The following is a 576,716-nucleotide window of genomic DNA, read 5'->3' on the forward strand; positions in this document are numbered from 1 at the left end:
AAAATAAAATAAACTATTCCAAACAAGATACAATTCCATCCAAACAAGCATACAATTTAAACAAAGCAAGTAAACAGATATACATTTCCATCAATTAATAAAATCCCAAATCAATTAAAATCCAATCCAAATCAATTACACAATGAACTTTTCAAATTGTAAAACCAAACCATTCAGAAAAAAGTTACCATCAGCCAAAATATAACTACCAAAAATAATCCACTATTAAAAAGCAAGCCCCCTTGAAATAAAGTACTGCAAAGACCACCAAAAATTACATCTATCGAAATAAAAATTACATACACACACATTTGTAAACATAGCAGCACAATACATGTTAAAAACATCAAAACAAGCATTTCCAAAACAATCATTTATTACCCTGTATGTATATGGGTCGGTGGGGGGTATATCAGTTTGGGCATTTCATTCCATCACTGCACAACCCTGAGGAAGATCCGAAACATTGATGATTTGTGTCTGTTCTACAAAATATATTCTACAAATCTTAACCTGAGTGCTGTCTGCTGATTCCCGTGCGAACGGTATCATATGTTTATATATAGATAGATAGATAGATAGATAGATAGATAGATAGATAGATAGATAGATAGATAGATATGATATACTGTAGTAATGTTTATTGAGGGCCTAGGAGGTAGTGGGGTTGTAGTGTGTAGTTTTTTTATTGTGGGTAGCGGGGGTGGGTGAAGGGGGTATTAGCCCCAAAGGTTGGTGTTTAGGCCTTGCGGGTGGGTAGCGAGAGGGGTTAACCCCTTCATTACCGTAGCAGTATTAACCGCTACAGTAATGAAGGTGTTAAGTCTTCCTGCAACCCCCTCGCAAGCCCTAAACACCCACCAAGGGCAAAATACTCTCTTCACCCACCCCGCTACCCACAATACACCTGGCATGGGTGGTTAACCCCTTCATTGCCTTAGCGGTTAGCCGCTAAAGTAACGAAGTGGGCTGTAAATGCATTTTTCCTGCCTCGGATGCATGCCGGGAGGCTCTGGTGCTGGTATTAATTGGTATCAGATCAGGAGACCTCCTGCATCAATCCGAGGCAGGAAAAAGACCAAAATATTTTCTAAGTGCCGTCCCGCTGCCCGTGCCGATACTTCTCCCCAGCAACTTGCCAACTTTAGTTGGAGGGACGGATTTGCGCAAAAATCTCAATTCTAGATTGGTGATCAGCTGTGAAAAGCTGCTCAGGACTACTACAGAGCGTGTTTCAAAAAGTGTCGATGAGTGCCGAAAAGTGGCTTTTCGCCACGCAGCTACCGAAAACTTTTTTCGGAAAAAAAAATGGCGAAATTTTTTTTGTGTGTTTTCGGCAGCTTATCTGCGCTTATTGAATCGCCGTGGCATTTTGGCATAAAAATGGCAAAAAATTGCTTTTTTTGCGCTTACTGCATTAGGCCCTTAGTGCAGGCTTACCCTGTATCCAGATATGGATATGTAAGGGGGAAAGGTAGTCACACACCGATTCAAGGATAACTAAAAACACAAATAAAACAGGTGAATGATAAGTATGTCTAAAGCATATAGACCAAGATACTTACAATTAAGAAGAAAAGTCTCTGTGCTGCCGGCTGACAGGACTCCAGCTTCTGTGACATTACTGGTCAAAGCTCCTGTTGGCTACGGGTCCTCCACAAAGTCAAAACTCGTCAAGTCCTTCCTCCTGCGTTTTTCACAACTATACAATGTTTCTTCTTCAAGGGAGCTTTGACCAGTGACGTAACAACAGCTGCAGTCTTGTCAGCCATCAGCAAGGCGCCTTCCAACTAACTGCATCTTATTCAGATTAGATTATTAAATTTTGCACACTGTGAGTACCTTTTTATCAGCTTTTTTTATCCTTAATTTAATTAGTTAACAGTCTGAAGATTGTGGGTTTCTTTGCGCTTCTGTATCCAGATATACCTTGTAATGGATGATATTGGAATCCCGATGATTAAACAGGTGAATTTTCAACTTTTTTTTTTTTTTTTTTTAAAGAAATTCACAAGCATTTAACAGAGATTTCTGCAGAGACACTGGATTGGGATACTCTATTGCCTCCAGAAAAGCAATGAAAGTGGGAAATGTGAAAGGACTCATTGAAGATCCTTGAACAACTTCAGATCATGCACACTTACTCATCCATCTCTCACCACTGCACTAGAGAAAGATGTTTGAATTTTTTCAGATGCTTCTATGAAAGCCATAGCAGTGACTTACTTAAAGGTTACAGATGCAAGTGGAGAACACCATGTAAGATTCATCCATGGCATGGCTATGTTGGCACTGCAATCTGACCATACTACATTATAGAAGGGGAGAGGGAAAAGAACGGAGCACTATCTCCAGTGCTGTAAAAAACAGCCAATAAACCACAGGGTATGCGTTCCCAAAATAAAGCTATTTAATGGATCAAAATATCAGTAACAAAGCACACCAACGCGTTTCAGACCATTCTCGGCGCCCTAGATGCCAACGAGTTGGAATTCTTATTCCGTCCGTATCCTATCATCCCCATCTTTCACCATCTCCCAAAGATCCACAAGACATTGGTCTCCCCTCCTGGGAGGCCAATTGTCTCCAGCATTGGATCTTTGGGAGATGGTGTTTCTAAATATGTTGATCATTTTTTGCAGGTAATCGTGCAACAGTTACCGTCATACATTAAAGACAGTGGGGACCTCATGGTTCAACTCAACTCCATCAGATGGGAAACAAATTTCATCTGGGTAAGTTTGGACATTACGTCCCTTTACACAGTTATAGCACACGATCATGGGTTGGCAGCTGTCAGGTTTTATTTACAGCAATCAGATCTTTCACCAGCACAGAGCACATTCATTCTTAATGCTATTCAATTTTTACTCACTCATAATTATTTTATGTTTGATGGGGATTTTTATCTCCAAACACGTGGTACCGCTATGGGTACAAGTTTTGCCCCCTCCTACGCGAACCTATTCTTAGGTTGGTGGGAGGCGATCCATGTGTTTGGAGATAGAAATCCCTTTAGACACTTTATCACTTTCTACAGGCGTTATATTGACGACCTGATTTTTATTTGGAATGGGGATGAGCACTCTCTCACTTTATTCATTGATTATCTTAACAATAATGAACTTAATTTAAATTTCACCTCTAATCACAATCTTTATCACATTCACTTTTTAGATTTATTACTTTCTGTTGATATGCACAAAAATATTATCACTACGGTTTATCGCAAATTAAATTCACGTAACACATTTTTGCGTGCTGACAGCTGCCACCCAAAAACGTTGATTAAAAGCATACCAAAGAGTCAACTCATTAGACTGAGAAGAATTTGTACCAATCACGATGACTTCATCAAACAATCCCAGGATCTGATGCAGAGGTTTGAAGCCAGGGGTTACCAGATAAAGGATTTAAACAAAGCTTTTACAGAGGTTGTTAACATGGAAAGGTCCAATCTATTGGACAGGGTCCACAAGAATTCAAAAATATACCCAAACTCCCCGTTTCTTGTTCTACAACACAATAACCAAGCCAATAATATCAAAGCTATAGTTAAGAAACATTGGGGGGGTCTTAACAGCAGATCCGATGTTACAATCCATCTACGAGGAGGGACCACGAATAGTCTTCAGGAAGGCCAAAACTATTGCCAACCATGTCTCTAGCAGCCTATTTGTATCTACCAAGATTCCAACGGTTAAATTACCTAAGGGCAGTTACGTTTGCTCCAAATGTAAGATATGTAAACATATGAATAGCAAGGCAGATTTTTGTTCTAAACAAACAGGTAAAAAATATCACATAAATTAATTTATCAATTGTGATACCACTTATGTGGTGTATTTGTTAAGCTGCGGGTGCGGTAAACAATATATAGGAAGGACTATAAGAAATCTCAAAGTTCGTATCCTTGAACACTTAAGGTTGATTATAAAAAAAGATATTAACCATCCTGTATCCCAACATTTTAGTAATTGTAGCATGGGCGATTCTACCAACATGTCCTTCATGGGCATTGAGCATGTGCCGAACCCAATTAGAGGGGGCAACAGATTGAGTATTTTGAATAGAAGAGAGCTTTACTGGATATTCACTCTTCAAACCCGTATCCCGTATGGTCTAAATTCAGACTGGGATATAGGTTCTCTTCTATTCGATACTTAAGTTCTGTTTGCCCACTGGAGTCGTACCCCTCTTTCAAATATATTTTGTGTTTTAATATTTGTTAGCAGCACGTGCACAGATTGTGTAGCTCAGTTGGTTGCAAACCCTGGATAGCGTAATTACATATACAATATAGGATATATAGCCTTAAAAGATTTCATCTCTATATGTGTATCTAAATAATCATTCGCTATGTAACTTGTTTGCAATCCCAAATTCAGTCTCATTCCCTCATAGGTTCAGAACTTACCTGTACTATGGTAATATTAAGTTGTTTATGCTAAGACATACTATTATCCATAAAAGTTTCTGATACCAACACTACAAACATTACACAATTCATTAAGATCGAATTGAAATTATATTCTCCAAGGTTGTCACTCAATCATGGATTGATCATTTATTGATCAATTGCTTTCATGATATGTTGTTTTTAAAAGTTACCATTATGTTTTAATCATTTTTTTATTATCTTTTCTGGTTTTTATTTTCACTGTTATTTGGAGAGTGTCATTGTTTATGTCAATAAAGTTTTTTCTATTGATTTGTGCCTCCCCAGAGCCGAGTTTACCTAGTTGCCTAGCAATGGGAGGCATTGTGACGTGCTCACGTCACGCGCGCGACGTGGTGACGTCACACGCACTGTAACATCCAGGCCGAGGGAGGAGGAGCATTGGCAGTTCTTGTGGACAGTTACACAGACGCGATGCTCCCCCCACACGAGCCTATGCGTAGTGACGTCACGCGCCTGGTGCAGCTATGCACCCCCACTGCAGCAGCCGACGGAATGACGTCGCAGGTCGCGGGGTCAGTACCCGTGACACGTGACGCACCCGGAAGTCTTCGCAACTGGTCCGCGCGGCTTTGGGGTAAGTATAAATCACACTCTTTTTAGAAATTGTGTATTCACCTTGATAAAGGACCATTAAGGTCTGCAACGCGTTGGTGTGCTTTGTTACTGATATTTTGACCCATTAAATAGCTTTATTTTGGGAACGCATACCCTGTGGTTTATTGGCTGTTTTTTTACAGCACTGGAGATAGTGCTCCGTTCTTTTCCCTCTCCCCTTCTGTGAAGATTTCTACAACGGAGGCACATTCAACCTGGAGGTGCTGGATATCTACAAGGACTTTCTCTTCATCGTGGAATCTGCTTTCCCAAGTGAGTCCATTCCAGCTTTGCCTCAATCAATATCCAGGGATCATCAATTGGTAACTATCCTTACCTCATTGCCTTGTGGGATAGCTTATTACCTGATCTAATAGGACATATATATATATGAACAGGTTGTCTTCCAATTTATTGCACATTTTTTTCAAACTACACATTTGTCTTGAGAGCATCACACATTTTTTCTTCTGTCATACTACATTATACCAAGGCTTGAGCTGTTTGTAGCAATGTTAGCAGTAGAGCTAGCAGAGAGAGTAAATTAAATGGACAATAAAGCAGATATCATCAAGTCTTATACAGATTGCAAAGTTCTGCTAGGCTACATATTGTATTGTATTGTATGTCTTTATTTATATAGCGCCATAAATGTACATAGCGCTTCACGGTAGTAATACATGTTGTAATCATATAAATAACAAATAATATATATAACAGGTATTGGGAATAAGTGCTTCAGACATAAAAGTAACATTAAGGAAGAGGAGCCTGCTTCGAGGAGCTTACAATCTAATTGGTAGGTAGGGGAACATATAGAGACAATAGGAGGGAATTCTAGTAAGTGCGTCTGCAGGGAGCCAAGCTTTATGTATCATGTGTCCAGGATAATCCAGTGCTATTCATATGCTTCTTTAAGCAAATGTGTCTTAAGGTGGGTCTTAAAGGTGGATAGAGAGGGTGCTAGTCGGGTATTGAGGGGAAGGGCATTCTCGAGGTGCAGGGAAGAAAGTGAGAAAGGTTTAAGGCGGGAGAGAGCTTTAGATACAAAGGGGGTAGAATGAAGACATCCTTGAGAAAAACGCAAGAGTCGGGATGGTGCATAGCGAGAAATTAGGGCTGAGATGTAAGGAGGGGCAGAAGAGTGTAAAGCTTTAAAAGTGAGGAGGAGAATTGAGTGTGAGATGTAAGATTTGATCAGAAGCCAGGAGCGGGATATCAGGAGGGGAGACGCGGAGACAGATTTAGGAAAGGGTAGAGTGATTCTGGCAGCAGCGTTTAGGATAGATTGTAGGGGAGATAGGTGAGAGGTAGGAAGGCCGGACAGCAGGAGGTTGCAGAAATCGAGACGGGAGATAATGAGGGCCTGAGTCAGAGTTTTAGCAGTCGAGTAACCGAGGAAAGGGCGTATCTTTGTGATATTGCAGAGGAAAAAGCGACAAGTTTTAGAAACGTTTTGAATGTGAGAGAAGAATGAGAGAGGAATCGAGTGTGACTCCTAGGCAGCATGCTTGGGCTACTGTGTGAATGATCATATTTTCAACAGTAATGTGGAAGGAGGTAGTAGGGCCAGGTTTGGGAGGAAGTATAAGGAGCTCTGTTTTTGACATATTAAGTTTCAGTCATCGGATGGCCATCCAGGATGATATTCCAGAGAGGCATTCAGAAACTTTGGTCTGTATAGCAGGTGTAAGGTCAGGGGTTGAAAGGTAAATTTGTGTGTCGTCAGCATAGAGGTGATATTTAAACCCAAAAGATGTGATTAGTCACCTAAAGATAGTGTGTAAAGAGAAAAGAGAAGGGGTCCCAGGACAGAGCCCTGGGGAACCCCCACAGAGAGATCAATAGAGGAGGAGGAGGTGTTAGCAAAAGAGACACTGAAAGTACGATGCGAGAGGTAAGAGGAGATCCAGGATAGAGCTTTGTTCCGAATACCAAGAGTATGGAGAATGTGAAGGAGAAGAAGGTGTTCCACGGTGGCAAATGCTGCAGAGAGGTCGAGTAATATGAGCAAAGTGTAATGACCTCTGGCTTTGGCAGCATGGAGGTCGTCGGTTATTTTAGTGAGGGCTGTTTCAGTAGAGTGAGCAGTGCGGAAGCCAGATTGTAGAGGGTCTAGAAGAGAATAGGTGTTGAGAAAGTGTAGCAATCAAGAGAATACAAGACATTCAAGGAGTTTGGAGGCAAAAGGCAGGAGGGTGACAGGTCGATAGTTAGAAGGACAGGTAGTGTCAAGCTTGCTGTTTTTGAGTAATGGTATAACGGTTGCATGCTTGAAGGAGGATGGAAAGGTACCATAGTAGAGAGAAGAGTTAAAAATCTGTGTGAGCATAGGGATTATAGAAGGAGCAGGAGGTTTTAGGAGATGAGAGGGAATGGGATCAAGAGGGCAAGTGGTAGAGGGAGAAGAGGAGATCACCAGTGACACATCCTCCTCTGAGATAGCGGAAAAAGAGTCAAGAAAGGCAGGAGGAGAGTTGGGAAGCGGTGTGGGATGGAAAGAGGCAACAGATGGGATGTTCTGACGTATAGATTCCACCTTTTCCTTAAAAAAGTCAGCAAAGTCCTGAAGTGCGATGGAGGAAGAAGAGGAGGCAGCCGAGGGTGGTCTGAGTAGAGAGTCAAAGACAGAAAAGAGTCGGCGTGGGTTATACTTGTGTGTGTTGATTAGTGATGAAAAGTAGGTTTGATTAGCCCGAGGAGAGGGCAGAGTTGAAACAGGACAGCATAAATTTGTAGTGAATGAAGTCTGCGAGCGTATGAGATTTCCACCAGAGGCGTTCAGAGGAATGAGTGGAGGAACGCAGCATGCGTGTGTGGGAGTTTAGCCAGGGTCTGGGGTTAGAAGGGTGAGGACGGCAGAGAGAAAGCGGGGCATGAAGATCAAGAGAGGAAGATAAGGCAGAGTTGTAGTTCCTGACCAGGTTGTTAGGGTCTGAAGCAGAACTGAGAGAGGAGAGGGAGGAGCGTAAAGTGAAATCAAAAGCTGGTAGGTTAATAGAGCGCAGGTTTCTGCAAAAATGAGGACTAGATGGAGATGGAGAGAAGTGAGAGAGAGAAAATGAGATGAGGTGATGCTCAGAGAGAGGAAATGGGGAAATGGAGAAATTGGAGAGAGAGAAGTTTTTAGTGAAAGCCAGGTCTAGGTAGTGGCCATCCTTGTGGGTGCTGGCTTCAGTACACTGTTGAAGGCCGAAAGAAGAGGTTAGAGAGAGAAAGCGGGAAGCCCAAGGGAGAGAGGCGTCATCAATGTGGCAATTGAAGTCCCCAAGGAGAAGAACAGGGGAGTCTGAGGAGAGAAAGAAAGAGAGCCAGGATTCAAAATGAGAGAGAAAGGCAGAAGGGGGATGAGTAGCATCTCTCCGGAGCACTCTCACTGGCGTCCTCACGTGACAGAGGTGGAAGGTGGGCCATCCCTTGATGCGACATCCCTTGAAGAAGTGCGCGCATGCGTACGAAACGCGTCGGGAAGTTTTGAGTGTTCTTAGAGCCTGTCCTGGTCTGTGGAGAAGTTTGCAGTTTGCAGTTCAACAGTTCAACAGCGGAGCCGTGGTGTAATCGTGGTGTACCTGCAGAGGAATAGTGAAGGAGGAACGTCTGCGGTGGGACTCCAGTGGGCGTGACGTCACATCCGCCCGGAAGTTCCGTCATTCGTGTGACCCACCTTCCACCTCTGTCACGTGAGGACGCCAGTGAGAGTGCTCCGGTCGCCATCTTGGAAGCCCAGCAGCATGTTTCCAGTCTGTTGCCTGTTTAAATCTAGCATCTTGTGAGTAGGGTTCTTAATTTTACCCCTCCGGATGCGTGTGATTTTTATCCTCCACACCCAGTAATAAATTAGCTTTGTCTTATTATTAAGCCGTGCTAGTGTATTTTCGTTTGTCTGTCTTGTTTGCCTTGTGTTGTCAGTCTGTTTTTTAACCCCAGTGTTTGATTTACTGCACCATAATTTGTTCTTTTTCTTTTTCCACATATCACTTCGTTGATGTGAGAATCCTTGATCACCAGCCTTACTAGGACTCCATTTGGACATTACACCATTTTGGTTTGGTTTTCAGTTTTATTTTTTGTGGTGCCGGTTCACTCTTTTTTTTTTCTATGCTATTTGACTGACTGTACTGTCAGTTTTTTACCTGGCTGCCAGTGTTGTTCACTAGTAAGTGTTTTTATCTATATATGTAGCGCTGTTTCACACCATCTTTTTTCTGTGACTGTATGACATACATTACCTGTTTTACTTTCTCTATAGTAAAAATGAATAATGGTTTAGTCCAGTCTCTTTGAAATTGCCTGAAAACATGCATTTTATGGTTGTTAAATGCGTTTTTCCACAGTTGTATAAAGTAATTTGCATATGTTATTATTCTTTCCATACATTTTCATCCATGCTTTTATACTTAAAAATTGCCTATAGCTTTTTAGCAAATGTTGGTTTTACAATTGCTCCTAACTTTGTTAAGATAATATCAATAACTTCACTTTAGCTATCATATTTGAGTTGAAAATATACAAATATAAAACAATGTACCTGTTTGATATTAAACTTAAATTGATTTATCTTTTATTAGGCTAACTAATACACTTAAAATAAATTAAAAACCCTTTTTATGGCTCTTGTTCAATATAAAGCTAAATCAAGTGAAGATTCAGGTTATATTTTCAGAATTTCTTAGAATTCTGAATGTGAGCCAAAAAGAAAGATTTAGTTTGCTTACTAAGGTTGACATTTCAACATAATGAACAAATCCTTCAAAAGAAGAAAATTAGCTGGTGGTTCAATAAAGCGTATTATTTTCACCTCCTTGGAGAGATCTTGCCTTTTTGTATGATGTTACCTTTAAAATAAAATTGTGTTTGATCTTCTTTGAACATATTATTTGTATTGATGTGTTTGATTCCATATTAAGAAAAACAATAGTTGGTGAATAAATATCAAGTGCATGTCCAATAAATCTCAGCTGAGTTTTTTTTAACTTTTAAGCTTGGGTTTTTATTACAAAATATGACAGTCAGCACAAAACAAGTTTTTACAGTAGCACTTACTAATAAATACAACTCCTCACTTCTTTCTATTGTACCTCTGTCATATGTTAGCTAATATTGATTTGCATCTTGTTTCATATCTGGGGAACCAACTTACAGATGTATGCAAAAAAACAAAAAGAAGACAAACACAGACCTCTTAAGATATGTTCAAAGGTATATTAGGTCACAAGCCCCTATCCTTACTTAGAAGTAAATAAATTGTAGTGCAGCCTCAGAGGAATACAAGGGTAAGTATTGGATGTAATCATCACGACGGAAGAAACTGTCCCATCCCTGTAAGTGTTCGTAGAACACAACACGTGAGTACCGTAATCTTATGAATCACGTTGTGATGTCCTTCCAGGTGATAGCTCGTTAGCGGCAGCCGGTTGGGGTCTGCGTCTCAGGAACGCTGCAGTCGCCTGCAATAGCAGGGCTCCCCACGCTGTGATCCTCTCGTTCTCTTCTGGATTCTCACGCCCAACACTGACGTCTACTGTCTGACGTCGATCACGTCACCACTGGCCGTATGCCTGGAAAAAAATTAAAGTCCTTGCTACAGTCCTCATAAAAAGAATTTACATTGCCACTCAGCGAACCCTACGCATTTCACTTGTTCCTTCAGATTTGTCAAATCGTCGTTCTTAAATGTATTTACATAGTGATGAATTTATGAATGCGCAGACAAACATTTTAGCAAACAGATATATTATACACAATTACAGTGATACACCTGACTAAAGTAGGACAATTCCGTTTACATTTTCCTAAGGTTGTCAGGACATTTGATGGAATATGCTAAACAGGTGCAGGAAGAGCACCTTCATCAGGGATCAAAGTGTTCCTACCCATGGACTAAATTAAATTATTTTTTGGTTCAGGACCCTCCCTTTTTTGTTTCATATTACTTTTGGATATACATAATTTTTCTTTGATTCACTTTTTGTTTTGAATTCCCTTGTTTTTACTATGCTTCATATTTTTTTGCATAAATCACTGGGTTTTTTTAATCCCCATTTTTTCCTTAAATGTTGTCAGTTTTCTTCATCCCTTTAGGAAAGGACAAGTTTGGTTATTTGTTATTATCTATTTTTTTCTTTTAGCACAGAACATGGCCTTGCCTCTTTTTGGGGCTGGGTCACTGGAGAGAATTTGCTATGGTGACACCTCTCCTTGAGATGTGTATCCTGTGATCAGTGCTTTGACATTGTGACATCATTATTTTGCAGATCCGTGACATGGCGCACCACATGAGGTCACAAACTAGAGACTCTTTTTGCACTCAGCGGCAGGACCAGGGGGGAGTTGGGTGCTTTGTAACTTATTATGGACACTATTTATATATGTCATTTGTTATCACAGTGTAGTCTTAAGAAGGTGTTTGTATGGACTGAAACATTGGATGCTACTATTACTTCTTTAAGTCATTAAAATTACCTTTTTTGCTACTCACTGAATTCATTCACTTTCTGGTGGGCTTGACACCATTTTTCTTTTCATAGACTACATTAAAGCAGGTTCCCTCCCCCCCACCCAAACAAAAATTAGGTTGTAACATAATTTGATAGTTAATGTTAAGCTGATCTATTTTTTTTAATTTTTTTTTCCAAAGCTTTAGTTTTTACATGTTTATTATTTCACGGGAATCAGCTGTTATCATGACAACCTCTGTTGTTTTTAATTTGTGTGGAAAGCAGTGGCCATTTTAATTTCCCTAGGAGGGAAAATTTCAGAATACGATATCTCCAGAACACAACTACAGATTTGAAAAAGAATGGCATTACTTAATTCTCTATCAAAAGCACTGCATAATGTTAAAAGAAATTAAATATTTATTGACAGCCATTTGAGGGAATTACCCATTAAGTTAGAGAAGGATAGCTTTCACCATTAAATTGTCTCACAATACAGTATGAAGATGTTCAGTACTGTTACATAGTTACATAGTTACATAGTTACATAGTTACATAGTTACATAGTTACATAGTAGATGAGGTTGAAAAAAGACGTAAGTCCATCAAGTTCAACCTATGCTAAATTTAGACAACAGATACTTTATCCTATATCTATACTTACTTATTGATCCAGAGGAAGGCAAATAAAAAAACCCATTAAGGGGAAAAATTAATTCCTTCCTGACTCCAAAATTGGCAATCGGAATAAACCTTGGATCAACATCCTTCCCATGTATACTTATTTGGAATATCCCTGTATATCTTTCTCATCTAAAAAGATGTCCAACCTTTTTTTGAACAAATCTATTGTATCTGCCATCACAGTCTCCATAGGTAATGAATTCCACATTTTAACTGCCCTTACTGTAAAGAACCCGTTCCTTTGTTGCTGGTGAAATTTCCTTTCCTCCAACCTTAAGGGATGGCCCCGAGTCCTTTGTACTGCCCGTGGGATGAATAGTTCTTTTGAAAGCTCCTTGTATTGTCCCTGAATATATTTGTATATAGTTATCATATCCCCTCTTGGACGCCTCTTTTCTAATGTAAATACATCTAATTTAGCTAGCCTTTCCTCATAAGTTAGAATGTCCATCCCCTGTATTAATTTGGTGGCTCTTCTCTGCACTCTCTCTAGTTCCATAATGTCTTTTCTTTGGATTGGTGCCCAAAATTGTACTCCATATTCAAAGTCTGGTCTTACTAATGCTTTGTAAAGGGGCATAATTATGTTTACTTCCCTTCCATCCATTGCCCGTTTGATGCAAGATAAGATCTTGTTTGCCTTTGCAGCTACTGCAGGACATTGGGCACTATTGCTACTGTAAGCCTGCTGTCTACAAGCACTCCTAAATCCTTCTCCATCAAGGATTCCCCCAAAATATCTCCATTTAATTTGTAAGTCGCCTTTTTATTCTTGCATCCCAAATGCATAACCTTACATTTATCTGAATTCAACCTCACCTGCCATTTACCTGCCCACGTTTCCAGTCTCTCCAAGTCCTTCTGAAGAGAAATTACATCCTGTTCTAATTCTATTACCTTACACAATTTAGTATCATCAGCAAAGATGGAGACTTTGCTCTCGATCCCAACCTCAAGGTCATTAATAAACAAGTTAAAAAGCAGGGGTCCCAATACCGATCCCTGAGGTACTCCACTCACGACTTTAGCCAACCTGAAAAAGTTCCATTTATGACAACCCTCTGTTGTCTGTCCTTTAACCAGTTTTCAATCCAGGTGCATATATTATTACTGAGTCCAATTTTCTTTATTTTGTACACCAACCTCTTGTGCGAAACCGTATTAAAAGCCTTTGCAAAATCTAAGTAGACCACATCAACTGCATTACCCTGGTCTAAATTCCTACTTACCTCCTCAAAGAAACAAATAAGTAGTTTCCCTACTATTGAAGTCAGGCTTACAGGTCTAATTTCTAATTTCCACAGGTCTAATTTCCCGGTTGTGATCTAGCTCCCTTTCTAAATATAGGCACCACATCTGATTTACGCCAATCTTGTGGTATTGAGCCTGTGGAAATGGAGTCTTTGAATATTAAATATAATGGTTTGGCTATTACTGAGCTTAACTCCTTGAGAACTCTTGGATGTATGCCATCGGGGCCAGGTGACTTATTTACTTTAATTTTTCAAGTCGCTTATGAACTTCTTCCTCAGTTAACCAATTGTTCATTAATATGGAGGTTGTGGCTTCCTCCTGTGGCACTACTATTGAACTTGATTCTTCCCTGGTAAACACAGAGGCAAATAGTTTGTTTAATACAGCAGCTTTTTCCTTATCTCCAATAATCTGCCTACCCATCTCACACTGAAAGGGTCCTATATTTTCTTTTCTCATTTTTTTGTTATTAAGGTACTTAAAGAACTTTTTAGGGTTGACCTTACTTTCTATTGCAATCCTTTTTTCATTATCCATTTTTGCTAATTTGATTGCCCTTTTGCAATTTTTGTTACATTCCTTATAATTCTGATACAATGTCTCTGTCCCTTCTGACTTAAAGAATCTAAACGCCTTCCTCTTCTTGTCCATTTCCTCCCTTACCTGTTTATTTAGCCACATTGGTTTTGACTTATTTCTTTTATACTTATTACCCAAGGGCATACACTGATAAGTGTGCTTTTCTAACAATGTTTTAAAGACTGCCCATTTATCTTCTACATTTTTCCCTGCAAAAACATCATTCCATTGTATTACTACTAGATTAGACCTCAGTTTATTAAAATCTGCCTTTCTAAAGTTTAAGGTCTTTGTTGAACCCAAGTAATCTGTTTTTTGATAATTTATTTCAAATGAGACCATGTTATGATCACTGTTACCCAAATGTTCCAGGACTTGAATATTTGTTATTACTTCTACATTGTTTGATATGACCAAATCCAGAACTGCCCCTCTCCTGGTTGGTTCCTCAATAATTTGGGTCATATAATTGTCTTTAAGCACCCCCAAAAACCTGTTTCCTTTTGTTGTAACGCTAATCTCATTGCCCCAGTCTATGTCTGGATAATTAAAATCTCCCATTATGCAAACATGACCCAGTTTTGATGCCTTCTCCATTTGCAAAAGTATTTTAGCTTCCTCAATCTCACAGATATTTGGTGGTTTATAGCATATTCCCACAAACATTTTCTTTATACTTTTATCTCCACTGTTAATTTCTATCCACAAAGTCTCTACATTTTCATCATTCCCTTCATAGATACCATCCCTTATAATAGGTTTTAGATCCGGTTTAACATATAAACATACTCCACCTCCCCTTCTATTTGTTCGATCCTTCCAAAAAAGAGAATAGCCCTCTAAATTAACTGTCCAGTCATGAGTTTCATCCCACCATGTTTCAGTAATGCCTATGATATCATACTGCTCCTTTGCAGCTATTAATTCAAGCTCCCCCATTTTATCTGTCAGGCTTCTTGCATTAGCAATCATGCATTTAAGTTTTTTTTTCAGCCTGTACTATTATCTTATCTGCTCCTTCCTTTCTGCTCCCACTTGGTTTAGTCTTTAGAAGTTTTCTAGTATTATCTGTATTTACTATGGGTGTCTCACTGCTTGTCAAACTTGCACTTGCCCCATTCTACCTCCATACCACCTAGTATCAATGTAAGAACAATATGATATGTACAGTACTTTGGCACCTTATAAATAACAATAATAAATGAATGAATCTGGGTGCTTTGTACATAATTATTGTTTCTTTCACAATTCATTATTTGCTATTTTTCACATATTCAATTTTTTTGTCATTTAGAATTATTTTTGTACATCTTAAATCAACACTCCACTTTAAATATTTTTGTAGAATTCCATTATCTGAAGATGAAGCAAAAACATCAAGATTTGTTGTTAGGAAAGCAATGCTACCAATTTGACTAACATAATCATGCTACATTAGTATTAAAGATGTTTCATTAAGGCTGAGAAATTAAAAAGTATGATACAGATTGAAATGACATTATGTTTAGTAAAATATTCACCTTATCTGTTTTTTTAATAAGTGATTGCACATTCTTAGTATAAATTAATCAACCTGTGAAACATCCACAGACTTTGCTAATTAGCAAAGCAAATCTCGTGGAGTCAAGCAGATCTATTTATTTATTAATGCATCTGTCTAATAAGAATATGGTAATGGTTTACAAAGAAGAAATAGAAAATTTGCTGTAATGCACACCTTGGAATTAACCCTTTAGTGTGTGGTTTCTATTGATGTTATAGATTTTGTTGTACCCTACATGCCAAGTAGTTATTTTGAGAAAAATCAACACTTTATCACTAATCCCATCACAAGTAGCGAATGGTATTGTGTTAGCCTGTATAGTAGCATAAGAATAAGAAAAAGGTAGGAGTGATACCCTTTATGGATAACCAATGCATAAAAAAGTGCAAGCTTTCAGGACAACTCATGCCCTTTCATAAGGCATGTAACAATAAGAGCTGATACAATTTTTAAGTAATAATCCCCGAAAAACAGGGTATTATTGGCCAATAATGCCCTGTTCTGAGGGAATAATTACTATTATAGGCTAAATGTAGACTTATTTCATAAATAATAGACACTTGTGTAGTTATATAGCTATTTTTATTAAAATAAAATGGTAAATACATTAAACCACCTCTATATACACTTACACTGCAGCTATCTATATTCACACACTGCCGTCCCCTCTGTGTACACACACACACACTGCAGCTCTAGACACACACACACACACACACACACACACACACACACACACACACACACACACACACACACACACACACACACACAGTGCAGCTCTACACACACACACACACACACACACACACACACACACACACACACACACACACACACACACACACACACACACACACACACACACACACACACACACACACACACACACACACACACACACACACATACCAGCTCTACACACACACACCAGCTCAACACACACACACCAGCTCAACACACACAAACTGCTGACACACACACACACACACACAAACAAACACTGCTACTGCTATACTCATAAACGCTGCTGCTGCTGCTGCTGCTGCTGCTGCTGCTGCTGCTGCTGCTGCTGCTGCTGCTGCTGCTGCTGCTGCTGCTGCTGACACACACACACACACACAAACTGCAGACAGCCACTTACTTTGCAGCCACACACTCTCTCTCCTTACCCGATTCAACTAAGTCTGTCAGCTGTGTTCACGGAGGGAGGGGAGGAGTCACTGCTTTTTGCTTCTTCCTGACCAATCCCCTGCCCTGTCTCAAAGCTGTTCTGAAAGCCGATTGGCTGGAAATAAACACATTGGAAATAAACACATTGCAAGCTGCAAAAATTCCGGGCATTACTGATTGGATAATGCCTGGAGTTTTAACCAATCAGAGAGCAGGGATTTCAATAATGCTTGGAATTTTACATCTTTAGCCTACAATATACATTTATACACAGCACCAGACATCAAAACACAGAAAATGCACATGAAAAAACAATTTCATGCTAAAGGTTAGTGTTGCACACTAATCCAGGAGGGAAATGCAGGTTAGTTATTTAATTAAAGTGGAGGTATTTAATGTCTGAGCATTTGGTAAAGTGGTTCTCTCAGAAGAGCTCAGTGTGTGTGTGCATTTTTACTGCAGAAAAAGTCTCTCATAAAATGTAGATAAAGGTAGGATTAATAAAATTGAAAAAATGAGTGGTAAAATAGTGGTAGAGGAAAATGTGACATCAATCCATTATCCTGGGTTTAAGCCTGTATGTAGAGTGCCATATTTGCACATGAATTTTTATTCCTGTTTTTTTCTGTCTCTGTGTTTTAAAGTTTCCTTTCAATATTGTAAGCCTTTAATGTTGGTACCATTGTTCTAGAAATGTTCTCCCACTATTTTTGTAATCTTATTTATAGTGTGGCAATGCATATTATTTATGCGTTAATTTAAACTCTACCATCACTAGCCACTTAGCTCTGGCCTCATAGTATTTGGAATTCTCCATGATTCAACTCTGCCCTCTCCCAGGCTAAACAAACCTTCTTTTCTTCATTAATAAACACTCACAAGTCTAACCTACGCAAACTCTTCTCTGTCTTTGATGCTCTTCTCAGACCACAAGCTCTTATCTGTTTTTCTTCCTCCATTTCACCGCAGGAATTCTGCTGACTTTTTCAAGACAATTATGTATTCCCATAGTCAAGACATCCCCTTTGTATCCTCCTAAAATTCTACACCTCTTTCTAACTCTCCTCTTGCCGTCGTTGACTCTTTTTCCTCTGTCACAGTCCAGGCCAGCTCATCTCCTGTTATCATTCAACTACTTGCCCTCTTGACCCCATTACCTCAAACCTCTTGCTCCTATTCTATTCCGTATGCTTACACATATTTTCAATTCCTCCCTCTACTCTTCATGCATGCAATAGTTGTACCCTTACTCAAAAAAACAAGCTTGGCCCTTTAATTATCGCTCTGTTTACCCATGTCTTTTGCTTCTAAACTCCTTGAACACCTTGTATTCTCTCACTTGCTCAATTTTCTCATCTCCGATTCTCTCCTAAAACCTCTACACTCTGCCTTATACACTGCTCATTCCACTGAAACAGCCCTCACCAAAATAACCAATGACCTTCATGCTGCCAAACACCAAGGGTATTACACTCTGCTCCTATTACTAGAACTCTATGCAGCCTTTGATACTGTGGACCATCCTCTATTCCTTCACATCCTTCATACTCTTGGTATCCGTAACAAAGCTCTATCCTGGATTTCCTCTTACATCTCATGTCTCGTTTGCTTAAAGATACTCCTCTGTTGATCTAAAACAATTTATAGTAGCATATAAAGAAAATTACAAAACTTACAATAAAATAAGGATCATATGGATCCAAGTATGCCAGGCAGGAAAAAACTCAAACAGACGATCCATAGTCCAGACAGAGCTCCCTCTCCGGATCGCAGTTGGTATGTGCTGAGGGGAAGTTCCAGACCGGCATCCACTTGCAGTAACTCCTGCACTCGTGTAAGCAATGTTAACTTCCCCTCAGCACATACAAACTGCAATCCGAAGAGGGGGATTCTGTCTGGACTACGGGTCATCTGTTTGAGTTTTTTCCTGCCTGGTGTACTTTGATCCATATGATCCTTATTTTATTGTAAGTTTTGTACTTTTCTTTATGCTACTATAAATTGTTTTATATTTTGAACGCTTAGTGATTCTTTCCCTTTTTTCTGCGCCCTCATTCTTTTGTCTTTATGTGTGTGAGTCTTCTCTAGCCCCGCTGATCACGGGAGATGGGGAGCACCATTGAAGAGGGATTCTAAAGAAAATTTCTGATGGCCAGCGCGCATTTTATACTGTCCTCTGTTGATATATCTGTGGGTGTACCTCAGGGGTCTGTCCTGGGACCTCTTCTCTTTACTCTTTACTCACTCTCGCTAGGTGACCGTATCAAATCTCTTGGGTTGAAATATCACCTCTGTTGATGACACACATTTACTTTTCAATCCCTGACCTTACATCTTCTGTACAGACCAAAGTCGCTGAATGTCTCTACAATACCATCCGTTGACTCAAACTTAACATGTAAAATACGGAGCCCCTCATACTTTCTCCCAAACCTGGCCCTACTAGCCCTTCTACATTACTGTTGGAAGTACAGTATTAGTGAAAAAATAGGTGCAAAACCAGCGCTTATGCAAACAAATAATATAAAAGCAACCTTAGATACAGTGTCCAATTGGAAGTCCTGGAGCTGCCTAAAGAGATTGTTCTAGTATCATTCACCCAGAATGGGAATTGTGGAAAAAAGCAACCTCCTCTGGCGCTGAGGAAAGGATATGGAGTGGATAGAGGACGCAGTTCTTCTTTTCACCAATAACCTCAGGAAAAAAGAGAAAGACAAAACATGCAGAATGCCTGCAATGGTGCATTACCCAGGGATATGATTGAAAAAAGAGCAATTTATTACAATATAAAATTAACCATTAAAAATGCAATGTATTACATAAAATATATGAGTGACTCAGCACTAGACCAAAAGATCTTCCAACTTGCTCCGCCTTGATAAAAATTGGAATCCTACTCACCAGAAGTGAAAAGGACATGTGCACTGGTTTAAAGGTCTTTCTGCCGGATCAGCCATTTGCCGTGGGGTGCAGTACGTCCGCTTCTTAGGGAGGATCAGCTTCTGTGCTCCGTGAAGAATTGCTGCCGGAGAACACTCGATCAATGCTCGATCAGCTCCTCCGATGACGTCACCCGAGAATGGCCACTGCTACGGTGTCCCTGCGGTACCAGAAAACCTTCCGACGCGTTTCGAAACCTCAAATGATGTGTCTTCGTCTTACACCCAGTCTCACAAGCACGCTGCCTCAGTGTCACTTTTGACTCCTCCATCACATTCTCCTTTCATTAAAAATGTAGGTAAAACCTGTTGTTTTTTCCTCTGTATCATGGCAAAAAAAAGTCCTTTCCTCTGTTGCTCTACTGCTAAAACTCTAATGCAGGGCCTCATTCTCTCCAGTCTCAACTATTGTAACCTTCTACTGTATATATATATATATATATATAATGGAAATTATGGTTTCCATGTGTCCTTGCCATATGATCTGAATAGTTTCTTATAGAACAGAGCATGGAGAATGTACTGTATAAAATACAAATGTGTTGAATATGAGCCTGTTTGGAAAGACAGTAATGTTAAAAAGACATACAAACATTTTAAATTGGACCAATAGAATGTTCTCACTCTACTACACCAATGATAATATGAGTATGGGGAATACATTTTGGGAGCCAATGTGAACTATGCAATTTCATCTGAAGAAACACACACAAGTATGAAACATAAGTTCATGTTGGGGTCATATTGAGGTCACAAAGGAAATGTGTCCTGGCCAGAACAAAATGATGTGTGCTGGGTACTTGTATGGAGAGGAATTTCTTATGAGTTTCAATCTTTTATTGCAACTGCTCATTTGAATGTTTTTTTGAAGAAATCAGAAAGATTTTTCAAACAGAAGGTGTTTTTTATTCTTGTGCTTCCTTTTCATGAATATTTATTTTTATATATTTGTATTTCTCGTTAATGCAGCATTACAGATTTAAGCTGGAGAAAGCATCACATATTTGAGTGTCCTTAAAATATTCAATGTGTATCAACATTCTTCATCAAATTTGGTTGTGGCACTAAGTTCAGATGCAGTGGCCGTTATTCGAACAAATCACAGAGCCGTTTTCGTGTGCTCTGCTGTATTCCACGTGGCATTAACGTGGCCAATCGCCCCAAGCACACGTGTTTATTGCGGTTGCTTTGTTTGAATTTCATGGATTCTGTTTCTTTGTGTGCAAAAATGCAATGACATTAATGAATTGTAATGTGTACAGTACTGTGCTACTGTGCTACTGTGTCAATTTCAGGTGTTAAAAACCAGAACACTAAAATGCCATTTTCTGCACTCGCCAGCACTCGCGTCTAAAGGTGGTACGATTGGAAGAAATCATGCGCCATGACATGGGAAATCCGAGGTGAAGTGAATTTTTCGAATAACGGCCGCTGCATCTGTAGATGTGAATGTAGTTGTGTGGGGATTACATATTTCATCATAATGGGGCCTATTCTAGCAGCTACAAATTGTGACAAACTGGTTCTAAATTGCTCTTTAGAAGTAAATGTGTATGTTTTGCTATTCTGTAAGCCCTTCTCACATGTCCAAACTGTGTGAAAAGGGCTTTTTTAGAAGTGATTCTTTCTGGCTGTGCAAATCCAGGCGGAATTACCAGGCTCAATTTTTTTGCAAACTATCTGTATTCTAGTAGCTTCAAAAACTGCAAAAGTCTAAGGTTAAGGCACCGCTGCCTCAGTCAGTGCGACCGCACTGCAGACAGGCGGCGCGCTGAGAGGCAATTGACCGCTATCTGCGGTCTGTAGGGAGCGGTAGCTGGAGCGGGAGGGGGCGTAGTTTGAGCGGAGGGTCCGTCCGTTCGTCCGTTCCTGAAAACAAGTGATAGCAACATTTCAACAAATGGTGAGTAGCCGGCGCCGAGATGATTGGCCCTCTGAAAAGGGCTCACCTGGCAAGTTGTTTCTGCTGCAGAGAGAGAGCCGTCTCTCTCTGCGCAAATCTCGCCGGAAATTAAAGTTATTACATTTTAATTTGATTAATAGTGTAGATGAGAAGGGGGTCTCTGGAGCAGAACTGCATTGATTTCAGGTCTGGGGAACCCCGATATGGGCTGCCGGTATCTCCTATGCATTGAAATGTACCGGTCACATGACGCGGGACATTTACATGAATAGGAGATACCAGCACCACATAATGAGCCTGTATCTCGGGAGCAAGGGGTGCCCGGACCTGAAATCAAAGTGGTTCAGCTCAGGAGACCCCCTGCTCCCGCACAATATTAATAAAAATGTCATTAAAGCCGCTTCATTAACTTTGCGGATAGCCATTAAGGCAATAAAGGGGTTAAACACCAGTGCCATGTTTATTCTGGGTAGCGGGGTGGGTGAAGGTGCTATTTGGCCCTTGGTGGGTGTTTAGGCCTTGCTGGGGTCTAGCGGGTGGATTTAACCTCTTCATTACCTTAGTGTTAATACCGCTAAAGTAATGAAGGGGTTAACCCCTCTTGCTACCACCCGGTAGGCCTAAACACCCATCCTTGGGGCTAAAACCTCCTTCACCAACCCCCGCTACCTACAATAAACACAAACAGACAGAACAGCCCCACTACCCACCTCATAGGCCCTCAATAACATTACAATATCTAATAAACAATAATACACAACCCACCCAACCCCTGATCTCCCACATAAAACCATGATTTATTTTTTTACACACAGGATTAATACCACAGGCTGGCGGGTGTCCCCGGGTGGTCCCCACGGGTGTCTGCTGGGGGCCATCAGGTGGTCCCCGCTAGGCTCCGTCGGCCCCCGGGGTGACCCCGCGGGTGTCTGTGGGCCCCTTTCACCACTAGCCCCAAATTAAATGAAATAGCTAAAACCACTAACCAACACAACAATTAATGAATACAACAACTAGACAACACCAATTTAAACCATTAGCAACAAAATACATCATTAAATAAAAACTCAAAACAATCTGAAATAAATAAAATTCAAGCCATCACAAATCAAAAGAATTTAATCTAAACAATACAAATAAATAGAAAATATAACAGTCAAAAGAATAAATGCATTTGCCAAAAAAGGCATTGGCTATTACTGTATTCATCTGTACACTAAATAGGTACAGATTAATACATTAGCAGTCAATGGGCAATGAAATACATTGAACAAATAAAACTCCAATGAATAAACCTGTAAAAATCAAAGTACATACATTCAATATTTATCTTACCTTTAGAAGTGTTGGACCTCCGAATCACGGTGAATCAGGAAGCTCTCATCCGGTGACGTCACGAAACTCAATCCAACGCCATACACCATGAAGATCAGGACCAGGTAACCAAAATCTTCTCTCTTTCATTTTGTATCAGCATCTTCTTTCTTCATCTGTGACTATTTCCTTCTTTTCTTTATCTTCTTTCTTCATCTGTCAATCCAATAACCCCATGTTAAATCCACAATGTTGACACGACAGCTTCTTGAGTTCAAATGAAGCGTCACGGCCTTAAATATGGCCTGTGATGTCATATTTGATTGTAAAATGGTTCTCACGCCTCTGATTGGCTGTGGGAATCGTGGTTTTTTTTGGGAAGTGACGTCATGTAAAGGAAGTGAAGCCAGCCAATCAGAATGGCTGTGCTTCCTTTCCCTTCAACATGATGTCACTAAATCCAAAATGGCTGCCCTCACGTGGTACTTCAGCCAATCATATTGTGAGAACTATATTGCCAATATGATTGACTGAAGTACCATGTGACACCGGCCATTTTGAATTTAGTGATATCATGTTAAAGGGAAAGGAAGCACAGCCATTCTTATAGGCTGGCTTCAGTCCCTTTCATGACATCACATTAAAAAAAAGAGCACATGGTTTTCACAGCCAATCAAATAGCGTGTGAACCATTTGACCACCAAATGTGACATCACAGGCCATATTTAAGTCTTTGAAACCTCATTTGAGCCCAAGAAGCCGACGAGACAACATCGTGTTGTGGATCTACCATTGGGTTTTTAGATTGACAGATGAAGACAGAAGATTAAGAAAAAAAAGAAATAATTACAGAAGAAGCTGAAAGAAGAATTTGGCTATCTGATCAGGATCTTCATGATGGATGGCATCTGATGGAGTTTGAAGCCTTCGCGTTACGTGAGCTTCCTGATTCCCCGGGAGTCGGAGGGCCAACATTTCTAAAGGTAAGTAAAATATTGAATGTATGTAAATGTATTTATTTTCAGGTTTTTTGATTGGATATGTATTTTTTGATGTTTTTCATTGGCCATTGACTGATAATGTATTAATCTGTACCCCAGGCTGGCTGGCTAAACCATAACTAAACCGTAAGAGTCTTTTAAGCAGTCATGAAAACAAATGAAACAAATCTTACTTTGGTTGCAGTAAGTAGTGTGCTGTATCCGTCTGGCTAGCAGCACATATATCCATCTGCTCTGGTCTGAGAGAGCCAGCTACTGCTAGTAACAAGATCCTTTTCTACCTTGCTGGCTCTCAGGTGTCAGATTACATCCTGACTACCTAACTTCCACCTGAGTTAACCCTTATGAGTGCTGGATGAAGCACTCAGACATATGTCTTCCAGGCGTAACTGATAGGAGTTAACTTCACTCTGTCACAGTCCTCTATTCAATATGCTGTGAATCCACTTCTCCGTGTCAGCCTCTGAGCTCCATTCAAATGTACATGAGAAATGTTTATGAGAAAGACACAGTTTGACAGCACTTGTTTTGCAATATTTTTATATTAGTTCTCTTACAACAATAACTGTGAAAATAAATATTTTGCTTTGACAGTTTTTTTTAAAAATAACAGGCTGTTCTCCAAAAAGTTTAGATTTTAGGATGATTTGGTAACTTCAAAGAGATATTTTAACAGCAACTTGCCACAGGCTAATTTTCTACTGTAAGAGATTGTGACTGAGAATGACTCCTTTTCAATTTGAGTGCAATGAAATGAACCACATGCAGTAGTTTATTTAATGGTTTTGTGCCTTAGTAATATACATCTTTTGTGAGACACATTACATTCAAAACATTAAAGAGAAATGGAATGTATTTAAGTTCCACATTCAGATAAATATTTTCACTGTATTCATTATTGTTATAGGAAGCATTCTTGGACTTTATCTGTGTAACCTTGTGGGTGGTATTGTAAAAAGTGTTTGAAGTGTAAAAAGTATTGAAAGGTTTGTGTGTGAAAGAAACATGCAGGTAAGTAATGTGTTGATAAAGGAGGGTAGAGGCAGAAATATAGATGAATGGCAATAACACTTAGTGGAGGAAAGAATAAGAAAGTGTGGGCAATAACTATTGTTTATCCAAACTTGTTTATCCACTATGTTGATCCCCAGGGCTTAAGAAATGTATAGAGTTCAGTGTGTAAAAAGCTAAATAATCATCATGACCTTTACCATATGTATAAGAAGCCTTTTTCATAAACCTTTAATAACACAGTTAGATTAGATTACAGCTTGGTTTTGTTTTGGAGGATTATATAAGAAAAAAGACCTTATTTGTTTCTCTTTGTACTCAAACTATTTCTTTGCATTACTGTACATGCATATTCTTAAGTAGAGATGAGCGGAACAGTCCAAATCAGTTTCCTTGGAATTTCCTGGATAGTTTTGGGCAAATCCATCCTCATACTAAAAAACTGCCCACGGATCTGGCATTAAAAAATCTGAGCAGATTGTTAATAATCTGGACTGATTATAAAATCCTTTAAAAAAATTAAAAATATGTTTGAAGCAGGTGTCTCCAGATCTGACTCCCTTTAATTTCAGCTCTGGGGACGCCCTGCTATACGAGATATGCACCTCGATAGGGGATGCCGGTATATCTCTTAGTATCAAAGTCCCGGTCACGTGGGCCAGAAGAAAGCTTTGACAAACTTTACTAACAAATAAGTTAACCAAGTGGCATGTGTGACTATGGAACGCACAGGCTATGCATGTCATTCTATAGGAATTTTGAATCTTAGACGTTGACGGGAAGGGGGTTGGGGGGTAGCTGAGTTTCTCTACACATGAGGCAAAGGGGCAGAGAATTAGGGAGAAGAGTCATTGGCCACTAGAATTTCACCTTGGGGAAGTTTTCCATTTGATAAAAGCAAAGTGGGGTGGGGGGACGGCTTTGTCTATTATAAGCAAGCATCCAGTCAATAGTGGATCAACAAGAAGAGATATAAAAAAAAATCTAAACTACAGAGTGTAAGGGTGCTGCATGAAAAAGAACTATTCCCAGTCCAAATTATAATAATTCCAAAAGAAATCAATTTTCAAAAAGAAAAAAGAAGGAAAAAGAAATATAGTGTATTAAGCTCAAAAAACTCAATCTCAGAATTTAAGCGCACACTTTCTGGTAAGATATGCACTTACATGTATGTGCCCTGACCACAGGCACTTAAATGTATCTTTAGATGTTTCTTTTCTATGTTGGCCGGTTGGCCGTCTCGTCATGCGAAGTTTTTTGTGAAAAAAAGCAGATCAGCCTCATGGTGCAAATATGAAAATACATTTATATAGTTTAAAACAGGGATAAACCGTACAAACTCACAAATTGCCAGTTATTTTGAGCTAAGATACAGTACTTGGGTGCCAGAAAAAGAATATTCCCTTCTCTCCTATTGCTGTGATCGTCCTCGCCATCCCTACCGGCGTCTGACATCACTTCTGGGATTTGGTGTGCAACACTGGTTCTGGTCCTCATGACATGTTTACATTTATAACCTAAGTCTGTGTAAAAAAGGAGTCATTTGGTTGCATCTTTTATTCAAAACATGATTCAAGCCAACCTTATTAAGGGCATTTTCTCATATTTCACAAACTTTAGTCCACGGGACAATAAGAAATTACACATACTCAGTGTAGGTACCTTGTAAACGAAGTCTATCTTGATGAGGTTGGCAGACTTCTATCATGTTTTGATTAAACAATGCAACCAAATGATTCCTTTGTCACACATACTTAGGTTCTAAATGTAAACATGTCACTAGTATATTTTTGCCCAAATTGGTAGGAGCGCAGGATCTTTTCTTTTGTAAAACAAAGGGGGCAATGTTTTGGGGAAAATCCCATCTTCAGGCCCATTCCCAATGGTTCTAAACCGCCATTGGGTCACCTGTGTGAATACCCAGCTACTTGTTACCAGACGCCAGCACAGTGAAGAGATCAAGCTAAAAAACGCTTCAAATGGGAGCAAAGTTGAGACATCCATAACAGGATAAGATCAGTCTGAAATGCAGCCTGTGGTGGGATTGATACTCAGAACTGCAGTTTAAAGGCTAATGACCAGTCAGTTGCGTCCTGCTTCACCCGGAACCGAAGCCGATTGGTTATAGAAGTTCACCATGGCAATGGAGGGACGCTGCCAGAGAACGAATGAGGATATGCTGAGATTAATCATAGAAAGAAGAAAACAGCCAGTGAGAACACAGACACATGAATGCAAAGTACATGACTACCCAGTAATAAGTTAAAACACAACAACACACTATTACATGCACCTAGTGTTAATAACAGTGAAGAAATAATCCTCGAAAATACAAAAAAAGGTAACCACGTCAAAATTAAAATTAAACTTCTCAGCCTCCATCCTCCTCCACCCTCTGCCGCCCCCTCCTCCCCCTCAGCCTCTACCCTGCTCCCCGGCACCTATTCCCCGGGTCCTGTTAGCTCCATAAACGAGCAGCAGCTGACTGGCTCACCTCCTGGCACAGCAGGCCCCCAACCATGTTCTCCAGTGGCATGCTGTCATGCCCGCTGCTCTGGACACCCTCACCAGGAGTGTTTTTAGGTTTGTGTGTTTGTGTGTAAAAGTATAAGTGTGTGTGTGTGTGTGTCTGTAAGTGGGAGCGTGTGTGTGTGTGTGTCAGTGGTAGAGTGTGTGTGTGTGTGTTTGTGTGTGTGTGTAGGAGTGTGTGTAGGAGTGTGTGTGTAGGAGTGTGTGTAGGAGTGTGTGTGTAGGAGTGTGTGTAGGAGTGTGTGTGTGTGTGTGTAGGAGTGTGTGTGTGTCAGTGGGAGAGTGTGTGTGTCAGTGGGAGAGTGTGTGTGTCAGTGGGAGAGTGTGTGTGTGTGTGTGTGTCAGTGGGAAAGTGTGTGTGTGTGTGTGTGTGTGTCAGTGGGAAAGTGTGTGTGTGTGTGTGTGTGTGTGTGTGTGTGTGTGTGTGTGTGTGTGTGTGTGTGTGTGTGTGTGTGTGTGTGTGTGTGTGTGTGTGTGTGTGTGTGTGTGTGTGTGTGTGTGTGTGTGTGTGTGTGTGTGTGTGAAGAATGTTGTTCATGATCCATATATTTTCCTGTCTGTGTAGCTATATGAATATGAATGTCTTAATTTTTGATAGCTTTTGAAGAATTTTCTCCTTTCTCCCTGAATCCAGTTCTCACCGTGCAGCACTGGTCTTTGAACTTTTTATTCTACTTCTATCTAAGCTCTGTGCAGCAGAGACCCTCTGTGCCATTTTTATGTGCTGTGCTGTGTAGAAGAAAGCTATATATTATCCAACAGATATCATCAAAAAAAAAAGGATGGACATCTTTTTAGAAAGGAAAGGTCTACAGGGATATACTAAATAAGTAAACATGGGAAGGATGTATCCAGGAGGTAACCTGACTGTCAATTCTTGGAGTCAGGAAGGAATGAATTTTTCCCCTCATGAGATATGATTGGATGATATTTCACTGGGGGTTTTTATTTGTCTTCCTCTGGGTTAATATACAGTAAGTGCAGATATAGGATAAAGTATCTGTTGTCTAAATTTGGCCTAAGCTAAACTTGATGGACATACTTTATGTATTTTTCCAACCTCATCTACTATGTAACTATGTAACAAGGACTCATTGTAGTAAAGTATAAATGTAATACAATAAATAAACTTTTATGTCAAAAACTAAGGTTGTTATTAGTTCTTATTAGGAATTAATTCAATTTTTTTTAAATTGGGGTGGGGCTAGGGGCGGTGCTAGGTAGCGAGTAGCTTTCTTGGTTTGGTGAGTAGCTTTTGGGGTAATTTGTCAAGCCCTGCATATAATCATATTTATCAACTTTGACAATACAACAAACCAAGAGGTAGCAGTTAGATGGTAACAAAGACAATGAGACAGATGAATGCTTGGTAGAGTTGGGAGAAGCACATGGGTCATGGAGAGGAACACATGCATGTATATAGAAGGAGAGGAGGATGTGTGGGGGTCAGGGCCGAACAATCAAATGCCGACAATAGCTGAGAGACAAGTGAGGCAAGAGGCATCTGTGGAAAAAAAGGAGAATGAATGGATCACTGTACCATCACGACTATTTAATATCTACAACAGAGTACATACAGCTACCATCAATTGATAAGAAGATGTGAATACTGTTGTGTGAGAGATGGCAACGAGTACTACCGAAAAGGAGGACCAACCCACAAATAGTTTATAAAGGACCCCCTAAAAAAGCAGCTCAGGCCCAGATCCTTTTTATGCCATGCAGGGCAAGGTGTTGACTCTCCTAATCCATGTTGCCTCCTTTTGTAGATTTACAACACTGTCAATGGAAGCAACTGGCAAACATTATGTCCAGCTTGTGGGGAGTGATGAGCCACTGGTGCCTCCAAGTCTCTCTTCCAGATCACAGCTTTGTGCTGTGAAATCCTATCCTTGACCTGTTGTGTTGTTTCACCCACATAGCCAAGCCAACAGGGGCCCTTAATTAAGTACACTACATTTCTAAACAGACATGTACAGTATAAAACTGTTTGATGTTATATGCACGGCCTTTCAGGGGATGAGTAAATCAATCACCCTCCTGTATACTGCCGCATTGTGTGCACGGACAGCAATGGAAAGTACCAAACTAGGGTGGACTTCAGAGCGTTTATGGGGGGATGTGCCACCAAATCTGCCCTAACTAGAGAATGTTTCAAATTTCTACCCCTCTTATTAGAAAAGAGGTGCCTCCAGAGCCTGCTTCAAGGTCAAATTTTGTGCCAGAATATCCCAGTGCTTGTAGATAATTTACCTTATCTGACCACTCAGTCTGCTGAAGGTGGACACAAAGGAAAGTGAGAAGTTGATTCCAGGTCTAGCTATTGGATTCAAATTTCTACACAATAGTGTCTGCCTGTCTAATAAGTTGGCTTTCTCAAGCTGTGTTTCAAGCATGTGAATTGGATATCCCCTATTATAAAAATGCATAAAGACACAATCAAGGCCCTGCTGCAGTCAATCCTCTGTACAAATATTATGCTTGACTCTAATAAATAGCATTATGGAAGCCCTTTGGTCATTAGCGGTGGGTGGTGGCTTTGAAAATGAAGGAGATTGTTACAGTTAGTGGGTTTAATGTAAATATCAGTGACAAGTGTACTGTCTCTGATAAATACAACTGTATCGATAAAGTTAATGGATACATGGTCATAATGCATTGTGAAGCTAATGGTGTCGAGACACCCACAAAGTTGTTTAATGAAAAAAAGACCAAATCATGACGATGCAGCAGGCCATACATACACCCATGTTCAAAAAACCTATTATGGGTATAAACAAACTTAGTTTTGAAATCATTCATGAAGATTTTTACGTATGTGGGTGCCACATTGGAGACAATGCCCATCCCTTTTCGTTGGAGGTACAATTGCTCTTCAAAAAATAAATTATTTTACCTAAGAACAATCTCAAATAGATTTAAAATATGCATATGATCTCTGGGTGTAAAAAATTCCCGAGAATTCAGTGACTCTCTTACAGCCAGTGTGCCACCATCATGAGAGATGGAAGTATACAGACATCTAGAGCCACAAGAATAATACCATCCATAGCTCTGGAGAAGGCATCAATCAGTCTGAGAAAATCTGTTGTGTCATGAATATATGTTATGTTGATATCACTTATTTTGTATCTTCTGAGTTTACATCGCTGCACGTGGTGTGGTTGTACACTCTGTGGACAGTGTCATTTTTTTGCTACAGACTACTAGTAAATGACTTATTCTGATTCACTTGTTCTATTATCTTATTTGGGTGTGTATTCCCTCCTTTCTATTGTATATACATTTATGTGAGGTATATAGGGCTCCCTTGGGTATCCCGGCACCTACTGTAGACAATATTTTTCTCTATCATTGACATTACAAGTGCTGATTCTCACATATTTGTCTATATGGTACATTAACTAATCAGGTAGCTTGAAGTACCATTAGACTGCTTAATTTTTGCCTCAGAGTTAACTTTAAGGCACAAATGATGGGATCACGTCACTTTATTTATATTTTTATAAAATGTTTTACTGGGAAGTAATAAATTGAGAGTTACCTCTCGCAAGTATATCATGGGCACAGAGTTATTATGACAAATACATCATTACAAATCCATAGTTACATTAAGTGAACAGGGTTATTCATTATATACAAGACATTGCATGCACAGTTAAAGATAATATATGTTATAGGCGTATGTAACAGTTGCAGACCAGATAAAAATGTGGGACAGCTTAACTTTTGAAAGAATTTAGACTGGGGGAGGCTTTGAGAGTCTCTGGGAGATTGTTCCAGTTGTGTCTTGTATGATAAGAGAAGGAGGAGCGGCCGGATACTTGTTGAACCTTGGGACCATGCACAGTCTTTAGGAGTTAGATCTCAGATGATCAGTGCTACATGTGGTAGGGGTGAGGAGCTTGCCCAGATAGTATTTGAAGGCAATACAGGAAAGAGGAACCTTGCGCCTAGACTCAAGAGATCAATCTAGTTCTTTGAGCATTTTGCAGTGATGTGTGTGGTAGTTGCATTGGAGGACAAAGCGGCATATGAATTGTAGAGGGAATCAGGTTTGCTAAGGTAAATTTGCCGTGCAATATACTATGTCCCCATAGTCTATAATTGGCACAATTACACATTATACAGATACAGCGGTTAGGCTTAAGAGCTGACACGCTTGTACCCAAATAAATGAATCAGAAGTAACAAAACAGAATTAACCTTTATTTGAGAGCCTGGTTACCCCATCCCCATCACATCCAACACAAATCCTATGCCAAACTCGCTGTACTTTATAGGAACAAATCCTCCTTAAGTCTGCTGGTCACGACCTTGGACACGAACTTCAATCTGACTTTTTGAGACTTGAAAATTGTATTTCCAAAAAAGTTCCAACTCTAATACCATCCTAGTCCCTGTTATATATATACAGTGTTAGACAATCCTATACATTTACATGCCCGGGGCTAGTGGATTTAACCTCCGGGCGAGTAAATATTAGCCCAAGCAGCACACGTGTTTGTTTTTTTAAATTTTCCCTGCTCGCGCTGAAATTTTCCATGCTCGTGCTGACTGAAAAAAAAAACTCCCCCTACCTGACAACTGATTGGCGCGTGCTCCCAGGCTTTGTGGGCGCACGGCCAGGCTCTATATGAGCCCGCCCCCAATGAGCGGCCATTCTTTCTGGCCGGAGAAATGTTGGAGTAAGTACTCTAATACTCCATCCTGCGGCCCCTCTGCTCCTTCCCTGCAAGCCAAGGTGTTTCCCCGCTTCCCCCCCCAATACCCGCGCCGCGGGGCGGGTGATGGTAGTGGGGGTGTTCCGTCCCTTCTCTCCCCGGTCCCCATGCCACTTCCCGCTTCCCCGATACCCGCACGGGGCGGAGGTGTTCCCCCTTAATCCCCGCTTCCCCCGATACCTGTGTGGGGCGGAGGTGTTCCCCCTTAATCCCCGCTTCCCCCGATACCCGTGCAGGGCGGAGGTGTTCCCCCTTAATCCCCACTTCCCCCCGATCCCCGCGAGGAGCTGAAGATGGTAGCGGGGGTGTTCCCCCCTTACCTTCTTTATCTCTGCTTCCCCACGGTCCCGTGGCTGCCCGCGCAGGGCGGGAGATGTCACCGGGGGGCGAGCGGGGCAGTGGTGGTGGTGCTCGGTCGCGCGGCCTTTCCTCTTCTTCCCCCTGTCGTATGGGAGTGTGTGTGTGTGCATGGGAGTGTGTGTGTGTGTGTGCATGGGAGTGTGTGTGTGTGTGTGTGTGTGTGTGTGTGTGTGTGTGTGTGTGTGTGTGTGTGTGTGTGTGCGTGTGTGCATGGGAGGGTGTGTGTATGCATGGGCGAGTGTGTGTCTGTGTGTGTGCGTGCGTGCGTGCGTGCGTGTGTGTGTGTGCATGGGAGAGAGTGTGTGTGTGCATTGGAGTGTGTGTGTGTGTGTGTGTGTGCATGGGAGAGTGTGTGTGTGTTACCAGAAGTGTCACATCACCCCACGCCCCCAATCAACCCACCACCCAATCACCCCGTCACCCCACCCAATCACCCCGTCACCCCTCCCAATCACCCAGTCACCCCACCCAATCACGCCCTCTGTCTCTCACCCTCTGTCTCCCTATCTCTGTCTCCCTCTCTCTCTCTCACCCTCTCTCTCTCTCACCCTCTCTCACCCTCTCTCTCTCTCTCACCCTCTTTCTCTCTCTCACCCTCTCTCTCTCTCTCACTCTCTCTCTCTCTCTCTCTCTCTCTCTCTCTTTCTCACCCCCTCTCTCTCACCCTCTCACTCACCATCTCTCTCTCTCACACCCTCTCTCTCTCTCACCCTCTCTCTCTCTCTCTCTCTCTCTCACCTCCTCTGTCTCTCTCTCACCACCCCTCTCTCTCTCACCCCTCTCTCTCTCACCCCTCTCTCTCTCACCCCTCTCTCTCACCCCTCTCTCTCTCACCCCTCTCTCTCACCCCCTCTCACTCTCTCTCACCCCCTCTCTCTCTCTCTCCTTCTCTCTCTCGAGTAGATTTTTTGGTTGAGCGAATAGATTTTTGGGTGATTTGTCGAACACTGTATATATATATATATATATATATATATATATATATATATATATATATATATATAATCAAAAAATAAATAGATGATACCGTTCTGTGGCTAACGAAATGCTTTTATTTGTGCGAGCTTTCGAGATACACTGATCTCTTCTTCCGGCGATGTTACAATGAATGAAGCAAGCAAAAGGTATACTATAAACAGTGTCTCTTGCAATGTTATCTGTGCTGGTCCTTCCCCCTGTGTGGATGTTTTTTATGGCTAGAGGTGTCAAAAGGTTCCTGAAAGCAAGTGATGAAAGAGTGTGTATGTGTATCAGTGTGAATAAAAATGAATGGAGAGCCCACAGTATATACAGTGCTTTACAAAAGGTGTGTGGAGTGGGAGTGGATATAAATGGTGTGGGTGGGTGTGGAAATGTGAGAGTTTGTAGCACAACTAAAAGTGTGTGTGGATACTTTGTGGTCCCTATTGGTGTATAGGAATGGAAAAACAAGGAGTATTAGTATGTGTGAGAGACAGCTGTGTGTATATATATATAGCACAGTATGTACAGACATGGCCTTTAGCGCTCATGGGAAGAGAGTTCACTTGTGTCAGTAATGACTCATAAAATTTCGATCTCTATTTAGGCCACTGCTAAGTGTCCCGAACAGTTGCATAAATTTGTATTCATGCAACCGTCTCTCTTCTGGTGTTTTAAGATTACCTTTGAGTATGGCAACCCTCAGATCGTTCATCTTATGGCCAGAGTCAGAGAAATGTTCGCCAACAGGACTGTCTCTTTTTCCGCGTTTGATGCTGTGGCGATGCAGGTTCATTCTCTTGTTTAGCCCCTGCCCTGTCTCACCTATGTAGTAGCAGCCCCCCTGGGCATTTCATGCACATGATGAGGTACACAACATTGCTGGAGGAACAGGTGAACCTTCTTCTGATTTTGTATTCCCGATTCCTGTGTGGTATTTGTATTGTGTCCGCTTTGTAGAGCATTGCGCAGGTTTTGCATCTTGGGTCCTGACATGGTTTTGTCCCGCATTCAGTTGTACTGCTGAATACTTTACTCCTCACCATAATATTCTTGAGATTATGGGATTGCCTGTATGATAATAAGGGTGCTTCAGGGTACCTTTTGCTTGCTTCATTCATTGTAACATCTCCGGAAGAAGAGATCAGTGTATCTCGAAAGCTCGCACAAATAAAAGCATTTAGTTAGCCACAGAACGGTATCATCTATTTATTTTTTGATTATTGAAGCTCGGCTAACACGGTACTGATACCTCTACATGTATATATTATATATATGGAGTTAAAGTGTGCTGGGAATGTGTGTCACACAAGAAATACACACAGACGCATAGAGTGGACTCCAAAAATTCCATGAAAAATTCCTGAGGGGTCTAATTAGCAACAAGGAAAATGAATTCCACAGACTGAGGCTAAGAATGAGATACTCTGCAGCAGATTGCACATCCACAAATAATACAAACATTGACAGTCACCAACAGCAGGACTGCACTCTTAACATCTCAGACTATACACCAAATCAAGCAGATTGGGCAAGATTGAGCTGTGCAGTGCCCTGGAAGAGTTCTTCAGAAGGCTGTGTCTTAAGAATTCTTCCATGACAGACACGACCAAGAATCTGCCAACACTGCAGAAGGAGTGCCGCTGCACATGAGCAGGGAGAAGCAAAAATTCAACAAGATCCCACAAACTGGGCGCAACACCAAACTGGACTGGTGCATCGAAAGGTTTAGACACAGAGCCAAATCCACCATCCTGGACAAAGTAAAGAAACAAACGTATAATCTGACACTGATCGAGAGCAGAGCCATAGCATCGGTAAAGGCCAACCACAATATAACAATAAACCTGCAGACAGGGTAGGAGCAATGGTCATAATAAACACAACAGATTACCTGCGGGAAGCGCACAGACAACTCTCTGATGCAAAGTTTTACACCAAACTGCAGGACGATCCAACAAAACAATACATGAGAGAACTCAACAGGATCATTAAAACACTCCCGATCCACACAAGAGAACAAATTCTGGACCTAATACCAGCTTACCCCAAACCTGGCACATTCTACATGCTCCCTAAAATTCACAAAGTGGGTAACTCTGGGTGCCCTATTAACTCTGGATCTGGCACACTGACTGAGAATATTTCTGGCTGGGTGAAAGGCATTCTAAAACCACCTGTCAGGAACACACCCAGCTATTTCCAGGACACCACCGATCTACTAAACAAACTTAATGCCATTGGCCCCCTCCCAACAGGAACACTTCTAGCAACCATGGATGTAGAATCATTTTACATAAACACCCTCCCCCCACCCCCAAAATGGGATTTCAGCCTGCAGATATTTTCTGGGACCACAGGAGCCACTCACATAGACAGTGACTATATGCATCAAATTTATTCTGACCCGTAACTACTTCACATTTGGAAATGACACATACCTCCAGACAACTGGGACCACTATGTTCACTCGGATGGCACCACAGTATGCCAATCAGTTATGCGCAAAACTGGAAAGTGCCTTTCCTTCCAGCTGTCACTTTAAACCCCTTACATACCTTTGGTACATCAATGACATCCTACTGATTTGGACCTCTGGTGAACCGGAATTCCTACAGTTCCATGAGAACTTCAATACGTTCCACCCGACCATCAAACTCAAACTCACCCATTCCCGAGACGAAGTATATTTCCTAGACCCCACCATTACTATAAAGAACAACCAACTACAGACTTCTGTATACCGCAAACCTACAGACAGAGACAGCTATTTGAGGGACAACATCTTCCATCCGGCACACACTGTCATGGGAGATCAATGCTTTTAACACAAAAGTACCAGGATCCTTTGATTGAGCAAAACGTGAAACAAAATAAATTGTGATTTATTTACACGAGAAACACACACAGTTTGAATTACGGTAATGCGCCAACTTCCCACCTGAGCCGCTTAGCATACATAACCAAGCCCACTTCCCTGTCGACATGTTGGCTGCCAGTCCCCGGACATCTGGCAGGCAAACCTGTTTACATTTGCTTCCCTTCACTTAACTCTTTAAAGTGTTGGTACCTTTTTTTTTTTTTCAACCCAAATTTTTTTTTTATTGAGTGCATGGTACAATAATCACATTCTCTTCCAACCCATTATCGTGTACAAAGGTATCCATAACAACTCTTTTTATCAGTAAATTCACAAAAGACAGACTGGGGTTACAAACAGACCAACAAGACCTACAGACATACTACACCGGGGAGGAGGTAGGGAGGGGGGGGGGAAGAGGCTGCCACAGTACGATTTCGACTCCTCTGGACGCATCATAGAGGCTATGGTTCTCGTTGAGGTCTGGATTTCTTGGGTTTGGTAGGCTTTTGGTCCCACAGGGCTCGCAGTAACAGTAGCCATGTCGTAGGCCTCTGATCTCTTCTGTTGTGTTTTGATCTTTGCTTATCTTTCTCTTTGCCTAGTTTAGTGAACCCCTAATCTTGTCAAGAATCTAAGGCCTTCTGTCCACTACACTTCATCCAAGGAGAACGCGTCCGCATCTATTAAAGCAGTATGTTGGAGTCACTGACCCCTGGGATATCGTTCAGGTCTAGCCATGGTGACCATACTTTGATAAAATTTGTGCCGGTGTCGTTAACTAGACTCGTCAACTGTTCCATCTGGCAAACGTGCCAAATTCGATTTCTGATTTTTGGGATGTTTGGTAGATCCGGTTGCTTCCACAATGCTGCGAGTTCGCACCTCAAGGCAGTTGCAAAATGTGCAATTAATTTGTGCTCCGACCTGTTTAGCCCCGGAGTGTCTCTGGCCAGCAGAAACAGCCAGGGGTCCAAAGGGATCGTGCAGTCGAGAATCCTCTGAAGCCAATTTCTGAGTTCCTCCAAGATTGGGAGTACCTTGGTGCAGCCCCACAGCATGTGTAGCAAGTTTGCCTGCTCCCCACATTGTTTCGGGCACAATGGGGGGTAACCTTTAACAAACTTTGACAATCGTGTTGGGGTCAGATACCACCTCATCAGGACTTTATACGCATTCTCCTTTAATGTTGTGCAAATCGAGCTCTTAGCTGCCGCCAGGCTGATTTGATCCCAGTCTGTGTCCTCTAATATTTCTCCTAGGTCTCTCTCCCATCTGTTCCTTTATTTTAACGTCACGTCAGCGTCAGGAGTCGGACAGACTACTGCTTTATACATTGTAGAGATAAGTCCCTGGGTTCCTGTTCCAGTAGAACAGAGCTGTTCAAAATTGGTGCGTTTAGCGCGGTTTGGGAATTTATCGTAGAAAGCTCTTAGCTGGAGGTATCTAAAGAATTCTGAATTTGGCATCGATTTTTCCGACTTAATTTGTTCAAACGGTTTGATAGATATCCTACCCTCCAGGTGTCGAAGGCGAGTGTAGCCCTTCTGTGTCCATATAATAAAATCTTTCCTCTGCAGGCCCAGAGCGAAATCAGGGTTACCCAGAATTGGGGTCATCAAGGAGTGTTGTCTCATCAAAACATGCTTATATTTGCTTTTGTCCCATACTGCCAAAGAGCTGACAACTGCGGGGAGCGGATTTATAAAGTCTCTGCGGACTGTCTTTGGGAGCCAGATCAGGTCCCGCAGTACCACCGGGGCACAGCAGGCCGCCTCCAGTTCCACCCATCACCTCCGTATGGGATGGGTGTGCCACTGGATGATTTGAGTTAATTGGGCCGCTCTATAGTACGACAACAGGCAAGGTACCGCTAGCCCTCCTTTTGTAGTGGGCCTAATTAGTATGCTAGTTTTGATGCGAGGGGTTTTATTACCCCAGATAAATTTCACCATTGCGGACTGTAACCGAAGGATCTCTTCCCTGATTATAGGGACCGGAAGAGTCTGAAATAGGTACAGAATTCTGGGAAGGAGATTCATTTTTAGAGATTGAATCCTACCAATCCAGGATATGTTGTACCCTGCCCATTTCCGGAGATCGTCCTTCAGTGTCCGAATCAGTCTGGGGTAATTTGCTTTATATAGGGTGTCTGATTGTTTTGTGATATTTATTCCTAGATACTTTATGCAGGAGGTTTGCCATTTGAATTCAAAATTTACCGTGATCAATTTCTCAGTGGCTTTAGGTAAATTGATATTTAGGGCTTCTGATTTTGCTTGATTAATTTTAAACCCCGATATCGTGTTAAATTCCCCTAAAATTTGGAAAACGTTCGGCAGAGAGGTGAGGGGCTGTGATAGTGTGAGTATCACGTCATCAGCATACAGGGCCACTTTATGTAGCTGGTCACTGATTTGGATGCCTGTTATATTTGGGCTGAGACGAATGTGCGCCGCTAGGGGTTCAATACAGAGCGCAAACAGGAGGGGTGACAGAGGACAGCCCTGTCTGGTGCTGCTCTTTATCTGGAATTCTTCCGAGGGGAAGCCCTGGTGTCTGACCTTCGCCGTCGGTCCCTGATATAGAGCGAGAATTGCCTCTATCATTCTCCCTCCCAGCCCAAACGCCCCAAGCGTCTCCCTCAAGTAGGGCCAGTCAATTCTGTCGAACGCTTTTTCAGCATCTAAACTAAGCACCATAGACGGGATACGTTTTTTCTGTGCCAGATCAATTAAGTCAATAATCCGTCTGGTGTTATCAGCTGCCTGTCGACCACATATGAACCCCACTTGATCGGGATGGACCAACTTGGACAACACCTGGTTAAGGCGATTAGCTAACAGTTTCGAAAAGATTTTTGTGTCAGAGTTTATTAACGAGATGGGCCTGTAGCTTTTACAGTCCGCTGGGTCTTTTCCCTGTTTGGGGATTACTGAGATAGACGCCTGGAGCATTGAGCCCGGGATGGGGGCACCATCCAAGAAGGAATTACAAAGTTTTAGTAAATGAGGAGCTAATATTTTACGGAATTTTTTATAATAGAGATTGGAAAAGCCGTCTGGGGCTTTGGCTGCTTTCAATGACTTCATTACCTCCATGAGTTCCTCGATAGTAAAATCTGCCTGTAGTGCGTCCCTCTCCTCTCTGGTTACTGTAGGCAGTTGTGCCTCGGCCAAGAACGTCTTTAGCCGTGCTTTTGTGGATGGCGTGTGTGCCACCTTCGCCCCATCGTATAGGGTCTCATAATACTTTTTTAAATTCATTGACTATTTTTTTTGGGTCAGAGGTCAGATCCCCTTGTTTTGTTCGAATTGTCTGAATTTGGGAGATTTGGTTTTTGTCTCGTAGTTTGTTGGCAAGTAGGGTATCTGGCCTGTTTGCTTTCTCAAAATATCTCCGCTTAGTCCATGTCAGCTCCTTCTCAGCACGGGAGGTTAACAAAATATTCAGTTTGGTTTTAGTGTCTAGCAACTCCTTAAGGGTCATTGCGTCTTTATTCTTTTTATGTCGAGTCGAGAGGACTGCCAATTCTGCTTGCAACTGATTGATTTTTTTGTCCTTCTCCCTCTTTCGCCTGCTTGCAATCCTCATGAGCTCTCCTCTCAGAGTCGCCTTATGGGCCTCCCACAAGGTAGCCTGCGATGTCACACTTCCTAAGTTCTCCTGAAAATAAATAATTGTGCAATTGCGGGGATTTTTAGTAATACTTCATTGAGCTTCCAGTTCGCTCCTGGTCTGTCCAGAATAAAATCAGTGCACCGCAGCTCAATCGGTGCATGATCTGACCACGAAATATCGTGGATGCCCGAGTGGGAGATCTGTGGAACCATTCTACTGGATACAAACAGGTAGTCTATCCGACTGTAACGGTCATGGGGGTGGGAGTAGAATGTAAAACCTTTCTCTTGTCTATGTTGTTCTCGCCAAATGTCAAGTAGATTATTGGCGCGCAGCCCTCTATTCCACGTTTGTCTTATCTTGGAGCTATTTTTTCCGCTTGGGGTGCATCTATCCAGTATAGGATCTAGTGTTTGGTTAAAGTCGCCCCCCAGTATTACACAGCCCTGTGCTAACCTCTGCAGTATGGCGAAGAATCTCTCTAGAAAAGCTTCCGTGCCTTCGCTCGGAGCATAGATGTTTGCCAGCGTGATTGGTTGACCTCTTATTTCACCGCTTATAATGAGAAATCGGCCGTTGTAGTCTCTTTTAATGGTCTTAATCGTCAAAGGCAAACGGTCATGCACCAGGATGGCTACCCCTCTCTTTTTTTGTGTCGCTGAGGCTGAGAACCAATTCTTAAACCTATAATCTATAAATTTTGGTGAACTAGATTTAGAAAAGTGAGTTTCCTGCAGGAGGATGATGTCAGGGTCTGATTTTTTATAGTCCGTCATAGCTAGTCTGCGTTTCCCTGGGTTGTTGAAGCCTTTGACATTATGTGATATGATAGTAATCCCTTTATTCATGATTGCGGTTCCAAACCTTCACTCCTATGTTAGCAACCATCTGAGCCTCTGGTGTCCGTGATGAGGATGCCGGGTGATCCTGCGGTTGGGTCCGCCTGTCAGCGTGCTGGAGCCTTGAGATGGGAATACAGAGGGGAGCACACTGGGGAAACATAAACAAACATATTTCAACATTTATTTCAACACATAATAACTGTCCGGGGAATGGGCGGGAACTAGCCCCCCCATTCTCCTTCGTTGCCCTCTTCAGGCGTACAGCCTGGACGGAGTTCGGGATGGCCCTCCTTCCCCCTCTCCCGTCCTTCGTGGCTGGCCTAAATGGGACTTTCATGGGCCCCTCCTGGGTCTTCTCACCCATGCCCATGTGGAGACTCATTCACAAAGCCTTTGCGGGGGACAGCATCCCTCCCCCCCTCCCTTGCTTGTGTATCGGAATATTGTAACGGCAATGCTGTGTAACTTGAGTTGATAACTATAAGATCAACTCCGAACTCTTTATTATTATTTTTTTTTTGTTTTGTTTTTTATAAGAGTAGTGTATACAGTGTAAGGAATAACTTGTAGGAAATAACTTCCTGCCCCTGCTCGCTAGACTCTCTTGTGTGTTACCTGTCTGACTCAGTGTCTATGCATCGTTTCAGCTAACTGTTGCCCTGGGAAGCTATGTGTGTGGTTAGAGGGTTTTTGTTATGCTGAGACTCCCTGGCACTTTATTTGTGGGCCCTGAGCGAACCCTCTTGCCGTGTCTGGAGTCGCCCTGCTGAGTGTCTGCCTCTATCTAGTTCGTAGAGATAGGTCCCAGCCTCCCCGCCCTCTCCTGTGGCCCGCTGGATGTCCGGGTGTGTCTCCCCGCTCGTGTCTTAATTTTCGCCCGGCCAGCTTAGTTGCTATCCGCTCTGATTGTGGTTTAGTGCGCCTTCCGCCATGTTCTTTTCCGTGGGGCTGTGTGCGGCGGTCGCCTTCCGCCGGTTGTTCCCTTACGGCGCTGAGTGGTGACGCTCTTTGTCCCTCTGTTCTGCTTGCCTCCTCCAAGATGGCGTCTGGACCATTTCCGGCAACGTGCTTCCGGCGGCCGCCATTTTCCCTCGGTCAGCCCGCGAAGAAGGACGTCTCCTCACCTGCTCCCGCGTCAGGAACCCCTCCACTTCCGCAACGAAGCCATGCGGTGAGACGCTTGCTGCGGCGCCATTCTTGGCGGCTTGCGTTCCACCTCGGAACGCCATTTTCAGCTACAGGTAGGAGTTTGATTTTACTTTTTCAGGCGGCCAGGATTGTCCTTTTACTGGTATTTACAGCAGGGTGATGACTTGGACAGGTCTTGTGGCTAGCTCTTTGGCAGATAAACTGGTGGGCAAACCGTAACCCCCATTATTAAACTGGAACTATGTTCAACTTTAAGTAGGTATTTTCCTCAGGGTATTGCGGAATTCATCGGGCCTCAGGGGATTTTGGAGGCCTTACAGTGTTCCATTCTGAATCCTCCCGCGCCTCTCGTCTAGGACTTTGCATCGGGCCCTCCTTCAGCCCCAGTTTGTTTAGGAATTCCTCGCTTTCCCCTGGGTCCTTATTGTTATGGCCTTTCCGTTCCGTAGGACCATCAGGCCGAACGGAAAGGTCCACCGGTATCACACTGCCCGGTCCCTCAGCACTTTAGTAACCGGGTGTAGTGTTCTTCTCCGTGCGAGGGTGATCGGTGATAAGTCCTGGAATAATTGTATTGTGGTTCCCTCGAACCGGCATGCCCCTTCCGATCTTGTGCACTTGAAGATAGCTTCTCGGGTTTTGAAATAGTGCAGCCTAGCTATAATATCCCGCGGTTGTTCCATCGCGGCTGGGCGGCTTCTTAGGGCTCTATGGCAGCGGTCCATGGCCCTTTCTTTGGCAGGGATGTCAGGCAGCTGCGTTTCTAGCCACCTGGTTATATATTCTTCAGCATCCGTGACCGACTCTGGGACCCCACGTACCCTGATGTTATTTCTACGGTCCCTGTTGTCGGCATCCTCTTGCCTGTCTAATATCTCCGCAATCTGGGCTTGCATGTGTGTGGTTTTTTTGTCTGTCTTTTTAATTTGTTTGGATGCGGCCGCCATCGTTTCTTCTAGGGCCCCTGTTCTCTCTCCCAGTCCCTGGACCTCCTTCTTCATATCTTCGAGCCCCACATAAATCATGGTCTTCATGTCTTGGTATAACCTATCAAAGTCACATATTCGGACCGGCATTTGGGTGGGCTCATGCGGGGGGTCCTCGTCCCTCTCCGAATCGGATCCCGCTGCAGATTCTGGCGGCCTCGTTGCGGCAGCGCCTCGTGGGGTAGAGCGACCCAGGTATTTTCGTAAATCACCCTCTTTCTTCTTTTTGGCTGTTAGGGGTGCCATCACGGGAGTATCCACTGCTCTATTATTCTTTTTTTCCTCGATTTTCTTCGGTGCTTATTGCCGTTTTTTTAGTGTTTAGGGAGGTGGGGGATGGAGCTCTGACTTTATGCTACCATCCGCTCCAGCCTCGCGCATGCGCCTCCGTGTTGGTACCTTTTTAAGTCCGGACTTTCCTAGACATTCTGGAGTCATCTCAGCGTGATGTCTTAGAAGTCCTGACTTAAGTTTATGCATGACTCACTGGCCGGAATGGCTGGCCATACCGCTTGGGATTACTGTATTTGTGAACCAAGTGTTTCCGATGCTCAGCCCACTTGAATGTAAATGCCCTTGCTCTTATAATTTTAATACACCAAAAGAGGGGGACTTTCATTCACTACTTTTTATAAAAGTTAATAACAAGGAAAACATAACTGCTTTACTGTTGAGACCCCAGCAGCACTCACACCAAATTTCACAGCACTGGCGTACTCCTAATCTATGTTAGCTCTCTGCGTTTGTTCTGGGTGAAAAAGCGGCTGACGTTTAAAACCCTTTTTCCACTTTGCAGTTTGGCGGTGAAACATTGTTGCAATACTCGGACTAATACATAACCGCGACCACATTCATACAATGTAACTTAGTATAACGATGTGGTAATTGTGGTTGGAACACTGGGAACTAATACATAACCGTGATCGAACTTATTAAATGTAGCTTAGTATAATCCGTGTGGTCCCCGTATTCCTAGCAGGACACACAAAGACAATTCTAACGCATTTACAGGCTTGCAGCCATCAGTGGGCTGCAGAGCTGACACTTGTACAATATGACTCAGGGGGACCCTGTTACCTGGCTTATACAGCTGATACATAGCATTACTCTCGCCCCCTTATCCCTGGGGGGAGAGACACAGGCATGTTGAATACATTTGCAGTATTACCACCCTTGCTGGGTTGCAGAGCTGACACTCTACAATGCCCAATCTGGCTCAGGGACACCCAGCCGGGCCAAATACCTTAATTAATGGCCTGGGTACCCCTTCACCGCTATACACACTAAGCATGCAACCATCTACAGTCAAGCCATACTATACAACCGGATATGCTCCAACACAGCAGACAGAGGCCAGCGGATTACAGCTTTGAGATCGGATTTCATAAACCGTGGCTATAACCACAGAATTGTAGACCAGCAAAGCCACAAGAATACCAAGTAGTGATCTCCTTGATTAAAGACAGAAAGAAACAAGTGACAGTGTACCTTTGGTGGTCACATTAAACCCACAACTAGAAGCCCTACGCAAGATCGCCAGGGACCTAAAACCCATTCTCCAGGAAGATACAAGACTGCAACAGGTCTTCCCTGAAACACTCTTATTATCATACAGACAACCTCATAATCTCAAGAAAATGATGGTGGGGAGTAAAGTATTCAACAGTACAACTGAATGCGAGACAAGACCGTGCAAGGACACAAGATACAAAACCTGCGCAAAGCTCCACACAGCGGGCACAATACAAATACCACAAAGGTATCTGAGCACAAAATCAGAGGAAGGTGTGAGGATCGGCGTGATGACACACGTGACACGCCGCAAACCAGGGAAGCCACCCATAAGCATCACACCGTCAGACAGGGGCATACCCCCAGGCTCGGGCTTAGGCCCCGCCCCTGCATTACATCCCGTGACGACATGGGTGACGTATCACACCGCAGGAAACCTCGCACCGACGCCGTACCACAGAACACATGAGGGGTTAATCCGTAAATCCACTCTGACCTAGGATCACCTGCATCTACAGCTAACTCTGCCTCCGCTCTACCATTGGGCACCTACTACCAAGTGGGCAATTCACTCTATCTCTGACAGCTGCTTGCGAGCTGCCCATTGGTCACCAGCCCTTTATATGCACAGCCAGCCCATGCACGGCAAATTAGATGAGCATAAACTTTCATTCCTGAACGTGCTTACCTCAAGCTTCTTTTGCCTTGTCTTTTGATCCTGTTTTTCCCTCAGTGGTTTGACTTTGGCTTGTACCTGGACCCCCGATTTCTCTCTACCTTGACCTCAGCTTGCATCTGGAACTCCACCTTCTCCGCTCCTGGACACCGCCTAACCTCTACAACCATCTAACTTCTCCAACCCCTGACCACGGCGAGTATTACGACTATCCTCACTTCTCCAAACCTGACCCGGCTATTCAACTATCACTCTACACTCCGGATGCGCTCACGCGGCTGGAGGTCGGTTTATACTAACATCCCCACCTCAGGCTCACGGTCCCATTTTGTTTGTGGTGAGCACCTGTTACATTATGCTCAGCACCACAAACATGGACCACGCTGAGGTGGGTTGAGTCTTCAGCACTCACGTCAACATATTTGACAGACTGAAAAAATATCTGGAGCAAAATAACCAATGCATGGAGTTGCTCCAACAGACAGTTCAGTCCATCACTGATCAGATGAAAAGTTCTCCTTTCCACTCTGCAGCGCCAGTCCCTGCACCCATTCCTGGGTCCACAGCCCCTGTACCAAGACTACCCACCCCCAATCGCTATGGCGGTGACCCACATGGTTGTCGCGGTTTTCATAACCAATGCTTCATCCAATTAGAGCTGATGCCTTCTCCTTTCATTTCTCAGCAATCTAAAGTGGAATATATAATTTCTTTACTGATTGACGATGCCCTGGCATGGGCCTCACCCATCTGGGAACTGAGGTCGGACCTCACCAGCGACATTGCACACTTCACCAAGGAGTTCTGCAGAGTCTTCGACACACAAGGTAACTGCTGCCTCATCCCTCTTACATACCCTCTCTGAGGGTGTCCACCCCATGGCCCAGTATACTCTCGAGTTCCACACCATAGCCGCGGAGACCGTTGGAAAGATGAGGAGTTGACAGCCTGGTAAGGCCTCTCCGAGAATCTGAAGGACGAACTCGCCGCACAGGAGTGTCCCACAGAATTGGAGGAGCTTGTCGCTCTATGCATACGGGTAGACTAGCGGCTACAGGAATGAAGAGCCGAGAGAACGTGGCGCAAGCAAGGTATACAATTCCCTCACACTTCTTACACAGGGCCTATTAACCCATTCCCGTCAGACCTGGAAGAACCCATGCAACTCAGTGGCAATAATCTACCTCCTGGTGTGAAACAACGCAGACTCAATGCCGGACTGTGCCTATACTGCGGTAACACCGGACATCAGGTACTTGCTTGTCCTCACAAGTCGGCAAATGCCAAGTCCCAGTGAGAGCAAGGAGAATCACACTGGGAACACTATCTCATTCTCCTCCCAAAAAGATGTCAACTAGGATCCTAGTCCCCGTTAATTTAACCAGTGAGACTTTCCATGCCACCACATGGGCCTTTCTGGATTCCGGGTCAGGGGGTATTTTTATTGACCAGGGATTCGCGGAAAGAAACAAAATTCCCTTAGTACACAATAAACACCCAATAGGACTGGAGACCATTGAAGGTTACAACCTTACAACCTGCATTTATTTCTCTGCAAACCATTCATTTTAGTTGCGGACAGGAGAGGTTCACACAGATCCAATTGGACGTCAACGTCATCCTAGGACTCCCAAGGCTCCTCGGATAGACTGGATCAAATCAGAGCCTTTCCAATGGAGTCCTCATTGCTGGAAGAACTGCTCCATCTCTTCCAAGGAATTATGCATTGCCACAGCATCACACGCCGAAGAACAGACAGTCCTGTCTGTGAATATTTCTCTGACTCTGGCCAACAGATGAATTAATTAAAGGTGGCCATACTCAAAGGTAATCTTAGAACACCGAAAGAGAGACAGCTACATGAATACAAATGTATGCAACTGTTTGTGACACTTAGCGGCGGCCTAAACCGAGACCGCAGTTTCATGAGTCACTACTGACACAAGGGAACTCTCTTCCCATGAGTGCTAAAGGCCATATCTATACATTCTGTGCTATATGATTGCACACACAGCTGTCTCTTACATATACAAATACTCCATGTAATTCCATCCCTATATACCAATAGGCAGTGCTTGACAAATCACCCAAAAATCTACTTGCCGAACCAAAAAATCTACTCGCCACCTAGTCCCGCCCCAAGCCGCCTCTAGTCCCGCCCCCAACCCCGCCTCTAATCCCACCCCCAGCCCCGCATTTTAAAAAACCCATAAATGAAATTATTTGAATAAATTCCTAGTAAGAACATTCGTTTTTGACATAAGTTTATTTATTGTATTACATTATACTACAATTAGTCCTTGTTTTGTGTGTGTGTGTGTGTGTGTGTGTGTGTGTGTGTGTGTGTGTGTGTGTGTGTGTGTGTGTGTGTGTGTGTGTGTGTGTGTGTGTGTGTGTGTGTGTGTGTGTGTGTGTGTGTGTGTGTGTATAAATGTCGAATCTAGAAAAAAAAGCCAGATGTGAATGACTAGTTTCCTGCACCCCTTAACTAGTGCCTGGATGCCCCCACTTCACAATATTTAAAGCAGCAATCCCACCTGGGATCTTACCTGATCCGCAGACCCTCAATGTCCAGGTACCTCATTCCCGCAATGTTATACATTGGAGGGGATGTGTTCCCTACCTGTCTTCTGGGTTACGGGGGATTCCAATGTCTTCTGTGAGAAGCTTGAGTCGGATCTGGAAGAAAGCAGTATAAGTTTTTTCGGTGTAGTATAGGGCAGTTAAGATATACAGAGTAAATAAAATATCCAGATCCAGATTGTGAGACAGAGAGAGGGTGAGACAGAGAGAGGGTGAGACAGAGAGAGGGTGAGACAGAGAGAGGGTGAGAGAGATGGAGAGAGGGTAAGAGAGACAGAGAGAGGGTGAGAGAGAGATGGAGAGAGGGCGAGAGAGAGACGGACAGAGGGCGAGAGAGAGATGGAGAGAGGGTGAGAGAGAGACAGAAAGAGATACGGAGAGAGGGTGAGAGAGAGACGGAGAGAGGGTGAGAGAGAGATGGAGAGAGGGTGAGAGAGAGACGGAGAGAGGGTGAGAGAGAGACGGAGAGAGGGTGAGAGAGACGGAAAGAGAGATGGAGAGAGGGTGAGAGAGAGACGGAGAGAGGGTGAGAGAGACGGAGAGAGGGTGAGAGAGAGATGGAGAGAGGGTGAGAGAGACGGAGAGAGGGTGAGAGAGAGACGGAGAGAGTGTGAGAGAGAGACGGAGAGAGGGTGAGAGAGAGAGAGAGAGAGAGGGAGAGAGAGAGGGGGAGAGAGATGGAGAGACAGAGGGAGAGAGAGAGGGAGAGAGAGGGTGAGAGATGGAGAGAGGGTGAGAGACGGAGAGAGGGTGAGAGACGGAGAGAGGGTGAGAGACGGAGAGAGGGTGACTGTGGGGTGATGGGGTGACTGGGTGGGGTGACTGGGCGACTTGGCAGGGGGCAGGGTGGTGGGATGACTGACTTTTGACTTACTGGATGGGGAGGTGACTGACTGGGTGGGGGGTTATGACTGACTGACTGGGTGGGAGTGGTTATGACTGACTGACTGGGTGGAGGGGGTATGACTGGGTGGGGGGGGGGTGTATGACTGACTGGGTGGGGGGGTATGACTGACTGGGTGGGGGGGGAGTATGACTGACTGGGTGGGGGGGGTATGACTGACTGGGTGGGGGGGTCTTACTGACTGTGTGGGGGGTTATGACTGACTGGGTGGGGGGGTATGACTCACTGGGTGTGGGGGGGTGACTGACTGGGTGGGGGGGGGTATGACTGACTGACAGGGTGTGGGGGTATGACTGACTGATTGGGTGGAGGAGGTATGGCTAGGTGGGGGGGTATGACTGACTGGGTGGGGGGGTATGACTGACTGGGTGGGGGGGTATGACTGACTGGGTGGGGCGGGTATGACTGACCTGGTGGAGGGGGGTATGACTGACTGGGTGGGGGGGGTATGACTGACTGGGTGGGGGGGGGGGTATGACTGACTGGGTGGGGGGGGTATGACTGACTGGGTGGGGGGGATGACTGACTGGGTGGGGGGGGGTATGACTGACTGACTCGGTGGGGGGTATGACTGACTGGGTGGGGGGGTATGACTGACTGGGTGGGGTGGGGGGATGACTGACTGGGTGGGGTGGGGGGATGACTGACTGGGTGGGGTGGGGGGATGACTGACTGGATGGGGGGATGACTGACTGGGTGGGGTGGGGGGATGACTGACTGGGTGGGGTGAGGGGATGACTGACTGGGTGGGGTGGGGGGATGACTGGGTGGGGTGGGAGGATGACTGACTGGTTGGGGTGGAGGGATGACTGACTGGGTGGGGTGGAGGGATGACTGACTGGGTGGGGTGGAGGGATGACTGACTGGGTGGGGTGGGGGATGACTGACTGGGTGGGGTTGGGGGATGACTGACTGGGTGGGGTGGGGGGATGACTGACTGGGTGGGGTGGGGGGGTATGACTGACTGGGTGGGGTGGGGGGGTACCTCTGGTGTCCTACACGTTCTCTCTCTCTCTCCCATACACACATACACACACACACACACACACACACACACACACACACACACACACACACACACACACACACACACACACACACACACACACACACACACACTCTCTCTCTCTCTCTCTCTCTCTCTCTCATACACACACACTTTCTGTGGGGGGGGAGCAGAAAGAGGGGGGAAGCGGAGACAGCCACGGGGACCGAGGGGAATACCCCTGCCCCGCGCGTGCAGCCACAGGAGCGGAACCGGAGGGACAGCAGTGGAGACCAGAGGGGAAGCGGGTTCAGGGGGGAACATTTCCCGCTGTCATATCCTGCCCCGTGCGTGCAGCCATGGGGACAGGAGCGGAACCGGAGGGCAAGCGGGACAGGGGAGGGGGTGGGGAGAAATCCCCTGCTGTCATCTCCTACCCCGCGCGAGCAGCCACGAGGACAGGAGCGGAGACTGAGGGGATGAGAGGGGAAGCACGAGTAGGAGACAGGGACCACGCGCGCGAGGAGCAGCCATTACTTACCCCTGCAGAGAAGGGCTCAATTCCACGTCATGACCGCGTCACGGCCAATCAGCCAGGAGGATATTTTTTTTTGTTATTTATTTATTATTTTTTTTAATTTGTGGGTGTGGGGGAAGCGGAGACAGCCACAGGGACAGAGGGGGACACCCCTGCTGGCATCGGGAGCAGCCACTGGCACTGGGGGAAAGCGTGGACCGTAGGGCAACCGGGACGGGAGAGGGGAACATCGCCCGCTGTCATCTCCTGCCCCGCGCGAGCAGCCACAGGGACAGGAGCGGAACCGGAGGGCAAGCGGGACAGGGGGGGTGGGGGGAGAAATCCCCTGCTGTCATCTCGGGGGGTGGGGGGAGAAATCCCCTGCTGTCATCTCCTGCCTGACAGGAGCAGAGACTGGAGGGGATGAGACAGGGACCGCAGGCACGAGGAGCAGCCTTTACTTACCCCTGCAGAGAAGGGCTCCATTCCACGTCACGTCCAATTGGCCAATCAGCCAGGAGGATATTTTTTTTGTTATTTATTTTTTTTAATTTTTTTTAAATTTGCCAGAGCAGGGGGAAAAAGTAGCTGGCCACGGGCCAATTTCCGTTCGCGCCTGGCGAGTGGCGACCGGGTTTGTCGAGCACTGCCAATAGCGACCACATAGTATCTACACACACTTTTAGCGATGCAACACCCTCTTACATTTCCACACCTACCCACACCATTGGTATACACACCCACTCCACACACACCTTTTGTAAAGCGCTGTACACACTGTGGGACACTTTATAAATTTACATTTACATACATACATACTCACACACATGCTTACATTACTAAAATTCAGGGACTATTTAACACCTCACGTCATAAATCACATACAGTACAAGGGGGGAGGGATAGGTTTCAGTCACAGCTACAGTAACATTCCAAGATGCACTGTTTTTAAGTTAAACCTTGTTTGGTTTATTCATTGTAACAACGCCGGAAGAAGGGATCAGTGTATCTCGAAAGCTCGCACAAATAAAAGCATTTCATTAGCCACAGAACAGTATTGTCTATTAATTTTTTATTTTATATATATATATATATATATATATATATATATATATATATATATATATGTAGCCCCCTTTCCCTATGCCTAAGTGAACTATGCCGCAATTACGTGTGCTGCTGTACCTTGCTCACATGAGGCCTAAGCCTCTGCCTCTGGGAGCCTGGGGTGAGCTTTCTCCTTGCGTGCAGCACCTCCATCTATGAGGGATCCCAGTGTTGGCGAGATAACCCCTCACAGGAACCAATACACAGTAAAGTATATAACTAAACTTTAATGTACACACATACTAACACATATAACATATACCAACTGTACCCAAAGTATAACCCCAGTAACCCAACACTTGGTGGTTCCCCCAAAGTACTGAGGGTGCTGTGGAATCAATACCACTGGTGCCCTGTCCCAGCAAGTCCCACTCAAATGAGAGGTAGAGCTATCCTCTGTGGATGTAGGTGCACGTTGTGTACCTGCCTGGTACTCCAGTACCCAGGTGTTGCTTGGCGCGATTGGTTGGAGTAGGTCCCATGTAGCGGTGTCTCCAACACAAATCCCCTGTCTCCTATGGGTCCAGATCCTCCTCTTCATTCAGAGGATATCCTGTCTCTCCCTCCTGCATGCATCCCATTGGCTGTGGCAACCCCACATGGGCAGTCCCTACCTCTAGGGATGCTGGACATGTAGTCCCACGGTGGCCTGTGCGGAGCTAACATAAGATGGCCACCACACTCCTTACTCTGTGCATGCGCCCTCGCCGCTATGCGCATGCGCGACTAACAAAATGGCCACCCCTACCTCCCGATCATGTGGAGCTCCGTAGAACCATTAAACAGCTCTCCTGTACCAGAGTCAAGGTAGGGGACTATATCTATCTATCTATCTATCTATCTATCTATCTATCTATCTATCTATCTATCTATCTATCTATCTATCTATATATATATATATATATATATATATATATATATATATATATATATATATATATATATATATATATTTATATATAGATCTATATATTTATATATATATATATATATATATATATATATATATATATATATATATATATATATATATATATATTTGGGAAATGGCTGCACAATAAGTGTTAAGCATTCTACAGAGTGTGTATTTGCTAGATAGAAAAAAAAATACAATTAAAGAAAAGACCAGAATGGTCTAATTATCAGCACCAGACAAAATAGATGCAAAAATAAAGCGAGTTTATTGACCCATAACACAGGAGCCCGATGTTTCAGTCCCCAAGGGGACCTTCTTCAGGGGGTATATGTATGTATATATTGATTAACATTAAATAGAAAATGTATCACCTACAGTACTATTGATAATTCCCTCATTTTACAACGAACCATATTCAAAATGTTCCTCCTTTTTGCTTTATACTAATCATCTAAGTGGCTTTTTATCCCATGATCTATTTTGTTCCACTTTTTTTCATCTAACTGTAGAGAACATAAAGTTCAAGATGAGATTAATGTGCATGTAAGAAATCCTTGTCAGGAAAAAAATTGCCTCAGAATTGTCTTCTACATATCAGTATGTACAGAAGTATTTTCTACAGGCCCTTGTGAAAAATTGAATTGAGACTGTTGATGAATCATATAATGCCTGAGAGGTTTTAAAGCTTTTGCATTTGTCTCCTGGATTAATATTTTGCATTTATCTATGTATTGACACTGAAGGTTGTGCTCAGAAATAGAGCCTAGAAAAACACCTTTGTAATCAAAGAAAGAGTTTTGCTTTTCAAACTTTTGTTGAAGTGTACATATACTTAGTGGTTGAAGTGTGATGTTACTAGGAGACATGGAGTAAAACTGCTTTTTGTGTTTACAACCCCGTAGTATTACTGCTATTTTATTTACATGCTTACAGTTCATCTTTTTATTTAAAGAGAAATTGTTTTATTTTAAGTTAATATCGTGGCCAGTAAAAAAAAAATCACCTCATTTTAAGATGGTATTCTTTAAGATTGCTGTAATAATTTACTGGGTGCGATATTTTGGACAAACTTGTGATGTGGGAATGAATGTGGCCGTTAATAATGCGTTAATTACTGCATCGCTTTATCATAGGCTTCTGTAATATTTATTATTATAGAAGCCTATGATCAAAATAACATAGTTACCAAGGTATACATAGGCACCAAAGGGGTTAATACATTTTAAAAATGCGCTATGTAACCCTGTCAACTACCTTAGTGGCTAGTAAAGCATTGCCACCATGTAATACTTTACTAACCATTAATGCCAGCCTGGAGTAGCTGATAAAATATTTGCATTATTTCTGGCGTTAGTCTCGTTCCTATAAATATAAATATTGGAGTGGAATGAATAACCTTTAAAAGCAAAAAATGCGGTATTTGGCTTCTTTTTTATCGGATTGCATTCTAAAAATAAAGCACTCTTTTTTGATGATACTACCAAGTGTTTAGGTTATCCCAGTTTAATGTATCTGGGCCATATTGTTTAAATCTTCCTAAAGTAGGACCCTGAAAAATTATTTTTTTCAAAACTTAACACATGTAGAATATTTTTATGCCAGACACAGCACCACTACTTTTTCAAGGCTACTTTGACTACAGTGTACACAACAATAAATAATAACAATATCGGTGCTTTATGCACACCGATTGTTAGTCCACTGGTGGATGAAGTCAATTTGAGGCAGACTGTTTGTATATATCACTCTGTGTAGCACTTTATCGTAGGTCCTGACAAAGGTGTATAATAACACTGAAACATTGATTAAATTAAATAAAGAATAGTATTTAGATGAAGATTTAAGTCTGGTGTGCACATACATACATGAGGTTTGATTATTATTTTGATAATGAAAAATTGTTGTTAGTAACATGAACATGTGTTATAATTCACAGTAAACATAACAGGTCTGGAATTTAGGATGAACAGTACATAAAAGAAAGCCAACCCTAAGAAAATAGTAGAAGAATTTGGTTCGTTCTATGAAACACTATATAATGGAGAGAAAGTGGCACATAACGCTAAAACGAGCGAGAAGCTGAGAGATTTCTTAGCCAGCTCAAAACTAGGGAGATTGACAGAGGCAGAGAGAGAGGCCATGGGCGCTGATTTCACTATAGAGGAGGTGTCACAAGCCATTAAGGAACTCAAACCCTCAAAAGCCCCAGGGCCAGATGGCTTCTCGGGGCTATACTATAAGAAATTTGCCAAAGTACTAGCCCCTAGGTTGCTCCACGTGTTCAATGCAATATTAGCAGGAGCCCCCATCCCCAGAGAGATGTTACAGGCGTCTATATCATTAATCCATAAACCAGGTAAAGATCCGCTGGACTGCAAAAGTTATAGGCCCATATCCCTAATCAATACTAATATTAAAATATATACGCTAAACTATTGGCCAATAGATTATGTCTAATCCTACCCAGACTTATACACCCAGATCAGGTCGGATTCATTAAAGGCAGACAGGCAGCGGACAATACCCGGTGATTTATTGATCTGGTAGAATTGGCCACTAAAAATAACACACAAAGTATGCTGTTAAGTCTGGATGCAGAAAAAGCTTTTGATAGGATAGACTGGCCTTACCTGAAGGAGACGCTTGCGGCATTTGGCTTTGGGGATCAGGTGAGTAGAGCGATTCTCTCGCTGTACTCAGGACCTACCACCAGGGTAATACACCAGGGCTTTCCATCTCTCCCCTTTCAAATTAAGAGTGGCACGAGACAGGGATGCCCATTATCCCCTCTCCTGTTCGCTCTATGTATAGAACCACTGGCGGCGCAAATTAGAGGCAACCCGGACATCTCAGGGTTAAACGTATATTCTCAAACACATAAAGCGGCCCTGTACGCAGATGATATCCTACTAATTATCTCAAAACCCCTCACCTCCTTGCCAAACCTATTGGATTTATTGGACAGATTCTCGAGCATTTCGGGATTTAAAATAAATCAAGCTAAATCTGAAGCCCTCAACATCAATCTCCCTAGACACGTAGAGAAGTTATTGCAACTGAATTTTAACTTCCACTGGCAACAGAAATACATAAAATATCTAGGAGTCCACATAGCCAAGAACACCAAAGACATCTACAATGCAAATTACCCCAACCTAATTCGGACGTTGATAGCTGACCTCCATAAATGGTCCTCTATACGAATATCCTGGATAGGTAGGATACATAGCGTCAAAATGAACCTACTCCCCCGTATCCTATACCTTTTCCAGACGTTACCAGTGCCACTCAGACTGAAGGATTTGCTCTCACTTCAGTCTGCAATCTCTAAATTTATCTGGGGAGGGAAAAAACCGAGAGTCAACAAATTAAATATGAAAAGATCTGTCCTAGCAGGGGGCCTAGCGGTACCCTGCCTGCTCTCATATTACAAAGCGGCTCAATTAAGCCAAATTGTTCAATGGCAATCCAGTCCACATTTAAAACGGTGGGTGGAATTAGAGAGTGCTGCCTGCGCTCCTTTAAAAATACGCAACTTGATTTGGCTACCTAAAACAGCACGACGATCTGCTGACATGCCGCTTTCCTCAATGACCAACTCGTTGTCTATCTGGGAGGCTAATAAGACTAAATACTCTCTCACAACGAGTAATTCTTCGATGTCCCCAATTTGGAACAATCCCAAATTCGCTCCTGGCCTTCTGGAGGGAGATGCATCAATTTGGAAACAAAAAGGTTATATACGAATTAAAGATCTGGAGGGTTACAATAGCAAGATTAAAACGTTTGATCACGTCAGAGAAGAAAAAGATATACCCCAGTATACACTTATGGTTTACCCCCGCTGCAGCTTAGATATGTAACATAGGAAATGGTGCTGCAAAGGGCATATAACTTAGTACATGGTAGACAGACAGAGCCCCTATATATAGCACTCTGATCCAGTGTGAAATGGTGAGATTCTTAAAATAACTTTATTAAATGACAATGTCGTTAAAATATTGGGGTTTAAAACAATGATTAAATAATACCAAGTGATTCTTACTCTATGGATAAGTGTATCCAGTTGAGTGTGCAGTGGTATATATAAATGTCCAGTGTTAGGAAAAATCACTGGCCCTAGCAGTCCTCTATAGAGTGGGTTAGCTAGGGTTCTTGATGGAAGTAACGGCAGTTTGAGCCACAGATGTAGTGCCCCTGTAATTTAATACTAGTAGGTGCACTCGTGAGTGGGACCTGTACTATGCTGTATGTATACTGCAGCTAATAGTATATTATAGATTCGTTATAACAGATCTAGGTCTAAGTGCACCTAATGTGTTGTTACTTGCACTCACTTATGTTATAGAATATGTAATTATTGCTGTGTGGTGCTTAACACATATATATTCCAGGTATATGATGGTCTAGCTGGAGTAAATGCTAGTATTACTAGATATACTACAGGTGAATATGGTGGCACTGCTGTAACTACTGTATAAGCTTATACTGAGTTATCAGCTGAGTACTGCTCCTGGTAGGGTTTATATTCCGGTCAACTTGAAAAACCTTCCCCTAATAGGGTATGTACTTTACATGTGTGGTGGTGATCTGGCACTTGAGGTGTTAATACCTGTGTTGGGTGCCGTTTTGCTCTATGTATGACCCCCTTGAGCTGATTGCTGTAGTGGGGGGTTAGCATTCAGGCTTCCTATATTGAAATGGTATTGTATTGCCAGTATTACTATATGCCGTTGCTGTGTGGTGACTTATAAGATCATTGGATCTTATTTTGGTCCATTACTGTGCACGGGCTGAGATACACTGACTTTCTAAGTCTGACTGAGTCAGTGTACATGAACTCCGCCTCCGCGCGTGCACGTGGTCACGTGTTCGCCGACGCGCGCGTTTCGCGAGTGCTTTGTCAAGGCTAGGTAATCAGATTACCTCTGATTACCTAGCCTTGACAAAGCACTCGCGAAACGCGCGCGTCGGCGAACACGTGACCACGTGCACGCGCGGAGGCGGAGTTCATGTACACTGACTCAGTCAGACTTAGAAAGTCAGTGTATCTCAGCCCGTGCACAGTAATGGACCAAAATAAGATCCAATGATCTTATAAGTCACCACACAGCAACGGCATATAGTAATACTGGCAATACAATACCATTTCAATATAGGAAGCCTGAATGCTAACCCCCCACTACAGCAATCAGCTCAAGGGGGTCATACATAGAGCAAAACGGCACCCAACACAGGTATTAACACCTCAAGTGCCAGATCACCACCACACATGTAAAGTACATACCCTATTAGGGGAAGGTTTTTCAAGTTGACCGGAATATAAACCCTACCAGGAGCAGTACTCAGCTGATAACTCAGTATAAGCTTATACAGTAGTTACAGCAGTGCCACCATATTCACCTGTAATATATCTAGTAATACTAGCATTTACTCCAGCTAGACCATCATATACCTGGAATATATATGTGTTAAGCACCACACAGCAATAATTACATATTCTATAACATAAGTGAGTGCAAGTAACAACACATTAGGTGCACTTAGACCTAGATCTGTTATAACGAATCTATAATATACTATTAGCTGCAGTATACATACAGCATAGTACAGGTCCCACTCACGAGTGCACCTACTAGTATTAAATTACAGGGGCACTACATCTGTGGCTCAAACTGCCGTTACTTCCATCAAGAACCCTAGCTAACCCACTCTATAGAGGACTGCTAGGGCCAGTGATTTTTCCTAACACTGGACATTTATATATACCACTGCACACTCAACTGGATACACTTATCCATAGAGTAAGAATCACTTGGTATTATTTAATCATTGTTTTAAACCCCAATATTTTAACGACATTGTCATTTAATAAAGTTATTTTAAGAATCTCACCATTTCACACTGGATCAGAGTGCTATATATAGGGGCTCTGTCTGTCTACCATGTACAAAGATATACCCCACTCAGAATTTTTTAGGTACCTCCAGCTTCGAGCATTTTATAACAAATTTGCCCCATACCCCCCCCCTGACGTCATTCGAAAAGCTCTGTCTGGCAGAGACCGACAGAAAGGGACTCACATCACAATTGTACAAGGAAGTAGTTGATTCTGCGAGCTTTAGACAGCAGCCATCGTCATTTAGAACCCAATGGGAAAGAGACCTGGGAGAGCCATTAGACGATGACGAGTGGAACGCTATATATCTGGCCACGGCAAAAAGCTCCATATGTACCGCACTAAAGGAGAACGCATATAAGGTCCTAATGCGGTGGTAACTCACCCCAATGAAATTAGCCAAGTTCGTGCCTGGATCCTCCTCACTATGCCCCCGGCAGTGCGGAGGATCGGCCGATCTGTTACATATGCTGTGGTCTTGCCCGCGGATCTCCCCACTATGGGAAGAAATTAGACATTGGATACAGAGAGTCTTCGACCTCACTAATCCCCCAGACCCATGGCTATTCCTCTTGAATAGACCACTAACGGGCCTGTCCAAAGCAAACAATAAACTAATAGCACATTTTGCAATAGCCACACGGAGCGAGATAGCAGCACTATGGAAACGCCCCGAAATTCCAAGTATCCCAAAGATTCGAAATCGATTGTGGTTTATCTGCCAGATGGAAAAGTTGACGAGTCTAGTTAACGACACTGGCACCAATTATCTCAAAGTATGGACGCCTTGGCTGGCGCAGACGGATATCCCCGGGGTTGAGAGGAACACAATCTGGCTGTGATAGATGCAGGTGCGTTCTCCTTTAGGAGCGGAAACTCAGCTCACGACGACTACACAGACAAATAGACAGAACGCCTACAGAGGTGTTAAACTGGAGAGGACGCAACCCACAAAGAACCTTACTAGGAGCGGTGAAGAGACCTAGCATGAGTCGATGCTCCTCTTCCGGCCGCGCTACCCCTTTACTCCCTTCCTACCCACCTCCTTTTTGTTTTTTCTTTTTTTTTTCTTTATTGATTTTGTGTTTATCAATTTGAATCAATCGTACTATGTGAATTATGTTATTATCTTTATTGCTAGTCTACCCAAAACAATCCGGTCGAGTAGGGCCCGAAAAACCGGGATATGTCTCACGAGCTGACATACGGTACTGTCTATAGCGGAGATTAACATTAAAAATGAATGTAAAGTATACTGTATTCTGTATCACTTGTTTGGAAAAATGCAATAAAATCTAAGTTACAAAAAAAAAAAAAAAGAAAGCCCCTGAGAAATATAAGGGGGCACATGACCTTCGCTAGGTGGATCCCCATAAAGGGAGTTAAGGGTTCAAATTAAGGCAGGGGAAGGAAAGCTGTTATAGAAGGTGTAATTAAGAGGGGATGGGAGTGGAGGTTTAAAAAGCCTTCCTGAATTTCCCCTCTTGCTTTCGGTTCCGGCTCCATCCATTTTTTAAGGCTATTCATATGTTATACAGTAATGTAATACACTGTAAATTGTTGGTAATTATATATGTATGTTAAAATTAAAAATATGGTGTTGTGATAGGTTCTATTTCATCGCAGCAGCGGTATATGTGACTTTAATAAATGGGGTGAATTGCTAACTATTCCTGGAAAAGTATGGTAAATCCATAATAATCTTAATCTTAATCATAATCTTGTTGGATGGCCTACTACTGTATATGGTGGGTTGAGGGGGAGCTCTAGAGTTGGCTAGGTCGGCAGGCTTGTAGGACAGTTTCCTCTTTTGGAGTTCCATTGGGTACCTATTGTGGGTCTATCAGATTTGGTTCCACAGACAGTAGCTGTGTTTGGCCACAGGATCCCTTTGGATATTGGGTGGGCTTTGAAGGGGAATTTATGTGGAATGTTTGATAAATTTATTGTTATCATTAAAGCAGTCAGTGGTCTTTCCTTCCAAAACTGGTGTCTGTATTTTTTATGGGAAAGAAAGGGGGAAGGGGGGGGGGGAGGGTGGCAGAAATATTGATATGTCAAGTTTAGGTGTAGGATTAGAGACTGTCCAAAATACTACATTTCCTACATTTTAAGTGTTTTCCCACCAACATTCGATTCCCTGCAAAACGTTTTACCAAGCCTCAAAGGCCTAATTTTGTTGTCAATTCAGCAAGCTTTCAAGGAAATATCGCCAGATAGCTACTGTTGCGGCCCCTTTAGATTTTTTTTCGAATGCTACACACTTCACCGGGTTCATGCCGCATTCATGCCGCATTCATGTTGCATTCTCAGCCGCGGTTGATGCGCGGTTGATGCGCGATTGATGCGTTTATTGAGAATGGTTCGGATTAAATAGGTTGCAATTCTTCGCGTGTCCGCCAGATGGCAGATATTCATGAATTGTAATGCGCATGCGCTTCAGTAATGTGTCGACTTGCAGGTGTCTCGTTTAAAAAAGATACCACAGTGGGCTATTGTAAATTGGCCTTGGGACTGAAGGGAGAGGTTACAATAATGTATCAATTTAGGCTTTTCATATTAAAGAAAGACAAACACTAGTTTCTGTTATTCTCCAGAGTCTGTCCCACCGCCATGAGTGTACAAATGCAGCCCGTGTTCCAAAAACCCGACAGAACCTACGCTTATTTAATATGGGCCGCGATTAATGCAACAGGTGATAAGATGGCAACTGTTGTTCAAATTTATCAGTATTTTATCGAAAACTATGACTTTTACAAATTTTCGCCAGCTCCTCATGTGTGGAAGCGTGCAATAAGGAAAAGGTTATGTAGCGATCCATGTTTTTTTCGCATTGATCCCCAATTTATTGTAGGGTATTGGTGTGTATCACCGGATTTTTCCCGTATCTATGATGCAGACGGCAAAAGGTCGTGTTAAAACCAAGTAAGAAATGTCAGTTGCTGGCAAGCAATGCGCCAGCACCAGCACGGGCTTCCAATAACGGTCCGACCGTCAGTGACAACCCTTGCTGTCTGTCCACACACGGATACCTGCAGCCTGAGCCGGATTTCGCATACAGTTTCGAGCAAGCTTGCATGTACCTAAGCGATTTCCAGCCTCATCAGCTGACTACAGATGTAATAGTCGCGCTGTCATCTGTCAACGTGTATGATCAAGAATACTGGACTGGCAGTGGCCCGGCGCCAGCGCCAGCTGAATGGGGAATTCTATGGTGAGTAATAAGGAGACAAAAAAACAGCGCACAACGCAAATAGTGAAGTATGAAAGTAAAAAGTGTATATTAAAATAGGGGATAAATATTCTGCGTACATCAAGGTATTAGGACATAAACATTTACAGTAGTGTGTTAAACACACAAGTACCACTCGGCGGCTGCTCATACAGGAGTCAGGAGTATGTTTCCCTTGGCAGGCATCTGGGACAGCAGCTGCAATGCTTTTCCTTCCTAGGAACACCTCTGCATTCGGTCACCGTCTGTGGGAAACTCCCCTCTGGTACTCTGGGCTCCAGACGGATCGAGCAATCTGCAGCCTGCAGACGCACTGGGAGGGTCCCCGGAATGTTTAACACACTCAATGTTTATGTCCTAATACCTTGATGTACGCAGAATATTTATCCCATATTTTAATATACACTTGTTACTTTCATACTTCACTATTTGCGTTGTGCGCTGTTTTTTTGTCTCCTTATCTTCAGTGTTTGGGGGGTGCCGAGCCACCCCCTGTTTAATAGCAGCAGATGCTTTCTACATCACATTACACGGTTATGTAAAAAATATTTTATTTTTTTTCTCACTGTGGTTTTTTTTTTTTTGTAGTTTTACCAGTAGAGTAAAAATTAGAAGGGTATATGTTAATACACATTGTATCACTGATAAGATTAGAGGTTTATTAGTTGCGCACAATATATTTTGTTTATTATGGTGAGTAATGTTGCCGTATTTTATTCTGTTTTTTTTATTTTGAAAATATCAATATCAGTGCGATTCAAAAGTCAAGCGATTCTCCTGTAAGGAATATCATTGGCTGAGCGGCTTCTACAGTACTGCAGATACTGAACAATTGGTGGAACGCTAGGCGCATGCGCATTGGAACCTTCTTGAAATGCATATGCGTGCCATTACATCGACGGTAGACGCATGTGCATGTGAACAGGAGACGTCCCCTGAGAAAATTATTGGTGGGAATGACTGGGATCTTCTTTAGGGGACTGACCATTACAGTAAAACTTTTATTTATTTTTTCCTCAGAAAAGAAAACTTTGCGGAAAACGGCAAATGGAGGGATTTCGATGGATAATATCGCTTTGTGTAACAATGCCTGCACATTGCTGAATTGGATTGAATAAAACACGTACCAGAGTCTACAGTTTAGTGGCCGTTGTTATTGATTAGGATAGAATACCTGAAACAGTATGCTGATGTTTTCAGACCGTATAAAATACTTTTTTTTATATATATACTGTATAATAAACCCGAAAAAATAAAAAGTATGCATTTATTCCACATGTATTACAGTACATACAGAATGTGTCTACTATACCAGTACATACAGTATGCGTCTAGTATTTTTTTTAATACTCTTGTGATGTACAGTACTGAGCATGCCTACAGTATACAGTACAGTATGCCTGGACAGTACATTCTAGAAACACTGTATTTTGTTACAGTATCAAAGGAGACAATGGAACAATTTAAAACAAATCAATATTTTCTTTTATTGGTGGAGTAAGTACAAAAACATTTATTTACAAATACTGTACAATGTAAAAACATTTTAAGTGCACAGCAATTCAAAACATCAACAGGTGTATGGTTTACTGCTAGTGAAAACATTTATGTACAGAAAGTAAAAACATTTACAGTAGTGTGTTGTGCAGAGTGGTCAGTCAGGCTTGCACAACTCCAGTCCTCGAGGGCCGCAAACTGGCCCGGTTTTCAGGATAACCTTTGAAAACCGGGCCTGTTTGCAGCCCTCGGGGACTGGAATTGTGCGGGTCTTGTGTACAGTAAATAAAAACATTCATTTATTAATACAAGTTAAAACATACAACATCTCCTTTATTTAAGTACAGCAGGTCAAAACATGTACAGTACAGCACAACAGTATGGTATTACCTGTAATTAAAAAAAATATTTATTCATAAAATATACAAAACGCAACATCTTCTTTATTAAAGTACAGTACAGCAAGTAAAAACATTTACAGTAGTGTGTTGTGCAGAGCGGTCAGTCAGGCCTGCACAACTCCAGTCCCCGAGGGCCGCAAACTGGCCCGGTTTTCAGGATAACCTTTGAAAACCGGGCCTGTTTGTTGCCCTCGGGGACTTGAATTGTGCGGGTCTTGTGTACAGTAAATAAAAACATTCATTTATTAATAAAAGTTAAAACACACAACATCTCCTTTATTTAAGTACAGCAGGTCAAAACATGTACAGTACAGCACAACAGTATGGTCTTACCTGTAATTAAAAAAATTCTTTATTCATAAAATATACAAAACGCAACATCTCCTTTATTAAAGTACAGTACAGCAAGTCAAAACATTTGTTTGTTGTGCAGAGCGGTCAGTCAGGCCTGCACAACTCCAGTCCTCGAGGGACGCAAACTGGCACGGTTTTCAGGATAACCTTTGAAAACCGGGCCTGTTTGCAGCCCTCGGGGCATGGAACAGAACATTTACAAAAAATTTACAACAGTTGAACACTCAAGCAAATGCATACCCCACCAGATTGTCCTTCCATGGCCGATGCCTTGCATGACGCAAAATGCCATTAATGCAGTCTCGAACGCTTTTCATTAAAGGATCTGTAATTGAAAAAATGGAATGGTCTTTCTTAAATTGTCAGGAAGCGCCTTTTTTTCGCGATTTCCTTCATAGTTCACTTTGAAGGCCCACTCGCAGTACATCAAGTAGGACACGTGGTGCTTAAAAAGTAACAAAGCATACTTGTGGGGTACACCAGCACTCATCACCCTATACTTCTCCCTGAGTGCCGGTGGCAGATTGCATAGGTTGATGTCGGGCACCGTATCGATGCAAGCGAATGTAGGTTGGGTTCTGGAAGCGGGTGTTCTTCTGTGAGCGGGTGTGCTTGTGGCGGCGGGCGAGGGTAGGTTGTCTGGGAGGAAGCTTTCCTCCTGTCTTGGTCGCCATGTTGTCTCCTGGCGTGGTCTTGACGGGGTTGTCATGTTATCCTCGTCAATGGCATACATGTACACAAATTCTTCTGGTGGAGGGGGTGCGCTTGGTGATGGAAGGTGGTCGAAGGTCCCATTCATCACATTCATGCCACCCTCCTGCTCTAGCGTCGGGGATACAGGGACATGAACACCGAGCAAATTATGTATCCCCGCTATGTCAGTCTCTATCTTCTCCATCCGTCGATCCATCTTCTCCATCCATTGATCCATCTTCTGCATCCATTGCATGGTCTCCAGAAGCAGATCTATATTTGCCAGCAAAATAGAGTTCCCGGGGATATCCACACATCCCATTCAGCATCCGGTCTAACGAGCTGCTTCTTTTGCATGGCGTGCTGTGGACATCTGGGTGGATGGGTGCTATGGAGGATGAGATGGGGGTTCCATGGAGAGAAGCGGCAGCGTCGCCGAAGAAGGGTGGAGGAGATGACCTGTGGATAGCCGGGAGAGGAGAAGCGGCAGCGTCGTCGAAGAGGGATGGAGAAAGTGACCTCTGGATTTCCGGGCGAGAAGCGGCAGAGTCGTCTAAGCACAAAGGAGAAAGTGACCCGTGGATTTCAGGGGCACCAGCGGCAGTGTCGTCGAAGAGCAGTGGCGAAGATGGCCTGAAGATATCTGGCAGAGAGGCGCCAGAATCGTCGAAGCGTATTGGAGGAAGTGGTCTGCGGGTTCGATGGGTTGGCTGCCATTTGTTTTGCGTTGAGAGTACATCACCGTATTTCTTCTTGCATAATAAGGCTTACGTCTATTAAGACCCTTAGCCTTTGGGGTCAGCAGAAGGTTTTCTTTATTGGCCTTAGCCTGTCGCTTTGGCCTTGGCTTGGAAATGGCTGCTGCCTTTCGCTGTGTAAACTTTTATGAATGGCGACGAGGTACAGGTGTTGAAAGTGGGCGTACTCAAATGTGAGTCATTAACGTATAAATACACCATCCATTTTGTGTATTCACTGCACATTGAATACACATCGACTAAACATCGCATATACATTCTTGTGTTTGAATTTCTTTCTACTCGCAGCAATGCCTGTTAAAAAGATTTAAAAGGATCTCAGCATGAGAATTAAGGAGATGCACACGAGCGGACACCGAATTGCAGATATCCACCGCTGGTTAGCTGCTTCTGGCCTCGTTGTGCCATCAACCACCGTGAGCTATCATGCACAAGGAAAAACCAGACAACGCACGAGGACACCAACGGTAACTAATGTGTAAGTATATTTATATAACTATATTTATTTATTTATTTATAAAATATTTTACCAGGAAGTAATACATTGAGAGTTACCTCTAGTTTTCAAGTATACAGTATATCTATCATCGTTGCATATTAATAGAACAATATATTATGTAGATCTACTGTATCTAATTTTATAGTTATTTCGGTATATTTATAGAACAACAGTATGTATATTTTTTATATTGCTGCATATTAATAGAACAATACTGTATATTGTGTAGATCTACTGTATCTAATTTTATAGTTATTTCGGTATATTTATAGAACAACAGTATGTTTATTTTTTATATTGCTGCATATTAATAGAACAATATCTCATTGTATACTATTTTTACACCAAATGATGTGCTGTGCTTGTGGCCTACTGCACTGTAACTTACCGGATTGTTGTTTTTCTGTACATTGTAGGGAGACAACTCATCTGGTCGACAAAATAAGTGAGGAGAATGATGAGAAGAGTGCCTTAAGGGTCAAATACACTCTGCAGGAAAATCACAATCTCACTGTATCCGAGACCAGCATAAAGAAGATGAAACGCAGAATTGGATGGAAATATGGACGTGTGAGGTTAGTACTGGACAGTACAGGAGGTAAAAGTGTTGTTTTAGAAATTGTACTGTACCTCTAAAATTATTTATTCCTTGTCATTACAGAGCGTACCCCATGATAAGGGACGTTAACAAAATCAAAAGAGTGGTCCAGGCCCAGGCATGGATCAACAGTTGAGAAACTTTCCAGGATTGCATCTTCACTGACGAGTCTACTGTTTCGCTGGAGATTTGCCACCTTTGCATTCCACAAAAAAGGTCGCATATCTATGAAGCTGCGTCCAAAACACCCAGTGAAGATGCATGTGTGGAGTGCCATCTCTAGACGTGGACCAGGATGCATTGTCATCTTTGAAGGTAAAATATAAAAAATATAATTTTGCCTTATGCACTGAACTGTACTAGTGTGCAGTTTTTTGAGCACTTTTCTTTTCTTGTTATATGAATCATGAATAAAGCTTTCTCCCAAGACAAAATTGTGCATGAGATTGTGGAATACATCACACGCGAGTTCCCGGATGGTCACCGTTTCTGCCAGGACACCGATCCGAAGCACACCGCGTCAACAGCGCATATCCTTGAGCGCGGTATCAACTGGGTGAAGACGCCAGCGGAGTAAGTGCGGTAACCGTGTCTCATTTTTTTCCCACTGTTTATTGTTTTTTTTAAACTTAATTTTTATTAAAAAAAATTTAGGGAGAGGGGAGGAATTATTCATGATTTTCCCACTGTTTTTACTGCGTACTGTATCTCTTAAACTAATTGTCCTTTTATTCCAATGACAGATCGCCAGACTTCAATCCGATCGAAATGGTCTGGCATCAGCTGAAGGACCATATCAGAAAAGTCGTGAAACCCTCCAAAAAGGATGAGTTGACGAAAGGCATACTGAGTTTTTGGAACGATGCAATAAATATATTGACCTTATTGCAACTGTGTTGCCCATTGTGATCGCGTGTAATGGGCAAGCATCAGGAAGGTAGTGTGGTATACTGAAGTACTGTACTGTAGTATTGTAAGTACAGTATGATACAATTAAGTATGGCATAGAGTTTTCTTTCCTAGTAGTCAGAGTATACAGTAGATCCAGTATAGACTAATTTGACAGTACTACGGTAACTGTATACTGTAGTCCAATATGGAGTAGCTATACAGTACACTTTGCCATAATACAGTATGCACCTACAGTACAGTACAGTAACTGCTCAATTTATTTATTTCCAGAGAGAGCAGCACCAGCCATCTGGTTACAAAGTATTTAACAGTAGTCAGACTATACAGTAGTTCCAGTATGGACTTGTTTGATGGTGCTAACAGCGTACTGTAGTACAATATGGAGTAACAACAGTACACAGTACACAATGCCATCATACAGAACAGTATGCTGCTCTATTTATTTATTTCCAGAGAGAGCAGCACCAGCCATCTGGTTCCAAACTATTTAACAGTAGTCACAGTATACAGTACTGTAGTTCCAGTATAGACTAGTTTAGCAGTACTACACAGCACACAATGCCATAATACAGTATGCACATAACTGCACTAATTTTTTGTTTTCTTGTCTTTTCAGGAAAAAAGGATGGACTGGGAGAGAGGGGGGGTGTTGTGTACAGTCTGTGAACTGTTTGTACAGTTAAGTGTACAGTATGTAAACTGTAGTAATGATGTACACAAAACATTTCCTCTCTCAATGAGCTACTGTACTGTACACAGAATGAGGAAGAAGATAAAGACGGAAAAAATTATATTACTATATATATATTATATATTATTAATTAATATTATTATCAATGTGCATTATTGATGTTTATCCACCGGCCCTCAATTTCCATCTGACAGAAGAACTTAATAAAGACTGCATTATGTATTATTCATGATTATTTTTATATTTGTTATTTTCAGTTCCTGATAAAATAAAATAAATATTTATTTACATTCTTGATAATCATAATCATTGACAACAACCCCTCCCCCCCACACACCTACAGTACACCAAAGAAAAAGAATGAATGACAAAACAACATGATTTAGTTAATGGTTTTTTTAACTCTCAATTCTCACAATGCTGTGCAAATCAGATTTACATATCAAATTCGAGAAGGGATTTTTCCAAAGTGTTTTTTTTTTTTGGTCACCTACTCAAGCAAGCAATGGTGAATTTACAGGCGCATGCGCAGTAATCAGCTAGCTCCCATCTCAAAGAGGATTACACGCAGGCGCAGTGAGGTGACGCTCGGCTAGGGATGGATTAAGAACACAATGGCAAGAGTCAGAAAATGAATGACTCTGTGGAGGTGTCTGTCGATAAGAGTTTCAAATCCTTGAGCGAGCCTTGTACGTGTGCATGGGGGAGGAGGGTACAGGGTACAGCTGCATGAAGGATTAGCTGTGCAGCAGTTCAAAGAAATGACATAATTTCAAAAGGCAGGTCATCTTAATAATTTGATCCCTACACCCCAAATACAGTACATAAAAGCACACAAACCAACCATGTGCAGTCAAACGCACAGTGCCGTAGCCCAAAGCTACAGTACAGATTGAATATCTTAATAAATATCAAAATGGTTTTTGCAGGCTTGTGGAGAAAATAGAATGTAGAGAAGCAAGGAGCACAGCTGGGTTGAAAATCTGCAGGAAGGTTCCTGTAGAAAAAATGAATGAAGGGCACAACTCCGTTCTAAAACTGAGGGTGGTTTATTTAATAAGTGCACAGGGACAGAAACACAGCCCACACACCGACATGTTTCGTCCCACGGGACTTTATCAAGGTGTATCACATAACACAACCTCCTTACCTTTAATAGCCCCAGTTCGCGCCAAAATCGCCCGATTGGGTACACTGCGCATGCGCGCCAGTGACGCGTCGCATCTCCGTGACACCGCCCCCCCTCTGGCACAAGTCCTGGAGAGTAGAGACCACGTCACTGAGATGCGTCCGTTTCCACCGTGGAACGCATGCCAGCTGGGCTCCCATCGGATAGAGGCGGAAGGGGGTTAACAAATACATTTTTTTTACATTTTTTTACACAACAACTTTATTAGTTAAAAAAAGGAAGACAAACACATTTAGCCCAGAGCTGAACATTGCAAAACCCGCAATGATAGTTCAGCATAGGGGTACAATAAAAAAGAGAGAAGTGCTCACATTTGATAACCTATGATAAATAAAGAAAAAAAGAAGAGGATGTTTTAGCAATCCAAGAACTATAATTGGACTTTAATCATGTTGAATGGGACTATATTATAATCTTAGTATATAAGTAGTATAAGTATACCTACAAAGAGTACCATAATATGATAACTATAATACTATCAAGCCATATCTAATCAATAAACTTGAATTGTACTTTTGAAGTCCAAATATAGACTGATTTTATGTGATTGACTGTGTAAGGTAATTTTATATGGAAGAAAAAACTTTTTTATTTTATTATCAATTAAAAGAATATATTTTTTATGCATATTTATTTTCTCTTATTCATAACCCATATAAAGATGGTACAGAAGGACATGGAACATGGATTCCCCCATCAAGACATATGTTAATATTTAAACAAATGATCGATGTATATTAGCATCATAAAGAACCTTCCTCCACTATAAAAAGTGGGAGAGGTCCCAATCAATATTCATGCCGTGAGGCATCCTGGTTCTTAATGTGAAGATCCAGAATGCCAGAGGGGGGGCGGTGTCACGGAGATGCGACGCGTCACTGGCGCGCATGCGCAGTGTACCCAATCGGGCGATTTTGGCGCGAACTGGGGCTATTAAAGGTAAGGAGGTTGTGTTATGTGATACACCTTGATAAAGTCCCGTGGGACGAAACATGTCGGTGTGTGGGCTGTGTTTCTGTCCCTGTGCACTTATTAAATAAACCACCCTCAGTTTTAGAACGGAGTTGTGCCCTTCATTCATTTTTTCTACAGGAACCTTCCTGCAGATTTTCAACCCAGCTGTGCTCCTTGCTTCTCTACATTCTGGTTCCTTCTATCAGGACTGCACGCAGTGGAACTTCACCTGGATGGATGACGTATTCCTATACACTTAATGGAAAGGTAATGGGCATTAGCCCTTATTTATTGTTACCTTGGTCCCTATTTAGGGAAGTGTATATATTAAGGGGGGTAAGCAGGGTAAACCATATCTGCGGTAGTCGTGCTGACTGACCGCTAGGTCCCATGTATATGTCCCCCCTTAACTCTGCATTATACAATGATGGAATGATTTATTGAAGTTCCCATCTATCTATATGTTGATATACAGCTTGTGAGTCCATACACGTGTATGAGCGTCAATCTTCACGTATATACACATTGTGGAGAAAATAAAAATAAAAAATGAGCAGAAAAAAAAAAAATATTTTTTTTTTGGTCACTCACCCAAGCAAGCAATGGTGAATTTACAGGCGCATGCGCAATAATCAACTAGCTCCCATCCCAAAGAGGATTACACGCCGGTGCAGTGAGGTGACGCTAGGCTATGGTACGGATTAAGAACACAATGGCAAGCTTCAGAAAATGAATGACTCTGTAGAGGTGTCTGTCGATAAGAGTTTCAAATCCTTGAGCGAGCCTTGTGTGTGTACGTGGGGGAGGGGGATACAGGGTACAGCTGCATGAAGTTCAATGAAAATGACATACAGTAATTTCAAAAGGCAGTTCATCATAATAATATGATCCCTACACTCCCAAATACAGTACTGTACATAAAAAGCACACAAATCAACCATGTGCAGTAAAACGCACATTTTCGCAGTCAAAAGCTACAGCACAGATTGAATATCGTAATATCAAGATGGTTTTTGCAGGCTTGTGGAGAAAATAAAAAATGAGGAGAATTTTTTTTTTTTTTTTGGTCACTCACTCAAGCAAGCAGTGGTGAGTGAAGTTACAGGTGCATGCACAATAATCATCTGCTGTCAAGCAGGAATGTGATTGAAACCAAAAAGACACACGTTCAAAGGAATGGTGTGGGAGAGATGTACTGCACTGTAGATAAGATAAGAAGTTGAAATACCCTGCAGTGCAGTAAATTATCCTGTGTGCGCGGGGGCGAGCAAGGGGAGAGCGCTGTATACAGTATGCCGAAATTTGACACTGTTACAGTACTGTACACGCCAATGCGTTTCAGCAATTTTCAAATGAGACATACAGCACTGCAAATGCATGTATACAGTACTGTAAATATGCAAATTTACAATTACTGCGCGCGCACACGCAGACTGTGAACTGACGTAGGTTGAACTGCTAAGGTATTAGACTTCCAAGACAACAGCTCGCGAACGCCACCCTGAGTTTTTAGATGGTATTGCAGTATTGCAGACAGCGATAATAAAATGCTAATATCACGAGCGCTAAAATAACGCAATTCACTCCGGACCAAAAAAAACCCGCATCTACCTGAGATTATCAGAGCGCCGCGGATCCAGCCGCATTAGGATAAAGGCAGCCGCCACTGTAGCAAATGTAAGCATTTTAGGGAATTTAGGAAATTAGCATATTAAACGAAATTGCAATGCACATTGACTTAATGTTTGGCGAATTGCTTGCGAACTCTGATTCCAAAAGGGTAAATGTTGCATGGTTTACCACCTCATGCAAATCTTTTGTATACCTCTACATAAAATTAGAGAAAGAAACTAGTTCCCAGTTTTGCATTTAGAGGATTGTTGATAAGAATCATACTCTATGGGGTTTAGGAAAGTGGTTTATGTGAGACCATTCTAAAGGGATTTTTCAATCAAGTGTGATACTGTAGTGCTGGTGTGGCGCTTCTGCACAAACCCTCCCAATAACTTAAATGGGAGTTTCCGTATGGTAGTGTCCACCCAGTCAACATTATCTCACTTTAGGGACACATGCATCTACAGTAGTGCCGGTATGGGTTATTGCATCCATTCTGGCACCCACTCCAATTGACTAGAAAGGGAGTTAATGCTGTAGCAGGTGCCATAACCCAAACAGGAATTGATGCATTTGCTTCAAATGGTCTTATTCTATCAGTCAAAGTGCCCGATCAGGCTGTATATATCTGAAATTCCCCATTGTTGTCAATGGGGAATATTGGCCAAAAACATCCCGAATTACCTCTTCAGTTGAAATAGAATATACCACAAAGAGTGGTAATCCCTACTAGTGATGGGATACCATAATTATTAGAGTTTATATTTACAGAAGCAAATCAAATATAAAAATAGAGTAACTGGGAAATATATTAGATTAAGACAAATAAGCAGATAAAACACTTCTTGAAAATCATTTGGGAGAAGTTGCTGCAGTGATAAAAAATAAGAATATTGTATATTGAACTCTAAATACTCAAAAATAAAAAAGGAAAATGTTGTATTTATGTATGTCTTTATTTATATAGTGCCATTTATGTACATAGCGCTTCAAAGTAGAAATACACGTGACAATCATATAAATAACAAATAATACAAATAACAGATCATGGGAATAAGTGCTTCAGACATAAAAGTAACATTTCGAAATGAGTCGCTACTCTGAAGAGCTTACAATCTAACTGGTAGGTAGGAAGAACGTGGGGAGACAGTAGGAGGGCCTTCTGGTAAATGTGTCTGCATGGGGTCAATCTTTATGTATCATGTGCATATTAATAGTCACTGTGCTATTCATATGCTTCTTTAAGCAAGGGTGTCTTAAGGTGGGTCTTAAAGGTGGATAGAGAGGGTGCTAGTCGGGTATTGAGGGAAAGGTCATTCCAGAGGTGTGGGGCAGTCAGTGAGAAAGGTTTAAGGCGAGAGAGGGCTTTAGATACAAAGGGGATAGAGAGGAGGCATCTTTGAGCAGAACGCAAGAGTCGGGATGGTGTATAGTGAGAAATTAGGGCTGAGATGTAGGGGGACAGGGACGCAGAAGAGTGTAAAGCTTTAATAGTGAGGAGGAGAATTGCGTGCGAGATGCAGGATTTGAAAGAAAGCTAGGAGAGTGATTTCAGCAGGGGAGATGCTGAGACAGGTTTAGGAAAAAGTACAGTGATTTTGGCAGCAGTGTTTAGGATAGATTGTAGGGGAGACAGGTGAGAGGCAGGAAGGCCGGACAGCAGGAGGTTGTAGTAATCGAGACGGGAGAGAATGAGGGCCTGAGTCAGAGTTTTAGCAGTCGAGCAATAGAGGAAAGGGTGTATCTTTGTAATATTGCGGAGAAAAAAATTACAGGTTTTAGATACAGAGAAGAATGTTTTGGGTCACCAATGAGGACTCTTCATCAAACAGATGCGGCCATCTCAAGTTGCTATAAAATATGGCGACCATTGTTTAACACTGTAGCAGGACGGCCTGTAGGTGAGGTCAGACAATAGTCCACATGTGCAGTTTCAGGATAAACCAAATGTTGAGTGGTTTTATTTCTCCACAACACAGTTGTCACTGTCCATTTAAGGCAAAACAAAACTCATAAAAAGAATGCCTAAACCCCATAGGGAGATCTTGCTAAACATTCCAGGTCCTATCTATCGGGCTGGTTGGCTTTATCCAGTTCTCAACCCCTAAACATATACCATAATAGTTGTGGAACAATATTAAAGTCTTTACTGTATCTTTGTTTGGGTATCTCTGTACAGGTACATAGAGAGAGAGTTTAAGAAATCATTCTGGATAGGAGTTTGCACAGGACAGCTCTGTAGTCAGAGTAAGCCAACAACTACAAGCACTAGCCTCCTTATCAAGCTGGTTGACAGCTGTCTCATCTTACTTCCTGATTGCCAAAGTATTATTACTGGGTTAACCTTCTGAGTGCTGGATGAATGACTCAGATGTATGTTTCCCAGGCATAATTATCAGTACCTTACTTCACCCTGTCACTAACACTACTTCTTCTCTATTACTGTCAGCATGAAATGCAGCAATAAAGGTGCTATCTGATTTTCCTAAGGATGTGTACAGTACTGTATACAGGGAATTGGTTTTTGGTAATACAAATTACAGCATAACTACAGCCATATACTAATTGTGTTTAGAGCAAGAGGGACATTTTTAGCACAGAATATGTGCTGGTATCAAGTTGTTGTTTTTTCCAGACCAATGGTTTATTGCAAAAAAAACAAATGCACTACCATGGTCTTAAAAAAAACTTTGTTCCTTTGATGCAGCCTGTGCTTCTGGCTATTCTCCAGAGGCCAAATATGCACAGCACAATGTAACCTACTGCAGAGATAAATGGCATGTTGTGTGCACAATAACAATGTAGAATTGTGTCTTAAAAGTACAAAGTTCAGAGTGAAACAGAAATATTAAAGTAGAAGTTATTGAATCACAATTTATACAAATTATTAAGCATGCACTGTGTATGTAGTAACCTGTAGCAGTTTTCTCCTTTCTTGTGTTTAATAATTTATTATTTTGATTTTAGAACATCATTACTAGTTATGATTGAAATAAAAACAATATTGGGTAGTGTCCATACTGTACAGTACTTACATAATTTGCCCTTCACATTGGAGTGCTGATGATTAGGACTTTCTTCTTTGAGTATCAATTTGGTACACTATATTCCCTTTAGCACCACCACTGAAGTTTTATTTGAAATTGTTCATGGTTTGTAAATAGGAATACCACTGTGGTACATTTACATGTCTCAGACAAATATGCAACCCTCTCTTTCCCCATTATCGCTTAGAGTGAGTTTGAACACACTGGGCTCATTTGGACTTCATTACCCAGAATCCCTGCCTGCAGTGCAAGCACTATTTGCTAAGCAATAATGGGGAAATACAGGGTTGCATACCTGTCTGAGACATGCAAATGCACCACAAGTGGTACAAATGAAGCGGCCATTATCCGAACATTTACCTGGGTACATTTTGCGTTGTGCTGCGTGTAGGTTGTGATATATTCACAAGTTTTGCCGGTGCAGACATAATGGCCCATCGGATTAACACAGCAGGGGTCCCTGCTGTGTGAGTCCTACCGGGGTCTGCCTTTCTGTAATAGACGCGCAGTAAGAGATAGGCTGAATCAGTCAATCTAACTGCGCACCTCTTACATGCGTTCGCGGGGTTTTTTATTTAATTTTCAACATTACAGTAATGTAACAGGGTATCTCCGGAGCTGAACTGCATTGATTTCAAGGCCGGGACCCCATGCTTCCTGAGATACAGGCCCCATTATGGGGTGCCGGTATCTCCTATGCATGCAAATGTCCCGATCACGTGACGCAAGACATTTACATGCATAGGAGATACCGGCACCCCATACCGATGGGCCAGTGTAGTCTGCCACTGAAAAATTTGTGCGGATCACGAGGAAATCTCGAAATCCATTTTGAGATTTGTTCGAATAATGCCCACTGCACCTGTATTTTAGTTACTGTACATTGTATGGTGGAGGGTTTTTGTCACTTGTTTTTACCCACCATAACTTTTTTAATGAAGAAATCCTCACAGGAGTGGTAGGTGGAGCAAAGCAATTAGGGAAATGAACAGGGAGGCGGCACACCAAAAAATAAAATAGATCCAATTTATTCATAGTGACAGAGAGAGACATCCAAACAGGGGCCAACAGGGGGGTTTACCCCTATATAAACACACACATTGGCATGTGGGGATATACTCTTTGACAAAGGGCTTTGCCCGAAACGCGTCAGAGTTCTTTTTTTGGCCCCTGTTTGGATGTCTCTCTCTGTCACTATGGAATAAATTGGATCTATTTTATTTTTTGGTGTTGCCGCCTAATTGCTGTGCTGTGCTCCACCTACCTCTCCTATGAGGATTTCTTCATGGATATATACTACTAAAGATGGACGCACGCCTGTGGAGTTTCTACTTCAACACATTGTGAGTTATCATTTGGACACTGTCTGTGCTTATCACCTGGTTATGGCCTTTAACTCTAGGTAGTTTCTTAGTGTGGTGGTGAAGAGGTTTGACTCACCCTCAGGGGTTATTGCCTTGCCATAGTATACCATAAATCCCACTAATTGATTTATGCCTTACTTTTGGCAACTACCATCATATGAGTGAGTGGCTAATGTCATTGCAAGGTGTGTTAAACGTTTTTAATCAGTCTGCACAAATTCACATTATTATACTTCAATGAATGTCTGAAAAAGGCTCACACTTAAAGGGACATTAGGAAGAAAAAAACCATAAAAGATTACATCGTATACCTGTTAATTTCCTGCTGCACTTATATTGGACATTAGTCTGTTTGATAATTTTTTTAATGTCTGGTTATACCCATGTATGAGCTTCCCATTGCCTAGCCAGCCACCAACATTGCAGTGATGAAACCCAAAAAGTTGAATCAGCTGTCTGTGAGTAGGTTTCCTGCTATGTACTTCTTAAACCCAGGCTGTGCTGAAAAGCTGTGTAATACGACAGGCATAAGCTCATTGGTGACCATGTTATAAGGGATAAGAAGTAAAGAGTGACACACTGTGCTTATATGCATGTCATTACTCAGAATCCCTTGATGCAGTGTTTGATAAGCGATAATGGGGAATAACAGGGTTGCAAACCTGTCTGAGACGTGCAAATGCACCACATATGGTATTTTTAGTTACTGTACACTGTAAGGTGGAGGGTTTTTGTCACTGTATTACCCACCATACTGTAACTTGTTTAACATGTACATACTGTCGCGGCCGAGTTTATTCTAACATTTGCCTGGTCTGGGCCGCGACAGATACCGGGCGCGCACCGAGGTTTCCCGTGCGCGCGCCAGAGCCTCGGAAGATCGGTCCTCCGATCGAGGCACCCCCCTCCCCTCTCCGGGTCCACCGGGTCCCCCGGAGCCCCCCACCACCATCCTCCACATTAAAGGAACCCAGGGCTCCCTCGGGGAGCCCTGGGCACGCGCGCCATGCGCGCATGCTCCCGATGAAGCGTGACCGCGCATCGATGACGCGTGGCACGCCGAGGGAAAAAAACGAGCAAGCCGGGACATCTCCCGGCTTGCGGCACTAGCCAAATTAGAATAAAGTGTGCCGCCTCTGTATGTATATGATTTACAGTGACAGTGATTCTACATTACTGTTCCCCTGTTGTGATGTAGTACTGCAGCGTTTCCCAAATGGTGGGTCGCGACCCGGCACCGGGCCACGGCACCAAAATTGCCGGGTCGCAGCGAGGCTGGCCGCGTGGTGTCTCCCCCCGCTCAAGTTAAAAAAAAAATGGCAGCGATTCCCCTGCGCAGGGCAAGCAGGGCCCGCTCCCTTCCTCTCCCCCCACTCCCAACGTGGAACGGAGGAGGAAGTACCAGCTCCTCTGCGGCCCGCTTCCCCCTCACCGGGGGTGGCACCCCCTCCCGAGCCCACCTCCCGTGCCACCCCCTCCCGAGCTCACTTCCCGTGGCACCCCCTCCCGAGCTCACCTCCCGTGCCACCCCCTCCCGAGCTCACCTCCCGTGGCACCTCCTCCCGAGCTCACCTCCTGTGGCTCCCCCTCCCGAGCCCACCTCCTGTGCCACCCCCTCCCGAACTCACCTCCCGTGGCACCCCCTCCCGAGCTCACCTCCCATGCCACCCCCTCCCGAGCTCACCTCCCGTGCCACCCCCTCCCGAGCTCACCTCCCGTGGCACCCCCTCCCGAGCTCACCTCCCGTGGCACCCCCTCCCGAGCCCACCTCCTGTCCCGGGCAGCAGGGGATATTGGGGGCAGCAGGGGATATCGGGGGCAGCTGGGGAAAGCGTCCGGCGGCAAGGTAAGTCACCCCACCCAGTCACTGTCACCCACCCACCCAGTCACTCACCCACCGTCTCCCACACACCCACCCACTCACTGCCTCCCACCCAAGTGTCCCAGTCCCCCCTCCCACCCAGTCCCCCCACCCTCCCACCCACCCAGTCCGAAGTCCCCCCACCCTCCCACCCACCCAGTCCCCCCACCCTCCCATCCACCCAGTCCCCCCACCCTCCCAGACCCCCTACCCTCCCACCCACCCTATCCCCCCACCCTCCCAGACCCCCTACCCTCCCACCCACCCTATCCCCCCACCCGACCCACCCACCCCCCCGACACCCTCCCACCCACCCTGTCCCCCCACCCTCCCACCCACCCCCTCCAAGTCACCCCAAGTCCCCCCAAATCCCACCCACCCAGTCCAAACCCAGTCCCCCCACCCACCCACCCACCCAGTCCCCCCACCCACCCACAAACCCAGTCCCCCCAACCCAGTCCCCCCACCCTCCCACCCACCCAGTCCCCCCACCCTCCCCACCCTCCCACCCACCCAGTCCCCCCACCCTCCCCACCCTCCCACCCACCCAGTCCACCCACCCTCCCACCCACCCAGTCCACCCACCCACCCACCCAGTCCCCCAAAGTCCCCCCAACCCACCCAGTCCACCCACCCCAGCGTGTGTGTCAGTGGCTCTGTGTGTGTGTATAAGTGGCTGTGTGTGTGTGTGTGTGTGTGTGTGTCAGTGGCTGTGTGTGTGTGTGTGTGTGTGTGTGTGTGTGTGTGTGTGTGTGTGTGTGTGTGTGTGTGTGTGTGTGTGTGTGTGTGTGTGTGTGTGTGTGTGTGTGTGTGTATGTGTGTGTGTGTGTGTGTGTGTGTGTGTGTGTGTATCAATGGCTGTGTGTGTGTGTGTGTATCAGTGGATGTGTGTGTGTGTGTGTCTGTGCAGGCCCTATAGGCCAGTATAGGCGATAAAATTTTTAGTGGGTCACGAAGGAGAAGTTCAAAAATAACCGGGTCACGGAAAAAAAAGTTTGGAAAACCCTGTAGTACTGTATATTATGAATATAAGCAAAGGTTTCAAAGTGCGCAACATCAAGAACGAGGAGGGATGTTACAAACCTTAGGTAATACAGAGTAGTGGAAGTTGGGGTATGCACAGATGTAGCAGGACTGTCTTCGGTGCCACAGTCTTCCACTTTCAGGTGACCGCGGTAGTCGCAGCATGGGAAGATCAATGCGTTGGGTGGCCAAATAAAGAAGCATAAATGCCCAGCAGCGCGATCGCGGATGACACCAGTACCACATACTTTTGCTTCTTCGACCAAGGCATTGGAGACAGTGGGTCTTGCTGCAGTAGATCTGTATGTTTATGCATGGTAAAAAGTAAATGGGAGACAGTCATGAATCATATCCAGAACCATCTTGTACCATCCCCCAAAAGATACATTTTATAATATTATGTATGTATTTATTATAGATGTTTATCATATTATAACTATTATAAACATATGTCTCTGGAGTGATATGTCATATTAAAAAGGTTAATCATCTCAGCACCAAATTTAGAAAACTTTTACTTAAAGGTGACAGTAACAAACCATTTAAAAAAAAGGAATATAACATTTTTGTTAAGTATTTTAATCGGTTATAAAAATAAATAAATAAACGGGGTCTTAACAAGATGAGATATATTAAGCAGTGGTCTTGCATCATGCCAGTAAGTTTGAAATAACAGCAGCTGCAACTCATGACTCAAATTAATATTTTGCTTTGACATCCCGTTGTGAGTAAAAATTCCATTCAAATTTCTATCTTTTTCTTTCAAACACAAGAAAAGGGTCAACAAAGATCAAACAAATATTGATGGTTCCTATACGACAAAACAGGTTTGAGAAGGATGTTTAGGAAGTCAACAAACAGAAAGCCAACCAAAACAGCACATGAATCAACAATGCATAAAAAAAAACTTTTTCTGGGAAGTGAAGGACGCTGGAAACATTGGTATATTTATGTAAGGCACCTTCCCCATGGCTAACAGAAGAGGTGCACTCCAAAGTGATCCAATATCTCTTCAGATGTTGCTTATACATGGATGCTCTGTGTCTCTTATTTACATGGTTTCTCAGAGTGCTGGAATTCATGCAGGGCTGGTATTGTAAGCATTTAGAAGAAATTATAGAGAGTACCAGGAACATTTCTGTTAACTTTATTCACAAGAACAACAAATACAATTCTTACTTGAGGTGCTCATGCAGCATTCCCCAAAAAAGCACATTATTCCCCTTATTTGTCACTATACTGTATGTGGAAATCCAATTCCTGGCTGTGGCTTTTTCTTTCCTCCACTAGGATCCCTAGGCAGGGAGCCCTCTTGCATGAAGATTCCCACCCTATCATACTATCAGAGATAGAGATAGGTACAGCCGGTGCTTCAAGGGTTAATTGCATCCCTATAACATATAACATTCTCTGCTAGGACCACTCCAATGAGTAATACATTTTTATATCAGCATCCCTTAGCAGGGATTGGGGAACTAGTACCTAGTGCTAACAAGCACATATCTTTAAGTACACATTATGTCCCATACACAGTATACAGTATAGCTGACATGAAGCATAAAAAATAGGAATCACTCACTGTCTCAATTCCATAGTTCTCCAGTGCAGTCCAGAATGCGGGTTCCAAATGGCGTGCTGAATCCGCCCAATGAAGTAGGCAAACAAAAATTAAAAAAAGGCAAAGCACTGCCAAAAATCAGGAGGAGGCCCACATATAAAAATACAATTATTTATTAAATTAACGGATCATGACAGACCCCCCAGGTAGCTGCAACGCAACTACGCATTTCGGGCAACAAACCCTTTATCACCTTGATAAAGGGTGTGTTGCCCGAAACGAGCAGGTGCGTTGCGTTGCTGCTACCTGAGGGGTCTGTCATGATCCGTTCATTCAATAAATCATTTTTATTTTTATATGTGGGTTTCCTCCTGATTTTTGGCAGATCTTTGCCTTTTTTCTATTTTAATTTAAGAAATTAAATCAAGTGCATGTGAGTGAAAATAGAATGCAGCTCTAACAGGCTGCTGAATCGCAAGTTTAATACATGCAACTGTAATTGTCATCGCATGTAAGTCTCAGTCAGATGGATAACATATCGGGTATGGTATAAGACTGGTGCCATTATTTATAAAGTCATATTAAAAGATCCACAGAACTCATCCCTCAGTGCTCAACCACACTAAAAGCATACACTGGCTGGTACGGTATGACGTCAATTTGTCATTATGCCCTACATGTTTCGCTCATTACAAAGCTTTGTCAGGTTAAAACAAATGGTACAAATTGTTACCTGCGGTGTTTCTCCTCTTTTGGCTTTGCATACTTTTGAATTTGTATGCAATTTTCCCTTTTGTAACTTATATAAGTTCCATTAGATTACTTGCAGTACACCAAAATGCTGCTTTCTATAATGTCAGCAGTTAGATGATCATAAGTCTAGAGGGACCATTTATTGTGATGGTTCATGTTGTCTTGGTTAAGCATTTGGACTAGAGCAATATTTTATTACAACTGTTATGGATTTGCAGTTGAGCAACAGCTGCCGAACACTTCTTCATTGCCACACTCACTACATGGGACAATTTAGACTTCTATTTGCTTTATTACTCTTATTCTTATTATTTTATACCTGCCACATTTTGACACCAAGCTGTAATATGTTATTGATTTTTCTTTTGATATGTCATGTAAGAGAACTGTTTGAGAAACCTGCCTGCAATGAAATAAACCATTACTAAAACAGATTATTATAACTGTACTTGTTTAACGTTTCTCATACTTTTTTTATCAGCATGCAACTAAAGTTTATGCATAATTAAAAAAAAATTATATTGTAATACTGTTGTAACAATTGCTTTAAGCAGAGTGGTTATAAAACTCTCTAAATTTAAAGATTGAAAATAACATTTTGGGTTGGTTTGCAGGCATGCTGGGATTGGAAATAATTTACCACCAAAAGACCAAGTGATATGAAAAAAAGGGAATCACTCATTTAGAGTTCTCTTCTTTGTTGCAAATTCATAGTATACTGTATATTAAAAAATCCCCAGAGCCTGCTGTAGGGCAATTATATGAATCAGTTGGACACCACAATTGTCTCCTTGAAATGGCCCTATTCATTATTCTGTGAAGCGGTCTTCTACTTGTGTAGGACAATTTTAGCTCCATTCACAGCATGTTTACTACAGGCCAATGATCAAGCTTGACATTACTGGTAATATGCATAGCTTATCAAAAATGGGAACTTCAATCTATGGATTTCACTAATATGAATACATTCGGGAGTTAGAGACTCCCATCACTATCATTTTTATAATGTAACAATAAACCGAGGCAAATGCGATTTTTGCGTTTCTGGAGACAAAGGACCCTATTTACTTAGCGGTGCAATGCCTTAACTCACATTCCAGACATCTGATGCCAGAAGACAACACATTCATTGGAATGAGCCATGAGGTGTCTTCCAGTGCGATAAAGCACTCCCTTGAGCACTCCCTTGAGAAAGGTCCTGTTTGGAGGACAGAAACATCGTTCTTCTGTAATATACCTTTTACACAGGATTATTGTGAGTGCTGTCTCTTCCTTGCTGTGGTACCTTGGGATACAAGGTCTGCCTGGTAAGGAGCTCTCTATTTACTTTTTTCCCCATACTTAATCTTTATTAAAGATTTTCAATAGGGGGGGGTACAGAAGAAAAGAGGGAAGGGGTGGGAAGCATGCATGTACTGTCGGTGCCCCTTTAATTCTACATCACTGCATTTTTCCTGGATTTTTTTCCGAATGCTACGCACTTCACCAGGTGCATGCCGCATTCATGTTGCATTCTCAGCTGCGGTTGATGCGCGGTTGATGCACGGTTGATACGCGGTTGATGCGTTTATTGAGAATGGTTCGGATTTAATAGGTTGCAATTCTTCGCGTGTCCGCCAGATGGCAGATATTCATGAATTGTAATGCGCATGCACTTCAGTAATGTGTCGACTAGCAGGTGTTTCGTTTAAAAAAGATACCACAGTGAGCTATTGTAAATTGGCCTTGGTACTGAAGGAAGAGGTTACAATAATGTATCAATTTAGGCTTTTCATATTAAAGAAAGACAAACACCAGTTTCTGTTATTCTCCAGAGTCAGTTCCCGCCGCCATGAGTGTACAAATGCAGCCCGTGTTCCAAAAACCCGACAGAACGTACTCGTATTTAATATGGGCCGCAATTAATGCAACAGATGATAAGATGGCAACAGTTGTTCAAATTTATCAGTATTTTATTGAAAACTATGACTTTTACAAATTTTTGCCAGCTCCTCATGTGTGGAAGCGTGCAATAAGGAAAACGTTATATAGCGATCCATGTTTTTTTCGTATTGATCTCGAATTTATTCGAGGGTATTGGTGTGTTTCACCGGGTTTTTCCTGTATCTATGATCATGCAGACGGCAAAAGGCGAAAGGTCGTGTTAAAACCAAGTAAGAAACGTCAGTTGCTGGCAAGCAATGCGCCAGGACCAGCACCAGCTTCCAATAACGGTCCTACCGTCGGTGACAACCCTTGCTATCTGTCCACGCACGGATACCTGCAGCCTGAACCGGATTTCGCGTGTAGTTTCGAGCAAGCTTGCATGTACCAAAGCGATTTCCAGCCTCATCAGCTGACTACAGGTGTAGTAGTCCCGCTGCCAACTGTCAACATGTATGATCAAGAATACTGGACTGGCAGTGGCCCGGCACCGGCGCCAGCTGAATGGGAAATTCTATGGTGAGTAATGTTGCCGTATTTTTTTCTGTATTTTTTTTATTTTGAAAATATCAATATCAGTGCGATTCAAAAATCAAGCGATTCTCCTGTAAGCAATATCATTGGCTGAGCGGCTTCTACAGTACTGCAGATACTGAACAATTGGTGGAACGCTAGGCGCATGCGCATTGGAACCTTCTTGAAACGCATATGCGTGTCATCACATCGACGGCAGGCGCATGCGCATGTGAACAGGAGACGCCCCCCCGATAAAATTATTGGTGGGACTGACTGGGAACTTCTTTAGGGGACTGACCATTACAGTAAAACTTTTCTTTTTATTTTTCCTCAGAAAAGAAAACGGCAAATGGAGGGATTTCAATGGATAATATCGCTTTGTGTAACAATGCCTGCACATTGCTGAATCGGATTTAAAAAACCACGCACCTGAGTCTACAGTTTAGTGGCCGTTGTTATTGATTAGGATAGAATACCTGAAACAGTATGCTGATGTTTTCCGACCGTACAGTATACAATACTTTTTTATATATACTGTATAATAAACCCGGAAAAATAAAAAGTATGCATTTATTTCACATGTATTACAGTACATACAGTATGTGTCTTCTATACAAGTACATACAGTATGTGTTTTTTTTTTTTTTTAATACTCTTGTGATGTACAGTACTGAGCATGCCTACAGTTTACAGTACAGTATGCCTGGACAGTAGTGTACATTCTAGAAACACTGTATTTTGTTACAGAATCAAAGGAGACAATGGAACAATTTAAAACAAATCAACATTTTCTTTTATTGGTGGAGTAAGTACAAAAACATTTATTTACAAATACTGTACAATGTAAAAACATTTTAAGTGCACAGCAATTCAAAACATCAACAGGTGTATGGTTTACTGCTAGTGAAAACATTTATGTACAGAAAGTCAAAACATTTACAGTCAGTCAGTACAGTATGGTTTACAGTCACATGTTGTTATTAAAAAAAATTATTTATTCATAAAATATACAACATCTCCTTTATTAAAGTACAGCAAGTCAAAACATTTACAGTAGGATGGTGTGCAGAGCAGTCAGTCAGGCCTGCACAACTCCAGTCCTCGAGGGCCGCAAACAGGCCCGGTTTTCAGGATAACCTTTGAAAACAGGGCCTGTTTGCGGCCCTCGGGACTGGAATTGTGCAGATCCTGTGTGTACAGTAAGTTAAAACATTTCTGTATAAATACAAGTTAAAACACACAACAGCATCTCCTTTATTTAAGTACAGCAAGTCAAAACATTTACAGTACAATACAGCACAACAGTATGGTCTTACCTGTTATTTAAAAAATTCTTTATTCATAAAATATAAAAAAAAACGCAACATCTCCTTTATTAAAGAACAGCAAGTCAAAACATTTACAGTGGGATGGTGTGCAGAACAGTCAGTCAGGCCTGCACAACTCCAGTCCTCGAGGGCCGCAAACAGGCCAGGTTTTCAGGACAACCTTGAAAACCGGGCCTGTTTGCGGCCCTCGGGGACTGGAACAAAACATTTACAAAAAATTTACAACAGTTGAACACTCACGCAAATGCGTACCCCGCCAGATTGTCCTTCCATGACCGATGCCTTGCATGGCGCAAAATGCCATTAATGCAGTCTCGAACGCCTTTCATTAAAGGATCTGTAATTGATAAAAAGCGCCGCAATTCATGCAGAATGGTCTTTCTTAAATTGTCAGGAAGCGCCTTTTTTTCGCGATTTCCTTCGTAGTTCACTTTGTAGGCCCACTCCCAGTACATCAAGTAGGACATGTGGTGCTTAAAAATTAACAAGGCATACTTGTGGGGTACACCAGCACTCATCACCCTATACTTCTCCCTGAGTGCCGGTGGCATGTCGCGCAGGATGATGTCGGGCACCGTATCGATGCAAGTGAATGTAAGTTGGGTTCTGGAAGCGGGTGTTCTTCTGTGAGCGGGTGTGCTTGGGGTGGTGGGCGAGGGTAGGTTGTCTGGGAGGAAGCTTTCCTCCTGTCTTGGTCGCCATGTTGTCTCCTGGCGTGGTCTTGATGGGGTTGTAATGTTATCCTCGTCAATGGCATACATGTACACAAATTCTTCTGGTGGAGGGGGTGCGCTTGGTGATGGAAGGTGGTCGAAGGTCCCATTCATCACATCCATGCCACCCTCCTGCTCCAGCGTTGGGGATACAGGGACATGAACACCGAGCAAATTATGTATCACCGCTTTATCAGTCTCTATCTTCTCCATCCGTCAATCCATATTCTCCATCCGTTGATCCATCTTCTGCATCCATTGATCCATATTTAGCATCCGTTGATCCATATTTAGCATGGTCTCCAGAAGCAGATCTATCTGTGCCAGCACAATAGAGTTCCCGGGGATATCCACACTTATCCCATTCAGCATCTGGTCTAACGAGCTGCTTCTTGTGCATGGCGTGCTGTGGACATCTGGGTGGATGGGTGCTATGGAGGATGAGATGGGGGTTCCATGGAGAGAAGCGGCAGCGTCGTCGAAGAAGGGTGGAGGAGGTGACCTGTGTATATCCGGGAGAGGAGGAGCGGCAGCGTCGTCGAAGAGGGATGGAGAAAGTGACCTCTGGATTTCCAGGCGAGAAGCGGCAGAGTCATCTAAGCGCAAAGGAGAAAGTGACCCGTGGATTTCAGGGGCACCAGCGGCAGCGTCGTCGAAGAGCAGTGGCGAAGATGGCCTGTGGGTTTCCGGGAGGGCGGCGGCAGCGTCGAGGACGAGTAGTTGAGAAGACGGGCTGAAGATATCCGGGAGAGCGGTGGCAGAATTATCGAAGTGTATTGGAGGAAGTTGTCTGCGGGTTCGATGGGTTGGCTGCCATTTGTTTTGCGTTGAGTGTACATCACCGTATTTCTTCTTGACATAATAAGGCTGACGTCTATTAAAACCATTAGCCTTTGGAGTCAGCAGAAGGTTTTCTTTATTGGCCTTAGCCTGTCGCTTTGGCCTTGGCGTGGAAACGGCTGCCGCCTTTCGCTTTTTCAGTGTGATAGGCACGGCAGAGGCGAGTGGCTTCCTGCGTCCGTAGAATCGGGATTGATCCATGGAAGCAGATGGCACAATGCAGTATCTGGACAAGGGCAAGTTCAGATAAAGATCATCGAGTGGTGGGCTATGCAAAGTGTGTAAACTTTTATGCATGGCGACGAGGTACAGGTGTTGAAAGTGGGCGTACTCTAATGTGAGTCATTAACGTATAAATACACCATCCATTTTGTGTATTCACTGCACATTGAATACACATCGACTAAACATCGAAAATACATTCTTCTGTTTGTATTTCTTTCTACTCGCAGAAATGCCTGTTAAAAAGATTTCAAAGGATCTCAGCATGCGAATTAAGGAGATGTACACGAGCGGACACTGAATTGCAGATATCCAACGCTGGTTAGCTACTTCTGGCCTCGTTGTGCCATCAACCACCGTGAGCTATCATGCACACGGAAAAACCAGACAACGCACGAGGACACCAACGGTAACTAACGCGTAAGTATATTTATATAACTAAATTTATTTATTTTTTTATAAAATATTGTACTGTAGATCTACTAGTGTACTGTAATAGTGTACTGTAAATCTACTGTATCTACTTTTATAGTTATTTCGGTATATTTATATAACAACTGTATATGTATATTTTTTATATTGCTGCATATTAATAGAACAATATATTGTGTACTGTAGATCTACTGTATCTAATTTTATAGTTATTTCGGTATATTTATATAACAACGGTATATGTATATTTTTTATATTGCTACATATTAATAGAATAATATATTGTGTACTGTAGATCTACTGTATCTAATTTTATAGTTATTTCGGTATATTTATATAACAACGGTATATGTATATTTTTTGTATTGCTACATATTAATAGAACAATATATTGTGTACTGTAGATCTACTGTATCTAATTTTATAGTTATTTCGGTATATTTATATAACAACGGTACAGTATATGTATATTTTGTATATTGCTGCATATTAAGAGAACAATATCTCATTGTATACGATTTTTACTGCAAATGATGTGCTGTGCTTGTGGCCTACTGCACTGTAACTTACCGGATTGTTGTTTTTCTGTACATTGTAGGGAGACAACTCTTCTGGTCGACAAAATAAGTGAGGAGAATGATGAGAAGAGTGCATTAAGGGTCAAATACACTCTGCAGCAAAATCACAATCTCACTGTATCCGAGACCAGCATAAAGAAGATGAGACGCAGAATTGGATGGAAATATGGACGTGTGAGGTTAGTACTGGACAATACAGGAGGTAAAAGTGTTGTTTAAGAAACTGTACCTCTAAAATTAATTATTCATTGTCATTACAGACCGTACCCCATGATAAGGGACGTTAACAAAATCAAAAGAGTGGTCCAGGCCCAGGCATGGATCGACAGTGGGGAAATGTTCCAGGATTGCATCTTCACTGACGAGTCTACTGTATCGCTGGAGAGATTTGCCACCTTTGCATTCCACAAAAAAGGTTGCATATCTATGAAGCTGCGTCCAAAACACCCAGTGAAGATGCATGTGTGGGGTGCCATCTCTAGGCGTGAACCAGGATGAATCGTCATCTTTGAAGGTACAGTAAAATGTATGTCACACGCTTTTGCCTTACGCACTGTACTGTACTAGTGTGCAGTTTTTTGAGCACTTTTCTTTTCTTGTTATAGGAATCATGAATAAAGCTTTCTTCCAAGACAAAATTGTGCCTGAGATTGTGGAATACATCACACGCGAGTTCCCGGATGGTCACCGTTTCTACCAGGACAACGATCCGAAGCACAGCGGAGTAAGTGCGATAACTGTGTCTCATTTTTTTCCCACTGTTTTTACTGTGTACTGTATCTCTTAAACTAATTGTCCTTTTTTTCCATTGACAGATCGCCAGACTTCAATCCGATTGAAATGGTCTGGCATCAGCTGAAGGACCATATCCGAAAAGTCGTGAAACCCTCCAAAAAGGATGAGTTTGCGAAAGGCATACTGAGTTTTTGGAACGATGTACTCACCGTGGAACGATGCAATAAATATATTGACCATATTGCAACTGTGTTGCCCATTGTGATCGCACGTAATGGGCAAGCATCAGGAAGGTAGTATGGTATACTGAAGTACTGTACTGTAGTATTGTAATTACAGTATGATACAGGTAAGTATGGCACAGATTTATTCTTTCCTAGTAGTCAGAGTATACAGTAGTTCCAGTATAGACTAGTTTGACAGTACTACGGTAACTGCATACTGTAGTCCAATATGGAGTAGCTATGCAGTACACAATACCATAATACAGTATGCACCTACTGTACAGTACATTAACTGCTCAATTTCTTTCTTTCCAGAGAGAGCAGCACCAGCCACCTGGTTACAAGGTATTTAACAGTAGTCAGAGTACACAGTAGTTCCAGTATGGACTTGTTTGACAGTGCTAACAGTGTACTGTAGTCCAATATGGAGTAGCTACAGTATACAGTACACAATGCCATAATACAGTACAGTATGCACCTAACTGCTCAATTTATTTATTTCCAGAGAGAGCAGCACCAGCCACCTGGTTCCAAACTCTTTAACAGTAGTCACAGTATACAATAGTTCCAGTATAGACTAGTTGAACAGTACTACGCAGCACACAATGCCATAATACAGTGCGCACATAACTGCACTAATTTTTTGTTTTCTTTTCAGGAAAAAAGGATGGACTGGGAGAGAGGGGGGGTGTCGTATACAGTCTGTGAACTGTTTGTACAGTCAAGTGTACAATATCTAAACTGCAGTAATGATGTACACAAAACCTCTCCTCTCTCAATGAACTACTGTACTGTACACAGAATGAGGAAGAAGATAAAGACAGAAAAAATTATATTACTATATATATATATATATTATAAATTATATATTATTAATTAATATTATTATCAATGTGCATTATTCATGTTTATCCACCGGCCCTCAATTTCCATCTGACAGAAGAACTTAATAAAGACTGCATTATGTATTATTCATGATTATTTTTATATTTATAACAGATTGAATGAACCCGTGATAGAGTCACAAGATCATTCAGAAGGGTACATTTTTGGTGCACATCACAATAACAATTTTTAATTTTTCGTGAAATACATATAGTGAAAACCAAGGTGAAAAAATAATCCAAAGTGATAATAAAATATTGTTAAAACTGACACGTAGTGCTTTCTGCTGTTACCAACCAACTTGTATGCACACGATAGTGGTTGTGACTTTGCAACACTGTGAGGTATAAATGTTACAATATGTCAATAACAATTGTATCCTCCTGCTAGATATAATCAAGTTAACTTGTACATCTCACAGATGTTAAGGTTGAAGTCACTCATACAATTACATTACTAGCACAGTACCTTAGCATATAATGATAGATATTCATTGTGTCACAATAGAATAATATATAAGCAAACCGTGTTGTTCAAGGTTTCAAGAGAAATAGCAAAAGTACAATATTAATCAGAGAAATGAGGATGCACATTTGAATGATGGGAGTCCCTGAGCAACTAAACTGCCATATGAACGCTGTTTGCTATCAAACAGCACAGCTCCAACATCGCTATCAACTTGTACTGGGAGTCCCTGTATCTAGTGAAATACTGTATACATAAATTGATTCACAAATGGCAAACCTAATCCTCCATGAAATAACACAGTTCTCTGCAAAATACTTAGCTTGGTAACCGCTACGGCTCTACTCCCTTGGCGGTACACAGCCCTGCTCAGACCTCATGCACTCGACAGGCTGTGGCGGAATCAGCTGCACTACGTGTCATGACGTCACCACGTCACTATGCCCACGCCCTACGCGTTTCTCTCCAGGCGGAGCTTCGTCAGGGGCAGGTGGATTGTTTTTTTTTGTTCCTGATAAAATAAATATTTATTTACATTCATGCTAATCATTGACAACAACCCCACCCCTCCCACCACCACAACTACAGTACACCAAAGAAAAAGATTGAATGACAAAACAACATGAATCAGTATTTCTTTTTGGTCACTCACTCAAGCAAGCAGTGGTGGGTGAAGTTACAGGTGCATGCGCAGTAATCAACTAGCTCCCATCCCAAAGAGGATTACACGCAGGTGCATAGAGAGGTGATGCTCTGCTAGGGACTGATTTAAAACACAATGGCAAGTGTTTTATATATTTTTTTTTGTTCCTGATAAAATAAATATTTATTTACATTCATGCTAATCATAATCATTGACAACAACCCCCCCCCCAACCTACAGTACACCAAAGAAAAAGAATGAATGACAAAACAACATGAATCAGTTAATTATTTTTTTAACTCTCAATTCTCGCAATGCTGTGCAAATCAGATTTACATATCAAATTCGAGAAGGGATTTTTCCAAAGCTTTACCGTAAACAAAGCCTCAAAGGGTTGGAGGGGAGGGAGGGTTGGGTGAGTCATGCGCAGTAATCAGCTAGCTCCCATCTCAAAGAGGATTACACATAGGCAGAGTGAGGTGACGCTCGGCTAGGGACGGACAATGACAAGCTTCAGAAAATGAATGACTCTGTGGAGGTGTCTGTCGATAAGAGTTTCAAATCCTTGAGCGAGCCTTGTGTGTGTGCGTGGGGCTACAGGGTACAGCTGCAAAGATAATGACATACTTTAATTTCAAAAGGCAGTTCATCATAATAATTTGATCCCTTCACTCCCAAATACAGTACGTAAAAAGCACAGAAATCAACCATGTGCAGTCAAATGCACAGGGTCGCAGTCAAAAGCTACAGCACAGATTGAATATCGTAATAACAAGATGGTTTTTGCAGGCTTGTGGAGAAAAGTTTTTGGTCACTCACTCAAGCAAGCAGTGGTGGGTGAAGTTATCAGTTAGCAGTGGACATGCGCAGTAATCATCTGCTGTCAAGCAGGAATGTGATTGAAACCAGAAAGACACACGTTCAAAGGAATGGTGTGGGAGAGATGTACTGCACTGTAGATAAGATAAGAAGTTGAAATACCCTGCAGTGCAGTAAATTATCCTGTGTGTGTGCAGGGGCAAGCGAGGGGAGAGCGCTGTATGCCGAAATGTGACACTGTTACAGTACTGTTCACGCCTATGCGTTTCAACAATTTTCAAATGAGACATACAGTACAGCACTGCAAATGCATGTATACTGTAAATATGCAAATTTACAATTACTGCGCACGCACACGCAGACTGTGAACTGACGTAGGTTGAACTGCTAAGGTATTATACTTCCAAGACAACAGCTTGCGAACGCCCCAATGAGTTTTTAGACGGCATTGCAGTATTGCAGACAGCGAGAATAAAATGCTAATATCACGAGCGCTAAAATAACGCAATTCACTCCGGACCAAAAAAAACAAAAAACGCATCTGACCGAGATTATCAGAGTGCCGCGGATACAGCCGATTTAAGATAAAGGCGGCCGCCACTGTACACAAAAATAATCACAGAGTTTTCTAGCTCTCTACACCATACTAGAGCGTTTAGTCCTTAATGTCCAAAGCAATGCAACCTTTATTTTCATATTCTATGATAAATAGTGATTGCCAGTGTTAATATATATTTTTTCTTTTTAGTCTGTTACTCATTTTCTCCACTTTAAAAGTATGGTATGTAATTTTAATGTTACTTGGGTGGAGCATACAACAAATCTGACAGTGCATGATTACTACTCATACTTATTGCATTTTATTAGGCACTAAAGACATGAAAGGGTGTAGAACAGACAAGAGAAACCATACTAACAGAATAATGGATACACATACCTTTAAAACTTTGAACACTATATAACCACTCAAAATGAGGCAATAAGACATTGTAAAGAAAGAAATAAAGTAAGAATGACTGTGGGGTTCACTTTTGAAAATAAGGAGAGACATTTTTATGATGCTAACTGATGTACTTGTTTTCACTTGCAGGAAACAGTAGAACTCTGAAAATTGTAATAACTAACAAAAACAAGTTTGAAATAGCATTTTTTTTGTATGCCTATGTTATTCTCAGGTTTTGTCATCTCAGCAAGAATTTTGTAACAAGGAACACCTTCAGTCACTACAAATAATAGGTTTGCTGCTGACTTGATAATCACTAAGCTTAATCACACCCTGTGCTTTCTGTAAGGCAAATTACTGTAATAAAAAACATGTTTTAATTATCATGCCTAGCTCGCTGTTATTTATTAAACCATCTTTTTTTTACTAAAAAAAGTCAGTGTGAAGCATACTTTTAAACTATGATCAATTAGTAACAGAAATTAACATAGGAACTGCAAGTTGAATAGACCAAAATAATACATATATAATATATATACAAATATTACTTGTGAGCACATTCCCATGTCTTAGACAGGTCTGCAACCCTGTTTTTCGCAATTATCACCTAGCAAACAGTGCATCCACTGCAGCAAGGGATTCTGGGAAATAACATGCAAATGAGCACACAGTGTCACCTTTTGTCACAAATCCATCATTAAATGGCAAACCCTTAAGCTAATGCATGCGTAGTGGAAGGAGTCCCTCACAGGAACCAATCGTAATAGTAAACACACACAGTATATAATAACAACCTTTACTCACAGCACATATAACATAACACCACCACACAGTATAGAGAACACCCAGCCCAGTATCACCAGTGAGTGTCCCAAAGTACATTGGGTGCTAGGCACCAATACCCTGATGTCCCTTTCCCAATATCCAGGTCCACCCAAAAGTGTAGGGAGTAGCACTACCCCGTGAGCTGCACCACATGATCTATGCCCCAGAGCACTATGGGGCTTGTAGTTCACCTGCAGAGCATGTATGTAATGGCCGCCGCCAATGTGAGCCTCTGCGCATGTGTGATACTTCTAATGGCCACCGGGTGCTCTGCTGTGCATGCACAAGCCTCCCTGACATTGCAGCGCCCTGTACCACTGCTTGCCACAGGTCTCCTGCGACCCGCTTGCCCGCATCAACCTCCCCACACGCGGTATCTCTTTGGACTTTATCATAGAATTACACCCCTATGAGTGTGCTATGGTGATTCTAACATTCACCGATTCCTTTTCTAAACTTGATCACTTTGTGTCACTTACTTGTTTGCCCCCAGCTCAAGAGCTGGCCAAAGTTTTCTTCAATGAAGTATATGGCCTCCCTAGTAAAATAAATATGGACAGTGAATCCTAATTCATTTCCCATTTTTGGTATGAGATGTGTCAATTACTGCACGTTAAAAAAGCACTGACATTTGACCTACTATTGAAAAGATCAACTGAACATCTGAACCAAACCTTAGAACAGCATTTTCAATGTTTTACACACACCAGTCCGACTGGACTACTTTTCTTGCAACCATGGAATTGTCTTGAAACGATTCCAGATATATGTCTATCAACCGTAGTCAATTCTTTACCACCTTTGCAATTCACCCACAAATGCTTCCATTTGAACAGGAATAGTGTCCAATCCCGACGCTCACCTCCCTAATATCTACGCCACAAAAAAATCACCAGAGTTTAGCAATTCAATTGCGTAAAGGAAAAACCAGATACAAAAAGTTGGGGAGTATATTTATCGGACGCCCAGTCCTGTTTATCAACTGGGTGATTGGGTGTGGCTGTCAAACAAGGACATACCTTTAAAAAACAGCCCAAATAAGTTTGCTTCTAAGTTTATAAGGTCATTCTCTGTCATTCAGAAACATACTGTAACATGTGACCTATCGACTCCAGTTACCGGCTAGCTGGAGGATACATCCAGTATTTCAGGTATCCTTGTTGAAACCCACCATGGCAAACACCTTCCTAATAGAGTCTGAAGACCACTGACCTCCCTTCAAATCCGAGGACAACCTCAGTTCAAGGTCCAGGCAATTTGTGATGCTAAAAGGGTTGGAAGATGTCTGATCTACTTGGTAGATTGGAGGGGTTTCAGTCTGGAAGATCGGTCCAGAGTACATGCCTCATGGTCAGTTCCAAGCTGTTCCATGCCCGATAGCCACAGAAACTAACCTGTGACACTCCCGGTAAAGGGGGTAATGTTACGACCTGCATGCAGGGACTGTGTCATTTTATACGGGCCCTCGGTAGACAGCAATACTGACTACACCACCAGACTTCCCACAGCCTATAAAAAGTCACCTGTCCTTTCACCCAGTGCTTCCCAACAAGCTTGCTACCCTTGAGGCAGGTTCTCAGTTTCATTGCTACTTGGAACTCCCAGACTTGCTGCTGGCTCTTTATTAAACCTGGAATTGATTATGGCTTGTTCTATTACTCGGCTACTTGTAACATGCTCTGACCTTTGGCTTGATCGACTACTCTTCTGTTTAGTACCTGCCTTGACCTTGGATTGTGTGTCAAGCCCATCTACCTGCTCCTTCCTGAACTCTTTGCCTACATTGCACCGCTGATCCAGACTCGGAATTGAATCTACAAATGAGTATCACTAGTAATTTGGTATTACAGACTCTCCTCGTGGATTCTCTTTCAAACCCTGACTGGTATGGGACATCTTCCACAGCAAGGGGAGCGCAGGATGTTCACAGAATGGATAGAGAGCTGTCCTGCGCTCAAGCTGTTTATCCAACACTGATAATATCAGTGTGAGTCACTTGAAAAGGAGACAGGGTAATATAAACTGACCAGAATGGAGGTCAGAGCTAGATAAGAGTGTACTTACCAATAAAAACTCACTTCAGACCTCGGTCCTATCTTCCCCTGTCATCTGATCCCGGCGTGCAGCCTTCAGTGTGTATAGCAGGAAAGGAGAAAGGTCCGGCGCCACAGCCAGTGACTGAATCGGAGGCACTTCCGGTTTGAATAAGGATTCTTTATTGAACACACAAAGGGACACAATTGGACACAGGCTACACCTCAATGCGTTTCATGCTCAGAATAAGTCTTCGTCTTGGAGTGAAGATTCATGGGCGGAAGATTCCTGACGAAGTCTATTGACGAAACACGTTGAATCTGAATCTGAGCCCATTTCCTGTGGAGAGATCCTGGCAACCGGAGATCGAGCGTGACTTCACATCCGCCCTTACCTGAGTGCACACCGGAAGTGTCGGACGTGAACGAGCATATACGCGCCGGGGACTGTCTACCCAGAGGATCAGGATTTCGTACAACGTCTTGTAATGTATTTCAAAGTGTGAGTGCATTTGTATTGTGGCTATTTCGCTGTGAAGATATATTTTGGACATACTATACTATGTCAGTCTCTCTCCTTTTTACATGATACGGAGGGAATTACCTCACGGATACACTAACGTGTTGGAAGTCATAACCGAGGGTTGCTCGTTTCAGAGAGAGAAAGAGTCTCTGTACTGCTTGAGTTCGGGGGAGAAAGTGTGAGTGCTATTATCTTACAGCCCTACATATACCACATTTATATACAGTCTACACTATATTATGTCTTTCCATCTTTTCATGACCATGCTGTGAACATCCTGCGCTCCCCTTGCTGTGGAAGATTGCAATCAAGATATAGGGGGCTATGCACTAAGCTCTGAGCTTTCGCGCTGGGCTGAAAAAAATTAGCATGTCCGATAAAAAATGAAGCCGGCGGCGCTATTCACTAAGGCCCTCAGCCCATTTCCTATCGGACGTGCCCAAAACTGGCTTATCATGCGTGCAAGCTTTTTTCCCTCTGCTATCGCACTTAAAGTTCACGTATGCTACCTGATAGGAAAAAAATCCGCATGTTACATTTGCATGGAGATTTGCTATCTCAATGCAAGGCTATTACTGGCGATCGTACACTAAATAAATACATTTTATTTATAGTGTACATGAGCAGGGGGTCTCCGGAGTTGAACCGCATTGGTTTCAGGTCCGAGGTCCCCCTACTTCAGGAGATACAGGCCCCGTTATGGGGTGCCGGTATCCCCTGCAGTTTAAAGCTCCTGCGTCAAGTGACCGGGTTATTTACATTCTGCAGGGGATACCGGCACCCCATAAAGGGGCCTGTATCTCCTGTACTAGGGGGTCCTCGGACCTGAAACCAATGCGGTTCAGCTCAGGAGACCCCCTGCACATCTACACTAGTATTAAAACATACATAACAATAAACAATAATTCATTACCTTAGCGGCTATCTGCTATGGTAATGAAGCTGCTTTAATGTATTTTAAATAATAGTGCTGGAGCAGGGGGTCCCCTGAGATGTACCGCATTGATTTCTGTCTCAGAGACCCCCTGCTTCCCGAGTTACAGGCCATGGTATGGGCATCGGATGCCAGTGCCGCCGCCATCTTTATAGCGTCCAAGACGCGACGTGGGCTCTATAAAGATGGCGTCCGCACTGGCACCGATGCCCCAAACCGGGGCCTGTAACTCGGGAAGCAGGGGGCTCTGAGGCAAAAATCAATGCGGTTCAGCTCAGGGGACCTCCTGCTCCCGCACACTATTAATAAAAATACATTAATGCAGCTTCATTATCTTAGCGGATAGACGCTAAGGCAATGAAGGGGTTAAGGCACATTAGCATGTTTATTGGGGACAATTGCCCCCAATAAACAACACACATCCCCCCCACCCCCTAACACATACAGTACTGTAATGGGCAAAATTACTATTATCCAGATATGGATAATAATGCATTTGCCCATTTTTTTAATACATATAAATTACAATAAATACAGTCAAAATATTTACTGCTGCGGCCGACTTTATTCGAGCATTTGCCCGTTCTCGGCCGCAGCAGTTACCTGGCGCACGCCGGAGGGTGCCGGGCGCGCGCCGAAGCAGCGGAGGAGAGGCCCGCCGATCGCGGCTTCCCCCTCTCCTCTACGGGTCCGCCGGGTCCCCCGGAACCCCCTGCCGCCGTCCCCCACATCGCGGGACACCAGGGCTCCCTCGGGGAGCCCTGGACGCGCGTGCAGGGGGCGCAGGCACCCGATGACGCGTGACCGCGCATCGGTGACGCGCGGCACGCCGAGGGGCTGCCACTTGCAAGCCGGGAAATCTCCCGGCTTGCGGAACTGGCCACACTTCAATAAAGTGTGTCGCCAGTGTAACACTTACGTTTTACAGGCACCCACGATGAAGGCTGTCTTCATCCTCATCTTCATTCTGCCCATGCCCCTACGGTGCTGCAAAACATGCACAACAATTACAATAGCCAATGTAATGTCCCCTAACCCCTTAATCACCATAGCGGTTATTAACCGCTACTGTCATTAAGGGGTTAACCCATCCTCACCCACCACTCGGGAGGCCTACAGAGGCGACCAGATTTATTTGAGTGCGGCTAGCTCCGCAAGCCAGGGGATGCCCCGTCATGCTAGCCGCACTCCCTCGGCGTGCCGCGCGTCATCGACGCATGGTCACACGTCATCGGGTGCCTGCGCCCCCTGCACGCGCGTCCAGGGCTCCCCGAGGGAGCCCTGGTGTCCCGCGATGTGGGGGACGGCGGCAGGGGGTTCCGGGGGACCCGGTGGACCCAGCAGCGGGAGGGAGAAAGCCCCGATCGGAGGGCGCTCCTCCGCGGCTTCGGCGCACGCCCGGCACATCCCGGCGCGCGCCTGGTTACTGCTGTGGCGGAGACCGGGCAAATGCTCGCATAAACTCGGCCGCAGCAGTACATACCCTCCCACACTACCCCCCACCCCATGAGGCCTAACCACCCTCACCCACTAACAACAAGGGAGGCCTACCCACATACCCTTGGGGCCAATACACCCCCCCCCCCAACACCTACAGTACAATAATGTGCAAAATAACTATTATCCAGATATGGATAATATATTATTTGCCCATTATGAAACACATAAAACATCCACAAATCAAAACATGAATTTTTAATCTTAAAACCACCACATTGCATGTTAAAATAAATACAGCAGCCATTGCAAATGTAAAAAAAAAAACTGCAGCTAAGCAAATGTCTATGAAATGTCACACAATTGCATAGAGTGTGTACATGATGCAAATAATCTGTGCATCATATAACACTATGCAAAATAGATGTAACAATAAAATACACTATGAACAATGTCCCCTAACCACCAATGCCATCCTGAAAATCAATTAGAAAGTAACCAACATCAATACAATTAGCATCAATCAATTAATCCATTTCCTCAAACAATTACAATACAATACAAATCAATTATACAATTCCCTATTCAATTGCTAAAGCAAAACTATTGCCAAAACAATTCTAATTTAAAGTAACCACCATCATTCTAATCTTACTACCATAAAGAAGCCTTTAGCTACATACATGTAGCCGTGACCCCTGTTTCACCCCAAAGAGCGGGAGGTTGCGCTTGCAAATAGTAGTTGCGAAAGCCCGCGAAGGAGGAGAGTGCATTTGGCGGGAGAAAGCAGTCCCTTGACCCAGCAGCTCTGCGGGGAGGGTCAGGTGAGAGAGTCTAGCCAATGGGCGGAGGAGGTGCCAGAGATATAGGCAGTGGTTGCGCGCACATGTAGGGAGAGCTGATTGGAGAGGAGAGGAGACGGAGAGTCGGTGAGGGGAAGTTGAACCGCCCCGGCGCAGGCCAGGTGCCCCAGGCCCAGTTAGCCCTGATTCACCTAAGAGACAAGCTGAGCTAGGGATCGCCTTAGTGAGGTTCCTGCTCCCCTAGTAACTGTAAGTCTAGACCGGGACTATACTGTCGAGAGGGAGGTCTGGGCTCAGACCACCACTGGTGTTGCTGGAGTCCGGGTGGGAGCGCCCCGGACCCTAGAGAGAGAGAGATAGATCGGTGTCGACTCACAGAGACCCTTGTTGAAGACCGTGGCAGTCCCGAGCACCGGAGTGCTCGGCAGGTATTTCATCAAGTGCACCAACGGTACCATTCATTCACCCGAGACATAGTGGCTGCGCAGTCACCCATACGCTAAGTACCTACTGCACCGACACACTTTATCCGAGCAAATACCCAGTATGTACCTGGCAGATACCTGGAATGCGCCGCTCCTCACCTCTGACAAGCCCCGTTGCATTTGCCTTCCCAGCCTGGGTTCATGCCTGGCTGACGGGCGGCTGATCTGTTAAATGATAATGATTAGGATTTAATAGGCTGCAATGCTTCGCGTGTCTACCAGATGGCATAAATTCATGAATTGTAATGCAGTATATATATATATACTGTGCAGTATTGCAGCCAGCAGGAATAAAATGCTTCAATCCCTGTCTGGAAAATAACCCAATGTACTCGGGCAGAAAACCGTCACAAACCTCAATACACCCGGGTATACCCGAATTCGTGGGACTAGCCAAGCTCGAATAAAGTGTGTCGCCAGTGTAACTCGAGTTCATGAATAGGGAACAGAGTAACCTATCACAGCTGACGCTCCTTCATAAAAGGTGGGGGTAGTACCCATGCCCCGCCCAGCCTTGAGAAAGCTTTTGCCTAAGTGAAACGTATGTCGGCAGTGACGTCATAACGTCAAGGGGGCGGGACCAACGCTCGTGATCGGAGCGCGTCCTGACCCACAGTAACTCCCTCACAGAGAGTTTCATATAAGCATTTAGCTTGCTATCAGTTCGTGAGGGCAGAAACCGTGCTGATTTTTGATACACCAAGCATTAGCAGGTGTGTATGGCGACACAGTCTGGTCACGGTTCCTGTATTTTTATGCTACCAGTACCTCATGTTGTTTTTATTCGCCTCTAAGTGTTAGTAGACACTACTTGTGATCTACATTTTTTCTACCCACCGGTTTTTCAGCCATCTGTCTGTCTGCTTAGAATAGATATACCCTCTGGGAGACCTGCGCTGGGGGATTTGTTAGTGAGTGTGTGTGAGTGTTCTTAACACAGACAAGGTGCCCTGATTTAGCAGCACCACCCAGGGACCGCAGCAGTGCCCTGCTTATATGGATTGCCCTAACATTTGGTGACTGATGAATGTCCCTGTTCAAGTTTACCCTGGTGTGTACTTACCTGGTATACTTACCTGTATATACAACGATCTGGTATATACGACACCACCCACCACTACCTACAAGCTAGACACTTGACTGACACAGGCGACCTTACCTGTGATTTACTCCTTATATACACAGACACCTGTGGTTGTCCAATACATCTGGCTTTACTCTGCACATTTCATCAAGCGTTACAGCCCACACTTTACACTTGAGATCTGGCATTTTTTACTTTCGCTGCGCTTTTTTGGCCTATATTAGTATCAATCACCCTGGTACTTAGCGTCCATATATATTTTAATTGAGTCAAGACTCCAATAAATGGTTTTTTAGAATATTCACGATACTTACTACTTCATACACCACCTCCTCTACTGTATATTGTGCACTGTTGAGTGCTCTCCGTTGGGGTTCTTTTTCTCCACTAGTACAAGTTCATATCTACCCCTGATTGTAGCACCACAGATTTTATTTATCTAGCAGTTGCGAGGGTACATTCCTTCCCTTCCCCCTCCCCTGCCCTTCCCAAGAGTTCACAGCTCCTGAGACCCCCTGCTTCCACACACTAGTATTCAAATTGAAATAAAAACAGCTTAATTACCTTTGTAGCTAGCCACTAAGGCGATGAAGGGGTTAAACATGTGTACCCTGTTTATTGGGATCACAGGGGGTGGATGAAGGGGGTAGTTGCCCCAGGGAAGGTGATTAGACCTGCTGGGAAGGTTGTGGGAGGAGTTAACACTTCACTACCATAGCGGTAGTAACCGCTATGGTAATGAAGGGGTTAACTACTCTTGCTACCCACCCGAGTGGCCTAACCACCCACCCTTGAAGCAACTACCCCCTTCACCCAATCCCTCTACCCCCAAGAAGCATTAAAAAACACAACAACCTTACTACCCACCTCCTCTACCCCCAAAAATGCATTTACAACACACATTATTTAATTGTTGTGTTGTTTAGGTGCTTGATTTATTTCATTATTTTGTTGTTTAGGTGCTTGGTTTTTAATATTGTTGTGTCTTTTTGGTGCTTTTTTTTTTTTTTAGGTATAATGCTTTTTTTAAAGGCTAATCATGCCTATATTATATGGGCATGGTGTACCACTTTGCCAATCAATGGGTAGAATGTGGGGGTAGTTGTCCTGGGGAGGGTGGTTAGACCATCCGGGTAGGTAGCGGGGAAGAGGGGTTAACACCTTAATTACTTTAGCGGTTACTAACCGCTAAGATTTTTAAGGGGTTAGTGGCCATTAACTTCTATTTTTATTGTACTGTTGCTGCCTACGGAGGACATGGACATGGAGGATGGTGATGATGCTGGCCTTCATCCTGGCAGGGGAAAGTAGAACTTTTATTTACTTTATGCTGGATGGATAATGTTTTATTTTGAATGGGCAAATGAGCTTTTATCCAGATCTGAAAAATAGTAATTTTGCCCATTACTACTGTAATGTTATGGTTGTTGGGGTTAGAGGTGGTGCCCATTCATTCCCACTGGGGTTATCTTTGCTCCCATTGAGGGCATAAGTAACCAGACTGTCAATGAATGGCTGTATTGGCTAGTATTGTGTTTTAATTTTTAGTGTAGGTGGCGGGGAGTGAGTGAAGGTGGTATTTGTCCCATGGTGGGTGTTTATGCCTACCAGGTAGGTAACGGGAGGGGTTAAACCCTTTATTACTTTAGCAGTAGTAACCACTAAGGTAATGAAGGGCTTAAGTCCTCCCGCATGCAAGGCCTAAACACCCACATGGGCCAAATACCACTTTCACCCACCCCAGTTACCCACAATAAACCAATGCCTTTATTGCCATAGTGGTTCATCGCATAGGTAATGAAGCTGCCTTCAAATGTACTTTTATTGCATACGATTGACGCCAGGTTTTTCCCAGTGCTGTTATTAATGTGTACCAGTTCTGAAAACTCAGAGCTTTAATCTGATGCAGAATATTTTTTTTTCTAAGTCCCACTCTCAAATTCCTTCTCGCCACTCTTGGGGTGGCAAGATGAGATTTGTGATAAACTTGAGGCTACTAGAATGCAGGGAAAATACATTCCCCGTATGAGTTTGGCAGGTTATCCAAGCTTACTGAATAGCAAATCTTCCAAATCATATGGGAAGTGCCAAAAAATCTCGATGAGTTGGTTATCAAACATACTAGAATAGGCTCCACAACTCTTTGTTTTTGTAATTATGAAACCTTAATGACAGAAATCCTACATGAGGCACATGAATGGTTTTACAGCTACTGGATTATTTAATTCCAAGCATAGCCCACTTATGTCATGAAGGGTGGAATGAAGGGTAGAATTTGTTAATGCAAAAATATTTCAAGTTTCAGTAAAAGCTGCATTTTCTTCTAGATCCAAAACTACCCAGTACATTTGTTCAAAGGGTAAATCTTAGAGATTGATGCGTATAAAATTTGTTTAAAAAAGTTATTTATAGGGCAAGCTGACAATTGGAAATGGTCTGGCTTCCTTTAGTGCATCCATTTTGTGTAATACTACTTGGTAATGAGCAGGATCTTCAGCAGACATAGTGGGCCTTTTATACGAAGTAATGTAGTGCTACTCTGTAAGACACCAGCATGGCTTAGTAAATATGGGCAGTTATTGCCCATTCAAGTTAATGGGCTCTAACGTGTCTTCCTCTGCCAGATGGTACAGTATGGAATAACACTGCTTAGTAAATATGACCTTGTAATGGCCATTCACGTGAATAGGCATCTAAGTGTCTTCCAGAAGATCTTGGTAAATATGTCCCTTTATACAGTATCTTCATTTCAGTGTCTTGCTTGAGCTTTAGAGGGTGAGGTACAGAATGGGGTGAATTACGTTGGAGGAAAATCTTTCTTTAAAACAAACTACTGCATTGCTGAGTTGCAAAGGGAATGTGTTTACCTTTTTTTGTGTAAGCACATACTGTAGGAACATTACCAGGCTGACATTCACTTCAGAGTGGAAGATTATGAAAGTCGTATTGCCTGATAATACAGAAACACAAGTTTTTATAAAAAGGTAAAAACATGTCATATTACAGCCAATTCACCTTAAAGTTAGACTTGTGGTCAAAACAATGGCAATTCCTGCACTAAATATGGATCAATAAATATATTGAAATAGTGTCCTTAAGATGTACATTAATGTACACTGGAAATCCGTTTGTTTTTGCATTGCAACCTTTTTTTTAAATGTGTATTTTTGCACAAAGTACAAACAGTCATGCAAGAAAAGGTATAAATACTGTACTCTTCAGCTTAACAATATTTTGAAAATCCATATTTTAAATAAATAAATTGGCCTTAATAATACCAACTGTGAAAAGAATCGTTTTTAAACAAAAAGAACCATAATGGTGTGCTAAACTGTGACATTGCTCATATTAATGAGAGGCTAAGAATGCTGAGGATACTGTAACAGTTGGGATTTAAAATAATTAAAGTGTCAGGTAGGAAATAAAATATGTAATAATTTGCTAGTCATATTATATCATTATGTTTTGAATTGTCCCTGTGGGTTTAGATATGCAGTATATGAGGGACCACCAGGCCAGTTAAGGAAATAATAGGGGAATATAAGACTGAAATTTAATGGTATCTAGAGAAATATTACTCTAGGGACTCCCCAGTAGTGGGGTATTTTAGACTTTGTGCACACAATGTACAGTAGGATTGACCATGTTGGATTTTTGAATTTGGCACTATGGGTACGATGCACTAAGCACCATTGGGCTATTTAATCAAAATGAAAGGTAGGTTAATCATAATGCCTAAACACTACATAACTTAATGTTAACCTAGTGTTACTCCTTGAAAAACATATAGTTACATTTTTCTCCAATGTTAGTGTTAATGATATGCAAAGGAGGCACTACTCCAATAATTGCACATGAGAGAGCTTTTTATGCACAGGTATCTCTCCACGTATTGTACAAAAGAGTATTTGGGAGGTATATTGTAAAAGTCTCTTGGAACTTTACAAAAATAGGACACCTCTCTCTCTATGTGAGCCATGTTATTTGAAGCTAATGCATGGTAATGTTAATTGAACCTGCCGATAAGCCTATGCTAATGAGTTAAACATTGACCATTGTTTTTGCATAAAATTCCCTATGTTTTAAACTCAGGAAAAATAATTTATGTTACTAATTTCAGTAACCTAACATTACTTGCACTAATTTAACAGAGTGTAGCACATATTGGTCTATGCACTTGTACGAGATGTGTGCAGTGGTACATATAATTGTGACTGATTTGGGTGAAATTATATCTTGGCTTTATTGAGCTTGTTCCTTTATCCAGGCACAACATACAAAAACAACAAAATAACAAACCCCTATCCCTTTGTAAGGGCTAACTTACTTCTCCAGACCCTATCTGCAGGACTGGAGGGATATTTCCATTACCAGCCTATAAGCCCAAAGTCTCAGGAAGTACCTTAAGCAGATGGCCCTTCATGGCAGTCTCTGGCAGGTTCCTGGGTGCTCTATGTCCAGGAAATTTAGATCTCTGGGTGTCTGGGTGTCTTGGTGTCTTGATCTCAGCACAGCCTTTGTGCTCAAGACAGTGTTGGTGTGCAGGCTTCTCTGCTTTCCTTCTGTCAGCCCAAATTTGAGCTAAGGAATCTCTCTCCTGTTTCTCACATCAGGCTTTTCTCAGGGACCTAATCAGCTAGGTGGAGTCTGGTTGATTGACTGTGTGCAATTAACCAGCTTGCTGCTGGATTTAGAGGCAGTTTCTCTTGAACAGTGATAAGTCCCTGTTACATACCTCCCCTGTTTGTAGGAAGCTCAGGCTTACCACAGCAAAATTCCATCCCTCCACTCTCACTCGAGATATCCCTGCGGCTCGAATGAGAGTGGATGGAGAACGAGAACCTTCAGTCCCACTGGGATTGGAGCCCTTTCTCCAGGTTATTAGTGTCTCCTTCAGAAGGTGCTTGACATCAGCACCCCTCAGTCGCTCGAGGAGGACTTTTTTCAAGAACAGTCTTTCTTCTGACTGCTTGATCATGAGTTTTCCCCTGCATTGGGCTATCCTTTTTTGTAGGTAGACTGTATGGCGATAGTCGCAGGGAATTTCTGCAAATAACTATCTCTTGCAATCTTTTTCATGGACTCCAATTTAGCACTAAATATCCATTCCTTGTAACCCATGCTCAGGTCTTGCAAAGCCTCAGTCAGCTTACTTTTGAATTCTGTCTGATGTCCGGAATCTATTTCTACTATCCTAGATTCGTGCCATTTTATGGTATCACTTAAAGGACATTCAAGAATAGCTAATTGAGTTTTCAGCTCTCGCAGCTGTCCTGCACTTCTTTTTCCACTCAATGCAGTTTCCAGTTCAGCTTCTTTGAAGTTGAGTCATGATTCCACATCTCCCAGTAGACTCAGAGCAAGGCTTAAATCTGTTTCCTTTTCTCTATTTCTGACCTACAGCTACTGGTGTTACTGGACGTTTGCCAGCTCAAGTCAGGCCACGTCATCCAGCAATTTGCGGGCATCGGCCATCTTGCCCTCATAGCGCAGTGTCAGGCTTGCCACTTGACGAACAGACCCCTATTCACTCTTTTCCTTTTTGGCGAGCTGTATCTTGAGCTCAGCAATCTGCTTCTGCAGAGCTGTAAGTTGCTGGGATGTGTGTTTAGCTGCCAGATTTAGCTCTTCCACTTCTAGGCTTTGCTGCAAGTTCAACTCATCAGCAAGAGATCTCTGTTTGTTGAGTGCATCCTGCAATTCTCCTCTCAGGGTCTTCATCTCTTCACTGTGATTTCTCTGAGCTTGCTTCCACATATTCTTCCTTATTCTTCCTTATATTTCTGCAGATTTCTTCGCTCAGGCCTCAGCTGCTTGCCTCAGTTTCTGGACTTGCTTGTGCTCCCTCTTATACCGAGTCACCTGACCTCTAAGCTTGGCCTCTAATGATGCTCTGGTTATGCTCAGGGTAGCATTCAGTTTCTTATGCTGCTTTGCGGGGACACACTTGTTATCAGACATTCCTGCAGCACTTGTAATTATGTAGCAGCCTACAGATTTTCTTCCTGCAGTGATCGCTGCTTCTGTTTGGCAATCTGTAGGTACTTACGCAGACCTTGCAGTTGGTTCTCCAGTAGGTGCTCTGTTTGTGTGCGTTGCTCCAATGCTTCTAACTTTTCATCTTTCAGCCTTGTATTTTCTCTTCTTACAGTCTCTATAATATTCAAGGCTGTAGTCCTCCTTCCATTTACGCACTTCTGAGTTGAAACTCCCGTCTCCTGGCATGAGACTTCTATCATTAGGTTGAGGGTGTGAAGCTCCTTCTGAGAGACTTTAAAATCCATACTTAGACTGTAGATAGCTTTTTGAGAGATGACCAGTGAGACTGTCAAGTTCCTTTTTAGAGACTTCCAGTTCTGTGCGGCAACTGCTGATCTGTTGGTGTGAGGCATCCAGTTCTATGTGGAGAGTATGAACCTCAATATGCGATATGTCCACTCTGTCTGGATACTGTTGACCTCCTGGTGTGAGGCATTCAGTTCTATGCGGAAAGTATGAACCTCATTCTGAGAGACTTCCAACTCTCTATGGCGATCGCGAACCTCTTGCTGAAAGACTGTTATCTCTTTCAGTGCCTCCAAATACTTCTGTTTCAGATTAGCAATCATTCGGTCAGACTTGCTCTACTTTTCATCCATGGTGGTAATAGTAGTGTTCGCAGTATCTAGATCCATCCTTAGATCCTCCAATTCGGTCTTGGCCGACGAGTAAATTGCGAGCACAGATTTTTATAGCTCAGCATTATTTTCTCTCTCCATTTTCAATTCTTCACGGAGCAGATCACAGTTATGCCTGGCATATTGCAGTACATTTTCAGGGCTGGTCAAGGGATCGTCTTTCACTGGTTCCGGCTCCGCTTCCGTGGTATGGTTGGTTGAGGGTTCCTCACTGTTATCACCAGACAGACACTTCGTTCAGTTACATGACTTCTACCTTGGGCCCTCTGGATATTTTGTCATCCGTGTGACAAATCCACAATTTTCTCTAGGCTGCAGGGCATCTCGGACCTCTTTTTTCTCCGTGAGATCTGTGGACATGTCTGTTCCTTCCACGGTAAGTGAAGCACCACTTTCCTTTTACTTTTTCCGCCTTTTTGTTTTGGATGACTCCATCCCATCAGGGATACTGGGGTCTCCATCTTTATTTCAAACTTCAGCAGCTTCATTGTGTCCGCCAGGGTTTTCTTGCTGTTGCGTTTGTTGGCAGGAATATTCGGGGTCATAGAGACCTGTTTGTTTGGTGCGTATCGAGTTTAGGCACCTCCACCATTCTTGGGGTGTTTTGTGGGTGTGGCCCTGTTCGGGTTCCCGATAAGAGATATTTTCATCCTTATTCGTATCCTCATAGGACTGGAAGGGTCACTCTTCTGTGGGGTAGGGTTTATTACAGGTACGCCACATCTTGTCCTCCATATTGGGGCTATCAGGTGTATTTTCCTTCCTGACCTCGGGATGCGCTATTGCAGCTATTTTCACTGTATTCGCTAGAACCTCAGCTGGTAGCCGTATAGTTGGGCAGACTTTTCTTGCAGATTTTGTAGCTCTCACAGGCATCTCTGCAGACATTTTATTTTTCTTCTTTACTTTGGTAGGTTCTGAAACATTAGCAGTTCTGTGCACACATTCATTCTCATCAGTGATATTGGATGTGCCCTTGCCAAGTAGAACTTCTGTATCTTCCTTGTGACCATGGTGCATTGCTTGCTGCTGCAGTTCCTTGGCACGTTGAAAAAAATATTCCTCTGGCTGCAGCCCTTTTTCTGGGGCCACATAGGGATCATCCTCATCATCCGAATAAGGCCTGAAGGGACACTGCTCCATGTGGCTATGCTCTTTACACCAGGAACACATTTTCTTCCCCATTCTTGCAGAGTCTGTATTTGACTTTATCTGTGTGGCCATTTTAACATCCGACAGGTTTTTTTTCTTCACACAAGTGGTGGGGTAGACTCTGGTCACAGCATCAGTACCTTGTGTGGGTCACCGTCTGTCGCAGTCCTCCCAGTCAATCTGTGGCATTGTAGATTTCTCCAGAGCAGTATAGTTTTCCTGCCTGGATGTGTAGTCCTCTAATTCTGGTCACTTCTGCATGTGATTCTTTGTTTTGTTTCTCAGGCAGTTTGCAGGAACTGTATGCAGACAAAAGCACAAAAAAAATCACAGGTAGTCTCCAGGGCCCATTTGAAATTCAAGGGCCACCTCTCATCCCACTTCTGACACAATATGTAAGAGATGTGTGCAGAGGTACATATAATGGAGACCGATATGGGGGAAATGATATCTTGGCTTTATTGAGCCTATTCCTTTATCAAGGCAATATGCCAAAAGGATTACCTGCTGCACATCATATTATCAGAATACTTTCATAATTACCGGTGCTCTTATGCTGAGGGGTAGCCTGCTGGAGACCCAAATAGTATCAGGAAAAAAGAATGACACAACATACTTCGGATTTTCTAATGCTGAATTTAATGAGCCAAAAAGACGGCATTTTGACCTAAAATTGTCTTTTTCAAGTGATAAATGGCCATCACTTGAAACATCATCTTTTTGGCTCACTAAATTCAGCATTAGAAAATCCGAAGTGCCTTGTGTCATTCTTGTTTCCATTATCGAGGGAAAATGTACAAAACCAACAAAATAACAAACCCCTATCCCTTTGTTATGGCAAATGTACTTCTCCAGACCCTATCTGCAGGACTGGAGGGATATTCCCATTACCAGCCTATCACCCCAAAGTCTCAGGAAGTACCTGAAGCAGGTGGCCCTCCATATCAGTCTCTGGCAGGTTCCTGGGTCCTCTGTGTTCAGGAAATATAGGTCTGTGGGTGTCTTGATCTCTGCACAGCCTTTGTGCTTAAGACTGTGTCTGTGTGCAAGCTTCTTTGCTTTCCTTATGTCAGCCCAAATGTGAGCTAAGGAACTCTTTCCTGTTTCTCACATCAGGCCTCAGAGTTCTTATCAGCTAGGTGGAGTCTGGTTGATTGCCTGTGTGCAATTTACCAGCTCGCTGCTGAATTTAGAAGCAGTTTTAAGTCCCTGTTACAATACCCAAATAGTGAGAAGAATGCACAAACTTTTGGGTTAAAGAAGTGTTGCTTTTTAAAAGATTTTTTTAATAGGTGTAAAACAGTGTGACGGTAAGGGGTAACCATGCTCTCAAAAAAGGTCAAGCCCATGAATGGTTACCCCTGATCTGTGTGTAGGGGTTCAAGGAGTGTCAGCTCTTGAGCCCAGTAACTGTATATGCATTATCTGTACTTTGAGTGAATAAATGATTTGTTGTGTTTTTACCTTTCCAGGGATACCAGCAAGCAGGGATTGCTAGGGCATGAGTTTCAAGGGGGGTTTTGCGGAGAAATTGTTGTCAGAATGTGCCTAGGTAGTTGGTGTCCGGAGTTGTCATTTCCCCTAAAAATGTACCCGGGAATCATGCCCGATTCTCGGATACATGTAGGCAAATTGTCCCGGCAATATCTCCCCTTAAAAATTTTGTGCGACTCACCACTAGAGTTCCCTGCTTCAGCATAGCCCAGAAAGGTAAATGGGGCAAAGGGATGCAAAGTGTAACTATAAGGGGTCCCTAGGTTAAGGGGGATACCCAGTTACTGCTCATGTAGCCCAGAACCTGTATTGGGGTTCATGAGCTCTCCAACCATAAGTATAAGGTTGTGAGGGGACACTTATAGTCCAGTCAAAGTCTTTTAGATCGTGTCTGGGGAATCAAGGCTAGTAGAAAGTAAAGTGCAGCTGTCTATTCTATTGCCCATACCCAGAGACTTAGGTTATATTAAAGTATATTTTATTAACATTGCGTTTAATAGTGTATATATGGTTGTGCACTGTATATGAGTTGGGACTTTCAGAACCAATGTTCTGACAGGCTACCAAGTTGGTGCCAGTGAGTCTGCTGAACATCGGAGATGAAAGCCACCAGACTATGCCATGAGTGTGAAAGCCATGGGTAGCAGGGTAGCTAAAGTATTCACGTCCTGGGATGAATGGAAGTCGTCCGGACTACCATTTACCCCACCAGACTTGGAGGAACCTGACCCAGTGGGTGGCATCTGAATAGCAAAGGACTAAGGTGGCAAACTCACGCATGTCCCTTGGCAGATTCAGATTCCCCGTTTACCTGGCCTTACAGAGCAGTGTCGCTCTGATTGGCTGTTGAGAAAGTTCCCACGCTCGGATTGGCTGTAGTATTTTGTGAATGAACTCAAAAATACTATAAGAAATCCCTAAGCCAATGAACGTTAAGATTTCTGGTGCAAGAAGATGGGCATTTCAAAAGTGCTCTTGCACATGTAGCAAGGCACTGGCTTCAGAAAAGTCTGCCACTTTTGGCGGCCAAGTTCTGAGAATTGAACGTAGTGGTTGCGGCTGGGATTTCAAGCCGATTTTAATTCCAGGACGTTTGGAACTAACTCCCGGTCAAGCAAAATCAAGTCCTCCGGAGAAAAGGGAGCGTGGCGACTGGAAATTCATGCCGATTTGAGGTCCTGGAAAATTTCGCGCTTAGTCCTGGTCAGGGGAAACTTCTTATTTAGAGGTCCCTGCACCTAGGAAAGTCTAATTTTGACTCCCAAACCCCAGTAAGTTTATATTTTCTTATGTAGTTTGTGTATCATTGTGTGTATGCCTTTTCCTTCAAATAAATTTACAATTTATTTCACTTTACCTGTTTTGCTCAATGAATTATCCTGGTAATAAGGTGTAAATGCCTGGTCTCCCGTGAAAAGCAGAGGGTCTCTGGAGTTGAACCGTGAAAAGCAGAGGGTCTCTGGTATTTCTCCGGGGACCCTCTGTTTCTCGAGATACATACATGTAAAAGTGCTGCCAGTAGCAGCTTCAGCTCAGCAGTCACTAGGGCAGTTTAAAAGTTCTGTGTCCCACACGGCATTCGGAAACCAAGACATCATCCCTGGTGGCTTCCTATTGATCCATGTGATCTGAAGAGGTATACCATCAGCACTTTTAATGTAAGTATTTTGGGGAGCAGAGGGCCCCCACCGAACCAAAATCAACACGGTTCAGCTTCCTATACAGGGTAAACAGTGCGCTCAAGTTGGGTGTCCAAATATATTAATTGTTAAACGAGTCCGTCTGAAGATTTGGGGGAGTGGGGATGTGCCTTGGAAATATATCGGAGAGTAACTGAGTACCCTGGAGCGACAACCAGCACGGCGACTGGGCTCCTACTTGACACTGAAGCAGCTCTCACAGTACCAGATATGCAAGGACACCCTCAAGGGGATAGGTAAAGGATCATAGAGGAAAGAAACATCCTTCTTACCACTTGTTTGAATGATATGCAGACCGCACATCCGCGGTGTATCAAATGAGCCTCAGCCACCCCCACGCCCCCCTGTACTGTAGGTGCTTCCGAAGTGAAGGAAGTAACAGCAAATGAATAGAGTATAATCAGTGCACTCAAATATTGAATGGACAATCCTTGGCCAAAATAGGTAAAGAAAAATAATGATGAGGTACCCTCGTATGGAAAAATGCAAAAAGCCTTTATTGGGGCATAGATAAATTACAAAAATAGATAAAGAAAGTCCTCCCACGTGTTTCACGCTGGTATTAGCGCTCTCAAGGAGAATTTATGATTTCTAATAATATCAACTAATCCAGATTCAGATGAATCAAGAATTAATATAGCTTATAAATTTATATAGATTAATGTCAAAAGAATATATATAATAAAGTAAAAAAACTTTATATAAGAAATTAAATACAAACACACTTAATTTTTAAATGTATTTATTATAATAATGAATCATCTATATATTTTTGTGAGAAAATCATGATATGAATAAAACAATCTAAACATTGGTTGATTGCTTTGTCTGAAAATAAATACAGTTACTGTATTCAATATGATTGAGAATCCTAATGGAGGGAAAAATAAGATAAACCGCACATTTTAAAAAGAGAATAATTTATTGCAAGTTGGGTTTTGAGTCAATTTGTTACAAACTGAATATATACAACAAAGGAGAATTGTTCTGCAATGTATCATATACTGTATGTAATTGAATATATTCCTGTCTCTGTTTAAAGGATAAGACCAAAAAATAGTACAATTATCCATCAATTTATAATCCATATACTGTAGAACTTAAAGTTCATCAAATTTACATTTATCTATTAATTTAGTGATCCAACTTTTAGGTATGTTGCTTTCTAAATGATTTTAACCATCTGATTGTTTATCTGTTACAAATGTGGGTTAATGAGTATATACTCCTACACCAATCAAAAAAGGGAGGTGTCTATATAAAGATAGGGACAGATACCACAACATTAATCCCGGAGGAAGCTGCATAGGAGAAATGCATAAGGTGTATGCATAACAGAGAGGCACAATCAGCTGTCCTGTGAGCGCTCCGGGAGAAAAGCCGGTGATTCCCCTCCTAGTCAACCACGTGACGCGGAATGGAAGGGACTGGATGCTGGAGATGGACCAAAACCGGTGTAGAGAAGCGCTGATCGAGACAGGGTTGAGAGACCTGCTTTCTGAGGAAAATCTCTCAATCTGAGCAGAACAAACACAATTTGTGAGTGTGATACTTGCTTATTTTTTTTAAAGTTTTTTAATAAATGATTTTGACACTATATCAGTTTTTCTCTATCTATAGCTTCACATACCAACTCTCTGATGGGATATTTTGTGCCTTGAACAGCAAGGACGATCTCATTTCCAAAGACTTCAAGTCAGGAATATCTGCAGGCGATTAAAGTATCCAACTACCAGCAATTTCAAAGACCACCTCTTCGTTCTAGTTCCAACTTATGTTTGGAGAAATGCATGATTGAACAACCAAAATGTGAGTGTAATACTTTCCCTGAACAACTGAATCAAATAATCATGACATACTGTACTACCCTATGTTTGATTTCCTTTTTATTGTTTCCAAATCTGCACCTAGGTCATTCTGTTCCTGTACCTATTTACTCAGAAACTGTGTGGTTGAGGACCTTGTAGCTGCATTTTAGGGACAGATGTAGCACTTTATTGGGTGAGCACCTTCCTTTCACCATTAATAATGAACTAATGAAATGTGTTTTTTGATGCGTTGTTTGTTCTACATTATTTTAATATATTTATATATGTCTGTGTCTTAAATTCCTTTGTGTGAACAGATGGCAAGATGGCATGTGAAACTCAAACACTGATTGTAATTTACGATTCAATAGACATGCAAGAAACTATACTGTACTTCAAAGACATTGTAAACAATAGTTGTATCTACAATAGGGCAATGAAATCCTTAAGAAGCAAATTGGCCACACAGACAAGTTTTACCTCATTTATCTAGTTGTCTGTTTAGTTGGGAAAGAGATTGATTAGGATCTTCCTAACTAGAGACGGGCAAACTAGTCCAAAACCGTTCCCCAGATTTTTCCGAATTTACCATTCAAAATCTGTTCTGCCGTGTAAAATCCGCCAACGGATTGTTACTGTTTCAATCCGCACAGATCCATCCAAAACCGTCGTTGGATAAAATTCGCTGGTGGATTTTAACAATTGTTGAGTCCACAGATTGGATTCTTAAAATCCATCAGCATATTGCGGAATCCGCAAACAGATTGTCAGTGTAAAAAAACCATGAATCGCCATTTTTGAGACTGAACCACTGAAATCCACAGACCAAAGAAACTGATCCATCTGCACAGATTCAAATCTGCCCCCAAAATTCACCCATCTATACTCCTAACCTGTAGGAATTAAAAACATGGTTAATTGGAGTTTGACCCCTAAAACTGGTATTAAAGTAGTGTGAGCAGCAGCTTTCCAACAAAGAAAGAAGAAATTAAAGGAAGCAGCTCACAGGGAAGACCTACAGTAAATGACGAGGTGAAAGAACTCCTCAAGAACACAAGATATGCGCAGGAAGAGAGTAAAATGTATCTGTATGGAACATGTACTGTAATATTAAACATCATTTTATAACTAAAGTATAATGCAACATGTAATTTGGCATCTTATTCTTACACACATGTATTGTAACAGCAGTTTGATTTGTTATATCAATACATTATTTTTCATATCCTTGTATTGTATCCGTGTATTTTTTATTTTATTTTATTGTCTATTTGATAGTGTGAAAGACGTAAATGTATTTACCAGAAAACTGTTGCTACACAAATGCAATTGCAACATGAGATATGTAGGCAAGACATTCAGACAATTATGTAGAAGAGTGAGAGAACATGTTAATTCAATAAAAAAAATTATTAGACACATTAGTAGCACACAATGTACATTTTCACCTCAATGGTGATACCAGATACTTTAAGTTAATTGGAAATGAACATATCACACATACCATCAGGCAAGATGATCTAAACAAAACGTTATTACAGAAAGAAGCAGAGTGGATTTACGAACTTAAAGCATTATGCCCATCAGGCTTAAACGAGGACTTCACCTTAGCTCTCTTATCTAAAATGTCTTGCTAATATACCAGCCATGAGGATGTAACAATATAATATCAGATAATAAACCTGTAAGTTAGTGATATTAATAATAATTGTTTATTTGGCATACAAATGTATTTTTAAACACTTGCGATAGCACATGACAATACTATAAATACCTCTTTTTAATGATTGAAGATGTCTATATCTATTTTATACACCTACCCATATAGGTATACAGGCATGTAGGTAAGCAACTAACACACCATCATTACGGGTAAAGGGTAGGAAAGCATTGAGTAACTGCCTGGTTGCCATAACAACCAGCAAGGTTTATAAAGCCTGGGTAGGGGAGGCACACTGTTGATTGCCCTTGAGAAATGGAGAAGTGAAATGGGCAACGGGCAGGCATGAATGAATGTATGTATAATAATGATAATAATAATAATAATAGCATGTTCTTGTATAGCGCTGCTAGTTTTACAGTACGTAGCGCTTTACAGAGAAATTTTGCCGGCACACGTCCCTGCCCCGTGAAACTTAAAATCTATGTTTTTGGTGCCTGAGGCACAGGGAGATAAAGTGACTTGCCCAAGGTCACAAGGAGCTGACACCGGGAATTGAACCAGGCTCCCCTGCTTCAAACTCTCAGTGCCAGTCAGTGTCTTTACTTTCCATTAATGTACATAGCGCTTCACAGCAGTAATACACGTGACAATCATATAAATAACAACTAATATAAATAACACATAATGGGAAGAAGTGCTTCAGACATAAAAGTGACACTTAGGAACAGGAGTTCCTGCCCGAAGAGCTTACAATCTAACTGGGAAATAGGAAGAACGTATAGAGACAGAAGGAAGGTGTTCTGGTAAGTGCGTCTGCAAAGGGTGAGCTGTAGTAGCATGGTTAATTAAATGATGTATCACATAACACAGCAGTCACAGCCAGAGCCACCAACAGTTTTCCTTGGTCCCAAAACTAAAGTTTTGACAGAGAATCCCCGCCCCCCACATATCTGCGGCCTTTTAGAGCCCCACCCCCTTTCACACACTCACCTCCTCTATTGCCCCCTATCCCCATGTATTTCCCTCACTCCCCCATCCCCCACCTCCTTCTTCTACCCCCTCTCTATGCTATAAATTAATTACTCACCTCTCATTTGATTTCACTCCTTCAATCCCGCCCTCTTCATACTCATTCCCCCCTCCCGCCACTGGCCACACACACACTTCCCCCCCGATACCCATACAATTCCCCTCCCACAATACCCACACAATAATGACCCCCTCTCCCACACACAAACGAAATACATACATACACACAATGCAACACACACACACAGCAACACACACAAAATGCAACACACATAAAATGCAACACACATAAAATGCAACACATATACACACAAAAAATACAACACAAACACAAAATGCAATACACACAAAATGCAACACACATCTTGCTGGTCGTCTGAGGCCACCGGGCCCACGCTATCCCCAGCTGCTGTGGGCCTCCCTCCCACTGCGGGCCTGCCTCTCTCTCCCATGCAGGGCCTCTCTCCAGCCGGTGTGAGGCGGAGAGAAGTCGGGGCCTGCTTCCAGCATGCACCGGTGAAAGAGAGGGAAGAGAGAGAGATCTGGCGTGGGAGAGGCAGGCCCACAGGAGCTGGCGAGAGCTGGTACTCAGTGGCAACCAAGGGCCAGGCAGCCTGACACAAAAGTTGCGCCTGACTCCTGGCAGGGACCAACTTCCAGCGCTGGCCGACCGGGCCACCCGCAAACACCGGCCCCGGTATAGCTGTCCTGGTTCTCTCCCCTGTCAGCAGCACTGGTCAGAGCTCTGCTTCAGCATGGAGCACAGCTTAGCATTCTCTCTCACTGTGCGAGTGTATTTCTCCAAATTCTATATCCTAATTAAGAGGATTCTCCTGTAAGGCGCAGTGTACCTTAATTGAAGGAATCAAGTATATACTTAGAAGGAGCATTAGCTAAATTGTTTAGTGTAACATTTACAGACACTATGGGGCTCATTCACTACATTTCGATAACAGTGTAGTATTGCGCTCTAACGGCTTTTTATCGAGCTTTAACACTGACAAAAAAAAGCCACACGATAAGCCAAAAAAAGACCCAAATCACTTTTTTTTTTGCCAGAAACTGCTATTCATTAAGCTGTGATAAATATATCGTACTTTAAAATTTTGCAATATTTTGGCACCAGCTAAAGGCTGGTGCTAAAGATATTGCAAGCTGATTATAAACATTTTATTTTTACTGCACAGGATTGATACCGGAGACCTGCGGGGATCCCCGGAGACCCACAGGGCCCCCTGGAGATCCAGGGTTGTCTGGGGGGCCTATGGGTCCCAGAGGGTACAAGGGGGTCCCCATGGGTTTCCGGGGTGTCCCCGCCAGTCTCCAATATCAATCCTGCACAATAAAAATAAAATTATAGCCAGTTTCATTACCTTAGTGGCTAACCGGCAAGGTAATGAAAGGTAATGAATGGATTAAATAGCAGGCACTGCATAGTTGTTGGTACAGGGGGTTGATAAAGCTTGTAGTTGCCCCAGGATGGGTGTTTAGGCCTTGCGGGAGGGTGGCAGTAATTAATTAATTATCCTAGTGGTTTCAACCACCAAGGTAATGAAGGGGTTAGCCCCTCATAAGACCTATGCACCCTCCCGGGGCAACTACCACTTTCACCCATCCCCTGTACCAAGAAAAGGAATTGGTAAAAGTGCCAATAACCAAATATAGCTAATAGCACTTTTCCCCAATTATAAACAAAATAACAATTAAAGTGCAATACATAAATATAAACCCCCCACACATACAGTTCAGTAACAGGCAAAATTACTATTATCCAGATATGGATAATAATGCATTTGCCCATAATAAATAAAACTAGCCAGCATGAAGTAAATAAAAGTTCTACTTACTCCTGCCAGGATGAAGGCCATCTTCATCTTCCTCCCCATCCTCTCCATCCTCTCCGTTCTCCATGGGCAGGAACATTACAATAAATAAAAATAAAAAAATTAATGGCCACTAACCCCTTAATCACCTTAGCGGTTAGTAACTACTATAGTAATTATATATATATAGAAACGAAGTGGTAGGCGGTCACTGCTAAATGGAACTCAGCCAAACTTGGAAAAATAAAATCAGCTTTATTAGAACAAAATGCTGCACATCACAAACAGGAACGCTGACGCGTTTCATCCCGACATGGGACTTTATCAAAGAGTACAAACTCTGAACACACAAACGATCTAAATAGGTAGTGGCTCATCCCAATTGGACAGAATGAAACAGAACCCAGCAGATATCAATCCATGAAATTAATGTAAGCAAGGGGCTGAGTCAAACTAGTCTAGGTAGAATTGTTTGTGTGTGACAAAAAGAAAATTAAAACCACACTAATATGACAAATATGGACAACAAAAGACAATGTTAAAAACAAGAGAAAATGTGATGTGAAGCATACGTTTTAAATAAAATAATGGAAAAAGACACATGCATGATTTAGACCAAGTGGAGATACACAATGTACCAAAGCAAACTGAGCATATTAGCAACAAAATATAATAATAAAGTTAATGAAATGATATACAAATAAAATAGTAAAAAAAGACACATGTATGATATAGACTAAGTGGAGATACGCAATGTACCAGAGCAGCTGAGCATGCTGGCAAAAAATTTTAATAATAGAATAATTATAATTTAATAATAGAATAATTTAATAATAGAATTAATGAAATAATATACAATGAAATGAATCATATAATACATTGTAACACACTCCCAACACTCTCCACAAAATCCCTCTTAGCCCTGAAGGAAGTGTTTCAACTCCCAATAAATAAAAATTTATTCTAAAATTCTAAATAAAATACTGCACCGACACACTTTATTCGAGCAAATACCCGGTATGTACCTGGCAGATACCTGGAATGCGCCGCTCCTCACCTCTGACAAGCCCCGTTGCATTTGCCTTCCCAGCCTGGGTTCATGCCTGGCTGATGGGCGGCTGATCTGTTAAATGATAATGATTAGGATTTAATAGGCTGCAATGCTTCGCGTGTCTACCAGATGGCATAAATTCATGAATTGTAATGCAGTATATATATATGTACTGTGCAGTATTGCAGCCAGCGGGAATAAAATGCTTCAATCCCTGCTGGAAAATAACTCAATGCACTCGGGCAGAAAACAGTCACAAACCTCAATACACCCGGGTATACCCGAATTCGTGGGACTAGCCGAGCTCGAATAAAGTGTGTCGCCAGTGTAATAAATGTGAATGGATTAACAATATTAGTTAACCTACAATGAATGTGCACAGATACAACCGTGTGATAATGACTGGATGCTGAAATAGTCTCAAAGAGTTCCAATGATGCAGATAACTGGAACCAGCCATTGCTCAGCACATGAAAATGAATAAATAAAGCAATCCAATACATCTCTTGTTTGTTAAGAGTATTTTCTCTATTGCCCCCCCTAGGGTGACAGGGTATGTGTTCTGTGGCAGAAAATGAGAAATTACTAATGCCACCATTAGAACACTGAGAGAAATGTCTGGCCACAGGGTGGATCAAATCCCTCTTTCTAATTAACCGAACATGCTCAGCTATTCTGATCTTTAAGGGTCTCGTAGTACGACCCACATATCTATGTCCACACCCACAATAAATAACAAAACTAGTATTGCAATTAAGAAAATTCCTAATATAATACTTTCTGAGATTGTCATCGTATGTGATAAATTTTGTAGAAAATGCATACTGGCACATAGAACATTTACTGCACTTGAAAAAAACTTTGGGTATGCCTCTGACATTAGGAAAGCTGGAGCTAGAATCAAAAATACTTGGTGACAAATGGAAAGCCAATGTTTTGGCCTTACGGTAAGTAAATCTAGGTCCATTTTAAACCATAGTACGAATATCCCTATCCAACAGAAGAGTATGCCAATGTTTAGACACAATATTACAGATTTGTTGAGATTGTTGGTTGTATGTTGTAATAAAGAATGGACTCTGTGTATGATTAGAATATGAAGATTTGTCTCTCTCTCTCTGTTGGATGAAGAACATTTCCTACGAATGAGAACACATCACTATCCATAGTATCTGCTTTAACAAAAGCAGCTGACACATCCTTGGCAGAATAACCCCTGGCTAAAAATCTGTCAGACAAATCTTTTGATCGAGACAAGAAAACGTCATTATCTGAACAAAATCTCTTTAATCTCAAGAATTGGGCCCCAGGAATACTCCTAATCAGTGAACGTGGATGACATCTTTGTGCGCTGAGGAGCGTATTCCTGGAGTTCTCCTTTCTATAAATGTCCGTCTGGATAGTCATATCGTTGTCAATGTACATGAGTAAATCTAAATAATGAATGTGATTAATGTTGTGCTCAAAAGTGAATTTTATATTTAAATCATTAGTGTTTAAATAATCAATAAAAGAGACAAGTGTGTGTTCATCACCCTTCCAAACTAGGATCAGATCGTCGATAAATCTTTTAAAAAAGACGATATTATGACGAAAAGAGTTGTTGCTGTGATAAATAAAAGGTGGCTCCCAAAAGCCCATGAATAAATTTGCATATGATGGTGTGAAACTTGTGCCCATAGCAGTACCCAATTGTTGCAAATAAAAACGTGAATCAAACAAAAAATAATTGTGAGTAAGTTAAAAATGATATAGATTCTAATAAAAAAATGCAATGTGAAACAGAAAAATTAGATAAGTCAAGACAGTGACGTGTAGCTGTGAGACCATTCTGGCGTTCTATAATGGAATAGAGAGAAGTCACATCTAGTGTGACCCACCTGTATTCCTTGTGCCAAGTGAGCTCCTGTAGATTGACAATGAGATCTGCCGTATCTTTAATGAATGAAGGCAATTGGAATACCAGGGGTTGTAGAAATCTGTCCACATACCGCGATAACCCATCTCCCAAATATCCAATACCCGCAACTATGGGTCACCCAGGAGGGTCGACCAGCGACTTATGGATCTTTGGGAGATGGTGGAATACTGGAATCACGGGATGTGGACAGCTGAGAAATTCAAACTCTTTATGACTAATAACATTAAGAATTCTGCCAAGGTGCAATAATTCTATTAGTTTTAAACGATACTTGGATGTGGGATTTCCCCTGAGATGCTGATAAGAGGCGGTATCCTGCAACTGTCTTAATGCTTCTCGCTTATATTGATCGGTAGACATAATTACAAGAGCTCCCTCCTTATCAGCATTTTTCAGAATAATGTCATGATCTTTTTTGATACAATCAATCTGCTGGATCTCAGTGTCAGTGAAATTACCAGATTTTACACTAGAACATGAAAATCCCTGAGCTAATAAAGGTAAGTCCCATTCCACTAGACGCTCAAACATGGTAATAGAAGGATCCCTATTAAAGTTAGGACAAAATAACGATTTTTTGCGATAACCAGAGTCCTCATGAACAAAAAATGGTTGCGTATGTGTAATTAGAGTTTTGCCTTGTGATTCCAGCAATGAGTCCATATCTGAAAGGACACAACATTCCTGAAAGTTCAGTGGGCCCGTATCGTTGGTAGGGGAAAGGTGAACTGGCCCTAATAAGTCCCATCAGCGCCTGTATCATCTAAACAATTCTTGGAAGCGAATAACTTCTTCAAAGATAATTTCCGTGTAAATTTCTGGAGCTCTATCACAGTCTGGAAAAGTTGAAAATTTTGAGTCAGAGCAAACCCTAGTCCCTTGTTAAGAAGCGTCAACTGATCCAAAGAGAGGTCGGCACCCGATAAGTTAATAACATTATCGGGATCCATTACTCGTATTTCTTCCTCTTGGACCTGCCTCGCCCCCCCTCGTTTCCTCTTAGATCTCCGCGTTCTCCCCGACCTTTGGCGCCTGCCTGTAAAAAAGCTGAAGAGGGCTGACCAGAGGACTTAGAGACTTTGGAATGGGAAAATGAAGTAGAAGCTTTGTTGTCATATTTAGAAGCCCCCCGATTGTCTCTGGAATAGTCAATGGACCTATCAAAAGAAATAGAATGAGATCTTGATTCTGGATCAGAGACATCCGAGTTGAAACTGGAAGTCTCCACTCTTGTATTTTTAAGGATAGATTTATTGGGGGGGTTTTCTGACCACCTCTTGGGGTGATGTTGTGAACCCTTGGGTGTACTAGAGCCAGTGAATTCTCTTACAACTGGAGGTTTCTGCCAGCAATAAATTTGGCTTTTGATGTAATCGATGTGATCTCTCTCAAATTTAAGATGTTTTTAATAACAAATTGTATCTTCAATTAGTTCAATATTTGATGATATGGTCTTATCATTCTTAATAAATTGCTCCATTTTGGAAAATGGCTGCAACTTAGTTTGAAGGATGGTAATTTCTGCCATAAGTATTTTTTCTCAGATGTCTTTTGCTGGATAATAAGCTCCATGAGTTGCATTGAACAGGTATCTTAGGCTTTCACCCAATCCTGTTCAAACTGTTTGTTCATGAATCCAAATGATGGTACTTTCTGCGTAATCCCTTAGGGATTCTATCACACCTGATGTAATTCTCCAGTGAGGTGATATCCCACCAGAGTCTTATATTTTGAACTAGAAGTTTTTCTAGTTTAACAAAATGGTGCGTTAAATCAGACGGTTCATGACATATAATCTCTGAAATCCCATCAAAAAGGTGTGCTGCCCTTCTGGACCGTCTCGTATTGTCTCCACAAGTGTGTACATATGTGCTGATATTTATATCAGGTATAACATTCTCTTCTCCACTTGATTCCTCCATAGTGTACAAAATAACAAAAATTTCAAACAAAAATTATAAAAAAGAGTTTGGCTGAGTCCCCATATACTTTGATCGAGGTATGTATATATATATATATATTTATATATATATATATATATATATATATATATATATATATATATATATATAACAAATTGGAGTAGCGCCTTAGGAAGCTTGATAAGGATATATCAGCTGTGTAAATCAGATAGTTAACAAGGCTATTGACCAAAGAATCCCCAAAAGGGCGAATTTGTGATAAAAACAACTGAAATCTATAGCAAAAATAAAAAATATGAAACATAAAAAATAAAATAAAAACCAGATGTCAGTTGAAATTTAAAAAAATGTACTTAGTCCACTGGAGTTTTGCTGCCCGTATATAAGGATCACCAAATCCCAAGGATATCTGCAGAAAACAAGAAGAAAAAACAGACGCACTCCTAGTATGATCAAGTATAAAACAGTATTTATGGGATTGTAAAATATAAAAAGCGCACTCACAAACAGAGTAAAAATAATAGCATTTATGAGATATACTCAATCGCCTTGAAGCTGTGAAGGGAATGTATCAGCCTGTCCCGTTGGTGCCACCTCTGGTGTATCCGTTGGTTCAGCAAGGTGCACTGGAGCCACCGCAGCCAGATGATGTAATAATCAGCAACACGGTCAGAGACTCCTTCCAGATACACCTCCCACAGCTCTCACTGCTCACCAGCAGGCAACTGCAAAACCGTAAGCGACAGCAGTCCCAAGCAAAATAGCAACAGCTCCGAGGTACTCTCTCCGTTCGTGCAGTAATGTCAGCCACAAACTCGCCTCTTTGGGAAACGCCCTACGCGTTTCGTCACTAAGGACTTAGTCAGGGGTAAATTTAATGGTCAAAAGGGGTGTCCTTTATATCACCTTTACTGTTGTTATTGACCAGTACGGATGGTGGGCGGATACTTTCAATTTCATAAATGTAACCCTGTTTCATTGCTCGACAACATTATACATGACAATCATAAAGCACTAGAGCCTATTTTTAAGTCATCATATGCACTTTCATCACACCAGGTGTCTGTAAAATTTTGGGGAACACCTCTCCTAAAGAGGGTTTCTCCCTTGCCGCAAAACACCCGCCGCTCCCCGTCCCCACAGACTCACTGCCGCGAGCGGGACCCTCCTCCTGCCTCTCTGGTTCCCGTGGCTGCCTCAGGACGCGCACATGCGTGCGCACACACAGGGACTCTTCTGCCCTCTCGCGGGATGAACTCCCGCCCCCTGCTCAGGCCGCGCGCACCTCCTTCCACTTCACTCCCCACGGTGGTTGCTGAACACGCGCATGCGCGCGCACGAAGAAGAACTGTTACGTCCTCCCACAGGAGGAGTTCTCGCCCCCAGCTTAGGCCGCGTGTTCCTCTTCCGTGCGGTGCACATGCCTGATGCGTGTGCACCGCCCACAAGTATCGCATCCAGTGCAGCTGTGGCAATCTTGTCCCCACCAATCCCTATCTTCCTTGGGGCCGCTCCCTCGTCACTCCTCCTCTCCCTATTGGTCCTTCCTCCTATTTATACCTTGCTCAGCCATTCCTTCTTTGGCTGAGCATAGCTTTGTGTGACCTGTGTTACCCACGGTCGTGCCTGCCTCAGTTCTTGTCTCTTTGTCTTCCCTAGTGATCCCTTGTGTACCGAATCGGCTTGGCTGTGGACCCGCTCTGGACGTCGACCCTTGGCTTATACACTGACCTCCTGAACTCTCCGGCCCTTCACCACGGCTTGCGGATTCTGACCTACCCCCCGGCTCTGGACCCCAGGCTTTCGGTACCAACTATCTTCTGGAACCTCCCTTTTCGTCTGGCGAGTATCTTACTTATCTTATACTCCCAGATGGTTCCAGACGCCTATTTTCCACTTTCAAGGCGTGTCCCCGTAGCTCTGGGTGCAGTTGTTACCTCTCTCACCTCAGTTTCGGGGTCCCTCCTTGTCCGTGGTGAGCGCAGCGTAACATTATGCTCAGCCCCACGGATATGGACCCCAAAGAGGTCGAGCAACCAAGCCCCATGCAGCGACTTCTCCAGCTAGAGATGCAGCTTGCCTCCATGACGCAGGAGCTCTCAAGACTCTCCTCGTTACAATATTCCCCAGGTTCCTCTGACATGGCAGCCGCGGCATTTCCCTCTCCAGGTCCACCCGTGGCTTTGGATCCGCGTATCCCGGCTCCCAACCGCTATGCAGGGGATCCCCACGAGTGTAGAGGGTTTCTTAATCAGTGCGAGATTCAATTTGAATAATCTCCATCGCGCTTTCCTACCGCACGCTCAAGGGTGGCTTATATTATATCCCTCTTGAACGGAAAGGCCCTAGCCTGGGCATCCCCCATCTGGGAGCGGGAACCTGCCATGACGCGTGACTACCCTCGCTTTCTTCGGGAATTCAGGCAAGTATTTGATACACCTGGTCGCCAGATTACGGCGGATTCCTCTCTTTTTCATATTTCCCAGGGTACTAGTCCTGTCGCCGAGTACGCTTTGGACTTCCGGACCATCGCGGTGGAGACCTCCTGGAATGATAACTCACTCTCCGCAGCTTTTTGGCACGGTCTGTCTGTCACCATTGAGGACCAGCTGGCCACCATGGAGAAACCCACCAGATTGGAGCATCTCATTGCAGTCTGCATCCGTGTGGATCAGTGGCTACGAGAAAGAAGACTTGAACGCGCTCTTCCTCGTACCACTTCCCCTCGGTCTACCAGCTGCAACCTCGTCCCTTACGTTCACCAACCCATGGATGAGCCCGAACCTATGCAGCTCGGAGGTCATCGGCTATCTGCATCTGAGAGACAGCGCCAACGAGATGGTGGACTTTGCCATTATTGCGGTCATTCCGGTTATCTTTTGGCAAACTGTCCTCTGCGTCCGGGAAACGCCAAAATCCAATAAGGTATGAGAGGGTCTCGTTGGGTGTAATCTCTTCCTCTCTTTCTTCTCCTAAAAAACTTCCCACCAGAATAATGCTGCCTATCTCTCTGGACTGGAATAATTCCCTGATCCCCGCCTCCGCATTCATAGATTCCGGGTCTCAGGGAAACTTTATTGATCAGAGTTTTGCATATTGGAATCAGATTCCCTTTCGATCTAAAGCTGTTCCAGTTGGTCTGGAGGCCATAGACGGGCGTCCACTCCAACCAGCTTTTATTTCCCTGGAGACTTGTTCTCTATCCCTCTCCACGGAGGATGGTCACCAAGAGAAGATTATCTTGGACGTGATCCATACTCCATCGGTAGATGTAATTCTGGGACTCCCCTGGTTGCAACTACACAACCCACAACTGGATTGGGTTAATAAAGAACCCATATGTTGGAGCCCCCAATGCTTCAAGACCTGTCTTCCCCCCCAAACAGATGTTAGCCGGAGTGGATTTATCCGCGGAGTTCAAAACTTCTCTCCCAACGGTCTACTGGGACCTGGCGGACGTTTTGATAAGGTGCGTTCCGAAGTGTTCCCCCCCCCCATAGAGTCTTTGACTGTCCTATTGACCTTCTTCCCGGTGCTACCCTACCCAAGAGCCGTTCTTACCTCCTATCTATACCCGAGACCAAGGCCATGGCCGAGTATATCCAGGATAACTTGAGGAAGGGGTTCATTCGCAATTCTTCATCGCCAGCTGGAGCTGGATATTTTTTTATTAAGAAAAAGGATGGCTCCTTGCGCCCCTGTATTGACTACAGAGGTCTTAACAAGATTACGATCAAGAACCGTTATCCCCTGCCACTCATTTCCGAACTCTTCGATCGCCTACAGGGGGCAACAATTTTTTCCAAATTTGATCTCCGTGGAGCCTATAACCTTGTCCGCATCTGTCAGGGAGACGAGTGGAAGACCGCCTTTAACACCCGGGATGGGCATTATGAATACCTAGTCATGCCTTTCGGCCTATGCAATGCCCCGGCGGTGTTCCAGGAGTTTGTCAACGAGATCTTACGCGATCTCCTCGACAGCTTCGTTATCGTATACCTTGACGATATCCTTATCTTTTCTAAGTCTCTCTCTGACCACATTCAGCACACCAAATTAGTCCTATCCCGCCTTCGGGAGAACCATCTCTACGCTAAGCTAGAGAAATGTTCTTTTCATCTTTCTTCCATTCCCTTTCTTGGATATATCATTTCTAGCACTGGCTTCTCTATGGACTCAGTCAAACTCAAAGCTGTCTTAGAATGGCCACATCCCACTTCCCTGAAAGCCATACAGCGATTCTTGGGATTTGCGAATTACTATCGTAAATTCATCAAGAATTTTTCTTCTACCGTGGCCCCCATTACTGCCCTTACCAAAAAGGGAGCTAACACAGCAGTTTGGTGTCCTGCAGCTCTCCAAGCTTTCGACTCCCTCAAAAAATCTTTCGCTTCTGCTCCTATTTTGCGTCATCCTGACCCCGGGCTTCCCTTTACTTTAGAGGTAGACGCATCCGACGTCGGTGCTGGTGCCATTCTCTCTCAGAGACAGTCCCCACAGGCCAAACTTCATCCCTGTGGGTTCTTTTAAAAAAAAAAATTATTCGGCAGAACGGAATTATGACGTCGGAAACAGAGAGCTCCTGGCGATTAAACTCGCCCTTCAGGAATGGAGACATCTTCTGGAGGGAACAGAGACCCCCATTTCAATCTTTACTGATCATAAAAATGTACTTTACATTGAGAATGCACGTCGCCTTGGGGCACGTCAGGCTCGATGGTCTCTTTTCTTTTCGAGATTTAATTATCTCATATCTTACATTCCTGGCTCAAAGAATCAAAAGGCAGATGCACTTTCACGTCAATTCCTGTCTAAGAACAATTCCGAAGTTATCTCCGAAACAATTTTACCCTCCAAATATATAATTTCGGCCAACTCTTTCGATATCCTGGATAAGGTCATGGCAGCACAATCTAACCTCCCGAGGGGCCTTAAGGTGCCGGTCGGCCGTCTGTATGCAGCTCCATGCTTAATTAAGAAGATTCTTGAGTGGGGTCATTCTTCTAGGTCAGCCGGTCATCCAGGCATTGACAGGACTTCTGACCTCATTGGTCGTACCTTTTGGTGGCCAACCATGTTGCAGGACATTTCGGAGTACGTGAAAACCTGTCCTATTTGCGCCTAGGTTAAGACCGCTCGTAAAAAGCCGTACGGCCTTCTACAACCCCTCCCTATACCAGAACGCCCATGGAATCATCTGTCCATGGACTTTGTGGTGGAACTTCCAACCTCTAAAGGGATGAACACCATTTTGGTTGTCGTGGATCATTTTTCCAAACAGGTCCATTTCGTTCCTCTCAAAGGCCTACCCAATTCCGTCACTTTGGCAGACATTTTTGTTAGGGAAATATTCCGCATTCACGGAGTTCCTCTTTCCATCGTGTCCGATCGAGGTACACAATTTATCTCAAAATTTTGGCGGGCCTTCGCTCGCAGGATGGATATCACCCTCCATTTTTCTTCCAGGTATCATCCCCAAACTAATGGGCAAACCGAGAGAACGAACCAGACGCTGGAGCAATACCTCCGATGCTTCATCGCGGACAGCCAGGATAATTGGGTAGATTTACTTCCGTGGGCAGAGTTCTCCCAGAAATTCTTTAAAGAACAGCTCCACCTCAGTTTCGGGGTCCCTCCTTGTCCGTGATGAGCACAGTGTGACAGTGTCGCTATTGGCGAAAGGTTTATCCTTTGCACCAAGTAGCCTTCCAAACAGATTTGATCTGTTTGTTGATTTAAATCGCTATATTCGCAATCTGACTTTGATGAGACACTATAGTATGAAAAATAGGGAAAATTTCATTGAAACAGAATTTAATTCTCAGGAGCGTAAATATATTGATGCACTCACTTCTCTTCTCACTGAAACAGGTGGGCTAAATAAATTATTGACCAGCACTCAAATAACCAATCAAATTGATAATTCTATTTTATTACCCAGTGAGATAAATATTATTGATCCAAACTACATGGTGGATGATCCTCTGTTGAATCTCACGCTTCATTTGAATGAGGTTGTGGGAGATGATTATGCTGATGTAGGTCTGCCGTTGGAGTTCAAACATTCACCATTTACACCTAAATCTGTATACTTTCCATATCAGTCAAAAGGCAATTTCATTAATACTTTCTACACTTTAGTTTTGAAGGACCTTGAGCAGTTGTGTCAAAATACTACAAAACATATTCACAAGAACCTCACAAATGAGGAAGAACAAGCACTAAATAGTATTAAGACTAATTCTGAACTTATTGTGAGACAGGCGGACAAAGGGGGTGCAATTGTCCTGCGGGATCGTGGTGTTTACCTATTGGAGGCTGACCGCCTCCTGAGGGACAATTCATCGTATCAAGTCCTGGCTGATGATCCAGTTAAAATATATCAGTTGGAATACTTCTCTCTTCTTCAGAAAGCACAGGGTGAGGGTATTATTACTAAGGCAGAACAGAATTTTCTATTTATTAAACACCCTAGAACACCTTCTTGTTTTCTGCATATATATATATATAATAGGCGGCCTGGGCGGCCTATTCATCTTGTATTGATGCTTAAAACAGACTTGTTTTGTTCACATTGATCTGAGTGCAGTCTTCCTTTACCGGACGTGAGAATGGTAATGTTGTTCTATTATTATTATTATTATAGACTGGTACCTGTTGATGTTTTTGAGTACATTGAGTGCAAGCTGAGAATTGTTTCTTTATATATATATATATATATATACATACATACATACATACATACATACATACATACATACATACATACATACATACATATATATATATATATATATATATATATATATATATATATATATATATAATTTTTTATTTTTTATATAAATGTAGCCAGGTCTCCCTCTTACACTGGCGACACACTTTATTCGAGCTTGGCTAGTCCCACGAATTCGGTTATACCCGGGTGTATTGAGGTTTGTGACTGTTTTCTGCCCGAGTGCATTGAGTTATTTTCCAAGCAGGGATTGAAGCATTTTATTCCCGCTGGCTGCAATACTGCACAGTATATATATATATACTGCATTACAATTCATGAATTTATGCCATCTGGTAGACACGCGAAGCATTGCAGCCTATTAAATCCTAATCATTATCATTTAACAGATCAGCCGCCCATCAGCCAGGCATGAACCCAGGCTGGGAAGGCAAATGCAACGGGGCTTGTCAGAGGTGAGGAGTGGCGCATTCCAGGTATCTGCCAGGTACATACCGGGTATTTGCTCGAATAAAGTGTGTCGGTGCAGTACCTTCAGGCTGCGTGAGGGGATGGCTAGATGGCTATGTGGTTGTTGCAGGGAGATTGTGAGCTGGCGAGCGGGTCGCCAGTGTTCTGCTGAGGGCGCCGCCATTTTGTTTGTGCGCACACATGTGCAGAGAAGGCTCGCGCATGCGCAGATAGTATCTAGAGTTGCAGCGGCCATCTTTGCACACCTGTCGCATGCGCAGTATAATACCAGCAGCGGCAATTATACCCATATATCCACTGTGAACTACAAGTCCCAGCAGCCACAGGGTTTGCAGACCACATGTTGCCAGGCAGCAAATAGGGCTGCTGCATTTAAAACAGTTAGAACAGTGATAACCGTTAGGGCAGTTGGTCAGTTTGGAGCAAGGTACAGAAGAGGGAGGTAGGGTCCCAGATGCCAGTTAGAGACCATTTTTACTGTGTTGTGCAGTATCAGGGACACAGTGTCTACACCACACGGTGATGCGTAAATTGTGGTCTGGGATCAGACTACCTACGTTCAGAGACTATCTATGGTTGGATGCTCCTGCTGGAGACCACCCCACGCTGAGGCAGAAGGCATCATTGGAGCAGACAGCCCATTGACTGTTCTTCAGCTACACCCGGGGGCTGGAGCACCCGGGAAGGTATCCGTATAAGTGCACCTGCACCCAAGTACTGTGGGATATTCCGCGGGTTTGTAAACATATACAGTAGGTCTATTGCTGTTCCTATTGATGTCATTGTTTATTACCTCCCAGTAAATATTGTTTCCCATAATCTGTGGCAAAAGGTTAATGATTGCCCCTGAGGAAGGAAGGTTCACTTCCGAAATGCGTAGGGTGGGATTTGCTGGCCCTGCTGCTCACTCCAGTGACAACTTCCGACAGAACTACATTGCATACGTCGTTTGGACGTCCAGAACGCGGCGAATCTGCTGCTGCTGTCTACACCTTTGGCGAGATCCCCGTCTGGCGAATCAGTGGAGGCGGTTCCTCCTGCTCCCGAGCTGACTGCGCACCGAGGTCTGAGATCACGCGACTGGGAGGAGACACCACGAGTTGGTTGATACACACGAGAGGGAATACTCTCTGACTTATCCACTGCCCAACACTATCTTACGTCTGGTAAGCGGCCACTTCAGCTTCAGCAGCAGCATTTCTAGCAGACCTAATTTCTGTTTTAACTATGGTTGTGTCCTAATATGTTGTTTTAATATTAAATGTGTTTTATTTACCTGTTGTTTCCCCCCAGCTCTTTGTTTAATCTTGTTTTAGCTATGTTTTATGTTTTTGTATATTTGGTTTACTGCATTGATTCAGTGCCATTTGTTTAACAATATTACGCTATACTGTATGTGTTTTCATTTTGTTTCTATTTATATGCCAATCCTCTTCGTTTGGAGCACATCCCTACACCTGATCCAGCACCTGATCCGGGTTGTATATATCTCTTTATTTATTCTCTGGGGTTATGTGCGGGGCGCCATAGATATAATATTTCACGTCACATGTTGTTTCTCTGACCTGTGGGTCAGTGTTATATCACAGGCAGCCGCCATTCTACATTTTATTTAATATAATTATCAGCACCTTTGAATTTTTATGCTACCTTCCCTGTTTTTCGTAATATCTTCCAAATGCGAATGCCACACCTGGAATCAACTCCAGACCTTTTACCTGCTTAATTGATGATGAAATAATGAAGGAATAGCCCACAGCTGTCCATGAAACAGCTTTTGAGTCAATAGTCCAATTACTTTTGGCCCCTTGAAAAAGAGGGGGCTACATATTAAAGAGGTGTAATTCCTAAACCCTTCCTCCAATTTGGATGTGAATACCCTCAAATTAAAGCTGATAGACTGCACTTTAAGTCCATATTCGTTATTTAACTGTAACTTGAATTTATTTTGGTACATAGCCAAAATAACAAAACTTGTATCAGTGTCCAATTATTTACGGACCTAACTGTATTAACAGCCAATTATTCATCATTGATATATAACTAAATAGATCATATCTGGTGTTTTACCCTCCCTTCCCCATGTCCCCCGCTACACTATAAGGGATTGAGACAGACTTTATGTCAGATAAGGATTTAAAAGGCACCTCCACTCCTGCGGTATTTCCCTGTTATTTTTATCCAGGACACGTTGTCTTTTTGTATATATGTTAAATAAAGGATTTTATTTATATTAGTGAGTGGCTATATAGGGTTTATTCTCTAGGATTGAATATTTCCTAGCCCTTTAATGTTTATAGTGAGTGCACATAGGTTTATTTTGGTTGCTCTGTTAACCCCTTCTGTTTTGCATTATTGTTACTCCCGTATGCACCCTATACAAGTACATTGTTTATACACCTTAGGAGAGCGGCAGCATTCCACATGTTTTTGGATCATCTGGCCACCAGACCCTTGGGCTACCATGTTTTTACATGCCCAGAAGTCCCTTGAATTTGATGTAAAAATGTACGCTTTATTCCTGTGTGTAATGTAACTGCAAGTATAAAAATAAGTTTGGTGCAACTGTAAAGCAGAGTCAAAGTCTCTGGACATGTAGTGCTGAGAAACCCTTTATGCTACCAGTATGCTGAGTCTGGAGAGGGAGGAGGGGTGCAGTAGACAAAGAGGAAAGTGTGCAGGAGCAAAGTTTCGGCTGGGGGGCATTTGCCCAAAAAGCAAAGCAAATGGCAGCCAGAGCAGTGCCAGCCCAGCAGGATATATCCTGTCGGCTGGGGGAAGCTGTTGCCTAGTCCCTCTAGGAGAAACTGCTCCCATTGGCCCAATTAAATTTCCCACCAATAAGCTCTTTAACTCCTTAAGTCGACCGCCAGCCCTGAGTATCCTATCCAATGCAGGCAAGCCCTGTGCTCCCGATTGGTCCATGAACAGCATCTGCACTTAGATTGGTCGCCAGCCCCTTAGCCTGCTTTCCTATGGCAGCAGGGAATCTATATTAGCCCTCCACAGCTAATTCACATCCTGTCATGCTGGTTATTTAAGTGGTGTGCTCCAAGGTTGTGCCCGAGACACCCGAAGCAGGAATGGAGAGCCATTGGAAGCAGAAAAATTGAAACTGCTTTGTGCCACAAGACTGTAGCTGAGCCAGAGAAGTGGAGAGCAGGAGTTTCAGCAGGAGATTTAAATGTGCTCTAGTCAGCTAGGATTCCCCCCATATGCTCTGTTTTTTTGTGAGTTTAGTTCTGATTACGCTTTTTATGCTGTGCTTGTTGGCTTTGGCTGCAATTAAACTTATTTATTGAAATGCTTGTCCTATCTGGTGCCTTGATCCCTTGGGTAAGTTCTGGTCTCTCCTGACAGTTTCTACTTTTAAAATGGAGGTGTTTAGATTATTGCTGACTTCCAAAAGAAGGAGTAGAAACAGCAATGTTCAGTGGTACTATTTAAGTAGGTTTCTATTTTTTTACACATGTAGCCCTGGCTGGTTTGGGGCTATGAGTCTGCCCTCCTCTTGGCAGTAATCCCTTGTAAGGGTATGTTTGCCAGGAGTAATCATGGGTTTTCCCACACCTTGCAGCTCAGTGAGTCAGAGAAGGTAGTGCAATCAGGCCTGTTGTTCAATAAGGGGCAAGGGGCTTGTTCTTACTGGAACTGATTTAAGGAGCTGCACTTCCTCAATTTACTCAGTTGTCTCTACCACTGACAGAGGCTAGTCTGTCATACCCAGTAGTGCAGGGCTCCATGCGGGGAGTGGTGGAATACTATTACCTTTACCCTACCAGAGGGTAAGGGAAGAGCCAGGACTGCTCCTGGTGGCCAGTTGCTGGGAGTGAATGTCCAGGGACATTTTGAGGGTGAAGACCTGTTGCTGAGAATTGATTTCGGTGTAAACTGTACACTGTTTTTAATTGGTGTGAGAGTGATAAAATAGAGACCAACTGATTTCACATACTTCTTGCCTGAGACTGAAATCTATCAGGAAGAAGAAGTAGTTCTCCTGCAGAGATTTCTCCCCACATCTCTGGGGGCTGCAAGAGATGGAGGCGCTGTCAGCATGAGTACGATTCGGGCAAGGCCCCAGAAGTCTGTCCTGACCTCCCCTATAACACCATGCGGGAGACTCATGGCCACTGTTTATAAGCAGGTATGCACTACACTACCATGAGTAACCAGCGCAGTTTTCCCCATGATAGACCCTATATGAGATTAAGGGGGGGGAAACAGGGTTACACACACGAGGCTGATCAGTTATTCTTTATAGTCATTGATGACTGTACCTTGTGGAAGAAAGAAGAACACTTTTTAAAAGCTTGTTTCAAATTATGGATTTTTAAATGTAGCACAAAAATATAGTTATATATATATATATATATATATATATATATTGAACACACAAAAAACTAAGACAATCCCCAAAAGCAGCACTCTAAATATACCACAAAATAACTAATAACATAATACCAAAAGACCAGGAAACTAAAGTCAAAATAGAAAATGAATAGATTTTAATAGCGAGCAAAAAGAACACTAACATTTAAAAACATATACACACTAAGGGCAGCAAAAAATACAAAAAGACTGTGACTGACTAAAATTTACAAAAATCAATAATGCTGAAAAATAAATCAAAAGCAAAAAATGTGTCTGCACAATGAGCCTGATAACTATATAAAGCGACACAAAGAAAGCTGAATATTTAAAAAAAAACCATGGTAAAGACCTAAGCGAAAAAGGTAGATAACTAAGCTAAGGGCATAAAGAAAGATATGGCATAAATAAACCTATAAACAAAAATGATGTACATAAGAAAAATAATCACTTAAACCAAGGGGGAGGCACAGGGGAGACAAAATGAAACATTGCATGTTGATTCATCTATCAGAACACCAGAGATGTGATATCATTTATATTTCTGATGAATAGTAGATTATTAGAGGTTTAATACATTCCCATGAGTTGCATATCCTTTTAAGGGGACAATTACACCCACATATGTTTTTTATGTATTACTGTCTTGTATAATTTTGTCTTTTTTGTTCCCTGTTTTATTTAGGTAATCATAGATGAGTGTTCATTAGTTTTGTAGTTTTAATATATTGTCAGTTACTGTATGTGTCATGCATTGTTAGTCTTATGTTGTTATCAGTTTGTTGCTGAGACTTGGGATTCACCATTAGAACCATTGCGCATGTCCACCATTTTATTGGTTGTGTACACCTTTAATTCGGGACTATATATATGTGGACATTGCAAGGCCAATGAACTACTTTTTTACCCCTGAGGAAGGAAGCGCAGTCTTCCGAAACGCGTAGGGTGGTCTTCGTCTGCACAGCTGCTACCACATCACCTACTACACTGCCTGGACCCACTCCACAGATACCCCGCGGTTGCGGTCTCTGGTTGCGGCGGCTGCCCCACAGATCCGGCTACACATCTCACTGCTGGGCTGCTGCTATCGGCACGTATCCTGCCACCATGCGAAGCACGTGACGGCGGCTCTCCCAGCACACACCAGCCGGTGCATTCGAGGTGTAGAGGTCCGCGGTGGCTTAAGCAGAAAGGGATTTCCCCCTGAGCTCCGGTCAGACGCCAGGACACGTGGTGTGGCCCGCAAGAGAGGGGATACTCTCCAATATATCCACTGCCTACATTAATTGAGTGTCTGGTAAGCGGGCATTTCTTCTGTGGCTGCGGTGCAGACGTGACCCTTCCATTTTTAATGTTGTTTTATTAAATGTGATTTTTTAATTATCAGTCTTTTGTCTCAGCAGATGTTTGTCTAGCAGTGTTAAGTGTTTTGTTAGTTATTGTATTACACTATGTTTGTTTTTGTTTCCCTTGCATGATTCACTGTCTTCATTGGAAGAGTTCCAGCAGAGTGCATCCTTCTACTGGTTGTATAATACATTTATTATCTCTTTATATATGTTTCTGATCCAGCGCCATAGATATAACGTTTTTTCTGGACACACATACACACAACCACTGGCACACTCTCCTCTTCCTCACCCCGAGGCCTGGCCCGCTGGATCCCCCCCCATCACCCAAACCTCACCTCCCCGCCGGCTCCCCCCCCCCTTCCATCACTCACCCACAACTCACCTCCCCTCGCGGCGCCCTTAACGCTGCTTGGCCACGTGGGGGGGGGGGGGTTAGCGCCGCCGCCACTGCCGCCACTCCCATCACCTCACAACCCTCAGGGGTGATGCAGCAGCCCCACCACCCTCTCCCGCCTCCTTCCCTCCCTCATCACAGCCTGCTTGGCCGCGCACTGCGGGACTTGCCGGCGGGAGGAGCAGGGCAGTGGCGGCCGCGGCGGGGCTGACTGTCCCCTGGGGCGCCCGCGGGGGGACACCTCACCACATGGCTCCCACCCACCCTGCCGCCTCCCCAAAGCTTCCACTACGCCCGCCCGCTATCTTCATGCCGCCGCAGCCGCCGCGTGAGGTATGGGGGGGGGGGGAATGGCATCTCACCCGCTATCTTCATGCCGCCGCGGGGGGGAGGGGGTAAGATGCAGGGGGGAAATGCAGGCCTGCCCGCCCGCTATCTTAAGGCCTCCGCCTGAGGTATGGGGGCTGCGGTTGGCAGGCGGTGGGGGGATAGAGTTAAAACATTATCCTCCAAGGAGACTTATTGGATACATAAGTTGGATACCATGTCCCCCAAGGGGCTTAAGGAGGATGTGGATATTTGGGCACTGTATTAAACTTTAATCATTAGCCCATATCCATAATAGACCCGTGGGACATGCTATCACTCTCTTTTTACTCTATTTCCCTTCTCCCTGCTGCACTTTATCCTGTAGTATTTTTAGCTAATCTTTTTTATATATATATATATGTAAAGGATTATAAAATGTCTATTTTAATTTCTTTATATACTAATACTGTGTTTCTTTTTATTCCAGCAAGGTTTTATATATTTATGGTAGGCTAGATTATAGGTTAGTTATTTGTCGATTGGTGTTTTTAGGTTTTGTCAATAAAGTTTTTGTTTTAAAAGTAATAGTATATCTTCCCTATCACTTTGACCATGGCTCAGATGATTGGTCTAACTTTAATAGTCTGACCAATGAGACATCTCTGAGAGGTATTTAAGACCTCTGGGTACTGGCCAAAAATTATTCCCTGAAGAAGTACTTAGATGTACGAAACGCGTTGGATGTATTTAGTTTATGCCAATTTATTGTTTTTTATTATCCCCTGTATCTGCATCATATTCAATACCATTTGGGGTTTTTTTGCTGATTGAAGCGGTTATTGCGCCGCTGTAGAGACTCTGAAGGACTTTCTTCTGCTCCTTCCTTATTGCCACGGGAACTGTGACGTCACCCCGCTACATCACGTGACGGAGCGACATCGTGGCCTCTCCATCGGCTCTGAACTGCCCTGTCACTGCTGCAAACGGAGGATTGTAAGAAAAGAAGAAAAACCCCTGGAAGAGGCATACTGCCGCCTGAGACTTTGTTTCAGTGAGTGCTTGAACCTGCAGTTGAGCCAGACTGCTGCTAAGGAACTCCCTTGAAAGCAGCTTCCAGCTGGACAAAGAGTGTATGAGGGATCCTGTGCCCCACAACCACCACAGAGGCTCCTGCAAAGAAAGCTGATTCCCCTGTCTACAATCCTGGAGTGGTAACAAGTGTTATATACACTACCGACACACTTTATTGAAGTGTGGTCGGTACCGCAAGCCGGGAAATCTCCCGGCTTGCTAGCGGCCGCCCCTCGGCGTGCCGCGCGTCATAGACGCGCAGTCACGCGTCATCGGGAGCGTGCGCCCCCTGCTCGCGTGTCCAGGGGCTCCCCGAGGGAGCCCTGGTGTCCCGCGATCGCGGGACAGCGGCAGGGGGTTCCGGGGGACCCGGCGGACCCGGCAGCGGTAGGGAGAGCGCCCCGATCGGAGGGCGCTCTTCCGCTGCTTCGGCGTGCGCCCGTCACACTCGGGCGCGCGCCAGGCTACTGCTGCGGCACAGAACGGGCAAATGCTCGAATTAACTGTGCCGCAGCAGTACACTAAATGCTTATGTATTCTTTATTTGATGTACGCAGATTTTATACCCCAATATTATTGTAATACATTTTTATTACTTGCTTCACTATTTGGCGTTGTGCGCTGTTTTCTTTTTGTTTCCATTTCCTCGGTGGGGGGATATGTCACCGACCAAGTCACTAAATAAAAGTCACTAAATAACCAACCCACCCAGTCATTAAATAACCAAACCACCCAGTCACTAAATAAAAGTCACTAAATAAAGTCACTAAATAACACACCCACCCACCCAGTCACTAAATAACCCACCCAGTCACTAAATAAACCAAACCCAGTCACTAAATAAAGACACTAAATAAAAGTCACAAAATAATCCCACCCACCAAGTCACTAAATAAAGTCACTAAATAAAGTCACTAAATAAAAGTCACTAAATAACCCACCCACCCAGTCACTAAATAACCCACCCACCCAGTCACTAAATAACCCACCCACCCAGTCACTAAATAACCCACCCAGTCACTAAATAACCCACCCACCCAGTCACTAAATAAAGTAACTAAATAAAAGTCACTAAATAACCCACCCACCGTCACTAAATAAAGTCACTAAATAAAGTCACTAAATAAAGTCACTAAATAACCCATCCACCCAGTCACTAAATAACCAACCCACCCAGTCACTAAATAACCCACCCACCCAGTCACTAAATAACCCACCCACCCAGTCACTAAATAACCCACCCACCCAGTCACTAAATAACCCACCCACCCAGTTACTAAATAACCCACCCACCCAGTCACTAAATAACCCACCCACCCAGTCACTAAATAAAGTCACTAAATAAAGTCACTAAATAAAAGTCACTAAATAACCCACCCTCCCACCCATTCACTAAATAACCCACCCTCCCACCCATTCACTAAATAACCCACCCACCCACCCATTCACTAAATAACCCACCCACCCAGTCTCTAAATAAAGGTCACTAAATAACCCACCCACCCAGTCACTAAATAAAGTCACTAAATAACCCACCCACCCAGTCACTAAATAATAGGTCACTAAATAAAGTCACTAAATAACCTACCCACCCAGTCACTAAATAAAAGTCACTAAATAACCCACCCAGTCACTAACTAATGAACTCAACCACCCACCACGTCACTAACTAACTCAACCACCCACCCAATCACTAAGTCACCCACACACACAGTGACGCACACACGCACACTGATGCACAAACACACAGTGACACACCCCCTGTCTTCCCCCCGCCCCTGCCTTCCCCCCGCCCCTGCCTTCCCCCCTGCCCCTGCCTTCCCCCCCGCCCCTGCCTTCCCCCCCTGCCCCTGCCTTCCCCCATGCCCCTGCCTTCCTCCCCTCGCCTCTGCCTTCTCCCCGCCCCTGCCTTCCCCCCTGCCCCTGCCTTCCCCCCCTTGCCCCTGCCTTCCCCCCTTGCCCCTGCCTTCCCCCCCCACCCCTGCCTTCCACCCCCCCGCCGCCCTCCCACCCTTGCCTTTCACCCACCCGCCGCCCTCCCGCCAGTGTCTTTCACCCACCCGCCGCCCTCCTGCCCCTGCCTTTCACCCACCCACTGCCCTCCCGCCCCTGCCTTTCACCCACCTGCCACCCTCCTGCCCCTACCTTTCACCCACCCGCTGCCCTCCCGCCTCAGCAGCCACACACCGCCTCACACCCCTTCCCACCGTAGTGGGACCGCCACACAGCACTCACCAGCCACTCGCCACCTCACACCCACTCACACCCTAGCGGGACTTACACCCACCACTCACTACCCACCCGCCACCCGTACTGAGCACCTGCCCACCGACTCATACTCTAGCGGGACACACACCTCACATTGTACTGTGGTGTGTTTACAATAAACCATTTTTAAACAACAACATCGGATTACATTTTCTTCCATATTTCTTTTCAACATTATTATACAAACTTTACACCCAATACTCAACCTATTCTTACCCTATTTAGAAATACTACCTATTATGGATTTACATCCCGGGCAACGCCGGGTATATCAGCTAGTATATATATATATATATATATATATATGTATATATATATATATATATAAATATATATATATATATATATATCAAATCTCAAAATGCAATTAGTCTTGTTCCAGTTCCTTTTTATACTGTGGGTTTTGAATTATACTAAAAACATAGTTTCCAGTTTTGAAAATGCATATGGCTATTGACCCCTCATGAAGGAGGGCAGACAAGTTGTTGATGAGGCTCATAAATCTTATAGCTTTCGGCTGAAACGACTTTTTCTGCTTTTCTAGCTTTTTGTTGAGGGGTATATTTTAACTCAGGGTAGCAATTTTGAAACTCCTTTGTGGCTATTGTACTTCACTACAAGGGTTGTAATACTTCACACACATGGGCCTATGAGTTTCAACTGTGATGGAGTAGGGGAAACTGTTCCCCCTTTCCCTACATACATTATGAGAGGTCATGTAGCTGGATTTTGCTTCTTTCTGCTGTAGAAACTGTTCTAACCTGTAGAAATTTGAATATCATCTGGTCATAACCTCTTGCTTTAGCTGATAGCAGGGCAAATGTTTGCTAATTTTTTTTGGTCATATAGTTTCCATTATAGAGTGGCAAAAAAACATACGTGGCTACAGATCCTGTGTGGCACTGCAACATTTCCTGTACTGTTAAGAAACCTGTAAAAACACTTGAAAAAAACTGTTCAAGACATTGGATTTTGAATCAAAATAAATCAATGAGGAATACTTGATTCACCTACAAGTAGCAGCTGACATTGTTATTTTGGCCACATGTCTAAAATACATCCTCCTGCAACAAATCAGAGAAGTCAGTGAAGCAAGTAAAAAGGTGGGCCACTATGAATCTCAGCAAGACTAAAGTGATGTTTAAAACATGTTTCTGTGTCTGCCTGTGCTGACATATGGATGTGTATCTTGGATCCTCAATAAAAGATAATTTTGAAGCTTCAGATAACTCAAACAAGTATGGAGAGATGTATGTTGGTTATTACCCCAACATATAGGGAAAAAATTAATGAGTTTAAAACCAAACAAAAGTTTGTGATATCATTACTACGGTGAAGAAATTAAAATGACAGTGAGCTGGACATACTGGAAGAAATTACTAGTGTTGGAATAAGATTGTACTCAACTGGATTCGTAGGGAAATTAAAAGACCAAGAAGATGACAAAAAGTAAGATTTGTTGGAGCAACATGGAAAAGAAAGGTTTGCAACAACAGTACCTGGAAAAGCATTGGGGAGGCCTTCATCCAGCAGTGGATCAACAAGATGCTGATTATATACACATCTGTATACAAATACATTTTATAATCAATAGATAACATGTCTCTGTTAGCCTTTGTTCATTCGTGTTTGTGTTCTCTCTCTCTCATATACTGTAAATATATATACCCAATAATAACATGTCTGTCTTCGTTCTCTCTTTTTTCTCCAAAATCTGAACGTAAATGGGGATTGAAAACAATGTTTTGTTATGTTTCAATTAATCTGGTAAATAATTTAGCTGCAAAAAAGAACTGCTAAGTTACAAAGAAGGATGAGATAGAGAAAGAACCCAATTGTAGCACTCGAGTTCACCCTCTGGTGATGAGTGGGTTAATTAAAACTTAAACTTTATTAATAGGCAACACATAAATAAAATAATGGGTGTTAAAACAAACGGCGAACTGAAGGTGATTAGATCTCAGTACTGACAGCCATATAGGCTCAGGATCAAGATAATAGTGTGTACTTGGTAGATCCAAGTAAAACACAAAACAACAGTCCTTATAAGGATCTGTGTGGAGAACGGATAGTTCTGGGTGTGCTCAGAGGTAAGTACTTAGAACCACAGATCATTGAGGGCAGAATCTGCATGTACCAAAATGTTGACATATATGGTAGGATATGTAGTGGCTGGTACATAGAGGTAGCTCGGAGCATGTACAATGTTATACCAGGATGATACCAGCATTCAATATAGAAATCAGCTTACTCCTCTTCTGTGATAAATAAAATGTGCACTGCACTGTGTCAGGTTGACCTATAGTGACCTGGTGAGGTCTGCAGTAATGAGGTTTGAATGTCCTCAGGTAACCTTAGTGATAGGTATCAGAGATAGTGTACTCTGTATCACTAATATCAGGTTATCAAGGATACTTGTAATAGCCCTTCTCAGGGGGAGTCTGACACATAGGTAAATCACAGAAAGGTAGCTGTGTATTGCAGAGAAGTAACCCATAGACTGCTGTCAGGAAGTTCCTTAGTAGCAGCAGTATATACCAGCGCAATCTAATGATAAGTTGCTGTAAAAAGGGAAACTAAACTGGGTACTTAAACCTTATAGAGAGCACTTTCCCTGTAGCTAATCCTGTATATGAGGCTCTAAATGTCCGTCGGGGCACATTAAAAGCCTGTTTAAGCAGCACGGGCAGAGTACCGCTTCAACTCGCGGTGTGAGACCATGACTACGGAGATTATCTGAGCCCTGCGCGTGCACGTATGGAGTCAGAGCCGCCGACGCGCGCGTTTCGCGAGAGGCTTTCTCAAGGCGAAATGGTAAGTAATAATGAGAGTACCCGGCAGGTCAGCAGGTATATATAGGTCCTCCAGAATTATGACATCACGATTAACCCTTGATGTGCCGAGGCATGCGGGGAGCTGTGGTGATGTACACGGTAAATATACCTTAATGTATGACTGCAATTCTTGCACAATAAAGGTGATACAGGTCTGACTGAAGTTTATTGGTGTGTTTATTCTTGTTGGTCAGACTCAGACAAAGTGGAGTGAGTATACACTCTCTTTGAGCCTCAAGGGCAGTGAAAATTAAATGGTACAGTATTAATAATCATACATGTTGATGCTGATAGAATTAGGGTCCAGAGATGCCCTAAATTAAGGTAGTAATCACCACTGAGTGGTGGTAGATAAAATGTCAGGATGTGGTAACTTCCTGAAGTAATCATGGCAGAAAGTGATGGATAATAGGGGTGAAGTGAGGATATGCATATTGAGGGTAAACCTGAATATAGCCCTCCAATGCTAGGTGAAAAAGCTCAGTAGGTATGAACTGTTTCAAAAATGGGGTAAACAGATACCCCTCATTGAGGCCTCTGGGTGAAAGTGTTCCGATCGTGTAAATCCATTTGGACTCTTTTTGAAGGAGGACTTTGTCCCAGTCCCCCTTCCTCTGTCCTCGGATAAGATGGTCAATACCATAATTTATGTTTTAATTAACCCACTCATCACCAGAGGGCTACAATTGGGTTCTTTCTCTATCTCATCCTTACCTGTGCCCATACCCAAAGCACCGTTCACCATTCACCACATCTGTGGCAGTAGCAGGGGCCCCCCTATTGCTCTATAAGTTACAAAGAACACAGCAACGTCAAATGTTTTTTGTTTGTCAACTACACTGTTTTTTTTGGGGGGGGGGGCGGGGAGTGAACAAATCTTCTGGCTTTCATTGGGGAAGAGGAAACACTAACATCAATTTCTCAGAGTTCCTAATGTAAATTAATATTTCACACTTTGAAGTAATTTAAAATGCTGGAATTACAATTGTCTAATTCTTAAAATGTAGCATCAAACCTCAATATTTTAACCATACAATCTGTCCCTGACTAACTAGCTTTTTTGGATCTTTAAATGAAGTCCAGAATATTTACTTAGAACTGTATTCAATGTCTTTTACCTGAAACTGCAGCAACGATCTACAGTATATTCAACTATGTACACATTGTTGTTAAGCCACTGCATTGGTATCATAGGGAGAAAAGTGCTAAATAAAAAATGAGAAGCAAACACATCATGTTTACTTACAGTATATACTCATAGCAGATAGTCTCACTTGATTCTTCCAAGGTCTACCTAAGTATGTTCAGTGATTCCAACTGATACTAAAAAGAAAATAAAAGAATGAATAAAAGTATGGTAAGGGCACTTGGCAATTATTAGACATCAAATATTTATATTTCTAAAATTGGGCTTTATTTTTGCTATTTTCACGTTACAAATATAAAGTGAATAATATATGTCATGTTGGCCGTCACATGATCAAGATGCTACAATAGAAGTTACTATGTTAACGTATTCAAAAATAGCTTAAAAATGCATCACATGGATTTAATAATAACTTAGATTCAATATAAATGTTTTAAAATATTGCAGATCCATTTTTAAACTGTTATGGTGATGTAGATGCCAAGCCAAATGTTGGCACAACTGTATAGACACATTCAAGGGTATTCATTTGCAATGCAAGTTTTATAGTAATGTGTACAATAGAAATATATCTTTTTTAAAGATCTAGAAAAGGTAGAAGTCTGGGCTTGGGCTTAGCCTCCATAAGAAGTGTTGTGATTGCACTTCCCCACTTCCTGGGACCTGGGGACCCCAACCGCAACCTACCCCTAACACTATCAGTGTGGGGTGGAGCCCAAAAGGGCAACAGGGAGAGAGGTAAAAAGGGGATGGGTTATGGTGTTAAAAAGCAGAGAACTGGAGGCTTTCCTCAGCTTTTTCCTCTTAGCATGCCTTCAGGCACCGGACCTCTTCCTCTTGTGGCTGGACCTATTCATACCACCATCTAGTTGCTGCCAGTCTTTATCCTCCTGCCAAAAGATCTTATCCACCCTCTGCCTCTACAGTCACCTCCACTTCTTCGTCCATGCTAAGATGTCCTCCTTCAAGGTCATCTCTGATCACTCAATAGAGCCATGGCTGCTGACATGGGGGAACAGATGGAACTGTGGTCCCACATCTGGTGAGTTAAAAGGCCTGAGCCCCCTGCCAGTCAACCAAGCAGGAAAAACACACACACATTAGTCTAGTTGTTGGGTAGGAGAGCAAATGAGACAGCAATTCATCATCATCATCATCATCATCATCATCATCATCATCATCATCATCATCATCATCATCATCATCATCATCATCATCATCATCATCATCATCATCATCATCATCATCATCTATTTTGAGTTAAAAACACACCTCCACTTAAGGGGGCATCACACAACTTTGCAGTTAAAGAAATTGAAATGATATACAATTGTTTTTGAAGGCTGACCACCCAGCATAGGGTACATTACCCTTTCTACCCATTTTATTGATTTCACCAAGAGCCTGGATTGCAGGCCCTTCCTCATAGACAGAGAATAGATAATAATATAAGCAACTGCAAAGCATGGGGAAAAACAGGTTCAAACACTGACTCCTTGCAGGCAGTTCAGTTGTTTATATTGATGGTTTACCCAGGATTCAGACTAAAAGTACATGTTCACGGTATACTTCATTTGTGAGTGTGTGGTATTGTACTGTGTGTGTGTCTAGTGTCTGTCCCTGTTCTATTCAGGGCCACCAACATAGGGCAACATCCGATATTACTATCCCTAGCTCAGTGAGTCAGGGAGCCCGGGTATCCTGTTGGCAGCCCTAACATGTGCCAGATTCGCAGAGGTACCTGCCAGAGGAGGCTTGCTAGAGGCCAGTGGGAGGGAAGCCCCTCAGAGGCACCTCCGTAGACCCCCTCTGGCAGGCCCCCTCTGACAGGCACCAATGCGGGCCCCTTTGGCCTCTAGCAGGCTCCCTTCATACTCCATGTCTGCAGGTAGGCACACGCACTGTCCCAGGTTCACACCTTTACCCACAGGTCCATACCTCACTCTCTTCCCTCACCCTCAGGCTTATAACTACCCCTCTAGGCATATAACTAACTACCTCTGCACCTAACTACTCCATCCCGGGCACATCACTACAGCCCCCCCCCCCAGGCATGTAACTATCCACCTCCTCCAGCCATACATTCTCTCCCCCTAGAAACCCACCTGTGTGCCTTGGGAAAGGGGTGTTAACAAAGTGAGGGGTCCCTGCTCCCTGTTTTCTATTGTTCTCAGATACAGTAGTCCAACCTCATAGCACAATAGTCCAATAATAAGGGTACAAGTGATATTATGTTTAAATAAAGCGTTGACATATGCTTTGCTAAAGACACCATATTTGTGTTCATTAGAGGGTTCTGGCATGGGGGGAGTTTGCACCTTTTAGCTCTTTTCTTTACATGGAGAAGGGCCTGAGCATCTGCTATTGATTGGGTAGGAACACATTCATGTGTTATAAACAAACCCAGGAAAATGATTGTACAAAAGTACTAAATGTAAATTAAATCTCAATCTAGAGAGCTTTTTTCTAAAATAAAGTAGTTACATCTGTGTTTACAATTACAACGAGGAACCCATTTAATATAAAGATATGAATCAAAAAATGTATTGTGTGTGAAAACTGTTGTCCTGTGGAAGCAAACTTTATCTAACGTGCTCTTTATGTGCCTAAAATAACAGAATAAAAAGTGTTTTAGGAGGCTGAATACACTCCACAGACTTCTACCTCGCTCTCACTGTACTAATAACACAGTCAGAAAAGGATTGTTAGTTTTCTAGTCGCCTGTCAAAGAAATGTAACGTCAATAATGTTCCGTTGAAAATTGGAAAAGAAACAATAAAACATACTAACAATGCCTCTCATAACAGAAGTCAAGCCATGTATGTTGAACTACTTTTTTCCCCTTTTATATCACATCCCTTTCAGACTGATGAATTTAAAGAGGCAGGCCAAGAGGCACTTTAAATATATATATATATATATATACACTTTGTTTTAATATATGCAGCCTTTGATTATGTTTATTAAAAATGAATTCATTATTCTGTGCTTGATCAGCAAAGGTCCTGCTTCCAAGGGTTCACTAAATGGCTGCCTTTCAGTTTCAATCAATCCTTCAGTCAGTGTAACTCAGCAATTACAATCTATTCTTACACAGTATTACTAAGGTAACATTATCTATTGTTACAGTTTGCAGCTCAAACTGCTGGGAATATTGGCCACAAATGATCACAAACAGGAAAGTGTTACAAATGTCTTGCACTGCTGGGGAGGTGTGCTAAAGCCTGCTATAGAAATCAAAGTATGTTCAGTGTATTAAAACTAATTAAAAATGGCATTGAGGAGGCGCATGCTCGACGACGGACTGAATGGACGCTTAAGTTCATAGCTCCGTTCTCAGCCGACAATAAATAAAGAATTAATGCACCAAAACCTAACGGATTAGCCCCAAAGTTATACGCATAACACCCGGATACCCTCAGGATGTCGAAAGGGACTCGTTCAAAGTGCCCCTCCACGGTTCTCACCGACTATTTTGGGAAGGGAGATCAGGCGCGCGTCAAAAGCCACGAGGGCCCCCCGCCAAGCGGATCAGAGTCGGAAGAAGACGGGGATAATGATCGGGGGAACCAGATCATGAGACGCGAGACATGCAGGAGTTTTGTGCCGATATTAAAAAATGTCTGCAATCAGAGGTTGCTACCCTGAGAGCAGATATTGGCAGCATTGGTGCCCGCACTGGAAAAAGAAACTGGATTCCACCATCAAGTCCCTACATAAAACGGACAGGCAACTGGCTCAGGTCAAAGACACCATACGAGACCTTCTGGACAAACAGGAGGATTCAGAGAATCGTGAGCGACGTAATAATGTTAGGATACGGGGGGTCTCAGAGGAAGAACCCGATCCGGAGGACTTTGTGGGACGGTTTCTGACTCAGCTTATGCCCGACAAGTCAGCACAGGAGCTCCAACTAGATCGCTGCCACAGAGCCCTAAGATCTAGGCCACAGCAGGGAGATCCCCCGAGAGACATCATTGCTCGCTTTCATTATTTCAAAATAAAGGAATCCTTTTGTCAAATGACACGCAACAACCCCACATTTGAATCACATACTGCTGCGGCCGAGTTTATTCGAGCATTTGCCCGTTCTCGGCCGCAGCAGTAACCTGGCGCGCGCCAGAGGGTGCCGGGCGCACGCCGAAGACACGGAGGAGCGCCCTCCGATCGGGGCTTTCTCCCTCCCGCTGCCGGGTCCGCCGGGTCCCCCGGAACCCCCTGCCGCCGTCCCCCCACATCGCGGGACACCAGGGCTCCCTCGGGGAGCCCTGGACGCGCGTGCAGGGGGCGCAGGCACCCGATGACGCGTGACCGCGCGTCGATGACGCACGGCACGCCGAGGGAGTGCGGCTAGCATGCCGGGGCATCCCCAGGCTTGCGGAGCTAGCCGCACTCAAATAAAATGTGCCGCCTCTGTACAATTCAAGTCTTCCAAGATATCTCCCCCTCCACCATGCTGAAAAGGAAGCAACTTACCCCTATTACAAAAATCCTCAGGGACGAAGAGATTAAGTACCGCTGGATTTACCCTTTCGGCCTCCTGGTTTCCAGAAACGGGACATCCACAACAATACGGTGGGCGGAGGAAGGGGGTGACTTCCTCACAAAGTTGGGCCTACAGGATAAAATCCCTGAAGAAATGGCGGGCGGCAGACCAGCACCGGATCCATCATGGCGCGAGGCAGGTAGATCTGATAAAAACAGACAGACCTGCAGCCCCCGTTGAAATGACTATCAGAGACATATTGTTCACTCACAGTTTAAGTTGACCCCCCCCCCCCGCCCAAACAGACCACCCGTTGTGGTCTCCCATGCGACATCCCCAACAGCTATATCCCTAGCAGTGACCTGAGGCGCCCAGCCATAAATCAAAACCCGCCACACCTACCTTGAAGCCCGACGGCAGCACCCAGAGACTAGCGGCCATCTTGGAGCAGCCCCGGAGTCCAACTGAAAAAGAGGCGGAGACGGATGACGTCGGAGGGGAGGAGACACCACATCTCGCAAGAGGAGCAGGAGACCGGAGCAGAGCCACATCCAAGATGGCGACAGCCACGGACGAACCGGAAGGGGCGGAACCTAGCAGAAAGAAGCAGATCTGACGCAGAAGAGCGCGCTGGATGCGACGAGCAGCAGCAGGGGAGGGGGGAGGGATAGAGCCAGGAAGGGAGAAGGGATAAAGGAGCCGGCCCTAAAGAGGGGGATTTAACAGAGTAGAGGCAGGAGAGGTGATGGTCAGGCTGCAGGGGAGGGAGGGAACAAGAAGACGGGATGTGGGGAACAGGCGAAAGACGGAATAGGGAAGGGGGGAAACTGAAGGTAAGGAGATATGAGCGTGAGTTAGACGTAAGACTAGGAGGGGGAGGACGAGGAGTAAGGGAGTTGGTAACAGTGAGAGAAGGGGAGGATGAGGAAGGGGCTTTGGGGCAGAGAGAGGAGGGAAAGGGGAAGGGAGAGTAGAAAGACTTATAGGAAGTGAGAGTCAGGAGGAAACATAGATAAACTATGGCGGTGGGCAGCTCTAGTTGCAAGTTTCAGAGGGGACAGGGACACACTGCAAGGGTACGGGGGGAGCCAAGGGAGCAACACAGGGCAAGAGAATGTTCAGCTTTCCCAAGTGGCACAGTAGCTAAGGTTTGAAGGGGAGGCAAGGTTGCGTTGACGCATTTATAGTTTAAAAGTTAGGTTTGTGCATTAGAGGTTTTTCAATGACTTGTTTATGATTGAATATGTTTACCAATACAGTTTGGACTAATAAAGATAATGGACTGTTGGCTGGGATGGTGGTCCCACAGTCGCCGTGCGCTGCTACTCTCGGGCTGGGGCAGTCGCCCTAGATCCTGAGGAAGACCTGGGGAAGAGTTGGATCAAGGCGGCCCTGAGGAGGAGACAGAAGACAGAGGGCGCGACCCAAGGGTGAACCAATCCACAGGCACGGGAGAGAAAGTGGTTCTATGCCACCGACTACTCTCCCACCCTGCTCTATGTGTTTTATGTGTTCTCTTTCCCCATTGTATCACATGTTCCCCGTGTCTCTACCCCACCCCACACCATCTCCTACACAAGTGGTCCCCCGCTGAAGCCACACAAAGAGCTGAGTACTGCAGAGGAACAGACACGGCCTGTAGAGGTCCGACATACCAGAATGCTGCATTCGGGACGCAAGGTCAGTACCCAGCATCACCATGCCTTTAACCTTTATATCGCACAACACTAAGGGTCTGAACTCCCCCTGTAAACGTAAGTTAGCACTCACTGACTACAAACGAAAGGGGGCAGACTTCATACTACTCCAGGAAACACACTTCAGCACCACTAGTTCTCTCAAATACTTTGACAAGCAGTATAAACAGGTATTTCTATCCTCTGCTACAGAAAAAAAGCGGGGAGTAGCAATCTTGGTCCATAATAGAGTAGGGCTAGTAGTGGATAAGGTGAAAAAAGATCAGGACGGCAGATTCTTGATGCTCATAGGATCCATAAATGCGCAGCCAATAACAGTAGCAACGATCTACGCCCCAAGTGTACATGAGTCGGACTTCTGTACAAAGACGTTTGACACTCTTAAAAAAATTAGCAAAGGAGCTATAATCCTAGGAGGAAATTTCAATACAGCTTTGAATGCAGCCCTGGACAGATCAGGCCCCCACAGACACAAGACCACAACACGACCCTCAGCCCTAGCACAAGGATTAAAAGATTTACAACTAATAGACGCTTGGAGGGAGACGCACCCGCTAGACAGGCTATACACTTTCTACTCGCATCCCCATGAATCATTTAGCAGAATTGATTACTTCTTTGTCTCTAGTAGACTGGTCCCTGCGATCACCCATTCTGGGATCCATGACATTTCATGGTCAGATCATGCACCGATCGAGCTAAGGTGCACTCAGATAGGGCTGGAAAGACCAAGAGCAAATTGGAAATTAAACGATTCCCTCCTAAAGATCCCCTATTTAGAAGGAAAGATCAAAGAGGCGATCAAGTACTTCTTTAGTGAAAATAAAGGTAGCGTTAGCTCCCATATAACCCTCTGGGAGGCACATAAAGCAACACTGAGGGGGGTTTTGATTAGCCTGGCGGCCCAAAAGAAAAAGGAAAGCAACGCAAAAATTTTTAAAGAACAAGCAGAGTTAAAGCAGCTTTGGGAACAACATAGACGAGCACCAAATGCGGCGACTCTCCAGCAAATTAAGGACACTCAGATTAAACTGAACCTACTCCTCACCTCCCAGGCCGAGAAATCGTTAAGTTGGTCAAAGAGAAGATTCTTTGAGAAAGCAAACAAACCAGATACCTTGTTGGCTAACATGATTAACTCCAAAAAATATAATTATAATATACAAGCGTTGCGGCGGGAATCTGGGGGGTTCACGGCCAATCCCAAACAAATAGTAGGGGAATTTAAAGCCTTCTACGCAATTGTACGATGGGGAAAAAGTTTCCCGATCTACCGGGACAACGGAGGCCCTACGGAGTTTTCTGAAAAACGCAAACATACCCGGTTTGAGTAGGTCAGATAGAGAGGTAATAGGTAGAGATTTCACAATGGAGGAATTATCAGAGGTTATTAAAAACCTGAAACCCTCTAAAGCCCCGGGTCCCGACGGATATTCAAATCTTTATTACAAGAAATTCAGGAAACAATTAGCCCCATATCTCCTCCGTATGTTTAATCAAGTGCTGAACGGTTCCCCCTTCCCCAGCCAGATGCTCCAAGCGTCCATTTCAGTAATACATAAGACAGGGAAAGACCCCCAGGACTGTAAAAGCTACAGACCAATATCCCTGATTAATTCGGAATCAAAATGTATGCTAAATTACTGGCCAATAGATTGAGTCTTATCCTACCCAGACTAGTGCACCCAGATCAAGTCGGGTTTATCCATGGTCGACAAGCATCAGATAATACCCGTCGAATCATTGATCTGATAGAGATAGCCAATTCCAAATCTATACCAATTATGGCGCTTAGTCTGGATGCGGAAAAAGCGTTTGATAGGATAAACAAGATATCCTCACGGAAAGAACGGAGCACAGCAATTGCAGTAAGAAGGGGGCTAGATACCGCTATTAAAAATCCTTTATTCCATGGTAGACATCATGGCATGGGATATGTTAAAAGTCTCGAACGCGTTTCGGGCCGTCGCCCTTTGTCAACGAGAATATTGAACAGACTGCGGCTGCCACAGCTGATATAGGAGTTCCCCTGCCTCCAGCTGATTGATGACGTCACCTGCCATTGGCGCGGGATCGTCAAAGTATGATCTGGTTGGTCCACACCCTGGACCAATGAGCTACTTAGGTTGCAAATGCATCGCTGGTGCCGGGGAGGAAAAGGGGAGTGACACCTATATCAGGCGCGTAGCTACTGCATGTTGGAAACTCAACATGCACTAATAACAAAGTACATGGTTAAAAACAATAGTATAAACATGTATAAAAGCAATCTTCTACTCTGAAATGGAGAAAATAGAGGGCATGGTTATATCCAATGTATGGTTGTGTACATTATTATCCATTATATCTAATATATGGCCATATACAATATTATCCACAGTCCTTAATGTATGTATATACATAGGGCAAAATACATCTCTGCAGGTATAATTATATAATGAAAAAGGTATACTATTTACCAAGCATCTGTTTAGACAATCAGGGATATATATAATTAATTGTTAGGAGTTGAGCCTCTCTTGTGACATGAATAGACAATTACACAGTGGTATACAGATTTCTGTGTCAGAGACATCCAAAATATATATAAGATAGTAAATATATAGTTGGAGATAAGTAGGGAAGGGGAAAGAGAACGGGGGGGGAAGAGAGGGGAAGGATAAGTGGGAGTGGAGAGGAGAGAGGGAAGGGCAAAGCAAGGAAAAAGGAGGGGGGGAGGGGAGAGGAGGGGGAAAGGGGGGGAGGGGAGAAGGGAAAGGGGGGGAGAAGTGGAAGGAAGAAGCAGGGAAAGGGGGGGAAGGGAAGGGGGGGGGGAAATGGGTAGGGGAAGGGTAGGAAAAAAGGGGGGGGGGGAAAGGAGTGGGAAGGGAAACGGGAGGGGGGGGAGGGGGGAGGTAGAGGGCGAAAAGAACAAGGATATGTACAGACATCAGGTGACATTATTTAAGGAAATGTTTGAGTTCCCAGTCGGTATTCATACCCTTGGGCATCAGAGTCCCAAGGGTATAAATCCAATGCATCTCCCGACAGTTGAGAAGAGATTCTCTATCTCCACCTCTTGGATGTATTGCAATATGTTCAATGGCGCTAAATGTGAGTTGATCTACTGAGCCCATTGAGCATTGATTGAAATGTCTAGCGACTGGGAATTTCTCATCTTTTTTCCTGATGGTTCTGATGTGTTCACTGATTCTTATTTTTAAAGGTCTGATCGTTCTACCTATATAGCTGCAGCCACATGCACATCTCAAAATGTATATCACATACTTTGTATTGCATGTTAAGAAAGAATTGATTCTATGTTTTTGACCTGTGTATATATTCTTGATGGATTTAATAGGTAGGGCGTATTTGCAAAAGTTACAGGATCCACATTTGTAGAACCCATTGGGGATGGTGCTTTTAGTGGGTTTTTTTGTTCTATACATACTCGGTGAAAGATGAGTCCCCAGCGTCTTAGCTTTCCTGTACACTATTCTGGGGTTGGATTTAGTGTATTTGTTTGATAGGATAGACTGGCCATACCTGGAGGCCACGCTTGGAGCGTTCGGCATGGGAGATAAATTGATAAAAGCTATATTCGCTCTCCATTCAGCCCCGTCGGCAAGGGTTACCCACCAGGGATTCGCTTCAGATCCCTTCCAAATTAAGAGCGGAACGAGACAGGGATGCCCGCTCTCCCCCCTCCTCTTTGCACTGTGTATGGAACTGCTTGCAGCCCAGATACGGGATAGCAAAGACATCACGGGTATTGACATCGGAAACCAGTCGCATAAGGTGGCACTATATGCGGATGATGTATTCCTGACAATATCCAGACCCCTTACCTCTCTACCAAACCTGTTTGATGGGCATTTCAATAGGGTCTCCGGGTTCAAAATTAATCAGGGTAAATCAGAGGCCATTAACATAAATCTCCCCAGACACGTGGAAAAGCTAATAGCCATAAATTTCAACTTCCGCTGGCAACAACACCAAATTAAATATCTAGGGGTTAATATCACCAAGACATATAGCACAATCTATCAGGCAAATTATCCAAGACTGATGCGGACCCTGAGAGAGGACATCAAGAGGTGGGCTAAACACAAAATCTCATGGATTGGTAAAATCCACTGCGTTAAAATGAATTTGCTCCCTCGCCTGCTGTATCTATACCAAACCCTCCCGGTGCCTATAGGCTTGAAGGATACTCTCTCACTCCAATCCGAGATAGATACATTTATCTGGGGAGGAAAGAAGGCGAGGGTGAGAAAACAAATAATGCGCAAACTAACGGGAGCGGGTGGGCTCGCGGTACCTTGTTTGTTGTCATATTACAAGGCGGCCCAATTATGTCAAATTGTGCAGTGGCACTCTAACCCAGACTCTAAAAGATGGGTCGCGTTAGAACGAGAGGCATGCTCCCCAATAGAACTGGAGCATCTGATTTGGTACCCCAAAAAGGTGCGCAGAGGCACCAAACTGCCGCTATCCTCAATGACCAACTCGCTCTCGATATGGGAGGGTACTAGGCTCAAATGCACACTGACCAGCAGGGCGTCGGGTATGACGCCACTATGGAACAACCCACTCTTTGCTCCGGGCCAGTCCAGTACGGAATTCACTATCTGGAAACAAAAAAACATTAAGAGATTGGTAGATCTGGAGGGGAGACAAGGCATACAAATATTCGAAATACTTAAATCTGATCATAATATCCCTAATGCCGAGATCTTTAGATACCTCCAGATCAGGGCGTTCTATCAAAAAGTTCAGCCACAGACCCCCATGACAAATTTCGAAAAGCTCTGTCGATCAGGGACATCCACGGCGGGACTCACATCGCAGATGTACAAAGAAGTGACTGGTTCTAGCACAACGGTGACGGACAAGACGAGATACATGATTAGTTGGGAGACAGACATAGGAGAGGAATTAGAGGTAGAGGAATGGACAAAAATAGTGACGGCAACCTCCAAAAGCTCTATATGCACAACCTTAAGGGAGAACGCATATAAGGTAATGATGCGCTGGTAACACACTCCCACAAAACTAGCTAAATTCCTGCCCAGTTACTCCCCATTGTGCCCGAGACAATGTGGACAGCAGGCAGATCTGTTATATGTGCTGTGGTCATGCCCCAAAATCGTCCCAGTCTGGGATTCAATTAAAGACTGGTTGAATAAGATTACAGGTAAACCCGTCCCATTAGACCCATGGCTGTTCCTCCTGAACAGACCAGCAGATGGGTTCACCAAAGGAGAAAACAAACTAATAGCTCACTTTGCTATGGCGGTTAGGGGGGAGATCGCAGCACGATGGAAACAGAATATAATTCCGCCAATTACGAATATTAGGAACCGGATTTGGTCAGTTTGCCAGATGGAGAAGTTGACAAGTTTGGTCAATGACACTGGTGAAAATTTTCAAAAAGTCTGGCTACCGTGGTTAACCCAAACAGACATCCCGGGAGTGGAACAGGCCACAATATGGCTTTAATAGGGGAAAATGCGTTCTCCCATGAGGGAGCGGCCAAGAGCGACACCCAGGACATAAATTGCTAGCCCCCCTTGGATCCCCAGGTAGGACCTATGGGAGGGCAAACGGGGCCTAGAGGCTGATATGTGGCCGTCCTACAGAGTACGCAATGATTCCCCAGATGCAGAGAACCAGCGAGGGTGAGACAGAGGCGGAACCACAGGAGGAGGAACTCATTCCCCACCCCTATCCCCCCCCCCCTATTTTTCCCTTCCCCCCCCTGTCCCGAGGTTTCCCCGTTCGTCTGTTCGTCTACCCAGTTTGTCTGTACACGTCTAACCATTCACAAACGGGAGCAGCACATACAACAGCCCGATCTTGTATTATGCCGTTACCATACGCACTGTATGTACAATATCATTTGAATAAAATAAAAAAAATTTAAGTTGAAAAAAAAAAAATGGCATTGAGTTTAATTTAAAAACTAAAATAAATAAATGTATTTACAAGTATTTGTGACGGGCAAGGGTAACAAGGTGTCATAATAAAGGTTAAGCCCTCTGGTTGCCCTTGGGTCCTGTGTGTCCCTGGCAGCTATCTAGCACTATAAGCCAGGGGCCAGTTGTCTTTACATGAAAAGTTAAAGTGACTCTTGCTTTCCACTTTCCATGTTCCCTTTACCGCAGGCTCATGAAATTTGCTTTGTGTAAGTTTTAGGTGGGATATTTGGGTAAGAATGCAATTATTTTATTTGCAGAGTTCGGGCACCGGAGCTACCGGTAGTACTTTGATTCTACCCGGCGAGCAGGCATGATTTGCCGGTAAGAGTGTAGAATTAAACTGGGGCAGCCCTGTGTCCCCCAGACTCCTACTTTTCGAGCCCTGATATCCCAGTCCTATATCCATGACCATCATGAGTCTCCCCAAGGTCACCCATGTATTAAAAAGATGTTTAATATGTTTGAAACATTATTATAAGGCTCTATGCCTGGGCAACCCGTTAAAATGCCAGCAAGTCTGCATAGAGTCTGTAGTTCAAAGGGGAGAGGATGTCCAGAGGTGTGAAAACATTTGGTGGGCGAGGGAAGGCCGAATGGCTAGGTCCGGACTACAAAGGGCACCCCATGGGGACACCTTTTGCAGTTTCCAGCCTTGGTGGTGCCCCACAGGTGGCAATGAGTTAGCCAGGGAGGATGCCGCCATAGAGTCTGCTCTACCTTTTGCTAAAATCATATTTCCCGCTTACCCGGTTGTTTGAGCCTGGTGGGCACACCTACTCCTCTGATGTCAGCTGGGGACGAGCTCCTCTTTCTATTGACTGACATGGAGGAATTCTCATGCTCCAATTGGCTGCTAATCCCCCACCATTCTGGGGATAGCCCAGCGGAGTGTATGTAAAGTGCTGACCAAGAGAGGGAGCTAGTCCATCCAAGTCAACCAATGATCTGGGTTGATGAAGCTAAGGCGGGCTTTTTAAAGTTGCTCTGTTCGAAATAGCAGAGCAACAGTCTACGTTTTGAAGCCGGAAAATTTTGCCTCGCAGAGACTAAATCCCATCTTTTGCGCAGAATCGACCGGAGAGGTCACGTCATAGGAATTGAAGCTGAAAAGAGGAACAAGAGAACCGAGTGTATATCTCGGTCAGGATAAGCTCATCCAAGCGAGCACCCTGCACATAGGAAAGCCTAGATTTCCCCCCCGGAACCCCAGTAAGTGTATTTTAGCTGGTCCTTGTGTATTTTCTTCTTGTTGAACGTGGGTTTACCAAAATAAACGCAATTTGTTTTTACTAACTCGTTTTGCCTAATGAATGATCCCGGTAATATATAAATGGTGTAAAAAGTACCTGGTCTCCAGTGACAGTATTATCTAATACTACAGAATTGATTTATTTAAAAAAAACACATGTAGGATATATATGAACTGCTCCTTTAATTATAAAGCATGTGTTGAGTAAGAGTAGGTTAGGTTGATGCAGTTATCAGTACTGTACGAACAACTGTAAGAATACTGCGCTCTGCTGAACTAAGATTGTTTCTTAAATTAACACAACAACTTCACACAATAATGTATGTCAGGTCTCCATGTACCGGTAATCAGAGTTCTGGCACAATAAAATATTGGATCCCAATGAAAATGAATGTAAGAATATATATACAAATCTAAAATTAGGAATCATCTAGGAGTGTAAATAAATACAAAATACAGACTTACCTACCATGGAGATGGCCTCTGGCCTCTGTCCCAGCAGCTGCTGGCCTTTTGTCAGGCCTCCCTCTCTCTCACACTGTGTGAGCCTGCCTCCATCTCTCCCTGTCTCATGCTAGGCCTCTCTTCCTCACGTCAGTGTGTGCGCCAGATTTCAGGCCCAACATCCAATGCCGGCTAGCCGGGCCCCCCAGAGTGTCGGGCCTGGGACACTTGTCCTGGCTCTTTCCCCTCCCCCCAGTCGGCGGCCCTGTAGGCATATAAAACATGGTAGTATGGCTGTATGCTAGATGTCAGTATTAAGCTCACTCTTCCCCTCTCTTTCTCTCTCAATGCCCCCTCCTTCCCTCTTACTTTACAGGCTTCTCTCTCTAACGCTCACACTCTTATCCCCCTCACACTCTTTATATCCAAACTCCACACTCTCCTAATATCCCCCATCATCCACTCTTAATTTCCCCACCCTTCTTATCCTCCCTCTCAGACCCTTAATATTCCCCCCTCTCAAGCAATATGTTCTGCCTCACACTAAATATTCCCCCCATAGACTCTTAATACCCACACACACTTAATATCCCCCCCCATTCACATTCGGAGTGAAGCAACATGAGTAGAGAGCGGGTGTGGGGGAGGGGCCTGTGTTGATATGGGGGAGGGGCCTGTGCTGTCTCTTCCATGCTTTTACTGAACCTGACTGCAGCAGGATCAGACGCAAAGGCTAATTGGGCACTCCTATTGACCTGGCTAGCCTCGCGAGAGTTGCTGCTGCTGCAGTCTAGTGTGGGAGTAGCATGGAAGAGACACCAGATTTCCCCTCACATCCCGGTACCTGGTTTGCGCAGGTCTGTTGGCCAGACAAGGGTCAAGCGGGCCGCATATTTGATAACCCTGATCTAGATAATACAATTGCAAGCTTTTTGGGCCAGGGTTGCCCTTTGCTTTCTGTTGTAATTTACTTGCTTTGTAAAAGTAAAGTTTGGACTGTACTTTATTTTCCTGCACACTGTGTACTGTTGGAGCTATATAATTTTTTTCTTCAAAAAATACAAATATATACTGTATATTATTCAAAGTGCTTTACAATTATAATATAGTGCACAGTAAGCAGAATTTGACATAAACTTTTTAAAGACAGTCCCGGCACGGATAAGCTTACAATCTATGTTTTTGGTGCCTGAGGCACAGGGAGATAAAGTGACTTGCCTAAAGTCACAAGGAGCTGACACCAGGATTTCAACCAGGTTCGCTGTAATGGACTCTGAAAGATCTCAGTGTCTGGAACAGCAGGTAGAAGCGAAGACACAACGGGGTCAAAAGAAGGGTAGGTGGGTGAGTAGCATTGTTGGGTGACTGGGAGGAGGTCAGAAGCAGGAAGCGAAGAGGCTGGAACAGTACTGGGAACAAGCCAAATACAAGCAAGGACCTTTAATCATAAACTATGACTCAAACGTGGTACAGGCCACAGCGCCGGAAGTCACCAGGGCTAAGCTTCCAGCGCGCCGGCGTGAAAGGGAGGCCCGGCACGCATGAGCCAGCCAGGTGCCTGCAGCGGGGCATGGCCAGCGGCAACTGCTGTGACCTGCCGCCGGGCCCCCCGCAGTCCCGCCAGCTGTCGGGCCCCCCGCAGGCCGCAGTACCAGCAGCTACCGCCCTCCCCGCAGCACCCCCACACCCTGCAGCACTGTCACCCCCTGCGGCCGCACCCCCACCGCAATACCACAAGCCACCGGTCCCCCGCAGTACCACCAGCCACCACCCCCTCCCTGCAGCGCCGACACCGCCCCCCCCACCCCCACAGCAATGACCCTCCCGCAGTCACCCCTACCCCGCAGCACTGCTAATGCCCTCCCCCCTACGGCCACAGCAGCGGCCCTTCTTCAGCCACCAGCCCCCCGCAACAACCAGCCCTCTTCAGCCGCTGGCACATCACCGCCCCCTGATGACCTGAGACCTTCCCCAAGGTTAGTCTGATTTATTGGGGGGTTGGGGTATTTTTATATATATTTGGGGGGTTGGGGTATTTTTTACATGTATTGAGGGGGTTGGGGTATTTTTTATATGTATTAGGGGGTTGAGGCATTTTTTATACGTTTTGGTGGTTGGGATATTTTTTATATGTATTGGGGGCTGAGGAATTTTTATATGCATGGGGGGGATTGGGGTATATTTTCTTATATGTATTGGTGGGTGTCGGGTACTTTTTATATGTATTGAAGAGGTGGGGATATTTTTATATGTATTGGGGGTGTTATTTTTATATGTTTTGGGAGGACGTGGGGGTATTTTTTATATGTATTGAGGGTCTCGCATATTTTAGCATTGTGTCCAGTATTTTTGGACACGCCACCTGGCAACCCTAGCCTCTGATCCCCCTCAGCCATCCTGCAGCCACCAGGAAGAAGATGAATGATCAATGCAGCAGCCGCTCCAAATTACTGGGACTCACCAGGTAAAAGTTAAAAGCAGTGCTTTATTGGAGTTACATTAAAAAGTTGAGCACTCAGAACAAACAAAAAAAGGAGAACCTCCTCCCACGCGTTCCGGGCATGAATTGCCCTTTCTCAATTTCACAATTCATGCCCGGAATGCGTGGGAGGAGGTTCTCCTATTTTTGTTTATTCTGAGTGTTCCACTTTTTAATGTAACTCCAATAAAACACTGCTTTTAACTTTTACCTGGTGAGTCCCAGTAATTTGGAGCAGCTGCTGCATCGATCATTCATCTTCTTCCTGATACCTCGGATCGTGCCCGCGCCGGGGAGTGACGTCACTCATCTTCGACCCAGTGACACGAGGAGAGAGAGTAAGAGCAACGGAGGACGGCTTCAGCGTGAGTACTTGCAACTCCAGGCTGATTCACTTCACACTGTACCACATACAATGGACATTGCCTTTGTCTAAGTTTGGTTAGCAGTCATCTCTCCAAAACCCTCTCCTCACTTACGCTTCTTCATTCTCCATTATGCTTACTACTGGCATATGCCATCAGGTACATTGCCTTTGAGCTCTATAAACGTTTTTTTCTATCTATCCTGCAGCCACCAGCCTTACGCCCTCCATTCCCTGCAGCAACGGCACCACCTTCGCAGCCACCGCCCCACCCCCCCAGTAGCAGCCAACGGAAACCCTCCCAGTAGCAGCCACTGCCCCCCACCCCAGTAGCAGCCACCACCCCCCCAGTAGCAGCCGCTACATTAGCAGCCACCGGCCCACCACCCATCCCGCAGCCACTGCCCCCGCAGCCACCGGCCCTCCCACAGCAACCGGCCCACTCCACAGCAACGGCCACCCCGCTGCCACTAGGCCTGAACTGAGACCATTCACAAGATAAGTCTGATTTTTATTTGAATTGGGGGTGTATTTTTATATGTATTTGGGGGGTGGTGGTATATTTTTATATATATTGGGGGGTGGGGGTGTATTTTTATATGTATTGGGGGGTTTAGAAAAGTAAAAGCGCTAAAAAAAAAATTCCATGGTCGGTGCGCTATGGGTTTGGGGGGTGGTTTGGCCTGCTGCTTTCTTTTATCCTGGGCCCCATGATTTCTGTTGGCAGCCCTGAGTAGCAGCACACCCGGTGGACATGTATGGGAACTATGAACAGAGTGAGGGTTAAGTAAATATGTCAGGGATGTCCCTGACTCTCCCCTGCTTCAAACTCAGTGTCGTTATCAGAATCAGTGCCTTTACTCACTGAGGCACTCCTTCATCCTAATCAAATCTATCTTCTAATATCATCTAATAATTGAAGATCAGTGACTTTTTTGCAAAATAAATTAATCCAACACAAGTTTGCACATATCTTTCATCTGTAGATTTTCGTGGGTCTGTCTCTAAAGGGCAGATTTATTTTATAATAAATCCACAGACAGGTTTGGATTTTTAATCATCTGAATGAGTTTGTGGATTCTGAACACAGAAATATGGGAGAGAGAGCTATTTTTGTAGCATTTTTGTAGCATTCCAAGCACAATATATATCCTCTCAAACCTCCTTCCAAATAACATATGGAGAGACACCTGTGCTTAAAAAGGAGCAATTATTGCACAGAAATCTAATTTTAAATTGCACGTGTGTGTGCGCATATGAACTAACCTGAAAATTCTCAATCTGAGCCATAAACGGTAAAGGAAAATTGGACTGTACTAGTGTTGGACCTGAAACACCTGGCCTTTACCCTAAGAGGATTCTGGGTAAGTAAAGAGGCTATGTTTTGTTCAAGACTTGGCAAGCAAAGGATGGCTTAATGTTCCAAGGATCAGGATAGGAGAGCAATTATCCAGTTACAGCTGCATACAGTACATTATCTTCGCAAACGACCTTGCTTGAAAACTCCTAACACAGGAAAGGACAGAGATACTCATCCCACACACTTGGTCCATAGACAAGATTATGTATGAGAAATGAAAGAAGAAACAGTTACAGAAGGTAAGAAGGGAGGCATTGGAACATGCGTAGAGAATGCTGGAGAGTGAGAATGATGTACTGTAGTGTAGTGGCTTTCAGAAAAAGGTAAAAGTATTGCACCCTGAATAAGATTCCCTTGTCTTGATCAAGGGAAGAATATTCTTGAAAAAAAAAAAAGAGTAAGGTGGCTATTTCCCTCTGATTGAATGCTGTGCTTATAATAAATTATTTCTATTCTGTGAACACACCTCCGAGTCAGCCTCCCCTTTTTACATCTCATTTAATTTCTAAGCAAAATACCTTATGGATAATTAGACTAAACTAATTGTTAATTACATATTTATTAATCAGTAAAACATATTTAAATCCTGGTCTTTTGGTGGCTCTGGAGAATTTACTATAGACTCTCCTTACCCTAACTCGTCTTCCCATTCCTATTTCCCTGATTATACACACAAGGAAAAATAAAGTAGTTGCTAAGCACATTGATACTTTGACAATAAGGGACTTATTCAATAAAGTGTGATAGTGCCAATTTGACACTACCACATGGAAAGTTCCATTGATTTGAATGGGAGTTTCCATGTTGTAGCACAGAATTGGCACTATCTTGAATAAGCCCCTTAGTATCAAAGTTTCAATGTACTTAGCAATTACTTTAATTTCCTTGCTTGTTTGAGTGAATGATTAGGGGAATAGGAATAGGAAGAAAAGTAAGGGAGGAGCATAGAGTAAAAATGGAAGTGCTGTAAAACAGAGCTTCTTTTCATGCTGGGGAAGGTTATAGTCCTATTAATTTGTATAAAGCTAAACTCTCTCCTAGCACAGGAAAAAAGGTTCAACAAAATATTGAAAAAAGGGTCAAGGTTCTGCATCAGTAAAATTTGTCATCTACAATTCTGTCTAACAGGTCGAATCCTATGTAAGCAAATTTATTATAAAAAGTTTCTTCTATTTGCCATATACAGTACACTAGAAAAAAAAAACTTGATAAGCTATTGAAGAAGCCTTGAAGAAACATGTTTGCCCGAAACAGCTGTTGGCTCCCAGGCATGTAATTAACACTGGCTCTGTCTTTCCTTTCCCTTACCATCTAAAGCTGGACTAAGGTTGTTTCAGAGATATGGGACTTAAACGGTGGTCAAGGTAACTAAATCCAATTACTGGCATTTTTCATTGATAAACTTTTAATATGTATCAATAAAAGAAGATTTTTAAAACTTTTTGGATTGGTTGTCTGGAAGAGGAGAGCCCGCAGTAAACGTCCCCATTCAATACATGGATTTGTTTTGTTCTGAGTGTTCATGCCTCTGCCTCCTTGATTGAAATAGGGGAGGTCTCATCTTTCAGTTTTGGGTTATGTTTGCCTCCCAAAAATAACCTCTCTGAGTTATACAGTTTTTAATACATGCCTGTCACGATAACTTATGAGAGGCTGTATTATACACCAAAATACCTGGGTTGAACTGAACGCGGCTTAGATATGATAAAATATAATTTATTCCTTGAAAAAGGTGAACACACAAGATATACAATAACAGGCAAAATATACACTTACTTAGGGTTGGAATGATGAAGTAATCAGGAATCTTGATTAGCAATTCATGCAGCAATCTCGAAATGACAAAAAGACAACTCAGGATAGGCTGGACACTGGTTTATATGCAATCTCCAGTGTATACCTTATTATTGAGTGCAGACTATTGGAGAACAATTACCTGCACCCAATCTCTCCTTGCCACCTCACCTGAGGGGCACCATAATACCTGCCCACTGGGTGGGTAATATTCTAAACAGGGGGCTTATTTTCTCAGTCCCCCTCCCTCTAGCCTGGCGCCATCAAGTCTATCTTGGCCCAGGATGCCCTTTGTCCAAGGTGTGAATTACCACACTTAATCTCAAATCCCCATGTCCTGCCCTTTGTTGTGCTTGCATATACAAGCAGGGTGGGGGAGTCTTTGATCATGAGTTATATGTTCGGCCATTTGTTAGCCATCCGGAACATTAACATAGCAGATGGGCTCTGAGTTTTCATACCAGACCCAAAATACAATTCCTAGTTTAATATCTTCATATATCAAAATAATCGGTTCTGTTGGGCCCAGTGGGCTGATACTTGCCAGTTCTTCCTGCCGGAAGTGACTCTCCATTGTGGCCAAGTTTCAGCCCTCTGCAACCCCCAGAACAAGAGATACACAAATGCAGTTTAAAACACTTATTAAATACAGGATTCTTCCCTTTAAAAATGAATCTGTGCTTTTCACTCTTTCCCCATTGAAATAAACGGGCTCCGTCGCCATAGGCGTTCAATGGAGCAACTCCGCCATTGAAGTCAATGGGGCCCGCCGCCATAGGCTTTTCAATGGGGAAATTCCACCATTGCCGTCTATGGGACTTCTCCGCCATAGCCTTTCAATGGGGAAACGCCGCCATTGACGGCTATGGGAAAATCACCAATCTTTACACTTGTCCATACTCCGTCTGGTTGTTCGGGGAGGGCTGGAAATGGTCATGCATTCATGCCGGAACCGTGGCTACATGCGACCCAAATCCCAGCCCTCTGGTCCTTCCAGAACCGGAGATATGGACTTACACTTTTCACAGTTTCGGACTTAGCCGTTTTCACGCCACGCGTTTTTTCCCCCATTGGAATCAAGGGCCGGCGCCGCCATAGGCAATGCATGGGCGCGCGCCGCCATTGGATTCAATGGGACCTCCGCTCCGCCATTAAAGTCAATGGCGCGACCCTTGTTCATGAGTACGACCCTATAGTGCTTTGCTCCCATAAACATTTAATATGTCTGCAGCTAGAGACGCAGCATATGTAATTCTTACAAAGTTGTATAATTTAAGAGGTAAATAAACACCACTGTGATAAGAGCCTAGTTAATCCTAATTTAAAAAAATATAGGCGTTAATAAGATATTGTATTGTACAGCTGCACAAGCCTTTATTCTAAAGCAGCCGAAGCCGAGCCGCTCTGATAACCGCGGCAAGACGCGCTCTGTTTTCCAACCATTTACAAAATTACATTTTTTTCGGATCTGTTTTCGATTTGTTTGCAATCGTTTTTTTAGCATTGTCTGCAATACCGTCTAGAAACTCAAGTGGGCGATCTCGAGCTGTTGTCTTCAATGTCTAATAGCAATTCAACCTACAGCCGTACATTTCTGTATACTGTTCATACTGTATACAGTAGTATGTATACAGTAGTATGAGGCTCCTTAGCCATACACATAAAAAATACAGTATGAGGACACATACAAGTACTGTACTGCATACAGGATACTAAAGGGATAAGAAGTACAGTATTACAAAAATATAATGTTGCGTCTTCTTCCCACTATTCCGAAGTATTGTAACTTCTTCAGTACCAAGGTCAATTCACAATGGACCACTGTGTTTTTTTAAACTCCTGCAAGTAGATAAATTACTGTAGCACATTAGAATTCATTACAATTCATGAATATCTGCCACCTGGCTGACACGCGAAGAATTGCCCCCAATTAAATCCGAACCATTATAATTAAACAGATCAACCGCGGATCAGCCGGGTGCTGGGCGGCGCGACTGCGGCATGAATGCAGCATGAATGCGGTGAAGCGCGTGGAGTTTAGAAAATGCAACCGCTACGCCCCCGAGAAGTTTTCAAATAAAAATGACGCAGCAGTATGTCTTTATTTATATAGCGCCAAAATTTGAATCAGTGCTTAACAACAAATACAGTACAGGGAATTTTACAAATACAATAAGTGCAGCAAAAAAATCAGACAATGGGAAAGGAAATCCCTGCCCCGAAGAGCTTAAAATCTAATAGATATCATAATTTGTAAAAATATTATGCCATTCTAAATGCAGAGTAATATTTTTATTTTTACCATTATTCCTGTTCTCAGAGCTTCTTTACTGCCGAAGCAGTACTTTACAAATAATAATAGTCGTTACTCTGGTAGCTGCAAGATTGGGAAACATAATGTTATATACTTTACTTTACTATACTATGTGCAAGTGTGACATCAAATCTAGGAGTTATTTAAGTTCAAATTCACTTGACTTTATTAAAAGAAATTTATAAATGCATATTTTTAGCACTTGAACTGAAATGCCTGAAATAGTGGGGACACACCCCACCCCCTCCCCATTAAACAATGATACAATTATAAGCTTGTAGTTTGCAAAAAAAAACTAGCTATGATTTGACTAGGTTTATATTGTAGCTTTAACATTGTTGGCACCTAAAACTGCACACTGTTTTCAGCAGTCAGGAGTATGCACAGCCTCACCACATAAAGGGTTAATATTTGGAAATATGTCTGTGTTAAAGGCGTTTAATAATATCTCGAATAATAGTTCAGTGTCTCTGCTTAAACCTTGCTCACACAGAAACATTTATAAACTTTACTGGCTAGTCACAATATCTGAACGCAGAATAGAACCCTATTTAATCCTAAAGGATTAAACTGAGAAGTAGAGCATGATGTTACATGAAACCATAGTTTCATAGTAACTGTTTATAATAACTAGTCAGTGCAGTTAAGAGACCTGTGGCAGTGTTTACAAAGTAAGAAAGTTACAGCATGGCTATTACCGTATATACTGCAGGGTTTTATTTGGCATTTTAGGAATAAATTGAGTACGTGCCACAAGTTATTTTGCTCATATCTGCCACGATGGTTACGAGTTAGCTTGAAATTTAAGAAGAGTCAATAACATGATCTAGGAAGAGAACTGAAGCAACACATATGATAATTGTAATGATCACATTTTTCATCTCATTTGAAGTGGCATAATTGCCTCTAGCTAATGTTCTGCATCAAACGTAAGAAACTTAGGTAACCTAACAACCACAGGCTGAAAATAAAAAAGTGCCTTATTTCAAAGCCTGCTTTTCTTTGATATATCGACCCAAAAGTAAAACAATTACCGCAGGGCAGTACAATAATGACTGATAGGGCTCAGGCAGTCTTTTTAAGTCTAGCGCGATGCCGTCACCGATTCATCTATGTTTTGCATTTCTAAATAAAAACCTGAATTGACCAAACCTGTTATGTGACCTACAGTAGGTGGCAACCCTACCAGTGTTTCTAACAGAATCTAAGTCTACAATCCAGTCATGTTTTTAAAGCTGTATCCTCCTAATAAAATAATAATTATATCATTTTCATAAGGAAATTGAGAATAAATAATAAAGCAATGGATATATATAATGATGTATTCTTTTGCAAGTCTCCTGAAGCAATACATGTTACGAATGTTTATGTGTGTTATGCGTGTTGTGGCAGAGTCCCAGTTGGAAGGACTCCAGCTGGGGTAAAAAAAAACAATAACCCAGACTAGGATTTGTGAGTCTGTGAGTCTGGGATAGAGTTCCAAGTATCTAAGCCAGGTGTAACCCCTGTGCAGACACCGCAGCAGTAAACTGGGAGAGACTATGGGGGACGTGTCCAGAAACTGGTTTAGCAAGGCTTGGCAGCTGCGATATTCCTGTATCCTGATTCCTCATAACACCAGCGTTGGCAGTGCGACCCACATACTGAGGATAGAGGTGACAGAGAGGACCTGAGAGTCTGCCTTGTCACCTGGGATAGATTCAACTCAGGTTTTAAAAATGTCTGTCTCTGTGAAATTGAGTATATTTAATAATAACTTTATATTGCGAGAAATCAATTACTGCAAATATTTTGCTTTGAATAAAGGAATTTGCATATACGGACTGAATGTATCTGTTTCTTAATATCTTAAATAATTAAGTACGATATTGAAAACATTTGACTGCCAATTTTATAGATGAAAAATACTTAGATGAAATAGATGAAAAATACTTTTATAAATAGATGAAAAATACTTTTATAAATAGATGAAAAATACTTTTTGATAGAATTCTATATTTTTTTACTCAGTTTTATAATACAGACTGTTCTGCGAGATTTGACCAGATTTGAAAATTTGACAAAAAAAACCATGGGGTGGATGTGGCCTCTAAGACAGCATGTGTGTACATGTAGAATATATGAACCACATAAAGGAGATTTAGTTTGAGTTTGTAAAAATATTTCTCTTTCTATGAACAAAACAATGTGCTGACTTTAACAGACACATATTCCTAGGGGAGTTAATGGCTTATAGTAGGTTTACAGTAAGTGGTAAGGACTAGGAAATAGTCAGGCAGAGGGATGGCTTAGAAGGAAGGTGTATGTAAGCAATAATGGAAGCTTGGGAATGCCTTTTGACTTTTTCAGCAGGCACTGTGCATCAAACACTTCTGTCCCTGTTTTTGTGGTATTGTGTTATTGTTGTATAGTTCTGTATACTATCAAAAAGAGAATAATAAAAAAATACAAGAATATTTCTCATCCTTTGAGAAAGTCAGCTGACGCTGCTGAAACACGTCGGGTGACATCATCTCACTGCAGCGAAGAGCTTTTTGTGTACTGGAGGTTTCCCTTCCCTTGTGCTGCTGATTTCTCATCAGCTGTTTTGGACTGTGAGTGGGCTGTGGACTGCATTTGTTATCCATGGTGCCTGTTGGAGCTTGTGGCTGTGGGAGTGGATGCCGGAGGACTTTCTCTTCCTGCAGCTGTATATACCCGGACAGGAGACCCCTCAAGGCGGTCAAACCTCTACCCCCCTCGGCAGTCTGGCAGCTATTTCAATAGTATTGTACCATTGGGAAAAGATACCCTTATGTGAATTTCAAAATTAATCCTTCTGTAAGTGGGTATTATCTACCTTAACCTTTTATTAAATTGTTTTCATTTGTAATGCACGTCCCTGAGGAAGGTCACACTTTGATGACCGAAATGTTGGATGCAGTGCCATGTATTTCTATTGAATACAATATTTCTGGATTTCCCTGGCTGTGTGCTGTCTCGTTTTTCCCAGACCTCCATCTGGTAAAATTTATCTGTATATATATATATATATATATATATATATATATATATATATATATATATATATATATATATATATATATATATATATATATATATATATATAAAAGAAAGTACACCCTATTTGAATTCCATGGTTTTACTTATCAGGACATAATAACAATCATCTGTTCCTTAGCAGATCTTAAAATTAGGTAAATACAACCTCAGATGAACAACAACACATGACATATTACACTGTGTCATGATTTAAAATAAAGCCAAAATGTAGAAGCCATGTGTGAAAAACTAAGTACACCTTATATTCAATAGCTTATAGAACAACCTTAAGCAGCAATAACTTGAAATCATTGTTTATAAGTCTCTCACATCGTTGTGGAGGAATTTTGGCCATTCTTCTTTACAACGTTGCTTCAGTTGATTGAGGTTTGTGGGTATTTGTTTATGCACAGCTGTCTTAAGGTCCAGCCACAGCATTTCAATCGGGTTGAGGTCTGGACCATTGCAACACCTTGATTCTTTTCGTTTTCAGCCATTCTGTTGTAGATTTGCTGGTGTGCTTGGGATCATTGTCCTGTTGCATGACCCAATATCGGCCAAGCTTTAGCTGTCGACAGATGGCCTCACATTTGACTCTAGAATACTTTGGTATACAGAGGAGTTCATGGTCGACTCAATGACTGCAAGGTTCCCAGGCCCTGTGGCTGCCAAAACAAGGCCAAATCATCAACCCTCCACCACCGTGCTTGACAGTTGGTATGAGGTGTCTGTGCTGATATGCCGTGTTTGGTTTTCGCCAAACATGGCGCTGTGCATTATGGCCAAACATCTCCACTTTGGTCTCGTCTGTCCAAAGGACATTGTTCCAGAAGTCTTGTGGTTTGTTCAGATGCAACTTTGCAAACCTAAGCCGTGCTGCCATGTTCTTTTTAGAGAGAAGAGGCTTTCTCCTGGCAACCCTTCCAAACAAACCCTACTTGTTCAGTCTTTTTCGAATTGTACTGTCATGAACTTTAACATTTAACATGCTAACTGAGGCCTGTAGAGTCTGAGATGTAACTCTTGTTTTTTTTGCAATTTCTCTGAGCCTTGCACGGTCTGATCTTGGGGTGAATTTGCTGGGATGTCCACTCCTGGGAAGATTGGCAATTGTCTTGAATGTTTTCCACTTTTGAATAATCTTTCTCACTGTAGAATTATGGATTTTAAATTGTTTGGAAATAGCCTTATAACCCTTCCCAGATTGATGGGCAGCAACAATTGCTTCTCTAAGATCATTGCTGATGTCTTTCCTCCTTGGCATTGTGTTAACACACACCTGAATGCTCCAGACCAGAAAACTGCTAAAACTTTGGCTTTTATTGAGGTGGTCACACATGCTGATGATCAATTAATTAAGGGCATTTGATTAGCAGCCCTTGTCTGCTACTTAGCATCTTAATTCCTATGGAAGCAGTAAGGGTGTACTTAGTTTTTCACACATAGCTTTTCCATTTTGGCTTTATTTTTGTTAAATAAATCATGACAATGTAATATGTTATGTGTTGTTGTTCATCTGAGGTTGTATTTACCTCATTTTTAGACCTGCTAAGGAACAGATGATTGTTATTATGTGCTGATATGTAAAACCATGGAATTCAAAAAGGGTGTACTTTCTTTTTCACATGACTGTATATAAATAAATTAACATCTTGTTAATAGTAACGAGTATTCACTAAAAGGATATATATACTAAAAGTATATATAAATATAAATACTTTTAGTATATATATACTTTTAAGTGGTCACGTTAGATAGCGTAACTGAGCTTAGTGTATCTGGGAGCACAGAATTTTAATGGATCCTTACTGTCTTTTAGATAATATAAATATATACAGTATAAAAAAAATTATATATATATATATATATATATATATTTGCTTTATTAATATGATTAAAGCACAGATAATGCCACTCACTATATTTGCCTTCACAGGCGGGAATGGAAAAGAGGTTCCTGATTCTGAATACCAATTGTTATGCAATGATATAGATGGAAATTATTTAACCTTTTGGCATATTATCAAAATTGAAAGTTTCGCTTTTAACGAAATTCACATGCATTCTGTTTCTTTATCATGAAAGAATGAATAGATGTTCTGCCTAAGAGAATAATTAATTATGTGGTTTGAAAAGTCTTAAAGGTATAATTTTGTATAATTTTTTTTTCATATTACCCATGTGAACTCATATTGTACTCAACGGATAATGAAGTAGCACCAATTTAAATACCGTAGTTAGAATTGGTAATAAAAAGATTTTACAAAATGGATGATTATGGATTGTAACAAATATGTATTTATTTATAAAATGTTTTACCAGGAAGTAATACATTGAGAGTTACTCAAGTTTTCAAAAATGTCCTGGGCACAGAGTTATGATGTCAAATAAATAAGTACAGTCCCTGTGAAGGAAGGAAAAGACACATCAAGTGCCTACATTTAGGGAGAGGGAGATATTTATTTGTGGTCATTACAGGTGGGCAAATTAGTCAAAATGCGAGCTGCAGATTGTTTTTTAGCAAAATTCTATCCTTAGACAGAAATCCATAGGCGGATTGGACAGTTAAAAATGTTGACAAATGCTCCTTCATTCACCTTCAATTTTTGCATCTGTCTTAAAATCTGTACCCAAATCTTTATGAGAGAGAGACTATCTTAGTAGTATTCCAAGTGCTACGTATACATATCCCCTCCAACCCACACGGGAAATAACTTGTCGAGGGACACCTGTGCACAAAAAGGAGCACACCCATGTCATGTGCTGATTGGAAATGCAAAGTCTATTAAACAACTTACACACCTAAAATGTTTCCACAAGATACGTCCACTCCTAAAGTACCTTAGTATGGGTATACTCTCAGGCCCAAAGGCATCAAAACCCCCACCTGCTATTCAGGGTAGCAGTAAGCACTCTTGTATAGCTCCACTGCTGCAGCATACTTTTGAACTCTACTGCTTACACCTGTACCTAATCGTACTCATCAGTACCCCATTGCGCACTAGGTGCCTTAGCTTTATTAATCCGTCTTACGCAAGTCCTTTTAGGAAGTGTGGTGTATGAGTCATTTAAATATACTGTACTTTGCATATCTCATTAGCACATTTCCTATGTATCAAAGGTGTGCTCCTTTTTTGAGCACAGGTCTCTCTCCATATATTATTTGGAGGGAGGTTTATGAACGCACACACGCACCTACTTTGAGACTCCACTTAAATCTCTCTCCCTCTCTGAATCTGCCTTTTAGAGACAAATCCAGGCACATTCCAATTTCTGAAACAAGTTTTCCCATCTCTACACATAGAAAGTTTACACTGGAGTGACCATTGATTGGGCTGATGATCCAGTCTTCTAGTTGCAAATCTGGTGCAAAAAATAAATAAAAAATACACCAAATGTATCAAGGGAAAGAAACAATAGTACTTTGCCTTGACAGATTTGGTGCAGTTTTTCTGCTCCTTTGTGTGAAGGCCATGAGCACTCACACAATCAATGTAAGTCTAAAAGTTTGAATCATAGATTTTGCATAAAAATCACACTATTCACACACTCATATACCAAATATTTCTCAAACTGTCGTTAATCACACAGAAGCCCATTATAAGTAAAACAAAAACTGATCTCAATGCCAACACTGATTCTAAAAAAAGTAATACAAATGTATCAAGTTGTTTTTCTTTTTAACAAACAAGGCAACGTGTTTCACGTTTTATGTGAATTTTATTTTGAGTGAATGGTCTTTGTTCTCAAAGTTTTGTGCAAGTCACAATGATCTGCCTAAGCAACAGGAACTCTTGTTACTCCCCCAGGTTTGATGTAAGGAGATTAAGCTTTGCCTTGTGCAACATGCTTCTGTAAAATAAATGCTGAGTAATGCAAAGGATTTTTATGTGGCTGATGCAAACTTAGGGAATTTGCATCATCATTCAGCAGCAGTAACCTGGTGTGACAGCCGTACAGTAAGCTTAAATTCTGTAAAAAAAAAAAAAAAAAAAATTAAACCCATGCGGACGCTGAGCTGTTCGGCAAGGATAGGGTAGGGAAACATCGTGAAAGAACAGGTGTTACTGAGAAGTTTGAAAGAGTAACAAGTACAGTATTGTGTATTTCAAAGTTTTAAAGCAGAGCAGTTCAGCAGTTTGTACACGCCACAAGGATTTAGCAAAGGAAGTGAGAACACACCTGCTGAACACTTTTCTGTGTGAAAGGAATTCGGTTGTTCGGGTACTCATCATGAACAAGAAACCAGCTTCTAATGTGTCTAGTGTTTCCAATACCGGTTCCCTTTCAAAGGAATTAAATGGCATGTTGCCCTCAATTGACTACAAACAGCCTGATAGAAAAGGAAAAGTGGTGCTGAAAAAGAAAATAACTTTGCTGAGGGGGATCTCAATAATCATTGGAACTATCATTGGAGCTGGAATCTTTATCTCTCCCAAAGCAATACTGCAACATACAGGTAGTGTAGGAATGTCTCTAGTTGTCTGGACTGCCTGTGGTATCCTGTCACTGTTTGGTAAGTACTGATCAGTTTATAAATATTTTTCTGTCCAACTGTAATATCATGCTTTTTTTGTTTCAACTTCAAATGGTTATATTGAGAATGTAAGTTGTTAATTCATTTTCTAAAATCCTTGCTAAAAGTAATATTAAATCTACATTGTGATACATTGTTAATCATATAAAATAGATTTTAATTACAACCCCTGTATTTTCATCTAATATCAATTAGGGAGTAAGAAGTATACAGAGTAGACAGTACTCGATGAATCTGCCAAGAAAATTGGTAAGAATGTGGATGGTGTAACGGGAACAAGGGGGGGGGGGGGGGGGGCAACCCTCCCAAATAATGTCAGTACAAAATATATGGTTCCCCTCACACAATGAGAAAGCAAAATGATAATCAGCAAAGGGTATGCAGACAAATACAAGACATTATGCAAATATAAACACTACTATAGGTGCAAATGGCACCTGAGGGGGAATAAAGGTACTCTGGAGGCTGAAGATTGTGAGCAATGAGGGGAGGGAAAACACTTCTAGGAGTTCCTGGATGTGGTTGAGCAAGTTTGCTTCAGCCTTTTTCATGGTGCTACTTGGACTCACATACAGGTAGACTTGGGCTTATTCCCCTCTCTTAACTGATTCATATTAAGCACTGGGCAACCAGGACATTGACAGGCAATACGCCCCTGTTCATTCTGTTATACAGGCATACCCCGCATTAACGTACGCAATGGGACCGGAGCATGTATGTAAAGTGAAAATTAACTTAAGTGGAAAATAGGTAGTGATTCACTTTATCGATGGAAGTACTGTACTGCAATCGTCATATACGTGCATAAGTGATGTAAATAACGCATTTGTAACAGCCTCTATAGTCTCCCTGCTAGCGCACAGCTTCGGTATAGGTAGGGAGCTGGTATTGCTATTCAGGACGTGCTGCCGTTTGCCTATTGTCCTTACTCGCGAGTGTACTTAAAGTGAGTGTCCTTAAACCAGGGTATGCCTGTATAGTCTTTTACATAGTGAGCTGGGTGCTTTGTTCACTTTCTGGAGGTTTGGAACAAGGGAGAGCGAAGTACCTGTGGTCACCAAGACCATAGGGAACGGGCCATAAGAAGGGTTCATCTCCCGAAACGTTGCCCCCTCTACTTGCTTTTCATTTCTTTTCTCCAAATTTGTTGTTTTTCCCTCCACTTCCCTTCCTTTCCCAACCCTCCCCCATCCACCCCTCCCTACTTCTGTTTTCCCTCCCCTCATTGCCCACACTCCTCAGCCTCCAGAGTACCTTTTCTCCCCCACAGGTGCTATTTGCACCTATAGTAGTGTTTATATTTGCATAATTTTTTGTATTTGTCTGCATACACATCACCTTTGCTGATTATCAGTTTGCTTTCTCTTTGTGTACCTTTTTTACCCTCAGGTGCCTTTTGCATCCATTGTAGTGTTTATATTTGCATAATTTTTTTGTATTTGTCTGCATACACATCACATATATACCCTTTGCTAATTATCAATTTGCTTTCTCTTTGTGTGCTGGGAACCATATATCAATTAGGGAGTAGCTACAGATGATGTTTTATATGGCAATGTGATTTTGTACAAAAACGCTATTTGCAATCACGTTAGGCATGTAACGTGGCAACTGTACAGGTAGGAACTACTTTGTAAACATGCTATATGTCAGCAGTGTGTTGATAGCTTTGTTCCTTAGTACTGAATCTGCTGCTTCTATGACGTAGTGAAGGGTGTGTATGTCAATACTGGAATCTACCACCTACTGTGTACAGTATCTCTTCAACGAGTGACTATTTATTGGTGTTGGCAAGGGATGTTCTAAACCTAATATTTTATTGCTCTTGATCTACAAGTGGCTAATCAAAAAATTGTGGTACAGTATATCTTAAAACCAACTGCATATTTAATAAAGTAGCACCCTTGCAACTTTAATGGAAACAAGGGCATGTAAAAGAGTTGAACAATTACATAATAATGTAAATGTCAAAATCAGGAACTGTTTTCAGAATAGCGTGGCTTAGTTTAGTTAGCAATAAACACTAATAACCCAGTTCTCAAGCATATAGTCAGTTTTGGTGTATTCCAATTCCCATTCTGTATGAATACATCTTGAGTGCTATCTGTCTTTCAGGAAAGTCCAGAATATTGGAACAAATGTTTTGTTTAGGGAAATCAATGTCAGGCACTCCTGTACGTCTGAACTCTCTGTGCGGAATCTATTAATTAAACATCGATAAGTGCATTTCTGGGCAAAGATGTGTGGCATTGTGATAGGTTAATGTATTTGGAGGTAAATGGGCCCTCTACAATAGGGTCTGTCGCTCTCTTTCCCCTACCCAAGGAAGGCAAGATTTCGAACTGTCTGTTTCTGGCAGGTATCACAGCAAATTGGGTGAAAAGCGAATGCAGCTGCCCCTGTCTGATATGTTTTTTTTTAAATATCAAATATCAAGTACCAACGCTACTTTTACTGGTAAGTATCTCAAAACTGGAGGTTGCAAGGACTGAAATTAACACTGTTCAGCTCAGTGAACCTCCTGGTACACTAAAAGAGGAGGAATTGGGAGGGGGGGGGGGTTGCGGTTTAAAGTATATGATCCCCTATTTTATGGTTACCTTGTTCCCTAGGTCTTTTTTTAGCGAAAGCATTATTCGCAGTAAGATCATCATTGACTGATACGTCAGAGGCCCTGCTTTGCTAACATCAGTTCTAGGAAGCATACATCATCCTATGCATATTGGGTAATTCTGAGCAGATAAGCATTAAAAGTATATTGTGACATTTGTTCTTAAAGTACGACGTGCTTAGGATGTTACAGAATACCAATATAATTTTTTGTACTCTAGAGCATGAGAGATATGCAATATTATACTGTATCAATGGGATTTGCAAATGTTTCAAATTTCCTTTATTATACATCATAAATATCTGATAGTAACTTTTATGATTGAAAGATTTAATGGCCGCAGTTTAAAGTAATGAGAAATCTTGTTTCCTATAAGAATTTCTAACTTTTTTCATTTTGATAATGTATGTTTGTATGGAATCTCACGAAATCGTAGAGGTAGATACCAGAAGTCCTTTCAATACTTAATGATACATTAACTTTAATATTTAACACAGAGGTAGGGTACCTAGCACTCAAAAGAAATAATGAAATAAACAGAAATGTCATGACGAAATGTTTCTAGAATATAGTCACAAAATACCAGGGCATATAGAGTGCACTGCAATACTACTCAAAATAGTAGAGAGTGCAAAAATCAGAAACAAATATGATTCAAACAAGTAAATTGTGAGGAAAAAAATGGGATGGAAAGGGAAAGGAAAGGAGGAGGAAAAGACAAGGGAAAATGGGGAGAGAACTAGACAAATAAGGATGGGCAAGGTTTTGGGGCATAAGGCCCCTTCTTCTGGCCCATTCCCCAAGATCACAGCGATCAAGGGTACTTCCCTTATGTCTTATACAGGACGGTATCTCCCAACAAGAAATAGCAAATATAGCAACCTATAAGGTAATTTTGTGTACCAGTAGTAGTTACCAACACGTACGCTATAAAGCCCAATGGGGTGATTGGCTATAAGATAAGCCAAACATATATACTGTACATATGACAAAAGGATGAAAATGCAATATCTGGCCTAATATCTAGCAATAGTACTAATGACTAATCTGACACAAAGTGCCTGGATACCCATAAGGGCTAAAAGAGCCAATGAACCAACAATCAGAGTATACACTATTGTGGGCTGGAAGAGCCAATCATTTCAAATAAACCAACAATCAGAGTATAAAATACTATGGGCTGAAAGAGACAATAATGTCAAAGCACCAAAGTCAAGCAAGAGAATGGTAAAGTCAACACAAACCTGCACTGCGGTATTACGTGCACCCGATTCAAAAAACATCTGGCAGCAGCACTTGGAACTTTGCGGGTCGCCTGCTAGTGCTGCTGTTTGGTGTATTCCGTGGTGGCATTCCGTGACATCATAATGAGGCGGGTACTCCCGAAGAGCACATTGATTAGTCCTGGTAGTCACATGGGCGCGTTGGCAAACCCGGAAGAACAGTCAATTGCGAAGTGTTGATACATCGTTACGACAACTTCTGGCTGCTGATTGGCTCATGCAATGATGTCATCAGGTGGATCCGGACTATCAGGACAAGGCATACACACAGTGGAATAGATGCAGAAACATTGCCAACACTTCACAATTCACTGTTCTTCCGGGTTTCGGAGGGGGGAGAGCAAAGGACTTCCAATTTAGTATTATATCAAGTTGTGTGTATGTGTTTATATACATTATATGTGTGTACATACGTACATACAAACATATCATCTCACACTCCAAACAAATTAGGGAGCTATGCCAGTGGTAAGAAAGGGGTACACATGAGGTACCCTCGGAGATATGCAAAATATATTTAAATGAGTCCCATCCCACACTTCCAAATAGGATTTCCATACCAACTATATTGAGTTGATAAGCATAAAAAAATAGTGACTGGAATGGTATACTGGTGTCAGACCCAACAGGACTAGAACCCCACTGCTTTTTTAGGCAGCAGCTCTAGCAGTGAGTTAAACCAGTGAATGACTAGCATTGCACCACTGTAACTGTCTACTAGAATATCTCGAAGAGATTTCTACTTTGTTGATTGCAATCTTGAAAGTCCTGTAACTTCACATGGTACACAACCAATCCTATTGGCTGATGTAAAAGGTGGTCCGGTCATTTTTGCCTAATAGGGCTATTGACCATTACTGTGGGAGTTAGGTTTGTTGGATGGAGGGGGATTGGGAGGGTGGGTTATGGGTGTAGCTACCCGTGGAGGGAGGTTAGGCCAGCTGGGGGTGGTAGAGGTTAAACCCTTATATGCCATAGGTTGTACCACTATGGCATACAATTTGTAGTAGGGTAGTTGGGGTGTTTGTATTAACCCCTTTGTGACCCTAATGGCAATGAGTGTTTTATTCATGCATAATACATTTCTTCATGGCCACAATGGCTTCCAAGAGGTTAATTTATGTGTTTTTTTTATTGGGAAGAAAGATGTCTTGTATATATTGTATTGCAATATATACCTGGCATCTTTCTTATCCTATCACTAACGCGAGTCAACGCTACAGCAAGATAATGGTTATCCCAACATTAGCTGGATAATGCCACCTCAGCTATATGCAAATGAGCCATTTGTTTCGCATAAAATTAGCTTTGAGGATACCCATTAAATCATGGCAAACCAATGGATGTTACCTATGCCAGTAGGTCAGATTTAACGAACTTCTGAGGATCTAACCCAAAATGTGACCAATGAAAAGTAAAATTGGACATGATGCAGAAAATGTGAAATTTGATATTGAAGCTAATATTTGTTCATGTTGTGCTTAATTTGTAATTGATGTACAGTATGTATACTCTTAAAGAAGAAAAGAGTCCTCCAGCGCGTGTCCAGCGCGTGGATACAAGTCATCATCCCCAATATATAGAAAGGGAGAGAAACAAAAACAAAAAAGCAACAAAAAACAATGGCATAATATAGGTATAGAATATATACTGCTAAAAAAAAAAAAAAACACACACTTACATGTGACTAGTTCTCACTGGGAACGGAACCCTCCACACTGTACAAATGGATGTCTTAAGAAAGTAGAGGAAAAAAAGGGACATGGCATTATAACATTTTAATAATAGATAAGTTAAAATTAAGGCACACTCACAAACCGCTAAATCACAGCAAGATAGAGAAAACACCCTACAGTATTTGCCAACAGAACAAAGAATTGTACATAGGCCACTTTTTTATACTCTTTTTATATATTGTGTTAGGCTTTCTGTCTTAGGCTGCGACAATAGAACTACAGCCGTGCGGAGGCGCGCGGAAGCTGAGGGAAAGCGGGTGCTTTCCCTGGCCTTGATCCGCGCCGTCCGGGGGCGTGTCAGGGGGGGGGGGGGCTGTGACGTCACAGAGCTGGTTCACCCTCATTGGGCAAACCGCTCACGTGACCGGCCCTGCACTCCCATGAGCGCGAAAATCTAACATTTTTCAAAGACACACGCTCCGCATGCTTGTGGAAGCGTGTGCGAGCGCCTGCTAAAGCCGCTCTCATTGCGGCTGCAGGGGCTCACTGAGAAGCGTCAGCGCGCCTCAGCACGGGTCAGCGCCTAAGCGCTGACCCTGGACGCAGCCTTATACAGTATGTGAAATGTGGCATTGGTCATAATGGAAAAATGACATACAGGTATTGTAAAAACAAACAGAAAAAAACCACATCATTAATTTTCCAAAGAATTCAGTGGTAATGCTGACATCACAGCTTCATTCATGTATGCACTTTTTCCTTTGAATAAAACTAATAGTTAGCAGAAGCATAGTTTCTTACATATATATAGGGAGAAGGAGTGGCTCAGTGAGTAAAGACACTGATTGACACTGAGATTGCTGCAGGGGAGCCTGGTTCAATTCCCGGTGTCGGCTCCTTGTGACCTTGGGCAAGTCACTTTATCTCCCTGTGCCTCAGGCATCAAAAACATAGATTGTAAGCTCTACGGGGCAGGGACCTGTGCCTGCAAAATGTCTCTGTAAAGCGCTGCGTACAATTAGCAGCGCTATACAAGAACATGCTATTATTTTTATGATTATTATTATCAAGAGATACTTCCTTCATGACCACACACGTTTGCATGGGTCGGGGCCATGAAAGCAGTAGGTAGCCCAGAGGATTAACTCGGCAGGGGTCCCTGCTTCTGAATGGGATCTTGCAGCGTTAATCCTACCAGCCACAAGCCTGTAAGAATTGCGCAGAAGAGTCCCAGAGAGAAGCAGTCTCCCTGAATAGCTCTTACAGACTCCAGTTTGTCCTTTAAATCAATATTTCTACAGTATACTGTATTGAAGCAAGGGGTTTTCGGAGGTGTTTCTGGAGATATACACACTCCGTAGAGGGAGCCGGTAACCGCTCCCAGCTGGGGTTTAAAGCTTCCAAGCCACGCCATGTGGACTCTGGAGCAGCTAGCGGCACCCCTAGGGAAATGGGCTCCCCAGAGCTGATATTAATTAGGTTTACCACTGGACACCCCCTGCTTCAATACATTAAATAAAATAAAAAAAGTTAACAAACACCCACCCCTAGCCCCCGACAAGAGTCCAACCCCCACACACAGTTATAGGCAGTAAATCCTATGGAAACATTTGTCTTGAGTTACGCCTCTTTATTGTGAGGTATATGTGGGATCAGTTAGTCTGGCTACACCTGTATAATTGTGTATAAGAGTGATATGGGGTGAGAGTGATATGGAGGGACAAGAAAGGGAAATTGGGGTTAGAGGGTGGTAAAAGAGGGGAGTGTGACATTGGGGTGGTGTCCCTATCTCTTTCTGTTGAGCCTTTAGTAGTTAACTACATTACTCCCGATGTCAGAAGAGGCAGCAAAGTAGAGGGAGCATCAGACACAGCTCCAGTAACCCTTGTGATCCCTACAGCTAGACCAGAGGAGGTAGGGTCCTCTATGTGGAGTTTAGGAGGCAGTTTTTTGAAGGGGAGGGTCCCTACTCCTCCCTTACCTCTGATCCCTCCCCCTAAACCACAGGCAGGCATCAGACAGCCAGAAGTGGGAGCAGTGACCCAATTTGAATTTGAAGCAGATACTGTAGGTGGTTTTATTCTGTCCTGGATTTGGATTCTAAATCCAAATTCATGGACCAGATAAATCCAAATAGCGAGTGCCTTGGACAGTTTGGGAAATCTGGACCCCCCAGGTTTGTGAGGTTTTTGAACCAGTGGATGTGCCTATCCTTTAATAAAAAATAAAGAAATAAAAGAAAATACTGTTGATATTTACATATGAGGGCAGAGACCTGCCTTTGTCCCTGATGTTGGTATAGCTTGAGAACCGTTTTCTCCAACCTAATTGTTGACCTGTTTGGGAAATACTGTATATAGATGCACCTTACAACAGCAATACCCCCAAGAAGCCGATATAAGTTTTCTTAAACATTTTTTAAATGCTTTTCTACTGGTAAAAGCATTATTTTCTTAATTTGTAGTGTTTGAGATTATCATGTTTACCATTAAAGGAGCACTCCAGGTGACCGTATTTGCGTGTATTTATTTATTTTTAATAGGTTTGATGCAGGTGTTCTCCAGAGCTGAACCGTGTTGATTTCAGCTCCGGGGGACCCCCTGCTTCTGGAGATACCTCCATAGGTGGTGCCAGTATCCCTGTGAAGCTCCTGCGTCACATGGGCCAATAGAAAGATACAAGGGGTGACATTGTGGCTTCCTATTGGTGAGCATGACGCAGGACCTTTACACCTCCATATTGTCAACCCAGCCAGTGCTCCTACCGGCAGCAACTATGGTGGTAAGTATCTCAGGAAGCAAGGGGTCCCAGAGCTGAAATCAATGCAGTTCGGCTCCGGAGACCCCATGCTTCAAACCTACATATGCTAAAAAATTAAATAAACACACAAATAAAAACATCCGATTTAAAAAAAGTCAAAATAGCTTATGAAAAGGCAAGAAGATATATTTTAAAGTCAAATGAATTCTGTGCCGTCTAATATAGTTATATAAATATAGATGTAGCCAGGTCCCCCTCTGCACAGCGCCCCCAACCCCCCTCTCCAGGTACTCACCACGGCTGGGCATGGGTGGGGGCGCATGTGCACGAATCTTCACTAGCTGGGGGGGGGGGGGCGAGCGGAGCATCGGGTGAGCAGTTGCTGGGGGTTGGTGCGGCATTGCGGCGCTAAATTGTAGCCCGGTATCCCGGCAGCTCCCGATGCAGGGCGCCACCATTTTCTATTGCCTTGCGCATGCGCAGGGAGGGCAGAAGTAAGGAGGCCCTCGACTAGCTTGCGCAGGTGCAGGCATAGCGTGCGAAACCCCACCAATGCGGAGCAGGCTCTGGGCAGGGACTACAAGTCCCATGAGCCTAGGACACCCCACCTGACGCCAGGGAACCAATAGGGTGTTAGGCTCCTCTGAAAGCAGGGTATAGGAAGCTGTCACAGAGCCCACGCAGTCAGTCGGCGCCAGGAGAGGCTATGGTAAGGAGGTGAGGGTGCAGGGGTCAATGACTCACTGCACTAGGCCAGCAGCCCCCTAGGCCCCAATTAGCCCTGAGCCACTCAGTAGTTTGTATTGCTTCAGGGACAGGCCCCAGGTTAGGGACCCTGCCCCTTACTATTACAGTGCTAGTTAGGAACACAGAGGACACTGCGCCTCCCATCCAAAGGCTTGGGATCAAGCTTACTCCGCAGAGAGAGCGGAACTGTACCAAGGGTGGACAGCCCTGACCGATCATCTCACCGGAGGAACCAGACGTCGCCAGGAAGTTGTCTGATCCTTTGCGAAGATCCGTTGAATGCCTAGGTGCCGTCGCACTGGGCAGGTATCGTTAAGCACGTGCACCACACGAGTACTCGCACATAGTGGCAGTGCTGACCACAGGACAAGGGGGGTTATACTGTGGACACGGTGTGGGGGTACACGGTGGTGGGAGTGGGGGTTACGTTATATTCTACCCCAGTGCTAACATTGAATGTGATTGGTATACTGTACAGTATAAGTTATGTGCATATGTTTAGTAAAGCCTGTCCTGTTTTACACCCGTGTGCTTATCGTGATTGTTTCCTGTAAGGGCCTCCTCCCACTCCATTGGGATCCCTCCCAAGTGGAGGCGTTGCATCACAAGATAGTTATATGTATGTACCCCAGGCTCCCCGAGTGGAGGCTTAGGCTCCTGAGAGCCATACAGGTAATATACAGTATCAGTAGCGTCTGTATTCACAGGGAATACCCATTACATATATATATATATATATTTATATGATATTTAATAAATTAACAATCGGTATACATGTGTTTGTGAATGAACATACAGTAGATCAGAATAATATAAAGCAATAAAACATTTGCACAAATCCAATGGTCAAAGTTGAACAAATGTCATGAAGCAATAATACTTGCACTTCAAATCTAAATTGAAGGTACAGATCAACTGATGGTATATAAGCTGCTGGATTCAAAGAGGTGAATGATAGTTATAGGAAATAGATGTAATTGTCGCTCAGAAGTGAGCGACAATTACATCTATTATGCTACAATTTTCATTCACCTCTTGGAATTCCAGAAATATATATACCATCAGCTAATCTGTACCTTCACTTGCTTATACTAAGAGCTTTTATTTATATATATATATATATATATATATATATATATATATATATATATATATATATATATATATATATATATAGCCCTGGTAAGAAATAGGGCTATATGTCTATCCTCCTACTGGTATAAGCCCTGCTAAGGGCAGGCTGCCAGTAGTTAACATGGGTTTCCCCCACATCAAGCCCTGCTCTGAGTGGTGGAGGTAGGCCACCTGACTCTGTGTCTAAGGCAAGAGACACAGGGGAGGGGTCTGCTGACATCATGAGGGGCAGAGTTGTCTCAATTTAGTTGCCTGTTCCTGTCAGTGACAAGGCTGTTCTTTCCTGGGTTCAGTGCTGAGCAGTTATAGTTTGTGTGAGCTAGCTAGGTTCCTGAGGAGTAGGGCCTAGTTAGCTATAGGTGGACCAGTGCCTCTCACCCTGCCTAAGGGGTGAGGGAAGAGCTAGCCCCACCCTGAGCAGCCGTGGCTTGGGGTGGTGGCAGGGACACAGAGAGTACCCAGAGACCACCTGAAGGTGTGCAGTCTGGTGGGAGAGAAGACCATGTACCTGATTAACAGCGTGTTACTGTTGTTGCTGCTACTCTGCTGCTGTGTGATAATAAAGAGCTGCTGCTGATATTACCAAGCATGACTGAGACTGGAATATCTCATCCCTGTGTGGTAAGTTCTCTGTAAGGGTTCCACCCCATATCCCTGGGGCTTCACAGAGATGGAGGTGTTGCACCACTGAGAAGAGATGAAGGCATTCACCCCAGAGATCTGGTCCTGTCCTCCCCCACACCATCGCTGGAGACTCAGGCCCTCCTGTTGCCAGCAGGTATGCACCACTCTCAGACATGTAGCCAGACCTTAGTACACCCTAGGGGGTCCGATCTTCGACCGGGGGGGTCTGAGGGCTACATATATAAAACAAAAAACAAATCAGCGCTAGGACTAGCACAAAGTGATAAATTATAAGTGATATATTAAATTTATAGGGTGGAAGTATAATAGAAATATGCACTGATTGAGGAGAAATGGGCTATTAGGGATGCAGCTTTCAATCAGATATGCCTACCCTAAATATAGAAAAAAAGAAGAAGAAAGGGCAAACCCAAATGCTATTAAAATAAGGAAGAAATTTAATAAAGACAAATATTGGCTTGGTTGCAGGATAAACAGATAAAAAGAAAAAACAAACAGTAAATATTTTATTTTATTATTAATATTAAAGCATAACAATACAATACAATGGGGTATATTAGGAAAATAAAAAGATATATATATAAAATGATATATATATAATACTTATATATACTATGAGCTGATGATCTAGTAATATACTTACAATAAACACATTAATCTGAAATGAGTCTAACAATGAACATACTAAAAAGCATACATCTAATTTGGATCTCTACTAAAACAGCTCCAAATGTACAGTATCGACATTATTTATTCTTACACTTCCCGCACGGCAGGATGCGTGCGGGAAGCGTGGTGACGCGGCTAGTTGCGGCGCACTGTGACGTCACTGTCACGTGACGCGCCCGGTTTCCCCAGCTTCCCCGGCTTCCCCAGCTTCCCCGACACCCCTGGAGTGTAAATTGAGGTAAGCGGGGTGCGGGGAAGCAGAGGGGCAGAGCAGGAGCCGGGTTCGGGGTCGGGAAGGGGGGCCAAAATGCACCCGAAGCGGAGGGGGGGTGCGTGGTGGAACCGCGGCGGCGTGCGGTCTTGATTGGCGGCAGCCGGAGTAGATCCTGGCATGCCGCCGGCATTAGTAAGAATAAAGTATGCCGCTACTGTATACCCCAACATCTAGTCACAAGTGGAAGGCTTTACCATGTAACCCACCAACTTAACAGGACATTTTCACCTCAAGATTATCTTGATAGATTTAATTGCAAAAAAGGCCTGCCGGCAGAAAGATGAATCATCAGTTGATAAGTATGATTAGCTCAACAGGAATGAATGTGGAGGCAGATTGGTAGAGTTTGCAGAACATGAAAACCTCTCCAACATGAGTGCATACTTCATGAAGACATAGAAAATTGACACAGAGGGGACCCGATGGAATGAAGAATGACATTTACTATATCCAAGCTAAAAAGAAACATGTTATTGAAGACCACACAGTCATTTTTGACAGAAGAAGTGATCACTGATTGATTTGTGGTAAATTACAACTTAAGAAAGAAGAAAGGTGATTTAAAAAAGGCAAAAACAATCAACATAAAGAAACTAAAGAATAACAACAGATAATTTAAATTAGAGCTGAAAAAATTATTCAGCTTGCTTAAAATGCATGGGGATAATTTAGCAAACAATTATAAAAAAATATATGAAAATTGTATTTTAAAGCATGCTAAAAACTTGAGGGATTGCTAACAAAAACAGAATAAGAGAATGTCAGATGAGACAAAAGAGTTACTGAAGAAAAAATAAGAAAGGAAGTAATCCCAAAATGCAAGAACAAAAATTGAATACAAAGTTGTGAAAGACAATCCCCAAGTTTTTTTCTGAAGATGGAAGAAAATGTAACTGAAATATGGTATACTATTGAAAATAACAAAAGTTTAAAGAAAACAAAGCAACGACTTTTGATTGGAAAGAAACAAATCATTGCACTCAAACAAGACTTTGAAGCAACAATAAAAGACTGTACACATATCAGAAATACAGTAAGCGTGACGACTTCTACAATAAATTGCATGAGAACACAGAAAATACAGGACATAATCAATCAGATAACGTTCGGGAAGAAAGCACCAATGATGTACCATATGTCCTTTCAGGAGAAATGGGAAAGGCAATACAATTCATGAGGAATGGGAAGGCACCTGGGGAAGATGGTATTAACTGAAATCTTGAAAGAAGAAAGAGAAAATCATTAGAAAACTCTATATATGATGCTCGAACAGAAAAACTCCAGAACAATTTATTTATTTATTTATAAAATGTTTTACCAGGAAGTAATACTGTACATTGAGAGTTACCTCTCGTTTTCAAGTATGTCCTGGGCACAGAGTTATAATGACAAATAATACATGGTTACAAATACATAGTTACAATGAGTGAAATGGGTTATACAGTACATTATATACAAGAAATTGTATGCACAGTTAAAGATAATATATATTATAGGCTATATAACAGTTACAGACCAGATTAAAATGTGAGACAACTTTAGTTTTGAATGAACTTAGACTGGTGGTTGAAGTGAGATTCTCTCGTAGACTGTTCCTGTTGTGGGGTGCACGGTAAGAGAAGGAGGAGCGGCCGGATGCTTTGCTGAATCTTGGGACCATGAACAGTCTTTTGGAGTCAGATCTCAGATGATAAATGCTGTGTGTGGTAGGGGTGAGGAGCTTGTTCAGATACAGTAGGTGGGTAGCTTGCTTAGAAAGTATTTGAAGGCTAGACAGGAGAGATGAACTTTGCGCCTAGACTCAAAGGATGACCAATCTAGTTATTTGAGCATTTCGCAGTGATGCGTGTTGTTATTGCATTGGAGGACAAAGCAGCATATTGAGTTGTAGAAGGTATCACGTTTGCCAAGGTGAGTTTGGGGTGCCGTGCTATATACTATGTCCCCATAATCTATAATTGGCATCAGCATCTGCTGTGTGATGCGCTTTCTTTCCAGCAGACTTAGGGAGTATTTGTTCCTATATAGTACACCTAGTTTGGCATAGGTTTTAGATGTCAGGGTATCAATGTGCAACTCAAATGTTAAATGGGAGTCAAACCATATGCCCAAATATTTGAAACTAGTAACAGGGGTTAGGATCGTATTAGAGTTGTTTCTGATCTGTAGATCCTTCATTGGAAGCTTTAGAAATGTAGCCTTGTTCCCAAATACCATTGTTATAGTCCTGTCGGTGTTTAGAAACAGTTTGTTTTGGGAAATCCAATTTTCAAGTCTCAAAATGTCAGATTGAAGTACAGTACGTGTCCAAGGTCAGAGAGGTTAGGGCAGTGTGCAGATAAGATTGTGTCATCTGCATACATGTGTATTGAAGCTCCCTTACAAGCTGTAGGAAGATCATTAATGAACACTGAGAAGAAAATACATTATGGAAATAGAGAGAGTGCAGAGAAGAGCAACCAAATTAATAAAGGGGATAGACAATCTAACTTATGAGGAGATGCTAGCTAAATTTGATTTATTTACATAAGAAAAGAGGCATCTAAGAGGGGATATGATAACTATATACAAATATATTCGGGGACAATACAAGGAGCTTTCAAAAGAATTCATCCCAAAGGCAGTACAAAGGACTGGGGGCATCCCTTTAGGTTGGAGGAAAGGAGATTTCACCAAAAAGTGGTGAGTAAACATCAGTACCCACCCATATTTTGGTACCCTTTTAAAGTAATCCCATCCCCTCAGGTACACAAACTCAGGTGCGATCACAACCAACAAGAAGAGTTCTTAAGCAGACCACAGAAATGGCTTTATTGAGCCTGTCCCTTTAAACAGCACAGCAAACAAAAATATACAAAAACAACAAACACCTATCCCTTTGTAAGGGCTAACTTACTTCCCTTGTCCCTCTCTAACAAGATTGGGGGATAAGCCCCTTTCCAGCCAACCACCCCAAAGTCTCAGCGGTACCTTACAGCAGGTTGCCCTTCAGGTCAGTGGTGTCCAGGTGTCTTGGTGTGATTGAGGGTTCAGCCTCTGGCAGGTTCCTGGGTCTTCTGCATCCAGTAAAATAGGTCTGTCCCTTGTGTCTTGCTGTCAATATACAGTCCTCCTGTATATTCAAGACCCTCGCCTCATGTCAGCACTGTTGGGTGCTGAGGAAAATCTCTCTTTTGTGTCTCACATGAAGCTTTTACAGAGCTCTCATTAGTCCAGGTGGAGACTGGCTAATTGAGTGGCTGAAATTAACCAGCTCCATGTTGGATTCAGAGCTCTGAGGCAGCTTTATCCAAAGAGGGACAAGTCCATGTTACAGACCCCCTTTCCAATATCATGGTCAAGGAGAATTGTATCTGCAAAGATGAATATATTACTTAGATGTCAATACCTTTTCCAGGTACTCCCAGTTTCAGTACCGATGTTTGTAATTAAAGACCTACAAAAGTCACTCTAACGTTTTATATGAAATGGTAGGAAATCCTGAATCAAACATTCAAACATGTTAAAACCCTTATCAATGAGAGGCTTAGCACTTTCCGATATAAAGAGCTACTACAGCGCAGTAAGGTTAAGCTTCCTAATCAGATCATTACCTGTGGTCAAAGACCATGGGTCGATATTGAAAGGGATACGTCACTAGCACAGGATATGTACTTTATTATGGGTACAAAAAACAAAAAGAGATCAATCATATAATTTACATTCAGTGATATCTCCCTCATTAGATATTTGGGCTAAAGTGTATAAAACAATACATTCTCCTCAATCCCATCCCACTTACACCATTATTCAGAAACCCAACATTTCTAGCAGAAGAACATCCACGGACATTCCCCAGCTGGACAAATGTAGGTACAGTTATATGCAAATATTTTTTTAGGAGGACAGTGATGAAATGATTTCAAGATTTCCATGAACAGCATCATTTCTCCCACAAACTTTTTTTTATCAAAACATAAAGCATTTTGTTTTCTCACTAAATACAGAAAAACAAATGAGTAGACCAGCATCAGTATTTGAATCACTTTATTTAGACGCCAAGAATAATAATGGTGATAGTCTTTCTGTTTTATAGCCAACTAATAGAGGAAGATGGCTCAGGAACAACCAGTGCAGGTGGGGCATGGGAGGATTACGCAGGAGAGATCAAGGGGAGAAGATTAGGAGAATAGATTGGTAAGAACAGTAAAATCCTTTATTAATTCACCAGGATGAGATCTGAATTTAAAAATCCTTCATTTGATAGCGTCTCACTCCATTTTGCCTCAGCGAAACGGGCCATGACCAAATGTCCTAGACCATGGATGTAAAACTTGGACCCTCATCAGGGACAAAAACACTGTGACAAGTGTACATTTCTAAAATACAGTGCTAAATAACATTTCTAAAATATTCTGCTAAATAACATATTGAAAACGGAAGATTGTAGATTTTGACTAGTAAACACCACAAAAGATCAAAATAAGCTATTGATACACAATTGTATAACTTGTAGTTACATACAAAAATGATGTACAGATGTTGCAGACGTGATTGCACCTGATGGCAATTGGGGTGAATGTAAGCTTACCGCTGGCGCGTATTGCCTGTCCTACTGCAATGCGGTAGTTGAGTAATAAACATGTGCAACAAGGGTATCTCATGGATTGGTCATGGGGCATTTGATTGCTTTTCAATACAACTTCTAGGTATCTTTCCACAGTGGATTTTTGAAGTGAAACTTCTATGCTGGCTTCTTCTGATGGTGAAGGGGTTAACCAGGCTTATAATAATGGTCAAGCCCACTTGGTTAACCCTGACCCGGGTGTTAGGGTCTTAGAGTGTCAGCTCTGGGACCCAGATGTCAAAAATGTATTACTGCAACTGTATACTGATTTTGCGACTGTGACAGGGTAAATAAAAGCCACCAGTTATATGCCTGGAAAACCTATGTCTAGTCTGCAGTGCAGCACTGACTAGGTTAAACTTCAGCTGGGAACCTCAGGACAATTAGTTGGATCCCAGCTGCCTAATCAAGGTGTGTTAAAACCCAGGTTGTAGACACATGGAGCTTGCTGTTGATGAGAGAGGAGTAAGCTGCTAAAGTGATTCCTGAAAACAAGGTCTGAGTAGCAAAGTAGTGAAACTGTGAACTGTCTGTCCCCTGCATAGAAAAAGGGTAGCTGCATATATATAAACTGTCTGCTAAAGAGAAACTGTTTTGTTCGGTTTGCTGAAGGAAAAGCCATTTTCGTTTGTTGCTGAAAAAGAGCTATTTTTGTTTTGTGTGCTGTATATTTTTCAAGGCAAAATAAAACAGCCTTGTCAAGAAACCCACGTGTGTAGTTGCATGTAGCCTGCAACATATGATGTCATTAGTGGGATTTGATTTTTTTCAAAAGGCTCCTGCAGTTAAAGGGCCACACACATACACACAAGAATGGAAGAAATGTTGAAAGCGTTTCTGTGCGAGCAGGCCCGGCTGCAAGCGGAGAGAGATGAAAGACTACAGACAGCACAGGATGAGTGGATTGCCAAGCTGCTGACCCAATTCCAAGGGTCTGCCAGTGCAGAACTGGCCAGCAGACCCCCGATACTCCTGAGGAAAATGGCTCCGAATGAGGATCCAGAGGCTTTTTTACTAATATTTGAAAGAGTCGCCGAAGCTCAGGGCTGGGCTGCAGATCACTGGGCAACTGCTTTGGCCCCGCTCCTCATAGGTGAAGCCCAGGCCTCATATCAGGGCCTCCCTACAGATCAAGCAATGGACTACCGCCAAGTAAAAGCCGGCATACTGGATCGCTTAGGTCTGACCCCAGAGACCTACCGGCAGCAGTTCCGGAACATGAAGTACACCGCTAAGATGAGACCCCGGGTCCTCGCACAGCGATTATTGGACTTGTGTATGCGCTGGATACAACCCGAGGAGTGCACTAAGGAGACAATTCTTGAGCAGGTGGTTTTGGAACAATTTCTACAAGTAATACCCCCTCCCGCACGCTCGTGGGTAAAACACCACGCTGCTGAAACCCTAGCTTTGGCGGTCCGACTCGTGGAGAACTTCCTTGGGGCTGAGCAGCAGGAGAGTGTCCTGGACCCGACTCCACCGGCACTTGCGGACGCCCAAAGAGGGAGGTCGGATCAATGGGGAACCTAAGGCCCGTCACGGAACCACCAAGTCCAAAGGAAGGAGCAGTCGTTCCAGCAAGGACAGAGTCCAAATGCTGGTCCCCGCAGAGACCCTCATCTCTTTCCGGATGTCGGCTCGTCACAAAGTGAGAGGGACTTCCGAGGACGTCGCCCACAGGATCCACCAGATGCCTTGTCTCCAGTAACCGGTCCAGCAGAGCGCTATCCACAGCCCCCTCCTGCGAGGGAACCCTCTCCATGTTCTGCCTACGGAGAACAAGGCCACCGGTATGTGGACTGTCCACTGATGGATTGTTCTTTCAGCAGAACCGTCGCTCGGCTTTTTCTGGGGAAAATTACAATCCCTGGCTACTTCCAGCCCTGATTGGGGGAAAAACCGTCCAGGCCCTTGTAGATTCAGGCTCTGTGAAAACTCTGGTCCTCCAGGAACTGTTACCGCCCAACGTGTGTTCTTTTGACTCCCCATGGAGCATAGAATGTATACACGGCGATGTAAAACCTTATCCGACTGCCAAAATCCGGCTACAGGTAAAAGGTCAGGAGGCTTACCTCGAAGTAGGAGTCGCTTCTTGGCTACCTGCCCCCATTGTGCTCGGTCGGGACTGGCCTTTCTTTGCGGACCTAATGGCCCCAGTCTTTCATGAGGAACCTCCTTCTGGGGCTCAGGAGAACCCTGGCAAACTGTTTCCCTTCTCAGCAGACCTTTTTCCCAGTAGACACCGGGTTCAAAAGACTCGGAAGCAAAGACGCTTGGACAAACAGGACTGGTTGCAGAAATCTGGGTCTCAAGGTGACCATTCTAGTAGTCAGAGGTCATAAGTGATGGCTGGGGATGGCCAAAGGGAGGGGGATATGGGCCGTGGAGATTTACCAGACCTGTACGTCCCGGACGTTCGCCAGAAGCAAAGGGAAGACCCAGTCCTTGCGAGACAGTATGACAAGGTGGTGAAAATTGATGAACATATTTTAGATGCACAGGGGGTGATAGTATTCCCCCATTTTGAGCTATCAAAGGATATCCTATATAGGGTGAATAGGCAGACACACACAGGGGAGGTCACCAGACAGATATTGGTTCCTAAGGCGTTTGTTAAATCTGTGTTCACTCTAGCCCAAACTGTCCTTTGGAGTGGTCACCTGGGCAGGGATAAAACATTGGACCATATTTCATCCCAATTCTATTGACCAGGGATGCATAGTGATATTGCTAAGCTATGTGCAGCATGTCCGGAGTGCCTGCTAACTAGTCCAAAAGGACAAAAACCAGCCCCTTTGATTCCTCTACCCTTGGTGTCAGTTCCCTTTGAGAGGATTGGGATAGACTTGGTAGGACCTCTAGAACCTTCTGTGAAAGGACACAGGTTTATCCTTGTAATAGTGGACTATGCAACAAGGTATCCTGAGGCGTTCCCCCTGAGAACAGCAACGGCGAAGCAAGTAGCCAACAAGTTGTTGGAACTGTTCTCACGGGTTGGACTTCCCCAGGTTATGTTGACAGACCAAGGTACAAATTTCATGGCTAAACTGATGCAGGATGACTTAAAGTTACTAGAGGTCAAGTCTGTTCGGACATCAGTCTACCATCCACAGACTGACGGATTGGTGGAAAGATTTAACCGAACTCTAAAAGGGATGCTGAGGAAATTTGTAGACTCAGAAAAGAGAGCCTGGGATGAACTTCTCCCTTTTCTGCTGTTTGCAGTGCGGGAAGTTCCCCAGGCCTCCACGGGATTCTCTCCATTTGAATTGCTCTATGGCCGCCAACCGCGGGGTATCCTAGACCTCCTAAAGGAGTCCTGGGAGGAACAGCAGTCCCCTTCTAAGAATAGGGCTGACATTGCTCCGGCTGCCAGTGAGCCCCCACTAAGCTGCTGTAAGGTCACAGGTTGCAGAGCCTCAGGAGCGCCGTGTTTGGAGGGAACTGAAGCCCGCCCTCAACCCAGCCACCGTCCGACACTGCACAACGACGTCACGACGTCACGACGTCGCGACGTCGCGAGTCACCTGACACGGAAGTGCAGGCTCCGTCATTCGAGAGGAGGAGGAGGGTTAGGACTCAAACACCCCGACCATCAGACTATCTACGTGCCTCTGTTCCTGCGGTCTGTTACAGTACCGAAGTGCTTTAAAACAACTGCATTGTTGTAAGTGTTTTTAACCGTTTATTCTTGTGGATAAATCAGACTATACTACTCTATGGGCCTTGCACTTTTTTTCTTTTTTGTTTCCCTTCTAAGAATACCCTGCAATATGTACTAGACCTTAGGAAGCGCCTAGATGTGGTCGGCCATTTTGCCAGGGAGAATCTTAGATCAGCCCAGGACAGTCAGGAGAGACATTACAATCAGAATGCTCGCATGAGAGTGTTTCACCCAGGAGACCAGGTGATGTTATTGTTACCCAGTTGTGAGAGTAAACTCCTGGCCAAATGGCAGGGCCCATTTGAAGTACTCCGCCGTACGGGTGATGTGGATTACGAGATCGCTCAACCAGGGTCCAGGAAGGGTAAACAAATTTACCATGTGAACTTGCTGAAACCCTGGAAGATGCAGCGGTCTCTATTCATCCACCCGGTGGAGGAGGAAACGGACTTGGGTCCTCAGCCTCCCTGGGATAACATCGTGAGTGACGATAAAATCCCAATGGGTAAACAGTTGTCCTCTGAACAAAAAGGGGACTTGTTAGCAATAATTACACAATTCCAGGATGTTTTTTCTGACTTACCAGGACAAACTAAATTAATTTCCCATGCAATCGAGACAGCACCTGGGGTAAAAGTACGTTCCCGTCCTTATAGGTTGCCTGAAAGTCGTAGGGCTCTGGTAGAGAAGGAGGTACAAGAAATGTTACACTTAGGAGTGATTGAGGAATCATGCAGTGAGTGGTGTAGTCCACTAGTTATGGTCCCTAAACCCGATGGGAAGGTAAGATTTTGTGTGGACCTCCGAAAGGTCAATGTGGTATCCAAGTTTGACGCATATCCGATGCCAAGGGTGGACGAATTAATTGACGCCCTTGGTAACGCGGAATATATATCCACGTTGGACTTGACAAAAGGATACTGGCAAATACCCTTAGAGGAAAAGTCCAAATGCAAAACAGCCTTTGCAACTCCCATGGGTTTATACCAGTTTGTGACAATGCCATTTGGACTGCATGGAACCCCAGCCACATTTCAGAGACTCATGGATAAGGTACTGAGGCCCCATAGGACTTATGCCGCAGCCTACCTAGATGACATTGTCATTTATAGTAAACACTGGCGGGCCCATCTAAATAGGCTGAAAGCGGTCCTCAAATCTCTAAGAGAGGCAGGGCTCACAGCCAACCCTAAGAAATGTGCCTTGGGTAAAGCGGAAACCAAATATTTAGGGTTTGCAGTGGGAGGTGGAAAAGTAAGGCCACTAGCCGACAAGGTAGCTGCCCTGAAAGAAGTTCCGACCCCCCAAACAAAAATGCAGGTACGCTCTCTGCTGGGTTTAGCAGGGTTCTACCGGCGGTTCATCCCCAACTATTCGGAAGTGGCAGCCCCTTTAACGGACCTCACAAAAAAGTGTGCCCCTACACAAGTGGTGTGGTCAAGGGATTGTCAGTGAGCCTTTGAGGACATAAAAAGGTGTCTATCAGAGGGCCCCATCCTTAGAAGCCCAGACTTCAACAGCCCTTTTATAGTGCAAACAGATGCATCAGAGATGGGGCTAGGGGCAGTGTTGTCACAACAGTTTGAGGGAGTTGAACATCCTATCCTTTTCCTGAGTAGGAAATTGTTCCCAAGGGAAAAAAAATACACAGTGATTGAGAAAGAGTGCCTCGCAGTAAAGTGGGCAATCGAGGCTTTGAGGCATTACCTGGCAGGAGTCCATTTTACTTTGGTGACGGATCATGCTCCACTGAAATTGTTAAATAGCATGAAGGATTCCAATGCTAGATTAACTAGGTGGTATATGGCCCTCCAACCCTTCTCATTTGAGATTCAGCATAGGCCGGGAAAAGAGAACGCAAATGCTGACTTCTTTTCTAGAGAAGGGGTGGAGGGTCGGGCTTCAGCCGTGCGTAGCCCCAGCCACACACTAAAGGGGAGGAATGTGACAGGGTAAATAAAAGCCACCAGTTATATGCCTGGAAAACCTATGTCTAGTCTGCAGTGCAGCACTGACTAGGTTAAACTTCAGCTGGGAACCTCAGGACAATTAGTTGGATCCTAGCTGCCTAATCAAGGTGTGTCAAAACCCAGGTTGTAGACACATGGAGCTTGCTGTTGATGAGAGAGGAGTAAGCTGCTAAAGTGATTCCTGAAAACAAGGTCTGAGTAGCAAAGTAGTGAAACTGTGAACTGTCTGTCCCCTGCATAGAAAAAGGGTAGCTGCATATATATAACCTGTCTGCTAAAGAGAAACTGTTTTGTTCGGTTTGCTGAAGGAAAAGCCATTTTCGTTTGTTGCTGAAAAAGAGCTATTTTTGTTTTGTGTGCTGTATATTTTTCAAGGCAAAATAAAACAGCCTTGTCAAGAAACCCACGTGTGTAGTTGCATGTACCCTGCAACAGCGACATTAAAAAATTATGTGATTTTTGCCTTTACTGGGATGCTGGGATCTGGAGATTTCTAGGCTGTAAGATTCAGGGTGGGTTTGGCGGAGAAAGTCTATGCAGAATGTGTCTATGTAGCGGGGTTCTTGGAGTTATGGGATACCCCAAAAATGTCTTAAAGTTTATAAGTTATTTTCTCATGGGTGCCAGAAATGAGGCAAGTGATTGTAGAGAATATACACTCACTCCATTCCTGACACCAGAATAGGAACCCATAACTTTCAGCATACAGAAAACAGGACACAATATATTTTATTAAACGGGTATAGTTTAATGTGTATAGATATTTATAACCTGTATATGAACTGAGGGCTTTCTAAGTCTAGGATTCCGGAAAACCCAGCTGGCGACCATAGCTTGGTGCTTCTGTGTCTGTCCGGAGGCCGTACTTGAAAGGCTCAGAGATGCCTAGGTGTTAGGACAGGAGGGGCACTGCCCTTATTCTGGAGTACCCATATTCTGGCCTGACACAAGGCAAGCTAACACCATTTGCCAAAATCCAGACTCTGTGGAGCCTGAGCAGAGGGTGGGCTCAGTATGCAAAGAGGTGGATGGGCCAAGTTAACCCATGCCCCCTTGCTACCTGAGAAAAGGTGCTGGCAAATTGGTGATTGGCTGGCAGGAGAATTCCCATGCTCTGATAAGCTGTCCAGGTTAGTGTATGAACGCTTAAGAGTGCCTGCAGCCAATGGGGAGCGCAGATTCAAAGGAGATTCCAAGCGCCACACCAACAGCACAGGGGCGAAGTACAGTAACAGATGTCCAGGACTTTTTGTGAGTAACTACCGGTCATTGAAAAGTGCTCTAAAAAGGTGATCTGAGGAATTTCGTTCCGAAATTGATTTATTTGTTAGCCCCATCCCCAGTAAGTGTGTTAATCTTGAATTGTGTAACTTTGTGTGTCTGTCTTTTATAAGAAATAAATTACCATTTATTTTACCATCTTGTTTTGCTCAATCAAATGATCCCAGTTATAAAAAGGTGTTGTAGAACTGGTCTCCTGTGACACATATACAAAATGAAAATTTCCCTTGGAGTAAATTGCCTTGTTGGAGACTGAATTGCAATCACGGAAGTGACGTCAATGTTGGCAGAAGAGGCTGTTATGGCAGCTAGCGCGCATGTGGAGGCCTCCCACATTCTGCGCGCATGCGCAAGAGCTGTTGCTACCGGCTTGGCACGCCTGAAAGTAGGCGCCGGCTTGATGCGCCTGCGCAGTAGGTGCCAGCCTGGCGCGTCTGTACAGTAGGCGCCGGGCAGGCGCGCCTGTGCAGTAGCTGCCAGTGCCATGGGCACACACCATGGGCACAGCACACACAGACACACACAGAGACACAGACACACATACACACAGAGACAGACACACACAGAGATGCACACACACGCGTGCACACAGACACCCACGCACACACACAGACACCCACACACACACCCACACACAGACACACACAGAGAAAGACAAACACATAGAGACACACACACACACACACACAGACACACACACACAGAGACACACAAACATACACAGAGACACACAAACATACACAGAGACACACACACACACACACACACACACACACACACACACACACACACACACACACACACAGACATACACACAGAGACTGCCACACACACAGAGGCGCACACACACACATATACACAGAGACAGAGACACACACGCACACAAGGAATTCACAACTACTATACATATAGAAGTACCAATAGGTAAAACAGGGTGTGTGTGCTGTGCACGCGCTTTCTAAGTTAAACTTCTTTGCATTTTGACAAGAAAATTGTGTTTTGATTTTTAATTAAAAATATCACAATCACAAATACAATTTCTGCGACAAATTAGTGACAAAACACAAAGAGGTTTCACTTAAAATGCGCGTGCTCGGCACACACACACACTTTTTTTACATTGTATTCACCCATGAATTCTCATAACACCTGGCCACCATTACAAATTATGTTTAAATCAAACCACTTTTGCAACATTTGGAAAAAAAATGTCTGAGTAAATAATTTTTCATGATGAAAGAAGTTGGTTTTGCTCATGCATCATATATGAGGCAACAATTAAATGTAATTACTAATGCATACAACACCGTGCCTCTACACATCTTTGCTGAAAACGGATTGCATTCAATTACATTTGGCAATGAACAGAAACATTCTCTGTCATAAGCATTAACCACGTGTGTACTAATATTGTGCAAACTACTTCTATTGGTTTTTGTTTCCTGTCATTTTGGTTGCACAACACCTACCTCACGTCATCAATGAACTGAAGTTTCTCAAACAGCTTACTGCTACTGCTACTGATGCTGCTATTTGTCAACATCTAGTAAGTGCCTAAAAATTGCGAAATCATTTATAAATGAATTCATTGAAATGATCTGTATCCTGCCAATACCATGTACTGCACTGTCAATTGTAGCTTATTTTATTTAGTGTGAACTCAGTGACCTTCTAGTGTGCTGACTGCAGTGCTGAACATTCTCTCTTTTCTACTAAACAAGCAAAATGGAAAGACAAAGTACTGTTTTACTGTAGTACCGATGGTACTAGCAGACAAAGTGGACACCTGGAGAAAAAAAGGACATAGAGAAAGTTTGCACTGGTTGAAAAGGAATACATGCACAAGGAGAGATACTGGAATACATGATTCTCAGAGAGACACTAAGGCCGCGGGTACAGTGCCCGCAACGGCGATGCGACGGATGATGTCACCCATTGCCGTCGCCACCCGCGAAAGTTGAATTTCACTTTGCGCGACGTCGCTAGCAACCTCCCCATTGATTGGTTCAGAGGCTGTCACATATGGCGACAGTATCAGAAATATCAAATTTGACCGGCTACCACATTTTTGGTCGCAACGTCGCTCCCGTTTTGGCATGTTCACAAGAAACAGAATACATTGTGAGAAAAAAAAAAACGATATTCTCTATTGCAAATTACATAATCTAAACCACTTCTATAAAAAGTGACAAGCCGCCCGATTTGTACTTCTTTAGAGGTGGAGTGACCTGAGGGTGGTGGTAGCTCCTTCCAGAGCCTGATGAAGGATGAGGATTTCCTAACTTAATAGTTTCTCCAGTTGTATATATGTCCGCTTAAACCTCCCTCCAAATTAATTAGGGAGAGATGCCTGTGCTGGAAAAAAAAAAAAAGAACACGCCTGTTGTACCCTGGGAGATATGCTAATGTCTATTCAAAGTATATTTAAATGAGTCACACATCCTAAAATATATCCTTAGGACCAATCAGTCTAAGGGCCCTTGTGATGAAGTTGATACTAGTATCACAGCCAACAGGATTAGCACCCACAACCTCTGCAAGGGAACTCATAATTCCTCACTCGCCTGCTTTGTGGTAGTGAGAAAGAAATGAGAGTTCTTTAGAAGCAATTAAGCCTTTTACATTTTTCAGAGCTACTATAATACAGTTTGCAAAAAAAAATTGAGTTTTGTCATTCCGCACGGATTTGCACAGAATCCATATTTGCTTCTAAAGTGCACTTTAGAAGCAGTGTATCACAATTTAGAGCTACTAGAATAGGCCTCTAAAACTTATTTGAGATGCCAGAGTTGCAGTTTAATGAGAGGTCAGGAAGTAAGCACATCTCAGATCTATTGATATACATACCAACTCAATGCTTAGGTATATTTTGAGTTTGTGCTGCCATGATTACACCACAGTTTCAACACGCAGAATGGCTCTATGAATTGTACAAATAATGGCTTCCTCAAGAGGTTTAGGGAAGACAAGAAAGTTACCAAAAGACTACATGGGCTGTAGAAGAAAACGGAAAACTGCAAAACAAGGCAGGTACATTTTAGTGCAGTAGGGGCTACAATATACAGGGTAACAAAGGGGGCTAGTATATAACGATCTCTCAGGCATTATTAAAAACAAGACATATGGGTAGATAAAAGTTTGTACTGTATACAGAGAAGGCGGACTTTGGAATACAGCAGTGGGACAAACAGGTTATACATTCGCAAGACAAAAATGAGTGTAAACGTGGAGTCATTAAAGATGGGTAGCACTACTGTACGTGGATTTCAATGGCAGGACCGGCTGGGAATATTGTGGGGCTCAGTGCAGGGACATGGGGTGTGAGGCCTCTTACCTTCTCCCTCGCGATCTCTTGCTGGAAGGGTCCCTCATAATGGCACCGTGCCAGCAAAAGGGGTCACATTGCCATGACAATGGGACATTTGAGATGCTTTTTATGCATGTAGCCCTGTTTCCCCCCTCTCTGGAAGATGTTGCTGCTACTGCTGTCTGTGGTGCAGTCATACTTGTGAGAGTCCAGGAGAGCTGAGTGTCCTCGGTGTTGTGGGGTAACAGGACAGGCTTTCGGCGATCTTTAGAGCTCACTCACAGTGTCAGCGCCTCCAGCCATAGTGGGCCCAAGTGTTCCCGGAGACAGTCCCCACAATGGCAGACTATCCAAAAGACTGTAGACTCAGGCAGGAGTATATAAAGGGGATGCTTTATTTGGACATCCACTGTGATTGTCATACAGTGGATGCAGGATAGATTGAGATGGATCCCAGGCCTCTGGATGATGCTTGACGCTCTGATCATATTGAGGCCATATTCTCAGTTCTGATCTCTCTCTCCCTCTCCTCTCTCTCCCCAGGAGGGACTGGCTAGCATGTCTCAACCCCAGCTGGGAAGAAACTGCACACACCTCCTCTCCCAAGCAGGGGTGGAAGAGAACCCTCTTTAGAACCCTAATTTAGTACTTCCTCTCTGAGACACCAGAAGGGGAAGGCACAAGGTCTGCACCATAATTTGCTGTACACAGACCCTGTATCACAACCACTCCTGACACTCAGATTGTCATTATGAGGGTGGTTCAATGCCCCTAGGATAGCCTGCCACAGCCTGTAGCTACTAATGACTTATGTGACAGGGGGCAGAGAGGCAGTCTGGACCAGCCATGGCTACATGCAAAAAATGTCATAATTGTGCATTGTACATTAAATAATTAAAGTTGTTTGCCAAATTTACATGAATACAGTATGAGCATACATATTTTACAAGCGACAGTTACCCCTCCATTACTGTTTGTACTGCTGTAGGAACCTAATAATCTTTCAAATGCAATATAACTGGTTGTATCTACATCTATATATTTATGGAAAAATAAAAGAAGAAAAAAAGCGCCAAATCCTAGTGCATTACTGTGCAAAATCGATATATTTAATTCCCCAAAATCTCAATAAAAATGAACTCACAAACATAGAACAATTAAAAGCATGTTATGAGATATACTCATGCTCCTAGGACCAGGAAACGCTGCTTCGCTGCTGTATTCACTCCGTGACACCACTGGATCAGAATGCTGCCTTCGTTGTTCACCGCCTGCAGGAACTGACGTATCAGGCACTCCGCGATGATCTCTCACCGGATACACACCAACAGATGCTCTTTGGTTCCCACCGGGGACGGTAGATGCCGCGGACCAGCGGATGACGTCACGAAAATCGTGCTGGATACCGGACCGGTAAACATCCCAAGCAGTTCTGTAGCAAGCGTTTGTGAAGGTCCACTGCACACCTTCCCTACGCGTTTCATCAGATTGACTGACTTCTTCAGGCCCATCCCCTGAAGAAGTCAGTCAATCTGATGAAACGCGTAGGGAAGGTGTGCAGTGGACCTTCACAAATGCTTGCTACAGAACTGCTTGGGATCTTTACCGGTCCGGTATCCAGCACGATTTTCGTGACATCATCCGCTGGTCCGCGGCATCTACCGTCCCCGGTGGGAACCAAAGAGCATCTGTTGGTGTGTATCCGGTGAGAGATCATCGCGGAGTGCCTGATACGTCAGTTCCTGCAGGCGGTGAACAACAAAGGCAGCATTCTGATCCAGTGGTGTCACGGAGTGAATACAGCAGCGAAGCAGCGTTTCCTGGTCCTAGGAGCATGAGTATATCTCATAACATGCTTTTAATTGTTCTATGTTTGTGAGTTCATTTTTATTGAGATTTTTGGGAATTAAATATATCGATTTTGCACAGTAATGCACTAGGATTTGGCGCTTTTTTTCTTCTTTTATTTTTCTATGCAGGTGGAGAGGGAGGTCGTTGTACCCTTTTAAAGAAGCTGCCTGTTTTTCCTGTCAGTGCTACATTTACTCCCCAATTATTGGACACAATTGTTTGGACTCTATAGGACTATCTGCATTGAGCAGAAAAAGGAAAGTTCACAGCACTACATATTCATTTTTATGTTTATTTGCATTTTGTTAGCTGTTTTTTATTAGACATTGAATTACATGCATTTTTGGAATATATTCATTTTTTAAGGTTATATTCTATTTATTTTAATATTTACAATTTATATTCATTTATTATTTAGTACCATCTATTTCTGGCAATTCATACACTAGCGCAGACCTCTATTGTACATATATCTATATATTTATATCTAACAGCTACCCTGTTACTCTCTTTGTACACAGAGGGGTTGAGACATACTGTAGAGGACTGTTGTTCTGGATTATCATTCTCCATTACACCTGTTCATTGCTCACACTGGTGTTCAATTGTACACTGGGCAAAAGTAGCCAGGTATTTGACTGGGCCTGTCTATACACTCACTGTCACTGTGTAAAGTATCAATCATTATTAAGCATTAGTTACATGCAATGCAGTTTGCCTAGTTCAGCGTTTCCTAAACTTTTTTTTCCGTGACCCGGTTATTTTTTAACTTCTTCTTTGTGACCGACTAAAAATGTTATCGCCTATACTGGCCTATAGGTAAAATAAAACAGTTAGATTTCATATATTCTCCCAATCCCCTCTATTCTCTCTCTCCCCCCCCCCATTCTCTCCAAGACCTTCAAAGGCGCACACAGTCACTGACCTACAGACACTCACACAGACAGACCAACACTGACACTGACCACGCACAGACACCCACACAGACACAGCCACTGCTGGCCTGCACACGCACACACACACAGCCACTGATATACACACACACACACAGCCACTGACACACACACACACCGCCATTGATACACACACACACACACACAGAGCCACTGACAGACACCCAGCCACTGACAGACACACAGTCACTGACACACACGCAGCCACTGACACACACGCATCCACTGACACACACGCACACACACTGATACACACACACACAGACACTGATACACACACAGACACTGATACACACACAGCCACTGATACACACACACAGCCACTGATACACACATATCCACTGACACACACGCACACAGCCACTGATACACACACACACAGCCACTGACACACACACGCAGCCACTGACACACACGCAGCCACTGACACACACGCAGCCACTGACACACACGCACACACACTGATACACACACACACACAGAGACACTGATACACACACAACCACTGATACACAAACAGCCACTGACACACACGCAGCCACTGACACACACGCAGCCACACAGAGACACTGCTACACACACACACACACACACACACACACACACACACACACACACACACACACACACACACACACACACACACACACACACACACACACACACACACACACACACACACACACACACACACACTGATGCACACACCCATACACACAGAGGCACTGCTACACACACACACAGACACTGATACACACACACAAACACACAGACACAGATACACACACACAGACACTGATACACACACACTGATACGCACACACACAAACTGATACACACACGCACACACACAGACACTGATACACACACACACTGATACACACACACAGACACTGATACACACACACACACTGATACTGATACACACACACACACACACACACACACACACAGCCACTGATACACACACACTCACTGTCCCCTATAAACACACAGACACACACAGTGAATTACAGGCAGCGACGGATGTGAGTGACTGGAGGGGGGGAGGGGTGGGGGAGAGAGGAAAGGACGGCGATCAAAGCAGACGGCTCCAGCGACTCCCCCTGCCCGCCAGCGACCGCACAGCCACCGTTGCCCGCCCCCGTGCCCATCTCCCGCACCAAGGGGACCGGGGGGAAGGGAGCGCCAGGACACACAGGTACAACACCACCCGCCCCCCCTTACCACCTCCTACCTCCTATCCAAAGCTGCCAACAGAAATTATGGGGCCCGGGACAAATGAAAGGAGCAGGCCCCCCCCCCCCAAACCCATAGCACACCTACCAGGAAAAAATATCTTTTAGCGCACAACTTTTACTTAACTGCTTTCTTATTGAGATATAACAATAAACAGGTTGCATTGTAATGTTTTTATCTGTATTTTCAACAAAAGACATGTGACTGCCTGCCTGGGTGGGTGAGTGGGTGGGTGAATTACAGTAGAATGACAGTTGAGTGAATGACGGTGGGTGGGTGGTTGGGTGAATAATGGTTGGGTGAATGACGGTGGGTGGGAGACAGTGGGTGGGTGGGAGACAGTGAATGGGTTGGTGGGTTGGAGACAGTGACTGGGTGGGACAGTGATTTGGGAGACGGTGACTGGGTGGGTGGGAGACAGTGACTGGGTGGGTGGGTGGCTGGGAGACAGTGACTTTGGGTGGGAGACAATGACTGGGTGGTTGGGTGGGAGACAGTGACACAGACAGTGACAGGGTGGGTGGGTGGGAGACAGTGACAGGGTGGGTGGGAGACAGTGACAGTGTGGGTGGGTAGACAGTGACTTTAGACAGTGACATTGGGTGGGAGACCGTGACATTGGGATACAGTGACATGGAAGACAGTGACTTAGACAGTGACTGGGTTGACAGTGACTTAGACAGTGACTGGGTGGGTGGGTGGCAGACAGTGACTGGGTGGGTGGGAGACAGTGACTTAGAAAGTGACTGGTTGGGTGGGAGACAGTGACTGGTGACAGTGACTGGGTGTGTGACAGTGGATGGGTGACAGTGACTGGGTGTCAATGACTGGGTGGGTGACAGTGACTGGGTGGGTGACAGTGACTGGGTGGGTGACAGTGACTGGGTGGGTGGGTGACAGTGACTGGGTGGGTGACAGTGACTGGGTGGGTGATTTGGTGGGTGGGTGACACTGACAGGGTGGGTGGGTGACAGTGACTGGGTGGGTGGGAAACAGTGACTTAGACAGTGACTGGGTGGGTGGGTGGGAGACAGTGACTGGGTGGGTGGGAGACAGTGACAGACAGTAACTGGGTGCTTGGGTGGGAGACAGTGACTGGGTGGGTGACAGTGGATGGGTGGGTGACAGTGACTGGGTGAGTGACAGTGACTGGGTGGGTGACAGTGACTGGGTGGGTGACAGTGACTGGGTGGGTGGGTGACAGTGACTGGGTGGGTGACAGTGACTGGGTGGGTGACAGTGACTGGGTGGGTGACAGTGACTGGGTGGGTGACAGTGACTGGGTGGGTGGGTGACAGTGACTGGTGACAGTGACTGGGTGGGTGGGTGACAGTGACTGGTGGCAGTGACTAGGTGTGTGACAGTGGATGGGTGACAGTAACTGGGTGTCAATGACTGGGTGGGTGACAGTGACTGGGTGGGTGACAGTGACTGGGTGGGTGTCAGTGACTGGGTGGGTGGGTGACAGTGACTGGGTGGGTGATTTGGTGGGTGGGTGACAGGGTGGGTGGGTGGTTGACAGGGTGGGAGACAGTGACTTAGACAGTGACTGAGTGGGTGGGTGGGAGACAGTGACTGGGTGGGTGGGAGACAGTGACAGACAGTAACTGGGTGCGTGGGTGGGAGACAGTGACTGGGTGGGTGACAGTGGATGGGTGGGTGACAGTGACTGGGTGGGTGACAGTGACTGGGTGGGTGACAGTGACTGGGTGGGTGACAGTGACTGGGTGGGTGGGTGACAGTGACTGGGTGGGTGACAGTGACTGGGTGGGTGGGTGACAGTGACTGGGTGGGTGACAGTGACTGGGTGGGTGGGTGACAGTGACTGGGTGGGTGACAGTGTCTGGGTGGGTGGCTGACAGTGACTGGGTGGGTGATTGGGTGGGTGGGTGACAGTTACAGGGTTGACAGTGACAGGGTGGGTGGGTGGGTGACAGTGACTTAGACAGTGACTGGGTGGGTGGGAGACAGTGACTGGGTGGGTGGGAGACAGTGACTTAGACAGTGACTGGGTGGGTGGGAGACAGTGACTGGGTGGGTCGGAGACAGTGACTGGATGACAGTGACTGGGTGGGTGACAGTGAATGGATGGGTGGGTGACAGTGACTGGGTGGGTGACAGTGACTGGGTGGGTGGGAGACAGTGACTGGGTGGGAGAGAGTGACTAGGTGACAGTGAGTGGGTGACAGTGACAGGGTAGGTGACAGTGACAGGGTGACAGTGACAGGGTGGGTGGGTGGGTGACAGTGACACATGACAGTGACTTAGACAGTGACTGAGTGGATGGGAGAGAGTGACTGGGTGGGTGGGAGACAGTGACTTAGACAGTGACTGGGTGAGTGGGAGACAGTGACTGGGTGGGTGGGAGACAGTGACTGGGTGACAGTGACTGGGTAGGTGACAGTGGATGGGTGGGCGACAGTGACTGGGTGGGTGACAGTGACTGGGTGGGTAAAAGTGACTGGATGGGTGACAGTGACTGGGTGGGTGGGTGACAGTGACTGGGTGGGTGGGTGACAGTGAATGGATGGGTCGGTGACAGTGACTGGGTGAGTGACAGTGACTGGGTGGGTGGGAGACAGTGACTGGGTGGGAGAGAGTGACTAGGTGACAGTGACTGGGTGACAGTGACTGGGTGGGTGATTGGGTGGGTGACAGTGACTGGGTGGGTGACTTACCTTGACGCCAGATGCCAGGGGGGGGGCACGGGAGGTGAGCTCGGGAAGCTGGCCGTGGAGGGAAGCAGGCCGCAGTAGGAGCTAGTACTCCCCCCCCCCGTCCCACATAACGTGCGGGCCGCAGAGGAGCTGGTACTTCCTCCTCCGTCCCACGTTGCGAGCGGGGAAGCGGGGGAGCAGGGGTGGAGCGGGGGAGCAGGGGGGGGAGCGAGGGAGCAGGGGGGGGGCGGCGCCATTTTTTTAAACTTGAGCAGGGTGGGGTGGGGGGGCGACACACCGCGCGCCAGCTTCGCTGCAACCTGGCAATTTTGGTTCCGTGGCCCAGTGCCGGGTCGCGACCCACCATTTGGGAAACGCTGGAATAGTAGACTTCTAGGCCTATTCCAGTATATAGACAACACACCACAGTATTACTCATTACCAACTTGGAAACCAATGTTACAATGGCATATTTCTGTATGACTGTGCCCTATCTATGGTTTTTCCTTTAGGGGTTTCCTGCAAATTTATTTCAGTATTTTATTATTTATTTTCAATAAATAATTTGTTTTAAAAGCTTGTTGAATTTTTATAAATGTTGGAACAGTGGAATTTTTTCACAAATTTCCATTTAAGGGACTAGAGAAGCCCTGGGAGATGAGGTAGGAAATGTTGTCAAATATCAGTAGTTACTGTACCTGCTGCTGGAAAGTAGACTGAAGACCTGAGCCTGTGCTTCATTGCATCAGAGAAACGGAAATATCATTTGTTTTTATATTTCAGTGCCCCAATGAAGCAGCAATGTATCACACAGCAATCTGACATGGTTTATTATTTTCCTTTTTAAAGGTGCTCTGTGCTATGCTGAACTTGGAACATGTATCAAAAAATCTGGAGGGCACTATACATATATTTTGGAGGCTTTTGGTCCATTGCCTGCATTTGTGAGAGTGTGGGTGGAACTATTGGTAATTCGGTGAGTAACCAGGCTTCTTTTTCATTCGGGTTTATCCTGTACTTTTGTAATATCATTGTCACACTTGAATATATACTGTAATTATATGTCTGTCTAATTTATTTTGAAACACCAGAAAGCTTGTAAATATGTTTTCAATTAAATTACATTTCAAAGAAATGCTATAACATGAATACTATAACATGATAAGAGTTTGATATCCATGCATTGTTTTTTAAAGCTTTTGCATTTCACTTATTTATATTACCCCTGCAACTAAAACAGTTTTGAATATTTTTTTTACTTCAACATTAAACTGTAAAAATATCTGCAGTCAGCACCCATCACAAAATATTTAGAAATCTCTAACATAGATGAGTTTATAGACTGCAATTGCTTTTAGACAAGAAGGCATTATTTTTTTTAATCTAAAAGTATATAAAGGTCCAAATTACTGTATCTTCTTTACCACCACATGTATTGCCCAAAATTCACTTGTATGTTTATCCCAGTGCAGTAATAATTGCAGCTATTTCGACATAAACCTCAGGGTGAAGTGGATAAGAGTGTTGTCTGCAACAGTGAGATTTTCAAAACCCACCCTTCTTCACCAGTGTTTATTAAAGAGAAGAAAAACACATGACCTGAAAGAAAATGCATCATCCCACCTGTTTCAACTGCTTTTTCACTTCTGTCACATATAAATGTGTTCTCTATAACAATAAAATGCCTCTGGAATCATTAACAGTTGCTATACTCCGGGGCAACTACTCAGCTTACTCAGCGTACTTCAACATCTTAGCTGAATATTTACTTTCTAAAGGAAACATTTCAGAACTTTTGTCACCTGTTATTGGTCAATTTATCCTAAATTCCAACACTACGAGTTCTTTCTATAGGGTTTTGCCCTGATTATAAACTGAAAAATACAATGTTCTTTACAAAACCTCCCTGACAGAACGCAAGTCAATTGAATATATAAAGAGATCTTAAATTCAATTACTCAATGTAAGGAATCGGGGAACACGTCCTTTGCAACGTGTTCCCTTCTTACCTGTCATCTCTCAAACCTCCGCTCTGCTTAAAGAGCGCGCACAGCTCTTCTAGTGTGCCACGGAGCTAAGCTCCGCCCCTCAGACGTGTGGCGCATCTCTCGCGCGGTGTGCATACGTGACGACATGCACCGCTCCCCAGCTGCGTGGCAAGTTCTCGTGTAGCCTACTTGTCTCCTGCAGCCAATCCTTGCCTCCGTGGAGGCTGCGTCTCCACTCTGCCTCCCTTGCTACTGGTTTCTGTGTGCTACAAATACCCTGCAGTTCCTTTCCTACCTTGCTGAGCATAACTTGTTGTAGCCTTGAGCTCCTGCGTCTGTATTGCCTTGCTCCTTGTTCTGAGTTCTTTTGCAGTTTAACTCTTCGTGTACCAACCCGGCTTGACTTTGGAACCCCTCTGGATATTGACCCCGGCTTACCCTCAACTCTGCGGACCTCTCCAACCCAGACCACGGTTATATGGCCCTCCACGATTCTAACCTCTCCAACCCCAGACCACGGCTATACGGACTACCACGATTCTGACCTCTCCAACCCCAGAAACAATCTTAAACAATTTTAGAGGTGAGGGTGGTGTTGGATTATAATAAGAACTAAGTCTACTCACACAGGCATGTGTGAGTGAAAACCCTCAGTGTTGTCTTTATCTTTATCCACAATTGGATGCTTCTCACCATTGACCATTGACGATAACCATTTGGTTATCATCCCCTCCTGTATCCCCTGTTGTGATATATGCTGTCACTTAGCTGATACTACTTTTGCTCTCTGCTGATCTATCCATTGCAACGAGCTCCCCACGAACCTTAGTGACAATAGGGAAGCAATTTATCGTGTGTACAGATTACATCTAGTGATCACTACGTCTGCTATTGGAGAGAAGCAACTAAATAAAGACACCGTTGAGTGATCGTTACTCACACATGCCGTGTGAGTAAATTATTTTATTTATTCAGACACCTCCCCCAAAATATCCATTAATACCTATTACCCAATCATTATTCATATTGGGCCACTGTGCCTTTTCTCTGTTCCACTGTGACGAGTCTTCTGCAACCACTGAGGACATCAGGTGACAGTGAGAAGCATCCAATTGTGGATAAAGATAAAGACACCACTGAGGGTTTTCGCTCACACATGCCCGTGTGAGTAGACTTAGTTCTTATTATAATCCAACACCACCCTCACGTCTAAAATTGTTTAAGATTGTTTTTGGTACTTAATTCATATTATCTGTTTCCTCATTTGTATGCACTCATCTCCACGACCATTCACATATCAACTAAGGCTCATGGAATAATCCTTCTTGATTGAGCTGCAGCAACATCAGGGCCAGTATCTTTTAATTTATTTCACTTTAATCTATTCATCTTAGACCTTATCCCTAAGAGGGACTGTGTAACATTATATTTCTTACCACAAGGGAGCACCACCGTTACCCCTTTTTGTATTCTCTCCAACCCCAGACCACAGCTACGGACTTGACTATTCTGAACTCTCCATTCCAAGACCTTGGCAAGTATCAACTTACCCACTCTCTCCAACATGACCCGGCTACGTTTGACAATTCGCCTGCCAGGCACGCTTCCGCTGGTGTGTGTGGGTGCGGGGTTTACTACTTCCCCACCTCAGTACCAGGGTCCTGTCTTGCTCGTGGGCAGCACAAGCGTTACACTGAAACTGTAAGTTTCTTGGTTCAGATTTTCTCTCCAATTCCCAATTATATCTGTAATACTTGCCCTTGTACCAGTAATTCATGTGTAACCCCCTACTGGTTACTAAAAGTACACTAGGAGTTAACAATAGATTAGAGATAAGCTTCACCCAGTGGGGACATAGCATACTGTGTCATCAGAGGTACAGTATAATAGAGAATAGGAGTTTGGGAGGGAGTTCCAGCATGGCAGCAGAAGAGCAGTTTCATAGATGAGAGTTAGGGAAAGCATTTCCCAAGTTATAGCTTAGGTCAGGCCCCCTTTTGTTGTCTTCCTGTTAGGGACTACACCACAAAAATTAGGATCCTCTAGTATGGCCACAATATGTAAGAGCATGTTCCAGGAAATGGAATACAGACATGCCTCAGTGTGCAAAGCAGAAGTGCCACAAGGATGTATGGGAATCAACCCTACAAGCAGATCCTCATCCACAGTGTTCAGTAGCCCCTGAGGAAGTGGCAGTTCCAAAGCAGGGTTGGAGAAGTAACGGTAAGGTTACACAGACCAGGATCTCTGGTTCTGAAAGGAACTTCAAGTATATGGATAAGAAGGGAGAACCCTAAAAAACGGATGAATATCACTAAGAATATCACTAAAGTAATAGGAAGATGCACCTCCCATGTGTGTTAAGAGTGGGCACTCAGGGAATATCTGTATAATCATTGATATGATTCAAATATGTGCAATCAAGTCAATCTACGATGTACGGTGACTGCAGTGTCCCCAACATGGGGACTTTAATAAAGATTGATGTTGCACTAGAAAACTCCTGGTGCCCATCTTTTCCATCGCCCAGCAGACCACTCCAGCCCCTGAGACAAGGTAAATAATTGCAGATGCCTTCTACACAATTCCACTGATGTGACCTCTTTAGGGAGCGGGGCAAGGAGGGTTCAGATGATATAACTGTTGACACCCATAAACTGCCTAAAATTGCTTAGTAAATACATAACATCTTTCAAAAGTTTGCATGCATTTGTTTACATTAAGAATAATGAGCAGGAAAAAAATTTGAACACATTATATTAAAAAAATGAGGCGTCAAAGAAAATACAAGTCATCGTGACTGTAAATCTGTCAGGATCCTGATGATCTCATGAATGATGGAAACACCCATTCTAACATAAATTGCATCACCATTATCTGAAGGTGACTCACACAATTGTTAGAACCTTTTCTCATAGGTCATCTATTATAGATGTTTATGGCAGTACAACCATTCTATAGAAGCAATTTAGTACTGCAATAATTGAAGATGCAAAACGAAAATGTTCTGGTTGAATAACACATCTCTTCATATTCCTCTTGCTAATGACTATCTGGTCATAATTGGATACCTGCAGATTATCTGCTTGTGAATGCCAAAAAGGTTCAAATATTCCATCCAAGAGTGTCATTGAACGAAATGTAACCTTCTTGTCTAATACATTTGTCATTAGCTTTGCACATCACTTGCACCATGGTATCTTTGATACTATAGTTATCCACACTACACGCTCATGAATCAGTATTTCACAGTGATTAAACCTATACTGTAATGTATATGTATGATTCTGCTATCAAGCAAAATCATCTTTACTCAGTTGTTTTTTTTAATTTGAGGATTGAACTGTAAAGTAAGATAGCGTGTGTTGCATGATTACTGTATGGTTACATTGTCTAATGTACTTACATGTGGCCTGCCTTAGCATGTAGATTATTTTCCTCTCATGATCACACAATAACTTCTTTTAAATAAAATGTCAGTGTTCTTGTACCTCAGACTTATTTTAACAAAATATTATTTACCATTTTATGTAATTTGATTTTCAGCAAAATTAAGATGAAATATCAAGAAAAAAGTTTTGCATTGAAATCATTCACAAACACATATGAATTAACAATGCAGAACAAGCTACTTGTAGGAGGGACACACTGTTTATTCACAGTGCTGTGTTTTATATACAAATGTAACCAGCTTTACTTCCCCCTGGAAAGCTGTGGTAGACTACCCTCAGCAGCGGGTATTAACGCTGGGGGGCGTCCAATGGCGAAAAATGGACACACTCTAGGTAGCCGCAGCTTGTACTTTCCCCAGAGCCGCAAAGCAAGAAGCAAAATCAACATGCTCCCTTCATTGAATTATTCAATCATTTGTGTTATTGAAATATAAAATACCTGGTAGGATTAGTACTCAAAAATAGCAAAAAAATACACTCACATGTTCCTTTTGATATCAAATAGATTTCTTCTTTAATATACAGACACAAAAAAAGAACAGCGCAAAAAAACCATAGTGTAGTATATTTAAATAGTTTTATAAAAAAATAAAGGTGAGTATTGCACGTACATCAAAAAGAAGGGTTAATAGCAAGACATGTTAGGGACATGTTACCACTCGGCAGGCATAACGGGATACAGGCACCGGGAATTGGACGTCCTCCCTCAAGATGCTGGTATCTGGATGCAGAGTCGTTATGCCTGCCGAGTGGTAACATGTCCCTAACATGTCTTGCTATTAACCCTTCTTTTTGATGTACGTGCAATACTCACCTTTATTTTTTTTAAAAACTATTTAAATATACTACACTATGGTTTTTTTGCGCTGTTCTTTTTTTGTTTCTATCTAGCTTGGTGTTTGAACCATTCCCACTGATCAGCAGCACAAAACATCACCTATCAGGTTGTATTATTAATTTATATATAAGTCACTATTCTCTAGCACAGACCACATTGAGCGCAACATTTTTCTGTTTTCACTTTAATATACAGACAAATCACAAAAATATTTAAAAAATATCAAGGGGGATTAGTCTGCAGACACACACTGTTAACACAGCAAACTGAGCAACATTTCAAGCCCCCTGACCCCTTTGTCTGGCTTTAAGGGTAAGGGGGGGTTGAAATGTTACTCTGTTTGCTGTGTTAACAGTGTGTGTCTGCAGACTAATCCCTCTTGATATTTTTAAACAATTTAATATCAAAAGGAACATGTGAGTGTATATTTTTCTATTTTAGTCTATAATTGAGTACTGATCCTACCAGGTATTTTGTTATTACGTGTCCAGCCGTATGGATGCAGGATCCTAGCACCTTTTGACATGATTATACTACAAATTGGTGAGTGAATGTTCCACTATATTTGTTTTATTATAGTTATCGAAATTACACATAGATAAATCTCATAGAAAAGAGTGGTAACAATTCTTTAATGGTGATTATTTGTGCTTTTAATTGTTTTGGGCAGAGGTGGACAGCCTATTTTTCAATGTAGCCACAGGTGTGGCGAATGAGAAGTGAAAATCACCACACCATGTAAAAATTGAGAAATTAGGTTGCTCAATGGAACATTTTAAACAACACACAGTTTGTCTGCTTCACTCACCTCAGCACTATCACCTGCTTCTGCTTCACTCACTTCAACACTATCACCTGCTGCTGGTTCACTCACCTCAGCACTATCATCTGCTGCTGGTTGACTCGTTCAGAAATGGGAAGCCAGAACACTCCATCAGGAAAAAGTTTATTTTACTGTGGGAGCTGGCAAACTCAAATTCGCCACACTCTCATGGCCAATTCGCAACTTATGGCGACTGGCAACAGGGTTGCCCACCTCGGATTTAGGGCTTTCAGGATTCATTGACCTGTTTTCACCTAGATTTATTTGTAAATCTTTGTACAAAACAATTAGAAAACTCTCTGTCATATTCATTAAAAAAGATAATGTATAATCTGGCAAGCATGTTTTCTTCCTCTTCGCCTTGTCATGCGGTGCAAGCCTTTTCCTGGTATTAAAGACATACCTGGCATCGTAGCTAGGCAACGGTAGCTGTAGTTATATCTATTAACCAGCCATGTTTGTTACTAAAGTATTACATGGTTATCTACTGTAAATCAAATCAAAGAAGCTTTATTGGCATGACAAAATAACATTTCAGTATTGCCAAAGCATGAATAACAGTGGAAGGGTATAATGATTACACAGTACATGAATAACAGGGGGTAGGGTAAAATGACTATATAGTACCTGGGTAACAGTTACACACAGGGATATGGGGGATAGTGGGAGTCTCTCAGCCTGTGACAGGTGCTGATATAGTGTGCAGCCAGTCCTGCTTTGACTTCATCTTCTCCTAGGAGGATCGCTATTTTTTGGTTCTCTTCTATATTGTTAAAGTTCTGGATAAGAGCTGTGAGTTTTTCCAAGTGGGCACTCATCACTTAGAGTATTGTGTGCCGCGCAGCAGGAAGTGTGTTTCATCTTCTACCTATAATACTGTACATATTTTACTGGACGGGTAAATCATGTTTTGGCAAAGCTCATTGAATAGCATGTGGATGAGTAATGTGGCAATGATTACTTATTTACATGCTAATTGTAATATCGGGAAACATGTCTTCACTGCTATTATCGAAAGTTGCTTTTTCTTCCGCTTCACTTTTATTTTAATAGGGTGAAGGTTTTTTTGGCACACAGGTTTCCAAAAAGTAGTGAAACATATTGAATTTGAATACAGTCCAATTAATTTAAAGACAGAGTTTTTAGATCACTACAACTATTAAGCCCAACTAATAATTCAAAGTCAACTTATGTGCCTAAAATATAAATCTTACTAGGATTTAAACCTTTAATAACTTTTATACTCGTGTAATGGCATAAATGAAAAGTGAGCCATGACATGTATATAGGGGAAGTGCAGCATGGCTGCAGTACATATCTTCCCCCCTCTTTCCCTTTCTTCCTATTTTAGTAGTCATGGACTCCTACACCCTTTTCCTTCCACAGAATTAGGATCCCTGGGCCTTGGATATGGGTATCCATTCATCTGGCCCGTAGTGAGCATGAATGGATTAATGTTGGTAGAGACAGGCAGGGAGACTGCTGATGGTGGAAGGGGAGATGGTGGAAGGGGGAGATAGTGGAAGGGGGAGATGGTGGAAGGGGGAGGTGTGAGTGCTGTGGAGGTCATAAAGTGGGGAGGAAGTGGCCTGAGAGCTCAGTCACAGGCTCCCAGCCTGGGAGAAGTCCTTCAGAACAGAAGCGGTTTGTTTAATAATAATAATAATAATAATAATAAAAGTGGGGGGCTTAAAGTGAGGATAATGTATTATGTTTTTACAAGGTTTTATTATGTTTTGTCATAGCAGATGCAATGTTGGCACATTGTGAGGCGGAGTGACAGGTTCGGTACTCTGGCGGGGTAAATGCTGGTTTGGAAAATGTTAAATATATAATTACAGTATGGTTGAATAAAAGCTGTGGCCATTTTACCTCCGGCTTGGGGTTATTAGGTTATTGCATCATGTGGATTGATGTTGGTTGGTATATTGTGAAGAAATTTGGAAGGGATTGAAGGAAAGTTCAAAGGTTACGAGGTCAAGTTTCAGAACACTGAACCAATTTACCAGATTAATGCAGACTGTCTGCAAAGTTTATTGCATGGCTGGTTCTATCCTTTCTAATTGCCTAATTCATACAGTGTGATAATGGATACTTAAGTTATTTTGCCTAGATTGCTAAAAATCGAATTCAATTTGCATCTAATTCACAAATGTTTAGAGTGTAACCCTTTATACTTTACACCTATTTTGTACTTATATATTTCAATGTTAAAATATGATTTAAAAACGTTGTTTATGAATCTGAAATAGTCATATTTCAAGAAGGACACATTTAAACGTTAAGCATACATTGTTAAATGTAGTAAATCTAGGCCTTAATCCTCACCTTTAGAGTTACATATAAATATATTTAACACAGTATTTATAATGTATTAGGTGTCTATGCATCAGCTTGTACAACTATGGAACAATAAAAAGTGTTTTATTTCACAATCTGCATAATGAATAAAATGTGATATATATTAAAATAATCGCAAGAAGCATTCTTTCTTATACTAAGTGTAATGCATTTATATTCTTGTGTTGAATTTCAGCTATCAGGGATTCTTTTAAAACATTTTACATTACAATAAATCCCTTTATTTGTTTTGTTTTAGCCCAGCTGCTACAGCAGTGATATCACTGGCATTTGGACGTTATATCCTGGAGCCCTTCTTTATACAATGTGAAATACCAGACCTTGCTATAAAGTTAGTTACAGCTTTGGGCATAAGTAAGTACCAACAGCCTATAAAAGGCTTTTATTTATATAGAAAGAGACCTGACGTCGGAGAGGTGAAAAAATAAATATGGTAATATTCATTGTACAATGTAAAAATATACTGTATTGTGTGAATTCTGAACTACAATTTGTTCTCTCTAAAATGTAAACAGGATCTTGAATATGTTCATCCACAACAGTCTTAGGTTGAAATGCCACCATTCTTCCATAAATGCACTCACCCCCAGCCTAATTTACATCTCTGTGAATAGTACTGATCTCACTCACCTGGTAGTCATTATCTGTAATGTGGAGAAAGGTGGTTGGGGATGCAGAACATAGGAAACAGGAAATGTGATTGACAGCATTACTTTTCTTAACAGATGACCTTGCATCTGTGAATACACTACTTTGTGTGGGTAATGCTCGCTTTCAGTATTTTGTATCATTATTTTACAAAAGGTGATAATGATGAAGCATATACTCTAGAGGTAGAAAAAGTATAAAGATACAGTGAAATAAGATTTAATGCTTGAAGACTCGTGTGGCGCTAAATTTACATAGTAACGCTATTAATATTATTTTCTATTATCATTTCTGTATAAGAAAGCAATATGATATGCAGTGCTACAATTAAATGTAATACACAGCAAAAGAAGGAAATAAACATAACGAACCTAAGAAATAATCACATACAGTACAGGTGTAGCGCACTTCCCCCACCCCCTGGGAGATATGGTGGCTACTGTGTGTGTAGTACGTTAACTGTGGTCCACAGTAGGCCTGAGCCTCCGTTGCTGGGAGTCTGGGGTGTATTGTATTGTATGTCTTTATTTATATAGCGCCATTAATGTACATAGCACTTCACAGTAGTAATACAAGTGGTAATCAAATAAATAACAGATAATATAAATAACAGATCATGGAATAAGTGCTTTAGACATAAAAGTAACATTAAGGTAGAGGAGTCCCTGCCCCGAGGAGCTTACAGTCTAATTGGTAGGTAGGGAGAACGTACAGAGACAGTAGGAGGGAGTTCTGGTAAGTGCGTCTGCAGGGGGCCAAGCTTTATGTATCATGTGTTCAGAATATCCACAGTGCTATTCATATGATACTTTAAGCAAGTGTGTCTTAAGGTGGGTCTTAAAGGTAGATAGAGAGGGTGCTAGACGGGTACTGAGGGGAAGGGCATTCAGAGGTGTGGGGCAGTCAATGAAAAAGGTTTAAGGCGGGAGAGGGCTTTAGATACAAAGGGGGTAGAAAGAAGACATCCTTGAGAAGACCGCAAGAGTCTGGATGGTGCATAACGAGAAATTAGGGCTGAGATGTAAGGAGGGGCAGAAGAGTGTAAAGCTTTAAAACTGAGGAGAAGAGTGGAGTGTGAGATGCGGGATTTGATCGGAAGCCAGGAGAGGGATTTCAGGAGGGGAGCTGCTAAGACAGATCTAGGAAAGAGTAGAGTGATTCTGGCAGCAGCATTTAGAATAGATTGTAGGGAAGACAGGTGAGAGGCAGGAAGGCCGGACAGCAGGAGGTTACAGTAATCAAGACGGGAGAGAATGAGGGCCTGAGTCAGAGTTTTAGCAGTGTACCTGATCCGTCTGGTGACACCTGCGCGGGATCCTAACAGTGTTGGATAACCCTGTGCAGGACACTATATAAGTAATAGACAATGGTATGGTATAACAAGTTTACTGAATGCGTAAAAATAATAATGATAATAACAGAACCACTCAGGCCTCGCAGGGCCATACTCCACACCATGCCCCAACACTGTGTCCACACCCCGGTGGGGTTTACCCCCAAGTACTGAGGTGTCCCTGGGCACCCAACCACCCTGTATCCACAGAGTCAATCCACCCAAAATTGTAACAGCGCTGTCCACACCCGCACTGTAGGTGCACTTGTAGAATGGTGGTATACCTGCCGGGTCCTCCAACACCCAGTAGCGCCAACTGAAGATAAGGGATCCGCTGATCCAGAGATGTTGTCCACGATGGCGTCCGCCTCCACATGGGGTGGTATCCGGTTGGAGTGTCCCAACGTGAAGATAGTCTCTGTGCCATTTGTTGGTGGTCTGGTCCCAGACTACAGGCCACAACTGCTGTGGCCATTCTATTACGTGCACTGCTTGACACTGATAATGCTAAGCGGGGCAGTGTCCCTGTCTAAGGGTCCATCCCTATAGCAGCCACAAGCTATGTGGGAGTCGGGGCCTAATGGGGGGTCTCTGGCCTTGTGCTGGGGCCTACTGACACCCTGCACCCCTACCCTCTGATGTCCCAGCTCTGAATGGAGTGCTTCTCTGAGTGTGCCAATTGTATCTCTCTCCCTGTAGTAGATTCTGTGCACCCTATTGGTCTATCTGGGCACCTGACTTCCTGTCCCTCTGCATTATAGGGCTCAAGTTCCCCTGCGGTGCTATTTCCAAATGGCCGCCACTTGCGCTTGCACTGTGCATGCGTGAGGAGTCCCAAGATGGCTGCCGCAACTACTGGTGGCACTCTGCGCATGCGCAAAGTATACTGCGCATGAGTGGCATATATAACATGGCGGCACCCTGCAAAGGGAGCTGCCGGGAGCCTCCGGCAATCCGGTCGCTTCTCCAGCCCCCACCGCAACTACCCGGCACTCGCCGACCACTCCCTGCACCTCCGCAGCCACAATGGGAGGTAGGGAACCATGGGGGACACAGGGGGACCTGCCTACACATGCAAAAATGCTCACATATGGTACAAAAAAGAAATCCATCTCTGCTCTGTGGAGCTTTCTGTTGGATAATTCTAGAACGTTTTAGAAACCAAATGCTTTACTGATATTTTTCTTCTTGAAGTAGAAATACATATTTTAAATGTTATTCAAGCATGCAATATTTTTTTTTTCCAGACATACTGTACAGGTACAGTAATGGCATGAGAGAGTTTAGTCATACTGTGGGGCTTATATTGGTTACATAGCATTTGACAGGATAGCAGATATTTCCAACACCACAGCACAAATTGCCCCTAAAAACAATCTATTCAAATGCAATCCCGACATAAAATGTTTTGAGAATAATATAGGAAACCAAATTGCAAAGTGTTCACAACACTTCTGTTATTACAGTATGACCTGCCATGATTAGCGGGAAGCAAATTATCGTCTTTGACTTGTAGGCTATTTTTAAAGATAATTTTCATGACAATAATGATGTAGCGCTGCTTCCCCCACCCTATGGGAGATGTGACGGCTACTGAGTGTGGGTGCGCTGTTACCTGTAGGCTCACGGGAGGCTGTTCCTCCACTGCAGTAAGCCTGGGGTGTACCTGTTTCGTTTGGTGACAGCGCCTACACCTGTGAGGGATCCTAACAATGCTGGATAACCCTGTCACAGGACCCAATACAAGAACGGCACACACTTGTATAGATAGCATTGGGCATGCCGTGAAGTGGCTGCAGGCTTATAACCTTTTGGCAAAAGGGTTTAACTAAATTACCCTTTTTCATGAGCAGATAAGCACTAAGGTATTGCACTATATGTTGTGTCATTTTGTATGTTGCGCTGGGCCTTTCTGTTTTTGTTTGTATATCTTACCATGCACAGTAGCACTGCTTTTTGACACTAATATATATGCTGTATATGATGTGAGGGTGGGTTTTGGGGTTCTGGAGCTTGATGGGTTATGCAGCTGTTGTTGCTTGGAGGTGTGGCCCTCCTCCCCATGGTTTAAAGCTCGCCCCGCCCCACTTTCCAATTAGCAGTTTTTATCATGATCCTGTGTATCACAGACCCAGTATGGTCTTTCTCCCTCCAGCAGAAAAGAGAGGTACATAAGAATTGTGTCTTGTAGTGTTAGGACCTGCAGATTGGGCATGCCATGAAATGTCTGTAGGCTTATAAACCTTTGGCCAAAGGGTTTAACTAAATGACCCTTTTCATGAGCAGATGAGCACTGAGGTATTGCTTTATTTGTTATGTCATTTTGTATGATGGTCTAGCCTTTCTGTTTTTGTTTATATAGATAACAGGTTTAACTGTACCACATGTATAATGTAGGCCTCGCATGGCCGTAACCCACACACCGTATCAGACTGTCCATCTACAGTCCACACCTCAGTGAGAGTCCCCCCAATGTACAGAGGTACCATGGGCACCTACCCCACCTGGTGTCCACAGTTGCCAACTTACCCTGAAGTGTGTGACAGCGCTGCCCACAGTGTTATAGTTGGTGCACTTGTAGATAGTGTAATACATGCTGGGTGCTCCAACACCCGGTAGCAGAAGATAGGGGTCCATTCGGTCCCAAGCTGTTGTCGTCAGCGATGAGTCCACCTCCACTTGGGGTGGTATCCAGCTGGAAGGTCCCCCCTTAATTGTCTCTACATGCGGTGGTGGTCTTGTCCCAGACCACAGGCTGCTGATGCTGTGCGGCATCTTCAGCTGTGTCCCTGATACCGATCAGCTAATGGGGCAGTGTCCCTATCTAAGGGTGCCTGTCCCAGTAGCAGCCACACACAGGGGAGTCTGGGCCTAGCTGGGGCCTAATAGGGTGTGTCTGGCCTAGTGCAGGGGCAATAGACACCCTGCACATGCACCCTTACCCTTCAGTGTCCCAGCTCCGACTGACTGCTCTCTGGCGCACCAAATGTATCAACTTGTGGGAGCAGGGTAATCCTGTCCCGTGATTGGCTGCTGTGTGCCACCTGATCGTGCAGCCCTATTGCCTTCTGAATGGGACATGGGTTTGTGAATGGGACACAGAAACCCATAAGAAGCATTGCAGACAATCAGGAGAGGAGATTCCAAGCGCCAAACCATCAGCGGGAAATTCAAAGATGCTCTGTGAAGACTAGACATGAGCAGGCTTCAGAGATTTTGAGTCAGAAAAGTTTCTAAGTCACGCTTTTGAGAACGTAGCGGTCGCGGCTGGGATTGCATGCTGATTTGCGTTCCAGGACTTTCGTGAGTACCTCCCGATCATTGGAAAGGGCTCCTACAGAGGTCGTTTGTGATAATTTCATTCAAAGGAAGATTTTATTTGTTAGCCGCGTTCCCAGTAAGTGTGTTAACTGTGTAAATTGTGTTACATTTTGTGTACTGTATGTCTTTTCCTGAAATAAATTACAATTTATTTTACCTCTTTGCTTTGCTCAATCAATGATCCCGGTATAAAAGGTGTTGATAAACCTGGTCTCCCGTAACAATATTCATCCCATCTGGGTGGCTACTGAGAAGGCCACTCTGTCTTCCACAATGGCTGTAGTCGAACAAATAGCCCACATCCCTGGTTCAGGGATTTCTTCCCAGAGGTCGTTGTCCGGTGTGGTACTCAGTCCTGGTCTTCTGGATAGACCATCGGCTCCGATGTTCAGGGGCCCCTGTTTGTACTTCAACGTGAACTGGTAGTTTGAGAGAGCAACCAGCCATCTGTGACAGGTGGCTTCAGTTTGGCGGATGTCAGTATGTACGTCAACGGATTGTTGTCTGTTCTTACTTCGAATGTGTCTCTATACAGATAGTCGTGGTGTTTGGCCACAATTGCCCATTTCAGAGCGAGAAATTCCAGCTTGTGGACGGGATAATTCTGTTCGCTGGGTATCAAACTACGACTGACATATGCTAATGGCCAGATGCCAAACGGATACTTCTGGTACAAGACCGCACCTAGGCCATTGAAGCTTGCATCCACGTGTATGGCTGCTCGGGATTAGTGTAAACTCGAACGGGTGCCTCCGTTAGGCTTTTCTTTAGGCTGATGAACTCCTTCTCACGTCCACTTGTCGCCGAAAGGTAGTCTAGCAGAGGTGGCTTTCCGCCCTGTATCCTCGGGGAATATCTTGAGAAGGTTGTTGAGGGCCTTCGGTTTGCTCGAATACCCTTCCACGAAGCGGTGATTGCATCCACAGAAACCTAGGAAGGAGCGTAGCTCCATGATGTTTTCTGGTCTCGGCAGTTCACCACGGCTTCAACTTTTACGGGGTCGGTAGCTATTCTATTCGCGGACCCTATGTGCCCCAGGTAGGTCAACAATGTGCGGCAGATCTGGCATGTGTCCAGAGACGGCTTCATGCCTTCCTTGCCCAGCCGATCCAACACTTTCAGCAGACATTCCTAGTGCTCCTCCAGAGACTTAGCAAAGATGATGATATCGTCCAGGTAGACTAAACATTCCTGTGTGTTCATGTTGCCGATGGTCTTCTCCATCAAATGCTGGAATGTTGCTGGGGCAACACAAATGCCATGGGGCATGCAGGTGAATTGGTAGAAGCCAAGGGGACATACAAATGCCATTTTTTCTTGGTCTTCTGCACTTATTGGTACATGGTAGTATCAAGATCTTAGGTCCAGTACACGGAGCCACTGGTTTCTCAACAACGCATTGAGAATTTCTTCAATCTGCGGAAGAGTGTACTGGTCAGGTACGGCGCAGTTGTTCAGGGTCCGATAGTCTACACATAATTGGACCGATCCATTCTTCTTTTGCACCACCACGATCGGTGATGCGTAGGGGCTACGGGACTCCATTACAATGCCCGCAAAACCATTTCTTGTAAGACGTCTCTCACATCCTCCACATCTCTAGGAGCGATGCACTGGGAACACTGGGAGTGACATCGCTTAGCCGGATGGTGTGTTGGGCGTTTTTGCTACACCCCACATCCATTTGCTGGTGGTGAAAACCTCCCGGCATTCCTCCAATTTGGCATTAGCCAATCCCTCCACTCGGCAAACAGGGTTGATTTTCCCAAAGTAGAATGCAAGCCCAACTGGTTGATGTGGTACGGTGGGGGCGTTTAATTTAGTCATGGTCTCGACGGGGGTAACTGGTTATATCCTACCCAACCGTTGACCTTAGTCAAGGGCCATGGAGTAAGGAGAGATGTTTTGGATAAACACCTTGTTCTTCCCTGGCAGTGAGGACTTCCATTCTCATACCTCTGGCACAATCTTGTTGCCTCGGTTGGCATCTTCCTTTGGCATACTTTCTAGAGAGAAGAGATGATCGGCCTCATCTCGGCCCAGATAGCAGCATGCTGTATACATGATCGTTACTCCCCCGATGGAATCTCGGTCAATCCCTTGGTGTGATTAGACAATTCCCAAATCCATCTTGGGCCAATATTTTGCAGCACTCTTCCTTTAGTGCTGGGTGGATTTGTAGGGTAGACAGGGGTAGTTCGCCGGTCTCTTGCAGGTATGCTTGGATCACCGCCTGCACCAAATCGGCATTGGTCCCCAATATGATCAGGGAGCTTAGGTGTTATCGGGGCTAGCGGCATATCAGAGCCTCCACATCCATGGTGTGAGAGCTGCGGAATTTCCAGTCAAACCTTCACCATGCCGTCGCTGGGGTAGTCCTCATTGCTGAGTCCCCACAACTTCACCTTGTCCGCCGACTGCAGGGGCAGATGCTTAAGAGCTTGGTTGTAGAAAGGGCGGTACACAAAAGTCACTGGGACCCAGTGACCAGCAAGGCTGATGCATATATGCCGCACACGAGGACACATATGATGGCGGCCGGTCCCATGCGGCTGTAAGTGTCCGATAGGGATGTTTCATTGGGGATTGGCGCTGGTGTGCTTTCTGAGGACATGGGGGTGTATCCGTCGACTGGACCTTGCAGATCATGGATTTAGGGTTGGATGTCTGGCAGAAGAGGACACTCTTGAGTGCAACAGGAATTAGATGAGCGAGTGTTAAGGGGACAGAAGCACCAGAACGGTGAATCCTCATAGTGGCGCTCTCCGCAGGGAGCTGTCCTCTGCACTTGCTGCCTGTGATGGTAGGGGGTAGCCAGGCTATCAAATAAAGGTTTAAGCCCGTTGCGTTACCCCTGATCCGTATGTTGGGTTTATAGAGTGTCAGCTCTTGGACCCAGTGTTGTATATGCATAACCTGTAATTGTGCGGTAATAAAGTATTTTATGTGTTTTTAACTTTCCAGGAGTGCCAGCAAGCAGAGATGGCTGTGGTATGAGTTTCAAGGGGGGGTTTGCAGGGAAAGTGTTTGCAGATTGTGTCTATCTAGTCGGGCCCAGAGTGGCTGGTTCCCCTAAAAATGTACGCAGAAATCAGGTTCGGTGTCTGGATGCATGTAGACACATGGTCCCGGTAATATCTCCCGTGAAAACGCTTGTGCGATTCACCATAGTGTTTCCCTGCTTCAGCACAGACCAGAAATTTAAAAGGGACATAGTAAGGAGGCCCAGGTCACCCTCAACCTGGTATAGGGGTTCTGAGGTACTCCAATCATCTAAGGTTGTGAGGGGATTCTTAGAATCCATACTAAGTTTATTATAAAGTGTGTGTGGGGAATATGGCTAGGGGGACATGACGTGCAGTTTCTTCTTCTATCCCCCATAACCAGAAAGACTTAGGATTGTTAAAGCATATATTTTATTAACAACGTGTGTTAAGTACATGTATGCTTTGTGCACAGTAAAATGAGGCACAGGAATTAATAGTTTCCTGTGGCTGCGGGGATCCCTAGGTAACATAAGTCCAGTTAGTGCCAAGGATAGGAAGTGTAAGAAAACCTGACCTGTTTTGGGGCGTTTAGGGTCCCCAAGGTTTATACTTTATTAATGTAAGGTTCAGAGGGTTGTTATCCTGTATGTATAAAAATCCATGCAGTTAAGCATTTGCATGGGAGACATTATGGCGACCCCGCCTTCTAGCTTCAAAGGGAATCCAGGATATTGAGATGTTGGGCCATTTGGAAGTAAGGAGGGGCAGAGGAAAAGGCCTCAGTAGCCATTTGGGTTTTTCTCAGACTTAGCGGAGCCAGCAAGGGGTTAGCTGGGGGGAAGTTGCTGCTTGTGGGAATATTTCCCATTGGCTGATTCATATTTCCAGCCCACACATATTTTTCAAGCTGGCTCAACATGCCCCTGACTCTGACATCATGAGCCAGGTGAGCCCTGCTCTGATTGGTTGCTGAGAGCTTTCTAAGGATTTTTGATTGGGCTGTAAGATTTCTGTGAATGAAACTGAGGTTTTAAAAACCCTTATGCAGCTCAGATTTTTTAGATTTCTCCCAAGTTTTTAGATTCTCTCAAGATTCTAAAGTTTTTCTGGTTTCCAGCAAGAATGAGGCAAAGCTCTGCTTCAGCAAAATTTGCCTGGAATCTTTGCAGTTTCAAGACTATTGAGGGTAAACTTCTGGATGTTGAAGTCCCTGCACCTAGTAGAGTATAATGTTGTTACCCAGTCCCAAGTAAGTGTGCTTTTAACCTGTATTTTGTGTAATATTGTGTGTTTACCTATTTTAAGTGAATAGATTGCAATTTATTCATCATCTTGCTTTGCTCAGTGATATGATCCCGGTATAAAGGTGTAATTGCCTGGTCTCCCGTGACACTGCCTCCTTGGCCTTTTCCTTGCAGGCGTCTATCCTGCGAGACTTCTTTGAGGGAGTCACAGATCTCTCGTCTCTGGATGAGTCACAAGTTCGCCCAGGGGTCTGTAACTGGAAGATGACCTCCTGATCTTTGATTCGGTCAATGAGGTCCTCGTAGCTAGGATTCTCTTTAGCGAGGTTGCAGCAGATGTGGGCCACTAGGGGATAGCTGAATGAAGCTCCCCATAGGTATTGTTTTGTCCTGCAATCGTCCAGTTCATTCAGCCGGATGATCAGTGTCCATAGGGCTAGCAGACCTGCTGGAGGAACTCAGACAATTCCTCATTCTCCTTCTGTTTTAGGGCATGGAAATGAGCCAACAATGCAATTGGGTCATCCCTTTTTCCGTAGGTCTTGGTCAAGACTCGTTTTAGATCTTGAGCATCCGCGTTGGCATGACACTCGCGATACAATCGCCCGATATTGGCGGCTGGGGGAGGCAAGCACTCGACGATCTGTTGACTTTTTACTGCGTCTGAGCATGTCCACCCTGGCAGTACATGATCCCGCCATTAGTCAAACATTTCTTCACCCAGTGGTGTGGGTCGCACTCCAGAGAAGGCTTAGTTTTAGGTAATGATGACTTTGGGCAGACTGGGTTAGAGCCTCTACCAGTTGGGGTAGCGTGACCCCTAATCTGGAGCCACCACCTGACAGGTGACTGGGGTATGCGGACGCTTGGTAGAAGACTGCATACAGTAGGGCTGCTCTCGTACTTGCTGGGGGTAGGTGTCTCTGGTATAACATTTGAGGTGAAGGTTACCCTGGGTAGGGGTAAGTCGGCCCTGTTGGGTGTACTTGAGGTCAGAGCAGGAGTTATCCATCCCCCAGGGGTGAGGGGCTGTTGGACGCTTCAGTCTGATAGGGAACCACTGAGGAGGGTCCTGGAGTGGACGCTGCCATGGAAGTTGATAACCCAGGGTTTATGAGTGGGTAACCCTCGGGCAGGGCCTCTGATTGATTAGGGCTTGAGGAGCATTTTTCAGGCATATTTCTTGCCCCGTTACCAGTAGTACAGCACTCCATCGATAAGCGGTGTCATACTCTCGACCTATGATGCTAGCGTCGGCCAGACCAGGAGAGTTTCTCGCTTGGTCGCGGATGGTTATCGCAGACGTGATGGCATGGACACCTCCCACGCCACCCACATGGTTTGGGAGATCGTGGAGATCTAGAGCCCAGTGGTGGACTTCTTGTTGGGAGGGCACGAACATGGTGTGCAAGTTTGATTCTCTAATTTAACTGTGAATTTGGGCACCCCAGGTCAGAATCTCAGCAGCACCTCTAAATGTAGCACTGCTTCCCCCACCCTATGGGAGATGTGGCTGATACTGAGTGTGGGTGCGCTGTTACCTGTAGGCTCACAGGAGGCCTGATCCTTGCTGGAGGGAGCCTGGGGTGTACCTGGTTCATTTGGTGACAGAGCATACACCTCCTGCATGGGATCCTAACAAAGCTGGATAACCCTGTCACAGGATACAATACAAGAAAGGCACACACTTGTATAGATAACAGGTTTTACTTAACACACATGGTTATACCACAACATGAATAACGTAGGCCTCACACGGCCGTAATCCACACCCCGCATCACACTGTCCATCTACTTAGTCCATACCCCGGTGAGAGTGTCCCCCAATGTACACCTACCCCACCTGGTGTCCGCAGTAGCCAACCTACCAGGATGTGTGTGACAGCGCTATGCAGTGTTATAGTTGGTGCACTTGTAGATAGTGTGATACCTGCTGGGTGCTCCAACACCCGGTAGCACCAACGGAAGACAGGGGTCTGTCCGGTCCCATGCCGTCACCATCAGTGATAAGTTCGCCTCCACGTGGGGTGGTATCCAGCTGGAGGGTCCCACCTTAATTGTCTTTACATGCAGTGGTGGTCTTTTCCCAGACCACAGGCCGCTGATGCTGTGCGGCATTTTCAGCTGTGTCCCTGACACTGATCAGCTAATGGGGCATGTAGCAGCCACAAATTTACACAGAAGTCGGGGCCAACCTTGGGCCTAACAGGGTCTCTGGCCTAATGCACGGCCAGAGACACCCTGCACATACACTCTTACCCTTCAGCGTCCCAGCTCCGACTGACGTGGTCTCTGGCGCGCCAAATGTATCAACTTGTGGAAGCAGGGTAATCTGGCCACGCCATTGGCTGCTGTGTGCCACCTGATCCAGCCTCTCTAATTCCTTCAAGGGGCTGTTGTTCCCCTACGAAGTACGTTCTAAGATGGCTACCACTATTTGCTTGCTACTGCTCATGCACGAATCCTGTAATGGCTGTCGCAACCTCAGGCCAGTCTGCGCATGCATGCACACACAAACATGGCAGCCCCCACTGTCATGTGCACCCCTGACCTCCCAGCGACCCGCTCGCCATCCTGACCGGCCACCACGCTCCCTACTACTGTGCCGGACCGCCTGCCACTCCATCGGCACCTGGCATCTCCCTGCATGCGTGCGCCTCCACCACCAGCAGCGCGTGAGGTAAGGGGAACCCACGGGGCCAAGGGGAGCCAAGAGGGGTACCTGCCACATTGACAAAAAAATCCTAATACAAAGTCTCAACAAAACAATAGGAGAGGTTATATTACATAATAATAAATACATATTTGTAAAGGAAAATAATATTTTATGTTGCATTTAGTCCAAAATGACAATTAATTATTAAACTGAAATCTCGTATCTCGCTATGGTGTTTTTTATGACCAGAACTATCATTTATGGAGAAAAAAAATGTATTTATCACCATTTCCCTTTTTTTTTTACAGTGCTAAACAATTCAAAATTAACAGCTGACCACCTGTTGTAAAAAAAAAAGCTTCTGTGAACTCCTGGGCATTAGTAATTAAAAGGTGGCTTAAATACCAGATTGAGTTTTAGAGGTTAATTAATTTATTCATACATCTTTCTGAAAAATTTGAAAAACCAGCATGTACCAGATGTTGAAAAACATCAAGGTCACTGAGATCACAGGAGCGTGAGAAAGAAGCCCCATTGGCATAGTTGCACTGTTTGTAATTTCATGAGGAAGTGAGACCACTTTTGAAAGATCATGCTGCAATAAGCCAGGCTTGGTGCTAGTAATTAAGCAGAAACAAATTGCTAGGAGGGTGGAGCTGCCAAGCAATAACACCCTCAGGCTGGTTCTGTGTTAACAGCACAGACATTGCTTTGGACATGTTGTGAAAGAGGTACACATTATTGACATGATATCGTTGTCATTACTTCCTCTTACTTTACCAACCTTTCTATTAAATTATTGCATCAGCCTGTGCAATATTTGTGAGGAAGCAATGATTTTTATGTTTTATTTGAGCCTGCTTTGATGACTGTAGGAATCCTTAATTGCACCTTTGCCATATGGTCATACCACACCACAGACCTTCCTGTTTTTCACTCCTACATAAAAAACACAAAAAAAAAAAAACTTGTTAAAAATGGCCACAGCACATTATTTATAACTTTATACATAAATTAAGAGGCCCCTGCCAGCACCACATGTACTGTATGTAGAGTTCCAATTACAGTAACTTGTACAGTATACCAGTTATTTTTGCTCGGTGGGCCAACCCAAATTTTATAATCAGCATCCATGAGAGGATACCACATGTGCTGCTGTTCACCATAGAGTATTACACTCCACAAAGTCCAGAAGGAGCAGGGATACCCAAACAGAGAAAAAAATAATATATACTGTACACTGTGCTTGGAATAAAAAGAGATGTATGGATCCATTATTGGCTCAAAGTAGGTTTGTTTAGCATGAGAGAGGGCAGAATTGAAACAGGATAGCATACATTTGTAGTGAAGGAAGTCTGCAAGAGTGTGAGATTTCCTCCAGTGGCGTTCAGAGGAATGAGTGGAGGAATGCAGCATGTGCTTGTGGGAATTTAGCCAGGGTCTGGGGTTAGAAGGGCGAGGATGGCAGAGAGAAAACCGGGCATGTAGATCAAGAGAGGAAGATAAGGTTGTTGTACTTCCTGACCATGTTTTCAGGGTCTGGAGCAGAACTGAGAGAGGAGAGGGAGGAGAGTAAAGTGGAATACAAAGCTGGTAGGTTAATAGAGCGCAAGTTTCTTCAGAAATGAGGGGGAGATGGAGAAGCAAAAGAGAGGAGATGAGATGATGGTCAGAGAGAGGACAGGGGAAAATGGAGAAATCAGAGAGAAAAGTTTTTACTGAAAACCAGGTCTAGATAGTGGCCATCCTTGTGGGTGCTGGCTGCAGTCTACTGTTGAACGCCAAAAGAAGACATTTGAGAGAGAAAGCGGGAAGCCCAAGGGAGAGAGGGGTCATCACTGTGGCAGTTGAAGTCCCCAAGGAGAAGAACAGGGGAGTCTGAGGAGAGAAAGAAAGAGAGCCAAGATTCAGTGAGAGAGAAAGGCAGAAGGGGGATGAGTAGAGGTAGGGGGACGATAGATGACCACCACGTGGACAGGAAGAAGAGAGAATATCTGGACATTGTAAGCCTCAAAGGAGGGAAAGCAAGAGAGGGATGAATAGTAAGTGTTTTGTAACGGCAGAGAGAGGAGAGGAGTCCCAAGCCTCCACACTGACATCAGGGTGCAGAGTGTGGGAGAAAGAAAGGCCACCATAAGAGAGGACAGCTTCCAGAGCAGAATCAGACTGAGTGAGCCATGTCTCAGCAATAGCAAATACTGTAGGAGCAGAGAGTGAGAGAGAAAGAAGTCATGCACAGAGAGGAACTTGTTAGAAAGGGAGCAAGCATTTAAAGGGCACAGGAGAAATGGAGAGAGGAGGGAGGTTTACAGGGGATGGGTATGAGGTTGAAGGGGTTAACACCAGAAGGAGTAGACATTGCATTTGCAAGGTGAGGACAAGAACATGTAGAAATAAGACAGGGACCAGGATTGGGAGAGATATCCCCAGAAGCAAGGAGGAGAAGTAGGGATAGTAATAGAATGTTTAAGGTTGATTTGTAGAGGTGTGTTTTAGTGCAGGACGTATACTGATGCAGAGGCCATTATTCGAACACATCATGGCGCCGATTTTGAGCTCTCTGCTGTTCCCCACGCAGCATGAACACGGCCAATAGCCCCAGGCACCCGCGCTTATCGCAGATGTTTTGTTTGAATTTCATGGATTCTGTTTCTGCGTTTGCAAAAAAATGGATGAATTGTAATGTGTACAGTACTGTGCTACTGTGCTATTGTGTCAATTTCATGTTTTTAAAAGCCAGAACACTAATATTTGTTTTTCTGCACTCGCCGCGCTCGCATCTTAGTGCGGGAAGGCTGGAATTCATCCCTCGGTTTCAAATCGGGATTCCGATGTACATGACACGTGAAGTGTTCGAATAACGTCCGCTGTATCAGTAGCTGTGTAGTGACAGAGGGTGCAGGTAAGGAAGTTGTTCATGTGAACTGAGAAGTGGTAAAGAAAGGAGAGATGGAGATATACAGTATGAATAGAGTTGGAGACATAATGAGGCTGGTAGAAAGAAGTGCATAATTTGAAAAGAAGTGAGGCAATAGCCAATATAAATTGTGAAGGCGGCATCACAGCAATAGTAAAGTTCTGAGATGTGCAGTCTGGGATAGATAATATCCTCCTTTCCAGCGTAGATCAAATTCAGGAATCAGAGCCAGTAAGTGTTGTCCACTTGTTCACTCCTTTTGTACTCCCATTTAAACACTAGCACTGCATGCAACTTAAAATGGGCTACTTTAAATATGGCCTGCTTTAAAATCAAGGCTGCAAGACAGTATTAGGCTGCTGTGCTTTTAGTTATACAGCTCTAAAATGTCACCTGACGGACTTAAGTTCAGACCAGCCACCTTAATTAGCACATGTGAGGCACATTAAAACAGATGGTTTTTCTAAACAGGGTGTTGTCCTTCCTAAGTGTAAAAGCTGAATTTAATTAAGAGACACATCAAAGGGGTGATTGGAGACAGGATTGAATTATGGGATTTACCTGAGAAGAGAAGAAGAAAATGATATATGTTAGGGTAAGAGATACTCTCTTTTAAACTCCGGCACTCCATGCTACTTAAAATGGGCATCCTAGATACCAGATACAAAGGGAAATGGAGTCAGCATGAGTATCACCCAGTACACTCCTGAATAAAGCTACAATGTTCTCCCGTATTACATTATGTTCATAGGTGAGGCCCAATTGCCTGTAGATCTGTGCTTTAGCATATCTGCTTATGGAACATTCCTTTCGACATATGCACAATATGCACAGAAGCTAAAGGAGCAGCTATGCAAGAACTATAGACTTGCTACTGAGGCATCTATCTCTGCCAACAGAGGGAACAAAGGTTGCTGTGACAAATGAGTGCATGGCCAAGAACTACATGTGAAAGACAGAGTTCTTGTCAGGGTCTCCTAAACATTCTGCTCCTAGCAATAGTTCCTTTCTCTGTCCACTGGGTGTGCTGCTGGTTTCTGTCTGCTCTGGGGTTCCTCTGTCTGTCTGTCTCATCTTGTTGCTCCTATCCTCTGTCTTTATAGTTTCCTGTTTCTTGTTCCTCCCTTTGTTTTGTATCCAGACTCCCTCTGCCCTGATCTGTTTATGTTCCTGTTTTGAGTCCTGTTCATATTAAAGGCCCTTGCTATTGAACTAGATTACCCCAGTCTGTTTCCTGCTAGCAAGTCCCAGTCCTGTTCCTGCTTCCTAGTCTAAGTCCCTAGTCTCAGTTCCTGTTCCCCTGCCGTGCTCCTGCCTACCTGTTTCCGACCCTGTCTTTGACCATGACGATCCTGCTTGGTCCCTGCCACCGAACCCTGTTTGTGACCCAAAAAATCCTTGCCTGCTCCCCGATGTTCTGGAGCAAGTAGGACCACAGTGGCCAGGAGTCTCCCCTTGACAGAAAACAAAGGCTTCAAGTTTTCCTGCAGGGTTTGTTATATCCTGATTTTTGTCCCTGAGAAGAGTCCCCTTTTTCTTTTTTGTGGGAATTTCAGCTGAAAATGTTTTTTGTAGTTTTCCTAAAACAAACCCACCACTGCACCCCCTGTACAGATAGTCAAGATTTATTGTGTTCAAAAAACGTTTCTGCTGAGGCTAGAACTGTTGCTGCAAAATCAGTGCACTTTTCTTTGAGATTTTTTGCAGTGCCTGGTTTAACCCCTTCTGACTCTCATATTCCCTTTTCCAAAAGGTCATTCTTGTATTTCCCTGCAGTACCTGGTGTCACCACTTTAGATGCTCAGACTTGTATTTCTAAAACAGACTTGTGTTACCTTGATTTTCTACTTTCCCTGGTTGGACCACTGCTGTTCACAGGGTTCCCATTTCAAAAACATGAGTACTCCCTTTGTTTTGTTGCTATATGCTATGATTTCACTGTAACCTGTGATATTCCTATGCTTGATTCTAAAAGTTTCAGTTGTTACTGCAAGTTTCTCTGTCTTTAGTTTCTCCCAATCTATGATATTCCTATGCCTGATTCTAAAGTTTCAGATGTACAGTAACTGCAAGTTTCTGTCTGTGGTTTTTCACTGCAATTTATGATATTTCTGTGACTGATGCTAAGGTCTCAAATCTAAAGGTCAGCTCTCCTACCTTTGTCTCCCTGTTGTGCCTAATATTTCTGTTGTTCATTCCTATGTTTCTGCTTTAAAGATACATTTCCTCTTTACTTGTTTTCTTGGGGGGGCTTGATTTTCCCTAAGTCTGAAACTATGGCTCCCACATTGAAACAGTCTTGAGCAATAATTGTGAACACTGTACCACTGATTCTTCAGAGCTTCTCAAAGCAAAGAGAAAGAAAAAAAGAGAGGAGGTGATACAGTGGAAGTTGCAGAAGGAATTAAGAATGACCCTTCAAAATCAGGAAAGCCTGCGTTCGAAAGGGACAGAGACAAGCAGAATCATTCCAGGAGTAGTGAAAAAGAAAGAGGATGCCATTAACCAAGGTAAAGATGCCTTAATTCATGCACTTCAATCCGTAGGGAAAGAGATTGATTGCCTCTATGGAATACTAGATAAAGAGCAAGAGGCCAAGGCTGCACTACAAAAGTGCCTGTCCATAGCAATTGCTAAATGTATATTACAGGAGAAAGAAAAGCATCAGTTGGAAAGTGACATGGTGATCATGTCAAGTAAGCTGAAGAAGGCATACACTGATTCTGCCCAAGACCAGAGCTCAGTTGATCACCTTAATACAGCACTTGAGATCTATATGGAGGAAATTGACAGGCTTAATACAGAGCTTAAAGCCTCTCAAAATAAATTTCACAAGATTAGTACAAAGCTGGGAGCCTCTCAGGAGGAGATTTGCTACTTAAAAACAGAGATGGGAGTCTCTCAGGAAGAGAGTTGCTACTTAAAAACAGATACGTTCTGTGAGAGAAGCTTTTGAAGGGTTGAATAGTGGGTTTGAAACTATAAACCAAATGTGCAAGACCCTCTCTGTCCAAGCCAGTGAAGATATAAGAGACTCCATGGATTAGAAGAGAGAAACAATTGGCCCAGGAAAAATTAGATGTACAGGCAACACTGCAGAATGCAGAGAGAATGCTGCAAGAAGAACGTGTCTCCCTGGAGCAGCGCACACAAGCAGAGAATATGCTGCAGAGACAGCTACAAGAACTGCGTTCGAGTCTTCAGGACGCCAAGGAGAAACGGTTGAATGCTGAAGAAAAGCAGTGAGTTCTACAGGAAAAAAGACTTCAAACATAGTAAAAAGGCTGCAAGAGCATTTGAGTACGCTGTGTGTCCCCAGAGAGCAGCATGAGGAGCTGAAGGCCACACTGAGCATAACCACAGCCTCACTGGAGGAGGAGCTTAGAGGCCAGGTAACTCTGTATGAGAGGGCGCTCGAGGTGGTCCAGAAACTGGAGCTAGAGGAGCAGAGACACTACCCCATCCCCAACAGTCAGTACATCAAGGAGAAAGAAACCTGGAAAAGGCAAGTGGCTTGGACACTAGCGAAGGAATTGGCAGAGCTCCAAGACATAATGAAGGATGCATGGAAGCAAGCTCAGAGCGAGCATACTGAAGAGATGAAAGCCCTGGGAGGAGGATCTGTGCCAGTGTTATAGCAAGATGCACTCAAGAAACAGGGGTCTCTCGCTGTTGAGTTGAACTTGCAGCCAAGCCTGGAAGTGGAGAAGCTAAAGCTGGCAGCTGAACTCACATCCCAGCAACTCACAGTGCTACAGGCACAGATCGCTGAGCTCAAAAAACAGCTCGCCAAAAAGGAAAAGAGAGGGGAGGTGTCCGTCCACCAAGTGGCCGTCCTGACACTGCGCTATGAGGTCAAAATGGCCGATGCTTGCACATTGCTAGACCACACAGCCCGGGACAAGGTCCGGGAGGAGTACCAGCAGCTGCAGGTTGTAAATAAAGAAAAGGAAACACATTTAAGCCTTGCTCTCAGTCAGCTGGGAGATGTGGAATCGCGACTCAACTCCAAAGAAACTGAACCGGCAACTGCATTGAGTAGGAAAGGAAATGCAAAAGGACAGCTCCAAGAGCTAAAAACTCAAATAGCTGGTCTTAAATGCTCATTAAGTGATACCACGAAATAGCAGGAGACTGGGACAGTAGAAACAGAGTCCGGACATCAGACGTAATTCAAAAGCAAGCTGGCAGAGGCTTTGCAAGATCTGAGCCAGTGATACAAGGAATATACATTTAGTGCAAAACTGAAGTCTGAAAAGATGAAGTTGGATAAAAATTCCAAAACTAAATGAGATATTTTGGTCACAAAAAGAGACCACAGAGAGTAAACTCAATGTCCCTATTGACTCGTATGGAGAGCCTGATGCACCCGTTCCTGATGCCCATGTTCCTGATGTCTATGCCCCTGCATTTAAGTTAAATGCACCCATCAGGATGTTCTTTGCAACATCTAATGTACCGGTTTCCGGTTTCTGTGCCGTCGCGGTGGGACCAAGTATTTTGCCTGTCAACAAACCACCAGAGGTGAGTCACCCTGAGTCTGCCTTTCATCAAGGCCTCTGTGAAGAGCCTAGAGGATCGTCTGAAGAACGCTCTTGAGAGGGGGGAGTAATGTCAGGATCTCCTAGACATCCTGCTCCTAGCCATAATTCCTTTCTCTGACCACTGGGTGTGTTGCTGGTTTCTGTCTGCTCTGGTGTTCCTCAGTATGTCTGTTTCCTCTTGTTGCTCCTGTCCTCTGTCCTTATAATTTCCTGTTTCCCTTGCCTTTGTTTGGTCCAGACTCCCTCTGCCCTTATCTGTTTATGTTCCTGTTTTGAGTCCTGTTCATATTGTTGAGTTAGATTGCCCCAGTCTGTTTCCTGCTAGCAAGTCCCAGTCCTGTTCCTGCTCCCTAGTCTACGTCCCTGCTCTCTAGTTCCAGTTCCTTCTCTCCTGCCCTGCTCCTGCCTTCATGTTGTCAACCCTGCCTGTGACCACAACGATCCTGCTTGCTGCCTGCCACCGAACCCTGCTTGTGACCTTGATCCTGCTTGCTGCCTGTCACTGAACCCTAATTGTGATCATGATGATCCTGCTTGCTGCATGCCACCGAAACCTGCATAGTGAAGAGGCAAAACCTTCAGGGGAAAGGGGTATATTAAATTCATTCATACACTCCTCCACGAAATTTCTATCAGATGCTTCCTCTTCTTCCTATACCCGCTGCTGCGCATCCTGGCTTGGATGAACCAGATCCTCTCTCTCCCCGCCACTCCCTGGGCTGGGCAGCCAGAATCCTACCTGTCATTGCCTCTTGGCACTGCTTAGGAGCAGCAGCAGACTCCGGAGAATCCAGCCCCCCCTTTCAGCAGCCCCACCCCAGCTTTCCTCGAAGTGACGACACTCACTCCTCCTACATTAGGAGGGTCTGCACCTTCAGCCTTTCCCAGTGGTTCTGCTGGCAGGACAGTCTGAGGACAAATGGGGACCTGAAGACATTTGCTGACAGACAACTTGACCCCTCCAACTGCGCACTCTGCAAGAGCTTTTGGCAGATTGAAGGGGCAGAGGCCACATGCCACATCCCAGGCTCCACTGCAGTCACAGATTCCATGCTAAAGTACTTGCAGGGAGGAGGGGTACGAGGTTAGTGAGACCCTCCCACATTTCCTGCCTTAACTACATGCCCCCCCAAACAATTAACTATTTAAAGATGAACCACCAACTGATACATACTGTGTATATAACTGCGGAAGGTCCAGAAACGTTGTTTTTTTGTGCCTTGCCATTTCTTTATTACATACTGTACCTATTTATCAGATTTACCTGAGTGCTGTCTGCTGGCTATGTGTGAGCGATACCCTACTTGTGTCTATTATAGGACATGCACAAACCTATATACTCGTGGAATGCAGGACGCAACATTTTATATATATATATATATATATATATATATATATAAAACAAAAACAGGAAGCGCCACGTGACACCACGTGACACCACCTTATATAGAGTAGGACAAATTAAATCTAGAGCTGCAGGAGGCTAACAGCACTTTATACTCAGCGGAGTTAGCTGTTTATGATGGGACTTTTTATACTGTGGACCCAGGTTCTTCCCGGAGCTGTATAAGGACTCTTAAGGACACAATTTGCTGCTGCCGACGGCATACCAACCCGATGTGGCGGTGACTATTTGTGTTCACACATGCCTGTTTATATACTTCCCTTATGAGTGAGCCTGTTTCCTCCTATCCCCTATCCCTTTCCAATAAATTTCATAGATTTTATGCAATGGGCCGTGCGCTTCCTGTTCTTTTGTTGATATATATATATACTATACATATACATATAATATATGCATATAATATACATATAATTAATATATACACTTTGAGTCAGTGAGATAAGGATTTGAGGGATATATATATATTTCCCTCAAATCCTTATCTCACTGACTCAAAATGGTGGGAAGATGGCAAATATTGTTCCGGAAGATGTATAGTGGCACTTGTACTGGTAGGTTTAAACATACTATGAAAGCTTGAACCTTGCTAAAGTGGGAAAGGTACTTGTCAACATGCAAATGAGGCCAGCATTGCAAGTAAGTCTTCAAACCCCAAATATGGAACACAATAGCCCTCATTATCAGGAAGCTGGAATGTCCCTTGGCTTGACAGCATTCAGGAAAAAGGGATAAAGGCAGAGGGTGCTACGAATCCCCAGAGTTTAAACAAAAGCTGATTTCAAACCTAAACCTGACTACCAACAACTGCCAGACTCACTACAGTGAAGCAGCACTGCAAGACCTGGAAGACGAAATTCAAATCATTAAATAAGTTATTGTTGGCATTAGTGAAGTTACAGTAGAAGAAAAGATGAAAGCTTAATTGAGCTCAAAAGCAGACATCTATATATTATAAAGGTACAGAAAATGGATGAATCAGTGGAGTAGGCTTCATCGTTAACAAGAGATGCAGAAACAACATAGTGATGTATGAAAGCTGACAAAGAAATAAAGGCTTCAAATAATCCAAGTGCATGCTCCAACATCAAGCATGTAGACAATGAAGTAGAAGCTTTTTACCATTAAATCAACTAACTTAACAACAAAGGAAATTGTGACTTTTTATGGGAGATTTCAATGCAAAGATTGGTGCCCATCTAAAAGACTAAGTAGCTGTTGGTAAGTATTGTGCCAGTGACAGGAATGAACGTGGAGATAGATTGGTATAATTTGCAGAATGTGAACTCGTCTACATCATGAATTCATTATTCAAGAATAATCCCAATAGAAAATGGACATAGAATGGAACCAATGGAGTTAAGAATTAAATTGACTATATTCTTACTAATAATAAACACACGATTGAAGACTGCACAGTCCTTAACCATTTTGATACAAGGAGTCATCACTGAATGGTTCACTGCAGATTGCATCTAAATGTGAAGTTGGAAAGAAAACTGATTAAAAAGAAGACAAAAACAAGAAAGTAAGAATGTGGGCCTCGATATGAATCTCAGCATGCCGAAAGTGATGTTGAACAAATTTGTTAACTCTGCAAAGATCGAAATAAATGGAATAGAACTAGAAGTCGAAGACTATGTCTACCATGATCAGCAAATGAAATCAATAGGAGAATGAACATTTTTTAAGACATTGTGTTTTGTAATTATATACAGCAAGCGAATGGGGAATAAGGATCAATATTTGGGAACATATGTTACTAGCTATTTTGCCAGATGTATAATTAAATACATACAGTAGAAGCATGTATGGATATATATTTTATAAGGATAAGCATAGACAGAAAACAAATATTCAGCCAGTGACTGACGAAAATGTTATATTTGACTCAGTAATAATCTTTTTTCTAAACATAGGAAAAGGTGTAAGTACAGTACAGTTAAATCAAATATATTCAGTACTGTCCTGATTGTACAATTTCCAGCTTTACTTTACTGTCTTTTAAAAAATAAATGTTAACATGCATTCGATAATTAGATCATTTTAATGAAGGAAAATAGAAGCCCTTTCATATACAGTAATTTTGCAAAAGCCTAGTAAAAGACAATATTTCTGGATAACTTCTGCACACAAAAAAACAGAATTGTTATCAATGCAGCATACAAAACTTTTTTATGTCTGGTATCTGCATTATAACCTCATTCAAAAAATTACATAAATAATTATTTTTCTTAAATCACATGCACCTTATGATGTATTTGTTGTGTGAAATATTTACATTGTATACATATTTACAATGTATAATTCTACATTTTTGTAATGATAGCCATGCCTCATTTTCAGTGGCAAACATCCCATTAGGCCCGATAGGGCAGCAAAATTTGGGGGCGGCATACAGAGGCCCTGCTCTCTTCCGCACTGAATGCCAGAGGAGAGTGTGGAGCCTCTGTTAATTTCTCATACTGTCAAGGGGAGACTCCTGGATTGGGTAGGACTCTGTGTCCGGACAGCGGGGAGCAGGCAAGGACTGTGGGGGTCACAAGCAGGGTTTGGCTTCAGGCAGCAAGCAGGATCGTCAGGGTCACAAGCAAGGTGCGGTGGCAGACAGCAAGCAGGATCATTGGGGTCACAGGCAGTGTTCGGTGGCAGGCAGCAGATAGAATAGTCATGGTCACAGGCAGGGTTCAGTGGCAGGCAGCAAGCTGGATAATCAGGGTCCAGGCAGTTGTCAGCAACAGGAAAGTAGGAGCAGGGAAGTGGAGCAGGAACTGAGACAAGGGAGCAGGAACTGAGACCAGGGATCAGGGAACAAATGGGAACAAGCCAGATCATAGGCAAGGGCCTTGTAACGCCTGTATGCCCGCAGACCAGACCAGTCCCCAGTATTGAGGTGGGAAAGGGTATAACACGCACCCACAGCAGTGAGGGCGTGCCAGGAGTGTGGTAAGATGCGTTGCCGAGCCTGGTGAGAAAAGGGTTAACAATATACTTGCTGAGTCCGGGGTGCCAGAAGTCGGAGGGTTAATGTCCAAGAGCATAGGGTCAGGGGCAGGAGAAAGCGGCGTAGTGAGGTCCAAAGCAGAATCCAGGGGTAGAGAGGTACACGTTGTCAAACCAAGCCGAGATCAATTCAAGGGTATCCAAACAGGGGCAGGGACAGGAACAAGAGCTGCAACAGAGAACAGAGCTTGGCATAGACACTGCACACAGGAGCCACAGAGAAGCTATGCTGAGTGATGACTGAGAGGGCAGACAGGGGTTATAAAGGAAGGAGGGCCAATGGTAGCAAGGGGTGGAGCGGAGGCCTGTCTGGGTGATCGCAGGGATAGGTCCAGGTGAGCAGGGAGGGAAACAGTGGTGTGATTCCTGGTAATGGCCTTCAGCCGATTGGGGGCGGCGCCAGCGGTGCGGCAGGGCTGGTAAGAGGATCGAGTGCGCTCGCCCCGGTTGCGTGCGTGCGGATGTGGCATGCGCTGTGTAGGAACGGCTCGGCGTGGGACAGGTAAGAGGCTGAGGGTGCGGGGAACCGGGGCAGAGATCCGCCGTGGGGCCAGAGGTGACGGGGACCCGCTGAGAGGCGCGTGTCCCCTGATCCGTTATAGGCCTTTAATAAGTACCAGACTCAATACAGAACATAACTGGACAGAAGCAGAAGCATGGGAGTCTGGACACAAAACAAAGGCAAGGGAGGAACAAGAAATAGGAAACTGTAAGGACAGAGGACAGGAACAACAAGAGGAGACAGACAGAGGAACCCCAGAGCAGACAGAAACCAGCAGCACACCCTGTGGACAGAGAAAGGAACTATGGCTAGAAGCCGGATGTCTAGGAGGCCCTGGCACATACCTTCTACTACGCGCTGTCCTCCTCATGCATAATCATGGCCTCAAATAATGCTGCAATGTCACATGGCAACAAGTTGCCATGACAACGTGACATCACATTTTATTTATTTTATAAAATGTTTTACCAGGAAGTAATACATTGAGAGTTACCTCTCGTTTTCAAGTATGTCCTGAGCATAGTTAAGATAACAAATAATACATGGTTACAATACAGTTACATAAGTGAACAGGGTATACATTATATACAAGACATCGCATGCACAGTTAGAGATAATATATATTATAGACGTATGTAGCAGTTACAGACCAGGTTAAAATGTGAGACAGCTTTAATTCTGAAAGAACTTAGACGGGTGGAGGCTGTGAGAGTCCCTGGTAGATTGTTCCAGTTTTGGGGTGCACGGTAAGAGAAGGAGCGGATGGATACTTTGCTGAACCTTGGGACCATAAACAGTCTTTTGGAGTCAGATCTCAGATGATAAGTGTTGAATGTGGTGGGGGTGAGAAGCTTGTTAAGATAGATTGGTAGCTTGCCCAGAAAGTATTTGAAGACAAGACAGGAAAGATGAACTTTGCGCCTAGACTCAAGTGATGACCAATCTAGTTCTTTAAGCATTTCACAGTGATGTGTGCTGTAGTTGCATTGGAGAACAAAATGGCATATTGAATTGTAGAGGTAATCAAGTTTGCGAAGGTGGGTTTGGGGTGCCGAGCCGTATACTATGTTCCATAGTCGATAATTGGCATTAGCATCTGCTGTGCGATATGCTTTCTGACTAGCAGACTTAGGGAGGATTTGTTCCTGTAATGTACACCTAGTTTGGCAAAGGGTTTGGATGTCAGGGTATCAACTGCATCCCGAATGTTAAGTGGGAGTCAAACCATATGCCCAAGTATTTGAAACTAGTAACAGGAGTTAGGGGGGTTTTAGCATTGGTTCTGATCTGGAGCTCAGTCATTGGAAGCTTTACAATTGTAGCCTTTGTCCCAAATACCATTGTTACAGTCTTGTCAGTGTTTAAAAACAGGTCGGAGAGATTAGGGCTGTGTGCATATAAGATTGTGTCATGTGAATACATGTGTATTGAAGCTCCCTTGCAAGCTATAGGAAGATCATTTATGAACACTGAGAAGAGTAGGGGCCCCAGAACAGAGCCTTGCGGGGCACCACAGGTAATATCCAAGGGGTTGTAGTTAGAGCCTGAGATGGACACAAGTTGAAATCTACCTTAGAGGTAGGAATGAAACCAGTTTAAAGCATTCTTCCCTATTCCAGAGTATTGGAGTTTGTTAAGCAAGATAACATGATCAACAATATCAAAAGCCTTTGCAAAATCTAGGAATATTGCACCTGTGAGCTGTCCCCATTCCATTCCACTCTGGATTTCATTGCAAACTTTAGCAGGGTAGTTACTGTGGAGTGTTTTGGGTAAAAGCCAAATTGGAATTGGCTAAGGAAATTAGTCTTGGTATTGTAATTGCTTAATTGGGAGTGAACACATTTTTCCATGACTTTGGATAGAATTGGAAGAAGAGAAATTGGCCTGTAGTTTGAGACAGTGTTTTAGTCCCCACTTTTGAAGATTGGGACAACTCTGGCAATTTTCCAGGTCTTAGGGATATGGCCTGCAGACAGAATAGAGTTGACTTTTGATGCAATTGGTTTGTCAATGGCTGGGGCACAAAGTCTTAAGAACTTAGATTGCAGGGTCCCCATTGGCTGCTTAGTTTTAGTTTGAGGAGCGCTTGTGTAATCTCCTCTTCGGATACTGGGACAAATTGAAAGTTGTGAACTATGTTGGGAGAGGGTGGGGCTATAGGGGTACTCAGAATGAGGTTCATGTTTGTGGTTTGAGTTGCGTTTCGCTATTAATTTAGTAGCACATCCCACAAAGTAATAATTTGCCTTGTGCACATATTCTGCAGGCATCTGCAGTGATTAAGATCCTTGGTTGTGCCAGTTATTTTGTAGCTTTTCCACAAGGCATCCCTGAAATGGTAGAGGTCAGTTGTAAACCACGGAAGGTGGGCCCCCATATTCTTATTCTGCGTAGTGGAGCATGGCTATCACAGAGTTTTAAGAACTCGGATTGGAAATAGTCGAGAGCAGAATAGGGGTCGGTAATTAAGTTGATTCTGTACCAAGTGCAGTTGGTAAGGTCTGCCAGAAACAGTTGTGGGTTAAAGTTTCTAAATGTTCTAGTGAGGAGAACTTTTGGGCTTGATTGGGGTTGTTTAATTTTCCTTACACAGTACACTATTGCATGGTTACTGAAAATGTCAGGAAGGATGCCAGAGGATTCGATTCTGCTGTGATTTGAAGAGAGAATCCAGTCTAGCAAGGAATGGTTGTGAGTTTTCAGGTTTGTCCGTGTGGGTTTGAAATGAGTTGCGTTAGGTTAAGTGACTTGAGTTTTGTTTGGATTTTGTGGTTTTTAGGGTCGAGCCAATTGTAGTTGCAATCCCCAATAACTAGCAGCTCATTCTTCTCATTCAGAGAGGAAATGGAGCCAAGAAACTGGGTGATATCAGTCAGGGACTGTAGAGGGGCTTTATGGGAGCGGTAGATGCCAGCACATTAGTGCCACATTGTCATGGAAACACATTGTCACGTGATTTTGCAGCATCATTTAACACCGCAATTGTGCAGAAGGAGGAGGGCAGCACTGCAAGAGGAGGAGGCCCGGGGTAAGTGCGAATGAGCGGCAACATTTGAAACTCACCACTGCTCATGTATTAAATCTTATAGTTTTGATTGCATACACGTTTGATTGGCATCAGTTAAATTCAGGCTTTTATTGATCCTGACTAAGCTATTGTGTCAGTGAATAAATGAACTCCATCAGGGCATATATCAGTGAAAACTATACAACCAACTGACAAAATTGTACCTCTTGTGCATGCAAGTGCAGACACATGTACAGTAGCTGTGGGCTAACATACAGTACAATTTTATTAACATGTAAGAGAAGTAATGAAAGCATGGAAGTAAATTATGTTGTTGCACTCTGAAAATATCTGTCTGTTTAAATTATGAGTGTTCACATACTTATTATACCAATGTAGCCCCGGTCTTATTTTGCCTCCAGAGACCCCCCTCCGTGATTGCCGAGTGGTCGCGGGTGCCGCCGGAGTCAGCGACGGACCTGCCGGCTTTTCGCGAAGGTGGGGGCCGGAGCAGGGAGCGCTCCGAGTCCTTGGAGTCCCGGCGGCGCACCCGGCTAGCGGGGGCCGCCATTGCTGATGGGTGCGCATGCGCCGTGATCGCGCATGCGCGGGAACAGCTAGGAGGTTGCGGCGGCCATTAGGGACTCGCGCATGCGCAGGGCAAGTGCGCATGCGGCCCCAATGCAAAGACAGCCTCCACGGGACTACAAGTCCCATGAGGCCTAGAGAGGCAGGCACCAGGTGTCCACAAGTGGCCAATGAGAGGCCAGGATTCACTAGAGGAGCATTGATACATTTCGCGGGCTTAGGCGACGGCAGTTGGAGCTGGGGGAAGGAAGAGTGTAGGGAGCGAGTGGCTCCTACAACAGGTAAGGTAGTTCCCCAGATCCCAGGCAGGCCCCAATCCCCACCAGGGTAGGGGGTAAGTACTGAGGGACGGCCCCTAGGTTAGGGACCCTACCCTTAGCAGTGTGTGGAGTGTGTAGTCTTGTCGGTGTCATGGATGTCAGGGCTGTGTGCGCTGACAAGTAGGCACAGTGTGTGTGTGCAGCATGTTTGCTGAATGTACCCGGTTGAGTGCAGTGCATTTGCTGCAGGTACAGTGTGAGTGCAGTGTGTTTGCTGCAGGTGTTAGGTTGAGTTAGTCAGAGGGGATCCGGGAGGTGAAGGGAGAGGTAGAGTGGGTGCAGGGGGTCAGTGACCCACCTGCATAGGACAGGCTACCCCGTAGGCCCCTAGGAGTGTTCCCTGAAGTCACCAAAGGTTGCTGTGCTGCAGGGACGCCCATAGTGGTAGCGAGCATCAGCCTTTACTGTGTAGACAGCTAGGGACAAAGGGTCAAGCGTGCGGAGCAGGTTTTGCTGGCGAGTCGTTTGGGACCAGACGGCTGGACATTGAGACCCAGGAGGCAGAACAGCCTATTTTATCTGACCCTTTGCGAAGAGGTACCGGTCACCGCCGTGACCGGAAGGTATATTGTAACATCAAGTGCACCAACACCGGTCAACATGCGCTGATCCAGCCTTCGGCTAAACTCTTTAGGAACACTGAGCGAGTGGCTAAAGAACTGAGCCTATACCAACATTACCATACACAGACACGGTGTGGAGCATGCGGTAGCGGGACTGAGACAGTACTCATTAGGAGCGTGGCTGAGTCACTACCTTTATAGGGATGGTACCAGTTATTAGGGTGTTAGGCATAGCTGCGTTAAGGTTATATTGCATTATAGAGTGATAAGGTTGCCGTGCATTATCATTAAAACAGTAAAGTTGGTTGCATCACATGTGTGTGCATGTATTTCTTGCCCAGTTGAATCTCACATCATGGGGATCCTGGGTAAGTGGAGGTGCTGCGCTATAAGTGTTACCCCAGGCTCCCAGCTAGCGGAGGCTCAGATCTCCTGGAGCTGCAGGTTTTGTACAGTGACCAGTAGTTCCTTTGGGAGGATTCAGAAAAAGGGCTACATTTAGAGGCGCTGCAGAGATATCAGACCTCTGGTGCCCTGTAATTTTTTTTCTCAAATTGTGCTATTTTTGTATACCATGTTTGTTAAGCCCTCAAGGCAGGAGAGCCCATGTGCTGACTGCTCACCCGTGCGGGAAAATGTTGCAAACATTTCTCCAGGACTGGCGGGAAAACCCGAGCCCTGCTCCCACCACTTGAGTGGCGCAGAGCCGAGCCAGGACCATTCCTTCATAGGATGTGCCCCTCCCCTGCATGACAAGTGGTGAGTGTATGAGGAGCTGCAGTCAGCAAAGTCTGTTCTTCATAATAGAAGTGTGAGATGCAGTGAATCCCACCCTCAGGTGTATGGAGTCTGGCTATCAGCGGAGGGGAAGGTACCCAATCTGTTGTGTCCGTGCATCCAAAGTTTATTGACCCTGTCTGCTGGTATGAGCTATGACCCCAACCTGCTGCTACTAGACTACAAGGAGGTGTTCATAGAAGGGATAAGGTGTCTGCACAACACTTGTGTTACTTGTGATTTCCCAGGTGGTGAATTGACTTGGGTACCCGGGTGTACCTGCTGTGGAGTACAGTTTCCAGAGCCAGTGTTGCGGGAGACACTGGAACCCACCAAGGAAGAAGCAGTCGACTGCAAGGCTGGATCAGGCAGTGCAGGTAATCAAGCTACCTACCTCCCGGAAGTTTCGGAGGGCTCGTGCCCTCTAACCGTGATTCCAGAGTTGGTTCTAGAGCCGGAACCAGAAGAGAAAGATGTGATTGGCCGCCACACACAGAAGGGGGGTACCACCTGCTCTGACTTTCACCCCCAGATGTATAGAGTCATACGGGCTCCAAAGGCAGGCTTGCCACTTGTGGTGTGCCCATGTATAATAGCAGACTGGAATGCGACTGGTGAATGGATGGACGGGTCATCTACGTTACCCCTAGCGCTCACGACAACAGTGGTGGACGGGGAAGGATGCCTGCACTGCTGCCTGAGCGGATGTGATTGCCCCGTCGGTGAGTTGACCCGAGGGCCCAAGTGTCCTGACTGTGAGGCGCAGTTCCTGAAACCCAGACTGCCACAGACTACAGAACTGCCAGAGGAAGACGAGGAGGAGCCTGACCTCTCTTTTGAAGTGAGTTATGCTGGTAATCAGTCTGGCCTAATTCCAGAGGCCTCAGGGGACCCGTGTGTCCAAATCAATGTTCCAGACCCTCTCAAAGGGGACATCCTAGTGCTAAAGCAGGAACCTTTGATGGCGGAACTCGAGGAGAAAAAGACGCCTGATATCTCCACCCTGCAGGCCCACGCCGCTGCTAGTCCACCTACCTCAGCTATGGAGGTTGTGGAGGGCCTGTGTGCCCAAATGGACATTCTAGACTCAGGACCCGAGCTGGAGCCGCCAAAGGCAGAGTGACAGATGTTGGAACCCCAGATGTCGGTTCCAGACCCAGTTCTCGAGCAGGAAACACCGAGCCCAGAACCGCAGATTCCGGAATCACAGGGTAAGGTGTCTATACCCCATCCTCATTTGGTGATTCCAGCGACCAACCACTCGTGGTGATGCACCTGCCGGTGGACCACTCATGTCAAGTCACGGAGCCAACTATCTCGGCAGATACAGAGTCTGCTGTGGGTCCGTGTGCCCTACTGTGGCCAGTCCAGTCTTCCACAATGGTACCAGCGGTCCCAGGCTTGGGATCAGTACCTGCCAACAATGACAGGGGTGAGTTGACTTCCCCAGGGGTGTCGGGTGTGAGCTCCCCGGTGATCGTGGTGCCTGGTGGCTCCAAAGGCAGGGTCACCCGGGTGATGGGCTCACCTCGTCATCACGTCCTGGTGGAGGTGTCTCCCCTAGAAGATCTCTGCAGACCAGGGAGCAGATTTGACCTCATCAAGGTATCCGGTACAGCGGCCAGGAGCGACGCGTACTCCTGCGCGAGGAATCTCCAAGCTTTGCCTTCTCAAGACACGGGCCTGCCCGTAGACATTGTGCTGTCCACAGAGGATGTCACTGTTAAAGGTATTGCTGGAGCGGACAAAGACTGTGCCGTGATCGCTCTGGTAGTTGTTGCCTCTTCCATGCGCACGATGGAGCGCTTTGTTCGCCATGTGGTGGACCGAAGCAAGAGACTGAACCTCAGAGAAGTGGAAGAAGTTCGGCGCAACTGCGTATGTCTGAAATGAGGCTCCCGGATATCTCTTCAAAAAACTTTATTGTGCACACACAAGGGCTGCACCAACGTCTCCCCCTCAACGCGTTTCACCCTTACACAGAGGGCTTCGTCTCCGAGACGAAGCCCTCTGTGTAAGGGTGAAACGCGTTGAGGGGGAGACGTTGGTGCAGCCCTTGTGTGTGCACAATAAAGTTTTTTGAAGAGACATCCGGGAGCCTCATTTCAGACATGCGCAGTTGCGCCGAACTTCTTCCACTTCCCTGACGTTCTTGACGGTGGCACGCAGGAGTAGGCGAGGAGAGTGGGTCCCAGACCGGAGGAGCAGGTGATGTAACACTATTATCCCCCTGCACCGGTCAATTCTGTGGCCCTGCTTAGCTCCCTCATACCTACTCCAATGTCTGATAACCTTCCACACCTGTGTATTACACCGAAGCGCACGACGGACTCCCTGGTACAAGAGACTGAACCTCCCTGTCTCCCGCGAGACGGAAGCAGAGGATCCGGCAAGGGGCAATACTAAAAACCCCATACTATTTTTTCTGCGAGGGGGAGGTGATGGTTTGGCGGTAGAGACTGTAACATCCGATCTTGAGATCCAAAAGACTCACAGGAGTCAAAGTGAGAAGCCCTCACTAAATCATTTAGGGGTGCCCCACTATGAGACTCAGCTGGCCTCGGGTATCCACGTGATTATGTTGGGTACCGGTGATCAAATGCATGTTGTGTGTGGTGTATCGTTTGCAATGCATTTTTCATTATATAACCCCCTGTTGCATGTTTGCTACCCAAGCAAGGTCGTTGGGATTCTGCGAGGGGGTGAGAATGTATCCCTGGTCTTATTTTGCCTCCAGAGACCCCCCTCTGTGATTGCAGAGTGGTCGCGGGTGCCGCCGGAGCCAGCGACGGACCCTCCGGCTGTTCGCGAAGGTGGGGGCCGGAGCTGGGAGCGCTCAGAGTCCCTGGAGTCCCGGCGGCGCACCCGGCTAGCGGGGGCCACCATTGCTGATGCATGCGCATGCGCCGAGATCGTGCATGCACGGGAACAGCTAGGAAGTTGTGGCGGCCATTAGGGACTCGCGCATGCGTAGGGCAAGTGCGCACGCTGCCCCAATGCAAAGACAGCCTCCACGGGACTACAAGTCCCATGAGGCCTAGAGAGGCAGACACCAGGTGTCCACAAGTGGCCAATGAGAGGCCAGGATTCACTAGAGGAGCATTGATACATTTTGCGGGCTTAGGCGACGGCAGTTGGAGCTGGGAGAAGGAAGGGGAAGGAAGAGTGTAGGGAGCGAGTGGCTCCTACAACAGGTAAGGTAGTTCCCCAGATCCCAGGCAGGCCCCAATCCCCACCAGGGTAGGGGGTAAGTACTGAGGGACGGCCCCTAGGTTAGGGACCCTAGCTTAGCAGTGTGTGGAGTGTGTAGTCTTGTCGGTGTCATGGATGTCAGGGCTGTGTGCGCTGACAAGTAGGCACAGTGTGTGTGTGCAGCATGTTTGCTGAAGGTACCCGGTTGAGTGCAGTGCATTTGCTGCAGGTACAGTGTGAGTGCAGTGTGTTTGCTGCAGGTGTTAGGTTGAGTTAGTCAGAGGGGATCCGGGAGGTGAAGGGAGAGGTAGAGTGGGTGCAGGGGGTCAGTGACCCACCTGCATAGGACAGGCTACCCCGTAGGCCCCTAGGAGTGTTCCCTGAAGTCACCAAAGGTTGCTGTGCTGCAGGGGTGCCCATAGTGGTAGCGAGCATCACCCTTTACTGTGTAGACAGCTAGGGACAAAGGGTCAAGCGTGCGGAGCAGGTTTTGCTGGCGAGTTGTTTGGGACCAGACGGCTGGACATTGAGACCCAGGAGGCAGAACAGCCTATTTCATCTGACCCTTTGCGAAGAGGTACCGGTCACCGCCGTGACCGGAAGGTATATTGTAACATCAAGTGCACCAACACCGGTCAACATGCGCTGATCCAGCCTTCGGCTAAACTCTTTAGGAACACTGAGCGAGTGGCTAAAGAACTGAGCCTATACCAACATTACCATACACAGACACGGTGTGGAGCATGCGGTAGCGGGACTGAGACAGTACTCATTAGGAGCGTGGCTGAGCCACTACCTTTATAGGGATGGTACCAGTTATTAGGGTGTTAGGCATAGCTGCGTTAAGGTTATATTTCATTATAGAGTGATAAGGTTGCCGTGCATTATCATTAAAACAGTAAAGTTGGTTGCATCACATGTGTGTGCATGTATTTCTTGCCCAGTTGAATCTCACATCATGGGGATCCTGGGTAAGTGGAGGTGCTGCGCTATAAGTGTTACCCCAGGCTCCCAGCTAGCGGAGGCTCAGATCTCCTGGAGCTGCAGGTTTTGTACAGTGACCAGTAGTTCCTTTGGGAGGATTCAGAAAAAGGGCTACATTTAGAGGCGCTGCAGAGATATCAGACCTCTGGTGCCCTGTAATTTTTTTTCTCAAATTGTGCTATTTTTGTATACCATGTTTGTTAAGCCCTCAAGGCAGGAGAGCCCATGTGCTGACTGCTCACCCGTGCGGGAAAATGTTGCAAACATTTCTCCAGGACTGGCGGGAAAACCCGAGCCCTGCTCCCACCACTTGAGTGGCGCAGAGCCGAGCCAGGACCATTCCTTCATAGGATGTGCCCCTCCCCTGCATGACAAGTGGTGAGTGTATGAGGAGCTGCAGTCAGCAAAGTCTGTTCTTCATAATAGAAGTGTGAGATGCAGTGAATCCCAACCTCAGGTGTATGGAGTCTGGCTATCAGCGGAGGGGAAGGTACCCAATCTGTTGTGTCCGTGCATCCAAAGTTTATTGACCCTGTCTGCTGGTATGAGCTATGACCCCAACCTGCTGCTACTAGACTACAAGGAGGTGTTCATAGAAGGGATAAGGTGTCTGCACAACACTTGTGTTACTTGTGATTTCCCAGGTGGTGAATTGACTTGGGTACCCAGGTGTACCTGCTGTGGAGTACAGTTTCCAGAGCCAGTGTTGCGGGAGACACTGGAACCCACCAAGGAAGAAGCAGTCGACTGCAAGGCTGGATCAGGCAGTGCAGGTAATCAAGCTACCTACCTCCCGGAAGTTTCGGAGGGCTCGTGCCCTCTAACCGTGATTCCAGAGTTGGTTCTAGAGCCGGAACCAGAAGAGAAAGATGTGATTGGCCGCCACACACAGAAGGGGGGTACCACCTGCTCTGACTTTCACCCCCAGATGTATAGAGTCATACGGGCTCCAAAGGCAGGCTTGCCACTTGTGGTGTGCCCATGTATAATAGCAGACTGGAATGCGACTGGTGAATGGATGGACGGGTCATCTACGTTACCCCTAGCGCTCACGACAACAGTGGTGGACGGGGAAGGATGCCTGCACTGCTGCCTGAGCGGATGTGATTGCCCCGTCGGTGAGTTGACCCGAGGGCCCAAGTGTCCTGACTGTGAGGCGCAGTTCCTGAAACCCAGACTGCCACAGACTACAGAACTGCCAGAGGAAGACGAGGAGGAGCCTGACCTCTCTATTGAAGTGAGTTATGCTGGTAATCAGTCTGGCCTAATTCCAGAGGCCTCAGGGGACCCGTGTGTCCAAATCAATGTTCCAGACCCTCTCAAAGGGGACATCCTAGTGCTAGAGCAGGAACCTTTGATGGCGGAACTCGAGGAGAAAAAGACGCCTGATATCTCCACCCTGCAGGCCCACGCCGCTGCTAGTCCACCTACCTCAGCTATGGAGGTTGTGGAGGGCCTGTGTGCCCAAATGGACATTCTAGACTCAGGACCCGAGCTGGAGCCGCCAAAGGCAGAGTGACAGATGTTGGAACCCCAGATGTCGGTTCCAGACCCAGTTCTCGAGCAGGAAACACAGAGCCCAGAACCGCAGATTCCGGAATCACAGGGTAAGGTGTCTATACCCCATCCTCATTTGGTGATTCCAGCGACCAACCACTCGTGGTGATGCACCTGCCGGTGGACCACTCATGTCAAGTCACGGAGCCAACTATCTCGGCAGATACAGAGTCTGCTGTGGGTCCGTGTGCCCTACTGTGGCCAGTCCAGTCTTCCACAATGGTACCAGCGGTCCCAGGCTTGGGATCAGTACCTGCCAACAATGACAGGGGTGAGTTGACTTCCCCAGGGGTGTCGGGTGTGAGCTCCCCGGTGATCGTGGTGCCTGGTGGCTCCAAAGGCAGGGTCACCCGGGTGATGGGCTCACCTCGTCATCACGTCCTGGTGGAGGTGTCTCCCCTAGAAGATCTCTGCAGACCAGGGAGCAGATTTGACCTCATCAAGGTATCCGGTACAGCGGCCAGGAGCGACGCGTACTCCTGCGCGAGGAATCTCCAAGCTTTGCCTTCTCAAGACACGGGCCTGCCCGTAGACATTGTGCTGTCCACAGAGGATGTCACTGTTAAAGGTATTGCTGGAGCGGACAAAGACTGTGCCATGATCGCTCTGGTAGTTGTTGCCTCTTCCATGCGCACGATGGAGCGCTTCGTTCGCCATGTGGTGGACCGAAGCAAGAGACTGAACCTCAGAGAAGTGGAAGAAGTTCGGCGCAACTGCGCATGTCTGAAATGAGGCTCCCGGATATCTCTTCAAAAAACTTTATTGTGCACACACAAGGGCTGCACCAACGTCTCCCCCTCAACGCGTTTCACCCTTACACAGAGGGCTTCGTCTCCGAGACGAAGCCCTCTGTGTAAGGGTGAAACGCGTTGAGGGGGAGACGTTGGTGCAGCCCTTGTGTGTGCACAATAAAGTTTTTTGAAGAGATATCCGGGAGCCTCATTTCAGACATGCGCAGTTGCGCCGAACTTCTTCCACTTCCCTGACGTTCTTGACGGTGGCACGCAGGAGTAGGCGAGGAGAGTGGGTCCCAGACCGGAGGAGCAGGTGATGTAACACTATTATCCCCCTGCACCGGTCAATTCTGTGGCCCTGCTTAGCTCCCTCATACCTACTCCAATGTCTGATAACCTTCCACACCTGTGTATTACACCGAAGCGCACGACAGACTCCCTGGTACAAGAGACTGAACCTCCCTGTCTCCCGCGAGACGGAAGCAGAGGATCCGGCAAGGGGCAATACTAAAAACCCCATACTATTTTTTCTGCGAGGGGGAGGTGATGGTTTGGCGGTAGAGACTGTAACATCCGATCTTGAGATCCAAAAGACTCACAGGAGTCAAAGTGAGAAGCCCTCACTAAATCATTTAGGGGTGCCCCACTATGAGACTCAGCTGGCCTCGGGTATCCACGTGATTATGTTGGGTACCGGTGAACAAATGCATGTTGTGTGTGGTGTATCGTTTGCAATGCATTTTTCATTATATAACCCCCTGTTGCATGTTTGCTACCCAAGCAAGGTCGTTGGGATTCTGCGAGGGGGTGAGAATGTAGCCCTGGTCTTATTTTGCCTCCAGAGACCCCCCTCTGTGATTGCAGAGTGGTCGCGGGTGCCGCCGGAGCCAGCGACGGATCCTCCGGCTGTTCGTGAAGGTGGGGGCCGGAGCTGGGAGCGCTCCGAGTCCCTGGAGTCCCGGCGGCGCACCCGGCTAGCGGGGGCCACCATTGCTGATGCATGCGCATGCGCCGAGATCGTGCATGCACGGGAACAGCTAGGAAGTTGCGGCGGCCATTAGGGACTCGCGCATGCGTAGGGCAAGTGCGCACGCTGCCCCAATGCAAAGACAGCCTCCACGGGACTACAAGTCCCATGAGGCCTAGAGAGGCAGACACCAGGTGTCCACAAGTGGCCAATGAGAGGCCAGGATTCACTAGAGGAGCATTGATACATTTTGCGGGCTTAGGCGACGGCAGTTGGAGCTGGGAGAAGGAAGGGGAAGGAAGAGTGTAGGGAGCGAGTGGCTCCTACAACAGGTAAGGTAGTTCCCCAGATCCCAGGCAGGCCCCAATCCCCACCAGGGTAGGGGGTAAGTACTGAGGGACGGCCCCTAGGTTAGTGACCCTGCCCTTAGCAGTGTGTGGAGTGTGAAATCTTGTCAGTGTGACGGCTGTGTGCGCTGACAAGTAGGCACAGTGTGTGTGTGCAGCACGTTTGCTGCAGGTACCCGGTTGAGTGCAGTGCATTTGCTGCAGGTACAGTGTGAGTGCAGTGTGTTTGCTGCAGGTGTTAAGTTGAGTTAGGCAGAGGGGATCCGGGAGGTGAAGGGAGAGGTAGAGTGAGTGCAGGGGGTCAGTGACCCACCTGCATAGGACAGGCTACCCCGTAGGCCCCTAGGAGTGTTCCCTGAAGTCACCAAAGGTTGCTGTGCTGCAGGGATGCCCATAGTGGTAGCAAGCATTGCCCTTTACTGTGTAGACAGCTAGGGACAAAGGGACAAGCGTGCGGAGCAGGTTTTGCTTGTGAGTCGTTTGGGACCAGACGGCTGGACATTGAGACCCAGGAGGCAGACCGCTGATTCATCTGACCCTTTGCGAAGAGGTACCGGTCACTGCCGTGACCGGAAGGTATATTGTAACATCAAGTGCACCAACACCGGTCAACAGGCGCTGATCCCGCCTTAGGCTAAACTCTTTAGGAACACTGAGCGAGTGGCTAAAGAACTGAGCCTATACCAACATTACCATACACGGACACGGTGTGGAGCACGCGGTAGCGGGACTGAGACAGTACTCATTAGGAGCGTGGCTGAGCCACTACCGTTATAGGGACGGTACCAGTTATTAGGGTGTTAGGCATAGCTGCGTTAAGGTTATATTGCATTATAGAGTGATAAGGTTGGCGTGCATTATCATTATTACAGTAAAGTTGGTTGCATCACATGTGTGTGTATGTATTTCTTGCCCAGGGGAATCTCACATCACAGGGATCCTGGGTAAGTGGAGGCGCTGCGCTATAAGTGTTACCCCAGGCTCCCAGCTAGCGGAGGCTCAGATCTCCTGGAGCCGCAGGTGTTGTACAGTGACCAGTAGTTCCTTTGGGAGGGTTCAGAAAAAGGGCTACACCAAGAAAAGCTCTATGTTTAGATTCATCAATAGTAATGAAGCATGCAGGCTTTCAAACATACTCATAATCTCACATTGTATTAATTAAAAAAGAAGTGTAAAATAAGCATCCTACTAATTAATAATAATATTGTTAAATGTTTTAACTCATTTAAGACAATATTTAATTTTCTTTTTAAATAAGCGATCACTCCAGTAAGAGTGCTTCATGTGGTAATAATGGTCATGCCTGCAAATATGCTGTCAAGTAATGTTCTTTGTTTCAGTTTTGTTTAGTAACTGTTATGTTCTCTAATGTAGAATATCCACAAACAATAACTGGAGAATACAATTGCCAAGGCAAGCATCAGTGTGCCTTAATTACTTTACAAAATGTTTATTAATTGAATTATTTTATCATGATGTCGACGTCGAAAAACTACTTTAAACAGCCTGTACCTTCAAAATGCTTTATGTGGGTTTGAGACTAGACTAGGTAATCACTTTTTTTACCCACCATAACCTTAATAATAGTGGTGATTACCTAGTCTAGTCTCAAACCCGCTGTGCCATTAAGACCAACCTCACACTGATGGTACCCATCAAGGTTGAAACATGTCTGTGAGTGGGTTCAATGGCTTTGCATCTCATCCCAGCCTCTGTCTAAAGCTGTGTTTAAAACAGTATGCATTGGTTTGAGGATTTGCTTGTGTAATACGAGCTTGAGACAAAAGGTGGCACTGAGTGCTCATTTGCATGTCATTTCCCAGAGTCCCTTGCTGCAGTGGAAGCGCTGTATGCTGGGCGATAATGGGGAAAGACAGGGTTGCAGACCTGTCTAAGACATGCAAATGAACATACAGTAATATTTACAGTTGCTATATATATATATATAAATATATATATATATTTTTATTTTTTTATTGTTCAGTTGTGTTGTATTAGATAAAACTTTCTATGTTTTTAAAAAATTCCACTTTTTATGCTCTTTTTAATTAGTTTTAATGTATTACGCTTCCTTGGGTTGCTGTAGCAGCCATTTAGTAAAGCACAGCACTTCCTCTTTTGACATAGGGCCTCATGCAGAGAGCAGCGCTATTTAGAATTGGAGAGCGGGAAAAATTGTAGCTTTTTTGGAGAGTTTTTTTCTCCATATGCAGAAAGGGCAGACAACTGCATTTACAAGCCTTTCTGCATATGGAGAGTTTCAACCAGCGCTATAAGCGCTGTTGAAACTAGTGGGGAAAAAAAATCGCGTTTTTTTTTTTCCCCTCCACAGGCTGCGGAGCGCCAGCTGCTTGGTGGAGAGGAAAAATGTTGAAAATCGCGCCATTTTTTTGGCGCGAACAGCCACTAGATGGCGATCGCGGCTCTCTGCATACGGCAGAAAAAAAAACTGGAGAGATTAGAAACTCTCCAGCCGCGCGGCGAATTTCAAGCAAAAAAAAAAAAATGGCGCTTTTTTTTAAACTTGCCTTTTCCGGCGGTTTAAAGCTCCATTTTCGCCGGCAAATGGCGAGATTCCTTTTTGCGCTGCTCTCTGCATGAGGCCCATAGTCGGAAATACAGTATTGGGTGCCCGGGGAAGCAGGATATTTGCCATGAAAGGATCGACCAGCAGCTTAGACAATTACATTTCCCTAAAGGTATAGAACTACTGAACTTGGTTAAAAAAAAAAATGTCAAGAGGTAATGCCACTTTAAGTACAAACTCGATGTGCTAGAAGTCTTCTGATTAATAGTGGGATGAGTTGATATTGGGTTTGTGCAATAACTATATTGATTCTCCTTTCTTTACTCTACAGCAGTGGTAATGGTCCTGAACAGTATGAGTGTCAGCTGGAGTGCTCGGATCCAGATTCTTCTGACCTTTTGCAAGCTTGTAGCAATTTTAATAATTATAGTTCCTGGAGTCATGCAGCTAACTAAAGGTATGAGCTACAGTTTTTGTAAGAGTTATTATATGCAGTGTATCCTGTTATTATCTTTGATGTTATGCTTACATGGGAATCATCTCAGTTATGTTTGAAAAAAAAAAACTTTTTTTCCCAAGATAGGGTAAATACATTTAAACTAGGAATAAATGTTGCACACCAATTTGACTTTGGGGTTTATTCTATATCTCCCAAAGTAGCCGTTCAGGCCGTTTTAAAACAAAAATCCCTATCGACTTCAATGGAGAATTTTGCCAAAAACTCCCTGATCGACTGCTACGGCAGATATACTGTATAGAATAAAATCCTATTTTTTCAGTGAATGGACTATAGCTTTTATTCAGAAGGACCTGAACATTATTGTCCATGGATGTCTTTAGTAAAAACTCTATGTTGCAAGAACATTTCTAAAATGCCACTAAAGTTAGACATTTTAAAACTGTGAAAATACAACCTTTCTGAATGATGGTACATTATATATATACAGTATACAATACAGCTGTAGTAAGACTTAGGCCATGATTATACCAAAATCAGTCAGCGGTGTCGCGTTTTTAAAAAAAAAAATTTTTTTGAATGATGGTGTTTATTTTGACCTTTCTTTTATTTATTGATGGTCTTGTTTTGGTGTTTTAATTGTTAATTCTGGTGTTTATTTGGTATTTTCTTAATTGGTTGGTGATAATTTTGTTGTGTTTACTTGTTTATTGTTGTTAATTTGGTGATTGTTTTGATTGCATTGGATATTTTTGGTGGTTTATTTTGTAGGTTGACCATTGAGTTCCATAGTGTTAAATCATGCCCATATTATATGGGCATGATGTACCCACTGTGCAAAACAACTGCTTTATTGGCATTTGTAATGTGTTTAATTTTCTATGTAATGTGTTTTATTTTGGGTCTGTTTTTTTTTACCATCACCATTTATTGCTATAGTTATAAATCATGCCCATATTATATATACAGTATCCACTGTACCAATGAATGGGTGAAGGGTGGGTGTAGTTGCCTGGGCAGGGTGGTTAGGCCTCTTGGGTGGGTAGTGGGGGATGGTGGGTTAACCCCTTAATAACTATAGTGGTTACTAACAGCTATAGTGATTAAGGGGTTAGGGGCAATTAAATTGTATTTTTTATTTTATTGTTTCTGGCAACGGAGGACATGTACGGTGATGAGGACGGCCTTCATAGTGGCAGGCTGGCAGGGGAAGGCACAAGTTTTATTTACTTATTTCTGCTGGTGAATGTTTTACTTTAAATGTACAACTGCACTATTACTCATATCTGGATAATAGTAATCTTGCCCAGTACTGTACTTTATGTGTTAGGGGGAGGGAGGTGTATTTATTTCAAAGGAACCACCTGAGGACACCCAGTCACATGTGGGAACCACCCAAGGCCACCCAGACACTCATGGGGATCATCCAGGGACCCCTGGACACCCCTGTGGACCACCTGGAGGCCCACTGACACCTGCAGGGTCCACCAGAGTACCCCCGGATACCCATGGGAACACCCCAAGGACCCCCAGACAGCCACAGGGACCACCAACAGGGACTCCGCTGGCCTCTAGTATCATTCCTGTGCATATAAAAATGCTTTTATATTTTTTAGGGGGGTATAGGGGTTGTTGGGGGCATAGGGGTTGGGTGGGTTGTGTATTGGTGGGTGTACATATTGCAATGTTTATTGAGAGCAATTGCCCCCAATAAACCTGCTATTGTGCCTTAACCCCTTCATTGCCTTACTGGATAGGGGTCTCCTGAGCTTAACTGCTTTGATTTCTGCCTCAGGGACCCCCTGCTTCCCGAGTTACAGGCCCTGGTATGGGGCATTGGGTACCAGTATCACTGCCACTTTTACATCATCCAGTGCAGGATTTAAATCCCCCAGTCACGTGATGCGGGAGATTTAAAAACACAGGGGATGTTGCCACCTCATAACAGGGCCCAAATCTCATGAAATAAGGGTCCCTGAGGCTGAAACCAATGCGGTTCAGCGCAGGAGACCCCCTGCTTATGTACACTATTATCAAAATCAATATTTTTCATGCATGATTGCCTTTTTCTGTTTCCCCCCTTTTCTTCTGCTGCTGCGGGGGCTGTTGTGAGGGCTCGCCAGCAGCTCCCTCTGCAGGGTGCCGCCATGTTGGGTTGTGCAGGCGCACGCGCGGAGGCTCGCAAAATCGCAGAAGGTGTGCAGTGGCAATTGCAGGATTGTGCATGCGCAATGGAGTTGGCGCACGCAGCGGCAATTTAATGGAGGCTCCGTGGGGACTACAAGCCCCATAGTTCTTTGGGGCAGTAGTACCACCTGCTGCCAGAGAGTCAATCGCGCGGCCGGAACTCCTGCAGGAGAGAGATACATTTTGTGCACTGGGAAAGGAGAGTCAGTCGGTGCTGGGACAGAATAGGGATAGGAGGTATGTGTACAGGGTTCTGTGACCCTCTGCACTAGGCCAGATTTCCCCTAGGCCCACACACATGCAAATAGTTTGAACCCTTTGATGTGAATAACAACTCTCTCCCTGGAGTGTATAGCATGAGTCCCCTAAATAAATGTAATAAGAATGCTCCTAGACTAAATATTCTTGATGAAAAAAGTCCTGGAGTAGGAGATTGTAGCTTTGATGTTAAAAATGCTATGATGATGCAAAGAGTCAAGATTTAGTACATGTATGTGCATATAAAGTGCTATGAATGCACCAAAGATGTAGATCCTGATGCAGAAAAAAACCTGTCCCAAGTCTGCAAAATCAGCTCAGCAGTGGGTCATGGATGGGCATCAGGGAGTGCACACACAAACCCCAATGTACTTTTCACCCCTTAGCTTCATCCGGGGGCTTGAAAACCGTGTGTCAGTGTAATCTATTTATTGCGCACCGGCTGTGACGTTGGCCAATGAGCGTTGCGACAGGCTTGGATCTGCGCATGTGTTAGCTTCCGATGTTAGCCAGCATTTGATCAGCTGTGCTATTCTGATGTGCGCCGTGTTAAACAAGGGGAACATACAAATGTGAAACACTCCCACTGTTGACGCTAACCAATCAGGACACTCGCATGATGTCAACAGTACAAGTGTAAAGTAGATAGTTTCAGAGCATCATGACAGATTCATAAAAGGCATACAGCCATAGAGATGAATGAATGTCTGTAATAACAATGACAGGAGTAAGCAAAGCATATCATTTAGCTACACACAAGCATAAAGATACAGCAGTAATAATAAAGGACCAATATAACAATTGGTCAGGTAGCTACCACAAAACACTGGAGGCACTACTGAAGTAAACAGAATGCATAAGGCACAGTTTAATAATGGTACTAGCAATCATTCTACTGCTAAAGATGGCACAAACAACAGCATCTACCTAATTTTAGATTAGATATAATTCTGAATATAATAAAGTGTAATCCTGGGGAGATTTGAGAGGTGCCTGAGAGATTATCACAAAAACATTGCATATCCTGTGTACTCATTATGCTCCCCCTTCCCCCCCAGGTAGGAGAGTGCAGAGTTTAAAAATCCAGTGGCACTCATGCTGCAACAGTACCCTCTCAACATCCCCCCCACACACCCCCAAGAAAACATGATCTACAGCAAAAGCCTTTAAAAGGCCAGTCAGAAATATGAGTTGTTCTAAAATGTCGTGCCAAAGTTGTTAGTTTCTTGCCTTTAATAAAATCATGCTCTGCATTTCTAATGTTGCGTATATGTATGAGAACACGGAAGCGAAGCTCCCGTGTTGTCATGCCTATATATATCATAGGTCATGAACATGTCAAATAGTACACAACAGCTTTCGATCTACAGCCTAATGCCGGACGGATTGTACTGTATATTTGATCGTCTGTGTAGAGTTGTAAACACAGATGTGTTGAGCATATATTTACATGCTGAGCATGATTTACAGGCCATGAAGCCACTCTGTGTATCTCTGGACAAGAAATTGGTGGGTCTGCTAACATTATAGTGACTTTGAACTAATTTGTCCAAGAGGTTGGGAGCCGTGCGGCTGACCATATTAACCTCTGTAACTAGAATCTTTTTGAGATCTGAATCCGTTCTCAAAAGGTGCCAGTAATTCTGTAAAAATGTCCTGTTCCCACTCCAGTTTCTATCATAGGTTGCCGCAAACCTGATAGTTTTGTTGGACACATCTTGATCATTTTATTTTTAATCAGTAGAGATGCTTTTGACCTCGCCTCCCCAATTCTTCTGCCCCTTCCAAAAGTTGTATTACTGTATCCACGATTTTTAAAACGGGCAGTCATTTCATTAGCTCTAGACTGGTAGGTGCTCTGTGAAGAACAATTTCTTTTGAGTCTCATGAACTCCCCTACCGGGATCCCCTTAATTTGGTGGAATGAGTGACAACTACGTGCATGTAGGATGGAATTTGTGGCGTCTTTTTGTGGAGTATATCTGTCTCTATAAGACCATCCTTATCTACAGAAATCTTAATGTCCAGGAATTCCACAGATTCCAGGCTGGAGGAATATATACAGTTGTGTGAAAAATAAAGTACACCCTCTTTGAATTCTATGGTTTTACATATCAGAACATAATAACAATCATCTGTTCCTTAGCAGATCTTAAAATTAGATAAATACAACCTCAGATGAACAACAACACGTAACATACACCGTGTCATGATTTATTTAATAAAAATAAAGCCAAAATGAAGAAGCCATGTGTGAAAAACTAAGTATACCTTATGATTCAATAGCTTGTAGAACCACCTTAAGCAGCAACAACTTGAAGTAATAGTTTACTGTATGACTTTATCAGTCTCTCACATCATTGTGGAGGAATTTTGGCCCACTCTTCTTTACAACGTTGCTTCAGTTCATTGAGGTTTGTGGGCATTTGTTTATACACAGCTCTCTTAAGGTTAAGCATTTCAATCGGGTTGAGGTCTGGACTTTGACTGGGCCATTGCAACACCTTGATTCTTTTCTTTTTCAGCCATTCTGTTGTAGATTTGCTGGTGTTCTTGGGATCATTGTCCTGTTGCATGACCCAATTTTGGCCAAGCTTTAGCTGTCGGACAGATGGCCTCACATTTGACTCTAGAATACTTTGGTATACAGAGGAGTTCATGGTCGACACAATGACTGCAAGATTCCCAGGTCCTGTGGCTGCAAAACAAGCCCAAATCATCACCCCTCCACCACCGTGCTTGACAGTTGGTATGAGGTGTTTGTGCTGATATGCTGTGTTTGGTTTTCGCCAATCGTGGTGCAGTGCATTATGGCCAAACATCTCCACTTTGGTCTTGCTTGTCCAAAGGACATTGTTCCAGAAGTCTTGTGGTTTGTTCACATGCAATTTTGCAAACCTAAACCGTGCTGCCATGTTCTTTTTAGAAGGAAGAGGCTTTCTCCTGGCAACCCTTCCAAACAAACCATACTTGTTCAGTCTTTTTCTTATTGTACTGTCATGAACTTTAACATTTAACATGCTAACTGAGGCCTGTAGAGTCTGAGATGTAACTCTTGTTTTTTTTGCAATTTACTGTATCTGAGCATTGCATGGTCTGAACTTGGGGTGAATTTGCTGGGACGTCCACTCCTGGGAAGATTGGCAAGATTGGCAACCGTCTTGAATGTTTTCCACTTTTGAATAATATTTATCACTGTAGAATGATGGACTTTAAATTGTTTGGAAATGGCCTTATAACCCTTCCCAGATTGATGGGCAGCAATAATTGCTTCTCTAAGATCATTGCTGATGTCTTTCCTCCTTTCCTCCTTGACACACACCTGAATGTTCCAGACCAGCAAACTGCTAAAACTTCGGCTTTTATAGAGGTGGCCACACTTGCTGATGATCAATGAATCAAGGGCATTTGATTAGCAGCACCTCTCTGCTACTTAGCATCTTAATTCCTATGGAAGCAGTAAGGGTGTACTTAGATTTTCACACATAGCTTCTCTATTTTGGCTTTAGATTTGTTAAATAAATCATGACACAGTGTAATATGTCATGTGTTGTTGTTCATCTGAGGTTGTATTTACCTAAATTAAGACCTGCTAAGGAACAGATTGTTATTATGTCCTGATATGTAAAACCATAGAATTCAAAGAGAGTGTACGTTCTTTTTCACATAACTGTATATACGTGGTACATGGATAAATATGTAGTTCTGGAATGTTGATGGATTATTAGAAATGATAGTATCTTGGGCAAAATGTTTTTTTAAAAAGTCAGTTTTGTCAATCCAATTATGTATGCTGGAGAGCCATTGCTTAATTACTTTGCAACTATGTAAGACATATTCTGCACAGTAGCAGAATAAAGATATTGAATATATTCATTGTACCTCAAATTAGTACCAGTTTTATTTGACTCAAATTTGCCATTATATAGTAACTGTATCACTTTGACCTTCTTAATGAAAAGAAGAATAGAAGAATAGGAGACCAGGCAGTTGTCACTCCTCAAACAAGCAGCATATCTACCTGATCCAATGCATTTTCTCTCAAAGCTCCTCTCAGGGAACTGAGAGATACACATTTTTAGGAGTAATTAATTAATGTTGTAAACACCCTTGTTCTTCTCAGGGCTTTGAAGAGTTATTTGAAAACAAAATATGCATTTGTTAAATTATTTAAATGTCAATTTTAATGTGGGTGTATATTCCCTCTAATATTTCTATAAAAAAAAAACCTTTGGGGTAGATCATCAGAAGTCCATTAAATACATAATGATATGTTAACTTCAGTTACCGTTATATAAAGTGCTAACAGGGATTTTCAAAGCTCACTAATGCAGTTTTAAGTGCAGTTTTCAGCTGTAACGAGCCCTGGCGTTACTATAATGAATGTTAGTGCTAGTGATAAGCAAAGGAGGTCCTCCCACTACCAGCGCTTATCCTCTGAGCTCCATTGAAGTTATCGCACGGATGTTACGTTAGCTAGGTCAGAGCTAAAGGTGGTGTTACTCACAGCCAGACCATAAAGTTGGTGTTACTCACAGCCAGACCATAAAGGTGGTGTTACTCACAGCCAGACCATAAAGGTGGTGTTACTCACAGCCAGACCATAAAGGTGGTGTTACTCACAGCCAGACCATAAAGGTGGTGTTACTCACAGCCAGACCATAAAGGTGGTGTTACTGACAGCCAGACCATAAAGGTAGTGTTACTAACATCCAGGGTCTGAAAAAGTGTAAGACCGCAGTTAGGTACTATATGACTTAAGTATCATATTTACCAGGTTATTTTCCACTCTTGTCCTCTCTTTTTTTACTTTAATTAAACAAGTATTCAGGGACCTGACAGAAGTATACATGTGACGATAATATAAATAACAAATATTACAAATAACAGATCATGGGAATAAGTGCTTCAGACATAAAAGTAACACTTCAGAAGAGGAGTCTGTCACAGTAGCCCAGGGCTTTAAACACCATTTATATTTAAGTGATCGATCACAAGGCAATGAAATAAAATGTGATTTATTTGGATAAGACCTCGGAAACATACAGAAATACAAAATACAGAGAATATACACACTTACTTTGGGCCTGGGGGTTAAAAACTAGGCTTTCCTACATGCAAGGCGCCTGCTTCAGCAAAGGCTTACGTTGTCCACTCCATGGAGCTGGAATAAGCCTGGAACGGGTAACTTCACTCCTCAGAACCAGTCCTCCGTTTGGATTGGAATTCCCTGGCATCACAATGCCCCTTGGAAACCTTACTGGCACTGCACTGGACCAGTCCCAAGACTATAAGTCTGAAAATACTGAGAGAGACCCAAAAACTGATCTGCAGAAGCCCCTTTTAGAGACTAATACTTTAACATGGACAGAGCCTTTAAGCCACTCAGATCATGGGAACATGTCCCACCAGCCAATCAGAGCAGGGCTCATTTGGCTGATGATGTCAGAGGCAGGGGCGTGTTGAGCATCTCGGGATGCCCGTGGGTGGGACATATGTTCTGGCCAATAGGAAAAGCACCTACGATCACCATCTTTTTCTTAGCCAGCCAATTGCCTACCGCTGGGCAGGCGCCAATGCATCCAGCAGACCAGAAGTTTCCCCTCTCAAGGGGATCTCTGTTCTCTGGACCCAGTACTCCACCCTGCACCCACCAATTAGCAACCTGACACCTCTTAACATTCCATCTCCTTTTTGAAGCTGACAACTTAAACATATGGCCAGGCTGACTGCATAGAGCATTATAGTAAATGTTAAAACACAATAAGTCATACTTCATTACAGCATACATTTTGGGGTACCTCATATTCGGTTGGGGCACCCATAAACCAATACAGGCTCTGGGATACCTTGACACTAACTGGGTTACCCCCCTTAACCTAGGGATTCCTTCAGCAACAGGGATACCTGTTCATCCCTGTGCCTCATTCACCTTTCTGAGCTATGCTGAAGCAGGGTACCCTAGTGGTGAGTCGCGGTTACGTTTTTAAGGGAAGATACTGCCGGGGCAATGTGTATACATGTATCCGTTATTCAGGCATGATTGTCGGATGCATTTACCAGGGAACCGGTAACTCTGGTCTCTGACCGTATATGCACATTCTGACACCACTTTCGCTGCAAAATCCCCCTTAAAACTCATGCACCAGATATCCCTGTGTGATTGCATGCCCGGAAAGGGAAAAACACAAAAAATACTTATAATACATACAATACCTTGGAATGGTACAATGTTACTGGGCCCAAGACCTATCTCTCTTGAACCCTTATACATGGATCAGGTGTAACCAAAACTGGGCTTGAAGAGTCTGGTTTTCTCCTGCCATCACAAAGTCCCTGCTCTGAAGAGCTTAGAATCTAATTGGTAGGTAGGAAGCACGTACAAAGACAGTAGGAGGACATTCTAGTAGGTGCAATGGCATGGGGCTGAGCTTTATGCATCATGTGTATAGTAATAGCCAGGGTGCTACTCATATGCTTCTTTAAGCAGGTGTGTCTTAAGCTGGGTCTTAAAGGTGGGTAGAGAGGATGCTAGTCGGGTATTGAGGGTAAGGGAATTTCAGAGGTGTGGGGCAGTCAGTGAGAAAGGTTTAAGGTGGGAGAGTGATTTAGATACAAGTGGGGTAGAGAGAAGGCTTCCTTGAGCAGAACACAAGAGTCGGGATGGTGCAGAGTGAGAAATTAGGGCTGAGATGTAGGGGGGGGCAGAAGATTGTAACGCTTTAAAAGTGAGGAGGAGAATTGAGTGCGAGATGCGGGTTTTGATACGCTGAGACAAATTTAGGAAAAAGTAGAGGGATTCTGGCAGCAGCGTTTAGGATAGATTGTAGGGGACAGCAAATCAGCAGCAAATGGCGCACGGCCAGGGAGCCAGGTGGTAAAAATTCAAACGTCCTTTATTTCAGTATATGACTGGATACAATAAAAACCCCCATGAGGACACAAACGCACCTCCTACACGTTTCGGACCTGTAGGTCCTTTATCAAGGAGTCCTTGATCAAGACTCCTTGATAAAGGACATACAGGTCCAAAACGCGTAGGAGATGCGGTTGTGTCCCCATGGGGGTTTTATTGTATCCAGTCATGTACTGAAATAAAGGACGTTTGAATTTTTACCACCTGGCTCCCTGGCTGTGCACCATTTGCTGCTGTTTTTCTGTTCCTGGATTTATCTTCATGGCTGGCACGCCACTGCTTCCTACTTTGGATGTCACAGGAGTGGGTAAGAGACTTTATTTTTGACTCTTATCGCTGAGTACTTGGAGGACTTTATTCCCACAGTGACTCATAGGTCATTACATTTATATACCCACTCCTTATCCAACATTGGAATATTCATGGATTTATACCTATGTGATTGAGTGTCACTGGGTGGAGCACCCCATTTGTTTATTTAGATTGTAGGGGAGACAGGTGAGAGGCAGGAAGGCCAGGCAGCAGGAGGTTACAGTAATCGAGATGGGTGAGAATGAGGGCATGCCGAGCAATAGAGGAAAGGGGGTATCTTTGTAATATTGCGGAGGAAAAAGCGACAGGTTTTAGATTTGTTTTGAATGTGAGAGGAGAATGTGAGAGAGGAGTCAAAGACCCTTAGGCAGCGTGCTTTGACTACTGGGTGAATGATAGTACTTCCAACAGTAATGTGGAAGGAGGTAGAAGGGCCAGGTTTTGGAGGAAGTTTGAGGAGCTCTGTTTTTGTCACGTTAAGTTTAAGTCGGCAGAGGGCCATCCAGGATGATATCGCAGAGAGACAGTCAGAAACTTTGGTCTGTACAGCCGGTGTAAGGTCAGGGTTGAAAAGTACATTTGTGTGTCGGCAGCGTAGAGATGACATTTAAAACCAAGAGATTTGATTAGGACACCTAGAGAGAGTGTGTACAGAGAACAGGGAAGAGGTCCCAGGATAGAGCCCTGGGGTACCCCCACAGAGAGATCGATAGAAGAGGAGGAGGTGTTAGCACTGAAAGTATGATGGGAGAGGTAAGTGGAGATGTAGGATAGAGCTTTGTTACAAATTTCAAGAGTATGGAGAATGTGAAGAAGAAGAGGGTGGTCCAAGGTGTCAAATGCTGCAGAGAGGTCAAGTAATATGAGCAGAGTGTAATGACCTCTGTCTTTGGCAGCATGAAGGTCATTAGTTATTTTAGTGAGGGCTTTTTTAGTCAAGTGAGCAGTGTGGAAGCCAGATTGTAGAGGATCTAGGAGAGAATTGGTGTTGAGAAAGTGGAGCAAGTGAGGGAACACAAGATGTTCAAGGAGTTTAGAGGCAAAAGGCAGGAGGGAGGCAGGTCGATAGTTAGAATGGCAGGTAGGGTAAAACACTCTGTTTTTGAGTGTTGATATAACTTTTGCATGTTTAAAGGAGGAGGAAAAGGAACCATAGTAGAGGGAGGAGTTAAAAATGTGTGTGAGCATAGGGATTATAGTAGGAGCAATAGGTTTAAGGAGATGTGAGGGAGTGGGGTCAAGAGGGCAAGTAGTAGAGGGAGAAGAGGAGATCAGAAGTGACACATCCTCCTCTGAGACAGCGAAAAAAAAGTAAAGGAAGGCAGGAGGAGAGTTAGGAAGCGGTGTTTAATATGGAGGAGGAAACAGAGGTGATGTTCTGACGTATGGATTCCACCTTTTCCTTAAAAATGTCAGCAAAGAGGTGAGATGGAGGAAGATGAAGAGGCAGCTGAGGGTGTTTTGAGTATAGTCAAAGACAGAGAAGAGTTGGTGTGGGTTAGACTTGTGTGTTTATTAGTGAAGAAAAGTAGGTTTGTTTGAAGGAAGTCTGCGATAGTGTGAGATTTCCTCCAGAGGCGTTCATAGGAATGAGTGGAGGAATGCAGCATGCGCATGTGGGAATTTAGCCAGGGTCTGGGGTTTAAAGGGCGAGGACGGCAGAGAGAAAGTGGGGAGGAAGGGCAGAGTTATAGTTCCTGACCAGGTTGCTAGGGTTTGGGGCAGAACTGAGAGAGTAGTGAGGAGCGTAAAGTGGAATCAAAGGCTGGTAGGTTAATAGAGCACAGGTTTCTGCAGAAACAAGGGGTAGATGGACATGGAGAAGGGGATAAGCGAGAGAGACAATGAGGTGATGGTCAGAGATAGGAAAGGGGGAAATGGAGAAATCAGAGAAAGAAAAGTTTTTAGTGAAAACCAGGTCTAGGTAGTGGTCATCCTTGTGGGTGCTGACTGCAGTCCACTGTTGAAGGCCAAAAGAAGAGGTAAGAGAGAGAAAGAAGGAAGCCGTAGGGAAAGAGGGGTCATCAATGTGGCAACTGAAGTCCCCAAGGGGAAGAACCGGGGAGTCTGTGGAGAGAAAGAAAGAGAGCCAGGATTCAAAGTGAGAGAGAAAGACATAATGGAGATGAGTAGAAGATGAAGAGAGATAGTTGGCGATAGGAACTGCCACGTGGACAGTGAGCTTAATGCTATGTAAAGCTAACACAAGGCAGTGCTAACTTGACATGGCGTTAAGCCTATGCTAATGAGATCACTAACAATCATTGTTTTTGCATGTATTTAGCTTTGAGTTTTCCAGCTAAACTCAGAAAAGGTAACACATGTTTTCTATTTAGGTAACGTTGCGTTGATAGGCAAGATTTAACGGACTTCTGAGGATCTACCCATTAGATGTCAAATATTTCTACAGCTATTTAGCGCTTCTATACTCTGTATCCTTCATTTATGGATTAATTCAGGGTATATTAGCAAGATCAGCCGCTCTTTTAACATTATTTGACAGCTATATCTTAAATTATATTTGATAAAAATAGATGTTTCTATTTAAACAGAAGTGGATGACAAAAAGTAATATTTCACATCAACACAAACTAACTTTGAAAAATGTATGTTTCAGGAGAGACACAGAACTTCAAAGATGCCTTTATTGGAAAAGATGTCAGTGTTATGGGGTTACCCCTGGCTTTTTATTCTGGAATGTATGCTTATGCAGGCTGGTAAGTTTAACTGTTTCATTTTGACAAGCAGGTTCCGTTGGCAATGTTTACATTGTATGAGCAAAATGTTTTACAATTCCGAATAATGACACAAAGATATGAAATAGTTTAATAATAACATAGCAAAATGTAACACATTCAGTTTCAATGTTGATGGATGTGATGCAACATTTGAATAGGATTAAGTATAGAGATTATTTCCCCGTGCATATCCTAAAGGGATTGCCAGAGCATTCCCTGAAAAGACTCTCCTGTTAGCTAATAACTTTCCCAAAGTTTTAAAGATCTATATTTTTCCTAGGCAAGAAGTCTAGGAATTTTTGTATGCTGCTTGAGTATTTTAAATAAAGACGGTAAAGAGTTAAACAGTTACTGGTGTTTAAAGTTATTTAGCGTTCTCTTCCAATACCATCCTAGAGTTGAACCTACATGACTATTACCGCCGAAACAATAAGAAGTTTACAATAACTAATTTCTTATGTATTTATGTATCTGTAGCTCCTTATGCCATCTGCAGCAGTAAGCTCTTATAACCTTGTCTAACTCCATTCTGATTGGTTCAGAGTGGCTGTAGGAAAGGGTGGATTATGTTTGTATGTATAGCTTTATTTATATAGTGCCATACAGGCACATAGCGCTTCACAGCAGTAATATACATGACATAATAATATAACACATAATAGGAATAAGCACTTCACACATGACAGAACCAATAGGAAAGGGAATCTCTGCCCCAAAGAGATTACAGTCTAAGTGGCAATTAGGGAGAAGTTACAGAGACAGTAGGAGGGTGTTATGATAATTGTGTCTGTAAGGAGTCAAGATCAGTGCATCCGAAATGTATAGTATCAGACAGCAGAGCTACCCATATGCTTTGTTAAAGAGGTGTGTTTTTTTTTATAGGTCTTAAAGGTAGAGAGAGGTTGCCAGTCAGATATTGAAGAGAAGGAAATTCTAGAGGTGTGGGGCAGTGAGTGAGAAAGGTTTAAGGGGGGAGAGGGCTTTAGATACAAAAGGGGTAGACAGGAGACATCCTTGAGCAGAACACAAGAGTCAGGTCGGTGTATAGCGAGAAACTAGGGCTGAGATGTAAGGAGGGGCAGAAGAGTGTATAGCCTTAAAATGACCCTCAATGTGGGGCCTGGGCATAGCAAACATAAATATTTTCGTTTTCTGGATTTGTAGAATTTTTTTCACCAATTGCATTGTTTGTACTGTATGTGAAGTTAAATCCTTGCAATGAGTTTCCCATTTGAAGAGACTATTTCCCCTAAAATGTGTGCAATTCGATCTATTGGTAAACGTTTCTCGCCTAGAAAGACTCTACAAGAATTATTACTACAAGTTAAAAATGGAAGGTCCGACAACTCCTCTGGTGCAAAACTTTGACCGCCCTCAGTAGACCAATTTAGGGAAAGAGGAAAAAAATTAGTCTCGACTGATCCCAACAAGGGTGGAGTGTATCTATAAATAAAGGCATTTGTGGAAGGGCATGTGAGAATATTGTCGCTGGAGTCCAGGCATTTATACCTTTTATATCAGGATCATAACATTGTGCAAAACGAGTCGATTAAATAAATTGTCATTTATTCACTTAAATAGGCAATCATGCAGGGAAATACAAAAAGGCACACTTACTGGGGGTCTGGGGCAAATAACTAGACTTTCCTAGTTGAATGTAAGGACTCCGTTCCTGGTTTTGGCTTGAGCTCACTCTTGCAGAGTTGGTGAGCTCCCAGACAGACCTTCCCTTGGATTTGCCAGCACGATCACTTGTGCTTGCAATCATTGCAGCTCTGTCTCTCTGCTCTGGCATTGGAGGAATTCCCACACACCCCTGTTGCCGAACTCCAGCCTGGACATCGACTACCCTACCGTCTCCAACCCTGACCCTGGCGTGTCTATAGATTACCCTGGCTTCTCCAACCCTGACTAGAGTGTCAGCACTTGAACCTGTTTATTGTAACTGCAATATATGTGAATGTGCGACAATAAAGAATTTCTGTGTGTTTTACCTTTCCAGAGGGGCTAGCAAGCAGAGATTTTGTCCCGGAAGAAGCTCCTTTGCTTGAGGGAAACGCGCGTTGAACGCGCAATGTTGTCAGTCACCTACTTGGAGCTGTTTTAATGTAGTGTTTGCAGTCTCCAGGTTCATCGTGCATAGACCTCAGTATTTGGTTACATAATCTAATCTCCACAGTCAGTGAGCTTGTTATCCCTGCTCTCCATGATATGTGTGTTCACAGAGCTTATGTTGTGAATTCACCATTAACATTGCTGTGAGTGTCAGTTCTATCATATTGTAAACTCACTAGTATTATCACTGCGAGTGTTAGCTTTACCACTCATAGTATTTGCACTTCAATACACTGACAATTTATCACTGAAGTGCTCAATGCTAACAATTGTAGCAGGATCATTGAATATTTATTCATTTAATTGTTCGCTGACTTGTATATACACAGACATACCATTTGGTCTCACAGTTGTCCCAGAGGGGTTAATACCCTGACTTATAGCATCTTTTGTCCTCTATATCCCATCATCATTAGGTTGTGAACTGGGGTAGTATAATCATATATTTGATGACATGGGTGCTTGATAGTGTTGATTTAATCTATTTTTAAATTCACTTTACACAACTCTTTGGTAATATATGTTTTAAGTAAATCTATTAAAAGTTAACTTTTACACGTTGTGGTGTGCAGTTTAGTGAGTTCTTCTAGGGGCACAATCATTTTGTGTTTCCCTTCCCCCCCTTTTTCTGATTCACTTTTCAGTTCACAGTTTGCACCCCCAATTTAATTACCTTTTTTCACATATTTAATTACATTATTCAATTAGTATGGTCCTGTGATCACTCCCTATCCCCTCCTGTTGTTTCTCAGAGATTGCATGGCTATGAACTTCAAAGGGGTTTTACAGAGAAAGTTTTGTCAGAATGTGTCTAGGTAGTGGGGTTCCAGACTTGCGGGATACTCGAAAAATGTACCCGGGAATAAGGACGGATTCTCGGATACATTAAGACGCACTGTTCCGGCAAAATCTCCCCTTGAAAACCCTTTTGTGACTCACCGCTAGGACTCCCTGCTACAGCACAGACCAGAAAGGTAAGCAGGGAATAGGGGTGTAAAGTATCCCCTGAACGGTACCGGGGTCCCCCCAGTAACAAAGGTTCCCCCAGTTCAAAGCCCTATTCCTCATAACCAGTTTAGAGGTTCTGGGGGGTACTCCAACCATATATGAGGTTGCAAGGGTTTTTATGAAACCAATGTCCAGTTTTTTAGAAAGAAAATGAGATACAGCCCTGAGAATGAACCTAAGCATTTTTTCATTCTAACTATGTTTGGTTTTTCATAAGGGAGTGAGCTACAGCCCTGGGAATGAACCTAAGTATCTTTTCATTCTACTTCGGGACTTAGAAGAAATATGGGGAAAATAATTTTGTTTCATAATGTTTAATAGCCCATAAGGCTATGAGGATTTAAAAGTCTAAGTCAGGTTTGCAGTGTGTGAGAGATATGGCTAGTGGGAATAAAAGTAAAGAGTCTCATTCTACCCCTCATTACCAAAAAACTTAGTCAGAATAAAAGTGTAAGGCATATTTTATTGCTTGAGGAGGACTTGGTGAACAGCCTCAGCATACCAGAATGCCCGTAGCAGAACATTCATCCCAGGACAGCAAGTACTTGTTCTGTAGCCCACTCATCAGAACAAATGAATGGCTTCCTGGTTTGGACTGTACCTGGTTATTAGGAAGGTGAATGAGTGCAACTATGTTGTGCAGTTAGATGGAGAGACAGGTAGAAATAGGGCTTATCATATCAATATGCTTAAGGAGTAATTTAAATATTGTGTGGCATCAGGGCTGGCTATCTATTGCCGACCAATGGGCAGGGGGAAAAAGTGGAGCAAGTCGAGATGGGGTCCCAATTCAGTACACAGCAAAGAGTGCAAGCAAAGGCTATGCTAGAGCAGATAGGGACCTGTTCACGGACCAGCCGGGCAGGACACATATTACAGATCACCCAGTGCTTACAGGTGATCAGACACTTCTGCATAAGCATGCTTATCAAGTATCAGCAGAGGTAAAAAGCGGCATAGAGAAGGAAGTAGAAGAGTAGGGGTAATTGTACCATTTCAGAGAACTTGGGCTTGTCAGGTAGTCCTGGTACCTAAGAAGGACGGAACCACTCGGTTCTGTGTGGACTACCGGCAGCTCAACGCTGAGACAGTGTCAGATGCTTATCCCATGCCCCGCATGGATGAGCTCTTAGATGAGCTCACTGGGGCAAAGTATCTGACTACCATGGATTTGTCCAAAAGGTATTGACAAATCCCTCTGACCCAGGAGGCTAGGAAGAAGTCAGCATTAATTACTCCAAGTGGCCTCTATGAATTTTTGATGATGCCATTTGGGACGAAGAATGCCCCGGCTACATTCTAACACCTGGTTAATAGTTTTCTGGAAGGGATGCAAAGTTTTGCAAGGGAATACCTAGATTACATTGCTACATTCAGTAACTCGTGGGACTCACATTTAGTGCATGTTGCTGTGGTGCTGAAAAGGATTAGGGAAGCAGGGCTGACACTGAAGCCTACAAAGTGTCTAGTGGGTACGGCAGAAGTGTTATACTTAGGGCACAGAGCAGGTGGAAGGCACCATAAGCCAGAACCAGCTAAGGTGGAAGCTATAGTGCAGTGGCCAGTACCTAGGACCAAAAAGCAGGTCATGGCTTTTTTAGGCACCGCAGGCTACTATAGGAAATTTGTCCCTCAGTATGATGCCATTGCTAAACCCCTGACTGACGACTCAGAAAGACTCCCAGTTCTGGTAGCCTGGTCTCCTGCCTGTGAAAAGGCTTTCTAAGCATTGAAGACAGCACTGACTAGTGTTCCTATTCTGGCTGCATCAGACTACACCAAAAAGTTTCTTGTTCAGACCGATGCCTCAGACTATGGTATCGGTGCTGTACTCAACCAGGTGGGCGAGGAAGGGCATGAGCATCCTGTGGTATTCTTGAGCAGGAAACTGCTACCCAGAGAAGTGGCTTATGCCACAATTAAAAAGAATGCCGGACATTGTTTAGGCTCTGAGAAAACTGCATCTCTATTTGTATGGCAGAACATTCACAGTAATCATGTACCACAACCCACTAAGTTGGCTACAAAGGGTGTTGGGGGAAATTGGTAAACTGCTACGCTGGAGTCTTGCCCTGCAAGAGTTTGACTTTACCATCCAGTAAAAGAAAGGCAGTGAGCATGGCAATGTTAATGGACTCTCCCGACAGGACATTCCCTGCGAGCAAAAGTCCTCAAGAAGTGCCAGGCTGTTGGAGGCAACGGACGTGGTGACTGCAACTGAGCCTTTATCTTTAGGGGGAGGTGTAATGGTAAGGGGGTAACCAGGCCATCAATTAAGGTATTATTCCTGGCTGGTTACCTCTGATCCATATTTGGGGTTTTAGAGTGTCAGCTCTTGAACCCTTTTGTTGTACATGAAATGTATGTGATTGTGCGACAATAAATAATTTATATGTGTTTTACCTTTCCAGGTGTGCCTCAAACAGAGATTGCTAGGCTATGAGTTTCAGGGGGGATTTTGCGGAGAAAGTCTTATCAGATTGTGCCTAGATAGTCGGGGTCCAGTGTTGCTGGGTGCCCCAATAATGTACCCGGGAGTCAGGTTAGACAGGCCAGATACATGTAGGCACAAGGCTCCGGTCAAAATTCTGCTCTGCAAATGCTAATTTGACTCAACGCTAGGACTCCCTGCTTCAGCACAGACCAGAAAGGTAAGCGTTGCATAGGTGTGTAAAGTATCCCCAGACCAGTACCAGGGTCCCCCCAGTAACGGAGGGATCCCCAGTTCAATGTCCAGGTAATCCCAGAACCAGTGTAGAGGTTCTGGGGATACGCCAAACATATATGAGGTTATGAGGGTTTTTAAGAAACCTAAGTCCGGTTTTCAGTTACAGTAGATAAGAAAAAACAGCTATGAGAATGAAACTGCGCATTTTTTCATTCTACCCAAAGGACTTAGAAAAAACATGTTTAAAGTATATTTTATTAAATGGTGTTTTAATGGTACATGTGCTTGTGCACAATATTATGAGCTTGGGACTTCCAGGTCCATGGTTCCGAGAGACCATGTGGCTAACAAACGTGGTGCCACCAAGTCTGCTTGGGTCCAAGACATGAAAGGCTCAGAGGTTGCCACGGTATGAAAGCCATTTGGGCAGCAGAGTTAGCCTGAAATACTAACGTAATGGGATGATGGGTAGTCATCGGACCACAATTTGCCCATCCCAGACTTTGAGGAGCCTAACTCTGCGGGTGGCTTCTGACTAACTAGTGGCAGAGGTGCCAGGTTGTCAAAATCCGAATCCGTGGTTGGCCGCCTTAGATAGACTGGAAACTCTCTGATAGGCAGGTAGGATTCTTCCCACACTCGGATTTGCTGGAGTATTTCATGAATGGACTCTGAAATACTATAAGAAACTATCAGCCAATCTGGATGAGAGATTCACTCAGATTCTAAGCGCCAAGACAGCAGCGGCAAGTTCAAAATTACCAAATGATGCACTTTTTGGGGCCGAGTTCTGAAAAGAGAACGTAGCAGGATTGCAAGACAAAAAGGGTACCAGGACTTTTGGTACTATCTCCTGGTCAAGGGATTTCGGCAGCTCCGGAGCAGGTACAGCAGTGGCGTCAGGAACCTCATGAGGATTTGAGTTCCCTGACATTTCGGGACAAGTCCCGGTCAACCTAAAGACTTTATTCTATGTGCCATTTCACCTTGAAAGTCCAGTTTTGTGGCCCAGACCCCCAGTAACCGTGTTTTCTTCTGTATTTTGTGATCCACTGTGTGATTGTCTGTTTCTATGGAATAGATGAAAATTTGTTTTACTATCTTGTTTTGCTCAGTGAATGATCCCGATAAAAAAGTGTAAATACCTGGTCTCCAGTAACACCTAAGTATTATGGTTATGGGGAATAGAATAAGAAGTTGCACTTTATTTCTACTATCCATATTCCCCACACACTATACTACTCTTAGTCTTTAAAAATCCTCACAACCTTATCTATGGTTGGAACACCCCCAGAACCACTATTGTGACCTGGGAATTAACTGGGCACCCCAGCCCCCTTAACCTAGGGACCCCTTTACCGTTCCAGGGATACCTCACATCCCTATGCCCATTAACCTTTCTGGTCTGTGCTGAAGTAGGGAATCCTAGCGGTGAGTCGCACAAGCGTTTTCCAGGGAGATTTTGCTGGAGCAATGTGCCTATATGTATCTGGGATTCTCACATGATTCCAGGGTACATTTCTGGGGTAACCAGCAAATCTGGACCCCGACTTGCTAGGCACATTCTGACAACACATTCTCCGTAAATCCCTCTCTCCCCCTCCCCCACCCTTCCCTGAAACTCATAGCCCAACAATATCTGCTTGCTGGCACTCCTGGAAAGGCAAAAACACATACATTCTTTATTGTCGCATAATTTTATACAATGCATATGCAATCACTGGGCTCAAGAGCTGTCCCTTCCGAACCCAAATACATGGATAAGAGATAACCAAACTGGCTTAACCTTTATTATTGATCCTAGTCACCCCCTCACCATCACAAATATATTGCCTGATCACTGAGCGAGGAAGCAGAGCAAAAGTAGTAACAATATCAACAAGAATAGCTACTCACTTTCCAGTACCAAGGATGATTGCTGATTGGGAAGGTGATAGGACACAAGTTCTTTTACAATCTACAGTGGCGGCCGCCTTTATTCTCCTGCGGCCGCCACCGCAATGTGCGGGCAGACGCGGCTGGTTTGTTTTTTTTTCTGACGCGTGCCGCGCGTCACTGGGGCGCCGGTCACGTGTGCCAGGGTGCGTGCCAGGGTACCGCGGCATCCCCGAAGATGGATGGAGGCTGAAGGGGTAGGCGGGGTAAGGGGGGTATGCGTGCATCAGGAGAATCAGCGTTGTGCAGAGGCAGAGCAGACAGGGGGTCGCAAGGGGAGGGGAAGGGGGAGGGGAAGATGCAAGGAAGATGCGGCTGGCGCGCGGCCAAGTTCGACGCCAGCCGAAAAAAGCCATGGGTAACCACGGGTAAATGTTAGAATACAGCTGGCCGCAGCAGTATCTGCACCATGTGGAAGACTGGGAGTTCCACTGATGCAAGATGCTCAGTGAAGTAATTGTGGATCCCTATTCTAGGTAGACAGGAGAGAACCTCAGTTTTTACCATCTGTCCCAGAGCTGATGCCTGAGCCACTGTCTGAGCCTGCACCATCTACACCAGAGCTGATGCCTGTACTGCTGCACGAGTCTACATCACTGTCAAGGGAGACCAGGCAATTTACACCTTTTTACCAGGATCATTCACTTAGAAAAACAAGGTAATGAAATAAATTGAAATTTTTGCGCACAAATTCGCTTACACACAATGAAACACAAAATACAGATAAAAAGATACACTTATTGGGGGTCTGGGGTCGAAAACTAGACTTTCCTAGGTGCAGGGAACTCTAAATAAGAGTTTTACCCTGACCAGGACTTAGCCCGGAATCTCCTGGTTCCCAAATCGGCGTAATGTTCCACACACCACCACTCCCTTCTCTTCTGAGAACTTGGACTTTCTTGACCGCGAGTTACTGTAAATCTCATGGAACTCAAATCAGCTACAAATTCCAGCCATGTCCGCTACGTTCGATATTGAGAACTTGGCTACAGAAATCGGGACGTAGTCACTGGCAGGCAGGCTTTCCTGGCTTCAAATTGAAGCCGGTTGCTCTGATATTCGCGCAAGAGCAACTTTGAAAAGCCTGCCCACGCTCCTTAATACAGGAGAACTCGAATATGATTGGTTCACAGGTTCTTTATAATAGTTTCATTCACAAAAATCAGTAGCCAATAATCAAATGGGAAAATTCCCAGCAACCAATCAGAGCCCAGTCGGCTAGAAATGCCGGGTCAGAGGGAAATCTGAAATTGCCAAGAGACATGCGCAAGTTTTCTACCTCCGTCTCTATCTATCTCAATGTCACTGGGGCAGGCTCCACCAGGTCTGGCAGAACAAATGGTATCCCTGGGCGACTGTCATTATTCTCCGGACCTTGGTACTGCGCCCTTACCTGCAGCCCAAATGCTTTTCACACCCCTGGCATCCTCTGAAGGCTGTGTGTTTCATCTGCACGTGTGTATGTGTACTGCGTCTCTGCAGGTGCGCCGAGCCGGTGCCTACTTGTCACGGGAGACCAGGTTATTTACACCTTTTTATCGTGTAGATTCATTGAGATAAACAAGGTAGAGAAATAAATTGTAATTTATTTGGAATAAATTCGCTTGCACACAGTTAAACACAAAACACAGATGAAAGACACACTTACTTTGGGGCTGGGGTTGAAAACTAGATTTTCCTTGGTGCAGGGAACTCTTTGGGAGAGTTCTACCCTGACCAGGACTTTGCCCAGAATCTCATGGAGCCCAAATATGCATAAAATTCCATACGGCACCATTACATTTTCTTCTGAGAACTTGGTTCCTCTTGACCGCGAGTCAGCCCAAATCTCCTGGAACTCAAATCAGCATAAAATCCCAGGCGCAACCGCTAAGTTTGATTCTGAAAACTTGGGTGCAAAATGCAGGACTTAACAGGCAGGCTTTTCAGGCTTGAAATCGAAGCCAGTTGCTTTACTATTACAAACAAATCATCTTTGAAAAGCCTGTTCTTTTGGTTCTGACTCAAGGGGAACACACAATCTGATTGGCTCATAGCTTCTTATAGTATTCTCTGCTTCATTCATAAAATAGAAGCACACCGGACAACCAATCGGCGCGTGAGAACTTTCTCAAGCAGCCAACCAGTGCCAAGCTGGGTAGAAAAGCTGGGACAGCTGGGAATTTGAAATAGCCAAAAGACATGCGCAAGCCTGTCACATCTCCTCCCAGTTTTCCCAATGTCACCCGCTGGGCAGGCGCCCCTAGGTCTGGCAGAACAAGTGGCAATACGAAGGACTGCCATTGATCTCCGGACCTAGTACTCGGCCTTTCCCTACTGACCAAATGCCGTTCACACCTCTTGGCATCCTCTTGCTGCTTTGAACTCCGATGTCCAGCAGACATACCGGCACCTATGGGTTTGCATGGGCTGCCTATTTGGAGATCGGTTTTAAATGTAAAATACACTGAAATACATTTTAATAAACACAGAGTCTTGGGAAACCCCCCTTTGGAGTTTGAAAACTATGAGTCTGGGAGACACTGTATGGTCCCAGTGCAACTCACCCCGGATACAGAAAATAGTGCGAGTAAGCCGGGGAGAATTATAGGGCCACCGGTAACTTTGTCTCAAGAGCTCCTGCAATCAAAATGACTTTCTTTTGATCCCAAAACCCTGCCTAAGACTTAGACTCCCAAAGTTTTGAGGGTACAGGGAACAGAAAGGTAAAAATGTTGTCTCTATTTCTGCCTGCCTTATATCTCCAAACACTTTCCCTGTGACACAGTTTGGACTCGCAGACACCCCCCATCCTTATATACTGTTGGGCACCCACAAATCCTATACTGGTTGTGGGTCACCTTGGCATTAGCTGTGGTACCCCCTTAATCTAGGGATTCCCTCAGCTACAGGAATACATATTTATCCCTGTGCCTCATTCTCTATTCTGGGCTGTGCTGAAGCAGAGTACACTATTGGTGAGTTGCGCTTATGTTTTCAAGGGGAAGAAATGCTGGGACAATGTTCCAACATGTATCTGAGAATCAAGTATGATTCCCGGACACATTTATTGGGGACCCGGTAACTGCGGACCCAAACTCCTAGCCACATTCTGTCAACGGTTCCTCCGCAAAACCCCCCTTGAAACTTATACACTGACAATCCCTGCTTGATAGCATGCCCGGAAAGGGAAAAACACACAAAAAATGGTTTTATTACACAAAATACTTCAGAGACTGCACTTCCGTCACCATGAAGGTGATTTACTCCAAGGAAAATTTTCATTTGGTAGGTGCCAGCAAAGAAGTTTCATTTCAGAAAGGGGGTTCAAGTCGAGTGGTCTCCACGGTAGTATAGATAAAACAACATAAAGAGAGCTTTTTACTGAAATCGCTATCTCCTCCTCTAGAGTTCCAGGCAGTGTCCAAAAGCAGTCATCAGTCTGTAGAATAATGGTCCTGTCGAAATCTCAACTCCTAAGGGCGGGACCCTCCGACAGACACTTCAACTTCTTAAAAGGCCCTCTTGCATTCCATAGACCATACTACGGAGAAGGAGTGGCTCAGTGAGTAAAGACACTGGCTCTGGCACTGAGTTTAAAGCAGGGGAACCTGGTTCAATTCCTAAAGTCGGCTCCTTGTGACCTTGGGCAAGTTACTTTATCTCCTTGTGCCGCAGGCCGCAGGCACCAAAAAACATAGATTGTAGGCTCTACAGGGCAGGGACTGTGTCTAAACAAGGTCTCTGCAAAGTGCTATGTAAAAACTTGCAGCGGTATACAAGAACAAACAAAACTTGCCAGTGGCATTCTTCCTAGGGAGGTCTGTTAGGGGAGCCGTAATTGTAGAATAATAATTGTAGCCGTAATTTGGGATGAAGTGACGGTAATAGCCCTGCTAAACTCAAAAGAGAATGTTCACAAACAAAAATCAAGGCACTATTAGTGTAGTGCTAAAATAAATGTGAATAAATATAATTGGTGAAAGTAAGTGACTGCAACCCAAAAATTAACCCCGTTAAGGTTAAAGGGAAGCACCCAGAACCCTCTTTTAAGTGAAATTGTGAATACAATGTACAGTAAGTATAAATGGGAACAAAATGACACCAGTATTGCATTTGATATATTAAGCAAACAAAAAAGGACTGTGACAAGGAACCTGGACTGTTATTACTGAAGGAGATCAGAGGAAATACGCTGTGGTTTTCAATTTTCTTTCTCATGCACCAAAAATGAGGAAATGGGAAAGGTTACACATACCATAGTGCAAATTAATTTAGTTGTTATAGAGAAAAAGGAGAACACAGTTCTCTAACAACTCACACTCTCCCAGTTCTTTTAAGTAGTGTTGTATACAAATGATCTCAAGGAGGCTTGCGGGTTTACATCTCCCTGCTGGGATACAATATTGGGTCTCATCAGACCTCCCAAGGCAACACAGACTACAACTCTGCTTGCATCAGCCTTGGAGTATTACGTTATACCTCAGCCACCTCTCTCCTCCTCGATTAGCTGTTCAACAGTGCAGCTTTTGTATTCCATGCAGCAGTTCCAACTCTACTGGTTTCACACGTTTGCTTCCTCAGGAGTTTATACTTAGACGCTTTTTGTATTCAGCCTGCTTGAGTGAAACTGTAGGTTGCTGGGAGAAAACTCCCTAATCTAGCATTCAAGGTTAATTGAATTCACACTAAACTTCGTAGAGATACATTTTGTTCTACTAACCATAGAAAAAAATATACTGAATCCCTAGATCATTAAAAAAACATAAATAATATACCATAATAGAAAAAACATACTATAATATGTAAAAAAAAAAAAAACACATACACTATGTGAATATGAGTATTGGACATAGCACCCAAAATCGGGTGATGGCACACACCCAGCATTTTTTAAAACAATTGGCATGTTTATGCAATCACATATACTATAATAAATCAATACTTTTAATAATACCTATTAATGCCCCCAAAAATAAATAGGTACAGTAAAAAAGTGACCGATTGTAATGTACAAATATAAGTTGTGAAAATATAACGAAGGCAATATATTTGGGGTGCCAGTTTCTCTGCCACGTTTAAATGTCCCGCGTCACAGCCCACAAGACCAGGACAGTTAAACAATGCAGAGAGATACCGGCACCCCATACCAGGGTCGGTAACTCAGGAAGCAGGGTGTCACAGAGGCTGAAATTAATGTGATTCAGCTCCAGAGACCCCTGATTCAATACTGTATTATTCAAATAAAATAAAAGCCACGCGATTGCCTGTTAGAGGTGCGTAAGGAGAGTGGCTGATTCTGTCTACTCCCAATGTGCATCTCTTGCAGACTGTTGCAGCCCGTTAGGATTCACATAATGGAAGTCTCATTCAGAAGCATGGACCCCCGCTGTGTTAATCCTGATGGGCCATTAGTCTGATTGCTGGGACTCCGCGAACACACGCGTGCTTGGACGTTCCCGTGATGGATTCCATGTAGAGACTGTGATCAACCATAATGCTACATCTGTAGGCTTTTATAGCCCTCTAATGGTCCATCTGAGAATAGCCTAATTAACTCAGCGTGCACTCACCTGGGATTTAACCTGGTCACTGCTGGAGTTAAACATATATTTTATATCTAGGAACTCCACCATGTCACAGTGGGCTTTTGACAAAACTTGATCCACACTTTATTATGAAGGGGCAGATACAGTATGCTGTAGCAACCTAAAGAAAGTGCACATCAAAATTTGTTTTGACGCATTACTCCATGTTCTGTTTGTGTTTGCATCGAATGTAACAACGTCTTTCTTATATTTTATGTAAAATGTTGACCAGAAAAGTTAATGCCACCTCAGACCTGGTGGATGTTTCTTACACAAAAATAAGTTACAAAAGTGATGCACATAGACACAAAATTTGCTACATCTCATTATAATACTTAACATGGATACAAACCATTTCACAAAATGACCAAGATGTTTTTTAAGGATGCAAAAATAGTTACAAGCTTTGCACAGATGCTACAGAGATGCAAAAAAACAAATCCTGTCTCTACTAAATTAACCAGTTTACAGGATCAATATATTGCACTTATAACAAATATATATTGTTGGCTGCAGAGTTTAAGAAAGTACTTTACTGGATGAAAAGGCAGTAGAAAACTTTTCACCTTGAGTCTAATTTCTGAAGGCATTTTTGACTTAATGTTGGCATTTGTTTTAGACTGAGACATCAATGATTTCAAATTCATATGGGCCCTGTATAAAGTAAATAACAGTACATTTAGCCGATAATATAAATGCATTACAATCTGTACAAACTGGTATCACAGGGGCCAATGGGAAAAAGAAATGAAAACAAGACAAATAACGAACAAAAGAAAGAGATTACAAACCAAATATCATGAAGGTTATAAAAATGAATTAAAATAGAAAGTGGGTAATAGTTTGAAACGAAATGTAGTGTACTAAGAGCAATAAATACTGTAATACAATACTATTTGACAGGTATATGTCAACCAAATGTCATTTTTTCAAAATCAACTTCACTTTGTTTTGACTTTTTGGAACCGTGTAAAATTGCCCTGTCACTTTTTTTTAAAACCATGCTAGTGCTTACTGTTTCACTTCCAGTTGTCATAAGAACGAACCAGTCAAAATAAAAATACTTGCCTAAAAAATAGCACATTTTTTATCTTGCCCAATAAAAATTATGTGAACAACATACAATTAACTAAATACCACAAATGTAGTTATGTTGGTGCTAGTCACCGGGCTAACGCCAAAAAAATATTGCATTTTTTTATCACATACTCCAGGCTGGCATTATCCCTATCTTTACCATGTATGTTATGGCCATGACATGCATAGGAAATATAAAGTATGCTAAAGCAACATGGAATATGTGATAACATATAGCATACAACACATTTAACTATATATTAACCTCTAAGTAGCCTTAGTGGTAATGCCATATTAACAGCTAAGACAAATAAGGGGTTGACCCCTACCACCACCACACTTCTTCAGTCACACCCTCCCGATGAATCAAAAAAACTTACACACACCGCCCCCCCCAACAAATATAACTCTACCCTGTTGAGTAATGGCAATAGCCGTATTAGCCAAATGTGGCTATTAGGGCTTTTGGCCAAAATAGACAAATAGTCCACTGGACCTAGATAACAATTAGGCTTTCAGGCCTATTGTATTGCAAGAAATAATGCAGTATATATTGTGTGTATTAAAGAGAGAATGCATGCATTACCATTGTTTTCAATTGAGCCCCGTTATGTCTTGCGATAAATATTGCAGTAGCGTTAACATATTGCATTGTGTTAACTGGTTCAATAATGTCTTCTACATCTTTAAATATACAAATTTGTGAATCAAAAATGTATTTTGTTGCTTAAGGAAAGGGGCGATACTACAGATATTGACAAATACCTTAAAAGAATTGTGTTCTAAAAATGTATGTTAGCAGAAATGAATATGTGCATAGTTGTTAGGGAAATAGGTCAAGTCAATGGGAATTTCTGTGTGACAGTATCACAGTTTAATATATAACTTACATAGTTTATTACTGCATTGCTGATAAGAGATTCATGCTTCAAGCACTAGACAAGTACTTTGCAATAAAAGATAACAAGTAAATTTCACCAAACACTCTGTGGACGGCACATACAGCTGTCGTTATGGGGATCCTAATTATAATCACATCGACGAGGAAAATAATCTAAAAACAATCACAGGTCTCACTAAAGAAATTATGAACTTAGAAGCTCATAATAAACAAAAAGATGATGCCAAGATAACTAGCAAACTAGATGTTACCAGGACAAAGTTAGGGATACTCTTGTCAGAACAGAGGTCCTCTGTTATGCTCAGGAACATAGGGGATCAATTCCAGGCAGTTCCCACCAGGTGTCTTCTCGCGAGGATCAGGACAGGTGTGACATCACAGGTCCGCCAGGTAGCGATGGAGCGCAAGCCACGCTGGGTGCCTATCGATCAAGGGAGACAACAAACAAGCGAAGAGGAGGCGGTGAGGAATACTGTGCTGCATTGATCCTACAAACACATTTGTGTGTTACATGCCTGATTTTTATTGCACTATTGTAAGTGTGTTTTATTCTTTACATAAAATGTATTTTTTACAATATTGATCTGCGCTATGTAGTCTCTCTCTACCCTCTTATATTGGACAAACCTCCCCTGATCATAGACTACAATTTACCTTTGGAGAACATCCAGCCACAGCGACATTTATTATTCCTGCTTTCTTACATTCTGCATCTTGTGAGTAAGCTGTATATAGAGCCAAGTCTGCAACATTTCTCCCAACATTGAAACATGTCTGCACTTATATTGTTTGCACTGTTGTCTTTTTTCCCCATATGCTCCCACTGGATTGTACGAAAACAATTTTAATAAAAGTGTAGATGAGCAGGGGGTCTCTGGAAGCAGAACCGCGTTGGTTTCAGGTCTGGGGACCCCCTGCTTCCAGAGATACAAGCCCCATTATGGGGTGCCGGTATCTCCTATGCTTTGGATTCCCACGGTCACATTATGCGGGACATGTAAATGCATCGGATATACTGGCACCTCATAACGGGGCCTGTATCTCAGGAAGCAGTGGGTCCCCGGTGGTCCAGATTGGTGTCCGCAGGCCCACAGTGCACTCTGGGGGGTCCCTATGGGTGTCTGGGGGCCTTTGGGTGGTCCCAGCTAGGCTCTGTGAGCCTCCAGTTGGTCCCCGAGGGTGTCCGTGGGCCCCAATGGGGTCCACGGGTGGTCCCTGTGGGTGTCTGGGGTCCCTCGGGTGGCTTCCACAGGTGTCTGGGGGGCCCTCGGGTTGTCCCTGTGCATCCCCAGGGCCCCCACAGCTGTGGGGCCCCTGATTCTTCCCCGCAGGTGTCCCCCGTGGGTCCTCAGGTGGCCCCCGTGGGCTTCTGGGGGTGCTCGGGTATCCCCGTTGTTCCCCGCTGGCCTGCGGTACCAATCCTTTATTTAAAAAAATAAAAACATGGCCTACATTTAAATCAATAATACAGCTTTTATTTTACAGGTTTTTTTAATTTTATTTTTACTGTGATTGTATTTTTTTTGATGACCATTCATTGCCACTGTATGTATGTATGACTCTTTATGGATATACATACATATATTCAGGGACAAGCAATGGTTGTTTTGACAAATGATTGCTTTTATGTATTTTACATGAATATTGGTAATTTGTTTTTTAATTATTATGCTCTTTATGCTGTTTGTATTTAGTATGCTGGCATTTTTGGGTTTGTTTTAAATTGTTTATCTCTGGCTTTTTATTGGTGTTTGCTTTATAATGTTGGATTATTTTGTGACTTTTGTTTTAGAATAATGCAGTTTATTTGGATATTTATTTTATTTATTCATGGTTTTGCTTTGGTGTTGTAAATGTTTATTCTGGACTTTATTTTGGATTAGATTAATTGATTGGTGTTAATTTTGTTGTGTTTACTTCTTAATTTGCTTTTATTTTGTGATTGTTTGGAATGCATAGGAGATTGTTTGTAATTGATTTTTTTAAAGTTGACCATTGACTGGCATAGTGTTACATCATCCTCATATTGTATGTACCTGATGTACCCTATGTGTTTTATTGCCATTTGTTATATATTGGCTGTGTAATGTGTTTTATTTGGCAATGTGTTTTATTTGGGCCTGTTTTTTTATACCTTCACCATTTATTGCGATAGTGGGAAATGATGCCCATATTATATGAACATGATGTACTGTCAGGACTCGGGGCACACGCCGCCCTCGGCGCTGCCCTTCCTTACCTGTACCGCTGGCTGCGACCTCCTCCATTCCTGCTGGGTACCTCGGCCCGTTCCTCACACGCACGCCGCCGACGCCAGACTCACGGCCGCCCCGCTTACAGGACGCACGCCGCACAACTTAATTTATGCACTGCATCAGCCTGGTAACTCCGCCCCCTGACCATCTCCGCTCTCAGGCTCAGCTCCTCCCACCATCCTCCGGCAACAAACCAGGCCATTAAACCCTACCCTATCACAAAGGGCTCCTTGGCACACCTCTGCTCCGCCTCTTCCTCCCATTGGTCCTTCTCACTTTATAACCTCGGTGATTCCTCTCCAGTCTCGCTCTGCATAGTTCATCTGCCTTGTGCTGTTATTCACTGTGCCTAGCTCTCTCTCTGTTTCAGCTTCATTACCGAATCGGCTTGTCTTCCTCCCCACTCTTGCTCTATGACCTCGGCTTCCACATGACAACCGCTTACATCTCGGACCCCTTTATCTCGGCACCTGGACACCTACTTCCCGGAACTCTGTAATCCTCGACCTCTGACTTCGGACCTTACTACTGCACCTTCTCTATGCCCTACCCTGGTACCCCTGGCCTTGTCCACGCAACCAATCCACACTCCGGGCACGCTCTCACTAATGCAGGTGTGTGGTTACTCACTTTCCACCTCAGTATTGGGGGTTAGTCTGGTCTGCGGGCAGAAGAGCGTGACATGTACCCACTGTTCCAATGAATGGGTGAAGGGTGGGTATAGTGGGTCCGGAGTTGGTGGTTAGGCCTCCTGGGTGGGTAGCGGGACAGGGTGGGTTAACCCCTTAATTACTATATCGGTTATTAACCACTAAGGTGATTAAAGGATTAGGGGACATTAGATTGTATTTATTATGTATGCTTTCTGGCATCAGAGGACATGGACCTGCAGTAAGCTGATGAGGATGCCCTTCACATTTCCAGGGATGAGTAGAACTGTTTTTATATACTTTATTTATGCTGCATGGCTAATGTTATGATTAATAATGGGCAAAAAATCTGTTATCCATGTCTGGATAATAGTTATTTTGCACATTGTATGTGTTTGGGGGGCGGGGGAGCTGTATTGATTTAAATGTAGGCCATGTTTTTTTAAATACAGGATTGGTACTTCAGGCCAGTGGGGACCCGCGTGACCGCCCGAGGGCCTCCCAGACACCCATGGGTACCACCTGGATGCCCCACTGAGCCTAGTGGGACCACCAAAAGGCCCCCAGACACCCATGGTTACCCCGGGGTGCACTGTGGGGCCTGCAGACACCTTTCTGGACCACCGGGACCCCCGCCGGCCTGGGGTATTAATTATGTGTTTAAAAAATAAAACATGGTTTTAAAGTATGTGTGGGCTCAGGGGGGGGGGGTTGTGTATTGGTGTTTATTAGAGATTGTAATGGTTTATTGGTGGCCTAGGAGGTGGGTAGCAGGGGTGGGTGAAGGGGGTAGTAGCCCCAGGATGGGTGTTTAGGCCTACCGGGTGGGTAGCGGTAGGGGTTAACCCCTTCATTATCTTAGCGGTATTAACCACTATGGTAATGAAGGGGTTAAGTCCACCCGCAACACCCCCACAAGTCCTAAACACCCACCAAGGACTAAATACCACCTTCACTCACCCCCACTACCCACAATAAACCTTGCATGGGTGGTTAAACCCTTTCATTGCCTTAGCAGTTAGCCGCTAAGGTACTGAAGTTGCCTGTAAATGCATTTTTCATACATCGGATTCATGCTGGGGGTCTCCGGTGCTGATATTAATGGATATCGGTTTCGGAGTTTTCCAGGATCAATCTGATGCAGGAAACATGCATTTTATTTTCTAAGTGCTATCTCACCGCTCATCTCCAGCTTCTCCCCACCTTCTTGCCAAATTTTTGTGGCAGGACGATTGGTAGAAGAAATTGCAATTCTAAAGTGGTGATCAGCCACGATAAGCTGATCAGGGCTTATAGAATTGAGCGTGTTTGTTAAACTGGCGATCAGTGTCGTAAACTGGCTTAACGCCACGCGTTTGCCAATTTTTTTTTTACGGCAAAAAACAACCTCCATTTGTGCTCTTATCGCCATCTTATTGGGGCTTACTGAATCTCGGTAGAGTTTTGTGGCAAGAAGATGGTGATAAGGGGCTTATCGCTGCTTATTGCATGAGGCCCTTAGCCTTTTTGCCAATAATATCTCTGCAAAATCTATTTAATACCCTCAAGAAATACGAAAAAATCTCGGGCCTAAAAAGAAATAATAATAAATTGTAAACCCTAAATATTAATTTACCTCATAATCTAGCAAAATTATTGTCCCTTAATTTCCATTTTGAATGAAAAAAAAGAGTTTGCCCTATCTTGGTTGTTATAATGACCAGGACATATGATAAACTTCAATCAAGCTAACTTCCCTTATATGTACAGTTGTGTAAAAAAGAAAGTACACCCTCTTTGAATTCTATGGTTTTACATATCAGGACATAATAACAATCATCTGTTCCTTAGCAGGTCTTAAAATTAGGTAAATACAACCTCAGATGAACAACAACAAATATACCGTGTCATGATTTATTTAACAAAAATAAAGCCAAAATGGAGAAGCCATGTGTGAAAAACTAAGTATACCCTTTGATTCAATTGCTTGCAGAACCACCTTTAGCAGCAATAACAAGGAATTTTGGCCCACTCTTCTTTACAGCGTTGCTTCAGTTCATTGAGGTTTGTGGGCATTTGTTTATGCACAGCTCTCTTAAGGTCCAACCACAGCATTTCAATCGGGTTGAGGTCTGGACTTTGACTGGGACATTGCAACACCTTGATTCTTTTCTTTTTCAGCCATTCTGTTGTAGATCTGCTGGTGTGCTTGGGATCATTGTCCTGTTTCATGACCCAATTTCGGCCAAGCTTTAGCTGTCGGACAGATGGCCACACATTTGACTCTAGAATACTTTGGTATACAGAGGAGTTCATGGTTGACTTTATGACTGCAAGGTTCCCAGGTCCTGTGGCTGCAAAACAAGCCCAAGTCATCACCCCATCACCACCGTGCTTGACAGTTGGTATGAGGTGTTTGTGCTGATATGCTGTGTTTGGTTTTCGCCAAACATGGTGCTGTGCATTATGACCAAACTTCTCCACTTTGGTCTCGTCTGTCCAAAGGACATTGTTCCAGAAGTCTTGTGGTTTGTTCAGATGCAACTTTGCAAACCTAAGCCGTGCTGCCATGTTCTTTTTAGAGAGAAGAGGCTTTCTCCTGGCAACCCTTCCAAACAAATAAAGGGAAAATGCTGCACACTGTCAAAAAATGAATAAAGGATACAAATACCGGTGCTCCTGGTTCAGGACTCTCTGTGATAATCCAAAGTATAATGAAGGGTAAAGGAACAGGGCTCCATGGATTGGCAATAAATTAGTTTGTTTAGAAATCCGTGGAGCCCTGTTCCTTTACCCTTCAACCCTTCCAAACAAACCATACTTGTTCAGTCTTTTTCTAATTGTACTGTCATGAACTTTAACATATAACATGCTAACTGAGGCCTGTAGAGTCCGAGATGTAACTCTTGTTTTTTTTGCAATTTCTCTGAGCATTGCACTGTCTGACCTTGGGGTGAATTTACTGGGACGTCCACTCCTGGGAAGATTGGCAATTGTCTTGAATGTTTTCCATGTTTGAATAATCTTTCTCACTGTAGAATGATGGACTTTAAATTGTTTGGGAATGGCCTTATAACACTTCTGTGGCAGGACGGCCTGTAGCCGAGGTCAGGGAACAGTCCACATGTGTAGTTTCAGGATTATGAAAACGTTCAGTGGCTTTATTTCTCCACAACATAACATGTGGGTACACTGTCCCTTTAAACCAAAACAAAACCTGCTCCACATTGGGAGAACTGACTAACACTCCAGGCCTATCTAGCAGGCTGGCTGGCTAAACCATTACCAAACCGTTAGTGAATATTATGCAGTCAGGAAAACAAATTAACAATGCTTACTTTGGTTGAATCTGTCTGACTAGCAGCTCACATAGCAGCATGCTCTGGTCTAAGGCAGCCAGCTACTGCCAGTAACAAAATCCTTTTCTACCTTGCTGGTTATCAGGTGTCAGCTTACCTCCTGATTACCTAGCTTCCTCCTGAGTTAACCTTCTGAGTGCTGGATGAAGTACTCAGACATATGTTTCCCAGGCATAACTGATAGGGGTTGACTTCACCCTGTCACACCTTCCCAGATTGATGGGCAGCAACAATTGCTTCTCTAAGATCATTGATGTCTTTCCTCCTTGGCATTGTGAGCTCCAGATCAGCAAACTACTAAAACTTCGGCTTTTATAGAGGTGGTCACACTTGCTGATGATCAATTAATCAAGGGCATTTGATTAGCAGCACCTGTCTGCTACTTAGCATCTTTATTCATTTGGAAGCAGTAAGGGTGTACTTAATTCTTCCACTCCTCCCTTCCCCCCCACAACTGTATGATTTTTACCCCTATCTTTATTCTGTACACCCCAATAACCGACAATATTTGTGTTGTGAAATGTTTGCAACAATTTTCTTTATTGTTGGTTCAAAATAAATATAAAGTTTCCAACAACAAAAAGAAATTAATGCTTCATTTCATCTTAAGAAAAACAGCAATTGTCTTCAACGCACTCAGGATCATTGAGATCAGTCAGATGGACATTTTAATTTTTTTATTGAAGCACAATGTTTTGGGGCATTTCACTTCATCAGGTAAAGTAATTTGGACATTTAATTGGTTCCTAGAATATCTTCATTTGATCTTATAAGAACCAATTCAATGGCAAAAACACTTTATTGGAGCTTCATACACTGGCGACACACTTTATTCGAGCTCGGCTAGTCCCACGAATTCGGGTATACCCGGGTGTATTGAGGTATGTGACTGTTTTCTGCCCGAGTGCATTGAGGTATTTTCCAGCAAGGGATTGAAGCATTTTATTCCCGCTGGCTGCAATACTGCACAGTATATATATATATACTGCATTACAATTCATGAATTTATGCCATCTGGTAGACACGCGAAGCATTGCAGCCTATTAAATCCTAATCATTATCATTTAACAGATCAGCCGCCCGTCAGCCAGGCATGAACCCAGGCTGGGAAGGCAAACACAACGGGGCTTGTCAGAGGTGAGGAGCGGCGCATTCCAGGTATCTGCCAGGTACATACCGGGTATTTGCTCGAATAAAGTGTGTCGGTGCAGTATGTAGAATCCATGTCAACAGAAAGCACAAACAGATCTACTCTACATGTAGATTACTCTTAAGTTAATAGTATCTCAAAAGAATAATAGAGGTAGGCTTCCATATTACAGTTCAAATGCAAACATTATAGACCTATATCCTAGCTATGGATACTATACTGGATACTCCATAAGATAGTTTCCAGCCCATCTTTGTAAATATGGCCCGTTACAGCCCATTCAAATAAATGAGCTCTAAGGTGTTGTCACGGGAGACCAGCACCTTTAACACATTTATACCCGGAGATCATATGATTGAGCAAAGCGAAGAGATAAAATAAATTGTAATTCATTTCCACAAATGACATACACACTATATTACACAATTACACTGAAAATACACTTACTGGGACGGGGCAGAGGAAATATCTTGTTCCCAAAATGAAATCTTGCAAAACAGAGTCTCTAGGAGCAATATCCCAGGAGCGGGAGATACTCGCAAACAGAGCTGGAAAAAGTCCTCAGTCAGCGGTGCAAGTTGTCACCGCTGTGTACTCCGACGGAACTGCTTTGTTCATTCTGCCACTGCGGTATTGGTACTTGGAATCTCAGTTCTTATGAACTCTTGAATCTTGTTACGATGTTATGAAGTTTTAAAATGAAGCTTAGATAAATCTGGTTCCCGATGGGCTGCACGGATTCTTATAGGGTTAAAACTCCTATACCTAACCTGTGCAGCCAATCACTCTCTGGGAATAATTTTCCCCACCTATCCTGAAGTTGCCAATACCTTACAAGCTTGGCAGAGGTGGCTTCTCATTCTACTAAGGGCATGCGCGAACCTAGCACCTTTGCCTCTTAGCATATGAGACCCAACCTCCTTACCTGGCGACACTCAGTCTGGGCTGGCGGCCATTTGCCAATCTGCCCGGACTTTACACTAAGATGGGGATACTTGGGTTACCCCTCCCCACTACACACCAAAGTAGGTCGGAGCCTTTCAACTCCGGACTTTTTCAGACATCCCGGCAGCATGCAACGGGGTGTCTTAGAAGTCCAGGGCTGGAGATGCTCTGCTCATTCACAGGAATTTCCTGCCATGTATTTCTAAACGACAGTGATTGTATTGTATGTCTTTATTTATATAGCGCCATTAATGTACATAGCACTTCACAGTAGTAATACATGTGGTAATCAAATACATAACAGATTATATAAATAACAGATCATAGGAATAAGTGCTTCAGACATAAAAGTAACATTAAGGAAGAGGAGTTCCTGCTCCGAGGAGCTTACAATCTAATTGGTTGGTAGGGAGAATGCACAGAGACAGGAGGAGGGAGTTCTGGTAAGTGCGTCTGCAGGGGGCCAAACTTTATGTATCATGTGTTCCGAATATCCACCGTGCTATTCATATGCTTCTTTAAGCAAGTGTGTCTTAAGGTGGGTCTTAAAGGTGGATAGAGAGGGTGCTAGTCGGGTACTGAGGGGAAGGGCATTCCAGAGGTGTGGGGCAGTCAGTGAAAAAAGTTTAAGGCGGGAGAGGGCTTTAGATACAAAGGGGGTAGAAAGAAGACATCCTTGAGAAGAACGCAAGAGTCTGGATGGTGCATAACGAGAAATTAGGCTGAGATGTAAGGAGGGGCAGAAGAGTGTAAAGCTTTAAAAGTGAGGAGGAGAAGAATGGAGTGTGAGATGCAGGATTTGATCAGAAGCCAGGAGAAGGATTTCATGAGGGGAGATGCTGAGACAGATCTAGGAAAGAGTAGAGTGATTCTGGCACAGCGTTTAGGATAGATTGTAGGGGAGACAGGTGAGAGGCAGGAAGGCCGGACAGCAGGAGGTTACAGTAATCAAGACGGGGGAGAATGAGGGCCTGAGTCAGAGTTTTAGCAGTCGAGCAACAGAGGAAAGGGCATATCTTTGTTATATTGCGGAGGAAGAAGCAACAGGTTTTAGATATGTTTTGAATGTGAGTGGCGAATGTGAGAGAGGAGTCGAGTGTGACCCCTAGGCAGCGTGCTTGGGATACTGGGTGAATGATCGTAGTTCCAACAGTAATGTGGAAGGAGGTAGTAGGGCCAGGTTTTGGAGTAAGCATGAACAGCTCTGTTTTAGCCATGTTGAGTTTAAGGCGGCGGAGGGCCATCCAGGATGATATAGCAGAGAGAAATTCAGAAACTTTGGTTTGTACAGCAGGTGTAAGGTCGGGTGTTGAAAAGTACATTTGTGTGTCGTCAGCATAGAGGTGATATTTAAACCCAAAATAAGTTATTAGGTCACCTAGAGAGTGTGTGTACAGAGAAAAGAGAAGAGGTCCCAGGACAGAGCCTTTGGGTACACCCACAGACAGATCAATAGAGGAGGAGGAGGTGTTAGCAGAAGAGACACTGAAAGTACGATGGGAGAGGTAGGATGAGATCCAGGATAGAGCTTTGTTCTGAATACCAAGAGTATGGAGAATGTGAAGGAGAAGAGGGTGGTCCACGTGTCAAATGCTGCAGAGAGGTCGAGTAATATTAGCAGAGTGTAATGACCTCTGTCTTTGGCAGCATGGAGGTCGTCAGTTATTTTAGTGAGGGCTGTTTCCGTGGAGTGAGCAGTGTGAAAGCAAGATTGTAGAGGGTCTAGGAGAGAATAGGTTTTGAGAAAATGGAGCAAGCGAGAGAATACAAGACAATCAAGGAGTTTAGAGGAAAAAGGCAGGAGGGAGACAGGTCGATAGTTAGAAAGACAGGTAGGGTCAAGCTTGCTGTTTTTGAGTAATGGTATAACTGTTGCATGTTTGAAGGAGGATGGAAAGATTCCAGAGCAGAGGGAGGAGTTAAAAATGTGTGTGAGCGTAGGGATTATAGTAGGACAAGAGGTTTTAGGAGATGGGAGGGAATGAGATAAAGAGAGCAAGTGGTAGAGGGAGAAGAGGCGATCAACAGCGACACATCCTCCTCTGAGACAGTGGAAAAAGAGTCAAGGAAGGCAGGAGGAGAGTTAGGAAGAGGTGTAGGATGGGAGGAAGAAACAGAGGGGATGTTCTGATGTATGGATTCCACCTTTTCCTTAAAATAGTCAGCAAAGTCCTGAGCGGAGATGGAGGAAGGAGAGGCAGCTGAGGGTGGTTTGAGTAGAGTATCAGAGACAGAGAACAGTCGGCATGGGTTAGACTTGTGCATGTTGATTAGTGAATAAAAGTAGGCTTGTTTAGCTTGCGAGAGGGCAGAGTTGAAACAGGATAGCATAAATTTGTAGTGAAGGAAGTCTGCGTGAGTATGAGATTTCCTCCAGAGGCGTTCAGAGGAATGAGTGGCGGAACGCAGCATGCGCATGTGGGAATTTAGCCAGGGTCTAGGGTTAGAAGGGCGAGGGCGGCAGAGAGAAAGGGGGGCATGTAGATCAATAGAGGAGGACGAGGCAGAGTTGTAGTTCCTGACCAGGTTGTCAGGGTCTGTAGCAGAGCTGAGAGAGGAGAGGGAGGAGCGTAAAGTAGACTCAAAGTCAGGTAAGTGAATAGAGCGCAGTTTTCTGCAGAACCGGGGGGTAGATGGAGGTGGAGAAGGGGAGACGCAACATAGAGAGAATTAGATGAGGTGATGGTCAGAGAGAGGAAAAGGGGAAATGGAGAAATCGGAGAGAGAGAAGTTTTTAGTGAAAACCAGGTCTAAGTAGTGGCCATCCTTGTGGGTGCTGGCTGCAGTCCACTGTTGAAGGCCAAAAGAAGAGGTTAGAGAGAGAAAGCGGAAAGCCCAATGGAGAGAGGGGTCATCAATGTGGCAATTGAAGTCCCCAAGGAGAAGAACAAGGGAGTCTGAGTAGAGAAAGAAAGAAAGCCAGGATTCAAAGTGAGAGAGAAAAACAGAAGGGGGATGAGTAGAGGTAGGTGGGCGATAGATGACCGCTACATGGACAGGGAGAGGAGAGAAGATCTGGACAGTGTGAGTGTCAAAGGAGGGAAAAGCAAGATATGGAGGAATAAGAAGGGTTCGGTAACGGCAGAGAGAGGAGAGCAGGAGCCCCACGCCTCCACCCCTGCCATCAGGGTGCGGAGTGTGGGAGAAAGAAAGGCTACCATAAGAGAGGGCAGTTTCCAGAGCAGAGTCAGACTGGGTGAGCCAGGTCTCAGTTATAGCAAATAGGAGCAGAGAGTGAGAGAGAAAAAAGTAATGTACAGAGAGGCACTTGTTAGAAAGGGAGCGAGCATTCCAAAGGGCACAGGAGAAAGGGAGAGAGGAGGGAGGGTGGCAGGGGATGGGAATGAGGTTGGAGGGATTGACACCAGAAGGAGTAGAGGTTGCAATTGGCAGGCGAGGATGAGCACATGTAGGAATAAGGCAGGGACCAGGATTGGGAGAGATATCCCCAGAAGCAAGGAGGATAAGCATGGATAGAAAGATGTGTGAGGATGATTTGTAGGGGTGTTTTTTAGTGCTGGGGATATAGCTGTGTGGTGTCAGAGGACGCAGGTAAGAAAGGAGTTCATGTGAACAGAGAAGTAGTGAAGGAAGGAGTGATGGAGATATATGAATAGAGTTAGAGACATACTAAGGCTGGTAAAAAGAAGTGCATAATTTGAGAAGAAGTGAAGTCACAGCAAATATAAATGGTAAAGGCAGCATCTCAGCAGTAATGATGCAGTCTGGTATAGATTATATCTTCCTTTCCAGCGTAGTTCAAATGCAGGAATAAGGGCCAGTTAGGGGTGTCCACTTCTTAACTTCTTTTGAACTTCAGTTTTTCAGTAGTCCTGCCACTTACAGTATAATGGGCCACTTGGAGATGAGCTGCAATGATTATAAATTAAGTGTTTCCTCTGTCTCTGGGGTTTCAAATGAAAATCCCTATGTGCCTAATATGTTGGAACAATTAAAATAGGGGCACTTTCATTCATCAATTTTCATATGAATTTATAAAAATCGAGCTATATGACTTTTCATGGTTTTACCCGTACAGCGCTCACAGCAAATCTCAGCGATCTAGGAGCTTCCTAGCCAAAGTTAGCAAAAAGCCGCTTTCAATACTGCCATGTGCCGGACTTTAAATTAATTTTTCCTTTATGCATTCACATGAAGTAAAAAAAACAAAAAGAGAGAACAGCGTAGTCTGTGGTTGTTACAGTGATCCAACCCCTAAGAGATGGACGCCCCGAGTGACGTCTCTAGTGCGCACCGGGAGGCTGGATACAGAGTATCAGCGTGGAGTAAGCTACACCACACATCGGCAGCACTGAGGCCCCCCATTCCGAGATGGGACACCCCGAGTGATGTCATCAGTGCACACTGGGAAGTAAGGCACACAGTACCAACGTTTAGTAGATCTCGTCTCGTGTTGGCGGCATTGCGGTTCCCTGTTTGGTGCGACGATCATTAACTGGGAGGAGTGAGACCCAGGAACATCCAGGGGGAGACAGGAATCTATTCATCTTCCAGCCCAGCCGAATTGGAAGTGATCCCCTGCTGCTAGCTGTTGTGGTAACATGTCCATAACATGTCATGCCTAATATCTATCTGTTTGATGTACGTGCAATACTTATCTGCTAAATGAGCCAAACATAAATTATTTATTTACTACACTATGAGGTCTTGCGCTGTTCTCTCTCTTTTTGTTTTTTGTTCTAGTTCTGGTTTGTGGAGCCATCCCATGAGAACAGCAGCATTTACCTCATCATCACTTAACCTGAGTGGAACAGGTTTAATTAATATTATTGATTTGTTTTTATCACATCACTTTATTTTGGTTAAGATAATCACTATATTGATGTTTAAACTGATCACTTAGAAATCACCTTTATTGATATTTTACACATTATATCACAAATCGTTGAGCTCAGTATAACTTTTTTACTTTTCACCTATTCACATGAAGTCACTACTACATTTATACACTTTAAACTTAGAAATGACATTACTCTCACCCCCTTATACCTGGTGGGAGATGTTCTGATCCACACATATATTTTATTATGATTACAGTATTTCTGCCATCATTGGGTTGCAGAATTGGCACTTGACAATTCCCCAATATGGATCAGGGGCAACCAGCCGGGCATAATACCTTTATTATTGTCCTGGGTATCCCCTCACTGTCACAGGTTTCTTCCCAGCATGCAAAGTGTCTTATGTAGTAGCACTTATAGCCCTACTGTATGTCCATTCTCTATTATTTTATTTAAACATAAATCGTTGCTGGTTCATATTATAACTACCGTCTGGGCTGATCAACATATTTTTTTGTATTTTACTTACAGTACTTAGAGAGATCTTTTCTTACCCTTTCCAGAGCTGTTTTTATTTTGAATAACCTGATGATTCATTTAGGAGATATACGAGTTTAGAATTTTAGGTGTGCAGGAGGTTAAAGTGAAGTTTTTCACAGAGCTCTTTGTAGTCTAATGGTTACTATGGTAACCCCAGAAGCATGATATTAAGAATATCATATTTATTTAACAAAACAAAAACGTTTGTTTAAAAAAAAAAAAAGAGAGACAAGCAGTACATGCTCAAGGGGGGCAATGTACTCAAATTAAATAAGTTATACACATATAAACCTCTTGTGATAATTGATTCTTTAAAATAGATTGATTAATTAGTTATGACATTAATTATTTATTTTAGATTACATTATTTTGCTCTGTACTGGGCTCTTCAGCTTGTGGCTTGTGGGTCTTCTCTGTTCAACAAAGGGCTTGTGAGTGGTCCATGTAGAGTACCATTTACTCCTGCTAATATATGATGCAAACTTTCCACACAAAAAGCATCTTTATAACTTTTTCACACTGCTCTGTGTTGCTGGGATAGTATGGTGGCTTGTTTTTCTTGCAGTCTAAGAGATCAATTATTTATTTTCAAAATTCTGTAGTTAGAGAGTGGTCAATGGTTACCAACATGTGTCCTTTACAGCAGCGGAGGAGTAATAAATGGATTGTATGTAAATGGCTGGTAGATTTGAATGATTGTATTATTCCCTTTTAAATCTACAGTGCTTCAGTGTGTTAGCAAATATATAAAGGATAAAAGGTGATTTGTATCTATAGAAGGAAACGTATCAACATATCTGTTATTTGTGGTGCCTTTTTAATGGACTAAACATGTTTTACATTGACACCCTTTGGGGAGCTAACCTTCCATCTTCATCAGGCATGGGGTATAAAAATCTCACAGATAAGTTATCTTAGAAAATGGGCATTATTATTAGGTCCTAGATTTATTTATTTATAAAAAAAAATGTTATTATCACGTGTATTTATTTCAGCAAGCACTGAACGTTCTTTACATTTTGTTGGAAAAACATATACAAGAAGAACAGTCAAGGAATCATTTAACAGTTTTTTTTATACATTCAGTGTTGTGTGACACAGGTAAAATTAAGCAACTACAGATATTACACATTATTTACTCAGACTGGTGTATTGCAGCGGGAAATATATAACCCACCAGCGAGGGAGGTGGACATTGTTTTAAATTAACTGTGCATAAGACAGTTGTCAGACTAGAATGCCATTGCATGATTGTGTATATTGCATTGCATCTGTATATGTTACATTTAACATGGAGAAGGAAGATTAGAGATGGGGTCATTAAACCACACATTATATAAGTTATTGTGGGCAAAATAAATGACAAAAACCCTGCACCGTACAGTGAGCAGCAAATAAAAATATCACTTGTGAGCATATTCACATCTTAGATCGATCTGCAAACCTACTTTTCACTATTATCTCTTAACATACAATGCTTCCACTGCCGCTAGGGATTCTGGGTAATGACATGCAAATGAGCACAATGTAATATTAAAGAAATTCCACATCTTTGCTCAGTCCTAATTCAGCTTTTGTTCATTTTACTCTAACATTGGTTGTAGCTCTTGATAGTAAAGAGTCTATCAGTGTCTTACAGTATGGTGTCTTTCTCTTCTTCTCTGGTTAGGACAAATGTGATTATATTTTAGGGCCTGGCTGTGTATTATAGATTTCTTTGTTTGTCCTAGAGGAAAACGTCTGCTGTGGAAGTAGCTGCAGGAGCTTTATGAGTTTCCCGTATACTGATGTTAGTCTTTTACCTTATTTTAGCATGCCAGTATCTAATCTTTCGCTGTTGAATAGTCCATTTCACATTTTATAGACGGATTGGACATGTTCTGTGCCTCATGGAAATCTTTGAGGGTTTCTGTTCCTCTGGTTCATGTTATGAACACAAACTGCATAAAGAAACACAGCAAATATGTGGGAGTTCTGACTGAGTTGTGTCTCAACAATTATGCTGCCCTGGGCATGTCAGAGGTTGTTGAGATAGGTATAAGGGAGAAAGGTGAAGATACTAGAAGCAAAACATAATATGTTTCATTATTTTATGGGGTCAGTGATCAATAATTTTTCCTCCAATCAATCCTCAAAAATCTCACAAAGAAGTTATCTTCACAAATGGGCTTAATTATTCGCTCGTAGATTTATTTATTTCCCACCCCAAGAAAATGTATATCTGGTGTATTTATTTCAGGCTAGAAAAACTAGCACATTTTGCAGAGCACTAATGCCTTCATATCCACTTACAGGTTTTACCTCAATTTTGTTACTGAAGAAGTTGAAAATCCTGAAAAGTAAGTAGATATGTTTTGAAGCTTAGTGCTTCTGTATCTTGTTTAAATTCTTTATTTTTTTTATGTCCATCTTTCATGGTAGAAATAGACTATGCAAAGAAATCTTCACACTTATTTCTTAAAGGCTACAGTATTTTCTTAAATGACTGTTGCGTGCAGTGATTTTCAACCTTTTTTTTCGGTTAAGGAACCCTATAATTATAATGTGAAATTCTACGGAAATCCAACTCTCTCCCCCAGTTTTTACTCACTCATAACCTCCCCTCTCCCCCCCCCTGTTTTATTCACAAGACACCCCCCCCTTCACTCTAGTTTTAACTCAGAACACCCTCGCCTATTTTTACTCCCAACACCTCCCCCCGTTTTTACTCACAACATCCTGTCAGTGCCCAGCAGGTGATGCAATAGGGCTCACCAAGGAAGCTGATACAGGAAACTGGGCACAACTTCTGGTTGGGCCTAACTTGCAGGTTGCTGCAAGGTAGGTCTCTGACAAGCAAATTGCACTAAACCGTTTCGGAATGCCCTCGGAACTCAAGGGTTCATCAGAACCCTGGTCGAAAAACATTGTTTTAATGTATGGTTTGGGAAACAAATTGCACTGAATAAGGTTCCCAATAGTGTCAGATAACATAACTGAATAAACTCCAGTCAAAGATTTAATTTGGGATTAGAGATTAAAAAATTGATGTTGCAGAATAGATTTTTGGAGACTACCTGAGGAGGCTGACTCTTTATTTGGCTATATCTGAGCAGTTTGAATCTGTTTGTTTTATCTGAAGAGAGAAGACGATCCTAGCATCAGGTAATGAGGTACATGTGTAATGTGAATCAATTTTATGAAATTGTATCCCACTGAGGAATTGGAGTTTGCTCTATCAACCTGCTTTACATTCTATTCCGATATTTCTATTATGTATCTTTGATCTACGGTAAAATATGTTTCAAAACTTTGATAGCAGATTTACTTTACAGATTTTTGCTTCTAAAAGATTATTGTGTGCAACAAGTGTGTATTAATGTTACATTGACGGACAATTCTTAAAACAGATTTCTTTATACTGTAGGTCCCTACATTTTGAGACTTTAATTTTTTTATTTTAAATAATATGAGACTTGTACTTTATACCCCATTTTCAAGTAATGAGTTTAGCTGAAAGTTGTTTTTGAGTGGAACTGCATATTTTATGCATTAAATGTTATAGCATAAGTGCTGTACAGCTACAAACTTTAACTTTATTTACTTAGAAAATCACAATACTAAACTTATTTTCACTGTTACCACTTCCAGCACCTGCACATAATGATCAACACCAGAACAAATAGGCATAATGATGCTTGATAAATACCCTTATCATGCATATCATTTTTGCACATGTAAATTAAGGTTTACGCCTCTTCTTTGCTCACCAACTCATGAGAAACATGTTTATGTAATCTTACTGTAAGATTGTGATGGTTCACTAATCACTGAATTGTTTGCAGCAGTTTTACTCTGTCGCTATTGTCGTTTTTAAATTAATTGCTTAAACAGACAGATGCTTTTTACTATGTTTCTTCCAGCTGCTAACATGCTGAACAATCTGCCTGCATTCTTTTCAAGTGCATTGACTGCACACTTTTTTTTCCCCCTCAACAAGGACAATTAGAAGTAACACGGCCATTCAGAAAGAAATGAACAGCAAAATACATTACAATTGTTAGGAAAATGTTGTAGAGATGAAAGCGTATCATTATTTCTTCTGAGCAGCACAATGTTATTGTGTTCCCTTTAATATCAGTTTCACATAATGAGAATGCAGAACATGTTGTCAGAAAAAAAAAACCTTCACAAAATAAATGAGTATTGTTTGAATCAAACAAAGCTCAGGGAGAATAGACTTTAGTGATCATAACAATAGACATTTAGGATCACATATTGATTATGCCCAGAATGCAATACACTTTTTTTCTCATTTTTTGTGCTCCTTTCCTGTCTCTCTTACTATCCTAATTTATAGTACTCTTTTCCAATATGCTCCTAGCAAAACACATCATCTAAACTTTGTCCCTAATGTGTGCCACAACCTTCTTTAGCTGACTCATAGGGGCTTATTCCAGTATGGTAGCTCCAAATTTGTCATCGGCAAATTGCATGTTTTGGTCTGTTCAGAACTCACAATATGAAACATAACCTAATAGTATCTCCAGTTCTAAATATGCCCCTCAAATGCCTCTGCTGAAAAAGGAAAATACCTGAGGCACCGTGGGAGATATGCAAATGTCAATTAACTGAGTCGCACATCCTAAAATATATCCTTAAGACCAATCAGTTTAAATACCCTTGTGATGAAGTAGGTACAGTGTCAGACCCAAATGGATTTGAACCCACAACCCTGTCATTCAGGGCAGAAGCTCTAACATTAAATTAACCCAGGTGCTGGGAAACTCCACTGTCGCATAACTCTCAGGTATCTGAGGTGTCTAAGCTCATGTTTTTGCACAAGTAACAATGAACTGGCAACCAGAAAGTGGAAATGGTCTACTTTTAAAGCAACAATACTAATGTCTCTCTTTCTCTGTCTCTCTGTCTCTCTGTCTCTCTGTCTCTCTGTCTCTCTGTCTCTCTGTCTCTCTGTCTCTCTGTCTCTCTGTCTCTCTGTCTCTCTGTCTCTCTGTCTCTCTGTCTCTCTGTCTCTCTGTCTCTCTGTCTCTCTCTCTCTCTGTCTCTCTCTCTCTCTCTCTGTCTCTCTCTCTCTCTATATATATATATATATATATATCTCTTTCCTTGGTTCTCTCTGTCTCTCTCTGTCTCTCTCTGTCTCTCTCTCTCTCTGTCTCTCTGCCTCTCTCTCTCTCTCTCGCTCTCTCTTTTTCTCGCTCTCTTTCTCGCTCTCTTTCTCTCTCTCTTTTTCTTTTTCTCGGTTAAGAAGTCCCCCTCCCCCAATCCCTCCACCGTCTACACACCACCACCACCACCACACCCTATTTCTGGCCTTGGAGGGAACTCACAATTCCTCCCTCACCTGCTTTGAAGTGGCGAGAAAAAAATGTGAGTTGTTTAGAAGCGATTTGTCACAATTCAGAGTTACTAGAATAGGCCCCATAGCCTGTATCTCTTAAACACTTAATTGATAGAGGGGATGGCAACAAATTGTTATTTTATACGTTGCAAACTCCTCTGGCATCGAAGGGCTGACGGCACCCAACTCAATTAAAAACGAAATTCCTTTTTCTTTGTAGTCTTTAAATCTGCAGATTTGACTCCCATGAATCTTATTTTTGGCATCTCTCAACTGTTCTCTATTCCTAAAATACAGAAACTTGAAAGATAGGATTCCTGGGGTAGAATAGGTTATTAGGCTGTCATGGATTGCCATAGAAATCAGTAAAGCTGCATTACAATAAAAATGATCAATGATTCCCACATCCTTATCATTATTTTTGGGAAGACTGAAGAAGCTTATGTTTGGGAATGCGACAGCATTATAATCTTAACCTAGCTGGATGTGCACTGTGAAAGGAATTGCTGCTTTCATTTGCTCTTCTGTTCTTCCACTAACCATTCATTTCACATTTGCTTTCATTCCCCCGTGCACAATAACAGCAATCTCTAATGATGTGACAGTGTCCATTTAAATGACATACTAGTATTGAAAGAAAAATACATTATTGCTGGAAAAGAGGACGTCTCTGAAATCTAACTCATGTACATTCATCTACTGAAAAATAAATGTTCTTAGATTCATTTCAGCAGGGTTTATATGTTCATTAATAAAAATAACAATGCTACTGCATATATAAATTATAAATTGCAGACAGTGCCAAGAGGTATGAACTCGTCTCTACATTATTAACAGGCACTATCATAAAACAGGAGATAACATTCCCAAATCAATTTTTTCATTGAATTACAGTACATACTGTGAGGTTTCTTTCTAGCAGCAGCCACAATACAAAGGGAAATGCACTGCAGAAAAAATGTTGACTGTATTACAGGTCACAAATAAAGAAGGAAATAGAGCTCTGAGAGGAATACAGTAATGTAGTCAAAAATAATACTTTTTTAATTAAAATCGAACCATAGGCATATTGCCTTGTAATGGATTGTGGTGAATGAAGCAATACATGTTGTTAGAAAATGTATGGCACCTCTAGACCTTAATAAAAAGCTCCCTCTGGTTTTGTTCGGTTTTTACATTGCACATATTTCCCCTGATAAATCTTATATAGTTTTTACTTTAGACAACACCTCAAGCTAATGCATGAACAAGTGACCTCAATGTTTGCTCTTCACGACTGCAGAGAGAGGAAACCTAAAAATGTGTCTCATTTGTAACTCCACATAGAATCACAGGAGCAGGATATCGGAGTCCAGCACACTCATTGATATCTGTTAAAGTGGAATGGGATTAGGGAATCCATGTAAGACATGTACTGTGTATGGGTCCACAATTTACAAGAAATTATTTTACCATGTTTGAAGTAAACCCTATTATCTGCTTGTCTAGTATGTCTTAAGACTAAGGGAAAGATGTACTAAGAGATTGAATTGAGGCTAAGAACAATTTTATAGTAGTATCTAAGAAATCTTATTGAAGTTGTAAGATGTAATAAAGTCCTGCAAGAATTGCACTGGGAAAGGGGTTATGGCAAATGAACAGTTTTGCTTTTTATTGAACACAAATCCAAAGGTGCACTTACTTTACAGGACTAATAAAATATTTCTCATAAATGCTGCTTGCAGATGTTCTTGTTAAATCAGGCTTATATTCTCTGTTCACCACAATAACAGCTCATGATCTACAGGTATGACAAAATTATTAATGTCATATCAACAAAGATGCACAAACATAAACAGTGCACCAAACAAAGTTCATACAATGCCACAAAGCTTTTCTCCCAATGGGAATTAAAGAGCTTCACAATTACAGTATAGTACCCAGCACATAGGAATTTGTACATTCCCTGTCGAGGTGAGTTTACAATCTATGGTTCTGGCACAGGGAGATAACGTGACTTGCCAAACATCACAAGGAGTTGAAACAGGGAATTGAACTAGGCTCCCCTGCTTTACACTCAGTGCCATTGTTTTACAGAATCAGTGTCTGTCACATATGGCACACCTGTGAGCACGTGACCTGCATACAGTATGTGACCTGCATCCTTGTTTATTATAGAAAAACTATGCACTTAACACACAAAAATCTGTTGTCGCAAAATGTGCCTGAAAATGTAACTACTTTCTCCAGAGCGTGCAACAGTTCATTCAGAGGCCCAAAGCATTATTTTTTAAAGAATGTTTTAATATGTATCTATATAAAAATACAGTACTTTAGATTATAGAAAAAGATAAATATAAGAACATACAATTACTGTAAATGCAGGATAATTTCTTAAAATAACAGGATAAACATAAAACAGAAAAACCATATACAGTATTTTAACATATATGTCATAGGTTTTCCCCCAGAGAGGGCACTAGCCCTCAAAAATTTTGCCTCAATATTTAAATTCACTCATAATTTGCTTTCTCTAATACTGTACTTCAGTCATATCAATAGATTCAGGCGATTATGACGGACATAATGAGAATAATTATCACTGTCTTGTTCCTAAATTTGAGGGACAAATGCGTATATGTCCTTGGCAGATCTTACCTATGTAGTGTGTGGTACGGTTTGATTTGCTTTTTGCCACGATTACAAATATCTGAACGTTGTTCTTTAAAATTGAGGTTATTATTGGATTGTCTTATTTTTTTTGTAATTTAAATTTTATTATACAGTAATTCAACATAGTATACAGTAGATACACATAATTACATTGCAAATTCTGGGATTAAAAAAAATCAGTGGGGACACATCTGTGAAAGGGGGGAGGGGGGAGAGGACCTGATTACTTTCTTCTGCTTGATTGGTCCAACCTTTATTGACTCCGCACAGTCCCGGTCTTCTCTAATCTTTTAAAGACTTCAGATATAGCCCTCTTTTAGCCAGCCTTGGATTGTACATCAGAGGAGAACGCATCGACATCAATCATAGCAAAATTGTGGTCATTCTCACTTCCGGAATATCTGATTGAGCTAACCGTGGTTACCAACCTTCCTGATATTTAGAACCGGTATCATTGAAAAAGCTTGCCAATTTCTCCATTTGACAGACAAACCAAATTCTATTACGAATTTTGTAAATTTGTGGGATATCTTTTTGTTTCCATAGTGCTGCAATCTCGCATCTCATTGCAGTTGCAAAATGGGCAACCAGTTTACTTTCGGATCTGGACAAACCTTGCACTGATCTATTTAGAAGGAATAACCAAGGATTCATAGGTATAGCAAGGCCCAAAATACTCTGTAGCCAATTCTTAATTTCCCTCCAGAGGGATGCAACTTGAGGACAAGACCACAGCATATGCATCAAATCTGCCTCTCCTCCGCTGTTTTTTGGACACATTGGAGAATGTCAAGGGATACATTTAGAAAGCTTAACTGGGGTGAGATAACACCTAATCATAACTATATATGCATTCTTTAATGTGGTACAAATTGAACTCTTAGCGGCTAACTGGAATATTTCATTCAAGTCCTCTTCCTCTAAAACTTCACCTAAGTCTGACTCCCATTGGATTGTCTTATTTTTAATACATTTTCCCAACTAAGATGTTACCTGTTTGTCACCCCCTTTCTAGGAGGCACAGGAAAGGTCTCAGGAATGATAGTTTCTTTTAAGGCTCACAATACTTATGTCACTTTTAGTGGGCCATCAGTGATAGCCCCCCACCCCACCCCTAATTGAGTCCGCTTTGTTGATCTGCACAGTCCCTGGAAATGTATCGTCGACCTGTCATAAACCCAATATATTGTATTTTTAAAATCAAACTGTAGCTACATTAGCCCCTGAAGCACCAAATTGATTAAAATACTTAATATCTCATGATATTATAATGACAGTGCCTTAACTCACTTCATTAAAGTTTACAACAGAGAATCATAATGAGAAAAAGGTGGGACCACAAAGTCTTTTGAAAATACATGGTTCATCAGAAGAATGACTTTGCTACATAAATATGAGTTCAGTAAGGAACATGTTATATTACAGCTGTACTTACTAAACCATTGTAGCCATACTACTGGAACCATAAAACATCCTCCACAATACCTGCTCTAACTACACATGTAGCAAGACTTGCTGTCTCTGGCACCATGGATGAACAAGAGAAAGTCAGTGGTGCGATTGAGATGCGGGTGGTCTATACTTCTGATGGGACCCCTACACAAGCGGTAATCCTTTGGTGCTGCACCGAAGACAGTTAGGCTTACTACTTCTGTAGGCCGTTTAGATTTGTACGTAGCATGTAATGTTTTAGTCTAAGTAGTACCTTCTTTAAGAGCTGGACTATTTTAAAGCAGCAATCCCCTTTACCGTACTACTTAAAGAACATAAAGTTATTTAAGTACCTAAATAACAAAAACAATTAGAAAATAAAATATTGGATTCTTTCAGTGTGAGACGGGCAGGCAAATTATTGGAGGTAAGTAAAAAGCAGAGGTATTAAACAAATTCTTTGCCTCTGTATTTACCAGGGAAGAATCTATTCCAATAATAGTGCCGCAGGAAGAAATCACAACCTCTATATTAACGAACAATTGGTTAACTGAGGGAGAAGTTCGTTGGTGGCTTGATAAAATGAAAGTATTTAAGACACTGGCCCCTATGGCATATACAGCTCAACCCCCTTATAACGATATGCTTGGGGTCCAAAGAATTACATCGCGTTATAAGTGGATCACGTTAGAAATAATGTACAATTGTATGCATTGTACAATAAAGTATTTAAGATAACAATAATCATGTTGTAAAGTATTCATAAATACGAAAATTGGGAGCCACACTTGCATCGCGTTATAAGCGAATTCGCGTTATAAGCGGATTCGCGTTGTAACGGGGTTGAGCTATATCAAAGATTTCTTAAGGAGCTAAATTCAGTTATAGCCAAACCATTACATTTAATATTCACGGACTCCATTTCCACAGGCTCAGTTCCAGAAGATTGACGTAAAGCAGATGTGGTGCCTACTGTATATTTTAAAAGGGAGCTAGCCCAGAACCGAGGAATTACTGTACAGACCTGTAAGCCTAACATCAATAGTGGGGAATTACTTGAAGGTTTAATATGGGATAATATTCAGGAATACCTAATAGAAAACAAATAGTTGCTTTGGATTTATGAAGGGTAGGTTGTGCCAAACTAACCGTATTAGTTTGTTTGAGGAGGTAAGTACGGTAGGAATTTAGACCAGGATAATGCAGTTGATATACTGTAGTCTACTTAGATTTTTAAAGGATTTTGATACGGTTCCATACAAGAGGTTAGTGTACAAAATAAAGCAAATTGGACTAGGTAAAAATACTTGCAGCTAGATCGAAAACTGGTTGAAGGATAGACAAGAGAGAACTGTCGTAAATTGAACTTTTTCAGGTTGGGCTAAAATTGTGAGTGGAATACCTCAAGAATCGGTACTGGGACCCCTACTTGTTAACTTTTTTATTAATGACATTGAGGTTGGCATAGAGTGCAAAGTCTCCATCTTTGCTGATGATACTAAATTGTGTAAGGTAGTAGAATCAAAGCAGGAGGAATTTTCTCTCCAGAAGGACTTGCATACAGGGCCGTAATGATGGGGGTGCTGTCGGTGCCATCACCACATCGAGCCCCACGGTTCCCTAGGCCCCATGATCTCCCCCACAACAATTAAACTGATTGCTTTGGGGAGAACGCTGGGCCTCTGTAGCTCTTACCTTTTCCGTGGGCATCTCCCGGCATGTCTTCCTGCATGGTCCCATCATCATGGCTCCGCGATATCCAATGCTGTCACATTGCCATAATAATGGACATCACGTGATGTCATGACACCATGTGGCGTCATGTTGCCATGACAATGTGAAACCTCATGGTGTCGTGACATCACATGACATCCTGTTGTCCTGGCAATGCAACACCATTAGACGTCGTGGACGCATGATGTCTGGACTATGCAATGGGAGATGCCGCCAGAAAGATATTCTGCCAGAGAAGGTAAGAGCCAGGCCCCACACATGTCCCTGCACCGAGCCCTGCAAACATTCCATCCCGACCTGCTTAGATAGACTGGAAACTTGGGCAGGTAAATGGCAGATGTGGTTTAATACAGATAAAGGTAAGGTTATACATTTGGGAAACAAGAATAAACTAGCAATTTACAAATGAAATGTGGATAAAGTAGGAGAAACCTAGATGGAGGCTTTAGGAGGGCTTGTAGACAGCAGGCCTAGTAATAGTGCCCAAAGTCATGCAGTAGCTTCAAAGTCAAATAATATCTTATCTTGATTAAACAGGGAATGGATGAAATAGAAGTAAACATCATTTTGCCCCTTTATAAAGCATTAGTAAGACCAAACCTTGCATATAGAGTACCGTTTTGGGCAGCACTCAATTGAAAATACATTATACAGTAGCACTAGAAAAAATGCAGAGAAGAGCCACTACATTAATAAAGGGAATGGATAATATGATTGATGAGGAGAGGTAGCTAAATTAGATTTGTTTATATTAGAAAAGAGGCATCTAAGAGGGGATATAATAACTATATACAAATATATTGGGGGATAATACAAGGAGATTTCAAAGCACTATTTATTCCAAGGGCAAGGAGCATACAGGACGCTATCAATGGTATAAGATCAAGTGTTTTGGATTTGCTGTATGTTTTACATTTTCATTATACAGTATATCCTTTAAAGGAGCAGAACATGTAGTGTTTTTTTTTTTTTTTTAACGACACTGGGTCATACCTTAAGGTTAGAGGAAAGGACATTTCACCAGCAACAAAGGTAAAGGTTCTTTACAGTAAGAGCAGTTCAAATGTGGAATTTAGTACCCATAGAGACTGTGATGGCAGATGCAATAGATATCGTTAAGGAAAAAAATGTTGGACATCTTTTTAGAAAGGAAAGATATACAAGGATATATACAATCAGTAAAAATGAGAAGGATGCTGATCCAGGGAGAAATATGACTATTATTTTGAGTCGGGAAGATATTACAATTTCCCCTTATGAGACAGCATTGATTTATATTTCACTGGGGGGTTTTGTTTTTGCCATCCTCTTGAGCAAAATACTGTAAATACAAATATAGGATAAAGTATCTGTCGTCTAAATTTAGCATAGGTTTAACATGATAAACGTATGTCTTTTTCCACCTCATCTACTATGTAACTATGTGAGTATAGGGATACAAATAACATGATTCAGCTCTAGAGAGGACCTCACAGTTCAAATTCTGTAAACAAACAAATTAGTACACAATATGGGCGGGATTAGTGCTTTAGGTCATTGAACAGCTGCATAAATAAAATTCATGTCGTTTCCTAATATAAAATTGCAGGATTCAAGTACTTTTGAACCATTACAGAATGAATTTCCATTACTGTAATTGATTGTTAATTGTGATAATATCTTTAATGAATACTTCATAGGAAGCACCTGCGCACATTAGGGGACCTAACCTTTTGAAGACCCTAGTTTGGATACTTAATATGTAACATCTGCTCACAGTATGCATGTGCCCTTCCTAGGGAAACTTTCATTGCAACTTCTTAATCACACTTGACATCGTGAGCATTTTTACCTTCTTTTTACCCTTTAAAAGCCTACAATTCAGGTTCATAGACTTTATTCGTATCGCTACTGAAGGATGACAAGTTTGTATTACACAGGCAGGGAGAAACAGACAGATATGTGACATATGGGGAAGATTTACTAAACAGATGTCTTGATCGAACCCCATCTTGCCACAGCACATGACGCTACATAGTCACTGGCCACGACTCCACCCCGCAACAAGTTTTCCAATGGCTGGTAAAATTTGTGCTCTTTAACAACTAAATTGCTATAAAGTTTCTTTAAGAGCATAGAATTAATGTAAACCAATTGATATGTATGCCTAATATTTTGACTATAAATAGCAATATATAGTAGTGCAAATCCGATACTTATAATTGAAAGTCTTATCTGTTCCTTGTGGTTTGGAGGGAATATCTTCTCTTTTCCTGGTTGCTACCTTTTCTTCAGGATTTGTCAGCATTCAGGTTTAGAAGTTTCCTCTGTGTCTTGCAAGCAGCCTCTTCTGGTACAGTAGACTCAAGACATCTGTCCCCCTGTCAGTCTCACAAGTTGTGAGAGTAAGGGACAATCTCTGCTCTGTCTCCAAGTTCAGCTCAGGTGTGAGCTAAGGAGTCTCACTTCCTGTCTCAAAAGACAGGCTTTTCTAAGCAATCTAATCAGGCAGGTTATGTTTGTTAATTGACTACAAGCAGTTAACCACCACACTGCTGGATTAGAGGCACATTACCTGAACAGGGATAATCCCCTGTTACATACCTCTCCTGTTTGTGGGAAGCTCGGGCTTGACACGGCCAAAGCCCATCCTTCCACTCTCATTCTAGATATCTGTGTGACTTGAATGAGAGTGGATGGAGGAAGAGAACCCTCAGTCCTGCTGGGATTGGAGCCCTTTCTCCAGTTTATTCGTGTCTCCTCCCGGAGGTGCTTGAGATCAGCACTCCTCAGTCGCTTGAGGAGGACTTTTTCTAAGTATAGTCTTTCTCTGAGCTTGCTTCCACATTTTTATTGCATTGTGAAGCACTATGAATTTGTTTGGTCGGGCCACAGTTACTTGTTTTAGTTTCTGGACCTTCTTGTGCTCCCTTTTGTGCCGGGTCACCTGGGTTCTAAGCTTGGCCTCTAGCAATGCTTTGGTGATGCTCAGGGTAGCCTTCAGTTTCTCATACTGCTTTGCGGGGACATACTGGGTAATCAGATGTTCCTGCAGCACTTGAATTTCTTCAACAGCCTGCAGATTGTCTTCCTGCAGAGTTCTCTGCTTCTCCTCGGCCTTCTCGAGGTGCGTATGCAGACCTTGCAGTTGGTTCTGCAGTCGGTGCTCTGCTTCAAATTTTTCACCTTCCAAAAGTCTATTTATTTCTTTAAGCTCGTGCAGCTTTTCATTTTTTCCCTTGACGTCGTTTGTCAAATGAAAATTTTCTTCTTTGAGTTTTAAGTTTTTTCTTTGTAATCTTAAATTTTCTCCTTTTTCAGTCTCTGTACTATTCAGGGCCTCCTTGCAGTCCTCCTTCCATTTACGCACATCTGCTTTGAGAATGACAGTCTCCTGGCGTGAGACTTCCTTCTCTAGGTGGAGGGTCTGAAGCTCCTTCTGAGAGACTTGGAGATCTGAATTAAGATTGACAATCGTTTCTTTAGAAATGTCCAGCTCCTCAGTGAGACTGTGTAGTTCCTTTCTGGAAACTTCCAGGTCTGTGCGGCAGCTGTTGGTCTCATGCTGTGAGGCATCCAGTGCTCTGCGGAGTGTCTGAACCTCTTTCTGAGATACGTCCACCTCTGTCCGGACACTGTTGACCTCCTGTTGTGAGGCATTCAGCTCTATGCGAAGAGTGTGAACCTCTTGCTGGAAGACTGTCATCTGCATCAGTGCCTCCTCATACTTCCGCTTTAGCGTAGCCATCATTTTATCAGATTGGCGCTGCTTTTCATCCGTGGCGGAAATAGTAGCATTTGCAGTATCTAGCTCAGTCTTGAGATCGTCCAATTCTGTCCTGGCTAAAGAGTAAATTGTGAGCACATCTTTTTGTAGCCTCACGTTATTTTTCTGTAGCTCTATGTAACCATCTTTCTTTTGTTTCAATTGTTCACGGAGCATATCACAGTCATGCCTGGCATTTTTCAGGGCATCTTCAGGGCTGGTCAAGGGATCGTCACTCACTGGTTGCGGCTCCACTTCCCTGGCATGGTTGGTTGAGGGTTCCTCACTGTTGGCACTGGACAGACATTTCTTTGGGGTACATGACTTCTGCTTTGGGCCCTCTGGATATTCGGTTAACCGCGGGACGAATTCTCCATTTTCTCTAGGCTGTAGGGCAACTCATCCCCCTTTTCCTCCCAAGGATCTGCAGATGTGTCTGTTCCTTCCACGGTAAGTGAAGAACCGCTTTTCTTTTTCCGCTTTTTTGTTTTGGATGACTCCGTCCCATCAGGATTACTGGGGTCTCCTTCTTTATTTGATACTTTAGCAGCTTCATTATATACGCCAGGCTTTTCTTGCAGTTGCTTTAGCTGACAGAAATATTGGGTGATCTGCTGCTCCCGCTCTTTCTCTTGTCGACCATATTCAACATCATAGAGAGCGGTCTTTTCTGTTCGTGCCGAGTTCAGGCACCCCCACCATTCTTGGGGTGTTTTGTGGATGTGACTCGGTTTGGGTTCCCTGTAAGAGATGTCTTCCTCCTTATTGGACTGGAAGGGCCACTCTTCCATGGGCTAGGGTTCATTACAGGAACGCTGCATCTTGTCCTCCATTTTGGGGCTCTCAGGTGTAGTTTTCTTCCTGACCTCAGGAGGCGCTATTGCAGCTGTTGCCACTGTATTTGCTAGAATCCCCAATTGTGGTAGTCCTACAGGTGGGCATATTTTGCTTGTAGAGGTCGTAGCTCTCACAGGCATCTCTGTAGACTTTTTATTTCTTGGATAAGTTGTACAATATCAGCAGTGCTGTGCACGCATTTTCTCTCATCAGATATACAGGATGTGCAGTTGCTAGGTAAAAACGTCTATTTGCTTTACACCATTTACTTGCTAGGTAAATCTCTCATTAGGTATGCTGGATGTGTAGTTGCTAGGTAAAAACTTCTGTTTGCTTTACACCATTTACTTGCCAGGTGCAATCTCTCTGCTTCAGCCAAATAATGTGATTTTCTGCTTGAGTTCAGTCTCAACTTTGGGTATTATGACATTCACTCTTCACACTTTGGGATACCTTTTACACAGTTCAGCAATTCCTTTTTTATAGTAGGCAATTTTACCCTCAGCACTTGTTTACTGAAAATTCCCCTGCTTCAGCACAGTCTTGCATCAATTTTCACATTTTTCTGCATATACTCCATTCACAACTGGTAGTCCTATGCGGTGTGGCAGCCTTTACTTGCAGAATCAGTACCGCTCGTGGACAACCATCTTTATTCACTGCTTCAGCTAAACATTTGAAAACAACAAACGCCTATCCCTTTTAACGGCTAACTCATTTCTTGAACCCTGACTATGGCTGGAAGGCAAACCCCCTATTTCAATGACCATATTACACTTTATTGTGATAGGCAAATAAGGTTTACCTGCTTCAGCAGTCTCTCTCTCTCTCTCTCCTCTATGGATTGGGGAAAAGAGTCCATCTGTGGTTTTGTAAGTTTCAGTGCAGTGTTAGTTTCCTGCCTGGGTGTGTATCACTTTAACTCTGGTCTATGCTGCATGAGGTTTTTTTGTTTATGTTGCTCAGACTGTTTGTAGGCAAAAAGCATAAAAAAAAATTCACAGCCAAACTCCGGGTTCCTTAACTTCAAGAACAACCTCTCGTCCCACTTCGGACACCAAATGTAGGCGGACGCTCACAGAGGTATGCAAGGGAGACTGGTTATAGTGAAATTAAATAAGGCTTTTATTGCGCCTGTTTCCTTAACATCAGGAAACCATACAAACAAGGGGTAAACAAAGCTTCTATTCACTTGGGAGTATTTCTAGTGAAATACTATGCAATCCACCACTCCCTTTAGATAAGCATGTCTCCCAGCCCCAAACATATAGCATGAAATGAACAGATATAAAAAAAAGTCTTATAAATGAAAGTCTTATCTGTTCCTTGTGGTTTGGAGGGAAAATCTTCTCTTTTCCTGGTTGCTACCTTTTCTTCAGGATTTGTCAGCATTCAGGTTTAGAAGTTTCCTCTGTGTCTTGCAAGCAGCCTCTTCTGATACAGTAGACTCAAGTCGTCTGTCCCCCTGTCAGTTTCACAAGTTGTGAGAGTAAGGGACAATCTCTGCTCTGTCTCCAAGTTCAGCTCAGGTGTGAGCTATGGAGTCTCACTTCCTGTCTCAAAAGACAGGCTTTTCTAAGCAATCTAATCAGGCAGGTTGTGTTTGTTAATTGACTACCAGCAGTTAACCACCACACTGCTGGATTAGAGGCACATTACCTGAACAGGGATAACTCCCCTGTTACACCCCCTAACAGGTGTAATGTGACCCACGATTGTTAAGTGGGTGAGAACCAATTGTTGATCTGGGGAGAATGTCTGGAACTGGGAGGGCGGTTCCACACTGGAACTCCCAAATTTTCATATACAGTATATTTACTTAAGTGTACAATGCTATAACCTAAGATCAAGAAACATACTCATGGTTTAGATGGGATGTCATGTGAAATGAGGATGTTTGTTTAAAGTAACCATTGTAAATACATATAGTATCTATATATGTGTGTAGTGTTAATTTACCACATTTATAACATGTAACATGTCACAAGTTAATATAATAAATGCTATAGTTTATTTAAAATAACGAATATAGAAGATACGTTAGAACATGCTATGGAAGTTGGACTGAATTTCCAAAAATACTAATTTTACTAGGGATTTTCAGTAAATACACCCATGTAGTATCTGTCATACTACATGGTCTGCCCACACCACCACATGACACGATCCATACTGCCACTCAGTAATCTGTCTCTGAGTGACTTGTGGGTCTTATCCTTTTAGGCTAAGTGATTTCATAAGCCTGGAAAAGTCATATCCAAAGGCTAGTTAATTTAATGATACATTTGTATCTTGCAGAATTTACACATTTTATGCGCTAAATTTAAAAATAATCAGTTTTCAAATCAGTTTGCATTGCATATTATTTTTGTACTCGTAACTGAAGCAAAAATAACTTCATTGCAGCAGTAATGGTGATTTAAATAACTGTATTTAAATTCCCATGAATACCGTAGGTCAGGGGTGCGCAAACTGGGGGGCGCATCTCTCATGGGGGCGTGAGATCGCAGGAGACCAGGCATTTACACCTTTATACCTGGATCATATCATTGAGAAAAACCAAATGATAAAACAAATTATCATTTATTCCATTAAAACAGACGTACACACAGTGGATTACAAAATACAAGAGAAAGACACACTTACTGGGGGCCTGGGGGAAACATTAAACTTCCGTAGCTTCTAGAGTCCATAAAACAAAGTTTGTACTGTAGTTGACTCAGCCCGAAGTGTCCTGGAACTCAAATCAGCATGAAGTTCCTGACACTACCGCTGTATCCGCTCCAGAGACACAAAATCCCTTGACCGGGAGATAGCACCAAACGTCCTGGTACACTTTTCGGCTTGCAATCCCAGCCGCGACCGCTACGTTCTATTCTGAGAATTTAGCCCCCAAAAATGGGGCTTGAAATTTCTGAAGCCCGCTCGCATCTATTTCTCCAAGAGTATCTTTTGGGGATTTCAAATTTGCCGCTGCTGTCTTGGCGCACAAAATCTTAGAGAATCTCAACACCGGATTGGCTGCAGGGTTTCTTATAGCTGCCAGCCTTCTGAAGCCGGGCAAGCGGATCTTCTAAATGAAACAAGGGCATGCACGATTTTGCCAGAGTAGCCACTTGCTATGCAGAAGCCACCCAGGGCTGTAGCTCATTTCCTTATGAAAAAAAAAAACAAACTTAGTTAGAACTAAATAATGCTTAGTTTCGTTCTCAGAGCTGTAGCTCATTCCTTTACTGAAACTGGACTTAGGTTTCATAAAAACCCTTGCAACCTCATATATGGTTGGAGTATCCCCGATAACCTCTATACTGGTTCTGGGGATTGGGGCATATACTGGCAGACCCTCACTAACTTAGGGACCCCTGACTGTACCTGGGATACACATATCCCTATGCCCCCCATCTACCTTTCTGGTCTGTGCTGAAGCAGGAAAACCTGGCAGCAAGTTGCGTAACTGTTTTCAAGGGAGGATTTTGACTGGGGTGATGTGTCTATATGTCCCCATGAATCTGACCTGATTCCCGGATACATTTTTGGGGCAGCCAGCAACTCTGGACCCTGGCTACGTTGACACAATCTGACAACACTTTTACTGCACCACCCCCTTCAAACTCCTAGCCTCTTAATCTCCACTGGTTAGCACTCCTGTAAAGGTAAAACACATAAATTCTTTATTGTCATACAACCATATGCATTTCATGTACAACATCAGGTTCAAGAGCTGACACTATAAAACCCCAAATAGGGCTCAGATGTAACCAGCCGGGCATAATACCTTTAATTGATGGCCTGGTTACCCCCTCACCGTCACACTGGGCTCTTCCCCAAAGCCTTTGCCATCTACATCCTCGGATATTGCCCCTGCGCCCAGTCCTAAAGAGGAGGCCCCACCAGATGCCTACAATTGAGTAGGACCCGCAGCCATAGTATGATTACTAGTGGAGGGCATCTACTCTTCAGCGTTACTGGACACTCGGTCTCAAGTGACCATTATTTACTGGCCATTCTTCAACCTGAATTTTAAGCATCTGCCAATGCAGTTAGCCAAAAAGATAAAGTTATGAGGTCTTAGTAGCGAAGACTACCCCATCAATGTCGTGATTAAAGTGTGGTTGGATAAACCACAGCTCAATACCAAAAAACCCACCCATGGAAGTGGAAGCCTTGGTATGTCCTGAGCATCCTGGAACATCCAAGCTTCCCCATCATATTGGGGTCCAACGCGGATGTGGTGAAAGCCCTGATCTGGAACCATCTGCACGTAGCCGATAAATTACCCCTATCCTCTCTGAAGATTCACCCCATGTTCAAGGAGGAATTCCATAGAATCTAAGTCCAAGAAGGGTTTGGACAATTCTTCAACTTGGAGCAGGGGTTGACAGAGATTCCACCAGGGGGAGTGAAGCACATGGCTGCAGTACCTAACTACCGGGGACGAGACGAGGCCGACTGGTACTTCTCACTAGAGTCCACGCCGGAAGAGGACGCCAAGAGAGGGTTCAAGGTGGTGTGAGAGATAAAGGAGTGAAAGTCTGCACTTCCTCGCTGGTTCAAGGTGACCACCCAGAACATCTCGCCCCATCCTATACGATTTGACATCGGGCAAGCCCCGGGTTGAATATACCCAGTTATCCAGGTAGAATCCGTGGCTCACGTAAACGCGGCTACGGTACGAGAAGCTCCTACAGGATTGCAGTTTGACTTCAGGGAATCGACCTTGCCCTCAGAGTGGAAGAAGCGGCTAAATGACAAGCTAGCAGAATGCCAAGAGGTGTTCTCCACCAATGAGATGGATGTGGCTGCAGCAAGAGTGCTAAACACACGATCCGGTTGAATGACGCCACGCCATTCCGGAAGCATTCGAAACGCATAGCTCCCAGAGATGTGGAGGATGTGAGGGGTGTCCTGAAGAAGATGGAAACAGCGGGTATCGTAACGGACTCCCAAAGCCCCTACGCCTCTCCTATTGTGGTAGAGTGGAAGAAGAACAGATCCGTTTGCCTATGCATGGACTACCGCACCTTGAACCACCACACAGTCCCAGACCAGTATACCCTACCGCGGATTGAAGAGATCCTCAGCGTCTTATCAGGCAGTCAGTGGTTCAGCGTACTGGACCCGAGGTCTGATACTTCCATGTACCCGAAGACCAGGAAAAGACAGCGTTTGCCTGCCCCCTCATGTTTTTCCAGTACACCCAAGGCATTTGGGGTGCGCTTACAACATTCCATAGGTTGATGTGAAAGAACATTGGTGATATGAAACCCCCGGGAATGTCTGTTATATCTGGACAATATCATTGTGTTCGGAAGAACACTAGAAGAGCATGAAGAACGCCTTCTGAAGGTCCTAGATCGACTGGGAAAAAAATGTCGGAAGTTGTCCCTGGACAAATGTCGTTTGCAGAAGGAGTGGCTACTGACCCCACTAAAGTTGAAGCTGTGGTGAGCTGGTCCAGACCAGATAAGGTGATGGATCTAAGCTCCTTTCTGGGGTTCTGCGGGTACTACCGAAGATTCACAGAGGGGTACTCCAGCCAGGCCAAGGCCCTCAACAATCTGTTGAAGATCTATCCAAAGGAGCCTCGACAAAAAGCCGCATCCCCACGAACACCGTTTGGGGACAAATGGACTTCTGCCTGTGAGACTCTTGAAAAAGAGTCTCACTGAAGCCCATGTCTTGGCCTATGCAGACCCAGAACGGCCATATATCCTGCACGTGCATGTCAGTTTCAACGGACTGGGAGCGGTATTGCGCCAAAAATACTCTGCCCTGTGGTGTATGTGAGTCGCAGCTTCACGCAGCTTGACGCCAAGCAAACAAAACTATCCAGTTCACAAACTGGAATTTCTAGCACTCAAGTGGGCGGTAGTCGATAAACTACACAATTACATATACGGGGTCTCTTTCGAGGTGCGGACCGACAATAATTCGTTGACCTACATACTGACCTCCCCCAAATTGGATGCCACATGTAGTTTGCTGCCCTATCTAAGGATCAGTTTACACTGAAGTATAAGCCAGGGCCATTGAACATTGGAGCAGTTGCCCTGTCCAAAAGGCCTGGACTGAGTACAACACCAGATGATGGCCAGTGGGAAGAGATTCCTGGCCCTGGGATTCGGGCTATATTCTCCACAGCGGCTATCGTGGAGAACAAAGTAGCCTTTTCCAAACTTCAAGTGGCGGACTCATTGGTGTGTCAGTCAAAGGCACTTGCAGCAGTATACTGCCATCCAGAAGGCATGCCCATCACGCAGAATACCATCATTCGGTGGAAAGAAATAGTGATACACCAGATGCAAGACCCGATGGCTAGAGCCATGTGCCGGGCCATCCAGGAGAACAACCCCTCCTTAGTGAAGCGTGCTCCTACTGACATGGTCGCTGTTATCATGAGGGAATGGGACAAGTTCTGCATGGATTGTGGCCTTCTCTACCGGGTTGTCCCCTATCATAACCATCCTGATAGGAAATAACTTGTCGTGCCCAGAAGCTTGCAGTACTTTCCTATGATCTCTGCATGATTATCACGGACACCTGGGAGTGGACAAAACATCTGGCTTAGCCCAAGATGCGGGAGTCCGTGGAGGGCCATTGCCGGAAGTATCTGCGGTGCATACAACAAAAACACTGTCTACACGCACATCCCAAATTTGCGATTTAAAAGCTATGGTCCCATGGACGTTGTCTACATGGACTTCCTCTGCATCGAGGCATACTCTAAGGGTATCGGGAACGTCCTGGTAGTGACCGATCACTACACCCGTTACACCCAAGCATTTTCCACCAAGGATCAGAAAGCGCTCACAGTAGCTACTGTGGGACAAGTACTTCATCCATTACGGGTTGCCTATTTGGAAGCACCGCGATCAGGGGAGAGAATTCGAGAGCAAGTTAATCAAAGAGTTTTTCAGCTTTCTCAAAATCGAGAAGTCTAGCACAACTCCTTACCACCCTGAAGGAGATGCCCTGCCAGAAAGTTTCAACCAAACCCTACTTGATATGCTAGGCACTCTGAAGGACTCCAAGAAGTCCAACTGGAGCAAGCATGTCGATTCTACAATTGTACCAGGCACTAATCCACGGGTTATACACCCTATTTCATGATGTTCGCTAGAGAGGCGTGACTGCATGTGGACATTCATCTCCAAGTATCCACTGATGGAGTACCGAACATGACACACTACTAGTATGTGAGATGGCTCCAGGATAACCTTCATAGAGCATATCAGTTGGCGGCGAAAGCCGGTTACAAACTGAATGAAAGTAACAAGCGAAAGTAGAACCACAAGGTCCGCCATTGGGAACATCAGCCTGGAGACACAGTTCTCTTGCGGAATTTAGGAATTCCCGGAAAACATATGTTAGCGGACTGCTGGCGACAAGATCTCTTCGAGGTAGAGTCGCAGATGCCGGTCCTCCCTGTATATCGCACCTGCGATGCAGATGGAAGGGTAAGGGTCTGGCATAGGAATCACTTACTACCTATTCCTCAAGTGGGGGAAGCGAACCTGAACCAGTTTCTGTAGTGCTGATAAGCGAGTCAGAAGATTCCAACGACATCCCGGATGCAATGACATACAATACTCAGGATGCTTTGTAAGGAACTTCCATCAATACCAATGGAGACTCGTGGACACCACCAGAAGATGTAGTGCGCCATGGACCTGCACTCCATGTACCCTCCCCATTGGCTTCAACAAGCCAACCACTCAACCCAAGAAGTCCAAGCTTCATTCCTGTAAAGGTTTCTCACCACAAACTGGACTGGACTGTGAGGCTGAGGTGGGGATGTTCGTAAACCACCGACCTGCAACCGAGCAACCAAGTCCGGAGTGCAGAGTGAAGGTCGTGTAGCCATGTCAGGGTAGGAAAGGTAAAAATGGTTGTGGTACTTGCTGTGGTCTAGGGTTGGAGAAATCAGATAGTCGTAGTATGGAGATGGGGTCCTGGGGTAGGGAAGGTAGAAGTCCAAATGCGAGCCTAAGTCAGGGATCAGAGAAGGCGGAGGTCCAGGTAAAAGCTGAAGTCAAACGGAGCAAGGAAGGCAAGGATATGGTTAAACAAGGCAATAGCAAGGCAGCAATTTGCTTGGGGCAAGCACTTCATCACATAAACAGAAGTTAATGCTCAGCCAATTTGCAGCAGGGTTGGCAGAGCATTTAAGGAACAGGAAGCCAATAGCGGTTAGTACAAGGCACACAATGATACACAAAATACAGACTAAAAGACACACTTACTTGGGGACTGGGGTAAAAAACTAGACTTTCCTAGCTGTATAGCACTCTAAATCTGAGTTTTTCCATGACCGGGACTTAGCACCAAATGTCCTGGAACTAAAATCGGCTTGAAATCCCAACCGCAACTGCAACGTTCCTTTCTGAGTACTGGAATTTATATTTTCCTGGCAGACTTTTCTGAAGCCGGTGCTCTGCTATTCGTGCAAAAGCACTTTTGAAAGCCCGCCCGCACTTCTGGTGCTCAGAATCTCACCGGTGATTGGTTTAGGGGTTTCTTATAGTATTTTGGCGTTCATCCACAAAATATCCAATCAGAGCGTGGAAACTTTTTCAACAGCCAATCAGAGCGATGCCAGTCTGGAAAGCCGGGTAAGCGGGGAATCTGAATCTACCAAGGAACATGTGTAAGTTTGCCACCTTAGTCCCTTGCTATCAGATGCCACTCAATTGGTCAGGCTCCTCCAAGTCTGGTAGGACAAATGGCAGCCCGGACAACTGCCATTCATCCCAGGACATGGGTACTTGAGCCCTTTTCCAAATGGTCTTCACACCCCTGGCATCCTCTGGTGGCTTTCATCTCTGATGTCCGGCAGACTTACTGGCACCAACTTGGTAGCCTGTCTGAACATTGGTTTCCGAATGTCCTAGATCATTAATGTACATAAGAGTACTGTACATAGTATTTAACCCAATGTTAATAAAATATATTTTGTACTTTTTTATATACTGTACTTTGTTGTCCTAAGTCTCTGGGTATGGGAATAGAATAGAAAGCTGCACTTTATTTTCTATTAGCCTTTATTCCCCACACACTACTGTACCTAAGAGATTTGGACTGGACTCCAAGAGTCCTCTCACAAACTTATACTTATGGTTGGAGTGCCCATGAACCCCAATACAGGTTCTGGGCTACATGGGCATTAACTAGGTATCCCCCTTAACCTAGGGACCCATTTACCTTTCTGGGCTGTGCTGAAGCAGGGAACCCTATCTGTGAGTCGCACAAGCATTTTCAAGGGGAGATATTGCCGGACAATGTGCCTACATGTATCCGAGAACCAAGCATGATTCTCGGGTACATTTTTAAGGGAACCGACAACTCCGGACCCCAACTACCTAAGCACATTCTGACAACACTTTCTCCGCAAAACCCCCCTTGAAACTCATACCCTAGCAATTCCTACTCACTAGCATCCCTGGAAAGGTAAAAACACATATTCTTTATTGTCGCAAAATACACAGTATACATGTACAGTTGCTGAGCTCAAGAGCTGGCACTTCTTGAACCCTTACACATAGATCAAGGGTAACCGTTCTTTGGATTGACCTTTATTGAGAGGCTGGTTACCCCCTACCATCATTGTCTGCTCCATAACCTTTGAAAACAGATAAGAGAAACACTATATTGTTGTGTGCAGAGACTGTATATGTTTAGCAATAATAGTGCCTGTTTTGGGGTGTTAACCAGCTCAGCTCTCCATCCAGTTAGTAATTGCTGAAGCTGCACGTATAGTTAGTCCTCCTAAGAGGAGTAGGCATGTATTTTATGATTTGTTTTGACTTAAAGGGACGGTGGGCCTGTTAGTGTATTATTTAACCCTGTAAAAAAAAAAAAACATATAGAGAAATACTACGTTTCCTACCTTGATCTGGGACATAAGATCCTACGCTGTGACGGAGACATCACACTATATAATGTTTTAAAAAAGAATGTGCAGTAGGAGTGTCTATAAAATAAATTCTTTTTCATTAAAAAAGTGTATATAAAAAGTTTTAAAAACAAATCATGTGTATAAATTCAATTTATAACAAAAAAGTTTGATAGTGTTCTTAGATATTTTAAATGTTTTAAGTCGTGACTGTGAATATATTCCTTAAAGTGATAAAATGTGCAATGCATATACAGTGACACAGTTATGAATTAAATGCTCATTACAATATGAAAAAGAACTTAAAAATGGAGACGAGTTTATTTTGTTGCATTGGTTGCACATGGTTATATATGGGGCTCACAGCACATGGAATGCCCTAACAATACCTGCACAAGGATTTGATTCCATACTCCAAGGTTTGTTTATATGGCTCACACAAAGGGACATTAAGAAGAAAAATGCTTTTTTTTTTTACCTGTTCAATGGTCTGTTGCACTGATACCTGGACTGTGTGGTTCACTTGTTTCATTAAAAATGGAGACCATTTTATTGTCTCTGTTGTCAGAATATGTGTATCCCCACACAGGGGTGATCTTTAGGCCGAGTTTATAGTACTGGCTATGGGGACTGCGATGTTACGCAGCACCGTAGCAAGTACATGTTATCTGTCACGGGTGCCCATAGTGGGGCGACCGCGACAGTGTGACATCAGACATCGCGATCGCTGGAAGCCAGAAGATTTTGATATTTCCAGCAGCGAGGGGTGACGTCACGAGCACATGAGTGGTTCAGCTAATGAGGGAGAACCGCTCACGGCCACGCCCCCCGGTCACGATCTCTGGTCTCCTGCACCAGAGTGCAGGAATCGCTGTAGGACGGCAATGGCTAACATCACGCGGTCACGTCGCCGTCGCTGTAGACCCACTATAAACTCGGCCTAAGTCTTCTCCAGCTGTAGCTTGTATTCTCCACTCCCACTCTCTAGAATTCGTATTTGAATAAGAGACAGGTGCAAGGAGCACTCTAAGGGGCCTATTCTATAAGCCTTCATAAAAATAATCACTGGGCCGGTTACGCTGTCATTCTTTTGAGCGTTGCTATCAAGGTATTCAGAAAGCCTCCATTACCTGTGATAGCAAAAATAGCCAAAACTGATGAGTAGCCATCGACGTGATGTTCGCTTCGGTCAAAAGGGCTTTCCCGGCGATTTGTTCAAGCTACAGAGAGAGCTGCACAGAGAAAGCCACCTCTCCCTGTGCATATCTCGCCAGCGATCGCAGGCTTTTAATACATTTTTTAATACTAGTGTACGTGAGTAGGGGGTCTCCGGAGCAGACACGTGTTGATTTCAGGTCTGTGGATCCCCTGCTCCTCCGAGATACAGGCCCCGTTATGGGGTGCCGGTATCTCCTATTCATTTAAATGTCTTGTGTCACGTGACCGTGGGAATAAAATGCATAGGTGATACCATCACTCCACAACGGGTCCTGTATCTCGGGAAGAAGGGGGTCCGTACCTCAAATCAACGTGGTTCTGCTCTGGAGACCCCCTTCTCACATTCACTATTAATACAGCTTCATTACCTTAGCTTCATTACCTTAGCGGCTAGCCGCTAATAATAATAATTGTTTGTTCTTGTATAGTGCTGCTAGTTTTATGTAACGCTTTACAGAGAGATTTTGTACACATGTTGGGGGGTGGGGGTAGTTTGGGGAAGAGGAAGTGGGTAGTAGGGTTGTTGTGTGTATTTTTGTTTATTATGAATAGAGGGATTGGGTGAAGGGGGTGAAGGGGTAGTAGCCCCAAGGATGGATGTTTACACCTACCGGGTGGGTAGTGGGAGGGTTTAACCCCTTCATTACCTTAGCGGTATTAACGCTAAGGTTAATAAAAGGGTTAATTCCACCTGCAAGGATAGCATACATAATAATAAAAGATGAGCTAAATTAGTTCTTCACTGTATAGAATTTCTACATACAGTATTGATATGCCTAAATAACAAGATCACAGAATACAATCATACAATAAAGTTGTTACACATGTACAGTTTTGAAGGTCCATGAGTTATAGAGCAGCAGCAGCAGCAGCAGACGTAAAAACTTATTGATTATCCCATTTATAGAATATTTTGTGATTTAAAATATAGCTCAATTGTAGTTGTTCATTAAGGCCCTGGGAGAGAAGAGAGTTGAGAGCGAAAGTCCAAAAAACGTCCCTCATTAGTAATTCTGTATCTCTATCTGCAACCCCAAATGTACGGTTAATTTGTTCAATGCCCATAACTTTAAAAGAGGAGGCAGGATGCTGGTTTGCAGTGTATTATCAGTATTGTTTCTCCTGTACCTTCCCTAATAACACTCTTGTGGTCTATAAATCTGTTTCAGTATTCTTGTGGTTTTCCCCACATAAAGCAAACCACACAAACATTTTATAATGTAAATGACATTTGTGGATCTGCATGGAATCCGTGCACTGATCTTGTACGTTTTCCCACTATGTGGCTGTGAAATAAATCCCTCTGTGATCAGACTGTTGTAGACAGAGCAACCACAGCATCTTTAGCAAACATTTTTGCCCCTGTTTAAGAATGTATTATGTTCATAATATTTCTTATTGTCTGTCTAAAATTAGTTGATTAGCAATGTTTCTAATTATTTTAAAAGCCATGAGTGGAGGTTTTGAGCAGCGCTTACCCAATATTTGATAATTCTGTATTAAATGCCAGTGCTTGCACATAATAGCTATAAGGTAACTTCTAACCCTTGTACATTTTGTGGCAAATACTAGTCTCTCATCATCAACTTTAGTTGTAGAGGGTTGGGTTTTTCATCTGAAAGTCTCATCAAGTACTTCTTTGTAGTGTTGGACCGGGTCCTACATTTTTTTAAAACCGGGTAATGAGTACCCGAAGGGTTTGGTGCCTTGTACCCGGCCGGGTATCCGGCTACGTGGTTGACACTTACCTGGGGGTGGAGGAAGCCCGCGGCGACATCTAGGCAGGTCAGCAGAGGTGATGTGGCAGTGGCAGCAACAGCAGTCTGTGTTTAGCCCGTGTGGGGGCTGCAGGACTCCATAGTAGTGTGAGCTGTGGAACTATGTGACCTGAACAGGAGCATTCCTATTGGACAGCTGGCTGTCCAATAGGAACGCTTCTGCTCCTGCTCCGGTCACATGGTTTCCCAGCTCACACTACTATGCGGTGCTGACAGCAGGTAAGTAATTATGTATTTTTCAGCTACCCTTACATTACCTGGCACCGGATATTACCCGGCGCCGGGCCCACTTCTCAGTTGCCGGGTCCGGGTAATTTCCGGGTAGCTGAAAATCTGCTGGGTAATGCCGGGTACTCGGTACATCACTACTTCTTTGTTATAGAATCTCATCTCATGTGCTAAGAGTGTCTTTTAAATCAGTAGGTCTATGAATTATTTTTTCAATTCGCACTATTTTTCTATACACACACACACACACACACACACACACACACACACACACACACACACACACACACACACACACACACACACACACACACACACACAATAAAAAAAAAAAATATATATATATATATATATATATATATACATATACATATACATATACATATATATAGTGATGCACACACCATGTTGTAGCATGTTTTAGTCCAAGAGTAAAGCAGGAAACATAGTATTTCTCTATGTGGGGTTAATTTACAGGGATAAATAATATACTCACAGGCCCACCGTCACCTTTAAGTCAAAACAAAATCATAAAATAAACTCCTACTCCTCTTAGGAGACTAACTGTGCATGCAGCTTTAGCCTTAACTAACTGGATGGACAGCTAATCTGGTTACCACCTCACAACAGATATTACTATAGCTGAACATATAAAGTCTCTGAAAACAGCAATAAATTATTTCGCTTATCTGTTACTACAGGGTTTGGAGCAAACGTCCCCGCTTCAGCATTGTCTCGTGTCCTCCCTTTCTAGGGGAGCTCGGCCCCACGGGAGCTCAGAGAATCCCTCCTCTGTAAGTCCAATGTTAAGGACAGGACATCCCCGCATCAGCATGGTCTCTCGTCCTTCCTTCTTCCTGGGATTAACAACCCAGGCAGTCCCAGCAGGCTCCGTGACTACCATCCAGCGGTCCTAGGGGGCTGTGCCAGCTTCCACAGCTGGGGAGAACTCTTCTCTGTCCTCTTCTCTGGGACAGCAGCCTTTCTCAATGGCAGCTTTCTGTGTCTGCCTTAAAACACTTCCTTGTTCAGCCTGCTCAATTAGTTTGCAGCTGCTACTGGTTTCTCTAGGGAGATGAACTCTCTGTGTGTTGGAAATTCCCATAACTGCCTTATTCCAGCACCTAGAGGACAGTGATGGTATAACAATATACAGACAACGAGTATTCTAAGGTTTGCCTTAAACTAGCCCGATTACATGCTGGATACATGCTGGGTGTAAGGCAAGTTTAAGGCATTTCTGCATTGACTAATGACCCATCGGGTCCCTGGCAGTCCCATTCAGTTTGTCTAGTTTGTCGGGCCCTGTATATATATCTATATATACTGTATATATATACATTCACACATACACACACCATGGAAAAGAGATAAGGGTCTTCTGAGCCCCTTTTTGTCATGTACTATACACACTCAATGTATGAAATGGATTATCAACAAACTAGCAGCCCAGTGGTCTCTCTCCTCAAACAGAGCACCGAGATCAGCATGCACAACCCTCAAAAATCTGCACACAAAACCGCAATTCGACTGTCATTACCAAGATGGACCCCTTCACTACCAAGGCAGATTACTCATATGTGGCCAAGGGAATTTTAATATTTTTGCAATACAATTTTTAAACAGTGATTTTGGTGTATGGTTTGTGGTAAATCCTAATAACCCATGCACCAATTTGTTCCACAAAAAGTTACCCTTTTATTAGGTTTCAGTGCTAGATGAATATTAGGTAATGTGACTTCATCAATCTCATTAACATACAAAAAATATATATAATTGTATTTATTCTTTGCAAAGCTGTATGTAATATATAAATGTTGTCTGAATGGACCATATTAAACACCATATAACCTGTCATTTTGTTTAAATGATTAGATGATTAATTGACAATTTGGGATACTAAGGGTTTAATATGTACTGTAATGTATTTAAAGTTACTGTATGTTGTATCATCTATTTCAGGTTGGTTTAGCTTATCTTGCTTATGTAGACAATTGGCAATATATTGGCCATTATATACACAGGCAAGATAGGGCTAACGCCAGCATGGAGCAGGTGATAAAAAAACCTCCAGTATTTCTGCCATTAATTCCATTTGGATAAATATCAGAACGTGATATATGGCCAATTAAGCCAAAAATGTGGTATTAGGCCTATTTTGTACCAGATCCAATATTTTTATTCGGTCTGATAAAAAATGTGTTATTTGTAGCTGTGCTGCAATGGTATATTGAACTATTTAAATAACACTTTTTTGGGGGTGATAACTCATGTTTTGCTTACTGCAGCTTTATGTATCCAGGCCTAAGGGTTACACAAAACAAATATGTACAAATTATTTTCATTTATATTCATCTGCAATAATAAGAATATAGAACTGTCCCTAAGGTAACTATCTGCTCCTAATTAACTTTGAAGTTGCCCAACACCAGTGAAGAACCAACCACATGTCACCTATATAGCCCTGGTAGGTTTGGGCTATTATTCTGTCCCCCTTCTGTGCAATAATCCTGGTAAGGGCAGGTTTGCCAGGAGTTAAGATGGGTTCTCCCCACTCATTGCAGATCAGTGAGGCAGAGAAAGCAGTTTAGTCAGGCCTGTGTCCAATATGGGACAGGGGCAGGCTCTTGTTGTATCTGTCTTAATGATCTGCATTTCCTGTATTGAGTCAGTTGCTCCTACCCTGAGAGGAGCTGAGTCTTACCTAACCGAGCTGTCAGGGACCTGGCAGGCTTGATGCCCTCCCTCTGGGAGAGGCTGGTAGACTGTTCCCACTACTCTGATAGGGGGGAGTGGAAGAGCTAGGCCTGCTTCCAGGGCCCTGACTGGCAGTGAAAGGCCAGGGTCATCTTGAGGGAGAACTCCTGAGAAGTACTGCTGTGACTGTGTATGCTGTACAGTGTGCTGCGGAGGAAATAAAGTGTTCCTGATTATAAAGAGTGGTTGTGAGACTGGAATCGCTCATCCCTGAGTGGGACGTTCTATTCCAGGGATTCCACCCCATATCCTGGGGCCTGCAATAGATGGAGGCACTGTCAACGTGAGTACGTACTGGGTATGTCCCCAGAAGCCTGTCCTGACCTTCCCCATAATACCATCAAGCGGGAGACTCAGGAGTCCTGTAAGCCAGCAGGTGCGCCACACTATTATGCCTTGTAACCAGAGTAGCATTTCCCCTAGGAGACCCTATTTGCGATTGGGTGGGGGGGAATACCTGTTACACCTACAAATTATATATTTAGCTTTATAGAGTTATTCAACCAAGTATTTAATGCTATTAAGCAAATAAAACCATGTACACTTACTGTACAGCTCATACATTTATCCTGTGTTTTCTGACCCGACAAGATACCGCATTTGATTGTTCTAATACCTGTGCCTACAGAACATGTAAGACATTCACTTTTATGACACAGGCCCTCACTGACCAAAGATCTGAGAAAACGTAACCCCTCCCTGGCCACAGTGTCATAACTAAATGAACATCTCCACTGTCAGATCACCCTCTTTTGTTTCCATATTCTGAACAGATATTTGAGCTCTGGGAACCCTGGTTCCTTAGATGTTGATATTTTTGTGCTGGTTTTAAAAAAAATGAAACTGGGCTGCAGGGATAAATCCATAGAAAAAATTACATCCATCGTGGTCCTGGTGAGGTTTAATACACAATTGAGTCATGGCAGTGAAGCTTGTATTGTATTGTATTGTATGTCTTTATTTATATAGCGCCATTAATGTACATAGCGCTTCACAGCAGTAATACATGTGGTAATCCAATAAATAACAGATAATATAAATAACAGATCATGGGAATAAGTGCTTTAGACATTAAGGAAGAGGAGTCCCTGCTCCGAGGAGCTTACAGTTTAATTGGTAGGTAGGGAGAACGTACAGAGACAGTAGGAGGGAGTTCTGGTAAGTGCATCTGCAGGGGGCCAAGCTTTATGTGCCATGTGTTCAGAATAGCCACAGTCCTATTCATATGCTTCTTTAAGCAAGTGTGTCTTAAGGTGGGTCTTAAAGGTGGATAGAGAGGGTGCTAGTCGGGTACTGAGGGGAAGGGCATTCCAGAGGTGAGGGGCAGTCAATGAAAAAGGTTTAAGGCGGGAGAGGGCTTTAGATACAAAGGGGGTAGAAAGAAGACATCCTTGAGAAGAACGCAAGAGTCTGGATGGTGCATAACGAGAAATTAGGGCTGAGATGTAAGGAGGGGCAGAAGAGTGTAAAGCTTTAAAAGTGAGGAGAAGAATGGAGTGTGAGATGCGGTATTTGATCGGAAGCCAGGAGAGCGATTTCATGAGGGGAGATGCTGAGACAGATCTAGGAAAGAGTAGAGTGATTCTGGCAGCAGCGTTAAGGATAGATTGTAGGGGAGACAGGTGAGAGGCAGGAAGGCCGGACAGCAGGAGGTTACAGTAATCAAGACGGGAGAGAATGAGGGCCTGAGTCAGAGTTTTAGCAGTCGAGCAACAGAGGAAAGGGCGTATCTTTGTTATATTGCGGAGGAAAAAGCGACAGGTTTTAGAAATGTTTTGAATGTGAGGGGCAAATGTGAGAGAGGAGTCGAGTGTGACCCCAAGGCAGCGTGCTTGGGCTACTGGGTGAATGATCGTAGTTCCAACAGTAATGTGGAAGGAGGTAGTAGGGCCAGGTTTGGGAGGAAGTATGAGGAGCTCTGTTTTAGCCATGTTGAGTTTAAGGCGGCGGAGGGCCATCCAGGATGATATAGCAGAGAGACATTCAGAAACTTTGGTTTGTACAGTAGGTGTAAGGTCGGGTGTTGAGAAATATATTTGTGTGTCGTCAGCATAGAGGTGATAATTAAACCCAAAAGATGTTATTAGGTCACCTAGAGAGAGTGTATACAGAGAAAAGAGAAGAGGTCCCAGGACAGAGCCCTGGGGTACCCCCACAGAGAGATCAATAGAGGAGGAGGAGGTATTAGCAGAAGAGACACTGAAAGTACGATGGGAGAGGTAGGATGATATCCAGGATAGAGCTTTGTTCCGAATGCCAAGAGTATGGAGAATGTGAAGGAGAAGAGGGTGGTCCCTCTTGCCAGGTTCAGCTTTCACAGAGTAACCCCAGCAGAGGTAGTAACGTTTACTCAGTATAGGATTTGCAAGCTGTTTGTGACAGACATAAGGGAGAAAAAAAGTCATGGTATTAATGTGGTTTACAGCAGTTATAAAAATCCAGTCATGGTGGATGTAAGAAACATGTGCAGAGGTACAACCAGGGTGACTTGTTTGGGGAAGATAAACTATGGCTTTTATTCAGCCCATAGCTTTAAACAATATATATTTAAGAAAACAACCTAATAAACAAGAATCCTATCCTTTGTACGGGCTAACTCACTTTCCCAGTACCTATCTGCAGGGCTGTTATGATAAGCTTCTTTCCAACCTATGACCCCAAAGTCCAAAGTGGTACACAGGGGGCTCTGTCTTCAGTCTCTGGGTTGTGCCCATTGGGGGGCCATCCTCTGGCTGGTTCCAGGGTCCTCTGCGCCCTGGATGTAGAGGGACTGATTTCAAGGTGTCTTGCAAGAAGCACAGTCCTTCTGTGTTCAAGACAATCATTCTTGTGAGTCTCCTCTGGTAATACAGTTGTCTCAGTGTTCAAGAGATCTCTCCTGCAATTCAAGCAGGAAGCTTTTCTACCTGTCTGATGAGCCAGGTGGAGGCTGGTTAATTGTCAATAATGGCAATTAATCAGCTCCCTGCTGGATACCTCAGACCAATACAGACTTTATATTGAAGCCCTTTTAGACAGGGGTGAAGGTCCTGTTACTATGGACCATTTAGTACTTATCTATCACAACTGTCTAAGTTCCTATGTCATATTTCTTTTGCTAAGCCTCTTAAATTCGGGTTCTGTAAAAAGTTATTGCAATTCAGCCTTGACTTTGGAACTGCAGCTGCCTTTTTTCATTAGTTATGTAATATCCCCTACACAAGCAGAAGATAATGTATATTCTATGATAATCATAGTAAAGTATAGTGTAATATTATGTTTGTACGTTAGGCTGCAGGGCCTACATTTACACAGCAATTAGAAATATCTGGAATTATGAAACAACCTTTAAAAAGATAGAAGGCTTATATTGTTGTGTATGCTTTATAAGGGATTGTTAACAGTTATCATATACAACAATGTGTATTTCTGTTAACATAATGCAGTTATGGAAGTGGCATTTTAATGGGTTTGAAAAATAAATATATAACTGCATTGCATTATAATTTACATTATCTCAAATTATATTGCACAATGAAGATCTATTGAATTTTTATGTTTGAAAAAAAAGAAACATTTAACGGTATTGCGATTACATTATACTGCAGAATAATTATGTATTTTATGATTGTTACAAATCAATTCACATGTATCTGCAATACAAATTGACACGGAGGGAAAAAAACGCTGCTAACAAATTTGAGAATATGCACATATACATACAACTATTTGTCTTTGTGTGTTGTCTCTTATTACAAAGTAGTTTTTTCTTGGTTTTGAACCCATTTCACCCCGCATAACTAGAACAGTATATCATTGCTCAAAAAGTTAAAGTACGTAGTGCATGGAATAAATTATTGAGATACATGGTGTTTCTAGCTCCAGGATTGATAAATCATGTGTGATGCTGCTGTGAAGCTATGCAATGAATTGCCTCTCTCTGACCTTGAGGGTGTGAGCTTAGTCTGTTTGTCTATTAGCTTTTTTCTCCCACTTCAATTCCTTATTGAGATTTTCGAAAACCTGGTAAAGTAGTGTTTTCTCTACAATTCCTGGAAAATCTTGCTTGCTAACATGCTGGATGACAGGAAGCAGCTAGTTTTGTAGAATATGATTGTTTTGTTTACATACAAAAGATTATGTGATATAAATATACATACTAAAATCACTGCAATACAAACAAATAAAATGCTCTGCATAATGTGTTTCTTGTTTGAAGAGGAATGTTAAGATTTCACTTCCTGACATCCCTCCCACACTGAAAATGAATGACTTACGGTTTAATGATACTGAATATATTTTAAAACCTCCTGCCATGTCAAGTTTCACCAGTTTACTTAAAGTGACCCTAATTTGCACTGTCATGATGCCTGTGATGTAGATTTTGCGTCGTACCCACCCACACTTCCCCATTTGATTTCCTCATGAAGCATGCAAAAGAACACTCACACCCTGCAATTAATCTATATTTAGAAAGCCTATCCAAGAAAAATAGCGATAGGTACAGTGTTTCATTCAATGTGATACAGAGACTATACTTCTTATATATTGCACTAACTCCATTGGGAAAATCCTCTTGTGATTCACAATGAGATTGTATGTATTATATTGTTTGTCTTTATTTATATAGTGCCATTAATGTACATAGCGCTTCACAGTAGTAATACACGTGGTAATCAAATAAATAACAAATAATATAAATAACAGATCATGGGAATAAGTGCTTTAGACATAAAAGTAACATTAAGGAAGAGGAGTCCCTGCCCCGAGGAGATAAGTATTCAGTCCCTCCCACCATAGAGATGAGTGCTGCATATAAGATGTTCTGTCACCAAATCACAAGTTATGTCCTCACTCAGGGTTGTGCAAACTTTTCAGTCTGTGCCCCACTGCCTGTTTTCCCCTCCTGCTTGCGCTCCATCCCCTGCTCAGCTCCGGCGTCAAATGATGCCACGGGGGTCATGTGACATGTTGCCATTGCAACGCAATGTCACGTGACCCTGCAGCGTCATTTGCCATTGGGTTGCCATGTCGATGTGTCGCCCAAAGCCAAGGTAAGGGAATTTACAGAGGCCTTGCGCGGTACCCCGGCATTTAATATAAATGCCTTTGGGTTAGCGCGGGGCCTCTGTAATCACCACGCCCCCCCACCCAGAAAATCTTGCACCCCACAGTTTGCGCATCCATGTCCTAACTGATAGATTGTATGCCCTGAAATGGGGAGAGCTACAGTACTTCACCATTTTTAAGGCTTTTCCAAAAATATAATGATATATGATTGAAGTGCCTTATTTTTCCTTCGCTGTTTGATGTACAGGTCAGTAAATAGAAAGATAATTCAGGGCACTACGGATTTATAATCAAAAGATCCATATAATCTATGCTTTTGATTATAAATCCGTAGTGCCCTGAATCATCTTTCGATTTACTGATTCTGAATTACTTTGACAGGTATTCCCTGAGCCAGAAGCACCGGTAACCATATGTATCGAGCTAAATTTATTTTGGTGTGCAGCATGCAACCCTTATTTGATGTACAGGTCAAAGAGAAATCCAGTGTAATTCTTGAAGACTGGAACATCTAGGACAATTATCTGGTTAACATCCATCTCTACAATAAAATGTATAGATAGATGTTTTTTTCTATACATTTCATTATATGTTCTCTAGTAATGTGCAAAATCTTGGGTATGTTATCACCATAAAAAAAAACATATTAGTGTACTAAATTCCAGAAAAGATTAACATATATTTATGCTTGGTGCACTGGTAAATATAGCTTTCTGGTAAATTTGAAATGGTTTTATCTATACTGCTATATTAAGCACCAAGGAGAATAAGGGTACAAATCTGTAGTGTGGATTTCAAACAGACAATGCCATACATTCATAAAATAACACATGGCTCATCCTGCAAGACATTTGCCAGTTCCTATTTAATGTAAACTTCTAGCTATCTCTTGGCATTACCTGTATGGATATATACATGTAGCCCTGCTTCCTATCGAATGCAGGCCACTACCATATGCTGTATTACCTGTAGGCTCACAGGGCCTAAGTCTCTGCCACGGAGAGCCTGGGGTAATCACACAATAATTATACAGGGTGCAGCGCCTCCACCTGCGACAGCTTCCGCCAGAGGGGAAGTGGGTCTTCGCAGGACTTATATACTGTATACACAAACACACAGCAGAATACCTTAACCAATTGACTTTACTTGCAAGCAATACCTTCACATACATATATATATCAACGGTCCTCCCTAGCGGAGACACTCTAATCAGCGCCACGTGGCCGCCTACCCTCCCGTCTCCCTCCACCGGGTGATCCCACCCCGTGTCCAATCCCATTGGGATAAGTCATCCCACCCTCAAGTGAGTCCAATCTCTTTATATGTAAGTGTGACTGCGCAGCCACCATGTGCCGAGTGAAACGATGGTACCGTTGGTCCACTTGAAAAATTACCTGCCGGGCACTCCGGTACCCGGTACTGCTACGATCTTCACAAAGGATCCGCGGGGGGGGGGGGGTAGATGTCATCTTCCCACCCACGTGGAAGTCCAGGGCGATCCCACCCGGACACGGCCGTCTTGCTAGCGGGGTCTGAGCCCAGACCTCCCACTGATTAGAACAGTTCTGTTATTGATCGTGCGGCACTAAGGGGATCCGGAACCTAACTATGGCAGTCCCTAGCTCAGCTTGTCTCTACGGGAACGCAGGGACTGACTAGGCCTGGGGGCATGCGGCCTACTCAGGGGGGCAGTTGGCCTCCCCTACTCCGAAGCTCCGTCTCCTCTCCTTTCCAGCCAGCTCTGAGCCAACGTGCGCGCAACCACTTCCTTTTCCTCCTCAACTCACAGCTCATTGGCGCAGCTCTATCACGGGGACCCACGGGGGCTGCTGGGACCAGTGTCTCACTACCTCCCTCCAATCGGAACTCTCCTCCTTCGCGGGCTTTGGCACTCTCGCCTGCGCATGCGCAACCTCTGGCCAAGTTTGCTTATACCGGTGCCAACCAAAACATGGCGTCCTGCATGACACGGAGGCTCCGTATCGGAGTGCTCTCTATTGCAGCGTACCCTCCCCCAACAACAAGGGTGAGAAGGGGGATCCTGGCTACATCCTCCCCCCTGTGGATTCCAACCTTCCCCGCTTGGACAACACTTAACTGACCCAACGTTATATAATGAAAAATGTCTAAAACACGTTCTTCTTAAATCAGCTTGTACATCTCGCTAAACATTACAATAACTGATTGCACTCGATTGCGAGCCCACTGCTGAACCTCATAGTGGGGTGCCCCAAACTGATCGTAGGCCATCCTCATTGGAGGTTGCCCATTTCTCTGACTCCTCCTTAACAGCTGTTCGGTCACTCCCGTGGGAGAGTGACTGTCTGCGTCTGGCACGTTGAGATCTGCCTTTGAGGGGCTTGTGTTCTCTACTTGGTCATGGATTGGTACGAAGCATGGACTCAGCGGGTCTAGCACTGAATTTTCCGGAGCCACCTCCTGGGGTGATCACTCCCTGAGCCCTTTACCCGAAGCTCCATCGGGAGGTGCTCCTTGTTGAGGGCCCCTTTGGGAGGTTCCCTCTTGTGGATCTTCCAGAACATCGGAGTTCCCTTACTCCTCTTCTGATGACATTTCTCCATCCAACGGGGATGCCGGCCACTCCAAATCCCCTTCTTCGATTTGGGGAATAGGGAGCAAATGATTACGATGCCAGGTTTTCACTCGGCCCTCCGAGTCTTTGATGCGGTAGACCGGAAGACCGGGCATTTGTGAGGCCACCTCATACACTCCCTCCCGCCATTGGTCGGCCAATTTATGTTTCCCTGGTACCCCCAGGTTACGGAGAAGTACTGCATCACCAGGTTTAATGTCTCTGTGTTTCACCATATGATCATACCGCCTTTTATTTCCAGCATTCAGTTTTTCAGCGGATCTTTCGGCTTGTACGTATGCCCGCTGTAGGTTCTCTTGCAATCTTTGTACATAGCGGAAATGGGTAGTATTATGTACTCCATCAGTGGAGACTCTCAACTGTATGTCCACAAGCAGTCAAGCTACACGGCCAAACATGAGGAAGTATGGCGAGAACCCTGTAGAATCGTGTCGTGTACAATTGTAAGCGTGGACTAGGGTTTCTACATGGTGACTCCATTTAGTCTTTTCCACTCCTGTTAACGTGCCCAGCATGTCTAGTAGGGTGCAATTGAACCGTTCCGGCAAGGCATCCCCTTCGGGGTGGTAGGGCGTGGTACGGAACTTTTTGATATGTAAGAGGGTCAGTAGTTCTTTTATTAATTTGCTTTTGAAGTCCCGTCCTTGATCGGAGTGGAGGCGTTGAGGAAGCCCATAATGCATAAAATATTTCTCCCAGAGCACCTTAGCCACCGTAATGGCTTTTTGATCTTTGGTCGGGAAGGCCTGAGCATAGCGGGTATAATGATCGGTAATGACCAGTACATTTTCTATGCCATGGCTATCGGGTTCGATGCACAGGAAGTCCATACAGACTAAGTCCATAGGTCCCGTAATCTTTAGTTGGCCCATTGGGGCAGCCCTAGTGGGCAAGGTCTTGCGCTGAATGCACTGCACACACCGTCGACAGTGATGCTCCACGGCCTCTCTCATTTTGGGCCAGAAAAACCTATCTCTCACGAGTCCAAAAGTCTTGTCTACCATGACCATGTTAGTCATGTAGAGCTTTCAATACTAGATACTGCAGTCGTTTTGGTAGCACTAATTGTCGTCGATTTGGGTGGTTATGATATTCTACAATTCGGTATAGCAAGTTGTCTTGTATTTCGAATTTGTCCGCTTCCCGCATCAGTGTACCTCCTACATCCCCCGAGTCTGACGAAGAAGGGCCCGACGATTGTGTCGGATAGCATAACGAATGGCCGCTGCGATCGGGTCTTGTTCTTGGTATCATATCATATCTTTCCAGGCTATAATCTTGTCGGGTGTAACATGCATGCCACTAGGGTCGCGATAGGCTTTGGGTATAGCGTTTGAAGTACACCCTAGGGAGTCGGCCACTTGTAATTCTGAGAACGCTACTTGATCATTTACTATGGCTGCGGTGCAACATAGAGCCCTTATTCCAGGCCCCGGGATTTCCTCCCACTGATCTTCGTCGGGGGTAGTGGCCAACCCTGGTTGCCTAGACAGGGCGCTCGCTCCAATGTTCAAGGGGCCAGGCTTGTATTTCAGGGTTAAATTGTAATTAAAGAGAGCCGCCAGCCAGCGATGGCTGGCCGCATCGAGTTTGGCGGAAGTCATGATGTAGGTGAGTGTATTATTGTCTGTCCGCACCTCAAATGACACCCCGTACAGGTAGTCCCAAAGTTTGTCCACAATGGCCCACTTAAGGGCCAAAAACTCGAGTTTGTGCACTGGATAATTCTGCTCGCTGGCAGTAAGACTGCGGCTGATATACGCAACGGGTCGCAATCCCTCGGGATATTTTTGATGCAACACTGCTCCTAAGCCGCTCAGGCTAGCATCCACATGTAGTATGTATGGCTGTTCGGGATTGGCGTAGGCCAGTACTGGAGCTGCCGTCAGGCTCTGTTTCAGGTCTTTAAAAGCTTGTTCACACTCGGGGGTCCATTTGTCCCCAAAGGTCTGTCGGGCAGGGTTGGCCCTCTGCCTGTGTCCACCGGATATATCTTGAGTAGGCCGTTGAGGGCTTTGGCCCGGCAGGAGTACCCCTCCACAAATCTACGATAGTAGCCACAGTACCCCAAGAATGACTGCAACTCTCCCACATTGTCAGGGCGGGGCCAATTGACAACAGCTTCTATTTTGGCGGGGTCCGTGGCAATTCCCTCACCGGACACGATATGTCCTACGTACGTCACTGAGGTTCGGCAGAACCTGCATAAATCCAAAGAGAGTTTGAGCCCTTCCTGTGCTAATCTATCCAGTACCTTCAAGAGTCAAGCCTCATGTTCTTCCAGGGTTTTCCCGAAGACTATGATGTCATCTAAGTACACGAGGCATTCTCTGGGGTTCAAGTCCCCTAGAGTCTTCTCCATTAACCGCTGGAAGGTGGCAGGCGCCCTACATATGCCTTGGGGCATACATGTGAATTGATAGAACCCTAGGGGGCAGACGAACGCCGTCTTCTCTTGATCCTCGGGGCTCATGGGGACTTGGTAGTAACCCAACCGAAGGTCCAGTACACTGAACCATTTGATCCCGTGTAAGGTATCTAGGATCTCTTCTATGTGGGGAAGATTATACTGGTCTGGTACCGTTCGATTGTTCAGCGTCCGATAATCCACGCATAATCTCACGTCCCATTCTTTTTTGCACGACTACTATAGGGGAGGCGTAAGAGCTTCGTGACTCCATGACAATTCTGGCTTCTTCCATCTCGTTGATAGCAGCCCGTACATCCTCTATGTCCCTAAGGGCAAGCCGACGTGAACGCTCCCGAAAGGGTTTTGCATCAGTCATCCGAATGGTGTGTTGGGCATTGCGACTACATCCCACATCCATCTCGCTGGTAGAGAACACTGATCGTCTTTTGTTCAGCTGTACTCGTAATCATTCTTTCCAGGCTTCCGGAAGTTCGGACGAGCCAAAGTCAAAGTCTAAGGGTGTTGCGGGATCTTCCACTCTGGTCGTGTTTACCTGCACAGCTTCATCCACCGAGCTGACGGGATAGATTCTCCCTATTCGTTGGCCCACATCGATGGCCATGGGGAAGGGCGACAGATTCTGTACCATTACAAAAATTTGACGGGGAATGGCGGTGGGCCAACTTCGGAATTCGGGTACAAGGCGATATCCCCGGCGGACATCCTCTTCTGGGGTGCTTTCTAAAGAAAACTGCTGCTCTTCGTCTAATCGGTCAGCGTACGCACACCAGGCTGGGATCCTCTGCGTCTCTCCTGGTAAGAGTTGGGTCAACCCTCCCCGCCCGCAGAACAACAGGCCATAGTCGTCCGAGGGGGACATGGGAGGAGCTGGATCGGCCTGAAACAGCTGTAACTGTAGGCTGGACATGGGTAGTTTGTTAGCTTTGTGTAAGTAGGCCCAGATGACGACCTGCACAATGTCAGCATTCGTACCGAGGATGATTGGGTACTTAGGCGTATCTTTGGGTTCGGGACATACCAAGGCGTCCACCTTCATGGGGTGTTAGTTCCCCGTATTGAGTTGTTGTATCTCCAGGTCCACGGTCACCAGGCCGTTGATGGGGTAATCGTCATTACTTAGGCCGCGTACCTTGATATGTTCGGCTGGTCTCAGAGGCCGCTTCTGGAGATGGCGATCATAGAATCCCCGGTATATGATGGTGACTTGGGACCCCGTGTCTAGTAGGGCGGAGGACTAGATTCCGTCCACAAGCACCCGGATCAAAGCTACCGGTCCCACGCGGTTACCTTCCTCTGCTGGGTCTTCTCCATCTTGAGGGGCCACGGGAGTTTCGGTACCGGCCGCATACACCCCGCAAACCATGGCCCGTGGCGTGAACTTCTTAGGCAATGGGCTCCGATGCCGAGGTTCCCCCATCCGACAGTCGTAAGATATGTGCCCTTTCTTTCTGCATTTGTAGCATGATATATCTCTGGGGGTAGCGCGGCGGTCGTACTGAGGCGAGGTCCGTCCCGCGTATTTCGGCCGTTCGGGGCCGGGTTTGTCCGTTGGTTCCTCTTTCTCAGCACTCCCTTTTGGTTTAGTGCTGCTGCTGGCCTTAGCCTTCTGAGGGGAGTGCAACATCAGATGCGTCTCGTGCTCTTTGACCCGCTGCAGGAGTTGGATAAACGAGGGGAGGGGTCCCCTAGTGAGATGGTCGCGAATCATGCTGGCTATAGGATGAGTAGGACTGGACCCTCGTAGGTATTGTTTGCGGAGATATTCATCCATCTGCAAGGGCGTCACATATTTATGATGCAGCAGAGATCCAAGGGAGATTTGTACTCGGTGTATATACGCAGACAGATCTTCCCCCTCCTTTTGATTTATGGCATAGTAGTTGGCCCTCAGGGCGCCATCATCCTCTTTTGCGCTATAGGCTTCCACTAGGAACTCAATCATCAGGCGAGAAGTTAGGTCGGGGTATTGTTCCCTATGAATGCTGATCAAGGTGGACGCTGGGGGTCGCAAACACTCAATGAGTCATTGCCATTTTACCACGTCGGTGCAAGACCATTCTTCCATTACTCCCCTAGTGTGTTCCTTCCATGTCTCTATCCCATCCTCCCCTGTGGGCACAGGTAGCGTCCCCGAGAAGGCCGTTAACTTTCGGTAGTTTTGGGCATGGGTGGCTAGAGTAAGTGCTTCTATTAGCGGCGGTAAGCTGGTCGGGGTGGTTAACTGGTCTAGCTTGTCATTGAGTTTCTGCAGCATATCACTACGCACCCCTGCTACCGCGGATGCACTTGACCCGGGATAGCTGGATTCTGACCGGCAACTAGCCGCCTCACTCTCGGGGAGTGAGCAAAGGGGAGGGTGGGGTCGTCAGCATCTAGTTCCCATACAGGGGGGTCCCGAAGGGGGTAGACAAAAGGTCTACCACCATGTGGTGCATTAGGTAGCGGTAGATATTGGGGAACGGCGGGTTCGAGTACTACTAGGCTCGCCGGCAGTCCACAAGCAAGGTGTTCCATTTAGAATCTGGGTCTATGAGTACATCTACCAGGCGGGCTTCGGCAAAACCCGGGAGCTGTCAGAGGGCCGTTTGCAAAGTCTCTAGGTGTAAGGCCATGGGTACTCTCGTCACAGCTACGGCCCGACGGGCAGGCGTGCGCATTTGGCGCGCCCAGTCGCGTATTTCCTGCCGGGTAGGAAGGGCCATGGCGGCGGTAATTTATTCTCGAGGGGGCACCCCAGGTCTAAACTCTCAGCAGCGCCTCCAAATGAAGCCCTGCTTCCTATCGAATGCAGGCCACTACCATATGCTGTATTACCTGTAGGCTCACATGGCCTAAGTCTCTGCCATGGAGAGCCTGGGGTACTCACACAATATATATCAATGGTCCTCCCTAGCAGAGACACTCTAATTGGCGCCACGTGGCCGCCTACCTTCCCGTCTCCCTCCACCGGGTGATCCCACCCCGTGTCCAATCCCATTGGGATAAGTCCTCCGACCCTCAAGTGAGTCCAATCTCTATATAGTAAGTGTGACTGCGCAGCCACTGTGTCCCGAGTGAAACGATGGTACCGTTGGTGCACTTGAAGAATTACCTGCCGGGTACTCCGGTACCCGGTACTGCTACGATCTTTACAAAGGATCCACAGGGGGGGGGTTAGATGTCGTCTTCCCACCCACGTGGAAGTCCAGGGCGATCCCACCCGGACACGGCCGTCTTGCTAGCGGGGTCTGAGCCCAGACCTCCCTCTGATTAGAACAGTTCTGTTATTGATCGTGCGGCACTAAGGGGATCCGGAACCTCACTATGGCAGTACTGTACCTAGCTCAGCTTGTCTCTACGGGGACGCAGGGACTGACTGAGCCTGGGGGCATGCGGCCTACGCAGGGGGGCAGTTGGCCTACCCTACTCCGAAGCTCCATCTCCTCTCCAGCCAGCTCTGAGCCAACGTGCGTGCAATCACTTCCTTTTCCTCCTCAACTCACAGCTCATTGGCGCAGCTCTATCACGGGGACCCACGGGGGCTGCTGGGACCAGTGTCTCACTACCTCCCTCCAATCGGAACTCTCCTCCTTCGCGGGCTTTGGCACTCTCGTCTGCGCATGCGCAACCTCTGGCCAAGTTTGCTTATACCGGTGCCAACCAAAACATGGCATCCTGCATGACGCGGAGCCTCCGTATCGGAGTGCTCTCTATTGCAGCATACCCTCCCCCAACAACAAGGGTGAGAAGGGGGATCCCGGCTACATACAGTATTTCATTAACTGGAGTCTATACCTTTAAGTAGTCAAATAGCCATATATATTTCCTTTACTGACTCAAGACACATACAGTATGTAGCCAATGTCATTGTTCATAGTATACTTTGCAGAAGCGCCAAAGGATTCAATTGCAATCCTGGTTTAGCATATCATCATATCATATCCCAATATATATCACCAAAGAGAACAGTGAACCTGGCTACATCTGTACACTATCTACATTTTTCAGAACCTCCCCAAAGATACTTGTGGTAGGTAGCTATTTGTTTTTGTATATTGATTTGGATGATGTGATCATTATTATCCCATCAGTCCCTCAAAACTCCACAACAAGACCTGACAATAACCACTATAAACATGTGCCGGCAAGCTTGAAGTCATTGTTCACAATCGGAAACTGAATGAAATAATGATGGGGAGCTGAGGGCATTTAGACCAATATAAGCCATCTTTACAATGATCCACAGGCTTTTAGCTTACAAAATTCCAGTAATTTCATAAAACAGAAAAATGAGATTTGCTATCTTCTTAATGCTTTGAAATCAACCTTCCTAATGAGATAATTTTGCTCATCCACACGAAAAGTAGCATCATACATAAAAGACGAATAGCATTTTTTCTATATTACTTACAGTAGTTTCTCTGTTGCTCAGGAAAAAAAATATCTTTCAATATCAAGAACTACAAGGGGGGCATTGTAATCCAGTTTTGCTCAATTCTCAAGTTGCTTTTTGTCATATTGACAGCTGCAGTCTTAGCAGAGGTTCATTTACTGTCATACTATAGCAAAGGAAAAAGAAATTACATGCAGTTTAGACCTTAGTAATTTCTGCCACTGGAGGCTTTTTTCTGACAATCTCTATGACCTAGAATTATTTTTCTCAGAAGTGCCAACTGGCTGTTCTTTAGAAGTAGATGGCTTTTCTATCATGCTGGTGGCTGCTTCTAAAGTATTGTCTATATTTTAATGTGAAAATGACAGAAGTGTGAAGCTCTGTAGTTGTGTTTGGCAAATTGGATACCAGAAGAGGCAGATGATTTTGATAACAGACTAGTTCTGACTCTGAAAGTTACTTATAATATTAAAGCCCTGATAGGAAGAAATAACAGAATACAGTGGGAATAAAGCAATGCAATAAAGATAACAGTTCAGCTTTCAAAGTAAATTAAATCATCGCAGTGGGGGGAGAACTAGCACTGTGGTATATTTTATATAATAAAAAAAGGTCTGACAGTTTAGGCTGTACCAATGAGGATTAGAAAAAGGAATATATACAGTAAGAACAGGTACTGTACAAACTTTAGCCCAACTCTCTGTATTTACAGTACATACCAGGCACTAGTAGTGAATAACCAGTGATTAGAGATGTTCCAAATCTTCATTCAAGTTCGCGAACGTGTAAAAGTTCTTTGGCGAAGATGGTGAAGTGTCACAAGCATTAAAAGTCAATGTGCAATGTGCTGTGGCCATTTATCCTAGAGAAAATGTCAAAATTCTGGAAAAATTGGCAAAAAAATTACTGTAGTGTAACGAGCGTGTTGGATCCAAGTGTTTTGTTTTTTTTTTTGCGAGTTTCTGAGCAACATGAATGTGAACAAAATGTTTTTGAGAAAAAGTAAAATTGCCCAAAAAATTTGAAATTGACCCAAAAATGTGAAGAGATTCACACATCTCAAACAGGGATTGAAGAGTGTTGGTACAAGGTAGAAGTGAGTATTTGAGCTTTTTTGTCTACAATTATAAAATAGTTTTTGCGTTTTAATTCTTGCTGCAAAGATCTTGAAGAAACCTTTTAAGTATAAAAGAAACTGGTGTACAAGCAATAGCAGGAAATCAAATGGAGAGAAAAGTTGGGATCCATGGTAGCCCTGTGGCGTTGGTCTACCTTGGAGTGTACAGTGTGTCCAGGAATGTGTCGCGAAGACCCAAACATTGCAACAACATAAACATCTTTTATTCTAGTCCTATAGAGGTTAAGACTATAGATTCTATATATTAAGCGTTATTTGCACGCTGACACAATAGTGTCTTAGAATGCAACATGTTTATGAAGTGTATTTTGTCCGTTTAAAATGTGGCACATGTTGCACTGGTAATTCTGCTAAAAAAAAAAGACTGTAGACACCTTTAAGGTGACAGAGAAAACCAACACAGAAAACTGTCAAGAAAAGTAACGCAAGCCTCACATTTTCAAAGTATAGTGTATACTTGCAGCAATGTGTGAATGGAACTCCGTTCCAACTCATCCCACTGTCTCCATAAACCCCTCATCTCATCACATACAGAAGCAGGCAGGAGCAACTAAGATTCATACATAGCCGGTGCATGGCGCATGTATATTTTCACAAATTTCAATAAAAGAACGTCTTTGTGCCAACATTTTGCTTTTAATACATAGAGCCATATGTGGTAAATTGTCATTAAGAAATAAAATGCAGTAGTAGTGGATCTGTAAGACTGAAAAAGTTCTTGAGGCATTATCTTAAACATGTTTATATTCATATTACAGATTGGTGCTCCAGTATATTTCTATTGTAGTGCAATTTTGCAATCTATGCTTAAAACCCTGGGATGCTAATAGCTTTTTATATGACCCAAGTGACTATGAAAAACAAACATTGCAGAATATTACACTTCTTGCTGAGTAAAAGCCATGTGACCGGTGTGGCGTTGCCTGCTTTGAGATTTTCCAGTTGTACATCACAAGTATAAGATCTGCATTATAAAAAAAGTATAATTATGCATTTATAACATAATTACAAATATAGCTCTGCATTCTGCACTTTTATTTAGCTACAGTCATATTGTTTAAATGCCTAAACCTTGTATAAATGTAAATGTTCTTTTAAAAGCCTCTTTACATTTTTGCTTTAGATTTTTGTCCTCCTTGTAGTTTTTCTCAATCTTTGGTTTTGTAGCACAGTACTGTACTGTACATTTGATCTTTAACTGATCAAACAGAGTATTAAAGAAGATACTGTACCTCAATGTTAATACTACAGAATGTCTTGGAAATCTATTGTGAATACATGCAACAAGAAATAAAAAATAGGAATAGCAGCAGACTAATTTATATATTCACGTTATTATTTTCCAAAGACAGCCACAGAGAGAGTAATTAGGAAAATGAGCCATGTTTTATACGTATTAGTAGTAGAGCTGAATTTATCATTCAGGAAAAACTGACAGTATTAATTATTTATGATGGGCAGTTTACTAACTATGAGCGGTGCTATCCTAGTGAACATGTAACCTCTCCTTTTATTAGTTACTTTAATATTATATTTTGTTAAATGAAATTATTTGGGGCACAATGCAAGGTATATCTCCAGCTGGTAATGAAAAATCATAAAGATTAAAGTTTGCTAATCAGAATATTCATGTACCTATAAAGTATGCCATCTAGGAAACCTCCGGTCAATGTCTATATTTTGTCATTGTAATTGGTGGTGTGTAAATTATGTAAGAGGCTAAAGCATTGATTTTACACAGATCTCATTTTCTTACACACATACAAGCAAGTATTTGATGAAAACAGAGGCTTAAAGATGTTGAAATGTAAATGTGACAGGAGGGGGTAACCAGGCTATCCAATAAAGGTCAAGCCCATTTTGGTTACCCCTGCTCCGTGTACAAGGGTCCAAGAGAGTTAGCTCTTGGGCCCAGTAACATTTACCATTCCAATATACTGTCTGTAATAAAAGCATTTTTTGTTTTTTTTTTCCATTTCCGGGCATGCACTCAAGCAGGGATTGCTAGTGTATGAGTTTCAAGTTTTTTTTTGCAGAGGAACCGTTGACAGAATGTGCCTAGGAGGTTGGGGTCCAGAGTTGTTGGTTCCCCTATTAATGTACCCGGGAATCATGCCTGATACTCGGATACATGTAAGGCACATTGTCCCGGCAATACCTCCCCTTGAAAACGCAAGCGCAAATAACCATTAGGGTACGCTGCTTCAGCACAGCCCAGAAAGGAGAATGAGGCACAGGGATGAATATGTATTCCTTTAGCTGAGGGAATTCCTAGGTTAAGGGGGGTACCCAAACTAGTGCCAAGATGACCCACAACCAGCATAGGGTTTGTGGGTGCCCCAACCGTATATAAGGTTGGGGGGGGGGGGGCAGGACTCTGAGAGTCCAAACTGAGCCAAAGGGAAAGTGTGTGGGGGATAAGGCCGATAAAAATAAAACAACAACATTTTTCCTTTTATGTTCCCTGTTCCCCAAGACTCAGAAGTGTATTAAAGGCTACTTTAATGTAATGTAATATGCTTTTTACATTTGGAACCGATATCTAAACAGACTGCCCGAGCTAACCCATAGGCACCGGTAAGTCTGCTGGACATTGGTGTTCAAAGCAGCCAGAGGATGCCCAGAGGTGTGAATAGCATTTGGTCAGCAGAGAAAGGTGGAGTACCAGGTCCGGAGATCAATAGCAGTCCTCTGGGATGCCACTTGTTCTGCCAGACTGGTGGAGCTTGCCCAGTGGGTGACATTGAGATAGCCAGGGAGAGAGGTGGCAGGCTTGCGCATGTCTCTTAGCTATTTCGGATTTCCCGCTGACCCGGCTTTTCTAGCCGGCTTGGCTCTGATTGGCTGCTTGGAAAAGTTTCCACACATTGATTGGCTGTTCAGTTTTATGAAAGAAACTGAAAATACTATAAGAATCGAGTAGCCAATCAGATTCGTAGTCTCGGTAGTAAGAACGAGGGCGGGCTTTTCAAAGTTGCTTCTGTGTGAATTGCAGAGCAACCGGCTTCGATTTTGAGCCTAAAAAATCTGCCTGCCAGAGTCAAAATCCAGCTTTTTGGGACCAAGTTCTCAGAGACTATTGTAGCAGTCGCGGCTGAGATTTTATGCCGATTTGAGTTCCAGGAGATTTGGACTAACTCGCTGTCAGGAGGGACCAAGTTCTCAGAAGAGAACGTAGCGGTGGCGTGTGACGGTGAGTGGGTAAGCAGGCCAATAATAAAGGTAATATGCCAGGCCGTGTGACCCTGAGCCATATTGGGGAATTGTAAAGTGCCAACTCTGCAACCCAATGATGGCAGAACCAGTGTAAATGTAATGATAATGTATGTGTGCCTTACTATTCCAGGAGTGTCAAGGATTTCCCTGCTTCAACACAGACCAGAATAGTAAGACCGGGCAGGGGAATTAATTACATTTAAAGGTCCCCCGGTATAGGCCCAAAACCCAAGAACCCAGATTGAGGTTCAGAACATCTCCCACCAGGTATAAGGTGGCGAGACTAATGTAATTTCTAAGTTTAAAGTGTATAAATGTAGCAGTGTTTTCATGTGAACGCATAAAGGAAAAATGGTTTTAAAGTCCGGCGCTTGGCAGCATTGAAAGCTGCTTTTTGCTAACTTTGGCTAGGAAGCTCCTAGTGCGCTGAGATTTGCTGTGAGCGCCGTTCGCGTAAAACCATGAAAGTCATATAGCGCAATTTTTATACATTTATATAAAAAATTATGAATGAAAGTCCCCCTATTTTAATTGTTTCAACATATTAGGCACATAGGGATTTTCATTTGAAACCCCAGAGACAGAGAAAACACTTAATTTATAATCACTGTCGTTTAGAAATACATGGCAGGAAATTCCTGCAAATGAACGGAGCATCTCCAGCCCCGGACTTCTAAGCCACCCTGCTGGCTTGCTGCCGTGATTTCTGAAAAAGTCCGGAGTTGAAAGGCTCAGACCTACTAAGGTGTGAAGTGGGGAGCGGTAACCCAAGTACCCTCATCTTAGTGTAATGTCCGGGCAGTCTAGCAAATGGTGACTCGCCCAGACTTAGTGTCACCAGGTAAGGAAGTTGGGTCTCATATGCTAAGCGGCAAAGGTGCGAGGTTCGCGCATGCCCATAGCAGAATGAGAAGCCACCTCTTCCAGGCTTGTATGGTACTGCTGCGGCTAAGCTTATCCTACAGCTTACCCGCAATGGTTCGGGGCTTTTTTTTTTAGCCGCCGAACTCAGCCGCATCTCGGCCGCATGCCAGGCCCTCTCCCGTTCAGCGCTAATGGGCGCTAATCGCGCTGAACAATGGAGCAGGCACGCCGAACAATGGAGCGCCTGCGGCGCCGAAACTAGCACCGACAGAAATAATTTAAAAAAAACGCGTCTGCCCGCACATTTGAAATACTCGCGGTGGCGGCCGCAGGAGAATAAAGGCGGCCGCCACTGTATTGGCAACTCCAGGATAGGTGGGGGAAAAGCAGCTCCGTTGGAGTTGCCACCGCTGGCTGAGGACTGTTTCGAGCTCTGTTTGCGAGCAACTCCTGCTCCTGGGAAATTGCTTCTAGAGACTTTGTTTTGCAAGATTTCGTTTTGGGAACACGATATTCCGTTTGCCCCCATCCAAGTAAGTGTATTTGCAAGTGTAATTGTGTAACATAGTGTGTATGTCATTTGTGGAAATAAATTACAATTGATTTTATCTCTTGGCTTTACTCAATCAAAGGATCTGGGTATAAATGTGTTAAAAGTGCTGGTCTCCCGTGACAATCCATGTTTTGGGGTTCAAGAGTAATAGCTCTTGAGCCTAACCGTTGTACTTGCATAAACTGTAATTGTGCGACAATAAAAATTTGTTATGTTTTTGCCTTTCCAGGGATGTCAGCAAGCTGGAATTGCTAGTGTATGAGTTTCAAGGGGAGGGGGGGGTTAGCGGAGAAAGTGTTGTCATAATGTGACTAGCTAGTCAGGGTCCAGAATTGCTGGTTCTCCTAAAAATGTACCCAAGAATCAGGCTTGGTTCTCGAATACATGTAGGCACATTGTCCCGGCAATATCTCCCCTTGAAAACGCTTGCGCGACTCACCACTAGGGTTCCCTGCTTCAGCACAGCCCAGAAAGGTAAATGATGCAAAGGGATGAAAAGTGTTCCTGTAACTATGATGGGTCCCAAGGTTAAGGGGGATACCCAGTTACTGCCCAGGTCACCAAGAACCTATAGGGGTTAATGGGTTCTCCAACCATAGATATGGTTGTGAGGGAATTTTTAAATTTCAGTCCAAGTCTATAAGATAGTGTGTGGGGAATATAGGCAAATAGAAAATAAAGTGCAGCTTTTTATTCTATTCCCCATATCCAGAGACTTAGCACATGTAACAGTATATTTTATTAATAGTTGTTTTACATGGTATGTACTGTTGTGCACGGTAATAACCTGGGAATTTCAGAACCAATGTTACGACAGACTGCAAGGGCTACAAAGTTTGGTGCCAGTAAGTCTGTGGGTCTTCGGAGATGAAAGCCACTAGGGGATGCCTTAGGCGTGAAAACAATTTGGGAAGTGCCCATGCCCTTGGATGAATTAAATTTCTCCGGACTACATTTTCCCCACCAGATTTTGCAGAGCCCAACCCAGCAGGCGGCTTCTGAATAGCAAGGGACTAGGTGGCAAATTTGTGCATGTCACTTGGCAGATTCAGAATCCCCACCCACCCAGCTTAACAGGACCGGCTTCACTCTAATTGGCTAGAAGGAAAGTTCCCACGCTGTGATTGGCTGTAGTATTTCGTGAATGAACTCCAAAATGCTATAAGAAACCTGTCAGCCAATCAACCAGGAGATTGTCAAGCGCTTAAACAGCCGTGGGGTTTTTGAATGTGGAAAAAGATGCCTCTGCGCGAATAGCAGAGCACCAGCTTCAGAAAAAACAACCAGGAATATTTTCTGTCCGGCTTTTTGTGACCAAGTTCTGAGAATTGAACTTAGTAGTCGCAACTGGGATTTCAAGCCGATTTTAGTTCCAAGACGTTTGGAGCTGTCCCGGTCATGCAAAATCAAGTCCTTTGGAGAGAAGGGAGCGGTGGCATCTGGAATTGTAAGCCGATTTGATTTCCAGGACATTTCAGGCCAAGTCCCGGTCAACTAAAGACACGTGTTTAAAGTGCCATTTAGCTAGGAAAGTCTAGTTTGTTACCCCAGTTCCCAAGTAAGTGTGTCTCGTCTTATGTAGTTTGTGTATCATTGTTTGTATGCCTTTTCCTGTGGATAAATTTACAAATGATTTCACTTTACCTGTTTTGCTCAATGTATGATCCTGGTAAAAAAAAGGTGTAAATGCCTGGTCTCTCGTGACATGGCGTATGGAATTTTATGTCAATTTGGGTTCCAGGAGACTCCGGGTTAAGTCCCGGTCAGGGTAAAACTCTTCCATAGATTTCCCTGCACCTAGGAAAGTCTATTCTTCGACACCAGTCTCAAAGTAAGTGTGCCTTTTTGTCTGTATTTTGTGTTCCATTGTGTGTAAGCGACTTTATGTCGAATAAATTACAATTTATTTCATTACCTTGTTTTGCTCAAAGAATGACCCTGTTAAAAAGGTGTAAATAAACTGGTCTCCGTAACAGTAAATATTTCCATGCCTTCTCCATAACTGAACTAAACAATTAAGTTGATTTCAATCAGGAAATACATTTTGTTAATACGATGTGTGAGATAAAGTATGTCTAAACTGAATTACAGCTGTAAATCATACACTATGTAATTTGTTGGGTTCTTGCAGTTATTTTTATCTATTGAAACTGTGGTTTCTGCAGACACAGATGCATTTTTAGGACTTTCCCAACATATATATTACTATATATTATTAATCCCCTTCACCTACACTGCCGACACACTTAATTGCAGTGCGGCCAGATCCGCAAGCCGGGAGATTTCCCGGCTTGCTAGTGGCCGCCCCTCGGCGTGCCGCGCGTCAGAGACGCGCGGTCACGCGTCTTCGGGAGCCTGCGCCCCCTGCACGCGCGTCCAGGGCTCCCCGAGGGAGCCCTGGTGTCCCGCGATCGCGGGACGGCGGCAGGGGGTTCCGGGGGACCCTGCGGACCCGGCAGCAGTAGGGAGAGCGCCCCGATCGGAGGGCGCTCTTCCGCTGCTTCGGCGCGCGCCCGTCACCCTCGGGCGCGCGCCAGGCTACTGCTGCGGCCAAGAACGGGCAAATGCTCGAATAAACTTGGCTGCAGCAGTACAGGTGTGCCGACGAGTATTCTAAAAATTGCCTTGGAAAATCTGAGGCAATCACCAACAAGACCCAGGTACATGCTGGGTACATGCTGCAACATTTCAGTGACATTTCTGCAGAAAGACTAATGGCCCATCGGATTAACACAGCGGGGGTCCCTGGCAGTCCCATTCAAACTGAATGTACCTGGGTCTTGTTGGTGATAGCCCCAGATTTTCCAAGGCAAGTTTTGGAATACTCGTCGGCGCACCTGGAAGTCACACAACACAGTAAATGTAATATTGAAGGTTTATTAAAGGATCAGGATTTAAAAGATAGATACAAATGATGTGCAGTATATAGACCAGTGCAAAAAAAACATTCAATTCAATTACTGTATTGTCATGGGAGACCCGGCAATTACGCCTTTATACCGGGATCATATCACTGAGCAAAGCAAGATGATGAAATAAATTGTAATTTATTCACTTAAAATAGGCAAACACACAATCTTACACAAAATACAGGTTAAAAGCACACTTACTTGGGACTGGGGTAACAAAATTATTCTCTACTAGGTGCAGGGACTTCAACATCCAGAAGTTTACCCTCAATAGTTTTGGAACGGAAAAGATTCCAGGCAGATTTTGCTGAAGCAGAGCCTTGCCTCTTTCTTGCTGGAAAAAGTTTAAAATCTTGAGAGAAACTTCCAAACTTGGGAGAAATCTGAAAATCTGAGCTGCATAAGGGTTTTTAAACCTGTTTCATTCACAGAAATATCACAGCCCAATTAAACAGCCTGAGAAATTTCTCAGCAACCAATCTGAGACAACCCAGTATCAGAAACAGGGTTTCTCAGAAATCTGAATGAACCCAGGGGTGGGTGAAATATGACCCCTCTTCCCTTGGTTCCTTTCATGCCACCCATGGTGACAGGGCTCCAGCCAGACTGGGGCAAGCAGCTTGACATGTAAATCGTGTATCTGGATCTGTGGATGTGGACACTCCTTAACTATCCTGCCCAAATGGTCCTCACACCTCTGGCCTTTCAAGCCCAGACCTCTGAGTGAGACAGAGTGGCACCAGCTTGGTACAATGCACAAGCATGTTTCAATACACATTGCTAATAAAATATACCTTAAACTTTAATAATCCTAAGTCTTTCTGGTTATGGGGAATAGAATAGGAAACTGCACATAATTTCCCCCTAGCCATATTCCCCACACACTTTATAATAAACTTAGTATGGATTCTAAGAATCCCCTCACAACCTTAGATGATTTGGGTCCCTATCCCTATACCGGTTCTGGGTTACCAGGGCATTTTTGGAGGGTCCCCATTAACCTAAGGACCCCTTAACTGTTCAGGGACATCTCACATCCCTATGCCCCTTTAACCTTCCTGGTCTGTGCTGAAGCAGGGAAACCCTGTGGTGAGTCGCACAAGCGTTTTCAAGGGGAGATATTACAGGGACTATGTGTCTACTTGCATCCAGACATCCGACCTGATTCCTGAGTGCATTTTTAGGGGACCAGCAACTCTGGGCCCTGTCTAGATAGGCACAATCTGCCAACACTTTTCCCGCACAACCCACTGTTAAACTCACTTTTCCCGCACAACCCCCCGTTAAACTCATACCACAGCCATCTCTGCTTGCTGGCACTCCTGGAAAGGTAAAAACACATAAAAAAACTTTATTACCGCACAATTACAGGTTATGCATATACAACACTGGGTCCAAGAGCTGACACTCTATAAACCCAACATACGGATCAGGGGTAACCCAACGGACTTAAACCTTTATTTGATAGCCTGGCTACCCCCTACCATCACATGTATGTAAACAAATAAACTTTTATATAGAGTTGGACAACATTTTGCTTGAATTCGAATCCCCCACAGATTGGCCAGTTCCTTTCATCTGCGGATCAGTCTTAGAAAGGCAGATTTGTCCAGTAAGAATCTTCCCAATGGATTAGTGCATGTGTGCATCCTATTTTACTTTAATAGCATCTCTCTTAAGTTGTATACTTATATATATATATATGTAGCCAGGTCCCCCCTCGCACACTCACCCCCTCTTTCCCCGTTGCGAGCACGCGTGTGGTTCGGGCCGGTTGCTATGGTGCGGTCGGGCGGTTGCCGGGGACGCGATCGGGCCGGTTGCCGAGGCCGCGATCGCGTTGCTGGGGTCCCCGGCGGCCGGTGAGAAGGGCGCCGCCATGCATAGGGCTGTTGCGCATGCGCAGTGGCAGAGCACAGCGCGGGAGGCCCCAGACAGCTCGCGCATGCGCGAGAATAGACTGCCAGCCCACAGGGTGCATAGGGGCAGAGACACATGACCTCAGGGAGCCAATAGGGCTGAAGTATGGCCCTGCAGGAAAAGGATACATTTCGCGGGGTTTTGCAGCCACGCAGTTAGTCAGGATCCGGACCAGCTAGGGGTAAGAGGTGGATGCAGGGGTCAGTGACCCTATGCATTAGGCCAGCAGCCCCCAAGGTCCCAGTTAGATCCTGAGCCACCTAGTAGTTTGTGGAGCTTAGGGACAGGCCCTAGATAGGGACACTGCCCCATTAATTGGTTGCTTAGTCAGGGACACAGTGCTGAATCCGTGCGGCCCTGCGAGGTGGGTTCTGGGCTCAGAACACCACCTACAACCCTGGGACTAAGGTGATATTATCCGCGCTGGAATTCACCCAACGCGGTGTGGAGGACAACGTCGGATCGGGCGGATCTCCAGGGATATCGCGGTACCCGTGGCTGGAGCCCGGGCAGGTAACCTGCAACTCACGTGCACCAACCAGGCCTATCACCAGACATAGTGGCTGCGCAGTCACACATACACATGCACAGTGGTATTTGACTTTGGGGGTGCGAGACATTTGGGTGGGGGTTACTGGACACGGGGTGGGATCACTCTGTGGGAGGTTAGCGTCCGCCGTGACGCCTAGAGGTGGTAGCGTCCGCCGTGACGCCTAGAGTGGTTAGCGTCCGCCGTGGCGCAGAGTGGTTAGCGTCCACCGTGGCGCAGAGTGGTTAGCGTCCGCCGTGGCGCATGGAGGTTGTGTTGATATGTGATGATATACGTTATGATATGCAGTAAAGACAGTCCTGTTTTATATTGCTCGCTTTGTGTGATTGTTTCCTGTGAGGGCCTTCTTCCACTCCGGTGGAATCCCTCCCAGGTGGAGGCGTTGCACCCCGAGATGTATAGCATGCATGTACCCCAGGTTCCCCAAGCGGAGGCTTAGGCTCCTGAGAGCCACACAGGTTGCACAGCAGGTAGTAGCGGTTGTATTCATAGGGAATACCCGTTACATTTGGAGGCGCTGCTGAGATAGTCCTGGGGTGCCCCACTTTGTAGTTACCGTTACCCTGTCAGTCAGCATGTCTGCGCTCACGCCCAAACAAGTGGCCGACTGGGCCGAAAATCTAGGAGAGCTTCTGCGACACGTGGTCGCCGTAGACGAGGTGCCTGCTGATGTCTCCATGTTTACTGTCTGCAGCGCAGTGAGGACATTACCTGGTCTGGCGGGCGCCCGCCTCATCAGCAAGCACTATAACATTGACCGGCAAGAGAACACCCTATTGCTAGCCACTGAACAAGCTATACTTCCTGATAGAGGCCCACGAGTAGTGTATCTACCAGAGACTTTACCGCAAGGGTGCCCTCTAATTTACCCCGGAACCGTTTCCAGTCACGTCACTTCCCTCCCCAGACATGAGGGTTGGGACGACAGAGATATGGCCGCCAGTACACCCATCCGATCAGATATATCCCTACCCAGAGTGACCTTCTCTTCTGATGCTAGGCAAAGGGCCACCAGCTGGGCCGGTAGTCCGCCAACATCACCAGTTACTAACAGGTCCGTGAACAGTTCTACCCCAACCCCTAACAGGCAGCGAGCAGCGATAGCCAGTGGCTCCGACAATGATGGCTCTCTGCTAGGAGTGACATTCCCGCAGCTTGTGAAAGCGATAACTACGTCCGCTCAAGCCCAAAATTATAGGAAATTGAAGGCGTTCTCAGGAACGGTTCCTGTCCCCACAGGCGAAGAAAGTATCGATTCTTGGAAGGAGCACACCCTCAAGGTGATCGACGAATGGCCCTGCTCTGAAACGGTCAGACGGCAGAGAATCCTGGAAAGCCTACGACCCGCAGCGGCCACCATAGTCAGTGCACAGCGTGACCAAGACCCTGATCTCTCTGCTCACCAGATGGTAGACTTGTTAGTCCAGATCTATGGCAAAGAGGAAGAGGAGAGCGAGCTGTGGTTCAAATATTACGCTCTCCGACAGAAGGAGAAGGAAGACCTGTCCGACTTCCTGCAACGCATCCAGCTGGTCCTGTGGAAATTGCGAACTTGCGGCCTCATCCTATCTTCAGAGATGGACGAATATCGGCGCAAGCAGTTCCTCCGAGGGGCCATCCCCACTCATCACATCGTGATCATCATCAGGTGCTCACTAAAGGAAGGACCTCCCCCTACCTTCATGGACATTCTGGGGATCGTAAAAGGGCATGAGGCCTATACCAAGCTGCATGCAGGCACCAAGGTCAGAGATCCTCCGGCCAGTGACACCCCGGGAGCCTCCGCTCGCCGGACCAAGACACCTGTCAAAGAGGAAGATGCGCCACCCAAGTCGCCCTCAACGAAAGGGCGGGCTTCGGGGAGATCCTCCCCCACTTACCCAAGACGACTGGACCTCAAAGACGTCGTCTGCTATACCTGTGGACAGAAAGGCCATTTCTCTAGAGAGTGCCCTAATGGAGTCACCCAAGAAAAGGAAACGCCCCGTAAAGGAAGCTCGGCCAGGGCTATGATCTGTCAGAGGCAGACCTCAGAAGCCAAAACCACCGAGGCCACCCCCACGCCTTCCGAAGCCCCTCCTGACCTGAGCCCAGGCGAAGGAACTCCAGGGGGAGATGGTTACTGTCAGGTGGGCTCTTCGGCCATTGTATGTGTGGTAGTAGAGGAGTCTATGCTGCTGCTCTATTGGACACCGGGTCTCAAGTGACCATAATATACCGGCACTTCTACGACCAGCACCTGAAGCATTGTCCCCTGAGGTCGGCGGAACATATGAAGGTGAGGGGGTTGAGCAACGAGGATTACCCTATCGATGGGATTGTGAGCGTTCAACTGGAGATACTTCAATTGAATACCGGCAAGAAACATCCCATGCATGTGGAGGCAATGGTGTGCCCAAAGCCTCAAGGACAATGTCAGTACCCGGTCATCCTGGGGACAAATACGGATATAGTACGAGCTGTAATCAGAGCCTACTTGAAGGAGACTAATGAATTGCCAATGGCCAATACACGCCTGGATCCTGTACTGAGAGAGGAGTGCAACCGAGTATATGCCCTAGAGCGTCACGGGGACCTCTACAATCGTCAACGCGGGCTGACGACCATTTCACCAGGGGGAGTGAAACGCCTGGCCGTCTGGTGCTGTTATCCGGATCGGGAGGAGACCAATCATCTGTTCTCTCTGGAGAGTGACCCTGAGGAAGAGAGCCAGAGAGGATATAGGGTAATACCTGAAGTAAGAGAATGGACGACCCGAATTCCTCTCCGAACCCATGTGTATATTCAAAACATCTCTCCATTTCCAATGGACATCGATGTAGGACAAAGTCTGGGCAGTATATATCCCGTCAGCCCGGTAGAAACAGCGCCCCAGGTGAACGCCGCTGCAGTAGGTGAGCAGTTAGTCGACCTGGACTTCAACTTCGGAGACTCGACTCTGCCAACTGAGTGGAAGGGTCGACTGACGGCCAAGCTGAGGGAAAGAAGAACAGTATTTTCTACCAGCGAGATGGATGTGGGCCGCAGCCGCAGCGCCCAACACACTATTAGGCTGAGTGACGCCACTCCGTTCCGTGAACGTTCTCGTCGTATCGCCCCCAGGGATGTGGACGATGTAAGGGATGTCCTGGAGGAGATGAAGACCGCTGGAATACTGACGGAGTCGCGGAGTCCTTATGCATCACCCATAGTGGTAGTAAGGAAGAAGAATGGATCTGTAAGATTGTGCGTCGATTATCGAACGCTGAATAATCGTACGGTACCTGACCAATACAATCTCCCTCGTATTGAAGAGATCCTGAAAGCTCTGAACGGGAGCCAATGGTTTAGTGTGCTCGATTTGCAATCTGGGTACTACCAGGTACCCATGAGTGAAGAGGATCAGGAAAAGACTGCCTTCGTCTGTCCCCTGGGCTTCTACCAGTTTACGCGTATGCCCCAAGGTATATGTGGAGCCCCTGCTACCTTCCAGCGGCTGATGGAAAAGACAATAGGGGACATGAACCCTCGGGAGTGTCTGGTTTACCTGGACGACATCATTGTCTTCGGGAAGACCTTAGAAGAACACGAGGAGAGGCTGCTGAAGGTGATAGATCGTCTTGGCCAAGAAGGATTGAAGCTATCACTCGACAAGTGTAGGTTTTGTCACACCTCTGTGACCTACGTGGGACACATTGTGTCTGCCCAGGGGATTGCTACTGATCCAGCCAAAGTAGAAGCGGTGGTGAACTGGCCGCGTCCCGATAATGTCACGGAACTGCGGTCCTTCCTCGGTTTCTGTGGGTATTACCGTCGGTTCGTGGAAGGGTACTCTAGTCGAGCTAAACCCCTGAACAATTTGCTGAAGATATACCCTGAAGATACTGGGAGAAAGGCCACGTCGGCCCGTCAACCGTTTGGCGATAAGTGGACGCCTGAGTGTGAACGGGCCTTCCTGAACTTGAAGAAAAGCCTGACTGAAGCACCAGTGCTTGCATATGCTGACCGAGAACAACCATACGTCCTGCATGTGGATGCCAGTCTCAATGGACTGGGCGCAGTCCTGCATCAGAAGCACCCCGAGGGTCTTCGGCCTGTAGCCTACATCAGCCGCAGTCTGACGCCCAGTGAGCAGAAATATCCGGTACACAAGTTAGAGTTCCTGGCTCTCAAATGGGCGATCACGGAGAAACTTCATGATTACCTCTATGGTGTTACGTTTGAGGTAAGGACCGATAACAATCCCCTCACGTACATCAATACTTCCGCCAAATTGGATGCAGCCGGACACCGATGGCTGGCGACCCTATGTAACTACCGATTCTCCCTGAAGTACAAGCCAGGGCCTTTGAACATTGGGGCCGATGCTCTATCACGACGACCAGGATTGAGTGCTACCCCTGATGATGATGAATGGGAAGAGATCCCTGGACCTGGGATGCGAGCAATGTGTAGTATAGCGGCCGTCATCAATGATCAGGTCGCATTCTCTGAACTAAGAGTTGCCGATTCGTTAGGGTGCCAGTCGCAGGCGATCCCTGCTGCCTACTGCGACCCCGCAGGGATGAACATAACCCAGGACAAAGTCATAAGATGGAAAGACTTAGTGGACTATCAATTAAGAGATCCAGTAATCAGCATCATCCGACAAGCCGTTCAGCGAAAGAACCCCGCTCTATTGAAGAGTGCTCCCCGAGATCTGGTCGCGTTACTCATGCGTGAGGTGGACAAGTTCGAGATAGATAATTGTTTGCTCTATAGGGTAGTCCAATATCATAACCACCCTGATAGGCGACAACTAGTTCTGCCCCAAAACTTGAGATATATGGTGTTGAAGTCTCTACACGATGAACACGGGCATCTCGGTGTAGAGAAGACTTTTGGGCTAGTCCGAGACCGGTTTTTCTGGCCCAAGATGCGGGAAGCAGTGGAACAACACTGCCGCCGTTGTTCCCGGTGCATTCAACGCAAGACGTTGCCTACCCGAGCAGCTCCCATGGCCCATCTTAAGAGTTCTGGTCCAATGGACCTGGTGTGTATGGACTTCCTGTGTATCGAACCTGATAGTCGAGGAATCGGTAATGTGCTGGTCATCACGCATCATTACACCCGCTGTGCACAGGCCTTCCCCACAAAAGACCAGAAGGCTATCACGGTCGCGAAAGTTCTATGGGAAAAGTTCTTCGTTCGTTACGGTCTTCCAAACCGACTTCACTCCGACCAAGGGCGAGATTTTGAGAGTACTCTGATCCGAGAATTACTTAAGATGCTGAACATCGCCAAATCCCGGACGACTCCGTACCACCCAGAAGGAGATGCTTTACCTGAACGATTCAACAGGACCCTGTTGGACATGCTTGGAACCCTGAAGGGAATGCAGAAAACAGAATGGAGTCGTCACGTAGAAACGTTGGTACACGCGTACAACTGTACTCGCCATGAGTCCACTGGGTTCTCCCCGTACTGCACAGCAGGTAGTAGCGGTTGTATTCATAGGGAATACCCGTTACATATATATATATATATATATATATATATATATACCCTCAAACCTCCAGCTAAATAATATAGGGAGAGACCTTTGTGCTAAAAAGGATCACAGCTGAGACACATACTAATGAGATATGCAAAGTATATTTATAGGACTGACATCCCACACTGCCTAAAAGGATTTACATAAGAACTGTATTGGGTTGGAAAGTCTAGGGTAGCTGTAAGGTACTGGCTTCAGGCCCAATAGGATTAAAGCCTTAAACCTTTGTTATTCTGAGCAGAAACTCTAGCATTATGTGTTAAATCATCTGATGAGAAGTTATATCACTGTCACATTATACTTTTGAGCTGCTCACTACTATGGAAATCAATTTAGGACTTGTGGGATGGGATATATCATTAGCTTTATGAATCTCCATTAAGCTCAGGGAAGCTAACGTCCATTATCTACTAACGTCATGTTATTTACCTTGATTTAACGGTGCTCTGTAGATCTGCCCCTTAGATTCTCTCACTAGAAACTATAGAGAGATGAGAAGCACACTCACACTACTCCAATGGTGTAAACACCTTTAATAATTCAGGATACTGTGTTAAAAACGTATAAATAACAGAAAACGTTTTTGCGGGACACAAATGATTTTAAAGAGGGAAAGATGTTTAGATTTAATCTAAGTAAAAAAACAGTGACAACAGGCCCTCTAGAATCATCCACTGAATGTGACCTATTGGGGAGTGAGACTGAGGGGTGAGGGACACGCAACAAACCTATGTCACACAAGGGGCTAACAAGCACACGTTCTCAGCATCCCAGGTTCCTTTTGTAGGGCACCAAAGGTACAACACTCTGGCAAATACAAGAGACCCACAAGACGGGGAGGGCACAAGGCCAAAAGAGAAAAAGAGAGGAGGCTCTAGCTCCAAGGGCAGGCGCCCCTCCAGGAGGAGGTATTGAACACAGAGGGTGATTCAAGTGACCTACAGGTCATTAACCTCTCTAGCTTCCCCCTTACTGATACACACAACAAAATACTTGAAAGGGCTCTCTTTTTCACCCACCGCCCGGTTTAACCGGTTCGAGTGGACTAAGGACACCAACCTTTTTGCCCGTAAGTTGCTATTGCATAAGTTCTTCATGAGGAAAGTCAGGCTTGATCTGAAAGATAGAGCCCTATCCCCTATTGAGTCTGAGGAACTTATGCACTTGCAAGATGCCATTGCCCTCCTCGATGAGAATGAACGTGAATTGGACACTGCACCATTCACAAATTGCAAACCTCCTTCTACTTTTACCCCAGCCTTTACTATGAGTCCCAACATCCAGGTCTTTGTAAATAGGGTCACTCGAGATTTCGAGTTGATCTCAGATCAAACATATCCAGTTTTGAACAGACGGCACTTCTAGAATTACAGAAGAACCAAGACATAATAATGAAACCATCCGACAAGGGGGGGAACATTGTGGTCCTCAATCGGAGTGACTACCTCACCGAGAATCTGAGATTACTCTCAGATAAATCTGCTAAAGGGTTCTCCCCTCTGACCCCACGGTCATGTTCCAATCTAAACTAGTTACCATCTTAAACAATGGTCTGGCATCGAAAGCTCTAACTAAGCATGAATATGAATATATTCTTGGGGGGACTCCACGCATTGCAAACTTTTACAGCCTCCCCATGGTTCGCAAACAACAGAGACCTCCCCCGGGTAGACCAATAGTGTCTGGCCTGGGGAACTAGACAAAAAATGCCAGTATCTACAGTATATTGACATGATCCTACGGCCTTTTGTTGAAAGCCTTCCTTTGTACCTACAAGATACGAAGGATGTAATACAGAGACTGGAGGGTATCTTCACCGACCATCAGTGCTTACTTGTGGGCCTCGATGTTGAGGCCCTCTACACGAGTATCCCGCACGACAGAGGGACTCACGCCATAGCCCACTTCCTAAGAGGACGTAGTACCAACTTACATTCACATAATGAATTTGTGATCCAATTATTGGATTATGTCGTCACCAACAACTACTTCTTTTTTGACAGCCGGATCTACCACCAGACCTAGGGTACAGCTATGCTAACAACTTGTGCCCCATCCTATGCCCATCTGTACCTGGGCTGGTGGGAAGAAACAGTCATCTTTGGCGAGGACATGTTGGAATACACTAGGTGTGTTGACCTCTGGTGCTGCTACATAGATGATATATTCATCATGTGGAGCGGCACCAGAGAGTCCCTCCTGCAGTTCATTGGTGTTTTAAACACATACGACTTTAATCTCCAGCTGACCAGCGACATCCAGCCAGAGAAACTTAATTTCTTGAATATTATCTTTAAAGACACAAACGGTACCCTGGGTACTACTTTGTACCGCAAAGGAAATGGCTACTAATAGCCTTCTTCTAGCCGATACACACCACCCACGTCAATTGGTCAAAAACATACCTGTGGGACAGTTCCTACGGATTAGGTGAAACTGCTCCAATGACCAAGATTGTGAGGATCAGTCCAGACTCATGACTACCCGCTTCGAGCAGAGAGGCTACAGCAAAACCTGTTTCAGGAAAGCATACATGAGAGCTAAACGGGCAAAACGCACTGATCTCCTGCACGGCAACCGTTCAAATAAAACTGAACAGAAGCTGATAAGGTTTGTGGGAACCTATAACACAAGATGGAAAAGTGTTGGGAATATTTTAAAACTTGACTGGCACTTGCTCTTGGAAGACGAAGATCTTCGGCCAGTATTAAGAACTAACCCTACACTGATAAGCCGCAGGGCACACAACTTAAAAGGCCGTCTGGTGCATAGCCATCTAGCCAGCAAGGTCACCAAAACATGGATCCCACAATGCCCTAAAGACACTTATAAGTGCGATACATGTAGGGCGTGCAAATTTATCATTCCCTCGAAAACCTTTTCAAGTTGGAACGTCAGTTCATCATGAAACACTTTACTGATTGTAAAAGTACAGGTGTGATCTATTTGGCCAAATGTGGGTGTGTGAAAAATACGTGGGAAAGACACTTCGGGAATTTAGACGTCGGATTCTTGAGCACGTTGGTTCCGTACAGAATCAACTCGAGACACCACTAGCCCGCCATGTCAATGAGGCATGGTGACATGCGCGGACTTATGTTTTGCGCCACCGATCGCATCAACATGGGGCCAGAAGTGGAGACTGGGATAAGTGTCTGCTGCAGAGAGAGAGTAGGTGGATCTATGATCTCCACACACTGTCCCCTTATGGTTTAAATGAGGGATTCTTGATCACCTCTTTTCTGTAGATCATACCCATTACAACACTAATACTCTGTAGGAACCCTAGCATTTGAGTCTACTGGGGTGTACCCTATGGTCCGGTTATTCACCTTTACCTTTTGTTCCATGTTTATCTAGATGTGAAATACAAACTAACTAAAAGAACTCTCTATCAGCGCTCGATCCAGGTGATTAGTGATTCAGTGATTACACCAAAATGAGTGACTTAAAGTGTAAACAACAAATACTGCCTAGGGGGCAATTAACAGTGGATCGTTCAAATCCAAATAACAAAACAAATACAAATACAAATAATGTCCCCGGCGCAAAATGTGATGATGATGATTACAGTACCATATCAAAAGACAGTCCTGGATGAATTGACAGTCCTGTTAGTGAGAGGTTACATCAACAAACTGATTGGGGTGGATTTTCTTCCAGGTGTGATTTCCCAGGTGGTGGCTGTAATCACAAACAAAGAGAAAAACACACCATTGCGCAGTATATTAACTCAGATGTCCCCACCAGTTTGGAAAATATCCTTACTTACAGGATAGACTCTTGCTCTTTCAGGGGAGAGAATCTGTTATTGGCTCTTTTCCTCCACTTTGATCTCCACGGACCTCCCGCGGTTCCCAAGATGGCTCTCTTCAACTCGATCTGTGTTGTTCTTGCAGCAGCATACACAGCAACAGCCGCGGTTGGAGAGAGTTTGAAAAAGAAAGCCTAGTGTGCTCCGCATAAAAAGTTATTAAACAACATTAAAATGCAGCAATTTATACACTCACAATGTGTGAGGGAAAACGTGCCACTCAAGGATGCCGTCCGCAGCTTGTACTCCGATGGTGGTGAGTTGTCCGCGAGGCCGCGCGCCTACCGATGACGTCAGTGGCGCAGCGCCCGAAGTGCTTCCCCACACACCAGGATACAACGCAGGTGACGGCTGACGGCTGACGACGTGCACTGTACTAGGCTCCTCCTCCCTACGCGTTTCGTGACGCTACATCACTTCCTCAGGGGATGGAGGAGTCCAGTACTCTCGTGCCTTAAATACATGCACTACACTAGTAACTGCCCACAAATGGGCGGCGTTGCTTGAATTCAAGTGGGAGGTGATTTAAAAGACCATAAACAGCTCACTTCCTATATTGTGCTGTTGGGGTCATGCTAGTCCTAACTTTTATTCCTCATACACTGACATATCCAGTCTCCTTAGAAATGCATGTTAATTAAAACATACTGTAACATTAAAATAAACATTAAAATAAACACATATTGTTGTGATTAATATAAAAAACTAGAAAAAATGGTGACATATTGCAAAGATGGATGAGGCAGATCAATTTAGGGATCTTTCAAAAAAGATGCTAAGTCAAAATCGATATTTAGACCTAAGGGGGACAAGGTTTTTAATACATATATCCAATAACTTTCTCTTTTTGATAACATACCCAACCTGTACCCCCCACGCCAATTTGATTTTAGATGTTCGATACCCATACATATAAGGCTGTCAGGAATCTGATTATGTACTAGCTTGAAATGATTAGCGTCTCGAGGCCCCTCTTAATATTGTCAGTGTATGAGGAATAAAAGTTAGGACTAGCATGACCCCAACAGCATAATATAGGAAGTGAGCTGTTTCTGGTCCTTTAAATCACCTCCCACTTGAATTCAAGCAATGCCGCCTCGCGGACAACTCACCACCATCGGAGTACAAGCTGCGGACGGCATCCTTGAGTGGCACATTTGCCCTCACACATTGTGCATGTATAAATTGCTGCTTTTTAATGTTGTTTAATAAATTTTTATGCGGAGTACACTAGGCTTTCTTTTTCAAACTCTCTCCAACCGCGGCTGTTGCTGTGTATGCTGCTGCAAGAACAACACAGATCGAGTTGAAGAGAGCCATCTTGGGAACCGCGGGGGGTCCGTGGAGATCAAAGTGGAGGAAAAAAGCCAAGAACAGATTCTCTCCCCTGAAAGAGCAAGAGTCTATCCTGTAAGTAAGGATATTTTCCAACTGGTGGGGACATCTGAGTTAATATACTGCGCAATGGTGTGTTTTTCTCTTTGTTTGTGATTACAGCCACCACCTGGGAAATCACACCTGGAAGAAAATCCACCCCAATCAGTTTGTTGATGTAACCTCTCACTAACAGGACTGTCAATACATCCAGGACTGTCTTTTGATATGGTACTGTAATCATCATCATCACATTTTGCGCCAGGGACATTATTTGTATTTGTATTTATCTAGATGTGGTTCATGCACCACAGTGGCCCCTCCCATCAAGTGTTTTGGCAATTTTGCTTCACATCAAGCACAGATGGAAAAGCGTCTCACAAGTGTTTTTTCCCCTCCATCTCCATGGATGATGTTATTCATGTCACCAACTTCTTGGATGCGTCTGGTGCCACCGGTGTCACATTGTCCAGACAAAACTGTGGAAGCAGTCCAACAAAATACTGTTCTGTACATGGTTGACAAGGAAAAAAGCCAAATTCCTAACATACTGTACATCATTTATTCATAGCATATTGCATGTTAAAGCATTATAACACTGATACACTCTTGCCTTTGTTTTCATATACAGTTTTTAATAGCGCACCTAAAGTTACAATAGTATGTAACAGTGTTTCTGGACCCACCCAATCTCACATTGGCCCCTGTGGTCTAACTGGTCCCCATTACGTGTTTGTATGTTGTGGTGCACCTGCTGGCTTACAGGACTCCTGAGTCTCCCCCTGGGTTGGTATGGGGACAGGCATCTGAGGTAGTGGGGATTGAGTCCTACTCACATCTGATGCAGTGCCTCCACCTCATCAGGATCTCTGCATCCGCAGCGGGATGTATCTGATGAGGAACTCCTTCTTGGTGCCTTCCTCTGCTGAGTAACTCCACACTCACACATGAGGGTTTCGGTGAATAAGGGCATCTTTATTATCATCATAGGCAGACTGCCCCTCACAGCGGTCATACTCAGCCGCTCATTCCCTTGCTGCACATCCCTTCAGAAAGTTCTTCCCTCCCAATGGAGTTGGGTCACCTCTCCCCTCAGGGAGATCACCACCTGTGTCAGGTCCCTGATCACAGTGCAGATACTATGGACTATATCTGACAGCCTTAACTGCTGCAGGCCTCCAGAACTGGACCATCACAGATCCCTTGAACTTGAACTCCATCCACTGCAAACCACACTTGATTAACCAACTTGAACACCTAACTTTTGTGAGTGTTGTGTCTTATATAGACTCAGAAAACAGTCACACCTCTTATGTCACTAATAGTGGACACAGAGCATGTTACCACTCCCCTTGTATACATATGACACTTCACCAGGGTGTGAGGGCAAACCTCCATGATTGATGCTGGCAATCCTGCACACTTACCAGGTTTTACTGCCAGCATGAGAAAGAACTGTATACCATTTTTATACAGGCTACATTCTCCCCCTGGTGAACCCCAACGGCCCGGCTGGGATCTAAATTTGTAGAACCTTCCTCCAGGCAGCACTGCAAAACATAACCAACACACATTATATAAAAATACATTATACAGTTCCATCGCATAATAACATAGTCTCAATCAGTGCCGGATGACCAGCTGACCGCACTTCTCCTAAGGAAAATCCCCATCTAATAGTAGTGCCTAGGGTCTGTCTTCTGCACTTCCCTACCGGTGATGTCCTTAACCGTTACACTGTGCTCCCTAGGCAGCCCACTTTCTGGCCTATACTCTACCCGGTGCATATATATGTTGCGCCCAACACTCCACACCCTCATCAACTGAGTGATCCTCTCCTCTGTTTTGAAACCAGCGTACCCACCAGATTTATTCATAATGTAATCCTCGATGGTTTCCCTCAGCCATGCACTTCTCCCATGCTCGATCTCCTGCATCAAGGGCTCTGGTACATAAGGGTACTCCAACCCATGAGACTTTTTGTATTTTGTAACAATGGCCCTCTCAGCCCTGCTGGTCCTAATCAGCCTTTTATTACCTGCCCTGCCTGGCAGCACCCACGACAACGGCTCGTCTGGCTCAACGGGGTCCCTAAATATGGCTGTCCCCTTTGGATCCACTACTCCTGAGTGTATATCATGCCATCTCAACCTAAGCTCCTCCAACCGCTCCTCTTCCGTGAACTCCCCTACTCCCCACCAATAATCTACGATCCCTTCTCTCCTCTAGATAAATCTTGTGCGTTCCATCCAGGCCTCATACCCCTCAAACCTGGCGCCCACCACCTGGTCTCTCTCTCCCGGACACTCTCTGGTACCGCCACCGTATCCTCACTGTCCTCTGGCTCTCCCCCAGATGTATTCCTGACGTACCCGTCGACCTAGAATTTGATCCTTTAGGCCTAATTGTGACACTCATCAGACTGGTACATTCACTGGGACATGATGACACCCTCCTTAGCGACACTTCCCTCCCGACCCATCATCAGAGGTAAAGCACTCTCCCCAGTCCAAGTTCTCCCCAGTCCGTTCATCCAAATTAGCCCGTGACTCCCCATACAACCCTTGGCTCGACTGGGACCCAGATGAGGAAGTGACAGGGGCAGGTGTCGTAACTATGGCCGGGGGTTGTGCATAGGGGAATGCTGTCGGCAGACGCGGGGCTACGACCCGCAGCTTCTTGCTACCTTGACCGGTACCATCGGACTGGCTTTCCGGTTCACCCGTCTCACGATTCCCAGGTTTCCGCAGGGCCTGCCAGCTCTTCCCAGACCCAGGCGACCTGGAGCAGCACGGCGGTCGCAAGGATGCGGCCATCTTCCACCCGGCTCCGCTGTGTCCACCGGATGTGACGTTGTCGATCTCGCGAGACTCACCGCAGCCATCTTGGGTTGGGCTCCCCACTGGAACCTCTTCCTCCACAATGACATCTGCCGCCGGAAGTGAAGGTTCAGCTCTCCGCTCCGCTCGGGCCTGGACCAGGCCTGCCTCCGCCGTTGCCACCACCGGCGCCTGGGGAGGGTAAGGGTATGTCTCACCACTCCGTCGGCTAGGGATGGGATCTTCTCCGCCAGTCACCACGGCCGTGGGACTTCTCCTCTCCGGTTGCCTCTGCACAGGCGATCTTGGCACCTCAGGACTCAGCTCTGCCGCGACACAGGTAAGGCCTGCTTCTGTCACAGCACCGCTGTTGTGGTCCGCCGGTAGGCGCATCACCACCGTCGTCGGGGTCGCTTGCTCCTCGTCCGAGGATCCAAACTCCGACTCGGGAAGTGGCACTCCCGTAGGGGACCGACGGTAATGTTCCTGGTTCTTACTGCGGTTGTAAACCCCTTTCTCTCCAGGCTCTATCTTTATCATCAGGAGCGATCCCCATGTTCCGGGATCGACAGGTTCTGCTTTGACCGAGGGCAAGGCTTCAGCTCTCAGTTTAGCTGTTTCCGCTCCCGCCTCCACGGTCTGCCCTGGTACGAAGGGCTGCATGGCCCATAGGTAGTGGATGACACATTGGGGGCACCTAGCCGTTGTGCTGGCTACGCCACCTGGTAATTGGCACTGCATACAGAGGCATTTTATTATTTCTTTGTCACCCACCTTGAGCACCAGGAAGCCTCCTGGTAATGAATAGGGGTGAGCAGAGATGTCCATCTCTTTCTCCTGTTTGCTGGCCATGCTGGGTACAGGGGACACTTTCTGCAGTGGTCTTTCCTTTTCACCAGCTCCTCGCATCTGAAGGGCAGGGGTCGGTTTGTTAACTCCTCCCTCAGCTAGCTCCACTCTCATTTGGCACAATTTGAAACTACTCCCCCTGGTAGAGATTAGGGGAGGGTCCCACAGATTCACTGGGTGCCTCAGCACTGGCTCTGAGCCCGTCACTGTCCATGAGGGCGCGGCCACAGCTTTCGCGCCATACCCCCCAGCAGGGTGGGGTTCCTTGCTTGGCGCCAATCCCGGCCAACTCCTTGCAACTTTTGCATTTGCAGAATTTTCTGCACTCGGCCCACGTGGTCTCCCACGGAAGCGGGAGCCGCCATCTTGGTTTACACGGCCATTCACATAAGCAACTGAGGTAGATTTTTGGTTGTAGCTCACCGTCTGGCAAGCAGATTCTCCGTTCTCTCTGCACACAACCACAATGTCCTCAACACTGTCCTCCAGGGTAGCACCCCTTGATCCTAGGCAGGACCAAAACGGCACGGCCACTGCCTTTGCGCCATTCCACAACATGCTGGCAAAAGTTCCTTCTGCAGCTTGTTCCTCTGTAGCACGCACACCACGTGCGCTCCCTCCATCAACCGCGGTCCGCCATCTTGGACTCTCTGCACCACGCGGATCTCCCATTCTTGCGGTTGCCATCTTTAGTTTGTAAGTACTATTATCGCACATGGAGCTCCTCTCTGTGGGGCAGCTGCCATTCCGATGCAATAAAGAATGCCACGATGCACCACCTACGTGTATCCATGTATGTCTGACTCATGTTGCACTACCTCAGGCTAGGCTCACTCTCTCAGTGTATGCTGTGTCCACCTTCCTCCAGTCTGTGCTCTGCGGTAAGTGTCCTGGCTCCTGGCTAGAGAACTCTGGCTTCTCCCATGCAGTACTAGGGCGTCTACCTACTGTTGGCCAGCCTAGCGCAGACCCTCTCCAGAATTCCTGACCACGTTAACAGGCTATTCCTTCAGGCAGGGAGAAGGAGAGAAAAAACAAAGCACTGATTCCACTGCTAGCTTAAAAAAACACAGAGGTGCGTTCCCATAATGAACAAGTTTATTGGATCAAACTAAGATAAACAGAACACCTACGCGTTATCAAGGTGAATAAAAGCAGCTTACCGGAGTGTGATTAAATACCTTATCCTCGCGCTGGTGCAACCAATGCCGCATCACTTCCTGGTTTCGAGACAGTGACGCGGGACGTGTGACGTCAGCGCGTTGGAGCCGGTACAACACAACAAACTTTATTGAAACATTAAAAAAACTAACATCTCCGTAAATGAATGAAAAACCAAATATAAACATTGAAAAACATATATAAACATTAAAACAAAGTTAAAAAACAAATAGAGAAACAATGAAATAGTCAATTCAATGAATAAAAGCAAATAAATGCCTCATCCATAAATTAAGCATGCTCTATACCTGTTGAACAACCACAATTAGAGTATGAAGAAAATTGTAATGATAAATTTGGAGAAGACACATGTTCAAAAAATGGAAATGTAAAAACCATGATTTAAAATAATGAGTAAAGATAATATACTGTATTCATAAATAAAATATAATTAATGAATAATTATTGCTCTTAGTAACATGTGTGATATCCAAATCCAAACAAATAACATACTCTGTCAAAAATCACTTATCCATTCATTCTTCTAAAATAGAAAAACCGAAGTTAAGACTATTCATAATGAAAAAAAGAAAAATATATATATTCTTTGTTATAAATAAGAATAGGATAACAATTTAAGACAGGATGACGGACAAACCCAGCAACAAATTCAAACAAAAAGCCAATATAATGGCTAATGAACATGAACATATATTTTAAGTTCTTATTGTTTAAAAAATAAACATCTTAATTTCTATATAATTAATGTCCATATATTTAATAGAAAAAAATGTTCCGAACCATAAAAAAATGTATATGTAGAGACAAATGTATTTCCCATGTGGTGGGGAAAAAAGGGATCATGTATTTTTATAAAATTAAGACAGGAGAGGCCCTAGGTCCCAATCTGAATTGAGATCATTTGGAATACGAGTTTTTAGATTAAAAATCCAAAAGAGCTCTCTCCTGTCTAAAATACCATTTCTATCCCCACCTCTAATGGGACAAGGTACATGCTCTATACCAATGTATGAAAAATTATTTTTCATTACCCATATTACAATTGGTAAAGTGCAGAGAGACAGGGTGATGAATATCTTTTTTAATAATTAAGCGTAGATGCTCGAGTATACGAACTTTTAAGGCTCTGATTGTTCGGCCTAGGTATTGCTTTCCACAACCGCATTTAAGTAAATAAATTACGAATGTGGTATTGCAATTTATGAAAGATGTGATTTTATAGCTATTCCCTGTAGTCGTAGAAGAAAATTCAGATGTTGTTTGCATATATTTGACAGATTTGCACTTTAAACACTTAAAACATCCCTTAGGTAAATTGTTTGACAATTTTTTGTTAGTGAATAAACTGGGTGAAACAAAGTTTGAAATAGTTCTAGCCTTTTTAAACACGAATTTGGGACCTTCATTAAAGTCATGTTGTAAAACAGGATCAGCAGCTAATACACCCCAGTGTTTTCTTACAATACTTTTTATTTGATTTGCTTGTTTGCTGAATTGCATGATAAACAGTGGGGACTGTGAAAAATAGTTTTTCCCCTTTTTACTTTGTAATAATGTTGATTTGTCCATATTGTGTACCTCCTCAAATGTTTTATTCAACTCTAAGCGGGAATATCCCCTGGCTTCAAAACGGTTCAAAAGATCAATTGACTGGTTCAAAAAATCTTCTGAACTAGTACATATTCTTTTTAATCTGATCAATTGGCCTTTTGGTATTCCCTTTAGTAGAGACCTGGGGTGGCAGCTGTCAGAACATAGAAAAGTATTCCGTGAATTAATTTTACGATAAACATCCGTGCTAATATTCATAGCTATATCGATAAATAAATACAAATCTAAATAATGTATATGTGAAAATCATAGTGATAAGTGAAGTGCAAATTTAAGTCATTATTATTAAGGTACTCAGTGAATAAAAAAAGAGTGTGCACGTCCCCATTCCAAATGAAAATGAGGTCGTCAATATATCTTTTGTAAAAAGTGATAAAGTGCCTAAAAGGATTTTTATCTCCAAACACGTGGACTGACTCCCACCAACCTAAAAAAAAGGTTTGCGTAGGAGGGGGCAAAACTGGTGCCCATAGCAGTACCACGTGTCTGGAGATAAAAAACATCATCAAACATAAAATAATTGTGCGTTAACAAAAAGTGAATGGCATTCAAAATAAAGGTGCTCTGTGATGGTGAAAAATCAGAGTGTTGTAAATAAAATCTGACAGCTGCCATCCCCTGCTCATGTACATTAACCGTATACAGTGATGTAATGTCTAATGTAAGCCAGATAAAGTTATTTTCCCATGTAATGGAACCGAGTTGAGTAAAGAGATCCCCGCTATCCTTGATATATGAGGGTAATGATTGCACAATACCCTGTAAAAAATGGTCTACGTATCTCGATACACCATCTTCCAAAGATCCAATACTAGAGACTATTGGCCTCCCAGGGGGGAGACCAATGTCTTATGGATCTTTGGGAGATGGTGAAAGATCGGGATAACCGGATATGGACGGAACAAAAAATCAAGTTCTTTGAGATCTAAAACACCTGATAAGGAACCTTCTTCAAGAAGGGTTCTTAACTCTTTCAAAAAGGTTGAAATCAGGTCGCCACGTAATCTAATATAAGATGATTCATCCAAAAGTTGGCGTAAAGCCTCATTTTTATAATCAATTCTATTAAGTACCACAATGGCCCCTCCTTTATCTGCTCCCTTAATAATCACAGAGTTATTGGCTTTCAAGGCATTCAGTGCAGTTCTTTCCATTTTTGTGAGATTAGGGAGATTATGCTGTAAGGGTGAGTGTGAAAATGTATAACCCTTAAACAACAAGGATAAATCCCGTTCTAGGAGTTGTTCAAAGGTAGTTAAACAACTTCCCTTCATATGCATGGGATAAAACACTGATTTGCCTCTAAAGCCAGAAGCTTGTCTACCTGAAATGGAAGAGATATTAATTGTATCCATATATTCATTACTTAAATCTTTAAGATCCTGTATAAACAATGTTCTCTATACGTAAGTAATTTAGTACTTAATGCATCAGAAGAAACTACCTCCTCATCATCATCAATCTCAACGTCAGACTGAATTGAATTATCATTTTGACCATAAAATCTTTTCAATGTGAGCTTGCGTATATATTTATGCAAGTCCACTATGGTATCAAACAGCTTAATGTCCGAATCTGGAGCAAATTTCAGTCCTTTATCTAATATTGAAAGTTCAGCCTGAGTGAGAGAGACACTTGAGAGGTTAATGATACCTGTTTCCTTAATTAAAGGTTATTTTTCCTCTTTTGAGGATTTTTTGAATTTTCTTTTCTGGCTCCGCCTTGTATGTTTGAAGTGTCCCGGTTTTTTGAAGACCCAAAAAAGGTTCTGGACTCATACTCAACCTCTCTTTGGCCGTTGTAATTGGATGAAGCGCCACCCTGATGTCCACCTCGTTGATGATTTTTATGATCAAAATTCTGATTGTCTCTGTAATTAGAAGACGCTCCTTGGGAAAAAACATCATTATCAGATACATCTGATTCGGCACTAGCTGAGTGATAAAAAGATATATTCTTTTTGAGTATTGATTTCTGTTGTTTTTTAGATTTATTAGGTTTTTGAGGTGTTGAGGAATTGAACTTCTTAAATGGGGGAATTCTTTGCCAAACATAGACTTGGTTACGAACATAGTCCTGTTTGTCCCTCTCAAACTTGACCTGTTTTTTGGACATAACTTCTTTCTCCATACTCTTAATGTTCTGAGATAATGTTAAATCCAAATCATTAAAACCCTCCATCTCTATGTGTTGATGTAAATTCTTTTGGAGGGTAGAAATTTCTTTATCCAAAGCAATTTTTTCTTTAGATTTTGATTGGATAATAAGATCCATTAAGGTGAAGGAACAAGTATTAAGGGCACTGATTCCACTGCTAGCTTAAAAAAAACACAGAGGTGCGTTCTCATAATGAACAAGTTTATTGGATCAAACTAAGACAAACAGAACACCTACGCGTTTCGGGCTTGTGGCCCTTTATCAAGGTGAATAAAAGCAGCTTACCGGAGTGTGTTTAAATACCTTATCCTCGCGCTGGTGCAACCAATGCCGCGTCACTTCCTGGTTTCGAGAAAGTGATGCGGGACGTTGCAGGTATAGTGCTCTCATTTACACGGCAGAAGCAACTGTTGCTGCCAGGGAGCAAAGAGTCTGTGCAGGGGTCCTTTGGGGTGCCCTACAAGGGCATTTTATACATGGTGTACTATGAAATGGAGGAGGTTAGTTTCTATCTGTGCAAGGAGCTGGAGCACACTTGCCCCAGCTCCGGCACACACTCTTACCTCTGCCAAAACAACCTGTCCCACTGAGCCCATCACAGCTTGGCCCTCTAGGGCTCAGGTCACCCCTGAAGCAATAGGAGAATTCGCTGCCCCGGCTCTGACAGCGACTTCTGACTTCCCCCAAAAAATGGGGAGAAAAGAAAAAGGCTACCCGTACAGCCACCCTTTGTTGTTGCTATCTCCCCTCAAGCTCACCCTACTCCCAAAATAAACACCATACAGGGTGTGGGAGAGAGGGGAAAACTCCCCCTGGGGAGACAGTAGCACCCTCTCCGGTGGAATCGCCCACCAGGAAGAGGAAGTATTAAGCCCATAAGAGGATAGCTAAGGACGAGGAGGGGAACATTACCCTCTAAAGCAGGCCTGCACAACATATGGCCCGCGGGCCGCATGTGGCCCGTCTGGCCTCTCTGTGTGGCCCGTGATGACTCTGGCCGGGCGCCAGTTCATTAAATAAATTAAAAAAAAAGAAAAAGTTTAAAAAAATGGCGGCGATTCATCCCTCCTCCCTCCCTCTCCCAGCCCTCTCCCTCTCCCTCCCAGACCTCTCCCTCTCCCTCCCAGCCCCTCCCTCTCCCTCCCAGCCCCCTCCCTCTTCCTCCCAGCCCCCAGGTTTTGCGGTGCGCGGGGGCAGCAGCAGCATGAGGAGGATGCGGCAGCCGTGTGTTTTTTTTTCTTCAATAGCAGGCTGCCGGGGAGGTCAGAGCATGCCGGGGGCGGGGCTTAGTACCGGTGAGAGAGGATGTTCTGAGCTGATCTAAGAGAGGTGTGTGTGTGTGTGAGAAAAACGGGCTGGTGGGGGGTGGGTGTGAATAACGGGCTGGTGGGGGGTGGGTGTGAAAAACGGGCTGGTGGGGGGTGGGGATGAAAAACGGGCTGGTGGGGGGTGGGTGTGAAAAACGGGCTGGTGGGGGTGTGGGCTGCTGACGTGAGGAGGGGTGGGCTGCTGACATGTGAGGGGGGGTGGGCTGCTGACGTGTGAGGGGGTGGGCTGCTGACATGTGAGGGGGTGGGCTGCTGACATGTGAGGGGGGGCTGCTGACATGTTAGGGGGGCTGATGACATGTGAGGGGCAGGGGGAGGAAGTGATGTGAGGTGCAGGGGGGGAGAGAGTGATGTGAGATGCAGGGGGGGTGAGAAAGTGATGTGAGGTGCAGGTGGGGGAGAGAGTGATGTGAGGTGCAGGGGGGTGGGAGAGAGTGATGTGAGGTGCAGGGGGGGGGAGATACTGATGTGAGTTGCAGGGGGGGGAGAGAGTGATGTGAGTTTCAGGGGGAGGGTGTGATGTGAGTTGCAGGGGGGGAGAGAGTGTCATATTGAGGGGAGGGGGAAAGAGTGTCAAATTGAGGGGAGGGGGAGAGTGTTATATTGAGGGGAGGGGGAAAGAGTGTCATATTGAGGGGAGGGGGAGAGTGTCATATTGAGAAGAGGGGGAGAGTGTCATATTGAGGGGAGGGGGAGAGTCATATTGAGGGGAGGGCGAGAGTGTCATATTGAGGGAAGAGAGACATGGGGGGGATGCTGACTTGTGGGGGTGGATGCTGACATGGAATGGGCTGGGGGGATGTGGAGGGGGGTATTGTATGTTTGATGTGGAGGGGGGTATTGTGTGTTTGATGTGTAGGGGGGTATTGTGTGTTTGATGTGGAGGGGGGTATTGTGTGGGTGAGGGTGAGAGATGGGGGAATGAGAGATAGATGGGGAGTATCGTAAAGATTGATAGTGAGGGTTTCTGGGGGAGATATGAGGATGATGATGATGATGATGATGATGATGAGAGGTGCTGGAGGAGAGATGATGATGATGATGATGATGATGATGATGATGATGATGATGATGATGATGATGATGATGATGATGATGATGATGATGATGATGATGATGATGATGATGATGATGATGATGATGATGATGATTTAACCCGTGCGGCCCAATTTTTTTTTCCTTGGAGCAGTTCGGCCCTTCTCACTTTACGAGTTGGGCAGGCCTGCTCTAAAGACTCCTAAGTGGAACAAGGCATCTGTTCTGTTCTGGTGGTCTTGTCTGGCTCACTGGTTATATCAGCAAGCCTGGGTCGGACCCCACCCCATATCCCCAAGGGGTGAGGCCGTAGGCTCACAGGATCTGGAAGTAGTGGGGGGAGGGGTGGGAAAAGGACATGGATATTGGGGTGCCTTCCACTACCCCTCTCAATTGGAAAATAGTCCCCGGTGCATCTACCACACCTGATGCAGCTGTTCTTGGGGACTCAGGGTCAGCCAAGATACCCCTCTGGCTGTGCCACCTTTAAATGGCACACCTGGGGCAATGCCCCAGTTCTTGTCACTGAAGGAGGATGAAATAGGGCTGACCCTCATGGATGACTCTGTGAGTGGGATTGAGGGGCTGATTGGGGGTATGGGGGTGGACTACGGGAAGCGGATATGAGGGAGGTGTTGTGGCGAGCGCTCAAAATTATATAGTGGAGGGTCTGAGGTGAGCCCTCTCTGTGGGGAGTCTCAGTTGGGCTATCTGCAGGAGGTGCCTGATGGGCTGGATTCTCCACATGGGGTGCTCACTGAGCAGAACCCTCCCAACAGCGATGCAGACCTCTGCGATATTCCATCTGCCCAGGTGCTGGTGGAGGTAGTTGGTAAAGGCACTGCATGCCTCTGTGGCCCTCCAAAGTCAGTCAGGGGCAACTACCTCCACCAAACTGCCACCATCTACCACTGAACATTTTACCCCAGGCTCATAGGTAGAGTGGACGGTGAACTCCCCACTGAAAACACTAAAGGGGGGGCCATCATAAGGAGGAGGAGAATAAGTCCCGCGGGGAAGGGTGGGGTTCTTGAGATTTTCAGCCAAGAGGAGCCCTGGGTGTGGGTGCACAGTGTGGTAGACGTCTTGCGAGACAACAACCCGGGGCATCCACTGAGTTCACCTAAGTTAGGGTGTGGGGTGCGACTAGTCGTGCTGGTGAACATGGACTATAAGATCGTAGTCAAAGTGCTCTTGCTCAGGCTCAAGTTCATGCTGGCAGAGGTGATTCATGCTGACCAGTCCTACTGTATACTGTCCTGGGCTGGACCATTCATGATAATATCTTTCTGGTCCAGGATCTGATGCACTATTTGCAGAGGACTAGTCTGTCACTTGCCTACCTGTCCTTAGATCAGGAGAAGGCATTTGACAGGGTGGATAACCGATACCTCATGCAAGGAAGGAGAAGGTCCCAAAAGAGACAAAACAGGAGCACAACAGAATGGATTGATGGGCATGCAAGATACAAAAGCATATACTGTATACTTTTTTATTTGAACTCCGATATTTTTCTTGGGACTAACATTAGCCCCAAGTACACACTTCAATACCTCATGCAGACACTGCAGACATTCAGCTTTGGCCCACAATTTGTGAGCCTTCTCCAGAAACTGTACGCCTCTGCAGAGTGTCTGGTGAAGATTAATTGGTCCCTGAGAAAACCTTGGCATTTGGTCAGGGAGCATGTCAAGGATGCCCCCTATCCAAGCAACTGTATGCACTGGCCATTGAGACCATCCTGTGCCTACTGAGGAATTGGCTCACCAGGCTGGTGCTGCCGGAGTCCGACATGCGGGCACTCCTGTCAGCTTATGTTGATGACATGCTCCTCGTGGCTCAGGAGTTAGTTGATCTGGAGCGGGTACACAGGTGGCAAGATGTCTATATAGTGGCCTCTTCAGCTCCAATCAACTGGTCCAAGTATTCTGTGTTTTTGGTAGGTCCTTACAGGTAGACATCTTTCCCCCCACATTTCATAATGTGTCGCACAGGAGCGATACTCTGAAGTGTCTAGGAGTCTACCTGTCCGTTGTGGAGAACCCGCCCAAGAAAAATTCAGTGATCTTGCAGAATGGGTCATCGCTCATCTGGGGTTGTGGGTATATCTGTTGAAAATGCTTTCCTTCAGGGGAAAGACTCTGGAGATCGACCATCTGGTGGCCAGTCAGCTGTAGCACTGGCTGACAGTCATGGGTTCAACACCTGAATTCATTAGCAAGATCTAAAGGAAGTTGCTGGACTTTCTCTGGATGGGGAAGCATCAGGTCTATTTGCATGTTGAGTTCCACCCTCTAGAAGAGGGTGGATAGGGAGTACTGTGTGTCCACTACCAGAGACACACATTCCACCTCCAATATCTGCAGAGATACCTATTCATAGATCCATCGCGGCACATGTGCCAGCTGGTGACCATTTTCTTTCGCCAGGTGCGCGGTGATGAACGACACCTGTTTGCAGTAAATTCCGAAGTTAGGCAGAGACCTCTCAGTGCTCCTGGCATATTACCAGTACCTACTAAGGGCATAGAGCAAGGTCTCCATGACAAGGAAATGAAAGGTGGATATGGGACTTGACTTCCTCGCCAAGTCGCTAATTAATCCTGGCCCGAGTGACCAGAGTGGGGATCTCCTGGACTACGACTGATGGGACAGGGTAGAGGCAGAGGTGTTCACGCACCATATAGATCTTTCTGCTGCCTGCATCCTTCAACTTCTGATGCAGGAGTTTAACGATGCTATTTCCTCCAACTCACGCACCTTCATCGAGGGGGTATTGCAGACCGAATAGCCCTGCCCAACCTTATTCCGATATTCCCACAACAGAAATAAAACACAACTACAGATGCAGCCACCAGTATCCGATCACATGCCTGGGTAAAAACTAAGGCAACTCTGTCACGCTGTGCTCACCACAAACAGGACGAGACCCCGGTACTGAGATGGGAGTAGTGACAGGCCACAGGCACAGGGCCACATCCGGAGTGTAGGTTTGTCTTGACAGCAGGGTCAGGGATATAGATATCAGAGTTGTCTTTATACTTGCCGAGTTCAACGTAGGAGATATCCGGAGCGTCAAAGGTACTTTTGCCAAAGTCAGGGTTGAAGAGTGGAGAGTGGTCGATGTGCAATGCCGAGTTCAGGATTAGAGAGGAGCGAGGAGTCAGAGGTAACCAAGATCAGGAGCCAGAGGTTGGAGTAGTCAAAGCAAGCCGGTTCGGTACACAGATGATCAAAAACTGGAACAAAGCAACAGGACAGGGACAAGGCAGGAACAGCAAGGGTAAACACAGAGTAACATGAATCTATGCTCAGCCAATGTGCCTATAACATTGGTGAGCATATATAGGCTTGATAAGCCATCCCCCATGGGGGGTGAAGCGGGGGTGTGGCCTCTGTGGTAGCTGTGATAGGTCCAGGGCTCAACGAGCAGGTGTGGCTGTTTGTGCAGCTAAAGAATGCATCTATGAGCAGGTGCCGCTGTTAGTACAGCTAATGAAACTTGACACGTAGCTTGGGGGCGTGGTGCACGTGTCACATGCAAGCTCTGCGCGCAGTCAGTGTGCGTCATGATCCGGGGGCGGAGCCAGAGTCCGCAGCGTCGGATGACGCCATTTTGGCGTGCGTGCATGCTGCACGCATCTGGTAAGGAATGTGGTCCATAGACACGTGCGTGTGCACGGTGGTGCTTGAGAGGATGCGTGGAGCGGCTGTACTTCGATAATCCTTACAAACTCACAGTAAATGCCTCAACATTTCTGTGTGATTCTGCTGCCAGACTAATGGCCCATCGGATTAAAACAGCAGGCGTCTCTGCAGTCCCATTCAGTTTAAATGGGATTGAAGGGACCCCCCGCTGTGTTAATCCGATGGGCCATTATTCTGGCTGCAGAAATTTTACAGAAATGTTGCAGTTTATTGGAAGATTGCCCCAGATTTTCCAGGGCTAGTGATCGGATACTGGTGGCTGCATCTGTACTTGGAGAAAAACTGGTCATATAATACGAAATATAACAAAATACTAGAATTCCCAGCAAAGTTGCTCTGTTAACAAATACCATAAAGCCCTGGCTTGTGTCTAGGTTACATAGCAAAGTTACTAGCATGCTAGGTTACATAGCAAAGTTTCTCCATTGAAAAATACCATAAATAGCCAATCCCCAAATGATTTAGGAACCTGCCTCATATCTCTTGCTCTGCCTTATCATCCTTTTTGTTAGGAGTTTGAGTTTCTTTGTAAAAACATCCACATACTCTCTTATCCATAACCTCTCCTTCACTGCTTGCAAAGGTGTAGAAACAACTGTCTTGTGACTCAAAAGTAATCATTTCCCTAGCTGTTATCAAGCACTTTCACCTCCTTTACTCGTTTCACTGCTATCTGCATCTTTCTGCACCTGTACCGCAATTGCTGTTTATGATTGCTGTCCCTACTGACCCACTCACACCAGGTGCTACTACTAATGCCCCAAGCTACAAAGCACAACCTGCTGCACCTTCACCCTTAACCACACAAGGTCTCACACTTCCCATGACAGCATTTTCAGACCCAACTACATACAACTGCTATGCATCCTGCCTTAACCCATGAACTCCAGAATCTATGCTACCCAATCCCTTCCATTGACTCACACTTGCTACTGGGACCACACCACCAGCCGCCTGTTCACGGGAGACCAGCACTTTTAACACCTTAATACCCGGATCATTTGATTGAGCAAAGCAAGAGATAAAATAAATTGTAATTTATTTACACGATGAACATACAGTACACAGCTTGATTTACAAAATATTATGAAAATACACTTACTGGGATGGGACAAAACGAAATCCTCTACTTCCAGAACTAAATCTTTAGAAATAGAGTTTCTAAGCACAATTTCCCAGGAGCGGGAGTTGTGCCTAAGCAGAGCCACAAAACAATCTTTGCTAGTGGTGCCGCTCGCAACCACTTTTTCTCCGCCGGGACTGCTTGCTTTGTTCTTCCGCCATAGAATTGGTTCGGAATTCCTTACGAACTCTTGACTTGGGTTACGTTCGTATAAAGTTTTGAATCCAGCTCAGATGACTCTCTGTTACTGCATGATGAATTTAACTCCCGATCGGCTGCAGGGATTTTTAAACTGTCAAAATTCCTATCTTTAAACTCTGCAGCCAATCGCTGCGTGGGAACTAAATATCCCACCTATCCCCAGGTTGCCAGTACCTCACAGCACCGGGCAGAGGGCTTCTTAGTATGCTAAGGGCATGCGTGAGCCTCACACCTTCACCGCTTAGCATATACAACCAAGCCCCCTTTCCTGGCGACATCTTGTCTACTTCGCCCAGACATCTGAACATCTGCTAGGATGAGGGTACTTGTATTAACCCCTCCCCGCTTAACACCTTAAGATGTTGAAACCTTTTTAACTCAGACTTTTCCAGACATCCTGGAACCATGTCAGCGGGATGCCTTACAAGTCCAGGGCTATATTATGCATGACTCACTCACAGGAATGTCCTGCTATATATTTCTAAAGTATGGTACTTATATTAAAGTGTTTCCGCTACCCCGGCTGCCTGAATGAAAACCCCCTCACTCCTATAATGTTGGCACAATTATAAGAGGGGGACTTTCATTCATCAATTTTCATATAACTTTATAAAAATTGTAACATAACCTTTTTAATAATTTTACTCCAGCAGCACTCACGGCAAAACTCAGCGCTCTAGGACCTTCCCACCCGAAGATAGCTAAATGCTATGGCACAATAGCAAATACATTTAAACCATGATATTATTATCCCCACCTTATACCTGGTAGGACACAGACAGACATTTTGAATACAATTACAGTGTTACTGCCATTACTGGGTCGCAGAGATGGCACTCTATAATTCCCCAATATGGCTGAGGGGCACCCAGCCGGGCATATTACCATTATTTATTGGCCTGTGTACCTGTAACGCTTGTGCTGCCCACGAGCAAGACAGGACCCCAGTACTGAGGTGGGGAAGTAGCAAACCATGCACCCACATCAGCGAAAGCGTGCCTGGCAGGTGGATTGGAAAACGTAGCCTGGTCTGGGTTGAAGAGAGTGGGTTAGTCGATACTTGCCGAGGTCTTGGAGTATAGAGTTCAAAATAGTGAACGTCTGTTAGTCGTGGTCTGGGGTTGGAGAGATCAGAATTGTGGAAGTCCGTACAGCCGTGGTCTGGGGTTGGAGAGGTCAGAATAGTAGATGTTCGTGTAGCCATGGTCTGGGTTGGAGAGATCAGCAGAGTCGAGGGTAAGCCGGGGTCAATAGCCAGAGAGATTACAAAGTCAAGCCGAGTCAGTACACGAAGGGTTAACTGCAAGAAAACATAGTACAAGGAGCAAGGCACCTCTACCCCTATAAATTGTCATGCTCACTCCTCACCCCCAGAGGAAAACCGCACACAGCCTTCCCTGGACCCATGCAAATCAAGTAAGACCTGTCCATCTACCCTCTCAACGTGATCATTGGTACCAGCCCTACTCAAGACAGCTCTCTCCACACTCACCCTCCTAGGTGAGCAGTTTCACCTCCTAGTAGTTGTGCAGGCTTCCCACTGCACTAAATCTGACCTGAGGTTCTTACTGGCAGTAGATCCCCTCCCCCCATGGCAGTCCTACGTCCTGAGAGCCTCTGGTTCCCCAACAGGCTCAGTGTTTCTGGTGGGTGGGGCCAGCTATGTCCCCACCCCTCCTCAAGACTCCCCCCACAGAGCCATTCACCTGCCAGGACACTATAAGCAACACTGTTTTTCTCTAGACTGGGACCCTCCATGTGCCCCTATGCCACTCCCTGGCCGGAGGTAGGACCACCCTTAAGACTATCCTTAAATAGCCTTTTTACCGACACCTTAAACCTTTCCAACAATGACCTCACTAGCATCATAAGGCCCCCCTGTCCCTCTTGTCAGGAAGTCATTTTGTCCCTCTCCCAGGGGCTAAGGGCCTTGCTTTCTATAACATAAATAAAGAAGACTGACTGGATTAAATGAAAACACACTGAGTGAGAGAAAAACAGCACTATAATTTATCCTAACCATTGTTTTGCAATGTTAAACCTTTTCGAATCCACCTGTGCATCTATATTACAAGTACACCATGCTCCACTTGAAATACAGTACACATACAGTTCTGGTGAAAGAAAAAGAGCACATGGCACTTAATTCATTTTGTTTTAAACAATTGAAAAATGTGTGTTACCCTAGAAACACATTCATAGGATCATTCAATTGTTTTGCTAAAGCTTCCTCATACTATAGCTGGCAAATATATAATTCTAAAAAGCATCTGTGTTCACTTATGACTTTCTGTTACTATTGCTTTTGTTGGTTAATGATATTCTGGTTTCCATGGTGCTGCAGTGGATACAAGTAGCTCTATTCATCAGTGAATGGTGCAATTTATATTATTACTGTATTATCATTGGTAGCATACATCATCAAATTGTTCCTTTATGATCCTTGTCATGGTTAAAATTCTCCCATTAGAAATTAAATGTCCAAGATTCTTAAGCATATTAAAATCCAGGCTGATATTCTTACCCTTATATTCTTATTTAAATGTTTGTACAACCTCACTTTCCAACTAATTTATATATTTTTCCACTGGATTTACAGTATTAGGATGCAGTTAGAATGTGTTCAGTTCACTGAATCTCAATGTCCAGTTAAGACTTGGTTTTTACATTAACTCATCTAACATCTGCTTTAACATTTTGAAAGTCTTACTTGTCATAAAGAGTGTTGTAAAGAATTCACACGCAATATAGTAGGTATAAAAAAGCCGTTTTCCAAGTTTTCCAACCCTTTAACCAACCCCATGTAAACATTCTGGCTTTTTTATATATATATTGTATTTCCTAGATTCTATGGCGCCATCGATTGTAAGACACACCACTGATTTAATAACAATTTTCTAGAAACAAAGAGACACTACTTTAGTTCCTGACTGTGCCCAGCTCCCGGGACAGCTGCTCCACCTTCTTCGGCAACCTCTTGTTCTCCGCCGTCAGCTTCAGCACCTTGTGCTGCGTCTCTATGTTGTGGATCTTGGCCTTGTCCTGTCTATTTATTCTGCACCTTGTACTCGTTGCTCTGCTTATCCAGCAACTTATTCCCTTGATTCTTCCACCCACCCTCTGACGTGTTAGGGGTGCCGGTCAAGCTGGATGACGATGAAGCAGTGGATAAGTTCCCGCTGCTGCTCATTGACTTGTAACCCAGGTAACAGTGCATGGCGTCTGGCTGCATCCCTCCACAATCCTTTTTCCCTTCCTGGCCTCCTTTGTAAGCCTCCAGCAACTCAAACACCGGCTCCACCTTTGTCTCCACAAGCTGCGGGTAACCAAGCAGCCTTCCCTGCTACGGTGGCCCCGGGTTTCCCGCCTTGCCGTTACTCCAGCAGCATCCCCTTGCGCCCTCATTTTTTTAAATTACATCGATTCTAAGACCCATCCTGATTTCAGAAATGTTTAAAATGTGAAAAAATAAGTGCGTCTTGTAATCGAGGAAATACAGTATAATGTAGACTCAACTCTAAGCAATCTAGAGTACTGTATAGCAATGATAACAATGATGAGTTTTGATTCACAAGTTCATGAAAAATGTAAGGTTGGGAAGCAAGAAAACCCTCAAGAGTGTATCTTTCCATTTACTCCCAAGTCTGTTCCAATGTCTAAATATCACGCAGTTTATTCAGATTTTGGGCTTGGGTTTGAAAATGCTCATATTATAGCTGTGGTGGGGGGAGGATTAAGCATGCCTAAAATAAAGGTTATACCCGGCTGATTAATCCTGACCCACAGTGGGAGTGAAGGGGTTAAACGTGTTTGCCATGCATTACTGTGGTTGCCCTGTCCCAGACGTTTTTATTCCCCATTTGCAAGCCATTCCCTGCTTGCTATGTTAAAAGTCAAAATGCATTGCTTGCTATACCCTCTAACCTACACATGATGGCATAGGAGCGCCCAACGCTAGCACTGATTGGAAAAGCATGGCAAAAGTTTAAAGGGCTGTCTATGAGATAGATATCCATTATTTGCGGTAAAAACCTCAAGTACTTTACCGATACAATGTATCCGCTGCTTGATAACTCCGCGACTTCAAAGGCGGAAAGGCAATTGACGTGGGAACCGTTTCAATTGCCGTGAGAACGGGGTGAACTTGCGGTCTCAAAGCCGGCATTTTAATTAGTAATGCTAAGTCGAGAAAGAAAGCACCCAGAAACCTGATTTTTGAGGTGCAAGTACAGTAAAACACCACATACACATACATATAAAAATTACAGTGGTAACACAAATGGAACATGATGTTTTAATAAAGTGTGTGAAAGATGCAGATTTTAAATGTAAAGCAGGATGTATTTTGTAAGCCCGGGAAGGAATTTTTCGGACATACAGATGTGAGATGGGTGAATGAGCTTGGGGTATTCTCATGCTTGCACTTCAAAGGGGTCACGCTGATTTAGTGCCCCCCAGTCTATAGAAGTGTCAGGGATGAAAAGACCCAGAGACCCATAATGTATACAGGTCTGGCATTCTGATGTATAACAGATGCCGGGCTATTGACACCTCTGGGGCAAAAATCAGACTCAGCTGCGCCAAGGTATGGGTGTATCCCAGGTATGCTAAGTGGCATGGGTGTCAACCTGACCCGTGCGCTTTTCACACCGGAAAGCCTTTTTGCCCGGTCTTATGAACTGTGGGCAACACGGCTATTGGTGGGTTAAATTGTTCCCACAAGGTGTTTGGATCCACATGTTAGAGATAGCCTTGTCCAGTCTATAACTGTGGCTCCTAAGGTATCCCCAGTGTGATTCGTGATTTTCTGATCCATGATGAAAAGACGCAAGACTCGGTTCCAGCACAGCGGTAACCGGTCCCGGAGAGAAGGGGTTAATAACAATGTAACCAAGGATTTGCCCCAAACTTCGGAATTCGTTAACCCTGGTGTCTCTGGAACGAATTCTAACGAACTTCAACGAAATTCCTTGAGATGGCTGAGATATTAGATCGGCAACTTGCGATCTGGTCACAGGACCTTTAAATCAAGACTACATTGCTTGCGCTTGCAAGCAAAGGACAATTTATTTCGTTCCAAGGACAATTGATTTCCTTCCCTTAACCCAGTAAGTGTTGTTTTAAGTGTATTCTGCAGATGTCGTGTGTTTGTCTATTAAGGAAATAAATCACTATTTATTTTGCGACTTGTTCTGTTCAATCGAGTACCCAGAAATATAAATGTGTTGGTAAAAGTTGGTGTCCATCGTGACAGTAGCGTAAAACAATAACAAAAGCATACGCATGCTTACTTTTTATAGTGGCAGGCACAGTCTGACAATGTATTTAACAATTGATAGCCACTGATTTTGATTTCAAACCACATTTCTATATTCACACAAGGTACAGAAGAGTCACTCCGCGCTGGTGCTGCCAATTGAAAAGGTCCCTCTTGCTGCCGTATGACTAAGGGACTCCACACCCCCTATAAACGTGAGCTCCCGAGGGGGCTCACAAACAAGACAAGAAAAATAGGCAGAGAGGCGCACTGAGGGACATAAACTAGTTTATTAATAACCCTGAAAGTGGGATCAATATACACATACGCAATACACAATATAACACTTGAATAGCATTCAAAACCAAAGGGCTGGGAGGGGAACAGGAGCACAACGCATCAACACTATGCGGCCAATTAAGAGAGGGTCCGGACCCAATCTAATTACGTACCAGGCAGCAGGGAGACACAAGTGATCCTGCTCAGCCTCCACCAGAAGAACTCAACAGGAACAGTCTCACGTGACCTCTACGCGTTTCGCACGTATTGCTTCGTCAGGAGGTCACGTGATGATGCTGTCCCTGGAGTAATATAACACACCATAGCCAATGGATGCCTAGATGAGTGGCAATAATTAACCACCAGCTGCAATGCTCATGCTGATCATACGGCTGCCATCAAACCAAGACCACCAACACTGAGCTCTGATCATACTAATGATGGTACTATGAGATCCCATTTGGGACTTAGGGGCAATTATAAGTGTAGCAAATGTAAAGTGTGCCCCAACGTGTTAGCCAAAAAAGAGGTAGTTTCTTTTGCTACTAAACAGAGTTTTAAAATTCACAATTTCATTAATTGTTCCACTACCCATGTGGTCTATTTATTGCAATGTAAACGTGGGTTTCAATTTATTGGCAAAACTAAAAGGAGCATGAAAATTCGAATTATGGAACATATGAGAAATATTAGAAATGTTCAAAAATTAATTGACAAAACTTGCCTTTAACCCACCTTTTAAAACACTTTAAGGATACTCATCGGTGTGATCCTAGTGGCATATCCTTCATGGGGATTGAGGTTATCACACCAGACAAAAGACTGGGTAATAGAGAGCTCCGGTTAAGTAGAAGGGAACAATACTAGATTTATACTATGCAATCCAGACATCCTCAGGGATTGAATGATTACATAGAGTTGGTTCCCTTTCTTAAAGTGTAGAACATTTCTTTTGGGTGCTTTCTCATAAATGGTGATCCCCATATATTATTGACTGAGTCTTTATACAACTGCCCCCCCCCCCCTTTTTTATAATTGTTTTTTAAATATAGAATTTTTTAAATAAATTAAAATTATTACGTTTTTAAATATCATATTTTTAATATCATGTTTTTAAGCACTTAAGTGTTTAACATTTAGAGTGTTTTTTTTATGTGTTACTATTTCCCAATGCAGGGGTTTTAACATGTGCTAAATAAGAATGTTAAAATAGGTAAATTGTATTATCTTGATGCTATTTGCACTGGTTAAGCATAAAGGTCACCAAACCCTGACAGGGTTAAAATTTTGTGTGTTGGTGGTCTTGGTTTGATGGCAGCCGTATGATCAGCATGAGCATTGCAGCTGGTGGTTAATTATTGCCACTCATCTACAGTAGGCATCCATTGGCTGCGGTGTGTTATATTACTCCAGGGACAGCGTTATCACGTGTGCTCCTGACGAAGCACTACGTGCGAAACGCGTAGAGGTCACGTAAGACTGTTCCCGTGGAGTTCTTCCGGTGGAGGCTGAGCCGGATCACTCATGTCTCCCTGCTGCCTGGTACGTAATTAGATTGGGTCCGGACCCTCTCTTAATTGGCCGCATAGTGTTGATGCGTTGTGCTCCTGTTCCTCTCCCAGCCCTTTAGTTTTGAATGCTTAAACCAAAATTCAAACGGTCCTATTTACTAGGTTGCGCTAAACTGTAAATTACCTTCTGGTTAATTGAAGTGAATGAGCTCTAACGTATCTTGGGTTAAAGCTATGGATTCTATGGATTCCCATTCCCCTGACTTAGAGACTAAGGGTGGGTGGCCAGAATTAGGGACACAGTTTAGGGATGTGGTGAGGTCTGATCCCAGCTTGGAGGGCATGAGACTCCATGCGTCCAAGTCTGCCTCGGACAGTGGGTCAGATTGGTTCTTTCGGCACTGTGGGTTCTTGTATAGAGAGCAGGGTTCTACAGGTCTAGAGGGGGTTTAGAAAGGTAGAAGACAGTTAGAGGTACCAAGGGTGTATAGGCAGGAACTGTTACAGGTGGCCGACTCCATACCACTAGCGGGGCATCAGGGGGTCACTCAGATGAGAGCCCGGCTGTAGCAGCGTTACTACTGGCCAGCAAGTGGGTAAGGCTGGATATCGTGTGAAGGCACCCCTGAACCCATTACTGGTAATTGGGGAACCTTTCCAGAGGGTAGCTATGGACATAGTGGGACCCCTCATGATCCCCATTTGGCAAGCATTACATACTCACGGTGGTGGACCTTGCCACCAGGTACCCTGAGGCTGTAGCACTTGTCACCATCGATGCTAGGGCAGTAGCAAAGGCATTTCAGTTATCTTCACTAGGGTAGGTTTCCCTGGTGATATTCTAACCGATCAACTTGACTCACTCAAATTCATGAGTGAATTGTTACAATGTCTCTGGGATGTGTGAGGGGTGAAGCACCATCGCACAACCCCTTACCCCCCCCCCCCCCCAGAAAAACGGTTTATGTGAAAGTTATATGGTACCCTGAAGCAGATGCTGTGAGACTTAATAGAAGCTGAAGGGAAGGACTGGGAGATTCACCTGCAGCACTTGCTGTTTGCATACTGACAGGTTCCACAAGAATCTACTGGATTCTCTCCCTTCAAGTTGCTATAAGGTCGCAGGATCCAGGGACCTCTTGACTTATTCCTTAAGGGATGGGAAGGGGAAACTACCAATACGGATAAATCTGTGTTTCAGCATGTGGCAGATCTCAGAAACCGGTTAGAAATGCTTATGGGTTTGGCACAGAACAATCTCAGGGAAGCTCAGACCAAGCAGAAGACTTGGTATGATCAAAATGCCCGATGATCAAAATGCAGATCATTCATCCCAGGACAGCAAGTGCTTTTTCTGAAGCCCACTCGGCAGAACAAATTAATGGCTGCCTGGTCTGGACCGTACACGGTTCTCAGAAAGATGAATGAGTGCAACTATGTTGTGCCTCTAGGGGAATCTAGGCAGGGGAGCACAGAAGAGCAGTTTGAGATAGGTTTAATGGGAGACCAGGTATTTACACCTTTAAAACCGGGATCATAACATTGAACAAAACAAGGAGGTAAAATAAATTGTGATTTATTCCTTAGAAACAGACATACTCACTATGGAATACAATATTCAATGGAAAAATACACTTACTATGGGTCTGGGTTAAAAAAAAACTAGCCTTTCCTAGCTTCTACAGTCCATAAAACAATGTATTTAGGTTACTGGGGTTTATCCCGCAAAGTCCTGGAACTCAAATCGGTATGAGTTACCAGTTGCCACCATTGTATCTCTTCAGGAGATGCCAAAATCCCTTGACTGGAAGAAAGCACCAAAAGTCCTAGTACTCTTTTTGGAATGTAGTTCCAGCTGTGATAGCTACGTTCTCTTTCAGAACTTGGCCCCGAAAAGTGGGACTTAGAAAATTTCTTGCCTTCAAATTTCTGAAGCCAGCTCGCGTCTATTTCTACAAGAGCATCTTTTGGTGATTTTGAATTTGTCACTGCTGTCTTGGTGCTTAGAATCTAAGGACCGGATTGACTGCTGGCTTTCTTATAGCATTTCAGTCCCATTCATAAAATATTACAGCCAATCCGAGTGTGGGAGAATTCCTACCAGCCAATCAGAGATTTGCCACTCTGCTGAAGCCGGGCAAGGATGGATTCAAAATCTGACAGGGGCATGCACCAACTTGGCACCTCTGACACCTGTGAGTCAAAAGCCATCCGTGGAGTTAGGCCTCTCAAGGTCTGGGCTGGATGAATGGTAGTCCGATGACTTCCATTCAGGCCAGGATGAGGGTACTTGAGTCTATCTCATACGCCCAAATGGCTTTAACACCTTGGCAATCTCTGTGGATTTCAACTCCGGGACCCGAGCAGATGCAGTGGCGCCAGGCTTGGTAGCCACAGTGTCTCTTGGAACCACAAACTTGGAAACCCCCAGCTCATCTACAGTGCATAAACATATACCATTATACACAATGTCAGAAATAAAAATATTTCACAATTTTGTCCGTCCTTCTTCTCTTATCTTTGATTGAAAAGACGCGCACGTTCAGTTTCATTGCTCCTATACCTTCCTATAAGAAAATGTGCAAATTTTTGAACCAAATAATGCTTAGGTTCAATCCCAGAGTTACTTTTCTAAAACATATAGGAATTTGGACTTAGACATAAAATCAGCTTGCAACCTTATCGATGGTCGAAGCACCCCAGAACCTCTATTCTTGGTTCTGGTGATTGGGGCATATACTGGGGGACTCTCATTAACCTAGGGACCTCTGACTGTACTCAGGATACACATATCCCTGTGCCCTCATTTACCTTTCTGGTCTGTGCTGAATCAGGGAAACCTGACAGTGAGTCCCGCAACTGCTTTCCAGGGAGGATTTTGCCCGGAGGTCTGTGTCTACATGTCCCCGGGAATCTGACCTGATTCCCAGATCCATTTTTGGGTTGCCCAGCAACTCTGGACCATTTCTACCTAGAAAAAATCTGACAACACTTTCACTGCAAAACCCACCCTGAAACTCATAGCCTGAGAATTTCCACTGGTTAGCACTCCTGGAAAGGTAAAATACACATACATTCTTTATTACAGTACAATGCATGTGCCATGACGGGTTTCAAGAGCTGATACTCTAATCTTCCCAATATGGCTCAGCAGTTACCACCCGGCATAAGACCTTTATTTATGGACTGGTTACCCCCTCACCATCACCATAGGGTCTCAGCTCAGTCTACAGCAGAGGATGTAAGCTAGGGCTATGCTAGAGCAGCATAGGGTTCTGTTCACGGACAGGCTGGGCGGAACACATATTACAGAGAACCCAGTGCTTACAGGTGAGCAAAGACCTCTGAATAAGCATGCTTACAGAGTATCAGCAGAGGTAAAGAGTAGCATAGAGAAAGAGGTAGAGGAGATGCTGGCCCTAGGGGTAATTGTACCATCTCAGAGCCATTGGGTTTGTCCGCTAGTCCTGGTACCTAAGAAGGACAGAACCACATGGATGAGCTATTAGATGAGCTCGCAGAGGCAAATTATCTGACCACCATGGATTTGTCCAAAATTTATTTGCAAATCCCTCTGAGCCAGGAGGCTAGGGAGAAGTCAGCATTTATCACTCCAAGTGGTCTCTATGTATTTTTGGTATCATTTGGGTAGAAGAATGCCCCGGCTACCTTCCAATGCCTGATCAATATTCCAATGCCTGGTCAATAGGTTACTGGAAGGGATGCAAAGTTTTGCACGGGCATATCTGGAGGACATTGTGGTGTTCAGTAACTCGTGGGGCTCACAGTTAGTGCATGTAGCTGCAGTGCTGACAAGGATCAGGGACAGCTGACACTGAAGCCTGCCAATTGTTTAGTGGGTATGGCAGAAGTGTTGTATTTAGGGCACAGAGTGTGTGGAGGGCACCTTAAACCAGAACCAGCTAAGGTTGAAGCTATAGTGCTGTGGCCGGTACCTAGGACCAAAATGCAGGTCATGGCTTTTTTAGGCACTGCAGGCTACTATAAGAAGATTGTCCCTCAGTATGGTGCAATTGCAAAACCCCTTACTGACAACACAGAAGTGACTCCCAGTTCTGTTAGCCTGGTCTCCTGCATGTGAAAAAGCTTTTCAAGCACTGAAGACAGCACTGGCGAGTTCTCCGATTCTGGCTGCACCAGATTATGCCAAGACATTCCTAGTACAGACTGATGCCTCCGATTATGGTATCGATGCTGTACTCAGCCAAGTGGGCGAGGAGGGTGGTGAACATCCTGTGGTGTATTTGAGCAGGAAACTGCTATCCAGAGAAGTGGCTTATGCCACTATTGAAAAGGATGCACACAGAAATTGTTGTGGGTTAAAGTTTATAAATGTTTTAGTGAGTAGAACTTTAAGGTTTTACCAACTAAGATTTCAAAGGCGGGAGAGGGAGAGGGTAGAGGGAGAGGGTAGAGGGAGAGGGTAGAGGGAGAGGGTAGAGGGAGAGGGTAGAGGGAGAGGGTAGAGGGAGAGGGTAGAGGGAGAGGGTAGAGGGAGAGGTAGAGGGAGAGGGTAGAGGGAGAGGGTAGAGGGAGAGGCTCAGGCTCAGTGAGTAACGACACTGACTGGCACTGAGAGTTTGAAGCAGGGGAGCCTGGTTCAATTCCCGGTGTCGGCTCCTTGTGACCTTGGGTAAGTCACTATCTCCCTGCGCCTCAGGCAACAAAAACATAGATTGTAAGCTCCATGGGGCAGGGACTTGTGCCTGCAAAATGTCTCTGTAAAGCGCTGTGTACAACTAGCAGCGCTATACACGAACATGCTATTATTATTATTATTATTATAGGATGAGCTTGGAGAGATTAGCATCGTAAATTGTAAGGAGTGTTCAATATAGAATAACACCCCTCCTCCTCTCTTTGACCTATCTTTTATAAAAATTGAATATAACTGAATAGAGATAAATGCATCAAGCGGTTTAGGAGTTAGCCATGGTTTGATGAGAACTATAGCTTTAGGTTTATGCAAACGGCTCCATGCACTTAGTTCATTAAGTTTGGGCAGCAGACTTCGAATATTTATATAGGCAACAGAGAGCCATTTTTGGAATTTGAAAGGGGCATTGTCAGGGCTATGGGACAGAGTTGAAAAAGGAGGACCTGGGTTGAGTATTTCAATATCACCTGCTAATGAAAGTAGCAGTATAAATAGAAATATTAGTTATTGTTTGGAGATTGCAAAGTTGCAATGTTTGCTATGGGTGTTAGAAATGAGTGGTGCTAGGTGTGCTGGTTTTCAGAGCTCTCCAGCAACATTTATGAGGAGTGGCTCAGTGAGTGAAGATATTTACTTGCACTGAGTTTGAAGCAGGGTGGCCTGGTTCAATTCCCGATGTCAGCTCCTTGTGACCTTGGGAAAGTCACGTTATCTCCCTGTGCCTCAGGCACCAAAAATAGATTGTAAGCTCCACAGGGCAGGGACCTGTGCCTGCAAAATGTCTCTGTAAAGCGCTACATAAAACTAGCAGCGCTATACAAGAACATGCTATTATTATTATTTAGTAGATAATGCAAAGATTTTCAGTAGTCCAGGGTGTATTTTTAAATTGGATGCGAGCCAGGAGGGAGAAGTGTGTACAGTAGTTGATAAAGAGCATAACATTTACATAAGGCTTCAGTAAAGAATAGAATTGGGAGAGAAGCAGGTTAATTATCAGAATGGTATAACATTTTTTTTTTTTTTTAAACGACAAGGCTGTGCATATAAATTTAGTAGAGTTAAGTGTTTAAAAGGTTTCAAGACAGCAAGTAGAATTGGCAAGTTGATGTACAGTAGATTGTTGAGTAAATAATACAGAATCATGTCCCTTCCAATCTCCTGCCCAACCACAGCTGCATTCATTCTGAACCCATTCAGTCTACATTTGCGTCACCCCAAAGGCGGATGAATGAAAGGGTTCCCCAAGAGATGCTCCCCTCGTCACAGAACCAGTGCTAAATGTTAACATTTGCATTTGCTTTCTGCTATGTGTTTCGTCAACCCCACCAACTGGAATGTTGATGACACAGGAGAAAAAAGGACTTTGAAACCACAGCTGCATTAAGTTTGAGCCCTTTTAGTCTACTTCTGCATTTCCCCAAAGGCAGACAAATTTTGGTGCAGCTGAAGGCCAGCCAAAAGGTGTGAGCCGTTTGCTGCCGTTCACTGATGTTTGGTTATGTGAAAGCTGCTCTATTGCAATCTGAAACTCACCAACCCTCTCATCCCCTGTACCCAATGTTTCAACTTACCCGACCTTAAACATCTTAAGCTTCTTGAGGCAGGGCCTCTTCTAACACAATACATTGCAGGCCTATCTTACCTCTCTTAACACAATTTTAATCTTATCTGAACATGTTATATATGCACTGAGGAGAAAAGAACCCCGATAAAGCACTCTTACACTATGTTGAGATGATTGTTGGTTTAAAAATTAAATTTTATTAGAAACATAGTAAAACAATGGGGTTTAAAATAGGATTAAACAATTGACAATACGCTGAATTCCCTTGGGGACAGTGTGATTAAATTTTATTAGAAACATAGTAAAACAATGGGGTTCAAAATAGGATTAAACAATTGACAATACGCTGAATTCCCTTGGGGACAGTGTGATCCCTGGGTTGGTAGGTATTGTTAGTGTTGCTTGGAAATACTAGCCCCAAGCGTCCTTAAATCAGGAAGCCTTGGGGAAAGCTTATATAAGGGATTTAGTGCAATCCTTATATGTTGTGCCAGGTATACTAGTTGTGCAATTGGTGCATTAGTATTGAGATGACACTGCATGTGGCTGGTTTATTAAACAGCCTAGTGTTAGCAGTGAAGTGTCATATCAATCTTGATACGATAGTGCACCTGTGTTATCTAAGGGGTAAGGTAATCAGTTTGATATTACTGCCCTATAGAATAGCACCATATAGCAGCTTAAGGTCTTGTAGGTAGATCCTGATGCTAAAATGTGGATTGCACACAATACAAGTATAGATGAATATATAGGGCACTCTTAGTACTTTTGCTGAACTGCAAAAAGTGCTAAACTAGATAGAACACCATTTAGGATGAATAGTGGCATTTCGCTTAGCAATTTGCCCTGAGCCCTTAGGCTTCTATCTATCCATATTAGGTTGTAAACTGACTGATCAATAGGTTGAAATAGTCTTAAACATTGAATAAGAGCACCAGTTGTAGCTGATTGCTGTACCTCAGTATCCCTGTATAGGGCTACTCTGCATGAGCAGTAGATGGTATATAGCACCAGCAAGGTAAGTATGTGCACTACCAATGCATAGGAACACCAGTTATTAGTGAAAGTTAGTGTGGAGCACTGGCCATGATTAAGCATTTGTAGTGAAACGTGCACATCGGCAGAACTCCTCACACATGTGCACGCGCTGAGCCCTCTGATACAGACGCTGATATTGAGACTCAATGGCAGAGTGAGTCAGCGTTGTGGCTCGGTTCCTGCACTATACACTCCTGTAACACCCGATGGTTTAAGGGAGCCATTCAATTAAGGGACTTATATATTATACTGACAAGTAAATTACTACTCTAGAGCGTACTTACCTTGCTGGTGCCTTTTACCCCTAGTGCTCATGCAGAGTAGCCCTATACAAGGATACTGAGGTACAGCAATCAGCTAACAACTGGTGCTCTTATTCAATGTTTAAGACTATTTCAACCTATTGATCAGTCAGTTTACAACCTAATATGGATAGATAGAAGCCTAAGGGCTTAGGGCAAATTGCTAAGCGAATTGCCACTATTCACCCTATATGGTGTTCTATCTAATTTAGCACTTTAAGCTGCTATATGGTGCAATTCTATAGGGCAGTACTATCAAATTGATTACCTTACCCCTTAGATAACACAGGTGCACTATAGTATCAAGATTGATATGACTATTCACTGCAAACACTAGGCTGTTTAATAAACCAGCCACATGCAGTGTCATCTCAACACTAATGCACCAATTGCACAACTAGTATACCTGGCACAACATATAAGGATTGCACTAAATCCCTTATATAAGCTTTCCCCAAGGCTTCCTGATTTAAGGACACTTGGGGCTAGTGTTTCCAAGCAACACTAACAATACCTACCAACCCAGGGATCACACTGTCCCCAAGGGAATTCAGCGTATTGTCAATTGTTTCATCCTATTTTAAACCCCATTGTTTTACTATGTTTCTAATAAAATTTAATTTTTAAACCAACAATCATCTCAACATAGTGTAAGAGTGCTTTATTGGGGTTCTTTTCTCCTCAGTACATTATCTAACCATTCCCCATTAGCACCTGCACTTAACTATATCTCATTACATTATTAGTCAGCAGTAGCGGGGGTCGCATCCTATAGTTCATGTTACTGTATATATGCCAATAATCACATTCTGTCTGTGAAAAGTTTGCAAATTGAATGTTTAAGCAGTGTTCATTAATGTACAGTAACCATGTATTGTAATCATATCTCTGTGCCCAGTACATTCTTGAAAACGAGAGGTAACTCTCAATGTATTACTTCCTGGTAAAACATTTGATAAATAAGTAAATAAACTCCTGAATAACTCTTATGTTACACTTAAAATACACATATTTAATATGAACATTATAAACTCACACTTTAATGCAATGCAAGGCCCTTATAGATATATACTGGTAATTATATACATAGGCAAGATGGGCCTAACGTCAGCCTGGGGTGCTCAATAAAAATGAGCTGTACTTTTTGGTGTTAGCCTATACTTTCACGTATTGGAAATTGATTATTAGCTTTAAAAATGAATAAAGTTGAATTATTTACTGATTTTGATGCTAACTTCCCAAATGTTTTAATGCACTAAAATATGGGTTATGTTAAGTGGGAACAGGTTGATGACTCGCCCACTAAAAATAATGCATATTTTTTGGTGTTAATACCACAATTTTAGTATATTACCACTTGATGACTCTAGTTCAGTATCAAGTTAAATCACATTACTAAATTATTGTGTCATTAAATGTTGACACTATAAAGTCCCCCTGTGCAAGGAATCTGTTTAGACTTACTTTCAGTATACAGTACCACTCCTTCAAGATGAAACCACTGAACTGTTTATAGGTAAAGGCATTTTTCAATGTTATATTACATTGGAAATGAACTTCAGGAGGTCTGTCTTGTTTTATTAGAAATGATTTAGGCTTAAGGCAGTGTTATCCAGCTCATAAATCAGGTATTCACAAAAATTCAATAATTCATCATTCATATGAGAATCTACTGGGATAAAATACATATTTTCAGATGTTGCTTAAAAAAACCCCTCTTTATTTATTTCAATATATATTTAAAACATGTATGTTGAGGATGCCAACTTAAAAAAAAAATCTCGCTTCAGCAGCTAGGTAGTCCAACTGGGATTTAGTGATCAAAATACATAGGGGGCTATGCACTAAGCTCAATGGGTTTGCGTTCTGATGTTCCAAAAAAGCACGTCCGTTAAAATGTGAGGCCGGGGACGCGATTCACTAAGGCCTTGAGCCCATTTTATAACGTACCTGCTTAAAATAGCTCAAAACACACACAGCGTACGTGTTGCTTTCTTTCCCCCTGCTAGCATTCTTAACCTTCACGTACGCTAGCTGATAGAAAAAAAAGCCGCTTGTAACATTTGCATGGAGATTCTGTATCTCCATGCAAGGCTGTTACAGGCGATCGTACACTAAATAAATACATTTTAATAATAGTGTACATGAGCAGGGGGTCTCCTGAGCTGAACCGCATTAGTTTCAGGTCCGAGGATCCCCTACTTCAGGAGATACAGGCCCCGTTATGGGGTGCCGGTATCCCTTGCAATTAAAGCTCCCGCATCACGTGACCGGGATATTTACATTCTGCAGGGGATACCGGCACCCCATAACGGGGCCTATATCTCCTGAAGTAGGGGGTCCTCGGACCTGAAACCAATGCGGTTCAGCTCAGGAGACCCCCTACTCATCTACACTACTGTCAAAACACACATAACAATAAACAATAATTCTTTACCGTAGCAGCAATGGTAATGAAGCTGCATTAATGTACATTTTAATAATAGTGTGCGGGAGCAGGGGGTCCCCTGAGCTGAACCGCATTGATTTCTGCCTCAAAGACCCCCTGCTTCCCGAGTTACAGGCCCCGGTATGGGGCATCAGAGGCCAATGTCGCCACCATCTTTATAGCGTCCAAGACGCGACGTGGGCTCTATAAAGATGGCGGCGACACGGGCACCGATGCCCCAAACCGGGGCCTGTAACTCAGGAAGCAGGGAGTCCCTGAGGCAGAAATCAATGCGGTTCAGCTCAGGGGACCCCCTGCTCCCGCACACTATTAATAAAAATACATTAAAGCAGCTTCATTACCTTAGCGGCTAGCCGCTAAGGCAATGAATGGGTTAAGGCACAATAGCATGTTTATTGGGGACAATTGCACCCAATAAACATAGCATTATACAACACACATCCCCCCCGCCCCTTAACACATACAGTACTGTAATGGGCAAAAAAAACTATTATCCCATATGGATAATAATGCATTTGCCCATTTTAAATACATATAAATTACAGTGAATACATATTACACTTACCTTTTCCAGACACCCACGACGAAGGCCATCTTCATCCTCATCTTCATCCTGCCCATGTCCCTCCGGTGCTGCAAAACATACACAAGAATAAAAATAGCCAATGTAATGTCCCCTAACCCCTTAATCACCATAGCGGTTATTAACCGCTACAGTCATTAAGGGGTTCACCCACCCTCACCCACCACTCGGGAAGCCTACATACCCTCCCACACTACCCCCCACCCCATGAGGCCTAACCACCCTCACCCACTAACAACAAGGGAGGCCTACCCACATACCCTTGTGGCCAATACCCCCTTCCCCCACCCCCAGTACCCACAATAAAAACAATACAGTGCCCCACAATAAACATCATTATATTTATTAAGTACATAATCCACCCCCTGTGCCCCCCCATAAATACATGATTTATTATTTTACATACAGGGTTAATACCCCAGGCCCACGGGAGTCCCCGGTGGGCCTGACGGGTCACCTCACAGACCTACAGAAGCCCAGCACCATGTTTCAAACAGGGTCTGGAGGCTTGTTGGTGGTCCTCGCCAGGTGCCAGGGTCCACCAGGTGGTCGCCGCGGGTCACCGTGGGCCACAATGGGGTCTCCACGGTAGGCCCGCGGATGTCTGGGGGGGCCCGGGTCAGACCCACAGGTGTCTGAGGGGCCTCAGGTGGTTCCCACGGGGGTCTGGGGACCCACGGGTGGTTCCTACGGGTCTGTGGTGCCCCCACAGATGCGGGACCACCGGTCCTTCCCCGCAGGTGTCCCCCGTGGACCCGGCAACCTGCTACCCGTGGAAAGCCCGAGGAGACCTCAGGTGGTCTCCAGAGGTCTCTCGCAGACCAAAAGGAACCAACCCTGTATGTAAAAAAAAATAAACCGGACCTATACATTAAATACATAAATCCACCCCCCCCCCCAACACATACAGTACAATAATGTGCAAAATAACTATTATCCAGATATGGATAATAGATTATTTGCCCATTATGAAACACTTAAAACATGCATAAATCAAAACATGAATTCTTAATCTTAACATCACCACATTGCATGTTACAATAAATCCAGCAGCACTTGTAAAAATAAAACAACAAACCAGCAGCTACACAAATGTATATGACATGTCACACAATGGCATTGAGTGTGTACATGATGCAATTAATCTGTGTAACACTATGCAAAATATATGTAACAATAAAATGCCCTATGAACAATGTCCCCTAACCACCAATGCCATCATGAAAATCAAATAGAAACTAAGCAACATCAATACATTTACCATCAATCAATTAATCAATTTCCTAAACCAATTACAATACAAATCAATTCTACAATTCCCTATTCAATTCCTAAAGCCAAACCATTGCCAAAAGAATTTTAATTGAAAGTAACCACCATCATTCTAATCTAACTACCAGAAAGAAGCCATTAAAAATAGCCTGTAACTAAATACAAATTACATTATTCACACCAATGTCTAAATAAAGCTGATAAATACATTAGCCATACATGAAAAGAGCATAAACATTAGCAAAACAATCAATTATTATCCCTGTATGTCTATCCATATAGATAGATATACATAACATACAGGGGCAAAAATAGAGCATAAAAAACAATGCATTTACATCCAAAAATCACATAGAATACACCCATTCAGTGTCCGTGAATGTAGGTATATCCATAGGTACAAAGATACATTCACGGGCATTAAATGGGACTGAAAAAATAAAAGACATGAATCAAAAATCACAAAAACCTGTCAAAGTAAAAATAATACACTTTTCATTTGTTTACTTACAATTAGATGCCCACTCACAGAAATCCAGGCGACCTGGAAGCATTGGAACCAATCCACAGGTAACCATAAAATAATAAACCCTTACAATCCACAACGGTCTTGTGATGCCCGTGAATGTATCTATGTACCTATGGATATACTTACATTCACGGACACTGAATGGGTGTATTCTATGTGATTTTTGGATGTAAATGCATTGTTTTTTATGCTCTATTATTGCCCCTGTATGTTATGTATATCTATCTATATGGATAGACATACAGGGATAATAATTGATTGTTTTGCTAATGTTTATGCTCTTTTCATGTATGGCTAATGTATTTATCAGCTTTATTTAGACATTGATGTGAATAATGTAATTTGTATTTAGTTACAGGTTATTTTTAATGGCTTCTTTCTGGTAGTTAGATTAGAATGATGGTGGTTACTTTCAATTAAAATTCTTTTGGCAATGGTTTGGCTTTAGGAATTGAATAGGGAATTGTATAATTGATTTGCATTGTATTGTAATTGGTTTAGGAAATGGATTAATTGATTGATGGTAAATGTATTGATGTTGCTTAGTATCTATTTGATTTTCATGATGGCATTGGTGGTTAGGGGACATTGTTCATAGTGTATTTTATTGTTACATATATTTTGCATAGTGTTACATGATGCACAGATTAATTGCATCATGTACACACTCAATGCAATTGTGTGACATTTCATATACATTTGTGTAGCTGCTGGTTTGTTGTTTTATTTTTACAAGTGCTGCTGGATTTATTGTAACATGCAATGTGGTGATTTTAAGATTAAGAATTCATGTTTTGATTTATGCATGTTTTAAGTGTATCATAATGGGCAAATAATCTCTTATCCATATCTGGATAATAGTTTTTTACCACATTATTGTACTGTATGTGTTGGGGGGGGGGGGGGTGGATTGATGTATTTAATGTATAGGTCCGGTTTATTTTTTTTACATACAGGGTTTGTTCCTTTTTGTCTGCGAGAGACCTCTGGAGACCACCTGAGGTCTCCTCGGGCTTTCCACGGGTAGGAGGCTGCCGGGTCCACGGGGGACACCTGCGGGGAAGAACTGGTGGCCCCGCATCTGTGGGGGCACTGCGGACCCGTAGGGACCACCTGTGGGTCCCCATACCCCCGTGGGAACCACCCGAGGCCCCTCAGACACCTGTGGGTCTGACCCGGGGCCCCCCAGACATCTGCGGGCCTACCGTTGAGACCCCATTGTGGCCCACAGTGACCCGCGGAGACCACCTGGTGGACCATGGTGCCTGGCAGGGACCACCAACAGGCCTCCAGACCCTGTTTGAAAAATGGTGCTGAGCTACTGTAGGTCTGTGAGGTGACCCGTCAGGCCCACCGGGGACTCCCGTGGGCCTGGGGTATTAACCCTGTATGTAAAATAATAAATCATGTATTTATGGGGGGCACAGGGGGTGGGTTATGTAATTAATAAATAGAATGATGTTTATTGTGGGGCAGTGTATTGTTTTGATTGTGGGTACTGGGGGTGGGGGAAGGGGGTATTGGCCCCAAGGGTATGTGGGTAGGTCTCCCGACTGGGTAGTGGGTGAGTGTGGTTAGGCCTCACGGGGTGGGGTGTAGTGGGGGAGGGTATGTAAGCCTCCCGAGTGGTGGGTGAGGGTTGTGTTAACCCCTTAATGACTGTAGCGGTTAATAACCGCTATGGTGATTAAGGGGTAAGGGGACATTACATTGGCTATTTTTATTCTTGTGTATGTTTTGTAGCATCGGAGGGACATGGGCAGGATGAAGATGAGGATGAAGACGGCCTTCATCGTGGGTGCCGGGAAAAGGTAAGTGTAATATGTATTTACTGTATTTATTGAAAGTTATATGTATTTAAAATGGGCAAATGCATTACTATCCATATGTGGATAATAGTAATTTTGCCCATTACTGTATTGTATGTGTTAGGGGGTGTATTTAGTTATAAATATTGTTTATTATTTTTGGAGGCGCAACATTGGTACCGCAGTCCCGCAGGGACCCCGGGACGGCCGTGGAGTCAGCCGGGGACACCCGCGCGACCCCCGGCATCCCTCTGGGACCCCCGCAGGGTCAGCCGGGGACACCCGCCGGCCTGTTGTATGGGTGTTGCGAATGCAAAAATGAATAGCAATTAAGTCCAGCTTTTTTTGCGTCTACCTTGAGCTGACGTGTTCTGTTGAACGCAACTTTCACGTACGCTGAGGTTGCGTTGCTCAGTGCATCCCGCTTAAGTGCAGAATTTAACGCAAACATGGTAACGAACAAGCAAAGTTGGACGTAGAAAAAAATCCTGAAAAAAATCAGTTTTAGAGCGCAAAGTGCCTGTTTGCGTGGCTTAGTGCATCGTGTTCAGCGCAACATCACGTTCTAAGAGCAATTTGCGCTCTAAAAACGACTTAACGGAGCTTAGTACATGACCCCCATTGTTTCTAAATTTTGCTCAGGCATATTCTGAGTTCTTAGCTTGAGTTCAGTATGTTTATAAAAAATACTTTTGAAGCACTGTTTGTATTCAGTAAATTACTATTTTTTTTATCATAATATGGTGAAAATTATGTTCACCAAAGTACCTAGTTTAAGTCTGACTAGAAGCATTGTGACTAATACATTTACCTCTGGAGATTCCCAGTCTTCTATTTGCAAGGTCTATTCAAGCTTTTAAATTGATATTGCTGTTGTAATGATTGTAACATTCATCCACTATAATGGGACTTAACACCTATCAACAATGCATAACAAATATTGGATCTTTGAAATTGTGATGTAGACAATATACCATTTGGCTTTACTTCAGTTCCAGTGCTCTAAATTAGATTGTAAACTATTTCCATTAGAAGTGGGTAAAATAGAGTTTGTGAAATCAGAACCTACAGTACCAGAACCTTACATGTAAAAAAATACAAATCAAAATCACAAAATTATTTAGAACCAAAAACTAACCCAGAATACCACTCAAGGGCTCATCTCCAGGTGTTTCTCACCATATATTGTTTAACAATTTTAGTTATATTATTTTAGTTTCCTAATTAATTGTATACTTATTTTAAACATTTGTCATGCTTTATTGTGCTATTGGTCAAGTCCTATCTATCCAACTGCACTTTAAGTGTATCCTTCTCTGGCGTTGTCATGTCTCCTCCTATTCACTCCCTCTTTCTGTCAGGGTCCCACAAGGCTCTGTTCTTGGCCCTTTGCTCTTCTCACTTTATAACTTTTCTCACTCTATACCTCTTCTCTTGGTGAACGAATACAATCTTTTGTAACCAACTTCAAACATCCAAAATGCTGCTGCCAGACTCAACTACTTCCCTCATGCTCCATTTCCACTACTCATCTATGGAAATCCCTCGACTGCCTTCCCATTTCCTCTAGAATCAAATTTAAAACCTCAGCTCTGACTTTCAAAGCTCTCAACGATGCTCCCCACCCCCCTTACACATCTCAGCCCTTATCCCCAAATATACCCCTAGAAGTCTCCTCCATTTTGCCCATGACATCCGCCTCTCCTCCTGTCTTATTACCTCCTCTCATTCCTGCCTACAAGGCTTCTCCTGTTCTGCCCATGTACCAAGCTCTCCTACAGCTTACAAAAAACACCCTGTAAACTCACATATTTACGGAAGCCTATCTGATATAGCCCTAACTTCTCACATCCACCCCAACCCTATTGATATAAAAATCTAATACCCCCTAAAATCCACACCCTCAAACCTTAACGGGACCAGCTTTGTGGCTGGATCATACGCTATCTGATATATACTCTATCTAACCTGATATGTACTGTACTGTACTCCACCTGATCATACTGAACCTGATATATACTCTATCTCACAATGAGCAGTCCCTTTACCTTTGTTTTAACATTGCGCCTTGTAAACTCTCATGAGCTGGGCCCTCAGTACCTCTCTGTATCTGTTTGTGCATGTTTGTCATTCTGTTTATACAATTGATGTTACTCTGAACCCACACTGTACCACACTGTAGCATATGTTTGCACATTACAAATAAATAATAATAATGTTTTAGTATTTTTCTGCTTATTCTTTCCAACATTTAGTAAAAATTGATTAGCAATTGATTTTCTTTGGCAAAACCAAAAAACAAAAACATTTTTAGAACCAATATCACGTGCAAAACCAAAGCACATTTTTTAGAATCAAAACATAAACACCTCTGAAAATGCCCTTAATTGTCATGCAAAGCAGAGGTCATGGCTTAGTAATTTTATATGTGTGACTGGGGTATAGTGACTAGAATCTGAATGAATAAGAGATTGATCTATTTTATTTACCCCAACAGGAGGTATGTCAAGGTAATGTCATGGATCCTTTTTTGTCACCATGAAATCAAAAGAGAACATTAATAAAACATTAACATCACATACCATAAAATGGTTAGACCAGGTATATGTTTTATAACTAAATTCTATAGTTACAATTCATTCATTGAGTGCATGTTAAATACATTAACATTCATCCATGGCTGCCAGAAGCATCCTTCTGTGACTCTGTTCTACAGGTTTAATTATGGGAATATATGTCAGTCCTATTTGCAGTAAGGGTTACACATTGCAGAGAAATGTATAACTCAGTGCTAAGTTCACATTCATTCCTCTTTTCAATAGAACATTTTGTAACTATTAACAGTTTAACTGTGTGTCTTACCCATTGTTGTGAAAAATAAAAACAAAATTAAAAGGTATTGCTTTATTAAATGGATTTCCATGAAAATCCTGCTGTATCTCGGGGGAATCTGCACACAGAAATATGATAAATGTAATAAAAAGTGATTTTGTATAACATATTGCATAAATAACCTTGATTGTTGCCTATTGTCTGCTAACAATTAGGTACATAGAGAATCACACAAAAAAGACTTCAAGCTTGAATAGTATGTTTACGGAAATGATACGGTTTTACTTCAGGTTTGATGGCAGCTTGAGGGAATGCAAACATGAAACCATTTCTAAGATGTCCCTTTGATACCAGTCCCTAAGGCACATCAATTTAGACATAAATTAATGCTGCTTTTCATCATGTTAAAATGATTACTGATCCGCCTCATAAGCCCGAGGGAGGTCTGAGGCCTGATTTTAGTGTTGATTAACAAATGCAATATGATTAACCACTTCAGTTCTGTAGAGCCCTTTTTGACTGGCCTGCTCAAGTATTTATTACACATGTTTCAAGGCAGGCTACTCCAAGGTTGCCAATAGTGATGACTTCTATCAAACTGGTTACGAATTTGGGGAAAGCTGCCCATTTTGGGTGATTTAGTGTTGCGCTGGGGTATCAAAGACCCACTGGGGGAAGCAGATTTCCAATATAACAGAAAACAGTGATAATAGGGCTTGCACTCATGCATCAATACACAGGCTCTGATATCCATTCACTCATACAGATATAATCCATTCACTCATACATGCTCTCGGATACTTAGGGGACTATTACTATTAGTGAAAACAGCTGAGAGTGACATTTTAATCTTGCATTCATGTGTCAACGTAAGAAGGTCTTCGCTCCAATTTTTGCCTTGTGTTCTTCAGCTTGGGAATGTCAGCTTCGGAGTGTTAAAAGGAAGAGTTAAGGAATAATTACATGACACACAGATTATGAGAGGTATCAATTACTGCATCCCTTTGTATCCATTTTTTCCCTTTAATCTGCGCCAAAATAACAGCCAAGGTCAGATTGGCATTATGTTCTCTCTGTAAATAATCTGAACCAGATGTAAGAAACTGCTTCTTACATTTGACGCAACTGTGCTCCAAAAGATGAGTCAAAACACTTTCTGCTTCAAAAGTGCAAAAGTGTCCTTGTGCATGACACACACACACACACACACACACACACACACACACACACACACACACACACTTATATGGGTAAGGAAAAAACAAAAGGCGCAAACCACTGACCACAATGCTTATGTAAATAAACACGAATAAATTATAATGCAATGAAAGTCCAATGTGTAGAATCCTGGATTGAGTGGGATCTATAAATGAGAAGATAGCCAAATATGGTGAAGTATGTATGTATTATTGACATACAACGTAAGCACAGATCCTACTTACGAAATCACAGAGTAAAATGTGCAAGTCAGGATAAAAATCCTTGTCTGGAACTATAATTCAGGAACTGTTAGCCGCAGGATCCACTCCAAAGGACGCCGTCTGCTTCCGACGTCAGTACATGTAGATCCCCTCCTCCTCGGCTGGAAATCTCGTGATATCTGCGTGAGGACGCTCCGCTTTCACTTTTGGATAAACAGATGCTTTTCCGTGGGTGTAGTCAGCCACAATTGCCGTTAATAGCGGTTGCAAAGTTCCAATTGCCTTTAATAAGGCATATAGTCCAGCAAGTGAATTAAATTAAAGGGACAAGACTACCGTAGCCCTATGCGTTTCGTCTAAAAAAAGACTTTATCAAGGGGTATGCAGTCACACCAGCGTGAGGCCTCTAAATAGATTGAATTCCTAGGGGATTGAGATTGTTTAAAACACCCACGGTAGATCCAATGGATGAGACATTCATCCAAGAATGCAATCAGCAATTAGAGGGTGTACTTTCTTTTTCACACCACTGATATATATATATATATATATATATATATAAAGAGAAAAGAGGAGAGAGTGCACGCCCCATAGCGTAAAATAGTAACAATTTATTGGAGGGGGGTGGGAGAGGGAGAGGGATAAGAATCGCACTCACAAGATATCAAATATAAAAGCACGATTGTGAATAAATATCACTGCCAAGTTGAATAATCACCGCAATCCATGGATAGTGTCCACCGGAAAGATGATACTCTGTACTTGTAGTCAGTCAGACTCGTAAACCACCTGGTGTAGCCTTTCCGTGGGTTTTCTGCTGCTCGGCTGGGTGTCTCACTTACTGCAGAGGAACAGAAGGTCTATGCAAACAACCTGCGCGACCCGATCAGATCGCGCACTTCCGTATTGACGTAACGTAGTGACGTCCCTGACGCGTTTCGGCGCAACGGCGACTTTCTCAAAGGGGGATGAGTTCAGAGTACACATGGAGGGATATATAAACCCAATTGTTGCTTAGCAACCCTCGTAAATGTGTCCTCATAGGTGCAAACATTAAATTGAATCCTAATTAGCATTATCAATAAATTTACTCTAGGGCTGGTAAGATTACATGTTAAATGTTAAATACAATTTAGGGGTTGATATATAAACATCAAACAGAGATGAAATAAAAAATGCATAAATGATATACAGAAAAATAAGAAGAAGCTATACAAAATACAACTCATGTATAATAAATGAACTTATTAGGCTCAAAAATGCAACAATGGTACCTAATTAAAAACTGTAAAAAGAAATCTATATTGTATCTAAACCATATAGATAATATTCTAAATTAATAAAAATTAAAAATTAAATTTAAAAATAAAACATAAAAACATAAAAAGGTATACATATGTTGAATTATATCTAATTAATGAGTAGATCTTTTCACACAATCATAGTCTATAATAGCAGTCAGTATTAGAAAGACTCAGAAAACCTATATACCAGTAGATGTAAATAGTTTTTCCCAGTGGCATAACTAATGTAAATATAAATGATTACACATAGACACAGAACACTTTATACAAAAGATGGTCTATTATAATTATATGATCTCAATAAGAGGCAGGAGAAGAAAAACACAGAAAAAAGGAACATCATCTAAATGGGTGCTATTAGCAGGGAGGAATGTTGAAAGAGGGAACTACACCAGGGTACTTGTGTCCAGACACTTATTAAGTCCACCAGGAGACAATGTGCCTAACTGGTGGATCCAAAATGTCTCCTGGCGACAAAGAATCTTGAAGCGGTTGCACCCAGAGCAAGAGGAGAAATGTATTCAAGACCCATAATGGTAAGGGTTCTAGGATCCCCATTGTGCACCAGTTTAAAATGTCTGGATACACTATGGGAATTGATACCATTTATTACATTTCTCCTATGCTCCAGGATGCGAGTGCTCAAAGGGCGTGTCATTCGACCCACGTACTGTAGGTCACAGCCACATTGTAGCACATATACTACAAAGGTACTTAAACAATTTATGTGGCCGCTAATTTGGTGCGTAATGCCCCTAGGAATGGAGACAAAGCTGGATTTAATACTGAGGTGTTTGCAAGTGATACATCTCCATTCCTAGGGGCATTACACACCAAACTAGGGGCCACATAAATTGTTTAAGTACCTTTGTAGTATATGTGTTACAATGTGGCTGTGACCTACAGTACGTGGGTCGTACGACACGCCCTTTGAGTACTCGCTTCCTGGAGCATAGGAGAAATGTAATAAATGGTATCAATTCCCATAGTGTATCCAGACATTTTAAACTGGTGCACAATGGGGATCCTAGAACCCTTACCATTATGGGTCTTGAATACATTTCTCCTCTTGCTCTGGGTGGCGACCGCTTCAAGATTCTTTGGCGCCAGGAGACATTTTGGATCCACCAGTTAGGCACATTGTCCCCTGGTGGAATTAATGAGTGTCTGGACACAAGTACCCTGGTGTAGTTCCCTCTTCCAACATTCCTCCCTGCCAATAGCACCCATTTAGATGATGTTCCTTTTTTCTGTGTTTTTCTTCTCCTGCCTCTTATTGAGATCATATAATTATAATAGACCATCTTTTGTATAAAGTGTTTTGTGTCTATGTGTAATCATTTATATTTACATTAGTTATGCCACTGGGAAAAACTATTTACATCTATATAGGTTTTCTGAGTCTTTCTAATACTGACTGCTTTTATAGACTATGATTGTGTCAAAAGATCTACTCATTCATTTGATATAATTCAACATATGTATACCTTTTTATGTTTTTATTTTTAAATTTAATTTTTAATTTGTATTAATTTAGAATATTATCTATATGGTTTTGATACAATATAGATTTCTTTTTACAGTTTTTAATTAGGTACCATTGTTGCATTTTTGAGCCTAATAAGTTCATTTATTATACATGAGTTGTATTTTGTATAGCTTCTTCTTATTTTTCTGTATATCATTCATGTATTTTTTATTTCATCTCTGTTTGATGTTTATATATCAACCCCTAAATTGTATTTAACATTTAACATGTAATCTTTCCAGCCCTAGAGAAAATGTATTGATAATGCTAATTAGGATTCAATTTAATGTTTGCACCTATTAGGACTCATTTACGAGGGTTGCTAAGCAACAATTGGGTTTATAAATCCCTCCATGTGTACTCTGAACTCATCCCCCTTTGAGAAAGTCGCCGTTGCGATGAAACGCGTCAGGGACGTCACTAAGTTACTACGTCACGACACTGCGTCAATACGGAAGTGCGCGATCTGGTCGGGTCGCGCAGGTTGTTTGCATAGACCTTCTGTTCCGCTGCACTAAGTGAGACACCCAGCCGAGCAGCAGAAAACCCACAGAAAGGCTACACCAGGTGGTTTACGAGTCTGACTGATTACAAGTACAGAGTATCATCTTTCCGGTGGACACTATCCATGGATTGCGGTGATTATTCAACTTGGCGGTGATATTTATTCACAATCGTGCTTTTATATTTGATATCTTGTGAGTGCGATTCTTATCCCTCTCCCTCTCCCCCCCCCCCCAATAAATTGTTACTATTTTACGCTATGGGGCGTGCGCTCTCTCCTCTTTTCTTTTCTACAGGTTCCACTGGATGTGGTTCATCCGTTTGAGAGCAGCCTGAAGTTCCCCTTCTATTGGATTTTATTCTATATATCCTTTGGACTTTTTATTGGGACTGGTTTTATATATTTCAATAATTATTATTCATTATTATATTTTTTATGTTACATTAATGTGTTTTATTCTAATTGTTTCTTTCATTGGTTGTTTGAACCAGTCATTTTGTGATCATTAGTTATATATTTGCACATTTATACATATTTTTGTGATTATCACTTTATTTTATATTATATATATATATTTTACATGTTCACATTATAGCATAATATCACTTATTTTTGGCGCTACTTTCTTGTTTGTTTTGTCCATATATATATATATACATATATATATATATTTATATATACATATATATATATATGAATGCATATGTATATATATATATTTATATATATATTTACAGTATGCATTCATATATAGATATAGATAGATACAGAGCAAACTGGCCCGGACAGATACAAACTGACTTTCCTTATAATTGCTCTCACAGACAGACTACAATGGCAGATTTAGGCAGTCTTCCACGTCTACCCAAAATTGATTATCCCTATAATTCTGGGAGGCTAAGATAGTCTGGACCTTAAGGGCCCACCTGATACTGGGGACTTGAAGTACCTGGTGGGAAGTCCTAGCCTGAGAAGAGAGCCTGTGAGGACCAGGTGCAACAAATGTAATAAAAAGAGAGATGGGAATGTTGGTTTTTATACTTCACTAAAAAAAGCTACATGGTATTAATGTCATCATTAATCATAAACATCACTGTATTCTCAATTTGAATGCTGCTGATGCTGTGCTAGATACAGTACTAATTAATAACTGTAATATTTAGGTTTTCATGTAAGGTAATAACCACTTGTTCTAAAGTACCATTACCTACAGTATGGGGAAAGAAGGGGGTCTCCGGAGCTAAACCATGTTAATGTCAGCTCCAGGGAACCCTGCTTTCCTATATACTTACATCGGAAAGGTGCTACTGTTATTTCACTGCTGTTTAAATGTCCTGTGTCACACGGTCCAATAGGAAGCGACAAGTAATGACATTGCGACATCCTATTGGTCTGTGAGACCTTTAAATAGACATTTATTGTACTATTGTGGGTCAGGAAATGCCACACCCTCTTCTCCCAGGTAACGTCTTGTAATTTGTTATTTTCTGCCCTGAGCAGAAGCACTTATCACAATTTCATACCTTGTAGAAAATGGTCCCACACCCTTATGTTAGGGTATTGTGAGAATATTATTAAGAGAGGTCACTCAGAGTTTGTATAAGATAAGATTCATGTTTATTGAGATACAACACAATAATGAAAAACAAATAAGCAAATACTAACAATCCAATATTTGTATATATCTATCTATGCAGAGATTATTTACTTAGTATGCTGTCATACTCACGACCACTTTGGGTATTTATGATATTTGCCAGATCAGTCTCGAATAGCTCTCATCTCATGTGGGTCTCCACTCGGTTCTGCCCTAACCTGGCATTATGCTAACCTTTTATTGCCCTTGTCATACATCATTATTATCTGTGTGGAGACAAGGGAAATAACCCAAAATCTTGCAGAGTTTTCTAACTTTTTCTATCTGCATAGCAAATTAATCACAGGATGTCTGCGGTCTAACATCCTTGCCATTTACCATAAGCTCATGCTTTTCGACAAAAGGTGTTATAAAAAATGCCCTGCTAATATTTCCTGGCACATCAGAGAAATTCTATTTGCAAACTTCTGATAACTTGTGTACCTTTTCCAAAGCAAAAAGATAGTTAATATGCGACAGTATGCACAAAGCTGTACTAAGACATATTTATGCTATATACTGTATGTATCTGTGCTACCTGTAATCCATAACAGTACCCAGCCAGGGCTGCTACGTGGTTCAGCTTCAGAGACCCCTGCTTCAAACCTAGTGAAGAAAAATTAAATAAGAGGTATAGCCACTTTAAAATATGAAGAGATGTCTCGATAGCAATAAATTGATTGTGTTATATCATGCCAAGTGATAGAACACATGAAGACACTCTTCATTTTAGCATGCTATATCTTCTTTTAGACCACCCTACTGAGCATTTGCTTCTTGAAGTTCACAAGAAAAGGCTGGGGACCAGGAGAATAGTTACATACAGTACTTACAAAGTAGATAAGGTTGAAAAAATACATATACTGTATCCTATATTTGTATTTACAGTATTTTGATTCAGAGGAATGCAAACAAAAAAAAAAACCCCAGTAAAACATCATCCAATTATGTCTCATAAGAGGAAAATATAATATCTTCCCGACTCCAATTAATACTCAGATTTCTCCCTGGATCAACATCCTTCCCATGTTTACTTATTTGGTATATCTGTCTATATCGTTCCTTTCTAAAAAATATCCAACCTTTTTTGAAGATATTTATTGGATCTATAAAAAATTATATATAGCTATATATCACAGCAAAGAGAATTATGATTATAAAACAAAAACGTCACAGTCTCCATGGGTAATGAATTCCACATTTTAACTGCCCTTACTGTAAAGAACTCTTTCCTTTGTTTCTGGTAAAATATCCTTTCCTCCAAACTTACAGTAAGGTATGACACGGTGTCCTTTACTGTCTTTGGGATGAATATATATTTTTAAAGCTCCTTGTATTGTCCCCGCATATATTTGTATATAGGTATCATATCCCCTTGTATGCACCTCTTTTCTAATGTAAACAAATCTAAATTAGCTAGCCTCACCTCATAAATCCGATTTTCCATCCCCTTTAATAATTTGGTGGCTCTTCTCTGCACTTTTTCTAGTTCCATAATGTATTTTTTATGGAGTGGTGCCCAAAACTGTACTCTATATTCAAGTTTTGATTTTTCTAATATTTTATAAAGGGGCATAAATATGCTTACTTCCTTTCCATCCATTCAACATTTAATGCAAAATAAGATCATATTTGCCTTTGCAGCTATTGCATGACATTATGCACTATTGCTAAGCCTACAGTCTACAAGCACTCCTAAATGCTTCTCCATCAAGTATTCACCTATTCTTTCCCCTTTTTAATTTCTAAGTCAACTGTATATTCATGTTTCCAAATGTATAACCTTACATTTATCTGTATTAAACCTCACCTGCCATTTACCTGCCCAAGTGTCCAGTCTATCCAAGTCCTTCTGGAGAGAAGTTACACCCTGCTCTGATTTAACCACCTTACACAATTTAGTGTCATCTGCAAAGATGGAGACTTTGCTCTCTATGGCAACCACAAGGTCATTAATAAACAAGTTAAAAAGCAGGTGTCCCAGTACTAATACTTAAGGCACTCCAGTCACATCTTTAGCCCAACATGAAAATGTTCTATATACTGTATGGCAACTCTCTGTTTCCTATCCTCCAACCAGTTTTCAATCCAGGGGCAAATATTTTTGCCTAGTCCAATTTCTTTTATTTTGTACACTAAACTTGTGTATGGCACCGTATCAAAAGCATTTTAAAAATCTAAGTAGACCACATTAACTGCATTACCCTGGTCTGGATTCCTACTTACTTCCTCAAAGAAACTAATAAGATTTGGCACAACCTAGCCTTCATAAATCTATGCTGACTTTTACATATAATTTTGTTATCCATTAGGTATTCCTTAATATTATTCCATAATATACCTTCAAGTAGCATCCCCACTATTGATGTGAGGCTTACAGGTCTATAATTCCTTGGGTTGTGATCTTGCTCCTTTTTTAAATAAAGGCACCATGTCTACTTTACGCCAATCTTGTGGTATTGAGCTTGTGGAAATTGAGTCATTGAATATTAAATGTAATTGTATGGCTATTACTGAAGGTAGCTCCTTAAGAATTCTTGGGTGCCATTGGGGCCAGATGCTTTAGTTACTTTAATTTTATCAAGTCCCCTATGCACTTCTTCAGTTACCCATTGTTTGTTAATTTAGAGGTTAAATTGTAAAGTCCGTTGAACCCATATAATATGTTTTTTGATAATTTATTTCAAATGAGAGCATGTTATGGTCACTGTTTCCCAAATGTTCCCATACTTGAATATTTGTTATTACTTTACTATACTTCTACATTGTTTGATATTACCAATTCCTGTAAGGCCCCTCCCCATGTTAGTTCCTCAATAACTTGGTTCGATGGGTGCTAAATCAACCGAACCAATCTCCAATCTGTACAGATTTAGTTTTGATACCTTCTCTATTTACAAAAGTATTTGAGCTTCCTCAATCTCACTGTTATTTGGTGGTTTATCCTTACTAAGATTTTCTTTGTACTTTTACATCCACTAATTTCTATCCAGAAGGTCTCTACATTTTCATCATTCCCTTCATACACATCTTCCCTTTTATAGGATTACATATGGTTTAACATATAAACATCCTCCACCATCTCTTCTATTTGCTTGATCCCTCTGAAAAAGGGAATAACCCTCTACATTAATTGCCCAGTCAGGAGTTTCATCCCACTATGTTTCAGTAATGCCTATGATATCACACCATTGTAGTAATTAAATAAAATTCCCCCATTGTATCTGTCAGGCTTCTTGCATTAGCCTGCGTTTAAGGTTTTTCCCATCTGTGCTACTGTTATCTTATCTGCTCCTGCCTTTCTACGCCTATTGGATATAGTCTGTAGAAGTTTACTAGTATTATCTGTATTTAATATGGGTGTCTCCCTGCTTGTCAAACTCCCACTTGCCCCCATTCTACCTCTGTGACCTTTTGCTATTTCCCCATCTATTCTATTTAGTTCTTAACTGTTTCTTGTCCCTCCCCCCTACATCCTAGTTTAAAATTTCCTCCAACCTTTATAACACCCTCCCCCTAGAACAGAAGATCCCTCTTCATTGAGATGCAATCCGTCCCTACTATAAAGATAGCACCTCTCAGAAAACGAATCCCAGTAAAAAAAAAAAAACTCTCCTTCCAAGGAGTACTATATTATTGTACAGATATTAAAGGGTAGAATCAGGGCCGATGATGCCTCTACAGTGCAACACTTTTAAGTGATTGACAAAAAACACCTTTACTGACCAGCAATACAGTGGAAAACTCATTTTCGATAGGAAGAACATAGTTAAATTGTCAACTGTTTGTGCGAATGGCATTATTGTATGTATGTGTGTATGTATATTGTATGTATGTATGTATGTAAGTATAGCGCAGCGATAAATAAGGTGTATTATATTTCTCCATCTGTTTTACCTTTGCTGACAGTCGGATGTTTAAATCTAAGTGGGATACATCTTTGATTAGATGTAGTTTGCTCTTATGTTAGGCAGTTTGTGGCTCTGTCATAATGTTAATGTTGTATAAATGAATCGCTTCTAGTATTGTAGATACCTGTAATAAAGGGGTTAGTGAAAAGCAATATGAAATTAAAGCAAGCGGATGTTTAACTTCTGGAAATGCCACTGATTAAGTATGGCACCTTTGAAAATTACAGAAGAGCAATACAAAGTATATACTGACATTTTCCCTGAACAGGTGAGTCTGGTCACTCATCACAAATGCCGGACGGTATCTGCTCTTGATAAAGGAGATTTGTAATTAGTATACTACATGCAGTACCAAACTTATCAGATGAATAATGAATGAGGCATCTATCTCACACAACATATTGTATACCGTATATTTCGTTTCTAATGCTAAAAGTATATAAGCATTACAACCATTTGCAGTAATAGTGATTTCTAGGAGTGTTTCAGCATATGCAAAAGAATTGAAACTCCTCATAGAAGGAGTTTAATACTTTTGATCACATTGTAAAATGGGTGTACATGCAACTCCTCTTCTACAGTATATTAGAATCTCTCAGACAACATATTTCTGAACAAAGCACTGAGCAACAACACAATCTATTACTGCATTATCTTGCTGTGTGACTCAGGGTGCTTGCAGGCTAGCAAAAGCACACAGCTATTATCAGGGCTTAGTCCTGCTCAGCATAGTAGATAAAAGCACAGTTGACTAAATACATTGGAGTTTGATAATGGTATTTCATTTTTTCTTCAACTTCTTAGCATTTTGAAAGTAAGTGGTATTGATAAGTAGTCACAGTATTGGTAGTTCTTCCTCTGGGAGCTTACGGTTTAAAGACATAATAGGTAACCCAAGTTTTCCTGTAATAAGAAAGGTCAGTGCTTAACAGTTTTCTGAATCTTACTTAACAGTACCACACTTACCTGTATTGTGTTTTGTATTTCCTGCACTTCTGTTCTCAAAGGGATTATTGCTAAAAAGTGTTATTTAACACAAAAGCATTATTAACTTTTTCTCATCTAGCACCTGCAATTTCATTCAGAATAGGTTTGACAAAGGGTAAGAGCATTGCATCAGCATTTTAAATGTCATGTGAGAGTCCTGAAGAAGTTCTTTCTTTGAGTTCTTTCAATGGGGCTCATTTTTAAAGGTTATATTCCATCTTGTTCCCCATTTAAAACTGTAAAGATGTCAAGGTTAATAAAAATGCACATTCCTTTTTAACACTTCCTTCTTTACTAATAATGAAGTATTCTTGCATCTGCCTTGTTGCCAATATTCTGTACAATCCTATCCTGTAGAGGAATATAAATCTCAATTTATTATATTCTTGATGTTTCACTCAAATTGTCTAAACAAGACCTTATATAATTTCTGCACTGTTGTATTTATCTCCCTTATCTAAAAATCAAGATATGAAAATATAAGACATATTTTTTACTTTAAAAAGCCAGCTTGAGTGAAATATGGAGGATGATATATATAAAAAATGAATAGACGATACCGTTCTGTGGCTAACAAAATGCTTTTATTTGTGCGAGCACAAATAAAAGCATTTTGTTTGACACAGAACGTTATTGTCTATTCATTTTTGATTATTAAAGCTCGGATAACATGGTACACACACACACACACACACACACACACACACACACACACACACACACACACACACACACACACACACACACACCTTGGATAACATAGTACTGATACCTACACACACACACAAATATATCTTATGTGTTTTTCCCATATGTGTTGCCAATGTCAGTGGCAGATAAGTCAATGCCATCTAAGCTTTATTTAAATTGAATCAAGTATCAAGAAAATAAAATTGTGCTAACCACCTTCCCGTAAACTCTTGCTATAATTTTCCCCCCTTATAAACCACCATCCAATTTCTCATTAACATGGTCATGTGTAGTACGAAGTCATATAATATTTATTTATGTTTCCTTCTAGCATTATAATAATGTGTTAGGGATTGTTTTTCACAAGGATATTGCAAATAAATGTGCTTATTGTTACAACTGAGGTTTCTTGGGCAGATTACATGTGTACACTACAGTGTCAGTCTATGATGTGTAGATTCTTATAGCATTAAGTAGTTTAAAAGGATTACCAATATTATGCCAGTTTGCCGTGACTTATTGTGCACAATAAGACTCATTTAATAATACTGTACACATCTATGCACATTAAATGATTCTCCTCTACATAACAGTTGTGGATGGCTGCTGGGGAATCACCTCTCAACCCTCAAGGGTTCCATCAAATATATTAACATTGTATTATATTAATTAAAATATGCATACACAGGCATAGGACAATATAATGAATGACATTGTTAGAAATAAGATATCTGCATAGAAAATAAAAAACTGTTTTCTTTTGACCCTTTTATCTTTCAGAAATATACCTCTTGCAATATGCATATCAATGGTCGTTGTGACAGTTGGTTATGTGTTAACAAATGTGGCTTACTACACAACCATAACTGCCGAAGAGCTGATACTCTCCAATGCTGTTGCTGTGGTAAGATAGACATAAAATGGTCGATATGAAAGATATGATCATGAACACTGCTTCAAGGTTCTTTTGCGGTAATTAGATTTTAGGATGATGATATGGTACTGTACGCCTTGAAGTAGATGTAAGGAGGCTCACAAGTACTTTTAGAATATTATTACAAGTGTAATAATATCTCAATCAGTTTAAAAGCTTTGCTATATGTCTGCTCTATTGCCTTAGAAATTAAATTACATTTTATGACCGATTCTTTCAATTGCTTTTAAATGAATGAATAATATACATAAATGCATAAACCCATAAACAAGTAATCTCACAGAAATAATAAAACCTTGTTAAGGCAATGTTTCTGGAAAGCAGAACATTCTTTATAGTACACACAAATATTTCTTGTATTGTGTTCTTTATTTCCTCTACGGTAAGATAATACAGTATTATAAGGGCAGTAACAATGTGTTTTTCTTGAAGAATGAAAAAAATTAAATGCAATGTGATGTGGATGTATCATCTTCCAATATTTAACTTTTAATCTTTTATTTAGTAATGTGAGAGATTACTTGGACACAAATTAAATTCAATTACTTTCATGAAACGTGTTGAAGCAAAATAAAGTTCAGATTGATTTTGCGTTTGGCACAAAATGCCTCCCTTAAAATCTGTTAATGACCATATAAATGTTCTTCGTGACAACAGCCTGTCATTCAGCTCTAGGGAAGTATTTTGGAAGGGTCATGAAAAGTAGAAATGGGTGAATGTGTCAAAATTCATACCAGCAATTCTTTGCAGGTTTTTGATAAAAATTGGATTCACAGATGGATATTCACTGGTGGTTTGGACAGTAAAAAATGTGGGCAAATGCTCCTGGAACCACCATTTTCCCTTCATCTGCCCGTGAATGTGCAGAGCAGACATTCGATTCACCCAGAAGTTCCAGACCCTAAAATATGGGCGAAAGAGAGTCCTATTTCACTAGAGTCCCAAGTGCTACCTGGGATATATGCTAATAGGAGTTATTCAAATATACTTTGGATAGCCAATTAGCATTTCCCAGGCATGCTCATTTTTGAGCATGTGTCTGTCTATGTATTGTTTAAAGGTTGGGTTGAGGGGATACATACTATATAAAACTTACAGCTACAGCGGCATGTATTAAAAAAAACCACAGCGCCGATTTCGTGTGCTCTGCTGTACTCCATGCAGCATGAATGCGGCCAATTGCCCCAGGCACCCACGCTTATCGTGATTGCTTTGTTGAATTTTATGGATTCTGTTTCTTTGGGTGCAATGAAATGAATGAATTGCAATGTGTACAGTACTGTGCTACTTTGTCAATTTAAGGTGTTTAAAAAACAGAACTCTAAAATTCCACTCGCCGCACTCTCCGCACTCGCACTCGCCGCACTCGCCGCACTCGCACTCTGCACTCGCCGCACTCGCGTCTTAAGGCGTAAAGGTTGGAAGACACCCCGCGTAATGACATCGGTTTTCCGATGTACACAAAGCGTGATTTGTTTACAAAAACGGCCGCTGTAGCTGTATGACTCTCTCCCCTCCCCATCGCTCCCTGCCCATACTGTATCTCCCCAAAACCCTCTCCCTCTACCTGAAACAGTAACCGTGGATAAGTATTATTCTTAATATGACAAGTTTTAAATAACAGACTTGTGAATTAGCACAAATATGTCATCATTAAACAAGGCACAGATGTAGCAAATAGAAGAAAGGAGTTCCGGCGCCACAGCCAGTGACAAACATCAAGGTACTTCCGGGTTCGTAGAAAAAACTTTATTGAAGCCTCACAAACACATGGCTACACCACGATCTCCCCCTCAACACGTTTCACGCTATAGAACAGCGCTTCGTCTTCCCCACTCAAAGACGAAGCGCTGTTCTATAGCGTGAAATGCGTTGAGGAGGAGATCGTGGTGTAGCCGTGTGTTTGTGAGGCTTCAATAAAGTTTTTTCTTCAAACCCGGAAGTACCTTGATGTTTGTCACTGGCTGTGGCGCCGGAACTCCTTTCTTCTATGTCCTATCTTCAGAAGGCTGCACGTCAGGCACTAGAGCTCAGAGGAGAGCGGGACCCAGGTTTGAGAGCTCACATAGGTAAGGTTTCCCTTCCCAGCTCTGACCTATCTTGAGGTCCGTCATCACACTCTCCTGCTCCATTTCTTGTGACTCCATTTGACACCTACGGGTGCTGGAACTAACTGCCAGAGCGCAGGACTGGCTTTCTCTTTACAGACTTACTGTCCTCGGTGTAGCAATTTTCACTGTGCTGGTGTAGCTGCAATGCAGCTACAAATCCCCCGGTACCGAAGACCGTAAATTTGCCAGAGGGATTAATGCTGCGGGGTTCCATGCTTCTAAATGGGATCCCACAGCGTTAATCCTTTAGGGCTATCTGCAGGGAAAGAAAAACAATACTGACCGATTAGAAGAGCAGCTGTTTACGGTTCCTGTCTGCAGCTGCCTCTGATGCCTGGACCTGTGTACCCCCCTCTCGCTGAAGTAAAGAGATGCAGACTGTATTTACCTCCCATATTTCCCTCCCCTGATGATGTAGATGCCCTTATATGGGGCTCTATATCATGAGGGGGAGGAGATATGGCCGTATTTGTGCATCTGCATCATCAAGGGAGCTGGAGAGAGCAGGAAACACTGTCCAGCCCCCTTGAAGATATAGATGCCCAAATATGGTCATATAGCTCTCACTCATGATGTAGAGTAGAGCCCCGTATAATGGCATCTACTTCATAGGAGAGGAAAATATAGCCTGCATCTCTTACCTTCAGCGAGCGGGGACACGGATCCAGGTGGCAGAGGCGTTTGCAGATGGGGACTGGACACGGCTGTGCAGCTTTTCTAAAAGGTGAGTACTGTATTTCTCTTCCTGCAGGATTGCTCATCAAGCGAAGAATTAACCCTGCTGAGTCCCAATCAGATGCATGGTACCCTGCAGCGTTAATACTTCTGGCAGCAAACCTTGCTGGCCTTGTGGTTGCGAACGGGCCGTTGCTCTCCACATCTTTCTCCGCAGCCAAAAAGACAATACATTTGGCTACATTTGTATGGCAATATGGTATATTTTATTGGATTAACACATAGTTTACAGTAGTAGTTCTCAAACCTCTCTTTGTGAGGTTCCACCAGCAATACAAGGTTTTAGGAATGAGCAGTGCACTTGCCCACAGGTGAATGTACATATGTTTCATATGAATAGAATGTTGGCTGGTTGTGGTTTGGCTCATGAGTCACCATGAGAAGAGATTTGATAACTATTAGTTTAGAGTAAAAAATATTTAAAAACTTACATAATTGTTCTAAAATTCATTTATGCCAGTACTTCAAAAGACTAAAACCATATAAAAGTATCTGTATAAACTATATTTATATTGTTATACAGATTTATATATTATTATATACATTTATATATTATATTCATATCCGACTCCACCATCATACAAACAGTATGATGATATATTATATTATAAAAAAGTATATACCGGGGGAAGGAACAGCACAGATAACATTCCAAGAGACACTGTTTTTAAGTATTCCATGCTTCATTCATTGTAACATCGCCGGAAGAAGAGATCAGTGTATCTCGAAAGCTCGCACAAATAAAAGCATTTCGTTAGCCACAGAACGGTATCATCTATTTATTTTTTGATTATATATATATATACCGTATATTCCGGCGTATAAGACGACTGGGCGTATAAGACGACCCCCAACTTTTCCAGTTAAAATATAGAGTTTGGGATACACACACACACACACACACACACCACTATACATATATATATAACCACACACACACACATCACTATATACACACACACACACATCACTATACACACACATACACACACACATCACTATACACACACACACACCACTATACATATATATATATATATATATATATACACACACACATCACTATATACACACACACACACAACTATACACACACATCACTATACACACACACACACCACTATACATATATATATACACACACACACACACACACCACTATACATATATATATACACACACACATCACTATATACACACACACACCACTATATACACACACATCACTATATATATATATACACACACACACACCACTATATACACACACATCACTATATATATATACACACACACACACACACCACTATATACACACACACACCACTATATATATATACACACACACACCACTATATACACACACACATCACTATATATATATATACACACACAGCACTATACACACACACACACACACATCAATATATATATATATATACACACCACTATATACACACACACATCACTATATATACACACACACACACACACACACATCACTATATACACACACCACTATATATATATACACACACACACATCACTATATACACACACACACACACACACATCACTATATACAGACACATCACTATATACAGACACATCACTATATACAGACACATCACTATATACAGACACATCACTATATACAGACACACACAGACACACACACACACACACACACACACACACGTGAAAGTACTACTGTACTGCATGCTCGGCTCCCCACGCTGCGGAACACTGGAGGAGTAAAGACAGGAAGAGGAGGGCTTGTGTCTGTGTGCAGAGGGACGCCCCGCCCCCTCTGCAAGCACAGGGAAACAGCAGCAGCACGGAGCTTCTGCCTGCCACTGCTCTGCTCTGCCCCCAGGTTTCGCCGCACAGGCTGCGCCCCCCAGTCAGCGTATAAGACTATACCCGGCGTATAAGACGACCCCAGACTTTTGAGAAGATTTTCCTGGTTTAAAAAGTCGTCTTATACGCCGGAATATACGGTACTGTTTGTATGATGGTGGAGTCGGATATGAATATAATATATAAATCTATATAACAATAACAATATAATCTTGTTTTTCAAGGAAATGTCACCATTTTGTTTTACGAGTTTCCTTCAAATCTTTGAAGAATGTTAAAAAATTGCACTTTGTTGGAGTTATTTTTGCTATGCACAAGGGAGTATTTCATGAATGTGTTTTGTGAAACTAACCAACGTTGGCATAGAAATTAACGGGATGTTATGTGAAAGTTGGTGAAATACCCATTTTGCTTGTTACCTGTCTCTCTTGTTGTGAAAGGATTTCATTGTTTCATTTGTCATATTTTGTGTTCACAGACATATGCAGAGCGTCTCCTGGGTAATTTCTCACTTGCAGTCCCCATCTTTGTTGCCTTGTCTTGCTTCGGCTCCATGAATGGTGGGGTTTTTGCTGTCTCCAGGTGAGTGATTTCCTTTGTCTGATGCAAAACTAGAAGACAATTACAGTATCAAATCTGAAAAGTATTATTCAAAGAAGTACTGATGGTAGAGATGTTGCAGACATCATTACTCCTGTTATCATGGGTTAAGGCACTCATTTGCACGTTACGGATAGCAAATTGCACAATTTGGCTACTTGTGGCTCCAATGTATTATATTGCACATCACCCGATAACACAAATTGCCAGGTAAAACGTGAGACTGCGGTAAATTAAAATCACACGATAATGGGTGAAATAACATCTGCTACTTCTGTGAAATTGGGATCCACCGGGAAATTGGATGTTTTAAGGCAAGGTCTTTCTTTTCCAGATTTTTTTGTGCAGTCAGAAATGGATACAGTGTATGTTTCATATAAATATTAAATTTTCTTTTGATTAGTATGTTTATATTTGTGTGTAAACCCTTCATGTTTATTCTATCAAAGGTATTCCAAAAGTTGTGAATGTTCATGTCCTTCGTCAATAGGAACAGTTAATATAATTTTTTTTCCCATCAGGATGTTCTTTGTCGCTTCCCGAGAGGGTCACCTTCCAGAAATCCTCTCTATGATTCATGTACACAAGCATACTCCTTTGCCAGCTGTCATTGTTTTGGTAAATTCAATATTTCGTTTAAAATATGTATATTAAGGATGTTAATTGTACATTGGTGCTGTGCTCATTTAGTAAGGATCATTGTCTCAGTGCTTTGGAATGTATTTTTTTTTTTCATTTAGGTTTTACATGGCTCATTATTTTCTTATTTCTTACGTTTCACAATGATATACATATTACTTGCAGCAATTAAAATGATTATGCAGATGCTTACAATGGAGATTGGGCTTTTCAATGGTCATGCACTCATAATATTATTGGCTGGAATTGCCCATGTCAAGGAAATTATTTGGCAATTTGCTGAATTCAGAAGATTTAAATTAACACTTTTGTACATCCAGTAGATTTACATATATAGATTTCATTTAACATAAAGCATGTAATATACAGTGCTAGTATTCTCCATGTTTCAATGCATGCAAGCTCGTGTTTGGAAAATAAAGTTTGCAAAACTTTTCAATAACTCAATGAGCGTTTATCAAAGTTTCCATAGTGCAAAATGTACCCATGTTTATCAGAGACAAATATCAACAGCTATGAGTACAAGGCCGTGATTATACCTAAAAATGCTGGTGGCTGAAAAACAAATTGCATAAATCTAATTAAATCATACATACCTTTTGCGACGGCTGAGCAGCACCAAACTGCAAAGCAGTAGACTGGAGAGCAGAGAGGGGATTTTGTTTTCTGGGAGCGATGACCACGTCATGTGAGTGGTTCAGCCAATAAGGGCAAATCGCTCATGGCCACGCCTCCACCAAGCCTCCCTGTCTCCTCCGACTGCCTCCTGCCTGCAGTTCAACTTGCCGCTTTGCCGGATCGCAGCAGTGATGTCAACGTATTGCGCTGCTGCTCAGCAGCTCCTTATATAATCACAGCCTTAGTGTTGGTATTCAGACTCAGCAAATAAAAATATCACTTGTAAGCACATCCACATGTCTCAGGCTGAGTCCCCGGTGGTGACGGCGGCACGTGGCGGTGCGTGCACCGCGCACCAGATACACCTCAATCACGCAGGCCCCAGTGGGTTCTGTTGTCTTGACTCACGAAGCATGATAGCACATCAGCCAGCAATGAAGATAAGAAATGTGTCTTCCTGTGCGACGATGCGATCACGTGGTATGCTGGGAGCCAAGTGCAGCGAAGTGGAGGGGGTGGGGGCGAGGGGGGGGGGGAGCTCCATGCCAAAGCTCTGAAAACAGAGTGAAATGAGGGAAATCAGTGCCAGAAGAATGCTCTCAGTGCTGGTACAAGACAGATGGCAGAAATACTGTACTGGATGCTTACAGTGACACTGCAACTGAGGCAGTTTCGTTCATTCACGCCCCACCTTATGAGATTCTCCCATAAGGAATGACAGAGTGGGGGTCCCTGTTTCTGAATGGGACTTCCACTGTGTTAATCTTACCAGGCCGCACCACTATGAAAGAGGTGCATAGTGAGAGCAGAGAGAAGTGGTCCCTCACACTGCACAGTTCTAACAGGCGATCACGCTGTTTTTATTCTTATTTTTATTACAGAACATTGGATTGAAGCAACGGGTCTCTGGAGCTGAACCACATTACTTTCAGATCTGGGGTACTCCTGCTTCCCGAGGTACAGGTCTCCGTTTCAGACTTTACCTCGGGAAGCAGGGAGTGCCGGACCTGAAAATAATGGGTTCAGCTCCGGAGACCCCCTGCTTCAATCCTATGTTTTAAAAATAAAACCAGTGCGATCTCCTGTAAGCATACAAACGGGTGAATCATCCGATTAACCCTCCAGGCGCTCAGAATATAGCATAGTCCTGCTGGTGCAAGATAAAGTAAATCTTCTAGACCCAGGCGATACACAACCTTAGTGTAATATGAAGACACATATAATCATTCCCCCCAACCGGCTCACCGCGAGCACTATGAGGTTGGGATATGGGACACTCACGTGTAAGTCTTTGTAGTGGTTAGTGAAGCCTGTGCGGGTCTTCTCAGTATAATATATCTGCTTCTCCTGGCTGAAGTCAGGGTGTCTCTGCTTGTGATCTTTGCTCTTCACCGCCAACCCAATACCCGCAGACGCGGAGGGCGGTCACCTGACCGGCGGCCAGAACGATACTTGCTGATAACGTCACGGCAGACTCAGTGAAGGAAACCGCAAGCCAGCAGGAACTCAGCGTGCAGACGCTTGATGCAGCAATGTAAAGGAACTTCTCAAGGAGAGAAAGATGCGTCGCACAGCACAAAAATAGATGAAGGCTGATGTGGGATAAAAATAAGCTTTATTTGCACAAGGTGCAAGCGAGTCCTCTTTACGCGTTTCGGCCTGGAAGGCCTTTGTCAAAAGAGTAATTCGCTTGCATCACAAGACATCTAGTTATACACCAGCAGATCTATGACAGCTGTTCAAATCAATCAACACAATGAATATCAGGTGTCTAGTATAATAATCATTGATCAAAAGGTGATCAATGATTATTATACTAGACACCTGATATTCATTGTGTTGATTGATTTGAACAGCTGTCATAGATCTGCTGGTGTATAACTAGATGTCTTGTGATGCAAGCGAATTACTCTTTTGACAAAGGCCTTCCAGGCCGAAACGCGTAAAGAGGACTCGCTTGCACCTTGTGCAAATAAAGCTTATTTTTATCCCACATCAGCCTTCATCTATTTTTGTGCTGTGCGACGCATCTTTCTCTCCTTGAGAAGTTCCTTTACGATCTCCTGTAAGAGCTGTGCAGGGAGGCAGAAACAGGGACCGCTTCTCTCTGCTCAGCTCTTACAGACTCGTGCAGCCCGGTAGGATTAATGCAGCGGGAGTCCCATTCAGAAGCAGAGACCTCCAATGCATTAATCATTATGGGAAATTAGTCTGAGTATTTGGGTGAGGGGAAGCTGCGATCAGGCCACGGTCAGGCTCCGTTCAGCTGCAGTTTCCTTGCACCCAAATTGCAAATAAAGGAGACTCCATCTGTAATTATTCATCCCTTTTATGAAAAGTGGCTGCTCCTTTAAACAATTTATTATGCTTTTCTAAAGCCCTACACTTGTCCAGAACACTTAAGTAGAAAAAGCAACATCATTAGAATAAGATTACTTTTGTTTCTTTCATTATTTTATTCCTTTGGAAGGCCATACTGCATCTTGCTGTTATGAGTTTCACTGGCTGATTTGTGCATCTGCCGCTGGTATTTAACTCTCTGAGGTAGGAAAGTAAATCACTTCTTATTAGTCTGTGTTTCTTGGGATTGGATGGATGGAAAGGGACTGATTATTTCAGCCTCTTTCACAGACATGAAGTCTTCTGAAACAAAGGTATATGACTAATAAAACCGGAATTTGCTTAATTGGAAGTGAAGTAAAACTCTATCGTCTGAGAATCCACAACGGACTCATCAGAGGCACCACTGTAATGAAGGGCACAAACAAGTGTACACATTTATAATGGAAAAAGACTAGTCAGTAAATTGATTCTGTGGTTAAAAAAATGTTTTACAGGGACAAAACAATGAGAAGGAACATTGGCAGTGAGCAATGGCTATGAAATAAAGCAAGCACAGAGATTCTCAGTGTAGGGAACATAAGGCTGCATGTCTATAGTAAAATATATATCATCTTACAATGTCACAAAACATAATCATGCCTTGGGCTTGAAATCATGCCAGCAAGATAATATAAATAATCCTTTCACACACATCCCCATGCGAAATGCAATACACTTCTAAATTCTCTACACAAATGATGATACCCTGGTAAGTTATTTGTTCAAACTCATGTTAGGGAGCTTAAGTAGTTAATATGGGCTATACTGTATGTTATAGATATGTCATTTGTGTTAGTTAAGTGCTGAGGAATAAATGAATGCATGAAACAATCAAACATTCTGTTTCTTGAAATTAATAAAAGAAATTTGTATATCAATAATGCCTGTCTGACTAGCACATCAAGATGCTTTGGTTTGAGCTCTTTCATACTCAGCAATTAAATGGAAGCAGAAACTTACCCCCACACATGTAATTCTAATGCATTTTGAGGTTAAGAAGCATGTCAAGGATTGTGAGAATCAGATCAACGCCTACCCTTTGTGATAGAGTGTTTACTAATTAACTTTCAGTAAATTGAGAATCTCCTGAATATTAACTGCCTTGGTAGAAGCTTCATTGCTGAGATGTATTGAAATGTACAATACTCTGACAACATACCAGTCCCCAAAGACCATTTTGTACCATATTCTTTCTAAGATCCTTTGATTTTATATTGTATTGAAATACGAGCATTAAGCAAACCATTAAGGTAGATAATGTATTTGTATTTATAGGTTGATCTAAGTGTTAATAATAACCACTACCAGTTTCACTGAAGCATTAGGGAACATTCAGAATGACAATTATGTAACCCTTCAAAAGCCTGTTTTATATGAAAAATAAATATACTCTTCCCTGATTGAATCATGCACTGCTGGAGGATGGATTAAGAAACATTAGAACAACATGTTGTCAAGAGACCAGCTACAGTAAGCTTATTGGATTTCAATCTATGGACAATTTACATAAAAACATTTGTTGGAGATGGGAAGATACTGTATATACTGTAAGCACTTGCCAAGGTGCCATGGCCCATTGTTTTTTTCTCTCTAAACATGGGTTATGACATAAGTTTCAGCTGTTGGAGGTTAGTGGCTCCTCCTTCCCAGGTTTTAAGCCCGTCCTCCCCACTTCCCAAGTTAGTAGGTTCTTTCATTCTACTGGATATAGATCCAATGTGGTCTTTCTCCCTCCTAAAAGAGGTAAATGAAAATTTTAATTCTAATAGAGGTATATTAATATTTTATCTGGTACTGTAGGACTTGCGAACAGGATCTGCCTTGTCGTGGCTCGCAAGCTTACAATGCTTTGGCCAAAGGGTTAAACTAAATTACCCTTTTTCAAGAGAATATATAAGTATTTTACTGTGTATTTTTGTCATGTTGGATGTAGCATTGAGCTTCTCTGTCGTCTGTTATGACATAAGTAGCAAGTCAACCACTTTCTTAGACCTCCATTTGAGTGAGAAAAAGAAAATTGTAACGTGGTGTGTACTATAGTTGTTGTTTTAGAACTAAGCCGATCTTAGGTATTTCTTATGACTTGGAATGGAAAAATAGGACTACTCTGTGACAAGTACTGAATCTTGAAACATCTATAGACAACTTCTTTAAGAAGCACATAAATATACATTATACTAGACATACGGCATCAATAACCAACATTTTGTATTTCACAAAGGAAAGCGTAAAGCAATGTGTACTGCATTTACAGTGCACAACAGTATCAAAGCATTTAAAACTTTAACAATGGACATAGTTTAAATGTCTATATTAAATGCAACATCTATTGAAATAACATTTGATAATATGCTCAGACAAAAGATAAGCTAGAAGAATTCCTTTCTTTTTACAGTACATGCATCTTAACGAAAGCATGCTTTTATTTTCCAGCTTCCACTAACAATGGTAATGCTTTTCATCGGTGATATCTACAGCCTCCTGAATTTCCTCAGTTTTGCTAGGTGGCTTTTTATTGGCCTGGCTGTTGTTGGACTCATTTATCTGAGATACAAACGACCTGAGATGCATCGCCCTTTCAAGGTACACTCACCTCTGTGCCTGTCTCACATTAATCTTTATATGCTATGCTGAACCTCTCAGTGTCAAAGGATATTAAGGGAGATGGTCTATTATAAACAAATATAAAGCATTTGTAACTGTAGTAGGCATGCACGGATAACAACTACTGCACAACCCTTACCCTAAATGTAATAGTTTTGCACTCTGCTTATAGCAATTTTTACAAATGCAGTACAGGACTTTATAAGCTCATGCGGGTATCATCTGTAATTGTGAATCCAAAGACATTGAACAGTGTTAGTATAGGAATGATTTATAGGGTAATCAAACCAAATCAGAGATGTATTAATGGAAAAATAAACGATATTATTTATGAAGATTTCATGTATTAATGATTGATTGCTATTGCTGGGTCATAAAATTATTTAGTACCTGGATGATTGCTGCTGCTGCTACTGTGTTTGCATATGCTCATCATTTAAATGTAGCCTTCAGGTACTGTACAGAAATATCATTGGCAAGGTACTTTGATAACCTTATTAAAACTGCCTACTGTATGTGAGCATACCTGTGTTCTGCACTCACATTTCACATCAAGTTTTATTATCTGTTCTTCTGACTTTGGTTTGTTACTACATCTCTCTTGGGCATTATATTAATGACTATATTTTATACTATATATTTCATTCTATTTACAGTATGAATACCGTATGCAACAAGTATATTATAATTATAATAAACACAAGTATAGGTTTTAAAAGTGCGGGTCCCCTAAATATTATCTACTTTAAATATAAGCTTGATGTGATGCCCTTACAGTGCCGCCAGACTTCCAACACTTCCACATGGTGTTAATAGCTAATGGAGCTGTCACATCATTTGAACAGGTCCCGGATGCCAGAAATGTTAGTAGAGAGAACTCCACTTCTGTTTCAATCAAGTTTTGCTGCTCTATCAGTGCAGTCAGCACAATATGCCTTAAAACTAGTATTGCATATGGTGTGCAAGGGCCCATTCCCGGGTACTGTACATCATTAGGTCACTCAAAACAGCTTACCAACCGTATCTTTATTTTACTACTATAGTTGTTTTTTTGTATTTGAAAAGACTTAAAGCCTACAGTACAGTCAATTTCTGCTGTTTAGTCTCACTTTGTCCACTCTACCAGGCAGCAGAGAACTGTTTTGCATGGTTTTAACAACCTTCAAAGATAATGTTCTTTCAGGTCTACTAATGCCACTAATTGAGAGGGTATTAGCAGTCTTATTTATTTAAGTTTTTGGCTCATTATTTTATGATTAAATAAACAGTTTAAAAATCAGGTAAGTGGGGAAAACTAGTAAAATATATGGATCAGAGAGAGGGCAGGTAAAGGCTGGAATTTGTTAACTTAGATAGCCGAAGAGCGTGTTCCCCTCCAACCACTAGAGGCTTTCACCTAATAATGATGTCCTCTGGAGCAAAGCAGATTTCTTTACTACATCTCCAGTTTAATTTCACAACTTTTAATTTCTCATTATCTGACTCTCACACTGGCCAAAATTGGGAGCGCTTTTCCAAAATACACAGCAATCCACTGTACCACCTGACAAATGTGCTTTAACAGGCAGACTTGTCTATTCTGACACATGCAGTCATACTGATTTCTTTCTTTGCAAGATATTGTGTAAAAATATTTAATCCTCATTCGCAAATAAAACTCTGAAATACAAATCTTTTAGTCTTTTCAATAATTGTAATTATTCTTTCTTTCAGGTGCCAATATTTATACCAGCATTGTTTTCCTTCACGTGTCTCTTCATGGTGGCATTGTCCCTATACTCTGACCCCGTCAATACTGGGATTGGCTTTGCAATTACATTGACTGGTGTTCCTGCCTACTACCTCTTTGTCATATGGGATAAGAAGCCAAAATGGTTCAGGAAATTCTCAGGTATCATAGTTATTTATACTGATTATGACAGTGTTTGCTAAACCAGGCTTCTACAGTAGGAATGCTTTTATGTTCTTTGGTTATTAGACCAACAATCTTAGCACATTTCAAACAGCAATTAGAGAAAATATATGACAAGAGATTGAATAGCTTTTTTCTTTTGAGTTTATGAAACATCCAGAGAATACAAGTATTTTCAGCAAATGCTACTGGAAAGCATGCTCAAATGTTATTGTGCATGTTTGTGAACACAATTGCTTTGTTAATGTTCAACTGTGCTAACTGAGATCACGTGAGTTCATTTTTCACATAAGTACATTAGCATTTATAGCACTGGGCTTAGTTTAACTTGCCTCAGCTTAATGGAAATGTGCAACAGAAGATCTCAAGAAACTGAGAATAATTTTGGGAGTGCTCAGAATATTTGCCTATGCCTTTCGGTATTGCCTTATTTAAATCGAATTTAAAAAAAGTATAAGTGATCGTGCTGTTTCAGTAAAAAAATGTATACAGAGAACTATATATTTGAAGTGTTTCTAGTAAATGGCACATACTGTATGTAGCCAGGTTCCCCTTGGCACTCCCATGGTTCCTACCTCCTGCGTGGGGAGTTGCGGGTGTCGGGTGGCTGGTGAGGTGAGCCGGTCCTTTGCGGCGCACCCGGCTAGCGGGGGCCGCCATTGTGGATATGCATGCTCATGCGCAGTCATCGCGCATGCGCAGATAGCGATCGGGATCTGCGGCGGCCATTACAGAGTCACGCATGCGCAGTACGATCGCGCACGCGGCCCCAATGGTTAGTAGCCTTCGAGGGACTACAATTCCCATGAGGCCTAGGGAGGCATGTACCAGGTGCCCTAGAGCAGCCAATGAGGGCAAGGATTCCCTGCAGCAGGGAATGGATACATTTCGCGCGCAGAGAGAGAAGGTAGTTGGAGCCGGGAGCTGGGTAAGTGAGGGTGCAGGGGAGCAGTAGCCCCTTACAAAAGGCCAGACACCCCCATAGGCCCAGATAACTATTACCCTTGCCCCAGCTTGTGGTTACTTCAGGGACAGGCCTTAAGTAAGGAGATCTGCCCCTTTAGCTGTTTGATTAACCCAAGGAACCACTCCGTGGCGTGCAGCCTGATCACTGGGTCTGGGTTCAGAACCCCTCTAGATAGAGACGCATCACACACGGTAACACAAGTGTATTTCCACATATGGTCCCCATCTGCGATTGGGGGGGGGGGCAAACTATGTTATATGTATGTGGTAATGTTGACTTCAAACTTGAAATTTGTGAGGCTTGCCTATATGTGATTGTATTTGTGATTATTTTATTGTTTTTGCAAAACTCTAACATTTACAATCAAACTCGGAAATAAATACTGTGGGATTTTTCCCTGAATTCTATTTTTAAGCATTCTTCTGTTGACGTTTTCTAAAAAAAAAAATTTTTACCTTCACAAAGTTTGTAAACCAATCAACAAATATTAATTATTTAAAGTGTATGATTTGCACATACAGTATGTGAACTAATTTCTGTGCACTTTGGGAATTTTACTCCATATTGTCAGTAAAAATAATCCATACAATACCTTTCCATTTCCAGATGTTGTGGGCATTTACAGCTGACAGACATGATCCCTTATAGAAAAGTCTCTCCTTTACTCATGACTGAATGCAGAAATGTCTTGAAAGGCTGTGCTGGACATAGATATTTGGTCCATTTACAAATAAGCATGAATCTTGCTAAATCAATACTGTAGATGAAGCAGCATGTATGAGGAAAGAGGTCTTGTTCGTTATCGTTAGCATAATTAAAGAGTAAGTGTCAGCAAGTGGTAAATTAGCCATGCAAAACATGGTACCAATAGTTGCAGTAATCCCTAAATCAATCGACCAGTTGTGCAAGACATGTAAACTAATACTACCAAGTATATACATTTAACTGTATAATTAACCCCATGCTGCCAAACGGGTATAGAACATAGTAAATTGGTTCTCCCATGGCACTAAAACAGTTAATTTATTTTAAATAAAAATAACTTTTAGATATAGATGCATACATAACAAAATAGGTTACAAATCCCAATATTGTCATAAAATGTGCCTCAGTAATCAAAACTTGTAATAAGATTGGACTTGGAATGCATTTTAGTGACGAGTATTGTGAAAAGTTTTGCTTAGTATAGTAATTCTGCTGCCATTTTATTGCAGTAAACATCATCACAAAGTGGCATTAGATGTGATTTTAACAACCACTGCAGACCAAAGCAATCTTTGGCATTAAGGATTAACTATAATTAAAAGTCATCTAATTAAAATATGTTTTTCTAGCAAGTTGCTCTTTTTATACAGATCAGAATGCTACTGAACCCTGTCAGCAAGGGAGAATGGGGCACCTTAAAGTAACAGCTTGCATCTTTTACCACCCGTAACATTTACTTGTTAAATGCTGTTCAGTTTATTAGTACTGTATGCACATTGTTAGAGCCAAGATTTTTAGTGGTTTTATGTACAGTAGTATAGTACCATTATGTACTTCATTATGAATGAGAACACTCCTAGAGGACATAGAGTACCACTGAATGTAAGCCATGCATACATATTTACTTTAAGTTGTTTTTTTTTTAGAAAATATCTAGGACTGTAATTGTTTATAGTACTACACTGTGATTATATATATATATATATATATATATATATATATATATATATATATATATATATATATATATATATATATATATTCGAAATAGCTGTTCTTTTTGTGCATGATTACAGTTGTGTGATGACACCCGAAACAGCCTGCATCAGAAAATCACCGCCAAGCCTTCTGCTGAGCTTTATTAACAAATACAATCAGAATAATTATTTTATTCTTTTGGGCACCTTATTACAGTTGTTTAAAGAGTTTATAATCTGAATAAACAGAGGAGAAAGGAAGTGAAGGAACAATGAAAAAGATAAATATTAGGAGGATATGAGCATACATTCATGAACATCCATTTGAGGGAAAGGGAATGATATTCAGAATTATTAACAGGTTCCTGCATGGCCTTAGAAGAAATAGTAAGAACGGATGCTTTTGTCAGGGTACAACAGAGGTTCTTTTCCAGAATTGATCCACCAAATTGCTTTGTTGCATTCAAATACTGGTCTATTATTCTTTACATTGCTGTTTGGGCAAATGTCCCTATTGATCCCACTATCCCATTTTTATTCTCAGACTACAATTTCATACTACAGTATGTCAGTCAATCTCTCCCTTCCTTTCAGTCTATTGCGGTTATCCCCTTTCAATATTATGTGAAGCCTTGCATGGAAAGATTTTAACTCCCTTAAAAATAATGCAGTTCAAATCATCCTGAGCAAGGTGAAGACAGTGTTACAGCATATTGAGTAGGAGCGCATGTCTTTTGGGGTGAAGAAGGACTTCTATCTTTTTGGGGAGAATCTACTTTTGTTTGCTCTGTCCTGTAATTCAGATTTTATATCCCTAGCCACTATATACATATTTAGCTCTATTTGAGCCTTCTACGTGCACTAATAATATTGCTTACAACAAGGGTTTTGAAAATATTCCTTATTCCTGACAGTAGACAGTAAACAATGTTGTTAATAACACATTGAGTATGGCCACACAAAGCCATAACATAGTGGACTTGATTCTGAAGAGCAACTTACTGTATCACAGACTGACTTACACAGGTTGACATTCGACTGGGGATAGAAAAGTCTCTCTGACCACAGGTGAGAGATGACTGTAGTGATTTTAAGGTGTAGCAGAAGACACTATCGTTGACCTTATAAATGGAAGTCTCAGAAGCCATTTAAAAGGATTATTTTCAAATGTATTGCATCAAAATGGCTTAAAGGAGGAATCCATTTTTTTTTCATTATCTGAACTGGTGTACCCCCAGAGCTGAATTATAGTATTTCGTCCCCTGAAAAAAACCATGAGTCTTTAGATACTGTACCTGCCATGGTTTCCCTAGAGAAGAATAGTTGTCACTTTGAATCAATATGGTCACCAGGGTAAACCTCACACTGGTAGGCAAAAGAAAGTCATTACATTGCAGCATCCTGTTGGGTTACCATAGAGGCTGATAACACAGGAACTGGAGTATCCCTGGAGCTTAGAGTAGAGCTCGGGACCCTCTCGTTCAGGTAATATATGTAAAAAGCTAGGGGGAATTGCTGCTACAATCTACATTTTGTTTTACTACAGTGCCTTTTCTATCTTCGTTCCATCTCTCTTCTTTTTCCCCAAAACATATATGCAATAGATTATCACGCTTGTAAGCAAAATATAGGGCATTGAACAAACAGTTAAATCAGAGTGCACATACTGTAACTACTGACTCTTCATATCCAAATCGATGAAACATTAGATAGGCATTGTTTGTTAAAAAATTTGAAACATTCACACTGTGCTAAATGCCAGTTACATGTGTATAATATATATAATTTTTTTTAGCCACTAGATGCCAGTGTTTAACCAGGTTTGTCTTATACTGTATCACTGTTCTGATAAAAAAAAATGAACATTTATTTTTAGGAAAGGATTAAGTATTTTACCTCTACCTATACCTATCACCAAATCGACCACTACTTTGCTTTTTTCAACCCTTCTATTCAGCTTTTATGATAACTGGATTAAATACCTGCGGATTTACCTAAATCATTCATGACTCCCTCACTAGATATCACTGAGTTTATATACTATGAAAGTGCAGTAAATCAAAGGCATGTAGTGCCATAATTACTAAGTGGTGCTATGCCTTTAAAGTTATTGGGCTGTAAGGTGTCTTCTGACACTGGAAGGTATCTTATGGCTAGAGTTGGGTACATTTTTCACCGACCTTCAAATTCGCTGTGAATGTGCCAGTTCATCACAGCTGTGGATATTTATGGTTTGGTATTAAAAAGTGGCATACGCCTACCTTTGTTCTAGTGTATGCAATACCGCCATCGCAAAAACGTTTGCCAATGTTGTAACATTGGATTCTCTCTCTTCAGAATTCAGAGTGTGGAATCTCTGGCCAAATCAAATATCTACTACACATTCGCGGGTGGATGTTATGATATTCAAAGAAAGGGGCACTGAAGTAAAAAAAAAAAAAACTACGATGGTTTGAGGGTCATTCACACATTATGGTGAAACCGCCATCGGATGTCAAACCGTGAATCGAATGTTGCTAGAAAAATAGTTAAACATTTGCAACTCAAATCTTAACACATTCACCCATCTCTACTTGTGGCATAGCACCATTTAGCAAATGTACCCTATTGTCAGTAAAGAGTGATAGCCAGTAGCAAATGTTTTTTGTCCCAAAGATTGAAGGCAATTTAGGTTTTATGAATATTAATGGTCTAATCACAAACTAATTGAAAAGCTAACAATGAAAGAAACTATACAAATGTGGGCTATATTTTATGAGTAGTCTTTGAAAAACATGATACTTTAACCTAATATCTGGGCAACTTAAAACAGCAATTCAAGCATACATTTTCTGTACATCTTCTAAACCTAGAGGGTCTCTTTGTGCATCACTGGATTAGTAATACTGTAAGGCCTCGGCCAGGCTCCCTGCTTGCTCGCTGAGGCATGCTGAGGCTCAGGGAAAGCGGATGCTTTCCCTGGCCTTGCGGTTGCTTACCGCATGCGCTGTCAGGGGGCCGCCAGGGGGCGAGCCGGGGACGGGCACGTTCTCTGGCCGGGGGCGGGCCAGTGACGTCACGGAGCTGGTTCGCCCTCATTGGGCGAACCGCTCACATGACCGGCCTGTCGCGCCGGCAAGCGGGGGTAGTTTAAATTCCCCTAAGACCTACGCTTCCGCGCGCTTGCAGAAGCATAGGTGAGCCCCTACTAAAGCCGCTCTTATTGCAGCTGTAGTGGCTCAGTGCTGAGCGGGAGCCCATGTCAGCGCGCTTCCGCCAGCAAGCAGGGAACATGGCCGAGGCCTTACTTCATCACTACTCTGGTTTCTTAAAATATTGCATTTACTATTGAGTGCATCAGCTGCAAAAATGGCAGCTGGAAACCCTTGCTGAAAAGCAAACCCGTAAAGGCAAGACCAGTGGAAAGTAAAAATAATGGGGTCAATATGCCAGCATTTCCGACTAACATTATTTTTCTGGGTAGATTTGTGAACAAACAAGAATGGCAAAAAATTGGTGTCAAATTTGGTGCAAATGGGGCAAATGTATCTGTAACCATAGATAATCAATTTCAAATGAGGTATGGTAAGGACATGTTGGTGGTATCTCTAAAAAAACAAAACAATTTGTGGATACAAAATTATGTTTTTCTAAACATTCCATATAATCTCTGAACCACAGCCTTAAATGTTTAAATGTGTGGCTCTCCTCGGTCAAGGGATTCAAATAAAGTGGTTGTTTGAGGATTCGAGGCCAACAATTGAAATATTTCAGGGATATACCTAAATGTTCCCTTGCTGTACTTTTTCTTCTATTGCTGTTCTTAAGTTTTTTTTTCCCCCAATACATTCTGTTTACTTAAGTACTGATTCTTCCTGCTGAAAAATAATGAAACATTTGATATAATAGTATTCTACAAGATATATCTGAATGAGTGCCTTTGAAAAATGCTCTCTAATGTGTCGCTAAGGCAACTTAACCTGATACTCTAAGGTCAGGACAATGCATTTCACATATTACCTGTATAGAGTAGTCTGCTGTGTGCTGGTATTCTTGGTGTTTTGTGAGAACTAATTGAACACGTGATAAATGTTCAGATCTGCATTTTATATTGGACATAGTCTTTCTCTCAATCAATAAAAAGACAATAAATCTAGGAACACCAATAATACCAAATATTTTCTTCTAATGCTGGGACATGATGTAAATGTACATTGCTCCTTCCTACCCAAAATGTAAACTAGCTATATGCACATCAAAAAAAAAAAATTTTTGATCAAGTTATTTTAAAAGGTGATATACATAGAACATGGTTAGGGCACATTGAGATAGGCAATACTCTAGCTTTATTTACCAACACAGTAGGATTAGTAATTTTCTACAGTATGTTACTCTTTTTGTATGGGTATCAAGTTATTATTTAGTGGCAAACATATTTGTGACATGATCTTTGAAGACTGGTTCATTAGACAAAAAAAATCAATTTGCAAATGTAAAACAGTAATCAGTTTGAATATTAATATTCAGACATTATGCTTTAATTATCATAATCTCTATGTAAATGCTGTTTTTTTTTTTTATCAGTTTATTGTTGCACAGTATATTCTTAGATTGTTCAGACTGCCAACCTGACAAAGTTCAAATGCTGAGGACACATCTATTTTTGTTTATTCTTATAACCGATTATGATTGCTGGTTTAGGAAGGATAAGCAAGTAAGACACAATTTTGTGATTTAAATATATACAGTAGATTCCTGCAGAAATTAACTACTATAATTTTGAATACATTATTATTTAGGACAAATATGTTTAGAACACAAAGTCATTGAGGATCTTTGAAGGACAGCAATATTTGAGTTGTGATTTCTAGTTAAGTATATAAAGTGAACTGAGAGATGAAACATATTGGACGAAAATTATGAAACATTATTTGATAGCTGTATGACATGGCCATTCCATAATACTTTTTCATTGTATTTATGGAAGGTAGTTATATGATGCGGCCAATGGCCCATGAAATCAAAGGGTATTATAGTACCTTTTTTATTAGACTACTGTTGTTTCTGACTATGATTGTGATTATGGCTATAATATAGCCATAGCTTTTTATAGCTCATGGCAGTCTAATACATGAATCGTTGTATGCTTTAATAAATAAGCATTTATTATCATTATAGTAATGCTGTAATTTGGTATCACGGTTTATATCTTATAGTTTTTAGAATCCCCCTCTTAGCAACAAGCTTTAATTTTCAATTTTATTTCTAGTAATTTGCAGTTAGAGCAATGCTTTGACCTTCCTTGTTATTGGAATAAGGCATGCAGGGAATGGTGAATGCCATCCAGGAATGCCATGTACATTAAAAATGCATTATGTATATTATGTTATGACAGGCTTTACCAGTTGATGAACACTGATGTGTGAACCTTTTGAGGGGCTTCTCCTCCAGTACTTTTCACACCTCTATTTTTCTTCATAGACAGAACAACCAGAATGCTGCAGATACTTCTGGAAGTTGTACCAGCAGAAGAGAATATTTCTTGAGAAGATATCTTGCTGGAACAGACACAATGCAGATCTATGAGTTTGTAAAGGGGTGCCAAAATCTTAAAATGTAACAAGTGTTTAAGACGTTCACTGTTTTTGCTCTTGAAACTGATAATCAATACAGATGTGCATGTATTGAGTGCATTACAGTATATCTCCAATGTCTTTATATCAAGCATATTAGGTCTGCTACTATATTTATTCAACAGCACTTTTACCTTAAATTAATTTACCTTAAATGAATACAAACCAAAAGCACAGCCTCAGTTGAATCCCTATTGTTTGTGAAGGTTATGAATAACTGTAATAATGTCTGTGTTGTTTTCGTTTTAGACTGTACTGTTTTATAGCCTTCTGTTTTGTAAACCGCTTTATGCATTTCTTAATGGCAGTGCGTTTTTGTTTTCTAGCTTTTTTCTAAATGAACAACTGATCACTTTCACTTTCTTGGCTACCACACTTTAGTAAACAGACTCATTGTTCTCTACTACGAATAGAGATATGAGAAATGTTTGCACAGTTTGAGTTTGGGCCGAAATTTGTCATTTTTTTTTCTCAAAAAAAAAAAAACATTGTTGAAAACCAGCAAGGTTCAGGAATAACAATGTGCATAATCACATGACCAATTTAAATGTTGTAGTATTTTTTTTTAATGCAATAAACAGGAAAAAATATGCCTAAAATGGCATAAATTCACCATTTTCGGAATATTTGAAAAACATAATATATTTTTAAATATTGCAAAATATAAAAAACAAATTAACAATATAATTCTCAAACTGAAAGACAAAAACTTGGTGCATCCCTATGTATGAATAATGTATAGTGTTAATGCTCGCCCAATATATCTTTTGGGTTACTCCAGTTGAAATGATGACCAGCAATTTTGTTGCAACTTACATCATTTTATCATGTAGACCAGGGATGCGCAAACTTTTCTTCGTGCGCACCCTGCCTGCTCTCCTCGATTCCTCACACCCCGCCCTTGTTTGACCCTGGCGTCAAATGACGCACAGGGTCATGTGACGTCACGTTGCCATGGTAACAAGACGTCTCGTGACCCTGCGGCATCGTTTGACGCCGGGTTACCAGGATGACGCGTAGCTGGAAGGGAAGGTAATTGTATTATAGAGGCCTCACGTGGTCCTCATGCGGGGAAAGCGTGGGACCTCTATAACATGCTGCGCCCCCACAGAAAATATATTGCCCCCTGAGGGCCACATCCCCCAGTTTGATACAGATATAGACCAGCGGTGCGCAAAGTGGTGGTGCTGGATTTGTCTGGGGGAGGGGGGCGCGGGTGGTTGCAGAGGCCCAGCGCTCCTCCCTGAGGCATTTAAATTAAATGCCGGGGGATCGCGTGAGGCCCCTGCAACTCGAAAACGTACCTGGACTCTGCCGGCGTCACTCATGTCCATGGCAAATTACGCCATGGGGTCATGTGATGTGACTTCACGCATCAAATGAGCTGCGCTAGGTAAAGAGGGGGGCTTAGAACGGATAGGAGCAGGCAGGGAGGGGCACAGCAAAAAGTTAGCGCCCCTAATGTAGACTACCATATAGTCCTGTATATCCATAGGAATATGTATACACAGGACTTCTCAGCCCCATATAATGAAATCAAAGAATAGGCCATTTAAATAAAATGATAATCCTACAGTAATGTGCCAATTTTGTATTTATTTGCATGTTTGCACAAATGCGTTGGCTACAATATCTTCTTCATGCACTCATCTCAATTGTAAAAACACTCTATGACTGGTAAGAATAAACTAAAAGGTAAAATGTTCTCATCTAATTTGGAGAAATGGTTTTAAAAATACAAGCCAAAATTAAATGTATTTTTCACTCTAAATTCTCACATTGAGAAACATCATTCATTTTTAAAAAGTGAAGTCACTGGAAAAATAGCATTTAACCAGAAGCAAAAAAATACAATGTATAAAAAGAGGTTCTTGGTTTTCCTTCACTAAACGTATTTCTCTGATGATATCTTATTGTATGTTCTTTTTTTCTATGATGGTCTTTTCATCATGGAATCACTTTTGTGGGTGACTTACAATTCCCATTGACATATGTAACATATTGTTTTGGTATCAATGATGTAATGTTATATACAGAACACCACTACTGTTTTTATTTGTTTTGAACTTACAAGCTAAATCTTTTAGAAGAAAAGGAAAATATACACATTTCTTATAGCACAAACCTTTTAAAATGTGTGTTCAAAGAACTCTCACCTCTTGTTCAACAGGTTTGTGTTTTTCTGATTCCACAAACTGTACCTCTGTTTTTTTCCAATGCACTTTGACCAAGGTTTAGAAGTTGATAAATGTCAAAAAGATTGAGAAACTGCTCCCACTGAGTAGAAAAGAGTTCTGGTCCAATGCATTGTTGTTGCCTTTTTTTTTTCTTGTATAGCGCTGACTGTTTATTCAGAGCTGTAGATAGAATTTAGCAGACAGAAAGAATCCCTACCACATATAGCCTTCATTCTAATGTAAAAGGTGTCAGAATTGTAAAGTATATTTTCAGATAAGACAGTTCCAATGTTAACTTTTTTTTTAAAGATCATGAGTGAGTTTATGATGCTTGATTATTTACACTATTTTTTGCCTATATATAAATACAAATGTAAAAAACAATGTTTGTGTTATACTGTAGTTTTATTGTTCCTGTTTTACATTATTTTTAAAAAAAACATTAATTTGATCTAAGACCCAAATTGACCAAATTTCCTGATAAAGAACTTGAGTTGTCCAGTAGAGAGGTGTGAGAATCTCCTAAATATACTGATTTAAATGAGTATGTCCCTTGTCGGATGCAATGCATCTTTATTAGATGAATATAAGAGTAACAGTATTTGTTTTACACATGAGATTTCCTGAGCATGCAAAATGGCAGCAGGGTAAGGACAACAGAAATGCTGAAACTTCATTGGGAGAGGATGTTACAGCTTTCAATTAGTGATGCCGCCATCATATTTATCATACAGCACCATATTTGCCGCTTTTTTGTGTCAAACACAGCCCTCAAAAAATGTAGAAATATCTTGGGAACCAGGAATCCCTGGAGCCTAGTAAACACAGATTAAGCTCTGAGGGAACCCGGCTCCAGAAACCTTAAAAATATAAAAAGTTCCAAGGTTGCATTACTGGTTTTAACCATACCAATTTTATATTTTTTCATGAACTCTTTTTTATGTGTAACTATACTGTATATTTCTACCGTGCTTTTAAATTTAATGCATGCAAACTGATGTGTCTGCTAAGTATTTGTTTTCTGAAGCGCATATTCTTTACGCAATGTGTAAAAGGGTATGATATTTAAGTAAGTTAATGTGGCATTATTTTAACAATGTACCTTTGTAGTGTATACTGTATTTGTTTTAATTCAAGATGATTCTATGATTATAAAAGCAGAAATCTAAAATAAAGTACTGTATATTGAATCTGAGTTTGATTTTTCTGTCATTGTTGGGATACTACAAAGGCACTTAACCATTTGAAAATTAATGTCGAAATACATTTATAACTATTGATGGGAGAAAGGCAACTGATATGTACATCATAAATACAAGAATATTTGAGAACCACTGAGTTAAAGGAATAAAGTGAGTGGGACACTGTACATTGAGAACAATCCCCAGTTTCCTTTTTTTATATGTTACTTACTATAATACTTTCTCTGTCCGCTACCTACACAAATGCTCTATTAAATAGAAGGCCATCATAGAATAGATTTGAGCTCAGAGGATTCTCTTACATGTATGTAACCCATATTCCCTCACCCAATCACAGATAGGGTGCATGTGAGGGGAGCTATATGTATTACCCAGTGTGGTGCTTTACCTGTTAGGCTCACAGGAGGCCTGAGCCTCCGCCAATGAGAGCCTGGGGTGTATCCTCCTGAACAATACTATAGGGTGCAGCGCCTCCACCTGTGATGGCTCCCAGCAGAGCGGGAGTTGTTCCTCACAGGACAATAATATAATACCACACACACAGCATGTAAAAGAACAGTGACTTTACTAACAGTAACAATAACCATGCATATCATACATTAAGTGTCTCTCTTCTAGGAGACACAGTAGCTAATGCGTCTCGCAGGTCGCAACCCCTCACCGTGTACCCACACCGTGTCCAACTCCCTACACCACAACCCCACCCCCAAAGTAAGGTATGTGTGTGTGTGACTGCGCAGCTACTAGGTACTGATTTATAGTTGGTGCACTTATGGATGTTACCTGCCGAGCGCTTCAGCGCTTGGACTTGCAAACAGACTTCGCAAAGGATCCGACGGTGAAGATGCGTAAGGGATACCTTCCAGGGCGATCCCACCCGGTTGGCTGTTGCTGTGCTTGAAGAGGTCTGATCCCAAACCTCTGTAATGGTGCTGCGACAGTCTGTGGTCCTTGACACTTCTCTCTCTCTCTCTAATGTGACTGATTCCTGTACTAGGGCCTGTCCCTGTGACCACCCACCCTCACTAGTGGGAAGTCAGGGCCTCAACTCTAGCCTGGGGATTTCTGGCCTAGGGCAGAAGCTTGCAGCTCTCTGGCCCCCTTCTTTCCCCCTCTGTCTCCTAAGTCTCACTGACTCATGTGCTACACAGTCTGCTTCCTGACTCTGCACACAACAATGTAACCAATTCCCTGCTGCAGAGAATCTGCAAGTCTCGCTGGCTGGCTGGCTGGCTGCAGATGACAGGGATCATAGGGCATTCCCCAGAGGCTTCTGGGGGATGTAGTCCACTCAGGACCTCTTTCCTATGGGGACCGCGTGCGCGATCTCTACTGCACCTGTGCGAAGCTTTAATGGCCACCGCTATGCTTAACTGCGCCTGTGCAACCTCCCAGAGCTCCTGCACACTTGTAATGGCCACCACTACCCTTGCCAACCTCTGTGCATTGAGCGAACCTCGCGCCAACCACAACATGGCTGCTGCGGCTATCTGCGCATGCGCGAGCATCAGGACCCCGACGGCGCCGGCCCAGATGGTGGCACCAACCGGGAGAAGTCGCCGTCCCCTTCCCCCAATGCCACAGGGGTAAGGCAGGGGGCAAAGGAAGATCAGGGGAACCGTGGGTGACCTCCTTACATGTAGAAACAGCTTAGCAGCTTTTTGAATTGGGACTGGTGTCTTTATGCAGTAGGATCATTTCCTAATGTGAAAACAATACCCGGAAACAAAAAAGATACACGTAACAGAAAAATTGAAATACAACAAAAGTCACCATAAAAACAATAATTTCCATCTTTAAAACAAGAATCAATGTTATAATCAACAAATGGAATATTGAATAGCCATCAGTTGGAGGATTAAATCAATCCATCATAGAATTTTATCTCCTCACACATTTTTATCTCTCTACATTCATGTTATTCTACTTGGGAACCCTGTTTCTGATGTCAGGTGATAGAGACAATATTATGAGGATGTAATAAAATTACCATATTTATTAGAACCATATTTATTAGAACATTATTAAAGTAGAAACAGCACAGTGCAATAAACACCAATGCAAGTTGCAGCATCTGTCAAATACTTTTCAAATGTTAAACCTAATGCTTGCTATATGTTGTATTTTAACAGTAGTTTTTAATCTCATGAAAATAAATGTATGTGTTTATGGCTTTATTAAAACCTACAAATGTAACAAACCTTATGGCTTGCGCACTGGACCACGCGCAGTCAGACGACCATGGTGGCCTCTGCACATAGGGGGTCTGATCCTGAAGCAGGGTCCCTCCGGAAGCATGGTCCCTGAACCAGTAGTCTTAGCACCAGTAGAGCAACTAAGTAAATACACATCCATTTAAGTGTTAAGAGTAGGCACTTACAGAAGCACAGTATTCATGTCAAACTACTAGAATAATGGTACCATGTTGACGAAGAGTGTGGAATGTACCCGTGCCTGGGACATGAAAAAAAGACTGATGTTGTACTATAAAAATTCCTGGCGCCCATTATTTCCATCCTTGCTACCTCATCACCCAGCCACCTGAATCCAGCACCCGGAGTCAAGGTAACCCATGTTAAGTAGCCAACACTGTATAATTATGTAATCCCCGTATTAGCCGAGTTGGGATGTTTATAAGTATTTAACATTAATATTTGTACACACCAAAAAGAAGCACAAATTCAAATATGATTTCTGTGTAACAATTTTATACGCAATCTCCCATATGTAGTGCTTAGTAAAAAGACCCCTATGAATTTGCTGCTTCTAAAAAGACGTCAAAAACAGCGGAATCTATACAAAGCTATACGGTATACCAAGCAATTTGAAATCTGATATATTATGACATTGAAGCAAGAGTTTAATTTGGAAATTGTGTATGAAGCTAAAGTAGTTTGCAGTGATTTTGTTGCAGTTGTGTCAACATGCTATTTGGAGGGGGTTATGAAAAGTAATAGAGAGAGTTAAGGAGTTATTACTTGATAAACATAATAACTATAACAAACAACTGTGGGTGCCCAGTGCTACATCCAAATGACAAAACATACATGGTAATAGTTACAAGAAATAATGCTTCAGTACTAATAATAATGCTAATACTAATAATAATAATAAAATATGTTTTTTTAGTTAGATATTTTGGCCAAAGCATCATAAGCCGGCACACCAAATCGTCAGAGCTCACGTCACCTCCCCCTTTTTAATGGTGGATCTTCTCATCTTGCTTCAGGTAAGGAATCTATTATGGTTCTTCCCCCTCATACAGAGGTATAGGGAACAGAATGCAGTGTAGTGTAGGACTTGCACTTATTATGGTTTACCTTGATGATTTGGTGTGCAGGCTTATGATGCTTTGGCCAAAATAACTAAAAAAACATATTTTATTATTATTAGTATTAGCATTATTATTAGTTCTGAAGCATTATTTCTTGTAATTATTACCATGTATGTTTTGTCATTTGGATGTAGCACTGGGCACCCCCTGTTGTTTGTTATATTCACTTGCCACAGCCCAGTGGCACTCTATGTGACATTACATATAGTCAAGATTAGGTGGGTGTGGGCGTTTGAGCTTGCTGGGTTTGTGTGTGCTAAACATAATAACTACATGTATCAATTTCTTTGTCATTTCTTCTCCCCTTTTTTTGTCAAGGAAAATCTGTGTTTCAACTTCAGCAAAACTATCTAGTGTAAAACATTACATTTGCCCACAAAAGGTTTGTTACATTTCACGTGCAATAGAGAATAATGAACATAATAACTCATTCAGTGGCTACACATGGACTAAAAAGGCAATCTTAATGAGTCAAAGTGTGATTTTAAAATTATCCTGTTTGAGCAACACCCATTAATGTGAGTGCTGAAACTCTAGAATATTATTTAAATTATATTCTAGCAAACATCTTTTATGGAGCAATTATTGGGTTAATTGACTCTGTAATAACAACTGCTATTGTACACAATGTGTTTTTACTAGCACAAATAGCATGACACCATAGACAAAACATGCTGGCTTATTACAACAATTACAGTATTAAACACCAATAACTCAGATATAAGGGCATTTGTGTACCACCAAATGGACTAAAAATACACACAGTTTGTCCACAGTTTGAAGTAGTTTGACTGCAATGACCAGGAGAATAAGCATACTTTATGGTTAAAATGTTTAAGTTTTGACAAGCTACCTAAAGTGAATGTCAGATTTCAGCATATATATATCATTAAGCAAACTGTCTCAAATGTAAGACTTAGTAGACAACGTTTCTCCTCCAGATCTCCAGAGCCTTATGTTTTACCACATATTTTCAAGGGACAAGTAACGCTAAGTTGTGTTTTCTAACGGAAACAACATTGTGTTAACTGTAACAGGTGCTAGTGATAGCTATAAGAAAAAAAGGTATTGCCCCCTAATAGCACATATTCACAAAGGTCTGCAAGGACTTAACGTTACTTTAGTTAGGTCATAAAGAAACAAAGAATGTTATGGTGAGTAAAAAAGTGACAAACTATCCGTGTACAGTAAATAAAAATACCACTTGTGAGCACAGTCACATGCCTCAGACAGGTCCACAAACATGCCTTTACACATCATCCCTCAAATCAGGGCCCGCTTGTCATGGTAGCTTCAGGGTTATAATATACACCAAATAATCTGGGTTGAATTGAATGAGACTGTTATATAATAAAGAGATGTTATACCTTAGAAGACAGGTGGACACACAGAATTGAGCAAATAACAAACAGAATATATACACTTACTTGGGAAGGGGACAGATGAAATAGCCCAGGACTCAGGCTAGCAGTTCATCAGGCATCAGGATACAAAACGAAGAACACGAAGACAATGGGCATAGATCTTGCAATCGCTTATATGGGATTTGGGCTCTATCCCTTAACATTGGGACTCAGGCATTGGATAACAATTACCTGGACCCAATTACCTGTTGCCAGCTAACGTGGGAAGTAATATAGTACCTGCCCCCAGGTGGCTGGCACATGCGCACATTCCTACAGTCAGGGTCACATTTTCCGAAACCCACGCTAAAAAGTTGATGTCTCCAAGTCTGCAAAATGGGGATCTGGGCCGGGGAACTCTTACTATAGGCGTGAATTATGACAATTAATCTAAACAGCCATGTCCTGCTCTATCTCCGCCCTGTATATACAATCTGGGGGGATGAGCCTTTGATCAGTGGTTTCCCTGTAGACACACAGTCGCCCTCTGGCCATTAACATACCTCACGGGCCAGTAACTTTCGCGGGCTTTACAGTAGGCACGAAATACAGTAAACCGTACAACAATTTATAGGTATCAAAATACTCAGTTCGGTTGATCTAAGAGGGCTGGAAATTGCCACGCAATCATGCCAGAGCTGTGACTGCATGATGGCCAAATTTCAGCCCTCTAGGTATCACCAAACCGGAGATAGCAATATTGGGTTTTAAACATCATGTTACAGTATACAAACCACATTTCTCCGCCATTGGAGACAATGGCGGCAACCACACTTTATACAGTTAACTATACTCCGTTCGGTTAGTCTGAGAGGGCTGGAAATCGCCATGCAATCATGCCGGAGGCATGACTACCCGGTGGCCAAATCCCAGCCTCCCAGCTATCACTGAACCGGAGATAGAAATATCAGGTTTTCAGCATTTTTTAAACCTAGCAGCCTTTTTCCGACATTGTGGTCAATGGCGATGACCTTCGTGGCGGGCGCGACCCTTTCTCTCGGCCATTGCCCATCGGACCCAGTTGGGGTCAAGTGAGGGGGTCCCCACGAGCTAGGGGCAGAAAGAATTTTATCGCTAGCTGCCCCAGAACCAAAGTTATAAACTTTAATATGTTTCTAACTTCTCCGTGACCGAGTTCTCACGGCAATTTAGGGATCAAAGCTCTTTCAATGAAACAGTAGCGGTACTCGGATACTGCGGTTTGGCAGGCATCCAACATGGTTACTATGTATCACTTTGTTCTTGGAAAGCGGACTCTAGGCATTTCCTATAGAACCACCAGGCTCCATTCATTTCAATGGGGAAGCGTCTCTCACACTCTCGGGTTCCATCTGCTGGTCTTTCTAGTACAGGGCCAAAAACCTCTCAATCTCCATTGAATCCTATGGAGTTCCAATGGCGACCTATGGGACAGTGCCGGCAAATGGTGGGTGAAAAGGCGGGAAGGGGAACAAAGGACCATAAACATTCAAACACAGTTAACCCTTTCCCTCCCGACCTGATCCCAGTGTATGTGCTTGGTGTAAACACTGTAGGAGCAGGAAAAAATGTAAACAGGGAAATACATTAACACCAAAGGGGAATACATATTGTACTGAGGCAGGGGAATATAGACACATTTAACCATTATTATAGTTAACCCCTCACCTCCCAAACAATGGTAGGGGTGGCAAGCTGGGGTGTAACCCCTTTATTACCTGGCTAGACACCTCCCATCGTTACACCGCTTGATGGCTGTGTCATTACTGCACTTTTGAATTGGACCGTGGAAGATCGTGGGGCCTCTGTAATTTCCAGCATCTCCTGCTACCATGCTATGTCACATGACATCGTCATGTGACTTGAGAGTGGCAAGTAGCTTTGCACATCATGTGATATCATGTGATATCATGTCATCAGGGCAACATCATTGCATGGTAGAAAGAGGAGATGCATGCTCCATATACGGTAATAGGTTCCGCGTGCACACACTGTGTGTCAGACCCTGCCATACTCGAAACTGACCCTGCTTAGCATACAATGCAGACAGGGATTCTGGGTAATGACATGCAAATGAGCACTCTATCCCTGTCACTTTTTGCTTTACATCCATTTTAACATGGATCTCTATAACCTTATCCCTGCCGCATTACACAGTTTCTTCAGCACAGCCTGGGTTAAAGAAGTGCATTGCTAGTAAACCTGCACACATACCGCTGTTTCAACCATTTGGGTCTTATCAGTGTGAGGTTGGTTTACAGTATCTGCAATGTGAATGTAACGCAAGAGAATTGCTTACAGGAATGCTCTTGATACAGGAATCATAAACTGTCTTTTGAAGTAGATACTGGGATGTTTATCCAGGTGCAGATACTGTACAGTAAGATGCAAGAAATGAGGGAAATTCACAAACAAAAGGTTTATTTACTTCACACCCTGATAACCCCCTAAACATTCTTTTATTTAGTATCAGAGACTTCAAAATAAAACTTGTGTTTCCTGAATTAACATTTAGACCCCAGGGGGGAAGCAGCTGCTATTTTCCTAATCAATATTTTTTCACCTGTAATTGATAGGGAAAAAACAGCCTCTGGAGAGGAAAGTGGAGCACAGCGCAGGGACAAATAGCAGGAACCAGCACACCATAGGTTAAAAGAACTACTTTATTGAGCGACTAGGGGAGACACCATGAAAGGAGCAACCACCCACTCTGACGCGTTTCGGGCTAAGCCCTTTGTCAAAGAGTATTGATAGATCTGGCATTTCTAGGTTTCCCATCAACTTCAAAGCAACACACATAATTTAGTTTGAGCATACTTCCTCAAACAATCAAAAACTCCTACATGTTCAGCTATGGGTTTAGGAACACATGTAAATCAGACAGAGTATTAGTTAGTTTGGAGAAAAAGAGAGGAGAAGGAGAGAAGAGTTTGGAGGGAGAGCTCAGAGAAGGAAACTATTATCATAATTCTTGTGCACTTGTTAATCATACACGGAAGTGAATTGAGCACTGGAGAAATCATCGCAAGAGCTGTATGCGGACATCTTGAACAATCACAGTATCCCAATCAGACCCCTCCACTCCTGTAGATGACTCCCTTAGAGATTTTTCTCCAATGTTTGTGTTTTTTTTAGCATCCTGTAAGTGTATTTCCTAGGGACATTTTCTTTTTTAATAAATATACCCATTTTGTATACAGCTATGTGCTATGGAGCTTGCACTTCTTTGTGTTTTGTCTCTCTAGGTGTTTAGTGGGTGGCTACATCACTTTGTTGAAGCAGCAAGAGCTCCTGGGATCATTGTGCTGCTGGGATTTTTTCCTCCCTTGGACTATCATTAAGTGGAATCACTCAAACTTTATCCTTTTTTGGATTTTATATACTGTTTCATTCATTGCATAATTTTTTGGCTTTAATAATCACTTAATATTTAACTTATTATTAGTTTTGTTAGCTTAATTCAATTGATTAGTATTGCATTAATTATTTATCACTTTAGTCTAACATCAATTCACTCAACTAAGTAGCACTAATCTTTGTGTGTGTATATATGTGTGTATATATATATATATATATATATATATATATATATATATATATATATATATATATAAGAAAAGAAAAGAAAAAACAGGCGCACACCTAGTGCATTCGAGCAGTTATGAGATAGGCCCTCATAAGCCAGTGATAGCGTCTGGATCCACAATGGTGTCCTCTCCTGCACACAAGTTGTGCGGTCTACTTCTACCGGAAGTAACGTCCACCTGGTCAGGTGCCCCATAGAAGAAAGTCCCTCCGGGAACCAGGACCTTCAGCTGCCTGCTTCTGGCTGCTGCGCCTCCAGCGGAAACGGAGAAGGATCCTCACTTTTGTTTGGCTTTGCCTCTCTCAGCCTGCATTCGTCTCAGCCCGTAACGAACTCCCCTGATGAAGTCATCATAGATGACGAAACGCGTAGGGCGTGGCTAAGGCAGAAGAGACGCTACCCCACTGAGACCTTCGTGGACATCACTTCCGGTAGAAGTAGACCGCGCAACTTGTGTGCAGGAAAGGACACCATTGTTGATCCGGACGCTATCACTGGCTTATGAGGGCCTATCTCATAAATGCTCGAAATACCGTTACACTTGTGAGTGGGCATTTGTCTGTTTTTATTGTTCCATAAACTTATTGTTATACTTTAATGCACTAGGTGTGCGCCTGTTTTTTCTTTTCTTTTCTTCCATAGGTATCTATAGGGAGTTGTGATCCATTCCAAACGGGCTGCCTTATACCTGGATGCATTTATCTGGAACGGGACTTTGTGTTTTTTAAGGTTTTTTAAGGTTTTTATGGACTTTTCCATTGATTATATATATTTTTTATATATTTTTTCTATATATTTTATTAAAGTTACATTCTTGTTTTACATGTCTTATCTTAAAGTGACATAGGTTCTATTTTATACTTAACCTCCCTTGACCACCCCATAGGTTGTCCAAACACAGCAAGTTAGACCTACTCACAGTTAGGCAGGTTGTTTTACCAGGCGCTCCTTTAAATATTTTTTTGTTTTGTTTTGTCATATATATATATATACACATACTGTACATGTAGAGGTATCAGTACCATGTTAGCCGAGCTTCAAAAATCAAAAAATAATACATGATACCGTTCTGTGGCTAACAAAATGCTTTTATTTGTGCGAGCTTTCGAGATACACTGTTCTCATCTTCCGGCGATGTTACAATGAATGAAGCAAGCAAAGGGTATACTTAAAAACAGTGTCTCTTGGAATGTTATCTGTGCTTGTCTTTCCCCCAGTGTGGATGAGATTTATGGCTAGAGGTGTTAAATGGTTCCTGAAAGTAAGTGATGTAAGAGTGTGTGTGTATCTGTGTGAATATAAATGAATGGAGAGCCCACAGTGTAAACAGTGCTTTACAAAAGGGGTATGTGGAGTGGGAGTTAATATAAATGGTGTGGGTAGGTGTGGAAATGTGAGAGATAGTAGCATAACTAAAAGTGTGTGTGGATACTATGTGGTCCCTATTGGTGTATAGGGATGGAAAAACAAGGAGTATTAGTACGTTTAAGGGACAGCTGTGTGTGCATACATATAGCACAGTAAGTACAGACATGCGCAAATTAGTTAGAATAAAAAATAATTTATTCATCAAAATAGACAGCGACAGAGCAAAAATACTCTGACGCGTTTCGTCTTGTAGAAAGGACATTATCAAAGAGTAAAAAAGGTAACCATCTGGTGATCCTTAAATAGGTATAGCCTAGATCCAATTGATTCAGCGCAGAAGGTGAGTCAGTAAAAACACATCTGCTGATTAATAAATCTCAACACAGCATATATGATATTGAAACTCTGGATCGGATATACCCATGTAAGGAACTCCCCTGTATGGTAAACATACAACATAAAACACATATTATTTATTATTACAACCATAAAATAAACTTTACTAAAAAAAATAATGTAAACTGACAAATTAAAAAAAATATTTTTGAAACAAAGATAGCAATGCGTAATGTCTTGAAAGATATAGAAAATAAATAGCTTAACTGCAACAATAATATTTAAACAAAAATAAATAAATAATAATAATAGATACAAATAATATTGAAAAAACTCATTAAAAAAAAAGAATTCTATATAACAATGATGGAGATAATGATAATAAGATATATCTAAAAAAAAATCCAAAATATAATAAATAAATAATTCCAAAAGAAACTTAGTATAATTTTAAAGAAAAAAAACCCAAATATTATAAACATATATAGATTATAGCTAAAGATGATACTTTATACATAATATAATCGAACATGATGCATATGTACATATGTAGGGTGTCTCCTGAGCTGAACCGCATTGGTTTCATCCTCGGGGACCCCCTTCTTCATGAGATACAGGCCCCTTTATGGGGTGCTGTTATCCCCTGTGCTTTTCAATGTCCCGCGTCATGTGACAGGGGATTTAAATCATGCAGGGGGATACCGGCACCCCATTATGAGGCCTGTATCTCATAAAGTAGGGGGTCCCCAAAGCTGAAACCAATGCGGTTCAGATCAGGAGATACCCTGCTCATGTACACTATTATCACACTCACAATAACAATTATTTATGAACTGTAGTGGATATCTGCTACGGTAATTAAGCACCTTTAATTTTAATGTTTTGAATAGTGTGCGGGAGCAGGGGGTAACCTGAAGTTAACCATATTTACTTCAGCCTTGGGGCCCCCTTCTTCAAGAAATACAAGCCCTGTAATGGGCTGTTGGTATCCCAGTGCAGAATTAGAATACCCCAGTCACGTGACACAGAAATTTTGACATAACAGGGAATACCGGCACCCCATAACAGGGCCTGTATCACGGGAAGTAGGTGGTCCTCGTGGCTGAAACCAATGCGGTTCAGCTCAGGATCTCCCTTGCTCCCGCACACTCATCAAAATCTATATAGAAAACAGTTAATAATTTTTGCACCTACACGCTACGGCAACTAAGGTCTTACAATAGTATCCCCTGAGGTTTGGGTATGTTCCCTTAGTTTCCTGGGGGTATCTGTGGGAGAGTCCATGGAATGAGTTAACCCCTTCACTCTAATATCATTGTTAATTCCTTTTTTTTAATTTTTTTATTTTTAAGATCATACCTATGGTACTGTAGGGGTTAAGTGCTGCCGCTATCAACACGGAAATCTTAACAACTACCTTTGAGTAAACCCACCCCCAACCCTTGTACACATTTATTGTTACTGTGGTTACAAATTCCCACAATATGTGCCTTGATTTCCACAATCATCATGACTGGTCAACTTCCTCATGACGTTTTAACAAAATTTCATACTTGACCATTTAGAAATACTAGATTAAAAGAGCCAAGCACACAGCAAAAATTAAAATCACACTGATAATGTGTATTTTATAGGGGGTACTCCATATCGATTTATAAAGTTAAGTTGTTTTTCTGTTGTTCACCTTTGCCCCATCTATTTTGGATGAATGCCAAGTATGTGTTCAGATGGCAGTTCCTGTAAAAGCAGGAAGTCTGGACACATACGCAATTTCACATTGTGCTATCTCAGCATTCAGTTTCTCAAGTCTCGAGTCAGAATTTATGACTTCATTCAAAGACAGACTAATTTGACTTTTAGATATGGAGTTAATGTTAGAAAATGGGAAGTAAGTTTTCTGCACGTATACTCACTCACTTGCTTAGCTATATAATCTGATTGAAAACTGTTAATAAAGTAGGAAGAAGTATTTGAGCTTTTATCCGACTCGTTTACTTCAGCCTCCGAGCGCTTGTCTTTTCCAATTCAGCACCTTAGAGGGTCGTGGCCTCTCGAGAGGGTCTTCCGAGTTGAAGGGGAAGGTCCATACTAACGGTGGAGTATAGGATGAATTAACACACACGTTGTTGCAAGACTTTCCTTCTACACCTTATATAAAGCAGCCATTTTCTTCAGCATGTGTTGGTGCTGTTGGGAGTGACGGTTAGATAAACTGGACTTGTGGTAGGAGGAGAGATTGGGTGATTTGTGTCTATTTGGTGACTAGAGAGTGAGGTGTCTTTTGTTATTCTATTTCTTTTCAAATTTTCTTGTCTTGCTAGTGTGAAAGTACTTTTTTAGTGTGTCATTTTTTTTCTATTTTTTATTGAGTGTGTGATTGACTGAGTGACTTAGTCAGTGTGTGAAATGGAGAGGAGGTGTGGACGTGGGAGTGGTCGTGGGACTTGTTGAGTGGTGAAGCATGGGAGTGGTGGAGCGGTGGGGGCTGGAAGAGTGGTGGAGCGTGGAAAAGGAGTGGCACGTGCAGGTACGGATCATTCTGCCAGCGCAGGAACATCCTGTCCTGCCAGCGCAGGTACTTCCCATGCTGCCAGTCCAGCACAGCCAGGGAAATCCAACCTATAATTCCAAGACAGGAAAATATCCAGGAAACTACAAAAATAGTATTTAGTTGATCAAATTTATTGCAGGCTAGCGAACAATAAAAATGGCCAAGCGAACAATAAAAATGGCCAAATGAATGCACCTACGCGTTTCATGCAACAGCACTTGATGAAGGTGTTAGCAAGGGTAGTAGACAGGGAGAGATGGACAGTTTCAAGCATCTGACCACTGAGGCAGAGCAAGTTCATGCAAGTGATGAGCAGTCTCCAGCATGCAAGCAGCACGTAGAATGGATAAGAAACACCAGTTCTTCTCATAGAGAAAATGATATTCTTGTGGAAGGTGTCATGGCTTAGTTTAATTAACTCTGTAGGTCATTGGCATGTAAGAACATCACTTATATGTGTTGCACTGTTTCCCCCTGAACACAGAAGCTACTAATGCTGTCATATACTGTACCTGTTTGACTCGCAGGAGCCTAAGGCCGAGTCCATAGAAAGACAGGCCGTGCTGAGGCGTGTGGATGCTCAGCGCTGAGCCCCTGCATCCTCAATGACGTCGGCACCGTGACGTCGACGTCAGTGCGTCGCGGGCGATTGGCCCAGCGACGTCACTGCCCCGCCTTCCTCAGTCTCCCCCACCTCCAATCGCGGATGCTGGCTCGCCTGTATGTGCGTGGAATCGTACAGCTTCTGCAGGCGAGCCTCAGCGTCTGCGCGGTTCAGCCCGGCTTCCCCCCCTTTATGGCCCGGGCCTAAGCCTCCGCCACTGGGAGCCTGGGGTCATATATTTACAATACTCTTGGTGCAACGCCTCCACCTGTGAGGGATCCAAACAGAGTGGGAGGAGCCCCTCACAGGACACAATTCAAAAATACATACTTGGTATCAAACAACATTTACCTTTACTGACATATGAATATTATTAACATTCTAATGTGGTTACTAATAATACAACTGCCCACGCACCATGCAAGGCGTAACCCTCCACCGTGTACCCTACACGTGTCCAGTTTTGTGTGAGGCTTTTGGGCACTTTACCCCGGTAGTGTCCACAATACAACTCCTCCACACCGGTCCCGTGGTCAGTGCTGCCACTATGTGTATGTACTCTGGTTGGTGCACTTTATAATGATACCTGTCAGGTGCTTCAGCAGCCGGGCACGCAGATAACTTCACAAAGAATCTGCTGATCCACGATCTCCTCCGCGACGTCCTGGACTCCGCTGGAGTTGTTGTCCCTTAGGGGTGGTTCCACCCTGAAGACAGTCTCTCTCTGCCAGATTAGGCCTGGTCCCAGACCTCTCGTCAAGATACTCAGCATCCGCTATGTCCTTCGCTCTATACAATACTAATGGGACAGGATCCCTATCTAAGGGCCTGTTCCCTGAAGCAGCCACAAGCTAAAGTAATGACTCAGGGCCTAGCTGGGGCCTAGGGTTATTCTGGCTAGTGCAGAGACTACTTGCCTCCCTGCACATACACCTCCTTCCCCTATTCTCTCCTGGCACCTACTGGCGTGGTCTGTGGCTAACAAATTGTATCAATCTCCCCGCAGGAGAAACTGCAGCCCTATTGGCTCCTGTAAGTCACCCGGCCCTGCCCCTGTGCTTTCTGGGGGCTGTAGTCTTCTTGAGAGCTATTCTCCCATTGGCTGCCTCGCGCGCTTATCCCGCGCATGCGCCAAGCTAAGGAAATGGCCGCCGGGTCATACTGCGCATGCGTGCGCATGATCAACATGGCGGCACCCTGTACCGGGTACCTCCGGAGCCTCTTGTGATCTCGTCGCCCGCTGCAGGCCCCTCCCCACACTCCCCGTGTCTGTTGGGGGAACCGCGCACTCCCGCAGAGGTAAGGGGAATAGGGAAAAGCCCAAGGGGGGCCCTGAATACATATGATTTTACTGTATGAAGTAATATTTAAATGTATCTAAACAGTATATTTTAGTAGTTTTTAAACACTTATGAATGTACCATTGAGATGTTAAACATGTGTGCTATAACTGAGGTGTGCTGCTGATGTATGGACACATTTCCTTAGTCACGAATGCGCACATTACCTAGACTAATGGTTGTCTGTAACTACATGTACATTTTGGTGGTGACACAAATACTCATACTATCTATTCCAACATCCCTTTCCTATGGTAAAATAGTCAATATATTTGCAGAAATTATGAAATCAATAGTTAAATGTACAGTAACCTATAGTTAAGTATTAATACATTTTTACTGATACATTCACAGCAAAAACTAAAAGCAGTCAAAAAAGCAATCTGTGGTACCAGATCTGCACATCTGTCAGTGCATCTGGACACCAAAGACGAACACCCGAGACGTGCAAAAAATGTTTTGGAGACATAAAACAACGCCTTTGAAAGAATGATGTCAAAGGCTGGTCGCCATGCACGTGGAACAGGAGGCGGTCCTCCTGCATCTCTGCATTTGTACTCTTATGAAGAGATGTACCCCATCATGGATCAGCAATTAGTTTTTGGGATTGGAGGGGACAGGGACATTGGCCCAACTCTTTCACATTCGGCAAAAGGTGAGTACTATGATATTAAATCAATGTCTATTTAATGCTGAAATACAGTGCTTAAAAGGCAATCATTTATACATACATTAAAGCTTTGCTGTAGTTTCTATGATGCTATCAAATATTCTATAAATTACACAGGTCATTAGGTTCACTTTTTAACAATCAGGCCTGTTATTTAACTGATACACTTCTCTAATTGATAGCATATAAAGAAATGTGCAGTTACCCTGGATGTACACATGTTGGTATCTGTGTCTATATAAATAATTATTAAGTAGCTATACGGTAATGTGTGGCCCAGTGTAGTTTTATCATACAAACATTTTTGGGAGATACATCAGATCTGTCATACCAAAAAATACAATAGTAGTGCATGTATGTATTTGTTGAGGGTAAGGTGTGTGTGTGGGTGTATATACAAATAAATAAATGAAAAAAAAAAATATATATATGATGTAAATGTGTGTGCAATATATACACATACGTGTATATGTACTGTATATATATATATATATATATATATATATATATATATATATATATATATATATATATATATATATATCAAATGGAAATATAACTGTATGCTCATTTGCATGTCTTAGGCAGGTCTGCAACCCCGCCTTTCACCATTAACACCCAGCACAAAGCACTTCCACTGCAGCAAGGGATTCTGGGAACTGACATGCAAATGAGCATTGTTATCACTTTTTGTACTCACCATAACTTAACTAAGTATATATATATATATATATATACATATATAATATATATATAAACCAGAACCACATACCACAGACACTAACAAATAAATAAATAAACATAGGCAGTCAAGTGAAGGATAAGGGGAGAGGGGAAAACAAATAAAAAAGGGGGACAAGACAATACAAAAATGGGTGCAACAAGGGGAGACACCCCCTGCACATGAGAAGAACAGGACTCATTGAACTTTGCAGACAGATTTACTGTGGTTTGACCTTTGCCTTTATTCACTGACTGTTCCTCTGGGAATCACATATACTCAGTGCTATACAATTAAGCTGACTTTATTCTTTCTATTTTGTGTGGGGGGTTGTTAGATTTTGTTTGGGACTTGATTTGGTTCTTGTGGGTTGTGGGGACAGGGAAGTACCCCTCTTTTCCTTTGGAGCAAGGGGGAATGGGCCTGATGAAGGGGTCTGATGAAGGGGTCTTCCCCAGAAACGTTGCCCCCCTGCTGTCTCCCCTTGTTGCACCCATTTTTGTATTGTCTTGCCCCCCTTTTTTCTTTGTTTTCCCCTCTCCCCTTATCCCTTCACTGGACTGCCTATGTTTATTTATTTATTTTTTAGTGGCTGTGGTATGTGGTTCTGTTTTATCAGTTCTCTTGTGGATACATTAAATTATATGTTTTTTGGTATCATTCCATCTTTGATCTATGATTTCTATAGACAGTGAGTGCTGCATAGCTTGGATTATAGCCTATCAGAGCATGGGAATTCTCCTGCCTGCCAATCACCAATTTGCTGGTATTGTAAAACTGGGAGGGCACCTTTTCTCAGTCTGCAAAAGGGGTGTGCGCCAATGTGGCACCTCTGCTTCTTTTCATAAATGAGCCCCCCCCCCCCCCGCTGCCCAGGCTCCACAGAGTCTGGGGTTGGGCAAATGGTTGCCGGAAAACCTTGTGTTAGCCCAGGATGTGGGTACTCAGGAAGAACTGCAGTAGCCCTCCTGTTCTAACACCTTTGCATCCCAGAGGCTTTCAAGTATGGACTCCTCACAGACACAAAGGCATCAAGCTTGGTTGCCATCTTGGCTGGCCAGAATCCATGACTTAAAAAATCCCTCAGTTCATATACAGGTTACCAATATATATATATGCACATAAAACTATAACCATTTAATAAAATATATTGGGTCCTCTTTCTGTGTGCTAAAGTTATGGGTTCCTATTCTGGTGTCAGTAATGGAGTAAGTGTACTGTATATATTCCCTACAATCATGAGCCTCATTTTTGGCACACATGAGAAAATATATTTTAAAACTTTTAGACAATTTAATACCTGCTCAGCATTATAACTTAACTGGAGCAGCCCCTGAACCCCTAAACTATGTTCAGTGTATCTGGGTATGTATGTGGGTATCTCTGCTATACTGGGGAACCCCTGCTATACTAGAGTCTCCATGTATGGCAACATATATATTTTAACCCCTTCTTACCCATTTACCTTGCCTGGATGATGCCGGAGTAATGTGCTTGGCTGTATCCGAGAATCTCACTCAATCCCCGGATACAACTTTTAGGGTATCCCTAACTTTGGAACCCCTATACATAGCTACGTTCTGTAAAGACTTTCTCTGACAAACCCACTCTGAAACATACAGCCTTGAAATCTACCAATCACAGCACCCCAGTAAAGGCAAAAGTTACATAAATCTTTATTGTCGCAAAATTAGTTTACAGTTGCAGTAAGACAATTTCGCCACCTGGGTCCCAGAACTGACAATCTAAGACCCTAACACATGGGTCAGGGTTAACCAAGTGGGCTTGACCTTTATTGATGAGCCTGGTTAACCCCTTCACCATCACACTGGGATGCTGGGACCGGGAGATTTCTAGGCTGTAAGTTTCATGGTGGGTTTGTCAGAGAAAGTCTTTGCAAAATGTATCTATATATCGGGGTTCCAGAGTTATGGGATACCCCAGGAGTTGGATCCAGGAATCAGTGAGATTCACAGGTACAGCCAAGCACATTGCTCCGGACAAACTCTGACTCTGAAAATGCTATTATGACTCATCATCAGGATTCCTGCTGCAGAATCATCCAGACAAGGTAAATGGGCATGAATGGGTTAATGTATACCTACAATCATACACAGGGTCCCTAGTGTAATGAGGGGTCCCTAGTATAAGGAAGGGTGCCCAGGTACCCTGAACCTGGTATTGAGGTTCAGGGGTACTCCAGCTAAGTGATAAAGCTGAGAGTGATTTCTTGTGTGTAAAAAGTTTGTCATTGATAAAGTGGGCCAAGTATGAGGCTAGTGAGTGTAGGCAATATATACACTCACTCCATCCCTGATCCCAGAATAGGGACTTGTATATTTGTATCATACAGAAGACAGGACCCAGTATATTTTATTAAAGAGTTATATTTAATAAGTAATGCACTGATAACCTGTGAATGAACTGTGGGATTTCCAAGTTATGGATTCCAAGAGACCAGATGGCCACGAAGCTTGGTGCCTGTGGGTCATGCAGAGTACGGACTTGAAAGCCTCAGGGTTCCCAAGAACTGAAGGGGTTCTTTAGTTATGCTTGAGTACCCGCATCCTGGGCTAACACAGGGCTACCCGGTCACCATTTGTCAGAACCCAGACTCTGTGGAGTCTGGACAGTGGGTGGGCTCAGTATGCAAAGAGGCAGAGGTGCCAGGTTGGCGAATGCCCCTTGGCAAACTGAGAAAAGGTACCCACCCACCTTTACAATACCGGCAAATCTGTGTTTGGCTAGCAGGAGAATTACCACGCTCCGATAAGCTGTTGAGATTTGTGAATGGGACACTGAAACCAATAAGGAGTCTTGCAGCCAATGCGAAGTTCAGATTCCAAGCGCCAAACCAACAGCGGCAAATTCAAAGATGCTCTGTACTGAATAGACACAAGCCGGCTTCAAAGATTTTGACTGAAGATTTCTTCCAAGTCCCACTTCTAAAGAATGTAGCAGTCACATCTGGAATTGCAGGCCAAAATCAGTTCCAGGACTGAGTACCCACCGGTCATTGTAAATTTAGTCGTTAGCTCCATTCCCAGTAAGTGTGTTAATCTTGTAAATTGTGTTACATTGTGTGTATGTCTTTTCCTGAAATAAATTACAATTTATTTTTCCTCCTTGCTTTGCTGAATCAATGATCCAGGTATAAAAAGGTGTTGATAAACCTGGTTTCCCGTGACACAAGCCACTGGCACAAGCACTGGCACTGGCACAGGCCCAGCCACTGGCATTGGCAAGTACAAGCCAAACTCACAGTCCTGATGTGGCCCCAGCAATAACAGAATATGTGCCACCTATTTGTGCGCCTAGCACTTCAATAACAGTATCTTCGACACCTACCAGTCAAACAGAGACAAGCTCAAGACCTACCACCCGGTCTTCAAAGAAAAGCTTAAGTAATAAAAACATTAGGCCATCACATAACATCTTTAAAAAGGTGAAATTAACTGTTGATTTGGACCATAGTATATACATCTCTATGTTGGATCCTTAAATTATACACTAAGCATATACAAAATAAGTCTGCTTACCTGGGTTTGTGGTTAGTTCAAAGTAATCAAAAATTAGGGAAAAGGGAGTTCATGTTATGATAACATTCAGCAATTCATCTTTCATGATTTCAACATGTCCTGCTCATGTATAGTGTATGTACAAATATATGTGCTGCATTGAATACTGTATACACAGTGAAGTGTGACATGAGTATACATATTGTACACTTTCATACAAACGTACTATACTTGGGTAATGCTAAAGCCACATCCTGAACAATGTGAAATTAGTAAATGTGTATGAGAAAATATTTCATGTGCATACATATGTGAACTAAACAGCACTGCTATTCTCATGTCTGTTGAAGGATCATTATCATGCTGACATGAGAAAGATCTAGTTATTTAGTACCCACAGTGAAATCTACTAATTAATTCGTGTGAACATTTTCAAATGTTCTTTAGACACAATAATGTTTCCAATGAATGGGTGTTTTATAGTTTGGCTACTGAATTATGTTGAATATTCAAGCCAAAATGATACAATACACTGCCTGCACCTGTATGTGGGAGAAGATTACATGGACACTTTTTCCGTTGTATTATGACCTTGTACAGTGTTCTCCACATTGTGAACATTTTGATACTTTTTTACACAAGCTGATTTTAAGGAGTAGTTTGCGTAACTTTCCTCCATTCAATGAGAACACATGCCGTTGGAAATGTCTTCAAACAAGAAACCTCTGTTCTGTTACGCATATCTAATATTGTCCCGCCTGTATGCCCGCAGACCTGGCAAGACCCCAATACTGAGGTGGGAATGGTATTACACCACACACTCACAGCAGTGGGAGCAAGCCCGGAGTGTGGTACAGTATAGCGTTGCTGGGCCTGTTGAAAAAGTGGTTAAGATACTTGCAACGTCTTGTAGGGTTAAACGTAAGAATGGTCGTGTCTGTGTGTCAATGTCCAGGGGTCCAGAGAGCAGGGTAGTCGAAGTTCAAAGCCAGGTCCAAGGATTCCAGAGGTCAGCAAAGTAGAGTTCGTAGCAAGGTTCAAGGGGTACAGAGAGCAGGGTAGTCCAAGAAAAGCAGGGGTCAAAGCCAGGGAAATCCAAAGTAACACAGGAGCAGGATACAAGCAGGGACACAGAGGGAGCACAGCATAGGTCGGCACACACAGGGAAACAGGAACTATGCAGAGCGACGATAGAGAGGACAGACAGGGATTATAAAGGGAGACACACCAATAAAAGAGAGGGGAGGAGCAGAGAGAGAAGTGGGAGACAACAAGGATAGGTCTGAGAGAGAAGGGGAGGAGACAGAAGGATCAGAGAGCGAGATGGCCTGGAGGAGGAGTCAGGAGGGTGACCAGGCTTAGAAAAGGAGCGTGTGCATGCGCCCTCTGTAAGTTGAGGGTGCGCACGCACAGGCTGCGTCACCAGGCGTGCGGAGCAACACGGGCACCCCAGCGGAGGGAAGCAGAGGACCGGACGGGACCGCCACCAGAGGTGAGTTACAGACAGCGGGCATAGAGAGTGTCTGGGAGTGGGGAGCGTTGCCGCAGGGGCTCGGGGACCGCGCGGGTGCGCGAGACTTGCGGGGCATGCGCTGAGGCAATGAGACAGAGAGAGAGGAGGACGGAGCGGGACAGGAGTGGGAAAGTGCAGAGGGATTGGTAAGAGAGGGAACAGAGCAAGAGAAAGAAGGGGAAGGAATCCCCTGAACCATCACAGTATCCCTACCTTGAGGATCGATCTCCGAGCGATCCAACCAAGGCTTAAGCGGAAATTTTTGGTGGAATTGCTGGAGTAATCTTGGGGCATGGATATGACGTGCTGGTACCCAGGAACGTTCTTCCGGACCATAGCCCTTCCAGTGGACCAGGAACTGGAGTTTAATTTTAAACCAGCGGGAATCAATGAGGGATTGGACCTCGTACTCCTGTTGTCCTAGAGTGGAGACTGGCTTGGGTTTCCGAGAGGGGACAGGAAAATGAGAACTTTGCACAAAGGGTTTGAGAAGGGAAGCGTGGAACATAGAAGGAATCCTCATGGTGGGAGGCAGGTCAAGACGGTAAGCTACTGGGTTAATCTTTTCTAATATTTTTAACGGGCCCAGGAATCTCGGAGATAATTTAGGCGATGACGTTTTAAGCCGGATATTTTTTGAGGATAACCACACCCTGTCACCAGGTTTGAAAGAAGGCCCAGGTTGACGATGACGATCCGCCTTGGTCTTTTGTTTGGCATCCGCAGACTGTAAAGTTTTGAGGATTTTTTTCCAAGATTCCTGTAGATTAGCAACATGAGAGTCGGCCGCAGGAACGTCCGAAGGAGAAGGCGAGAGAGGAAGGCTACTGGGGTGGAAACCAGAGTTAATAAAAAAGGGAGACTCTTGAGTAGACCCGTTTTTGAGAGAATTGATGGCAAATTCGGCCAATGGCAAAAGGTCCACCCAGTTGTCCTGTGAGTCAGATATGAAGCATCTTAGATATTGTTCAAGAGTTTGATTCATCCTTTCGGTTTGACCATTGGTTTGAGGATGGTATCCTGAGGAAAACAAGAGAGTCTTTGGGAAAATGCCCGCCAGAATTTAGAGATGAACTGAGATCCACGGTCAGAGACAATAGAAATAGGGACGCCATGTAACCTGAAAATTTCTCTGGAAAAGACATCAGCCAAAGTGGCAGAATTAGGAAGACCCTTGAGGGGTATAAAGTGTGCTTGTTTAGAGAACCTGTCCACTATGATCAGAATGGTGTTCATTCCTTTGGAATTGGGCAACTCGACAATGAAATCCATCGATATATGTTTCCAGTGTTATTCCGGAATGGGAATAGGTAAGAGAAGTCCAGAAGGTTTGTGATGGAGTGTTTTACTCTGGGCACATACAGGACAGGCAGTGGTAAAGTCGAGAATATCACTGTTCATCTTTGGCCACCAAAATGTCCGTTTAATGAGATCTGCTGTCATTTTGAAGCCTGGATAACCGACTGCTCTAGAAGAATGACCCCAAAGCAAAATTTTATGGCGAAAGCGTGGAGCTGCAAATAGGCATCTTTCTGGTACCCTGAATCTGCTGGGAATGTGAGCTTGAGCTTTGCTGATTTCGTCCAACACATCGAAGTTGTTAGCGGAAATTATACATTTGGCAGGAAGGATAGGCTCTGTGGTTTCATTAGCTTCGGTTTCTGTGGCGAACTGACGAGAGAGAGCATCCGCTTTGACATTTTTGGTACCAGGAATAAATGAAATAGTATAGTTAACACGGGAAAAGAAGAGCGACCACCGTGCTTGGCGTATCCTCAGGCGATGAGCCCCCTTGATATACAATAAATTTTTGTGGTCAGTGAGAATAGCAACTGGTTCCTTGGAGCCCTCCAATAGAGTGCCTCCATTCTTGAAGAGCCAGTTTTATGGCCAAAAGTTCACGATTACCAACATCATAAATCCTTCCGGCAGATGAAAATTTCAACACAAAAAAAACCACAAGGGTGGAGTTTCTCTTGGGGAGAAGTCCTCTGGGAAAGGACTGCGCCGGCTCCAACGTCCGAGGCGTCGACCTCCAAAGTGAAGGAGAGGGAGTTATCTGGATGGCGAAGGATGGGTGCGCAAACAAAAGCCTTCTTGAGTACCTCAAAAGCAATAATAGACTCCGGGGACCTGGAAGTGGTATCGGCACCCTTCTTGGTCAATGCGGTGATGGAAAAGCAATAGAAGAATTTTTTATGAATTTCCTGTAATAGTTGGCAAAGCCGAGAAAACGCTGCACAGCCTTGAGTGAATTAGGCAGCGGCCAATCGAGAACAGCCTTCAGTTTTTCTGGATCCATGGAGAAGCCTTGACTGGAGATGATATAGCCTAAGAAGGCAGTAGAGGTCTGGTGGAACAAACACTTCTCCATCTTGGCATATAGGCGGTTAGAACGGAGCCTAGAAAGCACTAGTTTGGTATGTTGAATGTGTTCCTCCAGATTTTTAGAGAAAATAAGGATGTCATCTAGATAGACTATGACAAACGTTCCCAATACATTGCGGAAGATTTCGTTCATGAACTCTTGAAAAGCGGCAGGAGCGTTACATAAACCAAAGGCCATAACAAGATATTCATAATGTCCTGATCGTGTGTTAATTGCTGTTTTCCACTCGTCCCCCTCCCTTATGCGAATGAGATTATAGGCGCCTCTTAAGTCGAGCTTTGAGAAGATAGGGGCCCCCTGGAGACGATCGAACAGTTCAGAGATAAGCAGAAGAGGATACCAGTTCTTCACCATGATATTATTGAGTCCGCAGAAGTTAATGCACGGTCTAAGTGATCCATCCTTCTTCTTCACAAAGAAGAAGCCAGCCCCGGCAGGGGAGGTAGAGTTGCGGATGAATCCTTTCTCCAAATTTTCTTGAATGTAGGACGTCATGGCCTCGGTCTCTGGGACGGAGAGTGGATATGACTTCGACTTGGGCAGGATGGTCCCAGGAATAAGATCGATAGGACAATCGTATGGGCGATGGGGAGGTAGAACCTCCGCTTGTACCTTGTTGAACACATCCAAGTACTCATGATACACGGTAGGCAGGATCAATAGATTAGAAGGAACGGAATCCAGGCCGGCAAGCACTGCAACAGGAGACTCCGCAGGAACGGCATCTGCGGACGAAGGCCACTGGAGAGGCAGAGTACCGGTCCAGTCAATGCGCGGATTGTGGAATTGAAGCCAAGGCAATCCTAAAATAATTTGCACTGTAGGAGATTGAAAAATATCGAAAATTATTTCCTCCTTATGACCGTCAGCCAGGGTCAGTGTTAGAGGAATAGACTCCCAAAGGATAAACGCCGGCTGGAGTGGTCGGCCGTCAATGGCCTCGAGGCCAATGGGCGTTTTCCTTCTGACCATGGGGATTTGATTCTCCAACGTGAACTTCTGGTCCAAGAAGTTACCACCAGATCCCGAATCGATGAAAGCTTCGACGTGCAGGAAAAGGTTCGGACCCTCCAAAGTAGCAGGAAGCAGAAACTTCTTCGGGAAGTTCGGGGAAAGAGGGGCAAGGAGAGACAGTACCCAGTAGAAGCCCCTCTACCTTTACTGGGTGTGCCCGTTTCCTGGGGACAATTCTGGAGACGATGTTCCGGAGAAGCACTGTAGAAACAAAGTCTATTCAGACAACGTCGCGCTCTCTCCATGGCCCGAAGTTGCTGACTGCCGACCTGCATCAGCTCTGGAGACTCCAGTGCCAGGAGGGGTGTTGTAGGTGACCTGTGAGAAACAACAGAAGAAGGAGAACTAGAACAGTGCCTCTCGTGCCGTCGCTCCTGAGTACGCTGATCCATGCGTACGCTCAGGGTAATCAACTCCTCCAGGGATGAAGGCCGAGCATGAGTAGCTAGATCGTCTTTCAACGTATCTGAGAGTCCGTGCCAGAACGCGGCGGCGAGTGCCACATCTTTCCATTGGGTTTCACCGGCTAGCGTACGGGACTCAATGGCGTATTTGGCAGCTGATCTTCGGGCCTGTGAAATGTGTGTCTCGCGCTGTGCAGGAGTATCGAATACAAGTTGAAACTCGCGTCTGAAGAGAAAGTAATCTTGCGTTAATTCGCTTTTGCGCTCCCATAGGGGGGAGGCCCAGGCAAGAGCATCTCCGGTGAGCAAGGCGTAGATATACGCTACCTTAGCATGACCAGTGGGAAACAGGGAGGGGGACATCTCGAATTGCACCTCGCATTGGTTTATGAAACCGCGGCAGGCGAGGGGGTCCCCATCATAGCGATTCGGTGAAGGAATACGGGGCCCAGAGCTGGCGTAGTTAGTGGCAATCGGTAGCGTAGGAGCCATGGAGCTATCCAGAGGGGAGAATTTGGCCAGTTGCTGGGAGACAGTAGATAACTGGTTACTGACAAATTGTAAGGCCTAATTGGAAATACTTGCACCCACCGCAGGGGGGTCTGCGTTTGTTGGGCTCTGCATAATGTCACGCCTGTATGCCCACAGACCTGGCAAGACCCCAATACTGAGATGGGAACGGTATTACACCACACACCCACAGCAGTGGGAGCAAGCCCGGAGTGTGGTATAGCATTGCTGGGCCAGTTGAAAAAGTGGTTAAGATACTTGCAACATCTTGTAGGGTTAAACGTAAGAATGGTCGTGTCTGTGTGCCAATGTCCAGGGGTCCAGAGAGCAGGGTAGTCGAAGTTCAAAGCCAGGTCCAAGGATTCCAGAGGTCAGCAAATTAGAGTTCGTAGCAAGGTCCAATGGGTACAGAGAGCAGGGTAGTCCAAGACAAGCAAGTGAAACAAGTCAAAGCCAGTTAAATCCAAAGTAACACAGAAGCAGGATACAAGCAGGGACACAAAGGGAGCACAGCATAGGTCGGCACACACAGGGAAACAGGAACTATGCAGAGCGATGATAGAGAGGACAGACAGGGATTATAAAGGGAGACACACCAATAAGAGAGAGGGGAGGAGCAGAGAGAGAAGTGGGAGACAACAAGGATAGGTCAGAGAGAGAAGGGGAGGAGACAGAAGGATCAGAGAGCGAGATGGCCTGCAGGGAATGGGAGGAGGAGTCCGGAGGGTGACCGGGCATAGAAAAGGAGCGTGTGCGCGCGCCCTCTGTAAACTGAGGGTGCACGCGCACAGGCTGCATCACCAGGTGCGCGGAGCGCCGCGGGCACCCCAGCGGAGGGAAGCAGAGGACCGGACGGGACCACCACCGGAGGTGAGGTACAGGCAGCAGGCATAGAGAGTGTCTGGGAGTGAGGAGCGTTGCTGCAGGGGCTCGGGGACCGCGCGGGTGCGTGAGACTTGCGGGGCATGCGCTGAGGCAATGGGACAGAGAGAGAGGAGGATGGAGCGGGACAGCAATTGGAAAGTGCAGAGGGATTGGGAAGAGTGGGGACAGAGGAAGATAAAGAAGGGGAAGGAATCCCCCTGAACCCTCACAAATATATAGCTCTGTTCAATACCGAGCAGAGAAAAGAGCTACTGTATCAGAGATATATGAATATATCACTGACAAATACCCATTTTATCAAAATAATCCAAAGCGTGATGTATGGCAAAATTCGACCCAAAGGACTTTATCGAGCAATGATTGTTTTATATGAAACTCACCATCACCCAGAAAGAGGGGTGGCTGGTGGTCAGTGCATGAGTAATGGATACATGTTTGCTCATGCAAATTTAAGAAGAAGAGAGCAAATTTTCGTCCACAACTACATGATATAGGTTCCCGCAGTGGTGCCTTAAATGTTCAGCAGAATTGCTATTCTTTTCAACCGGAGTGCTTCAACCAATACCAGAACCATGACGGACCTAATTATTATTAGAACATACATAATGACGACCTGGCTCCAACAGATGAAATGCCTCAAAGTAACTATCTTTATCCGCTCAGTACATTACACAATATCCAAACTATAATGGAGCAAACTACAACCCGAACGAGCTGAACACACAAAACAACCAATTAATTGACTACAGCAGCTACCTCCACAACACCCCTTGCATGACTGCACAGAATATGAATGCAATATAATGAAGGTAAGTATAACAAATGTATTTTATACAATCTGTGAATCGCTTATTCCCGAATGACACAAATATGCGTACCATTCATTACGCATGCCCGAAACTTGGAAAAAAACAGATCAGTTTCTAAACTTTTCCGTGCCCCTTTTACCTCTTCTCCGTCATCGGTTAATATTACAGAGATCGTGGTGTGAATAGCACCAGATGCCAGAACAGACTTCTGAAAGAAGGTAAGAGCCAGTTAACAAGATCCATGGCAAAGTGTTCAATGTGCTGTGCAATGCCACTGTAAATCAGACCACTTCCTGCGCATCCCTTAAATGTCATTCCACAATGTTTACACACCTCAGTTTGAAAAAAGCTCTCTGTTTTGTGTTTTTGGAGTTTAACAAATATTTAATATGTGCAGCAATGCAGTACATATTCAGACTTATTTATGTACTTTGCCTATGGATACATTATGATGTGTTTGATCTGCTCATTCTGTGTTAGTAACTTAGATAAATGTCAGGGACTGCTGCAGATTTACAGCTAATAAGTAGCATTCTGACGGGTATTTCATGTAATGTAGCATTGGGTAGATAACATTGTTGCAGTGATAGCATGTGTAGCACAAGAAATGTCTGTAGTACAGTTGGTTTGGGCATTTTCACTCGTTGCCAATTCATATATAGTTGTTAGATAAACTGTAAGGAATCGGGGAACATGTCCTCTGCGACGTGTTCCCTCCTTACCTGTTGTCTTGCAGTCCTCTACTCTGGCACCAGTGCGTGCACGCACCCCCGCTCTGCTTACAGAGCGCGCGCACACGCGCAGCTCTTCTAGAGTGCCATTGAGCTTAGCTCTCACCCCTCGGACATGCCGTGCTTCTTTCATGTGCGGCACGCACACGTGATGTCATGCATAACTCCCCAGCTGTGTGGCAAGTACTTACAGCCCACTTGTCTCCTGCAGCCAAACTTTGCCTCCGCGGAAGCCACACCTCCGTTCCGCCTCCCATGTGACTGCTTCCTGTGTGCTATAAATATCCTGCATTTCCTGTCTTACCTTGCTTAGCATAACTAGTTGTAGCCTTGTGCTTCCATGTCTGTTGTGCCTTGCTCCCTGTCTTGTGCTTCTCTCTACAGTTAACCCTTTGTGTACTGTCCCGGCTGGTAATTGGAAACTCCTATGGATACTGACCCCGGCTTACCCTCGACTCTGCTGACATCTCCAACCCCGACCACGGCTACACAAACTACCACTATTCTGACCTCTCCAACCCCAGACCACGGCTATACAGACTTTGACCATTCTAATCTCTCCAACCCAAGACCATGGCAAGTATCTGGATTAACCCACTCTCTCCAAGCCAGACCCGGCTACATTGACAATCCGCCTGCCAGGCACAATTCCGCTGCTGTGGGTGCATGGTTCAAAACTTCCCCACCTCAGTACCGGGGTCTTGTCTTGCTTGTGGTAGGGCAAGCATTACAATAACTTGTTCACGCATAATAGAAAATCAGTTGGAAACCAAATATTTTTAAGATGTCACAATATATTTCAATACGCAAACATTAACGTGTACTAGCCAACTGGTACAATACAAAAACGCGTATGATGACTGTTTCGATGCAGCTGAAATGTAGTAAGAAATGTTTTCATTTATAAGTAACATTATATATCAATTTCTTTCACAGATGTTGACATCTCCATTCCACAGACCGAAGATCATGTGAATGGAAGTATCCAAACACACAAGTTACACCTTTTACATACTCTATACATGCTGTCAACATGATTTTGACACTTTGCTACAGAACATTGTGACTGTACATTATAAATGTATGTTATATGTCAAAGTAATTGTTGTATTCACAATGCTCAAAATTTTAGATAGATTAAATGTATTAACATCATTTAAAATTAATCCTAAAAGAAAAAGAAAATGGTTGGGAACATGACAAAAAATTTGACATAATATACATTGTATCGGCGTGCCATTTTTCAGATAGATCATGTGTCATGGGAGACCAGGTTCTACAACACTTTTTTTATAACTGGGATCATTTGATTGAGTAAACAAGATGGTAAAATAAATGGTAATTTATTTCTCGTAAAAAACAGAAACACAAAGTTAAACAATTCAAGATTAACACACTTACTGGGAATGGGGCAAACGAATAAATCCGTTTCCGGAATGAAATTCCTTAAGATTACCATTTTAGAGCACTTTCCAATGACCGGTAGTTACTCCCAAAAGTCCTGGAACTGTTTTGGGCATGAAATACCTGCTGCGACCGCTACGTTCTAAAAAGCTGGACTTAGAAACTTTTCTGATTTGAAAATCTTTGAAGCCGGCTCGCGGCGATTCAGTTCTGAGCATCTTTGAATTTGCCGCTGTTGGTTTGGAGCTTGGAATCTGCGCTTCTCATTGTATGCAGGCTCTCTTAAGTTTTCAATCTTGTATAGGTAACTACTCCCAGCTCCAAAAATAGCGATACAGAGACTCTGAGAAATGATCTGAGAGACCCAAAAATGAAAAGTATATAACATATATGAAGTCCAAAAGATGGTTCTAAATCCACAGCAAATCAGGTTATAAATTCTTGGGCAAATAACATCGCCTATTGTATACAATGAAGGACTGAACTAACAGGGAAAGATGGGCCTAATAAGAGAGTAGCTAGAGAAACTAGAGCCAGCCTTGAACTGAACCCTTAGTAACTCATTAGCATAAATATCTCGGTCCTATCTTCTGCATCCCTTAATGTCCAAAGATATTGAGGTAAATACCTGTGTCCTTATGATAAAGCCTTGTAGGATCCCGCGTGCTGAAGCTATGGTGATACCGAAGCCTCAGACCGTCCGGGGAAAACTTCAGGCTGCTCACATGGAGGTGCCCGTCTCCTCTCGGCGTTCTCCCATGAGGCGTAGCGAATTGCCGGAACCTGCGCTGCGGAAGTGCGTCACTCCAATCGTGGGGCAGTAGAGTTGAAAAAACTCCCTGGGAAAGGACTGGAGAGCCTGAAACATGTAGGAGATTTTGTTTTTTATGTCAGTTTGTTTTTTGTTTTTAACAATGTAATTCAATAAACCTTTTTTATCTTTTGCTACCTCTGGTGAGTTGATCGGTGCTTTCTCTAGGTTCCTGCTGTTCCACCAGTTTTTTTCAACTCTCTTAAGTTTTCAGGCTTTCATTCACTAACCTGAACAGCCTATCAGAGTGTGGGAATGATCCTGCCAGCCAATCACCGATTTGCCGGTATTGTAAAACATGAGGGCACAATTTCTCAGGTAGCAAGGGGGCATAGGCTAACCTGGCCCCTCTGCCTCTTTGCATACTTAGCCCTCCCCACTGCTCAGGCTCCACAGAGTCTGGATTTTGGCAAATGGTCATCGGGTAGCCTTGTGTTAATACAGGATGTGGGTACTCAAGTATAACATCAGTGCCCCTCCTGTTCTAACACCTTTGTATTCCTGGGTCTTTCAAGTATAGACTCCGCACAGACACAGAGGCACCACCTGGTAGCCATCTGGGTTTTCTGGAATCTATGACTTTGAAAGCCCTCAGTTCCTATACAGGTTATCAATATATATACACATTAAACTACACTGTATAACCATTAAAAAATATATATTGTGTCCTGTTTTCGGTGTGCTAAAAGTTATGGGTTCCTGTCATGGTGGAACAGAACTTATCAACACAAAATCACTGGGAACTGATTGTAGCAAGACAGCGATAAAATAAACCTGTAAGTTTATTTCTTTTCAGAATAATACACAGTAAAACGAATAACATGGGATAAAAACACTTACAAGATGGTATAGGGCGAAATATCCCGATGCAGGGATAGCAGTTCACCCTTGAATTCAGGACATCATGAACAGCAACACAGGGATGAGGCTGCAGGCACCTTTTAAAGCTAAGGGACCTGGTTTTTAACATGAGCCTCATCGGATTGGCAATGAATTATCTTGCACCTATCAGATCCTGCCAGGTCACGTGGGAAATGGTCATAAGGCCAGCCAAGGTAACTCTGAGCATGCTCAGTGAGCAGCTTGGTAGCACTGCTTAGTTAAAAGGGCCCAGATTATTTGGAGACCTTGAGTCTGGCTGGCGTGTCAGTGGACTGTCAAAGCTTTGTCTCAAGGTGTCACCTTTGACAAGCGAAATGGTTATCACCTAGTGGTGAGACCCGGTCTGCATATTAAATGGGGTGAGTCATAGCCCCTTTGATCAGCATATTGTCTCCCCTCTGGTGTTACTTATCCACAGGGGTCAGGAAGTGTAGGACATCACAAAAGGACTTTAAGTGTTCTATCCTTGCATACACTTAACCCATTAAAAGCCTCATATGGTCAATTCGGCCTTTCATTATAACATATAGCAAAAAGTATTTCAGGTTCTAAACTATACCTTCTATTGGGAGAAATATGTTATAAATATATGTGCAGCCTTTCCGATATGTGTACTGGCCTACCTCCAAAAATTAGGCTGCTAGCTTATTACGAACCCAAGATACATTTTCCAGTGAAGGAATCACGTTTTAGGGCAGGGAACACAGGATTATACACTCAATACAGTTAACCCTTTCCCTCCCAAGATGATTTAGGGGACACACCATTTAAACCGCATTGCAGCTGGAAAATTCAGCTGCAATCTGGGACAAATACAGATGGTGAAGAGGAATGCAAGTTATTACACACAGTTTACACATTAACGCCTTCAGTCCCAACACGATTTATGGGCTGCCAGCCGGGTGTAACCCCTTTATTACTGGCCTGGCCCCCCTTCGATCATCACATTCTGGAGTCAGGAATGAAGTGAGTGTATATATCCCCTACAATCACGAGCCTCATTTTTGGCACACGTGAGAAAATAACTTTTAAAACTTTTAGACACTTTAAAAACCTGCTCATCTTTATAACCTAGCTGGAGCAGCCCCTGAATCCCTAAACTAGGTTCAGTGTACCTGGGTATGTATGTGGGTATCTCTGCTATACTGGGGAACCCCTGTTCACTAGAAACTATGTGTATGGCCACAGATTAAGTTTAACCCCTTCATACCCATTCACCTTGTCTGGATGATTCTGCAGCAGGGATCCTGGCGGTGAGTTGTAAGAACGTTTTTAGAGTCCGAGTTTGGCGGAGTAATGTGCTTAGCTGTATCAGAAGATATCACTCAATCTCCGGATACAACTTTTGGGGTATCCCATAACTCCGGAACCCCGCTACATAGACACATTCTGCAAAGACTTTCTCTGACAAACACACTTTGAAACGTACAGCCTAGAAATCTCCCGATCCCAGCCCCCCAGTAAAGGCAAAAACCACATCATTCTTTATTGTCGCAAAATCAGTATACAGTTGCAGTAATACATTTTCAAAACCTGAGTCCAAGAGCACTCTAAGACCCTAAAACACAGGTCAGGGTTAACCAAGTGGACTTGACCTTTATTATAAAGCCTGGTTAACCCCTTTACCGTCACATCATGTTCATGACCCTTTACATGAGTCATATAAATCCTACGAACAAGGTTTTACTACGTTGTGTGAAGAAACAGTAAGGGCCTTATTCAGAAAGCCTCGATAAGGCCCTTATCGAGCACTTATCGACCAAAATGGCTACTGGTATTCAGATAGCCTCGATAAGTGCTCGATAACGGCCTGTATCGACACAAAATTTTATCTCCGTCCGAAATTCGCTGACTGAGCAGCGATCAGGCCCTTATCGACAATTTTCGGAGGGTTGATAAACTCCCGCTATTCAGAGACCCGCGAGTTGGGTGTTGCGGCCCATTGCAGCCCATCGCAGGCTTAAAAAACGATTATCTCCCCAAATCCAATTCCCCACAAAATTGTTGGACAATTGGTGGGGAAATGCCTCGATGATCTGCGATGGGTCGGGACTTAGAAGAAATCAGGCCCCTTTCCTGCCTCGGATTGATGCCGGGGGTCTCCGGAGCTGATAGCCATTAATAGCAGCCCCGGACCCCCCCGGCATGCATCCGAGGCAGGAAACATGAATGTACAGCAACTTCATTACCTTAGCGGCTAACCGCTAAGGCAATGAAGGGGTTAAACACCCGTGCCAGGCTTACAGTAAAGACATACAGTACAATGCAATACTGTGGCTATCGGGGGTGGGTGAAGGGGGAATTTGGCCCTTAGTGGCTGTTTAGGCATTGCGGGGGGGTTGCGGGGGGAGTTAACCCCTTCATTACCTTAGTGGTTAATACCGCTAAGGTAATAAAGGGGTTAACCCAACCGCTACCCCCCAGCAAGGTCTAAACACCCATCCTTAGGGCTAATAGCCCCTTCACTCACCCGTGAGGCCTAAGCACCCACCCCGGACTGACTATACCCACCCTATACCCATTGAGTAGTATAGTGGTACATCATACCCATATAATAATAATATGGGCATGATAAGCCTCTATAGCACTCAATGGGCACCCTAATAAAAATACAGTAATACACAAGACACACAGTAATAAAACCTAACTATACTCCCAAAAAACACACTTCGCTAAATAAAATCAGTAGGCAGCTAATCCAATCAATAGAAGCAATTACAACATCAACAATGAATTAATTAAACCATTACCCAATCAAACCAATTAATCCCTAAAGCAACTCAAAATGAATAGTAACACTAACCAATGTAAACAATGAATTAATCCTACATTAATTAATGTAACCATTAAAAGACAAATAAATACATTAAAACTATCTCTGAAGTATCCATAAAACACATTAGCTAACATAATATAACTTTAAGTACAAGCGAACACCAATCGCAAACCTTTTAATACATTAACCATAAACAAACAATCACATCCACATCAATAACAAGCGAGAAATGCCCCCCAAATATTGGCATAATAATGTATTAATCTGTACCCGAAAGAGGTACAGATGAATATATTATCAGTCAATGTGCCTCCCCCAAAAAATCAAAAAACACACCCAAAAAATAGACCTGTAAAAAGAGACATTTACAAACATAGAATATCTTACTTACCATTAGAAGCGGTGGCCCTCCGACTCCCGGGGTAACAGGAAGCTCACGTACCTTGAAGGCCTCCAACAGCATCCGATGCCATCATCCATCAGGATCCGGCTCAGGTACCCCAAACTTCTTTTTTCTTTCTTTACTCACCGTCTTCTATCTTCATCTGTAACCATTTCTTGTTGTTCTTTATCTTCTTTCTTCATCTGTCAATCCATAAAACCCCATGTTAAATCCCAGCCGATGCTGTCTCGTCGGCTTCTTGGGCTCAAATGAGGCGTCACGGCCTTAAATATGGTTTGTGACGTCACATTTACCCTCACAATGGTTAACAGCCACCTGATTGGCTGTTAAAATCATGTGCAGACTTAATTTTTTTTTTTTTGCTGTGATGTCACTTAAAGGGAATGATGCCAGCCAATCAGAATGGCTGTGCTTCATTTACCTTTAACATGACGTCAGTAAATCCAAGATGGCCGCTGTGTCACAAGGTATTTCAGCCAATCAGCGTGTGGAACCTCTTCCAAGGGAAAGAGGCCTGTATCTCGGGAAGCAGGGGGTCCCCGGACATAAAACCAACGTGGTTCAGCTCCGGAGACCCTCTGCACCTCTACACTATTAAAGGAATGTATATTTAAATAAATCATTTTCGGCCGACATTTCTGCTGGGAGAGGCGGCTCTCTCAGAGCTGCTCTCTCTGCAGCAGAAATGAATCGCTGGTTTTTGCCTTTTCAGAGGCTCGATGCTCTCGCTGGCAGCAACTCGCCAGGTTTGGGCATTCTGCTATCACTGGTATTCGAGCCTTTCTGAATACCGTGATAGCAACGCCCAAAAAACACTCATTTTAAATTCCCTGGCGAATTTTTTTATGAATGTTCTCTGAATAAGGCCCTAAAAGTGTGTTCTTGTTGAAATTTTATGTATTTATATTTATGTATCATCAAACTTAATCATGAGTAATTGTATGAAGCATTAACATGAAATATGACTATTGCAGTGTGTCACGTTGCCATACAACTAATGTAACTGTTGTTAGGGACACATACCAGGTTACTGATACAAGCTATCTCCTTGTCAGCAGCTCATATTCTTGCAGGCATAGTAAAATACTGTATGCTGTAATTGTTAATTAAGTTTCAGTTATACAATTGAGTAATGAATGTGAACAATCACATTTATTGAACTATTTGCTATCACAACTCCTCATAAATAATTGTAGTGAAGTATATAATTGTTATAATGAAGTGTAAATGTTAAAAAAAACATTACGTATGTTTTAATGTACTGCTGCGGCAGCTTTAATTCTTAGTAATCACTGGCATGTACCTGGCATGTTCCTGGAATGCCACTCTGTTCACCTGGAGCATGCCGGGCTCCTTTTGCCTTCCCAGCCAGGCGCATTACACGGCTGAAGCGCGGTTGATGTGTTAATTGATAATGGTTCAGGATTTACTAGGCTGCAATGCTTCGCGTGTCCGCCAGATGGCATAAATTCATAACTTGTAATGCACCGAATCAGTAATGTGTCGGCTTGCAGGTGTTCCGTTTAAAAAAGATACTGTACCACAGTGTGCCATTGTAATTTGGCCTTGGCCTTGAGACTGAAGGAAGAGTTGCCAAAATGTATCAATTTAGGCTTTTCATATTAAAGAAAGACAAAGACCAGTTTCAGTTTGTACACTATTCTCCAGAGACCCACCCGCCATGAGTGTTCAAGTGCAGCCTGCTTTCCAAAAACCTGACAGAAGTTACGCGTATTTGATATGGGCTGCGATTAATGCAACAGAGGATAAGATGGCAACAGTTGCTCAAATTTATCAGTATTTTATCGGAAATATGACTTTTACAAATTTTCGCCAACTCCTCATACGTGGAAGTGTGCAATAAGGAAAAGGTTATGTAGTGACCCCTGTTTTCACCGTATTGAGCCCCAATTTGTTGGAGGGTATTGGTGTGAATCACCGGGTTTTTCCCGTATCTATGATCATGGAGGCGGAAAAAAGGAAAAGGGTCGTGTTAAAACCAACTAAGAAGCGACAGTCGCTGCCAAGCAATGCACCAGCACCAGCACCAGGACCGGCTTCCAATGACGGTCCCACTGTCAGTGACAACCCTGAGCCTGAGCCTGAGGCTGAGCTGGATTTGGCGTGCAGTTTTGATGAAGCTTGCATGTACCTAAGCGATTTCCAGCCTCACCTGCTGACTACAGATGGACTAGTCCCGCTGCCAACTATCGACGTGGATGATGAAGAAAGCTGGACTGACAGTGGACTGGCGCCGGCGCAAGCTGAATGGGAAATTCAATGGTGAGTACTGTCTTGTTGCCGTATTATTTTGGTGGGGCTGGCTGGGTACTTCTTTAGGGGGCTGACCATTACTGTACTGTACTGTACATTAAAACTTTTCTTTTTGTTTTTTCTCAGAAAAGAAAACGGCTAATGGGGGGATTTCGATGGATAATATTGTACTGTATGCTGATGTTTTCCGGCCGTACAGTATACTGTGTAATAAACCCTGATTAAATAAAACTATGCATTTATTCTACATATTCAGTATCGTTTCATTATTTGTCTTCCACAGTATACTGACAGTGGTATACAGTGCCTAACATCTATGGGCAAAAATAATTTTATTCCTAGGTGCCCTAGAACAGAAGTTCCCACGCCAATTGCCCGTGAACTTGACCGCGGCCCTAAGTAGTTCCCACGCCAATTGCGCGAATATAATTTAAAATAACCCGTTCTGTGAGTCTGAGCGGGTTGAAATTTACCTGGTCCTCATGCGGGAGGACCCTTGCCATAGTGGAAAAATATCAGCCTCCCAAGACCCCCGGAACCGGAGGTAAAAAAAGACAGTTTAAAAGCACATTCCCAAAGTGGCTTTTTTTCTGCCATGCAAGTCAATGGCAGAAACCTGAAATTTAACATCACCCTGACTCCGTTCTGTTGCCACGAGAGGGTTGCAATTTGCCATGCAATCCTGCCGCAACTAGGACTACATGGTGCCCGAATATGAGCCCTCTAGCTCAAACAGAACCGGAGTTCTGGGTTCCAGGTTTCTGCTCATTGTGACTTAGCCACTTCAAAGCTTTCTCCGCCATTTGCGCTCAATGGTAGGACCCTCCTCGCCGGCGTGACCCTTTCTCGCCGCCATTACTGCTTGGACCCTGTTGGGGTCAAGTGAGGGGGTTCCTAACATCTAGGGGCCAAATAAATTTTATTTCTAGGTGCCCTAAAACAAAAGTTCCCACGCCAATTGACCTAGTTCCCACGCCAATTGCCGTAACTCCTACGCCAATTGCGCGACCAGCCAGTAAAAAAACAGTGCAGCAAGCCTCTACAGTACACAGTACATTTGTTACACTGGCAAAGCAGCAGATGGAAACAATGTGAGGCAATTCAACATGGTCTTTTATTGGTTATTTACAATATTGAAACATTTAAAGTGCACAGCAATTCAAAACATCAAGAAAACAAAACATTTTTGGTGCATGGGGCAAAGGGAGTTAAAGTGGCTTGCTTTTTTTAACCATCCATACACAATAATACATTCTGCAGCCTTTATTAAATTCTTCTGCCTGCCACAAAACATTTTTGGTGCGTGGGGCACAGGGAGTTAAAGTGACTTGCTTTTTATGTGCTGTATTGTTGTCTTTGGGGCTTTTATTCATCCAATTATTATGATCAACTGCCTTTTGAAATTACACTGCTGTTAACTACAGTATTTCAGCCACACACCTCCAGACTTTTTAATCCCTCCCTAGCCAAGCATATTTGCATTTGCATTGTGTTCTTAATCCGCCCATAGCCGAGCTTCAAACACAGTGCGATACGCCTGCGTCTAATCACACCATCCCCCTCCCCCAACCCTTAGAGGCCTGTTCTTTGAACGGTACTGTAGTGTGATGCTTTCAAAAGTCCCCTCTCGAATTTGAAATGTAAATCTGATGTGCACAGCACTGAGAGAATTGAGAGTACACTGAGACAGTACAGTATTTCATCAGGGTGGGAAAATATTTGTCAGTCACTATGGTTTATAGTCACATGTTTTTAATACAATACAGTACAGTACAGTACATTCTTTAATATCTTTAAAATAAAAATATATAAATCCTGTATACTGTATACTGTAAGTACATACAGTACTGTATAATGTAAAATAACCCGTTCTGTGGGTCTGAGCGGGTTGAAATTTACCTGGTCCCCATGTGGGGGGACCCTTGCCATAGTGGCAAAATATCAGCCTTCCAAGACCCCCGGAACCGGAGGTAAAAAAAGACAGTTTAAAAGCACATTCCCAAAGTGGCTTTTTTTCTGCCATGCAAGTCAATGGCAGAAACCTGAACTTTAACATCACCCTGACTCCGTTCTGTTGCCACAAGAGGGTCGCAATTTGCCATGCAATCCTGCCGCAACTAGGACTACATGGTGCCCGAATATGAGCCCTCTAGCTCGAACAGAACCGGAGTTCTGGGTTCCAGGTTTCTGCTCATTGTGACTTAGCCGCTTCAAAGCTTTCTCCGCCATTTGCGCTCAATGGTAGGACCCTCCTCGCCGGCGTGACCCTTTCTCGCCGCCATTACTGCTCGGACCCTGTTGGGGTCAAGTCAGGGGGTTCCTAACATCTAGGGGCCAAATAAATGTTATTTCTAGGTGCCCTAAAACTAAAGTTCCCACGCCAATTGACCTAGTTCCCACACCAATTGCCGTAGCTCCAACGCCAATTGCGCGACCAGCCAGTAAAAAAACAGTGCAGCAAGCCTCTACAGTACACAGTACATTTGTTACACTGGCAAAGCAGCAGATGGAAACAATGTGAGGCAATTCAACATGGTCTTTTATTGGTTATTTACAATATTGAAACATTTAAAGTGCACAGCAATTCAAAACATCAAGAAAACAAAACATTTTTGGTGCATGGGGCAAAGGGAGTTAAAGTGACATTTTAAGTAACATCTCCTTTATTAAAGAAACCCAGTACTGTATACAGTACAGTGGGATGGTGCCCAACACTGTCAGTCAGACCTGCACCAGTTCAGTCCTAGAGTTCATCAAACAGGGCAGGTTTTCAGGGCAACATTGAAAACCGTGCCTGTTTGCGGCCCTCAGGGACTGGAGTTGTGCATGTCCTGTGACAAAAACACACATCAACATCTCCTTTGTTTAAGTACAGCAGGTACTGTACTGTAGGGCAAAACATGGAGAGTACAATACAGTTCAGCACAACAGTATGGTCTCACTGACAGTCCTCCACATTGTCCATCCATGGCCGATTCCTTGCATGGCGCAAAACGCCATTAATGCAGTCTCTAACGCCTTTCATTACAGGATCTGTAACTGTATAAAAGCGCCGCATTTCATCCAGAATGTTTTTCCTTAAATTGGCAGGAAGGGCTTTTTTTAGGCGATTCCCATCGTAGTTCACTTTGAACACCCAGTCGCAGTACAACGTGTAGGGAACCTGGTGCTTAAAAATGATCAAGGCATACTTGTGGGGTACACCAGCACTCATCACCCTATACTTCTCCCTGAGCCCCGGTGGCAGATCGCGCAGGTGATGTCGGGCACTGTTTCGATGCAAGCGGGTGTAGGTCTTTTGGGAACGGGTGTGCTTGAGGCGACGGGCGATGGTAGGATGTCTGGGAGGAAGCTTTCCTCCGGTCATGGTCGCCGTGTTGTCTCCTGGCGTGGTCTTGATGGGGTTGTCATGTCCTCCTCAACGGCATACATGTACACTACATCTTGTGGTGGAGGGGGGGCGCTTGGTGATGGAAGGGGGTCCAAGGTCCCATTCATCACATTCATGTCACCCTCCTGCTCGGCGTCGGCGAAATAGGGGCATTAGTATATTAGTATATATATTTTGTCTATTTATATTTAATGTACTGTACAGTATATTACAACATTGCATTTATATACATTTTATATTGCTGCATATTAATAAAACAATATAATTTCTTTACATTGTAGGGAGACAACTGTTCTGGTGGACAAAATAAGTGAGGAGAATGATGAGAGGAGTGCATTAAGGGTCAAATACACACTGCAGGAAAAGCACAATCTGACTGTATCCGAGAGCAGCATAAAGAAGATGAGACGCAGCATTGGATGGAAATATGGACGTGTGAGGTTAGTACTGGACAGTACAGGAGGTAAAAGTGTTGTTTTGCAAACTGTACTGCACTGTGCCGCAAATTTTTTTAATTTATTGTCATTACAGAGCATGCCCCATGATACGGGATGCAAACAAAATCAAAAGAGTGCTCCAGGCCCAGGCATGGATCGACAGCGGGGAGACTTTCCAGGATTGCATCTTCACTGATGAGTCTACTGTGTCGCTGGAGAGATTTGCACGATTTGCGTTCCACAAAAAAGGTCGCTTATCTTTGAAGCCGCGGCCAAAACACCCTGTGAAGCTGCATGTGTTGGGTGCCATCTCTAGGCGTGGACCGGGATGCATTGCCATCATTGAAGGTAAAATGAATCAAATATAATGTCGCCTAATGCACTGTACTTGACTAGTGTTGCCTTACCGTATGCACTGTACTGTACTATTGTGCAGTTGTTTGAGCACTTTTCTTTTCTTGCTATAGGAATCATGAATAAAGCTTACTTCCAAGACAACATTGTGCCCGAGATAGTGCAATACATCACACGAGACTTCCCCAATGGTCACCACTTCTACCAGGACAACGATCCCAAGCACACCGCGTCAACGGCGCATATCCTTGAGCGCGGCATCAACTGGGTGAAGACTCCAGCGGAGTAAGTGCAGTAGACCGTGTCCCATTTTTGTTCCCCACTGTTTTTAGCTCTTAAACCAATTGTCCTTTCTTTCCAATGACAGGTCGCCAGACTTCAATCCGATCGAAATGGTCTGGCATCAGCTGAAGGACCATATCCGGAAAGTGGTGAAACCCTCCAAAAAGGACGAGTTGTTGAAAGGCATACTGAGTTTTTGGAAGTATGTACTCACCGTGGAATGCTGCAATAAATGTATAGACCATATTGCCACTGTGTTGCCCATTGTCATCGCGCGTAATGGGCAAGCATCAGGAAAGTAGTACTGTGCTGTAGTATTGTAAGTACAGTACAGTATGTTACAGGTAAGTATGGCACAGATTTTTTCTTTCCAGATAGTAAGAGTATACAGTAGTTAGTTTTTTTCTTTACAGAGACAGAGAGAGCAGCACCAGCCATTAGGTTACAGATACATAGAATTTAACAGTAGTCAGAGTATACAGTAGTTCCAGTACGGTATACAGTACACTAGTTGGACAGCACTACAGTAACTGCCTACTAACTGCCCCATTTTTTTTCTTTCCAAAGAGAGCTGCACCAGCCACCTACTACAGTAGTTCTGCCATAATACAGTACAGTAACTGCACTAATTTTTGGTTTTCTTGTCGTTCCAGGAAAAAAGGTGGCCTAGGGGGATGGGGGCGTTGTGTCCAGTCAGATCTGCTTGTACAGTCAAATGTACAGCAGCAATGATGTACACAAAACCTCTCCACTCTCAATGAACTACTGTACTGCAGACAGAATGAGGAAAAGATAAAGAAAGACTAAAGAAAAATTAATTTTACTATACAGTATATACAGTACAGTACAGTATATTATACACTACATTACAGTACTGTACTGTATACTGTATACTGTAAAACACACAAAATCCACGGGGAGCATGGGGAGGAAACAAAAATAAATTTAAGTGCAGCAAAAAAAGGCAACGTGGAAAAAAGCCTTCAAATGACTTGGCTCTAATGAATTAACTACTTACAAGATGTAAGAGTCAAATAGGCAGGGTTGACTCAAACAGTCACAGGTAAGTGGATGATGCAGTTGTCATCAGAGTGGATCGGGTCCCCAGGATCACGTACCCCAATGTTGAGAGAAAAACTGGCATAGCACAGATCACTCGAGATAAAATAGCTTTATAACAATAAAATATTATACTCACATTCTAACAATAAAATACGGGCATATCACACTGCATTAGTGTAGGAAGATTTTAGCCAGCTGGCTCACCGTCCTGCAACGTTCCCCCACTCCTCTGCCTCAGCCCCCGGTCAGCTGTTACACTGCTCCGACTGGCGTCTGACGTCACTTCTGGGTTCGTCGCGCGGTGAGTGCTGGATCTTCCTGCAACTTCTCTGCTGTATGCTCCGGTCTGAATGAAAACTCCCACTCTACGCGTTTCAAAAGCAACTGCTTTCTTCCTGAGGAAAAGCAACTGCTTTCATTCAGACTCCTGAGGAAGAAAGCAGTTGCTTTTGAAACGCGTAGAGTGGGAGTTTTCATTCAGACCGGAGCATACAGCAGAGAAGTTGCAGGAAGATCCAGCACTCACCGCGCGACGAACCCAGAAGTGACGTCAGACGCCAGTCGGAGCAGTGTAACAGCTGACCGGGGGCTGAGGCAGAGGAGTGGGGGAACGTTGCAGGACGGTGAGCCAGCTGGCTAAAATCTTCCTACACTAATGCAGTGTGATATGCCCGTATTTTATTGTTAGAATGTGAGTATAATATTTTATTGTTATAAAGCTATTTTATCTCGAGTGATCTGTGCTATGCCAGTTTTTCTCTCAACATTGGGGTACGTGATCCTGGGGACCCGATCCACTCTGATGACAACTGCATCATCCACTTACCTGTGACTGTTTGAGTCAACCCTGCCTATTTGACTCTTACATCTTGTAAGTAGTTAATTCATTAGAGCCAAGTCATTTGAAGGCTTTTTTCCACGTTGCCTTTTTTTGCTGCACTTAAATTTATTTTTGTTTCCTCCCCATGCTCCCCGTGGATTTTGTGTGTTTTGCTGTTACTGTGGGGGAAGAGTGAAGACTACCCCTTCCTGTGGGTTCCAGAGCAGGGGGTGAAGCTGTATTGATTTAAATTTTATCACATTATCACCTATTTAAGATTTTGATTAGTCACTTATTATTAGTGTTCACTTTTTATTTGTTTGCGCCTTATTTCACTTTACCACTATACAATTACTGTATACTGTATACTGTTGTATTAACTAATATTCTTATAAATGTGCATTACTCATGTTTCCCCATGTTTCACAAAGGTTTTCCAAATTCGAGAGGGGACTTTTGAAAGCATTACAGTACCGTTCAAAGAACAGGCCTCTAAGGGTTGGGGGAGGGGGATGGTGTGATTAGACCCCAAAGACAACCCCCAAATATAGTGCATAAAAAGCAAGCCACTTTAACTCCCTTTGCCCCATGCACCAAAAATGTTTTGTTTTCTTGATGTTTTGAATTGCTGTGCACTTTAAATGTTTCAATATTGTAAATAACCAATAAAAGACCATGTTGAATTGCCTCACATTGTTTCCATCTGCTGCTTTGCCAGTGTAACAAATGTACTGTGTACTGTAGAGGCTTGCTGCACTGTTTTTTTACTGGCTGGTCACGCAATTGGCGTAGGAGCTACGGCAATTGGCGTGAGAACTAGGTCAATTGGCGTGGGAACTTTAGTTTTAGGGCACCTAGAAATAAAATTTATTTGGCCCCTAGATGTTAGGAACCCCCTGACTTGACCCCAACAGGGTCCGAGCAGTAATGGCGGCGAGAAAGGGTCACGCCGGCGAGGAGGGTCCTACCATTGAGCGCAAATGGCGGAGAAAGCTTTGAAGCGGCTAAGTCACAATGAGCAGAAACCTGGAACACAGAACTCCGGTTCTGTTCGAGCTAGAGGGCTCATATTCGGGCACCATGTAGTCCTAGTTGCGGCAGGATTGCATGGCAAATTGCGACCCTCTTGTGGCAACAGAACGGAGTCAGGGTGATTTAAAGTTCAGGTTTCTGCCATTGACTTGCATGGCAGAAAAAAAGCCACTTTGGGAATGTGCTTTTAAACTGTCTTTTTTTACCTCCGGTTCCGGGGGTCTTGGAAGGCTGATATTTTGCCACTATGGCAAGGGTCCCCCCGCATGGGGACCAGGTAAATTTCAACCCGCTCAGACCCACAGAACGGGTTATTTTACATTATACAGTACTGTATGTACTTACAGTATACAGTATACAGGATTTATATATTTTTATTTTAAAGATATTAAAGAATGTACTGTACTGTACTGTATTGTATTAAAAACATGTGACTATAAACCATAGTGACTGACAAATATTTTCACACCCTGATGAAATACTGTACTGTCTCAGTGTACTCTCAATTCTCTCAGTGCTGTGCACATCAGATTTACATTTCAAATTCGAGAGGGGACTTTTGAAAGCATCACACTACAGTACCGTTCAAAGAACAGGCCTCTAAGGGTTGGGGGAGGGGGATGGTGTGATTAGACGCAGGCGTATCGCACTGTGTTTGAAGCTCGGCTATGGGCGGATTAAGAACACAATGCAAATGCAAATATGCTTGGCTTGGGAGGGATTAAAAAGTCTGGAGGTGTGTGGCTGAAATACTGTAGTTAACAGCAGTGTAATTTCAAAAGGCAGTTGATCATAATAATTGGATGAATAAAAGCCCCAAAGACAACCCCCAAATACAGCACATAAAAAGCAAGTCACTTTAACTCCCTGTGCCCCACGCACCAAAAATGTTTTGTGGCAGGCAGAAGAATTTAATAAAGGCTGCAGAATGTATTATTGTGTATGGATGGTTAAAAAAAGCAAGCCACTTTAACTCCCTTTGCTCCATGCACCAAAAATGTTTTGTTTTCTTGATGTTTTGAATTGCTGTGCACTTTAAATGTTTCAATATTGTAAATAACCAATAAAAGACCATGTTGAATTGCCTCACATTGTTTCCATCTGCTGCTTTGCCAGTGTAACAAATGTACTGTGTACTGTAGAGGCTTGCTGCACTGTTTTTTTACTGGCTGGTCGCGCAATTGGCGTAGGAGTTACGGCAATTGGCGTGGGAACTAGGTCAATTGGCGTGGGAACTTTTGTTTTAGGGCACCTAGAAATAAAATTTATTTGGCCCCTAGATGTTAGGAACCCCCTCACTTGACCCCAACAGGGTCCAAGCAGTAATGGTGACGAGAAAGGGTCACGCCGGCGAGGAGGGTCCTACCATTGAGCGCAAATGGCGGAGAAAGCTTTGAAGTGGCTAAGTCACAATGAGCAGAAACCTGGAACCCAGAACTCCGGTTCTGTTTGAGCTAGAGGGCTCATATTCGGGCACCATGTAGTCCTAGTTGCGGCAGGATTGCATGGCAAATTGCGACCCTCTCGTGGCAACAGAACGGAGTCAGGGTGATGTTAAATTTCAGGTTTCTGCCATTGACTTGCATGGCAGAAAAAAAGCCACTTTGGGAATGTGCTTTTAAACTGTCTTTTTTTACCTCCGGTTCCGGGGGTCTTGGGAGGCTGATATTTTTCCACTATGGCAAGGGTCCTCCCGCATGAGGACCAGGAAAATTTCAACCCGCTCAGACTCACAGAACGGGTTATTTTACATTATATTCGCGCAATTGGCGTAAGAACTACTTAGGGCCGCGGTCAAGTTCACGGGCAATTGGCGTGGGAACTTCTGTTCTAGGGCACCTAGGAATAAAATTCTTTTTGCCCATAGATGTTAGGCACTGTATACCACTGTCAGTATACTGTGGAAGACAAATAATGAAACGATACTGAATATGTAGAATAAATGCATAGTTTTATTTAATCAGGGTTTATTACACAGTATACTGTACGGCCGGAAAACATCAGCATACAGTACAATATTATCCATCGAAATCCCCCCATTAGCCGTTTTCTTTTCTGAGGAAAATAAAAGAAAAGTTTTAATGTACAGTACAGTAATGGTCAGCCCCCTAAAGAAGAACCCAGCCAGCCACACCAAAATAATACGGCAACAAGACAGTACTCACCATAGAATTAAAATTAATTTCCCCCCAGATGTTTGGAACCCCCTCACCTACTGTACTTTAAAATAAATTAAATATGCAATTTTACTATTACTGCGCGCACACGCACAGACTGTGTACTGCAGGTTGAACCGCGAAGGTATTAGACTTCAGAGACAACAGCTCGCAAGCGCCCCCATGCGTTTTTACGCGGTATTGCAGTATTGCAGCCAGCCGGAATAAAATGCTTAAATCACAGCCGCGGAAATAACGCTATACACGCCGGGAGAAAATGACACAAAACTGCACATCACCGGGATACTCTGAAATTCGCGGAGCTAGCCAAGTAAGAATAAATTTGGTCGCCAGTGTAGGTACATAGTCTGTGTCCCACTTAGAGCCTTTTCCCAGCTCCCCATGTTGGCTATTGCCCTTAGTCTGCGAGCCACTGTTGCTGGTGCTGCGTGAAGGTGGTCGCCGCTCTTCAGCGCCCCTTAACCCCGGTACCCTTTTACCGTCTCTGGAAGAGTCCTGGAACCTTGGGTATTGGGGTTGCTCCACGACTGTGGGTTGTGGGTACTCTTCTGCTGCATTGTACCTTTCTACGAGGGCCACAAGCTCATCCGCATTGTGGGGGTCACTCCGACTGACCCAACGGCGTAAGGCAGAGGGAAGTTTCCTCAAGAACTGGTCCATGACCAACCGTTCCACGATGTGGCTTGCTGAGTTGATCTCGGGTTGTAGCCACTTCCGGGCGAGGTGGATGAGGTCATACATCTGGCGTCGGGTGGCTTTATCCATCGTGAAGGACCATGCGTGAAACCTTTGGGCACGAACAGCCGTGGTTACGCTGAGGCGGGCGAAGATCTGGAACTTCAATTTTGCATAGACGTTAGCTTCGGCTGGCTCTAGATCAAAGTAAGCCTTCTGGGGTTCGCCGCTTAGGAAGGGTGCGATTAGACCAGCCCACTCAGCTTCTGGCCATCCCTCTCTCTGTGCCGTGCGTTCAAACGTGAGAAGATAGGCTTCCACATCATCCGAGGGTCCCATCTTCTGAAGGTAGTGGTTTGCCCTGGTCATTTTCGGAACTGGGGCTGCCTCTGCCAGTGGAAGGTTACTGATAGTCCCCCTCAGGATCTCGAGTTCCTGCTGTAAGCCCTGAGCGAACCGTTGTTGCTCCTCTCTCAGCAAGCGGTTTGTCTCTTGCTGGTTTGCATTCGCTTGTTGCTGGTTTGCATTAGTCTCTTGCTGGTTTATTAACAGCCGTTGCTGGTTTACATTAGTCTCTTGCTGGGCTATTAACAGCTGTTGCTGGGTTTCATTCGCCTGTTGCAGGGCTGCATTAATCTTTTGCTGGGCTTCATTCGCGTCTTTCTGGACAGCGACATTGCGTACCAGCGCACTCACCACGTCTTCCATCTTGTTTGGAGAGAGAAAAAAAACCTTTTTTTTTTTTTTCTTGTTAAAGTTCTTTAACCCGCAGACCTTTTAGTTTCTGCCCGCATTCTCCACCATATGTGACAAACAGCTTACTCCGGGGCTCCGCCGTTTATCCGGGACTGGTAGAACACGGTCTTTTAGGGTAGGTAAAATGATGAGGCGTCACGTATTGTTCCTTTAAACAGGCTATGCCTGGTTTATTCAGTCCCAGGCACTGAGACTGCCACAGTGCATACAACAGAGACACATAAAAAACAAAAGCTGCTCACCTGAGCGATAACGTAACTTAGATTTCCTTAACTCAGGGTGGAAGTGGCTTTTCCACTTCCAACAACAAAACAAGGTACTTTTGCAGTCTTAGACAAATGAACAGAATGATTGAACCTGTTTGGGGAAGAGGCTTCTCCCCACTGTAGTTCAGCAGCCTTCCAGCCTCCAGGCTCTTGGGGAAAGGGGAGAGCAAACAGGAAATCAGTCTTACATACAGTACCTGATTTCTAATTAGCATGACAGGTGACAGAAATCAGGCAGCAGACAAACTCTGGTCTGGATCTCTCATCCCTCAGTTCCAGCGCTTGCCAAACTGTGGGATGGAGTGCATGTATTATAAGGCTGCACTCCCAGGCCAAACAGGATAGAAACTGTTCAGTATCCTGGGAGCCCTATATATGGAATGTATTACCATCCCCTGGTTTCTGTCACAACACCCACACTAACATACACACCCACCATACAAAACCAAACATTTTTACACTATATCCTTCTCCTTTATGTTTTGAAACATATTTAAGAAGAATCTCCTTCTCAAGAATCTGCAGTTTATGTAAGTGTTCTTCTGTCTTATACCAATCAACATTAGGTTGCATATTAATTCCATTTTAACCACCCCTTTTCTGTGGTTTGTTGATTTAATTTTCTCCCTACTTGTCTTGGGAAACACGAGTATAACCACGCGCCGGAGGACTCCTTTTTTTCTTGATGAAAAAAATAGAACCACACAAACAAAGAATATAAGTAAGTGATTATTAAGGAAGTATCAAGTGCACTGTAACTGGAATGTACAGTGCTCTAAATCAGGGACTGGTAGCTAAATGAAGGACGTTAAAAATTAAATAATTTCAATTGAAGTTTACCATCCATTCTGCCTATGAAACACAGTGATAGGGAGGTAAACTTTAAACCGTCCCAGTGCACTCTGCTTGGTTATGGGTATATTCTTCTTAAATACGGGAGTTCACTAGTGCCCATAACCATGCGACAATGTTCATTGACTGGGTGGGGGGGGGGGGTGTTCTAACCCCTTTCTTGCCATAGTGGTTACTACCTTCTAACCTAAGTAAGGGGTTAAAGGCCAGTAGCTACTGTAGATTTTTATGGAGGATGAGGATGGACTTCATCCTGGCAGGGGTAAATACATATTTTATTTACTATAGGCTGGCTATTGATTTATTTTAGATGAGAAAAATTGCTATTAGCCATATACAGTATGGCTAATAGGGCTTTTGCCCATTTCTGCTTCTTTTAACCCTTGTGGATCTAATGCAGGATGAAAGCCTCCCCAAGGATTTTCCAAGCACTGCAGTTGAAAGCCTCTTATTCATGTTGCAGCAACACATTTTCTGTTTTCAGTCTCCTATCTTACTTTTGGTCATTGTGTATGTATTTTAATTCCCCTTGGAATCCAGTCAAGTAACATCTTTGATTGTTAATGTCAATTGGTAACAATAGTTTGGAGGTTTGTGACGCTCCTCCCTGGTTTTAAGCTCACCCTTCCAACCTTTTAAATAGCACCTTGTGCTGTAGTAATAGGACCTGTAAAAAGGACATACCATGACGTTGTTGCAGACTTTTAATGCTTTGGTCAAAGAATTTAACTAAGTGACCCTTACTTATGAGAAGAAAAACAGATACGTTTTTAACTACTGTATATAATTTGTCATATTGGATGTAGCATTGGGGCTTTTTGTCTTTTGTTGCATACATTAAGTCAGCGGTGCGCAAACTGGTGGGCGTGTCCCCCTGGGGGGGCACAAGATTGTCTATGGGGGGTGCAGGGTTTACATAGGCCCTGCGTGCTTCCCAAAGGCACTTAAATTAAGTGCCGGGGTAGCGTCGAAGGCCTCTGTAAACTGCACATATCTTGATCCTGGAGATGCGGCACAATGGCAACGCAGAGTCAAATGACGCAGCAAGGTCATGTGAAATCACGTCATGACGCCGGAGCCAAGGTAAAAGGGGGGAGGGGAGTGAAGATAGGGGAAGAGCTGGCAGGGGGGCGCAGTGAAAAAAGTTTGCGCTCCCCTGCAGTAAGTCACAATCCATGTAGCACTCCTTTTGACACAAATATCGACTGCATGGTGTGGTAGGTTTGGGTTATGAGCTTGCAGGCATAGTGTGTGGTTATCGTGCGTGTATCTTCATTTACTCTAATGGTTGATGAGGCATTCACATAAATGTTCTTTATAACATCAATGTACGCTTCTTCAACACTTTGTCTTCCTAATGCTTTTAGAACGACTGTGATGTACACAGAATCAAATGCTTTTTTCATAACCTACAAATTCTAAATGTAGTGGTAGATCATATTCATTATTTTGTTAAATCACTTCTTCTTTGACTTGGATTTGGTCCATTGTGTTTATCTACTGCAAAATACTGCTTTTTCTCTACCCTGGGTGAAGTCCAGGGTCTGTTGCTGTTAATTAGTGAGTATCTGCATAAAAATGATGTAAAGTAATTGGAAGTAAAGAGACAACGTACAGAAAATGTGTGGTGCTCAGAACCATGTAGAACAGACATATAATAAAGCATTTGAAGATTTCCCATCAGGAGTACCCTTTAATTCATATATAAGGCTTATATTGTAAAGGAGGTAACGCATGCCTGGAAACCCTCAGGTATCACAATTGTACAGTAGATGTTCTCACATCCAGTATCAGAAATAGCAGTGTAAATCAAACATCCATACCTTCCCTCAGCCGTGTAGTAGGACTGTGTATGCTGTGGAGTGACCAAAAATTAACTTACATATTGAAAAGTTTAACCTTTGTCCCGTGGTTATTCTGTGTGCAGTCCGCTTAGAATGGTAGCAGGAAACTGAATGAATAATGCGGTGGACTACAAGGGAAAAATTATGGAAAAAAATTCAAAGAAGTGCGTTCCCATAAAAAAATGAAGATTTATTGGGTCATCTTAAAAAAGCGGAGGTAAAAGCCCACCTGTGCATTTCATGCCGTAGAACTCTATCAAGGTGTACATACAGAGGTAAGTTGAATCTACTGTATTTAAGGACTCCCGCTTACTGACACCTTCCCCCATGAACAGATGGATCCAAGAGATGACGTAGGGCATGTAACGTCAGCACGCCCCGATGTGTAAAATATGAAACATATATGAAACATATATATGAAAAAAAATGAAATAATAGATAACAATACAAAAAACACATTTAGCCTATGAAATTTATATCTATAAAGCTATGGGGTATATGGTAATTGAAAAAAATAATAATGCTGACTACAACACATATAAAATATAAAAGGTTCCTCTATATGCAGGACTTGAAGGGCCACAAAGTCAATAACAACTAACCATCAGTTAGAAACCCACACAGATCCCTATAAAAGTGTATATTATTTGAATCGAAAACACATGTCATGGGAGACCAGGACTAACACACCAGGGATCAATTCACCAGACAAACACAGAGTTATAAAATTAATTTATTAGAAAAAGAAATGTCCACACTATTTACAGTAAATCAACACTTACTGCTGAGGCGCATTTGAGTTTAACACATCGCCGTTTTTTCCCTGGCTTTTTCCTGGAATGCGACACACTTCACCTGGAGCATGCCGCATTCATTTTGCGTTCTCAGCTACGGGTCATGCGCGGTTGATGCGCGGTTGATGCGTTTATTGAGAATGGTTCGGATTTAATAGGTTGCAATTCTTCGCGTGTCCGCCAGATGGCAGATATTCATGAATTGTAATGCGCATGCGCTTCAGTAATGTGTCGACTTGCAGGTGTTTCGTTTAAAAAAGATACCACAGTGTGCTATTGTAACTTGGCCTTGAGACTGAAGGAAGAGGTTGCAAAAATGTATCAATTTAGGCTTTTCATATTAAAGAAAGATAAAGACCAGTTTCGGATACAGTATTCTCCAGAGACCCGGCGCCCGCCATGAGTGTTCATGTGCAGCCCGTTTTCCAAAAACCCGACAGAAGTTACGCGTATTTGATATGGGCCGCGATTAATGCAACAGATGATAAGATGGCAACAGTTGTTCAAATTTATCAGTATTTTATCGAAAACTATGACTTTTACAAATTTTCGCAGGCTCCTCATACGTGGAAGCGTGCAATAAGGAAAAGGTTATGTAGCGATCCCTGTTTTTATCGTATTGAGCCACAATTTGTTGGAGGGTATTGGTGTGTATCACCGGCTTTTTCCTGTATCTATGATCATGCAGCCGGCAAAAGGCGAAGGGTCGTGTAAAAACCAACTAAGAAACGACAGTCGCTGCCAAGCAATGCACCGGCACCGGCTTCCGATAACGGTCCCACCGTCAGTGACAACCCTGAGCCTGACTCGGATTTCGCGTGCAGTTTCGATCAAGCTTGCATGTACCAAAGCAATTTCCAGCCTCATCAGCTGACTACAGGTGTACTAGTCCCGCTGCAAACTATCGACGTGGATGATCAAGAACACTGGACTGGCAGTGGACCGGCGCCGGCGCCAGCTGAATGGGAAATTCTATGGTGAGTATTGTTGCCGTATTATTTTCTGTGTTCTTTTTTATTTTATCATATGGGAGAAAAAAGAACCCAGTCTTCCAGCACTCAATCACAACAAATGTAGAATTGTAAATTTAAAATACTTTATTAATAACCAAGAATAAAAAATAGGGTGTTAAAACGTAATTAAATGGTGTATTTCAACAGCACTTGGCTGTATCCTTCATAACCCATCAGAGATTAGGTGGGTAGATATAGTAATAAGATCCCTTAAAGATATTCGGGATCAAGGCGCTATATGTTATAGCTTCCTAAAAGGTATAGGAAATGGGTCTATGGGAGCTCACTAAGAGGGTAATCTCAGTATTAGTGTATCAGTGCATGTATTACGCACTCAGATGATATACTAATAATGTAAATGTTCTATGGCATACTGTAGCAAGCGAAAGGTCAGACCATATCTGCCCCTGCTTGAAATAGCGCTGCTTGCTTGATAATCTCTCTGGAGTTAATGGTGCTAGGTCTATGGTGGAATCATATTGTGCCCACAAATGAAATAAAACGCAGGCTAATAAGCAAACATTTCTTGGTTATTAATAAAGTATTTTAAATTTACAATTCTACATTTGTTGTGATTGAGTGCTGGAAGACTGGGTTCTTTTTTCTCCCATATGATATAATCAGTCTACATCCAGTCAGCACCTCACTGTGGTTAGCATAAGCTGTGCGGGTTTTTCTTGTGTGTAGCATTCTTTTTTATTTTGACAATACAGTATCAATATCGGTGCGATTCAAAAGTCAAGCGATTCTCCTGTAAGCAAGATCATTGGCTGAGCGGCTTCAACAGTACTGTACTGCAGATACTGAACAATTGGTGGAAAGCAAGGCGCATGCGCATTGGAACCTTCTTGAAACGCATATGCGTGTCATTACATCCACGGTAGGCGGATGCGCATGTGAACAGGAGACGCCCCCCGAGAAAATTATTGGTGGGACTGGCTGGGAACTTCTTTAGACCATTACAGTAAAACTTTTCTTTTTGTTTTTCCTCAGAAAAGAAAGGGGCTAATGGAGGGATTTCGGTGGATAATATCACTTTGTGTAACAATGCCTGCACATTGCTGAATCGGATTTAAAAACCCACGTACGGGAGTCTACAGTTTAGTGTCCGTTGTTATTGATTAGGATAGAATACTGTACCTGAAACAGTATGCTGATGTTTTCCGGCCGTACAGTATACAATACTTTTTTATAAACAGTATACTGTGTAATAAACCCCAAAAAATAAAAACTATGCATTTATTCTACATGTTTTACAGTACTGTACATACTGTACAGTATGTGTCTTCTATACAGTGCCAGTACATACAGTACTGTATGTGTCTTCTATTTTTTTAACACTCTTGTACTGAGCATGCCTACAGTACACAGTACAGTGTGCCTGGACAGTAGTGTACATTCTAGAAACACTGTATTTTGTTACAGTAGCAAAGGAGCCAATGGAACAATGTACACCAAATCAACATGTTCCTTTATTGGTGGAGTAAGTACAAAAACATTTATTTACAAATACTGTACAATATAGAAACATTTTAAGTGCACAGCAATTCAAAACATCAACAGGTGTATGGTTTACTGCTACAGTAGTGAAACCATTTATGTATAGAAAGTAAAAACATTTACAGTCAGTCAATATGGTTTACAGTCACATGTTTTAAAACAAATTCTTTATTCATAAAATATACAAAACGCAACATCTCCTTTATTAAAGTCAAAACATATTCAGTGGGATGGTGTGCAAAACAGTCTGCACCAGTACAGTCCTCGAGGGCAGCAGACAGGCCCGGTTTTCAGGACAACCTTGAAAACCATGCCTGTTTGCGGCCCTCTGGGACTGGAATTGTGCAGGTCCTGTGTGTGTGTACAGCAGGTTAAAACATTTCTGTATAAATACAAGTTAAAAAACACACAACAACATCTCCTTTATTTAAGTACAGCAGGTCAAAACATGTACAATAAAGTTCAGCACAACAGTATGGTCTTACCTGTGATTAAAAAAATCTTTATTCATAAAATACAGTATACAAAATGCAACATCTCCTTTATTAAAGAAACATACAGTATACAGTACAGTGGGATGGTGTGCAAAACAGTCAGTCAGGCCTGCACCAGTACAGTCCTCGAGGGCAGCAGACAGGCCCGGTTTTCAGAACAACCTTGAAAACCGTGCCTGTTTGCGGCCCTCCGGGACCGGAATTATGCAGGTCCTGTGTGTGTACAGCAAGTTAAAGAAGTAAGTTAAATACAGTACAGCAGGTCAAAACATCTCCTTTATTTAAGTTCAGCAGGTCAAAACATGTACAGCACAGATCAGCACAACAGTATGGTCTTACAGTTCCCGTGATTAAGACATAAAGTTCACCACATTGTCCATCCATGGCCGATTCCTTGCATGGCGCAAAACGCCATTAATGCAGTCTTGAACGCCTTTCATTACAGGATCTGTAATTGGATAAAAGCACCGCATTTCATCCCGAATGTTCTTTCTTAAATTGGCAAGAAGCGCCTTCTTTACGCGATTTCCGTCATAGTTCACTTTCAAGGCCCAGTCGCAGTACAACGAGTAGGGAACATGGTGCTTAAAAAGTAACAAGGCATACTTGTGGGGTGCACCAGCACTCATCACCCTATACTTCTCCCTGAGCGTCGGTGGCAGATCGCACAGGGTGATGTCGGACACCGTATCGAAGCGAGCAAATGTAGGTCTTCTGCGAGCAGGTGTGCTTGAGGCGACAGGCGATGGTAGGTGGTCTGGGAGGAAGCTTTCCTCTGGTCTTGGTCGCCGTGTTGTCTCCTGGCGTGGTCTTGACGGGGTTGTCATGTCCTCCTTAACGGCATACATGTACACTACATCTTCTGGTGGAGGGGGTGCGCTTGGTGATAGAAGGGGGTCGAAGGTCCCATTCATCACATCAATGTCACCCCCTGCTCTGGTGTCGGGAAACAAGGGCATTAACACCGAGCAAATGATGTATACCCGCTATGTCAGCCTCTATCTTCTCCATCCGTCGATCCATCCGTTGATCCATATGTAGCATCCGTTGCTCCACATTTAACATGGTCTCCAGAAGCAAATCTATCTTTGCTAGCACAATAGAGTTCCTGGGGAGATCCACACTTATCCTATTCAGCATCCGGTCTAACGAGCTGCTTCTTGTGCATGGCGTGTGGACATCTGGGTGGATGGGTGCAACGGAGGATGAGATGGGGGTTCCATGGAGAGAAGCGGCAGCGTCGTCGAAGAAGGGTGGAGGAGGTGACCTGTGGATATCCGGTAGAGGAGAAGCGGCAGCGTCGTCGAAGAGGGATGGAGAAAGTGCCTTTTGGATTTCTGGGCGAGAAGCAGAGTCGTCTAAGAGCAAAGGAGAAAGTGACCCGTGGATTTCAGAGGCAGCAGCGTCGTCGGATAGAACCGGAGAAAATGGCCTGTGGGTTTCCAGGAGGGCGGCGGCAGCGTCGAGGACGAGGGGTGGAGAAGACGGGCTGAAGATTTCCGGGACAGCGGCGGCAGAGTCGTCGAAGCATATGTGAGGAAATGGTCTACGGGTCCGATGGGTTGGCTGCCAATCGTTTTGCGTCGAGAGTACATCACCGTATATCTTCTTGACATAATAAGGCTGACGTCTATGAAAACCCTTAGCCTTTGGGGTCAGCAGAAGGTTTTCTTTATTGGCCTTAGCCTGTCGCTTTTGCCTTGGCGTGGAAACGGCAACCGCCTTTTGCTTTTTCTGCATGACAGGCACGGCAGAGGCAAGTGGGTTCCTGCGTCCGTATAATCGGGGTTGCTCCATGGAAGCAGGTGGCACAATGCAGTATCTGGACAAGGGCAAGTTCAGATAAAGATCATCGAGTGGTGGGCTATGCAAAGTGTATAACCTTTTATGCATTGCAGCGAGGTACAGGTGTTGAAAGTGGGCGTACTCTAATGTGAGTCATTACCGTATAAATACACCATCCATTTTGTGGATTCACTGCACATTGAATACACATCGACTAAACATTGAATATACATTCTTGTGTTTGTGTTTCTTTCTACTCGCAGAAATGGTTGTTAAAAAGATTTCCAAGGATCTCAGCATGCGAATTAAGGAGATGTACATGAGCGGACACCGAATTGCTACTATCCAACGCTGGTTAGCTACTTTTGGCCTCGTTGTGCCAGCAACCACCGTGAGCTATCATGCATACGGAAAGAACAGAGAACGCAAAAGGGCACCAAGGCTAACTAATGCGTAAGTATATTTATAACACTTTAAAAAAAAATTAGATCCAAAAATGTAATGTACATCTACAGTACTGTATCTAATATTTTGTATATTGATATTTATATTACAACAGTATATATATTTTGCATATTTATATTTATATTACAACAGGATATATATTTTGTATATTTATATTTATATTACAACAGTATATATATTTTGTTTTTGGTGTATGTGCCTGCTATTCAATACAATTTTTTCTTTGATACCAAGTGTGCTGTCTCTGCCTTGCTGCGTGTACTTTGGATTCTCTGGACTCTTTGGTCTGCCTGGTAAGGAGCCTTTGATTATACTTATTCATATGGGACTAGCACCTGTCTTAATTTGTATTTGTGTGCCATCTGCTCTGTTACACTATATTACAACAGGATATATATTTTGTATATTTATATTTATATTACAACAGTATATATATTTTGTATATTTATATTTATATTACAACAGTATATATATTTTGTATATTTATATTTATATTACAACAGTATATATATTTTGTATATTTATATTTATATTACAACAGTATATATATTTTGTATATTTATATTTATATTACAACAGTTTTATATTGCTGCATATTAATAGAACAATATATTGTATCCTGTTGATCTACTGTCTCTAATATTTTTACTTACCGGAATGTTTTTCTTTATATTGTAGGGAGACAACTCTTCTGGTGGACAAAATAAGTGAGGAGAATGATGAGAAGAGTGCATTAAGGGTCAAATACACTGCATGCAAATCACAATTTCACTGTATCCGAGACCAGCATAAAGAAGATGAGACGCAGCATTGGATGGAAATATGGACGTGTGAGGTTACTACTGGACAGTACAGGAGGTAAAAGTTTTGTTTAGGAAACTGTACTGTACCGCTAAAATTATTTATTCCTTGTCATTACAGAGCGTACCCCATGATAAGGGACGCAAACAAACTCAAAAGAGTGGTTCAGGCCCAGGCATGGATGGACAGTGGGGAAACTTTCCAGGATTGCATCTTCACTGACGAGTTTACTGTGTCGCTGGAGAGATTTGCAAGCTTTGCGTTCCACAAAAAAGGCCGCATATCTTTGAAGCCGCGGCCAAAACACCCCATGAAGCTGCATGTGTGGGGTGCTATCTCTAAGCATGGACCAGGATGCATTGTCATCTTTGAAGGTAAAATATATGAAATATAATGTAGCCTTATGCACTGTATTTACTAGTGTAGCCTTACTGTATGCACTGTACTGTACTATTGTGCAGTTTTTTGAGCACTTTTCTTTTCTTGCTATAGAAATCATGAATAAAGCTTTCTTCCAAGACAACATTGTCCCTGAGATAGTGCAATACATCACACGCGAGTTCCCGAATAGTCACCGCTTCTATCAGGACAACGATCCGAAGCACACCGCGTCAACAGCGCATATCCTTGAGCGCGGTATCAACTGGGTGAAGACGCCAGTGGAGTAAGTGCGGTAACCGTGTCTCATTTTTTTCCCACTGTTTTTACTGTGTACTGTATCTCTTAAACTAATTGTCCTTTTTTTCCAATGACAGATCGCCAGACTTCAATCCGATCGAAATGGTCTGGCATCAGCTGAAGGACCATATCCGGAAAGTGGCGAAACCCTCCAAAAAGGACGAGTTGTTGAAAGGCATAATGAGTTTTTGGAACGATGTACTCACCGTGGAATGCTGCAATAAATATATAGACCATATTGCCACTGTGTTGCCCATTGTGATCGCGCGTAATGGGCAAGCATCAGGAAAGTAGTACTGTGCTGTAGTATTGTAAGTACAGTATGATACAGTTAAGTATGGCACAGATGTTTTCTTTCCCAATAGTCAGAGTATACAATAGTTACAGTTTTTTCTTTACAGAGAGAGCAGCACCAGCCATCAGGTTACAGTACATAGTATTTAACAGTAGTAAGAGTATACAGTAGTTCCAGTATAGACTAGTTTGACAGTACTACAGTAACTGCCTACTAACTGCTCAATTTTTTTCTTTGCAGAGAAAGCAGCACCAGCCATGTACAGTAGTACTACACGTCACACAATGCCATAATACAGTACGCACATAACTGCACTAATTTTTTGTTTTCTTGTCGTTTCAGGAAAAAGGGTGGCCTGGGGGGAGGTGGGGTGTTGTGTCCAGTCTAATCTGCTTGTACAGTCAAATGTACAGTATATAAACAGCAGTAATGATGTACACAAAACCTCTCCTCTCTCAATGAACTACTGTACTGTACACAGAATGAGGAACAAGATAAAGACGGAAAAAATAATATTACTATAAATATATTATACATTACAGTATATCAGTATAAATTATTAAATAATATTCTTATAAATGTGCATTATTCATGTTTCCCCATGTTTTACAAATGTTTTCAAAATGTTTATCCAATTTATATCTGCCAGAAGAACTTAATAAAGACAGCATTATGTATTATTCATGATTATTTTTATATTTGTATTTTTTGGTGCCTGATAAAATAAAATAAATATTTATTCACATTCCTGCTAATCATAATCATTGACAACAACCACAAACCTCCAGGGGTACACCCCTTCAGTACACCAATGAAAAAGAATGAATGACAAAACAACATGAATCAGTTATTGTTTTTTTTAACTCTCAATTCTCACAATGCTGTGCAAATCAGATTTACATTTCTAAATCAAGAAGGGATTTTCCAAAGCGTTACCGTAAACTAAGCCTCAAAGGGTTGGGGGGGGGGGGGTGGGGTGAATCATGTGCAGTAAGCAGCAAGCTCCCATCTCTAAAAGGATTAGAGTACACGCAGGCGCAGTGAGGCGATTGACGCTCGGCTAGGGACGGATTAAAAACACAATGACTAACTAACTTCAGAAAATTAACGACTCTGTGGAGAGAGGGGGTTGGGTGACTCATGCGCAGTAAACAGCAAGCTCCCATCTCTAAAAGGATTAGAGTACACGCAGGCGCAGTGAGGCGATTGACGCTCGGCTAGGGACGGATTAAAAACACAATGACTAACTAACTTCAGAAAATTAACGACTCTGTGGAGAGAGGGGGTTGGGTGACTCATGCACAGTAAGCAGCAAGCTCCCATCTATAAAAGGATTAGAGTACACGCAGTGCAGTGAGGCGATTGACACTCGGCTAGGGACGGATTAAAAACACAATGACTAACTAACTTCAGAAAATTTACGACTCTGTGGAGAGAGGGGGTTGGGTGACTCATGTGCAGTAAGCAGCAAGCTCCCATCTCTAAAAGGATTAGAGTACACGCAGGCGCAGTGAGGCGATTGACGCTCGGCTAGGGATGGATTCAAAACACAATGACTAACTTCAGAAAATTAATGACTGTGGAGGTGTCTGTCGATAAGAGTTTGGGGGGAGGGATGAAGGATTAGTCGTGCAGCAGTTCAAAGAAATAACATACTGTACTATAGAGTACAGTAATTTCAAAAGGCAGTTGATCATAATACTGTAATTTGATCCCTACACCCCCCAAATACAGTACATAAAAAGCACACAAATCAATCATGTGCAGGCAAACGCACAGATTTAATATCGTAATATCAAGATTGTTTTTGCAGGCTTGTGGATAAAATAATAGTTAAAAGTTACAGGCGCATGAGCAGGAATAAACTAGCTCCCATCCGAAAGAGGATTACACACAGGTACACAGAGAGGTGATGCTCTGTGCAAATCAAATTCGAGAAGGGATTTTCCAAAGCGTTGCCGTAAACAAAGCCTCAAAATTCCCATCTCAAAGAGAGTTACACTTAGGCGCAGGGAGGCTTTGTAGCTCGGCTATGGACGGATTAACAACACAATGGCAAGATTCAGTAAATTAACGACTCTGTGGAGAGGGGGGGGTTGGGTGACTCATGCGCAGTAAGCAGCTCCCATCTCAAAAAGGATTACACGCAGGCGCACTGAGGCTTTGTAGCTCGGCTATGGACAGATTAACAACACAATGGCAAGATTCAGTAAATTAACGACTCTGTGGAGAGGGGGGTTGGGTGACTCATGCGCAGTAAGCAGCTCCCATCTCAAAAAGGATTACACGCAGGCGCACTGAGGCTTCATAGCTTGGCTATGGACGGATTAAGAACACAATGGCAAGTTTCAGAAAATTAACCACTCCATGGAATTTCAAATACTTGAGCTAGCGTTTGTGGGGGAGGGGGCTACAGGGTACAGCTGCATGAAGTTCAAAGCTAAAAACATACTTTCATTTCAAAAGACAGTTCATCATAATAATACACCCCCAAATACAGTACGTAAAAAGCACACAAATCAACCATGTGCAGTCAAACGCACAGGGTGGCAGTAAAAAGCTACAGCACAGATTGAATATCGTAATACATTAAGATGGTTTTTGCAGGCTTGTGGAGAAAAAAAAATTACAATAAAAATGTTTTTTAATTTTTTTTTGGTCACTCACTCAGGCAAGCAAGCAAGCAGTGGTGGGCGAAGTTACAGGCGCATGCGCAGTAAATTCCTGCTGTCAAGCAGGAATGTGATTGAAACCAGACACACGTTCAAAGGAATGGTGTGGGAGAGATGTACTGCATTGCACAGAAGATAAGAAGTTGAAATACCCTGCAGTGCAGTTAATTATCCTGAGCGAGGGGAGAGCGCTGTATATGCTGAAATGTGACACTGTTACAGTACAGTACACGCCTATGCGTTTCAACAATTTTCAAATGAGACATACTGTACTGCAGAACAGCACTGCAAATGCATGTATACTTTAAATATGCAAATTTACAATTACTACGTGCGCACACACAGACTGTAGGTTGAACCGCAAAGGTATTAGACTTCAAAGACAATAGCTCGCAAACGCCCCCCTGAGTTTCTACACGGCATTGCAGTATTGCAGACAGCGAGAATAAAATGCTAATATCACCAGCGCGAAAATAACGCAGTTCACTCCGGGCGAAAACGACAAAAAATCGCACCTAACCGGGATAATCTGAAAGCCGTGGATCTAGCCGACTTAGACTCAGATCGGCCGCCACTGTACAACTGGGAATCTGGGGTACCCTATAAATCTAGGTGCAGGGAACTGCCTAAAGAGATCTTCCCTGTTCCTTCATCCTGCAGTCTGCAGCTTCTCCCAGTGGCCTCGCAGCTTGTTTCCAAGCTGTTTCTTCTTAAAAATTCCCTTCCACAACAAAAACTGATGTAGCCAGGTACCCTCCAGTCTCCCCGCGCTTCCGGTTTCTCCCCTCCTACCCTCAGTGTATGCAGGGCAAATAGAATTGCCGGTAGTTCTCACCTCCAGGGCGCCGCCATGTTAGGCGTGCGCGCGCACGAGCGCAGAGTCGCGCATGCGCAGAAGCTGTGAGGGTCAGGAAGAGCCCTGAAAGGTTGCGCATGAGCGGGGCATGGTCGTGGCGGCCATGACAGTCGCGCAGGTGCAGTGTCTTATGGGCACGTGGTCACAATGTTAATCAGGCAGCTCAGAGACTACAACTCCCATGATGCTTAGGGAGGAAGCTGCCTGGTGACACACGAGAGCCAATGGGATGTCTGGATTGCTTCTAAAGGAAGGAAAGACGACTGCCTGCTGGGACAGGAAGTGAAGAGTGCAAACAAGGAACCTGAAGGAGCAGGTTAGGTCCACGAAGAAGTGCTCCAGGGGCTAGGACAGCAGTATACCCCCAGGGCCCAGTTAGTCCCCTGAGACACTGTAGATAAGTGACTGTTTGGTGTAAGGAACTGCCTTATGACAGGGACTCCTTCACTTACTCATAGAGAGCTGCTGCAGGACAGTGCCTGACTGTCCATACAGCATGTAGCTGAAAGAGTATCTGACTCCATAGCAGAGACTATTGGACAAGGGATCATCCGGCTGGGGATTCCTCCCCTGGGGAGTCAGCGTATGTATCTAGTTCTGCAGAGAGCAGCATTGCTCATCGTGGGATCACGTTGCGGATCGGTTGATTGTTCATGGATTTTCCTGGTTAGGACAATAACCAGGAAGGTAGTATATTAAGTGCACCAACGGGCCCCAACACAGGGAAGCACTATCCCCACATTCACATTAATTCTATAGCTGGTGGACACTCAGAGGTTAAGTGCCCTGGCACACATATTGCTACTCAAGGACTAAGGGTGATGCAAGGACTGATATGTGATGTTATTCCATGACTGACATGCAGGGTGATGTTCTGATGTTCTGATGTTATGCAATGATAAGTTTGCCTAAGTAAAATAAATGTTCAGTAAATACTGTTTTCATACAGCTGTGTGTGTATTTACTGTATAGTTGTTCTGGTGAGGGCACACTCCCACCACGTTGGGATCCCTCATCAGTGGAGGCGCTGCGCTGAGTGTAAGTACACCCCAGGCTCCCAGTGGCAGAGGCTCAGGCCTCTTTCTAGCCTCACAGATGACAGCAGTACCAGTAGTTATAGTATCCTAGGGGTACACCCGCTACATTTGGAGGCACTGCTGAGATCCATCTGACCTGGGGTGCCCAAGAATTTCTGTGTTATATTGTTACCCAAATTGTTCATCATGTTTGCTCCGTCAAGCCAGGAAGTCCACGCTTGGGCGTGCAAGGTCAGGGAACCACCCAGTCATGTAGTAGCGGTTGGGGATGTCCCTGCCTTATTTTCAGAGTAAAATACGGGACTCATTAGAGAAACTAGGTCCTTTAAGGTCAAGAGGATGGGAATATGACCCCACGTGCCACTGGAGTACCATGCTATTTACAGCGGGCGAAGAAATATGTAGGGAGACGGCTCCTAGCGTCTTACCCGCTCCTGACACCTCAACCGAGGGTTACCCCTAAATATTCTCAGTCTTACCTGAAATCAGAGAGATATTTACCTCCCCAAACTCTCCCCCCAATGAACCGGTCACCGAAGGGCCTTCTACCAGTGATTGGCAAGCGAATGTCCTTATCTCAAGTACCCCTGTCAGTACTACCCGTCCGAGTGACTTTTTCTCCAAGTGCTCTAGAGGGAGCCACCAGTTGGGCCGGGGGCATACCTCCATCTCCTGCCCCTGAGAGACTATCGCAGAGTTTCCCGCCAATTTCTAACGTCAGTCCTGGGACTGGTAGTAATCACATCAGTGGAGGCCCTCCTTTGAATATGACTGTGCCTCAAATAATGGAAACCATAACTTTTGCTTCCCAATCTGAAAACTACTGTATAGGAAGCTGAAGCCCTTTTCTAGGATCCTACCAACGCCTACAGGAGAAGAAGGTTTTGAGACCTGGAGAGAGCATGCTATCCATATACTAGCCGAATGGTTGTGCGCGGAGCCAGTCAAGCGACAAAGACTTGTGGAGAGTCTCCGACCCCCAGCCTCGCAATTGGTTCGTATGCATCGGGAAGTAGAGGGGGATGTTAGGGCATATGAGTTGATAGAAATGCTCATGCAATCCTATGCATACGAGGACGATGAGGATGAGTTGATGGCGCAGTTCAAGGCTCTCCAGCAAAAGGAAGGAGAGGACTTGTCTGCCTTCGTCCGCAAGATTCAGCTGTCTTTGGGGAATCTTCTGCCCAAAAATATTGTGGTGGCTGCTGACGTGGAACGACACCGATTCAAGCAGCTACTGAAGGGCTCGCTGCCTAGTCACCCCATTGCCTTAGTGATGCGGGCCGCCCCGATCACTGCAGTACCGCCAAGCTACATGGATTTAATGCGGCACATCAGAAGACACGAGGTACAGTTACACTTCCACACCCCCAAGAACGGTAAAGAAGCCCGCAAAGAAGATTCCAAGGAAGCCCCAATACCCAAAGGAAAAGGGAGTAAGAAGGAGAAAGATACGTCCATCACTGAGGTACCTGGATCCCCGTCCAGATCTCCTGGCAGTTCAAGATCTCGGCCAGACTTTCGCTGTTTGAACTGTGGCGAACCGGGTCATGCTGTAAGGGCCTGTCCCCACTCCAAGAAGTCTTCTACCGGACCCAAGTCCTTCACTGTACAAGTTCAGTCCTCACTATCTTCTTTCCCGGCACTACCGGAAGAGGCCGATGAGAAGATGGAGACCCCCGTGGAAGAAATCCTCCCACCAGATGAATACTGCCTGATAGGACCCACTGCTCTAATAAGAGTCGGCGTAGAAGGCGTGTACTCCTCTGCTTTGATGGACACCGGGTCGCAGGTGACTATTGTAGTAACCAAAAAGGGGGAATGAAACCCTATGCTGATGCTGCTAAAGTCACATATATAGGGACTAAAAGTACCCACAGTCCACTTGACGAGAGAGGCAACTTCACTTATGGTATTGGTAATAAAATAAAGTCATATACAGGATACTTTGTAAGACTCACCATGGGTGGGGGGCTAGTAAACAGGAGGAAGCCTAACCCAAGAGATGAATTGTCCTACAACAAGACACTCATGGGTTAATAATAGCCGCGAGCTGCTGCCCTTACCCTGCCCGGTGTCTGTAGTATCCTGTTTCGTGGCTCGCTGTAAAACGTCCCATGCGGGGTGATGAAGAGCCGTGGGGTTCCCGTGCGGTTTTCCTCTGGCGCGCTTCCCTGCGAGAAGGTGGCAGTGGCGTCTTGTTGCACGCCGACAATGCGCCCGTGTAGAGGTAACAGCTGGGTCCGACCCGGCAGATGCCATCTCCTGCAGGGAGGAATGAAGAGGAATGCGTACCAGCATACAATACGCTCCGGAGCCTCTAAAACGTCAGCAGGGGGTGGCGCCGGTAAGCTGAAACTGGAAACCTGGAACACAGAAGTGAAGAGCCTGCGTGCGTGCACCAGCCGATATGAATGCAGATAGAAGATGAAACGAAGGCGGTCACAGCATTGGAGTTCAGCCAAAGTAGAATAAAATCAGCTTTAATAAATTATATGCTGCACATCACAGAAAAAGTTCGGTACGAATGCGTCAGAGTACTTTTTCTGTGATGTGCAGCATATAATTTATTAAAGCTGATTTTATTCTACTTTGGCTGAACTCCAATGCTGTGACCGCCTTTGTTTCATCTTCTATCCGCAGGTGACCATTATCTATAGAACATTTTACAACCAACACCTCAGCCATCTGCCCCTACAGTCGGCTAACCAGATGAAGTTGTGGGGCCTCAGTAACGAAGATTACCCCATTGACGGAGTGATAGGCGTGCAGATTGACATATTCCAGTTGAACACCAATCAGACTCACCCAATGAGATTGGAAGCCCTGGTCTGCCCTGAGCCTCAAGAGCACCCAAGTGCCCCCATTATATTATGAACGAATGCTGACGTAGTAAGGTCCATGTTTCGAGCCTATCTTCAAGAGACTGGGAAGTTACCTCTATCAAAGCTGTCGCTACCTCCAGCCCTCAAGGACGAATGTTTACGCGTCGCTTCCCAGGAAGAATATGGAGAGATTTTTTGTCATGAAAAGGGCCTGATAGAGATTCCACCAGGGGGAGTGCGACATATGACCGCTGTGGTCAAATACTGAGGCCGAAGTACTACAGACACTTTGTTTTCGCTGGAGAGCACTCCTGAAGACGACCTCAAAAGAGGGTACAAAATGGTGCCAGAGATGATGGAATGGACAGAACTATTCCTGAGAAAATTACAGTGTCCATGCAAAATGTCTCCCCACATCCGGTACCGTTTGAATTTGGACAAAGACTGGGCAGGATATACCCGGTGATCACTGTGGAGACAGTAGCGCATGTAAAGGCTGCTACCGCTCAAGAAGAGATCAAAGGTTTGCAGTTTGACTTAGGAGATTCAACTGTCTCTGCAGAGTGGAAGAAGCGGTTGAGCGCACAGCTAGAAGAGCGCCGAGAAGTGTTCTCTACTGATGAGTTGGATGTAGGCTGTAGTCGTAAAGCCCAACACACGATCAGAATGACCGATGCCACTCCCTTCCGAGAACGGTCCAGACGAATTGCCCCAAGAGACGTGGATGACGTCAGGAATGTCATCAACGAGATGGAGACGGCCGGCATAGTGACTGAGTCCCGAAGTCTCTACGCGTCGCCCATAGTGATAGTCAGGAAGAAAAACGGGTCCGTCCGCCTGTGCGTTGACTATCGTACATCGAATCGACGTACTATCCCTGATCAGTACACACTACCCCGGATCGAGGAGATCCTGGATGCATTGTCTGGCAGCCAATGGTTCAGCGTGTTGGATCTACACTCAGGCTACTATTAAGTCCAACATACAGGACACCTACAAGCTCATATTGAACCCCCAATATATACTATCAAGTCCCCATGAGCCCGTCTGACCAAGAAAAAATGGCCTTCATTTGCCCCCTTGGGTTCTACCAGTCCACCCGAATGCCTCAAGGTATTTGTGGTGCTCCTGCAACATTCCAGAGGCTGATGGAGAAGACAACCGGGGACATGAACCCGCACAAGTGCATCGTTTATCTGGACGATATAATCGTATTCGGGAAGACCCTCGAAGAACATGAGGCTCGCATTATGAAGGTGCTGGATAGGCTGGGCAAAGAGGGTCTGAAACTATCCATAGATAAGTGTCGATTCTGCAGAACCTCCGTTTCCTATGTTGGCCACAGTGTCGGCCGAAGGAGTGGCCACAGATCCGGCAAAGGTGGAAGCCGTGGTCAACTGGCACAGACCTGACAATGTGATGGAGCTACGATCATTCTTAGGCTTCTACAGAAGGTTCGTCGAAGGATACTCGAGTAAGGCCAAGGCTCTCAATAATCTGTTTACGGTTTACCCCGAGGAGCCTCGACAGAAAGCTACCCCTCCTATGACTCCTTTTGGAGATAAATGGACTTCGGACTGTGAGAAGGCGTTTCTGGGACTGAAAAAAAGTCTGACAGAAGTGCGGTGCTGGCCTATGCTGATCCAGAGAAGCCCTATATTTTGTATGTGGACACCAGCTTCAAAGGACTAGGAGCAGTTTTACACCAGAAGTACCCGGCTGGTCTGCGTCCAGTGGCTTATGTGAGCCAAAGTTTAAATCCCAGTGAGAAGAACTATCCGGTTCACAAGTTAGAATTCCTTGCCCTCAAGTGGGCCATAGTAGAAAAGCTCCACGATTACCTGTATGGGGTCTCCTTCGAAGTGAGAACGGACAATAATCCGTTGACCTATATCATGACAACTGCCAAATTGGATGCCACTGGTCACAGGTGGTTGACAGCATTATTCAACTATCAGTTCACGTTAAAATACAAACCCGGGCCTCTAAACATAGGAGCGGACGCACTAGCCAGAAGACTGGGGCTGAACCCCATGTCGGATGACGGGCCGTGGGAGGAGATCTCTGTAACCGGAATGAAGGCAATGTGCTCTACCGCAGCGGTAGTGGAGAATAAAGTGGCGTTCTCAGAGTTGCGAGTGATAGATTCATTGGGATGCCGACCCCAGGCCCTTCCGGATGCATACTGCCACTCGGGTGGCATGGGTCTTACTCAAAATGTCATCTTCACTTGGAAACTGGTCCTAGCTCAAACCGGTGACTCAGTGGTTAATGCGGTTCGTGAGGCCCACCACAAGAATGATCCCTCTATGATGAGAACGGTCCCCAAAGACATATTTGCAATTCTTATGAGAGAATGGGAAAAATTTGAAATGGACAACGGTCTCCTTTATCGGATTGTCCCATATCACAACCACCCGGATCGACGTCAATTGTTCTTGCCTAAACATCTACAATGACTTGTCTTACGATCCTTGTCACAGGTGACAGCAGTACCAGTAGTTATAGTTTCCTAGGGGTACACCCGCTACACTAAGATGAGTTTATGTTATCTGGCTAGGAGTCTCCCTTCCCCCAAATGTTTGTAATATGACCCATTCCTTGATGGTGGGGGGAGGGGGGAATGCAACAACAAATCCATTTACATGCAAAAAGTTACTTGGAAAGATCACAAACCATTTGGCCAAATTCTAACTGAAAACAAAATGAATCCGTGGTCCCTAAAGTGCTGAAACAAGGCAACATAATACATAGATAGATATACACATAATACAGATGTATTATTGACTGGTATGGGTAATGAAGAGCTTGACCTTTATTAAAAGCAGTCACATTTACCCCTACCATCACAACACATACTTAAATGAATTTGTGGTACTTTAAAGAAAGGGATCTATATCCCAGTCTGAGTTTAGTCGAAGAGAATGCCGTTTTTCAGGGAGTTACAGGCCCCGTTATGGGGTGCTGGTATCCCTCTGAATTGTTTAAATCGCCCTATCACGTGACGTGGGAGAATTTAAACATGGCCAGGGATACCAGCATTCCCATACCGGGGCCTGTAACTCGGGAAGCAGGGGGTCCCCGGACTTGAAATCAATGTAGTTCAGCTCCGGAGACCCTTGCTACAATACTGTATTATTAAAATAAAATAAAAGCCCCGTGATCGCCTGTTAGAGGCGTGCAGGTAGATAAACTTAATCAGTGAAACTCTGACTGCAAAACTCTTACAGATAGCTGGAACCCAGTAGGATTCACACAGCAGGGACCCCCGCTGTGTTAATCCCATGGGCCATTAAGGCTGTCCGCAGGAATGTCGCGTCCCGGGCGAGGTTTCTGTAAGGCTGACGCGTGGCTAGTGGTAGAGAACAGGCAGCTACATTTGTAACTTATACAGCATATATTACAATTAAATACCTTCTAAAACATATACATAAAAACATTGTGTGCTTCTAATACCAGGTATAAGTATGTAACATTATTTATTGACGTTAACCTTAATGGAGCTTAGTAATTATTATATGCGTTTCATTTTTTTCTAATGGCCGTTATAAATAACACTATTCTTTTGTAGGAGTAAAGTTTGATTAACGTTACATTATTTATCTTAGTAAATATTGAGTTACTACTAATGTGATGTTAAGTAGATTCATGTCACATTAAATAAGCTAATGGATCTCAGTGCATCTAGCCTTTACAATAATCTTTTCTTGATATTCTCTATATCACCACTCCAAGCTCTACAGTGTATCAGCATTGGTATGGCGGTAACGCCCAAACTTTTGAAATGCCACATTAGGAAAGATAACAAAGCATTAAACTGAAGCATTGTGACATTTAGTCTATGTTAAAGATGTCTAGCATGGCTGCTATTTTTGTATATACAGTATTTAGCTTAGTAAATAAGGCGTTAAATCAGGGAAAATAACATCTGTTACTGTTTTAGCTAATATCACATTATTTGCCCTGATATTACTGAGATTATTAAATCTAGGCCTTAGATTACATACAAGTAGACTATTGCCTTGATGGTTATGTAACAGATTTTCTGGCCTAACTTACCCACCCAATCTCACATTGGCCCCTGTGGTCTAACCAGTCCCCATTACATGGTAGTGTCTGATGGTGCACCTGTTGGCAACAGGACTCCTGAGTCTCCCGCATGATGTTGTTTGGGGATTTTCAACCAGACAGGCAGCTGAGGTAGTGTGCGTGAGTCCTACCTATATCCAGTGCAGCGCCTCCACCTCATCAGGATCCCTGCGTCTGCATGGGGATGGTTCTGATGAGGAACTCCTCCGTGGTACCTTCCTCTGCAGAGTAATTCCAGACTCACACATGAGGGTATCTTTTATCAAGGACATCTTTATTGATCTTGGTATGGAGCAGCCGCCCCTCGCAGCTAGCAGCTTAGCCGCACATCCTTCTTGCTGCTGTCCCTTTGAAAGGTACGTCCTCCCAATGGTGTGGGATCCCCTCTCCCTTCAGGGAGATCACCCCCTGTGCCAGGTCCCTGGACACAGTGTTGGCCTTATCAGCCTTAAGGCTGCTTGGGTCTGTAACTGGAACTGGGCCACTGGTTGAGGCACTAGTGGACCCCTTGACCTTCAAGTCGGAACCTAGACTTGATCCTCTATGAACACACTAACTTTGGACAGTGCTGTGCCTTATATACCTCAGGAACCTGGCACATCTCTGATGTCACTAACGGTGGACTCAGAGCATGTTACCACTCCCCTTGAATACATATGACACCTCACCAGGGTGTGAGGGCAAACCTCCATGATTGATGCTGGCAACCCTGTAAGTTACCAGGCTTACTGCCAGCATGAGAAAAAACTGTAGACCATTTTACAGCATGGCTACAGTTATATCAAAACGGACTATCACTGAAGAGGGGGTTTAAATCACTGATGTTTGGTGGCTATCTGTTTTTTTCTCCTTTAGTGTCCAGAAGTCATAAACTGCATTCAAGAGTTAAGGTGATTTTTTTCCCCTTAAACTTTAAAATGGGTTCATTAACATCATAATGTGTTATCCAGTTGCAAAAGCTGTGCTCATTTTAACTGCACGTGATAAAAATGAATAATGCTTTGAAGCAAACTTCATTTTTATTTCTGCTGTAAATATTGGATTATGCTTACACAGTCCGGAGCAATGGTTTGTGACCCAGAATTCATTATAGATTTTAAATGATTATCCAATTCCACGAATTCCTGTCTTTTGTCTTCATTACAAAAATCAGTTCCTCATTATCATTCTACCCTTGTTTTGATTTATGCTTCTGTTATTTAAAGAATCGATTACTGTAACTCAGTTTTTTGCTGGTTAAACAACTTGTCAGCTTTAATGGGGTTTTGTACTACAATGTATACCTGAATAATATTGTGAATGAAGTGAAAAATCTCTTTTCAGTTCTGTTTTCTTCGTCTGTAGATCTTTTGATAGTGTTTAAATTATTGTTCTAATGCTTTCAAATTGTAGCATAGGCAACGCTTTTGTGATTTTTTTTTCTCCACATCAATTAACTAGCAATAAACTTCAAAATGAGATTCTGACATCAACCAGGGTTGTTTATTAGATTACGTTTGATGTGGCTTGTTCATCAAAGTGTTGTTGTATTATAACGTTCCTAACAAACTTGTTAATACAATCAATGTTCTCCATGTTGTATAGACAAGCAACAGAGGGAATGAATTAGTAAGCACCTGGAGCTTAAGATAAATAAACGTTGTCCTGAATACTTCTGCATCGTTCCAGAGCATTCTAAAAAATAGACATGGCTTTGGATGAACCCCTTCAACAAATCATTTACTGTACCGCAACAGTTATCCCATATAATGTGAAAAGTGTGGGTCATTACAAAGCATCTCACATGTTGCTTCAAGGAGAGGAAAAAATTGTACGATTATCCTTGGTCATAACAAACTACAAACTACCAATCTGTCACCTGAAAGATTTTCACTCTGTATGAAGGAACTTTCTGGTTGTAACAGTAAAACACTAGATTTTGTTTCTATTAAACACTCAATGGTCCCTCTACGGCACCACCACTCACAGACTGGATTTAGAACAAATTTTACTTTGCACTCATCCTAACTCAATTTTCAGTGCCCAGTACTCACCACTGAACTTGCATTACTATGACAGCCATGCTGTCTCTACTATTTATATTTGCTCTAACCTTACTTCTTGTCAAACTACAACTTTCTACCATCCTCATGTGTCTCCTACTCCATTCATATTTCTCCATCTCTCTTTTCTGCAGTTCTCAGTTCACTTTAACTCCTTACTATCGCACCCTCTGACACTACACAGCAATACCCTCCTGCATTAAAGCTCACCCCTACAAAACTGTTTAAATAGTCCACAACATGGCTGAGGCCTTGATCCAAAAGGCTCCATCTTTAACCAAAAAACAGGGGGTCTGTGATTCCAATAGCAGTGTTGTCCTGCAGGGTTCCATGGTAAGACACAGGCTGTGGCAACTTCTAGGCATTTAAGCCCTGCTAATGCTCCAGCTAAGGGCTGGCTAACTACATCAGTCTTAGATTTAACCACCTCAGCACTAGACTCAGCAGCTATACATGCAATGTAATTAGGCAGATAAATTCCCATGTCATCTACCAAGAGGGTTGACAGGATTTTTATGTATGTTTGGCAATATATAAACTATATTAAATACTGGATCATACGATAGTACTCTGTAAGATTGTCTATTGCTTAATTGTGATATCATTTATGAGTGGTAATCTGCCCTATTTAAAATAACAATAGCACCGTCCTCATCGGCTGGTTTAATTACTATTTTTTCTCCAATTTCTGTAGCGCCATAAATACTTGCTTATTCATCCTTTTAGTTCTCATGTTAGTCCAGTCTAGACTTTCAATCTCCCGTGAGCCAACATTGGTAAATGTTTGTAGTATAGAGTGCAAAATAGGGGAAATACAGTTAGGTCCGGAAATAATTGGACACGGATACAATTTTTTTTATTTCGGTTGTGTACCAAAATAAATTTAAGTTACAGTTAAAGGAAAGCAGTGGATGTAGATAGAGCACAGCTCCAGACACCCTGCAATGTCAAGCAGGAAAAACAAACTAGGCCACTCCGCAGTAGTATAAAATTAGTTCTGTATTGATGCCAGCTTAACACATACAGGGAACAAAAATAGGACAAATAGAACGCACCATTTGTGGTTGTCTCAACTGACTCCACCAGTCACTTCCCCTACAGTAATTATGCATTTTATTGCGTTTAATTGAGGGGCACTCCATCATCACCGGACCACCATATCAAATGGTCTCAATATGTTATATGTCTTATGAAGATACCTGCCCAAATTTGAGCACCACACACACCACGTTTCCCTGAAGTTACAGTTAAATAATGAATATGGGCTTAAAGTGCAGTCTATCAGCTTTAATTTGAGGGTATTCACATCCAAATTGGAGGAAGGGTTTAGGAATTACATCTCTTTAATATGTAGCTCCCTCTTTTTCAAGGGACCAAAAGTAATTGGACAATAGACTCAAAAGCTGTTTCATGGACACGTGTGGGCTATTCCTTCGTTATTTCATCATCAATTAAGCAGGTAAAAGGTCTGGAGTTGATTCCAGGTGTGGCATTCACATTTGGAAGCTGTTGCTGTGAACCCACAACATACGGACAAAGGAGCTCTCAATGCAAGTGAAACAGGGCATCCTTAGGCTGCAAAAAAAAGAAAATCCATCAGAGAGATAGCAGGAACATTAGGAGTAGCCAAATCAACAATTTGGTACATTCTGAGAAAAAAAGAACGCACTGGTGAGCTCTGCAACACAAAAAGCCCTGGCCGTCCGTGGAAGACAACAGTGGTGGGTGATCGTAGGATCCTTTCCATGGTAAAGAAAAACCCCTTCACAACATAAAGCCAAGTGAAGAACACTCTCCAGGAGGTAGGCATATCATTATCCAAGTCTACCATAAAGAGAAGACTTCACAAGAGCAAATATAGAGGGTTCACCACAAGGTGCAAACCATTCATAAACCTCAACAATAGAAAGGCCGGATTAGACTTTGCCAACCAATATCTAAAAAAGCCAGCCCAGTTCTGTAAGTGCATTCTTTGGACAGATGAAACTAAGATCAACCTGTACCAGAATGATGAGAAGAAAAAAGTATGGAGAAGGCTTGGAACGGCTCATGATCCGAAGCATACCACATCATCTTTAAAACACGATGGAGGCAGTATGATGGCATGGGCATGCATGGCTTACAATGGCACTGGGTCACTAGTGTTTATCGATGTTGTGACAGAAGACAGAAGCAGCCAGATGAATTCTGAAGTGTATAGGGATATATTGTCTGCTCAGATTCAGCCAAATTCAACGGCGCTTTACTTTACAGATGGACAATGACCCAAAACATACTGCAAAAGCAACCCAGGAGTTTTTTAAGGCAAAGAAGTGGATTATTTTGCAATGGCCGAGTCAATCACCTAAACTCAACCCGATCGAGCATGCATTTCACTTGCTGAAGACAAAACTTAAGGCAGAAAGACCCACGAACAAACAACAACTGAAGACAGCTGAAGTAAAGGCCTGGCAAAGCATCACAAAGGAGGAAACCCAGCGTTTGGTGATGTCCATGCATTCCAGACTTCAAGCAGTCATTGCCTGCAAAGAATTCTCGACAAAATATTAAAAATTAACATTTTATTTATGATTGTGTTAATTTGTCCAATTACATTTGAGCCCCTGAAATAAGGGGACTGTGTATGAAAATGGTTGAAATTCTTAAATGTTTCATACGATATTTTTGTTCAACCTCTTGAATTAAAGCTGAAAGTCTGCACTTCTATTGCATCTTGGTTGTTTCATTTCAAATCCATTGTGGTGACGTACAGAGTAAAAATTATGACAATTGTGTCACTGTCCTATTATTTCCGGACCTAACTGTAAATGTTCTTTTCTTTTAATATTTACCCAGTCCAAATGATTGTGGTAGTCTCATAGGGAGAGGTATTTTGCTGCTATCACCGATGGAGTGTGATAAGGGATCCCCATCAACTGGGTGTTGTTTGTCTGCAAATAAAATGAAAAAATTTAGAGCATGAAAAACGTATATAATTCAACTTTAGTATCAAATGTTTTACCACTAATGTGGTTACAAAACCAAGTACTTTATCCTGAAATCTATAATGTACACTGAAAGTCTGTTAATGTGGTATTCACTACACTTTGTCCTTTGGTCAATTCCTTGTTCATATCCTGTTCATATCCTGTCCTGTGGTTATAAGGCCTCGTCTTGTTGTCTTCTTGGCTGTGCATTGGTGCGTCTGTTGAAAAAAAGGTACATTGCACTCACGTGCAGTCTTGTCAGTTTCAGATGATATAGAGGATGCAGTATCAGTGTTCAATGAACCAGACAGTGAGTATGTAGTTACATAATTGTTGTAAGGCTGTTGGTTTGCTTTCCAGTTGTATAGTCTATCGAATAGAAAGTCTAAAGTGCCTCTATGAATTATCTTAATCTTAAAAGGTTCAGTCTCCCTTTTGTGATTAGACATTAATATAGATAGTTCATCAAATAATTGTCTTCTTTTGTCTTAATCCAATTTGCACTCGAGCTCTCCTTTTATGTTCTCAATGATTTTTTTAATGCCTCCTAGGTCTTGTTCCAAATGAAGTTTGAGGATTCATCCATTGTTTGAAGTTACAACTAACTTGAAGCTGTACTCCAAGGCTCTAGCTGGTTCAGAATAAATGTTTACTTTGTCTACAACATACATTATTGTTTGGCAACCGTGGGAAGTTTGGAAATCTGACTTTAGTTAGACCTTATTTAGACTTATCATAAGCTAGTGAGATCTTGTAATCTACATGTTGCTTACATAGTGTAGAGATATTGCAGTGGAGTTTTTCATACCCTGATTACTATATGAAGAAATCTAGAATACTATTGGATGCACTTTTACGTATACATTAAAAATCTACAGCTCATATCAGTTCTAACTCATGGCTCATGCTACCTACCGTATGTGTCTTGCGAGACCCTCAGCAGAAACTGACATATTTTCCTTTGTTCCACACAGCAGTAAAGAATTCCGAATTTTATGACCTTCCAAAATAGAATCCCCTCATATATTTTGTGTTTCAATGTAACTACAGTACATCTGAGTGCATTCTTCTTTTGCAACCTTGGAACTGACTAATTGGTGGCTTAATCTGAATAGCATTCTATGGGGCCTATTCAGGTAGCTTTGATGTTATCACTGCATCATCGAACGTGTTTGTATGTTCCTACTGAATGGTATGAATTTTGTGAAAAAGCGATATTCAGTAAGATATATCACTTAGTACAGTAAATACCATTTGGTTCAAAAAAATCACACCGCACGAGTTGGAATCTGCTTTCTAAGCTATAAGCCTATGCGATTTTGCTCCAGCGGAAGAGTTGTGCAGAGAGAAACTACATTTCCCTGCACAGCACTTACATGCCATCACACTGGTTTTATTTTAGTTTTTTTTTAATGTAACGCTGCTTCGCTGCCCCCCCCCCCGGGAGATCTGCCCTTGCTACAGGTGTCTTTTGGTGCAAATACCTGTTGGTGTCCAGGAGATGCTATGGTTCCGCGATGTTGTGGGGAAACAGGACAGGCTATAGTTGTGGCTTTATGTTTCTTTCTCTGTGTGCTGCGTCTCCATCTACCACAGGTTCCAGGAGTACTGGATGTAGTCCCCATGATTGAACACTTTCATCCTCTCCCTGAGTAACTGTAACCTCAGGCCAGAATATGTTGAACAGGAGTCTTTATTGGCATTCACTGCAGACATTACATACAGTGAATAATCTTTGGATCCCATGCTTCTGGATGGTCTCTGGGTCAGATATGTCCTTAGGCCTTATCACAGACCTCTATTGGGACTGTTTGTAAAATTCCACCCCACAGGGTATTGTATTGTATGTCTTTATTTATATAGCGCCACAAGTGTACTCAACGCTTCACAAAGAATACAGTACAGGGAATTAAAATGATACAATAAGTGCAGCAAAATCAGAAAATAAGAAAGGAAATCCCTGCCCCGAAGATCTTACAATCTAAGAGATATGGTGGGAGACTTACAGAGACAGCAGGGGAGGGAATAAGTGCTGTGTATGGCAGTGCTTGACCACAATGGGTGGTAGGAGTGGCTGAGTGTGGGACAGTAACCATTTGTGCAGGCTGTTGGGATGCTCAACTTGTGGGGTGAGTTTTAAGGTTAGTCAGTATTAAATCAGAAGGTTAACACCATTTACAGGGGAAGAGATGGCAGGCTGCATGGGTGATATCAGGTGTGTGTCTTGGTTCAGGCTTACGGTAGATCCCCAGCAGCAGGAAGGAGTAGATAGAGGGTGTAAACAGAGGTTTTGTGTGGGTGATTTTTATTGAGGGCTAAAGAAGTTGCTGGGAGAGAGGTGTATAAATAATGGTGCAGTGGGGAGTGGGGAAATTGGACAGAACAGAGACGTTCACAAAGTAGTGAGGAAACAGTAAGCAAAAAAAGCAATAGGGAGAGCATGGTGAGATGCAGGAGGAGACAGTCCAGGTATTGGAGGATAGGAAAAGTACAAAGAATCATATCATTTAGAAAATCAAGTTCTCACAGCTGCAGAGTTGTTGTTGTGCAGAGTCCAGATTTTACTCCAATCTTCACCTCCAATTTCAACTCCAAAATGAACTCCAGACACTTTCAATGTTACACTTTAAAATGGTGCACAGCCATATGGCTCACAGCCAAAAGAGCCTGCCTTATATACTTAAACACATTCACTTGACTAACAATTAAGGGAGGGGTCTGCCTATTCAGCTCATACCATGTAGATGTTAATTTGATTAAAGTTCCTTCAGTTGTTAGATAGAAATCAGACCAGTCATACCTGTTTGAAGAGATCAGAATATTAGTCCAGATATTCAGCATGCATCCATGATTAAAGATTAATCTCCAAAATTATCTCCAGATACTTTCAATGTTACACTTTAAAATGTTGCACAGCCATAACAGGGTGAGAGAGGACACTTCCCTCACTTGTGCGCTCTCTGCTGGCAGACTACAACTCTTTAAATTTAGGCTTGCCTCTTCCTTAGTGCAGAATTCGGAAGGCACAAGGTCTGCACCCGGATTGGGCAACACAAAGCCCTGTCACACCTCCACTCCTGCCACTCAAGGAAGCTGCAGAAAGGGGGTAAACCCAAGATGGGCCTGACACTGCCTGCACCTTCCATTATTTACATGCCAGGTAGGGCAGACATATAGCCAGAACCAGCCATGGCTACATTAACATACAGTAGTATTGAAGCAGGGTTGTCTCTGGAGCTGACCACATTAATATTAGGTACGGGGACCCCCTGCTTCCAGAGGTACAGGCCTCCATATCGGTCAAGTGTGCAATGGAACGGTACATTTAAACATGGTGGACATAATGGCACCCCATTCCAGAACCTGTAACTCAGGAAGCAGGGGTCCGGTGGCTAAAATGAATGCAGTTCAGCTCTGGAGACCCCCAGCTTCAATACTGTGTTATTAAAATAAAACAAAAGTTGTGCAATCATCTGTTAGAGGTGTGCAGAGTGTGTTACTGTTTCTGTCTACTCTCAATGCGCATCTCTTGCAGACTGATGCAGTAGAATTCACACAGCAGGAGTCCCATTCAGAAGCAGGGACCCCCGCTGTGTTAATCCTGATCGGCCATTAGTCTGGTTAGTGGGACTCCGCGAGCACATGGGATCATAAACGTACACGTGGCGGATATCAGGAGGGTAGTGCGACCAACCATGAGGCTACATCGGAATCTTCTTTCCATCCTTGCATGATTTTTGTAGAAAGTACAATGAAATAAAAGATTTGAGAGGTACTTGTGTGTGTGCAACTGTAACTTTAAAGGACTGTTACTAGTGATGAGAGAATGAGTGGTTCAGTGCGTAAAGACACTGAGTTTGAACTGAGTGTGGAGCCTGGTTCAATTCCTGGAGTCACCTCCGTGTGACCTTGGGCAAGTCACTTTATCTCCCTGTGCTTCGTGCATCAAAAAAATGCGAATGTATGCTGCGCAGGGAGGGTGTCTGTAAAATTCCTATATACAATGCTGCTTACCAAAAACTATACTGTAATTGTGAAGCGCTTTAGTACTAATTGGGAAAAAATGAAATAAAGGTGTTATTATCATTATTATAAATTCTGAATAAGTCACATTACCAATACTTAAGCACTGTCCCTGTTATCAAGGATTATTTTTCCTGTGCCATTCAAGGAGGTAAAATAAATTGTAATTTATTTCAGGAAAAGACATACACACAATGTAACACAATTTACAGGGTAAATACACTTACTGGGAACGGGGCTAACGAATCTTATCCTCTAAACAAAATTCACAAAAATTACCTCTGATGGAGCCCTTTCAAATGACTCCTGGGGCATCCCATAACTCGGGAACTCCGATACATAGACACATTTTGTAAACACTTTCTCCAACAAACCCACCCTGAAACCTACAGCCTAGAAATCTCCCAGTCCCAGCAGAGGCAAAACACACATAAATCTTTAATGTCGCATAATTTGCACACAGTCACATTACTGCATTTAGGACATCTGGGTCCAAGGCTGGGCTGACACTCTAGGACCCCAACACACGGATCAGGGGTAACCAAGTGGGCTGAACCTTTATTAGTGAGCCTGGTTAACCCCTTCACCGTCACTCTAATAACAGACTCCATTACATGGCAAATTCCCTACCCACTGCACAACCACATAAACTAATACGTAGTTACAATAAATGTGATATTCTATTCATGGTAGTTTTGGAAGAATATGCTTCAAGTTACAATGTGAGGCATATGTATAAAGCAACTCAAAATAATATCAATCTGATTCAAAGAAGATTAACAAATTCATGATCCTTTGCGCGCCAATGTAGAAAACCCATTTTGCTGTATGGCAAATTGTTATTCACAAACACAAAAATTAAACTAGTGGGTGGAGTTAGAGGTGGAGTTTAAATATTGTTGATGCTGCACATATGCAAAGGATAAGTAATAATACATTGTACGTGTGACATTTGTGCATCATACTCTTAAAATTGTCCACTAAGCTTTTCTTGGTGTAAATGAAAAACACAAGTAGATGCAAAACAATTTTTAATGTACTCGTGTATGAGCATGATGCATACCATACAAAGAGTAAGAAAATGTGCGTGTTATGTAAGAAGAAAAATATTGACATATCAACATATGCCACTAATGGTTTTAAACAGAAATTGTTTTTTTTTAATGCACTGTACTTCTTCAATTAATTTTCAAAAAAAAATCTTTATACTGGACATTGCCCCATACGAGTTTAACATACTGTCAGGTGATATTGAGTTAAGTTTTTCTAAAGTAGTCCCAGTATAAAAAGAAGTGTTCATAAAGAACAATGCAAACAACATAAATCCCTCCCTGAGCAGCTTACAGTTTAATTTAGTTCTAAAGGGACATGATGATGAAGTGACTTACCTTGGGTCACACAAAAATTGAGCTATAGAACTGGGTATTACCTTCACAGGCTATTACCTTAACCTGAAGGCTATCATGCTATCATGATATCCTATTTTTCCTTCAATCTTTATTTTTTTTTAAAGACAGACAAGTTTGGTAATGTATGACTTCTTTTGTTCTCACCTTCCCTCAATTCACAACTATGGAGAAGGTACTGATCAAACTCGTATTATATGCTCTGGAACCCTGCCGTGAACACATTTTTTATCTTAAATTGAGATTAACCACAAAAATCAACATGTCATTTGTTTTTTTTCTTTGTAGATTTTTCATATACATTACAGATTTGTATTTCTTTTGAGAATGTAAAGTAAAGCTCTTGGTAATGGATGTTAATCTGTGATACTATATTAAAAGAGAAAAATGATTGGAGCCTTCTTTCAAACTCATTGTATTGTGAACTAAGATTGAATGCAAGATTGACAAGCAATGTGTTTACTCAATAGACCCAGATTGTCTGGATGTTGTGGTTCATTCAATTTGAACTTGTATTGAAAATGTACTAGTGGCTGTCGAACTGTGACAATAGGCTGACAAAAGGTACTGTATGAACCAAATAAACTGATAATACACATATGAATGTGACGGTGAAGGGGTACCCAGGCCATGAAATAAAGGCATTTTGCTCGGCTGATTCAAATAACGTGTCTGTAAAGTGTCAGATCTGCAGCCCAGGGCTAGCTGCAGTTCTATTAATATGCGAGAATATGTCTAACATGAGCCCACTAGGAATAAGGGGCCTCTAGCGCTGTTTAAAGGGTTAATTGAAAAAGCGTGTCTGTGGTTATGTGGTCGTGCCCAGCATTACAACACTGTATCACTGTGTAACCACAGAAAAGCCAGGAAAGCCTTAACCACAGGTCAAATTGGTTAAGTGGTCTGCGGTCAGGGAATGATGCCGGATCGCAACATTGTATAATGTGGTTTCCCCATTCAATTAGGGTCAAAGTACGTCTGCGGTTATCGATTGCGGCTGGGGATTACAACATTGCATCCTGACCGCAAACCGCAGACTGGGGAAAGGTTTAACCACAAACCACATCATAGCCCTCACCCAATTAAGCAGCTAATTTGGGATAGGAACGTCCTAGCTTTCTAATTTTTGGTGTGCTGAGTGCTAGGGGGTAGACATATCATATAGAAACGTTATTAGGACTGTAACATTTATTTAAAGGTATAAATGAGAAATTGCTGGGAGTTTAATACTTTAAAGTTATAGGAACCGGGACATTTACATTTCAGTCAGGAAGGGCAGCGGATACATTAAGCATTCCTCATTGTCATGTGTGGTCAGGGATGAGACATGTATAATTGTCAGGCAGGACTTCTGAGACACCCTGTTGCACAGGCACCAGAGTGTCTGCAAAAGTCTGTGGCTTCAAAAGACACCGACCTGGGTAAAGTGCGAAATGTCAGGAACTGTATGTAAACTGTTCCCCTAGCAGATGTCCTGGCATCCTGAGGAAAGGTAGACTTGCTGCTGCCGTGCAAGGGGCTTGATCAGGTATGCTAAGTGGGTTAAGTGGGAAGTTAGAGCATGACCCTTAGCATACCGTGAATCCCTTTGCCCGGTTGCAGGAAATCCTGGCAAACTTGTCATTGGGTGAGAATTTGCTTCCCACGCCAAGATTGGCTGTGCATTACTCAGATAGCTTGCTTATTATACCCTCCCAAGCCTATGGGGTGAGTGTTCTACAGTACATTGTTCATCTGTGTAACATCGGAAAGGACATCGTGCGGTAACAAGACGTTTCATCGCAACCAAGGATTGTACCCCGCTGTAAACGTTTGTTAGAACTAAGGACTTTGAAACGAATTCTGCAAGCGCAGAATGAAGAAACTTATTTCGGCAGAGAAACAGGGTCTGCACGAAGCGCCCCTAGCCAAAGAGGGGTTTGTGTCTCTTGTTTGCATATTAACCCCACTACTGTGAGTTAATACCTAGAGACTGCATTTCGTGGACTTTCGTTCTGGAAACCATTTACTTAATTTTACCCGATCCTCGTAGGTGTTATTTCGTGTTATCTTGTAAATCAAGCTGTGTGTGTTTCTCGTGTGAATAAATACAATTTATTTTATCTCACGTTTTGTAAATCAAAGGATCCAGGTATATTTTCACAAACATCAATGGTTGATTCGGTGAGGCGGAATGTAGTGTCATGGGGATTTGTTTTTTTGTTAAAGTCACAAAGTTAAAGTCCTAAAATATCAATTGTTAGTCGAATTAAAGAAGGTATTACCTAATGCTGAAGTACTATGAATTCTGCACTATTGTAACTGGACTAAAATGACAATTTCTTTTTAATTTTGGTTAAAGTCACAGAAGTAGAATTCATAAATATCCCAGCATTTAAAGACTTAGGGGTTTATTTATTCAATTCATATAGTGTCGATCAGTGAAACTATGGCACAGCAACTCTCATTGACTTCAATGGGAGCTTCTGTACCATAGTGCCCCAATCGGCACTATCACAACTTAATGAATAACCCTTGTATGTTAGACATAGCTATGGCCAATTACCAATGTTCAGGTAGGATGACTGTAAAAAAAATTAAAAAATCAGTGCTGAAGGAATTAACTTCTGCCCCCATAAACAAGTTTGGGTTTTATTATTTTAACTATTGTGTGTGTACAGCACAGTAGCTTGGCAACATTGCGACAATATAGTTTTTGATCTAGTTAAACTTGGCCATATGCTTTCTTGTAAATATGCGGTGTATTTAAATGTTCGAAAGGCTGCTTCCTGCTTCAACTCATATACTGTAGCAACATACAACACAGGAAAATTACCTTGTGGCTGAAATTTATAGGAAACCATGACTGCTGTGTTGCAGTTCATCTGGAATGTACTTAAAAAGAAGCAAAGGCAAATCAATATACTCAATTAGAGTTTAAGGAGATTGAAATGAGTGGGAATGAGTGAGTTTTGTATGGTGGTAAATATTAGAATGGTGGGGGGGAAGCGTTAAAAGCTTAGTTGAAAGGAAAAAAAAAATAACGGTTAAAAGCCAAGAGCTCTATATTAAACAGTTCACCAATTAAAGAGTAACATGTCGGCCTGTTGAAATGAGGACAGCTAACCTGATACATTGCAAGCAGTTGATTGGACATGTGTATGTTGAGTTACGCCACTGTTGGTCAGTTGAAATATGCCAATAGGAGAGTGCACAGAATCATGGAACATTCTAATATCTGCAAAGGAAAAGAGATTTATTGCGTTATTTTAAGTATGGAAGATAAAATAGGAGAGAAATGGTTTATGGGGTTAGATATTATCAAAGAAGAGCCTTGCTAAAAAGAAAGCAAATTAAAGGAAGCAAGACAATGCCCTACCATGCAGGTAGTAATTTTCAGTTAGAACCGGAGGAGCATATTGCAGTATAATTAGGTAAAGGTTAGTGTGTTACATACAAACCTATATAGCCATAGCTGGTCCAGCTATCTTTCTGGCCTCCTGTCATGTATGTTCTGATAGCTACAGACAGTGACAGGCTATCCTGTGGGATTTACCCCTCATGTAGCCTCCCTGAGTGGCAGGAGTGGTTGTGACACTGGGTCTCTGTTGCAGTCAATCATGGTGCAGACCCTGTGCCCTCCCCTTTTGCATTAGGGTGGGTGCGTTCCCAATTATTAGTCAGTGCCTTCCCACCCAGGGAAAGGAGAAGAGCTCAGCCCCTCTTGGGGCTGAGGGAACCAAGATCTGTGCATAGCACATGGCCTCAACATTATCTTCTGGCCAGCACCCTCCAAGGGCTTGAAACGCATTCTCCGCTTTATGCAATGCTGTTATATCATCTGCAGTGACTGCATTACTTAAAGATCCCTTTTATATACTTCTGGCTAAGTTGCAGTCTATTGGACAGACATATAGGAGAAAAGAACTGTCATGGTAGGGACTGCCTGCAGCTCTTCTGTAGCCTGCTATGACTGGAGGTGCTGTCACCAAATGAAAAGAACCTGAGGATCACCTAAGCCTGTCCTGTTGCCCACAACATCGCGGACACTCATCTTTCCTGGACCCTCACAGGTAACCAGCACCTGTACCTGTAGCCTAGGCAAAATCTCCCAGATGGGGGATGGGGGGGGGGGGAAGCAGTGCTACACAAGGATAAACATTTATAATTACATTTATAAAATAGGACTATTGCACATCCAACCATGCAACTAGAATTGTGCTTTACATGAGCAGCAGTGCTGGTGTGAATGAAAGAATGTTATCAAGCAGTGTCAAGATGAAGCAGGTCTTGTGGAAATGTTTCTGTCAGGATTACTATAGAAACAATTCAGAATATATCGGCTGAGGGTGGACCACAGCTGTGATTAATTGGTATTGTTAAAATAAGAGGGCTGCAATTACAGTTCACAGAGAACTACATACTTAAAAGTACATAATAGGAATAGTCCCTAGTTTTAGTAAACAAACCTCAATGTTCCTTTTGTAATCATTTTATGAATGGATTGGAATATTAATTTCAACATAACTTCTTGAGTGGATTATCTTCTTTTTAATGCATTTATTACATTATTGCCATTTTATTTTGCTGCATTTAAGGAATTGCAAATATGTGACTTTTTTTGGTAACAGAGAGGGTGGGTGAAGATTGTAGTTCCCCCCCCCCCCAAGGTTTCAGGAGTGGTTAACCCTTCATTACCTTAGCGGTTACTGCTGCTAAAGTAATAAGGGGTTTACTCCTCCTGCTACACACCGAGGAGACCTAAACAAACACCTCGAGCCATGTACCACCTTCATAGTTGCTCCGAGGGTGGGTGTTTAGGTCTCAAGGAAGGGATTAACCCCTCCCTTACTTTAGCTGTAAGGAAGGGGTTAATCCCTCATGTGAGGCCTAAACACCCACCCTGAGGCAACTAATCCCTACATGCACCCACTCTACCACCAACACTGCACACAGAAATGTGCAAAAGTGGCAATAGCCAAAGAAGGCTAATAGCGCGTTTTCCCGTTCAAATACAAAATTCAGTGCAATTAAATTACATACAATAAAACATATAATAGCCATTTATTCCAGTGATTGGCACTGTTGTCATCTATGCCTTCAATGGAGCATAGATTGACACATTGGCAACCCCCAACACCCCCACCCCCAATGCATACAGTAGTGGACAAAAGTCTTATTATCCATATCCAGATTATAGAGAATTAGCCATTAAAAATAAAACATTAGCCAGTCAACATATAGTAAAGAAAAGTAGTACTTAACCCTGTCATGATAAAGGCCATCCTTGTCCTCCTCTATATTCAGTATTAGCCATGTTTAGCTGCTACTGCTTTAGCCCATTTGTATGTGTGGTGATGGGGGTAGAGGGATTGGTGTATGTGGGTAGTTCCTCTAGTAAAGTGATTAGGCCTCCTGGGTGAGTAGTGGGGGGTGGGGGGTGAGTTTAACTCCTTAATTACCATATCAGTTAATTACCGCTAAGGTGATTAACAGGTTACTGGCCAGTAACTAGTTTTTTTTTATTTTAGTGTTGGTGCCACGGAAAAGTGAAGGACAAGGACGTCCTTTATCCTGGCAGGGGTAAGTACTTCTTTAATTTACTATATATTGGCTGACTAATGTTTTATTCTTAATGGGCAAATTGTCTATTATGCAAATATGTATTTTCCCCATTACTGTATGTGTTGAGGGAGGATGTTAGGGGTAAAGGGGTTAGGTATTAGGGTGACCATTGGTTGCCAATGTGGCTATCTGTGCCCCATTGAGGACATAGATGACTACAGTGACAATCAGTGGATTAAATGGTAAAGTAAGGGAGGGGTTAATCCCTCTTGGAAGGCCCAACCATCCACCCTGTGACAACTACCCACTTTACCTAACCCCTCTACCAGTAATAAACCGGGTAGTGGCGGTTCACTCCTTCATTACTTTAGCAGTTAGCCGCTAAGGTAATGCTGCCCTGTTTTTATTTTAGTTTTAGTTTAAATTACATATTATTGAAGCAGGGGGTAATGCGCTTCAGGTCTGGAGACCACCTGCTTCAATACTATGGTATTTAAATCAAAATACAAACAGTGTGATCACCTGTAAGAGTTGTGCAGGGCGATGCATCTCTCTTACAGATTGCAGGGAGATCACATATTAAGATCTCTGAAAAATCACCTTAAAAGTCGATCGGTATGGCACCTTGTATCCCACAGTGTCTACCAAGCGAAAAATCTTACTTAATACCATTTTTACACATATTTCATACCGTGAGGTAACAACATGCCAAACCGAAAAATACAAAAAGACAATAAGAAAATGTATTAAAACACAAATAAAAATAATAAAGCTCACCCACATGAGTTTAAACCAGCGGGTGTGGGGTAGCGCAGGCACAATAGCCGCAGACCACGGCGATGCAAACTGGCAGTCCAAATGAATCGCGGATATTACTTCGGTCCCTGTGTCTCATACATTAAAACATGACAAACCGATAGATATGGCAGTGACCTTATTGAAGTTACTTGAATAGGCCCATTTATCCTTTACTGTGCCATTACATTAGAGCAGAGCAATCAATGATATGATAGAGCATTTGTTAATGAGCTAGATTTTTTGGTCCAAATGTGTCCAAGTTTTTGTTTAACACATAAAAACGTATTATGTTGAAATACAGAGGAATCATTATTTTACTGCACTCCTACAGTGGGTTCTGCTCTGTCACTATATTTTCAAACTCGCCCTTCTCTCTACTGTATATGATCAATACCTAACTCCATACGCTCATTCAGGTACCAATATACTCAAGACAACCTACAATTTCCACATTACTTGTGCATCTCCTCTCCCATATCAACCATGTGTGTCCATACCTGGTATCCTCTATAATCTATATAATATTAAATTTTTATCAGAAATTCTACAATTCAGCTCCCACCCACAACAATTTGAGCCACAACAATGTCACACAAAATTGAACCCTGTACCTCCAAAAGTCCTCCTCACTGGAGGAAGTCCCGTTCAAAAGCATATTTTCACCAGTACAAATTCATACTTTCCTTCAAAAATACTGTCTTCTTTTAGGGTAATAATTCTCAGTGCTCTCAGAGTCAAAGGTTTAACCTTTGCATTAACCATTTAACCGTTTAACCATTGCAGTGCATTAAAATAATAATTAATCTGTATTAAAGCACTACACATTTGAAGTAATTAAGCCAGAAACGTGGACCCATTTGTACTAACACAAATCTAGCTCTAACAGATCCTCTGTTATATCATTGATTGCTCTGCTACAGTATAATGTAATGGCACAGTACAGGATAATGCATCTTACCTTAACTGCTTAACTGAATAGTTAATTTATGAATGCATTATTTTCAACAAAGTTAGCACTCTTTGCTACCAGTTTTTTTTTAAATCTTAGTTGTATTCAAACATAATTAAAATAAATAATGTAATATCCACAAACTAGATAAATGGGCACTGTATCTACAAAATGCCCTCTGACGACCCTCTGATCTTCACACTGTTCTGGTGCACCACAACAGTAGAGATTAATTATGAGGCAATTGTACAGTTCACATTTAGATGATATTCTCAGCACACATTTCTTTAGCACTCTTTTACGTAGATAATGAACGTTTGCTGAAAGAATATTAGCACATATTTTTCATGCACATGTAGCCCTCTTTCCCTCTGACTAGACGGGTCTACTGGTGCTATATCTACCTGATTGCTCACGGAGATCTGAGCCTCCGCCACTGGGAGCCTCGGGCAACAACAAGTAATTTGGCAGTGCCTCCACTCACCCAGGATCCCCAATAAGTGAGATTTCCCTGGACAAGAATAACAATGACTATCCATAACTCTGTAACCTTATATTATATATGTAGGGATCATAGATGCACGTGGGCTACATATAACATTGAACAGCATATAACACATCTGGATGATCAATAACCTTGGCAGCAGTATAATAGCATACACACAATATGATTGACCTTGAATATAGGAACCTTATACCGGTGGCTCTGGCCACGCTCCACCCTGGAGTAGTGTCCCTCTCCCACCTCCGTGTACACCCCCACACCGTGTCCAATGTACTGAGCCAGCTCCTTGGTCACTTAACCCCCAGTGTCCCCAAAGAACCCACCCCCAAGGCGGGATCAGCGCCTGCAGGTACCGGTGTTGATGCACTTATAATAATAGCTGCCGGTCGCTCCAGCACCTGGTTGCTGATACTTCGAAAAGGATCCGCAGATCCAGCGTCATCTCTCACGATTGGTCCCTCACCATCAGGGAGATCTCTCATGAGTCTTGACTCCGCACGGTAGCTTGATCCCAAACTACAGATCACAATGTAGCTCAGGAAGATGCTGTGTCCCTGACTGCTACTATCAGTAAGTGGGTAAAGTCCCTATCTAGAGCTGTTCCCTGCAGTTCCACAAGCTGGTGGTGACTCAGGGCCTTCACTTGGGCCTAGGGGAATATCCTGGCCTATGCAGTGGGTCAATGACCCCCTGCACTACGCACCTCCTCTCCCCTTGCTCTCCCAGGACCCACTGGCTAGCGTGGTCTCGGCTGCACGCTTCCTACTTCCCCTCAGCACACAACGCTCAAGCCCTATTGTCTGCCTGGTACTCTGTGACCCTACTGAGGCTCATGGGAAGTGTAGTCCCAGCTCAGAGCCTGCACCGGATTGGTCCCGCTTTGCATGCGTCTATACTGCGCATGCGCGAACCATCAGAAGGGGTCCGCCGCAACTCTCACGCTACTGCGCATGCGTGAAACATGGCGGCGCCCTGAACTATACCTCCGGGAGTCCCTGGCGAAGCAGCCACCCCTTCAGCTCCCCACACATCTCTGAGGTAAAGAGGGAACTTCAGGTAACATGGCTACACACATAATATACATTTTTTTAACAGTATTTACCACAGCACTGTTTCTCTTTTTTCCAAAAGTTTACTGCATTCAGTGAATCTTACTATATATTTATGAAAGCATTGTATGTATGTATGTTTCCCTGGTGTGTTCCCTGTCCCTAGCGGCAATCTCATTGGTCCCTTGGCCCGCCCCCGCACACCTCTCATTGGCCTCACACACTCACACCACTGCTTCAGGCCCCCTTGCAGGTCACCTTCCCCCCTCCCGGACAGGCTCCGCACCTTCCCCCCTCCCGGTGGCCGTCACTCTCCCCCGTTACACAGACAGGCCCTGCACCTTCCCTGCTGCACGTTTCCCGGCGGCTCGCGCTCACAGGTGCAGAGAGGGGGCGCGTGCGCAGTGCTCCCTGGACGGGAGGAGGGAGAGCAGAGAAGGGCCAGGCGCGCGACAATCGGAGTAGCGCGGGAGAGAGGAGCGGTGCTGTGAGTCCTGGCAGAGGTGAGGGGGCTTTGTGTGTGCGTGGGGAGAGGGGGGGACAGTGTGTGTGTGGGACACTGTGTGTGTGTGGGGGGGAGGGACAGTGTGTGTGTGGGGGAGGGACAGTGTGTGTGGGGGAGGTGGAGACAGTGTGTGTGTGGGGGAGGGGGGACAGTGTGTGTGTTGTGGGAGGGGGGGACAGTGTGTGTGTGTGTGTGTGAGGGGGGGGGAACAGTGTGTAGGGGAGGGGGGAGAGTATGTGTGTGTGTGAGGGGGGGAACAGTGTGTTTGGGACACCGTGTGTGTGTGGGGGGGGGGAGGGACAGTGTGTGTGGGGAGGGAGGGACAGTGTGTGTGGGGGGGGACAGTGTGTGTGTGTGGGGGAGGGGGGACAGTGTGTGTGAGGGAGGGGGGGCAGTGTGTGTGGGGGAGGGGGGGCAGTGTGTGTGTGGGGGAGTGGGGGAACAGTGTGTGTGTGTGTGGGGGAGGGGGGGAACAGTGTGTGTGTGTGGGGGAGGGGGGGGACAGTGTATGGGGGAGGGGGGACAGTGTGTGTGGGGGGACGGGGACAGTGTGACTCCCAGGCAATGCCGGGTCTCTCAGCTAGTCAAATATAATATCTAAAATCCTTAATATCTTAAATAAATTCATCCCTTTCACTGGTTGTTTTGGTTTATAAAAGATTGTGGGGCCTATTCGATTAGCCTTGATAACCCCCTGTGACGGGAGCGAGTAACCAGGCTATCTAATAAAGGTTTAAGCCCTCTTGTTACCCCTTAACCCGTAGGGTCCCTGGTACCTCCATAATCCAGGGATCAGGTATCAGGGATGATACACGTTGGAGAATAAAATGACCCTATTTAATCCTATGTCATGTTCCCTGTACCCCAGACTCGGGAAACTTTCTGTGTGTGAGTTTTAGATGTGATATTGGGGTAAGAATGCACTTCTTTTGTTTGCAGGAGTTCGGGAACAGGGGTTACCGGTAGTACCTTAATTCTGCCTGACATGCAGGCATGATTTGCCTGTATGCGAGTAGACTTGCACCAGGGCTTACCTGTGCCCCCATACTCCTACTTTTCAAGCCCTGTCATGGGAGACCAGTTTTTTTTGTACAACTTTACCAGGATCATTCATTGAGCAAAACAAGATAATGAAATAAATTGTAGTTAATATACAGAAATAGGCATACACACAGTGAAACACAAAATACAAATGAAAAGTACACTTACTGGGGGTCTAAAACTAGACTGTTCTAGGTGCAGGGAACTCTAAATAAGAGTTTAACCCTGACCAGGACTAGCCCAAAATCCTCTGTATAAGGGATCTGTCAGAACATCCAGGATGACTGCTGACAGGAAGTGACCACCTTTTCAGAAGTTACTACGGCCATCTTGCCTCCTGGAAATCCCTGCCAGCACAGGAAGTAAACCTCATTTTGGATCTCATTGCCAGCAGCTGACTCTGGCCTTTAAGTAGGAGCCAGTTGCTATCCAACCTCGCTCATGCAAAGTACCTGTTACCTTGTCTTGACTGAGCGCTTCCTTGCCTTTTTTTTGCCTGCCACCCGCCTCAACCTCGAAACTGGACCTGATTACTCTTTTTCCTGATGCCTGCCTCGACCCCGGATCCAAACCTGACTACCCCTGGATCCCAGGCCTCTGATCCCGGGCCAAGGTCGGTATATTTTTCCCTACCTCTGCCCTGCGGTTCCGTATCCTGTCTTCCAGTCAGCAACATAAGACATTGCACAAGCCACGAATCGTCTGGTTCCCAAATCGGCTTGAAGTTCCACAAGCCACTGCTCCCTTCTGTTCTGAGAACTTGGACTCTTTTTGACTGGGGGATAGTTCTAAACTCCTGGAACTAAAATCGGCTTGTAGTTCCAGTAGCGACCACTACATTCGATTATTAGAACATGGATGCTAAAAACGGGACTTAGAAACTGTAGACAGACTTTCCTGGTTTGAAATCTAAGCCAGTTGCTCTGCTATTCATGCAACAGCATCTTTAAAAAGCCCGCCTACACTTTTACCACTGGAAATCTGAAATCTGATTGGCTTAAAGGTTTCATAAAGTATTTGGAGGTTCACTCACAATTACTACAGCCAATCAGTGCGTGGGAAATTTCTCAGTAGCCAATGAGAGCCCAGCTGATCTAGGAAGCCGTGTCAGCGGTTTCATGGGAGACCAGGCTTATCAACACCTTTTTATGATAGGATCATTGATTGAGCAAAGCAAGGAGGTAAAATAAATTGTAATTTATTTCAGGAAAAGACATACACACAATGTAACACAATTTACAGGGTTAACATACTTACTGGGAACAGGGCTAACGAATAAAACTATTCTTTAAAAAAAATTCACAAAAATGACCTCTGTAGGAGCCCTTTCCAATGACTGGTAGGTACTTACGCAAGTCCTGGAACTGATTTCGGCATGCAATGCCAGACGCGACCGCTACGTTCTTCAGAAATGGGACTTGAAAGAATTCTTGAGTCAAAATCTTTGAAGCCGGCTCTTGTCTATTCATTACAGAGCATCTTTGAATTTGCCGCTGATGGTTTGGTGCTTGGAATCTGCGCTCCTCATTGGCTGCAAGGTTTCTTATGGTAGTCAGGGTCCCATTCACAAACTTCTACAGCCTATCAGAGTGTGAGAATTTCCCTGCCAGCCAATCATCGATTTGCTGCTGTTGTTAAGATGGGTGGGTAACTTTTCTCTCTCTGAAAAGGAGCATGCGCCAACCTGGTACCACTGCCTCTTTGCAAACTTATGCACCTGCTGTCCAGGCTCCACAGAGTCTGGGCTCTGGCAAATGGTGGCTGGATAGCCCTGTGTTAGCCCAGGATGTGGGTACTAAAGCAGAACTGCAGTACCTCTCCTGTTCTAACAACTTGGCATCTCTGAGGCTTTCAAGTCCGTCTTCATACAGACCAATAGGCACCAAGCTTGGTAGCCATCTGGTCTCTCGGAATCCATGACTTAGAAATCCCACCATTCATTCACAGGTTATCAGTACATATTCCTAATAAATATAACTATTTAATAAAATTATCTGTGTCCTGCCTTGTGTGTAATAAAAATGTATAAGTTCCTGTTCTGGTGTCAGGGATGGAGTGAGTGTATATTTTGCCTACCCTCACTAACCTCATACTTGGCACACTTTAGAAATAACTTTTAAACTTTTCCTCACAAGAAATTACTCTCAGCTTTATCTATTAGCTGGGGCACCCCCTGAACCCCTATACCATGTTCAGGGTACCTGGGCATGTATTTGGGCACCTCTCCTTAAACTAGGGACCTCTCTTTATACTAGGACCCTGTGTATGATTGCAGTTATACATTAACTCCTTCATCCCGTTTACCTTGTCTGGAAAATGCTGCAGCAGCAGGAATCATGGCGGTGAGTCGTAATAGCGTTTTCAGAGTCAGAGTTTGCCCGGAGCAATGTGCTTGGCTGCATGCGATAATCTCACTCGATTCCAGGATCCAACTCTTGGGTATCCCATTACTCTGGAACCCTGATACATAAACAAATTCTGGAAAGACTTTCTCCGGCAAACACACCCTGAAACTTCAAAAGACTCTTCAAGGGGCAGTCTTCAAACAGAAGAGACAGGAAGGCCGTCATCGCCAAGAGGTGTCCAAATTTAGGCCAGGAGACAAGGTTTGGCTGTCTTCTAAAAACATCAAACTGAAAACACCCACTCTGAAGCTGGCTCCAAGATTCCTGGTCCCTTCACCATCCTCAAAAGGGTCAAGTATCGCCTTTGTGGATTATCGCCTTCAGCTGCCTCGGTCTATGCGAATTCAGTCAGTTTTTCATGTGTCCTTGTTAAAGCCAGTTGTCCTGAACACTTCTGTTTCAGTAACACAAGTTTCCTGATACTTCTCCTAGACCACCTCCGGTCATTGTTCACGGTCAAGAAGAATTCGAGATCCGATCTATAATCGACTCCAGATACACCAGGGGAGGTGTCCAATTCCTTGTGCATTGGAAGGGTTTTTGACCCGAAGAACACTCCTGGGTACCACTTCATCAGATTCACGCTCCCGGTTTGTTACAGCGGTTCCATGCCAGGCTCCTGCACAAACCTTATGGAGACCGTCCTGAGGCCAATCCTCAAGGGGGAGTACTGTATGGAATCGGGGAACACGTCCTTTGCGACGTGTTCCCTCCTTACCTAATGCTGCTGCTGCCACTGCTTCACTTTCCGCTCATGTGCACAACCCCGCTCTGATTACAGTGCACGCGCACCCGCAGCTCTTCAGCCCCTGCCAGCTCTTCAGCGCCCCAGACGCACTGCGCTGCTCTCGATCCCCAGCTGTAACGATCCCTAGCTGCAGCCTATCCCAGCTTCCGTTGGGGCTGCGCCTCCGCTCCACCCCCTGTCTGTCTGCCCTATATATACCCTGTTCCTGCTCTCAGTCAGTGCTCAGCATAATGCAGTGTAGCCTCGCTGCTTCCTACAGTTGTGAATTGCCTTTTTCCAATCTTGTCTTTCAGATTGACCTCTTGTGTACCGACCCGGCTCGTAAGTGAACCCCTTTGGATATTGACCTCGGCTTACCCTCGAGGACGGCGACTTCTCTAATCCCAGACCACGGCTAACGGACTTCTACGATTCTACTCTCTCCAATCCCGGGACCTGCAAGTATACCGATTAACCCTCTCTCTCCAACCCAGACCCACAACGCTAAACAATCCGCCTTCCAGGCACGCTTCCATTGCTGTGGGTGTGTGTGGCTTTGAACCTTCCCACCTCAGTACCGGGGTCTTGCCTTGTTTGTGGGTAGCGCGAGCGTTACAGATATAACAAATAAGTATACATGGGAAGCATGTTGATCCAGGGATTAATCCGATTGCCAATTCTTGGAATCAAGAAAGAATGTATTTTTCCCCTTATGAGATATCATTGGATGATATAACACTGAGGTTTTTTGTTTGCCTTCCTCTGGAGCAATAATAAGTATAGATATAGGATAAAGTATCTGTTGTCTAAATTTAGCATAGGTTGAACTTGATGGACGTACATCTTTTTTCAACCGCATCAACTATGTTTTTAGCGCACAACTTTGACTTAACCCCCCAATACATATAAAAACACACCCCAACCTCCAAATACATTTAAAAATACACCCCACCTCCCCCAATACATATAAAAATACACCCTAGCCCCCAACACATATACAAATATACCCCAACCCACTCAATACATATACAAATATACCCCAACCCCCCCCAATACATATACAAATATACCCCACCAAAACATCTAAAAAATACCCCAACCCCCAATATATCTAAAAAATACCCCAACCCCAATACATATATAAAATACACCCCAATACATATAAAAATCATGCTTACATTAGGGATGATCTCAGGTCAGGCTGGTGACTGCAGAGATGTGGGGGGGGCAGTGTGCCGATGGCTGCAGGGGCGTGGTGTGCCAGTAACTGCAGAGGGGGGAGGGGCTGGAGTGCCGGTTGCTGCAGGGGGGCTGTGCTGCGGGGGCTGCAGGGGGGGCTGTGCTGTGGGGTCTGTGACTGCAGGGACTGGTGTTGCTGTGGCGGCCAGTGGCTGCGGTGCTGTGGGGGCCAAATGGCTGGCGGTGCTGCGGGGGGGTGGTGGCTGCAGTGGCAGGGGCTTGGCAGCTGGTGTTGCTGTGGGGGAGGGCTGGTGGCTAGCAGTGGGGTGCCTGGCGGTTAGTGGTGCTGCAGGGGGGAGTGGTGGCTCGTGGTGGGGGGGCCGGTGGCCCTGCGGCTGGAGGGACTGCCGGGGGCCTGGCGGCAGGTCAAAGCAGTTGCTGCCGGCCCTGCCCCGCTGCAAGCACCTGTTTGTCCCACGCTTGCTGATCACGCACGTGCCGGGCCTCCCTCTCACGCCGGCCGGAAGCTTAGCCCTGCTGACTTCCATCGCTGCCTTCAGAGAGACCCGGCACCAGTGCAGCGTCTTTTTTTTTTTCAAATGAACTGGCTCGGCCACGCAGGGCCCAGAACACATCCCCCCTCCCCCTGCATCAGAAGCTATCTGATGATTTACAGGCTGTCACATGGTGAGATCATCACTGTATAAATCAAATTCTATTGTCTAAATTTAGCATAGGTATTGTATTGTATTGTATTGTATGTCACCCCTACCACATGCAGCACTAATCACCTGAGATCAGACTCCAAAAGACTGTTCATGGTCCCAAGGCTCAACAAAGTATCCGGACATTCCTCCTTCTACTACCGTGCACCCCAAAACTGGAACAACCTACCAAAGACTCTCACATCCACCACCAGTTTAAGTTCTTTCAAATCTAAGGCTGTCTCACATTTTAATCTGGTCTGTAACCGTTTCATACGCCCATAATATATATTTTCTTTAACTGTGCACGCAATGACTTGTATATAATGTATACCCTGATCATTTATGTAACTGTATTTGTAACCATGTATTATTTGTTTTACTCTGTGCCCAGGACATACTTGAAAACGAGTGGTTACTCTCAATGTATTACTTCCTGGTAAAATATTTTATAAATAAATAAATGTCTTTATTTATATAGCGCCATTAATGTACATAGTGCTTCACAGTGGTAATACATGTGGTAATCAAATAAATAACAGATAATATAAATAACAGGTTGAACTTGATGGACGGAAGTCTTTTTTCAACCTCATCTACTATGTAACTATGGGCCTCATGCAGTAAGCGCCGAAAAAGTGCTCTCGGCAAGTGTTCACTATCGGCATGATTTTGGCGATTTGCCATCGCAATATTCAATAAGGGCCGAATCTCTGGCGAATCACTGCGAAAGCAAAACACTGATGAGCCGGTGGCGAAACAGAATGTCTCCCGATAACCTGCCGATAGGCCGTTTCTGCCGATATGTGTTTGCAGCAGAGAGAGATCTGCCACTCTCTCTGAGCAAACATCGGCAAAATAAAAATCTTTTTTTAACAACTTTTACTCATAGTGTACATGTGCAGAGGGTCTCTGGAGCTGAACCGCATTGGTTTCAGGTCCGGGGACCCCCTGCTTTCCGAGATACAGGCCCCTTTATGAGGTGCCGGTATCCCTCTGCATTTAAATGTCCCGATCACGTGACCGTGGAATGTAAACAAAGCAGAGGGATACCGGCACCCCATAAAGGGGCCTGTATCTCGGGAAGCAGGGGGTCCCCGGACCTAAAACCAAAGCAGTTCAGCTACGGAGACCCTCTGCACATCTACACTATGAGTAAAACACATATATATGTAGCCAGGTCCCCTCTGGCTCCCCAGACATGCGGATCTCTCTCTCTTACCTGCTACAGCGTGAGGGCAGTTGCAATCGCGTCACCGGGGGCTCACGGCGACATCAGCTACAGGGTGCCGCCATCTTGTGTGCGTTTGCGCATACGCGGAAGTTCGCGCATGTGCAGTATAGCCCCAGATGCGATACGGCAGCCATTACAGGGAGTGAGAAGAGGCGCTCAATAGTCAGGGACATCCCCCAGTTCGCCCATGCGCAGTTAAAGAGAGCCACCAAGGACTAAAATTCCCAGCAGCCTCTGGGGACTGCACTTTCACCCTGGTCACAGGCAGCCAGACAGCCAATAAGGCTGACAGATTCTCATGCTGCTAAGTTGCAACAATGTTGTGTCACGACAGGGATTGTCAGTTAGGAGCTGGGACACAGAGAGGGGAGGGTGTTTTTGTGCAGGGAGGAAAGTAGCCTCCTGCACTAGGCCAGAAGTCTCCCCTTAGCCCCATCTAGGCCCTACTCACCTCAGCTTGTGGTTACTACAGGGACTCCCCATAGACTAGGGACAGGATCCTGTAGAACCTAGACAAGTGAGGATCCAGCCAGGAAACGTAACTATCCTGACACTTGCTGTGAAGGTAATACATCCTCTGCGTTAGCAGACATAAGAGACATTATAAAGGTGGACCACTCGATGTGGGAGCCACTCACCGTTGAGGCGGAGGCATCTTGGATCATCTCCTGGAGCAAGGGATTCCAAGCAAAAGTCATCTATGCACCCGGTAGCAGGAGCACCGGGCAGGTATTATCCAAGTCACCAAGTGCACCACCTATACACTTCATCTTAGTGGGCAGTGCTGTTCCACATGTGGGTGGAGTTGTGGGACTATTGGGACTTTGGGTACAAGGACTTTGGGGATACTGTGTAAGGAGGTTATAGCCCAGTTAGGGGCAAGGTTATAGCTGCCAGCTAGTGGCAGAGGGTGGCATATATATCGTTGCGCATACTGATGATGTTGCACTGTGAAAGTATGATACTCTGTGTTGTGTTGCTAAACAATATGATGTGATGTGATGTTATTGTGTTATTTGCTCGTTCAGTAAACCTTTTAGCCATAACCCTGGTGTATGTGGTTTCTGGGTGGGTTCCTATGCTTGGCCCATTCTACATTCCTATAGAATCCTACATAGGTGGAGGCGCTGACCGACAAGAACATTCCAGAGATTCACCCCAGGCTCTCACTAGCAGAGGCTCAGGCCTCCTGTGAGCCTGACAGGTATAACGCACCACACCAGGTAACATTAGGTTCCTCGCACACACACACACACTATATGCGATTGGGTGAGGGAATACCCAATATATATAAATAAACAATCATTCCTTACCTTAGCGGCTATCCGCTATGGTAATTAAGCAGCCTTAATGTATTTTTAATAATAGTGTGCGGGAGCAGGGGATACCCTGAGCTGAACCGCATTAATTTGTGGTTCAGGGACCCCCTGCTTCCCGAGTTACAGGCCCCGGTATGGGGCATCGGGTGCCAGTGTCGCCGCCATCTTTATAGAGCCCACGTTGCGTCTTGGATGCTATAAAGATGGCAGCGATATTGGCCTCCGATGCCCAATACCGGGGCCTTTAACTCGGGAAGCAGGGGGTCCCTGAGCCACATATCAATGCGGTTTAGCTCAGGGGATCCCCTGCTCCCACACACTATTATTAAAATCCATTAATGCTGCTTCATTACCATAGCGGATAGCCGCTAAGGCAATTAAGGGGTTAAGGCATAATAGCATGTTTATTGGGGACAATTGCCCCCAAAAACATTGCAATAAGCAACATACACCCCCTGTGCCCCCAACAACCCCTATACCCCCTTACATATATCACATTTTTGGGATGCACAGCAATGATACTAGAGGCCGGCGGGGGCCCTCGGGTGTTCCCCGCAGGCCTGCAGTACCAATTCTATGCCTCCCCCAAAAAATCCAACAACACAAATACTTAACAATAAATACACCCCCCCTTAAAACATACAATACAGTAATGGGCAAAATTACTATTATCCACATATGGATAATAGCCAATATGCCCATTTAAAATACATAAAGAACAATAAATACATTAAATACATATTGCACTCACCCATGTCCAGCTGCCATGATGAAGGCCATCCTCATCTTCATCACTGTCCATGCCCCATCCGATGCTGCAAAACATAAACAAGAATAAAAATAGCCAATGTAATGTTCCCTAACCCCTTAATCACCATAGCGGTTATTAACCGCTACAGTCATTAAGGGGTTAACCCACCCTCACCCACCACTCGGGAGGCCTATATACCCTCCACCACTACCCCCCCACCCCGTGAGGCCTAACCACCCTCATCCAATACCCAGCCGGGAGGCCTACCCACATACCCTTGGGGTCAATACCCCCTCCCCCCACCCCCAGTACCCACAATAAAAACAATACACTGCCCCACAATAAACATCATTCTATTTATTAAATACATAACCCACCCCCTGTGCCCCCCCATAAATACATGATTTATTATTTTACATACAGGGTTCATATCCCAGCCCCACGTGAGTCCCCGGTGCGCCTGACGGGTCACGTCACAGACCTACAGGTTAATAGCATCATGTTTCACACAGGGTCTGGAGGCCTGTTAGAGGTCTCTCTCTCTCTCTCTCTCTCTCTCTCTCTCTCTCTCTCTCTCTCTCTCTCTCTCTCTCTCTCTCTCTCTCTCTCTCTCTCTCTCTCTCATACAAAAATCAATATTCCAACATGCTAAGTGCAAAAATATAAATATAAATGTTAAAATGACGATGTGGAAGGCTGTTAATCACTCGTGGACAAAGTATCAAATCCGTGGCTGTTTCCGTGGACCCGGCACGTGGCCAGATAAACTGCCCTAGCATAAAGCTGTGGCAGAAGCGTCACAAGACCATTGCAAAGGATACATAATATGTAGCCTGGGTATGGCTTCTAATGACATTACTGATAAAGGGGGCATTAACCACATAAAAGGCAAATCGTGATAATCGTTAATGCAAAACCTGCTCAATGTCCAAGAGCCTTAGTGTTCAGGGCTTTTTTTCTGTTTGCCACATAAGTGACACTGCAGCAATGTGAATAGGGACCACAGTTCAGCACTATGGCTTCTGCCACACACATACATGTGGAGCCTACACACACCACTTTTGGCTTGGGTGCCACTGTGTGAACTTTAATCCCCCTGCAGTGGCTTCCACTATATTTCCTATTGAGCTACTAAGTACACCTTGTACTGAGTGCTCACTTTGAGGTTACCCAAGGTCAGCACTGCATCTGACATCACGCTGTGCAATCAACTTGATTTGCAGCACCTGTTATTTGTGAGTATTCAAGGGGTATATATATGTGTTCACTTCTGTCCTGTAACTGCACCACCTTGACAAAGGTCCCTTTCGTGGACCAAAACGTTGGTTTTGTGTTTATTTTTTTCAATACCCTTGTTTGTCCAATTCTGGAGTGCTGCCTGCTGATTTCGTTTCCAAACGGTATCAGATTGCTTATTCTTCATTATAGGATCTGCACCCACGCCAGTGACTATTATTACAGAGTGCTTTTTGTTCTTTTCTATGTTATATCCATTTATGAACTGAGTGCACCCACACTATTGTTGCTAGACCCTGCTGACACACTAGTTGAAGATTACAGTGATTTATTATTGTGACTATTTGATTTTGGTGACTTATGGAGGAGTTTGATGATGTGGCTGGTATTCTCACTGGGATTTCTGACACAGTGAGTTATAGTGATTCTGAGATTTCACAAATCAGGTATACGGAGGATATCCAAGCTGTGTTTGGACCGGACAAGCCTGCAGATATATATAATGACTTTATGAAATTGAAGAAAAAGGGGGGTGATTTTTATCTACATGGCGTAACACTGTCTCATTACCACAAAGAGGGCCTCATACCTAGGGGTTTCATGGTTAATAATCAACCCACGATTGGCCGTGGTGACCCCGCATTTTGTAAAAAATGGATCTGTATCCTGAATAAATGTTCATTTGACTTGATGATCCTTGTTATAGAACAATCAAGTAAAGAACTTATCAAAATCAGGAATAACGAACAGGAGGCGCATGCGCGAAGGACACGGGAGTGGTAGCTTAAGTGTCTAGCTCCGTGCCGCGCTTACTGCAAATTATATTAAAAACACCCGAAAAGTGAGAGATCCACTTCACAAAATTAAGGCATCCTACATAAACATCTCAGGATGGCTCCGAAAAAAACCAGGCACCCAAAAGAAGCCAAAATCAGCAGATGTCAGAGCTTATTTCGGAGGAGCTGGCGCGAGTGGGGGCACAGAGGAAATGGTGCCGTCTTCAAATCCCGATACAGATACTGAACTTGAGGGAGAGGAGGAAGGCCTCAGCAGTCAGGCATTATTGCCCGTTAGGCGATGTGATTTCGAAAGACTATATAACGATTTAAAGTCACTCCTGCAGGCCGAAATAAGAGAGGTGAAAAAGGATGTCGTGAAGCTATGTTCAAGAACGGATGACTTGGAGAAGAAAGTTGACCAAACCATTAAAGTCGTCAAAAAAACGGATAAAAAAACAGGGGACCTACAGCGACAAATTGACGAGCTGCGGGAGAGGCAGGAGGACGCAGAGAACCGCGATAGACGGAACAATATCTGAATCCGGGGGGTCTCTGAAGAGGTCGGGGACTGTGCAGAGTTTATCAAAATGTGGCCGGATTCCCAGCTCCCCGACTACAGTAAGGAAGCGCTGGCTTTGGATCGGTGCCACAGAGCCCTCCGATCGCGCCCGGTACAGAATGAGCAGCCGCGCGATATTATAATAAGGCTGCATTACTTCACCACCAAGGAAGCTATACTGCGGCAAACGCGGCCTCTACCAGGGGTGGAATTGAGGGCAGCAGAATGCTCATCTTCCAGGATCTTTCCCCTGCCACGTTGCTCAGACGCCGCAACTTGTTCCCCATAACGAAGGTCCTACACGACCAAAATGTGCGATACAGATGGACCTTCCCGTTCGGGTTGTTGGTAGCGAGGAACGGGAGGGCCATCACAATGAGGGATCCCATGGAGGGGCCTTATTTCCTCGCTAAGCAAGGCCTGAGGGAAGCTCCCACACAGGTGGTGGAGGAGGCTGAAGCTCTGGAGCCAGAATGGAGCGGAGGGAATGGCTCGCTCAAAGCCAAAGGGAAAAGGCGCTGACATGTTATAGTTTAGCGTTTACAGAGGCGCAATGTTGCGCTCAAAAGAAGTTACACTGGTTGGTGTGTGGTTTTAAAATGTCTGTCTGTCGTGCTGGGGAGCCCCCCAGGAAAAAGTACTGGGCCATCTACACCATTTCTGCCTACAGAACTGTCCGTTAAAAAAGCCCCCAAGCAAGCTGCGGAGGACCTCCGTATAGCTATCGGATCGCCAAGAGTGCCTGCAGAAAGATAAGAACGGGACTTACCTTCACCTCCAGGACAGGAACCCCGAAGAAGATGGCGGCGGTGAGGGAGATCGGTGGGAGCCAGCTTGAAGCGCAGAACCCGGAAGAGTCACGAAGGCGGGAAGAGAGCGCGCGCTCCATCCTCCTCGTGGCAGGGTGGAATCCAAAATGGCGGCCGCCGGAAACCGGATATCATCATCATGAGGAGCCGCAGATAGAGACGCCATCTTGACGGGGGCATACGGGACAATAGAGGTGGATGATGATCTCATCAGGTGGCGCCACAAGGCGCCGGAAGGCCCCAGATGGACAGCGCCGATCCCACGAGGCATACACGCTGCGGGCGGTAACGAAGGGGGGCGGCAATAAAGGGGGGCGGTAAAAAGGTGGGAGGGGGAAGGAGACGAGAAGGGTCTTCGCAGGGCCAGGAGAAGTGCAGGGAGAGAGAAAAGAGGGGGAGACGTAGAGGAGGGGGAGCAGTGGTGAGAAGCAGAAGGAAGGAGGTGGAGGAGGTTAGGGGTGAGGAGAAAGGAGCAAAGATACGAAAGGATGAATGCGGATGAGGGGGAGGGGAAGTAGCCGAGGGAGGGGGGAGGTAGTTGAGGGGGGAGAGGAGGACGAGGAGATGGAGACGTAATCTGGAATGGGAAGCTGGGGAGGAGGGGAAAGTTAGGTAGAAGGGGGAGGTAAGTTAGAGGAAGGCTGAGGACGTCAGTGGAGGGGGACATAGGTGAGGGAGGAAGGGGGGGGGAGTGGAGGAGGTGAGTGATATGAAGGCAAGGTAGGACGGATGTAGCTGAGGGGGATAGGACGTAGTTGAAGGAGGGGGGATGTAGTTGAGGGTAGCGGAGGTGGATGATAGGAAGGAGATGCAGTTCGGGAGGAGAAGCTGAGGAGGATGAGAAGGAGAGACAGAAAGGGGTGGTAAATGTGCGGTAGCCTAACAGGTTTAGTAAGAAGGGACAAGAGACAGACCGAGGGAGGCGGATGACGAGCGAGGGAAGAAGAGAGAGAGAGAGGGAGCAGCCGCCACGGTGTTATCACAGTGGGAAAGCCAGAAGAACACGCGGGGCACTGTATTTTTTATAAGGTCCAGTAGGCAGCAAAAGGCAACGACAGGCTAGAGGGCAGGCGGGATCACTGACGGTTTTAAATTCAAGTTGTGGGTCTGGAATAGTTAATAAAGAGGGGTGTTTATAGAGCGCGGACATGGGGTTGAGTCGAGCGGATTACCCCGGGGTCGGCATGAGTCTCAACTGGGCCGGGGAGGGGGGGGCCCCCCAGAACCGGATGAAGTCCTTTGGGGGATGGGTATGGGGCGTGGAAGGGGATCCGCGAGAACCTTCATCCCAAAGGCGCTGGACTTGGCTATGGGACAGGGAAGTCCTGGAGCCGATGTGTTATCTGTTTACATGTATTCATGTTGTTTTTTCTTTGTTGTCTCCCCCCGTGTCCATCCCTTATGTGTCACTCCCCCCCACCCCATGCCCACCCCCCCGGCGGTGCAAGAGTGGAAGGTAACAATTATGTGGGAGAGGCTGAAGGCGGGATCTCCACGCCGTCCGGCGGAGACAGTTTGGCCCAGGAGGACATCGATGGAATCAGGTCACGATTAAAGCAAAATGAGTAACGAGGTCTGGTGTATTTCTCATAATGTCAAGGGCTTTAATAGTCCTGCGAAGCGTAAATTGGCCCTCAGGGACTACAAAAGACATAAAGCTGACTTTCTCTTTCTCCAGGAGACCCACTTCTCCAGAGATAGCTTTCCATAATGTATAGATAAAGACTTTCAAACAGTACATTTAGCGTCCGCTCAGGTGAAAAAGAGGGGTGTGGCCATAGCAATCCATAACAGGATATCTTTCACTGTAGAGAAAAAAGTAGCAGACAGAGAGGGTAGATTTCTTATCTTAGTGGGAACAATTCAGGCTAAGCCTCTCACATTGGCATCAATATACGCACCTTGCGAACCAGCAGCAGACTTCTTTTCTCTTTTCTTCCGGAAATTGCACAAGGAAGCCAAGGGAAATATGATTGTAGTGGGGGACCTTAAAAGGACACTGAACCCCAAGATGGATCGATGCACTGCATCTAGTCTCCCACCTAAGCTAGACGTTCAACAAATCACTCATGGTTTATGGGATTGCCAGTTGGTAGATATCTGGAGGGAGCAGCACCCCCAGAGTAGAGATTACACCTTTTTCTCCCACCCGCACAACCGCTATAGTCGGTTGGACTACTTCCTGGTATCCAATAGACTGGTTCCAGTGGTCTCCCACACGAGGATACACAATATTTCGTGGTCAGACCACGCACCCATTGAGCTGCGGTGCACATTAAATTTACTAGACAGGCCGGGAGCAAATTGGAGATTAAACGAATTGTTGCTAAAAATCCCAGACATCAAGAAAGAAATTGGAGAGAGGATCGTGGAATATTTCTCTGAGAACGAGGGCTGTGTATCATCACACAACACATTGTGGGAGGTCCATAAGGCTACCCTTAGGGGTTCTCTCATGTGCCTAGCAGCTAGGCGCAGGAGAGAACAGGAACGTCAGATAAAAATCTTGCAGGAGAAACTGGCAGCCCAAACGGAGGCCCACAAAAAATCCAAAAACGACGACACCCTGAGAGAACACTTAGAACTAAACAGCAGTTAAACGTTCGACTAGCGTCCCAGGCGGAAAAGGAAATGAGCTGGTCTAGGCACAGGTACTTTGAGAAGGCGAACAAGCCGGACACCCTTTTAGGTAATCGACTCCGTAACAAAATTCCAAACTATCACATACAAGCCATCCGCACGCAGGGGGGGTGTAAGGAATCCGCTCCACGGTTTACTGGTTACCTTACCTTGCAGACCGGTGCAGTTCTGGAACAGCTTTCCTGAGGTTTGCTGCAGCCTGTATTCACTCAAAGCAATACACACTCCCTCTGGTATCTACTGCAGCTGTGCAGCCTTTCATTGCAAACTATACTTGCATTCACTCATTAGGGGCAGGACCTTCACACCCCCGCCGGGGATTGGCCCGCTGGCCTTTAAGTATTGCTTGCCCATAATGCTCCTGGCCGAGCATAGTCCTAACTGGATGTCAACTGTTTTGCCACAAGCTCTCGCTTGTTCTCCTTTGCTGATACCAGGTTCCGCCCTGCGTCCTTCAGCTTCCTTCAAGCCGCTTGTTCTCCCATGCTGATTCCAGGTTACGTCCTGCATCCTTCAGCTCCCTTCAAGCCGCTTGTTCCCTTATGCTGATACGGAGGTATTCCCTGCGTCCTTCAGCTTCTGTTCCCCTGTGCTGAAGCAGAGGTTTCGTCCCTGCGTCCTTCAGCCTCCTAGATTCCTGCACTAAAGTAGAGGTTCGTCCCTGCGTTCTGCAGTCTCCTGGATTCCTGCACTGAAGCGGAGGTTTCCCTGTATCTACAGCTTCCTGGTTCCTGGGGCCTACTCTTTCCCTAATATAGAGAGGCCGTGTCCTGGTTCCTGCGCTGAAACAGTGGATTCCCTTGCCCGCTCAGGACTTTTGCGTTGTAGCACTGGTGCACCCGTGCAGCAAGACGGTGTGCTATTCTGGTCTGCCTACCATCTCCTGTGACCAGCACCATGGGCCATGGTCGTCGCTCGCGCAAAGGCCAACCCCGCGCTCCTAAGCTGAAGCGGGTCTCTCCTATCTCCTTATTGCCGAACTCCTGCATGGACAATGTTTATCCTGACGTCTCCTGTTCTGACCCTGGCTTGTACAACGACGACGCTGTCTTCTCTAATCCTGATCCTGCGACATATGACTACGAACTGCGCAATCCGGATCAGCCTGCGCGGTCTCAGGTCGGTGCTTTTACAACCCCACCTCAGCCTCGCGGTCCGACCCTGGTTTGTGGCGAGCAGAACCCTGACAGGGGGATCTTACTTCAGATCCTAAGCGGATCGTAGCAGAATTCAAAAGCTACTACGAGATGCTCTACGACGGAGGTAAGGTCATACACAATCAAAAAACGAGGGACAATCTCAGGGAATTTTTAAAGGAAGCAAAGCTGCCGACATTGAGCTGGACGGAGGGGGAAGCCTTACAGACGGACTTCTCTTTAGAAGAGTTAACGGAAGTTGTAAAGTCACTTAAGCCTGCCAAGGCGCCCGGCCCAGATGGCTTCTCTAACCTATACTACAAAAAATATGTGAAAATTCTAGCCCCACATCTATTAAAACTATTTAATTCGGTCATGCAAGGGGCCTCGTTTCCAGCTCAGATGCTTCAGGCGTCCATCTCCCTGATCCATAAATCTGGTAAGGACCCAGCAGACTGCAAGAGCTACCGGCCCATCTCGTTGATAAACACGGATATTAAAATTTTCTCCAAACTTTTAGCTAATCGAGTGGGTACCGTTCTTCCCAGATTGGTTCATCCAGATCAGGTAGGGTTCATTGGGGGAAGGCAAGCGGCAGACAATACCAGACGAATAGTCGATTTGATTGATTTGGCACAAAAGCAGAACATTCCGTCTATGGTACTGAGTCTGGATGCTGAAAAAGCCTTTGATAGGATCGATTGGCCCTATTTGAGAGGGACACTGGAGGCATTTGGCTTTAAGGGACGTCTCTTAGGGGCCATTATGGCATTATACGAGGGGCCAGCGGCAAGGGTACTGCATCAAGGGTTCCCATCAGATCATTTTCAAATTCGGAGTGGCACACGACAAGGCTGCCCGCTGTCTCCCTTGCTGTTCACCCTGTGCGTAGAACCCTTGGCGGCACATTTGAGAAACAACCCGGATATTACGGGAATATCTGTAAAAAAGCAGTCACACAAAGTGGCGCTATATGCGGATGATGTGATCCTGACATTATCAAATCCCCTTACCTCCCTGCCCAATGTCTTCTCAATTCTGGGGACCTTCAAACAAATCTCAGGGTTCAAAATTAATCAGGCCAAATCAGAAGCCCTCAACATAAATTTACCTAAACCGGTAGAAAAACGAATCGGACTAAATTTCAACTTTAAGTGGCAACCCTATATGATTAAATACCTAGGGGTATATATCACAAAGGAGTACAAAGCTTTATATAAAGCAAATTATCCCAGGTTGTTTCGGACTTTGCGAGAGGATCTCAGGAGATGAGCGGAGTGTAGCATCTCGTGGATAGGTCGCATTCATAGTGTGAAAATTAATCTCCTCCCACGGGTGCTATACCTTTTCCAGGCCCTCCCGATCCCCCTAGTAAAAGACGACATCCTCGCGTTACAGTCCTTAAGACAAAGTTTATCTGGAATAAAAAAGGCCCGCGAATTAAAAAAGAAATCTTGAGGAGGCCGACCTCGAGAGGAGGGTTGGGGGTGCCATGCTTGTTCGCCTACTACGAAGCAGCCCAGCTGAGCCATATTATACAGTGGCACGCAGACCCAAGCCTTCGGAGGTGGGTAGCATTAGAAAAAGAATGCTGCGCACCGATAGAAATACAGAATCTAATCTGGTTGCCCAAAAGGAGTCGGTCTGCTATGCGGACACCGCTGCAGGCCATGGTCAGTTCCCTGAAAACTTGGGAGGCGGTCAAATTCAAATGTTTTCTCACATCCCCGAATTCTCTGATGACCCCCATTTGGGGGAACCCAGACTTTGCTCATGGAATGGATAGCTCTAATTTTTCAAATTAGAGTCGAGCAGGGTATCACCGTCTAAACGATCTGGAGGGTAGAAAATATATCAAAACCTTTGATCATATTAAAGAGGAGAAGGATATTCCTAACGCAGAATTCTTTAGATACCTCCAGACCAGAGCTTTTTATAACGAAGCTCCTATTCGGCCCCGGAGAACAAATTTTGAGCAGCTCTGTTCAAGAGACACGGACTCAAGGGGACTAACCTCTAGGATGTACAGGGAAGTAGTCTGCCCAGAGACGGATGACAAACCCAGACTTAGTTACATGAGACAGTGGGAAGCTGACCTAGGGGAGACGTTAGAGGACGACGACTGGGACAGGATCCTACAGGCAGCAGCCAAAAGCTCTATCTGTACCACGTTAAAGGAGAACGCATATAAAGTCCTGATGCGGTGGTACTATACCCCCACTAAACTATCTGAATTTGTCAAAGGCTACTCTCTGCTCTGCCCCAAACAGTGCGGAGACAGAGCGGACTTATGCCACATGCTGTGGTCTTGCACGAGGGTGGCTCCGATTTGGGCGGAGATCAGGGAATGGCTCCAACGATTGCTTGAGGTGTAGATCCCCCTGGACCCGTGGCTGTTCCTGTTGGGCAGACGGGTCGAGGGGCTCTCGAACGCTTCACACAAGTTGATCACACATTTGGCAACTGCCACCAGGTGCGAGTTCGCAGCATTATTGAAGCAACCAGATATCCCAATTATTCCCAAGATCAGGAACAGAATTTGGTTTGTCTGCCAGATGGAACAGTTAACAAGTATGGTTAACGACACCGGTTCAAATTTTCTAAAAGTCTGGGCTCCTTGGCTGGCACAGACGGACATCCCGGGAATAGATAGTACCACAATATTACAATGATAGTTAAAAAATGCGTTCTCCGGTGACAAAACGGATCCATGACCATATAGAGACAGAGGGACTGGGGGGTGGGCGGGATTCCTGAAGATATGGGATGTCCCAAGAGGGAGAGTTAAAGAAGTAAGAAGGATCACAGACCCTAGGAGAAAGGTACACACACATATAAGCACCCTGAGACTCTGAAGAGGAGACCAGTCGGCTGGACGGCAGGGAGCCCGAGTACCGCCCCCCCCCCTACCAAGGATACTGTTCCCTCCACGCCCCCCCTCCCCCCCCTTTCTCCTTCCCTTTCTTACCCTTTGGTCATGTCTCCCTGTTTGTCCTTTGTGTCTGGTGTGTCAATTCTATGGATTTACGTTAAAAAAGAGGTGATGATACTGAAGCCATTGGGTTGTGTTACCATGTATGTAATATTTCACCTGATAAAATCAAAGTTATAACAAAAAAAATCAGGAATAACATTGACATTATCACTAAGGAGCAAGGTGTTACTCTAGACTCTGATACATCAACGGACTGGCAGGATAAAATACAGAACACCATAGATACATACAGGGAGAACCTAATTAAATATAAAAGAGAAAAACTCAAAGTGGTTAAGACTGATTACCTAGATAGAGAGTCTATCGGTGGCTGTTAGGGATTGGGGACTCTAAACAGCAGAGAGGCAAGCAAAGGAGATACTTTACAAAGAACAAAAAATCCCTTGCCACTAGTGGTACTTGTAACACTGTCACGGGAGACTCCTGTGGCGGGTAGGATCTCGGTGGCCGGAACAGCACGAGCGTAGTAGGGGTCACAAGCAGGGGTCTGAGGCAGGCGGCAGGTTGCGAAGTCAGGAAAAAAGCAGAGGTCCGAGGCAGGCGGCAGGTAGCGAAGTCAGGTAACAAGCAGGGGTCCGAGGCAGGTGACAGGTAGCGAAGTCAGGTAACAAGCAGAGGTCGGCAACGAGGAGACTGGAACAGGACAGGTGGGGCAGGACAGGGACTGAGAACAGGGAGCAGGGACTGAGACCGGGGAGCAGGAACAAACAGGGACAAGCCAGATTACTAGCAAGGGCTTTTACTGTGAACAGACTCAAATACAGGTACAGGTACAGGAACAGATCAGGAATCAGAAGCATGTGCATTAGGAGTCTGACTTCAAGCAAAGGCAATTGCAACAGACAGGAAGCAGAGCTATAAAGGACAGAGACAGGAGCAACAAGAAGACAGACAGGCAGACAGAGGAACCCAGAGGAAACAGAAGGCAGCAGCACACCCAGTGGACAAAGAAGCTATGGCTAGGCAGGAGGTCTAGGCGACCCTGACAAACACCAGTGATACAGACCAATCAGACAGTCAGGAACACATTCCCACAGGGTCTTCTTTTTTAGGACAAGGGAAACCCCCCCTCTCCAAACCCACAAGACAAGGCACAAAACCAGGCGGGGTGGACGGAAGAGCAAGATACACACTAAAACAAACAGCATCCAGGGGCACGTACAAAAACAAGGTCTAGGTCAGGGTAGCGTAGTTTACAACATGTCTAGGTACACTTTGCAACCTGCTGAATTAAGCCTATTAAGCAAGGGTCTCTCCTTTGTCCCCACTTTCAAACAAAATCCGTTTGAATGGGAAGTTGACCTATACCGATTAAATCGCCAACTTAAGTTGAAAGTCTTTTTCAGCAGGACACCAGTTGCTGGGACTGACACTGAATCAAAAGACAAAATTAACATGTTTAATCCGCGCAGCACTTTTCACCCCCAGACTTATAATCACAGCAATCAAACATTCATGCATTTAATTGAAACTGATACTAGAGAGAAATTGCGAGGCTATAAAACCAGCTATTCCAACCTCAGTAGAGAGGAACGTAATGCACTTAAAACTCTCAGTGCCAACACCGAAATAATCATCAGATCAGCTAATAAGGGGGGTGGTGTAGTAGTAATGCCCTATACCTATAATAAACAAGAAATTGAAAAACAGTTGAGTTAATACTCAATACAAACTTCTTTCCACAGACCCCACAATTGGCTACAAAAGAGAGATAGACAGCATAATTGACTTTGGTTTAAGCAATAGATGGATCTCTGAAGAGACAAGTAAGTTTCTGAAACAATCTCATCCTATCATACCGGTTATTTACATATTGCCCAAAATCCATAAATCTACTACATCACCCCCTGGCAGACCAATTATATCTGCCCGTGGCTCTTTAACTCGTCCTCTATTGCAATATGTCGATTTTTTCCTACAGCCCATGGTTGCCAAAAAGAAAACATATGTCAAAGACACTACTGACTTTATCAACGATTTGGACACTTTTTCAGATATTTCTGATGATATCATTTTGGCAACCATGGATGTAGCAAGTTTATACTCTAACATCAATCATGCAGACGGCATGCAAGCAAGTAAAGAACATATCCTGAGTTCTGGAGCATACACAGGCCCGCCCCCTGATTTTTGCTTCTATTGATGGATGTTATTTTACATAAAAACTATTTGAAATTTGAAACTAATTTCTATTTGCAATTAATGGGCACAGCGATGCGGTCTAATATGGCCCCATCGTATGTGAATTTGTTTATGGATTCTTACGAAAACATGCATATTCTACAACATCCATTATTCAGCAAATATATTATTAGATTATTCCGCTACATACAGTAGATGATCTGTTTTTATTATGGTCAGGTTCAGAGACACAATTATTAGCATTCGTTGATATGCTTAATAAAATTCCTACACCTATACGCTTCACACTGAACTTCAGTAAAACTGAGGTGGCATTTTTAGACACAATAGTCTATAAACACAATGCTAAATTGGCAACGAGAATTTATAGAAAAGTAACAGATAGGAATACTTTATTACTATCATCCAGCCACCACCCAGCATCTAGGAAAAAAGGCCTTCCTTTTTCCCAATTTTTGAGGGTTATTAGGATTACAAGTGATCACGATAGACTCGAACTTGCTCTTGATGAAATGAGAAAATGCTTCCTGGATAGGATATACGACCCTCTAGAGGTTTTATGGCCTTGGAAAAAGCAAAACGGACACAGAGGTCAATTTTACTACAACCGCAACCCAAAAAAGCATACGATAACCGTTTCAACATCAAAAGTACATTCACCACAGCATCTGGCTTTATTAAACAAACCATCCTAAAACATAGTCACATTCTATCCAGGGATCAGCATATCGGCCATTTCTTCAAGGAACCTCCGCGTTTCTGCTACTGCAGAGGCCGGAACTTGAGTGATTTCTTAACTCAGGCAGATCCGATTTCCAAGTATGCAAAGAAACAGTCCTGGCTTGGTAGGCCAGCAGGAGTTTACAAATGTCGCGGATGCGTTAACTGTCAGTACATTATTCTTGGCAAGACTTATCCACATCCACATCAGGGAAATCATCTGAAGATCAAAGAGTTCCTGAACTGCGATTCCAAGTTCGTTGTGTACTTTATTAAATGCCCGTGCGGACTATACTACGTTGGAAAAACTATTCGCATGCTCAAAGAGCGTCTAAGTCTGCACCGGTCGGCAATCAGAAAAGCTCTAGCAGACACAGATGACAATGAGGATCTTATACAGCAACCAGTGGCTCGCCATTTCAAAGAAAAAAAGCATAGCTTGGCAACGCTGATATGTATGCCTATCGCCCAGGTCCATGCATTCCCGAGAGGTGGTGATAGGAATCGGGCACTACTACAGTTGGAAGCAAGAACTATCCACAGCTTGGACACACTCAGTCCACGGGTCTGAATGAAGATTTCAAATTAAGTTGTTTCCTTTAAACCAGCCGATTGAGGGTTTTTCATGTTGACTCTAGGAGATTTTATATCCCCACAACTTGTTTACCAACTATATGTTTCTTGTATATGCTCTGTTGCTTTTCTATGTCATAGCTGCTTGTAATAGGTGATTTTACATCCCCAGAGGAGCATGACAGCGCTGACTGAGGATTCACACATCGCTGGTTTCCCAGCTGCAATGGTTAACTTTGCTTATTATAATAGGCATGATTGCACTCTGTTTACTAGGTTTTTCACCAACAGGGCGCCTATTCTGCATACAGGAATTTACCCACTATGTGTTTCTTATATATGCTCTGTTGCTTTTCTATGCCATAGCTGCTTGAAATAGGTGATTTTACATCCCCAGAGGAGAATAGCTGTGCTGACTGAGGATTCACAAATCGCTGGTTTCCCTGCTGCAATGGTTAACTTTGCTTATTATAGTAGGCATTATTTCACTCTGTTTTTTAGGTGTTTCACCAACAGGGCGCCTATTCTGCACATAGGGATTTTCCATGGGCAAACCACCAGGATATACCCGTTTCGGATAAGGATTGGACTATGGACTGCACACTAAGGCTCTTGGACATTGAGCAGGTTTTGCATTAACGATTATCACGTTTTGCCTTTTAGGTGGTTAATGCCCCATTTATCAGTAATGTCATTAGAAGCCATACACAGGCTACATATTATGTATCCATTGCAATGGTCTTGTGACGCTTCTGCCACAGCTTTATGCCAGGGCAGTTTATATTGGCCACGTGCCGGGTCCACGGAAACAGCCACGAATTTGAAACAAGGTCCACGAGTGACCAACAGCCTTCCACATCATCATTTTAACATTTATATTTATATTTTTGCACTTAGCACGTTGGAATATTGATTTTTGTATGACAGTGCATGTCTGACCTTGGGCTCATATGCAATTTGTGGTTGGGGCTTTTTTTCTGTTTGCCACATAAGTGACACTGCAGCAATGTGAATAGGGACCACAGTTTAGCTCTATGGCTTCTGCCACACACATACATGTGGAGCCTACACACACCACTTTGGCTTGGGAGCTACTGTGTGAACTTTAATCCCCCTGCAGTGGCTTCCACTATATTTCCTATTGAGCTACTAAGTACACCTTGTACTGAGTGCTCACATTGAGGTTACCCAAGGTCAGCACTGCATCTGACATCACGCTGTGCAATCAACTTGATTTGCAGCACCTGTTATTTGTGAGTATTCTAGGGGTATATGTATGTGTTCACTTCTGTCCTGTAACTGACCACCTGGACAAAGGTCCCATTCGTGGACAGAAACGTTGGTTTTGTGTTTATTTTTTCAATACACTTGTTTGTTCAATTCTGGAGTGCTGCCTGCTGATTTCGTTTCCAAACGGTATCGTATTGTTTATTCTTCATTATAGGATCTGCACCCACACCAGTGACTATTATTACGGAGTGCTTTTTTGTTCTTTTTCTATGTTATATATATATATATATATATATATATATATATATATATATATATATATATATACCATCACTATTAAGGTTATGGTGGGTAAAAAAAGTGACTAAAACCCTCCACAGTAAAGCATAAAGCAACTGTAAATATTCCTGTATATTCATTTGCATGTCTTAGACAGGTCTGCAACCCTGTCTTTCACCATTATCACCCAGCAAACAGCACTTCCACTGCAGCAAGGGATTCTGGGAAATGACATGCAAATGAGCACACAGTGCCACCTTTTATCTCATGCTCACATTACATGAGCAACCCTTAGTCAATGCATGCTGCTTTAAACACAGCTTTTAAGCAAGGACTTGGGAGATGCAAAGTCAGTTAACCCACTCACAGACATGTTTTTTTTTTTTTTTTTAAACACCTTTTTTAAGTTTACAAACTTTTTTGGTAACCAAAAAAACACACCATAGTGACAAACGTCAATTAACATTAGAAAGACACCAAAACATAATATATTTACATTTTCTTCCTCCTTCCTTTCCCCACAGAATATTACTGTTCAAAACACAATTACACACACTTTCATCCCATTCTGTCGCCATTCTTCCTTCCCAGCCATCCATCCCTTCCATACATCAGAATTTAGCTTCCTGATCATATAATCATCCTACAACAAAGCTTTGCGTACAAAACGTTTAACCTTACATCTAATTATTTCTTCTGTTCCAGTAACTTCTCTAACTGAAACTCGATATTATATGTAAAACATTTACCTTTTAATCTACATACTTCCTCTCTACCCAACCCTGTCTTGATAATCTGTGTCTTTAGCCATTCTAGTCTATGCTTGTCCATCACGTTGCCTGCCCACATGTTTATTCTATCTAACTCTTGTATTACATACCCCTCCCTCTCCTCCCTCTCCACGCTTATCTGACTTTTTTGTGAGGATGATCTACAGTATTACTCTCACTACTCTCTTTCTCCCTCACCTCTCCCCTAGCCTCTTTTATTTTAACCCACTGTACATGCTCCTTTTTTAATTCTTCATATTGCTCTTTTGTTAGCTGTTTTCTTTGGTACATCAATTTTTCCAATCTTTCTATTATCTGTTCATCACTACTCCCCCCATGCTGCTTCTGGAAAATACCCACCCAAAACAGAACATCTCCCACTGCGTTCTCAAAATGTTCCATTTTCTCTTTTAGGCTTACCTTCCCTGATACTTTTCCAACTTTACCCTCTACACCCTTCTCTCTAGGCTCCACTTTACTCTGGCTATCCTTATCATCCTTTGTTTCTATCCCTTGCGAAGACTCGTTTTCGCTTCCACTAACAAACCTTTTACACTTACTCTTTCCCTCTCTGCCTTTTTCACTCGCACCATCAGGGCCTGCCTTCTCCTCAGTTTCTTGCGCTTACCTATTTAACTTCTTTTTTTCCTATTTTCCTTTACTCACGGTCTGTTCCTCTTCCCCACTCCCGTCAATACTGGACAAATCCAGCGCACAAAACTTTGACTTCATCACCCTATCTTGCTGTAGCTCACTCTTCCCCTCCCCTTCAACTGTACAAACATCATTGTCACTTTGTAAACTACGTTTTTGCGCCCCTTTCTTGGGTCCGGTCGTGTCCATTATTTCCACTTCCACCTCCACCTCTATTGGGCCACTCTCTACCATTTCTTCCCTTCTTAAATCCTCCTCATACATTGCTGTTATAGCCGGATCAAGCCCTCCCTCTTGGGAACACTCCATCTCACAAATTCCCTGACCCTCCACTGTCTCTTCCTCTTCTTCTAGCACAATGCCCCCTTTTGCTGCCTGGTCATATGTCCTTTTTGTGCACTGCCTTGCCAAGTGTCCTTCCTCTCCGCATAGATGGCATCTCTTAGGGACTCCACAGTTGGCTGCAGTATGTCCCTCTTCCCCACAATTACGGCACACAATTCCCGTTTTCGAGCAACCCTCCTTTGTATGTCCATAAGTGTGGCAATGCCTGCAATATAGAGGCTGTCCCGGGTAAAACAAAAAACCTCTGTCCCCTCTGATATTGACCATGGCCGGTGGGTGTGTCACTCCTCCCGCACATGATGGATCCCGTCTGAACCGTACACAGAAACGTCTCTTCCCGTTGAACATGCCATACGGGTTTTTAAGTTCTTCACCTCCTCTGATCATTTCACAATACCGTTTCAAAAAAGTCACAATCTCCTCTTTCCTTGCATACAGATTGTACATGTGAATTACAAGTGGTCTCTCCTCCAGCATAAAACTTGGAATTACCTTGATGCCATGTAAGATCGGGTCACCAGACTTCTCCTTGCACTTTTCAAAAGTGCACCAAACATCCGCTTCTTGATGACAGGTCAGGTCATAAATCCCCTGTGCAGGGAAATCCTGAAGGCAGAAGGTCCTCTCAGCATCCAGACCAATCAATTGCTTCAGCACCTTCTCCACTATCCACTGCAGGTTCACTCGACATCTCTCGGTCTCCTCGATCAGGAACCGGCTGGAATTGCGCATTCCAGCTTGCGACGTCATCTCCGCTCTCCCAAGCTCAGGTGCGGCACCCCAAAAGCAGCAAGGGACTTTAGCCAGTAAAGGCGATGTCCCAGGGCAAAGGTGCCAGCCCCTCACCTCCGCATCTGCTCGCTCAGAACCGCTCGCTCAGGATCACTCCTCTCAGCTCGAGATGGCGTGCCCCCCCAAAAGCAGCAGGAGTCTTTAGTCCCCGAAGGGACGATGACTAAAGGCCAAGGGGACACAGTCTCCGCTACACAGCTGTTTCAACCTTGATGGGTATCATCAGTGTGAGGTTGGCTTGCTGACATTTGCTCAAATGAGATAAGAGTAGGTAATCACCACGACTATTAAGGTTATGGTGGGTAAAAAAAGTGACTAAAACCCTCCACAGTAAAGCATAAAGCAATTGTAAATATTCCTGTATATTCATTTGCATGTCTTAGACAGGTCTGCAACCCTGTCTTTCACCATTATCACCCAGCAAACAGCACTTCCACTGCAGCAAGGGATTCTGGGAAATGACATGCAAATGAGCACATATATTATGTTATATATATATAACAAAGAAAAAGAAAAAGTAGGGTCAAAAAGGTGCACTCAAACACTGTATAATGAAAAATATAAAAAAATGGACTTTATTAGCAAAAAGTATAAAAAACACATAAAACAGACCCACACAGATCATATAACAAATCGCTGTGTGACACAGCGTAGAAACACCAAAGAGGTACAATTGGTCTGGTAAGAACCAAAACAAGGTAACAATAAGTTGTTGCAAATATACCATAACAAAATCAGGGGAAAAATAAATTTTCCCCCAGTAGTGTGACTAAGATCGGCCGATCTAATGCAATAGATAGTAATTAATATGAATGGTAAGTAAATCCTGACCACAGAAAAAATATATAATAAATATACATAAACCTCTTAATGATAGTGAGAGATGGTAAGACACAAAGCTGAAAATGAGTAAAAATTAGACCCTGTAATTTGCTGTAAATCAGCTCTGTAAACTGATGCCCGGACTAAGCTGCACATATGGAATAAGCAGCAGGAGAGAAAAGTCCAAATAGAGCACTAATAGCACTCATGTAAAATCCCCAGAGATGCAGAGCTCAAAGGTAATGAGCAAAGATTCTATGAAAGTAGCCCAGGGACATGGAGCACTTCAGATAGATAGTGTACAGGGCACTAAGGAAGTCCTGTGATAAAGACCAGCGTCTTACATTAAGACAGCAAGGAAGTCCTGTGATATAGACCAAAGTCTCATGTTATGGCATCAGCAACATCACAGAGGAGGATCTCAAGCAGTCTGGTGTTGCACACGGGTCACAGGGTGGTGGGGGTGCTGTCACAGCTCAGCTCCGACGGCCGTTTCGCCAAAAAGGCTTCTTCCGGGAGCGTACAATGTCAGCATAAACAAACACTCTTTAAAGGGCTCCGTTTTCGCGCCAAAAGTTCACTCGCGGCAAACAGCCAATAGGAATTTCTGAAAAATAGAACCGCGTCAGCTGTTGCTATGTGAAAGCGAGCAGAACTTAGGAGGCAGTAAACCTTAAAGAGACAGACATAAAAGGACATAGGAAATAACATAATGTGATTAAAATAAGCATAATTGCTAAGCAGGGTGTTGAAAAGCAAGGAGGCATGAATAAAAATTAAATAAAACTAATTTGAAGAGTAATTATATTGACAATATGTTAAGGGATGTGTAATGAAATAACATATTACTAAGTAAGATACCAAATATTAATAATATTACACATAAACATAAAGTATGGAAGATCAAAGGAGAGATGAACCAAAAGGTGTGCTTAAGACTTAGTGATAGATTTCTAGGGAAGGCAAGGTAAGTTGCATAAAACAAGACAGAGTCTCTAAGTGAGTAAAAAGCTAAAGGAACATTGCAAAACTGAGATAGTCATTTAATCCAGTTGGAATCATGGTCCCTAATTGAACTATACATCTGCATTCTTTTTGCAGTAGGAGCTGCTCCACATTACCACCGCGAATACCTATGTTGATTTTATCAATGGCAAAGGCCACCAGGGATGAAGGGTCTGAGTTGTGCACATCACGGAAATGGCGTGCCACACTGGTGATTTTTTTGAAGCATGCCAGGTCTTTGGTTGCATTTTTAATGTTACGTGGGTGCTCCAGAACCCTTACACGAAGTTCCCTGGTGGTCATGCCAATGTAAATCAGGCCGCAGGGACAGTTCAGGTGATAGATGACATTCTTGGATTTACAGTTTAGAAAATACAAGATTCTGAAGTCTCTGGTGCCTTTAGAGTTATGAGAGACATCAGGCTGCTTCATGTGTCTACACGCGGAACAGTGTCCACATTTGTAGAAACCTTTTAAATTTACTTGATTGAGAAAGGTAACTTTTGGAGGGGTAGTGTAATGACTCCTGACCAGCAAATTCTTTAGGTTAGGTGCTCTCCTACTAGTGAGGTTAACTCTGTCACCCAGAATAGCCCGGAGATCCTGATCTACCAAGAGTATGTCCCAATGTTTTTGAAGGATGTTTTTGAGACTGTTCCATTTGTTATTGTAAGTTCCAATGAACCTTATTGTTTTAGTTGGTGTGGGTTTGGGTTTGGGTTGTCATAGAGTTTGTCTGTCTAGTTTATGACTATTTTTAAGACCCCGTTTTATGGCCGATTGGCTATAACCCCTTGCCTTAAATCTTTTGCTCATTTCTATGGATTGGGTGTTAAAAGTATCCATAGTCGAGCAATTGCGGCGAAGTCTGATAAACTCACCATTGGGTATTCCCCTTATCTGGTGCGCAGGATGAAAACTGCTTGCGTGCAGTATAGTATTGCAGGATGTCGTTTTCCGAAAAATATCGGTCACTATACGGCCATCAGAAGCAACACTGATACTGAGGTCAAGGTATTTTACGTTAGTTGCACTTGAAGTATAGGTGAGCCTGATATTAATGCTGTTGTGATTGAGAACATCGATGAACTGTTTCAACAGTGATGCAGTGCCCTGCCAAAGAATGAAAATATCATCGATGTATCTCAACCACAACAGCACATGGGACGCGTACTCACTATTGGCTTCCGAAAAGACCTCTTCACGTTCCCACCACCCCAGGAAAAGATTTGCATAGGAGGGCGCACATGTTGCACCCATAGCCGTTCCTCTGATCTGTAAATAATAAGTATTTTTAAATAAAAAATAATTATGTTTCAATACGAAATCCAGGAGTTGTATTAATGTGTTTGTAAGGTTAGTACTCAGGTTCTGCATGGATATAAAGATTCTTGTGGCAAAAATGCCATCTTCATGGCGGATACAGGTATATAGTGTTTCAACGTCACAGGTGACTAATATGGTGTCGTTGTCAACAAACACATTATCCAGCCTTGAGAGTATATCCATGCTGTCCCTGAGATACGAGGGTAAAGTTTCCACAGATAAACGTAAAAATGCATCAATGAAACGGCTTATGGGCTCACATAGCCCTCCTATACCTGATACAATTGGTCTTCCCGGGGGGTGGGAGAGGCTCTTATGGATTTTGGGCAAAAGATATAATGTTGGTGTAATTGGGTGCTTAGTGATTAGGCCGTCATGATGACGTCTATTGATAACACCCTCTGTCAGTGCCTCATGAACCAAAGCATCAAGCTCTTCCTTGAACTTTGTGGTAGGGTCACCCTGCAGTTCCCTATAACAGTGTTTATCACGAAGTTGTTTAAATGCTTCCACTTCATATAACCTTCTAGGCCAGAGGACAATATTACCCCCCTTATTGGAGGGCTTAATTATTATGTGTGGCAGAGATTTTAGTTCTTTAATGGCTGTCCATTCTGACCTAGAAATGTTACTTGAGCCTGCAAAATCAGATAAGTCATTAATATCATGGATTACCATGTTGGAAAATACCTCCACCTGTGATACTGCCTGAATAGGGGGGCAGAAGACGGATTTTGCCTTGAAGTTAATCACAGGTCCAAGTTCATTGGTAACATGGATCACCACATCTTGGTCTTGCAGGGGAGACAAAAGGCTTGGGAAGGAAGTAACATTCCCAGAATCTAATAGGAGGAGGAGGACGAGACGGGGGAGCAAGAAACCTAAAGGACAGGGGCTTGTTCGGATACAAGTACCAGAGGGGCAAGCAGCAACGGAAGTAAAACCTCTTGCTGTTGTGAACTTATCTGAAACAATGCTTAGTCCAACTCAGATCCAAGTGTTAGAACGTGGCTTATCGTTTGCCCCCACATTCCACTGTGACACTTTTGAATGGATCAAGGATGTCCAACTTTTTTGCAGGAAACTCCTGCTCCACAAGCATTTTCTCAAAACATCAATTGAGGAGGAAATCTCTGCCAGACATAATCATTAAGCCCTCCGATAAGAGGGGTAATATTGTCCTCTGGCCTAGAAGGTTATATGAAGCGGAAGCATTTAAACAACTTCGTGATAAACACTGTTATAGGGAAATGCAGGGTGACCCTACCACAAAGCTCAAGGAAGAGCTTGATGCTTTGGTTCATGAGGCACTGACAGAGGGTGTTATCAATAGACATCATCATGACGGCCTAATCACTAAGCACCCAATTACACCAACATTATATCTTTTGCCCAAAATCCATAAGAGCCTCTCCCACCCCCCCGGGAAGACCAATTGTATCAGGTATAGGAGGGCTATGTGAGCCCATAAGCCGTTTCATTGATGCATTTTTACGTTTATCTGTGGAAACTTTACCCTCGTATCTCAGGGACAGCATGGATATACTCTCAAGGCTGGATAATGTGTTTGTTGACAACGACACCATATTAGTCACCTGTGACGTTGAAACACTATATACCTGTATCCGCCATGAAGATGGCATTTTTGCCACAAGAATCTTTATATCCATGCAGAACCTGAGTACTAACCTTACAAACACATTAATACAACTCCTGGATTTCGTATTGAAACATAATTATTTTTTATTTAAAAATACTTATTATTTACAGATCAGAGGAACGGCTATGGGTGCAACATGTGCGCCCTCCTATGCAAATCTTTTCCTGGGGTGGTGGGAACGTGAAGTGGTCTTTTCGGAAGCCAATAGTGAGTACACGTCCCATGTGCTGTTGTGGTTGAGATACATCGATGATATTTTCATTCTTTGGCAGGGCACTGCATCACTGTTGAAACAGTTCATCGTTGTTCTCAATCACAACAGCATTAATATCAGGCTCACCTATACTTCAAGTGCTACTAACGTAAAATACATTGACCTCAGTATCAGTGTTGCTTCTGATGGCCGTATAGTGACCGATATTTTTCGGAAAACGACATCCTGCAATACTATACTGCACGCAAGCAGTTTTCATCCTGCGCACCAGATAAGGGGAATACCCAATGGTGAGTTTATCAGACTTCGCCGCAATTGCTCGACTATGGATACTTTTAACACCCAATCCATAGAAATGAGCAAAAGATTTAAGGCAAGGGGTTATAGCCAATCGGCCATAAAACGGGGTCTTAAAAATAGTCATAAACTAGACAGACAAACTCTATGACAACCCAAACCCAAACCCACACCAACTAAAACAATAAGGTTCATTGGAACTTACAATAACAAATGGAACAGGCTCAAAAACATCCTTCAAAAACATTGGGACATACTCTTGGTAGATCAGGATCTCCGGGCTATTCTGGGTGACAGAGTTAACCTCACTAGTAGGAGAGCACCTAACCTAAAGAATTTGCTGGTCAGGAGTCATTACACTACCCCTCCAAAAGTTACCTTTCGCAATCAAGTAAATTTAAAAGGTTTCTACAAATGTGGACACTGTTCCGCGTGTAGATACATGAAGCAGACTGATGTCTTTCATAACTCTAAAGGCACCAGAGACTTCAGAATCTTGTATTTTCTAAACTGTAAATCCAAGAATGTCATCTATCATCTGAACAGTCCCTGCGGCCTGATTTACATTGGCATGACCACCAGGGAACTTCGTGTAAGGGTTCTGGAGCACACACGTAACATTAAAAATGCAACCAAAGACCTGGCATGCTTCAAAAAAATCACCAGTGTGGCACGCCATTTCCGTGATGTGCACAACTCAGACCCTTCATCCCTGGTGGCCTTTGCCATTGATAAAATCAACATAGGCATTCGCGGCGGTAATGTGGAGCAGCTCCTACTGCAAAAAGAATGCAGATGGATAGTTCAATTAGGGACCATGATTCCAACTAGATAAAATGACTCTCAGTTTTGCAATGTTCCTTTAGCTTTTTACTCACTTAGAGACTCTGTCTTGTTTTATGCAACTTACCTTGCCTTCCCTAGAAATCTATCACTAAGTCTTAAGCACACCTTTTGGTTCATCTCTCCTTTGATCTTCCATACTTTATGTTTATGTGTAATATTATTAATATTTGGTATCTTACTTAGTAATATGTTATTTCATTACACATCCCTTAACATATTGTCAATATAATTACTCTTCAAATTAGTTTTATTTAATTTTTATTCATGCCTCCTTGCTTTTCAACACCCTGCTTAGCAATTATGCTTATTTTAATCACATTATGTTATTTCCTATGTCCTTTTATGTCTGTCTCTTTAAGGTTTACTGCCTCCTAAGTTCTGCTCGCTTTCACATAGCAACAGCTGACGCGGTTCTATTTTTCAGAAATTCCTATTGGCTGTTTGCCGCGAGTGAACTTTTGGCGCGAAAATGGAGCCCTTTAAAGAGTGTTTGTTTATGCTGACATTGTACGCTCCCGGAAGAAGCATTTTTGGCGAAACAGCCGTCGGAGCTGAGCTGTGACAGCACCCCCACCACCCTGTGACCCGTGTGCAACACCAGACTGCTTGAGATCCTCCTCTGTGATGTTGCTGATGCCATAACATGAGACTTTGGTCTATATCACAGGACTTCCTTGCTGCCTTAATGTGAGACGCTGGTCTTTATCACAGGACTTCCTTAGTGCCCTGTACACTATCTATCTGAAGTGCTCCATGTCCCTGGGCTACTTTCATAGAATCTTTGCTCATTACCTTTGAGCTCTGCATCTCTGGGGATTTTACATGAGTGCTATTAGTGCACTATTTGGACTTTTCTCTCCTGCTGCTTATTCCATATGTGCAGCTTAGTCCGGGCATCAGTTTACAGAGCTGATTTGCAGCACATTACAGGGTCTAATTTTTACTCATTTTCATCTGTTTGTCTTACCATCTCTCACCATCATTAAGAGGTTTATGTATATTTATTATATATTTTTTCTGTGGTCTGGATTTACTTACCATTCATATTAATTACTATCTATTGCATTAGAGCGGCCGATCTTAGTCACACTACTGGGGGAAAAATAATTTTTCCCCTGGTTTTGTTATGGTATATTTGCAACAACTTATTGTTACCTTGTCTTGGTTCTTACCAGACCTATTGTACCTCTTTGGTGTTTCTACATTGTGTCACACAGGGATTTGTTATATGATCTGTGTGGGTCTGTTTTATGTGTTTTTTATACTTTTTGCTAATAAAGTCCATTTTTTTATATTTTTCATTATACAGTGTTTGAGTGCACCTTTTTGACCCTACTTTTTCTTTGTTATATATTCCATTTGGGTCGGTAGCACCACCAGAGGGTCACTTTTTACCCTGACCTTTGGTTAACTGAGTACTTAGTCACATAGGGGTGATTTGACTGCGGCATCTTTTGTGTGTCTTTTATATATATATATATATATATATATATATATATATATATATATATATATATATATATATATATATAGTTATACGTTACCGTTCCAAGGATTGGTAAACAAGAGACAGCACTCAATGTTGAAAATCAAAGTGTATTAGTGAAAGCTTCCTCAGGGGGATAGGTCCCATTCTGTAGGACCGAAACGTTGGGTTTCTGGATGTATTTTTGCTTTCACTAATACACTTTGATTTTCAACATTGAGTGCTGTCTCTTGTTTACCAATCCTTGGAACGGTAACGTATAACTACATTCTCTATATGGGACGTGCACCTGTGGCTTACCAGCACCTATTGGAGTGCCAACTGCCTTATCTGACTATATATATATATATATATATATATATATATATATATATATATATATATATATATATATATATAGTTGCATGATGAAGCCACTGTACAAAGGAATGGGTAAAGGGTGGGTATCGGGCCAGTTTGGCTTAACCCCTTAATTACCTTTGCGGTTATTATCCAATAAGTTTATTAAGGGGTTAATTGATATCTGAATGTAATTGCAATGTATTGGCTATGTATTGGCTATGTATTTTGTTGGCAACGGAGGACAAGTATTTTGCTGGCGATGGGGGCTTCTTATTGATGAGGTCAGTAGAACTTTATTTATTTTACTATGCTAGTTAATGTGTTTAATAAGGGCAAATAATCTATAATTCCTATCTGGATAATAGTTATTTGGCACATTATTGTACTGTATGCGTGGGGGGGGGGGGGGGTGGATTGATGTATTTAATGTATAGGTCAGGTTTATTTTTTTTACATACAGGGTTGGTTCCTTTTGTTCTGCGAGAGACCTCTGGAGACCACCTATGGTATCCTCGGGCTTCTCACGGGTATCAGGCTGGCGAGTCCACGGGGGACACCTGCGGGGAAGAACCTGTGGCCCCACCCGTGGGTCCGCAGACCCCCATGGGAACCACCCAAGTCCCCTCAGACACCTGTGTGTCTGACCCGGGGCCCCCAGACATCCACTGACCTATTGTGGGGACCCAATTGTGGCCCACGGTGACCTGTGGAGACCACCTGGTGGGCCATGGCGCCTGGCGGGACCAACCAACATGCCTCCAGACCCTGTGTGAAACATGATGCTGTTAACCTGTAGGTCTGTGAGGTGACCCGTCAGGCCCACCGGGGACTCACGTGGGCCTTTGGTATTAACCCTGTATGTAAAATAATAAATCATGTATTTATGGGGGGGCACAGGGGGTGGGTTATGTATTTAATAAATATAATGATGTTTATTGTGGGGCAATGTATGGTTTTTATTGTGGGTACTGGGGGTGGGGGGAGGGGTATTGGCCCCAAGGGTATGTGGGTAGGCCTCCCGGCTGGGTATTGGTTGAGGGTGGTTAGGCCTCACGGGGTGGGGGGGTAGTGGGGGGAGTGTATGTAGGCCTCCCGAGTGGTGGGTGAGGGTGGGTTAACCCCTTAATGACTGTAGCGGTTAATAACCTCTATGGTGATTAAGGGGTTAGGGGACATGACAATGGCTGTTTTTATTCTTGTTTCTGTTTTGCAGCATCGGAGGGGGCATGGACAGTTATGAAGATGAGGATGGCCTTCATCGTGGCAGCCGGACAAAGGTGAGTGCTATATGTATTTAATGTATTTATTGTTCTTTATGTATTTAAAATGGGCACATTCACTATTATCCATTTGTGGATAATAGTAATTGTGCCCATTAATATACTGTATGTGTTGGGGGGGGGGGTTATTTTTTTATAAGTATGTATGTGTTTTGGCATTAATTGGGGGGGGTGCACAGAATTGGTACTGCAGGCCTGAGGGTAACACCTGAGAGCCCCCGCTGGCCTATAGTATCATTGATGTGCATATATGTGTATGTTAGGGGGGTATAGGGGTTGTTGGGGTAATCTATATATATATATTTATTTATTTAGTGTGGGGCTGTTGTGTGTGTAATTTTTTTATTGTGGGTAGTGGGGGTGGGTGAAGAGGGTATTTGGCCCCAACGGTGGTTTGTTTAGGGCTTGCTAGTGGGTAGCAGGAGGGCTTAACCCCTTCATGACCGTAGCGGTATTAACCACTACGGTTATGAAGGGGTTAAGTGCACCCGCAACCCCTCCGCAAGCCCTAAACAAGTAACAAGGGCCAAATACCCCCTTCACCCACCCCCGCTACCCACAATAAACCTGGCACGGCTGGTTAACCCCTTCATTGCCTTAGTGGTTAGTCGCTAAGATAATGAAGTGGGCTTTAAATGCATTTTTCCTGCCTAGGATGCATGCTGGGTGGATCCGGTGCTGGTATTAGCGGGTATCAGCTCCGGAGACCCTGTCATCAATCCCAGCCAGGAAAAAGGCCTGATTTTTTCTAAGTGTCGACCTTGCCGATGCTTATACACCACCAGCCCGCCAACTTTAGTTCAAATTGGCGTTCAAATTTCAATTCTAGAGTGCCGATCTGCAGCGAAAAGCTGATCGGGGCTACTAGAATACAGCCGATTTCAAAAAGTGCCGAAAAGTGGCTTATCGGCACCCGCATGCCGATAAGTTTTTATCGGGAACAAAAATTGCCGATTTTGGCCACTTTTCGGCGCTTACTGAATCGGGAAGGCATTTTTGGCGAGAAAATTGCGATAAAAGCCTTTTCGGTGCTTACTGCATAGAGCCCTATGTAACTATGACTACAGAGATTCATGTCGCTCCGTCGTGCCTACTATAAGCGCATTTTACAGATTCAATGCATTTGTTTTGACGAGCCGTCGCCGGCACTATAAGCGCAGCCTTACAAAGAATGAAGCCACAAAAGGGTTTTTACTTTAAAACAGTGCATACTGGAATGTGATCTGTGATTGAAGCTTATCCCTACCCCCTGTGTGTGTAAATTAAAAACCCTTTTTTGACTTCATTCATTGTAACACCGCTGGAAGAAGAGATCTCGAAAGCTTACACAAATAAAAGCATTTTGTTAGCCACAGAACGGTATCGTCTATTCATTTTTGATTATTAAGCTCAGCTAACACGGTACTGATACATACATACATACATATATATATATATATATATATATATATATATATATATATATATATATATTCTGCTGTGCTAAGTACAAGTGGAGACTTTTGGATATAACTTAATAAATGTTTCTCTTAAGTTAAGTTATGTTTCCAATTTTTAAACAACAATGTGTGCATCTAGTCCAAAACAGTACCATTACTGTGAAGAAATAGAATTATTCATTAGCACGTTACTCAAACTGTTACAGTCATAGGATAAGATTAGTGAAATAAAGTAAACTTTCCAAGATTCTTCTGGTAGCTTCTAAATAATGAATGCTTCTGTGTGCAGAAATCCTATTTGAAATTAGATTTATGCAACAGATCTTGGAATAGTTCCCTGCTCCATTCCTTGGCATGAATTATGGCACGAGTAACACCACAGAATGACTTTGGCAGAATCAAATGTGAGTGAATGGGCATACATGATATAGTAGCTGAAAGTACTTTGGCTGTGTTTATAGAGAGAGGACTGTAGGCATCTATTCATGAGGGAACCCCTCCTGGAACTAAAACATATTATACAAGACACATATCCCAAATCCTGCAGAATAGAATCTGAAGCTCTTCGTACACACACAAAACCATAGATGTTAAATATTCCCAAATGATCATGTAATGTTTTCAAAAGGCACGAGTACAATTGTTTATTATAGCATAGAAAATCTCTGAAAACTTTACCATACTCCTAAGGTGACACAAACAAGAGTAAAAAAGCAGACAGGGATAGAGTTTAGCATAATACACTCATAAAAAAATGAATATATATTAGTTTAGTTCCATGGTTAAAAATTATGCAATGTAAAAATAAAGCAAGATGCATGAATTTAATTTAGCACAGGTAATTTTGAACTTCAGCAAGGACCAATATTGTCATCTAAACAAATAATTTATAGACATTAATTGGAGGAAAGAGAGAAGCCTTTTGCTTCAAAGAGCCCATCAGCAAGCTGTCCTTCAGTAAGCAAAGCTGAAAACAAATAACAGATGGGGCTGTCCCTCAGCTGCAGCACTGAATGTTTATGAAATATAGCACAATCTCTCTTTACTGTGTGATGCCTCCAGTAGGTGAAGATGAGAAGAAGAGATGTGCGAGGGAAGATGAATGACTGCCTATGATCAAAGATTATTTTGTCCTAGTAAATTTATTATTGTAGATTTGGTTCTGATCATCTAGACTGTGTTTTAAATTCTGAGCAGTAGTCCAGGAATATGTGTTGTATAGTGAGGGCACTAAGATACTCTACAGAAAAAAACAGGAATCAAGGTTTTATGTGTTGTGTGCCCCTGACATTGGATTTAACAATAATGTAAAATTAAAATTAAAGTATGTTTGTCATGTTTTATTTAAATACAAATAAAGTACTTTCCCCTGGTGTCTTACAGGCTTTTACATGTGGGATCATGCAAAAAATGTGTTGGTACTTCAATAGTACAGTAGGTGATGTAATTTTTATATGGACTAGCAAAATATATTTCAAAGACAAGATTGCGAGAGAACTGGTTTGAACAAGAACCCTGCATTCTTGAGGCATCAAATATGTCTACCGTATAAGTTTAAATGTGATCAATTTTATTTTGCTCTGACCATGTTGCATACTGCAGCTACTGACAGCTTCTTCCTGTGCATCACTTTCCACCCCCCATCACTGAAGATGGAAGGTTTTTCACGTTTTTTGACAATTGTGTTATCTTACCAACATTTTTTTGAAAAATGTCACCACTTTTAACCAGAAATTAGCCAAGCTTTTTTGCTGAAGCGACCCACAGTTATTCAATACAGTATATCTTATAAAATACAGTTTATATGTTCACCGAAAATGGATAAGAAATGTTATGTGGGATAACAAAGTGACAAACCACAACAATATTTACAGTTGTTTCAAGAAATAACAGAAATAATCAATAGTACATGTTCACACATGTTTTTATAATCCTGATTTAGTATTTCATACAGCAGGCATTGCTTAGGCTACGCTTATAGTGCCGGCAACGCGATGGTCAGGTGACGGTCGCTGAAAAATCAAAAAGAGATGACTTCCAGTCGATCGCGACCAATCCGTTGCTCCGTCACATCGCGCTTACTATAAGCGCATGCAACGGCGGCAATGCATTTGTTTTGCCGCGACGTCACCATCGCCAGCACTATAAGTACAGGCTTAGACTGCAATAAGAATAAGATTCTGGGTCTGGACATTAAAATGAGCAGACTTAAAAATATAATTTAACTTTCAGTCCTCTTTAGCAGGACAATGTCTAATTTTTAAGCCTGCTGAATGAATAAACGTTGATAAATGGAGACATACTGTACATATGTAGCAAGAATTATTGTCCTCAGCACCACGGATCTACACACCGAAATCTGCGGGCCATCCATAACCCCAAAACAGTACATTTTGCGACCCCATTGCACCCTGGGATGATTAAAGCGGGACCCCCATAGTGCTAATCATACTAAGTGAGCCAGTCTGTAAGAGCTGTGTAGCGGAGACCCAGCGATAAACAGTCTCTCTCTGTGGGGCCTATTCAGTAAACTTCGATAAATGCCAAGGGCGCGTGTCAAGGGCACTTTTCAAACGATTCTGTATGTGTAGATATTCACAAAGCTTCGATAACATGTCAATATCGCTTGAAAATGGCTTTTTGATGAGTGTTAGCATTCTTGCTATTACAAGCCGTGCAGTAGCTGAAAAATTGCCCAAACTCAATTTTTATTGCCAGCAACTGCTATTCACAAAGCTCCGATATGCAAATCGCGGGTTGAACACTTGCATTTATTCTACCTAAACGGTGGTGAGATCAGAATTGCGATTAGCATAATGTATGAGAGAGCATTTTTTTTTTAAAATAGGATTGAAGCCGAGGGTCTCAGGAGCTGACTCACAGTCATTTCAGTTCCAGAGACCCTCTGCTTCAATACTAGGTAATACAAATAAAATTATAGCCCAGCTTCATTACTTTAGTGGCATACCGCTAAGGTAGTGTTGGGGTTAAATAGCAAGAAAGGTTTTGTTGGTGGAAGTGGGGGGTGGATGAAGCTTGTAGTTTCCCTATGGTGGGTGGTTAGATTGAGTACTACTGCTAAGGTAATGAAGGGGTTAACCCCTCCCACAAGGTTTACCCACCCCTGGGCATCTACCCCCTTCACACCCCTCTACCACTGTGGTAAGCTATGCCCACAATGGCGGCAATGATTACCACAATGGCAATGAATGGGCAACCTAAAAAATACATGACAATAAAATAAAAACAAACATTTGCCAAAAATGCATTGATTGTCAACAAGGTTATCTATGCCCTGAAAGGGGACTACATAAACACATTGGTAATCAATGGGCATTATAAAAAAATATACACAATTAAATAAATTACAATCACTGTTTTTCTTACCTTTGTTGGGATGAAGATTCATCCTCCTCATACAACTGTGGCACCAACTCTTGACCCACGAAGCAATGATCCAAATCAGCATTATGCACAGAAGTTCATTATCCTCAGTTGCTTGAAGCTTTTCTTCTTATCTTCATCCTTTTCTGCTTTCTTCTCTAATAGGTCCAAGCGATGTTGATCCACCGCCTTCTTGGTGTCAATTGAGACATGACAAACCTTATATAAGGCCTGTGATGTCACATTTGTCGGTCAAATGGTACATCCACCAATCTGATTGGTGGATGTACCATGTGATGGCTTCCATTTTTTTTGGAGTGATGCTACCTTAAAGGGAGGGAAGTAGGCCAATCGGGTAGCATATGCTTCCCTCCCTTTAAGAGGACTTCACTTCAGCAAAAAATTGAAGCCATCACATAGTACATCCACCAATAGATTTGGTGGATGTACCATTTAACAGCCAGAACTGACATCACAGGCCATATATAAGGCCTGTCATGTCTCATTTGTCATTTGACCCCAAGAAGATGGCGGATTAACATCTCTTGATCCGGTTAAAGACAAAAGAAAGATGAAAAGACAGAATATCTACTCACCGGGGCCTCCTCTGCCAGCAACTGAGGATCGAGGACTTTTGCCCATTACTTTGTGTGTGGGGGGGGGGGGGGTGCAGGGGAGTGGGGATTGTAGGCTGATCATTGATTGCCAATGTGGCAACCACAGTGACAATCAATGGATAAAATGGCAATTATATTATTGTATTTAATTGCATTGCATTGTATATTTGAATGGGCAAAGCAATATTTGCCCTTTGGCTAATAGCACTTTTGCCCATTCCTCTGTGGTGTTGGTGATAGAGGGGGTGGGTGAAAGAGGTAGTTGCCCGAGGGTGGGTGAAAGAGGTAGTTACCCCGGAGTGGGTGGTTAGGCCTTGTTGGAGGTGTTAACCCCTTCTTTACATTAGCAGTATTATCTGCTAAGGTAATGAAGAGGTTAACTCCCCCCGTAACTCTCCTGGGAGGCCTAACCACTGAACCTGGAGCAACTACAAGCTTCACCCACCCCCTCCATCACCAACAAACATGTAAATCTATTTAACCCCTTCATTAACTTAGTGGTTAGCCACTAGGCAATGAAGGTGTGATTTCATTTGAAAAACCTAGTATTAAATCATGGGGTCTCTGGAGCTTAACTGCATTAGTTTCAGGTCCGGAGACCTCCTGATTCCTGAGGTGTGGTGTGGTGTGTTGGTACTTCCTGCAAATGTACATCTTAAGTTTACATCTGTCACCCCAATGGTGGATGCCTGAAAGGGTTCCCAAAGAGCTTCTCCCCTCTGCACAGAGCCAGCATGCAAAGGGCAACCATCTGCTTTTGCTTAGTACAGGGTACATGCAACCACACGCAGGGTTTCTTGATAAGGCTTTTTTATTGAGCCTTAAAAATACAGCACACAAAAACAAAACAGCTACTTTTCAGCATACAAAAACCAAGACAGTTCATCAAACATGCATTTGGAATACAGACCTTATAGCAGTAATCTACTTCAACGTTTCAGTCCTATCTCTTGACCAGCCAGCCCCCATGTGTGTGCAGCCTGGGGGTTTTAAAACACTTTGATTATGCAGCTGGGATCACACTAATTGTCAGAAGCTTCCCAGCTAAAAGTTAACCTCATCACTGCTGCACTGCATACCTACACATACGTCTGCCAGGCATAGAGCTCGTGACATTCATTCACCCTGTCACATTCCTCCCTGATACACCGGAGCTGCCCGCAGCACAGACCCGTCCCGAGAGCTGAAGGGGGAAGTGGTAATACACGCACCCGCAGCAAAGGAAGCGTGTCCGGAGTGTGGTATAAAGTGTTGCCAGGCCAGATGTAGTAAAGTAGACAATACTTGCCGGTACCGGTTGTAGAGATAGAGCGAAGAATGCCTTGCCGAGGTCAGGGAGTGGAGAGTGGAGGTAGGTTGTAGTCCAAGCCGTGTTCAAGGGGTAACCAGAGTGTTCGTTGTCCAAGGAGTGCCGAGATCGAGAGCCAGAGGGGGTAGTCGTACAAGCCGTGTCAGAACCTGAGAAAACACTAAGAGAATCCAGGAGTGCTTACATGCAGAGACTATGTCGAGCAAAGACTGAGAGCAGAGAGGAGCTAGAAAAAGCAGGGAGATCCAATCAGGAACGGAGGCGGGACAGGAAGAGCTACAGGGAGACACT

At 43.4% G+C, this 576,716-nt stretch overlaps 1 protein-coding gene across 1 annotated transcript; it reads left to right on the forward strand.

The window, feature by feature from the left end:
* The first annotated feature begins 172,699 nt into the window (after positions 1-172,699).
* On the forward strand, positions 172,700-444,093 carry SLC7A11 (solute carrier family 7 member 11). The gene is made up of 12 exons (XM_075615257.1): positions 172,700-173,307; positions 207,505-207,631; positions 216,356-216,471; positions 256,572-256,697; positions 268,988-269,087; positions 300,354-300,398; positions 418,871-418,994; positions 424,209-424,312; positions 424,852-424,948; positions 430,403-430,552; positions 432,287-432,464; positions 440,595-444,093. The coding sequence occupies exons 1-12, from the start codon at positions 173,025-173,027 to the stop codon at positions 440,657-440,659; spliced, it is 1,515 nt and encodes a 504-aa protein (XP_075471372.1). The 5' UTR covers positions 172,700-173,024; the 3' UTR covers positions 440,660-444,093.
* The last annotated feature ends 132,623 nt before the right edge of the window (positions 444,094-576,716 follow it).

The sequence above is a fragment of the Ascaphus truei genome, chromosome 1 (assembly GCF_040206685.1).
Source record: "Ascaphus truei isolate aAscTru1 chromosome 1, aAscTru1.hap1, whole genome shotgun sequence".
Taxonomy (NCBI): Eukaryota; Metazoa; Chordata; class Amphibia; order Anura; family Ascaphidae; genus Ascaphus; species Ascaphus truei.

What these genes read in the sequence shown, in the direction of transcription:
- SLC7A11 (XM_075615257.1), top strand. Translation starts at nt 173,025, where the DNA reads ATGAACAAGAAACCAGCTTCTAATGTGTCTAGTGTTTCCAATACCGGT. An exon ending in AGTTACAGCTTTGGGCATAA is followed by an intron (nt 216,472 to 256,571) that starts GTAAGTACCAAC and finishes TTTACTCTACAG; the next exon opens with CAGTGGTAATGGTCCTGAAC. An exon ending in AGTCATGCAGCTAACTAAAG is followed by an intron (nt 256,698 to 268,987) that starts GTATGAGCTACA and finishes TGTATGTTTCAG; the next exon opens with GAGAGACACAGAACTTCAAA.